At 37.3% G+C, this 525682-nt stretch overlaps 13 protein-coding genes and 4 long non-coding RNA genes across 28 annotated transcripts in view; 12 read left to right on the top strand and 5 right to left on the bottom strand.

The window, feature by feature from the left end:
* Positions 1-35162, bottom strand: part of LOC128017967 (complement C3) — a 52331-nt gene extending 17169 nt beyond the window's left edge. The window contains exons 1-26 of one of the 4 annotated variants that reach the window (XM_052603415.1): positions 34760-34924; positions 34489-34684; positions 34182-34350; positions 31488-31561; positions 31289-31377; positions 30854-30936; positions 30679-30766; positions 30105-30207; positions 29898-30018; positions 29705-29820; positions 29389-29535; positions 29055-29252; positions 28728-28919; positions 28517-28660; positions 28310-28439; positions 27998-28039; positions 23611-23707; positions 23116-23204; positions 22854-22993; positions 22135-22347; positions 21947-22007; positions 21638-21721; positions 20741-20935; positions 20261-20336; positions 19962-20121; positions 5481-5576 (exon numbers count right to left, since the gene is read on the bottom strand). In XM_052603415.1, the coding sequence (XP_052459375.1) occupies positions 5481-5576; positions 19962-20121; positions 20261-20336; positions 20741-20935; positions 21638-21721; positions 21947-22007; positions 22135-22347; positions 22854-22993; positions 23116-23204; positions 23611-23707; positions 27998-28039; positions 28310-28439; positions 28517-28660; positions 28728-28919; positions 29055-29252; positions 29389-29535; positions 29705-29820; positions 29898-30018; positions 30105-30207; positions 30679-30766; positions 30854-30936; positions 31289-31377; positions 31488-31561; positions 34182-34350; positions 34489-34684; positions 34760-34830 (3174 nt within the window). In that variant the 5' untranslated portion in view covers positions 34831-34924. Of the gene's footprint in view, positions 1-5480; positions 5577-19961; positions 20122-20260; positions 20337-20740; positions 20936-21637; positions 21722-21946; positions 22008-22134; positions 22348-22853; positions 22994-23115; positions 23205-23610; positions 23708-27997; positions 28040-28309; positions 28440-28516; positions 28661-28727; positions 28920-29054; positions 29253-29388; positions 29536-29704; positions 29821-29897; positions 30019-30104; positions 30208-30678; positions 30767-30853; positions 30937-31288; positions 31378-31487; positions 31562-34181; positions 34351-34488; positions 34685-34759 lie in introns of all 4 variants that reach the window. The other 3 variants (XM_052603416.1, XM_052603414.1, XM_052603413.1) reach the window with 3 other exon arrangements.
* A 5065-nt stretch (positions 35163-40227) lies between these two features.
* LOC128018034 (uncharacterized) lies at positions 40228-46490 on the top strand. The gene is made up of 15 exons (XM_052603431.1): positions 40228-40617; positions 41322-41515; positions 41726-41939; positions 42096-42171; positions 42298-42581; positions 42695-42757; positions 43039-43115; positions 43261-43314; positions 43675-43880; positions 44028-44130; positions 44228-44390; positions 44534-44637; positions 44851-44995; positions 45406-45532; positions 45910-46490. The coding sequence occupies exons 1-15, from the start codon at positions 40570-40572 to the stop codon at positions 46203-46205; spliced, it is 2154 nt and encodes a 717-aa protein (XP_052459391.1). The 5' UTR covers positions 40228-40569; the 3' UTR covers positions 46206-46490.
* LOC128018045 (uncharacterized) lies at positions 46228-49932 on the bottom strand. 2 transcript variants are annotated; one of them, XM_052603435.1, is made up of 7 exons: positions 49544-49932; positions 48431-49095; positions 48286-48331; positions 47699-47790; positions 47463-47573; positions 47053-47329; positions 46228-46719 (listed from the first exon to the last, which is right to left on the bottom strand). In XM_052603435.1, the coding sequence occupies exons 1-7, from the start codon at positions 49589-49591 to the stop codon at positions 46495-46497; spliced, it is 1464 nt and encodes a 487-aa protein (XP_052459395.1). In that variant the 5' UTR covers positions 49592-49932; the 3' UTR covers positions 46228-46494. The 2 variants fall into 2 exon arrangements, with proteins under 2 accessions (XP_052459395.1, XP_052459402.1); XM_052603442.1 differs by having other exon boundaries at positions 47699-47727.
* Positions 49933-50013: 81 nt separating this feature from the next.
* Positions 50014-288407, top strand: LOC128018075 (tubulin beta-4B chain-like). 2 transcript variants are annotated; one of them, XM_052603463.1, is made up of 4 exons: positions 50014-50193; positions 283642-283750; positions 283962-284072; positions 284598-288407. In XM_052603463.1, exons 1-4 carry the CDS (start codon positions 50137-50139, stop codon positions 285653-285655), a joined length of 1335 nt encoding a protein of 444 aa, XP_052459423.1. In that variant the 5' UTR covers positions 50014-50136; the 3' UTR covers positions 285656-288407. The 2 variants fall into 2 exon arrangements, with proteins under 2 accessions (XP_052459423.1, XP_052459418.1); XM_052603458.1 differs by lacking the exon at positions 50014-50193 and adding an exon at positions 282694-282859.
* LOC128018205 (uncharacterized) lies at positions 52672-54293 on the top strand. The gene is made up of 2 exons (XR_008184776.1): positions 52672-53615; positions 53926-54293. It is a non-coding gene; the product is annotated as an uncharacterized LOC128018205 (long non-coding RNA).
* On the bottom strand, positions 56679-238140 carry LOC128017931 (complement C3). Of its 3 annotated transcripts, none has more exons than XM_052603409.1 (39): positions 238042-238140; positions 237771-237966; positions 233031-233199; positions 232538-232611; positions 232333-232421; positions 232046-232128; positions 230350-230437; positions 225728-225830; positions 225509-225629; positions 225316-225431; positions 225019-225165; positions 224676-224873; positions 218753-218944; positions 218520-218675; positions 218301-218430; positions 172196-172267; positions 168140-168337; positions 167232-167340; positions 166740-166828; positions 166475-166614; positions 125999-126211; positions 125802-125862; positions 125437-125520; positions 111506-111709; positions 111261-111336; positions 110981-111140; positions 101382-101471; positions 101112-101268; positions 100512-100675; positions 100257-100415; positions 99985-100044; positions 99812-99902; positions 99650-99695; positions 96569-96659; positions 96342-96431; positions 93397-93502; positions 92990-93079; positions 57774-57909; positions 56679-57092 (listed from the first exon to the last, which is right to left on the bottom strand). In XM_052603409.1, exons 1-39 carry the CDS (start codon positions 238110-238112, stop codon positions 56951-56953), a joined length of 4761 nt encoding a protein of 1586 aa, XP_052459369.1. In that variant the 5' UTR covers positions 238113-238140; the 3' UTR covers positions 56679-56950. The 3 variants fall into 3 exon arrangements, with proteins under 3 accessions (XP_052459369.1, XP_052459370.1, XP_052459371.1); XM_052603410.1 differs by lacking the exons at positions 56679-57092; positions 57774-57909 and adding exons at positions 89000-89079; positions 89165-89245; XM_052603411.1 differs by lacking the exons at positions 56679-57092; positions 57774-57909 and adding an exon at positions 90230-90414.
* Positions 211585-212959, top strand: LOC128018210 (uncharacterized). Of its 2 annotated transcripts, XR_008184779.1 has the most exons (4): positions 211585-211648; positions 211737-211802; positions 212490-212631; positions 212748-212959. It is a non-coding gene; the product is annotated as an uncharacterized LOC128018210 (long non-coding RNA). The 2 variants fall into 2 exon arrangements; XR_008184780.1 differs by lacking the exon at positions 211585-211648 and having other exon boundaries at positions 211726-212631.
* A 370-nt stretch (positions 288408-288777) lies between the features above and the next one.
* On the top strand, positions 288778-301177 carry LOC128018013 (DENN domain-containing protein 1B). 2 transcript variants are annotated; one of them, XM_052603417.1, is made up of 23 exons: positions 288778-288959; positions 289953-290017; positions 290428-290471; positions 291173-291222; positions 291314-291433; positions 292655-292724; positions 292812-292892; positions 292975-293049; positions 293320-293373; positions 293945-294055; positions 294653-294753; positions 295320-295365; positions 295463-295564; positions 295642-295767; positions 295850-295951; positions 297473-297563; positions 297649-297689; positions 297972-298022; positions 298206-298253; positions 298336-298455; positions 298967-299055; positions 299130-299337; positions 300157-301177. In XM_052603417.1, the coding sequence occupies exons 1-23, from the start codon at positions 288943-288945 to the stop codon at positions 300904-300906; spliced, it is 2562 nt and encodes an 853-aa protein (XP_052459377.1). In that variant the 5' UTR covers positions 288778-288942; the 3' UTR covers positions 300907-301177. The 2 variants fall into 2 exon arrangements, with proteins under 2 accessions (XP_052459377.1, XP_052459383.1); XM_052603423.1 differs by lacking the exon at positions 292975-293049.
* Positions 301178-301421: 244 nt separating this feature from the next.
* On the bottom strand, positions 301422-303618 carry LOC128018184 (uncharacterized). The gene is made up of 3 exons (XR_008184768.1): positions 303231-303618; positions 302282-302339; positions 301422-302193 (listed from the first exon to the last, which is right to left on the bottom strand). It is a non-coding gene; the product is annotated as an uncharacterized LOC128018184 (long non-coding RNA).
* Positions 303619-307984: 4366 nt separating this feature from the next.
* On the top strand, positions 307985-349914 carry c3a.1 (complement C3a, tandem duplicate 1). Its single transcript, XM_052603407.1, has 41 exons — positions 307985-308165; positions 308241-308436; positions 308571-308739; positions 309400-309473; positions 309559-309647; positions 309790-309872; positions 309977-310064; positions 319029-319131; positions 319263-319383; positions 319461-319576; positions 319705-319851; positions 319954-320160; positions 320296-320487; positions 320558-320710; positions 320788-320917; positions 321300-321371; positions 323349-323546; positions 323822-323924; positions 324349-324437; positions 328069-328208; positions 328515-328727; positions 328855-328915; positions 329141-329224; positions 329974-330177; positions 330281-330356; positions 330488-330647; positions 337347-337442; positions 337548-337704; positions 337866-338029; positions 340736-340894; positions 341111-341170; positions 341253-341343; positions 341473-341518; positions 342015-342105; positions 343294-343383; positions 343704-343809; positions 346032-346121; positions 346919-346999; positions 347213-347296; positions 347390-347525; positions 349622-349914. The coding sequence occupies exons 1-41, from the start codon at positions 308095-308097 to the stop codon at positions 349761-349763; spliced, it is 4932 nt and encodes a 1643-aa protein (XP_052459367.1). The 5' UTR covers positions 307985-308094; the 3' UTR covers positions 349764-349914.
* Positions 349915-351996: 2082 nt separating this feature from the next.
* LOC128018192 (uncharacterized) lies at positions 351997-354473 on the top strand. Its single transcript, XR_008184772.1, has 4 exons — positions 351997-353112; positions 353256-353340; positions 353847-353974; positions 354095-354473. It is a non-coding gene; the product is annotated as an uncharacterized LOC128018192 (long non-coding RNA).
* A 9097-nt stretch (positions 354474-363570) lies between these two features.
* LOC128018177 (complement C3-like) lies at positions 363571-388982 on the top strand. The gene is made up of 41 exons (XM_052603533.1): positions 363571-363799; positions 363905-364100; positions 364172-364340; positions 364741-364814; positions 365123-365211; positions 365304-365386; positions 365472-365559; positions 365703-365805; positions 366255-366375; positions 366488-366603; positions 366722-366868; positions 366958-367161; positions 368730-368921; positions 369010-369162; positions 369233-369362; positions 369449-369520; positions 369838-370032; positions 370613-370727; positions 370942-371030; positions 371106-371245; positions 371518-371733; positions 372550-372613; positions 372711-372797; positions 376098-376301; positions 376406-376481; positions 376583-376742; positions 380650-380739; positions 380820-380976; positions 381357-381520; positions 383099-383254; positions 383388-383447; positions 383528-383618; positions 383711-383759; positions 386807-386897; positions 387043-387132; positions 387300-387405; positions 387726-387815; positions 387902-387982; positions 388119-388202; positions 388343-388478; positions 388615-388982. Exons 1-41 carry the CDS (start codon positions 363717-363719, stop codon positions 388754-388756), a joined length of 4953 nt encoding a protein of 1650 aa, XP_052459493.1. The 5' UTR covers positions 363571-363716; the 3' UTR covers positions 388757-388982.
* A 1119-nt stretch (positions 388983-390101) lies between these two features.
* On the top strand, positions 390102-417871 carry c3a.6 (complement C3a, tandem duplicate 6). 2 transcript variants are annotated; one of them, XM_052603406.1, is made up of 41 exons: positions 390102-390233; positions 396445-396640; positions 396792-396960; positions 397056-397129; positions 397227-397315; positions 397451-397533; positions 399007-399094; positions 399238-399340; positions 399425-399545; positions 399739-399854; positions 400504-400650; positions 400893-401096; positions 403184-403375; positions 403485-403637; positions 403705-403834; positions 404006-404074; positions 404414-404608; positions 405361-405478; positions 405584-405675; positions 405762-405901; positions 406032-406244; positions 408419-408479; positions 408567-408653; positions 408732-408935; positions 409025-409100; positions 410952-411111; positions 411905-411994; positions 412078-412234; positions 412564-412727; positions 412826-412981; positions 413076-413135; positions 413244-413334; positions 413714-413762; positions 413881-413971; positions 414098-414187; positions 414750-414855; positions 415025-415114; positions 415209-415289; positions 415375-415458; positions 415992-416127; positions 416790-417871. In XM_052603406.1, exons 1-41 carry the CDS (start codon positions 390163-390165, stop codon positions 416929-416931), a joined length of 4938 nt encoding a protein of 1645 aa, XP_052459366.1. In that variant the 5' UTR covers positions 390102-390162; the 3' UTR covers positions 416932-417871. The 2 variants fall into 2 exon arrangements, with proteins under 2 accessions (XP_052459366.1, XP_052459365.1); XM_052603405.1 differs by having other exon boundaries at positions 415007-415114.
* Positions 417872-417974: 103 nt separating this feature from the next.
* Positions 417975-448139, top strand: LOC128017915 (complement C3-like). Its single transcript, XM_052603408.1, has 41 exons — positions 417975-418704; positions 421011-421203; positions 421356-421518; positions 421605-421678; positions 423922-424010; positions 424900-424982; positions 425083-425170; positions 425308-425413; positions 425737-425857; positions 425961-426076; positions 426188-426334; positions 426480-426683; positions 426794-426985; positions 427065-427220; positions 427331-427460; positions 427585-427656; positions 435412-435606; positions 435834-435948; positions 436030-436121; positions 436333-436472; positions 436606-436815; positions 437116-437173; positions 437503-437589; positions 437672-437875; positions 437968-438043; positions 438130-438289; positions 439793-439888; positions 440055-440205; positions 440639-440802; positions 440952-441110; positions 442694-442753; positions 442854-442944; positions 443451-443499; positions 443844-443934; positions 444700-444789; positions 445929-446034; positions 446536-446625; positions 446733-446813; positions 446929-447012; positions 447304-447439; positions 447723-448139. The coding sequence occupies exons 1-41, from the start codon at positions 418634-418636 to the stop codon at positions 447859-447861; spliced, it is 4929 nt and encodes a 1642-aa protein (XP_052459368.1). The 5' UTR covers positions 417975-418633; the 3' UTR covers positions 447862-448139.
* A 2073-nt stretch (positions 448140-450212) lies between these two features.
* LOC128018162 (CD209 antigen-like protein 2) lies at positions 450213-452276 on the top strand. Its single transcript, XM_052603522.1, has 5 exons — positions 450213-450345; positions 450570-450674; positions 450771-450892; positions 450961-451064; positions 451354-452276. Exons 1-5 carry the CDS (start codon positions 450246-450248, stop codon positions 451502-451504), a joined length of 582 nt encoding a protein of 193 aa, XP_052459482.1. The 5' UTR covers positions 450213-450245; the 3' UTR covers positions 451505-452276.
* Positions 452277-506238: 53962 nt separating this feature from the next.
* On the top strand, positions 506239-509499 carry LOC128018122 (CD209 antigen-like protein C). Its single transcript, XM_052603494.1, has 4 exons — positions 506239-506401; positions 508220-508608; positions 508677-508780; positions 509072-509499. The coding sequence occupies exons 1-4, from the start codon at positions 506293-506295 to the stop codon at positions 509217-509219; spliced, it is 750 nt and encodes a 249-aa protein (XP_052459454.1). The 5' UTR covers positions 506239-506292; the 3' UTR covers positions 509220-509499.
* Positions 509500-514718: 5219 nt separating this feature from the next.
* LOC128018097 (uncharacterized) lies at positions 514719-516557 on the bottom strand. 2 transcript variants are annotated; one of them, XM_052603479.1, is made up of 8 exons: positions 516174-516557; positions 515932-516002; positions 515682-515861; positions 515447-515505; positions 515297-515368; positions 515161-515223; positions 514932-515078; positions 514719-514784 (listed from the first exon to the last, which is right to left on the bottom strand). In XM_052603479.1, exons 1-8 carry the CDS (start codon positions 516389-516391, stop codon positions 514770-514772), a joined length of 825 nt encoding a protein of 274 aa, XP_052459439.1. In that variant the 5' UTR covers positions 516392-516557; the 3' UTR covers positions 514719-514769. The 2 variants fall into 2 exon arrangements, with proteins under 2 accessions (XP_052459439.1, XP_052459435.1); XM_052603475.1 differs by having other exon boundaries at positions 514719-515078.
* Positions 516558-525682: the final 9125 nt, after the last annotated feature.

Below are 525682 nucleotides of genomic sequence, written 5' to 3'. Positions count from 1 at the left end.
CTTCCCCCAGGCAATCTACCTCATGAACAGTTAAATGTTCCCCACTTATGCTTATGCAAACAAAAGTGCAATATCCTTATATTTATTTGTTACCCCTCCATCCTAGTACATCCCTGCATCTTATTCAATCCTATTCCATTATCATTTATAGCACAATTGTTTATACACTTATTTATTTGCCTACATTATTATTATTTTTTTTGTCTGTGTGTTGGTGTCTCTGTGTACTGGAAGCCTATGTCACTAAAACAAATTCCTTGTATGCGCAAGCATACTTGGCAATAAAGCTCTTTCTGATTCTGATATGTACTTAATTTTGCAGGATCAGTACAGTTTTGTTACTGGAGATAATGTACAGTGTGTAGACACAGAACAGTACTGAAGACTCACCATGATCACACATGACAAGCTAAAAGTGCTATATTAAGTCACTATACCTATGGATTTTAACTGCTTTGAATCTTCTCTATTTGCAAGTAATATATTCCCTTCTGTGCATTTACAAACCCCCTCTAATCAACATATATTTTACAGGTAACAAACCAAAGGATGAGGACAGTAACTTTTCTCTGCCAGCTGTAGTAAATACAGGAACATCTTTCATGAAGGTGTGTGAGAGAAGATTGCAAGGCAAGATGATTTTTTTTTAAATATAAAAATAAACAAAATTGTATATTTATTTGGGATAGTTATGTTTTATTAGCCTGACTACGTCAGACTTCCTACTTCCGCTCAATTTCATTTCGCTTCTGTACTCAGTCTGATACAGCGTCAGAGCTTTCTGTTTGCCACCGGTCTGGAAACAGCCGGGCCAATCAACGAACAGAGGGCGGGCTGAGAGCCGTGACGTAGATGCTAAGCGCCGAGTTTTACATTGTAGGTTAGAGAAATCGAAAACCGAAACGACCGCGGAAATGGGAAACGAGACACGGGATGCAATTCGCTCTGTTATGGAGAACATTCAACTCTTTTTCAAACTGAAGCCAGAACAAGAAGAGTGTTTGATAAACATTTTAAATGGAGGTGATGTTGTGGCCCTACTCCCGACTGGTTTTGGGAAAAGTTTAATTTATCAATTGTTACCGTTAGTTAGCGAGAAACTGGGGAGGCCAAAGGCCGGCAAGGCTATAGTTGTAATTGTGTCCCCCTTGGTTGCACTCATGGAGGATCAGGTCAAGGAGGCAGAAAAACTTGGTCTGTGTGCTGCACAGCTTGTTTGAGAGTTGGCTACAAACTAAGTTTGAGAGTTGGCTACAAACATTTTCTTGTTTCACTCTGTCAAAAATAAGTTTAGAGGCCGTGATTGTACCGTATATGCGTAGATTAACTTCGCATAATCTGCAAAAGTCGTTTACAGCCATGTTCACTCCGGTATTTCGCGCGCATCATCATGTGTTTACAACAGGTTTACAGTGGAAGTTCAATCAGATTTGAGTTCGATGCATGATGTCTGTGCTTCGATGCGGCTGTACAGGCGCATAACATACGTCATAACTAAACGTATCTGATTGGCTTACGGGTAACCAATTATTTTAAACTTCAGACAAGCGCCCCCTAGCGAGAGAGAAAACACTTCTCTATTATGCCATTCCAGACTCTGTCTACGAAGCAAAGTGAAGTAGCAGAGTCTGGTATTACCAGGCTAATGTTTTATTCCCTGTAAAGTAGGAATAATACATGTTTGTAAAAATGTTATCTATTTTTAAAGCACAGTGTCAGTGAAGATGACCAGGAATTCTGCTGTTTATGGGAAATCTGAAGGAACATCTCCCAGCATTCTACCACCATGTTGCCCTGATGATTGAGATAATGTTAATTCAGCTTTTAGGTGATGCAGATGTGGTCAAAAGTTTACACACACCTTGCAGAATATAATGCTTCATCAGAGTAGTAATTGTATTTTTTTATACAATTAAGTATACCTACTTACTGCTTAAATTATTAACATTTTGCTGATACTGCAAGGTGTATATAAACTTTAGACTGCAACTGTGTCTATTTCTTTCACTCAACTGAACCATTTATAATGACTGGATATGTTTTATAACAATTTTTTCGGATTCTCCTGCCTCTTTGGATCATTTTTTTTCCGTTCACACAGACTGTGGAGAAATGATGTGCAGCTTCATGACATTAAGTTTAGTGCCGATGGAGAGCCTCTGGGAGATTGACAGACAGCATTTTTTTTTTTTATTTAGTCAAAATTGCATTCACTAATGCTGGAGTAAGATTTTAGAAGAAAACTCTCAGTCCTGTTTAATGTTGGTGCTGTAAGACAGGGCTTAGACTAAGCCAGGATCATAGTTCAGTAAGGACATTTGGGCAGCTGTGGCCTAATGGTTAGAGAGCCAGACTAGTTACCAGAAGGTCGCCGGTTCGAGTCTATGTGCTGGCAGGAGTTGTAGGTGGGAGGGAGTTAATGAACAGTGCTTTCTTCCACCCTCAATACCCATGGCTGAAGTGCCCTTGAGCAAGGCACTGAACCCCAAGTTGTTCCTCAGGCGCTGGATCTATAGCTGCCCACTGCTTCGGGTGTGTGTTCACGGTGTGTTCATTTCTCACTGCTGTGTGTGTGCACTTGGATGGGTTAAATGCAGAGAACCAATTCTGAGTATGGTTAACCACCGTCACAACTTTTTTTTTTTTTTATCATTTTCTTTGACATGTCTTAGAAAAAACATTATTGTAGTGCATCTTGAGACAAAACAAAGGCACTGGTATTTTTAAAGATCAGTCAGTGCCGTTTTCTATCAGTTGAAACAGCTCAGAATTAAATTTTAGTCTTGGGCTGGTCTTAAGCCTTGTCTGTGAAACCAGGGGTACAAGTAACCCACTTTGGTAATGTTTTACAATAAGGTCTCTTTTGTTGTACATGGGATGATAATTTTCTTTTTTTCTATTAAATGTGTGTCATTTATGTGTTAGTAATCCTATATGTTATGGCTACCAAATGACTCCACAAGTATAGTTATACCAGTAAATTTTGACCTTGTGGAAATTTTAGGTCCCCGATGAGGAAACCGGTTTACACATCTTACAGAATGATGTTTTCCATGATGGTGAAATTAGCATTGTTCTCCAGACTCTTTCTAATAAGTGAGTTGAAGTGTTGTAACTGTATAGTGTTGGGTTTTTCTTGTCCATCAGCAAAAATAATTTTTGTGTATTTGTTTTTGAGAGTTTGTCAGTAAATGTAGAGGGTTTACCTCTTTGTGTTTTTGCATTGATTGTAACTAGGTTAAGAGATTATTATTATTTTTTTACTTCATTGCCAGAGATATGACATTGAAGTATACTTTAGTTCACATGAATTGCTTATTCAGAAGTACATATTTACCAAATTTCAAATCACATATAAAATATACTAAAGTCCCACTTAAGTGGTTCAAAAATATAAATCAAAAGTTAAACTAATTGTAATTAATGTCATTTTTAATTGTAATATATTTGAAATTAATTACAAATAATATGTTATGTGGTCAAAAACATTATATTTAATTCATACATAAGTGTATTGTTAACTGACATTAAAGTGTTTTTAAGTTCACATTAATTACATGTCAATACATTAATAGTACACTTTAAACATATTTTAAAGACACTAGAAGCAATTAGGAACATATAATTGTACATATAAAGATGTACTAAAAAGTACCACTTAAGTCACACTTAAATTGTTCAAAAAAGTCACTCAAAAGTTCAACTTATTGCATTTAATATAACTTTAAAATGTGATACATTTGAAATTAATTACAAATACAATGTACTTAAGTGGCGAAAATAACATTTAATTTGCATTTATGTGTGTTATTTTAAAGTATATTATGTCCGCAATAAGTACACTTTATAAAAGTATACTTAGGTGCACTTCTTTTTCACAAGGGCAATCAAAACTGAAAGTGTAATTTAAAGGTCCCATTCTTCGTGATCCCATGTTTCAAACTTTAGTTAGTGTGTAATGTTGTTGTTAGAGTATAATTCTAATCTGTAAAATTCTAAAGCTCAAAGTTCAATGCCAAACAATACATTTTATTGAACAGAATTCGCCTAAATCGAATGACCAGTTTGGACTACATCCCTCTGCTTCCTTCATTAATGACGTCACTAGAACAGTTTTTTGACTAACCTCCGCCCACAGGAATACACAAAAAGGGGGCGTGGTCTTGTTGTGTTTGTAGAGTGTGTTTGTCGCCATGTCGTCGAAACACTGTTATTTTCATCTCGGAGTCCAATCACCTTTGTTTGGCCTTCCCAGGGATGCTGTACTTAGAGATCAATGGTTACAATTTATGTTTGACTCGGTTCCCGAAAATTATAATCCACATGTAAAACTATGTATACAGCAGCACATTTTGCTGAGGAAAGCTTCCTCAATCTCAATCAGTTTAATGCCAGATTCGCACAAAGATTATTCTTGAAAGATGGAGCAGTTCCCTCTTTGTCTGGAGAAGGCGTTGTTTATGGACCACAACCGGTAAGTGTATTTTATTATTTAAGTTGGTGCGTTTAACAGATTCTGTAACTTATTACACAAAGGGCAACGCTGTTTAGCTTTGTTAACTAGATGGTATGGCTGTGCAAAAAATCGAATGCGATTTTCATGCGAATCTCGTCAGTAAAGGCGTTCTGTGATTAGAATAAATATATCTTCAGCACGTGCATTCAGATCAGGATTGACAGGTTTTCAAAACTACTCCAAAACTAACCCAATCGTGTTTCCAGGAGGGCAACGTGTGCTAAGCTGCTGTCGAATCACAACACAGGAACCGCTGGCACAATCAGAACTCATTATGTATTTCTGAAGGAGGGAATTTATAGAACAAGGAAGTCATCAGCCTGTTTTTATGACAGTGAAAACAGCGGTATACAGATAAGGGAATTGTGTGAAAAATACTGTGCTTTTTTTACACGCGAAACATGAACACATGTTTATTGCACACTGTAAACACAATCAAAGGTTAAAAAAAAAAAAAACTTTGAAAAACATGACCTTTAAGTTCTTTTCGGGGTTATCAGGAGAAAATGCCTCATAACGCGTATGCACGGGGGTCGACTCCAGAGGGTTAAAATAGATGTACAATATAAAAATATCTTTATATTAATCGATATATTCCTGTGTCGAATCAAATCATAATAGTAACATATAATTTTTTGAGGTATCGGCAAACATCGTATCGCTGGGTATGTGATATTGTATCGTATCGTGACAAACCATCCAATAATGAATATGGTGGCAGGGTGGCAATATTTTTTATGATTCATGAGCAATTCTCTAATATACAGATCAGTGGTGTTGTCACCTGTATGCTTGGACAAATCACAATTCTTTAGATATGGCCACATATTTACTGTAAAGTTATAGGGGTGATTTACAGAAGCAGCAACCTTGTTAATGTGAGCAAAGTATTAAGCATAAAAAAATTTAACTGCACCAAACACCAAAACACCAAACCTGCACGTTGTGAAACAAATTCACTTACAGCAGCTGATCCAGCACAGATCTCTCTGGTCTCTTGCATAGCAATCACAACAAAGGCTGTCAGAGAGGCATCGGCATCTTTGCCACGCACATCACCCTGAAATAAAGCAAAAATAAACTAGACTATCACAAAAATACCAGCATTGTGTGTGTTTGAGTTTGTATATATCAGACGAAACCGTGCCAGTCATTCAGACAGAGACACACAGAACATGCTGAGTTTGCCTATAAGCGACAGCAAAGATATATATATATATAGACCCTTTTACAGTTGGTAAACAAGGTGACGTATTTGTGTGGGCGGGGCTTGGCTGGAGGCAGAAAGATTCCCCTCAACACTTGAACAAACGGTAGCTAGCGAGTTTTCTTAGGTTGTTTTTTTAACAATGGCTGGAGAAAATCTGAATATATCTGCTTTATCTGAATATTTAAGGTCACTCACTGTCCGGGACCGCGATAATTATTTGAAAAAGTTAACTTTAACGGACGGAACCAGATTGGTCGACCCGTACACAATCACTCATTGGATGGACGATCTGACAGGATTACCTCCGATTGAGTGGCCTGACATCTACACTTACCTGATAGAGAAACCGAGCGTGTATAGTAAAGAGAAACTGTCGGCGTATAAATCCTTAGATTAAATAAAGAGTGACATTACAGTAAAATTATTATTAAGATGTAAATATTTTCTAGAAATAAAAATTCTGAAGACTGCAAATTAATTATAAACTTTCTGTATTTATTCTTTCTTACCATGTTCTTAAATTCCGGTCACAATTAATCACAACAATGTATATAAAATGTTCTCCGTCGATTCTGGCAACCAACAACACAACAAGACGACATTTTAAGCTCCCCGAGTAGCCAACCCTGTGTTGGTTTGTATTAGCCGCCTCCAGTTTTCTGTTTGTTTTGCCTCCAGCTAGCGCCGTGACGTATCTGTGACGTCCGCGCAAAAGGGGTCTATATACACAGACAGTTCACTCCTGTTATAAATGGGAGAAACTGCAACACAATATATATGTCTCAGAATATGTCTCGCTTTCTAAATGAAAGAGCCAATCTCTGATTTGTAAAGTCATTGCGTCAATGCAGTGGCCCCCGGTTCCCATAGAAACCTGATACTCATGACCACACATGCGCATTGGCTGGTCTAGGCTGAAAATAAGTTCTTTTTAACACTATTTGAGCATAAAGAATGTCTAGGTTAGGTATTTAACCCGCGTTCCAGAAGGAGGGAATGGAGACATTACGTCAGAAAGAGATCACCTTCGAGTTGTAACAAAATGACCCAATGGTACACAGTGTAACTTGGTCTGTGGGATTTGGATCGCAAACTCTGCCCCGCTGTGTCGGTATATATGGAGCAGTGTGAGCAACTCGCATTCAAGTCTTCGCTGAGGAGCCATGTCAAATGACCCGGCCATTCAGCAGAACAGTGATGTGGCAAAGGGACGTAACGTCTCCATTCCCTCCTTCAGGAACATTCACCCCTAGTGGGCAAGGCAGGTCTTGAGCATGATAAGGCAAGACAATAGCATCTACTATCCAGTGAGATAACCTCTGCTTGGAGACAGCCTTTCCCTTCTGCTGGCCTCCATAACAAACAAAAGAGCTGGTCTGAGGTCCTGAAGCACTGAGTTCTGTCTACGTAAGTGCCAGGGCTGGGTCTGCCTCCTCCGGGGCAGCACTTGCAAATTCACCAACTGATCTCTGAAAGGAGTGGTGGGAACTTTGGTCACATATCCAGGCCGGAGTCTCAAGATAACATGAGAGTTGGCTGGCCCGAATTCCAGGCACGCTTCATCAACTGAAAATGCCTGCAGGTTCCCGGCCCTCTTAACTAAAGCCAAAGCTGCCAGGAGCACTGTTTTAAATGATAAAAACTTTAGCTCTACTGAGAGCAAGGATTTGAAGGGAGCCCTCTGCAGTGCGGATATAACCATACTTGTGCAGGCCCCACGGCCAGCTGTGCACCAGAGCGTCCATGCCTAAGGTGCCCTCGGGCAGCGCGTTCTCAAAGCCGGCTCTGCGTGGAGACTGACAAGTAAATAGGGGGACTAGATCGGCGAGAAAGCATATCGCCTACTGTTGTCTGCGGCCTCTTGGGACCTGGAGGTAGAGGAAACAGCTCTTTTTATGAAGGTTTGGGTATCACCGGCCATGGGGCCAGTGGCAAAACAAAATGAAAATGAGAACAAAGGATTCTCCCCCGGCCCTCCTCCGGGGAAAGGAGTGGTCCTGCTACCATCTCACAAAGAGCTGACTTCTTCAAGTCCGGGTCGCCCACACTGCGCCGCCCTTCTCTTCGCTACTGCTGGTGTGAAGGCTGCTGTTGTTGCTGGGCGGGAGTGGAGGAGACCACAGGTGGGCGGCCTCGGTGACTGGCAGGCTGAAGGTGGCAGTGTAAATGTAGCAGCGGGCCAACGGGGAAGAATGTGGTTGATGGCCTCAGACTGCTTCTGGGCAGCAGAGAATTGCAGGGCAAAACTCTCCACCATGTCGGGTGGAGACTGAGGAGTTGAGGAGCTGAGTCCAGTCAGACTCCCTCATGTCTGCCAGGTTCAGCCATAGGTGGCACTCCTGAACCACCAAAGTGGAAATCACCTTACCCAGGGACTGTGCAGTAACCTTTGTCGCCCGGACGGCAGGGGCAGGAGCAGTGCGTGCCTTTTGCAAGACCTCTGAGTCAGCACTGCCCTTATGGAGCTCCTTGAGCACCTTGGCCTGGTAGACCTGAAGGGTGACCATGGCGTACAAAACGGAAATGGCCTGACCCAAAGCTCTGTAAGCCTTGCCCACAAGCATGGATGAGAACTTACAGGCCTTGGACGGGATCTTGGGACCACCATGCCAGGCAGAGATGCTCTGAGGACACAATTGCATCACAACAGAGTGCTCCACTGAGGGTATCCCTGCATACCCTTTGGCAGCCCCACAATCGAGGGCAGTGAAGGTGGAAGTAGCACCAGAACGGTTTCGGGCAGTTAAAGGTGGCTTCCTGATGCACCTCCGTGAAGAAAGGAACCGGAGGGCGGTCCTGGCGATCAGAGCGTGCAGCCCCAGGAACCAATCATCCAACCTCGAGCGTTCGGGGACTGGGTGGAGCACCTTTCAGAACTGAAGCACTCAGGGGAATGCGGGAGCTGGAGAGAAAGCGGCAGGAAGCTTTTTTATGAACCATTGAACCACACCGTCAGACCAACACAAACTGATTACTTGCTTTGAGAACAGTCCAGTGAAACCGGCAGAAGATGTGCTCGGCTCTGAAGCGAAAGCTTGAATGCGAGATGCTCGCGCTGCTCCTTATATACCCACACAGTAGGGCGGAGTTTGCGATGCAAATCCCACAGACCAAGGTACACTGTGTATCACTGGCTCATTTTGATACCACTCGAAGGTGGTTAGGCTATCGGGCAAGACCTCATTCATCAGTGTCTTTCTGACATAACGTTGAATGTTACCGACTGAAAAGAAACAACATTTATGCAGAAGTTTATTTCAGATTTGAAACAGTCAGTGTACTGTTTGAGTGCATGCATTACTCCGGGATATTGGTTTGTTTGAACTCAGAGGGAGTGCCAGCCACATTAAAAAAAGTTAACATCTTAAGTCATTTGTGGATTAATGCGTATTAGAGATGCGAACCGTTTAAAACGATTAAGTTCGATTTGGTGAACTGAAGGATTCGTTCGCGAACCGGATATCCAGCTGCTTTGATTTGAACTCTCTCTCACAACAGACACGGAAGAGAAGACAATGCTGAATAAAGTCGTCGTTTTTGCTATTTTTGGACCAAAATGTATTTTCGATGCTTCAAAAAATTCTAACTGACCCTCTGATGTCACATGGACTACTTTGATGATGTTCTTCTTACCTTTCTGGACATGGACAGTATACCGTACACACAGCTTCAATGGAGGGACTGAGAGCTCTCGGACTAAATCTAAAATATCTTAAACTGTGTTCCGAAGATAAAAGGAGGCCTTTCATGTTTGGAACAGCATAAGGGTGAGTTATTAATGACATAATTTTCATTTTTTGGCGAACTAACCCTTTACGTACACCTCTCAAAAGTGGATTTACATAAACCATATATACATCTTGAAGACGTATTTATTACTAAAATGTCTATTTATCATCTGACAGGATGATGTTTAATAAGTATTGCAGATGAGCACATCTAACAGACCTGAAACAGGTGTCTGAGTGATGTGTGTGTGATATTGTGTAGAATTCACTCACTGTTGTCAACACTGCTTTAGATGAGTATAAGTCATGTAAATAAACAGATCTACGTAAAGTAACTAAACATAAGTTATCTATTTTATTTGTCCATTTGCAGTATTGCTAATTTAAGGAACATTTGTGTTGGATAAAAACCGAGTTACATCAGTTACTAACTCAACGTGTAAATGCAGTATATCACAGATATATGACAGAGGAGACTGACTCTTGTCTGGATGTTACAGAGACAGATGAGACACATGTGTTTATCAGCTACTGAGAGACTGGTGAAGGAATGGTGCCATCAAAGGATTTGTATGAGTACACAACAGAAATTAATCAAACATTTTAAATCTTAAGTTGTAGTTTATTTTAATTTATGTAATTTTAAACAACTATTACAGCTCTTTTATTATTCTTGATTTCTGTGCATTTGCTGCAGATCTTTTGTGTTGACCTGCAAGGAAACGTGATACAAAGGAAAAACCTGAAACAAAAGAATAAAGTAATGACTTTTTGTATTGTCTGTGTGTATTTTTGTTTGATATGAAAACGTCTGCAGACTGGTGTGTGCACTGAGAATGGAGAAGACCACACCATCATTCTGGAAATGACTGAGAGTCACGGATGAGACTCTCCCTCACTCCACCTGACCTTTACTGTCTCATCAGGACCAGATGCTGCTGTGGTCTCTTCTTCCTCAGTGACCTCAGAGCCAGCGAGAGCATCTAGAGAAAGACCAAAACACACCGAGGATTTGATTTTGGTAAAATTTGTTCTGCTGGTTTCTACAATGAAGGCTGACTTTCAGAAGCTTCAAAAGCATCATCATCAAAATGTTGGGATGTTGGCTTCACCATCTGTAAATACATGATTGTTAAAACAATAAGTTTGAATGAAGTTTTGTTTCATCTGTTGTTGACTTGTGCATGTATGTAGATAATTATTAGTCGCCATTCATCATTATTATTGCACCCTAAGTGTTGGGGTGGGCAAAAGATGCAATTGATTATGGGGTAATGTTAATCTTTCGAGTAGTAATACTTACATTATTAGAGTATTAAATCACCAGTCTTCTCCAAAGGTGAGATCTTGGAGCAGCTGATCGACATAGCCTTTGTGCAGACACTGCTGCAGTCACTGAGAGAAACTGTACTGGACTGTTGAGTTAGTGATGCTGTGAGGTGTTAGTGCACCTGTCCCTCTTTTTTATTATTATTGACAAATTTATTGCATAAAAGATCAGGGTAAGATGGTTGTATCTAACAATCAACAACCATAATGCCATAAAACCGTAAATAAAAATTTAATGTGTTCATCATAGTATGAGATACTAAAGGAAAAAAAGCATTTTTAAATGTGGATTTTGCACATTAAGTAATTGTACATAAAAGTAATTTTTTCAAGAGATAACGAGATTGGGTTTTCTTAATAAAAACATGATTGAATACTAGGGGCGTCGGACTCGGGGGGTACCCAGGGCCCGAGGCAGGCATAAAAATAACGCCTTATATATATATATAAAATATAAAATTGGTAGCACTATGGTATTTCCCAGCAGGCACAATACATCAATGTGACGTCAGGAAGATGTTGGACTCCAACTAATCCAACGTCAGTCAGATGTCATATTTTGGTTGAAAATGAAGGTCGGGTTGACGTCTAAACCCAACTTTGTTTGTCGTCAAACTCCGACATCAGACAGACGTTGAATTTTGGTTGGAATAAGCACCACACTGCATCAAAGGGTGAAATGCATGGCAGCACATTAAATATCTCAAGATCTCAGTAGAGGAGGATTAAACAACTCCACAAACAGTTTTACCAGCTTCACTTATTACTAACCAGACTTTATTTCTGTCAGACGTCTACAAAAGCTCTTATTGAAAATTAACACGGGTTTAACTCTAATGTGTTTAATTTCCATAACAGAATAACAGTTAAACACCATAACAGTGATTAGTGTTTCCATTAGTTGAGCTCTTAACACTTATTATATGTTTTGTCTATTGTGGCTGCTGTGACAGTTTCTTTGTCGAGCACATTTGCAGCATCAAAGAAAGCTAAAGTGACATGAAATCAGATGATGGCTGTTACCTGTTAATGGTTTTATAATCATCATGAAATAACCTGATTCACTGGTGTTTTTTAATCTAACAGTAGTACATTCATATTGCAAAGCCTGTGTTCCTGCCACATGAGATCCAGCGGTATTATAACAATCAGTTAAAAATCTTTTAACAAACATGAGCTCAAAAAACTTAACCTAGGCTGACACACACAGACATCATCAATCAGCGTATGAATCTCAACAATGTTGACATGCTTCATGCAGCAATGCATGCTGGGAGCCATGAGTTTTATACTGTGGTGACTCCCAGCATGCATTGCTGCATGAAGCATGTCACCATTGTTGAGATTCATATACTAATTATTGATGTCTATGTGTCTCGAAATATTTTTCTCCCAGAATATATTCAAAATAAGAATTCAGAATGTCTGATTTGAATGAAGTATTGTTTCTTGAATATTGTTTGTTAATAATAAACAACCGCTTTGGGTCAATGGTAAGAAATATAATTTTCCTCAATCATTTTTCCTGCATGATGATGAGAACTATATCACCTTATCTTTGTTTATGACTCCTTTTAAAACAAATTATGTGTTTTGGTCAGAGGTGGGTAGTAACGAGTTACATTTACTTCGTTACCCAGATAGCAATTACATTTGGCCCGGATCCGTTTTAAGCCCCTTGCCTCCCTTTCTATCTTAGAGACGTTTTCTGATTGTGAACCAGATCCGTGCCAGATAGAGGTTTCAGCTTAAACATTCTAACTGTCATCAGTTCAGTATTTATATCATTTTACAGATCTGGCCCAGATCACTTTTCCCATAGGTAACCGAAAGACATTAGATGTGTCTGATACGGATTTGGTCCAGATCTGCAATATGAATCTGAGCCGATACTGTTTTCACATAGGCTACACTGGTGTGGCCCGAATCTGTGAAACATATCTGAGCCGAATGCATTTAAAAAAGGGCTAAAAACTGCTCTGGCCCATATCTGCAAAACGGATTTGAGCCAACACTGTTTTGACCTAGACTGTCAGAGACTACCTGATGTGGACCACATCCGAAATACTTATCTCAAACTGTGTGAAGAACTCCGTGGAATAAACATTTTCAAGCTGCCTGCATATTTTTTTTATTTATTTTTTTTATCTAGAGCATGAGATAAATGCATTGTCTTTAAGCTGAGCAATATTATCAGTGTTTAAAAACTATACAGCAACATTTTGTGATGCTATAAGGTCCGTTACAGCACTGGTCCGTTTGAGCTCCGTTTTAGGTCCGTTTTACGACAGCGCCAAAAGTGCCAAGTAAACGTTGGGTCTCGCTTGACTGTCGTCTTGCAGATACGGTCCACATCCGTACTACGGACTTCATTCAGAAGCGCCAAAAAATTATAAAAAATATCATCAAACCAAGCTGTCAACGGAGATTTATCTGACCAGCTAGGCTACCACACGTAAGTGTTTATGTGTCTATGTGTTTATTATGTACATCTATTTTTATGCGTTTATTCTAATTTACTGTCTATTACTTAAACGTGCAAGTGAAATGCTGTTTGCTTGGTAGATAGCAGTTACAGCCCAGACAGCAACATAGTGTTGGCCCAGATCCGGCCCACATCTGGACCGCATGAAATCCATGCGGGCCAGATTTGGGCCGGATCTGGGCCGAAACTGCTTGCTTTCTGGGAGGCTGTTATTTGCGCACCAGTCTGTGTTATGTTAAAGCCGCATCTGCTATAGCGCTATGAGTGTAGCACAGAATAGACCAATTATAGGATAACCGAATCAACTTTTTAATATCATAGCATATATTTGCGCTAATGTGCTGAATTTTAAAAGTTAGTCTTAGCGATGTCCAGACGAGTAAAAAACTTTTTGCGCATTTTAATATCCTTGCCTAGTGCGCACCTAGCCTAAGTGTCGGTTACGTTCAATAAAAAAAAACACACATGGCTTGTTTCTCAAGTCCAAATTTCATTTTTGAACTTGTTTGAAATGGATTGAATCATTATTTAAAATAATCTTGGAGATTTCTGAATTGCCTAAATCATAAATGCAGCCGGTTGAAGCCTGCAGCAATGTTTTTCTTTTGTTATGGCAGTATATAGCCTACTCTGTATATATATATTTTTTTTTTTGAGAATGTTGCACTCCTGTTGCTGTTATTCTGCACGAAACTTCATGCCAATAAATAAGAAATATTGCTGACTTGTGCGTTTCCAGCGCTCTCTTTACGTTCGTCCGTTATTCAATGTTGAAAAAGGAAACGTCTTTTTTTTTAGACACGGAAAATCGATTCAATAAACACTTATGTCTTAAAAACCGAAAATAATTTTTTCACAAAAGTGACAGCCCTAGTAGTAGGGAGATGAGTGAAGTAGCCTACTTTTACTCGCTAAGAAGTACGAGGATAAACGACATACAAAAGAGGATGACAATCGATCCTTCCCGCACAGATTTCGTTTGATTCAATTCTTCCAGTTTTGACGTCTTCGTAAAACAGCATACACCAACAATAATGCCTTCTGTTTATTCTTCTTATTCTTTTTATTACTAGGCCTAATTGGGGCTATGTCTTAACCTCAATGGTTACATAGTTCATTTGTCTTATTCAGTTTTACATGACCAGTTTTTCTTATTATTAGGCTATTATTTTATTACAGTTCCATCAACTAATGCACAAATCGTCATAGAATTAGGCCGACAAGGATGGGCATATCTTTATTTTGAGCAAATGCAATATACGTCTGCCTGTTTTGTCGTCATGTAGGACCAGCACTGATCCAAATGTCTCATTCATCCTAATCAGTAATGCTGTTTTCCAGGTGCTGAAGCTGAAATATGGAGGCATGCTATAAGGTGGTTTGCCCTTTCGGCGAACAGGAGAGGAGGGCGCAAGGAGAGACTGGCGCGTCAGCAGCAGGAGCAGCAACAGCCACAGCTGCCACAGCACCTATAGTGAATTTGTCAGCCTGTCCTCCAACAAAAAACGACCATATAGGTCATTTGTGCAAGCATTTATTACGACCTATATTTACGTTTTAAAGTTAAAAATAATGACAGTATCGAGTTGCATCTGTCGTCATGAATTGACGTATTACGTCATTACCAATCAAAACGCACGTTTATTTAAATGCAATGTGTGGGCGTTTTACACCGATCTCACAGTATTTCCTACATATTTTACTACTGTAGGTGGCTTATTCGTTCGAATGACCACACCTAATCCCACCCCTAAACCTAACCCTCACAGAAATCATGCTAAATTATGATTTTTGAGCATATACATTTTCGCGCACGTCTGTTCCCTGGGATCGAACCCATGATAGCATGATTACATATCAAGGTATAACGCAATAATCTACTAACTGAGCTACACGAAACGCAAACCAGAGGGCTAATAAAAGAGTACAAAACATTAATATGAAAACGACCTTTTACCTATAGGGGTGCAATTGTAGTATACGCTCTGTTGGGTCTTATTTCATTGATTTGGACAAACGACCTATACAAGCGTATTGGTTGGAGGACAGGTTGGAATTTGTTTAAGTGCATGTTTTTTTTCTTCCACGTTGTGTTTATAGCCTGTGCGTTTATTTTTTATCCATTAATTATGAGTATGTTGTTGACTATGTTTTGTGTTAATTGTTGACTTTGTTCATGACTTTGTTGTTCGTTTTTTATAATTAAAATATGAATTCGTGGTCATTAATTCTGTGTTTGTTAACTTTGTTCATGTTGTTTTAGTATGACAAAAATGCCGAAAATAAGGCAAAAGGTCAATCCAGTGGTGATTTAAGCGGATTCGTAACACATCCGGCACAGCTCCGGTAGGCGGAATCGTTTCACGCACCCGTTACGTATCTGTAACGGGATGATCAGGGGGTGCTGGATCGGCGCTGGCACATATCCGCAACACCCCTTAAAAACAGACCAGAAACGGCTTCGGCCCGATGTGCGTTTGGACTCAGTAACGAGTCCGTGAGGCGGATGCGTGCCAGACCCGGCTCTATCGTTTTGCGGTTGCGGCCCTGTTCCGTTACAGCGTCCAGTGGCTATCTGGGTACATTTACTTGAGTAATTTTTCGGGGTAACATACTTTTCGGAGTATATTTAAAGATGGGTACTTTATACTCTTACTTGAGTAATTTTTTGGGGAAAAATCTGTACTTTTACTTCGTTACTGTGGACGACGCTCCTCTCGTTACTTTATCGTAATGCAATAAATGTTATAAATGCTTCAGTTTATTCCAAACGCGCCGTCTACTTTTCTCTGGGCAATGAGCGATTCCCATTCGCGAATGATTCATTCTTTTGAGTCAATTCTGTTCAAAGGCTTGATCAAACCAGTTGGCAAACGAGTAAATTGGTTCATGAATCAGTTTGAATGAGTCGTTCAGAGTGGTTCACTCAGAGTTGTAACGTTTAAGAATATCAGCAGCGTTGAAAACGGGGCTATGGAACTGCACTGAATTGAAAGCAAATCTGCAAAGGCTATTATTTGCTTGCGATGGAGATCCTTATTAGATGAACGCGTGTGCTGCTGTCTACTGTTTAACAGGTAATAACTTAGGCTACATTCGATTACAGTACACGATACCACTGTGACATTAGTTTGTTGTACGTGTGTGGCTTATAACAGAGGGCAGTCAAGTTGAATGCAGCTTCAAAAAGACAAAAAATAGCTGATTAAGATTTTATTAATTTTAATACAATCACACCGGTGCGAGTACGTTCAGCAAGTCATATCAGCTGCTAAATTCAGATCTGTGATCGCTGGCTGGCGCTGAGCCAGAGACAGACGCGTTTTTATGCAAAGGCCAAGTTGTTCCGATGAGTCATCGCTGAAATGGCGGTGCTTCCTTCACTCGCTCACTGACTGAATACCTCTTTCTGCCGAATTCTCTCGTCAGAAACAACAAAGTGCAGATGTGTGTACGAATCTATAATTAAGATATTGATTTCACAGTGTTAACAGTTTCAGTGATTTTAATGGGAGTTTCTGAGAGTGAATGAACTCTAGACTGTCAGTGAAAATGATCTTTAATAATGTAAATGCTATTTGCTCTCTTTCTGAACAATGAAAGATTAGTAGCAATATTTATATCACATTAACTTTCAATGTTAAATTCACATTTAATATAAAGTCAGTCGTATTAAAAATATGTTATGGCATGACACCTATATCTGTTACTTAAGTAAACAGACAGGGTTTTAAAATAAATTACATAAATTGGAGTAAAGGCTGATGAAATACATACATTTATACACACACACATAACATACATTTTATCTATATATCTAAATAAAAATAGGCTCCGTATATATGACCCAAAGTTACTAGTAACTAACTACTTGAGTAGATTTTTTATCCGATACTCTTTTACTCTTACTCAAGTAACTATTTGAGACTAGTACTTTTACTTTTACTTGAGTAAATATTTCTAGAATTACTTTTACTTTTACTTGAGTAAAGTTTTTGGGTACTCTACCCAACTCTGGTTTTGGTAAACACTAGTGGTGGAAATTATGATTCTTTCAAGAGATTTGTTCATTTTCAGTTCGTTCACCCAAATGATTCGTTCAGAATCGTTCACTGATTCATTCAGTGATCATTTCTTCGTATTACACAAAATAAGCCAGCAGGTGGCAAAAAAGAGTGTATAGGCCTATGTGTTATGTCTTAAGTCAACGAACGTATTCACTTGTTACAAAAACTGATCTGGCTTTATTAAAATGTGTGCATAATCGCATTCAATATATAAAGTCTAATTAAGTTGCACGAGGTTTTCTTGCCTAATTAGCACTTTACATTTTTTGGTCAGACTGTTTGTATATTATATATTCAGATTCATAAATCGGGGATTAAACGTGGAGTTCTGTATGCTAAATATGAAAACAAATAATATAAATAATGTATGCTAAATATGAAAACAGTTATAGGTGTGCACAGTACCTATAACTGCGCTTTGCATTTTGCGAGACTGAAATGCTAAAGGGCAGACTAACCCAGTTTACTCTCGTTCATTTCGTTCAAGAACGAGATAAGCTATGTAGCGGTTCATTTCATTCACGAATGACATGTATCCGTTCATTGAACTCATTCATGAACAACGTGTTTGCCAGTTCAGTCATTTCATTCATGAACGAGATCAGGATACAACCTCACCCCCTGGATCTTGTGTTCTGCAGTGAGGACCTTCTCGAGCTACTCGGTTCACTGAGCTGTGCCTGCGCTGCATAAAGCACCACACTGCTGTGGAGAGAGGAACTTCAGTGAACGAGAAATATGAGTCAGTTGATTGCGTGAGCGAGAACGATTCATTCACCTAATAGATTTGTGGCTCCACAAATGACACGCCACTAGTAAACACTATTACAGGAACCACAAACTTACTAAGCCAAGAGTCAAACTATCCAACTAAAGCAAATACTGATCACAATAATGGTGATCAAACATTTTCAAATAAAACATCAACATCTAAACTTCTGTTAATTCTCAAAAAGAACTTCTGTAGACGTCTGACAGAAATAAAGTCAAACTGGTTAGTAATAAGTGAAGCTGGTAATACATACGTACTGCCATGCCATGCATTTCACCGTTTTTAAAGGGTTTTTTTTTTTTTTTTTTTTTTTTTTTCAGGTGCTACGCCCCTGAACAAGACAACAACATGGGAAAGTTTCGTCATTATCAAGATACTTACAAATACATTAAACCTGTCACTCATATATTTTACATTTTTGTGCTTGTGTAACAAGGTTAAAAAGAGTACTTAATTTAAGAGTTTTGATGTGTGAATTTCATAAAATAAGCATTTGGTTAAAGTCATTGGTGTTCAAAGGCTCCCCTCCTGTGGCTATTAATGGTACTGCAGACAGTGTATTTTGTCGCTCTTCTCTTGCCGTACTCCAGCAGATTTGAGTGTCGCTGCTGTGGGTATGTATGATTTTTCACGCTCGAACTCATTAACAGATTAATTGTAATAATGATATGTTTTAAGTGGATCTTTTCGATTGCAATATCTTTCATACATGTATTTGAACGCATATTGAATCCATTTAACGCTTTAACACGATTGTTGAGCTTGTTATAATATGTACTGAATTTCCACATGCGTCACACCAGTGTGAACGAGTTCAATTGGAGTGGTTATTGTCTATGTCTCAACATTATGACAATTATTTGTATTATGAGTTGAGTGAATGTGTAATTTCTATTTTTCTAGTCTTGAATGTCTGCAGTAGTTTATCTTCAGCCAAAGTGATTTGTGCCATTTCATTTCCAAAAGGTATGTTGCTTCCGTGATTTAGTTATAAATGTTAACAATTGGTGTTTTCCTGTTATCGAATTATTGTCCTGTATGAGTACACTGTATTATTAATTACAGGGATATTGTTTCAGTTTTCATGTATACTGTTATAGTATATGTTTAATATGAATCATACAAGTTTGGCCGTACTGCAGCAGATTTGAGTGTCGCTGCTGTGGTCTTGAATGTCTGCAGTAGTTTATCTTCAGCCAAAGTGATTTGTGCCATTTTATTTCCAAAAGATAAAGGCAAGCACAAGGAAACCCATGCGTGAGTGTGTTTGTTCACGTCCGTTACACTTGTTTTAACTTTGTAGGTCACATAATCAACATTGCGGATGATGATATCAAAATCACATTCATGCTTCATATATACTCATTCAGGCTGTAGAGTATGTACTATTTTAGTGCTCGTTAAGTTAGTACTTATTGAAATTAAGTGCCTAATTAAAAGGGTATGCTGTTTTGAACGCAGCCCAACAAAATCTCATTTTGACATCTTGCATTGTTCTGTGTGATTTAGACAACTTCAAGTTACGCCTCTTTCAAGTTACGCCCCGTGTTGTAGTCTGCAGACAGACCCTTCTCACGCATTGAGCTCTCTCGGCCATCGTATGAATTGCATGAGAAGAGCTGAATTACAGTCTTCAAACTGCATTATTGCATGCTCTTACATTAGGTCATATGAGATCAAATGACTAGTCGACAACAAAAATATTTATCAATAATTTTTTACTATCAACGATGTCGATAATGCTTTAGATAATGTAATGCTTTACTACTGTGAACCACCGTGAAATAAATCACTTGCTCGTTCATTCCATGTCTTGTGAACACAGATGGACACATTTAACAACATTCAACTTACCACCATCTCTTTCTGAATTACAGCTGAATCCTCTTTAAAGGAGCCGTCTTGTGTTTGTTTGTTGAGAATCAGCCACTTGATGGCGCTGCAGATCACTTGTTCCTCTATATAAACAAGGTTACTGGCCATGGCGAAGACTTTGGCCACATATGCTGTCAACCTTTAACAGATTAAAAACAAATGATATTATTATCATGAATTATTTCTATTACAAGTAATATTAATGTACTATAAAATGTAATACAGGAGAAAATAAGCATGAAACATAAAATCAAGTAATGACATCAGAATGACTCTACCATGTGCTGCTCGGCCTGTGTGTCCATGCAGCATAGGACCCATCTGTTTTACGGTAACCCAGCTGCCGCTGATAACCTAAATACAAAAAAAAGGATAAAGAAAGGGTATTTATGTTTGAATTATCTGATATTTTTTTCAAGGATGCATCTTTGAGAGTACTTTACAATTTTATTCAAAATAGTCAGATTCTTTATCAATAGGTTTTATTTTATTTATATTTATTTATTGTTTATTTATTTATATGGCACTTTATACAATATGGAATATTTTAAAACAGCTTCACAATAATAAACAGGAAAAATATTAGAATTTGATTCAATGATGCAAACAGAGATCAATTCTACTATAAAGGCAATGATATTGACAATGTTCAGCTGAGGTCAGTTTAGTGTTGATTCGGTTCCGTTCAATATAAATACTCAGTATAATTGTTGAATATTTAGTAATCGTGAATTACATATCTGTTGTGTCCTGCTGACCTGTGTTGATATGGTGGATAGCTTCATTTCGGCGCTCGATGCCAACAGTGTCCCACTGATTGGTGCTGTCCAGATAATGAGTGGCAATGACAGGTAGAGTCATTCTGATCATGTTCTCCTCTCCATTACCACTGGGCTGGACAATAAGACGACCCATGAAGTCTCCACTGATGGCCTGCTCAACTGTCTCTTCACCTGGAGAGATAAAAGAGTGAGCGCAGACTGAGTATTCAGCTTGAGCTGGTTTGACTTGACACTAGAGCACGGGAATCAGAATGGTCACTGGTCATCCTGAAGAGACATCAGACATTGTGTCCTAACCACGACATGCAATACAAGGTATCCTTTCCATGTTAATCAGAGTTCTGTTCTCATCAGCTGCTACAGCAATATCTGACGAAAGAGGTATGCTACTTTAATGAATCGCCATTTTAAATAGATTTTTGACCAAAAACAAACAAACAAAAAACTAAATATGGCAGATGATTCATATTTCAAGATCGATGCATATGAATCAGCATGATTTGTAATCGATGCCAGAAAACAGGAAACAGTTGCTTGATATTTATTTTTTAATAGGTTGTGTTAACAAAGATTACTCAGTCAAAGATTCATTAGCCTGATAAAAAAATAAAAAATTATAATAATTTGGTCCAATGCTAAACCCAGTGAATTAAGCCGAAACTCAGATGAGGCAAATGCCGTGACTAAATGATAAAAATCTTACAGTTGTTAGAAACCAGCCCCTTTATAAAGTACGGATGCAACAAATTTGTCATGGACATGGAAAATAGACAGTATGATTATAATGACATTATGATAGATATAGACTTTACCTCTTCTTTAAAAAATATATATATATATTCACTCATTCCCTGAAACCCTCTTTTTCCTTACCAGTAATTGAGATGTAGGTGTTAGCAGGGGTGTCTGGAACTCGATCAACTGGTATTTCAGATTTTACCACTATAGGTTTTTCTCCTGTTCGAGAAATAGTGAAGAACATAAAGATGGAGGAAGAGACATGAGTCACATGCTGATCACATTTGGTTTGCTTTTTGGTTTTTGAGTACAGAGCAAGAAAAGAGCAGGAGTTCATTGGGTATTCATACATGTTTTTGTCTTGACTGACCGAAAGTAAAATCACAATAATTCACTGGTTTTTGTGATTGAATACAAGTTTCTATGGTTCACAGTAAATCTCACCGTTCTTAACAGGATTGAGCTCCACATTTTTTCTGTGTACTGGAATCAGCACACCCTCAGACTGAAAGAGAGAGATAGAGTGTTAACTACCCATGATGCTCTAGTTTATCTATTCAAAGTGACAAACCTCTACTAATGATACAAATAACCAAATAAAATAAAGTGTCAGAATTTTCCATTAGACGTACCACCACCTTCAGCATCTTTCTCACTCCATCAGAGTAGATGGCATCATATGCTGAAGCTTTCACCTCGATCATGTGATTTCCCAGCGTCATGGGAATAATCACATATGAAACTGATAAACTGGAGTCTTTCTCAACAGATACTGTCGTTCTGTATTTGCCTTTCTTACTGGCAAAGCTGCAAACATCTTCTGTCTCCATGAACTCCACACGCACCTGGATAAAATAATAAAATGAGACTCAAATCATTTAATAAATTAGATGAAACTTCCTCCAAAATAAATGCATACACAGCAAAATCCCCAGTGTTAATTTAACACTCTGAGTGTGGACTCATATAAACACTGAAGCAGTGTTAAAAGTTAATTGTTATGATTGACCATTATTGAAGACACCTGATAATCACCAAACGAGAAAATCACAATTTGTGTGTTACCATTATCGTGGTCAGTCAGAGAATTAAATTAACACTGGGGATTTTGCTGTGTATGAGCTTAAGATGAAATGTGTGATGATGGGATATATTTTTAATTCAGCACAGGACAGTATTCTACACGTTTCTTCAGTTTGAGTCACGAGCATCTCAAAAACCTGAAATGAGTCTCAGGATCCGTGCATGCTGTCATTAGATGATTTGACTCAAGCAGAAATGTTTTCTACCATCCACATGACTATAATGTGCATAAAAACTGAATGAAATTTTTATATTAAGTGTATTCCACCTTCTGCTTCTTTGGGGTGTAGTTGTGAATAATGGCCCTGATTTCCAGTTGTTCGCCGCGCACAGCTGAGTAAGGCATCTTTAGGTCAATGAAAAGCGGCTTAAAAACGACCATCTCCTCAGGTTCTGCCACACAGATGCCTTTGAGGAGGAACACAGACACACAGAAGGATTTAAAGCAGCAGCTCCTGGAGGATGATGATGATGATGATGATGATGATGTTTTTCAGAGCATGTATTGTGTGTTTGCAGCTTCTCCTTACCAAGTGTTGGTGACAGACTGACAGCCAAGATCTGCCAGGTAGTGATAGAGTCTTTCAGGTAGATCACTTTTTCTTTGGCTGGTGTTGGACTGGAATATGAGATATATAAATACCAGAAAATGCCAGTAATAACAGAAACTGTTGAAGTACATTTTCTAACACTTGTTTCATATCTAAATTCATGTCAGCCTAATAAAGCATCATAAGCTGGGCAGCCTGGAGGAATTATGTCTTACAAGGGACAAGATTCAGATGTTTTCTAAATATAAGCTCATTAAATACTGTTGTATACCACTACTGCTTTCCTACTAACATCTTGACATTAATGGATGTCATTTCATGTTGTTGAGCTAAAAATAAAATGAATAATATCAAAGATAATTGAGAAACAATGCTCTTTGTCGTCGGAGGTCATCAGCTCAAGTCAGCTGAGATCATGATGTTTATTCACTGCCAGTGACTTGTCTAAGACGTGTCTGAATGTCTCCTACTCACCATTTGTCACATAGATCAATCTCCTCCCAAAGCCAACTCTCAGGGAACTGCGTACGTGACTCAATTTCATCAGAGTCTGTGTAATAATCATCATCATCTGTTTTTTGTTTGAACAAAAACAAATCATTAATCTCTCTGGGATCTAAAAACACATTTAATACTACTGTATTAGTGAATTCCCAATTTATTCGTCATCTCAGCAGTAATCAATATTATTTTTTCAATTTGTTTTCTGACTTTAATTCATAAGTCTAAATCTGCATAAGGACTGAAGTAACACTGGTAATCAACCTGAATTTAATCTGTCAGAATATAATGGTTCTCTGCGCATCAAATTCACTCCAGATTTTCCAGATTATTTGTCATGTACCGAACAAATAGCAAACACAGTTGGATCATTATTTCATAATCTGATACTTAATTGCTCAACTTAAATGAGTAGACCCCCTCTGAACAAATTCAATACGTATTAAATTAATTAAAAATATTCTTGAAATTCAAGTAATATGTTTATAGTACATCTGTATTCCCAACATACTTAACTGAAATGCTTTAATATATATTTAATTGCATTTTAATATATTTAAAAAAAATTAATACATATATGATAAGAAATATATACTAAAACCAAGCATACTTTTAAGTAAAGATTTAGTATATTTACAGAAAACATAATTATTTCACTCTTACTCAAAGTATATTTTATGTGAAAAAGAAAATAGCAAAATGATTTTAGCTTTTAGTGGGTTTAAAGTATAACTACTTTATGTGTAGACCTACTGCAATATATAGATAAATATGTATGTAATGAACATGGGCTTCAGTCTGCTTTTCAAAAGTAAGATATTATAAAAAAATGAATATGTTTTATAAACCACATTAATTCACTAAAACATAAATAGATATGTGCTAAAGTATCAACTTACAAGGTATTATATAAAAAAATGTCAACTAAGCATTGTAATAAGCATACTTAAAATCAATATGTTGTTAAGTTTTACTTGTTTGTACTTGTAAAAGAAGTATAATACTTAAAAGGCTGTTGTTAATAACATGATATGTTAATTTTATAAGGCTACCACTGAAATTTCCACAAGGATTCCAACATCATATTATTTGATGCTTCGTAAATCAGTTTTCTAAAGATGTGCTTAACCCTCTGGAGTCTGGAGAAGTTTTGTCATGCCCTGACATTTGTGCTTTTTGTCAGTTTCTTACACACTGAAAAAAAACAATAAGTATATTTACTTAATTTTTATTTGGCAAGTTTTTGCACAAGCATTTTTCAAGTAAATTTAACACATTTGGAAATTAAGTAAATCTACTTAACTAAGTTAAGTAAAAATAAAAATAAAAACTAATAAGTACATGTAACTTGACCTGTTAAATTTTATTGAGTAAATTCAAATTAATGCATTTAGCAGACACTTTTATCCAAAGCATCTTACAGTGCATTCAGGCTAACAATTTTCACCTATCATGTGTTCCCGGGGAATCAAACACACATCCTTGCACTTGCTAATGCAATGTTCTACCACTGAGCTACAGGAACACTTCAAGATTTTGTGCAAAATAAGTGCAAATTTCACTTACTTACTTTTTTATTTTAGAAAAGTAATTTGGAAAAGTTTTTACACTAATAAAAACCAGAAACATAGATTCTAGAAATTTATGAATGTAAAATATTTTTTTTCAAAACAGTTTTATCAAATGAGGGTTGTCCCTTTAAACCAGTTTACAGCAAAGACAGCACGAAGGATTGGATGCACATGATAAATATTCTGCAATTAAGAAAACAGACAAAAGAAATTGCACTGTAAAACCCGAGAAATTAAACTTTACTCAAACCGTTTGAGTAAACAGATTGTGAGTGTGTGTGTGCGCGCATGCGTGGGTCAGCGTGCGCGTGATCAGCTGCTTTAGAGGACAGACTGATTGAGAATTAGTGATGAACAGCTGCTGTTAACAAACAGAATCACTGAAGAAAAGAGAAACAAAAGAACTACTACAACTGACTTCAGACACAGACGAAGATGAAATCAACTGAAATAAAATACATGAAATCTCTCAAGATCTGATGAAACAACCCCACAAACAGCATCAGCAGCTCCACTTATTAATAACCAGACTGACTTTATTTCTGTCAGACGTCTACAGAAGATCTTATTGAGAATGAACTAAGGTTTAGATGTTGATTTATTGTTTCATTTGAAGTAACCATGTTAGAGATCAGTGTTTGCTTTAGTTGGACTCTTGACCCTTGACTTCTGTCTTAGTCTTTTCTCTGGCTGTTATAACCGTGTGTTTCTAAAACACAGTTGTTGTAACTCAAAAGCCCAGAAGAAAAGCCATCAGGTGTTAACCTGTACCTAGGTGTAGGTTGTTATACTTTATATTGGTGATGATAATTATCAATTATTGATCTGTACGGAGTCTAATCTCTGATAAAATAGGTGTTGTGTAATTTGCTTGATTATCATAAAAGTGATTCTAAGAGGAAGTGGTTCTGTGATAATCAGTTAATCTGAATGACTTTTCAAACAGTGTGGTCTTCTACGGTGTCAAACAGTCACACAAAGACATCAATAATCAGAATATGAACCTCAACAATGGTGACCATAAAAAAGACAAAACATTCCTGCAGAGCATGCTGGGAGCCATGGATGAGTTTTGTACTACAATAGTACCCAGCATGCATTGCAGCATGTTTTTTTTCATCACCATTGTAGAGGTTCATATTCTGATTATTGATGTCTGTGTTTGACCAATTGCTGGCATCGAAAAAAAATTATGTGTACAAAATGTTTAGAAAGTCATTTTTATATTAACTGATTATCACAGAATCACTAGCTCTTAGTGTCACTTTTACTAGAATCACTTCTATTACACAACACCTACTTCATCCGAGATTAGACTCCGTACGGATCAATAATTGATTAGTCTCATCACCGATATAACATATAAAAACCTACACCTAGGTACAGGTGAACACCTGATGATATTTCTTCTGGGCTTTTGAGTTGCAACAAATGTGTTTTAGAAACACACGGTTATAACAGCCAGAGAAAAGACTAAGACAGAAGTCAAGGGTCAAGAGCCCAACTAAAGCAAACACTGATCTCTAACATGGTTACTTCAAATGAAACAATAAATCAACATCTAAACCTTAGTTCATTCTCAATAAGATCTTCTGTAGACGTCTGACAGAAATAAAGTCAGTCTGGTTATTAATAAGTGGAGCTGCTGATGCTGTTTGTGGGTTGTTTAATCAGATCTTGAGAGATTTCATGTATTTTATTTCAGTTGATTTCATCTAAGTCTGTGTCTGAAGTCAGTTGTAGTAGTTCTTGTGTTTCTCTTTTCTTCAGTGATTCTGTTTGTTAACAGCAGCTGTTCATCACTAATTCTCAATCAGCACTTAGTTAATCACTTAATTAATTAATTTGCAAATTGTTAGTTTTAGAACTTAAATGGTTTAAGGCAATCGGTTTCCTTAAACGGTTTGAGCAAACCTTATTTGTCAGGTTTTTAAGGATATCTGTTTACTCAAACGGTTTGAGTTAAGTTACTTGTCCGGTTTTACAGTGCAGCCAAGTATTCTACACACACCCTCAGAATTCGTGCTCTGGATTTAACCCATCCAGAGTGTGCGCACGCGCACACACACAAACCGTGAACACACACCCAGAGGGCACCTCAGTCGTGGTATTGCCAGCCCGAGACTCGAACCCACTCAAACTCCCTTCCCACGAGGCCACTAAGGTTGTAGTTCTTGTACATTGAGGGTGTGTAGAAGCACACTCACATTACTTTTTTATGACTCCTTTGAGTACTAATAAAGTTACCTTGACTGCTTTCCTCTTGTGCAATGAAATAAGTCTCCTGACAGTTCTCTGCAGTGCTTCTGCTGTTGTCACAATTAAGTCTGAGAATGATTCAGTGCACTCTTTAACACTTTTAACTGTCAAGAAATTACTTCTCTTTAAAGTTTTGGTTCATTCTTAGCTGTTGATCAAAAATGAACTTAATTATATTGAAGTAATTATATTTAATTTTATTTAGTAACTTTCAGAAGGGTGTACTCATTTTATCACTTTGATAAGAAAATCTTATTTTCCTAAATAATTGAATATGCTTCTTTAGTAACTGATCAAGCAGACATGCTGGAACATTATATCTCTAAAAACCATAACATGTCATCTAAGTAAAGAGTAGTTGCTGAATTTGTTCAGTTTTAGAGGGGATGCACTCATTTATGAAGCATATCTATGCTGTAACTTTATTCCAATACACACAATTATAAAAAATAACATATCTAACATAAGAGATGAACTCTAAAAGCATATTTAATATTTAAAAGGGTTGAATCAGAATTGCTGTTTCTCACCTGATCGCCGTCTTCTCTTTGAAAGGAAGGGACAATCAGGTGCTAGAGAAAAACATATTAGAATGAAATTAGCAATTGCACCCTGATGCATGAAGCAGAAATTATATTAATTTATTATAAATATTAACTAGGTGCAGTGCTGTTTCAGCAGTGATCATAGTAACTTAAATTACTTAACTAAATCCGATGTATATAGGAAATTATTTCTAATGCATGGTGTGTATTGACAGTGCCTTTCTTGATTATCTTTACAGAAAAAAAGAAGAAGATATTTTTATGCAAAATGAAGAAATTACTAATATACAAACATACTTGTTCTGGTGTTGGTTCCTCCTGCAGTGTTGGACTCAAACATCAGACCTGCATCAGTGAAAACCCCCATACTGTCCCTCCCACCTCCTGCTGTACAGCCGGTGTCATGCTTCTCTATGACGTCCCAGATCTACAGCAACAAGAGACCATTTATAAACCAATCTCAAGAGTTCAGTGATTGTTGAGATGCTGATGAAGATCCTTCACCTGAGTCTGAGTGAGTCTCTTCTTGTTCACGGCCTTGTCAACCACCACCAGACCAACTTTAGCTCCAGGATCTCCAGTTATCTGCAGCTTGACCTCATCTCCTGTGCTATAGGTATTCATCTTGTCCTTCACCTTTATCTGGAGCTGTTATTAAATGAGACACCGAGTCAGACCTCGACACATCATCTATATTTTGGGATGGTTCACTTACCGTTCCCATGCATGTGTCCTTCACATCGACCCAGACTGAATCAGACACCACCTCAGATGGGTCCACATGGTAATAAGCCACAAAGCGGAAGGACGGCATCATGTCTTTGGTTACAGACAGATACAGAGTCACTAGAGATTGTCCTTTCCACTTAAACTTGTCTACTTTTACAATCTGACCTTTACTCAAGATCTGAAAAGGAAGCAAAAGTGGTAAAGACACTCTATGATTTCAAACACACGTTATGGTAGTTCATCACATACAGTAATGACATGAAAACGGATACATTTGTGGTGTAGCTGAATAAGAAATAGCCATAATCTTTACCATGTAAGTGAAATCTATGACTCCTGGACTTTGTCCTGTGATCAGACTGACTGTCATTGAATCACCAATCTGAAGCTCTGCAGCATCAATGATGATGTGCAGGTAGTTTTTGGAGCCGTCTTTGGGCTTGTAGGCCTGAGCTGTCATCTTCTTCTCTGCCTGCTGATCATCACTTAATTGTGGATCTTTGGTTTTTGCCTGGAAAGAATAAATAAATAGTTTCGGATGTGCTGTGAACAATATGCTCCAGTGCTTCTTCAACATCTGTTAACTGATCTATTGTCCACTAGTGAAACTGACTGTACACCAGTGCAGTTATGATGGCTGGTCTTACAGTGATCTCCAGTGTTGAAGATCCTCCCAGGGTGTTGACCATAACCTTCGCAATGCCATTGGCTCTTGTTCGACCTCTGACCCCTCCAGGATTGACCTCCACTTCCACATTCTCAGCAGGTGTCTGGTCAGGATTTGTTACATAGACCTTTATGCAAAACCAGACCATAAATGTATTAAATTGTTTTCACATTTTCTGTGCTACTTTTTAACAGTTTTTCTATGTAAACGACACTCGCATCTTACTGATTTTCAGCGTCTTGCACATGAGTGCCACCTCCTTTTACAGAATAGAGTATAATGTGTAAATCAGCTACCAAGACGTAGAAGGGCATCCCAGGTTTGAAGAAGTGTGGTGTTTTTCTGAAGTGGATGGTGTACGGTGACGTCACAATCTGAATGCCTCTCCTTTCTGCTTCCACCATTTCACTGCCTGAAACACACGATTAGCTTCTCCTACAATCACACACGTGCAGGTAAACATGTGCAGACAGATCTGTCCAGTCTTACCACTTTCTGTTAATAGACTGACTGAAACATAGATGGATCGTCCAACCAGCTGGTTAATGTTTGGAAAGGTCTTGGTGATCATCTGATTGGTCAGTTCTGCTGTACCCTCTCCTTTCATTATCTACTCAGATATGAGAAACACAGCAACATCAGTCTACAAGAGGAGAAATGTGATTTTTGGTGTCTAAGGTGTTTATAGTCTCTCACCTGAACTTTTTGCAGAGATGCAGGAATACTTATTTTCTTCTCATCTCCCATCACACCAAACACCACAAACGCATTTCCATCCACCTTCTGTCCAAGCAGGTACCTGTAAAAACACATCCAATCTCTCCAGTAAAACTGAATGATGATGACCTGCTCCATATCCACTTCATTAGAGCATTACCATTTCTAAAAGTTATTCATTTGTTTTGAGAAAGTCATACAGGTTTTAAACAATATGAGGTATTTTTATTTTTGAACTCTTTTTTAACTTTGAACTCTGTTTGAGAAGTGTTTGTGCTTTGAGTGATTGTGCAGATCGTGCAGATCGTCTGGAAGTAACAGACACAACTGAAACTATGTTCATTTGATCTGTAATATAATTGTAGCAAATAGAAAATTATCTTTGTTCATTTGTTCATTTTGTTCATTAAATTAACTAAAGACTAAATCAAGACAAGTTTTGGTTGCACATATATAGTTCATTATTTTGTAGTTTACATACAACTTTATTTTAATTGAGTGTGCTCACACATTAAACACTGATTTTAAATACAATAAAAATATGTTGTCTTACTTGGCTTCAATGTCGACTGTCAGACTCTCATCACGCACATAGAAGAATGACTTGCTGAGCTTTAATTTCACTTCAAATGCTGGAAGCACTAAAACCAAAGCAGACACAGGACATGCAAATAAATCAATAAATACATTTTAATTGCTATCACATGTAAGAAACAAACAGTTTTTACCATATTCTTTGACCTCAAAGTCAGCAGTAAATGTCTTCTGAGGAGTGTTTGAGAACAGTGTGACCACCTTCCAGATGCCAGGACTGGATAACATTCATAAATAAGCATTATACAATATACTAAATCAGCTTTATAACACAGATCACATGTATGAGTAGCTGCTGTGTTGTTTGTGGATGAAGTCAATAATTATTATCATCGGAGCTAGACATCGTGGATCATTGAAAATGAAATCCAGTCAGTTCACTCAGAATCTCTCTCTCTCTCACTCTCCCTCTCTCTCTCCCTCTCAGTCTTCATTGCTCACTCTCTCTCTCTCAGTCTTCATTGCTCTCTCTCTCTCTCTCTCTCTCTCCCTCTCTCCCTCTCAGTCTTCATTGCTCGCTCTCTCTCTCTCTCAGTCTTCATTGCTCTCTCTCTCTCTCACACACACACCTGGCAATCTTAGGAATGGTGTATCTTCCAGACTTCATCCCTCTGACTGGAAATATCTTCTCTGATGAAACTGTGATGCCTTGAGGATTCTTCAGAAACACAGAAATCAGCATGAACACTGTGACTGCAGAGATCATCAGTGCTCATTATAGCTGAAATGTCATGAATGAGTGTGTGTGTTTGTAATAACAGTATTCACCATTATTTCCACTGTGATTCTAGACTCACTGAGTGGTGTAATGTTGGGCGTCAGAGATAAAATCCTGTAATAAACTGCAAAAAGGTCAAAGCAAAAAATCAAATTTGAGTTCTGATGGTTTTATTTTCTGCAGATACAAACCATGATAAAATAATGCACTCTACCCTATCTAGGAATGTTATTGTTCTAAGAATGTTCCAAGAACATTGTATGTTCTGGGAATGTTTTCAATGACAAGTTTTTTTTTTAATGTTCTTCTAAACGACAGGATAACATTCTTTTAATAACATTATTAGAACATTATCCCCTAACATTCTAATTAAGATTTAAGCTGGAAACTTCCCATTGGTAATTGAACGTGGACTCAAATGTTTCTCATATGTTACATTTTAGTTGGGACTAAACAGATCTCTGTGCAGCAGGATCCTGCACTTCCTGACAGGCAGAAGTCAGGTGGTCAGAATGGGCAACAACACCTCATCCCCGCTGACCCTCAACACTGGTGCTCCTCAGGGCTGTGTCCTCAGCCCATTCCTGTATTCCCTGTACACACATGACTGTACAGCCACACACAGCTCCAATGTCATCATCAAATTCTCTGATGACACAGCGGTGATAGGCCTGATCACCCACAACGATGAGACGGCCTACAGAGAGGAGGTGAGCACCCTGACTAGATGGTGTCAGGAGAACCACCTCTCACTTAACATCGACAAGACCAAGGAGCTGGTGGTGGATTTCAGGAGACAGAGCAGAGAACACACACCCATCACCATGGACAAGACATCTGTGGAGCGGGTAAGCAGCTTCAAGTTCCTCGGCGTTAACATCAGCGAGGATCTCACCTGGTCTACACACACTGATGCTGTGCTGAAGAAGGCACATCAACGCCTCTTCTTCCTGAGACAGCTGAGGAAGTTTGGAATGAGCCCCAGCATCCTCAGAACATTCTACACTTGCACTATAGAGATCATCCTGAAGGGGTGCATCACTGCCTGGTCCGGAAACAGCACCGCTGGCAACCGTAAAACTCTGAAAAGGGTCATGCGAACTACCAGCCACATTATTGGAGGTGAGCTTCTCTCCCTCCAGGACATCTACACCAGGTGGTGCATAAGGAAAGCACGGAGGATCATCTGTGACTCCAGCCACCCATCCCACGGACTGCTCTATCTGCTGCCCACAGGAAGACGTCTCCGCAGCATCCGATCCCGCACTAGCAGACTGAGGGATAGCTTTTTCCCTCAGGCTATCAAACTAATGAACAGTCAGAACTAATACACCCTACAGCATACTCCCACAATATGGTATGCCAAACACTGCACTTTAACTCCAACAGTTCAACACTGGACTATACATACATACTGCATTTAATACAATAACCTACCAGTTACCACTGGATACCATCCAATGCACATCCATGACATTTCTGTATCCAGATCACGTACACTCTGTTGCACCTTAGCATATTTGTATGCTTATATAGGTTTACATAATGTGGAAAGTGTACATTCTGTGTATAGTGTATAATGTGTAGTGCTAACTGTAAGTATGTCTAATAGTACACTGTGTGTACAGACTATATGTATGTGCATATTGCACATTTTCACCTGTTGAAGTCTGTATGGTTATATGTTAATTGTTTCAGCAATTTCTGGAACAACCTCAAAAGAATTTCACTTACCAAGGCACACGTGCTGTGTTGATGTGACAATAAAAGTGACTAGACATTTGTTTTTTATAAAAGCAACTCAATGGTTTGGCAGTCTGCAAAACAAGAGTTTTAATCAGATAATTTCTAAAGTTAACGAAAACCTTTTTTGCCACACAAACATCAGGTTTCAGGGTATGAGTCTGAACGATGGTGATATGCTGCATGACACATCATTTCATGATGAAAGCTTGACAGCCAAATAAAACACTAACGTTGAAAAGTTTCAGTCATACTGCCTGACTACTGACCACCATAATGGTGATGTCAACCTAAACTAGTATTTTCAATAAACCATCAACATCAAAACCTATATCAATCTCAATAAGAACATTTTTTTAATGTATGATAGAAATAAAGTCAATCTTGTTTATAATAAGTGAAGTAGGTAATACTGTGTTTGGAGTTATTTACACTGGAGTTTCACTTTCAACCAACATCTGACTTCTGAGCAATGTCCTTCCACATGTAGTGTGATGGGAAGCTGTATGTGGGAAGTCGTGGCCTAATGGTTAGAGGGTTGGACTCCCAATCGAAGGGTTGTGAGTTCAAGTCTCGGGCTGGATGGAATTGTGGGTGGGGGGAGTGCATGAACAGCTCTTTCTCCACCTTCAATACCATGACCCTTGAGCAAGGCATCAAATCCCCAACTGCTCCCTGGGTGCAGCAGCATAAATGGCTGCCCACTGCTCACAGTGTGTGTGTGTGTGCGTGCGTGCGTGTGTGCGTTTCGGATGGGTTAAATGCAGAGCACAAATTCTGAGTATGGGTCACCATACTTGGCTGAATGTCACTTTCTTACTTTTCTATTAAAATGTTAGAGGATAATGTTGTAACAATGTTATCAATAGACATTTTTTGAATGTTTTAGAGAATGTTATCCTACCTTTTAGCAGAACATTCTGGGAACTAAAATAAAACTTTCAACTGAAAACATTCAATGAACATGAACAAGGTGACATGTTTTCAACACTTAATGGTACCTGTGCTAGCAGGTGTGTAGATGGGTTTGTCTGTTTGGACAAATATATATCCAGACTGGAATGAGAGCAGGACCACTTTCTCCAGAGTGATGGTTGGAAATTGAGCTTGTAGATACACATACTGCTTCTCCAGAGGATCGTCAGAGAAGAAGTTCTGATCATCAGGAATCTAAATGACAGAAAATGAATTAGTCATCTGCCAAATTTGAACAAAATAAAAGGCATTTTACAAACTAAGATGTCAAACTGTACATAATGCATCACTCATACACCTACACAAGCAAAAAGTATGTCAAAGTAGTATCACCTTTATGTCTTTAAGGATTTGGAAATTGTTGGCTGCAGTCAGTCTCACTGATTGAGACAGTATCTCCTTGTCTTTTTTTGGGTGGCTCTTAACTATGATCTTCACGTTCAGGTCTGCTCCAGAGTAATCCTGAGCCTCCAAAAACACGTTCTCTAAGGAACCCACCCTCAGCAGATTAGGAGCCGACAGAATATACCTGAGGAGATCAAATCAGAGTGTTTGAGAACAGATCTGTGAGTGAATCCATGAACAAACAGTGTTTGATACTCACAGCGGGTCACATAGTGTGAGGAGCGGTGAGGAGAGCAGAACAACAGTCAGAAACAGCAGCTTCACCTCCATCCTGACTGTGTGTGTGTCTCTTCCTGTGAGCGTCTGTGAAGCTGCAGCAGCTCAGATTTATACCCACCTCCTCCACCCTCAGAGTCCAAACTGATCACTCTCTCTCTGTCTGTTTGCATTTGAGTTATAAATAAACAGACACTTCAGTTCACCAATCTACAGTCTAACAGTATAGCAAATTATACTTATGCTTGAAATTACAGTTTTCTATTTTTATAGATTTTACAAATATGAATCCAATTTTTTGAATTCACGTATTTTGAATTCCACACTTGTTCAGTGTTTAAGTAAAGCTGCTCTCAGTATATTGAGTTCAGTTTTGTGAATCAAACAAGAGATTAATAAAGAGCAGAAAAGGACATGAAGAGTTCACAGCAGTCCAGTTCAGATTTCCTGTAAATTACCTGCAAAAACCGATTGTGTAAATTCAACCTTTGGTAAATTGGCAGCTGCTCTGTTGATCTTTTTAGGGTCGAAATAATGAACAAACAGCATATATAGCCGTGAGCCCTATTTTCCATAGTTGTTGAGCCGAAACATCTTGGACATACATACTGTTCTTTTAAGTAAATGAGATTCAAATGAGCTCTCTATTAAAATGACAATAGGGTGTGTTAAATGATTAAGGATTTTATATTTAAACATAAATAACCCTCTATAAAACACATCCACCTGACTTTGTAGTGCAGATATAAACTATTTTCTGTGATTGTGCAAGACTTTCATTTCACTGGCTGATATATAAGATTAATAACTATTAGAATAACAAGTCCAAAACTAACTATAAATATAACTTCAAGCAGCAATTATGTGATTAAGCGACATCTCTCTCACAGTGTTGCCAACTATTTTTCAGGGAAAGTTGCTAAAGGAAGGTTGATTTGTTGCAGGCACGGCGCCAGAATATCAATGATATAAAGAAATGGGGCTAAACAGGTGGCTAATAAAAATTCTGACGGGGCTAGCCCCAGTGTAGCGCCGTCACTGATGCTAAAACTTGCAAAATTACTTATGATGTCACTGCGCGATGACGTCTTTGTGAAATCATGATGCAAAATTGTGTCACAACATCAAATCTCAGCAAAAAAATTTTTTATATATGTTAATTTAAATTTGAATGTAAAATAACATGCATAACATAATATTAAAATATAAATGAACAGATCTTTTAATTCATTGAATTATTGAACACTAAATAATTTTTTTATGTTTAAAGTGTAAGTTTTTTTTTTTTTTTTTTAATAGCTAGTAAACTAATACTACACCATCCCAACAATTATGCTTTACAAAGTATTAGTAGTTAATTAGTGTGCTACACTCTAAGAAAAGTCTGTGAATATAGGGCACAATCTACTATGTAATATGAAAAAAAAAAAATTCTGTATTTATTTATTTTTTATTGAATTTTTTTAAATTACACATTGTTTTGAGGTTACAGGGTGGATAATGTCCTGGAAAACTAGTATCTTTTCCATTTTTCTTACAGGGTACTTACAGAATCACAGGTACAAGCTGTTAACAAAGTGTATCATAAATTAACAATTATTAATTTATTATTAAACTGAACAATTAGCATTTCACTTGATATGTGCACTGCTAGTCATCTTTGGTTTCCTCTTTTTGTGTAATTTGAATGGGAAATGTGTGTTTATTTATTGTTTTAGTCACTTATTAAAAGTTACTTAAAGTTGCCAAAAAATTGTAAAAATTGTTGCTAGCTGCTCTTGGGGAAAATAATTGCAAGGTTAATCTGAAAAGTTGCTAAATTTAGCAACAAAATTGCTAAATTGCACACACTGCTCTCTCAGCACGAGCTGGTGTGCAAGTGATGTCAGCAACCATCGATGCACTGGTTTAATAGTTAAATCTGTTTCACAACAAAATTAAATACAAGTATAAAAATATAAATTTACTTTACATGCCTGAACATGCTATGCATTAAGCGAGAAAAATAAAATACTTACATAAAAAATGTAAATTATCAGAAATATTGACAGTAATATTCCATCAATACAACAACTCAGTTATTTGAGTCGGATACATCAAGACACTTAACCTTATACTCTGCACCAAATTCTCAATAGCGTAAACCAATTTGTCAAATAGATCACTCTTTTTGCAAAACCTTTGTGGGGAAGTCGTGGCCTAATGGTTAGAGAGTCGGACTTGCAATCGAAAGTTTGTGAGTTTGAGTCTCGGGCCGGCAGGAATTGTAGGTGGGGGGAGTGCATGTACAGTTCTCTCTCCACATTCAATACCATGACTTAGGTGCCCTTGAGCAAGACATCAAACCCCCAACTGCTCCCCGGGCGCCGCAGCATAAATGGCTGCCCACAGTGTGTGTGTGTTCACTGCTCTGTGTGTGTGCGCACTTCGGATGGGTTAAATGCAGAGCACAAATTCTGAGTATGGGTCACCATACTTGGCTGAATGTCACGTCACACTCACACTTAAACAAGTTCAGGCAGTTTAGACACTGTTTGTGGATCATGCACTCTTTTTGCAAAACACATTCTCACTCACTCAAACACAATTTGCACTGTGATTAACTTGTGATGCAAAACCCTAAATGCAAGAAGGCAAAGGTTAAGCACAACTGCAACACGGCTGTCATCATTTATACACAATAATTCAAAACTGTTCACACTTGTTTCTAAATGAATGTACAAAATATAAGCCAGTTCGAAGTGCACAGATGGCAAGTGTGCATCCATCAATCTGAGAGGTACGGAAGAGTGTTTATACGACATGGAGGAAGAGGAAGACGAGGAAGAGCAAGACCAAGAACAATCATTTCAGATGAAATCAGAGCTACTGTGAAAGACCATGTTCTTGTGTGTGGATTGAGAGAGGCAGGACAAAGAGGTCAATCAGTTGGAAAGTTCAATAGAACAGCAAAAGAAGAGTGGAAGAGAATCACGTTAGTAAGTAAGTAAGTAAAGTTTATTTATATGGAACATTTATCACAACAAAGCTGACCAATGCGCTGAACAAAGTCAAAGATAAACATAAAATAAACAAAACAGATGATACAGTAAAACAATGGAATATAGATAAAATCGAATTAAAATGCCTTGGAATAAAGATATGTTTTCAAATTCATTTCAAATGTTGTAATAGAAGGTGCAAAGCGAATGTCCAGTGGAAGTTGGTTCCAGAGACGGGGGGCTGCAATAGAAAAAGCCCTATCACCCTTTGTTTTTGAGCGTGAACGAGGGACAACTAAGAGAGCTCTATCAGAAGATCTTAGAGATCTGGAGGATGAAAAAGGAATAAGGTGATCTGAGAGATAAGATGGGGATTGACCATTAAAGGTACAATTTGGAAGATATTTACAGTAAAATATCCAAAAACCACTAGGCTAGTGTTATATATTTTGTCCAGCTGATTACTAACAATAACTCAAGTGGTAGAGCATTGCGTTAGCAAACAAGCAAACACAAGGTTGGGGGTTTGATTCCCCGGGAACACATGATAGGTAAAAATTGATAGCCTGAATGCACTGTAAGTTGCTTAGGATAAAAGCGTCTGTTAAATGCATAAATTTAATTTAATCTCTAATGTTTTCAACTACTTGTAAATCATGAGAAAATTCCCATTCTAAATAGTGACACGGGGCAGTGCAGTCGCCTATCAATGACGTTAGTTACACTTTGTTACCGCCTTTACTGACGTAGAAACCACATGAAAACAGTGTCGTGGACAAATGCAGAAGTAGCTTCGCAACAAACTTCAACTAGAAAGAGATGCCGATCTCGCTTGTGTTTTACTCGACAGGTGAGTTGTTTTGATTCGTATCTTTACAGAAAATGTGTGCTATTATAACGATCAACAAGATTAGTATTATGGGGCATACACAACAAACGTGCAAGAGGGTCTGGCTGCAGACTTGCACTTGCACTCTCAGACTTGCACTCTCAGACACTTGCACTTCCGCTAGTGACGTCACTTGCAGTCTTTATTTTTTATTTCTTTATTTCTTTATTTATTTTACTTTTTGTTTGAATTTCCCAACTTTTTATAACAGTAGCCAGGTGGCGAAGACAAGAAAAAAATAAACAAAATTACAATGTCACTTGCAATCGCTACTTGCACTCTCTGCTACCTTGCAATCGACACAAATCGTGCTTGTTGCCAATGGAGACAAGAAGCTGTGGTGGTGAATAAACGCAACGCGCAAAGTTTCGCGTTAAGCATTTTTCCATATAGAATAAACTGTCCACAACTTGTTTATATACTGTCTTTGTCCATTAAGCTACATTATGTGTTTTATTTATAATGATTTTCTATAGGAGGAAAACGTTTAATGTACAATTTAACGCACTGCGTTCTGTACTCGTCTGCTTGCCTGTACGGAGCTGATCCTTTTAAAATCACTTAATGCATTTCATAATGCACGTTCATATTTGCTGGTCTGTATATACATTGAGTCAACAACAAGACATATAGGATAGGCCTACTGAATTGTCTTCATCATCTTAGTCTGTTATTAGGCCACATTAAGCGTTCGCATTGTGTTCATAGCCATCTTCTTGCCTTGTTGAACATTAAATAATAACTATATTTCGAATTTGGTCTTTTAATTGAACTATGCCATATTAAGTGTTTGTTTTTTTCTACAGGAGGAAAACGCTTAACGAAAGACTTTGTGTATAGTAGTAGACCTACTAATTTAGTTTTAATCGTTTAATCACCACCACAGCGTCTTGTCTCCATTGGCAACATGCACGAACGTGTTGATTGCAAGTGACGTCACAGGTAGCGGAGAGTGCAAGTAGCGATTGCAAGTGACATTGCAATTTAGTTTCTTTTTTCTTTTCTTCACCACCTGGCTACTGTTGTAAAATGTTGAAAGATTCAAACAAAAAGTTATCAATAAATAGAAGAAAATAATAATAAAAATAAAGACTGCAAGTGACATCGCTAGCGGAAGCACAAGTGTCTGAGATTGCAAGTCTGAGAATGCAAGTCTGAGAGTGCAAGTGCAAGTCTGCAGCCAGACCCTTCTCCAAACGTGGGGCAACGCGTCTCTAGGCCCGTGCGATACAGATACAACACAGTGATCTCAAATCTTGTAATGAAACATTCAGAACATTTTAATCTCCAGTCATACAGCAATTCAGAAACCTTACAAAGCCAGAAAAAAAGAGATTATTTCTAGAACCACTTAAGAGCTTTTATTTTTAACAACGTGTTTAAAAAAAAAAAAAAAAAAAAAAAAAAAAAAAAACTGTCATCATTGTGGAAATGGAAAAATAAAAATAAAAAATATTAATTCTGTTCTATTTCCACATTGCTGCTAATTCACTTCACTGCATATAAAAATGCATAAAGGAATATACAACGGCCTCAGAGCTGAGGCTCGACAGGAGAAAGATGAAGGAGCGCTGGACTATGGTGTAAGATCACTTTCAAAAAGATGTATGCACAACTTTAAGCATTCATATTCGTATTTTTAAACATTTGTGCGTAAATTAACTTAGTCACGCAAAATTACGTTTTCATACACGTGAGTCAATAAAATTACATTTGTGTTTTTATGTGAGTGTGACTCTAGAAGCTATGACTGTAAACATTCACGAGTACAACTCTGATTTCTACGACTACGAATTCTTCACTATGAACACAAATTCAAGTTTGTGGGTACGAGTAAAGAACAGTTGAAATGACGTCACTGCCGTCCCAGGGCAGGTAATCGAACCTCGATTCCATCTAACGCGCATGCGTCAAAGGTGAAAGATGGCTAACAACAGACCTGAGGCTGCCAACCTAGGCTCAGCATCACAGGTAAAATAAATAACGTGTTTATTCAACATTTTTTATACGATTTTACTATTTTGATAGCACTTTATAATGATATACATTTCTGCAACTCATAGACGTTATTGCTTTTGCTTGCAACCTATTTACTCGCTGTTAACTAGTGCTAGACGACGTTAGCGTTGATGAAGTGCTCTGTGTTAAAGTAACGTTATAGTTAGTGATGTTAGAACTAAACTGCTCTGTTATCATATGTTTAGCAATGTCGACCAAATCAGTAATGACAACTGAGCCAGATATATGAGTTAACGTCAACCAGCAAGTCATTGGAATGTCAATGAGCATAATGTGCTAATACAAACTTTTGACTCAGTGATTCAGTATCTGCTTTTTATTCACGACCAGAGTACCTGAACGATTGAGGGTAATAAAATAACGTTTAATTAACTTATTGATAAGCAATGCAACATTTGTTCAAAACCAGTCATTCAAGGTCATCAGTACATTCATGCATTCTATTAGCCAGACAGTCAGTTGCTTGAGACCAGCCGCAGGAGGTATGGACTGCACGGGTTCGGACGAGCTTGCTTTTTGGTCTAAATGTGGACCAAGACCCGGGCGTTGACAAGCCCTACTATGATTAATGTGTTTTGCAGGTGTTCTGTGTAATACTAAAAAATACCTATGGCTATAACATTTGGCATTTAGTTATTGTCTTTCTTATTACTCAGGGCCAATTAACAGACATCTTAAGCACAGCTCAAAACCTGGTGTTGCTGTTGAGAAACAGTGCACTGGCAAATGTCATGCCAGTCAGTCAGGGCAGTACAGGAGAAGCTGCTGTTGGACAGGGAGCACAGTCAGTGCCGACAGTGAGGCCTCAGCGCAATGACTCTGGACAGTCTGTGAAACAAGAAATGGCTCGGTAGGATACATGGGTCGTTTGTCTGCATTCATTTTGTAATTGCACACCCAGTGTAGGTACTTTTAGACAAACTAGGCCCCGATTCTAATGTAAGCAAAATATACATAACATAATCAGTCATTGAGAATGTAGATATATTTTAAGTTAGGTTGTTCTGTGTTGATGGATGATAACATATGAGAATAATAGTTTGCCATCTTATATGTTTAGGTCTTTTCCTGGATTTTTCCGAAAGGAGGCAAGAGGCAAAAAGCGTTTTGCACCATATACACCAACACAACCTGGGAAGAGCTTTTTGGTGAACTTTTTTCTTCTTGAAAAGCAACGTGAAAAAACACCAAATGGAGAAGAGGAACTGCAGCTTGTACTGGCTGGCCTTGGAAAACGTTCATTAACCCTTAATGAAAACATCACACATTCAGAGGTATGTAATCTTTAATTAACTTCCTTGCCTAAAGTAATATCTAAAGATTAAAAACACCCATCTTACAATTCATATTAATGCTTGATGTAATAAATATTAGTATGACCAAATAAAAATCATTTTAATACAGTTTTAATCCTGCTTCTGTCATTTTAGTTTTCAGATTTGCTTTTGAGCACATATCCAAGACTGGCAAATATCTGTGGAGGCTGGTTGCTGCACAAGTCCACAGGTATGTAGGCATATACACTGTATTAATGTCCATGGTTTCAAATTGTGTTTCAATGTACTCCCTAGATGAGTAATTGCTGTATATCCAGATTGGCTATATTTAGTATCTACAACTGTTCAATTTTAGGTGGGGGTGGGCAGCGGAGATTGGCTGTTATTCCTCCAGATTTAAATGGATATACCGGCCAGCAGCTAAAAGCAGTGAGCGGGAATGGAAAATACACAATGTACATTGCTCCTTTACAAGAAGAACTGGATACAATTCCTTTACCACCAGAAGCAAAGGAATTTGAGAAGATGCCCAAAGCTCAGTGTACAACCTGCAAGAAAATGGTTCCGCTTCAGATTCTTCCAGGACACATAAAGGAATGCAAAAAACAACTTGTAGATTTGTGCGATTCTGCTGAAGAAGTATGTTAAAGCTTGGTCTTTTAGGCATTATTTCAGGATTTATTGGATTGAAAAATTACATGTTTTTATTGTGTACTGCGCTGAAAAGTGTTGTTATTGTGTTTCATCCCCAGGAAAGCTGCAAGGAAGAAGATGAAGATGAATGCTCAGCTGCCCTTTGCTATGAGAAAAGCAAGGTAAGATACTTTTTGCTGTTATTTCTAAGTTTAATTTACAAATGCCATTTATCAGCACTCACAAATATATGTAAAAACAGCATTGTAACTTGTAATTGGTCTTTTCCAAGGTATTTTCTTTGCACCAATTGCAGGTCATGGTGTTATACATGTCACTTTGCTGGTGCTATAAATTTAGGCTCTACAAGTGTTGTTTAAGTTTCTTTAGCTTCGATATGTTTTCTTATATTTCAGGAGTAGTGTGATGCTTTATTCACATGCATTGTAAATTCATTTGTTAGACAGCTGAGTGTCCTGTGTGCGGAAATGCATTTCATCCTGAAATCATTGAGTTCCATGCAGCCAGTTGCGGATTACGGTAATGTTGGTTTCAGTGCTACTTTTTTATGTTGAATGTTGATTTGACAATAAATTAGATGTAAGGAGAGTTCCTGCCAAATTTTTAAATTTTAAATGTAATTGTTTATTGTTAATTCAGGACAATCTGTTTACTTTGTGTGCAGAACTTCAGATGATGATGGCCATGAGTCAAGTGATCCAATCAGTACCTTTCAAAGGTAAAATTGTATATTAGGGAATTATGGTGGTGAATTATGTTATCTGAACAATAAACCTTTAAAGAGATACTGCAGTATCAATTAGCTTTTTCCTGTTGAAAAGTGATGTTATGTGTGGTCATAGAGAAATCTAGTAATCCAGAAACATGGTATGTTTGTGATATTTTACCCGTTTGGACTTGCATTGAAGCCTCACCTCACTCCTGAGAACTTCACCAGTATAGGAGGATGTGCGAGTATTGTACCAGGCCTAACGGCCACCCTGAGAGACAGTAGCAACCACCTATGAAATCATAAAACCACTCATAGATTTAGTTGTGATTCAAATGTTCAATGTCTGTTTTTATTTATTTTTTTCAGTTCTGAGGATATCTTGAACTGGATCGGTTCTCAAGTTGATGAGACAAACACATTTTCCATCTGTGTGTCGCGAACTGATCTCTACAACAGAGGCATGCAACAGTGGCAACGGCAGAAGAAGACCTCACCCAAATGTAGACTTAAGGTCACATTCTTTGCCGAGGCAGGCATTGATAATGGTGCCCTTACCAAAGAATTCCTCACAGGTACAGGTGTATGTCCATATTTGTTAAATCAGACACATATATGTCAACAGGGGGCCTTTGGTGGTGCAATGGGCTCAAATGCTGATTGGATGAAAAAATGAACATTTGAAGAGACCTTTTGTATTTCATGTATTTGTTGTTTTCCAGAAATGCTGGTAGAAATAGAAAAAAGACTCTTTGTTGAAGGTCCAGATAAGAAAGGGAAGAATCCCGTTTACTGCCTTAACAGTTTGGACTGTAATTACTTCAGGTGTGTAATTAAGTTCTTTTTGCATGTTGTCTTTAAGCGTATTAATTGCAGTACTACTTTAGTTTATATGCAATTGTTTAATTATTCCATTTATTAGGACTGCAGGAGAAGTCATGGCAGCTAGTCTGGCACAAGGCGGACCTTGCCCTAACTTCCTGCGTGAATGGTGCTTCAGTTATCTCTGCTCTGGTGACTCTGACAGCATTCAAGTGTCTGCCAGTGATGTCACAGATTTGGAACTGTCACAGCTAATTGTAAAGGTAAGTCCAATTTTATCAGGGTCAATAATAGTATTAACTTCATTATGACATGGATTGCACAAATCTAATGAGTTGTTTGTTTGACCGTAGAGCACAATTATGGAAATGAGAACAACTTTCACTTAACACCAATCGACTTTCAGATAAACACCGCCAATGATGACAACATCAGCGACCTGATTGGTGACATTGTGACCTGCGGATACACTGGAATCGTGTCTGTGGATAAAAGGGACAGCATAATAAGGTATATTAACATTTTTGGTTTTCTTTATGGCAAGGGAGTATTGTACAACAATTTGTGACTTGATTTGGATTTTTTTCTTGCAAAGCTATGTTGTGAAACCACTTTTAAATGTCACCAAATTATAATTTAACAATTATATATTTTTTCCTACAGTAAACAGTTTTACCACAAAAGTAGAATCTCCTGATGAAACACTTTTATATTGTCTATTAGAGCTGTTATACTTCACTCCACCATGAGACTCATCCCGATGCTCGACCAGCTCAGAAAAGGCCTGCAGCTCTATGAACTACCAAAGATCATGAATACCCATCAAGACCTTTGCCAACCACTGTTTGTTACAGGGGAAGATGATAAGGTACATTCTTGTCTCAGACACTCTTAGGCCAGACCTGATTTTGTGGTCAACTTAGAGAAGTCCCTGTACATATTGGGGCTTACAGTACCATGGGAGGTTGCCGTTGGGGAAGCATATGAATGGAAAAGCCAGAAGTACACAGAACTAGCAGCCGAGGCAGAACTGTACGGCTGGCATACTCGGGTGCTTCCTGCTGAGGTTGGATGTGGAGAGTTTGTAGTCATTTTAACAACCAGGCTCCTCAAGGATGTGGGGATTTGTTCCAAAAAAAGTGCAGATTCTTCATAGGGATTGTAACAACACGTCCTAGTAGCTCGACATGGGTTTCTGGTTGCTTTTAATTAAGCATTTATTTTTTCTGCAAGAATTACTATGTTGAATGCAGACTGAAATGTATTTTCTTCTTAAAGGTAGATGCAGTCTTCATTTTGGAGAACAGCCGCCCTGTCTTCAGTGAGATTGGTTCTGCCAAACACCGCATGGAAACAAATATCATGAACTTTTTCCAGGACTACCTTCAGGAAATTGAGGATTCTGGTGTGTTTTAGCCAATATTGAATAATATAGAAGTAGTAAGCTTTTCTTCTGCTGTCCTGCAGTAATTTTTATACAGCACAGTGGAAATGGCTAGCTACGAATTTACAAATTCACAAGCCTTAATATATCTTTTGCAGAATCTTGATGTGAAATTTAATATTATGACCTCTAGAATAACACTGCTTCATGAAATTTTACAGACAGCCAGGGCTTTTAACACCCCCTGCTCCCAACCCAAAAAGGGGCTATGCTTAACATGTTAATCTGATTTAATTGAGGGATTGTATTAACTAATTGTATTAAGTTGAAAAACTATTAAAAAGATGCTGCCTTCCTTTAGTTATCCAGACTTACATTTAATCTCTTTTTTTTTTAAGAACAAGATGGCCCAAGCAACAACAGTATTGCTCCAGAAAGTTTGACTGTTGGACGAATCATGCAGTGGCTCACCGGACAGGGACACAAGCCCCTTCTGCCTAGTGAAAAGAAGGACTTTGTCATAAATGTGAAATTCCACCATGACTGTGACACACAGCACACTGTTTGTTTTCCTATTGTCAGCGCCTGCAGTCGTACAGTCACATTTCCCTCAGCACACCTGAAAACATTCAGTGAATTCAAAAACATTATGACATTAGCAATATGCCATGGGCAAACTTTTGACAGGGTGTAACAAGTAACTGCATAAGTCAAAATAGGCATTGAATTGTTTGGTTTTATTGCCATTTTCTTTGCCATTTTCTTGTTTCTGTGAATAACTTTATTCATTGTTACAAAACCATTGTTTTGCTGTTATTAATGGTTCACTTTAAAACCAAAATGAATGAGGAGTTAGTTTTTTACCTCACTGTTACTCCCTTGATAAAATGAAGTAATATCACAGCAAGCCTTTTGTAACTGGCAGTCTGTTTGCAAATGTTCAACTTCATTCCATTAAATCTTTTGTAAGGACTGCTTATATCTTAGGTGTTTCTTTGTGTCACACATAGACTTTCAATGCACTGAACCATTGATATATAAATGTCTCTGCCAAATGATTCTGACGATGCAGAGGGATCGATCATGGACTGTACAGTTTCCATACTAGCTGGAGTCAGCGGGCACTCAATTTCTGGGACTTCAACTCCATAAGGTTCTTCAGGCACACCATCAAACATCTCCCAGTCAGTTCCAAACAGCTCCGTGTTCTGAAAATAATGTTATTTTGTATGAAACAACATTTAGAAGTATTTGAAAACACTGCCAAGCACACATTGACGTACAAAGGCCTAGTGCAGTGACTAAAGGAAATGAAAATCAAAATTAAGCTCAGTTGACTGTCTAATTGTGTGCTTAAGTGAAGCAACACACTACTCTTACATACTTCTATATTATTATTCAATAACTTTCTTCAAGAGTTATTGACACCATTCAAAAACTTTAAATTTCAGCTTTTTATATAAGTCTAAATCGACACTTTCAGGTTGAAAACATTTGAACTGCATTTTGTTACTGCACTTTGAGAGATAGCTTCAACAAACCTGCAAATCTTCATCTGCGTCACAAGGGTTCTGCATGTGACCCATAACCCAGAGTTGGTTAGGGGTGAGTCCACCTTCAGATCGTAAGGGATGGTTGTCCCAGCCTTCTGTGAATGTGTGAAGGGTCTCTGCCAGACGCGGAAGGAACACATAATGGGCACAAAACAGATGGACAGCATCTGACAAATCCAATAGGCCATCTTCTTCTAGACTGTGAAGAACTTCATAGTACAGATGAGTGACAGAGGTCCAGACATCTCGCCATAGGCGTTCAATCCTAAATAAGAAATAACAGGCCTTATTCAACTCAAAAGTAATCATTCACATAGTCTTACTTAAAATACTTTACAACAATGATTTAACATTCTCACTATGAATATACTGTAGATTATGTAAATTATCATTTTAACCTTTGGTTGTGTACGCTTCGCCCAGCGATGAAGCTCCCTCTTCCGGTGCCTTTAACACTGAACATGGTTTCAGCAATTGCGACATTTTCAACGCCTTCATCTCCCCTGACCCTGTAAAATGAATAGGGGAAATGCTCAGTTATAATTATCATTTATCACAACAGAATATTCCATTGAACATTACTGAAATGATCAACAAGAGCATAGAAACAGTAGCACAAGATATCACTATTTACCTGGAAGGCCAGCCAAAGTTTTCCACTGCCTTGAGGAAAAATGAAAGGGCAGTGTTTGAGCAGTTATTTGTTGCTGGTTCCAGATACAGTATCTATACAGACAACAGAGTTTCATATAGTGAATCTGCAAACGTTTAAATATACTCACATTGCCTACTGCACACACAATAATGACTTAGGTTAAAGTATATTACCAAATGTAATGCACCAAAAATTTGCTCATTAAACGTGACTTTTGCTGTGCACATGGATAAATGCACAATATTAAACTGCATGTAATCAACTACTGTTGTCCTTTATTTTGATATTTTTACTTTTCATCTGACCCAACTGTCTTGTTTTTCTTAATGTCTTAATTCAATGGAGAAACGAAAAAATGAATTTGCAAAAACCAAAATCAGACAGTTATTTGAATTTGGTTTTGTCATTATACGTTTTGGATTCAAAAATGAAAAAAAAAAAATAATAATAATAATACGGACGGACCCATATGCAGTCTATCAACAGTGAATACATGAACACAAACATATACAGGAAGAATAAAGCACTATAATAAAAGCAGTAAAAAAAAAAAAAAAGTGATGCACCTTTCTTGAGTAACCATCTATTGCTCCAAATATGACGATGTTGTACCTTGAAATTAAAAGGATGAGATGACAATGAGCAGTCAATGAAAAGAGCTGCATTAACTCAACACCCATAATAAAGTACATAAATAAATGAATATCTTACCTTATGAGCTTATGGTTAGTGTCCACGTGCACTAATGACAAAGGCCGCTGTACGAAGTATGTCCTCCTGACGATGCAACCCAGCTGTGTCATTCTTTCCAAAATTCCTGGAGCGTCAACTCTGTGCATGGACTCCTTGATGCGATTCCACTGAACTCTATGTCCATTTGATTGGAGACAACCTTTAACCATTCTGTATCCTGCGTTTGGGATCCTGGTTTTTATGGAGATGACAGCATCATCCAGTTCACTGTCAGATAAACTGCTGTATGTAAGTCTTGTGGACAACCTGAGTTCATGCATACGCCGGAAAATTGTACTTTGGCTGACACCCAGCAGGTTGGCGATACAAGACACTGGTAAGGGCATGTCAATGAGCCGGGACAGCAGCTCCTCAGAAAAACAAAATTCTGGTCGGCCGCGTCCTCCTTCTCTAATAAAAACACAAGGACTCTCTTGGGAAAGAGCTGCGTGGATCATTCTTTGAAGGGATAAAAGACACTCCACAATTTCAGCTGGGATGTTTAAAATGCTAGATGCAGATGTCAGAATAAAGGCTTCCTGATTTACAACGTACTGGAAGTAGTCCAAATTAAAGTATGGTTGACTTAACGTGTCAGTGATCCTTGATTCCAGACGCTGCAGTAACTGAGTAGCCAGTGGTCCCTGTAAATGCCAAAATACATATTAGATGCAATACATGGTACCGTTACCTTAGCCGTACCAATTCAACATTATGTAACGTTAGGCTAAATAGACATTCAAAACATTACAACTGAAGTATGTTTGCAAACTAATAGGCGTAACTAAGTTAACGTTATAATTATTTTGCAAGCTAAAGCAATTACTTCGTCTGTTCATTACTGATTTGGTCGACATTGCTAAACATATGATAACAGAGCAGTTTAGTTCTAACATCACTAACTATAACGTTACTTTAACACAGAGCACTTCATCAACGCTAACGTCGTCTAGCACTAGTTAACAGCGAGTAAATAGGTTGAAAGCAAAAGCAATAACGTCTATGAGTTGCAGAAATGTATATCATTATAAAGTGCTATCAAAATAGTAAAATCGTATAAAAAATGTTGAATAAACACGTTATTTATTTTACCTGTGATGCTGAGCCTAGGTTGGCAGCCTCAGGTCTGTTGTTAGCCATCTTTCACCTTTGACGCATGCGCGTTAGATGGAATCGAGGTTCGATTACCTGCCCTGGGACGGCAGTGACGTCATTTCAACTGTTCTTTACTCGTACCCACAAACTTGAATTTGTGTTCATAGTGAAGAATTCGTAGTCGTAGAAATCAGAGTTGTACTCGTGAATGTTTACAGTCATAGCTTCTAGAGTCACACTCACATAAAAACACAAATGTAATTTTATTGACTCACGTGTATGAAAACGTAATTTTGCGTGACTAAGTTAATTTACGCACAAATGTTTAAAAATACGAATATGAATGCTTAAAGTTGTGCATACATCTTTTTGAAAGTGATCTTACACCATACTGGACCGTCTCATCCGCTCCGTTGTCATGGAGATGGGATTGCGTCATAATGCAGCACGGCTGGAAGCAGGCTGACGGGAGCGCGCACTAGTCTCGGCGAGACAGTCGTCCGAAGAGGGTGTGATAACGAGCCGTTGAGATTTGACCTTTTCCAACCTCATTTTCGTCGCTTTGAAGTCGCTGGACATCTGAGGTCAGCATGCGCGAGATCGTGCACCTGCAGGCGGGCCAGTGCGGGAATCAGATCGGAGCGAAGGTAATCGAAAATAAAGAGGCTGTTATTTCAACACACCACCATTCGCTTCGATGTTCTGTTATAATATCATATCATCAAAATATTTCTTTGCCGTTTTACTATCGCGAAATCGATTATTTTAGGTATGTCTTGCTTACCCAAGTCAACAACCAAAACCTTGCAGCAATGCAAAGAAAAGTGTTTTTCTTTTCTTTTTAAAAATCAGAATATGTTTGGTGACTTAACTGAAATGAATGTAATTGAAAATTAACTCAATAAACATAGTAGGCAGTTTAGTTTTCGTTTAGGATAGGCTACGATTAGAACAGTAGCCAAATATTACGAAAAATATTAGGGAAGATCACACACATCTCCTGCATCATAATTAAATTAACGTAAAACCTCCTAATCTTTCACATGAAATGAGTTTAATAAAAAAAAAAAAAAAAAAAAGACGCTCTGCATTAACTGGTGACAGCCGGTTGCGAGGGTGGCAGGGGCGTCGCTAGGCCCTTTTTAGGGGGGCTTCAGCCCCCCTAAACTTATGCCCAGCCCCCCTAAAAATTATTTGATTAATTAATTAGTGATCGCTTCAGTCCCCTTTAAAATCTCATTTGAGACGGTGGCAAGCTGCATCAAGCATCTCCTCCCCTTATCTGAGTCTGCATGGATTCAGCGCGTTTTTCAATCCACAGGGGCGCCGAGCAGAGCGAACATCAGAGAGTACAAGGTGTGTGTGTGTGTGTGTGTGTGTGTGCGTGTGTGTGTGGTGTGTGTGTGCGTGCGTGTGTGCGTGTGGTGTGTGTGTTCTCGCATCCAATACCAGTACGTCTTCGCTGCGTTCACTTTCAGCCTTTATCACAGTGTGACAGATTTTTTTTTTCTTCCAACAAAAATGAAGCGATTAACACCCATGAAAACATACTTTAGAAAACGATCATGATTTATTTTAATTTACTTTTTGAAATTGAAAACATATTATTGTGTATTTCGGCATTACATTATGCAGCCATGCAAAATAAATTATTAATGACACACATCATTGTCTGAAAGTACTAAATGGCACAGAGAGAGAAACATCATGTGGAGTTATTTTGTTTTCTATTATTAAACATAATTTTGTATTAAGTAATAATTAATCATTAGTGTATCATGATACATATATTAGAGTAAGAGTAGGCTAAAGGGATCTGTGATTTTTTTTTTTTTTTTAAGTAATTGATTTATAGAAGTGGCAAATTGATAATGATGTTATTTTTAATAAATATAAATAAATATAGAACAGATTAAACATATTGCCAATAGACAATTACATTAATACATGTTTTGTCTATATTCTTAATGAATATTAGCTGGTTAGTTAAATGATTTGAAATGAAATAAATGTTCAGGGGCTGACTTGATGTATAACCAACCGTATTGTTGATTATAAAGGCTAAAAAGCTAAAAATTAATAATAATAATAATAATAAAAATAAAATATAATAATTTATATTTCATTGTAGATGGATATAAAACATTTTTTTTGTCGTGCGGGAGTAGGTCTGCAAATGAGCAACAGTCAGGTGAGAATAGAACAGCCAGCCTCACACACACACACACACAATACCACTGTGTTCCCAAGATTCATTGCAGTCATTGAACCCTTATGTTGTTTTAATTTTCTGCCAATTTCCACATACATTTCATAAGAAAAAGCAGTGGTATCATCAAAGGATAAACATGAATGTCCTAATACTGAATCAGGAAGTCTTTATTGTAAAAAAAAAAAAAAAAAATCTACATTCCCAATTCAAAATTTTCCAGTGACTGGTCACATGTAAAAAACTGTATTAGTTTTTTTTTACAGTGTTATATATGGCTCAGTCAGTACTCCTACTCCCATATATGAAATACAGGGAATACAATGGAATAGTGGATTGCAATAAGGTTAGTAGTATACAACCCTACCCTAATAGTAAAATAATATTTTTTAATCATACCCTTATTGGGGGCTGAGCCCCCCTAAAATCAAAATCTTAGAATCGCCACTGGAGGGTGGGAACGAATGTCCCCAGCAGTACTGAAAAGTCTTTCACTGGGCACAGAGGTAGATTTATTGCCATTTTTGCCAGCAGTGAAAATCGCTGCTGGTTTGTCTTCCACCACTGAAGCTTATCTCCACGTCAGCACCCGATGTGACTGGCTGGCTCTGTATTGCTACGGTATAAATCGTCCCAGCTGCTCAAGATTCCTGCACTGAAAAAAGTAATAAGTAAATTTACTTAATTTTTATTTGGCAAGTTTTTGCACAAGCATATTTCAAGTAAATTTAACACATTTGGAAATTAAGTAAATCTACTTAAGTTAAGTAAAAAAAATAAAATAATAATACGTACATTTTATTGAGTAAAATTTAATTAAATAATATTGAATTAATGCATTTAGCAGACACTTTTATCCAAAGCAACTTACGGTGCATTCAGGCTAACAATTTTCACCTATCATGTGTTCCCGGGGAATCAAACCCACAACCTTGCACTTGCTAATGCAATGTTCTGCCACTGAGCTACAGGAACACTTCAAGATTTTGTGCAAAATAAGTGCAAATTTCACTTACTTACTTTTTTATTTTGGAAAAGTTTTTACAACAACAATAAACCCGAAACAGATAAATGTAAATTATATATATATATTTTTTTCAAAACAGATTTATCAAATGAGGGTAAATAAGTCTCTCACTTCTGTCCCTTTAAACCAGTTTACAGCAAAGACAGCACGAAGGACTGGATTCACATGATAAATATTCTGCAATTAAGAAAACAGACAAAAGAAATAGCACTGTAAAACCCGATAAGTAACTTAACTGGACTACTTTGATGATGTTTTTCTTACCTTTCTGGACATGGACAGTATACCGTACACACAGCTTCAATGGAGGGACTGAGAGCTCTCGGACTAAATCTAAAATATCTTAAACTGTGTTCCGAAGATAAAAGGAGGTCTTACATGTTTGGAACAGCATAAGGGTGTGTTATTAATTACATAATTTTCATTTTTGGGTGAACTAACCCTTTAAGGCTGAGACCACAATCGAGCTGTTCAATTATATAGGTTTTGCTGACATCAGTAACAATTTTATGACAACTAATCTTTTGTCTAAATTACAATCTTTGTGGATGTGGTTGTAGTTATTAGCTGGCTAATAACAAGGAGCTTTGAGTGAGAGCTAGTAGTTACAGTTTAGCTGCTACCAAGCAGTTTAACATTAGTTGGAGAGCCAGAATTGTTCTTTCTTTTCAATATTACTTAAGTTGCACATGATTTCCAATTGGTTTGTTTTGTTAAAAACATCTTGCCTTATGATACAGGAAATTGCTGGCTTTAGAGGAGAAGATGCCTGCCTACAAATGCTCCAATTGCCGTAGACTCAAAACAAGAGCCTGTGGGATCACCTTTCACCTGTAAGATATGACAATATTATGATTATATAATTGTTAGTTACTTAGTGGATGTGGGTCCTGTTACACAGTATTATAAGACAGTATTATAAGACTAGTGTTGACCCAAAGCTTCTTACAAGTTTGTTTACACGATCGCAGAATATTTATTTGACACCTTCTCATAACTAGTTTAGTGTGGTTGTCTTATTCTAAAGTACACACATGCATACTGTGTTTGACTATCTGTTTGAAGAATTTATCACAACTGATACAGTCTGAATTGTATGATAATGTCATTCAAGAAGCTGTCCTGTGATGTCTGTCCTGCCAGCCTGGTGACAGATGCTGCATCAAGGACCAGAACTTCCACCTGCTGACTTTAAACACATTGGAGGTCTGGTGATGACATCAGAAGACACAGTGAGGGTCGTCAGGGCAGCAGAGTGTGTCATTCATCAGCCAGTACTAGACGATCACAGCCCATCAAACTGCTAGAGGTCATGTTCATTGTACGAAATAGGGTCAGAGGATGTGTTTGTACTCGGGGAGCACAACGGCAAAATGGAGTATGGCATAGACAGCCACCACCATTCGCTGTTAACATTAGTTGTGTTCCTGTTTGACAAACCTTACCTTACAAAGTAACAACATGTGACAGAAGCTTAATAAAACCGTCTTTTTCAAAGGGCATTAGCGAAAGCTATGTTTTTTGGGTCATTTTTTATCTCTGTCCTCCACAGTAGTGTTCTCTCTACAGGATTGGGATTTCAACATGCAGCATTTCTTTATGTACATTTGTAAATCTTGTACCTATTTTTTTTTTTTTTTTTTTTTTTTTTTTTTTTGCAAATATATGTCACTTTTATAATAGTTTAAAAATATAGACTTTTGTGTAATTATTCCAGATTTTGTGTAGTCATTCTATATTAGATCTCCTCACTTAGAAATAGTCCAAATAGTCTACAGGGCATTTTACAAAACACATGAGCATACCTTGGCAAATAAATGGTCTTAAGTACTCATAGTTCATTTTATATTGATCTGCTTTTGCACACAGCTTCCAAGACCTGGTGCTTGGGCTCAGTTGTATTTCTAAAGTCACATCAAGTGACCTAGAGGGCTGAAATGTGGTCAGTTGAGATGCTGCAGAAATACGGCAGAAAGAAAAAACAATATTCTAGCCTCTATAACTCTGCGCCAATAATTCATCTTCAGTATTAATCTTTTCAATTAATTTTGTTAAAGGTTTTGTTTAATATTATTTATTTTTATGTTTACATACATCTGTAAATGGTGTTTTGCATGTAATGTCACTTCTTTGTATGCAATATTGACATTCTCTTACATAATAAGTCATGCTGCTGGCGCTGCATTTAACATCTGTGAGAGCCTTTTGTCTCCCCTTCCTTCCTATGAACAACTGAAGGCAATAAGAAAAAAAAAAACTCAACCTCAAATTCCTTCTGTGTAACTGTTTTTTAAGTTTTATCTTCTTTATATAAGCATCCAGACCTGAGATGCTCCAGGCACAGGGATAGTGAGGTTTTTCTTCTTAAATATTCTAGAATGGACTAAATTATTCATTAGGCTTCTATGTGAGGCATCACTGCATCATCAGTACCTCTTCAATATCTTTTTGATCCAAAATAAATCCTGTCAGAAAGCAAATTTCTGGACCTGTTTATTTTATATCATTTAAATGTCTGTTCATGTTTGGCCTTAATTTACACAAATTTCATTATGATATCTATTCAGATATCCACACAGCAAAATCCCCAGTGTTAATTTAACACTCTGAGTGTGGATTATATAAACACTGAAGCAGTGTTAAAAGTAACACTGAAGCAGAGTTGAAGTTAATTAGATAATTAATAAGTTAATTGAGTTATGATTGACCATTATTGAAGACACCTGATGTTAACAAGCAGAATCACCAAACGAGAAAATCAAAATTTCTGTGTCACCATTATAGTGTTCAGTGTTTGCTTTAGTTGGGATCTTGACCCTTCAGTTATTATCTTTAGATTTTGTGTGGCTGTGGTAACTGAGTTACACCATACAGACAGACCACAGCAAAGGCAATCTTATGGTATTGATTGCGGTTTGGACTAATTGTCATGGATTGACCTGAATGCCTGAGTTCAGGTTTCTTTACTGTGTACATAAATAAGATGGATAAAAAAGTGATCCAGCATTTTTTGCCATAGTACGACATGTTTTTAAAACTTAGTTCTACATAAAGAAAGAATTCTTTTGTTTAGACACACAGACATCAAGAATCAGCGTGAGCATCACAACAACGGTGACCATCAAAAAAGCATGTTGTAGCCAATAAAAACTCATCCATGGCTCCCATCATGCATTGTGGCATGAATAAATTATGAGCTGATCGGTCTTTTTAACTTTTTATTCTAACTATATTTTATTTTTGCTGTTTTTATGTGAATTTTTAGTATCTAGTTTTGTGATGTTCAGAGTAGATCCGTTTATCTGAATATGCTGTTTGTCACCGTTTTTGAGATTCATACGCTGATTCTTGTTATCTGTGTGTGCCTAAAATTAAAACTCTTTAATAAAAAAAAAATTCTGAATCACAGAATCACAAGAAATGCCTACAAAATGTATAGAAAATACTGACTCTTTCGTTGTGTAATCAAAGCTGTTACAATCAATAATGATCCATAAGAAGAGAAGAGACTGTAAAAGAGTTCAGTGATTAAGGTCAAGCAACAATTACATTAAAACATAATCATCAACACCCAGTGATTTTTGCTCTTGGCTTGACAAACAAACTTTTAATTTAAAAAGTCACAAGCCAAGATCCCAACTAAAGCAAACACTGACCACTATAATGGTGACACACAAATTGTGATTTTTCTTGTTTGTGATTCTGCTTGTTAACATCAGGTGTCCTCAATAATGCTCAATCATAACTCAATTAACTTCTTAATTATCTCATTAACTTCAACTCTGCTTCAGTGTTACTTTTAACACTGCTTCAGTGTTTATATAATCCACACTCAGAGTGTTAAATTAACACTGGGGATTTTGCTGTGCAGAAATTATCCTTTAAGTCTCTTATGGTTCTATTTCAATCATTTTAATATCACAAAGCTTCTTATAATGTTGGATTTGTGATAAAACATCAGAACAATCACAACATGCTTGCAAGGCACTGTTTACCACACCATAATTAATTAGTCAGGTGTCTAAAAATAACATTTTCCAGTTTCATTTAGTCACCCTTTTGTTTAGTTTCTTTTTTGTACGAAATTACAACAAAGTATTTTGGCTCAAACAATATTATTTAAGATTTAATGAAAGTGTTCTGTAATTAATGAATAGGTATTATATGATTATGTAAGACATCCAAAATTTAAGAGGCTGTTCTGGAGGTCAGTAATGCCGATGTATCGCTCCCGGTGTTGTGGAGTTTGGCTTTCTTCTCTTGTAGGCCAGTATTCAACCCAGGTATGCTCTCCAAAAACATACTGCAGACTAAAACAACAGAAAGTCAAGTAAAAAAAGACACAATGACTGAATTAGCTGTATAATTTTATATGTAAAGATCAATGAAAAATATGGATGTTTAAGGTGTTAAAAAAGATTTTTTTTATATATATATTTTGCTATTCATGTTGATTATTATACATTTTTGAAAAACGTTCAATAACATTCAGTTACACTAGAGCAAAACATGTTCATAACAATACACGTCTAATGGTCTTCTCTTCTTTAAGGTTTTCTTGTAAAAAAATGGCTTCCTAAATGATGGTTATATCAAACAGACTTTTGTTTTAACAGACAAAAGTTTTTAATATATATATATATATTCAAATTTTTCAAACAAAATATCTTTAAATATTTACTTAGGCCAATATTTTTTTTTTTTTCAAGAATGACAGACTTTTCTTCCCTTTAATCTCTGGACAAATTATAGCACCACATATTTGGCTTTAAACAACACAAAAATGATCAAAATCAACTTAAAATATTTTCATCATAGATAATTTGTGTTGTTTATCATATTTTAATCAAGATCCTATTCTTGGTTACTAAGCAGCATTATGATTGAAAACAACTGTCACATCATTGAGCCATGCACAACAATCTACAGACTTTGAAGGCATAAATCTCAGGCAAATCCTGCTCTGTTGAAGACACACAGTGGACACCTACCTTCCCCCGAGCTCTGGCAGGTCAACAGATCTGCCCATGATGAGGTACGACTTGCCTTTCACCAATCCTAAATGTTCTCTGCAACTTGGACGAGCCAAAAATGGTCTCACTTTCCCCTCAACATCCACATCAGTGCCTACAGGACAGAACAGTGTTTAGGAAACAATTCTACTGCAATGCAATTAATTCTTCTATAGAGCATCAATGGAGAAGGGAAACTGCATTTAACAGGAATCAGAAACATTTCAAATGCATGGCAGCTGTCAGGTGATGTGGCCCAAATGAATAATAATAATAATAAATTGTATTTGTGATGCGTCTTTCTTATACTCAAGGCAGTACAACAGCATAAAACAATAAAAGAAACAACAATATAATAAAAATCATGATGACAACACAATAACAACAATGGAAACAACAACTGTAAGATTATAACTTAAAAGCTTCACTAAATTTATGTTTTGAGTAATTTCTTAAAACAATAGGAAAAGGCAGAGAATTCCACAACAGGAGCAATACAAGAGAAAGACCTCCCGCCCATAGTTTTGAGTTTACAAAGAGGCTGGTACAGAATAAAAGAACCAGCAGAGCTGAGAGACCAAGAGAGTGCACATCTTCGTCTGTGTCTGAAGTCAGTTGTAGTAGTTCTTGTGTTTCTCTTTTCTTCAGTGATTCTGTTTGTTAACAGCAGCTGTTCATCACTAATTCACAATCAGCACTTAATTAATTACTTAATTTCAATGTATATCCTCTTTTAGTGAACTAAACGGAATTAAGTTCAGAGTACTCTTAACTGTTAGTTATAAAAATTTAATGGTTTAAAGGCAGTGGCCCAAAAGAGGTGCCGGTACTCTATTATAGCATATATATATATATATATAGTAGTGGTGGACCGTTACCGCAGCACGTTAACGCGAGACTCTTATCGGGCGGTAAAAAAAATATCGCCTTTAATCTATTCTCAAAGTTGGGTTGGGAGCTGGGTCTATACAAATGATGACTTTCACCTTGATATTTTATATAACCGACTGGCTGAGGCCAGCCTTAAAAGATGCTCAGGACAGTTGACGGGCCACTGCTGCGCATCGTCACGAAAGCTTATCTTTTTCACATGTTTTTACGCCTTACCGCTTGTCGATTTAAACATTAAAGCATCCAAACACAAGACGCGGAAAAGCTGAACGGAGTAGCTGGTTACTGTTTTGATCAAAACACTTGAACATTGAATTTGCCTATTTTTGCTCTATTGCGACAAATACATATGAAATATGTCAAAATATCCACCTTGGAAATTAGGCTCGAAAAAACTGAAAGTTATTTCTTAAGTGAAAGTAAACAGTTGAGGAAAAAAAAATGGGATGTGTATTATATTGGATGTGTTCATCGTCTCTTAAAGTGACCGCGCCTAATTTAGCGACTGGCTGCTGTAATGTTAATCCAAGAAAATGAAAATGAAAATCACTCACTGCTCTTGACTACTTTGTAGTTTTAACAGTCAAACCAAAAATTATTCAGAGATTCATAGACACCTACAAACTTGAAAAAAATGTAAACATTGTGTAAATAGCACAATTAAATAAAAATAAACGAACATACAAATTAAAAAATTTCAAACAGGGTCCACTGGTACAACCTTCACCGGGGCCCCGCTGACCCCAGCTACGGCCCTCACGCCTGTTTCACACATACTCCGTCTGCAGTGCGTATGCAGTCCGTGTGCGTTACGTATGTGGTGCAGCATGTACAACCATCCCTTAATGCTTTTTTTTTCTTTGGTAATATGTGCAGGGTTGTCTTGCCCTGGCAACCAAAAACACACTTCTTTTGTGACTTTTCGCGACGCTCTCGCTCTGATCAGTGAATCGCTCTGATCAGGGAAATGTCTGTGCTCAGCCTCGCTATACGAGGTTAATCTAGATTAATTTCAAGATCACAGTGAGATTAATCTAGATTTAAAAAATTAATCTATGTGTCTGACTTGCAGCGATATCATCTAGGCTTTATGGGGTATTAGTCAGCGAGTCAAATGAATCTGACCGTGTTGTTTTAGTTCTCAGAGTCTGAATCCAGGAGAGAATATTAAGTGTTGTTAACTGTATTTGAATTTTTACCGAGCCGAGTGTGCGCGTTTCACACACCCTCTCCGGCCACGTTGAGTTGTTACTGACAGCGGCAAAAGCGACGCATGCGCTTTTCACTTGTTAAACTAAAAGGGTGTATGGGTAATGTAGTTTCTGCTCTCGGTGGGACGAATTAGTAAGCCTGCATTGTGAAGGGTGCTCTGAAAAGTGGCAGCGCAGGCAAAAGATTAAAACCTCTATTAAAACGAGAAGGGTATTCCCGCACAACCGGAGGCTGCAGTTTCAGGACAGCAACTCTGTGACCGCAGCTTTAGGACCCTAGTTTTTTTGTGACAGCGTCACCTACTGTACTGGATCAACACTAATTAAAGATGGACGACATGGACAGCAATCAGACGGTGAGTACCGATATTTAATTAAGTTTTATTTTATAACGTTTAAACAGTGTGTAGTTTGAATAGTGAGAACTGCTACCTATGAATTAATAATTAATTCCCAACAAATTAAGAATTTTGTGAGCTAGTTTTATTAGTTACTACGACGTTAATTCGTGGCCATGATTTCATAAATCCTTGTTGAGTTTTAATGATGAAATATTATAAGTGAATCTAGCCTGCACATTAAAGGGGGGGTGAAATGCTCGTTTTCACTCAATATCCTGTTAATCTTGAGTACCTATAGAAAAGTACTGCATCCTTCATAACTCCAAAAAGTCTTTAGTTTTATTATATTCATAAGAGAAAGATAGTCTGTACCGATTTTTCCCAGAAAAACACGACCGGCTGGAGGCGTGACGTGTGGGCGGAGCTAAAGAATCACGAGCGCGAGTAGGCTTTTGCGTTGAGAGCATGTGGAAGCTGTGACATTACCGTGAGGGAAAAACCATCATCCAAAACAAACCATGGCTAACAGTCAGATTCAGCCGTTTATTTATGATCCAGAATCAGATCCAGAGGCTGAAACTGAACGAGAGCAGCAGCAGCAACGACTCGCTCCGAGCGGGGCTCGAACCCGGGTCTCCGGCATGGGAGGGGACGCACTAACAAGGAGGCACAGATATTTTAAGCAGTTTTACTCACCGCCTGCAGTTCCAACACACGATCGTGACCATTTTTCGTTGGGATTGCATCATCCTTAAGAAATAAACTATACGCAAATCCGTCGTCAAACTGGGCCTTGTTTGTAAAACAAGCATCTTCGAAATGCAGGGAACAAACACAAACACTTGCACAACTCCGTTGATGATCTGTAAAAATAAACTCCATCCACTGGTCCCTTAATGCTTTTTTTTTTCTTTGGTAATCTGTGCAGGGTTGTCTTGCCCTGGCAACCAAAAACACACTTCTTTTGTGACTTTTTGCGACGCTCTCGCCCTGATCAGTGAATCGCTCTGATCAGGGAAATGTCTGTGCTCAGCCTCGCTATAGGGGAGCGCGCGCTCTTCCGGCAGAAGTGCCCTAAGGACCCATATAAGGAAATTCCGCTCCATCTAACGTCACACAGAGCCATACTCGAAAAAAACTTTCCGAAACTTGTGACAAACCGGAAGGAGTATTTTTGGAACAGAAATACTCCTTCAAACGTACAACTTAATATTTGAAACTTTGTCCATGTTTAGCATGGGAATCCAACTCTTTAACAGTGTAAAAAACTCAGTATGCATGAAATAGCATTTCACCCCCCCCTTTAATTAAACTTATCAGATGACAAGAGCATGGTTGATGTACGGTTTGTAAGATTTACCTGCAGCTTAATGTATAAGTGTGAATACTGGCTTAATAGTCATAGTTTTAGCATATTTATGTATAAAATATCTTTCATAAGTAAACTGCACTGACTGCATAGTTGCACTGTGTTAGCCTGTTGTTTTGGCATTGTTTTGCAATGATGAATGAGGTGTTTGGCAATTTTAATAGCTTGTTACAATTTGGCCTAATCTGCAGGTCTACTCCACATACAGTTATACATTGTTATCATGTGTTAGTTTCTGTCATGTTTTGCATGGCCAATATGAAGTGATTTTATGGATTTGGTTAGGCTCATTTTATGACAGATGATTAAAAAAGGCACTAGGGATATGTTCATCATCTCAAAATATTCTAACAAGTAGGCTCTCACTTTTCCAAGATACATATAACAATCAAAAAAGGGAGATCCCTGCCCGAATTGAAGAGATGCACCACATGCTGCAAGGACTTTCATTTCACACACACACACACACACACACACACACACACACACACACACACACACACACACACACACACACACACACACACATATATTCCAGTTGAATGTGTTAAACAACTGTTTCTTATTTATCTCTCTCTGTCTCTGGCTCTCTCTTCCTCTAGAGTTGAAGCCTACAGCTATTCTATCCATGCAGCAACTGATGGAAAAGGGGTTCACTTTGGTGCTGTTGTGATGTTGTCGCAAAAATGACATATATATATATATATATATATATATATATATATATATATATATATATATATATACAGTACAGACCAAAAGTGACTCTACAATTTTCATAGTCATGAAAATAAAGAAAACTCTTTGAATGAGGAGGTGTGTCCAAACTTTTGGTCTGTACTGTGTGTGTGTATATATATACATATATATAAACATTCTTGAATCATTCTTGTGTCTTGTCTTGCCTCTCAACAACTTTTAAAATATTGGCAGTCATTTAGTGACTCCATACGTTGATTCCAACTTTAACTTACCTGAAAATGAGCTAATTCACCTTAAGGAGGTTAATCAATATACTGTATAATTCAAGAGACTAAGACTTTAAAGGTTCTTCATTTTTTACAATTGTTTTAAAATTGATATACATCAATTTTACAAAATTGATATTTCATTTATATTTTGTGTAAATTCATGTTTAAATTTAAAATTGTGACTCAAAGCACACTTAGTAATTAACCTCTGCTGCATTTTGAATCAAAAGTCACATTTAAAAACAAATACTACAGAGATTAATATATTGATGCTATATACAAAGTAACGTGACTGCAAACTAAACCAACAGGGTACTTACTAGAACTGCGGTCCTGAAACTGCAGCCATCGCTATATCGTCAGGTACGGTAGGTGGCGCTGTCACGAAAAACTAGGGTCCTAGAACTGCGGTCCTAGATCTGCGGTCCTGAATCTGCAGCCTCCGGTTGTGCAGGAACATACCATTGATTAAAACCATAGACAGTAAAAGAAATGGACACAACGACCCCATTGGAACTCAATTGAGACAAGTGAAGCCCATTTTTAGCTATTTTTAGCACTTCTGTTTCTGACGCGCAGACTCAAACTAAGCTTGATGACGTCAGCAACCTGTCTGACAGATGTAAATCTTCTAGTAGCTGTGTGCAAACTGCCATCGTTAATCTTGCAGAGACGGCGAGCTTGAGCGGGGAGTTCTTTGGCGTGAGTGAGCAGGAGTAAGTATTCTGATTAATTATTTTGTATAGTATTTTAAAATGTAATGCCAGTACGCCATATTAAGTTAATTGCCAGCCAGCTTCTCCTCCTGTCTGTACGGTAATTTATCTACTGTGCGACAGAGAGTCGAGTGGGTATGACGCAATCGTTAGCCTATTTTTACAAAAACTGTTTCTATGAGGCCATAATGTAACATAGAAGGTAATGGAGCCCTTTATACATTGCCGTGTATCTTTAGGAGTCTTTAAATGCCTCTGATGTAAAGTTCGCTGTCAAAATGAAGCCAAAATGAATGGGAGTCAATGGGATGCTAACGCAAGTGAAGTTCTGCTATAAGATGGCTGCACGCAGCTGACTTCAACTTCCGGTCGACTTCCTTCCCGCCTGATTAAAACAGATGTCCAAATGAACGTACCGGAATGCTAAAAGCACGTTCACCCAGCTGCAGCCTGCCGATCGAGGCGGGGCTGCACCTGGGGCGGGGTTGCACGTGCAGTCCCGCCCCACACCTACTCTGATCGGTTCGATCGTCTTTCAAAGACATACATGATAGGAAATGTGTGCGTAGTTGGTGTAGGATGGAGAATGCTGTTTAAAAAGCTAAAAACGCTGTACAGTTTTACAAAGCCTTTACTATAATGCAGTTTTTTTTATTGTTAACTTGACTCACCATGTCTGATTTATTGAATCAAGATATGTTAGCTGCTGCAAGTTTACTCTTCTTGACAAATGAATAATTGGGACATTCTAAAAGCATGCTTAACGTGAAAGTATGTGGCTTTATCAGAGGTGTCAAGTAATGAAGTACAAATACTTTGTTACTGTACTTAAGTAGAAATTTGGGGTATCTATACTTTACTTGAGTAATTATTTTTCAGCCGACTTTTTACTTCTACTCCTTACATTTTCACGCATGTATCTGTACTTTCTACTCCTTACATTTTAAAAAATCGATTTCATTTCGGCTTGTTTTCACTCCGGCTTGTCATCATTCAAAAAAAAAAAAAAAAAAACCTATCCAGATAAATCGCGCCATCCGGATGGAGTGAATCTGATTGTGGTTGGATGAGAAGTATAAACATACACCATTCCGACATCCTATTGGTTTGTACGCGATCAATCGCACCAGCACATGACACAAATCACATCACACTCCAGCAAGGACATAGCCAGTGTTGGGTTCGTTTATCAAAAATATATTTCTTAAAAGTAGGGTTGGGTATGGAACCGAACCGGTATCCGATCGCCTCAGAGTCAGTCCGCTTAAATTTCATATGAAACCGGCGTCAGACCGGTCTCCTCTCCATCTTTCAGCGCGCTCTTCAATCCGCAGACCGCGGTGGAGCAGCGTGAGCTCAAACAGAGACAGAGGACACAAGGTGTGTGTTTATTGATAGATTGTTAGAATATCTGTATCTGTGCAGTTTTTTGTCATAAATACAATTTACAAAAGGTCACGCAGTCGGTTTCTTATCTACTGTAAAGTTTTAGCTTGTCACCGCTCATCACACAACAGCCGTTTCCTCCAGCGAAAATCTAGCCCTTAAAGCTACGTTAGGGAACTTTTGACGCTCTAGCGGTTAATAAACAGAAATGCTTGCGTCTTGCGGAAGAACATTGTAGCCGGAGCTACTTCTCTCTGTTTATGTCTATGAAGAATCACAAAATTACTGGGTTACTCCGCCACGGTACCCCAGAAGCAATCTAAAATAGTCCGAATATAAACACTTATTATAGGTGCACCCTAGTGATTCAGGACAAGCTAAAAACACGGTTTGGAAAATGGATTCATGGTGTACTCGCTTATTATGTTCATTTTTCTACATTTTGAACACAAACAAAGTTACAGACCGCAGCTCTGATTGGTTATTTTTTACCGGGAGCGATGGAGTTTCTGCAAATGGCAATAGGACCACTGGGAGGAGCCAGAGGAGCTTGATTTTTTTCACAGATTATCTGTCTCATATTCTACTGTCAGGACATAATGACAGGTTTAACAAATATGTAAAAAATATATATTTACAAAAGTTACCTACTGCAGCTTTAACACATATGAACGAACACATACTTTAATTACACTTATTTAAATATACTTAATTTAATCATACGTACTTTATACATACACTACTGTGCAGAAGTCTTAGGCACGTTAGTATTTTCACTTAAAAAATGGTGTTCGGCTATTTATATATTTTGCTGTAGTGTGTCAGTAGAAAATATCAGTTTACATTTTCAAACATTCATTTTGCCGTTGCCAAACTGCTTGTGCATTCAAAATCGCACTAGATTATTATTCAAATTAATGGCAAACTGATATTTCCTATGGACACACTGCAGCAAAATATATAAATAACTGGCTTAAAACCCTTTTTTGGGGTGAAAATAAAATTTTTTCTTTTCCATAAGACTTTTGCACAGTACTGTATTTTAAAAACGACATTGTTGCTACTTTATAAAGAATGAGCATACAGTAATTCACAGAACTGATTAAAGACAGTGACAGACAGCACTCATCTTAACTAAATATCAGAGTGAGTGACAGAGATACAGTAGAAACATTATGTGTGGTTTTGTATTAAATAATGACCCAGATTGTGAAATACATTTATTAGCCTTAGATTAAGGGAAGCACAACTTGGGAAATTAGAGCATCCAAGGTGAAAGCTATGGATTTATTATAAATATTTGTAATGTTCTTTAATGTTTAATGTTCTAATCCATAGTTTTTTTTTTTTTTTTTTTGGTTCTTTTTTTTTTTTTAAGTATCAGTTCAGGCACTGTTTAGGCGCCAGTACCATTTTAAAAGTATCGAAAAGGCACTGGACCCTACTTAAAAGTTATTACTTCTCACTGGCTCATTTACCAAATGGGTGCTTTCTCTTCCTCCTCCACAAATTAAGCTGCTGTATGTAGTTCGGTAGCGAGACGTTTTAATAAATTATCGTTTGCGATTGATGACGCGATTGACAATGTTGTGATAACTAGGCTTTACCAACTTTGTAACTCGTTACCCCCCGAACACTGTAAATAGCAGACGTATGTACCGAATACAAGAAGCTATCAATCAAGAAGGTATCAGGATTATGAGTTATTTTTCATTTTTAGTTTTTGATTAATCACTTGGCTTAATCATAAATTTTGACAGCACTATAATGTTTATTGTATATAAACAACCACACAAGAGTAATTGTTACAAAGCCTGCACCAATGTTCTTGTCCATTGCCCTCGCAGATTCCTGCAGCTAAGTTTGGATGTACATTTACATTCCATTAAAGGTTATTGATGACATGTCTCTGAAGTTTAACTTTTTGCACCATAACAATACTTATTGGCAACTAGCCATCATATCTCTAGCTCTGTATTTGCATTGTACTAAAACGCGTTCATTTTCAATGGGCATATATGTGGCTGAAACAGGTAGCCTAGTGCATCCCAAATTTTTCAACATGAACATTTTATTATAACATTATAGTCATTATGGTCTTTAGAAAAATGTTTTTTTGAGGAGGAGGGGTAGTGCACAATAGGCCCCTGTGGCACGGCCCAAGCTTTTGTTCTTAATGGCATTTTTTCCCTTACATTACTTTTACTTTTATACTTTAAGTAGTTTTTTAAACCAGTACTTTTACACTTTTACTCGAGTAAAAAGCTTGAGTTGATACTTCAACTTTAAGAAAAGTCTTTTTAAACCCTAGTATCTATACTTCTACTCAAGTAATGAATGCCAATACTTTTACACCACTGGGCTTTATGCATTAAAACAGTGTTTTTTTAAAAGACCAAACTAGGTAAACAAATTAATAAAGCATTCTATTCACAGACAAGCAGATATGAGCACAGAATACAAACACAAAGCGTTTAATTTCCACCCATAACCTGCTTGTCTGTAAATAAAATGTGTTATTAAAAATGTTTACTTAGTTTGGTCTTTTTAAAACACGTTTTAATGCATTATGCCACGTTACGTGTTTTCCTTTTAGTCTAATGGTTTTCTATGGGAGGAAAATGCTTAACACATAATTAAACACATTGCATTCTTATTCTGGACTCATTTGCCTGTCAGTGAATAGAATGCTTTATAATTAATTTGTTTCCTGAGTTTGGTCTTTTAAAAACACAGTTTTAATGCATTAAGCCATATTAAAAATAGAATGTCCCTAATCATTCCAGATTGAAAAGAATCGGGTCAATGGTCACAAAATGGATATCGGAAAAGATACCAATTTAATATAAATAGATGATACTTTATAAAAGTTTATCTTAATATTTGACAGTGGCTGTGAGACTGCACTAAAATAAGAGTACAGTTATCATGAAATTGTGTTCGTTACTATAGCAACGGTTTACAGGTATGTCCTTTCAGAATCATCACTGGCCGATAGAAATAAAAGTTTATAGATTTCTTCACTTACAAATAACGAGGAGCAGCATATTTTCCTGAAATAAAGGGGAGAAAAAGTCTATGTTTTGCAATGTAGTAAAGAAAATAAAAATAAAAATTGAATTGGCAGACACATTAGACTATTGCAGTGTCATTTATCAACTGCCTGACGGATAATTATATGTAACAATAATTTGTGACAGTGTGTGTTTAGGGAGAATGTAAGGGGAAGTCTCGGGAGACGAGAACATAGGTATACAAGGTAAGGACTCCATTCAAACAACAGGTAAAAACAGGTATTTATAGGGACACTAATGACAATAGAATGCCTGCACCTGTGCGATTAATTGGAGTGCAATTACTGTGAAGACAGGACCAGACTAGAGGAATTAAAGTGCCTATGGTGAAGTGCCTAAGGAGAAGTGAGCTCACTAGTGAATACCCAGGAAAACAGAGACTGACAGCGTAACATTACCCCCTCCCCTACTGAGCAGCTGCCAGATGCTCCACCTGAAACCCAGGTAAACCCAACAGATAAAGAGGTAGGAGGGAGGTGGAGCGGCGGCGGACTAGGGGGAGGGACAGAAAACAGAGACAGGAGAACCAGATAGAATGGGAAGGCAAAGACAGGGCAACCAGGTAAAATGGGAAGACAGAGACAGGACAACCAGGTAAAATGGAAAGACAAAGACAGGAGAAGTGTAACACAAAACGAGGAGTCCAGTAGGGTGGTGGACCGGCGGAGGATCAAGGGAAGGGACGGAGGGCCAGGTCCAAAGAAGGAGACAGATAGAAAAGCAACAGAAAACAAATTCACAAAAACATGGGTCCATGGAGGACATCAAGTGATGCCCACCCGGGCGGAACAGAGGACCACCACACCCATGTGGTCAAGGCAGAAGCCCCCCCCAGGGTGGAGCGGAAGACCACCACGTCCTTGTGGTCAAGGCCGGAGTCCCCCAGGGCGGAGCGGAAGACCACCACCTCCTCGTGGTTGAGGCCGGAGTCCCCCAGGGTGGAGCGGAAGACCACCACATCCTCGCGGTCGAGGCCGAAGTCCCCCAGGGCAGAGCGGAAGACCACCACATCCTCGCGGTCGAGGCCGAAGTCCCCCAGGGCAGAGCGGAAGACCACCACATCCGTGTGGTCCGACCAACGGGAGCACGAAGATCACCGGTGACTTGACTCAGTCCTCGAAGATCACTGGTGACTATCCTTGTCTCAGGAAAATCCATGGTACCTAGTCCTGACTCTGGAAGGTCATCATTGACTAGCCCTGACTCTGGAAAATTCGCTGGAACCTGACTCGACTCTGGAGAGTTCACTGGAACCTGACTCGACTCAGGAAGGTCAACAGGAACTAGCCCTGACTCTGGAGGATCAACGGTAACTAACCCTGATTCTGGAAGGTCGACGGTGACTAACCCTGACTCTGGAGGGTCCACGAACACCTGACTTGACTCTGGAGGGTCAACCGGAAACTGACTCAACTCTGGAAAGTCAATGGGCACCTGACTTGACTCAGGAAGGTCAACAGGAATCTGACTTGATTCAAGAGGAACAACTGGAACATGACTCGACTCTGGATGGTCAACAGGAACTAGCCCTGACTCTAGAGGGTCAACGGTAACTAACCCTGACTCTGGAGGATCCATGAACAACTGACTCGACTCTAGAGGGTCAACCGGGAACTGACTCAACTCTGGAAAGTCAATGGGCACCTGACTTGACTTGGGAAAGTCAACAGGAATCTGACTTGACTCCGGAACGGCCTCAGGCACCGCCTTGGCCTCCGGAACAGTATCGGGAGCGGCATCGGGAACGGCCTTGGGCACCGCCTCGGCCTCCGGAACAGCAACGGACACTGCCTCAGCATCGGGCACCACCTCGGCCTCCAGAACAGCATCGGGCACCGCCTCGGGAACGGCCTTGGGCACCACCTCGGGCACCGCCTCGGCCTCCGGAACAGCAACGGACACTGCCTCGGCATTGGGCACCACCTCAGCCTCCGGAACAGCATCGGGCACCGCCTCGGCCTCCGGAACAGCATCGGGCACCGCCTCGGGAACGGCCTAGGGCACCGCCTCCGGAACAGCATCGGGCACCGCCTCCGGAACAGCATCGGGAACCGCCTCCGGAACAGCATCGGGAACCGCCTCCGGAACAGCATCGGGCACCGCCTCGGGGACAGCAGCGGCCTGCTCGGGCACCACCTCGGGGACGGCAGCGGCCTGCTCGGGCACCACCTCGGGGATGGCAGCGGCCTGCTCGGGAACGTCCTCCTGGAAAGCAGCGGCCCGCTCGGGAACGTCCTCCTGGACGGCAGCGGCCCGCTCGGGAATGTCCTTCTGGCTTTGAGGAACGGTAGATGCCTGTCTCCTCCTCCTCTGCCCTCTATGATGGCGAGTCGGTGGCACCTTTTCTGGAGACTCAGGCGTTGAATCGGCCATCTTGTGCTGTGGCGCTGGGCTGGCGGCCATCTTGTGCTGTGGTGCTGGGCTGGCGGCCATCTTGTGCTGTGGCGCTGGGCTGGCGGCCATCTTGTGCCGTGGCGCTGGCTCAGCAGCAATGACGTGTTGTGACGCTGGGCTGATGGCCATCTTGTGCTGTGGCACTGGGCTGGCGGCCATCTTGGGCAGTGGCGCTGGACTGACGACCACCTTGTGCTGTGACGCTGGGCTGGTGACCATCTTGGGCAGTGGCTCTGGACTGGCGGCCGTCCTACCGGAAGAAACAGGAGTGGCTGGGGTATCCCACGGAAGCCGATGCTGCAGGTAGCACTCAAACTCCCAGAACCCGAATGTGTCCAATTGATCGAGTTCCTCCTGAGGAACCGGGTCATCCAGTCCAGAGTTAAAATATTCCTTAAGGGCCGCATCATTGTAGTCCATGCCCTCTGCCAGGGACCAAAACACCAGTGCCATGGCACCCACTTCATTGCCCTCTTGGTGGAAAGAGGCCAACTTTAAATATTTATTCCTCCGCTCCACCATGCTGGTTGGGGAGGAGACACAAAAAGACATACCGCTGGATCTTGGTTGATGGAGTCCTTCTGTGACGGTGTGTGTTTAGGGAAAACACAAGGAGAGGGTAGATCCAAATGCAGGTATGTTTATTAACAAAAAGGGTAAATCAAAAACAAACAGTCCAAGGTAACAAACAAAAAAAAACAAAAGAAGGCACCGGATGAAATGGTACAGGAACTCGGAAGAACGAGAATGTAAGGGGAAGTCTCGGGAGACGAGAACATAGGTATACAAGGTAAGGACTCCATTCAAACAACAGGTAAAAACAGGTATTTATAGGGACACTAATGACAATAGAATGCCTGCACCTGTGCGATTAATTGGAGTGCAATTACTGTGAAGACAGGACCAGACTAGAGGAATTAAAGTGCCTATGGTGAAGTGCCTAAGGAGAAGTGAGCTCACTAGGGAACACCCAGGAAAACAGAGACTGACAGCGTGACATAATTGTCTTGTCATGCTTTGTAAATGAAAACAGTAATGATACACCCCTTTCATTTTCCCTTTTCATACTCTGATGATATGAAATAATCAAATTTTCTAAAATTATTTAATTCATAATTAATTATTCTATCTGAAGACCTGATCGTCTTACTGTGGATAATCAACCCAATTAATTTACTATATTCATATGTTAGCCTAAAGATCATCTTAATTTAACAAAACAATCATTTCAGGGACATGGCGAGTTACAGGCTAATGTTTTTTTCTTCTTCTTTTGGCTTTGTAAAACTGTACAGCGTTTTTAGCTTTTTAAACAGCATTCTCCGTCCTACACCAACTACACACACATTTCCTATCATGTAAGTCTATGAAAGACGATCGAACCAATCAGAGTAGGTGCAGCCCCGCCTCGATCTGCAGGCTGCAGCCGGGTGCTTCTCAGATAACTAAAGTCACTAGGATTTTTTGTGAAGGAAAAAATGTGACCAGTTACATCAAGTCAAGTCAGACGAGTCTGAAGATCTGTGCTGAATTTGGTGAAACATTAAAGTTTTAGTCGGTGTCAATTACTCTCATAATAAATAATAATAATGTTCAAATATATGTTGGCTTTCTCAAGCCCAACAAAGAAGACTAAGAAGAGAAACATCATTCAATTTAGTATGTAATAAAACTAATATATTTCTAATTTATTTAATAAATTTAACTATATTAATTTCCACAATTAATTATTAATGTCATACACACCTACCTAGTGCCTTTTGACTTAAAAGACAAGAGTGGTGAATGTTACAGACATATTATCATGGAACTGTTCAGTCTATTATTGATTTTTATTTCCACCACTTTTATCCAAGGTGACAAAACTATTTGCACAGTATTTATCAGTGGGACAATATTCATACAATACTGTAACCTAGAAATAATTTAAAGGGGTCACTTGCAAGTCGCAGCAGCACGAATTATGTGCCCAGCCACATCTGTTTCAAATATTATGCTAATTAACAGTGAGCGGTAGTTTCGGACAATACAATGCTTCACTCGTACTGACTCTTATTCTGCCTGAAAGTATGAAAAGACCGAGCTGAAGGTGGAGCGATTCGACCAATCAGATGAAAACAGCATTTCAGCTCCGCCCACAAGTGCGTATTAAATATTGAAGGTATAAACCGATTTGTAAACCCCAAACGACAAAATAAACTAAACTAAATGGAATAACAAATAAACAAGCCATTTTTCTATTTCTCGTTATTGAATTCATGTTCTCTCACTTGAATCCTCTTGAGTCTTTCGTTTTCAGTTTTTCTAATTGAAAACGGATTTGGAATGGACGGAAGATACCCTGGTCCGTGTACGTTTTGATAGTTTGTTTTCCAATTTGAAATGAAATAAGCAGAAACGAGAAAACGGCCCCTTTATTCGTTTTTCGATTTTTTGAAAAAAAAAACGAAAAACGAGATTTCGGCTTGATTTTTCGTTTTTTAGTTCAGAGGCATAAAACGAATAAATGACTTCAAAATTCGTTTTCCACATGTGGGCGGTCCTAAGACGCCCCCTTCCGCCGATTGGTCAAGCAAATCTGAGCATGTGACGTCATCAGTTGTCGCTCAGGTCTGTTCAACAAAATAATAGTCCTCTAACGTTACTATGGCTACCGATTCTTAAACTGTGCAGGGCAGGTCCTGTTGGGCTTTCTTCTGTGCAACTTTACGCGTTTCACAGAAATCTTTACATCAGAAATATTAAATATTAGTCTATTAAATATTGACAGCACGATAGCGGAGACAATTAAAAGCGCAATATAACGTCTGTTAACAAAAAAAAAAAAAAATATATATATCTACAGAAGAGATTAACAAATAACATTGGTGTTGTCATAAGTTAACTAATCAATGGGAAATTTTCCTCACCGGCACAACCCTATTCTTAATGTTGGCTACATGTTACAGATTTAATGTTGAGCACATAATGTTAAAGGCTTCTTAAATACCATCACATTCAGTTGAAGAGTCAAGAAGGATGTGTTAATTTATTCAATCTTTCATTAGTTGGTGACCCGGTGTGATTATAATAGCATAAATAAAAACAAATACACATAATAGGCTATGTATGCCAATAGACAAAACACATCTGCTTTTCCTCTAGATCACTTTACAGTGTGATGGAAATAAACTTTTCTTAAAGCGTGTTGTATATCACCACAGCTTTATTGGCACCCTTCTATATGTGTTATATACTGTAATAGACAATTGTCCTGCAAAATGATGAGGTTTGGTAAAAAAAAAAAAAAAAAAAAAAAAAAAAAATCATTGCGAGCAAATGTCGAATTGTTTTTTGAAATTTAAATCAACAACGTAAGAGGCTTCAGGCTGTCTGATGAACTCTGTATGAACAAACACCCAGCTTTGCAGTATAGGTGGCACAGAAACAGCATCTGACCTGGCATTTAGATGTACTTTACACACTGTCTATTGCAGCTCAAAGGAGGCACTGTGAATTTACATTGCAATTTCATTCTAAGAGGCGATTAAATGTGAAGTGACAACATGAAACACTACTTTTAATATATATATAAAAAAACACAAGCAGTTGGTGGCAAGTCACCCTGATAATGTTTAAATACCAATTTACTCATTTAGGCTCACAATAAGCAGATTACATAATTATACCATGAAAAAATTAAAATAAATATTTATATGTGTGTGTGTGTGTTTGTGTAAAAGCAAGAAGTCAAGTCCTGGCTGTATAATCAAACAATAAAACGAGAAACAATGAATGCCATCAAGAACATTTTTTATTCCACAGGAACTTGATCCAGTTCACTTGTTAAAGGATACTCCACTTTAAAATAAATTCTGTCATCATATACTTGTTCTTATGTTTTTTCAATCCTTTATGAATTTCTTTCTACTCTCAGTCCAGCCTCTCACATTGTTAAACCATGGTTAAACCTCTTACTCTGTCTGCATTGTTTGCATCCATTATCCAAAACCTATTACTTGACCTTTGGCCTATTTATGGCCACTACTAAAGTTATGATTGGTTGTTGTTAAGTAAAGCAACAAGTGTTTGCACATGTGAGGAGTTAGTGTGAGGCACTGATGAATTAGTGTGGCATTTTGATTGGTTGAACTTGATCCAGTTCACTTGTCAAAGGATACTCCACTTTAAAATAAATTCTGTCATCATATACTTGCTCTTATGTTTTTTTCAATCCTTTATGAATTTCTTTCTTAAGCATGAATTTGAACAAGATCAATTAGTATTTTCAAAGCATTTTGGAACTCTTCTTGTTGGAAATTGACAACACGTTCATTTACATTTAATTTATTCATTTAGCTGACGCTTTTATTCAAAGCGACTTACAATTGCTATATATGTCAGAGGTCGAACGCCTCTGGAGCAACTAAGGGTTAAGTTCTTGCTCAGGGACACATTGGTGTCGCACAGTGGATTCGAACCCGGGTCTCTCACACCAAAGGCATGTGTCTTATCCACTGTGCCAACACCAACCCCTCATCGTTCAAAAAGAGATGCAATGTCAGGGCACTGCATAGAGAACTGCCTCTCCACAGCAACCTGGTCCTCTGGTGACTGAAATGGATTCTGCCCAAAAGTTGAAACTGGTGTCAATGAAGATCTTGCTTCACGGTCATACCAGCCTGCAGCCTCCACTGCATTTGGCAAAAGATCCACAGACACTCTCTTTTGGCATCCTCCTTGAGCCAAAACATTAGGAACCCCCCTTTCTAATAATAATAATAATAACAATTAGACAAAAGAACATGTATCAAAAATCCTGGAAAAAATTGTTGCTCATCAGCTCCGTGAACATCTCTCTTGCAATAATTTATATGAGCAGTTACAATCAGGGTTTCGTGCTTTTCACAGTGTTGAAACTGCACTTGTAAAGATTTCTAATGATCTATTACTAGCGGCTGATGCTGGTCTTCTATCAATACTTATACTTCTTGACCTTAGTGCAGCATTTGACACCATTTCACATCCAATACTTTTGAGCAGGCTGGAATCTATTGGAATTACTGGTATGGCTCTAAGCTGGTTTGGTTCTTATCTTACAGATCGCATTCAATTTGTACAACTTAAACAGTTTAAATCAAAACCCACTTATGTTGTCACTGGTGTTCCCCAGGGCTCTGTTTTAGGACCTCTTCTGTTTATTATTTATCTTTTACCTATTGGCAGCATTTTTAGGAAATATGATATCCACTTTCATTGTTATGCTGACGACACCCAACTTTACCTGTCTTCTAAACCTTCTTCTAAGTTTCCCTCTTCTGCTCTTGGTGAGTGCCTAAGTGAATTAAAAGATTGGTTTTCAAGTAATTTTCTACAATTGAACAGCAGTAAAACAGAAATTCTTCTTGTTGGTTCAAAAAATACAATAAGTAAGTCAAATATTTCTTCTCTGGAAATAAATAACTGTTCTGTTCCTCTATCGAATCAGGTCAAAAGTTTAGGTGTCATTTTTGACACAACTTTGTCTTTTGAATCTCACATAAATAGTGTTACCCGTTCTGCATTTTTCCATATTCGCAATATAAGTCGTCTGCGCCCTGTCCTTTCACTCAGGAGTACTGCTACGCTTGTGCATGCTCTTGTAACATCAAGAATCGACTATTGTAATGCTTTGTTTTATGGGCTTCCTTCCAAATCTCTTCATAAATTACAGTTAGTACAGAATGCTGCAGCTCGAGTCATTACCAAAACTTCCACTTTTGAACACATTTCTCCTGTTTTACAGAAGCTGCATTGGCTCCCGGTTAAATTTCGTGTGAATTTTAAAATTTTACTTTTAACTTACAAAGCACTTAACAATTTGGCTCCTTCATATCTCCATGATCTTCTTCATATACACACTCCTTCCCGCACTCTAAGATCTGCTTCTGCACTTACACTTGTTCAGCCACGCACTCGGACAACTTCTCTGGGGTCACGAGCTTTTGGCTTTGCTGCTCCCCATTTATGGAACTCTCTTCCTGTAGAAGTTCGCAACAGTTCTAGTCTCTCAGTTTTTAAATCTCGTCTTAAAACATATCTGTTTAGGCAGGCTTTTATGTGATTTAATGTTTGTTGTTGTACTGGTTTGATTGAGTAATGTCTTTTTTTTTAATGAATTGTGTAAGGTGTCCTTGAGTGCCATGAAAGGCGCCTTTAAATAAAATGTATTATTATTATTATTATTATCTTATCAACATAATTTCAGTAATTTGATAAGGAAAGGGACTTTTAACAGATGATAGAAGGTAATTTACAAAATCGGAGGCATTCTTGACTCTGACACAGTCACGGCCTGTGGCATTTACATTGGCAGTCGATTGATTCAATTACATATGCCTGTACTCTGTAAGATTTACTGCGATAATTAACAGGGCCTATCATGAAATAATATTTGCCAAAAGTGTTAGATTTTCCTGAATGCGCTGTAGAATAATTTGTAGAAGCAAAAGGGAGACAGACACATTAACTGCCATAAATGGTTAATGAAAAGGGTCAACTCCAGATACTGTACATCTAATTGGGTGTCAACTCTGTCAATTTTTTCTGTCATAAAATTTTGTGGTTACCATTGTGCTGAAGAGTATTGCTGTCAATTGCGATTTTCACTTTGATTCAACTCATGAGCAGGTGCACATGTGTCGAATGTGTCCATCCTGAGCAAGCATTAATGGAAATTGTATGTTAAGTCAATGTAACTCAGTTAGGTTATAACGGCTTTTCCCTGTTTTATGTTTCAACGAACTGATTGAAGTAGGTCACAACGACGACATTAGAATTTCTATGTAGAATCAGGTAGAAATACCTCCTTAAAGCAACCAGATTTAAGATCCACTGCTCTAGAGGTCCAAGACAGTATGTAATAAAATGACTTCCTTAACTTTATGTAGCTGTTGTGCTAGTCTAATTGTTATCTTTTTTTCCTTTTAAATAAACAGAATCACACAATTGAAAGAATATGGCCTGAAATAAATAACAGAGTGAATTATCCAGTGAAAGGGGCACTGATGCAATTAGTGAACCAGGAGGAACTGGACATGGAAGATGACCTGAAACGTTATTGCGTGTCTGCACTATCTTGTCAGGTTGCTACAGTTGGTCTTGACCATGTGGTGCAGTCCTGGTATGCTCAACGGATTCCAGGTAAAACAAAGTTTACAATAATAATAAAACAAATCGCGTATAGCCTACTATAATCAAACTAATAAGACGGGTGACATAAAATACCCATATTATAACAAATAAATAAAATATATTTGGAAATCGCCCTTTAAAACGAAGGCTCGGTTTGTGGTTCACAATTATTTTATTAAAAACAAAGACAACGTCGCTTATATTAATATATATATATATATATAAATTTTTTTTTTTTTTTTTTTTTAACAGATGTTATATTGCGCTTTTAATTGTCTCCGCTATCGTGCTGTCAATCATACTTGCGGGTCATTTTCAGTAAAAATGTATTTCATCATCATCGGTACCCAAGTTCTGACTGCTGACCGAACACTGGTCATTGATCCTCTCCCGCTCGGCGCTGTCTAGCGCAGCTTCACCACACAGATTTAACTACGCACCGCTAATTAAAACGGGCTGGTGGCAGACTAATATTTAATATTTCTGATGTAAAGATTTCTGTGTAACGCGTAAAGTTGCACAGAAGAAAGCCCAACAGGACCTGCCCTGCACAGTTTAAGAATCGGTAGCCATAGTAACGTTAGAGGACTATTATTTTGTTGAACAGACCTGAGCGACAACTGATGACGTCACATGCTCAGATTTGCTTGACCAATCGGCGGAAGGGGGCGTCTTAGGACCACCCACATGTGGAAAACGAATTTTGAAGTCATTTATTCGTTTTATGCCTCTGAACTAAAAAACGAAAAATCAAGCCGAAATCTCGTTTTTCGTTTTTTTCAAAAAAACGAAAAACGAATAAAGGGGCCGTTTTCTCGTTTCTGCTTATTTCATTTCAAATTGGAAAACAAACCATCAAAACGTACACAATCAGGGTATCTTCCGTCCATTCCATATCCGTTTCAAATTAAAAAACAGAAAACGAAAAACTCAAGAGGATTCAAGTGAGAGAACATGAATTAAATAACGAGAAATGGAAAAATGGCTCGTTTATTCGTTATTCCATCTGGGTTAACAAACGGAAAATGAGTTTTTGACATGATTTCTCATTTTGTCGTTTTGGGTTTAAAAAACGGCTTATGGCTTCAATATTTCATTCGCACTTGTGGGCGGAGCTGAAACGCTCCTTTCATCTGATTGGTCGGATCGCTCCGCCTTCAACTCGGGCTCCTCAGTCTTTCAGAATAAGAGTCTTACAAGAGCAATATCTGAAACCAGATGTAGACACATAATTCGCGTTGTTGCGACTTGCAAGTCACCCCTTTAAATTATTTCTAGGTTATAGTATTGTATGAATATTGTCCCACTGTAAATACAGTGCAAATAGTTCTGTCTCCTGGGATAAAAGTGAAGAGGAAATAAAAATCAATAATAGACTGAACATTTCCATGATAATATGTCTGTAACATTTACCACTCTCATCTTTTAAGTCTAATGGCACTAGGTAGGTGTGTGTGACATTAATAATTAATTGTGGAAATTAATATAGTTAAATTTATTAAATAAATTAGAATTATTAGTTTTATTACAGACAAAATTGAATGATGTTTCTCTTTTAGTCTTCTTTGTTGGCCTTGACAACGACTAAAATTTTATTGTTTCACCAAATTCAGCTCAGATCTTCAGACTCGTTTGACTCGTTGCTGTAACTGGTCAGACTTTTTCCTTCTCAAAAAATCCTAGTGACTTTCATTATCTGAGCAATGAAGGTCTTACACTTAAGGTCCACTAGAGGGGGAGACAGGATTTCTGTTTATGTAAGTTTAAATGACAGATAAATACATTAATTTCATGTGTACTACCATGAATATGCCATATCTGTGTAACACAGGTTCTTCAATGATAGATGGGGTGGTAGGGGGGTATACCTTAGCTCAATGATAGCTGTATAATATAAAACAACATTAACTACTGCAGCTGGTACCAAATAAAAATGATTAAGTTTTGGAAAAACTGCAAGTCAAATGTACTTGCACAAATGACTTGCTGTTACATAATACCCCATATGCGTTGTTGGGGACGTTTTCGTCCACTAGGGGGTAAAGTTGAGTCTTATTTTGGCCACAACTTTCTCTGTGTTGCAGCTAATGGAATGATTGGTGACAAATCTTATTTTGACACTTATTTTGGGAAAATGCTTGAAATTTTTCAAAAACTCAACAGTATACTGTGGGTAAATTCACTACCCTTTTGTTATGTTTGGGATGAAAACACCCACTAAATTAAAATGCTGTAAAAATGTCTCAGATAAAGATTTTTTTTTTTTTTTTGCATAAATCTATTAATCACCCTCAGTCCTGATCAAAACTACCAAATGTTTAAAAAGAAAATCCAAGATTTTAACTCTTTAATTACCAAGTTCATAAATTATGTCACTGATTTGGGAAGAAAAAACACACACAAAATGACATATTTTCAACATAAAAAGTAATTGTGGACTGGATATTTTTTTTTACCTTTTATGTCTTGGGCATGTCAAAGATTAGTAACTGTAGATTAAATTTGATGTATTGTTAGTTTTGTGCAGCATTAGATTTTAATTTTTTCTCCCTTATTTATTGTTGGTGGCTGTTTTTGTCCCATTGACTTCCATTATAACGACATTTTTTGATTGCAAAGCCATGACACCATATAATCATGCACTCTTGATTGTTGGTGGTTTTCCCTGTTGGGAAGAGGTAACATTTGTTATTTTTACAGTTGATCACTAGGTGGGACCATTAACCCTTTAGGCCTGTGCAAAAAAAGGCTTAGTTTCTGGCCTGTATATAGAGTTATATGGAGTTTAACAGCAAATTATAGTGTGTGTGTGTGTGTGTGTTTGAGAGAGAGAGAGAGAGAGAGAGAGAGAGAGAGTGTGGGAGAGACCTTTGTTTACTTACCTTGATGTATCTGAAAAAATCCAAATATGCACCTCATACTCTCAGAACTACATGGACTAAACAATAAAAAAAAAGAAGTGTGTTTATGCACCTGCTGACTTTTGATGGTGAAAAGAACGGAGGGCCTATGTGTGAAATACTTGTCTTTTCTTGATGGTGAAGCCAGTTTAAAACCTTTAAATCTTAACTACTTCTTAATCTTAAAAAAAACTACTTTGAACATAATTGATTATGGACCAAAATGCAATACCAACTTCAAATAAGCAGCAACTCGCTGGAGGGGTCAAGCTGCATAATCATTTCTAAAACTCTGGTTCAAGTCAAGCCCTTTCTCGTATTGCTTGCTGCTCCGCCTTCAACTCGATCTTACATTCTTTCAGAATATGAGTCTTATAAGAGTAGTGTCTGAAACCACCGCTCACTGTTAATTAACATAATATTTGAGTCAGATGTTGCTGCGCACATAATTCGTGCTGCTGTGACTTGCAAGTCACCCTTTAAATTATTTCTAGGTTATAGTATTGTATGAATATTGTCCCACTGTAAATACAGTGCAAATAGTTCTGTCTCCTTGGATAAAAGTGAAGTGGAAATAAAAATCAATAATAGACTGAACATTTCCATGATAATATGTCTGTAACATTTACCACTCTCATCTTTTAAGTCTAATGGCACTAGGTAGGTGTGTGTGACATTAATAATTAATTGTGGAAATTAATATAGTTAAATTTATTAAATAAATTAGAATTATTAGTTTTATTACAGACAAAATTGAATGATGTTTCTCTTTTAGTCTTCTTTGTTGGCCTTGACAACGACTAAAATTTTATTGTTTCACCAAATTCAGCTCAGATCTTCAGACTCGTTTGACTCGTTGCTGTAACTGGTCAGACTTTTTCCTTCTCAAAAAATCCTAGTGACTTTCGTTATCTGAGCGATGAAGGTCTTACACTTAAGGTCCACTAGAGGGGGAGACAGGATTTCTGTTTATGTAAGTTTAAATGACAGATAAATACATTAATTTCATGTGTACTACCATGAATATGCCATATCTGTGTAACACAGGTTCTTCAATGATAGATGGTGTGGTAGGGGGACCTTAGCTCAATGATAACTGTATAATATAAAACAACATTAACTACTGCAGCTGGTACCAAATAAAAATGATTAAGTTTTGGAAAAACTGCAAGTCAAATGTACTTGCACAAATGACTTGCTGTTACATAATACCCCATATGCGTTGTTGGGGACGTTTTCGTCCACTAGGGGGTAAAGTTGAGTCTTATTTTGGCCACAACTTTCTCTGTGTTTCAGCTAATGGAATGATTGGTGACAAATCTTATTTTGACACTTATTTTGGGAAAATGCTTGAAATATTTCAAAAACTCAACAGTATACTGTGGGTAAATTCACTACCCTTTTGTTATGTTTGGGATGAAAACACCCACTAAATTAAAATGCTGTAAAAATGTCTCAGATAAAGATTTTTTTTTTGTTTTGCATAAATCTATTAATCACCCTCAGTCCTGATCAAACTACCAAATGTTTAAAAAAAAAAAAATCAAAGATTTTAACTCTTTAATTACCAAGTTCATAAATTATGTCACTGATTTGGGAAGAAAAAACACACACAAAATGACATATTTTCAATATAAAAAGTAATTGTGGACTGGATATTTTTTTTTACCTTCTTTTATATTTTTTTTAGTCTTGGGCATGTCAAAGATTAATAACTGTAGATTAGCTTTGATGTATTGTTAGTTTTGTGCAGCATTAGATTTTAATTTTTTCTCCCTCATTTATTGTTGGTGGCTGTTTTTGTCCCATTGACTTCCATTATAACGACATTTTTTGATTGCAAAGCCATGACACCATATAATCATGCACTCTTGATTGTTGGTGGTTTTCCCTGTTGGGAAGAGGTAACATTTGTTATTTTTACAGTTGATCACTAGGTGGGACCATTAACCCTTTAGGCCTGTACAAAAAAAGGCTTAGTTTCTGGCCTGTATATAGAGTTATATGGAGTTTAACAGCAAATTATAGTGTGTGTGTCTGTGTGTGTGTGTGTGTGTGTTTGAGAGAGAGAGAGAGAGAGTGTGGGAGAGACCTTTGTTTACTTACCTTGATGTATCTGAAAAAATCCAAATATGCACCTCATACTCTCAGAACTACATGGACAAAACAATAAAAAAAAGAAGTGTGTTTATGCACCTGCTGACTTTTGATGGTGAAAAGAACGGAGGGCCTATATGTGAAATACTTGTCTTTTCTTGATGGTGAAGCCAGTTTAAAACCTTTAAATCTTATAAAAAAACTACTTTGAACATAATTGATTATGGACCAAAATGCAATACCAACTTCAAATAAGCAGCAACTCGCTGGAGGGGTTAAGCTGCATAATCATTTCTAAAACTCTGGTTCAAGTCAAGCCCTTTCTCGTATTGCTTGCTGCTCTTCTCACCATCAAATGACCAGAAGCATGGCATGCAAGTGTTTAAATCCATGTACTGTTTTTGTTTAGTCTATACTTATCACCACCATTAAAAGGCAGCAGGTGCATAAATACACTTTTGTTTACTCCATGTAGTTCTGAGAGCTGAGGTGTACATTTAGATTTTCTCAAATACATCAAGGTAAGTGCGCAAAATTCTCTCTCTCTCTCTCTCTCTCTCCTACACACATACACACAATATAATTTGCTGTTATACTCCACATAACTCTATATACAAGTCAGAAACTAAGCTTTTTTTTGCACAGGCCTATCTAAAGGGTTGATGGTCCCACCTAGTGATCAACTGTTAAAAAAATTACAAATTTTACCTCTTCCCAACAGGGAAAACCACAAACAATCAAGAATGCATGATTATGTTTCATGACTTTGCAATCAAAAATGTAATTATAATGGAAGTCAGTGAAAAAAAAACATCCACCAACAATAAATTAGGGGAAAAATTTTTTATCTAATGCTTATAGCAGTTTAATTGAGTGAATGTTTTCATCCCGAACATAACGAAAGGGTAGTGAATTTGAACAATGCACAAGGGATACATAATAATTTTTATTTGGCACCAGCCGCAATTAATGTTGACAGCTAGCAGGAGTGTGGTGGGGTGCGAGGTCTGTTTTGACCAATGGATGGAGACCTCAAGGCAGTGGCCTTAATGCTTATCTGAAGATTTGTCTTTATAGATTACAGTTTACATTGTACTTACTGAAGTACACCTCTGCATGCAGACACCCAACTGTACAAATTCATTTATAGATTTAAAACCCAGTCCTGAACCGGGAGAACCATGTTCTGCAGAGTTCAGTTCAGTTCCAACACACTTACTTGGACATTGCTACTGATCCTGAAGACTTTGCTTAGCTTAGGTGTGTTTATTTGGGGTAGCTAAACTTTGCAGGACACTGGCCATCCAAGAGGAGGACTGAGAGTCCTGACATTAGCATTTACATTCAGTGCATGTGATTTATCAACACTGAGTACATCTTAAAATGTACAGCTCATGAAAAATAAAAGTTCTAGATGGACAAACATTAAATGCATAAACCAGTGTGAATAAAAAATATATTAAAATACATTTGAAGGTAGGTTGAAAAAGCCAGAATGGGAAGTTTTAAAGTACAGCTTGAAGTGTGAAGTTTATTCTTGTACACAGATATGGCATATTCATGGTAGTACACATGAAATTAATGTATTTATTTGCCATTTTACGTAAATAGGAATCCTGTCTCCCCCTCTAGTGGACCTTAAGTGTGAGACCTTCATTGCTCAGATAATGAAAGTCACTAGGATTTTTTGAGAAGGAAATTTGGTGAAACATTAAAATTTTAGTCCTGTCAATTACTCTCATAATAAATGATAATAATGTTCAAATATATGTTGGCTTTCTCAAGGCCAACAAAGAAGACTAAAAGAAAAACCATTCAAATTAGTATGTAAAAAAACAAATATTACTAATTTATTTCATAAATTTAACTATAGTAATTTTCCCAATTAATTATTAATGTCACACACACCTACCTAGTGCCTTTTGACTTAAAAGATGAGAGTGGTAAATGTTACAGACATATTATCATGGAACTGTTCAGTCTATTATTGATTTTTATTTCCTCTTCACTTTTATCCAAGGAGACAAAACTATTTGCACTGCATTTACAGTGGGACAATATTCATACAATACTATAACCTAGAAATAATTTAAAGGCGTGACTTGCAAGTCACAGCAGCACGAATTATGTGCGCAGCAACATCTGACTCAAATATTATGTTAATTAACAGTGAGCGGTGGTTTCAGACACTACTCTTATAAGACTCTTATTCTGAAAGAATGTAAGATCGAGTTGAAGGCGGAGCGATTCGACCAATCAGATGAAAGGAGCGTTTCAGCTCCGCCCACAAGTTCGAATGAAATATTGAAGCCATAAGCCGTTTTTTAAACCCAAAACGACAAAATGAGAAATCAAGTCAAAAACTCATTTTCCGTTTGTTTACCTAGATGGAATAACGAATAAACGAGCCATTTTTCCATTTCTGGTTATTTAATTCATGTTCTCTCACTTGAATCCTCTTGAGTTTTTCGTTTTCTGTTTTTTAATTTGAAACGGATTTGGAATGGACGGAAGATACCCTGATTGTACACGGACCATGGACCGACCCTTCTCCTGGACGTTCTGTTTAGAATTAGAGCCGTCTTTAGAGCCGTCTGATCATGTACTCAATGGCGCCGCGCATGGCTGCTTCAGTGCTTGGCTCTCCAGTGTTTGTACTGTTTTTGTTCGTTTTTTCCTGTTTTTTGTTTAACAAACGCGATCAGTTTCACCAGGGATTAACTGCTGAACATTTGGCAGAACACACCACAAGATCTTTTACCGGATTTAAATTATTCAGACATTTTACTGAACGTTGTTATCGGAGGAGCGGCGGCGCTGATCAAACGCTTCAGGACGTGCAGATGGGGGAAGCGAGCGGGAGCGCTCGTCAGACTCAGGAAGTGCGGATTTCGAACGCCGTTGCCTAACATCCATCTGGCAAATCTCCGCTCTCTACCCAACAAAATGGACGAACTCCTTCTGCTCTCTCTGACAAATAAGGATTTCTCACACTCTGCTGCTCTGTGTTTCACGGAAACCTGGCTGAATGACGCCATACCGGACAGCGCGCTCCATCTGCCGGGCTTTCAGCTGTTCAGAGCGGATCGCTAATCAGAATCAACGGGGAAATCGCGCGGCGACGGGACATGCTTTTATAATCAATGAACGGTGGGGTAGAGATGTAACGGTGTTAAAGAAGATGTGCTGTCCTGATCTAGAAATGCAGTTTGTCAACTGCAAGCCGTTCTATTCACCGCGGGAGTTTCACTCGTTCATTCTGGTTAGTAAGCACAAGTAAGCCTGGCTTTACAGAAACTCGCTGATCAGATCACAGAGACAGAACAACAACACCCAGACTCTGTTTTAATCATTCTTGGGGACTTTAATAAAGCCAATCTTTCCTGTGAACTACCAAAATACAGACAGCATGTTACATGTCCCACCAGAGACAGTAATATATTGGATCACTGTTACACCACAATAAAGGATGCACATCACTCTGTTCCACGAGCAGCTTTGGGACGTTCTGATCACTGTCTGGTTCATCTTATACCGTCCTACAAGCAGAAACGTAAATCTGCTAAACCTGTAGTAAGGACTGTGAAGAGATGGACCAGCGAAACAGAGCAGGATTTACAATCTTTTTTTGACATCACTGTTTGGAGTGTTTTTGAAGCTGCTACCACCGATCTGGACGAACTCACAGAGACTGTAACATCCTATATTAGTTTCTGTGAGGATGTATGCATTCCTACCAGGACTTATTTAACATTCAGCAATGATAAGCCATGGTTTACAGTAAAACTCAGTCATCTTTGTCAGGCCAAATAGGATGCCTACAGCAATGGGGACAGAGTCTTGTACAATCAGTCCAGGAACACACTGAACAAAGAGATCAGAGTGGCTAAAATGACCTACGCTAAAAAGTTGGAAGACCAGTTTACTTCCAATGACTCAACTTCAGTTTGGAGAGGACTGAAGGCCATCACAAACTACAAGACACCATCCCCTTGCACTGAGGCTAATCAACGACTTGCTAACGACCTGAATGAGTTTTATTGTAGATTTGAAACCCCCAACACCCATTCTGACCATCTCCCTACACAACCATTAACACCTCCTGCAATCCCCCTCTCCACACCTCCTGCTCTTCAAATCTGTGAAGATGATGTGCGCCAGGTCTTCAAGAAGAACAAAAGAAGAAAAGCACCAGGTCCAGATGGCGTTACACCAGCCTGTCTGAAAATCTGTGCAGACCAGCTGGCCCCCATCTTTTCACAGATCTTCAACAGATCCCTGGAGTTGTGTGAAGTGCCTTTCTGCTTCAAACGCTCCACCATAATCCCCATTCCAAAGAAACAGGTCCGTGGATGATGCAATCAACATGGGATTGCACTTCATGCTGCAACATCTGGACAAAATAGGGACTTATGTGAGGATCCTGTTTGTGGACTTTAGTTCGGCTTTCAACACCATCATTCCAACAACCCTCCAGACCAAACTGACCCAGCTCTCTGTTCCTAGCTCTATCTGTCAGTGGATCACCAGCTTTCTGACAGATAGGCAACAGTTAGTGAGACTAGAAATTCATGTCAAACAGCTGCACCACCAACACTGGCGCCCCTCAGGGATGTGTTCTCTCCCCTCTGCTCTTCTCCCTTTAATCCAACGACTGCACCTCTAAAGACCCTTCTGTCAAGCTCCTGAAGTTTGCAGATGACACTACAGTCATTGGCCTCATCCAGGACAGTGATGAGTCTGCTTACAGACAAGAGGTTGAGCAGCTGGCTGTCTGGTGCAGTTTTAACAACCTGGAGCTGAACACGCTCAAAACAGTGGAGATGATCGTGGACTTTAGGAGAAACCCCCCTGCACTTTCCCCACTCACCATCATGAACAGCACTGTGACTGCAGTGGAGTCATTCAGATTCCTGGGAACCACCATCTCTTAGGACCTGAAGTGGGACAATCACATTGACTCCATTGTGAAAAAGGCCCAACAAAGGTTGTACTTCCTTCGCCAGCTGAGGAAGTTTAACCTGCCACAGGAGCTGCTGAAACAGTTCTACTCAGCCGTCATTGAGTCTGTACTGTTTACTTCTATAACTGTCTGGTTCTTCCCCCAGGCAATTTACCTCATGAACAGTTAAATGTTCCCCACTTATGCTTATGCAAAAAAAGTGCAATATCCTTATATTTATTTGTCACCCCTCCATCCTAGTACATCCCTGCATCTTATTCAATCCTATTTCATTATCATTTATAGCACAATTGTTTATGCACTTATTTATTTGTCTGTGTGTTGGTGTCTCTGTGTACTGGAAGCTTATGTCACTAAAACAAATTCCTTGTATGCGCAAGCATACTTGGCAATAAAGCTCTTTCTGATTTTGATTCTGATTCTGTCTTTGGAACAATGCAGAGACTTAACACAAATATTATTGAAAAAAAAAATAGACATTGCAGAATCCTGGGAAATCTATCATCATGAAATTATATATTGGGATATAATTTTGTCATAACTTTGTGTGCTATATGGGTAAGTTATTGGAGAGGACCATGCATGGTCACTCAATTCACGTATAGGCTACACATGCCTTCTACATTTTTACATATTTTGCCCTGTTCACTGATGGCATTTGCATAATTCCACATTTAGGCTCCAGGGCTCTAGACTCATTCTTCCCACCGGTTGCTGTGTTGCACTTTAACAGATGGTAGCACTAGCACATCATTTGCAGTTTTTTTTTTTTGCTACACCATTACAGCATTACAGCTACAGCATTAATCAATGAATGCTGATTAACTTTTATCATAGTTTATAGTAATAAGGTATGAGTGTTAGGGGGAAGTTGTGGCAAAGTGGTTAGAAAGTTTGACTCCTAACCCTAAGGTTGTGGGTTTGAGTCTCAGGCTGGCAATAACACGACTGAGGTGCTCCTGAGCAAGGCACCGAACCCCCAACTGCTCCCTGGGTGCCGTGGCATAAATGGCTGCCCACTGCTCCAGGGGTGTGTTCACATCGTGAAAAATTGTTGGAAAATGAGGTGATATTAAATGCATATTTTGAGAAAACGAAAGGGTTGTTTCACCTTGCATGCCTGTAAACTTATTGTGGAAGACTCCCAAAACAATAATAGGAACCTTAGAAATAACATAATAGGGGCACTTTAAAGTCATACAAATATCAAAGCTAAAAGTTTTCATAGATTATTGGAACCATTCCAGTAGCATGAAAGGGGGCTAGCATCTGTATAGAGCCGCTAAAAAAGGTGGAAACTAAATTAAGCATTTATATACACATAAAAAAAAAATAAGTTTTATTTAATTTTTAAGATTTTTAAAATTAATTTCTATCTGCTTATTCTTTTCATCTTTGTTGGAACCATTAAAGAAGAAACCGCATTTTCTATATTTAATTTCTGGGTTAAAAAAATGAAAAATGAATGGACGCAAAAGTACACGGACCGCGGGGCTTCCTGCGATTGAGCGGACATATTGAGCAAAACTACATGAGTGACATGTTTTGGGTATTCTGTAGTCTTTGATATCGCCTAGCACTTATTTATTGCACTTGTAGAACACAAGTGAATAGTAAACTGTACCTTCTTTCAGCACCACCCAGACAGCAACATAGTGTTGGCCCAGATCCGGCCCACATCTGGCCCGCATGAAATCCATGCGGACCAGATGTGGGCCGAATCTGGACCGAAACTGCTTGCTGTCAGGGCAGCTCCACCTTCATATTGTAGATGTCGGAGTCCTGTTTCAGATCCATCCCCACCACTGTGACATTATAAACTGTCAAACAGTCGTGTTATATTGGTGTTATATCAGAGCTGTGAGACTGGATCTCAATGTCTGAGAAAGGAGAACGTGTGTTTACCATAATCCATGCCAGCTTAACAGGCTGTTTTGAAACGCTCCTCTTCTTTGACCTGATTTTTCTTCTGGTAACTGCAGTTCTCTGTGTTATGAGATGTGAATTTTCTGATATTAATGGTCACATTCATAACAGACCAACAACACATTTTCCTCAATTCATAAAAAGTAAATAAAAAATACAAAAAAATACAAATATACATTTTTACACATCTCTAGATGTGCATACATTTGATGAGAAATAAAGTAAAAGACCATTTTAACTTTTTAATTGATGATTGGTGATCTTATGATGAATTCTTTGTGATGCTCCTTGTTTCTAAATGGGTTTTTATAAAAATGCCTGGTGAATAATTTTTTTTTAAATAATTGTAATACATACATACATATATGTATTATATATGTCATTGCTAGTTTTAATTGATCTTAGTGCTGCGTTCGACACCATAGATCATGACATACTCATAGATCGATTACAAAACTATACAGCTATTCAAGGGCCGGCTTTAAGATGGTTTAGATCCTACCTGTCCGATCGCTACCATTTTGTTTATTTAAATGGGGAGGCATCTCATTTATCACCAGTAAAATATGGAGTGCCACAAGGATCCGTCCTAGGTCCCCTTCTATTTTCAATATACATGTTGCCCCTTAGTAATATTATTAGAAAATACGGAATTAGCTTCCACTGTTATGCTGAAGATCCTCAGCTATATATCTCAACGAGACAAGATTCAACTTATAAATTATCTAAGCTAACAGAGTGTGTTAAAAATGTAAAAAGATTGGATGACCAATAATTTTCTCATATTAAATTCAGATAAGACAGAGATATTAATTATTGGACCAAAAAAACTGTACACAGAATCTTGTAGATTACAATTTGCAACTAGACAGATGTACTGTTACTTCCTCTACAGTCAAAAATCTCTGTGTTATATTAGACAGCAACTTGTCTTTTGAAAATCATATTTCCCATCTTACAAAAACTGCATTCTTCCATCTTAGAAACATTGCCAAGCTGCTAAACATGTGTCACGGGGTGAAGAATCACTCGACAAGAGGTACGTGAAATCAAAAGCCCCGGAGGGTGGATTTATTGAAAAGTGAAGGGTGCCTGGTGAAGTGTCCTGATCCGCTTTCAGCTGTTTGGTGCTTCCCGTGTGCTCTCCGTGCTCTTCGGTGCCAATCAAGGGGAAAGTGGGTGCCCTGACATGCTCCTAAGTGTGTGGGCTGTCGGTCACTTGCTGCTTTCTGTGAAGATAGAAGAGAGGGGTTAGACCAGCGTTGCATTCGGTTCGAGAACCTCTTCTGAGTGTAACATGTGCTCCTTTTAAATGTGCTGGCTGATGGGGAGCAGCTGTGACCGATCAGCCGGTGACGAGGACGTGCAGGTGTTTTGCTTTGGTTTCCAGGGCGACGCTGATTCCTCTGGGAGTGCTCGTCACACATGTTATCTGTTTCTGATGCAGAAAAGCTAGTTCATGCATTCATGACCTCTAGACTGGACTATTGTAATGCACTTCTAGGTGGGTGTCCTGCATCTTCAATAAACAAGCTACAGGTAGTCCAAAATGCAGCAGCTAGAGTCCTTACGAGGTCAAGAAAATATGATCATATTACCCCAATTTTACAGTCTCTGCAATGGCTACCTATTAAGTTCCATATCAGTTACAAACTATCATTACTTACCTATAAGGCCCTAAATGGTTTAGCTCCTGCATACCTAACTAGCCTTCTACCACGTTACAATCCATTACGCACCCTAAGGTCACAAAACGCTGGACTTTTGGCAGAGGTGGAGAGTCCAGGGGTCAGAAAGTAAAAGTCCTGCCATATTTTTGTTCCACCCATGAACCCAGCAGCTGATTTCACCAGAGGAGGAATCAAGTCATTCCTTTCAAGTCACAAACAAGTCTTGAGTCAAATCCCAAGTCCTCAAAGAGTTAAAGTCAATGAGATAATTAAGTGACTAATTAAATGATAATTCTGCATTAGAGATGAACACCTGCTGTTAACACACTGAAGAAAAGAGAAACACAAGAACTACAATTGACTTTAAGCACAGCCTTGGATGAAATCAACTGGAAGAAAAAAAAAAAAAAAAAAAAAAAAAACTTTGTCACCATAATCGTGGTGAATCCACCATCATGGAGATCAGTGTTTGCTTTAGTTGGGCTCTTGACCCTTTTAATAATTCAAAGTAATTTGCTTTTAAACACTTGCTGTTGTGTTACGTAATAAACATTAACACATTGCTGAATTAAAAGCTTGAAGTAGAAAATTTAATTGCCCTTTTTATCTAAAACATTTTAATTAACTTCATGAAGGTGTCTCTCTTTGGTTTGTTAAATTATGTTCAGCAACTACTGAACTACAAAAAAGTCCTATTAAACAAATATTATTGTAATGCTTAAATATTGGGGGAAAAAATTGTACAGGCTCGGGATTTTAGACATGAGCACTTATCATATGATCCTCAACAGTGGTTACAATAATTATTCACAGTGCATAATCAGAGTTTTTACTATGGTGTTACCCAGCATGCACTTCAACTTGAAGTGTTTTGTTGATTGTCACCATTGTTGAGATTCATATGCTGGGTCATGATGTCTGTGCGTCTTATTAGGAAAAGATTTCGAAAAAATTTATATTTATTACATACATTAGGAAATGTATTCATTATAGTGATTAAACCAACAGTTCCACAAGGTAGGTTATTTAAAAACTGAACATTTGTTAATAATAAATACATAAAATTGTTTTGGAAATAAACAGGCTGATGCCTAATAATTACTTCATCATGTAAAAGGAGCTAGTAACGGTTTTCTGCAAAGCACAGATCGCACTGTTTTATAACAGCACATGTACTTTTACAGAGAAATATCTAACATAAGAAACCAAAGGTCAAGAGCCCAACTGAAGCAAACACTGATCTCAATGATGGTGGCATAATTTTAACCAATAAAACATCAGCATCTGATCCTCTGTAACGCACAATAACAGCAGGTGTTCATCACCAATGCACAATCATCATTTAATTAGTCTCTTAATTATCTCATTGACTTTAACTCTTTGAGGACTTGGGATTTGAGTTGAGACTAGTTTGTGACTTGGAAGGAATGACTTGTTTCCTCCTCTGGTGAAATCAGCTGCTGAGTTCATGGGTGGAGCAAAAATGTGGCAGGACTTTTACTTTCTGACCCCTGGACTCTCCACCTCTGACTTTTGGTAATTCCTAGGATAGCAAAGTCCACTAAAGGAGGTAGAGCTTTTTCACATTTGGCCTCCAAACTCTGGAGTAGCCTTCCTGATAATGTTCGGGGTTCAAATAATGTATCTCTTAAACTGTGAGTGTAGTTGCATCTGATCAAATGCGCATCATTATTCTTTAGCTTGGGTTAAACTAATTAATTTTACTTTGTTGGAACAGCAGCTAAGCTAATGATGTCTCTATTTGTTTCTATTTTTTGCCACGGGATTTACACAAGCTCCAGTCTGGATCCAGAACACCTGAGAAGAGATGATGCCGACCCCTCAGAGGACCCCAGTGGATGCTAACCCTGAATCAACAAACAGAACTAACAAATATTGCTGCAAGTGTGACTGCATCATATAATAATTGCTGTTAATAATATTCATCGTCTGGCTGACTACGTCTTGTATTAATTTTTCTGGAAAATCCTGTCATACGTGCACAAACTGACAGTCACCACTTATAAGCTACTACTAAATATTGTAGAAACGTAATTTTCTGTAAAGTTGTTTTGTAATGATTTGTATTGTAAAAAGCGCTATTCAAATAAACTTGAATTGAATTGAATAATACCTTCTGCACAGTAGCACAGGTCTCCTTTACACAGTTTGTATATCGCAGCATCTGTCCTGTCAGAATGGTAGAACTTTGTACAGCGTGCATCTGAAACACACATGCATTTAATTAAAAATGACTACAACAGCCTTCTATTTCTGTGATATCTTTCCAGAAAATCCCAAACACAGCAGCATGTCACACACACCTTCAGCCTTAAACCAGAGCATTTGACCAACCAACGTTCTGCACTTTAAAAACAATCTGCTCTTGTGCTGTAGAGATCTGCTATACCAGAGCAACGTGTATTGATTTATTCCTTGCCCTCCACTTACGTCAGTGTATTATTTTCATTTGTAAATCACTTTAAATTATATATTTCAAGTGTTCATGTGAAAAGATGGGCAAGTGTGTTTGCAGCTCACCTGGTGAGTAATATTCATATATTGTGACTGCAGCAGGTTGTAGCAGACCCACATTATACAGCTGGTGCATTCTGAAGGAAATTACTTCCACCTCTTTATGAGAAACCTAATAATACAGAAACCAATGCAAAATTATGATTGACTGTCATATTTTACACTGGAAACTGCCCATCTTAATATTTACACAAGCCACAAATAATAATACATATATACCCTCACCTAAAGGATTATTAGGAACACCTGTTCAATTTCTAATGAATGCAATTATCTAATCACATGGCAGTTGCTTCAATGCATTTAGGGGTGTGGTCCTGGTCAAGACAATCTCCTGAACTCCAAACTGAATGCCAGAATGGGAAAGAAAGGTGATTTAAGCAATTTTGAACGTGGCATGGTTAGGGGTGTAACGATACGCGTATTCGTATTGAACCGTTCGGTACGACGCTTTCGGTTCGGTACGCGGTACGCATTATGTATACCGAACGGTTCGTTGGAGTAATTAATTATATTTGGAAAAAAAAAAAAAAAAAAGAGAGAGATAGAAATATAATGATATGCGTTCAACAAGGTAGCCCAATAACCCAAACAACGTAACAGGCAACGCCCCTGACACTCCCGAAGAAGAAAAAAACACCATCTTATATGTTTATGTTAGGCTACTCAGCAGGCGCTCGCTCACTCAGTACGCGCTGAAGGCTCGTTGCAAAATAGCCAATGCGTTTAACAGACTAGAAATGAGAAGGACCCCCAATAACCAACAGGTCTGGTGTTTGGGTGCACTTTGGATTCCCTTTAAGCTATAATGGTGATGGCAAGAGAGTGGTGGATAAAAAAACAACGGTATGTCGCATCTGCAACATGACAGGGTACACCAGCGGGAATACAAAAAAAAAAAAAAAAAAAAAAATACACCAGCGGGAATATCTGGGATATATGCGTCAGTACTATCTGGGAAAAGACGAAAAAAAGGAGAAACATGCACGCAGCAAACTATCCCTGCAGCATTTAGACACTATAGCTTACAGGGAATCCAACCCAAACACCAGACCTGTTGGTTATTTTAGGATCTTATATTTCTGGTCTGTTAAATGCATTAGACATTTTGCAACGAGCCTTCAGCGCGTGCTGAGTGAGCGAGCGCTTTAGGGGCCGTTCACATATCGCTCCTAAAAACGCGTGGAAAACGCTAAGCATGTCTTTCTCCTCCTTTCCAAAGCGCTCGGGCAGAAGCGCTCATGAGGCGTCTGTCTTTGCTAAGCAACAATGACGTGCTCTCTCCATGAGACGCGGAAATTTCAGCGAAGGATAAATGGATTTGCAGCTCTAAAAATCGCTTGCAGTAGCTCTGCTACTAAATTTATTTCAAAATTGCAATCCATATACAACTATGATCAGCTGTTCCTTCATCTTGGCTGAGCTCTCAACCTTGTTACGGGAAAGGATGAAGCTGATTGGTTGGTTCTTGTCACATGACCCGCGGTGCGCTTGCGGCATTCTGAAAAGTTGAGATGTTTTTACATTTTGCTGTATCTAAAACGTATCGAACCGAACCGAACCGAACCGTGACATCAGTGTATCGTATCGAACCGAACCGTGAATTTTGTGAACCGTTACACCCCTAGGCATGGTTGTTGGTGCCAGACGAGCCGGTCTGAGTATTTCACAATCTGCTCAGTTACTGGGATTTTCATGCACAACAATTACTAGGGTTTACAAAAAATGGTGTGAAGCGGGAAAAACATCCAGTATGTGGCAGTCCTGTGGGAGAAAATGCCTTGCTGATGCTAGAGGTCAGAGGAGAATGGGCCGACTGATTCAAGCTGATAGAAGAGCAACTTTGACTGAAATAACCATTCGTTACAACCGAGGAATGCAGCAAAGCATTTGTGAAGCCACAACATGCACAACCTTGAGGCGGATGGGCTACAACAGCAGAAGACCCCACCGGGTACCACTCATCTCCACTACAAATAGGAAAAAGAGGCTACAATTTGCACGAGCTCACCAAAATTGGACAATTGAAGACTGGAAAAATCTTGATTTCTGTTGAGACATTCAGATGCTAGAGTCAGAATTTGGTGTAAACAGAATGAGAACATGGATCCATCATGCCTTGTTACCACTGTGCAGGCTGCTGGTGGTGGTGTAATGGTGTGGGGATGTTTTCTTGGCACACTTTAGGCGCCTTAGTGCCAATTGGGCATCGTTTAAATGCCATGGTCTACCTGAGCATTGTTTCTGACCATGTCCATCCCTTTATGACCACCATGTACCCATCCTCTGATGGCTACTTCCAGCAGGATAATGCACCATGTCAAAAAGCTCAAATCATTTCAGATTGGTTTCTTGAACATGACAATGAGTTCACTGTACTAAAATGGCCCCCACAGTCACCAGATCTCAACACAATAGAGCATATTTGGGATGTGGTGGAATGGGAGCTTCGTGCCCTGGATGTGCATCCCACAAATCTCCATCAACTGCAAGATGCTATCCTATCAATATGGGCCAACATTTCTAAAGAATGTTTTCAGCACCTTGTTTAATCAATGCCACGTAGAAAAGGCGAAAGGGGGTCAAACACAGTATTAGCATGGTGTTCCTAATAATCCTTTAGGTGAGTGTGTATATATATATATATATATATATATATATATATATATATATATATATATATATATATATATATATATATGTAGTGCTTACAATATTATGTGAAATATGACACTATGTTGTCCATAATGTACTTAAAGGTGAACATGCAGTGACATGGAACTTTATGGATGTGCAGATACTGGATATTAATGAAGCACTTCGTCAGCCAATCAGAATGAAGAACTCAACAATATTTCATAGAAATATAAAACAACAGCACATGTTTCCTGATCAAAAGAAAACAAGATTGACTCTGTTTACGAAATCATCAGACAACAGTTTGCTACTACCTTATCTAAGTAGAGGATGAGGGATCCTCGCTCTGACAGAACTTTATTCATTTCAAATTTCTGAATGTATCTCTCCTTCCCTGAAGACAACTGAGGACAAGAAAATAAGAAGACAAAAACCTCAATACATGACATGATCAAGATGCCCTAAGTCCTGTCTGCAGATGAGTGCTAGTTTTCTCTTCTATATACAGAAACATCATTGCATCAGTTTATCATCACAATACCTGTTCAAGATCATGTTCTTCAACTTCAAATCCAGTCGGTAAACCAATGTCCAGAATAGTCATGGTGGCATCGGTTTTATTACTTTTGTAGCTGTGAAGATGGAGATCAAGAGCAGATTTTAATAACAGGTTTTGTAGTTTTGCTCCATCTTCTCTGTGTTTAAAGCGTTTTTCACAGGGCTTTTGGTGTAAACCTGAGTCTGTTTGACTTCAGAATTATTATATTGTAGTAACACAGAGCTGCTCGTTTCTGAATAAACTGTCTTTGTAAAGTAAGTTACATCTGCATCAGAACACACTCAAAATGAAGTCTCTTTTGTAGTCATTATGTAGTCACATGGTAACCAACTTTCACACTGTAAAACCCGACGAGTAACTTAACTCAAACCGTTTGAGTAAACAGATTGCCAACCATTTAAGTTTTAAAACTAATAGTTGTGAGTACTCTGAACATAATTCAGTTTAGTTCCCTAAAGAAGATATACATTGCAGTTAAGTAATTAACTTATTAACTGAGTGATAAGTGATTTACAGCTACTGTTAACATTCATTGCATGTGATTTATCAACACCTAGTACATCTTAAAATATAGAGCTCATAAAAAATAAAAGTTCCAGATTGACAAACATTAAAGGGTTAGTACACCCAGATAGCAAATTTATGTCATTAATAACTTACCCTCATGTTTTTTCAAACCCGTAATACCTCCATTTATCTTCGGAACACAGTTTAAGGTATTTTAGATTTAGTCCGAGAGCTCTCAGTCCCTCCATTGAAGCTGTGTGTACGGTATACTGTCCATGTCCAGAAAGGTAAGAAAAACATCATCAAAGTAGTCCATGTGACATCAGAGGGTCCGTTGGAATTGTTTGAAACTTCAGAAATACATTTTGGTCCAAAAATAGCAAAAACTATGACTTTATTCAGCATTGTCTACTCTTCCGTGTCTGTTGTGAGAGAGAGTTCAAATCAAAGCAGTCTGGATATCCGGTTCGCGAACTAATCATTCAGTTCACCAAATCAAACTGAATCGTTTTAAACGGTTTGCATCTCTAATACCCATTAATCCACAAATGACTTAAGCTGTTAACTTTTTTTAATGTGGCTGACAATCCCTCTAAGTTCTAACAAACCAATATCCCGGAGTAATACATTTACTCAAACAGTACATTGACTGAACTGCTATGAAGAGAGAACTGAAGATGAACACCAAGCCGAGTCAGATAACGAACAATAGACCGACTCATTCACGAGTCAAGAACCGGTTGCATCGATTTTCGGATCACCAGTAGTTCTTTCGGACAGTTCGATTCAATAAACTGGTTGAAGAAAACGGTTCACCGGTCCAGTAGACCGTACACACAGTTTCAATGGAGGGACTGAGAGCTCTTGGACTAAATCTAAAATATCTTAAACTGTGTTCCAAAGATAAACGGAGGTCTTACTGGTTTGAAACAACATGAGGGTAAGTTATTAATTACATAAATTTGCTATCTGGGTGAACTAACCCTTTAAGTGAATAAACAAAAACTTAAACTTGGATGTAGGCTGAAAAATGCAGAATGGAAAGTTTTAAGTAGTTGTACAGCTTGAAGTGTGAAGTTTATTCTTGTACACATATATGATATATACATGGCAGTACACAATCAATTCATTTATTTGTCATTTAAGTTGAGACACTGCAGGCAAAAACATAGTTTTTTCAAGCACCTGTCAATTTTGAGATTTTGGGCTTTTCATAAAGTGGAAGGAAAACACCCAAAAGACACTGTTAAGTGTTTCTTTTATAGCACTTTATCTGTTTGTCAATAGATTTCAATTACAATACATATTTTTAAAGGCTGTTTTCTCAAAATGAATTTTTTCTCCAACACTGAGCCATAAATCTCCACATCAGTAGCACTGACACACACCAAACTTTACATTTTTATTCTTGACTATATTCTGAAGGTTTTTACAGAGGGATTTGCTCATATATATAGTTTCCTTGATTATGTACAACATTTTATTTCCCCCAAAATTGTGAAAATATATAGTTTTCTGGCTGTTCAAAGTATTTTCTGAATTATAGAGTGACAAAAAAAGATAACCAGTATTCCCTCTGTAAAAAAATGTGACTCTAATATGTCAAAAAATAAATAAATAAAAAATTTGAAACTGACTTCCAGTGTTCAGATTTTTGTACTAGACATTTATGCAAATTAGCGAATATTTCAGTAAATAATGATTCATTTGCATATTTTAACATAACATTTTAGAAAACTTGTAATACAAAAATGTTTGCAATAATCAATGTAATCAATCAACTGGGTAAGTGAGGTGATAACTATTATTTATTTTATTTTATTTTTTATCCTATTCACCAGCAGTGTCTCGCCTTAAACTGATAACTGTAAGCAAAAAAAGGGTAGACTAATTTTTTTTTAATCCTCTCGCCCCCTCTAGTGGACATTAATTATTTAGGCCTTCATTCCAAGTGTGAAAGTCAATTAGATTTTTTGTGAAGGCTTAAACCAATAACCGCTGAGGTGGGCGTGTTGCCCCACCCCATTGTCCATACTGTACTCTGGCCTACTTGCCCTGACCTACTTGACATATTCCGGGTTATCACTGGCAGTGTGAAAGGGGCAAATTCTAGCGACCCGGGATATATTGCCGGGACATATTACCCGTGTATTTTCCGGAATGGCAGTGTGAAAGGGGCTTAAGTCTGTGTCTGAAGTCAGTTGTAGTTCATGTGTTTCTCTTTTCTTCAGTGATTCTGTTTGTTAACAGCAGCTGTTCATCACTAATGCTCAATCAGCACTTAGTTAATCGCTTAATCACTTAATTGCAAAATTTTAAAACTTACATGGTTTAAGCCGAGGCAATGTGTTTACTCAAAAGGTTTGAGTTACGTGACTTGTCGGGTTTTACAGTGTAGTATTCATGTTCATGATGCAAACATACCGCCAATGTGAGAAAAGCAAGTTCAGGTAAAAAAATAAATAAATAAAAACAACAACACGAGCACATAATGATGAATTAAAAATAAAATGGTTTCTTGACATAATTATAGACTTAGGATTGTTGTTTACATACATGAAATCCATAGTGAGCTTGTAACTTGCAATGGCTCCTTGTTTTGCTTAAAAAAAAGGTAATTAAAATAAAAAAGCAGCACATAATGAAGTGTTATGGAGGTTTTATTTTAGCTCTGAATGTATGGAAAGTGTCACAGAAAGGGCATGAACTCAATCTTACTTTCAGTGTCTTTCTCCATTTTAACAGTCAGATCAAAGAAAGTACAGTCAGATTTCTTCTCAACAGGTCTGGCGTAGTACATCGTCAGAACCTGAAAACAGCCGAACGTCTCAGTTTAGATGTTACACACTTTAATCTTGCTGTTGACTGTATAAACGCTCATGAACACTCACTGAGAGAGTGGCTGTTCCAGTTCCTCTAGCAGTTACAGTGAAGTCCTGGTTTATCTCCACCTTTTGAGTGAATGCAGACGTACTTGAGTCATCAGAATAATCAAATTCATGATGTAATAAAGATACCACTGAGATTTTCACTGACCAAACATGAGACTATTGATGTAGGCAGATAAAAATGATGGATGACAAACGACAAAATGTATCCATTATCCAAAAAAACTGACACGAGCAGCAAACAGTTTGAATCTAGTAGATGAGTTATTCCTCACATTGTGTGACCATGTAAGATGTGCATTCTCTCTTTTGATAGTATATCTGACAGGTTTGCTGCTTCCTTCTACAGACAGCTCCACTTCCATATTGAAGTTTTGTCGGTCCTTCACCTGCGTGCGATACTCTGCCACGGCCTGGAACACCATGATGGTCGCCTAGAAAAGACAGAAAAGTATTTAAATCCTGCCCCGTAGTGTCAGTCCTGCACTTGTTCTGCTGTCTATCAGTCAAATGATGAGGTGTTAGTGAACCTGTGTGGTGCCAGATCCTCCATAGTGAGACTGTTGTCTGTTCAGCCAGTGCACTGCTTCTCCTGCTTTATCAAAGTCTCTGTCCTTCACAAGCGCCAGCACAGCATAAGCCGTGGCCTCTAGTGAGTGATGATGCTGTCCAGGGACAGTCCAGGACCGACCGGCTGTTTCAAACACAACACGTGATTATAAAGGGGCAGTTGTGGCCAAATGCTAAGAGAGTCAGACATGTATCCTGAAGGTCGTGGGTTTCAGGTGTCAGTGCCATCAGAAATTGTAGGTGTGGGGAGTTAATGAACAGCACTCTCTTCCACCTTCAGTACACATGTCAGAGGTGGACTTGAGCACCGAACTCCCAGTTGCTCCCTGGGTGCTTCAGTAAAAATGGCTGCCCACTGCTCTGGGTGCGAGTTCATGGTGCGTGCGTGTGTGAGTGTGTGCACTTGGATGGGATAAATGCAGAGCACAAATTCTGAATATGGGTCCCCATAAGAACTATTTGTGCTTATGTTCTCTATCTGTTCATTAGATTACTATTACTGTTACCAATGAATAACATTACACAACAAAACGACTATTTTTAATAATGACTTGACTGACCTCCACGTTGGGTGGAGTGTTTCATCAAAATGTCTTTATCGAGTTTGTTCTCATTGGCCATGGCATATGATGTCATCGCAACAGCGTAAGGATTGGTCAGTTGTGGAAGTTGACCTTCTAAGAAGAAAACAGCCTTCCTGATACTTTCATGCAGACTCTATAGTGTTTTTGATATTTAAAGCAACAATAAAAGAAAAAAGAATTAACTGTTAATTTATAAATGAATGTTTTTGGTAAATACAATGGTAAAAGAGGTGTATTTAAATCTACTTCTTTAGAACAGATCTCTTTGGCCTCTTGCATGGCAATCGCAACAAAAGCCGTCAGCGAGGCATCAGCATCATTGCCCTGTACGTCACCCTGGAACAAAGCACAAATAAACAAACTATCACTAAAATGTGATATTCTGCATCTATCATTGACTGCACGATGTTGAGTTTCATGTTTGGCAGCAATACCTATATCTACAGCAATACAGCAATATCTATCTTCTCTGAGCATCCTATCGATCAACAGAGTAGTATGTTTCTGCTAAATTAACTGAGATTTTGACAGAAAATAATCAGAGGTGGATACTCCAGGGGTCAGAAAGTAAAAGTCCTGCCATATTTTTGTTCCACCCGTGAACTCAGAAGCTGTTTTCACCAGAGGAGGAAACAAGTCATTCTGATTAAATACGAAATAACTATTTTCTTTTTTGTACACTTTGGTTAATCATCCATATGAAACTACAGCAAACAAACAAGGTATGACTCTAATATTTACAGTGAATTAATTTTAAACATATGTAATGCATGTGGAAATGTAAACTTTAGACACACAGAGATATCAAGAACCAGAATATGAATCATCAAGAACATACATTCATCAACAACATAAGTTAATCTTAGAGGAAGGTTTATTTCAGCATTGCACAAATGTTTGCTGTAAAACAATATTGCAATTGCTTAGAAGCAAACTTTTTTTCCTCCTCGGAAAAAACTCCTTCATCCAAGGCTGTGCCTGGAGTCAGATGTGGTTCTTGTGTTTCTCTTTTCTTCAGGGATGTTAATTGTTCACAGATGTTCATCACTAATGCACAATCATGATTTAATTAGTCACTTAATTATCTCATTAACTTTAACCCTTTGAGGATTTGGGATTTGACTCGAGATTCGTTTGTGACTTGGAAGCAATGACTAGGAACCAACTGGTGAAATCAGCTGCTGAGTTCATGAGAGGAACAAATACATGGCAGGAGTTTTACTCTTTGGCCCCTGGACTACCCACCTCTGTAGCCTATATATTATGACCTTCTTAAAAAAAAAGACAAACATGTTGCAAATTCTGCAAGGATTTTGCAAACATTAGTTTCATTTTACACATTAATTGTAGGTTACTGTTATAACTTAATGCAGTTTTACTGATAGCTGCCATTCCTGTTTTCCTCCACAGATGAGTTTAAATACTGGGTGTGTTCGACTTGAAGCATGGCTACAGACGGCGAGAGTAGCCGCTTGCAGTCGGGGGCGGACATCTTCAGCCCCCGTTAGTGACACTCACGCAGTGTTTGCATACTTTATCACAGATGAAGTGAATTAAATGCAATATTTGTAAGATACACAGACGTTTTAGAAACGTTTTCATGAGCAGCAGAAACAGTTTTTACACACTGCTTATTACAGCACCATATTTTCAAGAATAAAGTTCAACATAATCATATACTATTTAAATACTAATACAGTGGGGTATAAATGCTTTTATCAGTGTTAATAAAAATAATAATTCTTTACATTTATATAGCACTTTTCTGGGCACTTAAATCGCTTTACATTGACGGGATATCTCCTCATCCACCACCAGTGTGCAGCATCCACCTGGATGATGCGACGGCAGCCATATTGTGCCAGAACGCCCACCACACACCAGCTTATTGGAGACAGAGGGATGAAGCCAATCAGTGGATATGGGGATTGTTAGGAGGCCATGATGGTCGGAGGTAGTGATGGGAAGATGAAGCCTCATGAAGCTTTAAGCTTTTCAGCCAAGTGGTTAACAAAAGGGTTAATTTCTGGAAACTTCATTTGCTCACAATACCACCTGGTGGCCAACAAGTGTAAAACAAGCAGATATATTACAGACAGAGGGAGAAGCACACGGCTGCTGCCTGCAGATCGAGGCGGGGCTGCACCTGGGGCAGGGTTGCACATGCAGCCCAGCCCCACACCTACTCTGATTGGTTCAATCGTCTTTCACAGACATAAATTATAGGAAATCTGTGCATAGTTGGTGTAGGACGGAGAATGCTGTTTAAAAAGCTAAAAACGCTGTACAGTTTTATAAAGCCTTCATAATGTACAAAAGTAGAAAAAAAAAAAAAAACCTTAGCCTGTAACTCGCCATGTCCCTGAAATGATTGTTTTGTTAAATTAAGATGATATTTAGGCTAACATACGAATATAGTAAATTAACCCTCAGATGGTTTCTGGGGTCTTTTCTGACCCCAAATGACTTTTGCTCAAATTAAAAAAAAAAATTTTCCCTTTGTCCAAATGGTATGAAACCTTCTATGGCTCTCAAGACTTTCTAGATCTACAAAAGACAAAAAAAAAAAAAATAATAATAAATTGGAATGATATCTGTTTTTATGTTAGCGTGACAAAAATTGTGGTCTTCGGGGTCTCTGGAGACAATCAAAATAAGACTAAATTCATCATCAAAATCAGAAACAACGCAGAACACATCAACATAAATGGCACAAATAAAGTGGCACACTTCCACCAATGCAAAAAACATCCACAATGCTAAATTATATTGCTCACAACACACGTACACACACACACACACACACACACACACACACACATTTTTGAGACTATAGAAACTGTTCTCTTATCATTTGTCAAATAAAATCATCCAAAATGCAGAACCAACACAAATATAAAGTGGTGACACTGACACCAACAATGTGTATACAAACACACACACACACACTTGTGAGGATATAAAACAACAACTGCTCTCTTATAATTATTTAAAAAAAAACATGCAAAATGCAGAACCACCAAAGAGGGAGAGAGAGTGCGAGAGAGATGACAGGATGAGACAAAACAATTTAGCACGCACACACACACACAAACCTGCTCCAATCCCGTCTACAGAAGTCATGCGGTTTACCATGCTTACTGCCTGCAATGCATGTGTTCATATGTAATATAACTGTTCATTGCTGTTCATTTTTGTTCTGTTACAGTTAGTAACTGAAATGTTGATTAAAATTGTAGAATTATATTAAAAACAGATGATTGAAATAAATGATAAAATCTTAAGACTCCAACATTTCTTTTCGTAACATTTTGTTCAGGTTTGATTCTAATCATAATGTAACATTACATTATTGAAAAACGTTTTCAGTAAAAAAAAAAATACTAAACTATAATTGGGATTTTATAATATTTAGATATGAATCCAACTGAATCCAACTTGTGAAAAGATAAATTTCAGGTAGTCAAATAGCCAATAGCATATAGTGGAGCTCTATAGCCCTCTAGTGGTTAAAGTGATTTTTTTTTTTTTAACTGCATTTTCCAAAAAATGGGTATAAATGTTACATTAAATCATTTTAAATTATCCATGCTATCCCCATGAATGAAAGTTAGAAATCTGGGTCTTTTATAAAGTGAATTTTACATCAAATGCTGTTTTTTTTTGTAAAAAGCCTATTCAAATAAATATTTATTTATTTATTAAAAGATATCATAAATCCTCCAAAAACTGCACAAATGTTGAGTAAAAACATTAACAAACAGAGTAAAATTACATAAAAAAAAAAACTAGTATCTTGTTAAAAAATTAAATGTTATTGTCTAGGGTCTGGGACCCCAAGAAACATGAGTGTGGACAGAAACGAAGACCATCAGAGGGTTAATTGGGTTACTTATCCACAGTAAGCCGATCAGGTCTTCAGATAGAAGAATGAATTATGAATTAAATAATTTTAGAAAATATGATTATTTCATATAATCAGAGTATGAGAAAGGAAAATGAAAGGGGTGTATCATTACTGTTTTAATTTATATAGCATGACAAGACAATTATTGTTACATATACCGTATTTTTCAGACTATAAGTCGCACCTGGGTATAAGTCCCATCAGTCCAAAATTACGTCATGACGAGGAAAAAAACATATACAAGTCACATTTATTTAGAACCAAGCACCAAGAGAAAACATTACCGTCTACAGCCGCGAGAGGGCGCTCTATGTGTTCAGTGTAGACTACAGGAGCACCGAGCAGCATAGAGCGCCCTCTCTTGGCTGTAGACAGTAATGTTTTCTCTTGGTTCATTTCTCTCGGTTCATGTCAAAATTAATTTTGATAAATAAGTCACACCTGACTATAAGTCGCAGGACCAGCCAAACTATGAAAAAAAGTGTGACTTCTAGTCCGTGAAATACAGTAATTATCCGTCATGCAGTTTATAAATGACACTGCAATAGTCTAATGTGTCTGCCAATTCAATTTTTATGAAACTTTGAATTTTCTTTACTACATTGTAAAACATAGACCTTTTCTATCCTTTATTTCAGGAAAATATTATTATATTTCTTCACTTTCTAATAGCTCCTCGTTATTAGAAAGTGAAGAAATCGATAAACTTTTATTTCTATCGGCCAGTGATGATTCTGAAAGGACAAACCTGTAAACCGTTGCTATAGTAACGAACACAATTTCATGATAATTGTGCTCTTATTTTAGTGCATTCTCACAGCCACTGTCAAATATTGAGATAAACTTTAGAAAGTATCATCTATTTATATTAAATTGGTATCTTCTCCGATATCCATTTTGTGACCATTGAGCCGATTCTTTTCAATCAGCTGGAATGATTCGGGACATTCTACGTTTAATGTGGCTTAATGCATTAAAACAGTGTTTTTAAAAGACCAAACTCAGTAAACAAATGAATAATAAAGCATTATATTCACTGACAGACAGAGATGAGTCCAGAATAAGAATGCAATGTGTTTAATTACGTGTTAAGCGTTTTCCTCCCATAGAAAACCATTAGACTAAAAGGAAAACGTGTAACGTGGCGTAATGCATTAAAACGTGTTTTAAAAAGACCCAACTCAGTAAACATTTTTAATAACACATTTTATTTACATACAAGCAGGTTATGGGTGGAAATTAAACACTTTGCGTTCGTATTCTGTGCTCATCTCTGCTTGTCTGTGAATAGAATGCATTATTAATAATTTTTTTACTTAGTTTGGTCTTTTTAAAACACTGTTTTAATGCATAAAGCCACGTACTTTCACATTAAGCATATCCCAATTATTCATTTGTGAATTAATCTGGTCAAGAAGAGTAAACTTGCAGCAGCTAACATCTCTTGATTCAATAAATAAGACATAGTGAGTCAAGTTAACAATAAAAAACTGCATCATAGTAAAGGCTTTGTAAAACTGTACAGCGTTTTAGCTTTTTAAACAGCATTCTCCATCCTACACCACCTACGCACACATTTCCTATCATGTAAGTCTATGAAAGACGATTGAACCAATTAGAGTAGGTATGGGGCGGGGCTGCACGTGAAACCCCACCCCAGGTGCAGCCCCGCCCCAATCTGCAGGCTGCAGCCGGGTGTACTTGGACAGAGTAGGGGTGGGTGGATCGATCTAAATATTGATGGTATCAATGCCAACACTGGTATTGGTATCGGATCGATACAATTGTAATTGGATCGATATTTTAATTTAAATATCTCTTATCTACGTTCATTATACTTTGCTTGTGTCTTCTACCTCTACAATGAGCAAATGCTACTTTCACATCCTAACCCACTTTGCTACTCCTCCCCCTCCTGCTGCTCTGCTGTGATTTGTTGTTGTGTCGTCACGTGACTCACTGACACAACGCGCCGAGGAGCAGCGAACAGAGTGAGCGAAGCTGATAGCACATTGAAGTCCAGAAGCAGAGGCGGACATTCCAGGAGCCAGAAAATAAAAGTCCTGCCATATGTTTATTCCACCCATGAACTCAGCAGCTGATTTCACCAGAGGAGGAACCAAGTCATTCCTTTCAAGTCACCAACAATTCTCAAGTTAAATCCAAAGTCCTCAAAGAGTTAACGTTAATGAGATAATTAAGTGACTAATTAAATAAAGATTGTGTATTAGTGAAGAAAAGATAAACACAAGAGCTATAACTGATTTTAAGCACAGCCTTGGATGAAATCAGTTGTAAGGAAAATAAAAAAATAACGTTGTCACCATACTTGTGGTCAGTATTTGCTTCATTTGGTCTCTAGAGCCTTTTAACAGTTTTGGTAAGTTTGCTTCTAACAATGCATTACTGTTTCACGACAAACATGTATGCAATGTAAAAACAAACTAGGAGATAACTTATGCTTTTGAAGCCTGTTTAAAAAAACTGTGATATTTTATTATACATTTCCACCATAATACTTCTATATTAAGAGGAAAAGAAAACCGTTTAGGATTACGCATTTAACCATGATCATTTATCATATGATCCTCAACAGTGGTGACAAATAATTATACATACTGCAGTGCATTATGGGAGTTTTCATGTATTACAACATGAAGCATTTTGTTGATTGTCACCATTGCAGAGATTCATATGATGGTTCTTGATATCTGTGTGCGTCTAAAAAAAGCACTGGAGTTAAGATTTTTGTATGTGTTACACAGATTTAAAATCTATTCTCTGTAAACGTTGAAGTACTTTTTTTTGTGTGCTGCAGTTTCACTGGGACAATTATTTGAACTCTAAACTTCTTGAAAAAAACACACATTATTCTCAATATAATCACCAGCTCATTGTGCCTATATGTTTATTGTACACCACTGATCTCTCGTCTCTACAACACCACACATAGGGCTACAGAGAGAGAGACCTAACACAACAAGTCAAGGGTCAAGAGCACAACTAATCCAAACACTGATCTCCATGATGGTGGCATCATTTTAACCAATAAAACATCAACACCTGATCCTCTGTAATTCTCAATAATAGCAGGTGTAAATCATTAATGCACAATTATCATTTAATTAGTCACTTAATTATCTCATTGACTTTAACTATTTGAGGACTTGGGATTTGACTCTAGACTTGTTGGTGACTTGAAAGGAATGACTTGATTCCTCCTCTGGTGAAATCATCTGCTGAGTTCATGGGTGGAGCAAAAGTATGGCAGGACTTTTACTTTCTGACTCCTGGAGTGTCCACCTCTGTCCAGAAGGGGGGCTCAGGGAATGTAATTGCACAGGTATATTTGTTCTTTGTTTGTTCTTCAGTAATAATTGTGTGCACTTTATTTCATTTGCTTTTAAAACCAGAAAAAATTGAGAGATTTCAAAAATGGAGAGATTTCATTCACCTCAGAAATATTGACATAGACCTATGTACTGCTCTCCCCTACACAAATGTTTTTTAAAAGTATCGTATTGGTATCGGTATCTGCAATACTGACCCTATATTTATTTGGTATATGATCGGTACCAAATTTTGCAGTATCATCCACCACTAGGACTGAGGTGTAAAGTCCAGGGGTCAGAAAGTAAAATTCCTGCCATATTTTTGTTCCACCCATGAACTCAGCAGCTGATTTCACCAGAGGAGGAAACAAGTCATTCCTTTCAAGTCACAAACTAGTCTCAGGTCAAATCTCAGGTCCTAAAAGAGTTAAAGTTAGGGAGATAATTAAGTGACTAATTAAATGATGATTGTGCAGTAGTGATAAACACCTGCTGTTATTGAGAATTACAGAGGATCTGATGATTTATTGTTTAAAATGATGCCACCACCATGGAGATCAGTGTTTGCTTTAGTTGGGCTCTTGACCCTTTTAATAATTCAAAATAACTTGCTTTTAAACACTTGCGGTTGTGTTACATAGTACATTAACATTAACAGATTGCTGAATTAAAAGCTTGAAATAGCAAATTAAATTGCCCTTTTTATCTTCTAAAGCATTGAAACAAACATCATGAAGGTGTCTCTCTTCGGTTTGTCAAACGATGTTCAGCTATTACTGAACTACAAAAAAAAAAGTCCTATTAAACAAATATTATTGTATTGCTTAAGTATTGGGGGAAAAATTTGTACTGGCTCAGGATTTTAGACATGAGCACTTATCATATGATCCTCAAGAGTGGTGACAATAATTATTCATGCTACAGTGCATGATGGGTCTTTTTATTATGGTGTTACCCAGCATGCACTTCAGCTTGAAGCATGTTGTTGATTGTCACCATTGTTTAGATTCATATGCCAGGTCATGATGTCTTTGCGTCTTAGTAGGACAAGGTTTGAATGTATATTCATTGCATACATTAGATTTCAAATTAATTTGTTATAACTATTAAACAGTGGTTCATTTACATGTGGCAGTTCCACAAGGTAGGTAATTTAAAAACTGAACATATGTTAAATTAAGTAATATTGTTTGGAAATAAACCGGATGATGCCTAATAATTACTTCATGTAAAACCAGCTAGTAACAGTTTTCTGCATTGATCTCACTGCTTTATAACAGCACATGTACTTTTACAGAGACATATCTACCACGGAGAAGCCAAAGGTCAAGAGCCCAACTGAAGCAAACACTGATCTCCATGATGGTGGCATCATTTTAAACAATAAAACATCAGCATCTGATCCTCTGTAATGCACAATAATGCCAGGTGTTCATCACTAATGCACAATCATCATTTAATTAGTATTTTAATTAGTCTCATTGACTTTAACTCTTTTAGGACTTGGGATTTGACTTGAGACTAGTTTGTGTCTTGAAAGGAATGACTTGGTTCCTCCTCTGGTGAAATCAGCTGCTGGGTTCATAGGTGGAACAAAAATATGGCAGGACTTTTACTTTCTGACCCCTGGACTTTACACCTTTGTGTGTAATATATCTGCTTGTTTTACACTCGTTGGCCACCAGGTGGTATTGTGAGCAAATAAGGTTTCAATAAATTAACCCTTTTGTGAACCACTTGGCTGAAAATCTTAAAGATTCATGAGGTTTCATTTCGCAATCACTAGTCCGAGGCCAATGGGCGAATTTAGCCAGGATGCCGAGGTCATACCTCTACTCTTTTCGAAAGACATCCTGGGATTTTTAATGACCACAACAGAGTCAGGACCTAGGTGTAACATCTCACCCGAAGTACGTTGTATGATAAATGTGACTTAATACAACAGTGAGACTACAGTAAAAAAAAAGCTTTTACAATTCTAAAAACACAGATTTGTTGCCATTATTGGAACTGAGAAGGTTCGTCTAACCCGAAACATACGTGATCATAGTCATGTGGTAATTCTAGCCAATCGTGAGGCATCAGTGTCGTCATCAGTGCTCTTGCAGCCGGTGTAGAGAAACTTCAGTGTCTGAATCAGCAGGCTGCTCTCGAAACACTCTCGTGATACTTTGATGCAATACGTGACGGTCATGTGGCGTCTCAAGTCGGACAAAATTCCTAACCGCCATGCACTGCTTCAAGTCAGACTGCGATCAGTTTGCGCAATGCTGCGTGAATTAGAACGAAACCTACTCCTGCGGTACTATGATGCCACATGTGATAGTCAGGTGGCGTCAGCGCCATCTCAAATCGAACAAAATTCCTAACCGCCATGCACTGCTTCAAGTCAGATTGCGATCGGTTTGCGCAGTGCTGCGTGAATTCGAACGAAACCTACTCCTGCGGTACTATGATGCCACATGTGATAGTCATGTGGCGTCAGCGCCGTCTCAAATCGGACAAAATTCCAAACCGGCATGCACTGCTTCAAGTCAGATTGCGATCAGTTTGCACAGTGCTGCGTGAAGTCGAACGCTCCTACAGTCTTTCATAGTGACATTTACCACCATCTCTCCATGAAATACAGCTGAATCCTCTTTGAAGGAGCCAAATTGTGTTTGTTTGTGCAGAACCAGCCATTTGAGAGCACCGCAGAGCACATCTTCGTTTATAGGAACAAGGTCATTGGCCATGGCGAAGACTTTAGCCACATATGCTGTCAGCCTTTCACAGTCAGAAACAAATGAAAATTAGTTACAAGTAATAACTTGCTACCAATAATCTTCAAAAATATTAATGATAATAAATTATTACAGAAAAAAAAAAAAACTAAAACTAAAATACCATGTGCTGCTCGGCCTGTGTGTCCATGCAGCATAGGATCCATCTGTTTTACGGTAACCCAGCTGCCGCTGATAACCTTAATACAAAAAGCATGAGGAAAGAATATTAATTTGTTTATTATATATTATATTAAATGGTTTATTATTGAATTTGTTTATTATATATACATTTGCATCTTTGAGAGTACTTTATGATATTATTCCAAATCATAGTCATATTCTTTATATCTGTTGTGTCCTGCTGACCTATGTTGATATGGTTGATGGCTTCATTTCGGCGCTCCATGCCAACAGTCTCCCACTGATGGGTGCTGTCCAGATAATGAGTGGCAATGACAGGTAGAGTCATACCGATCATTATCTGCTCTCCACATCCACTGGGCTGGATAATAAGGCGACCCATGAAGTCTCCACTGATGGCCTGCTCGACTGTCTGTGTGATCTTCTCTCCTGGAGAGGTAAAAGAGATTATTTACTACATTTCTTATGAGCTGTTGTTTATGCAACATGTGGTCAGAACAAAGACACATACCAAAAAGCTTTGGTCGGACTTATGCTCATGCAGGTTGAGAGACATAAACGTGTTATGACACAGTGACATAAACATGATGGTGCATCTGACCTTCATCAGAATCCTTTAAAGTCAAGTCATTTCACTCAAAAGCTATCTTTGAAAGCTTCTCATGCAGCTATTTCATTCATGCAAGTACAGCTCCTATCTCTTTGAATGGGGAAACATCAAATTCTCCCAAGCTGTTTGCTAGTGTATGATTACATTTCATATTTGAATCAACAATGAAATCTGACAAGTTTCTCATAAATATTTTTTATGCTTAACTCTTTCCCCGCCATTGACGAGTTATCTCATCAATTAGAAGAGAACACTTCTCCGCCGTTAAAGAGTTTTTATGGCTGTTTGTGTTTTTACTGTTATGCCCTCGGTTGAGGTCTACAAACCCATCATGTCCTGACATGCTGAGTCCATTTGGGCCTGGCTTGGGCCTTTTTTCAGAATGGAATTGGCTTGGGCTTATTTAGTTTCTCTCATTTATTGTGCCCACATTGGCTACTGTATAAAATACTGTTACAATGTTTCAATTATAAATATTATACATTGCAATGTATATATGCATGCATTGGCATACAGGTGGCAGTTGATCATGCAGAGCATCAGAGAGAAGTTGGAGCTTAGAGAGTTACTAAAAGTTCCAAATATTTTGGGAAAAGCTGCATTTTGAAGAAAGCACTTTGTTTCCTTTATTTATTGTCTTAAAGCACAACGTTTTGTTGATATTGTGAGTGAACAAAAATAAAAGTAGACCCTTTACAGTTATGAATGATGATTTACTCTTAACTTATGAGTAAAAATTATGGTGTATCCACGGAAAACATGCAAGTGATCGTACTTGTGCCTCCATGTCCTGCAAAGCGCACTTTAGCTTCCATTATTGGATATAGCGCACATTTATCTAGGTTTAACGTTTAAACATTGTTATATGCTTGAATTGTTTTATTATATCCATAGATTTTATTTTAGGCAAGTTGTGATGATTTGAGAAGGCTAAATTGATCAAACATATATGATCAGCTCACTCCGCTGTCGCCTCTGGCTTGCTTAGTTGGGGACACTTCATTTACAGCGATATCATTGACTTGATTGCACAGATACTATCTAAAATGAACTGAGATGATGACATCACTGAATTCAGTGATGAAATGCCTTTACCTGTCACTTTGCATTATTGACACACTGTTTTCCTAATTTATGTTGTTCAGTTGCTTTGACACAATCTTTTTTTGTTAAGTGCTATATGAATAAAGGTGACTTGACGACTCTGCAGTGGTGTTACTCAAGTAAAGCACCCATTTGGTAAATGAGCCAGTGAGAAATAATAACTTTTAAGTAGGGTCCAGTGCCTTTTCGATACTTTTAAAACGGTACCTGAACCGATACTTAAAAAAAAAAAAGAACCACAAAAAAACTATGGATAATATTAAAGAACATTACAAATATTTAAAATAAATCCATAGCTTTCACCTTGGATGCTCTCATTTCCCAAGTTGTGCTTCCCTTAATCTAAGGCTAATAAATGTATTTCACAATTTGGTTATTATTTAATACAAAACCACACATGTTACTACAGTATCTCTGTCACTCACTCTGATATTAAATTAAGATGAGTGCTGTCTTTAATCAGTTCTGTGAATTACTGTATGCTCATTCTTTATAAAGTAGCAACAATGTCATTTTTAAAATACAGTACTGTTCAAAAGTCTTAGGCACATTAGTATTTTCACCCCCAAAAAAGGGTTTTAAGCCAGTTATTTATATATTTTGCTGTAGTGTGCCAGTAGGAATTAGTTTGCCATAAATTTTAATTTTAATAATCTAGTGTGATTTTGAATGCACAAGCAGTCTGACAACGGCAAAATGAATGTTTGGAAATGTAAACTGATATTTTATACTGACACACTACAGCAAAATATATAAATAACCAGAGGTGGATACTCCAGGGGTCAGAAAGTAAAAGTCCTGCCACATTTTTAATCCACCCATGAACTCAGCAGCTGATTTCACCAGAGGAGGAAACAAGTCATTCCTTCCGAGTCACAAACTAGTCTCAACTCAAATCCCAAGTCCTCAAAGAGTTAAAGTCAATGAGATAATTAAGAGACTAATTAAATGATGATTGTGCATTGGTGATGAACACCTGCTGTTATTGTGCGTTACAGGGGATCAGATGCTAATGTTTTATTGGTTATTATGCCACCATCATGGAGATCAGTGTTTGCTTCAGTTGGGCTCTTGACCTTTGGTTTCTTATGTTAGATATTTCTCTGTAAAAGTACATGTGCTGTTATAAAACAGTGCGATCAGTGCTGTGCAGAAAACCGTTACTAGCTGGTTTTACATGATGAAGTAATTATTAGGCATCAGCCTGTTTATTTCCAAAACAATTTTATGTATTTATTATTAACAAGTGTTCAGTTTTTAAATAACCTACCTTGTGGAACCGTTGGTTTAATCACTATAATGAATACATTTTCTAATGTATGTAATAAATATACATTTTTGAAATCTTTTCCTAATAAGACGCACAGACATCATGACCCAGCATATGAATCTCAACAATGGTGACAATCAACAAAACGCTTCAAGCTGAAGTGCATGCTGAAGTGTAATGTGTTAATGTTTACTACGTAACACAACCACAAGTGTTTAAAAGCAAATTACTTTGAATTATTAAAAGGGTCAAGAGCCCAACTAAAGCAAACACTGATCTCCATGATGGTGGACTCACCACAATTATGGTGACAAAGTTTTTTTTTTTTCTTCCAGTTGATTTCATCCAAGGCTGTGCTTAAAGTCAGTTGTAGTCACAGGTGGACATTCCAGGAGCCAGAAAGTAAAAGTCCTGCCATATTTTTATTCCACCAATGAACTCAGCAGCTGATTTCACCAGAGGAGGAACCAAGTCAATCCTTTTAAGTCACAAACTAGTCTCAAGTCAAATCCCAAGTCCTCAAAGAGTTAAAGTTAATGAGATAATTAAGTAACTAATTAAATGTTGATTGTGCATTAATGATTAACACCTGCTATTATTGAGAATTACAGAGGATCAGATGTTGATGTTTTATTGGTTAAAATGATGCCACCATCATGGAGATCAGTGTTTGGATTAGTTGTGCTCTTGACCCTTGATTGATTGTGCTAAGTCTCTCTCTGTAGCCCTATATGTGGTCTTGTAGAGACGAGAGATCAGTGGTATACAATAAACATATAGGCACAATGAGCTGGTGATTATATTAAGAATAATATGTTTTTTTCAGAAGTTTAGAGTTTGAATAATTGTCCCAGTGAAACTGTAGCACACAAAAAGGTACTTCAACATTTACAGAAAATAGATTTTAAATCTGTGTAACTGTGCTTTTTAGACACACACAGATATCAAGAACCAGCATATGAATCTCTGCAATGGTGACAATCAACAAAATGCTTCATGGTGCAGTACATGAAAAACTCCCATAATGCACTGCAGTATGTCTAATTATTTGTCACCACTGTTGAGGATCATATGACACGATCATGACTAAATGCATAACCCTAAACAGTTTTATTTTCCTCTTAATATTGAAGCATTATGGTGTAAATGTATAATATCCCTATTTTTTTTAAAGAATAATGCATTTGAATCAAGATCAAACAGGCATTAAAAGCATAAGTTGCTTCCTCATTTATTTCTGCATTGCACAAATTTTTGCTGCAAAACAGTAATGCATTCGTTTAGAAGCAGACTTAAAAAAAAAAAAAAACATTAAGAGGCTCAAGAGCCTTAATGAAGCAAATACTGACCACAATTATGGTGACGAAGTTATTTTTTATTTTCCTTCCAACTGATTTCATCCAAGGCTGTGCTTAAAAGTCATTTGTAGCTCTTGTGTTTCTCTTTTCTTCAGTGATGTTGATTGTTAACAGCAGCTGCTCATCACCAATGCACAATCATAATTGAATTAGTCACTTAATTATCTCATTAACATTAACTCTTTGAGGACTTGGGATTTAACTTGAGACTTGTTGGTGACTTGGAAGGAGTGATTTGATTCCTCCTCTGATGAAATCAGCTGCTGAGTTCATGGGTGGAATAAACATATGGCAGGACTTTTACTTTCTGGCTCCTGGAATGTCCACCTCTGGTTGTAGTTCTTGTGTTTCTCTTTTCTTCAGTGATGTTGATTGTTAACAGCAGGTGTTCATCACTAATGCAGAATTATCATTTAATTAGTCACTTAATTATCTCATTGACTTTAACTCTTAGAGGACTTGGGATTTAACTTGAGACTTGTTTGTGACTTGAAAGGAATGACTGGATTCCTCCTCTGGTGAAATCAGCTGCTGGGTTCATGGGTGGAATAAACATATGGCAGGACTTTTACTTTCTGACCCCTGGACTCTCCACCTCTGTAAATAACTGGCCGAACACCATATATAAATAACTGGCCGAACACCATTCTTTTAAGTGAAAATACTAACGTGCCTAAGACTTTTGCACAGTAGTGTATGTATAAAGTATGTATGATTAAATTAAGTATATTTAAATAAGTGTAATTAAAGTGTGTGTTCGTTCATATGTGTTAAGGGCTAGATTTTTGCTGGAGGCAACAGCTGTGGTGTGATGAGCGAAAACTTTAAAGAAGTTGAGAAACCGACTGCTCCCTCGTGACCTTTTGTAAACTGTATTTATGACAAAGAATACGCTGAACCCCCAACTGCTCCCCAGGTGCAACAGCATAAATGGCTGCCCACTGCTCCGGGTGTGTGTTTACAGTGTGTGTGGGTGTTCACTGCTCTGTGTGTGTGCACTTTGGATGGGTTAAAAGCAGAGCATGAATTCCGAGTATGGGCCACCATACTTGGCTGTATGTCACTTTCACTTTCACTTTTCACATAAACACATACCCTGTGTCCTCTGTTTGTGTTTAACCCCTTTACTTGTAAACATCGCCGACGGCCCCAGTTTATTATTGTTTCACTTTCGCAGCCCCTTAAACATCACTCTCTTATTTGATCTGGACAAACTGTGCATCAATTGAAAGTTTAAAGACTCTAGCTTCGATATTTGACCAACATTTTGATAAAACATTTTTGCAGTGACAGTTATTTAGTAATTAATGTCAGGAGTGCAAAATAATAAATCCGTATTGTGCCACATTTCGAATAGAAATTCACCACTCATTCATATTCAGTGACGTCTGCAGCGGTTTATTTGTGTTCACATAGACTCACTGAACAGCGTCAATAAGGATATATAGACCAAAGACGCATATCTGCGGAGATATATGGATATATCTACTGATGTTTACTCCATATTTCTTCAGACAGAATCATCATTTCTATTCATGTTCCACTGATTTACGCGATCAGATGATAAATAGCCTCTCCCAGTGCCGTCTCTGTGTGTTTGCTTCCGTGTACTCGAGCTGTGACCCAGTCAGACTCTGATTGGACGTTCTGACAGCGTCAGATCGTGTCACATGGTTCGTGAACAGTTCCTGGTTCATCATATCTGCTCACAACAAAACTGAAACACCTCTCTACACACGAAATATCCGAATAATAAACCTGCGATTACATTATTAGCATATTTTTACAATAGTAAACAACCAAATTCCACCCGTGATCGCAAAAGGATGTTATTACAAACACTCGATTGGGGTTCAAAGAGTTTTGAGTAAAAGTGTACTAATAATTTAATAAATTGTCTGATGTAGCTTGATGCTAACGTTAGCTCTAATGCTACTAAAAGCAGGTGAATTTTTTCATAATGCATTTCTGTCACAATAATTCACGTAAGGTCGTAAGAAAATGTTTTGTTGTATTTTTATAGTAAGACTTTTGATAAATAAAGGATAAATGCATACAGAGACTGAAGTGAGATCAGTGCTTTGTTGCTTTGTAAACATTGAAATTCCACAAAAAAGGCTGATAAACTAAAGGTGGAATAAAAACAAAAGAATAATGATAAAAGAATAATGCGGATAATGTGTCATACCTGGTGGAGGTGTGAAAGACTCTTTTGGTGAGAACAATAGAACAATGAATCGGGGAGTTGTCACAGACAAAAACACAGTCAGAGCACATATGAGTGTTTACATGTGAGATCTTACAGAGATGACAAGTGCCATACAAACCAATAGGGTGTCGGAATGGTATATGTTTATACTTCTAATCCAACCACAATCAAATTCACTCCACCCGGATGGAGCAATTTATCTGGATAGTTTTTTTTTTTTTTTTAATGATGACAAATAAAAACAAGCCGAAATGAACTAGCAGAAACGAACCTATTTTTTAAATGTATGGAGTAGAAAGTACAGATACTTGTGTGAAAATGTAAGAAGTAGAAGTAAAAATTTGGCTAAAAATGTATTACTCAAGTAAAGTACCCAAAATGTATACTTAAGTAATGTAATGAAGTATTTGTACTTTGTTACTTGACACCTCTGCGACTCTGCTGCTGGCTGCTTGGTCATTACTTTAATAAACAAACTTATATTTAACAACAACAACAAAAAAATAAGAAATATAATCACGTTGCCATTACATACAAAACGTAACTATTTTTAATAGCTGAAACAGTAGTATAAGCTGTTTTGTGGGGGGGGGGGGGGTGCACAGCAAAATCACCAGTGTTAACGCTCTGAGTGTGTAAACATTTAAACACGGACTACGTTTACAAGCTGTTAAAATTCGGGTTATGGTCGGGTTAAGGTCACTATTCGGGTTTCTGAAACATTCGGGATAACCCGTTTACATGCGTGAGCACAGAGAGTTACTCCTGTATACATGGAATGTGTAATCAGTCGCCAATATCCCGATGTAAACGGCGACGCACGGTTAGCGTCTGGACGTACGGACAACAGTAAGACGCAATATGCTTCATTTTTTTATGCGCCGTCTCTGCTCAAAAGACAAAGATTCCTTACGAATAGAAAATGCGCAGAACACACATTTTTATGGGGATATGCCGAAATGTGTTTACAAGACCAAATATTTGGGTTAGAAAAGGGGTACCCCAGGTATAATATCCCGGTTTTTAAAAACCGGGATATGAGCATATCCGGGTTTTTTCCGGTGTTTACATGGCCGTGCGTGACCAGGTTATTGCTAATATTCCGGTTTTGAACGGGTTATTGGCTGCATGTAAACGTAGTCAATGAATCAGTCTTAAAAGTAACACTGAAGCAGAGTTGAAGTTAATGAGATAATTAATAAGTTAATTGAGTTATGATTGACAATTACTGAAGACACCTGATGTTAACAAGCAGAATCACCAAATGAGAAAATCACAATTTGTGTGTCAACATTATAGTGGTCAGTGTTTGCTTTAGTTGTGATCTTGGAAAATTTTCAAATTTTGTGTGTCAAGCCAAGAGTAAAAATCATTGTGTGGTGATAATTATGTTTTAATATAATCGTTGCTTGACCTTAATCACTGAACTCATTTACAGTCTCTTCTCTTTTTATAGATCATTATTGATTGTAAGGTCTTTGATTCCACAACGAAAGCACCTGCATTTTCTATACATTTTGTAGACATCTCTTGTGATTCAGATTTTTTTTTTATTAACACGTTTTAATTTTAGGCACACACAGATAACAAGAATAAGTGTATGAATCTCAACAATGGTGATAAACAGCATATTCAGATAAACAGATCTACTCTGAACATCACAAAACTAGATACTAAAAAAGCTCATAATTTATTCATGCCGCAGTGCATGATGGGAGCCATGGATGAGTTTTTATTGGCTACAATATGCTTTTTTGATGGTCACCATTTTTGTGATGCTCACGCTGATTCTTGATGTCTGTGTGTCTAAACTAACTATTTTAAAAACATGTCATATTATGCCAAAAATGTTGAGTCACTTTTTTATCCACCTAGTTTATGTACACAGTAAAGAAACCTGAACTCAGGCATTCAGGTCACTCCATGACCATTAGTCCGAACCACAATCAAAGCCATAAGATTGCCTTGGCTCTGGTCTGTCTCCGTGTTATAACTCAGTTATCACAGCCACACAAAATCTAAAGTAAATAACTGAAGTGTCAAGATCCCAACTTAAGCAAACACTGACCACTATAATGGTGACATACACATTTTTGATTTTCTCGTTTGGTGATTCTGCTTGTTAACATCAGGTGTCTTCAATAATGGTCAACCATAACTCAATTAACTTATTAATTATGTCATTTACTTCAACTCTGCTTCAGTGTTACTTTTAACACTGCTTTAGTGTTTATATGTGTCCACACTCAGTGTTAAATTAACACTGGGGATTTTGCTGTGTGGGCTCAGGGGGTAATTCTGATAAACTGTCAGATACACACACAAAACTGTTTTCATCTAAATTTAAATTTATGTAATTCAATTGCATAATGGTTTTCCATTTTGATTACATAGTTTCAAGCATAAACAAATCAATAAACTTAATGTGATTCATATGCATCAGTCATACATGAATGAAACAGGTAAATTTTATGTAATAGTTCACAGCAGAGTGCCCACACTGCTCAGTGTTCATGTGTTTCCACACTAAAGAGTGTTAAGGTAGTATTGAAGCAGTGCTGGAGTTAAGAAGGTAATTATGTGATGATTGCAGTGGTGTAAGTACTTTTTTCTGACAGACAATACAGAAGAATGGTTAAAGGGAGAGAACAAAAAAATGCAGTGGCACAGGTCAAACATGTATATTTAGTTCAACAACAACAACAATTAAAATGAAACAGAACAACAAAACAAAATAATAATAATAAAATAAAAAATAGGGAAATGAATTAAAAGGAAACTCCATCATTTCCACCCTCATACCATCCTATATGACTTTCATTTATCAGATGAACACAAACTTAGAGTTTTAGAAAAAAAAATCTCTTTACATAATGCAAGTGTATGGGACATACAAAAATGACACTTAAAAAACTATACACAAAGAGAATATGACAGTAACTCATGCAACCCCTGTTAATGATTCACTGTCTTCTTAAGTGAAACGTTAAGTAAGAAAAATACAAATACCAATATTTTAATCTTGACCGTAATGTTCACTTTGTGTGGTTTCTGAAGTTGTCCTGTCCCCTGCATTATATGGAGTAAAAATCTTTGCTTGTGTTCATGTGAAGAAAGAAAGTCATGAACATCTGGGACAAAAGAGGTTCAGTAAATGGTGAGAGAATTTTCATTTTTGGGCGACTATCTCTTTGAAGAGCAAGATGTGATGGAGAGGCTAGAACTTTATTCCAGACAGAATACAAGAATGTGTTGAACTAATGAGGAAAGTCATAGAATTAAAACATACAATTTTAATGTTTTTAAAGGCCACTTTATTTGTATTGTCTATTCAATGTTACTGTCTAAAAGGACAATTCATCGTTTAAATGTTTATTTGGGGCATTTAGAGTTTTTTTCTCAAATATTGATAAATAATTATTTGTGACTAATTAGATTAATTAATGATAATTTAATATGAATTAATTAAAGCTTTCTTCCCCTATCTGTGTGTCCTGGAGCACGTGATCAGCACAGCTGATCTCTGAAAATGAGATAATAGGAAGAAGTAAAACAACAATAACATTATAATATAACATTGTAACATCTTTAAAAAATATTCAAACATTTACAGTTAGTTAATTTCAAAAAGTAAGATAGTCTTAGGCTACAGTCTACTCATCAAAAATGAAAAGAAGACCTTTACACAAAGGATCATATGCATTCTATTGTTTTTAGACAGTAAATAAATATAAGGCCCATTATATATATATATATATATATATATATATATATATATATATATATATATATATATATATATATATATATACAGATAAAAAGCTAAATGTTTTCATTACATTTTAATTTCGGTTCATTCTTGGTTTAAAAACAAATCTTCAGGTGCCATGTGCAGAGCGAAATGGGAACGGTCCAGCATTTAGCAATAATTATTATTAACTCAAACTACTAACACTTTGCATTTTTGAATTATGTCTTATGTGTGACCAAAAATTGAGCATTTTCTGTTTCAGCTGTTTGATCGCGCTGGTGCCTCGTGCACATATTCACTGGAAACAGCAGTCGTTCACCAGACATTCAGTGTTAGCAGCGGTCAACTTAATCCACATATTGTTATTTATTTATTTTTTTTCATTGATACTGAAACGCGCGTGAACGACAAAGCCTATTTTACCTCATGAATAATACTTAAGCTTCAAAAGGGCAACATCACGAATATGGAAACGGATTTCTCCCGAGTGAAAGAATGAGAAAGCCCAACCTTACCTTATGCTTAGCTTTAAATTATTATTATTTTTTGTTTGTTTATAGCTAAGCCTATATTATTATATACTGCAATTATATTTATCCATTATAATTCTATATTTTCAATTCTTGTTTTGTTCTGATGTATTTGTTAAATTTAAAGGATTTGTTGTCAAGTGAAGGGAACTAAACATATCCTGTTTGTACATGATAACATTATTAGGCCAGAAAAAAACATACAAACGAAAATGGGTGATTAATCCGTTAAAATGAAACCTATACACGACTCTTTGTTTTTATTTCACAAACTTTATTTTTTAGCGTGTTTAAAAAAAATAGGCTAAAGAAACCATGCAGCAAATGGAAAAAGGCGATTAATCCGTTAAAATGTGTTACTCTGGGTTAAAAGTAATTATAAGTATTATATACTTCAGAGCAGATCCTGCATGGGCCTAATCAAGGCTAAAGGCACATTCACACCAAGCACGATAACTATAAAAATAACGCTAAAGATATAGTTCTAAAAATCGTTCTCAATATTAAAGAATAGCGGAGTCCACACCACAATTATCACGATAAAGGCACAGAGAAACGATATCGTTGGAATCACTTTCAGAATGATTTTATTTTTTTCTGATGAACGATAAAAACATTGCCAACCAATCAGAATCAATCCCGCTGTAATGAGCTCGATAATTTAAAGCAGCAGACTCGCGTCCGCTACAAGGTGTTTTTTTTTTTTCATTGCATCTGAAAATGACTTCCTTCATCACATTCACTTCATGCGCTCTGGCGCAGATCCCCCTCTCGCTTTGCTCAGCTTTGGACGATTTAAAAATGTTTGATATAAAGGTCGCTGTCCCATTTTATACTGGAATTGTTCATGTAAAAAAATCTAATTATATTGTTAAACAATAATAAAATGTCATTAAGAAATACCATCGACCTGAGTAAATTTGACAATAATGGAATTGTGACTTTAAAGGTTAGTGATTTAGGAGGTGAAAATACTGTAAAATTATAAATGGCATTGGATTTTAGAGCATAACAACTGAAGGATTATGAAAAAATTCTGTTCAGCTGGAAGGGGTTGCGTTTTTTGGGGGTAGTTATGTATGTCTTGTGGGGGTCGAGATAAAGGTGTGAATCTCTTGCTCTTTCATATGGACAGTGTCTTATGAGGCTTTAAAAGTTGCTGAACTGGTTTATATAGGACTGTTGTTTTGGTTATATGGTCTCTCCCCACGTAAGATTTTTCTAGTTCTAGTTGTTCGTTTGTTATATTCAACTAATCAGAGGTTTATATTAAATTTACATAATCATATCTTAATATATTCCGCGCTCAAGCACATGCATTAAGTTTGCCACAAGTGGCTCAACCCCGCGAGTCTGACAGAGACACGCCACCGAGCAAAGGATGAGCGGAGCGGTGTGATTCTGACTGGAGCCTCCATCACGAGTACAATTCATGCCAACAGCCCGTAATATAACTGCATATTCAGCAAGAATTCATGTTAAAAATATTTAGCTATGGCTTGGTCAGGTTATAATGACTGCAATAGTCAAGTGGGATGTTACAAGCTATATGAGTTTGTCTGTTTCTTTTACTGATTATTTTCGGGTTAAAGCATGATTTAAACAGATAAAGCACATTCACACGCAATCGCTTTAGCAATAATGCATTCAAACAAATGTGATCTTACAGTGATCTTACAATCTGATTTTGAAATCTTGAAGAAATTCATCGATCTGTTTAGATAAAATAACTGACTGTACTGTTATTTTCCTCACAAACAAAATTTGCACAGCTGATGGGCTAGTATTAACAAAAAATAAATAATACAAAATTATATATAATAAAAAAAAAATTATAAAATAAAATAAAGGTCTTTCCAGCATTAAGGTAATAACATTACAGTTTTTTTTCCATCTTGTCTCAGTTATAAATTTATAACTATATTAAAACATGTTTTGAAAAATGTCTTTGTCATTTGAATATTGATTTTAAAATCGATTTAAATCATGAATCAGTTTTTTTTTTTTTTAGGCCATATGCTATCGCCCAGCACTAAAAGCAAGTAAAGGCGGCTCCCTTTAAAATCCCTTATGTTGTCAGTTAATGAAGCTCTTTTTTACATCGTGTGCATTTTGTTGTTTATAATGAGAGAACTTGAGTTTAATCAAGAGGACGGTTTATTAATCCGTCCATTCTTTAGAGTTTCAAAGATTTAGCTAAATCGTGCAGGTTTAATTTATTTGTTTCTTGTTTTAGGCTAATTAGGCATAATTAATGTGAACGAAATTATCGAGCTTTACGTTTAAACATGCAACAATTTCTTAATCAGTTTACAGACAAATGTCTTTTTCCCAAGAAGTTATCTGTCAAAATAAAGGACAGGTAACGAATAACAAAAATACATGCTGTTTTATTAAAGGAATTTTAAAATATAAATTAAAATATAGGCATAATATATGAAAATATTGACATTGCACATTAATCTATGTAGCCTACCCCCTAAAATAGGCTACCACTTTTAATGCTCAGATGCAAAGTAAACCACAATTTATTTTGAATAATATGACACATAATTCATATAATATAAATAATACTGCACACCTTTTAAATGTATCAAATCTAAAATATGGTTTAATACCATGTAGCTTAGAAAAAATATAAGCACAGGCTCAGGCACAGACTTGACATTTATCCTGCTTGAATTCGTTCTAAGAAATGCACATAACTTCATAAGTACCAAACTTTCATCTGTGAATATTACATATTAAATATATAAAATATTTTAACTATAGTCTTTTTCTTTCATTTTCCGTGATTGAAGCTGTCAAATGTTACACATCAGGAAGGCAAATTGGACGTCTATTTGTGAAAATGTGCTGTGATGCGCTTGTTTGATAACTTGTGGTCAAAGCGCCACTCAGCGGTCAAAAGCTGCAAATGCACTTTACAAACGCCGCGGCGGCGGAACGTGAAGCGGTAAAAGAGGCCTTTAGGCTGTCTACTTACTGTATGTCCAGCAAAACATCTGACTTGTCGAAAACCGATAATATATCCGGTGATGTGTAGTGCCGAATTTCAATCAATTTGTCTCTGGTGAAACTGATTGCAGGAACATAAAGACAGGACAACTAACAAAAACAACTGCATAGCACGCCACAGATGCTGCCATCAACATCGGTGTCATCTTGTATCTTATTTGTAGTAAACCATGTTTAATTTCATAATGGGTGAATATATAGCTCATAGAATTATAGAGCTATACAATTTATCTTTCCTTAAACAAAACACACATATAGCTTTAAAGAAATAATCACTACACATTAATTAAATGTCTTTTTCCTTACCAGTAATTGAGATGTATGTGTTAGCAGGTGTGTCTGGAACCCGATTAGCTTGTTTGTCAGCATTAAAAACTAAAGGTTTTTCCCCTGATCCATTTGGGAAGAGAAACAGAGAACAACAAGATGGAGGAAGAGTTATGAGTCATGTGCTGATCACATTTTGTATGGTTTTGGTGAGTAATTTGCAAGTAAAGAGCAGGAGTTCATTATGGTCTCTGGATTGGCTGAAACTGTAATGAAATTCATAATGTTTTTTTTTTTTTTTTTTTTTTTTTTTTTTATAATTACCTGAAAGTGAAATGTATGTAATGTTCCATAATAAAAATATAACACAGTGATGTTATTTTGTGCTTCACAGTAAATCTCACCGTTCTTAACAGGATTGAGCTCCACATTTTCTCTGTGTACTTCAGTCAGCACACCCTCAGACTGAAAGAGAGAGTGAGTGTGTGTTAACTACCTGTGGTGTTTTCTGTTCTTGTATAGATCATACTATACTAATACTATACTAACAAATGAACAAATCAAATGAAACAAAATGTGACAGAATTCCCATTAGACGTACCACCACCTTCAGCGTCTTTCTCACTCCATCAGAGTAGATGGCATCATATGCTGAAACTTTCACCTCAATATCCTTATTGCCCAGCGTCATGGGAATAATCACATATGAAACTGATATACTGGAGTCTTTCTCAACAGATACTGTCGTTCTGTATTTGCCTTTCTTACTGGCAAAGCTGCAAACATCTTCTGTCTTCATAAACTCCACACGCACCTGGATAAAACACATGAGACTGTTTTAGAATAAGACAGTATTCTTCACTTACTTTCAGTTTGTTCCACTAGCAGCACAAAACCTCAAATGAGTCTCAGGATCCATGTCCAAAAGGCCAAGTTTAATTTAATTTATTCCATTATAATAGCTTTATCATTCTGTTTAATCTAGTTGCATCTGCTGAGTAGGTGTGGTTACAGAGTCTGGTGAGTTAAGAGAGACTAATAAGAGTCCCCATGCAGCAATGGTGGAAAGAAGGAGATAACATGCAATGCATTTGATAAATTATCAAAGTGAGGTTGATTGATGTTATCGAGCTGGGGATTGTTCATAAGCAAACAGACTGTGAGCAGACTGAAGCGTCAAAGCATACTTAAGCAGCATATGCTGTTTTTTTACATGGCAATGTTTTACCATTCTTATTTTTGGTTCATATCACCCCTATATTGAAAATATTTTGGATATTTTTTATTATTATTATTATTATTTCTGATACACAGCAAAATCCCCAGTGTTAATTTAACACTCCCCAGTGTTAATTTAACACTCTGAGTGTGGACTCATATAAACACTGAAGCAGTGTTAAAAGTAACACTGAAGCAGAGTTGAAGTTAATGAGATAATTAAGAAGTTAATTGAGTTATGATTAAGCATTACTGAGGACACCTGATTTTAACAAGCAGAATCACCAAACGAGAAAATCACAATTTGTGTGTCACCATTATAGTGGTCAGTGTTTGATTTAGCTGGGATCTTGGCTTGTAACTTTTTACTTTTAAAGTTTGTTTGTCAAACCAAGAGCAAAAATCATCGCGTGTTGATGATTATGTTTTAATGTAATCGTTGTTTGACATGAATCACTGAACTCATTTACAGTGTTTTCTCAAAGTGAAACTTCCATTATTGATCGTCACAGCTTTGATTCCACAATGAAAAAATCTGTATTTTCTATACATTTTGTAGGTATCTCTTGCAAGTGATTCTGTTTTTTTATTAAAAATTTTTAATTTTAGGCACACACAGATAACAATAATCAGCGTATGAATCTCAACAACGGTGACAAACAGCATATCCAGATAAACAGACCAACTCTGAACATAAAAAAACTAGATACTAAAAATGAACATAAAAACAGCAAAAGTAAAATATAGTTAGAATAAAAAGTTAAAAAGACAGTTCAGCTCATAATTTATTCATGCCGCAATGCATGATGGGAGCCATGGATGAGTTTTTATTGGCTACAACATGCTTTTTTGATGATCACCGTTGTTGTGATGCTCACGCTGATTCTTGATGTCTGTGTGTCCAAACAAAAGATTTCTTTTTTACGTAGAACTAACTATTAAAAACATGTCATACTATGTCAGAAATGCTGAGTTGCTTCCTTTTCTTTTTCACTTAATTTATGTATGCAGTAAAGAAACTTAAACTCAGGCATTCAGGTCACTCTATAACAAATAGCTCAAATCACAATCAATGGCACACATAATTGCCTTTGCTGTGGTCTGTCTGTATGATATAATTCAGTCACCACAGCCACATAAATCTAAAGATAATAACTGAAGGGTCAAGATCCCAACTAAATCAAACATTGACCACTATAATGGTGACACACAAATTGTGATTTTCTCGTTTGGTGATTCTGCTTGTTAACATCAGGTGTCTTCAATAATGGTCAATCATAACTCAATTAACTCCTTAATTATCTCATTAACTTCAACTCCGCTTCAGTGTTACTTTTAACACTGCTTCAGTGTTTATATGAGTCCACACTCAAGAGTGTTAAATGAACACTGGGGATTTTGCTGTGTAGATAGATATTTTCTATTTGGTGTTTTCTGTTTTCTGTGTAAATGTTTGCGATGATTGATGGGGTTGCTGGATATATTAAACATTCAATTCATGATACATTTTGGGTTTGCTGCTTTATGTACTTTGCTGGGTAAATCCAAAGCAGATCAACATTAATTTAATTTAATAATCAACATTTAATAATACCTAGTTTTAAGGTTTCTGTCCTTACTCAGATATATAGCCATAAAACTCAAAAAAGGGCAGCAGTTATAAAACATTTGTATTATTTTATATTTATTGGCCACAGGCAAAAACAGCAGATTTCTTGTGCAGTGCTGAAATCTGGATGGTTATGAATTCTTTCATCAAATTATAGGCATTATGAAAGATTCATTATGCATATATTAATTTGTTCATAGAGCTTTGTGAGATTGTGATGAACAAAAATGTCAGTTTTTTATAGATTATTAAGTGAGTGCTCATTCTGCCTTACCAAACTATGCACACAGCAGCCTATGCTTGCTTTTAGTAAAACAATAAGCGTTAAATCAACTCTGCTCAGAGGGCATATTGCCCCAATCTACAGAGAAGTAAAATAACACTGAAGCAGTGTTAAAGTTAATGAGATAATTAAGAGATGAATTAAGTGCAGATTGAGCATTAGTGATGAACAGCTGCTGTGAAAAAAAACAACATCACTGAAGAAAAGAGAAACACCAGGGGCCTGTTCTTTTTACGTCGCTTATTACATCCGAGATCAAATGACACATCCAAGATGATATCATCGTGCTAATCATGATCCGGCTAATTGGGTTCTTCGAACACACCTGTTGTGTATGATTAGTATCGCTGGATTGAGTTATCTGAGATAATTGCGCGTTCATGTGTGGGATATCCCAGCAGGCACAGTACATCAATGTGACGTCAGGAAGACGTTGGACTCCAACTAATCCAACGTCAGTCCGACGTCATATTTTGGTTGAAAATGAAAGTTGGGTTGACGTCTAAACCCAACTTTGTTTGAGGTCAAACTCTGACATCAGACAGACGTTGAATTTTGGTTGGAATAAGCACCACACTGCAACAAAGGGTGAAATGCATGGCAGCACATTAAATATCTCAAGATATCAGCAGAGAAGGATTAAACAACTCCATGAACAGCATCACCAGCTTCACTCATTACTAACCAGACTGACTTTATTTCTGTTAGACATCTACAAAAGCTCTTATTGGAAATTAACAGAGTTTTAATTCTAATGTGTTTAATTTCCATAACAGCATAACAGTTAAACACCACAACAGTGATTAGTGTTTCCATTAGCTGGGCTCTTAACACTTATTATATCTTTTGTTTCCGCTGTGACAGTTGTGTGTCAAGCACATTTGCAGCATCAAAGAAAGATAATGTGACATGAGATCAGGTGATGGCTGTTATCTGTTAATGGTTTTATAATCATAAAATAACCTGATTCACTGATGTTTTAACATTCATATTACAAACAATGTGTTTCTGTCACATGAGATCCAGTGGTGTTATAACAATCAGTTAAAATCTTTTAAACATGAGTTCAAAAAACTTAACCTATGCTGACACACACAGACATCAACAATCAGCGTATGAATCTCAACAATGTTGACATGCTTCATGCAGCAATGCATGCTGGGAGCCATGAGTTTTATTCTATGGTGGCTCCCAGCATGCATTGCTGCATGAAGCATGTAACCATTGTTGAGATTCATATACTGATTAATGATGTCTATGTGTCTCAAAAGAATTTTCTCTCAAAATGTATTCAAAAAAAAAAATCAGAATGTCAGATCTGATGGAGGAAAGTATTGTTTCTTGAATATTGTTCGTTAACAATTGGGTCAATCACAAGAAAAATTATCCTCAATCATTTTTCATCATGATAACTATATCACCTTATATTTGTTCATGGCCCCTTTTATAACAAGTTATGTGCTTTGGTAAACACTATTACATGACCCACAAACTTACTAAGCCAAGAGTCAAACTACCCAACTAAAGCAAACACTGATCACAATAATGGTGATCAAACATTTTCAAATAAAACATCAACATCTAAATCTCTGTTAATTCTCAAAAATAACTTCTGTAGACGTCTGACAGAAATAAAGTCAAACTGTTAAGTAATAAGTGAAGCTCGTAATATGTGTACTGCCATGCATTTAAATGTTTTTTATGATTTTTTTTTTTTTTTTTGTGGGGGTGTTTATTCCAGCCAAAATTCAGCATCTGCCCAACGTTGGAGCTTGACGTCAAACAGTCGTTGGATTTAGACGTCAACCCGATTTTCATTTTCAACCAAAATCCAACGTCTAACTGACGTTGGAGTCTACATCCTGTGCCTGCTGGGATGTATCAATACTCGAAACCATGATCAGAAGTGCAGCGATTGGCTGGTGGCAAGACGGCAATGTAATGACGTCATATAATTTAAAACGACACCTGACTGAAATTTCTGGACTTTTATAAGGAAACAGCCAAGCAAACAAAACTACATAGATGTTATAATAGATACATGAAACAGATAATAGATACATGTTTTTATTTTATTAGAATTTTTTTTTCATGATTCCCAATTATTTAGTTTTCGCAATTTATAATAGTTGTGCAGTCTTTACATTTTTATTTCAATGTAGAAATTATCTATTCATTTCATTTTATATTTGGACAGATTTGTTACGTGACAGCATTAATGATAGTTTCTTAAGGGTCAATATCATGTTATCTGCATCTCCTGTGCTCCATCAAGCCACTCTTATAATAGCAGTCATCACTCAAAATAATGCACGACTCTATTATCTGTATAGCATGTGTGTAAGACTCTAATACAATTATGAAGTAATACTTTTATGACAAATAAATAGTTCAGTGAGTAAAACTGGCTGTCTATAGTACACTGTAAAAAGTGTTTCCCTATATTTATTCAGTAAAATTGTGTCAAAATTTTACAAGCAATATTATTAATTAAATTTAAAACATTTTAATTAAGTAGAAATAATCATTAAAAATGAGTAGAATAACATGAAAATATTAAGTAAAATTTACATAAAAATATTGATTTCATTGGACAAAAAACAAACAAACAAAAAAAACACTATGCTAAAGAATACTATGTTATGCATGCCAGGCCAGTAGTTGGCGATCATCAAACACCCTTCAAAAACATTATATGCATGCACATGACATCAGCCTATTTACAAATTAACATTTTTGTTGCTTACATAGATATGATAGATATGATTAGCATAGTGTTTTTTTGTTTGTTTGATTTTTGTCCAATGAAATCAATATTTTTAAGTAAATTTTACTTAATTTTTTCATGTTATTCTACTCATTTTTAATGATTATTTCTACTTAATTAAAATGTGTTAAATTTAATTAATAATATTGCTTGTAAATTTTTGACACAATTTTACTGAATAAATATAGGGAAACACTTTTTACAGTGTAGTAGGGCTGCACGATTAATCGCATGCGATTGTCATGCGTGTCTTTGTCAGTAAAGCCGGTTCTGTGATTAGCAGTAAATGTCCACCACCTGGTTTCAAATGGAGCGGCACTTCCCAGCTAGAATTTTCTTTGTTCTAAAATGTTCTAAGAACATTCCCATGGATTGTTCTAACAATGTTTTTAGCGGGTAGTTTTATTTTTGTTCCCAGAACGTTCTCTCAAAAGATAGGATAACGTTCTCTAAAAACATTCTACAAATGTTTATCAATAACATTATTAGAACATTATTCCATAACATTCTAATTAAGATTTAAGTGGATGTTTAGATGTGGATGTTGATGTCTGTTTAAAAGTAATAGCTTGGTTTGATGTCACCATAATGCTGGTAAGTGTTGGCTTTAGTTGTGCAATTTGACACTTGACTTGACGGTGTTGTTTTTTAGCTGCTGTCATCTTTATTGTGGCTAAAACAGCAAACGAATATGTGGTTCAATGGTGCTGTTTGCTTGCTGATGATTGATATGTCTGATTACTTGTTTTCACCCAAGCTACTGTGTGGTGTTAGTTAAGTATTATTTATTAAAGTGACTCAAGGGTCAACAACCTGACACCCAATTGAATTTAAAGCAGATAATTTCAAAAATTTAAATAAAAATTTGTCACACAAACATCAAGATTCAGTGTATGAATCTCAGCAATGGTGACATGCTTTATGCTGCAATGTATTCTGGGTACATCATGCAAAACTCATCCATAGCACCCAGAATGCATTGCGGCATGAAGCATGTCACCATTGTTGAGATTCTTACACTAATTCTTAAGGTCTCTGTATGTCTAAGCATCCTATGGTTTGAAGTGATTCTAAAACAATGTAGTTTAAAAAGATCAGATAAAAATAAAATAAAATAAATTGTCAGGACCCTGTGTATTGCAACACATCTGCTATAGTCACTAATATTAAATTAATAGCGTAGAACAGACTCCTGGTAAAATCAGTTGATCAGATTGTTACATTAAGACATTTTTAATATCAGCCAGTAACCAACATTATCTAATGACATATTTTTCTCAATGTTTTGCTGTAACAGGTATAACTACAGCAGCTAAATGAACGCTAACACTGAAAAGACTCATACTTCCTAAGTACTGATCAGCATAATGGTGACATCAAACTAAACTATAATTTTCAATAAACCATCAAAATTTCTGTTAATCTCAATAAGAACTTTTTTACATTTATGACAGAAATAAATCTTGTTTATAATAAGTGAAGATTGTCATGTTTTTGGAGTATTTACGCTAGAGTTTGACACCAAACAGAGGTTGGGTTTTCACTTTCAACCAACATCTGACTTCTGAGCAATGTCAGTCCACATCTAGTGTGATGGGAAGCCGTAATTCACTGACAAGCTGTGCAATATCACGTTCATAATCGCAGATTAATCGCATGCGGTTATGAACGCGATATTGCGTAGCTTGTCAACGATCTGCGGCTCTGTATATTAGGTGCGGCTCCATTTGAAAGCAGCTGATGGACATTTACCGCTAATCACAGAACCATCTTTACTGATGAGACACGCATGACAATCGCATGCGATTAATCGTGCCGCCCTACAGTGTAGGCTGTTATGGACTACACAGCATTTTTATATTATTTTTAAATATATATTTTTTTATGATTATTATTTTAAATTATTGTCCCTGGATCAGTACGATACTCTTGTAATAAAGTAGCAGTGGTAGCAGACATATTTTGAGTATCAGTTCTGGTTGAAAAGAAGCGATCTAATCCTGTTTACATGAAATAAGCCTGCTCCTGGGCAGGTTTAAGCTTATGGACCTGTTGCTATGACAGCAGCTCCGGGATGAGCTTCGAAGAACCAAATGATCCAAGATCACGCCAAATCATCAACATTCAAATCCAGCTAACTGAGTTAGCGACGTACGAAGAACGGGCCCCAGAACTGCATCTGACTTTAGCCATGACATCAACTGAGGAAAAAAATATTTAAAAAAACAATACCACCAGTCAAGGTTTGCTTAAGGTAGTCTCTTGACCCCTTTATTCAATCAAAGTAATATGCTTCTAAGCTATTGCAATTTTTTTTTACAGTGATTGTTTGTGTACAGCAGCTGAGCTTGTACTTAGTTTGTAACTCATGACAAATTAACATCATTAAGTGCTCTCTCTGGTTTATCATTCAGCTGACATTCATCACTGATATAAAAAAAAAAAAAAAACACCCACTAAAAAAAATTCACAATGCTTCAATATCGGAAAAAACAAAAATAAACCATATTTGTTCAGGCTTTTAGACATAAACACTTATCATATGATCCTCAACAGTGGTGGCAATAAGTTTTCATACTGCAGTGCATGTTTGCATGATGGAGGTTCTTACTGTTGTGTTACCCATCATGCACTGCAGGCATATAATGCTCTGTCTAATGATGGCAAGATGAAGCAAGTACACCCGGCTGCAGCCTGCAGATCAAGGCGGGGCTGCACCTACACCTACTCTAATTGGTTTGATCGTCTTTCAAAGACATACATGATAGGAAATGTGTGCGTAGTTGGTGTAGAACGGAAAATGCTGTTTAAAAAGCTAAAAACGCTGTATAGTTTCACAAAGCCTTTACTATAATGCAGTTTTTTATTGTCAACTTGACTCACTATGTCTGATTTATTATAACGTTAATGAGATAATTAAGTGACTAATTAAATAAAGATTGTGTATTAGTGATGAACACCTGCTGTTAACAATCAACATCACTGAAGAAAAGAGAAACACAAGAGCTATAACTGATTTTAAGCAGAGCCTTGGATGAAATAAGTTGGAAGGAAAATAAAAAATAACTTTGTCACCATACTTGTGGTCAGTATTTGCTTCATTTGGGCTCTTGAGCCTTTTAACGGTTTTGATAAGTTTGCTTCTAAGCAAATGCATTACTGTTTCATGACAAACATGTATGCAATGCAAAAACAAACTAGGAGGTAACTTATGCTTTTGATACCTGTTTGATCTTGATTCAAACGCATTATTCTTAAAAAAAAAACAGTGATTTTTATACATTTCCACCATAATGCTTCTATGTTAAGAGAAAAAGAAAACCGTTTAGGATTACGCATTTAGCCATGACCATTTATCATATGATCCTCAACAGTGGTGACAAATAATTATACATACTGCAGTGCATTATGGGAGTTTTTCATGTATTACAACATGAAGCATTTTGTTGATTGTCACCATTGCAGAGATTCATATGATGGTTCTTGATATCTGTGTGTGTCTAAAAAAAAAGCACTGGTGTTAAGATTTTTGTATGTGTTACACAGATTTATAATCTATTCTCTGTAAACGTTGAAGAACTTTTTTGTGTGCTGCAGTTTCACTGGGACAATTATTTGAACTCTAAACTTCTGGAAAAACACATTATTCTCAATATAATCACCAGCTCATTGTGCCTATATGTTTATTGTACACCACTGATCTCTCATCTCTACAACACCACACATAGGGCTACAGAGAGAGAGACCTAGCACAACCAATCCAAACACTAATCTCCATGATGATGGCATCATTTTAACCAATAAAACATCAATACCTGATCCTCTGTAATTCTCAATAATAGCAGGTGTAAATCATTAATGCAAAATTATCGTTTAATTAGTAACTAAATTATCTCATTGACTTTAACTATTTGAGGACTTGGGATTTGACTCAAGACTTGTTGGTGACTTGGAAGGAATGACTTGCTTCCTCCTCTGGTGAAATCAGCTGCTGAGTTCATGGGTGGAGCAAAAGTATGGCAGGACTTTTACTTTCTGACTCCTGGAGTGTCCACCTCTGCATGTTTGTACATGACGATCAGTGCAGACAGGCTACAGACAGCACACATACTGATAAGCAGAGGTGGATACTCCAGGGGTCAGAAAGTAAAAGTCCTGCCACATTTTTGCTCCACCCAAGAACTCAGCAGCTGATTTCACCAGAGGAGGAAACAAGTCATTCCTTCCAAGTCACAAACTAGTCTCAACTCAAATCCCAAGTTCTCAAAGAGTTAAAGTCAATGAGATAATTAAGAAACTAATTAAATGATGATTGTGCATTGGTGATGAACACCTGCTGTTATTGTGCGTTACAGAGGATCAGATGCTGATGTTTTATTGGTTGAAATTATGGCACCATCATAGAGATCAGTGTTTGCTTCAGTTGGGCTCTTGACCTTTGGTTTCTTATGTTAGATATTTCTCTGTAAAAGTACATGTGCTGTTATAAAACAGTGTGATCAGTGCTGTGCAGAAAACCGTTACTAGCTGGTTTTACATGATGACGTAATTATTAAGCATCAGCCTGTTTATTTCCAAAATAATTTTATGTATTGATTATTAACAAATGTTCAGTTTTTAAATAACCTACCTTGTGGAACCGTTGGTTTAATCACTATAATGAATACATTTCCTAATGTATGCAATAAATATACATTTTTGAAGTCTTTTCCTAATAAGACGCACAGACATTATGACCCAGCATATGAATCTCAACAATGGTGACAATCAACAAAACGCTTCAAGCTGAAGTGCATGCTGGGTAACACCATAGTAAAAACTCTGATTATGCACTGTAGCATGAATAATTATTGTAACCACTGTTGAGGATCATATGATAAGTGCTCATGTCTAAAATCCCGAGCCTGTACAATTTTTTCCCCCCAATATTTAAGCATTACAATAATATTTGTTTAATAGGACTTTTTTGTAGTTCAGTAATTGCTGAACATAATTTAACAAACCAAAGAGAGACACCTTCATGAAGTTATTTAAAATGTTTTAGATGAAAAAAGGGCAATAAAATTTTCTACTTCAAGCTTTTAAATCAGCAATGTGTTAATGTTTACTACGTAACACAACCGCAAGTGTTTAAAAGCAAATTACTTTGAATTATTAAAAGCAAACTAACCAACTAAAGCAAACACTGATCTCCATGATGGTGGACTCACCACAATTATGGTGACAACGTTTTTTTTTTTTTTTTTTTTTTTTTTCTTCCAGTTGATTTCATCCAAGGCTGTGCTTAAAGTCAATTGTAGTTCTTGTGTTTCTCTTTTCTTCAGTGATGTTGATTGTTAACAGCAGGTGTTCATCACTAATGCAGAATTATCATTTAATTAGTCACTTAATTATCTCATTGACTTTAACTCTTTGAGGACTTGGGATTTAACTTGAGACTTGTTGGTGACTTGAAAGGAATGACTTGATTCCTCCACTGGTGAAATCAGCTGCTGGGTTCATGGGTGGAATAAACATATGGCAGGACTTTTACTTTCTGGCCCCTGGACTCTCCACCTCTGTTTAAAAGCAAATTACTTTGAATTATTAAAAGGTTCAAGAGCCCAATTAAAGCAAACACTGATCTCCATGATGGTGGACTCACCACAATTATGGTGACGTTTTTTTTTTTTTTTTTTTTTTTTCTTCCAGTTGATTTCATCCAAGGCTGTGCTTAAAGTCAATTGTAGTTCTTGTGTTTCTCTTTTCTTCAGTGATGTTGATTGTTAACAGCAGGTGTTCATCACTAATGCAGAATTATCATTTAATTAGTCACTTAATTATCTCATTGACTTTAACTCTTTGAGGACTTGGGATTTAACTTGAGACTTGTTGGTGACTTGAAAGGAATGACTTGATTCCTCCTCTGGTGAAATCAGCTGCTGGGTTTATGGGTGGAATAAACATATGGCAGGACTTTTACTTTCTGACCCCTGGACTCTCCACCAGGTAGGTTATTTAAAAACTGAACACTTGTTAATAATAAATACATAAAATTGTTTTGGAAATAAACAGGCTGATGCCTAATAATTACTTCATCATGTAAAACCAGCTAGTAACGGTTCTCTGCACAGCACTGATCGCACTGTTTTATAACAGCACATGTACTTTTACAGAGAAATATCTAACATAAGAAACCAAAGGTCAAGAGCCCAACTGAAGCAAACACTGATCTCCATGATGGTGGCATAATAACCAATAAAACATTAGCATCTGATCCTCTGTAACGCACAATAACAGCAGGTGTTCATCACCAATGCACAATCATCATTTAATTAGTCTCTTAATTATCTCATTGACTTTAACTCTTTGAGGACTTGGGATTTGAGTTGAGACTAGTTTGTGACTTGGAAGGAATGACTTGTTTCCTCCTCTGGTGAAATCAGCTGCTGAGTTCATGGGTGGAGCAAAAAAGTGGCAGGACTTTTACTTTCTGACCCCTGGAGTATCCACCTCTGGTCATCAGTGAAAAAGGGATTTGTTGTACTGCTCTGGTATTGTGGTGAAAATGAATTTTAGCCATTGGTTCTTCTGATCTTCATTCTTTGGCAGTGAAAATAAAACAAACTTGCCTTTAAAATTAAAAACACACTGTCTCCTCAACATGATGCTATCACACCAACCAGAGCGTCTGTGTGGGGGGTGGGGCAGGTCAGAGTTCCGTTTCTCCCAAGACGGTAGGCAGAGATTATTATGCAAAGTGTTCCTAGTGACGTACATAGAGATGGGCAAAAGATTTGAAATCTATAACGACTCATTTCAGCGATTCAGAGTCGACTCCTTACTTTAGAAGCCAATAACTTTATAAATCGTGTACTTTTTGGTTTAATTATTTGCACATTGTTTACACTGATGGACAGCTACATCATACACTGTAATACAGGTAATTTTTGATTTCCCATCTGTGTGGCTCTTTAAACGTAGAATGTCCCGAATCATTACAACTGATTGAAAAGAATCGTCTCAATGGTCACAAAATGTATATCGGAGAAGATACCAATTTAATATAAATAGATGATAGTTTATAAAGTGTATCTCAATATTTGACAGTGGCTGTGAGACTGCAATAAAATAAGAGCACAATTATCATGATATTGTGTTTGTAACTATAGCAACGGTTTACAGGTATGTCCTTTCAGAATCATCACTGGCCGATAGAAATAAAAGTTTATCGATTTCTTCACTTTCAAATAACGAGGAGCAGCATATTTTCATTAAATAAAGGGGAGAAAAGTCTATGTTTTGCAATATAGTAATTTTTTTTTAAAGTTTCATAAAAATTGAATTGGCAGACACATTAGACTATTGCAGTGTCATTTATCAACTGCATGACGGATAATTATATGTAACAATAATTGTCTTGTCATGCTATATAAATTAAAACAGTAATGATACACCCCTTTCATTTTCCTTTTTCATACTCTGATGATATGAAATAATCATATTTTCTAAAATTATTTAATTCATAATTCATTCCTCTATCTGATGACCTGATCGTCTTACTGTGGATAATCAACCCAATGAATTTGCTATATTCGTATGTTAGCCTAAAGATCAGCTTAATTTAACAAAACAATCATTTCAGGGATATGGCGAGTTACAGGCTAATGTTTTTTTTTTCTTCTTTTGTGCATTATGAAGGCTTTGTAAAACTGTACAGCGTTTTTAGCTTTTTAAACAGCATTCTCCGTCCTACACCAACTATGCACTGTAAAAACTAAAGGTGCCTCAGGTATCCTTTTGAGTACTCCAGGAACCTTAAAATGTATTTTAAGTGCCTCAAAGCTCTTTTTCTCATAATATGTCTTTTATAGTCTTTGCAGTTCGTGCAGGAACTCATGGGATCCTTGAAGCACTTTGTTCCCAGTTTTGAGGTTCTGGAGTCACCCTTTCATTACACTGAGACCTCAAAGTGCTCTGGAGGTTCCTGGAGGAACTCACATTTTAAAAAAGGGTTACTGTAAGCTCTGTTAACATTAAAGTGGTTCCTGGAAGATCTCACTTGTAAAAGCCAGCATCTGGAAGAACCAAGAGATTCATGTGACAAAAATTTAATTTGACTGATTATTATTATTATTATCAATTACTTTTTAGGAATGTGATGGAACAATGACTTTTTTGGCACTTTCCATGTGAAAAAAAAAAACCTAAATGTAATAATCTTCACACTTGTTCTGTCAAAACATAAATAAATAAATACATACATAAAATGACTTAATAACTTAAAATTGTTTTATTGAAATAAGCTAAATGTTAAATCATTTGAAGGTGGATAGTTTACCTTGAAACTTTAAAGCAAACATTAAAAATATTAAATAGTCTAATTATAACAATCGGTAAAATAGTAATATTTAGAGTTTTTTTAATTTGCCTAATAAAATAAGTTTAAATTATTCAGAAATAATTGTTCAGCTGTTGTCAAGAAGAAGAAAATGCATGAGGTTTGGACGCGTCCTCGCGCTCCTACTGTTTGCTCGCGCGCACATGCGTGGAAGAGCGATTTCAAATACAAAGAAGTAACGGCTCCATTCCTCAAAGAGAGTTAGAAACAACCGCTGCACAAGGTGAGTAAAGACTCCAAAATAAATACACAGATTTATTATTTGTATACTAATTCCTACACTGACACATTAGACTGTACACAGCAAAAAAATCTGAGTGAAATTAACTCTGCTGGGAGTACATGTGAGACCACACTCAAGAGTGTGAAAGTGTTAAAATAGCAGTGTTAAATTAACACTGAAGCAGAGTTAAAGTTAATTAGATAATTAAGTGATGATTGACCATTATTGACGAGACCTGATGTTAACATGCAGAATCACAAACACGAAAATCACTATTTAAATGGTGATTAAAATCTCAAACCTCAAGAATCAACCTGTGAATCTCAACAATGGTGAAAATCCAAAAAGCATGTTGCAGTGCATTCTGGGTGCCACCTATCAAAATTCATCCATGACTCCCATGATGCATTGCAGCATGAATAAATTATTAGCTGAATTGTTTCAGTAATTTCCTTTATTCTTACTATTCTATTTTTGTTTTTCATGTTACTTTTAGTAGTTTGTTTAGAGTTGTTCTGTATTTCTGAAGCTTCAACATGGACTACTTTGATGATGTATTTCTTACCTTTCTGGACATGGACAGTATACCGTACACACAGTTTCAATGGAGGGACTGAGAGCTCTCGGACTAAATCTAAAATATCTTAAACTGTGTTCCGAAGATAAAAGGAGGTCTTACATGTTTGGAACAGCATAAGGGTGAGTTATTAATGACATAATTTTCATTTTTGGATGAACTAACCCTTTAACTCAAACCATTTAAGGAAACCGATTGCCTTAAACCGTTGAAGTTGAAAAAACTAACAGTTATGAGTACTCTGAACATAATTCAGTTGAGTTCACTGAAAGAAGATATACATTTCAATTAAGTCATTAAGTGATTAACTGAGTGATAATTGTGAATTAGTGATGAACAGCTGCTGTTAACAAACAGAATTACTGAAGAAAAGATAAACACAAGAACTACAACAACTGACTTTAGACACAGCCTTAGATGAAATCAACTGAAATAAAATACATGAAATCTCTCAAATCTGATTAAACAACCCCACAAACAGCATCACCAGCTCCACTTATTAATAACCAGACTGACTTTATTTCTGTCAGACGTCTACAGAAGATCTTATTGAGAATGAACTAAGGATTAGATGTTGATTTATTATTTCATTTGAAGTAACCATGTTAGAGATCACTGTTTGTATTAGTTGGGCTCTTGACCCTTGATTTCTGTCTTAGTTTTTTCTCTGGCTGTTATAACAGGGTGTTTCTAAAACACATTTGTTGTAATTCAAAAGCCCAGAAGAAATGCCGTCAGGTGTTAACCTGTACCTAGGTGTAGGTTGTTATACTTTATATTGGTGATGATAATTATTCATTATTATTCACAGTTACTGATCCGTGCGGAGTCTAATCTCTGATGAAATAGGTGTTGTGTAATTCGTAGAAGTGGTTCTAGTAAAAATGACACTAAGAGCCAGTGGTTCTGTGAAAATCAGTTAATATAAAAAAATATTTTATAAACATTTGGTACACATAAATTTTTCTTTCTCGTTGGTCAAACACAGACATTAATAATCAGAATATGAACCTCTACAATGGTGATGAAAAAAACATGCTGCAATGCATGCTGGGTACTATTGTAGGACAAAACTCATTCATGGCTCCCAGCATGCTCTGCAGCATTTTTTTTTTGGTCCCCAATGTTGAGGTTCATATTCTGATTATTGATGTCTTTGTGTGACTGTTTGACACCGTAGAAGACCACACTGTTTGAAAAGTCACTCAGATTAACTGATTATCACAGAACCACTTGCTCTTAGAATCACTTTTACTATAATCCAGCGGTTCCCAAACTTTCTTTCCTGCGCACCCCCTTCTATTTTCCAACTGGGTTGGCGCACCCCCAATCCCCACTTAAAAAAAAAATGCAACAAAGCTGTCTTTTATCGCCGTATAAAAAATTATGTTCAATCGTGCTCAAATAACCAGAACATGCATGACAATAAAAACATCAACAAAGTTTCAATACAATGCAACAAAGCTACACACAAGCTTCCACTTTTAAGAGAACGAGTGACAGACACAGGTTCAGTAACAGAAAGCACGGTTATTTTCAGCCACGTAAAAGAAACATTGCAGCAATAGGCTAGGCCTATTAAATGACCATGGAGCGAGCAGCAGCATCATCTCAACCCGCGGCCCGTCACGAACTCAAATGTGGCCCAGCATGCTGAACACAATGATTATTTTATTTTATTTTTTCAGTTTTACAGTAATTTTTTTTTTTTACATTAATAAAAAATTTACTTAAGGAATATAAGCTATAGGCTAATGTTTTTTGTTAAATTATTTTGTGTATCATATATTATTTTAAGACATGAGCAGAACGCATTTAACGAACACATACAAGCGCCCACTTTGGCAGAATTCAATTCAAATAGCCATCAACAGCCATTAGTTCGGTAAAACTGAGCATCAGAATGGACAATTTTGTTTTTAATGGAGAAAAAAATAAAGAAATGTGAAAAATGCCAGCGAATGAACACAGAAAAAATATAGTTGCATTATCAGTAGTGAAGGAGAGTGCTGGATTTTCTTTTTTTTTCGTTGAAGTTTGCCCCGCATTTTACTTGAAGAAGTTCAGCCAAATAGAAACACCATATATTACGTGGAAACCTTCTTTAATTGAAGAAATGTGGCAAAACATCTCTGGAGAGAACCTCATATTATTACATTTGAATGTGCTTTCCATATTTTGATCAACATAGGCTACATTTTCTGCAATGTCGCGCGTCAGGGTCATGCTCCTGTGCGCGTCTAAGCCAATGTTAAACAATCCGCGTCTGCGGGGAGACCGTTTTGGACCACTAAGTAGGAGTGACGTAATCATCGTCTTGGGAGAGTGTGTGCGGAGGCTCTGAGGGGACGAACGCGTACCTTCGTTTTTTTATGATCGCGCGGACAGGTGCGCGTGGTCAGTACAGGCTTCAAAAGCACAACTGCACATGTGGAGGCAGTGTGAAGAAGCCCATTGCTACTCAAACCTGTGCAATCCGCTTGCACATGCACATAGTGTGGCCTAGTGGAAAAAAAGGTTGAGAACCACTATAACATAACGGTTATGGAAATTAGAACGACAGTACATTGAATTAAATTGCAATGAAGTTACAGACGATCCACACTCTCATCTATGTTGCCTCCAAATCCTCACTCTCTCTTGGCTCTAATGAGTGAATTCAGACACTGATCAACAGCTGCTGTTTACGAGTATAATCACTGAAGAAAAAGGAAACAAGACAAACTAAAGAACTACAACTGACTTCAGCCACAGCTTTAGATGAAATCAACTGAAGATTTAAACAATCAACATACAGCTTTACCAGAAACACATGGTTATAACAGCCAGAGAAAAGACTAAGAAAGAAATCAAGGGTCAAGAGCCCAACTAAAGCAAACACTGATCTCTAACATGGTTACTTCAAATGAAACAATAAATCAACATCTAAACCTTAGTTCATTCTCAATAAGATCTTCTGTAGACGTCTGACAGAAATAAAGTCAGTCTGGTTATTAATAAGTGGAGCTGGTGATGCTGTTTGTGGGGTTGTTTAATCAGATCTTGAGAGATTTCATGTATTTTATTTGTGTCTGTAGTCAGTTGTTGTAGTTCTTGTGTTTCTCTTTTATTCTGTGATTCTGTTTGTTAACAGCAGCTGTTCATCACTAATTCTCAATCAGCACTTAGTTAATCACTTAATTACTTGAATGCAAAGTTTTTAAACTTACATGGTTTAAATCAAGGCAATCTGTTTACTCAAACGGTTTGAGTTCAGTTTACTTAACGGGTTTTACAGTGAAATACTAGAATACATTTTTTTTATAAACTTCATATATATTTAAAATTGACTCACTATAACTATTAGAGAAAAACTTCACATACTTAAGCTTCACAGGGTTAATTATGCAGAACTCAAACAATTGTTAAACAGTTATCTTGATTATAATATGGGCAGCTCATGATGACCATGTTTTTTAACTGCTGTACAACTGAACGGCCAAATTTCGACAGTAACATACTGTTTTTCATTAAAACAGTGCATTCTGGGTAATATTCATCATTTTCGAGAAGGTAGCCTGCTGCTATATATCGTAAATTAACAACGTTCAAAGTCGATACTCAGCGTCTGTGTTTCCAATCACACCCTACACCCTCATTCACTATTCCGTACATGAGTTTACTAATATAGTTAACCTGAGAATGAAAACTAATGAGTGAATTCAGACACTGATCAACAGCTGCTGTTTACGAGTATAATCACTGAAGAAAAAGGAAACAAGACAAACTAAAGAACTACAACTGACTTCAGCCACAGCTTTAGATGAAATCAACTGAAGATTTAAACAATCAACATACAGCTTTACCAACTTCACTCATTACTAACCAGACTGACTTTATTTCTATCAGATCAGAGATCAAAAGATCTTACTGAGAATTACATAGATTTAGATGATAATGTTAGTTTCGTTTAGCATCACCATTGTGGACATCAGTGTTTGCTTTAGTTGGGCTCCTGACCCTTGACTTTTTTACTTTAAATTTTGTTTCATTGCTGTATTTGTATCTTTATGGTACATCTTTTACAGCAATATTAATTTTGATGATCAAATGATTATGGCTGTTTCTATCAGGCATGATCTACTAGACTTTTTTTTGTTTCTTCAATTTTATGAGAATGAACCATAATTTGATAATCTGAACATACTTTTTAACAACAGTTTGAGTTTTAAATATTTTGGGCAGCGGTGTCCACAACACTCAAAGAGAGAGATCAACAATCAGCATATGAATCTCAACAATGGTGACAATCAAAAGGTTCATGATGCAATGCATGCTGGGTACCAGCACAGGATAAAACTCATCCATGACTCCCAGCATGCATTGCGGCATGAATAAATTATGACACAGAATTGTTCACTTATTTTCTTGAATTCTTATGTGCTTATCATTTTGCATTTGTTTTAAGTTTTAGGAGCATGTGTTGTGATGTTCAGAACTGATCTGTTCATTTATTTTATGGATTGTCACCATTGCTGTGATTCATACGCTGATTCTTGATCTTTCTGTCTAAATTTTTAGCAAAGGTTTTTTTTTATGAGTGAAATTTTCTTAACAGTCTTTTATAACTTATGGCTCAGCAGTGTTCCTTCTTATGCTGTAGTATCAATAAGAGAAGAGACATGGGATTAGATCAGAAATAATAGTATTTGTTCTTGTCAATCTATAAACAACATCAGATTTTTTTTTTCTTCTGTGTACTTTTGTTTTGCTATAACAGGTTCCAAAGGCGCATTGTTATAGCATGTAAAAAAAAAAAAAAAAAAAAAAACCTTAATTGTTGAAAAGTCACGTTCAAGAGCCCAACTAACGTAAACACTTATGTATTATCTTATGTGCTTATAATTTTGCTTTTTTCTTAAGTTTTAGTAGCATGTTTTGTGATGTTCAGAACTTATCTGTTTATTTATTTTGTGGATTGTCACCATTGTTGTGATTCATACGGTGATTCTTGATGTTTCTGTCTAAATTTCTTAACAGTCTTTCATAACTTATGGCTCAGCTGGGTTTCCTTATTTTGCTGTAGTATCACTATTCAATAAGAGAAGGGACATGGGATTGGATCAGAAATAGAGTGTTTGTTCTTGTCAATCTATAAACAACAATACATAACAGGTTCCAAAGATGCATTGCTACAGCATGTAAAAAAAAAAAAACGTAGTTGTTGAAAAGTCACGTTCAAGAACCCAACTAAATTAAACACTGATCTCCATCATGGTAGTGAAAAAAAAAACCCCACCTAAACCTATTTAACTCTCAATAAGATCTTCTGTAGACATCTGACAGAAATAAAGTCAGTCTGGTTAGTAATGTGCATCTGGTGAAGCTGTTTGTGGGGTTGTTTAATCAGATCTTGAGAGATTGTTTGAATTATTTTATTTCAGTTGATTTCATCTAAGGCAGTGGCTCAAGTCAGTTGTAGTCCTTGTGTTTCTCTTTCCTTTAGTAATTTTGTTTGTTAATAGCAGGTGTTCATCACTCATGCTCAATCATCAGTTAATCACAGAATTATCTCATTAACTTCACTGATTCAGTGTTAATCAAACACTCTGTAGTGTGCACACATTATAAGTGTTCATTTAAAACCAGAGGTGGAGAGTCCAGGGGTCAGAAAGTAAAAGTCCTGCCACATTTTTGCTCCACCAATGAACTCAGCAGCTGATTTCACCAGAGGAGGAAACAAGTCATTCCTTCCAAGTCACAAACTAGTCTCAACTCAAATCCCAAGTCCTCAAAGAGTTAAAGTCAATGAGATAATTAAGAGACTAATTAAATGATGATTGTGCATTGGTGATGAACACCTGCTGTTATTGTGCGTTACAGAGGATCAGATGCTGATGTTTTATTGGTTAAAATTATGCCACCATCATTGAGATCAGTGTTTGCTTCAGTTGGGCTCTTGACCTTTGGTTTCTTATGTTAGATATTTCTCTGTAAAAGTACATGTGCTGTTATAAAACAGTGCGATCTGTGCTTTGCAGAAAACTGTTACTAGCTATTAGGCATCAGCCTGTTTATTTCCAAAACAATTTTATGTATTTATTATTAACAAATGTTCAGTTTTTAAATAACCTACCTTGTGGAACCGTTGGTTTAATCACTATAATGAATACATTTCCTAATGTATGTAATAAATATAATTTTTTTTCGAAATCTTTTCCTAATAAGACGCACAGACATCATGACCCAGCATATGAATCTCAACAATGGTGACAATCAACAAAACACTTCAAGTTGAAGTGCATGCTGGGTAACACCATAGTAAAAACTCTGATTATGCACTGTAGCATGAATAATTATTGTAACCACTGTTGAGGATCATATGATAAGTGCTCATGTCTAAAATCCCGAGCCTGTACAATTTTTTCCCCCAATATTTAAGCATTACAATAATATTTGTTTAATAGGACTTTTTTGTAGTTCAGTAATTGCTGAACATAATTTAACAAACCAAAGATAGACACCTTCATGAAGTTAATTAAAATGTTTTAGATAAAAAAAGGGCAATTAAATTTTCTACTTCAAGCTTTTAATTCAGCAATGTGTTAATGTTTACTACGTAACACAACAGCAAGTGTTTAAAAGCAAATTACTTTGAATTATTAAAAGGGTCAAGAGCCAAACTAAAGCAAACACTGATCTCCATGATGGTGGATTCACCACGATTATGGTGACAAAGTTTTTTTTTTTTTTTTTTTTTTTCTTCCAGTTGATTTCATCCAAGGCTGTGCTTAAAGTCAATTGTATTTCTTGTGTTTCTCTTTTCTTCAGTGATGTTGATTGTTAACAGCAGCTGTTCATCTCTAATGCAGAATTATCATTTAATTAGTCACTTAATTATCTCATTGACTTTAACTCTTTGAGGACTTGGGATTTGACTCAAGACTTGTTTGTGACTTGAAAGGAATGACTTGATTCCTCCTCTGGTGAAATCAGCTGCTGGGTTCATGGGTGGAACAAAAATATGGCAGGACTTTTACTTTCTGACCCCTGGACTCTCCACCTCTGTTTAAAACTGAGGATTTTGTTGTGGGGTTTAAAGGGTTAAATAATTAAGATGAAGAAAAAACAGCATTAAACATACACTGTAAAAAAAATTCCCGTTAAATAACAGTAATTTTCTGGCAGCAGGGGTGCCAGTAAAGTACTGTTAATTTACAGCTCTTGACAATTAATTTACCGCTCTTATTTTTTAACAGTATTTTACCGTAAATTCTACCATGGAAATTAACTCCACTCCCACTGCTTCAAACAGTTCGAGTTTTTAAAACTAGCATTCCTACGATGTTAGTACTATGAACTTATTTCATTTGAGTCCACTGAGAAGGAATATTTCTTAATATAACGATGCAAACACTTAATGTACAGTAATAAAGTAACTAAATACATGAATTTTGCTCAAATCACTGCAGCTCATTGTCAGCTATAGCACACATGTATGTGCTGAAGTAATTAACACAGAGATCACCACTGTATCAGCGACTCCACATTTACTGTGTTTATATAAAGCAGCAGAAGATCAGAATTTGTGGCTCATCATTGACTGAAGCACAGGCTCTACTCTCCTGCACAATGGTGAACAACCAAACTACATTAAACGAACTCTCTTGTGCAAACACACATTAATACAGTCAAGTTCAGTATTTACTCTCATTATCAGTGTATGACTTTGCCTAATTTTTTTTCTATGGATGTTCACAAATATTTTAGTTAAATTAACTTTTTTTTTTCATTTGGTAAATCTGACGTTTACATTTTACAGTATATTACTGTTTTTCCTTGACTTAACGGCAACAAACTGTAGAAAAACACTTTTTTTGCTGGCAAACATTTATTTACGACAAGAAACAGTAGAAAAACAGTCATTTACTGGCAGCAGGGGTGCCAGTAAATAACTGTTTTTCTACAGTTTGTTTCCTGTAAATTAATTACAGTGTATTACTGTTAAATTATGTTTCATTCTGTTTTTTCTTCATCTTAAATCTTTAACCCTTTAAACCCCACAAGAAAATCCTCAGTTTTAAATGAACACTTATAATGTGTGCACACTACAGAGTGTTAGAGTAACACCGAATCAGTGAAGTTAATGAGATAATTCGGTGATTAATTGATGATTGAGCATTAGTGATAAACACCTGCAGAATCACTGAAGCAAAGAGAAACACAAGAACTACAAATTACTTCAACCACAGCCTTAGATGAAATCAACTGAATAAAAGAATACATCAAATCTCTCAAGATCTGATTAAACAACTACTAAAACAGCTTCACCAGATTCACATTACTTACCAGACTGACTTTATTTCTGTCAGATGTCTACAGAAGAACTTATGGAGAGTTAAATAGGTTTAGGTGCTTTTTTCACTACCATGATGGAGATCAGTGTTTACTTAAGTTGGGCTCTTGAACGTGACTTTTCAACAATTAAGTTTTTTTTTTTTTTTTTACATGCTGTAACAATGTGCCTTTGGAACCTGTTATAGCAAAACAAAAGTGCACAGAAGAAAAAAAAAATCTGATATTGTTGTTTATAGATTGACAAGAACAAATACTATTATTTCTGATCTAATCCCATGTCTCTTCTCTTATTGATACTACAGCATAAGAAGGAACACTGCTGAGCCATACGTTATAAAAGACTGTTAAGAAAATTTCACTCATAATAATAAAAAAAAAAAACCTTTGTTGAAATTTAGACAGAAACATCAAGAATCAATGTATGAATCACAGCAATGGTGACAATCCATAAAATAAATGAACAGATCAGTTCTGAACATCACAACACATGCTACTAAAACTTAAAACAAATTCAAAATGATAAGCACATAAGAATTCAAGAAAATAAGTGAACAATTCAGTGGCATAATTTATTCATGCCGCAATGCATGCTGGGAGTCATGGATGAGTTTTATCCTGTGCTGGTACCCAGCATGCATTGCATCATAAACCTTTTGATTGTCACCATTGTTGAGATTAATATGCTGATTGTTGATGTCTCTCTTTCAGTGTTGTGAGGACTGCTGCCCAAAATATTTAAAGCTCAAAAATCCATATCCAGATAATCACATTACCGTTCAATCTTATAAATTTGAAGAAACAAACAAAAGAAAAGTGTTATTCACTCACATATTTCAACACCAAATTATTATTTGACTATTATAACAACAAGTCAGTCTATTAGATCATGCCTGACAGAAACAGTCATAATCACTTGATCATCAAGATTAATATTGCTGTAATAGATGTATCATTAAGATACAAATATAGCAATGAAACAAAAGTTGAAATACAAAAGTCAAGGGTCAGGAGCCCAACTAAAGCAAACACTGATCTCCACAATGGTGATGCTAAACGAAACTAAGATTATCATCTACACCCCTGTAATTCTCAATAAGATCTTTTGATCTCTGATCTCTGATCTGATAGAAATAAAGTCAGTCCGGTTAGTAATGAGTGAAGTTGATAAAGCTGTTTGTTGATTGTTTAAATCTTCAGTTGATTTCATCTAAAGCTGTGGCTGAAGTCAGTTGTATTTCTTGTGTTTGTCTTGTTTCTTTTTTCTTCAGTGATTCTACTCATTAACAGCAGCTGTTGATCATTGTCTGAATTCACTCATTAGTTTTCATTCTCTCTGTTAGGTGGACTATATTAGTAAACTTATGTAGGGAATAGTGAATGAGGGAGTAGGGTGTGATTTGAAACACAGCCGCTGAGTGTCGACTGTGAACGTTGTTAATTTACGATATATAGCTGCAGGCTACCTTCTCGAAAACGATGAATATTACCCAGAATGCACTGTTTTACTGAAAAACAGTATGTTACTGTCGAAATTTGGCCGTTTTTTTTACAGCGATTTTTAACAGTTTACACTGTAAAAAAATTTGCCGTTAAATAACAGTAATTTTCTGGCAGCAGGGGTGCCAGTAAAGTACTGGTAATTTACAGCTCTTAACCATTAATTTACCACTCTTATTTTTTAACAGTATTTTACCGTAAATTCTACCATGGAAATTAACTCCACTCCCACTGCTTCAAACAGTTCGAGTTTTTAAAACTAGCATTCCTACGATGTTAGCACTATGAACTTATTTCATTTGAGTCCACTGAGAAGGAATATTTCTTAATATAACGATGCAAACACTTAATGTGCAGTAATAAAGTAACTAAATACATGACTTTTACTCAAATCACTGCAGCTCATTGTCAGCTATAGCATACATGTATGTGCTGAAGTACTTAACACAGAGATCATCACTGTATCAGCGACTCCACATTTACTGTTTTATATAAAGCAGCAAAAGATCAGAATTTGTGGCTCATCATTGACTGAAGCACAGGCTCTACTCTCCAGCACAATGGTGAACTACAAAACTACATTAAACTAAACGATCTCTCTTGTGCAAACACACATTAATACAGTCAAGTTCAGTATTTACTCTCATTATCAGTGTTTGACTTTGCCTAATTTTTTTTCTATGGATGTTCACAAATATTTTAGTTAAATTAACTTGAACTAAATCTTGAACTAAATCTGACGTTTACATTTTACAGTATATTACTGTTTTTCCTTGACTTAATGGCAACAAACTGTAGAAAAACACTTTTTTTTTGCTGGCAACCATTAATTTACGGCAAGAAACAGTAGAAAAACAGTTATTTACTGGCAGCAGGGGTGCCAGTAAATAACTGTTTTTCTACAGTTTGTTTCCTGTAAATTAATTACAGTTTATTACTGTTAAATTATGTTTCATTCTGTTTTTTCTTCATCTTAAATCTTTAACCCTTTAAACCCCACAAGAAAATCCTCAGTTTTAAATGAACACTTATAATGTGTGCACACTACAGAGTGTTAGAGTAACACTGAATCAGTGAAGTTAATGAGATAATTCGGTGATTAATTGATGATTGAGCATTAATGATAAACACCTGCAGAATCACTGAAGGAAAGAGAAACACAAGATCTACAAATGACTTCAGCCACAGCCTTAGATGAAATCAACTGAATAAAAGAATACATCAAATCTCTCAAGATCTGATTAAACAACTACTAAAACAGCTTCACCAGATTCACATTACTAACCAGACTGACTTTATTTCTGTCAGATGTCTACAGAAGAACTTATGGAGAGTTAAATAGGTTTAGGTGTTTTTTTCACTATCATGATGGAGATCAGTGTTAACTTTAGTTGGGCTCTTGAACGTGACTTTTCAAAAACTAAGTTTTTTTTTTTTTTTTTTACATGCTGTAACAATGTGCCTTTGGAACCTGTTATAGCAAAACAAAAGTGCACAGAAGAAAAAATATCTGATATTGTTGTTTTTAGATTGACAAGAACAAATACTATTATTTCTGATCTAATCCTGTGTCTCTTCTCTTATTGAATATTGATACTACAGCATAAGAAGGAACACTGCTGAGACATAAGTGATAAAAAATACTGTTAAGAAAATTTCACTCATAATAAAAAAAAAAAAACCTTTGCTGAAATTTAGACAGAAACAACAAGAATCAGCGTATGAATCACAGCAATGGTGACAATCCACAAAATAAATGAACAGATCAGTTCTGAACATCACAACACATGCTACTAAAACTTAAAACAAATGCAAAATTATAAGCACATAAGAATTCAAGAAAATAAGTGAACAATTCAGTGGCATAATTTATTCATGCCGCAATGCATGCTGGGAGTCATGGATGAGTTTTATCCTGTGCTGGTACCCAGCATGCATTGCATCATAAACCTTTTGATTGTCACCATTGTTGAGATTAATATGCTGATTGTTGATGTCTCTCTTTCAGTGTTGTGAGGACTGCTGCCCAAAATATTTAAAGCTCAAAATTTAGTTAAATCCATATCCAGATAATCACATTACCATTCAATCTTATAAAATTGAAGAAACAAACAAAAGAAAAGTGTTATTCACTCACATATTTCAACACCAAATTATTATTTGACTATTATAGCAACAAGTCAGTCTAGTAGATCATGCCTGACAGAAACAGTCATAATCACTTGACCATCAAGATTAATATTGCTGTAACAGATGTATCATACAGATACAAATATAGCAATGAAACAAGGGTCAGGAGTCCAACTAAAGCAAACACTGATCTCCGCAATGGTGATGCTAAAATAAACTAACATTATCATCTACATCTCTGTAATTCTCAATAAGATCTTTTGATCGCTGATCTGAAAGAAATAAAGTCAGTCCGGTTAGTAATGAGTGAAGTTGATAAAGCTATTTGTTGATTGTTTAAATGTTCAGTTGATTTCATCTAAAGCTGTGGCTGAAGTCAGTTGTATTTCTTGTGTTTGTCTTGTTTCTTTTTTCTTCAGTGATTCTACTCGTTAACAGCAGCTGTTGATCATTGTCTGAATTCACTCATTAGTTTTCATTCTCTCTGTTAGGTGGACTATATTAGTAAACTCATGTAGGGAATAATGAATTTGAGTGTAGGGTGTGATTTGAAACACAGCCGCTGAGTGTCGACTTTGAACATTGTTAATTTACGATATATAGCAGCAGGCTACCTTCTCGAAAATGATGAATATTACCCAGAGTGCACTGTTTTAGTGAAAAAAAGTACGTTACTGTCGAAATTTGGCAGGTTTTTTTACAGCGATTTTTAACAGTGTAATGCACTGTTAAAAATAGCTGTAAAAAAAACGGCCAAAAAAAACGCCCGGTTTTTAACAGTGTAATGAATTCACTGTTAAAAATCGCTGTAAAAAAACGGCCAAATTACGACAGTAAAATACTGTTTTTCATTAAAACAGTGCATTCTGGGTAATATTCATCGTTTTCGAGAAGTAGCCTGCTGCTATATATCGTAAATTAACAACGTTCAAAGTCGACACTCAGCGGCTGTGTTTCAAATCACACCCTACACCCTCATTCACTATTCCCTACATGAGTTTACTAATATAGTCCACCTAACAGAGAGAATGAAAACTAATGAGTGAATTCAGACACTGATCAACAGCTGCTGTTAATGAGTAGAATCACTGAAGAAAAAAAAAAACATAACAAGACAAACACATGAAATACAACTGACTTCAGCCACAGCCTTAGATGAAATCAACTGAAGATTTAAATGATCAACAAACAGCTTCACCAACTTCACACATTACTAACCAGACTGACTTTATTTCTGTCAGATCAGAGAACAGAGACCAAAAGATCTTATTGAGAATTAAAGAGATTTAGATGATAATGTTACTGTTTCGTTTAGCGTCACCATTGTGGAGATCAGTGTTTGCTTTAGTTGGGCTCCTGACCATTGACTTTTGCACATTAAATTTTGTTTTATTGCTGTTTTTGTATCTTTATGATGCATCTGTTGCAGCAGTATTAATTTTGGTAGTCAAGTGATTATGGTTATTTCTAACAGGCATGATCTACTAGACTGGCTTAAAGTGTTGCTATAATAATCTAATATTAATTTGGTGTTGAAATATTTGAGTGAATGACACTTCAATTTTGTAAGATTGAAAAGTAGTGTGATAACCAGTATTTATGGATTTAACGACTAGTTTTAGTTAAATAGTATTTCGGGCAGCAGTCCCCACAACACTCAAAGAGAGAAATCAACAATCAGCATATGAATCTCAACAATGGTGACAATCAAAAGGTTCATGATGCAATGCATGCTGGGTACCAGCACAGGATAAAACTCATCCATGATTCCCAGCATGCATTGCAGCATGAATAAATTATGCCCCTGAATTGTTCACTTATTTTCTTGAATTCTTATGTGCTTATAATTTTGCATTTGTTTTAAGTTTTAGTAGCATGTGTTGTGATGTTCACAATTGATCTGTTCATTTATTTTGTGGATTGTCACCATTGTAGTGATTCATATGCTGATTCTTGATGTTTCTGTCTAAATTTCAGCAAAGGTTTTTTTTTTTTTTTATTATTATGAGTTAAATTTTCTTAACAGTCTTTCATAACTTATGGCTCAGCAGTGTTCCTTCTTATGCTGTAGTATCAATATTCAATAAGAGAAGAGACACGGGATTAGATCAGAAATAATAGTATTTGTTCTTGTCAATCTATAAACAACAACATCAGATTTTTTTTCTTCTGTGTATTTTTGTTTTGCTACACTGTCATACACTGATAATGAGAGTAAATACTGAACTTGACTGTATTAATGTGTGTTTGCAAAAGAGAGATCGTTTAGTTTAATGTAGTTTTGTTGTTCACCATTGTGCTGGAGAGTAGAGCCTGTGCTTCAGTCAATGATGAGCCACAAATTCTGATTTTCTGCTGCTTTATATAAACACAGTGAATGTGGAGTCGCTGATACAGTGATGATCTCTGTGTTAAGTGCTTCAGCACATACATGTGTGCTATAGCTGACAATGAGCTGCAGTGATTTGAGTAAAAGTCATGTATTTAGTTACTTTATTACTGCACATTAAGTGTAAGAAATATTCCTTCTCAGTGGACTCAAATGAAATAAGTTCATAGTACTAACATCGTGGGAATGCTAGTTTAAAAACTCGAACTGTTTGAAGCAGTGAGAGTGGAGTTAATTTCCATGGTAGAATCTACAGTAAAATACTGTTAAAAAATAAGAGTGGTAAATTAATGGTTAAGAGCTGTAATTTAACAGTACTTTACTGGCACCCCTGCTGCCAGAAAATTACTGTTATTTAATGGCAAAAAATTTTACAGTGTTGTTAAAAATCGCTGTAAAAAACGGCCAAATTTCGACAGTAACATACTGTTTTTCAGTAAAACAGTGCATTCTGGGTAATATTCATCGTTTTCGAGAAGGTAGCCTGCTGCCATATATCGTAAATTAACTACGTTCAAAGTCGACACTCAGCGGCTGTGTTTCAAATCACACCCTACTCACTCATTCACTATTCCCTACATGAGTTTACTAATATAGTCCACCTAACAGAGAGAATGAAAACTAATGAGTGAATTCAGACAATGATCAACAGCTGCTGTTAACCCCTTACTAGTAACCCCCCTTTTTTGGCATGGAGACCGAAATTACATACCCAAAATAAAAAGGTTTCTGCTCATGATTCTTTCTGACTAGATACATAATCAACCTTTGTTCACAAAGCTGACACTTTAAAGTTTACTGTTCAGGAATCAGAATCACTCTGTTATGATAATAGAGATATATAAGCTCAAACATAAAAACAAAAATAAAAAATATTAAAAACATATGTTTTAAATGTATTTTAAAAAATGTTGATGTAGGAAATGAGTTTGAAAACACAGTATAGCTAAGGCCACAAGTCTTCCAAGACTTCATAAAAATTTCATAATCGTATCTGTAAAACTGTGAATTTTATGAAATATTTTCTAAGGCCATGTCATGTGTGTTTTTAGAGAAGGCTAATCAGATTGATTTATGGCCCTTGTCATCTCTGTAAGATCTCACATGTAAAAATTCCTGTGCTCTTTGTGTATGTTTCACTGTTGAAAACTGCCCGAATCATGATTGTATTGTTCTCACCAAACGGTTCTTTCACACCTCCACCAGGTATGACACATTATCCGCATTATTCTTTTATCATTATTCTTTTGTTTTTATCCCACCTTTATTAGCCTTGATTGTGGTTTTTCAGGCTTTACAAAGCAACAAAGCAGCGATCTCACTTCAGTCTCTCTTTGCATTTAGCCCTTATTTATCAAAAGTCTTACTATAAAAATACAACAAAACATTTTCTTACGACCTTACGTGAATTATTGAGACAAAATGCATTATGAAGAAGAAAAGCACCTGCTATTAGTAGCATTGGTGCTAAAGTTAGCATCAAGCTACATCTGACAATTTATGAAATTATTAGTACACTTTTACTCAAAACTCACTTTAAACCCTGATCGAGTGTTTATAATAACTTCCTTTAGCGATCAGGGGTGGAATTTGGTCGTTTACTGTTGTAAAAATATGTTATTTGTAGCCTTTTTCATCGCTGCACAAGTTAGCATTTCCGATGTACATTTTCGATTTTTTTTTATAAAAACGCCCCAGATCTCAAGAAATTCTCATACCAAGCTTTACTATCGTAATCACGGATTTATTATTCGGATATTTTGTGTGTACAGAGGTGTTTCAGTCTTGTTTTGGCCAGATAACTACCAGGAAGTGTGCAGGAAGCATGTGACACGATGGGGCGGTGTCCAGATATGAAACTCTAAGATTGACGTTTGAAAGACCCAATCAGAGTCTGAGACACACACCACACGTGCTGTGACTAATGCACGCACACAGATCGCTGGGAGAGGCTGTTTATCATCTGATCGCGTAAATCCGTGGAAAATGAATAGATATGACGATTCTGTCTGAAGAAATATGAAGTAAACATCAGTAAATATATCCATATATCTCCGCAGATATGCATCTTTGGTCTAAAAATCCTTATTGACGCTGTTCAGTGAGTCTTTGTGAACACAAATAAACCGCTGCTGACGTGACTGAATATGAGTGAGTTGTGAATTTCTATTCAAAATGTGGCATAATACGGATTTATTATTTTGCACTCCTGACATAAATCACTAAATATCTGTCACTGCAACAATGTTTTATCAAAATATTGGTCAAATATCGAAGCTTGAGTCTTTAAACTTTCCATTGATGCACAGTTTGTCCAGATGAAGTAAGACAGTGATGTTTAATGTGCTGTGAAAGTGAAACAATAATAAACTGGGGCCGTCAGCGATGTTTGCACGTAAAGGGGTTAATGAGTAGAATCACTGAAGAAAAAAGAAACAAGACAAACACAAGAAAGACAACTGACTTCAGCCACAGCTTTAGATGAAATCAACTGAAGATTTAAACAATCAACAAACAGCTTTATCAACTTCACTCATTACTAACCGGACTGACTTTATTTCTATCAGATCAGAGATCAGAGATCAAAAGATCTTATTGAGAATTACAGAGGTGTAGATGATAATCTTAGTTTCGTTTAGCATCACCATTGTGGAGATCAGTGTTTGCTTTAGTTGGGCTCCTGACCCTTGACTTTTGTACTTCAACTTTTGTTTCATTGCTATATTTGTATCTTTATGATACATCTATTACAGCAATATTAATCTTGATGATCAAGTGATTATGACTGTTTCTGTCGGGCATGATCTACTAGACTGACTTGTTGTTATAATAGTCAAATAATAATTTGGTGTTGAAATATGTGAGTGAATAACACTTTTCTTTAGTTTGTTTCTTCAAATTTATAAGATTGAACGGTAATGTGATTATCTGGATATGGATTTTTGAGCTTTAAATATTTTGGGCAGCAGTCCTCACAACACTGAAAGAGAGACATCAACAATCAGCATATTAATCTCAACAATGGTGACAATCAAAAGGTTTATGATGCAATGCATGCTGGGTACCAGCACAGGATAAAACTCATCCATGACTCCCAGCATGCATTGCAGCATGAATAAATTATGCCACTGAATTGTTCACTTATTTTCTTGAATTCTTATGTGCTTATCATTTTGCATTTGTTTTAAGTTTTAGGAGCATGTGTTGTGATGTTCAGAACTGATCTGTTCATTTATTTTGTGGATTGTCACCATTGCTGTGATTCATACGCTGATTCTTGATGTTTCTGTCTAAATTTTAACAAAGGTTTTTGTTATGAGTGAAATTTTCCTAGCAGTCTTTTATAACTTATGGCTCAGCAGTGTTCCTTCTTATGCTGTAGTATCAATATTCAATAAGAGAAGAGACACGGGATTAGATCAGAAATAATAGTATTTGTTCTTGTCAATCTATAAACAACAACATCAGATTTTTTTTTCTTCTGTGTACTTTTGTTTTGCTATAACAGGTTCCAAAGGCGCATTGTTATAGCATGTAAAAAAAAAAAAAAAACCTTATTTGTTGAAAAGTCACGTTCAAGAGCCCAACTAAAGTAAACACTGATCTCCATCATGGTAGTGAAAAAAACACCTAAACCTATTTAACTCTCCATAAGTTCTTCTGTAGACATCTGACAGAAATAAAGTCAGTCTGGTAAGTAATGTGAATCTGGTGAAGCTGTTTTAGTAGTTGTTTAATCAGATCTTGAGAGATTTGATGTATTCTTTTATTCAGTTGATTTCATCTAAGGCTGTGGTTGAAGTAATTTGTAGTTCTTGTGTTTCTCTTTGCTTCAGTGATTCTGCAGGTGTTTATCACTAATGCTCAATCATCAATTAATCACCAAATTATCTCATTAACTTCACTGATTCGGTGTTACTCTAACACTCTGTAGTGTGCACACATTATAAGTGTTCATTTAAAACTGAGGATTTTCTTGTGGGGTTTAAAGGGTTAAAGATTTAAGATGAAGAAAAAACAGCATGAAACATAATTTAACAGTAATAAACTGTAATTAATTTACAGGAAACAAACTGTAGAAAAACAGTTATTTACTGGCACCCCTGCTGCCAGTAAATGACTGTTTTTCTACTGTTTCTTGCCGTAAATAAATGTTTGCCAGCAAAAAAAGTGTTTTTCTACAGTTTGTTGCCGTTAAGTCAAGGAAAAACAGTAATATACTGTAAAATGTAAACGTCAGATTTACCAAATGAAAGAAAAAAGTTAATTTAACTAAAATATTTGTGAACATCCATAGAAAAAAAAATAGGCAAAGTCATACACTGATAATGAGAGTAAATACTGAACTTGACTGTATTAATGTGTGTTTGCACAAGAGAGATCGTTTAGTTTAATGTAGTTTGGTTGTTCACCATTGTGCAGGAGAGTAGAGCCTGTGCTTCAGTCAATGATGAGCCACAAATTCTGATCTTCTGCTGCTTTATATAAACACAGTAAATGTGGAGTCGCTGATACAGTGATGATCTCTGTGTTAAGTACTTCAGCACATACATGTGTGCTATAGCTGACAATGAGCTGCAGTGATTTGAGTAAAAGTCATGTATTTAGTTACTTTATTACTGCACATTAAGTGTTTGCATCGTTATATTAAGAAATATTCCTTCTCAGTGGACTCAAATGAAATAAGTTCATAGTACTAACATCGTAGGAATGCTAGTTTTAAAAACTCGAACTGTTTGAAGCAGTGGGAGTGGAGTTAATTTCCATGGTAGAATTTACGGTAGGGGTGCCAGTAAAGTACTGTTAATTTACACCTCTTAACCATTAATTTACCGCTCTTATTTTTTAACAGTATTTTACCATAAATTCTACCATGGAAATTAACTCCACTCCCACTGCTTCAAACAGTTCGAGTTTTTAAAACTAGCATTCCTACGATGTTAGTACTATGAACTTATTTCATTTGAGTCCACTGAGAAGGAATATTTCTTACACTTAATGTGCAGTAATAAAGTAACTAAATACATGACTTTTACTCAAATCACTGCAGCTCATTGTCAGCTGTATTACACATGTATGTGCTGAAGTACACTGTAAAAAATTTTGCCGTTAAATAACAGTAATTTTCTGGCAGCAGGGGTGCCAGTAAAGTACTGTTAATTTACAGCTCTTAACCATTAATTTACCACTCTTATTTTTTAACAGTATTTTACCGTAAATTCTACCATGGAAATTAACTCCACTCCCACTGCTTCAAACAGTTCGAGTTTTTAAACTAGCATTCCTACGATGTTAGTACTATGAACATATTTCATTTGAGTCCACTGAGAAGGAATATTTCTTACACTTAATGTGCAGTAATAAAGTAACTAAATACATGACTTTTACTCAAATCACTGCAGCTCATTGTCAGCTGTATTACACATGTATGTGCTGAAGTACTTAACACAGAGATCACCACTGTATCAGCGACTCCACATTTACTGCCTTTATATAAAGCAGCAGAAAAATTAGAATTTGTGGCTCATCATTGACTGAAGCACAGGCTCTACTCTCCAGCACAATGGTGAACAACAAAACTACATTAAACTAAACGATCTCTCTTGTGCAAACACACATTAATACAGTCAAGTTCAGTATTTACTCTCATTATCAGTGTATGACTTTGCCTAATTTTTTTTCTATGGATGTTCACAAATATTTTAGTTAAATTAACTTATTTTTCATTTGGTAAATCTGACGTTTACATTTTACAGTATATTACTGTTTTTCCTTGACTTGACGGCAAAAAACTGTAGAAAAACACTTTTTTTTGCTGGCAACCATTAATTTACGGCAAGAAACAGTAGAAAAACAGTTATTTACTGGCAGCAGGGGTGCCAGTAAATAACTGTTTTTCTACAGTTTGTTTCCTGTAAATTAATTACAGTTTATTACTGTTAAATTATGTTTCATTCTGTTTTTTCTTCATCTTAAATCTTTAACCCTTTAAACCCCACAAGAAAATCCTCAGTTTTAAATGAACACTTATAATGTGTGCACACTACAGAGTGTTAGAGTAACACTGAATCAGTGAAGTTAATGAGATAATTCGGTGATTAATTGATGATTGAGCATTAGTGATAAACACCTGCAGAATCACTGAAGGAAAGAGAAACACAAGAACTACAAATGACTTCAGCCACAGCCTTAGATGAAATCAACTGAATAAAAGAATACATCAAATCTCTCAAGATCCGATTAAACAACTACTAAAACAGCTTCACCAGATTCACATTACTAACCAGACTGACTTTATTTCTGTCAGATGTCTACAGAAGAACTTATGGAGAGTTAAATAGGTTTAGGTGTTTTTTTCACTACCATGATGGAGATCAGTGTTTACTTTAGTTGGACTCTTGAACGTGACTTTTCAACAACTAAGTTTTTTTTTTTTTCATGCTGTAACAATGCGCCTTTGGAACCTGTTATAGCAAAACAAAAGTACACAGAAGAAAAAAAAATCTGATATTGTTGTTTATAGATTGACAAGAACAAATACTATTATTTCTGATCTAATCCCGTATCTCTTCTCTTATTGAATATTGATACTACAGCATGAGAAGGAACACTGCTGAGCCATAAGTTATGAAAGACTGTTAAGAAAATGTCACTCATAATAAATAAAAAAAAAAAACCTTTGCTGAAATTTAGACAGAAATATCAAGAATCAGCGTATGAATCACAACAATGGTGACAATCCATAAAATAAATGAACAGATCATTTCTAAACATCACAACACATGCTACTAAAACTTAAAACAAATGCAAAATTATAAGCACATAAGAATTCAAGAAAATAAGTGAACAATTCAGGGGCATAATTTATTCATGCCGCAATGCATGCTGGGAATCATGGATGAGTTTTATCCTGTGCTGGTACCCAGCATGCATTGCATCATGAACCTTTTGATTGTCACCATTGTTGAGATTCATATGCTGATTGTTGATTTCTCTCTTTGAGTGTTGTGGGGACTGCTGCCCGAAATACTTTTTAACTAAAACTAGTCGTTAAATCCATAAATACTGGTTATCACACTACTTTTCAATCTTACTAAATTGAAGTGTCATTGACTCAAATATTTCAACACCAAATTAATATTTGATTATTATAGCAACACTTTAAGTCAGTCTAGAAGATCATGCCTGTTAGAAACAACCATAATCACTTGACTATCAAAATTAATACTGCTGTAACAGATGCATCATAAAGATACAAATACAGCAATAAAACAAAATGTAAAGTGTAAAAGTCAATGGTCAGGAGCCCAACTAAAGCAAACACTGATCTCCACAATGGTGACGCTAAACAAAACAGTAACATTATCATCTAAATCTCTTTAATTCTCAATAAGATCTTTTGATCTCTGTTCTCTGATCTGACAGAAATAAAGTCAGTCTGGTTAGTAATGTGTGAAGTTGGTGAAGCTGTTTGTTGATCGTTTAAATCTTCAGTTGATTTCATCTAAGGCTGTGGCTGAAGTCAGTTGTATTTCATGTGTTTGTCTTGTTATGTTTTTTTTTTCTTCAGTGATTCTACTCATTAACAGCAGCTGTTGATCAGTGTCTGAATTCACTCATTCTTGTTCATTCTCTCTGTTAGGTGGACTATATTAGTAAACTCATGTAGGGAATAGTGAATGAGGGTGTAGGGTGTGATTTGAAACAAAGCCGCTGAGTGTCGAATTTGAACGTTGTTATTTTACGATATATAGCAGCAGGCTACTTCTCGAAAACGATGAATATTACCCAGAATGCACTGTTTAAATGAAAAACAGTATTTTACTGTCGAAATTTGGCCATTTTTTTACAGCAATTTTTAACAGTGTACTTAACACAGAGGTCACCACTGTATCAGCGACTCCACATTTACTGCCTTTATATAAAGCAGCAGAAAATCAGAATTTGTGGCTCATCATTGACTGAAGCACCGGCTCTACCCTACAGCACAATGGTGAACAACAAAACTACATTAAACTAAACGATCTCTCTTTTGCAAACACACATTAATACAGTCAAGTTCAGTATTTACTCTCATTATCAGTGTATGACTTTGCCTAATGTTTTTTCTATGGATGTTCACAAATATTTTAGTTAAATTAACTTATTTTTCATTTGGTAAATCTGACGTTTACATTTTACAGTATATTACTGTTTTTCCTTGACTTGACGGCAAAAAACTGTAGAAAAACACTTTTTTTTTGCTGGCAACCATTAATTTACGGCAAGAAACAGTAGAAAAACAGTTATTTACTGGCAGCAGGGGTGCCAGTAAATAACTGTTTTTCTACAGTTTGTTTCCTGTAAATTAATTACAGTTTATTACTGTTAAATTATGTTTCATTCTGCTTTTTCTTCATCTTAAATCTTTAACCCTTTAAACCCCACAAGAAAATCCTCAGTTTTAAATGAACACTTATAATGTGTGCACACTACAGAGTGTTAGAGTAACACTGAATCAGTGAAGTTAATGAGATAATTCGGTGATTAATTGATGATTGAGCATGAGTGATAAACACCTGCAGAATCACTGAAGGAAAGAGAAACACAAGAACTACAAATGACTTCAGCCACAGCCTTAGATGAAATCAACTGAATAAAAGAATACATCAAATCTCTCAAGATCTGATTAAACAACTACTAAAACAGCTTCACCAGATTCACATTACTAACCAGACTGACTTTATTTCTGTCAGATGTCTACAGAAGAACTTATGGAGAGTTAAATAGGTTTAGGTGTTTTTTCACTACCATGATGGAGATCAGTGTTTACTTTAGTTGGGCACTTGAACGTGACTTTTCAACAACTAAGGTTTTTTTTTTTTTTTTTTCATGCTGTAACAATGTGCCTTTGGAACCTGTTATAGCAAAACAAAAGTACACAGAAGAAAAAAAATCTGATATTGTTGTTTATAGATTGACAAGAACAAATACTATTATTTCTGATCTAATCCCGTATCTCTTCTCTTATTGAATATTGATACTACAGCATGAGAAGGAACACTGCTGAGCCATAAGTTATGAAAGAATGTTAAGAAAATGTCACTCATAATAAAAAAAAACCTTTGCAGAAATTTAGACAGAAATATCAAGAATCAGTGTATGAATCACAACAATGGTGACAATCCACAAAATAAATGAACAGATCAGTTCTGAACATCACAACACATGCTACTAAAACTTAAAACAAATGCAAAATGATAAGCACATACGAATTCAAGAAAATAAGTGAACAATTCAGGGGCGTAATTTATTCATGCCGCAATGCATGCTGGGAATCATGGATGAGTTTTATCCTGTGCTGTTACCCAGCATGCATTGCATCATGAACCTTTTGATTGTCACCATTGTTGAGATTCATATGCTGATTGTTGATTTCTCTCTTTGAGTGTTGTGGGGACTGCTGCCTGAAATACTTTTTAACTAAAACTAGTCGTTAAATCCATAAATACTGGTTATCACACTACTTTTCAATCTTACTAAATTGAAGTGTCATTCACTCAAAAATTTCAACACCAAATTAATATATGATTATTATAGCAACACTTTAAGTCAGTCTAGTAGATCATGCCTGTTAGAAACAACCATAATCACTTGACTATCAAAATTAATACTGCTGTAACAGATGCATCATAAAGATACAAATACAGCAATAAAACAAAATGTAAAGTGTAAAAGTCAATGGTCAGGAGCCCAACTAAAGCAAACACTGATCTCCACAATGGTGACGCTAAACGAAACAGTAACATTATCATCTAAATCTCTTTAATTCTCAATAAGATCTTTTGATCTCTGTTCTCTGATCTGACAGAAATAAAGTCAGTCTGGTTAGTAATGTGTGAAGTTGGTGAAGCTGTTTGTTGATCGTTTAAATCTTCAGTTGATTTCATCTAAGGCTGTGGCTGAAGTCAGTTGTATTTCATGTGTTTGTCTTGTTATGTTTTTTTTTTCTTCAGTGATTCTACTCATTAACAGCAGCTGTTGATCATTGTCTGAATTCTCTCATTAGTGTTCATTCTCTCTGTCAGGTGGACTATATTAGTAAACTCATGTAGGGAATAGTGAATGAGGGTGTAGGGTGTGATTTGAAACACTGCCGCTGAGTGTCGAATTTGAACGTTGTTATTTTACGATATATAGCAGCAGGCTACTTCTCGAAAACGATGAATATTACACAGAATGCACTGTTTAAATGAAAAACAGTATTTTACTGTCGAAATTTGGCCGTTTTTTACAGCGATTTTTAACAGTGCAGTAATAAACTGTAATTAATTTACAGGAAACAAACTGTAGAAAAACAGTTATTTATTAAATAACTGTTTTTCTACAGTTTGTTGCCGTTAATTAATGGTTGCCAGCAAAAAAAAAAAAGTGTTTTTCTACAGTTTGTTGCCGTTAAGTTAAGGAAAAACAGTAACATACTGTAAAATGAAAACGTCAGCTTTACCAACAAAAAAAAAAGTTAATTTAACTAAAATATTTGTGAACATCCATAGAAAAAAAAAATATGCAAAGTCATACACTGATAATGAGAGTAAATACTGAACTCGACTGTATTAATGTGTGTTTGCACAAGAGAGATCTGTTAATGTAGTTTTGTTGTTCACTATTGTGATTGTGCTGGAGAGTAGAGCATGTGCTTCAGTCAATAATGAGCCACAAATTCTGATCTTCTGCTGCTTTATATAAAGGCAGTAAATGTGGAGTCACTGATACAGTGGTGATTTCTGTGTTAAGTACTTCAGCAAATACATGTATGCTAGAGATGACAATGAGCTGCAGTGATTTGAGTAAAAGTCATGCATTTAGTTTCTTTACTAATACACTTTAAGTGTTTTCATTTTCATATTAAGAAATATTCCTTCTCAGTGTACTCAAATGAAAGAAGTTCATAGTACTAACATCATAGGAATGCTAGCTTTTAAACTCGAACTGTTTGAAGCAGTGGGAGTGGAGTTCATTTCCATGGTATAATTTACGGTAAAATATTGTAAAAAAATAAAAAAATAAAAAAATAAGAGTGGTAAATTAATGGTTGAAAGCTGTAAATTAACAGTACTTTACTGGCACCCCTGCTGCCAGTAAATTACTGTTATTTAACGGCACAATTTTTTACAGTGTAGTGGTTTTGAAATGCACACTGAGTTCACAGAAATTGGTGATCTTCTTTTTAATATGTGGCTCAAGTATTGCTAGCAAAGCATCAAACTGAGTCACTGACATTCTTAAGTAAACTTGAATCACCTGGGATAATCTCACTGCTCCTGAGGGGGAACGCTCCGTACTCTCTATATCTCTGTATTGGATGGACCCAATATTTCCTTTCATTTACTTTTTTTAAGAAGTGAGAGGACAATAAAATTATCCTCACTGCTTGACGACTCCATTTAGCGCTGGTTTGCAATTTTTTCATAATAGATTTAATTAATACGCTTCGGACTCTGTGTAAGGTTTCTGTGCATGACAGATTTTAAGGATTTCGAAAGCGAAAAAATGCATATGAACATTTCGGATTCAGTGTGCAGAGACCTTAACTTGCACAACACTGTTCATAAATGATTTGAGTAATGGTTACCCCAATGAACATGGTTTTAATTTATAAAAATTATTTTATCACATCAGATATACCTTCTGTTTAACTGGGGTGTAGTTGTGAATAATGGCCCTGATTTCCAGTTGTTCGCCGCGCACAGCTGAGTAAGGCATCTTTAGGTCAATGAAAAGCGGCTTAAAAACAACCATCTCCTTAGGTTCTGCCACACAGATGCCTTTGAGGAGGAACACAGACACACAGAAGGATTTAAAGCAGCAGCTCCTGGATGATGATGATGATGATGATAATTATGATGATGTTTTTCAGAGCATGTATTGTGTGTTTGCAGCTTCTCCTTACCAAGTGTTGGTGACAGACTGACAGCCAAGATCTGCCAGGTAGTGATAGAGTATTTGAGACAGATCACTTTTGGGACGGATGTTGTTCCACTGGAATATGAGGAAGAGACAAGTAAAGATGATAACTTCTGATGTACTCCTCTAAGGTATGTTTACTATCAGAAGGAGTTAAGTCAAGTTTTATAGTGTCAAAGAAGCTTTACAGTAAACAACAAACAGAAGAAATTGTCACTGTCATAAATTTCTTTACCCAGGAATCATTAATTCAGTGACAATAATAACGCACCTCTACAGGAAATAGTGCAGTGGCTTCATTCAGTTTAATAATTCAGTAACGGAATTTGATAGTATCAAATAGAACTAAATCAAAGATGTTTCGAAAATGAATTAAAGTCTTAAAGGTGAGTAAACATGAGGGTGACTAAATTAAATTTCATTTTAGGGTGAACTATCCCTTTAACTCACAGCTTTTGTCTAAAAGTTTCCTACTTACCTTTTACCAGGAAAGGGTAGATCAACCTCTTCCCAAAGCCAGCTCTCAGGGAATTGTGTACGGGATACAATCTCTTCAGAGTCTGTGTAATAGGCATCTTCATCATCACCTGTTTTGACAGATAAAATAATAAATTAATTAGACACTTTAGAGCAAATGAACATGCAATAAAGTCAAACCAAATACAAAAACAGTACAAATAGCTTAAAATAAGAATCAGTTAATATAGAGATAATGCTTTTTGTCATTCTTCCCAACAACTGTCCATTTTTACTGTTACACAGAATTAAGTCAAGTTAACACCAATATGACTGCTCTGTGAGGAAGGTGGAGCTTACAGACAGAAATACCCTGCTTAGTCATACACAGTGAAACCTGTTAAATTAACACTCCCAGTGTTTATATAATCCACACTTAAGAGTGTTGGAAAAGTAACACTGAAGCAGTCTTAAAGTTAATAGAGATAATTTGTTTGGTAATTTATAATAATGCTCAATCATCACTCAAATTACTAAACTAATTACCTCTATTAACTTTAACACCGAGTGTGGATTATATAAACACTGGGGGTTTTACTGTGTAGTTTATATAACAGCAGTGGCATTGGGTCTTCGCCATGTGAATGGAAACAGATTAGAATGCCTTTTCAAAGAGAGAGAGAATAAAAACTATAGTACAATTATTTTTTTGAAAACAGATAATGTACACAAATACATTTCATTATTGTTCTCATCACTACCGACTTTTACTATTATCACATCATATTACTATGTATCCAATAATGCACATAAAAAAACAATTGCACAGGCCGCTACCCTAATGGTAAGTTCAATGGTCATAGATTTGTCATGCTTTTCTTGTGACATAATGAAAAATGTATGACCAATTGAATCATATAATGTAATTACTGCGAGCCAGAATCATCTCCTCCTCTTCGGACTTTGTGTTCTTGCGATCTTTCATCTGGTTGCAGCAGTCCAGGAAGGCCTTGACACACTCTTCCCCATCGACGATGTACGTGGATCTTCGTTCACAGGTGTAGCCGAGTTTATTATCCCTCATCCCATCAACACAACACTGCTTCAGTTCACCAGTGTATTTACCAGCTGAGAAGACAATGTTAGTTTAGAACAATGATTGGAATAGGAGAACATGATGAGAACTTAATGGGGAAGGAGGTATGCTATTTCATGCATTCTGAGTTGTTGGTTCGGGTGGAAGAAATACCGGTTAATAACGTTTTTTACAAATAATATTCTTTGCCTATGATTTGACTAATAATAATAATAATAATAATAATAATATAATAATAAAGTACAGCATTTACTTTACTCAAAAAGATAGAAGAAAAATAGAGATCTAACGTTAGCCAATAACCTGCTGCGCTTAGTCACAGCTAGTGTTGGGAAGATGAAGCCTCATGAAGATTTAAGCTTTTCAGCCAAGTGGTTCACAAAAGGGTTAATTTCTGGAAACTTAATTTGCTCACAATACCACATGGTGGCCAACGAGTGTAAAACAAGCAGATATATTACAGACAGAGATGTCAAGTCCAGGGGTCAGAAAGTAAAATTCCTGCCATATATGTGTTCCACTCATGAACTCAGACGCTGATTTCATTAGATGAGGAACCAAGTCATTCCTTCCAAGTCGCAAATGAGTCTCAAGTTAAATCCCAAGTCATCAAATAGTTAAAGGAGTTTAAAGTAATGACTTGGTTCCTCTGATGAAATCAGCTGCTGAGTTCATGGGTGGAACAAAAATATGGCAGGACTTTTACTTTCTGACCCCTGGACTTTACACCTCTGTGTGTAATATATCTGCTTGTTTTACACTCGTTGGACACCAGGTGGTATTGTGAGCATTAATAAGCCTGTTAACAAGCAGAATCACTGAAGGAAAGAAAAGAACAGAAAAAGAGAAACACAAGAACTACTACTGACTTATGTTTGACATCTACAAAAGTTTTTATTGAGAATTAACAGAGGTTTAACTATAATGTGTGTCACCATAACAGTGATTAGTGTTCCCATTAGTTGCACACTTAACTCTTATACTGTCTTATGCCTTTTTTGGTTGCTGTGACAGTGTGTTTGTTAAACACATTTGTGACATCAAAGAAAGCTAAAGTCAATTGAGGTCATGTGATGGTGGTCATCTGTTGATGGTTTTCTAATCATCATGAAACAGGCAGATTTGCAATTTTTTAACAATTGTTTCATTAATATATTCACACACACAGACATCAACAGTCAGCACATGAATCTCAACAATGGTGACATTCAAATGTACCTTGCTGCAATGCATGCTAGGTACTAGCATAGTACAAAACTCCCGGCATGCATTGCAACATGAATAAATTATGCCGCTGAATTGTCCTATTATTTATTTTAATTCTTAATATTTTCTTATATTTTTTGCTGTTGATTTTGTTGTGACTTAGTAGCTTTTCAGTGAAGTTCTGAATTGATCAGTTTATCTAAATATTTTTGATTGTCACCATTATTGAGATTCATGTGCTGATGTGTTTATATCTGTGTGTGGCAGCATAGTTTAAGTTATTTTCTAAGCTCATGATTGTTAAAATACTTTAACTGATTGTTATAATACTGCTGGAGCTCATGGGTAGAAACACAGAGTTTGTAATATGAATGCATCATTGGAACAACATAATTGTTAGATTAAAAAAACATAATTGAACCAGTGTACTTCATGATGATTATAAAACCATCAACAGATAACAGCCGTCACTTGATATCATGTCACTCTAGCTTTCTTTGAAGCTGCAAATGTGGTTAACAAACACACTGTAACAGCCGCCAAAAAAGATGAAATATATAATAAGAGTTAAGAGCCCAACTAATGAAAACAATAATCACTGTTATGGTGAAACACATTAGAGTTAAACCTCTGTTAATTCTCAATAAAAAACTTTTGTAGATGTGTAACAGTAATAAAGTAAGTCTGGTTAGTAATAAGTGAAGCTGGTAAAGCTGTTTGTGGGGTTGTTTAATCCTCCTCTGCTGAGATCTTGAGTGATTTAATGTCTTATTTTATCTTCAATCGATTTCATCTAAGGTTGTGGCTGAAGTCAGTTGTAGTTCTTGTGTTTCTGCTCATCTATTTTTTTGTTCTCTTCTTTCCTTCAGTGATTCTGCTTGTTAAAAGGCTTATTAAGGCTGAAAATACTTCATATTTAATATACACAGATTTTGTGGCTCATATAAGGTCCAGTTCTGGTTAATTTCTTTACTCTTGGCCAGAGGTGGAGAGTCCAGGGGCCAGAAAGTAAAAGTCCTGCCATATGTTTATTCCACCCATGAACCCAGCAGCTGATTTCACCAGAGGAGGAATCAAGTCATTCCTTTCAAGTCACCAACAAGTCTCAAGTTAAATCCCAAGTCCTCAAAGAGTTAAAGTCAATGAGATAATTAAGTGACTAATTAAATGATAATTCTGCATTAGTGATGAACACCTGCTGTTAACAATCAACATCACTGAAGAAAAGAGAAACACAAGAACTACAATTGACTTTAAGCACAGCCTTGGATGAAATCAACTGAAAAAAAAAAAAAAAAAAACCGTTGTCACCATAATTGTGGTTAGTCCACCATCATGGAGATCAGTGTCTGCTTTAGTTGGGCTCTTGACCCTTTTAATAATTCAAAGTAATTTGCTTTTAAACACTTGCGGTTGTGCTACGTAGTAAACATTAACACATTGCTGAATTAAAAGCTTGAAGTAGAAAATTTAATTGCCCTTTTTTCATCTAAAACATTTTAATTAACTTCATGAATGTGTCTCTCTTTGGTTTGTTAAATTATGTTCAGCAATTACTGAACTACAAAAAAAGTCCTATTAAACAAATATTATTGTAATGCTTAAATATTGGGTGGGGGGGAAATTGTACAGGCTCGGGATTTTAGACATGAGCACTTATCATATGATCCTCAACAGTGGTTACAATAATTATTCATGCTACAGTGCATAATCAGAGTTTTTACTATGGTGTTACCCAGCATGCACTTCAGCTTGAAGCGTTTTGTTGATTGTCACCATTGTTGAGATTCATATGCTGGGTCATAATGTCTGTGCGTCTTATTAGGAAAAGACTTCAAAAATGTATATTTATTACATACATTAGGAAATGTATTCATTATAGTGATTAAACCAACGGTTCCACAAGGTAGGTTATTTAAAAACTGAACATTTGTTAATAATCAATACATAAAATTGTTTTGGAAATAAACAGGCTGATGCCTAATAATTACTTCATCTTGTAAAACCAGCTAGTAACGTTTTTCTGCACAGCACTGATCGCACTGTTTTATAACAGCACATGTACTTTTACAGAGAAATATCTAACATAAGAAACCAAAGGTCAAGAGCCCAAATGAAGCAAACACTGATCTCTATGATGGTGGCATAATTTTAACCAATAAAACATCAGCATCTGATCCTCTGTAACGCACAATAACAGCAGGTGTTCATCACCAATGCACAATCATCATTTAATTAGTCTCTTAATTATCTCATTGACTTTAACTCTTTGAGAACTTGGGATTTGAGTTGAGACTAGTTTGTGACTTGGAAGGAATGACTTGTTTCCTCCTCTGGTGAAATCCGCTGCTGAGTTCATGGGTGGAGCAAAAATGTGGCAGGACTTTTACTTTCTGACCCCTGGAGTATCCACCTCTGCTCTTGGCTGACATGTGGCATTGCTATAGCCTGCTTGTGGCTCAAATCTGGCAAACAGGAGCGGTCCGCCCAAGTGCCATCATTCCACGCTGCATGTGGGCCAGATCATCTTTCCACGGGTGTCAGATGTGGGCCGGATCTGGGCCGAAACAATGTTGCTATGTGGGGATTTGCAGCACAGTACACTAAAAATGTAAACATTGACCTAAAAAAAATAAAAGTTTATGATATTTAACACATAATCTGAGTAAAGTCCATTTTCTCACCCAGTGTATCAGTGATCTGCAGGAGTTTTTCGGCTCTCCGTTTTCTCTTTGCTTGAATGGGACACTCTGGTTCTAGAGGACATTATGTTGGAAAAAAAAGTTTACTGTACAAATATTGTTAAGGAGCACAAGAGCAGTTAGATTGAGTTAGTAAGCATAATAAAATTAATAAAAACTAGACAGGAAACCAAACAACAGGAAAGTCATAACAAGGCACAATACAAAACATTCAAGGTCTTACCAAAGACAATAAGAACAACAGGGAAAAAATCAGACATGAACAGATTGATAAACAAACAATAATAAATAATAATAAAGTTGTTGATCCATCTCAAGTGGTCTAAAAAAGAGTTATATTGTTGTTCACAGATATCTCAGCCCAGGATGCCTCAAGGTTTTTTTTTAGACAAAAACTAATCTAAAAATATATCTAGAGCATCCCACTGGGCAAAGTTACATCCAGTGGATGTCTTTTTATGTCTTTGCTGACGTTGAAAAGACGTCCACTGAGGAGCCAGAATGAATGTTTTTATGACGTCTTTTTTTGACGTCTTCTGTACATCCGATTTAGACGTTCAGAGAACCTCCTTACAAGGTTAAAAACTAGTTCAAAAGTGGTCAGTGGACATATTTTCAACATCATTTAAGGTTAATTTAGGCATAATTTATACTGTTTCTGGACCAAATCAACACTCTTAGGATGCATTAGATTTAGAGTCACGTTATTTCAATGTAATTTCCAGACACTGTGTTTGTCCTAAAATCAAGAAAATAAAATAATGTTTATGAAATAATAAAATAACTGACGATTGAGCATGTGGTAAAATCAACTGCAAATCTAGTCAGTCTAGTCCGGCTATGTCTATTTTGATGTTTCTGTTCCGCAGACAGTGAGGTTCGGGTTTGTTCTGATCAGAGCTTGTGAGCGAAGAGCGCAATTCTCCATGTATTACGCTCTGCTCCCTCATTCCGTGGGGTCTCGCTCAAGCCAGAATGGCCTGGTATGAAAATATGCAAGGAGACATTTAATTGTTTAGTAATAATCTGGTGTTTTCTGTGTCGCTGCAAAGATGAAGTTGACGATGCGGACTCGCCATGAGAAAAATGCACATTTCATATGGATTACATAATCAGAGAGTAGCCTATTTATTTTGGTTTTAATATTTTCGTTTAAACGTAGAGATTTCAAGCTTTCTGTAATATATAGCCTATATTTCTCAAATCTGTGAGGCACAAGCTGAGTTTTGGTGCCTTCCAGTTCCCATGCAAGTGATCCTGCCGGGCCTCATTAAAATTGTCTGCTATATATTTGCTTCTAATTTATAAAATACGGGCAATTGATTGATAAAACATTGATCAAAATTAAGATACAATTTATACAAAACAAAAATCTTTATCTTAACAATCAGATTTTCTAAAAAAAAAAAAAAAAAAAAAAAAAAAAAAAAAACATTTATTTGTATTATTATCATCATTATCATTATTATTATTAATGTTGAAAAGAGCTGAGAATATTTTTTTCAGGTTTATTAGGGGAAATAAATTTAAAGAACAGCATTATTACATTTGTTACAGTTACATTTATTTGCTACATTTATATTATTTACATCAAGCTTTTGAGTTGTAAAGTATATTGTTACTGAAACTTCATAATGTTTCACTTGATTATACATTTAGTCAGGAATTATATTTTGGAAAAAGTCTAATTAGCAGAGGTGGGACTTTCAAGTCACAAGCAAGTCTTCAAGTCATATCCAAGTCCTCAAAGGGTTAAAGTTAATGAGATAATTAAGTGACTAATTAAATGATGATTGTACATTAGTGATGAACTTCTGCTGTTAACAATCAACATCACTGAAGTAAAGAGAAACACAAGAACTACAACTGAATTTAGCCTTCAACTGAAAAAAACAAAACAAAAATACAAACCCTTGCCACCATAATTGTGGTCAGGGTTTGCTTTAGGTAGTCTCTTGACCCTTTTACTAATTCAAAACAATTGCAATAATGTTTTCGCAACAAACATGTATGCATTGCTGAGTCAAACCTTGCAGTAACAGATGATCTTATGCTTTTTCTGCTTATAACTCATGATGACTGATCATCATGAAATGGTGTTTATCTTTGGATAGTAGACTGACACTCAGCTAGTACTGAACTGAAGTTAAAAAAAAAAAATCACAATGCTTCAGTGTTGAAAGAAAAGAAGGAGACTGTCACTTCAGGTTTTTCGACAAAAACACTTATCACACGATCCTCAACAGTGGTGACAATTTTTCATACTGCAGTGCATGACGGGAGTTTTATGGTGGTTCATGATGTCTGTGTGTGTCTACAGAGTACAGTTTTTAAAATTTTGTATGTACTTAATAGATTTAAGATTCACGTACTGTCATTTTTTTTCCATAGTGTAGTTTTACTGGGTTGATTATGCAAAATTTAAATAGAACTAATGTTAATTTGATTGTAATCTGACCACCTATCACATACAGATTAATTTCTTCTCTCTGCTTTACAGCACCTCATGCAATGCTACATAAAGAGATCTAACACGACAGTCAAGGGTCAAGAGCCCAAATAAAGCAAACACTGATCTCCATTATGGTTGCATCACTTTAACCAATAAAACATTAACATCTGATCCTCTGTAATTCCCAATAGCAGCAAGTGTTCATCATTAATGCACAATTATCATTTAATTAGTCACTTAATTATCTCATTAACTTTAACACTTTGAGGACTTGGGATATGATTTGAAGACTTGCTTGTGACTTGAAAGTCGTCCCACCTCTGGTAAAAGCTGAGTGTCAGTCAACAATCCAAAGAAGACTATCTCATGATGTCCAAATTAACATGCGTTATAAGCAGAAAAAGCATAAAATGCGTGGTCACATTAAATATAATTAAGAGAGACGTGAAAAACAGACATTGCGTTGTTTTCATATGGATTACTTTATCACAGAATGTTTGTTTTCGGTGGTTTTTCTTGTTTAGTTTAAAAGCAGACATGTCAGGCTTTCTATAGATATCTCTCTCATGTATCTTTGTTGAATATTCACGGAGTTACAGTTCATTTTAATTACGTGTTTGTACATGACGATCAGCAAAGACAAAGGCTGCAGACAGCACACCTTGTTTGTTATTTTTATTTTATAAGTGCACAAAGTTCTGTTGTTATTATGTCTGTATTAAAAAAAAAGTAGACCCTTTACAGATTCGATTGATGTATTACTCTTATCTGTACAATCAAAACTGAAAGTGTAATTTAAGTTATTTTAAGTTATCAGGAGAAAATGACTCATAATGCGTATCCGCGTTAATCGACTCCAGATGGTTACTTACAAAGGTTTAATTGGCATCTTTATATCAAACGACCCGACCGACCACGACCAGAATATCATAAAAAATATTTTTGGATAACTCATAACCGCGGGCAACAGCAGGTGACCGCAGGCACCCGCTCATTTTGGATCAACCCGCGCATCACTGTTACACGTATGACACCTCACATTCAATATAGCAATAGCCATATTTCATGTCATATTTTGTGTTTTCTGTTGGCTGTTGAGAATCAGCAGTACCATATAAATTCCTTGGCACAGATATACATGCTAACTATTGAGTAGCATGGTAGGCTATATATTTAAAGATCACAGTAAAACGTGATATATAATTATATTATTGCGTACACAGCAAAATATCCAGTTAAATCAACTCTGCTCAGATTGCATACTGACTCAATCTACAGAGAGTTAAAATAACACTGAAGCAGTTTTGAAGTTAATGAGATAATTAAATGACTAATTAAATTATGATTTTGCATGAGTACTGAACACCTGGTGTTATTGAGAATTACAGAGGATCAGATGTGTTCACCATCATGGAGATCAGTGTTTGCTTTAGTTGAGTTTTTGACTCTTTTTGAGTCTACTGTGCTTTTCTATGAGCTTTCGCTATTACAATGCATGAGGTGTTGTAAAGCAGAAAGTCCAGGTGGTTGTCATGAGCTGAGTTTTTAATAATTAATCCTGTGAAGCTACAGTATGCAAAGTATTGCTTTGATAGTTTTGGTAAGTGAATTTAAAGTATATATAAGGTTTATAAAAATTTTAAGTCTAGTATCTCTTAGACACACACAAAGATCAAGAACCAGCAAAAGATTGTCAGTAATGGTGACAATCAATAAAATGCTTCATGCTTCAGTGCATGCTGTGAAACACCATAGTAAAAACTCCATGCACTGTACTATGACAACTTAATGAGGAAGTTCAAGTTCAAGTCTGCTTTATTGTCAATTTCCACATGTACAGTACATACATACAGAGAATCGAAATTGCGTTACTCTCAGACCCCGGTGCATACAGATAACATTAACATTAAAGCCTAAAAAATAACTAGATCAAATATAAAATGTAGATACAACTATACAATAAAGGAATGATAAAAAAAGACATATAATTACATTAAAAAATAAAGTTAAAAATAAAGTTAAATAAAGCAGCGCAAGGTAAATGACAATAGTGCAAATCAATGAAGTGAACAACAGTGCAGTTAAAAGATTTTTTAGTGCAAAAAAAATCACTTATTAAAAATATCTTAAGTCTGATTAAAGTGACAAGTGACAAGTGACCAAGAGCAGTTATTTAACTGACTGATGAGGTAGTGGAATGACGTCAGTTCCATGCCGAATGAGGTAGTGAGCGGTGAGTGAGCAGACCCATGCTGCACAAGTGACTAGTGCATGCCATCATATAATTAGTCGGGGGGGTTCATAGTTCAGTGGTGCCTGGGGAAGAAGAGGGGGGGGGGCAGGTTCGGGAGGGAGTTCAGCTTCCTGACAGCCTGGTGGATGAAGCTGTCCTTCAGTCTGCTGGTCCTGGCCTCCCTGATGGCAGCAGACTGAAGAAGCTGTGTGATGGGTGAGAGGGATCACCTGTGATGCAGAGGTCTTTCCGGGTGAGACGTGTTCCATAAATGTCCTGGAGGGAGGGGAGAGAGACACCAATGATCTTCTCAGCTGCTCTCACTATGCATTGCAGAGTCTTTCGGCAGGACGCGTTGCAGGCACCATACCACACAGTGATGCAGCTCGACAGAATGCTCTCTATGGTGCCTCTGTAGAAGGTGTACATGATGGGGGGTGGGGCTCTGGCTCTTCTCAGTTTGCGGAGGAAGTAGAGACGCTGTTGTGATTTCTTGGCCAGTGCTGCGGTGTTTTCAGTCCAGGAGAGGTCCTCTGTGATGTGCACACCCAGGAACTTGGTGCTGCTCACTCTCTCCACAGTCGCACCGTTGATGGTCAGAGGAACGTGCTGAGTGTGTGCTCTCCTGAAGTCTACAACAATCTCCTTCGTCTTCTCCACGTTCAGAGAGAGATTGTTGTCACTGCACCACCCAGCCAGGCGGCTCACCTCACTCTTGTAGTTTGTCTCATCTTTGTTGCTAATGAGACCCACCACAGTCGTGTCATCTGCAAACTTAATAAAGAGGTTGGAGCTGTGTGACGGTGCGCAGTCATGGGTCAGCAGAGTGAAGAGGAGGGGGCTCAGCACACATCCTTGGGGGGGCCCAGTGTTCAGTGTGATGGTGCTGGATGTGTTGCTGCCGACCCGTACTGCCTGAGGTCTTCCAGTCAGAAAGTCCATAGACTTGATGTGGTGCATGACTAGCCGTTCAAAGCACTTCATGAAGATGGGGGTAAGTGCAACAGGACGGTAGTCATTGAAACAGGATGGAGATGGCTTCTTCGGGACTGGGATGATGGTGGTAGTTTTAAAGCATGTGGGAACAACAGCCTGACTCAGTGAGATGCTAAAAATGTCTGTGAAAACATCAGTGAGTTCTGCTGCACAGACTTTCAGTACACGCCCAGGGATGTTGTCAGGACCCGGAGCTTTGAGGGCATTGATCCTACTGAAGGATCTCCTCACGCTGTCTGGGGTCAGCGTCATCACCTGGTCGCCGGGAGGAGGTGGAGTCTTCTGTGCAGTGGTGCTGTTTTGTTGCTCAAAGCGAGCGAAGAAGGTGTTCAGCTCGTTCAGCAGAGAGATGTTGTTTTCACAGGTCCGTAGTGGGGGCTTGTAGTCCGTAATGGTCTGTATCCCCTGCCACAGGTTCCTAGTGTCTCTGCTGTCGCTGAATTGATGAGCTCTCCTCCTGGAGTGCTGTCTCTTAGCCTCTCTGATGCCACGGGACAGGTTGGCCCTAGCTGTTCTCAGGCCCACCTCATCTCCAGCTCTGAAGGCAGCGTTCCGTGTCTTCAGGAGTCTGTAGACCTCCCCCGTCATCCATGGCTTCTGGTTGGCCCGGACAGTGATGGTTTTTGTGACCGTTACATCATCAATACACTTATTGATGTAGGCAGTAACAGACTCTGAGTACTCCTGGAGATCAGTGGTGTTATTGCATGTGGCAGCCTGTTTAAAAATGTCCCAGTCAGTTGTGTTGAAGCAGTCCTGAAGAATCTCTGATGATCCTTCTGGCCACACTTTAATCTGTTTGTAAACTGGTTTGGCAACTTTAATGAGTGGTCTGTATGCAGGCATTAGCATAACAGTGATGTGGTCTGAAGCTCCGAGGTGGGGGAGGGGGAGGGCTTTGTAAGCTCCTCTCTGTGTGGTGTAAACAAAGTCCAAAATGTTTTTACCTCGTGTTTGAAAGTTGATGTGCTGGTGTATTTTTGGAAACACACTCTTAAGGTCAGCATGTTTGAAATCCCCAGCTATGATGAGAAAAGCATCGGGGTGTGCTTTCTGCTGCTCACTGATGTGCTGGTACAGTTCATTAAGTGCGTCGTTCCTGTTGCTGATGATGTTGAATGGGGGAATGTACACTGAAATGAGCAGTATAGCAGTATATTCCCTCGGCAGATAGAACGGCCGGCACTTAATAATCATAAACTCCACCAGGGGTGAGCAGTGTTTGCTGATCACAACAGTATCGCGGCAGCACGCGTCATTGATGTAAACACAAAGCCCGCCGCCACGGGAGAGGAACATATGATAAGTGGTCATGTCTAAAAGGCTGAGATGATACGGTTTCCTTTTGTTTTTCAATATTGAAGCATTATGACATTTGTTTAGCTGTTCAATTGTCATGACTGACAGACAGAAAGCTGCTATCTCAAGGTTTGACTCAGTAATGCACAAATGTTTGATATGAAACAATATTGGTGGTGTTGGCACAGTGGATAAGACACATGCCTTTGGTGTGAGGGACCCAGGTTCAAATCAGAGGTGGACGTTCCAGGAGCCAGAAAGTAAAAGTCCTGCCATATGTTTATTCTACCCATGAACTCAGCAGCTGATTTCATCAGAGGAGGAATCAAGTCATTCCTTCAAAGTCACAAACATGTCTCAAGTTAAATCCAAGTCCTCAAAGAGTTAACTTTAATGAGATAATTAAGTGACTGATTAAAAAAAGATTGTGTATTAGTGATGAACACTTGCTGTTAACAATCAACATCACTGAAGAAAAGAGAAACACAAGAGCTATAACTGACTTTAAACACAGCCTTGGATGAAATCAGTTGGAAGGAAAATAAACAATAACTTTGTCACCATACTTGTGGTCAGTATTTGCTTCATTTGGGCTCTTGAGCCTTTTAATGGTTTTGATAAGTTTGTTTCTAAGCAAATGTGTTACTGTTTTACAGCAAACATTTGTGCAATGCAGAAACAAACTAAGAAGCAACTTATGCTTTTAGTGTCTGTTTGATCTTGATTCAAATGCATTATTCTTAAAAAAAAAAAAAAAGAATATCTTATTATACATTTCCACCATAATATTTCAAAATTAAGAGGAAAATAAAACTGTTTAGGATTATGCATTAAGTCATGATCGTTTATCATATGATCCTCAACAGTGGTGACAAATAATTATACATACTGCAGTGCATTATGGGAGTTTTTCATATATTGCAACATGAAGCATTTTGTTGATTGTCACCATTGCAGAGATTCATATGCTGGTTCTTGATATCTGTGTGTGTCTAAAAAGCACTGGAGTTCAAACTAGTGATGGGATTTATGGCTCTTTGAGGGGATCCGGATCTTCGCGATCCGTTCCTTTCAAAGAGCCGTTCAAAAGAATGGCTCTTTTGGCTCTTTTTAAATATTTAGTCAGTTTTAAGAAGCCAGCTTGGGGGCATCTCAGTTTATCCTGGAAATAATCACTGGGAGGTATTATGAGGTGAGATTTGTAGTCAAATAATTAAAGCTCAGATATCACACACCAATATCTGAGTTTGAATTATTCTGAAATATTGATTATTACCTCATTTCTCATGTGTCGACTATATTCCATAGGGTTGCACAAATCCCTCTGCTTAGACAGTGACATCATTATTTTGATTTACCTTTAGTACAAAGTGTGTGTTTGTGTGTGTGTGTGTAAAACTACGTTGACTTATGTTATTCATACAATACCTACTCACAAATAAACATAAAAAACAAAGCCGGCTGCAATGAATTTCTGTGCAAAACAGCTTTTACTACAAACACTTCCACACAAGAACATTGTTATCACACAAGAACATTTTGATAGAAAACTAATTTTTTTTTTAAGTAGATAAAATTAGAATAAATAAAATGGAAATGTCTACATACTACATACTATTACTACTGTAAACTTTGCAAATAGGACATCAGCCCCTTCAAGTCAATGAACAATAACAAAGTGGGCTGCAATGAATGTCTGTGGAAAACAGCTTTTAGTGAAACATTTCTATACAAGTACAGTATCACAAAAGAAAATTTTTAATGATTTTAAAATAAGTTTTAAATGAACACAAAATGCAATGTAAATGCATGCACAACTAATAACTAATATCATCACGCTATAAAGGGTTGGCCTGCGCTGGGTGCGCCCCTCCCCCTATAACTGTTCTGTCTCGCGGAGGAGCTCATTTGTATGAAAGGAAAAAAGAACGATAGAAAGAACGGCTCCTCTCCAGTCGCGACTCGGCTCCCATCGTTCATGTTTATGAGCCGTTCAAAAGAATCGGTTCGTTCGCGAACGTCACAACTCTAGTTCAAACTTTTGTATGTATTGTACAGATTTAAAATTTATTCTCTGTAAACACACCTTTTTTGTGTGCTGCAGTTTCACTGGGACAATTATTCAAACTCTAAACTTCTGAAAAAACACATTATTCTAAATATAACCACCAGCTCATTGTGCCTATATGTTTATTGTATACCATGATCTCTTATCTCTACAACACCACATATAGGGCTACGGAGAGAGAACTAGCACAACTAATCCAAACACTGATCTCCATGATGGCATTATTTTAACCAATAAAACATTAACATCTGATCCTCTGTAATTCTCAATAATAGCAGGTGTTAATCATTAATGCACAATCAACATTTAATTAATTACTTAATTTTCTCATTAACTTTAACTCTTTGAGGACTTGGGGTTTGACTTGAGACATGTTTGTGACTTGAAAGGAATGACTTAGTTCCTCCTCTGATAAAATCAGCTGCTGAGTTTATGGGTGGAATAAACATATGGCAGGACTTTTACTTTCTGTCTCCTGGAATGTCCACCTCTGGCACAAATGTTTGCTGCAAAACAGTAACACATTTGCTTAGAAGCAAACTTATCAAAAAACGTTAAAAGGCTCAAGAGCCCAAATGAAGCAAATACTGACCACAATTATGGTGACAAAGTTATTTTTTATTTTCCTTCCAATTGATTTCATCCAAGGCAGTGGTTAAAGTCAGTTATAGCTCTTGTGTTTCTCTTTTCTTAAGTGATGTTGATTGTTAACAGCAGGTGTTCATCACTAATGCACAATCTTCATTTAATCAGTCACTTAATTATCTCATTAACGTTAACTCTTTGAGGACTTGGATTTAACTTGAGAATTGTTGGTGACTTGAAAGGAATGACTTGGTTCCTCCTCTGGTGAAATCAGCTGCTGGGTTCATGGGTGGAATAAACATATGGCAGGACTTTTACTTTCTGGCTCCTGGAATGTCCACCTCTGGATGTGAAGATGAAACCTTATGAAGCTTTTAGCTTTTCAGCCAAGTGGTTCACGAAAGGGTTAATTTCTGAAAACTTTGTTAGCTCACAATACCACCTGGTGGCCAACGAGTGTAAAACAAGCAGATATATTACAAACAGAGGTGTAAAATCCAGGGGTCAGAAAGTAAAACTCCTGCCATATTTTTGTTCCACCCATGAACTCAGCAGCTGATTTCACCAGAGGAGGAACCAAGTCATTCCTTCCAAGTCACAAATGAGTCTCAAATTAAATCCCAAGTCCTCAAAGAGTTAAAGTTAGTGAGATAATTAAGTGACTAATTAAATGATGATTGTGCATTAGTAATAAACACCTGCCATTATTGTGCATTACAGAGGATCAGATTCTGACGTTTTATTGGTTAAAATGATGACGCCATCACAGAGATCAGTGTTTTCTTCAGTTGGGTTCTTGACCCTTGGCCTCTTGTGTTAGATATTTCTCTGTAAAAGTGCATGTAAAGCAGTGTCATCAGTGTTGTGCAAAAAGCTGCTAGTAGTTGGTTTTAAATGAAATAATTATTAGGCATTAGCTTGTTTATTTCCAAAACAATTTTATTTAACATTGATTTAATGTTGGTTTAATATCTATAATGAATTAATTTGAAATCTAATGTATGTAATGAATATACATTTTGAAACCTTGCCCTTATAAGACGCACAGACATCATGACCCAGCATATGAATCTCAACAATGGTGACAATCAACACAATGCTTAAATCTGAAGTGCATCCTGGGTAACACCATAGTAAAAACTCCCATCATGCATTGTAGCATGATTAATTATTGTCACTACTGTTGAGGATCATATGATAAGTGCTCATGTCTAAAATCCTGAGCCTGTACAATTTTTTGCCCAATATTTAAGGATTACAATAATAGGACTTTTTTTTGTTCAGTAATAACATCATTTAACAAACCAAAGAGAGACACCTTCGTGATGTTTATTCCAATGCTTTAGAAGAAATAAACGACAATTTAATTTGCTATCACAAGCTTTTATGTCAGCACTGTGTTAAAGCTTACTATGTAACACAACCACAAGGGATTGAAAGCAAATTACTTTGAATTATTAAAAGGGTCAAGAGCTCAACTAAAGCAAACACTGATCTCCATTATGGCGGCATCATTTTAACCAATAAATCATCCGATCCTCTATAATTCTCAATAACAGCAGGTGTTTATCATTAATGCACAACCATCATTTAATTAGTCACTTAATTATCCCACTAACTTTAACTCTTTGAGGACTTGGGATTTAATTTGAGACTCATTTGTGACTTGGAAGGAATGACTTGGTTCCTCCTCTGGTGAAATCAGCTGCTGAGTTCATGACTGGACCAAAAATATGGCAGGAGTTTTACTTTCTGACCCCTGGACTTTACACCTCTTTCTGTAATATATCTGCTTGTTTTACAGTCGTTGGCCACCAGGTGGTATTGTGAGCAAACAAAGTTTTCAGAAATTAACCCTTTTGTGAACCACTTGGCTGAAAAGCTAAAAGCTTCATAAGGCTTCATCTTGCCATCACTACTCACAGTGGATTTGAACCAGAGGTGGACATTCCAGGTGCCAGAAAGTAAAAGTCCTGCCATATGTTTATTCCACCCATGAACTCAGCAGCTGATTTCACCGGAGGAATCAAATCATTCCTTCCAAGTCACCAACAAAGTCCCAAGTTAAATCCCAAGTCCTCAAATGTTAACTTGGAGTTAACTTGAACCTAGAGTACCCCCCCAAAAGGCAAATGTACAAGAGGACAGCCGCCAGTTTAAAGAATGCCCCCCCCCAAAAAGCAGAGTACTGGCGGGGGCTGATTTGGTTTCTGAGAAGTCATCTCGTTGGCAGGCTGGAAGGGCCTACGTACTCCGGAGGGAGCGACTTGGGCGTTGGGAGAGTAGGCCCTACCGGCTGCAGCTAGTGAACTACGTGGTTGTTGGCGCCCGGTCGGTAGGGCTCGAGCCGATGCTCAACTGGAGCTTTTTGGCGTTGGAATGGTGAGCCCTACCGGCCGATGAGGAGGAGCAGCGTGGTTGTGGTGCCCGACTGGGAGGACCCGAGTTGCCTCGACCGGAATAGGTCACGGTGTCGGCGTACGGGCCCTACTGGCTGATAGCCCCTGCTATTCAGTGGGTGAAGGGCCTAACGCTGACCGAGAGGGCCCATGAAGCCTCCGACAGGAGATTGAGACTCAGGATGACGGACGTCTGGGTCCTCTCGGTTTGGCAGATAAAAAGCTTTTGGGCTGGCCGACAAGGAGGACTGTGGCGACATCCGAAGGGAGATCCCGACTCACGGCATCGGATGGATGAGACTCGCTTGCGGCCGGCAAGTATAGGCCCGTCCGGGAGACTCTCGCCAGACGTCTGAAGGGAGCACACGCGACAGACGGGTAAGCCTCGGCGGACGGGGAGGGTTGGAAAGGAAAACCCGACTGGGAGGACTCTCGCAGCATCCGATGGGGCCTCTAACTCAGAACATCGAACGGGTAAGCCTCGCCAGACGGGGTTAAAAGATGTGAGAGTAGCTGAGGGTTTCTTTTTTTTTTTTTTTTTTTTGCAGGATTTGGCGAGAGGACGAGACTCGTAGCGTCGGACGGTTAAGCCTCGCCTACCGTCAAATGGAAAGGTAAGTTGCGTGGCCGAGAGACTGTTACCGACGTCCGAAGGGAGCACACACATCGAACGGGTAAGCCTCACTGACCGTAGAGTGGAAACGTAAAGCAAGTCTGTCCAGGAGGCTCTCGCCAGCGTCCGAAGGGAGCACACACATCGAACGGGTAAGCCTCACTGACCATAGAAAAGGAAAAGGTAAGGTTGTCTAACCGGGAGGCTCTCACTGGCGTCCGAAGGGAGCACGCGCATCGAACGGGTAAGCCTCTCCGGATGGCGGACAAAAAAGGTAACGATAGGTGGCCAGGAGGCTCTTGCCAGCGTCCAGCGGGGACAAAACTGGGTTAGCCTCGCAGGCCGTAGGATGGAAAAGGTAAGTCTGTGTGGTCATTAGGCTGTCGTCAGCGTTTTATGGGAGTTTGCTACTCCCGGCAAGAGACGGGTAAGCCTTGGCGACCGTAGGAAGGAAGGAGGGTTTATTTGTGTGTTTGGTACTTGCAGCATTGAACAGCTTGCTTGTAGGTTTGTAACCTGAACCACGTGGTAAGGTCGTGGTTGGCTGGCCAGGAGGCTCTCGCCAGCGTCTGATGGGAGCACTCGCATCGAACGGGTGAGCCTCGCTGGCCAAGGGTGGAAAGGGTCAGGTTGTCTAGCCGGGAGGCTCGGACCGACGTCCAATAGGAGCTTAGCTCCAGGAATCGAATGGGTAAACCTCTCTGGCTGAAGGACGGAAAAGGTTGTCCGGCCGGGAGGCTCTTACCTTCGTCCGACAGGAGCTTAGCTCCCGGATAGAACGGTTAAGCCTCGCTGGCCAAAGGACGGAAAAGGTAAGGTTGTCTAGCCGGGAAGCTCTCACCTACATTCAATGGGAGCCCTGACTCCGTGCATTGGATGGGTAAACCTCTCCGTACATTAGACAGAATGGCAAAGCAGGTAGCCGGGGGCTTTCACCTACGTTCGAAGGGAGTGTGAGCTCCTGGCAACGAACGGGTAAGCTTTTCTGGCCGCAGAATGGAAAAGGTGATGTTGTCTGGCCGGGAAACTCTCATCAGCATCCGATGGGAGCTTAAGCTCTTGGCATCGAAGAGAGAAGCCTTGCCGGCCATAGGATTGAAAAAGTAAGGTTATCTGGCCGGGAGGCTATGGCCAGCATCCGGTGTCTTTTTATTATTTATTTATTTATTTATTTATTTATTTATTTATTTATTTGTATATTTATTTATCTATTATTATTATAATTATTATTATAATTATTATTATTATTATTATTATTATTATTTATTAAAATTTGCGACACCAGATGGGTAGTCTCTCCAGCCATCGGAGGGAAAATTGAGATTGTTTTATCTGCGAAGTGCCCGTTAGTGTTCGGCGAAAGCGTAACTTGCGGTATTGGATGGGTACATCTTGCCATCGGAGGGAAATATTTGTATTTTTTATTTATTTATTTTTTTTGGGCTGCGATGTACTCATTGGTGTTCGATAGGTAAATGTCGCCCCTTTTTTTTTTTTTTTTTGGTTAATCTGCCTTTTTTGATCGGGTAAGCTTTGCTGGTGGTCGGGTGGAAAGTCCAAGATTGATTAAGTGGGAAAGCATCTGGCAGGATTTTAATACTTGTGATGTCATACGAGTAAGCTTTGCTGATAGTTGAATGGAGAAGGCGAAGGTTGGTTCAACCGGGAGCCCTCTTGCAGAGCCTGGCAGGGAGTTCGATACTAAGGATGATTTGTTTGTCTACGAGGGTAGACGCTGTGAGGCTTACTTGAATAATTGTTTAGCAAATACAATGAGCTGCTTCCGATAATGAGTCCGAAAAATCTTGGTGCAGTCATAGTATCCGGAAATAAGCGGGCAAAAAATAATTGGATTTCCTGTGCCAGTGCACCCCAAATAGGTGCCATGTGTCGGCGATGTGGTCATTGTCAGCACGTGAGATCGATGGTACATATCGACGATGTAATCGTGCATGGGTGGAGTAAGAGAAAGATTCTTTATACTGTCTGAGCTTACTATTGCCATTTTGACCATAGGTGCACGAAAGAGCCTATGGAATCACCAATAATCGAAAAATATACTTTCGGACGTACTGATACACTGGTATTAAGAATAAATACTATATTTAAATACTGCTAGTTCATGTAGTCGGCACTACTGTCATCTCGCTTGTCCTGTGAATGTTATTTATTTATTTATTTATTTTATTAATATTTAGGTGTAGGAAAGGCTCCTGTGGGAGCAGACGCTGCTACGGCAGTGTGGAAGTACGGGAAAGGCTCCTGCGGGAGCAGACACTGCGCGGCAGTGAGGAGGTATAGGAAAGTCTCCTGCGGGAGCAGACGCTGCGCGGCAGTGAAGAGGTATAGGAAAGGCTCCTGCAGGAGCAGACACTGCGCGGCAGTGAGGTGGTATAGTAAGGCTCCTGAGGGAGTCGACACTGTGCGGCAGTGAGGAGGTATAGGAAGGCTCCTGCGGGAGCAGACACTGCGCGGCAGTGAGGAGGTATAGGAAAGGCTCCTGCGGGAGCAGACACTGCTGCGGCAGTGGGGAGAACGGGAAAGGCTCCTGCGGGAGCAGACACTGCAGCGGCAGTGGGGAGATACAGGAAAGGCTCCTGAGGGAGCAGACACTGCTGTGGCAGTGAGGAAGTACATGAAAGGCTACGTGATTCGGCTGCTGTAGATGTTGGCTGTGGGAAGAGTAAAAAAGGGTTAGTAACATTTGATGGGGCAAGCTAAAAATGGATGGGTTGCCTACTGTGTTACCAGCTTAGCAATTTGTTGCCTGATTTGACAATTCCTCAAGCCTTGTCCACCTTATTATGTTCCTGTTGGAAAAGCATCTTTCCTCTCATTTGGCCTCCGGGCTCTTTAGACGGTCTCCCTAGCGGATACGATTGGAACGCTGTTTTCGCGTTGTATTATGGACTGTGGAAACAGAGGCTTTTGGAAACGATTGAGCATGTTTAGTCTTGTAAGACGTTGTACCGAAAGACATGATTATAGCGGTAACATTAACCCCTTACCAGACACCCCCCATTTTTGGCATGGAGGCAGAAATTACATACCCAAAATAAAGATGTTTCTGTTCATGATTCTTTCTGACTAGATCCATGATCAACATTTGTCCACGAGCTAACACTTTGATGTTTACCGTTCAGGAATAGGAATAGTTTTCCTGACATGATGGAAAATTATCACTGGAATGATGTTTTATCGAAATATTGGTCAAATATAAAAGCCATAGTCTTTAGACTTCAATTGATGCGCGGTTTATCCAGATCAAGTAAGAGAGTGATGTTTAACGTGCTGTAAAAATGAAACGATAGTAGACTGGGGCCGTTGGCGATGCTTGCAGCAAATGGGTTAACAGCAGTTATGTGCTATTCGCTTCCAAGTGGTTTCTAAAGATATTTACTCTCCGTTTTTTATTTATTTATTTATTTATTTATTATTTTGTATTACGGTCCTTAAAAGGCGATGGTAATTTTACTCACACTTGCTATCCTGCATCAAAACACGAGGGCAGATGCGTTTTGGATTAATTTTGAGTGATCACGCCAGTGAATGTTAAAATAGGTCCCTAATGATTTGGTCCTACCAGAAGACTTGCATGGAAATTAAAATTTAAAATTAAATTAAGCATTTAGAAGACGCTTTTATCCAGAGACTTAAAGGTTTTTTTTGTTTGTTTTTTTTTTTGGACTTATGTCTTTATCATTTCGGTGGGGTTTAAACGTGCGTGGTAAGGCGAATGTAATAATAATAATAATAATAATAATAATACTGCATTTTATTTGTAAGAACAAATGCCAAAAGCAATACAACAATTCATTAAAGACAGACAGTCTTGAATAAATGTGACTTAAATCAACTTTTTAAAATCGCCCAACGTTGGTGCATATCTGACGTGCAGTAGAAGTACATTCCATAGCTTAGGGGCTTTATATGAAAAGGCTCTTTCCCCCATGGTCTTTAGCTCACATTATGGCTGGTGAAGTGAAAGAGTTAGTAGAGCGAAGAGAGCGTGATGGAATATAAGGACTGATGAGTTCACAAAGATACTCAGGTGCAGTCCCATGAAGTGCCTGGTATGTTAAGATAGGAATTTTAAAATCAATTCTCACATTTACGGGAAGCCCGTGTAATTGTGAAAGAACCGGTGTAATGTGTTCGCGAGGAGAAGTACAATCGTGCGGCAGAAATTGTATATACTGAAGCTTGCTCTACGATTTAGCTGGAAGGCCTGAGAACAAGGCATTACAATAATCTAACCTAATGCCTTGGCTTCGTGGTTAAAAGTGGCATCATCATCCGACGGAACGGTGTATCTGTAGTCCAAATCTATGCGCGATCCACGCCCCGGATCAGCGGGTGGCGGTAATGCACCTTTACGTTGGTTTGCCAAAACCGCCGTAAAACGCTAGTAGAAGAAGACGGAACTACGTCATGACGTCGTTTAACAAAACTTTAGCCGCGAAACTGCTTTTAGATGCAACACTTTGGATGCAAACTGCCGTAAAAAATCCAATGAAGAAAAAGAAGAACCTGTTTTTTAGCGTCTTCGCCTGGAAATGTATTGGTCTACGCCGCTAGAGGAAGCAGCCTCAACTGCCACTCGGCCGGAACGCCGTGGTGAAAGACTAAGCCGCGGTGAAAACTGTTCAGCCCAGGCTGGTTGGATTCTTTCTGCTGCAATCCAGCGCTCGACGAGAGTTCGGTCTCGGGCGGCACGATCGTGTATCGAGCAAGGCGAGCTCGGAGTTGCACGGTCTATTGGCCACGATGTGTGGCTTGGCGAGGAGAGCAGCTGTCGCGATGATGCTTAATGCTGCTCAACGGCCGTGTTTGGCTGGGTAGAAATTATCTCGGGTCCGGCAAAAGCAGCAGGTCTTATAAATCCCCTGTGTAGCACTCAATTGGGTCTGTGATAAGGTGACTGACGAAGTGAACCAGCATGCTGATAAACCGTCAATGGATAGAGGTAAGTCAGCGATATTTATACTATGGGATTGATTACTTGATTGTGGTCCACCTGTGATGATTAGGCTAAGTATCTGACGCGCTCCTCCCGAATCTTCATTGATAATCACATTTAAGGTACAAGACATTAAAGCTGCAGTAGGTAACTTTTGTAAAAATGTATTTTTTACATATTTGTTAAACCTGTCATTATGCCTTGACAGTAGAATATGAGACAGATAATCTGTGAAAAAGCTCCTCTGGCTCCTCCCAGTGGGTCCGGGTATCGTTCGTTCATTTATTTTTGCTTTCACATATAAAAATGGAAAAACGAGAAAACAGCTCCTTTTTCTGTTTTTTCGTTTTTTTAGGAAAACGAAAAAACGAAATTATGACTTGATTTTTGGTTTACCCGTTCTTGCACAGAAATCAGAAATACCACTTGATATTTCGATTTTCCCCTGTGGGTGGTGCTAAATCTGATTGGCAGGAAATGCATTCATTATTTTTCAAATGAAGAGTTTACCCACACTGTATTTGTTAGCCTCTACAATTAATAGTCTATAAATAAATAGCCTAAATAAATAAATTAATTAATAGTCTATATGCATGCTATTTTTTACCCAATTATTTGACTTAACTGACTTAAAAAATCTATTGAAATAGCCTAAATGTAAACACGGTTATCAGACAAAAGGCAGAATGTAGAGAAGGCCCTTCTTAGTGCATTACTCGCTATATAGGTTTCTTTTGCCTTCCCTTGCCAATATATTTTGCTATCCCCTTTATATCTCATGTCTGTGTGAGGCATACACTGCGTTTCGGTTAAGGATGAGATGCGCTCATAGACGTTGGAACACGGCGCCCCCCCTCCCAACACTTTTCCCCACCCCTGTAGGGGTCAGCCAGCTGTTTTCTTCGTTGTTGTTTTTTCCGTTCATATATATATATATATAAATGTATGTATGTGTGTGTTTGTGTGTGTGTGTGTGTGTGAGAGAGTGTATAATATATATATATATATATATATATATTAGGGGTGTAACGATACGCGTATTCGTATTGAACCGATCGGTACGACGCTTTCGGTTCGGTACGCGGTACGCATTATGTATACCGAACGGTTCGTTGGAGTAATTAATTATATTTGGAAAAAAAAAAAAAAAGAGAGAGATAGAAATATAATGATATGCGTTCAACAAGGTAGCCCAATAACCCAAACAACGTAACAGGCAACGCCCCTGACACTCCCGAAGAAGAAAAAAACACCATCTTATATGTTTATGTTAGGCTACTCAGCAGGCGCTCGCTCACTCAGTACGCGCTGAAGGCTCGTTGCAAAATAGCCAATGCGTTTAACAGACTAGAAATGAGAAGATCCCCCAATAACCAACAGGTCTGGTGTTTGGGTGCACTTTGGATTCCCTTTAAGCTATAATGGTGATGGCAAGAGAGTGGTGGATAAAAAAACAACGGTATGTCGCATCTGCAACATGACAGGGTACACCAGCGGGAATACAAAAAAAAAAAAAAAAAACACCAGCGGGAATATCTGGGATATATGCGTCAGTACTATCTGGGAAAAGACGAAAAAAAGGAGAAACATGCACGCAGCAAACTATCCCTGCAGCATTTAGACACTATAGCTTACAGGGAATCCAACCCAAACACCAGACCTGTTGGTTATTTTAGGATCTTATATTTCTGGTCTGTTAAATGCATTAGACATTTTGCAACGAGCCTTCAGCGCGTGCTGAGTGAGCGAGCGCCTTAGGGGCCGTTCACATATCGCTCCTAAAAACGCGTGGAAAACGCTAAGCACGTCTTTCTCCTCCTTTCCAAAGCGCTCGGGCAGAAGCGCTCATGAGGCGTCTGTCTTTGCTAAGCAACAATGACGTGCTCTCTCCATGAGACGCGGAAATTTCAGCGAAGGATAAATGGATTTGCAGCTCTAAAAATCGCTTGCAGTAGCTCTGCTACTAAATTTATTTCAAAATTGCAATCCATATACAACTATGATCAGCTGTTCCTTCATCTTGGCTGAGCTCTCAACCTTGTTACGGGAAAGGATGAAGCTGATTGGTTGGTTCTTGTCACATGACCCGCGGTGCGCTTGCGGCATTCTGAAAAGTTGAGATGTTTTTACATTTTGCTGTATCTAAAACGTATCGAACCGAACCGAACCGAACCGTGACATCAGTGTATCGTATCGAACCGAACCGTGAATTTTGTGAACCGTTACACCCCTAATATATATATATATATATATATATATATATATATATATATATATATATATATATATATATATATATGTGTGTGTATATATATATATATATATATATATAGGCCTTTAACGCTATCGTTAAAAAGGTGTTTAAACAGGGATACACACCATAGCATTGCTAACACATTTGTGAATATGGGCCTAATCTAGGCTATCCAGGGTTGTTGTTGTTTTTTTATTTTCATTGCATCTGAAAATGACTTTGTGCAGCTCATTCACATGCGCACTCTGGCGCTGATCCGCCTCTCGAGATGCTCAGCAGTGGACGATTTATACATGGGTGCGTTCGACTTGAAGCACAACCTCAGACGGTGGTATGATTCGCTCTTTTGTTGTTCTGTTTTGTTTCAGGATCAAAAATACAACAAATTAAAACGTTTATCTGTATTTCCAACGGATGAGAACTATGCATATACATTCATAAATCAGTCAATTTTGTATTTTATTATGAGATATTTTATTCAAATGTGATCAGTGACTCAAGCACTGATGGACCAAAGAGCGCGCATTTCGACATTTGCAGTAAAAACTTGAAATATAAATTCTCAGAAAATGCATTTAATGCCAATATATTGAAACGTCTGTTTATATACTCCATTAATAAAGGAGTCCAGACATTGGAAAAATATCAGTCCACATGCGTTTTATATTTAATATATGGGAAATAGACATGGATGCATGCGTGACACAAAAAATCTTTAACTTTTAGGTTGCAAAATATTTTTTATTAATTCTGTCAATTACACTATGGTTATTACATTTTCTGCTATATATTTGCTTCTTATTTATTAAATACGGGCAATTGATTGATAAAACATTGATCAAAATTAAAATACAATTTATACAAAATGAATAACTTTTAAAAAGAGTTTTCTATAACACAAAACTTAATGAAGTCGTCAAAATCATGTTTTACCAAAAACAGCGCTGTTGCTAGGAGGGCGCCAGCGCCTCTGCCTTGCGAGTGGATGATAGCCCTGAAGACGCCTAGCAATGATATACCTTTAGTGGTAGTATACCTTTAGTTAAGTTATACCTTAAGAGTCTTCGTAGCATGCTAAGAGACAATGTTATCGGGAAACGCAGCCCAGGTATGCGTTTCATAAAGCGCTCTTCTTTGGTCAGAACCATGGAGAGTGATCGCGGATAGGTCTGTCCTATGCACCGAAACTTTTAACAATGCAACAAATTATTTAAAGAGCATCAAACTATTAAAATCTATATTATGTATATGCACAGATAATATAACAGCTATATTGGTCAATATTTTTTATTAGGTTAAGCAGTGATTGGATAATGTTCTTATATATATATCTGGCCCATCCAAAACTGGAATCCTGGTGCCGTGCCTGGGCCACACTGAGCTGTGCGTAACGCCCACAGACGTGAAGTGAATGAGACAGAGGCTGTCCTGTACTGTCTGAAATGGTTAACTCTGTGTCGATGCATGAGCAAAACAGATTTAACTAATCATAAAGTCAATCGGGATACATAACACAGCCTACTATAGGCCTACACTAACACCCCCAATCCCGCCCCCCCTCTCACAATATAGTTCCCAAGTATATTGTGCAGAGAGACCGTGCTGGCGCCTCCATGTCTGTTATATTTGCTTCTTATTCATTAAATCCAGGCAATTGGTTGATGAAAAATGTATAAAAATTAAGATACAATTTATACAAAACGAAACTCACTTTAAAGAAAGGCTTTCTACAAAACAAAACTTAATGAAGTGCTGTTCGCATTCTTACTCCTGCTGTTCACTTTTCATATATCAAGATAAAAGAAAAAAATATATAATAATAAAAACATTATAATATTTTAACAAATATTAAACTAAATGGCTTAGGCTATTTAATGACTACAACAGTATAGTAGGCCTATTTGTACAAATTGCTGCACATTCATTTAATTCTGAATTTTGCACACACAAGTTGAAAGGCATTTGTTCAAATCAAGTTCACGGATAATTGTGCGTGCATTTATTAATCATGGCCCGGTTCCCCAAAACGTTCTTATCGCTAAGTAGTTCTTAACCTATTCCTTAAAGGTGCCATATGCAGAAATTGAGGTAAAAATATCCATAACATGACCTACACGCATCAAAAGAATGAGAAGAAATAAAGGCGATGATGTCATAAAAAAAATGTCAAGTTATAGTGCTGCAGAGATATCAACCTTAATTAGCATTAGCATTACTAGCCCCGGCCCGGCAGGTGTTGTAATACCAGTTTCGGCCGTGGGAGGCGGTATGCGGACAACATAACCACCAGCCAACCTGCAACGAATACACGAACAACTCGCAGGGCGTACCTGGACCTGATGTCAATTGTGTGGAAAGTACAGCCCACTACTTTCAGTTCAGAGAAGAGAGCGGAAGGATAGCTGCAGCCCTTGGCAAGACACCAACACCCGCTACAGGGAAACAACCGCGCTCGGAATCACAAATCAAATCCGATAAGAATACCAGAGTAAACATCGGCACTGCTTTTAATCGCTGGAGACAACTGATGGACCTGAAAGAAATGAGGTTTGACTCCGAACTTGCAAGTTAGATGCTGTTAGTATTTCGCTAGAAGTTTGTTTTATATGTTTGTGTATTTGTTTTCGGGAAGTTATAACATAGAAATGTATCGAAGGCTGTTCAATAAAACGTGCTAATGTTAGCAATGGCTAACCGTAGCTGCGTTTGATAATTAGCTAGCTATAACTTAACGTTACCCATTTTATTATATAGGGCTGTGCATGTCTTTACTCATGTACATCTCATCAGTAAAGACGCTCCTGTAATTAGGAGTATATCTCCAGTACGTGTGTTCAGATCAGGATTGCCAGGTTTTCACAACAAATTCTGCACAGTTGCTTCTCAAAACTAGCCCAATCTCGCTTCCAGAAGGTTCCCCGATAAAACATTGCTTCCCGGGGTTAAAATATAGTTTTTTTAGCAGTGTTACCTTGGTATAATTCGCATTTTAGGGGCTAAATATCACGTTATTTGTATTGGGGTCGCTGTGACCAGCGGACATGAAAAACAACCACCACAGACTTGGCAACACTGGTTGGCATTTACTACACGGAGCCGTAATTCACTGACAATCTACACAACATCGATGTTAAAATCGCAGGCGATTCTTTGTCGATTTGGAAAGCGTTTTTGTGTTAGTTGTCGGTAGATTAAGGCTCTGTGCAGTTACTGCTGCTCCACCTGAAGCAGTGTTGCCAAGTCTGCGGTTGTTTTTCATGTCCGCGGTTTGAAGCAATCCCAATACCAATAACGTGATATTTAGCCCCTAAAATGCTAATTTTACCAGGGAAACCCTTCCCAAAAATTTATATTTTAACCCCGGGAAGCAATTTTTATCGGGAAACCTCCCGGAAACGCGATTGGGCTAGTTTTGGACTAGTTTTAAGAAGCAACTGGGCAGGATTTGTTGTGAAAACCTGGCAACCCTGATCTGAATGCACATGCTGGAGATATACTTCTAATTACAGGAGCGTCTTTACTGATGAGAGGTGCATGAAAATCGCATTCGATTTTTTTGCACATCCCTATGTTTCATAACTAACCTGCTCTGTCTAGTCTGTTGGTCTCCGTGTCCTCTTTGCTTCGTGGTTTTTCTGTGCGTGAAAAAATTGATGTGTGGCGTGAAAGCGTGTGAAAAGAGTCAACTGCGTGTGTCTCACGGTGAATGCTTGAGAGTTGGCACATTAGTTCTCAAGCAGAAAAAAGGACAGGTTGATTATTGCTGTTTAGCGTTTGTATTAATCTATGATGTGTCCCTGTTTGCCTACAGGGACATAAAAAAATAAATTAAAAGTGATACGTGGACCAAGGTGTCTGAGATTGTTAATTTTAAGTAAAGGATCCTAATATTTCGTCCACAACAATATTTAATGAGGTTATAACTCCTTGTGGTTAGTCTGCACGAGATCAACAAGCTTGTTTGCTTTGCAGCCGCTTTAAATACAAAATAAGCATTCGATCTACGTTAGAGCGTCTGAGCGCTCACAAATCTTTCTGCAGCGTCGTGAGCAGAGCGGCAAGAGCGATTTTTGACGCTCTAGACGCCGGCGGTGTGAACGCACAGTTAGGCTTCGGGCTATGGCTGTAGTGTTGTTGTGAAAGTAGGGGCGGAGCATAGAGACTATGCCGTTTCTCGTTTGTTACTCTAGAGTAGACCAATTCACTTTATTGAGGCATACTGCCCCCATTTGTTATGGAATGTGGAGTATGACTTGATTTTTTTTTGGCAAACATTACAGATGGCACCTTTAACCTCTCTCTTAACTTTATGACACGATTCCCGACACGTTCGTACGCTAAGTATATCTTCTGTAAGTCATACTTTTGTAAGGTTAGTCTGGAGCATTCGTAAGCTCTATCTTAGCGTTGTTTGAGCTCAAGACGCTACTGTACAGCAGTCTTTAGAAATCAGCGAAGCGAAGTACAAGTCAAACTATGTTATGTTGACAAAGTTGTGGCGCAACAATGATTTTCTGTTATTTTTTAAGACCCATAATAAATTATGTTCGCAATGGATACAGACCTATTTATGAAGATGACTTATGTGGTATCAGAACTAATGGTAATTAGCCTAGACTTTTTCGTAATGTAATTAAAGCGAATTGGCAATCAATTTTTTTGTTAATTAAAATCTGGCAAACAACTTGGCTCTAAATGGCTAAGATCTATAAATGGGTAATCATGGTGGTGTCCAGTAAGCGACCATAGCAGCGATCCAACGTGTCCTTGTATTGAATCAAAGACGGAGCCGGACGCGGAGCCGGACGCGGAGCCGTTTAGTCCATGTCAATTTTTTTATTCAGCAAAACTTAAGCCCTTTTCACATTTTGCCTGACGTGGCTATATGAAAAAAATAATAATTTGCCTCCCAAGACACCTCATTATGGAGCAGCTCGACCTTCTCAGACCTGCGCATGCCAGGCTAACACGGTGGAATTTTGCTTTATATTGCTTCCCCACCATATTTTGTATCTAACTCTCTTTCTCTCTCTCTCTCGGTTCATTGTAGATAGGTTGCTTTTTATTAAAAACATAAACCAATTGCAATCAATACCGCATTAAACATAAGTAACTGCAGCTGCTTGCCAATCAATTATGATTGTACCTTACCATTAATATAAAAGTGTATTATACAATTTTTAAAAGTCGTTAAACCCATGTCAGAAGCGGCACAAGTGGCACAACGGGATAAGGAGGGTGGATGATTAGCGAGGCCTACCCGGTTCGTCTAACCGTCAAAACATATCGTGTGAACATATTACTGACCATTTGATAATTTAATTTATAGTCTATATTCTACTGATAACTTAAACTATGTTAAAATTAATGTTACTGTAATAATTTGAGGAATGTTTCATTTGCATAGAACGTGTTGTCTTTCTTAACGCTGTATTGCACCTTTGCGTGAAGTGGAAAATCGATTCATGAGCAATCGATGCCTAATTCAGCACCTTCACTTTGGACAGCGCTCTTGTAACGTCGGACGTAAGAGGCAGCGTGCTAAGAAGCTTCCTAAGGGACACTTTGGGGAACACACTTAGGAACATAAACAACTTTGCTACGTGTGTGACAAACGTGACATGACCTGACAAAAAAAAAATCTAAATATTTTTTAGTAGGCTAATTCAGTGAATCGCATTTATGAGGGAAAAACAATGCGGGCGATTACTGCGCGAACATTCTCTCAAAATCTCTCCCTTTTTCCAAAGTGACAGATAAAATCTGTCACTTTTGACCCAAACAGGTGTTACTTTCAGTGTACTAAAGGTGTTAAACGATGAGATGGGTCTTCCCCTTTCCTACAAAAACAGCGTACCTTTTGTCTGACAACTGTCAATGCGTGAACATGTTTACATTTAAGCTATTTCAATAGATATTTTCAGTCAATTAACAAATAGCATGCATATAGACTATTAATTAATAGAGGCTAACAAATACATTGTGGGTAAACTCTCAATTTGAAAAATAATGAATGCATTTCCTGCCAATCAGATTTAGCACCACCCACAGGGGAAAATCGAAATATCAAGTGGTATTTCTGATTTCCGTGCAAAAACGGGTAAACCAAAAATCAAGTCATAATTTCGTTTTCCTAAAAAAACAAAAAAACGGAAAAAGGAGCTGTTTTCTCGTTTTTTCGTTTTTATATGTGAAAGCAAAAACAAATGAACGAATGATACCCGGACCCCAGTGGTCCTATTGCCATTTGCAGAAATACAACGCTCTCAGTAAGAAACAACCAATCGGAGCTGCGGTCCATAATTTTTTTTTTGTATTCAAAATGTATATAATAACCATGTACACCATGAATCCATTTTCCAAACTGTGTTTTTAGCCTGTCCTTAATCACTAGGGTACACTTATAATAAGTGTTTATATTCTGACTATTTTAGATTGCTTTGGGTAGGTACCGCGGCGGAGTAACCCACTACCTTTGTGATTCTTCATAGACATAAACAGAGAGAAGTAACTGTTTTAAAAGAAGTGCAGCTTTAAGGAAATATGAGATATGGATTATAAATGCTATTTGTGCCATACACAATTTTTATTGCTAAAAATCATCCAGTATCCTTTGTAATGTTTTAGCATAAATATATAACAATAAAAATCCCTAAAAACAAAACTGTTTAAAATAGTTGTAACAGATATGCAGGTCATTGATTCATGGGTTAAATTCTGTTTTACAAATGAAACCCTGTTGGTAATAAATGCCTGGCCTAGCGCCAGCCTGGCTGGACTTAAATTATTTTACGATACCCATGCGAGCCTCAAAGGAGACCTGAAACCCCCCCCCAAATTCCTCAACACTGGAGACAAAGGAAACCTTTCGTAGAAGTTCCTTACTTTCATCATTTTATTAATAATATGTATTTTGAATATGTTTGTGGGTACAATGGTTAATACTTGTTATGCGAGGATTATAATGTTACTGACTTATAAGTGGAAATGCTTGATTTCATTCTTAACTTTCTCAAAGAGCCATGTTTCTGCAACCCCCACTCCTGACCAGGTCTTAAAGCTTTATGACCCCTGGGCAACAGAACAGGAAATCTAAGCCTTACAAAAGAATGATAAAATGTACTCAAATGTAGTCTAAATTTATATAGTATTGTTTTCTTTTGGTACATTAGATGTTTCCCATATAAATTGGGACTATCTGCAATTTATTAGCGTGTGTTAATCTTTAAATGTGTGTAATTCTGCATTTGAATGTAACTTCGTGTTTCTATCAGTTATATATATATACTGTTTGGTGTTTTTTGTAATCGTCATGCTTTGACAGACCCACTTATCTAAAGCAAAGTAATGAAAATTTTTTTATTCTGGAATTACGAACTTGCTAGAATATCCCTTATGAAATCTGACAAGTCCTAAATCATTAGGGTGGGTTGTTTCCAGAGACAAAGGAACTTTCTCGCCGCTTCAGATCGCGGACGTTCATTGGTGGTTCACGCGAAAAGAGGCGTGAACATCCCAAGCCATAAGAATCGACCGAACAAGGTCCGCCCTCTCTTCTGCTCTTCTTCGTTCTCGGACACGCTGCCCTCCTGTGCGACCCTCGTCGCTCCATTTCGCCTTCCCCCTCAGCACAGGGACTGAGGAGAGGAAAGCCATTATCTTGGCTCCTTTGGAAACTTTCGTTTTTGTTGTTTTCTTTTCTTTTCTTTACTAAGTTTATTCAACTATTCGCCTCTCCACACAAGGAAGACGAATTCTGGAACATTGTTTGTTGAACCTTTCAAACACCGCGCGAAGATGAACGAACACCCCTTTTCCACAAAGGACCACGTGACATCACACGTGCGTCGCCGGTACCACGCTCACCCACTGGGACATGCAAGTATCATTTTCTATGGAGATTTAAATGCTGCTTTAAAGTGTTGCTATGATCTGATCGTTGTTGGCTTCCAAAAAGGTTACTGACTGATTTTCATACCTGAGCTCATTCTGTGATCTATCTCGCTTTCTCCATTTCTCTCTCTCTCTCTTTTATTTGGATTCCGTTATGTCTTGTAAAGTATTCTGTCTGTATTGTCGTACGCATATTTACTCTGTATGATTTGTAGTTTGATGTATTACTAGTTGAATTATTAAAAACCCATATATTACATGATTGGCTTGGACTCCACCCCACTCACATTACGAGTCACTGAGAGGTCTGATCTTTAGCTACAAACTTTAAATTTAGAAACTAAATTTATCATAAGGATAGGATGATGTTTTCATGGCCAGATAATATTTTTCCTTGAATTATAAGTGATAACTTTATTGAAAATTGATAGGTCAATCTGGTTTGCTGGACAAACCACTGTTTGATTTGCAGTAATTTACAGTAAGAGATATCACAACAATTGATATGAAGAATGGAATATTGACATATTAATGAGTAAATTACAGTGCCCTGTGATTAGTATTGGTATAGGCAATTGAGCTATTTTTCATAATCAATAAAATTTAATGTAACTGTCATCTGAGATATAAATTAATCATGTTCCTGATTAATTATTCAAATTCCCTATATATCATTTGAGGTAATTATTATGTGAAACTCGTTGTTACATTATGGTGGAGATAACGCGGGCATTTCAAACTTCTTTTTCTGAGCAATCAATCTGTGTATATGGTTTTTAATAATTTCTGCACGTGCGCTATGAAATTATGTAACGTTAATTGTGAGATAAGTCGCAAGACACGAACTCACTCCTAACTGACTGAGGCAAAAAGCTGGTCAGTCAGCACGTTAGGTATTTAAGTATAGTCACTGTTATTTTTAATGAAAGTGAACTGCAGTATAATGTTAAAAAGTATCCTGTTAAGAAAGATCAAAATCTTTTTACAGTGAGAACATTTTAATATGAATAATTAAAAGATAAAGAGATATTTTATTAGTTGCAACATGTAAATCTAAACATGAGCGATGTTCCTCTGATTCAGTTTAAAAAGGCCTTGCTTATTAAATATCGTTATTGAATTTGTGGTGAACCACAGTGATATTCAAGATTAAAACGATAAAAACTCCTGGTCTAAAATTGGCTTAGCTACCCGATTTTTAAACCTAAAACATTTAAATCATAAATGCTATTTTGATAAATGTTTATGGGATGTCAACAGATGTAAAAATTCCTGTTTTTCACATTTGTGTCTGGGCAGTGAAACGAATCCTGTCCTTACACTCTTGTGAAGTATATAGCACCTCAGAGATCATAAAACCTTTGTCTGTTTGTGAGTTGCGATTTTGATGCAGAAAATCAGCACTGACGAGGGCACAGAGATTAGATCATAGTGAAACTTGGTGTAATTCCGCTATCTAAACACCAGAGCGAAGTTTAGAAGTTTCAAGTTACGCCCTACTTTCTGATTCCAGCTTGCATGAGTGCAAGTCCGCCATCCCATGGCCGTTTCAGATAATGCGCTCTAATTGCTAATCTTTTTCCCTTGTGATGTATTGAATTAGCTGTTTAAATTCTCGATAATTATTTGCATTTACAGCTTTGCTCGTGCGAATATTATTACAGGGAAACAAAATTTCCCCTGCCTTTGACTGTTTACATTTACTTTGAGTTTGGTTCAAACATGATTTGAATTAAAATGTAATTGTTTAATAGTGGAAATCTAGATGTTTCAGGTCAACTACTGATTGACCCACTTAGAAGGTAAGCCATCTAGTGGCAGTCTCCTGTTAAATCGACTAACAGACCTCTGTCGTTTCCATTCTGTTTTGAAGTGCATGTCCACTTTTACCCTTTTTGATAAATCTCACCCTGTTTGATTAATTTCATAACTATTAATCATAACTTACAAGCTATCATGGGTTATTATAGGATATTATTCAGATTTTCCTTTTAATTCTTACATGCCAGTTTTGAATTTTTTATTTGAATTAAGTTTTCTGCTCAGCAGGTTAAAGACAGAGAAGCAGTACTTCCCCCCCTTGTGGTGAAAACCAGCTACTCCTTCTCCCTTGTTTCATTCCTGTCTTTTATTTTTATTTTTATTATTTTTCTTCTCTCTTTTGGCTTAGGTTATTTTGATAATTACCATTATTATTTACCATTATTAATTACCATTACCATTATCAATTCCTTTGTTTTGTTTTATCAGTATTAGGTAAAGCTGTTACCTTTCCTTTCTACATATATAGTTACTCAATTGATGTTAAACGAACCAAACCTTAATTAACTTTAAGTCTCCTTTGTTCATCCTTTGTGTATTTGATTGTAGAACTCCCTTGGTGATTGGACAGTCATCTCAGGTTTCCAGTGAGCAAGGCTGCCCGACCGGTGCCCGACCACTAGCTGTGAGTGAAACTCAGGTCCTCTTGTCTCTGTTCGTTAGCGGCACGCAGTGGAGACATCAGCAATTTTGTCACTCCAAAGGTTGTGCTAAAAGTCACAAGCCATTCGAGACGGCGCCACGCCAGAGTAACGGAGGACCGGGGACACTGCGGTTGAGTGTTTGGGGAGCACCGGAGAGGTTGACCAAGCCACTGGTTTCCACCTGAATGACTTAAATTCACCCAGGTAAAAAAACCCATCCACTTATTATAAGCCACAGAATATTAGATATTCCCCCGGATATATTTTAAGTGTTTGACCCTTTTGCTTTTTAAGCCACACCATATTTCTAGGTTTCCTACCCAGATAGCCCACTCACCTGTTGTCCCTATCTTAAAACCTAGCAGTAGGCTTAGGCCTCCTTATTCTCACTAACACATTGTGTTTCTATTGTTTTTATCTCATTTCAAGTGTTGTTTCACTTTGATCTTTTCCTATCCTCTGTTCTGTTGTGATTTGTTTCTTTCATTTCACATAGAGACAGTAACCTGTGAGCCACCAACGAAGCTAAATAGTAGAACGACCACCAGCAGCCGGTGTCATCACGCGACCCGCTAGGCTACTGCCTGTCAAATCTCCATTTCAGGTCCTTCGTTGACCCAAGTTAATTGGCTACTTAACTGTCTGACTGTTTGCATCAGTTAGCCCCAAAATTCTCATAAACGGCACAGCCCGTATAAATATAGCTCGTTAAACGTAGAACGAACTTGCATTGGTCTTTTTGTATGTGTGTGCTGTGCTTCTCTCACCGACAGAGAGTCAGGATGTTCCAGTCATCCAGTCCAGCAGTCCACGGGGGCCACCTCTCGACATGGTTGAAAGCAGTGACGAGCCCCTTCCTGCCCAAGGATGCCAGTAACCTGCAGCACCCAGAGCAACTAGACACCGAGCTAGATGAACTGATGGCACACGATCCAAGCCAAAGCGACTACTACAGAGAACTCGCCAGGATCTTCGGAAGCCCAGTTCACATTCTCGTCGCCCAGGCACGGCTCAGTGAACGGAGCAACATCGCGGAGGAGGCCTGGAAGGACCAGGCCCCAACCCAGAGTCATCTTGATCAGCTCCTCCTCGAGACCCAGAACCAGCGCGAGAAAGAGGACGACACAGATCCAGAGCTACAGAAAGGAGTTGAAAGACTTCACCATGCCCTGCAAGATCTTCGCCTCGACACAGATCAAAAAGAACAGCTGGAGAGAGAAGCCAGAAAAGAACTCAACAAAAAAACTCCAGCAAGGTGGCACTCTCCTAAAAAGAGCAGAGACTGAACTGAACGAAAGAGACTATAAAACCTGCGCCTGCAAAACACCCTTGCAAGCGGCCCGAGCTAAATTCAACAAGCTTACTCTGCAGAGAGACAAGCTCCAAGATGAACTTGACACTGTTCACACAGAACTGAGACAATCTCACAGATTACAGAGTGGCTGGATCGGAGAAACGCACACCACAAAGTTTCTCCCGGCCCGGCCCGCCACTCCAACCCTTTCAGCTGAGAACTCAGAGCTGAAAAAGGGGGTGTAAGCTCACGACTAAAGAAATCACCAGCCAGCTTACAAGAACACCTGTCAACAACGGAGGGGAGAGAACCCTTCCAGAGAATGCATGTCACTAAACCCTGCACTGCTCACAGAGAACTTCACAAGCTAGCCAGAAGCATCTCTACATTCAATCCAGATCCTGCAGGAGGACATGACGTTCATGCTTCTTTACAAGCCATTGACTTTCATTTGCAAACTGTCACCAACGTGACAGATGTGAACACATTGTACCTGTTAAAAATCACGTCAAGCCGTGATGTGCATTGTTTTCTGGATCGTCAACCAGAGACTGTCAAAGCGTACTACCAGCAACTGCTACAGACTTTGATTCTTGAATTCTCTGATCCAAACTCAGACCATGGGCTCACATCAGAAAAACACAGTGCAGCCATGTCTGAGACAGCAGAGATCCGGAGGGTGCTGAAAGATCTTCTTCACATGAAAACTCGCAAGGAAGATGAGCCAAGCACCCAGAACACTGCCCGTCATCTACAGACCACAGAGCTAACTGTCACAGCACAAAGTGACAACAACACCCTAGCTCCACAGCCGACAGCTGCACACCCTGAACGAGACAGCACAGGTCCTCACACCAGGTACCACAAACACAAGGTACCAGAAAATGCTGTTTTGACTACCTGCCTTCGCAGCGAGCTACACAAGACCGGTCCTCACCACCCATCGATCGTCACACCTGCCCTGATGCCAACATTCCTGGGCAGCCTTGTCAAAAAGGGGGTGGACCGAAAAGGAGTCAGCAGGGAAGACCTGATCGACACAGGATTAAACCTGACGGTGATCCCATCTCACCTTTTCAAAAGACTCCAATTTGAAGCTAAGAGACCAGATCGAACTCTTACACCTCAAACTTATGAACTGAATGTACAGGCGTACAGACAGAATGACATCCAGTTTGAACAGGTTGTTTCCATTCAACTGACAATCGTTCTGATGAGTCTAATACATCCAATGTATGTCCCACCAATGAACACTCATACATTTCTCATCGACAAAGACCTGCTAGAACACTTTGACCCTTTTCTGAACTTCAAACAGCTAAAAGACTTTGCTCAAGTGCGAGAACCTTTTTCTCTCCAGCCACACAGGTTGCTAGAGCCAGACTGTCAGGTCACAGAGGTCACGGGAACCCCAGCAGCCAGCCATGAGTACAACACCCTTACGACAAGCTCAAGTTCATGCCTCTGTACCTTAGTCAACAAACAGGGTACGGTGGTACCAGCTTACACCAAGGGGGTCGCTGTTCGGCTCAACCTGCAATGTGGTCAAACCTTACACCACACGCTGGGTTTCTTCCAACCCTCAGCTGAATGTGTGTAACTCGGACTCACACTTGCAAACAACAAACATGTCAAACACCAATACCTGTTCCAGCAATGTGATAACATCACAAAAACACACAATGTGATCGTGTACTGGAAGAAGGTAAAAGGACACTCGAAGCTACCAAGTCTAGACAAGGACATTAAAGATCACACTGACACCCTTGCCAAAACTGGCACACTAAACAACATTCTGTGGTCACTCCCAACCCACCCACCCACATTCAAGGTTGAAGTGATTACACACAACATAAGAACTTTACTAGCTAAACTGCCTACCTCAGAATCGCTTACGCTTGCTCCGTTGTCTACACAGACCAACATAGCGGACATGCGTGCTTCTGAAACCTCGATAATGACTTTGCTTTACCACCTCTCAGACCCCTCCATCCACCCTGGCAACCAGTCTACAGTCCCTGACAACCAAAGCCCCAGACCACTGCATGATACACAAAACATGCTGCGTGCACAAAACAATATTGTGGGTTGTGCACCGTCTGACATCACAATGCCAGGGCTTGTAATGCCACGGAGCAAAAGGGGGATAATGCCAATATATTTCCATGACGCAGCATGTGCTGCACCACGCAGCACCAGAGCCACTGACAAAACACTGAAGCAAGCATCATGCCAGCAGCAAGATGTGGCAAAACATGGGCAAGGGCGAGCTAAACCCAGTCGCCGCCCACTAAGCAAAGAGGCTGCCCTGTCCAACCAAAGACAGCCCTCGTTTGTTTCTTTCTCCCCTCTCTCTCTCTCTCTCCCTATTATCTGTACCAGGATGCTGCTGTGGTTTGCTGTCCTGTGTTGTCAGCCAAAGAGAGGACAGCTGCCACCGAGAAAACCGCTGAGACTCCTGATCACCGACGACAGGGCACACTACCCCAGCACTGTAACCAAACAGCTGTACAGCTGTACAGGGATCCGATGGAGAGAGGACTCCCTCACTCACACTGAGACCGATGTCAAACACATGTTCAGCCAACATGAGAAAGTGACGAATGACTTTACCCAGACTCAGCTGTTTACAGCATTAACAACAGACATGCTGTGGAAGGTTAGCTCCTCCAATGACAGCCTAACCACGAGTAAAACCCCACCATACATGATACCCTTAAGCCTTGTGTTAACTGTGCTGTCTTACGCCATCGCCATGCCAGCTGACCTGCTACAAATACACCTGGCCAACTCTCGGGATAGTGCCTTCCTACGGCACGCCAACCCCAAACAGAGAGAAGTGAATGTGCTCCTGAACCAACTCATCAGCGAGTCAAGCCAAGTCTACAGACCTAAAGACATTGTCAGTGTCAGGATGTGGAAAAGCAACACCCACACCAAGGCACACATTCCAGATGTGGTGGCCTACTACGACAGCGACACACAGCTGTACCTGGCCCCAAACACGCACATGTGTACTTTGACCAAAGACATTCATTATCTCTGCCTTAGCAAACCCTTCCTCAGACACATTGCTGAAGGAATCTGCGAGTTGCAACCCTGGGTCAGTGATACGCGCTGCCCTGCCGAAGCCAAGCCTCGTACACAAGTCACAGAAACGCAAGCGGAGATTGTGGGTAACAGATGGCTCGTCAACACTCCTGTGCGCTCAGCTACACTGACCTACGACCAGCATGACACCGCCACCCGTGCCAACCTGCTTGACCAAGTACTGAAAGGTACCACCCAACACATTGACATTACTCCCGTCGACACAGCCCTCCAAGCACTGTCTCGACAGCCCATTCTGAACCAGTCATCTGCGGTCCTAGCCTGGACTGCTGCCGACACTGCACGATGCATCGCTACTGTCATTGGTCACACCCTGACTCTTGGCGTGACCTTCATCCTATACAGGAGACTCAACGAGATGCAAACCTCTACAGCCAAACTCACGACAACTGTGACTGGAGGTCTCCGATGGAATCCCCGGAAAGTGGGTGCCAAGTCAAAGACAACACCGAACCTCATCAAGCTGAGTCCTCAGCTTCAGGAACCACCTGCCATCATGACCCACCTGCTACATGACCATCATGAATCAGCTGTCATCTGCCCATCCTGATGATTGCCGTCCGATGATGTCCACACAGGGACTTCATCTGACGAAAGGGGGAGGTGTAACAGATATGCAGGTCATTGATTCATGGGTTAAATTCTGTTTTACAAATGAAACCCTGTTGGTACTAAATGCCTGGCCTGGCGCCAGCCTGGCTGGACTTAAATTATTTTACGATACCCATGCGAGCCTCAAAGGAGACCTGAAAACCCCCCCAAATTCCTCAACACTGGAGACAAAGGAAACCTTTCGTAGAAGTTCCTTACTTTCATCATTTTATTAATAATATGTATTTTGAATATGTTTGTGGGTACAATGGTTAATCCTTGTTATGCGAGGATTATAATGTTACTGACTTATAAGTGGAAATGCTTGATTTCATTCTTAACTTTCTCAAAGAGCCATGTTTCTGCAACCCCCACTCCTGACCAGGTCGTAAAGCTTTATGACCCCTGGGCAACAGAACAGGAAATCTAAGCCTTACAAAAGAAAAATGTACAATGTACTCAAATGTAGTCTAAATGTATATAGTATTGTTTTCTTTTGGTACATGAGATGTTTCCCATATAAATTGGGACTATCTGCAATTTATTAGCTTGTGTTAATCTTTAAATGTGTGTAATTCTGCATTTGAATGTAACTTCGTGTTTCTATCAGTTATATATATATATACTGTTTGGTGTTTTTGTAATCGTCATGCTTTGACAGACCCACTTATCTAAAGCAAAGTAATGAAAAATTATAATCTGATAATCTGACAAGTCCTAAATTATTAGGGTGGGTTGTTTCCAGAGACAAAGGAACTTTCCCGCCGCTTCAGATCGCGGACGTTCATTGGTGGTTCACGCGAAAAGAGGCGTGAACATCCCAAGCCATAAGAATCGACCGAACAAGGTCCGCCCTCTCTTCTGCTCTTCTTCGTTCTCGGACACGCTGCCCTCCTGTGCGACCCTCGTCGCTCCATTTCGCCTTCCCCCTCAGCACAGGGACTGAGGAGAGGAAAGCCATTATCATGGATCCTTTGGAAACTTTTGTTTTTGTTGTTTTCTTTTCTTTTCTTTACTAAGTTTATTCAACTATTCGCCTCTCCAAACAAGGAAGACGAATTCTGGAACATTGTTTGTTGAACCTTTCAAACACCGTGCAAAGATGAACGAACACCCCTTTTCCACAAAGGACCACGTGACATCACACGTACGTCGCCGGTACCACGCTCACCCACTGGGCCATGCAAGTATCGTTTTCTATGGAGATTTAAATGCTGCTTTAAAGTGTTGCTATGATCTGATCGTTGTTGGCTTCCAAAAAGGTTACTGACTGATTTTCATACCTGAGCTCATTCTGTGATCTCTCTCGCTTTCTCCATTTCTCTCTCGCTCTCTTTTATTTGGATTCCGTTATGTCTTGTTAAGTATTCTGTCTGTATTGTCGTACGCATATTTACTCTGTATGATTTGTAGTTTGATGTATTACTAGTTGAATTATTAAAAACCCATATATTACATGATTGGCTTGGACTCCACCCCACTCACATTACGAGTCACTGAGAGGTCTCATCTTTAGCTACAAACTTTAAATTTAGAAACTAAATTTATCATAAGGATAGGATGATGTTTTCATGGCCAGAGAATATTTTTCCTTGAATTATAAGTGATATCTTTATTGAAAATTGATAGGTCAATCTGGTTTGCTGGACAAACCACTGTTTGATTTGCAGTAAATTACAGTAAGAGATATCACAACAATTGATATGAAGAATGGAATATTGACATATTAATGAGTAAATTACAGTGCCCTGTGATTAGTATTGGTATAGGCAATTGAGCTATTTTTCATAATCAATAAAATTTAATGTAACTGTCATCTGAGATATAAATTAATCATATTCCTGATTAATTATTCAAATTCCCTATATATCATTTGAGGTAATTATTATGTGAAACTCATTGTTGTTACATAGTTATCAGATAAATATTTTAGAATGTAGTTGGTCTCATTCTTTTCCACTGGGCGAATAGTATTTCAATTGTTTTAAACAATTCAAATCAAATTTTGTTTATGCAGTTTTGCTGATAAGGTGAACATATTTTAGATATTTTTAGCTTATATTTATTACAGTGTAAATATAATTGTCTGACTCGGCGAGTCACTGACAAAGTAGCCTATTTTAAAAAGAAAACATCCAAATTACCATTTTCTTCAAGTTGTATCCTTCAAATACAGTGGCAATTTTCATAATGTTGTAGAGATGACATCAACACCTCCATGCAGCTACGGTTGTACAGTAAACTATTATCATCGGACCTATTCAAACCCGACAATAAACCGTTTGACCACTGAATCCAGCAGTGTCCCCCATAATGTCGAAGTAAGTGCACATCATTGATCAATGTTCTCACTAAAATATTTTTGCATAGCATGAGACCTGCAGTTTAGTTTACAGATGGATTATTGTGCATCTATAGCACTCCTCACTGTCATTAAATCAGCATGCCACAGGAAAAATGATCAAGCGCATACACTAAATTCATAATATTTTTGTTTAACTTCTGCGTAATGACTTTATGTATTATTTTCAGTGCTTATCTCCATTAATGAGAGTGGAATATTTAATGTAAATGTGTATATTGAAATGAAAATAGATTTTAAAATTATTCCTTACTTCATTACTTTTCTCACGCCTGGAAAAAAGTGCATACACATGGTCTAGAATGGTCATAATGTGTGTACATATTTACGCCAAGTAAATTTTTTTATAAATCCTGATATGTGCGTACAAAATTGTGTACACAATTTACATTGCAATTAAGTGATTAACTGAGTGATAATTGTGAATTAGTGATGAACAGCTGCTGTTAACAAACAGAATTACTGAAGAGAAACACAAGAACTACTACAACTGACTTCAGACACAGCCGTAGATAAAATCAACTGAAATAAAATACATGAAATCTCTCAGGATCTGATTAAACAACCCCACAAACAGCATCACCAGCTCCACTTATTAATAACCAGACTGACTTTATTTCTTTCAGACGTCTACAGAAGATCTTATTGAGAATGAACGAAGGTTTAGATGTTGATTTATTGTTTCATTTGAAGTAAACATGTTAGAGATCAGTGTTTGCTTTAGTTGGGCTCTTGACCCTTGACTTCTGTCTTAGTCTTTTCTCTGGCTGTTATAAACTTGTGTTTCTAAAACACATTTGTAGTAATTCAAAAGCCCAGAAGAAATGCCATCAGGTGTTAACCTGTACCTAGGTGTATGATGTAATACTTTATAAAGGTGATGATAATAGTGATGGGAAGTTTGATTCTTTTCCGCGAACCAGTTCTTTTGGACGGTTCAATTCAATAAACCGGTTCAGCAGTTCTTTTACGTTCGACGTAATGACGTCATGGGCGATGACGTAATGGCGTCACGTCTATCAAACATTAAAATATATAAAGTCAGTAATCATAACTTTAGTCAGTTAAGAAACTCATAATCATGAAAAGTTTACATTTGAATTTTGCAACAACACCCAAATACAGTAACAGCAATAATGTGCATATGAGGATTTAAGTCTTGAAGATATAAAGTAAATAAATTAGGTGTCATCAGCGCAGAAACCATGATCCACTTACTAAACATAATCCATTGCGATGTATTTGTTATTAAATTAACTTACATTTCGCCAGATTGCCCTTCATCCAAGCCCTCAAAATACCCGCGCTCATAACATTAGTACAGAATCAGAATCATTCACCAAAAGAAACGAGTAACCCCAGAGTGCAGTCTGGACGATGGGGCGGGGCGACACTTCGAGGCGGAGCGACCCATATTTGTTTTCCTCGCCTTTGATATTTTGCTCCGAGCCAGCAGGGGGAAGTTTGCGTTGAAACAAACAGAACGGTGGCAACTGCAGCAGCAGAGTAATAATGCTATTCCACGTTGATTGCATGAGGTGAGTAAAAGTGGTTGTGTAAGTATCTTATAATATTAAATGTGATGTTCGATCATTTATTTATCCATGGTACGTTCAATTTAAATAATTATTGTTAATAATGGTTATAAATTGCTCATTTTATTGTTCTTTGTGGATTGTAACTGTACACTCTGTACATGGCTTTAGTTCTTAGGTTTGATTTTACAGAGGTATTCCATTACATTTGTCAAGTTATTTGAACAGACATGCATGATTTTTGTGTGTATATTATTATTTTTCAGGATGACATGATCAGGAGGTGGTGGTGTTCTGTTCTCCTGGACAGCTTCACTCCGCAAATGTATGTAGCTGTTTAAATGTTGCTACATGAAACATTACTCTGTTCTATATCTAGCAATATACCTACCTCTTGACATTTGTTCTTTTAGAGCTCAACCACTGAGGGGAGGAACTTCACCATTCACCATGTCTTCAGGCAGAGTCCAGCAGAGCAGGTTATTTGTGCACATACATTCATTAAGAACTAATAATTACATATGTGTGTACATGCAGAGGTATTTTAGTTATTACAGCTACATAGTTGTTCAGATATGAAATTGGGATTATGTACAAGTACTATATTGGTCAGCACTGTGGATTATTTAATATATAACTATCAGTTAACATCAGCATCAAAGACATTTAAAAACATTTCAGCTTAATTCATTTTCAGACAGCAGTGAGTGTTTGAAATAACTTCTGTTCATGATCTAATGTGGATTTTGTTCACCATATAAGACAGAAATATTTATATTCAATGTAAAAGATCTTCATGTGGATCATGCATACAAATATATACAAATATCTCTCTGGATTATTACAATTAATGGCAAAATAAATGTGTGGAAATGTAAACTAATATATCCTACTGACACACTACAGCAAAATATATAAATAATTGGCTAAAAACTATTTTTTTCAATGTGAAAATACTAACATACCTAATACTTCTGCACAGTACTGTATATATTCACATTTTATTAGTGGTATTATAAAAGAATGAGTATGCAGTTGTGACAACAATCTATAGAGTTTTTAATGAGAGTTTTAAAGCAAGGTTGTCTGTATTCAGTGTTTATATAATGTTTAATAACTTTTATATACATGTATAAATAAACCTATGTATGTTTTTGATTCAACAGCTTCCCCTGGAAATCCTCAGGGAAGTTATTTTGTCAGCGGGTGACTCTGCATATTTGACACTTTCTCTGGTTTGCAGATGGATTAGGGATGTGCTCACTCAAGAAGTTTTTCGGAAAGCGGCACACTTTGCCTGGCTAGAGAGTAAGATTTCCCCCTGTTTAATGCTCATTCTCCAATTGAATTTTGTAGTACGAGGCTGTTAAATTTTTTTTATTATTATTATTATCTTTCCTGTATTTTGTCTTTACACTGTTAAGTTGTGGCCAACTGGAAGAATTGTCCTCCTGTCTACCGGAACGAGTTCAGATGGATGTACAGCATCGGGGAATGCTTGCAGTGCAGAGCCCTTTTCAAGTTTAACCCACCAGGGTACAGGGAAGAGGCCGGCGCGGTGATCTTCTGGGCTTTTGTTTACACAGGATTTTGTTCCAAGGACTGTTTTTTTTTTTTTTTTTTTTTTTTTTTTTTTTTTTTTGCGGCATGAAACACATTTGTGTGTTAAGTTCATTGAAGGGAAATAGAGAATGAACTGAGATCAACTGGTTTTGATGTATTAATTGATGTCATTTAAAGTTAAACTTTGCAGTGTATAATGTTTTAATAAAAAAGCTATGGCAAACACGTGCATGACAACAGGTTTCAGTCATTAACATCAGTCTATCATTCTTTAAGGTTTCTCATATTTGATGGTAACATCATTTGCTATGCATTGCTCATAATGAATTCTTAATTTAGGTGTGACAATTCGATGTAATATTTAAATTACCAATGATTTTATAAAGTGTTTAAAGGGGTGATTAAATGTATCATGTTTTTATATAGAAGCAGGTAACTAAATAAATTCAGGATTAATGAGGTTTTCAGTAGTGCAGTTCAGAAAACAAATAACAGAAAGTGACAAGTGTTTTTGGGCAAGTTCTTTAGAACCTTTATAGTTCCTTCCTTGCAAAAAGTAACCATGGATTTATTGTAAGAAAAATATTTGTTGGCATATTAATTACTGTGTGCTGTAATTATAAAAACACCATAGTTTAACTATAGTTTCTGTAGCAGAACCATGGTAAATTTTCGTAGGGGCTAAGGGAATGTTCAGTATATTGTTGGTGACGTTCAGAGACTGGTGACAATTTGTTACACACACAATTATATATACATATATATGTGTGTGTATACAGTATTGTTCAAAATAATACCAGTACAATGTGACTAACCAGAATAATCAAGGTTTTTAGTATATTTTTTATTGCTACGTGGCAAACAAGTTACCAGTAGGTTCAGTAGATTGTCAGAAAACAAACAAGACCCAGCATTCATGATATGCACGCTCTTAAGGCTGTGCACTTGGGCAATTAGTTGAAAGGGGTGTGTTCAAAAAAATAGCAGTGTCTACCTTTGACTGTACAAACTCAAAACTATTTTGTACAAACATTTTTTTTTTCTGGGATTTAGCAATCCTGTGAATCACTAAACTAATATTTAGTTGTATGACCACAGTTTTTTAAAACTGCTTGACATCTGTGTGGCATGGAGTCAACCAACTTGTGGCACCTCTCAGCTGTTATTCCACTCCATGATTCTTTAACAACATTCCACAATTCATTCACATTTCTTGGTTTTGCTTCAGAAACAGCATTTTTGATATCACCCCACAAGTTCTCAATTGGATTAAGGTCTGGAGATTGGGCTGGCCACTCCATAACATTAATTTAGTTGGTTTGGAACCAAGACTTTGCCCGTTTACAAGTGTGTTTTGGGTCATTGTCTTGTTGAAACAACCATTTCAAGGGCATGTCCTCTTCAGCATAGGGCAACATGACCTCTTCAAGTATTTTAACATATGCAAACTGATCCATGGTCCCTGGTATGCGATAAATAGGCCCAACACCATAGTAGGAGAAACATGCCCATATCATGATGCTTGCACCTCCATGCTTCACTGTCTTCACTGTGTACTGTGGCTTAAATTCAGAGTTTGGGGGTCGTCTCACAAACTGCCTGTGGCCCTTGGACCCAAAAAGAACAATTTTACTCTCATCAGTCCACAAAATGTTCCTCCATTTCTCATTAGGCCAGTTGATGTGTTCTTTTGCAAATTGTAACCTCTTCTGCACATGCCTTTTTTTAACAGAGGGACTTTGCGCGGGATTCTTGAAAATAGATTAGCTTCACACAGACGTCTTCTAACTGTCACAGTACTTACAGGTAACTCCAGACTGTCTTTGATCATCCTGGAGGTGATCATTGGCTGAGCCTTTGCCATTCTGGTTATTCTTCTATCCATTTTGATGGTTGTCTTCCGTTTTCTTCCACGTCTCTCTGGTTTTGCTCTCCATTTTAAGGCATTGGTGATCATTTTAGCTGAACAGCCTATCATTTTTTGCACCTCTTTATAGGTTTTCCCCTCTCTAATCAACTTTTTAATCAAAGTACGCTGTTCTTCTGAACAATGTCTTGAACGACCCATTTTCCTCAGCTTTCAAATGCATGTTCAACAAGTGTTGGCTTCATCCTTAAATAGGGGCCACCTGATTCACACCGGTTTCTTCACAAAATTGATGACCTCAGTGATTGAATGCCACACTGCTATTTTTTTTTTTTTGCCCAATTGCCCAATTGCACAGCCTTAAGAGCGTGCATATCATGAATGCTGGGTCTCATTTGTTTTCTGAGAATCTACTGAACCTACTGGTAACTTGTTTGCCACGTAGCAATAAAAAAAAATATACGAAAAACCTTGATTATTCTGGTTAGTCACATTGTACTGCTATTATTTTGAACAATACTGTATATATATATAATTTTATATATGTATATATAATTTGAATATATAAATAAAGGTAATCCATGACTATCTACATACAACCATACTTCGCATTATATTGCCGTGTCATTTTCAAAAAACAGCGAGTAATGCCGAGGTATAGTGTCTACAGCCGTTGAAGGAATAGACCATTTATTTCTATTCTGCTCGTCGTAATACAAAACTCTTTGTATGTATACGGGATGTTGTGGAAACGCAACAATAAATGCAAAAATACAACATTTATATTCGCTTTTTAATTTGTATTAAAAGTTTATTCATTTGAGTTTCTACTTCCGCATTCCAATCCTGCCCAAAGCGTCATAATTCTCTATACCAATAAGCTGTAAAATCGTCACTCATCTGTACACCAATAAGCTCATCTTAATCATAAACCAATAACCGCTGGGGTGGGCGGGGCGACATGTGTCGCTCCGCCCCAACATGTCGCCCCGCCCCATCATCCAGACTGCACTCTGGGCTACTTGAAAGAATCACTTCGGTTCAGACATGCTGTGAGTCAGTTGGTTTCATGCTAAATCGCGCATGCGCAGTATAATCAGTTCATCGGTTCTCAATCCGGACGCGTCCGACAGAAACGATTCTCGGTTGAGTGTACTGATGATCCGAAAACCGATGCAACCAGTTCTTGACTCGAGAACGAGAACCACTCTAACCGGCACGTGCTGCAGTTCAGTATCATCAGCTGCTCTACTCATGTTCATGTTCTGTTTATTACGAACTCAATTTGTGAATGTGTCATCATTAACTATAAATACAGCACAGATATCTCATAAATCATCCCTTATTCCTATTAAACATAAGAGTCGTTAGAGTCTTAATTATTGTCCAACTTCCCTGAAAACCCATTTGGCCTATACATTTTATACAATATACAGATTGGAAACATTCATCTAAAAAAAAATATATATATATATATATATATATATATATATATATATATATATATATATAGTTATTTTATCACACTTTCCCGATGTTTAACAAAATACTTAAAAAATTACACGCATGCGCAGTATCATCAGTTCATCGGTTCTCAATTCGGACGCGTCCAACAGAAACGATTCTCGGTTGAGTGTACTGGTGATCCGAAAACCGAAGCAACCGGTTCTTGACTCGAGAACGAGAACTGCTCCAGCAGTGGGCGTGTTCGTTCGTTATCTGGCTCGGCTCGGTGTTCATCTTCAGTTCGGTCTTCACAGCAGTTCAGTCAGTGTACTGTTTGAGTAAATGAATTACTCCGGGATATTGGTTTATTCTGACTCAGAGGCAGTGTCAGTCACGTTAAAAAGTTAACAATTTAAGTAATTTGTGGATTAAAGCTTATTGGAGACGTGAACCGTTTAAAAGGATTCAAGTCGATTTGGTGAACTGGTTCAACCGGTTCACTAAGAAGAACCGGTTAAATTGAACAATTCGTTCACGAATCAGCCAACACTAGATGACAATTATTCATTATTACTGATCCGTACGGAGTCTAATCTCTGATGAAATATATATGTAATTAGTAGAAGTGGACCTAGTAAAAATGACACTAAGAGCCAGTGGTTGTGTGATAATCAGTTAATATACAAATGATTTTCCAAACATTTTGTACACATTAACTTTTCTTCTACGCCAGTAGTTAGTCAAACACAGACATTAATAATCAGAATATGAACCTCTACAATGGTGATGAAAAAAAAAACATGCTGCAATGCATGCTGGGTACTATTGTAGTACAAAACTCATCCATGGCTCCCAGCATGCTCTGCATAATTTTTTTTTTAATGGTCACCATTGTTGAGGTTCATATTCTGATTATTGATGTCTGTGTGTGACTAATTGATACCATAGAAGTCCAAACTGTTTGGAAAGTCTTTGTTTTAACTTATTACAGAACCACTGGCTCTTAGAATCACTTTTACTATAATCAATCAAATTACACAACACCTATTTCATTAGACTCCGTGTGGATCAATAACTGATGATTATCGTCACCAATATAAAGTACAACAACCTACACCTAGGCACAGGTTAACACTTGATGGCATTTCTTCTGGGCTTTTGAATTACAACAAATGCGTTTTAGAAACACACGGTTATAACAGCCAGAGAAAGCACAGAGACAGAAGTCAAGGGTCAAGAGCCCAATTAAAGCAAACACTGATCTCTAACATGGTTACTTCAAATGAAACAAATCAACATCTAAACCTTAGTTCATTCTCAATAAGATCTTCTGTAGACGTCTGACAGAAATAAAGTCAGTCTGGTTATTAATAAGTGGAGCTGGTGATGCTGTTTGTGGGGTTGTTTAATCAGATCTTGAGAGATTTCATGTATTTTATTTCAGTTGATTTCATCTAAGGCTCTTTTCTTCAGTGATTCTGTTTGTTAACAGCAGCTGTTCATCACTAATTCACAATTATCACTTAGTTAATCACTTAATTACTTGAATGCAAAGTTTTAAAACTTACATGGTTTAAATCAAGGCAATCGGTTTACTCAAACGGTTTGATTTAAGTTAACTTGTCGGGTTTTACAGTGTGCCTATTTTGTGCGTACGCAACGTTTATAAATGAAACCCCTGGTATTTCTCTTTTCTACAGTGATTCTGCTTGTTAACAGCAGCTGTTCATCACTAATTCTTAATCAGCACTTATTTAATCTTTTAATTATCTCATTAACTTCAACACTGCTTCAGTGTTATTTTACCTCTCTGTAGATTGGGACAATATGACACTCTGAGCAGAGTTGATTTTGCTGTATAGTCATATTAGGCTATTTTTGTTTTGAGCAGTATTGAGTGGATTCTGACCAACTTGAAAACCTCTGATTGGTCATTCAGATCAAGACATCAACAGGTATGTTTGTAATTGGCTGCATTGCTCAACACTGTAAAAAATGCTGCAAACAAACCTCTGACACACTAGAGCACAAACACAAGTAAATTGTTCAGTGAATAAAACTAGAATATGATAATTAGCTAAAAAAAATAAAGAAATTTTACTTGTTCTGGTGTTTGTTCCTCCTGCAGTGCTGGACTCAAACATCAGACCTGCATCAGTGAAAACCCCCATACTGTCCCTCCCACCTCCTGCTGTACAGCCGGTGTCATGCTTCTCTATAACGTCCCAGATCTACAGCAAAAAATAAAACAAAAAAAGACAGTTATGTGAAAAACAGTAACAAGATGATTGTGCCATAACATCTGAAAACGATCCTTCACCTGAGTCTGAGTGAGTCTGTTCTTGTTAAGGACATGCACAGCCTTGTCAACCGCCACCAGACCAACTTTAGCTCCAGGATCTCCAGTTATCTGCAGCTCGACCTTATTACCTGGCCCATAGATATTAACCCTCTCATCCTTCACCTTAATCTGGAACTGTTATTACAATGGAAGACACTGATTCAGACCTAGTTGTTTGGCACATCATCTTTTTGTTGTGATGTCTAACCCACCGTTCCCATGCATGTGTCCTTCACATCGACCCAGACTGAATCAGACACCACCTCAGACGAGCCCACATGGTAATAAGCCACAAAGCGGAAGGATGGTATCATGTCTTTGGTTACAGGCAGAGAAAGAGCCACTAGAGATTGTTCTTTCCACTTAAACCTGTCTACTTTTACAATTTGACCTTTACTCAAGATCTGAAAAGGAAGCAAAAGTGATAAAGACACTCTATTATTTCAAACACACGTTATGGTAGTTCATCACATACAGTAATGACACTGTAAAACCTGACAAGTAAACTTAACTCAAACCGTTTGAGTAAACATATTGCCTTGATTTAAACCCTGTAAGTTTTAAAACTTTGCATTCAAATAATTAAGTGATTAACTAAGTGCTGATTGAGAATTAGTGATGAACAGCTGCTGCTAACAAACAGAATCACTGAAGAAAAGAGAAACACAAGAACTTCTACAACTGACTTCAGACACAGACTTAGATGAAATCAACTGAAATAAAATACATGAAATCTCTCAAGATCTGATTAAACAACCCCACAAACAGCATCACCAGCTCCACTTATTAATAACCAGACTGACTTTATTTCTGTCAGACGTCTACAGAAGATCTTATTGAGAATGAACTAAGGTTTAGATGTTGATTTATTGTTTCATTTGAAGTAACCATGTTAGAGATCAGTGTCTGCTTTAGTTGGGCTCTTGACCCTTGACTTCTGTCTTAGTCTTTTCTCTGGCTGTTACAACCGTGAGTTTCTAAAACACATTTGTTATAACTCAAAAGCCCAGAAGAAATGCCATCAGGTGTTAACCTGTACTTAGATGTAGGTTGTTATACTTTATATCGGCGATGATAATCATCAATTATTGAACTGCTAGGAGTCTAATCTCTGATGAAATAAGTGTTGTGTAATTTGATTGGTTATAGTGAAAGTGATTCTAAGAGCCAGTGGTTCTGTGATAATCAGTTAATACAAAGACTTTCCAAACAGAGTGGTCTTCTACGGTGTCAAACAGTCACACACAGACATCAATAATCAGAATATGAACCTCAACAATGGTGACCATAAAAAAAAAAAAAAAGCTGCAGAGCATGCTGGGAGCCATGGATGAGTTTTGTACTACAATAGTACCCAGCATGCACTGCAGCATGTTTTTTTGTCACCATTGTTGAGGTTCATATTCTGATTATTGATGTCTGTGTCTGACCAACTACTGGGATGGAATACAAATGTATGTGTACAAAATGTTTATGAAGCCATTTTTATATTAACTGATTATCACAGACTCTTAGGGTCACTTGTATTAGATCCACTTCTACTAATTACATATTTGTTTCCTCAGAGATTAGACTCTGTACAGATCAATATTTGTGAACAATAGTGAATAATTATCATCACCTATATGAAGTATAACAACCTACACCTAGGTACAGGCTAACACCTGATGGCATTTCTTCTGGGCTTTTGAGTTACAACAAATATGTTTTAGAAACACACGGTTATAACAGCCAGAGAAAAGACCAAAACAGAAATCAAGGGTCAAGAGCCCAACTAAAGCAAACACTGATCTCTAACATGGTTACTTCAAATGAAACAATAAATCAACATCTAAACCTTAGTTCATTCTCAATAAGATCTTCTGTAGACGTCTGACAGAAATAAAGTCAGTCTGGTTATTAATAAGTGGAGCTGGTGATGCTGTTTGTGGGGTTGTTTAATCAGATCTTGAGAGATTTCATGTATTTTATTTCAGTTGATTTCATCTAAGGCTGTGTCTGAAGTCAGTTGTAGTAGTTCTTGTGTTTCTCTTTTCTTCAGTGATTCTGTTTGTTAACAGCAGCTATTCATCACTAATTCTCAATCAGCACTTAGTTAATCACTTAATTACTTAATTGCAATTTATACACTGTAAAACCCGACAAGTTAACTTAACTCAAATCGTTTGAGTAAACCGATTGCCTTGACTGTAATACCCGACAAGTAAACTTAACTCAAACGGTTTGAGTAAACAGATATCCTTAAGTTATGTTAACTCAAACCATTTGAGGAAACCGATTGCCTTTAACCATTTAAGTTTAAAAAACTAACAGTTACGAGTACTCTGAACTTAATTCAGTTGAGTTCCCTGAAAGAAGATATACATTGCAATTAAGTGATTAAGTGATTAATTGAGCTTTAGTGATGAACACCTGCTGTTAAAAAAACAGAATTACTGAAGAAAAGAGAGAAAGGAACAACAGCTGACTTCAGACACAGCCTCACTCAAACCTGACAAGTTATGTTAACTCAAACCGTTTGAGGAAACTGATTGCCTTAAACCATTAAAGTTGAAAAAACTAACAGTTACGAGTACTCTGAACTTAATTCAGTTGAGTTCACTGAAAGAAGATATACATTGCAATTAAGTAATTAAGCGATTAACTAAGTGCTGATTGAGAATTAGTGATGAACAGCTGCTGTTAACAAACAGAATCACTGAAGAAAAGAGAAACACAAGAACTACTACAACTGACTTCAGACACAGCCTTAGATGAAATCAACTGAAATAAAATACATGAAATCTCTCAAGATCTGATTAAACAACCCCACAAACAGCATCAGCAGCTCCACTTATTAATAACCAGACTGACTTTATTTCTGTCAGACGTCTACAGAAGATCTTATTGAGAATGAACTAAGGTTTAGATGTTGATTTATTGTTTCATTTGAAGTAACCATGTTAGAGATCAGTGTTTGCTTTAGTTGGGCTCTTGACCCTTGATTTCTGTCTTAGTCTTTTCTCTGGCTGTTATAACCGTGTGTTTCTAAAACACATTTTGTTGTAACTCAAAAGCCCAGAAGAAATGCCATCAGGTGTTAACCTGTACTTAGGTGTAGGATGTTATACTTCATATAGGTGATGATAATTATTCATTATTATTCACAAATATTGATCTGTACAGAGTCTAATCTCTGAGGAAACAAATGTGTAATTAGTAGAAGTGGATCTAATACAAGTGACACTAAGAGTCTGTGATAATCAGTTAATATTAAAATGGCTTCATAAACATTTTGTACACATACATTTGTATTCCATCCCAGTAGTTGGTCAGACACAGACATCAATAATCAGAATATGAACCTCAACAATGGTGACAAAAAAACATGCTGCAATGCATGCTGGGTACTATTGTAGTACAAAACTCATCCATGGCGCCCAGCATGCTCTGCAGCATTTTTTTTTTTTTTTATGGTCACCATTGTTGAGGGTCATATTCTGATTATTGATGTCTTTGTGTGACTGTTTGACACCGTAGAAGACCAAACTGTTTGGAAAGGCTTTGTATTAACTGATTATCACAGAACCACTGGCTCTTAGAATCACTTTCACTATAACCAATCAAATTACACAACACCTATTTCATCAGAGATTAGACTCCTAGCAGTTCAATAATTGATGATTATCATCACCGATATAAAGTATAACAACCTACATCTAGGAACAGGTTAACACCTGATGGCATTTCTTCTGGGCTTTTGAGTTATAACAAATATGTTTTAGAAACACACAGTTATAACAGCCAGAGAAAAGACTAAGACAGAAATCAAGGGTCAAGAGCCCAACTAAAGCAAACACTGATCTCTAACATGGTTACTTCAAATGAAACAATAAATAAACATCTACACCTTAGTTCATTCTCAATAAGATCGTCTGTAGACGTCTGACAGAAATAAAGTCAGTCTGGTTATTAATAAGTGGAGCTGGTGATGCTGTTTGTGGGTTGTTTAATCAGATCTTGAGAGATTTCATGTATTTTATTTCAGTTGATTTCATCTAAGTCTGTGTCTGAAGTCAGTTGTAGTAGTTCTTGTGTTTCTCTTTTCTTCAGTGATTCTGTTTGTTAACAGCAGCTGTTCATCACTAATTCTCAATCAGCACTTAGTTAATCACTTAATTCCAGAATCAGAATCAGAATCAGAATACTTTATTAATCCCCAAGGGGAAATTCTTTGTCACAATAGCCCGCCTTTCAAGCATAAGAAATGAATAAATAAAAATATAAATAGTATAAAAGTATAAATAAACATAAATATAAAAAGCAACATGGAATATTTCACATATAAGTATTAAAGATAATATTACACAGAAACAGGGATATTGTCAGTTAAAAATTAACTAAATGTCAGTGTATCAGGCAATTAGAGGGAGGCGTTATAAAGCTTAATGGCCATAGGGAGAAATGACTTCCTGTGACGCTCTGTGGTGCATTTCGGAAGAATAAATCTTTCACTGAAAGTGCTCTTTTGTTTGAGCAGCACATAATGAAGTGGATGGGATACATTGTCCAGGATGGCATGTAATTTGGACAACATCCTCCTCTCAGACACCACCGCCAGAGAGTCAAGCTCTACCCCCACAACGTTGCTAGCCTTACGGATCAGTTTATTGAGTCTGTTAGCATCTGCAACCCTCATCCCGCTGCCCCAGCATGCAACAGCAAACATGATAGAACTGGCCACCACCGACTCATAAAACATTCTCAACATCGTCCTGCAAATGTTGAAGGACCTCAGCCTCCTCAAAAAATAGAGACGGCTTTGGCCCTTCCTGTAGAGAGCTTGAGTGTTCTCTTAGCCCAGTCCAGTTTCTTGTCAATGTGTACTCCTAGGTACTTATAATCCTCCACAGTGTCCACAGGGACCCCCAGGATGGAAACTGGGTTCACCGGTGTCTTTGCTCTCTTTAGATCCACAACCAGCTCCTTCGTCTTTGTCATGTTGAGCTGCAAATGGTTCTGCCCGCACCATGTGACAAAGTCCCTCACCACAGCTCTGTACTCGGTCTCATCACCCTCTCTAATACATCCAACCACAACAGAGTCATCAGAAAACTTCTGAAGATGGCAAGACTCTGTATGGTAGTTGAAGTCCGTGGTGTAAATAGTGAAGAGAAAGGGAGAGAGGACAGTCCCTTGCGGGGCCCCGGTGTTGCTGATTATGCTGTCTGATACACAGTGTTGCAGGCGGACATACTGTGGTCTGCCAGTCAGATAGTCAACAATCCAGGACACAAGAGGAGCATCCACCTGCATCGCTGTCAGCTTCTCACCCAGCAAGGCCGGCCGGATGGTGTCGAAAGCACTCGAAAAGTCAAAAAACATGATCCTCACCGTGCTCGCCGGCTTGTCCAGGTGGGGGTAGATACGGTTGAGCAGAAAGATGATAGCATCCTCAACACCAATTCTGGGCTGGTATGCGAACTGGAGTGGATCCAGGATTATTTATTTGATTATTTGAATGCAAAGTTTTAAAACTTACAGGGTTTAAATCAAGGCAATCTGTTTACTCAAACGGTTTGAGTTAAGTTTACTTGTCAGGTTTTACAGTGTATCTTCTTTCAGTGAACTCAACTGAATTAAGTTCAGAGTACTCATAACTGTTAGTTTTTTCAACTTAAATGGTTTAAGGCAATCAGTTTCCTCAAACGGTTTGAGTTAACATAACTTGTCAGGTTTGAGTGAGGCTGTGTCTGAAGTCAGCTGTTGTTCCTTTCTCTCTTTTCTTCAGTAATTATGTTTGTTAACAGCAGGTGTTCATCACTAAAGCTCAATTAATCACTTAATCACTTAATTGCAATGTATATCTTCTTTCAGGGAACTCAACTGAATTAAGTTCAGAGTACTCATAACTGTTAGTTTTTTCAACTTAAATGGTTTAAGGCAATCGGTTTCCTCAAACGGTTTGAGTTAACATAACTTAAGGATATCTGTTTACTCAAACCGTTTGAGTTAAGTTTACTTGTCGGGTATTACAGTCAAGGCAATCGGTTTACTCAAACGATTTGAGTAAAGTTAACTTGTCGGGTTTTACAGTGGACATGAAAACGGATACATTTGTGGTGTAGCTGAATAAGAAATAGCCATAATCTTTACCATGTAGGTGAAATCTATTTCTCCTGGACTTTGTCCTGTGTTCAGACTGACTGTCATTGAATCACCAATCTGAAGCTCTGCAGCCCCGATGCCGATGTGAAGGTAGTTTTGTGAGCCACCTTTAGGAATGTAGGCCTGAGCCGTCATCTTCTTCACTGCCTGCTGATCATCACTTAATTCTGGATCTTTGGTTTTTGCCTGGAAATAATAAATAAATAGTTTTCTGATGTGCTGTGTACAATATGCTCTATTGATTATTTAAAATCTGTTAACTGATCTATTGTCCACTAGATCACCAGTGAAACTGACTGAACACCAGTGCAGTTATGATGGCAGGTCTTACAGTGATCTCCAGTGTTGAAGATCCTCCCTGTGTGTTGATGGTAACCTTTGCAATGCCATTGTCTCTTGTTTGACCTTTGACCCCTCCAGGATTGACTTCCACTTCCACATTCTCAGCAGGTGTCTGGTCAGGATTTGTTACATAGACCTTTTACAAAACCCAGACCAAAAATTTATGAAACTGTTCCACATTTTCTACAGCCATTCTTAACTTTCTAATTAACAGAGGACTTCAGCGTCTTGCACATGAGTGCCACTTCCTTTTACAGAATATAGTTTAATGTGTAAAAGCAGCTACCGAGACGTAGAAGGGCATCCCAGGTTTGAAGAAGTGTGGTGTTTTTCTGAAGTGGATGGTGTACGGTGACGTCACAATCTGAATGCCTCTCCTTTCTGCTTCCACCATTTCACTGCCTGAAACACACGATTAGCTTCTCCTACAATCACACACGTGCAGGTAAACATGTGCAGACAGATCTGTCCAGTCTTACCACTTTCTGTTAATAGACTGACTGAAACATAGATGGATCGTCCAACCAGCTGGTTAATGTTTGGAAAGGTCTTGGTGATCATCTGATTGGTCAGATTTGCTTCGCCTGCTCCTTTCATTAACTACTCATATATGAGAAACACAGCAACATCAGTCTACAAGATACAACAAAAAGGTATTATAAATACTTTTAGTGTCTATAAAGTGTAATGTCTCTCACCTGAACTTTTTTCAGAGATGCAGGAATCCTTATTTTCTTCTCATCTTCCATCACACCAAACACCACAAACGCATTTCCATCCACCTTCTGTCCAAACAGGTACCTGAAAACACATCCAATCTCTGCTTTATAATAAAAATTGAGACACTAGTTGTCCATAACAATCAGGGTATCCGTCGGTCCGTGTGCGTTTTGATAGTTTGTTTTCCAATTTGAAATGAAATAAGCAGAAACGAGAAAACGGCCCCTTTATTTGTTTTTTCGTTTTTTTTAAAAACCTCGAAAAAAAACAGATTTCGGCTTGATTTTTCGTTTTTTAGTTCAGGGGCATAAAACGAATAAATTACTTCAAAATTCGTTTTCCAGATGTGGGCGGTCCTGAGACGCCCCCCTCCGCTGATTGGTCAACCAAACATTACAACATAATGATAGTCCTAAAAACATAATAAGAGTCATACGGATTCTTAACGTGTTTATTTCTACTACATTTTATCTCTTTCTCTTAATCATTTTGGTCCTTTGGCACACGGCTGCTTTATTATAGTATCCACCTATCAAAATCTGTCTGGCAAAGCTGTGCGACGCACTGCAGCGCGGGGAGAATAGGTATAGCCTGTTGTAGCGAAGCGCAGACCGCTATCAATTTATGTGAACATGTAGTCATAACTTTTGTTTTAGACAATATGCAGTATTTAAAACTATGGGTAAACTTAAATAAAAAGACAGATATGAATAGAAATTAGCACATATATTATTTTTCTATTTTTAATTTAATTCATAGAGCACTTTATGCAAATTTCGGAAATCATAGGTTGTTTTCCACTAGCATGGGACTAATGGTTCGTCAGAGTGCTTGTTCCAGTGATTGAATTTAGTGAAATGTGAATTCGACGTCATGATTTGAATGTAAACTCATTTGAGTTATAAGAACATATCAAAACCCTGAAATAACACTTTCCCTTAAGGGGCACCTGATTTTCAGTGGTTGTTTTTTTTGTTTGTTTTTTTTTACATTTTACATTTTAACTTTTGTATGTCATATTTAATGTTAAAATTTTACATCAAAAACATTAGAATGATATGACAATAGGCTGTTACCAATTAAATCAGTATTCAGAGATATAGACCCTGTGTCTGAAGATATAGATGTATTTACAGTTTAATGCTGATCAGACAGCTGAGCGTGCATTTACATAGCAATTACAAATGTACAAAAGATTAATGTTTTATACAACATTTTTAATACAGAAATATGAAGAAAAAAAAAATGAGATGAAAATGAAACTTGAATTATGAAAGTAATATCACCACTAGGTGGCGGTATTTGATTGTGTTAATAAAGAAGCCTTTTATTCAATCTATTCGTTCAAAATGCTTCATTAATTGATTCAGAAATAAAATCAAGTTGCTGTCTATAATAATTGGTCAGTGAATTGTTGTCTATAATAATGGATCTTTCAAAGACTGTGATTCTTTAAGGAACGATACACCATTCTTTGCTCCTACTGTGAGTCACACAGTGGTTCTGTGACGTGGGCAGAGAAAAAAAAATGTTCTATGCTTTCAGTTAGATGGCCAATACCCAATATGAATTAAATAAACTCAGCTTATTGTCTAAAACTACCTATGTTCACATAAATGAATAGTGGTCTGCACTTGTCTAATACATTCTCCCTGCGCTGCAGTGCACAAGTTGTGAGTGCAGGTGCGAAGTAAATTAATATTTACTTGATAAACTAAATGTTTCACTGGTAGGTTGCATAATTTATGCCTACACAAAAGAAAGTTCTGTAGGGTTTGCCTCTGTATGGTTTGTGTCAAGCGATTCGTTAATCTGGGCTGCTTTTTCTCGATAACGATTGACTTTAGCGCTGAAGACCGCTTTCTACGAGTCATTTTACGATCGTCCGTTATTGTTTCATGTGCGTTTCCCAAAAATGCACTTAACACAGTCGCACGTAGCCATGCTTTAAGTGCTACCTTGGAGTCTCTATCCGTTTGTCAAGTGATGAAATGTCATCTTATAGAATGGCTCGGAATTGTAGTAGGCCTACACAATCGTTTATTGAAATGTTTACCTAATATCTCTGCGTTCCAGATATATTATATCTGTAATATATATTATATTATATTATATTATATTATATTATATTATATTATATTATATTATATTATATTATATTATTATGGTATAGTGTATAATATTATACTTTACATAATAATAATAATATTAATAATAATAATAAAAAATATATAGAGAGAGGGAAATGTGATTTTCAGCTGTTTTTCTTGCACTGACTTGCACGAAAACCAGCAACCTATTGGACCCCAAAATAACGTGTCTCTCTCTCTCTCTCTCTCTCTCTCTCTCTCTCTCTCTCTAGGCTATATGTAATAATAATAAGTATTATTATTATTATTATTATTATTATGTAAAGTATAATCTTATTCGTATAATGCAATATAATATAATAAAATAAAATATAATCACCACTAGGTGGCGGTATTTCATTGTGTTAATAAAGAAGCCTTTTATTCGACCTATTCGTTCAAAATGCTTCATTAATTGATTCAGAAATAAAATCAAGTTGCTGTCTATAATAATTGGTCAGTGAATTGTTGTCTATAATAATGGATCTTAGACGTGATTTTCAGGTCCAATACATATAGCCAACGCTATCTCACGACCAATTCGTACGTATTTTACGAGGTGGTTTATTCGTACGAATTTGTACGACCTCACTCGTACGATTTTATACGATTTGTCTAACGGTTAGGTTAAGGGGAGGGGTTAGGTGTAAGTAATTCGTACAAATTCATACGAATTGTGCAACTCGTAAAATACGTACGATTTGGCAAAAATCTTACAAAATTGTACGAGTGTGGTCGTACGAATTCGTACGAATAAGCCACCTTGTAAAATATGTACGGATTGCCGTGAGATCGGGTTGATATAGCTGTTTTTCTTGCACGTCAGCAAGTTATTGACAGAACCCCCCCACCCCCCCAAGCATATTTCCTACATTACTTTTTTATTCATTTTTTGTTCAATCATTTATTTTAGATGTTTTTTTTTCTGCACTTTTTAATCATTTAATAAAAAAAACAAAAAAAAAAACCCAGTAATAATGTGCATTGTAAGAAGAAAGATTTATGCGGTCACCTGAAGGGCAATCAGCATTTTAGAAATTAAACTTTATTCAAGTGCAATGTGATTATAAGGATTTGATTGTACTTTATTGTACATTTTTTACTAGTTTTTGTAAATAATAATCATAATTATTAGTATTAGTATTATTATGTAAAGTATAATATTATTCGTATAATGCAATATAATATAATAAAAAATATTATATTGTATCCGAGTAACACAGCATGAGGTAAACATTTGGGATAACAACCAATGGTTTCTGAAATTTGCATAAAGTGCTTTATGAATAAAACTCAAAATAGAAAAATAATAAATAATAGATGTGCTAATTTCTATTCATATCTGTCATTTTAAGTTCCCCCATAGTTCAAAATGCAGCATATTGTCTAAAACAAAAGTTATAACTAGATGTTCACATAAACTGAAAGCGGTCTGCACTTCGCTATAGGCTATATTCTCCCCGCGCTGCAATGCGTCGCACAGCTTTGCCAGACAGATTTTGATAGACGTGGATACTAAAGCAGCCGTGTGCCAAAGGACCAAAAGGCTCTTCCTCTGTATGGTTTGTGTCAAGCTATTCTTTGATCTGGCTGTTTGATGAAGAGAAAGAGATAAAATGTAGTAGAAATAAACACGTTAAGAATCCGTAGGACTCTTATTATGTTTTTAGGACTATGTTTTATGTTGTAATGCTTGGTTGACCAATCAGCGGAGAGGGGCGTTTCATTCCTGCCCACATGTAGGGATCGAATATTCAAGTTGTTTATTCGTTTTCTGTCCCTGAACGTAAAAACGAAAAAATGAAGCCGAAGTCTTGATTTTTCGTTTTGTTAGGTAGAATGAAAAACGAAAAATGTGCAGTTTTTTTTTTATTTTTCAGATTTCAATATTAAATTAAAAAACGAATTATACGAAGGTACACGGACCATTGTCCTTGATCCATATCCACATTCATTACTGGGATAAAAAAAAGCAGCTTGGACCTTTTTTGTTCCACAGAAGAACAAAATGTGCTCATTTTTTTATCTTCTTCTTCTTTTTAGTGTGATTTACTGTTTTCTACATGAAAGCATCCTTCATAAAGATGTAAAGAACATTCTGTGAAAATATAACCTTTATACCTTTATTATAGACTGAGTAAAAAGACCATGTCAAAGATTGAAATCATAGTGAAATTAATAGTTGAAATCAAACTTTGATGCTTGTTATCTCATAATTAGATTTTGATACTTTAGAGTGGATTTCACAGACAGGGTCACATTTTATCTGAACTGACAAATTTATAGTTGGTCTTACCTAATAGTGGTATTCAATATTCAAGTCAGTATTCAATATTCAGTGTCATATTCAGTGACTAGAATAAAACTATAGTTCATTTAAATGTTACTCATGAATCACATTTAGGAATGGCAGGAAAATATTTGGTTGATCATAGTATTTTATCTTGTAGCAGAATATATATCTGTCTTACTTGGCTTCAATGTTGACTGTCAGACTCTCATCACGCACATAGAAGAATGACTTGCTGGGCTTTAATTTCACCTCAAATGTTGGAAGCACTAAAACCAAACCAGACAAAAGACACAAATAAATCAATACATTCTTTAAAGGGTTAGTTCGCCCAAAAATGAAAATTATGTCATTAATAACTCACCCATATGCTGTTCCAAACATGTAAGACCTCCTTTTATCTTCTGAACACAGTTTAAGATATTTTAGATTTAGTCCGAGAGCTCTCAGTCCCTCCATTGAAGCTGTGTGTACGGTACACTGTCCATGTCCAGAAAGGTAAGAAAAACATCATCAAAGTAGTCCATGTGACATCAGAGGGTCCGGTGGAATTTTTTGAAGCATCGAAAATACATTTTGGTCCAAAAATAGCAAAAACGACGACTTTATTCAGCATTGTCTTCTCTTCCGTGTCTGTTGTGAGAGATAGTTCAAATCAAAACAGTCTGGATATCCGGTTCGCGAACGAATCATTCAGTTGACCAAATCGAACTGAATCGTTTTAAACGGTTCACATCTCTAATACGCATTAATCCACAAATGACTTAAGCTGTTAACTTTTTAAATGTGGCTGACACTCCCTCTAAGTTCAAACAAACCAATATCCCGGAGTTCATGTACTCAAACAGTACATTGACTGAACTGCTGTGAAGATGAACACCGAGCCAAGCCAGATAACGAACAAAACATTGACTCGTTCACGAGTCAAGAACCGTTTCTGTCAGACGCGTCCGATTCGTGAACCGAGGAGCTGATGATACTGGGCATGTGTGATTCAGCGTGAAGCAGACCGACACACAGAGCGTCTGAACTGAACTGATTCTGTGCTAGTCTTATGAGCGCTGGTAAACCGAAGGCTTGAATCAAGGGAAATCATTGCAAATGACGCCATTATGTCGAGTGCAAAAGAACCGGTGAACCGTTTTCTTCAACCGGTTTATTGAATCGAACTGTCCGAAAGAATTAGTGGTGATCCGAACTCCGATGCAACCGGTTCTTCACTCGTGAACGAGTCAGTCTATTGTTCGTTATCTGGCTCGGCTCGGTGTTCATCTTCACAGCAGTTCAGTCAGTGTACTGTTTGAGTGCATGCATTACTCCGGGATATTTGTTTGTTTGAACTCAGAGGGAGTGTCAGCCACATTTAAAAAAAAGTTAACAAGTCATTTGTGGATTAATGCGTATTAGAGATGTGAACCGTTTAAAACGATTCAGTTCGATTTGGTCAACTGAATGATTCGTTCGCGAACCGGATATCCAGACTGTTTTGATTTGAACTATCTCTCACAACAGACACGGAAGAGAAGACAATGCTGAATAAAGTTGTCGTTTTTGCTATTTTTGGACCAAAATGTATTTTCGATGCTTCAAAAAATTCCAACGGACCCTCTGATGTCACATGGACTACTTTGATGATGTTTTTCTTACCTTTCTGGACATGGACAGTATACCGTACACACAGCTTCAATGGAGGGACTGAGAGCATTCCGGTCTAAATCTAAAATATCTTAAACTGTGTTCCGAAGATAAAAGGAGGTCTTACATGTTTGGAACAGAATAAGGGTGACTTATTAATGACATAATTTTCATTTTTGGGAGAACTAACCCTTTAACTTTTCACATTCGTTTAACATACAGTTTGTAGACACAGGTCTTACCATATTCTTTGACCTCAAAGTCAGCAGTAAACTTCTTCTGAGGAGTGTTTGAGAACAGTGTGACAATCTTCCAGATCCCTGGACTGAAACAAACAGAACACATCCAGAATCATACACGTCTTCGTTCAAGACATTAAAACATGTGATAACAGACCATGAACATTTCCTGACGTTTATTGATATATTATTAGACACTGTCCTGAAGCAGATGTCATAGGCAGATAAAAATTAAGTTTGGTCACGTCACTCCGATTCAGTAGCTTTAGTCTTGACAGTGTTTTACACACCTGGCAACTTCAGGGATGGCATACTTTCCAGACTTTATTCCTTCTGCTGTATATATCTTATCTGATGAAACTGTGATGCCTTGTGGATTCTTCAGAAACAAGACAGAAATCACTGGGTCTGCTGAGATCTTCAAATGCTCAGCTGAAATGTCATGAAAGCATACATGTGTGAAATAACAGTATATGGTTTTATATACGTGTTTACCTTGATTTCCACTGTCAATGAAGCATTGCTGAATGGTTTCAAGTTTGGCATCAAAGAGAAAATCCTGTAAAGAACTGCAAAATAATGTTTTATTGCCTTTTTAAGACTCTTAGATTACACTCCAGCAAACAATGTAAACATAAAAATCATTGGGTTATCTGTGTTTTCTGTGTTTGGAGAAAATAAAATTAATTAGGCCCATGGATGTGTGCTGTAAAAATTAAAATGGAAATTATTTTATTGTTACAGATGAAGACAAGCATGGCTCTGGGAGTAACTATACAGTTTGTTCATATCATTAAACATCAACCTGTCTGACCCAAAATCCTAAACAATGTTTATTGTAACAGAGTTTGTTGGTCCATGATCAACCTTTCTACCCCTTATTAAAATTATGTAGTATTCATTTAATTGATTGATTGAATGATTAATTTCCTATCATGCTGATATAAGACATTTAAATGCACTGTATGTTTTCAGCACTAAATGGTACCTGTGCTATTAGGTGTGTAGATGGGTTTGTCTGTTTGGACAAATATATATCCAGACTGAAATGATAGCAGGACCACTTTCTCCAGAGTGACGGTTGGAAACTGAGCTTGTAGATACACATACTGCTTCTCCAGAGGATCGTCAGAGAAGAAGTTCTGATCATCAGGAATCTAAATGACAGAAAATGAATTAGTCAAGTTTCTTCATCAAAAATTGAATAAAAGAAAAATGCATTTTACAATGTGAATACTCTCAAATATACAGAAAGCATTTAAAGCATTTAATAAAAATTTTCACTGAATGTAGTTTTAACAGATGTATAGATATATACTATAAATATATAGTTTGTTAAAGATGATCAGGGATGTAAAAAGTACTCAATTCATAGTCAATTAAATAAATATCTGGCTCAGAACATACTTGAGTAAAAAGAAAAAAAAAAAGAGTACAATTTAATAGTAGTACTTAAGTACACTGTAAAAAAAAGTCCGTAAAAATACAGTACAATATTCCGTAATAATTTAAAGGAATTGTCCGTATTTTCTTTTTACAGTCATTTCTCCGTTATTTTTTAATTACGCTTTGCATTGTGGGTACAAGAAGCTCAGTCTACAATCGGCGCGAAACCAGTGCTTTCGCAGGCACCATTATTCACGGAGATACTCTCTGTCAAAATCTCATTTTAAAGTCAGATTTAGGATTTTGAGAATGGTTCCTACACTTCCTTTGTAAATTATTTTTTGATAAATGTAACAAACTGTATCGTTAACTTTGTTGCTGCCTGGCTTGTTTGGCAAATGAATGTCGGAGCCGTTGCATTCAACATTTTCAGCATACCGTCACATCTTAACGTTAATTTACTCGACGTGGAGGTACGTGTTGCAGTGGTTGCAGTGCACTCTTTTAGTTTTATAAATAAAGGTTTATTACCTTTTTATTGTTGTTGATGCGGTGTAACGTGTTTGTTAATGAGCGTGTCTTAAAGCATCAGGCATATTAATGTTTCTGAGGTGATATTGAGCAGCTGTGATCACGTTAAATTTGAATTGCGGTACAACTGTGTTTAGAGCGCTTTATGCCTTCAATAGGAGCAGGCAGAGTAATTGTCAAGAAAAGAAGACACCATTAACGTTACGACTTTTTATTTAAAAGAGATTATATGAGCAGAAGATCTGACATCACGGAGTTCTTCAAGGATAACACACCTTTTCTGCCAAACGAGGTAGGTTTAGACATTTCATCGGCTTGTTTATGTTAAACACACACACACACACATGATAAGTTAATTCTGTAACTTTACTGGCACCCTGTCTGTGAACGCACACAGGTCATGCACACACAGAGAATGGTGCTTCATACAAGTTCTCTCACTCTTACACAGACAAAAGCACGCACAAAATGAACATTTTTGGCGAGTGAGAGTCTCAAATAAGTTAAAAAGTCTTGACTGATGTAAAGATTAGGGATGTGTCAAATGTCCGTCGATGTGAGTCATGTTTAAAAGGGACAGTAGTTCATGACATTGATGGTGTTTCTGTTTCTTTTCGTTTTCTTTTCTAATGGCAGGTCATAATTGCTGCTGTACTTTGCATCCCAAGCCCCCCCCCCCCCCCCCCCCTGCATTCTTATCACGGGTTTGTATTATGTTTTATTTATTATGTTTTTATTAATGAAAGCTTATGTGTAGCAAAATTCAGTTAGAAATGTAATATGCAAAATGGCAATGCAATATGTAAAACAGCAATGTGTTTCTGTATTTTAATGAACATTTTCCCTACATGTCCAATATTTAGTGCAAAATGAAAATGAAAAAAACTATTATATCATTTACATTTGCTATTTCCTACAATAATTTTAATATGCAAAATAAAAACATATTTTAATGCTTTATAAGTTGCAAAATTCAAATGAACATATTACACAAATTGACTAGATTTGTTTAATATGTCCAAGCAAAAACTGTAGTAAAATTATCATTTAAATGCTGTTTTTCCTAAACAAATTTTGACTTTGGGGTAGGACACTTGGGATTGCATTTTCATCATAATAAAGGGTGATAATTGTAGCAAAATACAGTGAGAATTTCAGAATGCATTCTGAGCAAAAGTTGCCGCAAAATGGTAGTTTCAATTTCTATTATTCTTAGTGCATTGAAGAAGTGGACTGACACTTACAAGATGTTTCAGTTGCATTTTCACTTAATACCTCGCGATGAATATAAAGTCAGTGTGGATTTGAAATGCATCACGCCCCTGACATGTCAATCGTTAGGCTACATCAAGGTGGGGGTCAGCAACAGGACACACAATAAGTCAATATTCACTCAACCAAACGCTCTCCACACTGACTTAAACTAAATTCATCGCTGGGTATTAAATGAAAATGGTATTGAAACGTCTTATATGTAAGAGTCAATGCATTTAAGAAAAATAAAGATTTAAATCACAATTTTGCTGCACATTTGGCTCAGAATGCATTGTGAAATTCTCACTGCATTTTTGCTACAATTTAATGAGGTATTATGATGAAAATGCAATCCCAAGTGTCCTACCCCCAAGTCCAAATGCATTTAGGAAAAATGGCAATTAATAATAATTTAGCTAGATTTTTTGCTTGGACATATTAAACATATCTAATAAATTTGGGTAATACATTTTCACTGTAATTTTGCAACTTATAAAGTGTTAAAATGTTTTTCATTTGCATATTAAAACTAGTGTAGAAAATGGCAAATGTAAATTATATAACTGAGTTTTTATTTTGCACTAAATTTGACACATGTATGGTAAAATGTTAATTAAAATACATAACTACATTGGCATTTTATGTATTGCATTGCCACTTTGCTATCCATATGGTTCCATATTTATTTACCATTAGGGATGTTCAACACTGACAAGAAATTAGTCATGGAGTCGTTTAGTCAGTTAACAGAAAGATTTAATCAATGTTTGGAGTGGCTTTCTGAGATACTAAAAGCACACAAACACTTGGAGCCCTGATCTTAATTTAGATTGTATAGTTCTCTTAGTTTAACATTAAAATGTCAGGAATGAGTGCATAAATCTTTGTTCTTTATTTTCAAATGCTGTACAAGCTTTTTATTTTATTTTTTTTTATGTCAATTGTAGATGCAGATAATTTAGCATGAATAAAAGGTAAGTTAATCTAACTAGGTTTAGTTCACCCATAATATGAAAAATATGATAAATCTCATTCCAATCCTATTAGACTTTTGTTCATTTTTGGAACACTAATGAAGATCCATTTTAATTAAATCTGACAGCTATACTGTATTAGACCTTGAAATGGTAGTTGCATAGGCTGTCAATGGAGGGACAGAAAGCAGAGATTTCATAAAAAATACTCTTTATTCGTGTTTCAAAGATGAATGGAAATCGTATGGATTTGGAACGGTTTGAGGGAAAGTAACTGATGTCAGAATTCACATTTTGTGCTTTTAAATAATGTGTTCTATAGGAAAATTATGTCATTTCACTTGACTTTTGACTATTAGTCTGTAGCAATTGTTAATAATGACAGCCCTGTCTTTGTATTAATTTTTACCCCATGTATTAAAAAAATAATAAAATAATAAAATCTTTATCTTTGTGACCATTATTTGGTGCAACACCAATATTGTACAGGTACCTGCTAATATTTTATTTTAATTTTGTACGGAATTAAACATTTTAGGATGACTGAAGTGTCCATTAATGGTATGGATTGAGTACTTTAATAATACGGAATATTACATTTTAGGTTTGATGGAAGTGTCCGTAAATGGTAAAGAAAAAGTCTGGTAAATCTACGGAAATATCTGTTATAGGGTTTACGGAATTGTCCGTACAATAAAGCAAAAATTTATGGAAAATACGGAATTTTCCATTTTAGGTTTGACGGAAGTGTCCGTCAATGGTACAGAAAAACTCAAGTAAATCTACGGAAATATCCGTTTTAAGGTTTACGGGAGTGCCCGTACAATAACGGAAAAAGTGCTGGTAATTAATTAACAGCACTTTTTCCGTTTTTTAACTGAACTTTTTTTAACAGTGTATTTAAAAAGAAAAATGGGCACAATACATGTGGGCGGGAATGAAACTTCCCTCTCCGATGATTGGTCAGCCAAACATTACAACATAATAATAGTCCTAAAGACATAACAAGAGTCCTACGCTTCTACAAATTCTTAACGTGTTTATTTCTACTACACTTTATCTCTTTCTATTCATCAAACAGCCAGATCAAAGAATAGCTTGACACAAACCATACAGAAGCAGAGACTTTTGGTCCTTTGACACACGGCTGCTTTATTATAGTACCCACCTATCAAAATCTGTCTGGCAAAGCTGTGCGACGCACTGCAGCGCGGGGGGGATTAGGTATAGCCTGTTGTAGCGAAGCGCAGACCGCTATCAATTTATGTGAACATGTAGTCATAACTTTTGTTTTAGACAATATGCTGAATTTTGGACTATGGGGGAACTTAAATAAAATGACAGTTAGGAAAAGAAATTAGCACATCTATTATTTATTATTTTTATATTTTGAGTTAAGGTTAGGGTTGAGTTAGGGTTAGTAATTTTTATATTTTGAGTTAGGGTTAATAATGGCTCCATTTGCATCCAGAGAGATCTGGGCTAAAGCCCTAAATAACAAATGAGCCTAGAACCACCCCTGCTATACATTTTACAGCACTTTACATTTTACAGATTGGGTTAAAGTGCCAAAGTGGCATCACCTTTATGTCTTTAAGGATTTGGAAATTGTTGGCTGCAGTCAGTGTCACTGATTGAGACAGTATCTCCCTGTCTTTTTTTGGGTGGCTCTTAACTGTGATCTTCACATCTAGAGCGCCTCCAGAGTAATCCTGAGCCTCCAAAAACACCTTCTCTGAGGAACCCACCCTCAGCAGATTAGGAGCCGACAGAACATACCTGAGGAGATCAAATCAGAGCGTTTGAGAACAGATCTGTGAGTGAATCCATGAACAAACAGTGTTTGATACTCACAGCGGGTCACATAGTGTGAGGAGCGGTGAGGAGAGCAGAACAACAGTCAGAAACAGCAGCTTCACCTCCATCCTGACTGTGTGTGTGTCTCTTCCTGTGAGCGTCAGATTTATACCCACCTCCTCCACCCTCAGAGTCCAAACTGATCACTCTCTCTCTCTCTCTCTCTCTCTCTCTCTCTCTCTCTCTCTCTCTCTCTCTGTTTGTTTGCATTTCCTAATGATTGGAATCAACAACACACATTATTTTAAATAATATGATGTTTCAGTTCACCAAGTTTAAAATTCCAAGTAATATTTAGGTAACAAATAAATATATCTATGTTCGTACATTTTGTAGTTTTGTGAATCAAACAGGAGATTCATATAGATCTCATAAAGATTTTAAGAGTTCACGGCAGTCCAGTTCAGATTTCCCGTAAATGACCTACAAAAACCGGTTGTGTAAATTCAACCTTTGGTAAATTGGCAGCTGCTCTGTTGATCTTGTAGGGGTCGAAAGAATTAGTGTACAGCACATATAGCCAAGAAAATATGTCAAAGATGTTTCAACTCAACACTTGTGCTTTTGTGTAAATGAAGAATAAACAGTGGTGTCAAAAGTATTGGCATTCATTACTCAAGTAGAAGTATAGATACTCGGGTTTAAAGGTCCCGTTTTTCACGCTTTTTTGAAGCTTTGATTGTGTTTACAGTGTGCAATATAACATGTGTTCATGTTTCGCGTGTAAAAAAAAACAGTATTTTTCACACAATTCACCTATCTGTATACCGCTGTTTTCACTGTCATAAAAACGGGCTGATGACTTCCTTGTTCTATAAAGTCCCTCCTTCAGAAATACGTAACGAGTTCTGATTGGGCCAGCAGTTCCTGAGTTGTGATTCGACACCAACTTAGAGCAGGCTGACTTCCTGGCAACGCGATTGGGCTAGTTTTGACAAGCACGTGGGCAGGAGCATGTGCTGGAGATGTACTTATAATCACAGGAGCGTTTTTACTGACGAGATGCGCATGAAAATTGCATTTGATTTTTTTGCACAGCCCTAACATCTAGTTAAAAAAGCTAAACAGCGTTGCCCTTTGTGTAGTAAGTTACAGAAACTGTTAAACGCACCAACTTAAATAATAAAATACACTTACCGGTTGTGGTCCATAAACAACACCTTCTCCAGACAAAGAGGGAACGGCTCCATCTTTCAAGAATTATCTTTTTGCAAATCCGGCATTAAACTGATTGAGATTGAGGAAATTGTCCTCAGCAAGCTGTCCTCAGCAAAATGTGCTGCACATAGTTTTACATGTGGATTTTTTCGGGAACCGAGTTAAACATAAATTGTAATCATTAATTTCCAAGTACAGCGTCCCTGGGAAGCCCAAACAAAGATGATTGGACTCCTAGATGAAAATAACAGCATTTCAACGACATGGCAAACACAAATGCAGCTCTTCCTCTTCTCCGTCGAAGCGCAACAAGGCCACGCCCCCTGTTTGTGAATTCATGTGTGCGGAGGTTATTTAAAAAACTGTTTTAGTGACGTCATTACTGCAGGAACTAGAGGGCTGTAGTCCAAACGGGTCGTTTTTTGTAGGCGAATCCTTTTAAATAAAATATCTCGCTTGGCATTGAACTTTGAGCTTTAGAATTTTACAGATATTATTTATACTCTAACAACAACATTATACACTAACTAAAGTTTAAAACATGGGATCACGAAGAAGGGGACCTTTAAAAAGACTTTTGTAGAAGTTGAAGTATCAACTCAAGCTTTTTACTCAAGTAAAAGTGTAAAAGTACTGGTTTAAAAAAAACACAAATGCCATTGAGATCAAAAGCTTAGGCTGCGCCACAGGGGCCTATTGTGCACTACCTCAAAAAAAACATTTTTCTAAAGGCCATAGGCCATAATGACTATAATGTTATATTAAAATGTTCATGTTGAAAAATTTGGGATGCACTAGGCTACCTGTTTCAGCCGCATATATGCCCATTGAAAATGAACGCACTTCAGTACAATGCAGATACATTAAAGAACTAGAGATATGATGACTAGTTGCCTATAAGTATTGTTATGGTGCAAAAAGTCAAACTTCAGAGGCATGTCATCAATAACCTTTAATGGAATGTAAATGTATATCCAAGCTTAGCAATAGACAAGAACATTGGTGCAGGCTTAGTAACAATTACACTTCTATGGTTGTCTATTTACAATAAACGTTATAGTGCTGTCAAAATGAATGATTAATCCAAGTGAATAATCAAAAACTAAAAATAACGCATAATCTTCTTGATTGATAGCTTCCTGCACTGTAAAAAATTACTTTTGAGGGTGTTAAATACAACCCATGAAAATCAGTTATAGTTTACTTAAGTAAATTAGTTAGCAAGTAAAATAATGGGTACATTCTACCTACACTATCTATTTTTAAACAGTATTAACATCAAGAATAAAAAAAGAAGTAAAATGTACCCCTAAATATTAGCTTTGGCACTGCAAAGTGCGCATGCATCAACATCCAGGCGGGAATCGCGGGAGTCACCATTTTCCATGTCATTGGCGGTGGATGAACATTGATTGGTGAACCTACAGGTACGTCTTTTGGTGCGTTCAAGTCCTCCTGGGAAGTTCGTAAGCACAAGGTGGGAAGTCGTGCTTATGACGGCATGTGTGTTCAAGTCACTTTGTTCGGAGCAAGATGGCGGAGTACTTTCTCTTCATTAAAAACACAAAAATACAGCAATGTTCTTAAACTCTTGTTGTAGAAAATGAAGAACAAAGAAATATGCATTAGGTATACTTTGTTTTTTAATGTTTTAAATTATTTTATGAAGCCGCTGCCAACTTTATTGTTAAACTTTGCATTGTTATATTATAATGCCATCAAATTATGCATCGTCGATTGACTTACTGCGCTGTAAATAGAAAAGCCTGACAATATCACAGCTAAATACCTTTAATTAACAGTTAATAATCGGATAATGAGCGGCGGTTGTCGGTCGGTAAAATTAACCGAAATGAGCATCCCTAAAATGTATGAAATATTGAAACTTTAGCGATGAAACATGTATGAGAGAATAATGTGCAGGACACCTTGATGTTAAAAAGAGTTAAAAATGACTTTTTTTCTTTCAGACGAATACAATCATAGTTATAATAAAAAACTGTCCCGTCTCCTCCAATGGCAGTGAATGGCCGTTTCTGTTTTGAAGTCCATAAATGTGCATCTATCCATGATTAAATTATTCCTCACGGCTCTGGGGGGTAAATAAAGGCCTTCTGAAGGGAAGCAATGCATTTGTGTAATGTGGATATTTTTTATTACACAAACTCATGGCTTCAGAAGGCTTTTATTAGCCCCCCCATAGCCGTGAGGATTACTTTAATTGTGAATGGATGCACTAGACAGAATATATGAACAGAAACAGTCATTTCACTGCCATTATAAAGCTTAGAAGAGCCGGGATATTTTTCAATATAACTTTGATTGTATTCATCTGAAAGAAGAATGTCATATACACGTAGGATGACTTGAAGGTGAGTAAATCATGGGCTAATTTTCATTTTTGGGTGAACTGTCCCATGCGGTGCACATGGTGACACAGCTAAAGTGCATACACAGAAAACCAGTTCAGTTATCTGACTTAATGACTATTGTGTGTACATAAACAGTTGGGTGTAAACTAGATGTTTATTAGTATGGTCAGTATAATTAGAAGCCTAATATACTTATTGCTCTATGTGCCATTAAAACTAATCAAACAAAAGAGAAAATATAAGTTATTTTGCCCTTGATTGAATAACTATTACACTGCTTTCACTCGAAGCGTCAGCGTCGATACTTGATGTAGCTTGGTCTGAAGCTTGTTGTTAACAATTGTCATTATGACAATAGCCAATCACATTACTTTAAGCTTGGGCTGCAATGCTCTAGGATATTTGCATAAAGGTGATCTGATTGGTTGACACCTTCATTGGTGCTTGAAAAGTTTCAACTTCTGCCGCAAGCAATTGTCACAGGCCAGAGCGGACCACCAATTTAACGGGTCTCGCTCCTCCCTCTAACTTCCACCTCGAGGAGGTCCCACAACACCCCAATGAATGGACGGACAACCAAGATTAAAATTTAACAATTTTTATTTATTTAAAAGTTTGGGGAAAGGGGAAAGGAAACTTTAAAACTAATGATGACTCGAACTATTTTTTTTATCCACAAATACGGATTCCAGTCTCAATAACACTCCTCTTCAGCCCTTCCTCAACAACACTCCACTTCAGCCCTTAATTTCCAGCCGACTCCACTCCAGGTAAGTAGAGAGCAAGAGCTAGGCAGTTGACGTGCAGGGACTTTCTTGCCCCCCGGGGGGGGGGGGGGGGGGTGGACTTCAAGACCCAAGGCTGGGCTGTTAGCGTGCAGGGATTCTAGCTCCCAGGTAAGTACAGAGTTCGATACACAGGTGGGTATTCACAGGGCTGGGCTGTTAATGTGCAGAGGTTCTAGCTCTCAGGTAAGTACAGCGTCCAATACACAGGTAAGTATTCACAGGGCTGGGCTGTTAGCGTGCAGGGGTTCTAGCTCTCAAGTAAGTACAGTGTTCAATACACAGGTGGGTATTCACAGGGCTGAGCTGTTAACGTGCAGGGGTTCTAGCTCTCAGGTAAGTACAGTATTCGATACACAGGTGGGTATTCACAGGGCTGGACGGTTAGCGTGCAGGAGTTCTAGCTCTCAGGTAAGTACAGAGTTCAATACACAGGTGAGTATTCACAGGGCTAAGCTGTTAGCGTGCAGGGGTTCTAGCTCTCAGGTAAGTACAGTGTTCGATACACAGGTGGATATTCAAAGGGCTGGGCTGTTAATGTGCAGAGGTTCTAGCTCTCAGGTAAGTACGGCGTTCAATACACAGGTAAGTATTCACAGGGCTGGGCTGTTAGCGTGCAGGGGTTCTAGCTCTCAAGTAAGTACAGTATTCGATACACAGGTGGATATTCACAGGGCTGGGCTGTTAATGTGCAGAGGTTCTAGCTCTCAGGTAAGTACAGCGTTCAATACACAGGTTAGTATTCACAGGGCTGGGTTGTTAGCGTGCAGGGGTTCTAGCTCTCAAGTAAGTACAGTATTCGATACACAGGTGGGTATTCACAGGGCTGGGCTGTTAATGTGCTACTCACCACTGAAGATATTCAGAGGTCTGTATTCCAAGCAGATACGGGTTTAGTCGATGACTGACGGCTGGTGGGCCTTACAGGTGAGACTGCAAACAATACTGGGCTTCCCGCCCAGCTTGACAAGGGGGCACACGGGGGAGGATCGGCTGTTGTCCTTCGCTTCCCTCGTCGACTAAACAGCACAGACGACACGCACAAGGCCGGTGGTTTCCAACAAGGCCAATGACACAACGTCACATGGATAAAAAGGATAAGGCTTTGATTTAAAAGCTTACAGAGATTGCTGCGTGGGCAACGTCATCCAACCTCCTCCAGAGGCGCCTCCAATACGTCCAAGCTCCAGCTTACTTAAGGTAAAGACTGTGGTTGCCACCAATACACTGCTCCTCTCCGTCAGGCCTCTTCCTACGACCAGGGACACAACCACGGACAAACACCACACACCACAAAGGCACTACAATTCTTCTCGTGTGTACACTTCAATATAGCAGCACTCACCGCACTCCACACACTCAGTGAAAAAAGATCGGTGGTGTATTCCCGTTTCGGGCTCAGAGTCCTGACAGGGCGTGTCAGATGGACAAAGGCAGGAAGGCAGACCACAGCAGGCAGATATATCGTACACCGGAGTCTCTCCGTCTTTCCCAGCGATCTCCAACGCAAGGCACTACTATCAACACCGAGTAAACACACAAGCACAGAGGATTATCAGATCAACACAAGAGGGGGGGGGGATTATCCACTGCTACGGAGAAATATGCAGTCGGAATCCTTTCTTAAAGGCAGTTAGTCTCCCTCCACATCCGTCATTCACTCTCCACAATATACAAGAAATGTTCATAAAGTCTTCACCCACCAGTGCACAGTGTTGTCCTCTCCCAACACGAATTCAATGATCTCCTTCACTCAGGGGCCTTCCAAACGTAGGATCGCTCCTTCAACTCAATCCACAATAAGAGGTAAACACAACATACAAAAGGTCGATCACTTAACTTCCTCCGCACTTCCAATATCCATTTTCCTTGGATTCTCCGTTGCAGCCCGTAAATCGCAACATCCACGCCACACCAGCCACTTCCGTATCCTGTGGAACAACAGCAGAACAAAAACTACTCTCTCCTGTTCATAAACCAGCCCCTTTTATATCACTGCTTCCTTCCCGATCCTCCAATCGGTATCCGACACGTCCTCTTCCCACACCTGACATGTATTTTGGATAATTTTCCCGCCTTGGGCCAACCGGAACAGAGCTTGTGTTTCACTTAAATTAGTCCGGGCGGAAATATTTCCCACACTACAGTTCCGCCCGGATTAGTCACCCAGTGACATCCTCCTCCGCCAAATCATTCTAGTCCCTAGAACGTGGTTGTTCAACCCAATCCCCATACCTCTCGGGGGGCCGTCCTCGGTTCTCTCGTTGGGACCGTCTGGGTGGTGATCCGGGGTCCAGTCCCCTTGGTTCAGCCTCTGGGAGCCTCGGAACTATGGCCCATGCTTGCAACGGCAGAGCGCACACAGTCGGAGCTGGTAATGCCTCTAGGGGAGGTCTAGGGTAGTTCGGGCATGGCCGAATCAAGTTGCGATGTAATACCCGTTCTGGTCCAGCCTTCCCCTCAGGTCGAAGTACATAGACCGGCTGCCCCAGCCGCTGCTGGTGCTGCACCACATATGGAACAGGCTCCCAACGGTCACTCAACTTCCCTTTCCCCTGTCGCCGGTTGTCCCGTACCAGCACTCTCTCTCCTGGTAACAACAGGGCTTCTCGGGCCGTCCGATCATATATCTGTTTGTTCTTAATTGCGGCAGCATTTATCCTCCCCGAGACTTGCTCATAAGCGGAGTGAAGGCGCTGGTGGTGGCATCTTACCCACTCGGTCAAACTCAAGGTCTCTTCCAACGTGGCCACCCCCAATACCAAGTCTGTCGGCAACCGCACATGTCTCCCGAACATCAGGTAGGTCGGAGCGTACCCCGTAGTGCTGTGGACGCTGTTGTTATAGGCCTGGACCAGTGCAGGAAGGTTACTCACCCAATCGTTCTGACGTTCCTGGTCCAGCGTACCCAGTAGGCTCAACAGAGTCTGGTTGAAGCGTTCGCAGCACCCATTCCCTTGGGGATGGTAGGGGGTAGTATGGGTCTTAGTACATCCATACACCCGACACAACTCCCTGATCACTCTGGACTCAAAGTTCGGCCCCTGGTCACTGTGCAAGAATTCTGGGCATCCGAAAGGCTGAATCACTGCCCTCCATAAAGCGGTGGCGGTCACGTTGGCTGTCTGATCCAAAGTCGGGATGGCCCAAGCATACTTGGTAAACAGGTCGGTGACCACCAAGATGTTTTGGTAGCGGTCCATGGGCCTACCCAAGGTCAGATAATCCATGGCCAGGATATGCAATGGGGCCCTGGCCTGTATCGGAACCATCGGGGCCTTCGCCTCCTTCCGAGCCTTAAACAGGGTACATCGAGGGCATGCTTGAATGAACAAACTCACAGCGGCCTCCATCCCGGGCCAGTAGAAATGTCGCCGCAAAAGCGACAACGTCCTCTCATTCCCCTGATGCCCCAATTGTGTATGGTAGGCCTCTAACAAAGCCTGCACCTGGCCCCCTGGCACCACCACCTGGCGGACCTCTTCTCCAGACTTCGGGTCTTTAATCGTCCTGCACATCACCCCATCTCTCAAGCCAAGGCGTGCCCACTGCCCCAACAACTTCCTCACCTTGTGAGTCTGGGCTCGCCATTCCACCTTCGTTGGCCCCCTCCTCCGTCTTAACCAATGACCTAGCATTCTCAAATCCTGGTCCTCCTCTTGACGCTCCCTCCATCGTTGCGGGTCCCAGCCCCAACTCACTGGCACAGCCTCCTGCGGAGCCCCCGGTACCTCTACAACCCCCACTGTCAGCCCTTCCTCCGGGCCTATCGGTAACTCTCGTTCACTCTCCATCTGATGTGCCTCCGGGAGTCTGGACAAGACGTTGGCATTTGTGTGCTCTCGGCCTGGCCGATATTGGATCTGGTAGTCGAAGTTTGCCAGCTGGGCCACCCATCTTTGCTCCACTGCCCCCAGCTTTGCCGTCTGTAAGTGGACCAAGGGGTTGTTATCTGTTATCACCTGTACTTTAGCACCCCATAAGTAGTCTTTGAATTTTTCACTCAGGGCCCACTTCAAAGCCAGCAACTCCAGCTTAAATGAACTGTAATTCAAATCATTCCTCTCTGCCGGGTGGAGGCTTCGGCTAGCATAGGCGATCACTCGCTCTACCCCTTGCTGCTGCTGAGCTAACACCGCCCCAAGCCCGAGGTTACTGGCGTCTGTGTACAAGATGAAAGGTTGTGAATAATCCGCATAGCCCAAGATAGGAGCCTGCAGCAGCTCTTGCTTCAGCCTTTGAAACGCCGATTCACATACCGGGCTCCAAGCAATGGAGGGAGACCCACGGCCGCGAGGACGCCCAGTCCCTGCCAACAGCTGATTTAAGGGTTTGGCAATTTTTGAAAAATCCTTGATGAATCGCCGATAATATCCGACGAAGCCCAAAAAGGACCGAACTTGCCTCATGGTTTTCGGTGCCTCCCAGCCCTGCACAGCCGCCACCTTCTCGGGATCCACCGAGACCCCCGAGGCACTCACACAATGGCCCAGAAACTTCACCTCCTTCCTCAACAGGTGGCACTTCTCTGGCTGCAGCTTCAACCCATACTGCTCCATGGCCCGAAACACATCCTCCAGATGTCGCAGATGGGACTCAAAATCTGGGGAATAGACGATGACATCATCTAGATATACCAGCGTAGAGTCCACCAACTGGCCACCCAGACACCGCTGCATCAGCCGTTGGAACGTGGCCGGTGCATTACATAGGCCAAAGGGCATACGGTCCCACTCGAAAAGCCCAAAGGGAGTGGTGAAAGCAGTCTTCTCTCGGTCGACCCCCTCGACCTGGACTTGCCAATACCCACTCGCAAGATCCAAAGTGGAGTACCATACAGACCGTGTCAGGCTGGCAAGAGAGTCCTCTATCCGCGGCAGTGGAAAAGCATCTTTCTTTGTGACTTGATTTAATTTCCGATAGTCTACACAAAATCTCCAAGCTCCCGTCTTCTTCTGGACGAGGACAATCGGGGCCGCCCATGGGCTACTGCTCTCCCGGACAATCCCCTTGTCCAACATTCCCTGCAGCAGAGTACGAACCTCCGAATACAGAGTGGGTGGTACTGGACGGTATCTCTCACGACTAGGCAGGGCATCGCCAGTGGGGATCTGATGTTTCACTACACCGGTACAGCCATAGTCCTCATCATGTCTGGAGAACACATGTTGCCACTTGGTAAGGAGATCCTGCAATTGTTTACTCTGGCTTTCCTCTAGCCCTTCTCCCTGCAGGGACTCTCTGGTCAGGTGAACAGGCACCTCATTTCCGAGCTGTTCCAGGGATGAGTCCACCTGAGCCAAGGTCACTTCTACGACCGTAGGACACACCTGCCGGAAGCTGACTTCCCGGCCCTCTCGCACCTGGTGGGCATCCACCATGGTCACCAGGACCAACCGCTGGTGATGATGTAAATTGACAGGGTAAGGGTTCTCGTTCCGTATCTTCACCGGGACTCGGCCTCGGCGAACCACTGCCAATCCATGGGCCACTGCTACACTCTGGCAGTCCATATGGGGCTCGACCAGCACCCAGCCTGACGACCCGCACTCGTGCGATGGTACTCTTGCCCAGACAATGGCCTCACTCCTTGCCGGTATAGAAACTGCGTATCGGCAGGCAACCCGCCCGATACCTTCTTGACTCCCCCGTGCCTTGGCCATGTGTACCCGATGACAATCGGCCTCTATCCTTTCCCATTCTTGTCTTTCTGCCGGTGGTAGGGTCTTCTTAGGCCTAGCCTGAAACAACTCCTCCCAGCAGTCTACAATTACGTTCATCCCCAACAGGGCTTTTTGGATTCCTAGGCAATGATCTCGGACAATAACAACCCCCTTCTGGGGCACAGTGATTCCATTAATCTCCAAATCTGTAACTAGATATCCGACATAGGGGATCTCCAGTCCATTAGCCCCCCGTAAGGTCAGCCAGGGTGCTTCTGTTCCCTGTACCTGGCTACCCTGAAACAGCTCCTTGGACAGGCTCTCTGAGACTAAGGTGACTTGAGACCCAGTGTCTACCAGACATCGTATCTTCACCCCACGGATCCGTACCTCTACCACTGGGCTATGCCCGATCAGCTGATTCCTGGGGGCGCTCATCCAATTTGGGTCACTCACAGAGGTCCCAGCCACTTGACCCACAGTGGCCGGCCGACCTAAAAATCCCCTTCGGAACCCCGTCGAGAGCCGCATTGGCGACTATAATGCCTTGGCTCACCACACCGATTACAAATGGGGCGTCCCTGTTCGTCCCACTGAAAACGGGCTCGGGCTTCCCGTACTGGACGTCTCTCCAGACCTCGTCTTCCCTCGGAGTGCGACCGCTCCCGTGACATTGGTGGTAAGCGTTGGGGGCCTCGTCGCATCTCTTCTAGGAGGGTTTTAGATAACTCTGCCATCTGCTCTCGGACATCCTTCAAGAGCTCAGAACGTAAGGCCTGTTTCCAATCCCCTGATCCAGAGGCAGCTGCCACTTCTCCACTCACTGCCGCACACACTGGGGAATCCACCACTCCCACCTGATCCACTTCTAGGGCCAGAGCCTCGGCTCTCAGGTCTTCAAACGTCATAGTTGGGTCTCTACGAAATTGAACACGTAGACTCTGACGAACTGGGCCCTCTCGCAGCCCCAACAGGAACTGGTCTCGTAAGAGAGTCTCCCCCTCTCCCAAGCCATGGTCCCGCTTACCTCGCAGCCTGATGAACTGCTCCCGCAACCTTAGTGTGAAAGCCCTTAAGGATTATTGCTGCCCTTGCTTGCAATTGAAAAACTGGGCCCGAAGGACCGCTACGGGGGTCGCATCCCCATATTGTCCTGTGAGGAAGTCCAACACATCTTGTGCAGTAGCTCGGACTGTCTCTGGGGCAGCCTGGACCTCCCGTTGGGCCTCCCCCTCTAGGGAATTTATCACAAACTGCAGTTTCTGGGGGGCGCTCAATCCTTGAATCCCAGCAAGATATTCGACCTGGGCTTTCCATTCCGACAGCCGTATCTCAGATCCCGGCCCTCCATACTTCGGTGCCCAGGGGGCTCCCAAGAAAATGGGCATGACTCGGGGTGGGGCCTCAGGCACTGCCTCGTCCGCCATTGGGGAGCCGCGGTCGCTCAACTCGAGGTGGAACCCTGCCGACTACGCCAAAATCTGTCACAGGCCAGAGCGGACCACCAATTTAACGGGTCTCGCTCCTCCCTCTAACTTCCACCTCGAGGAGGTCCCACAACACCCCAATGAATGGACGGACAACCAAGATTAAAATTTAAAAAATTTTATTTATTTAAAAGTTTGGGGAAAGGGGAAAGGAAACTTTAAAACTAATGATGACTCAAACTATTTTTTTTATCCACAAATACGGATTCCAGTCTCAATAACACTCCTCTTCAGCCCTTCCTCAACAACACTCCACTTCAGCCCTTAATTTCCAGCCGACTCCACTCCAGGTAAGTACAGAGCAAGAGCTAGGCAGTTGACGTGCAGGGACTTTCTGGCCCCCAGGGGGGGGGGGGGGTGGACTTCAAGACCCAAGGCTGGGCTGTTAGCGTGCAGGGGTTCTAGCTCTCAGGTAAGTACAGTGTTCGATACACAGGTGGATATTCACAGGGCTGGGCTGTTAATGTGCAGGGGTTCTAGCTCTCAAGTAAGTACAGTATTCGATACACAGGTGGATATTCACAGGGCTGGGCTGTTAATGTGCAGAGGTTCTAGCTCTCAGGTAAGTACAGTATTCGATACACAGGTGGGTATTCACAGGGCTGGGCTGTTAATGTGCTACTCACCACTGAAGATATTCAGAGGTCTGTATTCCAAGCAGATACGGGTTTAGTCGATGACTGACGGCTGGTGGGCCTTACAGGTGAGACTGCAAACAATACTGGGCTTCCCGCCCAGCTTGACAAGGGGGCACACGGGGGAGGATCGGCTGTTGTCCTTCGCTTCCCTCGTCGAATAAACAGCACAGACGACACGCACAAGGCCGGTGGTTTCCAACAAGGCCAATGACACAACATCACATGGATAAAAAGGATAAGGCTTTGATTTAAAAGCTTACAGAGATTGCTGCGTGGGCAACGTCATCCAACCTCCTCCAGAGGCGCCTCCAACACGTCCAAGCTCCAGCTTACTTAAGGTAAAGACTGTGGTTGCCACCAATACACTGCTCCTCTCCGTCAGGCCTCTTCCTACGACCAGGGACACAACCACGGACAAACACCACACACCACAAAGGCACTACAATTCTTCTCGTGTGTACACTTCAATATAGCAGCACTCACCGCACTCCACACACTCAGTGAAAAAAGATCGGTGGTGTATTCCCGTTTCGGGCTCAGAGTCCTGACAGGGCGTGTCAGATGGACAAAGGCAGGAAGGCAGACCACAGCAGGCAGATATATCGTACACCGGAGTCTCACTGTCTTTCCCAGCGATCTCCAACGCAAGGCACTACTATCAACACCGAGTAAACACACAAGCACTGAGGATTATCAGATCAACACAAGAGGGGGGGGGGGATTATCCACTGCTATGGAGAAATATGCAGTCGGAATCCTTTCTTAAAGGCAGTTAGTCTCCCTCCACATCCGTCATTCACTCTCCACAATATACAAGAAATGTTCATAAAGTCTTCACCCACCAGTGCACAGTGTTGTCCTCTCCCAACACGAATTCAATGATCTCCTTCACTCAGGGGCCTTCCAAACGTAGGATCGCTCCTTCAACTCAATCCACAATAAGAGGTAAACACAACATACAAAAGGTCGATCACTTAACTTCCTCCGCACTTCCAATATCCATTTTCCTTGGATTCTCCGTTGCAGCCCGTAAATCGCAACATCCACGCCACACCAGCCACTTCCGTATCCTGTGGAACAACAGCAGAACAAAAACTACTCTCTCCTGTTCATAAACCAGCCCCTTTTATATCACTGCTTCCTTCCCGATCCTCCAATCGGTATCCGACACGTCCTCTTCCCACACCTGACATGTATTTTGGATAATTTTCCCGCCTTGGGCCAACCGGAACAGAGCTTGTGTTCACTTAAATTAGTCCGGGCGGAAATATTTCCCACACTACAGTTTCGCCCGGATTAGTCACCCAGTGACACAATGCCAGTGAAGCGACACAACAGAACCCAAAATTCAGTTTGGCAACACATGACATCAGCCATTCAAAGTAAATGGGGGAAAAAACTTTAGCTCTATGTGTGAATGCACCGTTATAGCTTTAATAAGAACAGATTTATATTTACCATATTTTTCGGACTATAAGTCGCACCTAAGTATAAGTTGCATCAGTCCAAAAATACTTCATGATGAGGAAAAAAACATATATAAATCACACTGGACTATAAGTCACATTTATTTAGAACCAAGAGAAAACATTACCATCTACAGCCGTGAGAGGGCGCTCTATGTTTTCAGTATAGACTACAGGAGCACTGAGCAGCATAGAGCGTCCTCTCGCGGCTGTACACGGTAATGTTTTCTCTTGGTCCATTTCTCTTGGTCCATTTCTCTTGGTTCATGTCAAATTAATTTTGATAAATAAGTCGCACCTGACTATAAGTCGCAGGACCAGCCAAACTATGAAAAAAAGTGTAGTCCGTAAAATACAGTATTTCATACAGGGAAGACTATGAAGTATTTTATTTTTTAATTTCTTTACTGTTTCGAACAGGAATCTGTGTTAATGTTAGTTAATAAAAAGACAATTGTTCAGTGTTTGTTCATGTTTTTGTTGCTGTTACTTGACATAGTGGTGTCTGACTAGGGGCGAAACATGGGCTGATGACATCATTGTTTCAGAATATATATGGATTCGCTGTCAAGACGAAAACACAATGGCGGCGTTTTTTAAAATGTATCCACTCTGGGACCCGGTTTAAAAAAATATCTGGTTCACTCTCCCAAAACGCCGGATCAGGCAGAAATCAGGAATGGCGTCAGGTGTGTCAGGGATAACCAGAGTCAAAACCAGAAACAAGCAGAGATCGGTGCAGGCAGTAGAGAATCAGAGTCGGAGTACACAGTCCAAAGATCAAACACGGGAATGGCAAACACAAGGAGAAACGCTCGGAAATGTTAGACAGGCTAAACAAGACTTCGCAAACTGGTGGAGTGAGTGTGCTGCTTATGTGTGTGTGTGTATTAGCTGAAATGAGGTGCAGGTGTGAGTGCAGATGCAGGTGTTTGTGTGCAATCAGTACCAGGAATGAGGTAGGATGGGAAATGGAGTTCTTGAATGAGTCCCTCTACTAAAGATCATGGGCACTCCAACAAATGATTGTGACACCAGCAATAATTTTGCTAGGGAAAAGATTTCCGTGGACAGCAAATTAATCTGTGGTAGACAGAGTTTACACTGAACAGTTACTTTTTCCTGTGTCTTTCTTTAAAAATGAAATCATGTCTGTACAGCCAGTGATTAAAGGCGGCATTCCCCTCTATTTTCTTGTTACTGATTTCTTCTGAGCGTGATTCTAACAAACCACCCCACCTCCGCCGGAAAAACTCGAAGAATCACAAACGTATATAAGCAGCAGGTTTATTAGGAAAAAATATAAACGTTAAAATGGAGAATTTAGGAAAAATTAATAATTGTGAACAACTTAATACCATTGTGTAAATGTAATCATGTAATCCATAAAAAAGTAACTGTAGTCTGATTACGAGTATTTTAAAAAGTAGTTCCTTTTCAGGAACTCGAGCTGCATCGAACGCTTTGGGGAACGTGCCTGACGAGACCGACTCAGAATATCATGTGCAATCTGTCCAATGGAAGGGTGTGACGTAGGGCTGTAGCTATCGAATATTTTAGTAATCGAGTATTCTACCAAAAATTCCATCGATTAATCGAGTAATCGGATAAAATGTGTTTTTGTTTAAATAAAGTGCAATATTAATTATGCAAGAGAAAATAAGACTCCTGGGTCTTGTGACGGTCACGGAGGTTAATACGCACAAACACACAACGAGACTGTTTGGTGATACAAGAGTTTATTGTAATTATTGATCAGAGAGTGAATGAAATACCTGTAAACTATGTGTATTGTTCCCGTGATTTTTAGAGTCCTGGTAAGAAACAATGGCAGGAATTATTGGTTCCGCTTAGGGTGGGAATCTACCATGTATTAATTGAGCGTGGGAGTTTCAGGGGCAACGTGGCCAAGTCAGTCTATTGTTCGTTATCTGGCTCGGCTCGGTGTTCATCACAGCAGTTCAGTCAATGTACTGTTTGAGTACATTAATTACTCCGGGATATTGGTTTGTTTGAACTCAGAGGGAGTGTCAGCCACAATAAAAAAGTTAACAGCTTAAGTCATTTGTGGATTAATGCATATTAGAGATGCGAACCGTTTAAAACAATTCAGTTCGATTTGGTGAACTGAATGATTTGTTCGCGAACCGGATATCCAGACTGCTTTGATTTGAACTCTCTCTCACACAGACACGGAAGAGAAGACAATGCTGAATAAAGTCGTCGTTTTTGCTATTTTTCGACCAAAATGTATTTCCGATGCTTCAAAAAATTCCAACGGACCCTCTGATGTCACATGAACTACTTTGATGATGTTTTTCTTACCTTTCTGGACATGGACAGTATAGCGTACACACAGCTTCAATGGAGGGACTGAGAGCTCTCGGACTAAATCTAAAATATCTTACTGTGTTCCGAAGATAAAAGGAGGCCTTACATGTTTGGAACAGCATAAGGGTGAGTTATTAATGACATAATTTTCATTTTTGGGCGAACTAACCCTTTAACAGTTCTGTGTATGTGATGTGACACTAGTTTTACTCAAACCAAACGGTCAAATGCTCAAGAAGTGACTGTCAGAGCAGTTCTGGAGTTTATGTTCATGTGTTCACATCCTTATTTAGGGAGAGAGCAGACGCTGAAATCACCGGAGCGTCACGCGCGCTTCAGTGTGTGTGATAAAGGAAGACGCGCCTCTGCTCCATTCTTTAACAGAGACACGCAGAACATGCAAGATTCATATTTAAATAGACTGTTCCGGCTTAATATTTATAGATATTAGTCCATATCGTGATTTGATATAAGTGCAATGACCTATTTTTGATTAATTCATTCAAAATTTGGCAAATTCCGTGCCATTCCACGTTTAACTGTAAATTCAGTTTTTATGACTGGATTCCGCGATTCCCTCCGCGTTTTCTGCATCGCGGAAATCATAGGGCCCTAGTTGTGGTATGCCAGCTCTCTCTCTATCTCTGCCGCACCCTCAAATCAAAACACTGCTGACTCCATGCAGTATGCGATTTCAGATTCAGCGCTTGTCTCCTTCCGCTTTGTGGGTGACGTAAACGCGTTGTATATATTATTTATTATTTATATTTCATAAATTTTTTCTGTGACATTTTTTTCTCTCTGCTACAATGTTAAAATAACATTTATATTGACACAAACACAATTTTTGTATAGCATTTCTAATTGTTATAGGCTACTTAATCTCTCTCTTTCCGTTAGAGACATTTGAATGTGAGGTTCTGGAAACGAGATCGAGTGTACTTTAAGCGAGTGTATTTTAAGCGGTTTCTGAATAGAACCTTGTGGGAGCGGGATGAAAAAAAAAAACAGTTACGCGCAGACCTCCTTAAACCTTTTTTTATTATTATTTATTTGGGACACACACATACGTATGTGTGTGTCCCAAATAAATAATATTAAAAAAAGGAATAAAAGTTCAAAAGTCCGGCTATAAGCGAATGAGGCATGATTGCTATTCTTTATTAAAATGGCTGTAATCTGTTAGGCTACCACAATAGTACTTGATCTGTTTAAAATGATTTCATTGATATATGCCTATGGTGTTAAATTAAAAATCTAAATTTTTCTAATCCAGTAATTCATTTTTTTCTATTTTTGATCTGAGCACACAATCAGAAAACCCGTCGTTATTCGTTTTTTCATTTTAGTAAAGGAAATAAATAATGGAAAAGCAAGTAGTTTTTCATTTTTTGGGGGGTTTTAATAAAAAAAATAAAATTAAAAAAAAAAAAACGATTACGACTCATTAAAAGTGTTTAATTTGTATCCATAGGCCTACTCCGTGTAGCTGGCCTGCCATCTACTAGCTAGAAATAAAAATAGTGGCACGCGGCCAATGTTACTTGCCGACCCCTGCTCTACAAACACTCATCGTAGATTTTAATCAAGAGTATTACACCTGTGTTATTTTTAAAGTTGCACAATTGTATAACATACTTTGTAGTGGTTGATTTCTCCTTATACCAGATTCTGAGCCTGCTGGCTGCAAGTAATCTAAACTTGGCTGGCTATTTATCTGCAAGAGAGATGGTTGGTGATTTAGCAGTGGCTGACTAGCTAGCTGTTGGAGAGGTGGTTGGCTCCATGCTGGTGGCTGACTAGCTGGTTGGTAGAAAAGAAATCGGTCACTTGCTGGTGGCTGACTAGCTGGCTTGTAGAGCTGGGATTGGTCACTTGCTGGTGGCTGACTAGCTGTCTTGTAAAACGGGGATTGGTCACTTGCTGGTGGCTGACTAGCTGGCTTGTAGAACGGGGATTGGTCACTTGCTGGTGGCTGACTAGCTGTCCTGTAAAACGGGGATTGGTCACTTGCTGGTTGCTGACTAGCTGGCTTGTAGAACGGGCATTGGTCACTTGCTGGTGGCTGACTAGCTGTCTTGTAAAACGGGGATTGGTCACTTGCTGGTGGCTGACTAGCTGTCTTGTAAAACGGAGATTGGTCACTTGCTGGTGGCTGACTAGCTGGCTGGTAGAACTGAGATTGGTCACTTGCTGGTGGCTGACTAGCTGGCTTGTAGAACGGGGATTGGTCACTTGCTGGTGGCTGACTAGCTGTCCTGTAAAACGGGGATTGGTCACTTGCTGGTGGCTGACTAGCTGGCTTGTAGAACGGGCATTGGTCACTTGCTGGTGGCTGACTAGCTGTCTTGTAAAACGGGGATTGGTCACTTGCTGGTGGCTGACTAGCTGTCTTGTAAAACGGAGATTGGTCACTTGCTGGTGGCTGACTAGCTGGCTGGTAGAAAGGAGATTGGTCACTTGCTGGTGGCTGACTAGCTGGCTGGTAGAACGGAGATTGGTCACTTGCTGGTGGCTGATTAGCTGTCTGGTAGAACGGGGATTGGTCACTTGCTGGTGGCTGACTAGCTGGCTGGTAGAACAGGGATTGGTCACTTGCTGGTGGCTGACTAGCTGGCTGGTAGTACAGGGATTGGTCACTTGCTGGTGGCTGACTAGCTGGCTGGTAGGAAGGGAATTGGTCACTTGCTGGTGGCTGACTAGCTGGCTGGTAGGAAGGGAATTGGTCACTTGCTGGTGGCTGACTAGCTGGCTGGTAGGAAGGGAATTGGTCACTTGCTGGTGGCTGACTAGCTGGCTGGTAGGAAGGGAATTGGTTACTTGCTGGCGGCTGACTAGCTGGCTGGTAGGAAGGGAATTGGTCACTTGCTGGCGGCTGACTAGCTGGCTGGTAGGAAGGGAATTGGTCACTTGCTGGCGGCTGACTAGCTGGCTGGTAGGAAGGGAATTGGTTACTTGCTGGTGGCTGACTAGCTGGCTGGTAGGAAGGGAATTGGTCACTTGCTGGCGGCTGACTAGCTGGCTGGTAGGAAGGGAATTGGTCACTTGCTGGTGGCTGACTAGCTGGCTGGTAGGAAGGGAAGTGGTCACTTGCTGGTGGCTGACTAGCTGGCTGGTAGGAAGGGAATTGGTCACTTGCTGGTGGCTGACTAGCTGGCTGGCAGAGAGGAGGCTGCTGTCTTGCTGAAGAGGGGCTTTGAGTTGACAGACTTAATGTTTGATATGCTGGTGGCTTAATACGAGGCGGTGGTTCCAGGACTTTAAAGTTTTGCCCTTCATTATCATCATCATCACTGTCACTCAAAAGTTTACAGTTTTGAAGTCTAAAGCTCTTCCTTTCATAGAAAAATAAAAATTGGCAAGGTTACTACTGCCATATACGGAAAAATATATTTTCTATTTTACAATTTTGAAAAACAATAATAAAAACAATAAAATAAGACTCATAACAGAATAAAAAACATGTTGGAAAAGAGATTTTTGCCTTCAAAATTCGTCTAGGTTTTTTAGCCCCATTCTCTGTATCAGATTGAATGGAAGAGAAGAGTTCTGCTTCACTGTAAAACCCGACAAGTTAACTTAACTCAAATCGTTTGAGTAACCCGATTGCCTTGACTTTAAAACCTGACAAGTAAACTTAACTCAAACGGTTTGAGTAAACAGATATCCTTAAGTTATGTTAACTCAAACCGTTTGAGGAAACCGATTGCCTTAAACCATTTAAGTTGAAAAAACTAACAGTTATGAGTACTCTGAACTTAATTCAGTTGAGTTCACTGAAAGAAGATATACATTGCAGTTAAGTAATTAAGTGATTAACTGAGTGATAATTGTTCATTAGTGATGAACAGCTGCTGTTAACAAACAGAATCACAGAAGAAAAGAGAAACACAAGAACTACTACAACTGACTTCAGACACAGCCTTACATGAAATCAACTGAAATAAAATACATGAAATCTCTCAAGATCTGATTAAACAACCCCACAAACAGCATCACTCCTCTTATCAATAACCAGACTGACTTTATTTCTGTCAGACGTCTACAGAAGATCTTATTGAGAATGAACTAAGGTTTAGATGTTGATTTATTGTTTCATTTGAAGTAGCCATGTTAGAGATCAGTGTTTGCTTTAGTTGGGCTCTTGACCCTTGACTTCTGTCTCAGTGTTTTCTCTGGCTGTTATAACCATGTGTTTCTAAAACACATTTGTTGTAACTCAAAAGCCCAGAAGAAATATCATCAGGTGTTAACCTGTACCTAGGTGTAGGTCGTTATACATCTAAACCTTTAGATTTCATCTAAAGTATCCTCATTTGTGTTCCAAAAATGAACAAAGGTCTTATGGGTTCAGAACGACATTACAGAATCAATTAAATCATTTTTAATTTTTGGGTGAACTAACATCAGAGGCTACTAGTATTCTGGTACTGATGTGTGAATGGTATCTTACTGGTAAAAAGACAGAACGTCATTGCATGTTTGAACAGCACCTTTCTGTGTTTAGTTGAAAAGTTGTACTGGTAATTTTACAGAAATACCTGTTGTGTAGAGAAGCTTTACTTTAAAGATTTTCCACTCTTTCTTGGGTTTCATTGCAAGTTTCACAGCCTTTGTGAGACTCTCCCCTCTTAGGTGTGGCCAGACACATTGGTCACCATCTACCCAACCGCTGGGCACCACTTCCACCTCATTTGTTTTCAAAAAAGAAACGATATGAAACATGCCTATTATTGAACAAAAAAAAAGAAAAGAAAGAACATGAGTCTGAAAACTGAAAATATTGTTCACATACTAAAACACATTCATTTGAGTTCAACAGAAGTACATCATACAAGTTTGGAATGACATAACCAATCAGAGGTGCAACTCAGAAAGTCAGAATCCATTTAACACTGCTAATCCTTTCATTATAAACACAAGTGTAAATGAGGTTAATAAGATATTTATTGTATATTTAAAATACTTTATTTAATTTTAAGTCACAAAATGAAAGTTCTGTCATTTACTCACCCTCAAGTTGTTTCAAACCTGTATTCTTTCTTCTGCTGCACACAGAACTAGGATATTTTGAAGAACGACAGTCACTAAACAGTTGAAGAGAAAAGAAAAAAAAATACTATGAAAGTCAATGAGGTCTTTCAACTGTTTAGTGACCGACATTCTTCAAAATATCTTATTCTGTGTTTAGCAGAAGAAAGAAGTTCATACAGGTTTGGAACAACTTGAGAGTGAGTAATGGGCCTTTCACACAGTCAAAGTTCAGCTGCACTCTGTGACAATGACCAGCGCGCCCAATAGAGTCGATCGGGGCATCCAAACAAGCACGGAAATCAAAATGGATGGACTAGTACTGTACTGTGTCAGAATTTCCTGAGCTGTACGATACAATTAACAGGCCTGCACGTTATTAGATAGAAGAACTGTTATAAATAGAAAGGGCAGTTTTGAAAACTCCACCTACTCTTGGCATAGCGCAGCGCAAATCATGTTGTATCTGAAGGGCAACGCGGAGCCCAGCGTCCAGCGCCGCGCATACCACGACCTGTGTGAAAGACCCTTAAGTGATAACAGAATTTTTTTTTTTTAAGGGGACTATTCTATAAAGAACACGTTCTTATTTTCAACAACCGCCTGTCAGAACAGTTAAAAACTCCTGAAAGATATAGAAAGCATAAAAAAATATTGCTTGCTCGACTGATAATGCTTAAATGCATGTATGCATCTATGTTTGAGAGCATATGTGCATGTATATGTATGTGTACATGTGTATGTATGCATGCATGCATGTTTGCGTGCATGCATACATTATTTTTGTATATGTATGTATATCCAGGTTATATATGTGTTTCTTTTGGTGGATTCGTCAAATATGGTTCTCCCCTGTAATATCTTAATATCATACTATACTGTTTATGTGAATACACTTTGGACAGGGTTGGGACAGGTTGGGGTGGTTGGTTGTGAGGAAGAGCTTTATGTGCGAGTTTGTAGGTGTTTGGTGCTATCTTGAGGACCCCCTCGAAAATGAGATGTTTTCATCTCAAGGGGTTATCCTCCAATAAAATGAAATGAAATAACAAAAACAACAATTAGATAAATACTTACCAACTGAGACTTTTGTACTGGTTTATGGCCACACATCCCATATTTAATTTTCTGTTTCATGAACTTGTGCAGAATGTAGTAATGGAAAAACAACAACATTTTCTCTAAGAGGTAACCTAACATACTTCTCAATACTGCCATCAAACTCTGAGATGTGCATGTCTTCAGAGAGTTCCCTCACAACAAAAATTCCCAAATCACTTGAATTCATTGGATAGTCAAAGAAAGAGCTTCTATGTTTATACTCTTTATACACAAAAAATACTTTTCCTTCGCTCAAAATTATGTTCACAACAGTGGCAATACTATTCTGTATTTTCACACAATTGTCACACCAAGGAAAACCTCTTTAAACTGGTTAACTGCTTTTGAAAATATCAAAGCTACAGGGCCATTGTTGTGTTCATGTCTAAGGGTCCTATTGATAGTTTCATCACGTGCATTGCTCTGAGCATTTATTTCGGATAGCCTGCGAATGACTTGGGCTAAAGGATTGCTAGGTCTTCTGACAAGCTTTTTAAGAGTGCCCAAGACATTTTCAAAAGTAAAAGCAGAAAATACATATAAATGACCATGCTGCTTCACGTCCTCACAGAGGTGCACTAATCCATGCACATTGTAACAAAGAAATTCCTGATCATATAACACGCCGAAATGTTCAACAAAAGACACTAGACATGTATGAGCAAACTCATTTAACAGAAAGCAAAATTTCTGACTGAGAAGAATATAAACAGAAACTGACAAAAGCATAAAATGGCTGTACACTCACTGGTGGGGCCAGGACATTACAAAGGACCACTGGACCAGTGTATAACAAGAACTGCCTAAGTTCTGTAGCTTTCCACCTCAGTCTATGTGTTAGTGGTCTTGGTTTACGTGCAAAATCAGAAGGTATGTAAAATCTCCACCCTACAAGAGAATCTGAAATTACTTGACTGAGCCGAGAAGATAATCGAACACGGAGTGGCCCTGAACTCAGCCAAAGATCTAAAAGTCTCCGCATTATCCCAAGACAAACCAGATGCATGTAGTCATGAGGAAAACCACCAACCATGTCAATGTTTGTTTCTATTAGAGGAGACTTGGCAACATGATGGTCTTCATCTATCATCTGCCGGAAAGAGAGGTTTGTCCTAAGTGGGGCATTAATTTCAGGAAAGGTCATTCGGTGTTTGAGATACAAGCCAGTTTGAGTACATTTACCACAGGCAGAGTGGCCAGTGTGACTCTTGATGGCTTTGATAAAAGCCCTAGCAGGTGCATCACATACAACAGAACTAACTTTTAAAAAGAACCATTTGCCTTTAATGCCAAACCCACAGCTCAGTGTTTTCAATTCACTTACAAGATCTTTCAAATATTCGTTCAAAGATTTTGGTTTAGAGCTACCACAGAACAGTCCGATTACAAAGGGCCTCTTTACTTTACAGTCTTGAAGAATACCAAGTATTGGCCAAAACTGTACAGAGTTGTTATTAAACAGTGGAATGCCATCAAAGTTTAACTGCAGTCTAAAAATGTGTTGGTCAGGAACTTTGGACCACGTTTTCAAATGCTGTCTTTAGTGAATGTAGTATACCTAAGTAATGAAAATCTCCACCAGCTATCATTTGAGTCTTGTACGAGGTTTTTGTTCTAAGCAGAGTTCTACCATCTTTAGGAAGGAAAGGGAGATGCACCCTAAGTATAGTCAAAAGGGCAGACAAAGCAATCAGAGAGACTCCAAAATTTACAGCCCAGCCTGCCAGTGAAGCAACCAAATCGTCACTCTCTAAATCCCCCTCATCAGACTGATTATCATCAGATTCCACCTCTGTGAACGAAACCAAGGGAGTCAAATAAGTAATTTACTTTTTTAACAACCCTCCTTCTAAAGTTATTTTGTTTACATTTACTTGCAGTGTCCATGATGATAATTTGAAGGAAAAGTCTCACCGAATAAATCTGTAAGAAAAAAAAAACAAAAACAAAATCTGTTGTAAAAAAGGCAGGGTTAAAAGCAGGCTACATAGTTATATCAGGCATAATTTCAGATATTAATACAAGTGCAGATTTTTTTTTTTCATTATATAAATTATAAGCACATCATATAACATGTACAGTGAAGACACAGGTTTAGTTCACTTGGTTTCATCATGGCTACACTAACTTGTGGGAACATAAAAGTATAAAAATGTTGAAGCACTGTTTATTTGGTCTTATTATAGTAATTGTCATATTGCTTATTATTTGCATCTTTGCTTATTTTAATAACAAAGATAAAATAAACTATAGACTATATTGTGCTCATACAATTTTATTTAAAACAACTATTAAATTACTCAAATCATGAAATAAGAATTCGTTCATAGCACCCACAGGTTATGACAGGTTGGGGTTTGTATTTGTGAATGGTTAGAGAATGTTAACATAACTGATAATGTGATTGTTGAGAGCATGTGGAATGTAATTATATATTTATTTTAAATAAAGGGCAGAGAATGTTCAAAAAGCAAGGCATGAACAAGCAGTTTTTTTTTTTTTTACAATTGATAACACTTTACAATTAGGTTTGATTTGTTTACAAAAGTTAATGTATTAATAACTAACCAGGAGTGATAGCCTACATTTCTTACTGTATCTGGTAATCTTTGATAACATTAGTTAATAGAAATACAGCAGATCATTGTTTGTTCATGTTAGTTCACAGTGCATAACGTTAACAAGTACAATTTCTGATTTGAATGTATTAGTAAATGTTGAAATGAACATTAACACATATTAATATGCTGTAGAAGTACAGTTCATTATTAGGTCATGTTATTTTAATAAGGGATTGTGTCAAAAGTCATAATTTTGGTATTGTGACAAAACAAATTTAGCCTAACGTTACAACCTAATTTTAAAGAGGGAAAAGTCTTGATCTAATATTATTTCAGATTTAAATAAAAAAGATAGATGCAATAATTCACATGTATTAATGTATCGTAGTAATTCTTGTTGGCATTTTATTATTGTTGGGCTATTATTATGATTAGTTAAATGATGTTGTGTAACGTTACACAAATTGGGTTTAGGACTAAAGTTAAGGTTTTTTGAGGAACATTAACACCGACATCAGACCCCATTTTTTTACAGTCTATGGTCAAACCGCGTCGCCTAAATTCTGAATGATATAACATGACATACTTTATGTTTAACGTTACGTACTGTTGATTTATAGCCAAAAACATCGGAATTTAAAACGGCAAACCAGCGGACCCCTAACGTCCCAGCCGGCACATGACCGACCTTCAACGTTGAAATACAGTTGAAATAAGGTCAGTTGTGGTTTCAACGTTGAAACAACATTGATTAAACGTTTAAAGCCGAATGGTTGAAAAACGTCCAGCACATGACCAACTTTCAACGTTGAAATATGGTTGAAATAAGGTCAGTTGTGGTTTCAACATTGAAACAACGTTGATTCAACGTTTAAAGATTAACAGTTGAAAAACTTCCAGCACATGACCAACTTTAGACATTGAAATATGGTTGAAATAAGGTCAGTTGTTTTAATGAAACAACATTAAAAATGTTTAATGCTAAATGGTTGAAAAAGGTTAACAAACTTTTAAATTATTTATATTAAATTATTATAAAATATGTATTATACCTATTATAAAATCTAAAGGTATATGTTAAATATTATCATCATTAATAAAACTAAATACATTTCGCTGCTTTATCACACTGAAACAACTCCTATTGGTAGTTTTGTTTTATTACTTTGATCATTATTGGTTAATCTGGCTGTCATTCAGGAAACTGGACAATGAATCGGTTCGCGCCTTTCTACATTTAAAAAATATGACCGTTATTGTCGTCTTTCGGTGAGTGAGGCGGCTAAGGCCTGGTTCACACGGAACGATTTTAAAATTGTTGGCCGATTTTCCAAACCTGAGAGACCCCACACACGGCGATAAAAAATCATGGGTCTAACAGTTTTGGTCGTTCCGTGTGTGGTGTGCAGCCACACGGCAATATCAACACATCACACACGAACCGATTTGACTCCCGAGCATTCCCAGGTCAGACGGGAAATCTCGCAAAATCCCTCGAGATCAAACGTGACTTTAGAGTAAACAATCATGGCGGACGAAGAGGATGCAGTGGCCATAGTTTGTGCTTTGTTTTTAACGGAAAAAAAAACATAAGAAAAACAAGAAAAGGCGATGGTCAAAGAGGTGGAGACAACGCGAGCATGGACTATACTTGCTATATCATAATATGGAGATAAGTTGTTGTTTTATCTCATAGAAATGTTGTTACGTACTACACAGATTAATAACCGTTGAAATAAACGTTCATATATTCGTTTCCATGTACTCTGGTGGACTGCAGTTGTGGATGTAGTTATGCCCATCGACTTTATTTGTATTTGTTATATTATATACGCCGGCTGTTTTGATTTTGTTTCCCGGTACTTTCTCACCGCCTCGTCACCTCGCTTTCTGATTGACTACACGCCACAGTCCACAGGCTGTGTGATTGTTTGTCCTCAGGGGACACCACACACGAGAAGAAATTGGGCCAAATAAATCCAACATGTTGGATATCCCCGATTTGAGATCGGAGCGGTCCCGACATTCTTCCGAGCATAGGAGAGCAGTCTTAACACACCACACATGGCAGGAATATTTGATCAGATTATTTTACGATAATCGGAGCATCCTAAGATTGTCGGAAGGGGCGAATCGGGGCTAAAATCGGCCAAATTATCCTGCCGTGTGAAACAGCCTTAACTGTGAGCTGCTGCTCGTTATAACTGACTGCTCGGTCGGTCCCGAATTATTTAATATGTGCCTGTTAATTTTCTTTTTTTTTTTTTTTTTTTGAGCGAATTTGAGTCATGATATGTCAAAGGAGAACAAAAACTGAACACAAGAAGGGTCAGATGTGTTCTGTGAGGTCCTGCAAACATACTGGCAAAATGAGGTAATAAAATCGCTACCTTTATTATCTTTTGAAAATAGTAAAGTATAACCAGAGTTTACAAATGGGTAGCTTAAAGGACATGTAACCTGCAGAAGATAAATAAATACCTGTGTGTGTTTTTTTGCATTGCTTTATCACAGAGCGAGTTAGATGCTCACCTAACGTTACTGTGTTGCTGGTCTTTTAGAGAGTTTTCCACATTTTCCTGATATGAATCCCATGCATTAGGTGTGTTATATATGTTTTTATTCTAATAATAGTTTCAAAGTGTTTGCTGAAACATATAAGTGCAAATGTCGGTACAATTTTAATGAATTAATGAAAATGAATTTAAAAATGAATGAGGATTGTTTAAAGCAGTGGTTCTCAGTGTCAGACCCTCTCTAGTGGTTACGCAGGTGAATCACTAAATTAAATATTAATGTTAAGACATTTTAATTTAATCTTTGAGTACTTTTTTTGTACATTTAAGTACAGTTAATGTACAGTAAAGTTATGTAACTAAGTTTTCATTTACCTGTATGTAAGCACAGTGTAGTGTTAATGTTCAAACTGTATTTACCATGGTAAAGTGGCTGACAACAATAAATATTCTTATAAGAATAAAACTGCCTCATTTTTTAACTGTAGAGCTGTAGCTGAATAGTTTGACCTACTACGCTGCTGAAATTTAATGTTGGTCATTATGGTGGAACTTAATATTTAATAAATAGTTTGAGAACCAATGGTTTAAAGAAAATGGTATAAAATTAAATCTAAGAACTTTTAAGTAAACCATTTCTTCTTTCACCTTGTCGAGTCATCAAGGATCCAGCTTATTCTTGAAACATTGGTAAGAAATTGTTAATTTGTTCATTGTTCAATTGGTCACTTCTGGTAGAGATGCTTTGACCTTTTGTGATAGGTTTTGATTGTACTTAGTTTAATAAAAATTTACTGAATCAGATTTTACTTGTTTTACTACACTGTATTGCTAGTGTTCTGATTAAAACAGTGTAACTGGATGTTTTTTCGCCAGCACTTAACCAGCTAATACTAGAACTTTTCCTTCTTTTCTTGTCTTTCATATTAAAAAGAAAAAAAAAACCTGGCTATGCGCTCTGTTCTATACTATACTAACAGACTTGTCATGGCACTTGTGTACTGTTGTTGTTCTCTTGTACACCTGACTGCTTCTGTTGTTCTCATTTGTAAGTAGCTTTGGATAAAATCGTCTGTTAAATGATTAAATGTAAATGTTTATACAGGACGGTACAGAAAGTGCACAAGTGGGAGAGAGTGGAGGCGTCAGAATGGACCTAGCGCTGGGACTCTTTCAAGGATCACCCGAAGCACAACCACACTATATGCACGAGGCTGTTGGTTCTAACATTTTAGAGTCCCCTTTGGTAGAAATCTCATTCTGCATTCCCCACAGGAAAGAAGTCACAGCCCCACCCCCACTCGGGGTGCCCTCTCTAATGCTTGGCCTTTGGAATTGTTCTCATCTTCCCTCCCCTTACAGCGGTCCTGGTTGAAGGTTCCCTTCTTGAACTGTGCAACACATTTTCACTGCACAAATTTACACATCTCTTGTAATGAGACACATTGCTAAAACATGTTTTTGACAGAAACTGTAGTTTTCCTCCAAAATAAAAGATCAACTGGTTTCAGTCATAAAAGTACAAGGGTTTCTCTTGCAAGTGCCACAAATAATATGCATTTATATGCCAAATTATTTTACAAAAACCTTTAAATGTTATTTTATTTGGATTGTTCTACTACATGTTTTTAACAATACATCTATGCATACTCTGCTAAAAATAAAGTTTGGGATTATCTTCATCTGTTTTATACAGTATGTTTCCAAAATAAAACTGCTGTTATACCATTTTGAGCATGTGGTAGTTTATTGAAGTTGATTGTAAAGCCATTGCTGCCAGTCATTTGATTTTTAGCCTTGCATGTACAGTGTTGATCTAAATGCCAACTAGGATCTAGGTGCATTTATACACGGTGCAATGTACGACAGGGCAACAACATCGTGTTATCAACGTTGATTAACTTTTCAAAATCAACACCTCATTCAGCTTTCCTCCCAGGTTTGCAGAACGACCCTAATTCACCCGTAATGCAGGTAAGACGGTGAAACCGTGTCGCGATTTCAACAGTAAATCCACGTCGGGATTTCAACGGTGAACATCGTGATTTCAATGTTGATCCAATTTGCTAAATCGAAAGGTAATTCAACGTTGATTCAACGTTGGGATTTTAACGGTGAATCAACGTCGTGATTTCAACTGCATCAACGTCACGATTTCAACGGTGCATCAACGTCGATCCAATTTGCAAAATTGAAAGGTAATTCAATGTTGATTCAACCATGGTGCCTGGCGTTGTTTCAACGTTGAATCAACGCTGAAATGCCGGCTGGGGTTAAACATATTGTTAAACTGAGGAAAATATTAGCTAATTTGACCCCTTCTCAATTAAACGAATAACTACACGCTTGATAAAATGTAATATTGACACATAATGCTGCAAATTTCCATTATCCCTGCTGAAAAAAACAATAGAAACCATTACAGAAATTCTAATGGTTTCCATTACAAAACCATTACAAACCATCAGCAATTAACCATTAAAACCATTACCAAATGGTTTCCATTACGTAGTGTGTTTTGGGCATATTCCATTAGGATTTATTGGTTTGTATTGGTTTCCATTACAAGTTTGTATTGGTCATGATTTGCACATAATGGTTTCCATCACAGTTTTGTAATGGTTCTGATGGTTCCGTTACAAGTTTGTATTGGTCTTTATTAGCACATATTTAATAGTTTCCGTCAGTTTTGTAATGGTTCTGATGGTTCCATTACAATTTTGTATTGGACTTTATTAGCACATATTTAATGGTTTCCATCACAGTTTTGTAATGGTTCTGATGGTTCCATTACAAGTTTGTATTGGTCTTTATTAGCACAAATTTAAAGGTGGGGTGAAATGCTCGTTTTCACTCAATATCCTGTTAATCTTTACTACCTATAGAGTAGTACTGCATCCTTCATAACTCCAAAAAGTCTTTAGTTTTATTATATTCATAAGAGAAAGATAGTCTGTACCGATTTTTCCCAGAAAAACACGACCAGCTGGAGGCGTGACGTGTGGGCGGAGCTAAAGAATCACGAGCGCCAGTAGGCTTTTGCGTTGAGAGCGTTTGGAAGCTGTGACATTACCGTGAGGAAAAAACATCCAAAACGAACCATGTCTAACAGTCAGATTCAGCGTATATTTATGATCCAGAATCAGATCCAGAGGCTGAAATTTAACAAGAGCAGCATCAGCAACGACGTCTCTATGTGGTATGTACTGAAACTGTATATATTTGCTTAGCGGTTTTGGAAAATGACTAAGTTCCACTTTGTAGTCTAGTTTTTTTTTTTTTTAAGCTGTACATGTGGAAAGTGCAGTTTGATGACAACATCGCATGTTGTTTACTTGATGTGCTTACGCGCCGATAGCTAAGTTAACAACACAGAGATATTTGATGCAGTTTTACTCGTGCAGTTTGATGACAACATCGCATGTTGTTTACTTGATGTGCTTACGCGCCGATAGCTAAGTTAACAAGACAGAGATATCTGAGGCAGTTTTACTCACCGCATGCGGTTCCAACACACGATCGTGACCCTTTTTCGTTGGGACTGCATTATCCTTAAGAAATAAACGATGTGCAAATCCGGCGTCAAACTGGGCCTTGTTTGTAAAACAAGCATCTTCGAAATGCAGGGAACAAACACAAACACTTGCACAACTCCGTTGATGCTCTGTAAAAATAACTCCATCCACTGGTCCCTTAATGCTGTTTTTTTTTTTTTTTTTGGTAATCTGTGCAGGGTTGTCTTGCCCTGGCTACCAAAAACACACATCTTTTGTGACATTTCGCAATGCTCTCGCTCTGATCAGTGAATGTCTGTTGTGCTCTCAGTGCTCTGCTATACGGGAGTGCGCACTCTTCCGGCAGAAGTGCCCTTAGGACCCATATAAGGAAATTCCGCTCCATCTAACGTCCCACAGAGCCATACTCGAAAAAAACTTTCCGAAACTTGTGACAAACCGGAAGGAGTATTTTTGGAACAGAAATACTTCTTCAAACGTACAACTTAATTTTTTTAACTTTGTCCATGTTTAGCATGGGAATCCAACTCTTTAACAGTGTAAAAAACTCAGTATGCATGAAATAGCATTTCACCCCCCGTTTAATGGTTTCCGTCAGTTTTGTAATGGTTCTGATGGTTCCATTACAAGTTTGTATTGGTTCTGATGGTTCCATTACAAGTTTGTACTGGTCTTTATTTGCACATATTTAATAGTTTTCATTGCAGTTTTGTATTGGTTCTGATTTGAATGTTTAACTGATAGCTGGTAATTAGGCCATTAATTAATATAATTAAATAATTTAAATTATTAATACAAACTGTACACAGGTTTTGTCAAGAATATATTTTTTTATTTATTTAAACTACATACCAACCTGTCAATAGCAAACAGTTCAAGTTGTTTTGCAAAGAATTAAGAATATGCACCTAAAATCAAAATTATTCACAGAATACTCAACACAGCTGGAATTAACACAAAACCTTGACATTACATTTTATTTTAATTATTGTTATTCATTAATGCATTATAGAAATACAGGAACTATGAACTGTTTCTGTGGCTTCATTGTAGCTGTCTCAGAAAGACAATTCATTAGGACAATGTACCACTTAAACCACATTACCAGTATGTGAGATTATCTATACATATATTTATATGGCAGTCTCAAAAAAGCAGCAAAAACTTAGTTGTTGACAAAACATCATCATGTTTAAATTCGTCCAACACTTTGGGGGCACTTTGAGCAGATTCGAGTTCTTGACAGATGTGAACTTTTGTCCATTACTCATTTTAAGTTCATGAATAAAACAACCAGTTTGTTTTGTTCAGCGTCATATTTAGGAGTATGGAAATGTAAAGTCAATGTTCCTACAGTAACAGATCAAAGTGAAACACTCTTGAACATTTTTTAAAACAATTACTTTAGAATAATGTTCCATTAGTAAATAAATGTTAGTTATTCCATGGTCTGTCTGAATACTGGATTCATCTCGGAATTCTGGTTCCAAGTCAGTTTAATCACTGTTCCATACCAGAGACAATTTATAAGAGACATACCACTTCCTCAATCCTCAATACAACTATAAAAGGAAAACCTGTAACTGTCACGGCAGGTGATGCAAGGAGACACGGTGAGAGAACCAAGTTCAGGTATGTCATTTATTCAAGGTACATCCAAAAGAGTAAACAGTCCATGCAGGGGTCAAAACCAGAAGAGCAATCCAAACATAAACAAACAAGGAGACAGGGCAAGGACACGAACTGACGGACATGAATAAACATACAACAAGGACTCCGTGACACATACTAAGACAGACCGAGTATAAATACACAGAAGGTAATGAGGGAACTGGAGACAGGTGGGGAATAATCAATTAACCCAAACAAGGAGGAAGGTGACCAAATAAGGGAACAGAAGGTTCATAAAGTGACAGACACCGTGGGAAAGGAGGACATCTAGTGGAACCCCAGGGAACACAACCCAGACACTGTGACACTACCCCCCCCCCCCTACGGAGCGGCTACCAGACGCTCCACAACAGACAAAAAACAGAGACCAGGAGGGAGGTGAACCGGAGGAGGTTCAGGGGAGGGACGGAGGGCCAGGCTAACAGAGAGGAACAGGGACAGGAGTGAACACAAAAAGCAAAAAACAACATGAAGCCCCCCAGGGCAGAGCAGAAGACCACCACGTCCTTGTGGTTGAGGCCAGAGTCATCCAGGGTGGGGCAGAAGAGCACCACAACCGTGTAGTCAGGGCAAGAGCCCCCCAGGGTGGAGCAGAAGACCACCACGTCTTTGTGGTTGAAGCCAGAGTCCTCCAGGGCGGAGTGGAAGACCACCACAACCTTGAGGTCAGGGCGGAAGCCCCCCAGGGCGGAGCAGAAGACCACCACACCCCTGTGGTCAAGGTGGAAACCCTCCAGGGCGGAGCAGAAGACCACCACAATCGTGTGGTCAAGGGGGAAGCCCTCCAGGGCGGAGCAGAAGACCATCACAACCGTTGACTGTTACATCCATAAATATTCCTGTGAGTGCCTGCTTTTCTCTCTTGCTCTTTCCCTCCTTGGCTGTCAATCTCTCAGGCGCCTCCCTTGTCTGCTGATTGATTGGCTCTGGAAGCTGTCCGTCTTCATTAATCAATGTGACACCGACCTATCCAGTGACAGTAAAGTTTCCACCATCAGATAAAAGGACATGCAAGGAAGTGAACTGAAGACCTTTTTGCTTTCTGGGGTTTTGCGGTTATGTTACTTGTTTCTTGATTTGTTTCTTTGTTTATGCCAAATTTCAATTGTTTTGTTTTGACATTTTTCTTTTTACCTTACCTCTTTTTGATTTGCTATTTTTGTTTGTTTATTTGTCACTTTGTGACTTGGATGGCGTTGCTCTTTGAGCTTTGCTGAGCTTAGGCTCTAAGACGTTTACTCCTTACCCAAGAGGAAGGTGGATAGGAAAGATGTCGTACGACTTCCATTGTGCAACATTTAGGTAACTCGATCTGTTTAGACACCCTAGGTAAGAGGTGAACGCCACCCTCTGTATGTTTGGTTTTTATTAGTTGAGAATAGGGAAGTTTATGGCGCCTGGCGCTGAAGATTAGCTTTCTTTTTAGTTAGGTTAGAGGTTTAAAATAAGTTAGTGTTTTTGTTTTGTTTCTTTCTTTCTTTTGGCGTCACTAGCGTCCTCGTTCTCTTGGGTTTATTTGTATTCTTTTTGTTTGTTTTCTGAGTTGTAAATATTTGTATATATTGGTTGTCTCTTTAATGATTTATATTCTTTTTGGTAGTTATTTGGATTTTCACATTGTCCAATAAATCACATTTGTTGACAATTAGTGTCTCTGCATTGTCTCTTGCTGCCTCCATCAGTTTTACAGGTTTTACCCCTAGACCATTTTAAGAGGGGCTCGTCCGGGATCAATTAATCCCAAAAGAGTATGTTAATTGTGGTAACTTTGTAAATGTGTTGGTGGCAAAGCAATGGACATTGCATTGTTTGTACTGCGACAGTACAGGATTTTCTCATGCGGTGTAGTAGTGTAATGCTTATTGGTTGGGTATTATGGAAGTGTTTAAGTTGCAAGATTTTGTTATCAGTCCATCTGTACAGCAAATTAACTCATGCAGGAAGCAGGATTTATTGCAGATTGCAGACCATTTTCAGATTGTCGTAAGTAAACAGTCACTCAAACACTGATCTTGCGTTTGAATGAGTTGCAGCTGTTGCCTATGTCAAACGTTGGGGGCAGTGAAACGGGTGGAGATGTCAATGTGGATGGCGTGGCTCTGGCGTAATTCAGTACTGGGGAGGAGGACAAGCGTAGTGGTGGAGCTGATGCTGACATGGAGGCCGAGGTCAAAGCCAAGGCCGGCTTACCACCGTTTGAGCCGTTTTCACCCAGTTCTGTTGATTCACGGGAAGGATCGCGACTGAAGGTCCGCCTTGCCCGTTTGCATTATGAAGCGCAAGAGAGAGCCCAGGTACGCCAAGCAGAACTGAATTTGCAGTTGGAAGTACGCAAGCTGGAAATTGAGGCTGAGACGCAGGTGAAGCTGAAGCAGCTTGAGCTAGGTGCATCAAACATTGCTACCGGCTCTGCTTTACAGCCAGTCCCCGCTCAAGTCTCTTTTACTCCTCCGCGGGTTGGTTTAGCCCCAGATGCTTTTGATGTGGGTAAACACATTGCACTTGTTCCTCAATTTAGAGAAACAGAGGTAGATACTTACTTCAGTGCGTTTGAACGCATCGCAACTTCTCTTCATTGGCCTAAGGAGGTTTGGTCTCTGCTTTTACAATGTAGATTGTTTGGTAAAGCGCAAGAGGTTTGTTCTACATTATCGTTAGAAGAGATTCTGAAATATGAGTCTGTGAAGTCTGCTATCCTGCGAGCATATGAGTTGGTTCCGGAAGCTTATAGGCAACGTTTTAGGAAACACAAAAAGAGTCCTACACAAACATTTGTGGAATTTGCTAGGGAGAAGGGAGTGTTGTTTGATAAATGGTGCGCTGCCAGTAAAGTGAGTGATTTTGACTCCTTAAGGGAGTTGATATTGCTAGAGGAATTTAAGGGATGCTTATCTGAACGCATAGTAGTATACCTTAGTGAACAGAAGGTGACTACTTTGTCACACGCAGCGGTACTTGCAGATGAGTTTATTTTAACCCACAAGAATGTATTTGCTTCTGCACGTCCTGAAAAGTTACAGATTGACATTTCGCAATCTCAAATGTCACGTTCCAGATTTAGTCCCCCTCATAATAAAGAGGAGCGTGAATGTTTTTACTGTCACAAAAAAGGGCACATGATCGCAGATTGCTTGGCGTTGAAGTGCAAGCAGCAACCACAACCAAAGAGCGTGGGGTTTGTGAAAGCTCTTAAATCTGTAGTCGCTATGCATTCTGAGGAAAGAATTGATGAGAGTTATCGACCCTTTGTGTCGAAAGGGTTAATATCACTGAGTGGGATAAGAGAGGACCAGGAAGAAGTAAGAATACTCAGGGACACTGGTGCCATGCAATCATTTATTTTGGCAGGTAAATTACAGCTGTCTGACAACACTTTTTGTTGCTCTAGCGTGATTGTTCAGGGCATTGAGATGGGTTGTGTGAAATTCCCGCTTCATCGTTTGCACTTACAAAGCGAGTTGTGTACTGGTTTCATAAGAGTTTCTGTGTGTCCTTCACTTCCAGTGAAGGGTGTTGATTTTATCCTTGGAAATGACCTGGCAGGAGGAAAGGTAATGCCTGTTATTGAAGTTGTTGATGAACCAAATGCATTTTGTGAGTTCGAGGTACTGTCTGAAACTTACCCTGATGTTTTTCCAGCCTGCGCCGTCACACGTGCTCAGTCGCACAGAGTAGGTGATGTAGGTGATCTGTCTAATTCCTTCATGTTTCCACTGTTGTCAGGTGACGCATCACTGGATATGAATCTTGAAAAGAAAAATGGTTCAAAGACTGAGAATAAAGGTGTAGTTGTGTCTGATGCAGATTTACTCAAATTACCAGTGTCACGTGAGAGAATTATTGCTGCGCAGAAGGAGGATAAAACTCTTGTGACTTCTTTTAATTCTGCTCTCTCCCTTGATGGAGCTAAGGAAAATAAATTTGCTTATTTTATTGACAATGACTTATTGATGAGAAAATGGTGTTCTCATGTTGACAAGAATTCAGACTGGAATGTTGTTTATCAAATTGTTGTCCCCTTTTCCTATCGTCAACATGTCTTGTGCTTGGCTCATGATCACCAGCTAGCTGGTCATTTAGGAGTTACGAAGACCTATAATAGGATTTTGAGCCATTTCTTTTGGCCAGGATTAAAAAAAGATGTCACTCATTATTGCAGTATTTGTCATACCTGTCAGATTGTCGGGAAACCGAATCAGAGAATTCCACCTGCTCCTTTGTCTCCTATACCTGTGACTGGAGAACCGTTTGAACATGTGATGGTAGACTGCGTTGGTCCATTACCTAAGACTAAGTCTGGTAACCAATTTTTATTAACCATGATGTGTGTGGCTACCAGATTGCCAGAGGCGATTCCACTACGAAAAATCACTGCGCCTGTCATCAATAAAAGCATTGGTGAAATTCTTTTCCACTTTTGGACTTCCAAAAGTAGTGCAAACCGATCAAGGTACAAACTTTTTATCAAAACTTTTTAAACAAGTACTTGAATCACTGGCAATCTCTCACAGGGTCTCAAGTGCATACCATCCGCAGAGTCAGGGTGCACTTGAGCGTTTTCACCAAACTCTTAAATCAATGCTTAAGAAACATTGCCAGGACACTGCCAAAGACTGGGATGAGGGGGTTCCCTTAGTTTTATTTGCTGTCAGAGAGACCAGTCAAGAATCTCTTGGTTTCAGCCCAGCCGAACTTGTGTTCGGACACCAAGTTAGAGGTCCACTCAAAATTCTTAAAGAACAGATTTTAGAGCCCAAGTTGAGTTCAAACACTAATGTATTGGATTTTGTATGCACGTTTCGAGATCGTCTTCATACTGCTTGGTCGCAAGCTAGAGAATCGCTTGCTAATGCTCAGAAAGACATGAAGAGTAAATACGATAAGAAAACGGTAGTGCGGTCATTTCAACCAGGTGATGAAGTGCTTGTGCTGTTACCTGTCCCAGGATCATCTTTGTCTGCTCTTTTCTTTGGTCCTTATGTTGTGAAAAAGAGAATGAGTGAAACTGATTACATGTTGTACACACCTGATCGAAAACGAAAAACCTGTGTTTGTCATCTAAACATGTTAAAAGCTTATCATACTAGAGAGTCGTCAACCGCATGTGCTGTGGAACAGACTGCAGGGCCCGCGGTCTCTTCTGATGGCTGTGGATTTGACGCCATCTCCTAGTATCTTGGGTGTGGACACAGATGGTGTGTTGCTTCGCCAGGCTGTTCAGCAGGGTGCAAGGTTAGCAAACTCAGAGATTTTAGAAGATCTACACTCCTATCTTGATCATTTGACTGTGGATCAGAGGATAGACATTGTAACATTACTTTCTGATTTCAAATGTCTGTTTGGTGATGTTCCTACACAAACAAATGTCCTGAAACATGATATTAAGGTGAATGGAGCTCGTCCTATTAAGCAACATTCTTATCGGGTTAACTCCGTAAAAAGATCTGTTATGCGTCAAGAGGTAGAGTATTTGCTGGAAAATGATTTAGCCAAGCCCAGTTGCAGTCCCTGGAGCTCTCCGTGCCTGCTTGTTCCCAAACCCGATGGCACCTTCAGATTCTGCACTGATTACCGTAAGGTAAATGCTGTGACTGTGCCAGACAGTTACCCGTTACCTCGAATGGAGGATTGTATAGATAACATCGGTTCTGCACGTTTCGTTACAAAGCTTGATATGCTGAAAGGATATTGGCAAGTTCCACTCACCCAACAAGCTTCAGAGATTTCAGCCTTTGTAACCCCAGATAACTTCCTCCAGTATACAGCAATGGCTTTCGGGCTTAGAAATGCCCCAGCAACATTCCAGCGCCTCGTTGATATAGTTTTACATGATGTACCAAATTGCAATGCATATCTTGATGATCTGGTGTTGTATTCGCTGAGTTGGACAGAACACATTGGACTGTTGAGAACAGTATTTGAATGACTGGTTAAAGCAAATTTAACTCTTAACCTAGCAAAATGTGAATTTGGCAAAGCAACGGTCACTTACCTGGGTAAGGAGGTTGGTCAAGGCCAAGTACGACCAGTAGAGGCCAAGGTCACGGCAATGATGGAATTTTCGGTTCCTACTACCCGTAGAGAGTTGCGGAGGTTCTTGGGTATGGCAGGCTATTATCGTAGCTTCTGCAAGAATTTCTCTACGATTGTGAGTCCTCTTACTTCACTACTCAGCCCTTCTAAAACTTATGAGTGGTCTGCTGAGAGTCAGCATGCTTTTGATTCAGTCAAAATTTTGATGTGTAATGCACCTGTTTTAATGGCACCTGATTGTACTCGTGTTTTTAAATTGGAGGTTGATGCAAGCGCTGTGGGTGCTGGTGCCGTTCTTATTAAGGAGGAAGAGAATGGGATAGAACATCCTATTAGTTATTATTCTCGTAAGTTTAATAAACATCAGCTGAATTACTCCACAATTGAAAAAGAAGCTCTTGCTTTATTGTTTGCATTACAACACTTTGAAGTCTACCTTGGTTCCAGTAGTCTTCCGATTGTGGTTTATACAGATCACAATCCTCTTGTGTTTTTAACTCGAATGTGCAACCACAATCAGCGTTTAATGCGCTGGGCTCTTATTGTCCAGAGCTACAATTTAGAAATCAGACATAAGAAGGGTTCAGAGAATGTCTTAGCTGATGCTCTCTCAAGAGCATAGTTGGGTATGGTGTTTATTTTTTACAAACGAGTTTGTTCTTAAGGGTGGGAGTGTTACATCCATAAAAATTCCTGTGAGTGCCTGCTTTTCTCTCTCGCTCTTTCCATCCTTGGCTGTCAATCTCTTAGGCGCCTCCCTTGTCTGCTGATTGGCTCTGGAAGCTGTCCGTCTTCATTAATCAATGTGACACCGACCTATCCAGTGCCAGTAAAGTTTCTACCATCAGATAAAAGGACATGCAAGGAAGTGAACTGAAGACCTTTTTGCTTTCTGGGGTTTTTTGCGGCTATGTTACTTGTTTCTTGATTTGTTTCTTTGTTTATGCCAAATTTTTATTGGTTTGTTTTGACATTTTTCTTTTACCTTACCTCTTTTTGATTTGCTATTTTTGTTTGTTTATTTGTCACTTTGTGACTTGGATGGCGTTGCTCTTTGAGCTTTGCTGAGCTTAGGCTCTAAGACGTTTACTCCTTACCCAAGAGGAAGGTGGATAGGAAAGATGTCGTGCGACTTCCATTGTGCAACATTTAGGTAACTCGATCTGTTTAGACACCCTAGGTAAGAGGTGAACGCCACCCTCTGTATATTTGATTTTTATTAGTTGAGAATAGGGAAGTTTATGGCGCCTGGCGGTGAAGATTAGCTTTCTTTTCTTTAGTTAGGTTAGAGGTTTAAAATAAGTTAGAAGTGTTTTTGTTTTGTTTCTTTTTTTCTTTTGGCGTCACTAGCGTCCTCTTTCTCTTGGGTTTATTTGTATTCTTTTTGTTTGTTTTCTGAGTTGTAAATATTTGTATATATTGGTTGTGTCTTTAATGATTTATATTCTTTTTGGTAGTTATTTGGATTTTCACGTTGTACAATAAATCACATTTGTTGACAATTAGTGTCTCTGCATTGTCTCTTGCTGCCTCCATCAGTTTTACAGGTTTTACCACAATTTTTTTTGAATGTTACTCCTTTTACCCCTAGACCATTTTAAGAGGGTCGTAACAGAGACAATGTTGAGATCTCCTGCAATATGTTCTGAACATGCACTATAAAGAGACAGAATGACTTACAACACTGGTGTCTAGTCCTGGGCTGAAGGATCAATGTTCTGCAGAGTTTCTGCTGATCCTTGATCAGCTGCCCAGGTCTGCTTAACTGGGGTTGGGGCAAAACTCTGAAACAAGAGAAGACAACCAATATTATGAAGTTAAAAAAAAAAAAAAAAAATTCAGAAATATGCACAACATCTGAAAATGCACAAAGATGAGAAGAAAGCTATGTTTTTAATGAGAACTTTCAACCCACTGAAAAATACGAAGCAATATTAAGTCACAGATGCATTTTTATTTATTCTTACTGTTTAAATATGTTACAGTAACCTTGTGGTTTATCAATGATTTTCAGTCTCTGAAATAGAAAAGATCTATCAGTGCTGAATGGCATCATACATACATCATACATAATGATATTTAACAAGAGTTCTAACACTGTGTCGTCACTGGATAGCACAACAAAATACAACAGAGCCTTTTATAATCAGTGATGCTCTGTACACTGGATGCGGCACGGGATAGCCCTCGGTGCACAGCGACGGCTCCTCCGCTTTCGGGCAGCCGGCAGGAGTTCCCTGTTCCCTGCTCCTCCCCATTATGGCGAACAGCGCCGACTCCTCCGCTCCCTCACTTATGGCAGCTGCCCCTCCACATCGCGGGCGGTCGCCAGCGAATTCATCCATCCCAGGCAACTCATTCCAGCCCACCGCCTCGAGCGTCCATGGCAGCAGACTTCTTTGCCTGCTTGATGGCACCGGGGATTCACCCTAGTGGGGAGGGATCTTTGGCAGCACGTCCCTCCTTCCTCCTGGGTTTCAGTACCAGTGTATTAATATAAAATCTTCACAATCACAGGAAAAGGGAGATGGGAACTGGCGGATATTCAAATAAAACTTTAATAATAAAATAAACCAAACACAAAATAAAGCCCAGGCCTGGTCCTCCCTCGTCCTTCACTGTCGTCGCTTCTCTTTTGTATCCTTTCGATCACCTCCGTGGGACTTGAGACCGGTGAGTGGAGCAGGTGTCGCTCATTTCCAAATCACTTCACCAGCATTGCTCCGTTCCCACGGCTCTCATGACTAGTCACAGGAATCAAGGAGACGATCAACAGAGTCTGCAGAAATGTGTGACCACCTTTGTGTGTGGGGACATGCACATGCTGAATCAGGTCAAAAGTGTTTAGAACCGTTATCATTTCTTTTGTAGTTTTGTTTTCTGCATTATCTATGTGAATATTAAAATCCCCTGCAATTGCAACAGTCAAACTCTGAGGAAATAATTGATAACATTTCTGTGACCTCTTCAACAAAGGCTGGAAAGTATTTTGTAGGCCTGTAAATAATAATGAACAGAATGCGTTGAGCACCTTTCAGCACAATCCCTAGATATTCAAAAGACAATTACTGACCAAATGACACTTGCTTGCATTGATAGACATCTTTAAATATAGCAGCTACACCCCCACCTCTCCTACCAGTCCTGCAAACACTCATGTAAGTGAAGTTAGGAGGGGCTGCTTCATTTAGGATTGTTGCATTGCAGCTGTCTTGTCTTGTCTTGTAGCCATGTTTCGTTTGGAAACATAAAATCCAGATTGTTTGTGGTTTTAAAGTCATTGTTTAGAAATGATTTATTTTTTAGTGAGCGAGTGTTTAAAAATGCTAACTTGATGGCAGTGCTTTGTGTCTTTACATCAATCTTAGTTTGATGCATAATAGGCTGCAGATTAGATGAGTTTGCCCTTCGGCTTGAGATGGCCTTAGACTTTCTGTCACACAATAAAAGAGCAATAGAGAAAGCTACAGGCACACTGGGTTCCCGCTTGTTCTGTAAGCATTTGTGAATGTTGCTGCTATAATAGCGGGGACCCGACACATATCACTGAGAGCTGCTATCAGTTGTTTTTGGTTCACCTTCAGCAGATAGAGGGTTTGGGCCCTGGCGTTGTGGCAGCGGTCGGAGAGCTCTCACAGGAGCAGGGCCCACAGGCTTTGGTGGTTGGGGGGCACGCTGTTTTTTTTGCTGATATCTGGGGGCTTGCAGCAAAAGAATGGGAAAGTTTAGTCCCAGCATACACCAATTCCTCCATTTTCTGTGAGAAACATAGGAGTGGAGATGCTGGAGAGAGGGATAATGTGTCTGGTGAGCGGGACTGTGGCAAAAACACATTCATGTTTGTAACAAGTTTGCTGTTTTTGTTGTAATCCTCCTCTGAGATCTTGAGAGGGTTCATGTATTCTATCGCTGGTTGAATTCATCGGAGGCTGTGGCTGTATGTTGTAGCACTGTTTCTCTTTTTCCTGTTGAATGGAGATAATATTTTTAATATACAATATACTAATCATCTGACTTTTGAAGTCCATTCAATTATATTTTTTCTCACACAGCGAACAACCACTGTTTGGTGATGTAGCTACATTTGAGGAAATACTGGCAAGCAATAGCAGTTCTGGTTTATGTGATGCCTGGGGTAAATCAGACATGACGCTCATTTAGCGGAATTTACCCTTCACCTGAAAATCTGCCTTTTGACATTTGTCCTTAAAGGGGGGGGGGTGAAATGCTATTTCATGCATACTGAGTTTTTTACACTGTTAAAGAGTTGGATTCCCATGCTAAACATGGACAAAGTTTCAAAAAATAAGTTGTACGTTTGAAGGAGTATTTCTGTTCCAAAAATACTCCTTCCGGTTTGTCACAAGTTTCAGAAAGTTTTTTTCGAGTATGGCTCTGTGTGACGTTAGATGGAGCGGAATTTCCTTATATGGGTCCTAAGGGCACTTCTGCCGGAAGAGCGCGCTCCCGTATAGCAGAGCACTGAGAGCACAACAGACATTCACTGATCAGAGTGAGAGACCGAGATGTCACAAAAGATGTGTGTTTTTGGTAGCCAGGGCAAGACAACCCTGCACAGATTACCAAAAAAAAAAAAAAAAACAGCATTAAGGGACCAGTGGATGGAGTTTATTTTTACAGAGCATCGAAGGAGTTGTGCAAGTGTTTGTGTTTGTTCCCTGCATTTTGAAGATGCTTGTTTTACAAACAAGGCCCAGTTTGACGCCGGATTTGCACATCGTTTATTTCTTAAGGATAATGCAGTCCCAACGAAAAAGGGTCACGATCGTGTGTTGGAACCGCATGCGGTGAGTAAAACTGCTTCAAATATCTCTGTGTTGTTAACTTAGCTATCGGCTCGTAAGCACATCAAGTAAACAACATGCGATGTTGTCATCAAACTGCACTTTCCACATGTACAGCTTAAAAAAAAAAATAATAATTAAAAAAAAAAAAGACGACAAAGTGTAACTTAGTCATTTTCCATAACCGCTAAGCAAATATATACAGTTTCAGTACATACCACATAGAGACGTCGTTGCTGATGCTGCTCTTGTTAAATTTCAGCCTCTGGATCTGATTCTGGATCATAAATATACGCTGAATCTGACTGTTAGCCATGGTTTGTTTGGGATGTTTTTTTCCTCACAGTAATGTCACAGCTTCCAAACGCTCTCAACGCAAAAGCCTACTGGCGCTCATGATTCTTTAGCTCTGCCCACACATCACGCCTCCAGCGGCTCGTGTTTTTCCGGGAAATCTTTCTCTTATGAATATAATAAAACTAAAGACTTTTTGGAGTTATGAAGGATGCAGTACTACTCTATAGGTACTCAAGATTAACAGGATATTGAGTGAAAACGAGCATTTCACCCCCCCCCCCCCCCCCCCCTTAAATTAATGCATTAGAAGCTGCCTAAAGTATAAATTCTAAAGATAGATTTAAAGTATAAAGAAAAGAAGCAAGTCGTGTCTGAAAGCTGCTTACACAGGTGTGTGCCCATGATCATCAGACTTTATTGTGAGTGTTAGTCAGCATTCAAATGATGCATATCATGAATAAATGTTACATAAAGTGCATAATATAAAATAGGCCTTCAAACATTTCTACAGTCTTGTAAGTCCATGAACTAATTGTCTATTCCCTGTAAAATTCACATAGATTATCTGGAAATATCTGCTGTATAAATTTAGTCTTTGGAAAACTGGCAGATGGAAAACTAGAACACCCTGTTGATCTTTTTGGGTCATTAAAATGTTTAAACTTCAGCACTGGAATGACATTTGAAATACTAAATTATTTTTTTTATTTTTTGTTTAGTGAGAGAACAGGAGTTCTAAGGTCACTGGAGGACCTCTTTTAAATTAGTTTTTGTCAGCTCTTTACAAAACGATCAATGCACCGGTGTTTAAAGTATCCAGACACCAAAACAGTTGTAATTAAATATTCAGTTTTAATCTCCAACCACATAGCAATTCAGAAAGCCAGACTAATTATTGTAAAAAATAAATATATAAAAAAGGATGATTCTTTCTAGAAACCATTTTTAAACACGTATTATTACATCTTTTCTATGACAACGTAGTGGACGAGGCGGTGCAGAACGTTTGCCGTATGATGAAAAAATTAAAGGAAAAATATTAATTGTGTTCAATTTCCACATCGCTGCTAATTCACTTCACTGCATATAAAAATCCATAAAGGAATAGGAGGCTGACAGGAGAAAGATGAAAGAACGCTGGACCGTCTCATCCGCTCCGTTGTCATGGAGATGGGATTGCGTCATCATGCAGCACGGCTGGAAGCAGGCTCACGGGAACGCGCACTAGTCTCGTTAGAGTCGTCCGGAGAGGGTGTGATAACGAGCTGTTGAGATTTTATCGTTTTCCACTGGACATTTGGACAAGTCGCTGGACATCTGAGGTCAGCATGCGCGAGATCGTGCACCTGCAGGCGGGCCAGTGCGGGAATCAGATCGGAGCGAAGGTAAACGAAAATAAAGAGGCTGTTATTTCGACAAAGCACCATTCGTTTCGATGTTCTTATTTTAGGTATGTCTAGTTTTGAGAATTGATTTGCATCCTTAACGCGAAAGGGTCAGCGAGTTCTTCATTACGTCATAATAGTTGAGATGTCAGAGAGGGGTGTGGCGGCTGTCTCGCGCTGTCAGTCGGTTTAAAATCGTCAAAATATCGCAAGATCATTATGAATAAGCTATAATACCAACACGTTTAATAGAAAATATCAATTTGTCTTGGAAGGTTTTGTTGTTGTTGTTTCAGTGTGCATATAACTGCGTAGACATTTACCATTGTTCATGGGGTGGGTGCTCTTATCTTCCCGTTTTCCTTCTATATAAGTCTTTAAATTTCCAACAAATTAACTCTTAATATAGCTTAAAATAGTGTCCGGATATGTTACATTGCCCTTGCCGTCATTTTGAACTAAAGAGATATTGTCGTAGTACAAGGGAGACTGCTGGGCTAGTTGTCGTCACACACACACACACACACACACACACACACACACACACACACACACACACACACACACACACACACACACACACACATATATATATATATATATATATATATATATATATATATATATATATATATATATATATATTTATATATATACAATTATTATTATTATTATTATTATTTTACTACAGTGAATATTTATCATGATGTGTTATCCCCAGTCCTATTACACCGCATCAGATTGAGAATTTTGGTTTTATTTTAATTGTTTTTCTCACTCAGTTCTGGGAGGTGATCAGTGATGAACACGGTATTGACCCCACTGGCAGCTACCATGGAGACAGTGACCTGCAGCTGGATCGCATCAGTGTTTACTACAATGAAGCCTCTGGTAGGCATATCACACAGGTTTAGCACAAGGGAACGTCACATGCCTGATACCTGGATCGAGCAGTTTAAGAAACTGTTATTAAGATTATTAATTGAGGGGAAAGTTCAGCCTCTCAAATATACTTACAGGTGCAGAATCTTCAAACAAAGAGCTACAACATACAAAAAAACCTAATGTTTGAGGTTCATTCTCTGGTTGTCTGTTTTCTCAGGGGGAAAGTATGTCCCTCGCGCCATCCTTGTGGATCTAGAGCCAGGAACCATGGACTCTGTCCGCTCCGGTCCTTTTGGGCAGATATTCAGACCTGACAACTTTGTTTTTGGTAAATAATCACCTTCCGCTTGCATCTCATTGCATGCAAATACCTATATTTGACAAATAAGTATAGCTGCAGTAATTCATTTCTGAATGTTTAAGATACCTCTGATATGGGTCTTTTACTTTCATGCAGAAATTAAGTTCGCACAAAACCCTCAGAGACCAAGGAACTGATATGCATTATATATATATATATATATATATATATATATATATATATATATATATATATATATATATATATATAGACAGATAAATAGGACTTGTATTATATTAATTAGTACCTGTTCGCAGACTGTCCCTCGAATTCGTAAGAACAAAAAAATGTTTAATTGCATGCATACCTGTTTTGATTCCGGCAGAGGTTTTGAGCATTTCCTGTTCAAGGTGGCTTATCAATGAGATGGTGTTTAAGGATTCTACCGTATGGATTTAAAACAATTTACCATAACGCAGTTTTCTAATATGCAGGATTATACTTTGTAGGTTTGGGTATGAAGTGTTACTGGTTTTTGTGTCCTGCTCGTAGGTCAGAGTGGAGCTGGAAATAATTGGGCTAAGGGTCACTACACAGAGGGTGCTGAACTGGTGGACTCGGTGATGGATGTGGTCCGTAAAGAAGCCGAGAGCTGTGACTGTCTGCAGGGCTTTCAGCTCACGCATTCACTGGGAGGAGGAACAGGCTCAGGCATGGGAACGCTCCTCATTAGCAAGATCCGCGAGGAGTATCCCGACCGCATCATGAACACCTTCAGCGTGGTACCGTCTCCCAAAGTGTCGGACACGGTGGTGGAGCCCTACAACGCCACGTTGTCCGTTCACCAGCTGGTGGAGAACACGGATGAGACCTACTGCATTGACAACGAGGCCCTGTATGACATCTGCTTCCGCACTCTCAAACTCACTACACCCACGTATGGCGACCTCAACCACCTCGTCTCGGCCACCATGAGCGGCGTCACCACCTGCCTGAGGTTCCCCGGACAGCTGAACGCCGATCTTCGCAAACTGGCGGTCAACATGGTGCCCTTCCCTCGTCTGCACTTCTTCATGCCTGGCTTTGCTCCTCTCACCAGCAGGGGGAGTCAGCAGTATCGCGTGCTCTCCGTCCCAGAGCTCACCCAGCAGATGTTCGACGCTAAGAACATGATGGCTGCATGTGACCCGCGCCACGGCCGCTACCTAACTGTGGCCGCCGTTTTCCGTGGTCGCATGTCGATGAAGGAGGTGGACGAGCAGATGCTGAACGTGCAGAACAAGAACAGCAGCTATTTCGTGGAGTGGATCCCCAACAACGTCAAGACCGCCGTCTGCGACATTCCACCTCGTGGTCTCAAAATGTCTGCCACATTCATCGGCAACAGCACTGCAATCCAGGAGCTGTTTAAACGCATTTCGGAGCAATTCACCGCCATGTTTCGCCGCAAGGCCTTCCTGCACTGGTACACCGGCGAGGGCATGGATGAGATGGAGTTCACAGAGGCCGAGAGCAACATGAACGACCTGGTGTCCGAGTATCAGCAGTACCAGGATGCTACTGCAGAGGAGGGAGAATTTGAGGAGGAGGGTGAAGAGGAGGCCGCCTGATCATCATCTCTTCCACCTTAGCTTCCTTCCTCCATTTTTAAATCATATGCCACATCATCTCAGTCCAGTGCTGTTAAACAGAGAAAGTCCATTCAAACTCCTGTGTGATTCTCATTTTAGTTGTGTCTCATTTGCTTAAAATCACAATGGATTTACTGAATAAACACATGACAAATCTTCGTTCTATATGACTTTATGAACAAACGTTCTTGAAATAAATTTAACTGAACGTCAGTATTGTTTTATTATTAGTGGTGAAGTATAAATTATTTCTAGCTGTCTAACAGCGCTTACCCAAACATTTTAAATGGTCAATCAAATTTAAAAAGGCAGGCTTGACATTTCACAGAAGAATTGTAGCGCAAGGCTTCAAATTAACCTTTAACGTTCAGAGAGTACCAGTTTAGAAGTAGCTGAACATGTAGGCTAATTTTTAACAATGCATTTTTTACAACAGAAATGTTAAACAAGTGACAGTAATAGGCAAAACATGTAATATTTAACAATGGTTTAATGGCACAAATGATAAACAAGCGACAGTAATAATAAGAAATGCAAAGTATTCAATCTTTTTGTCAAGTTCTGATGATTTGAAGTGATTGATTTGCATAATGTAAGTCATAACTGAATGACGAGACAAGAAACAGGATCTTATTCCCAATAGAAAAGATTCTTATTTCCAATTCCATAAATTAAATAGACAATTACAGTGACAATTATGAGAATGTAAGAAATTGTGAGACATAAAGTCCTAATAACAAAGTCTTTTATTTATTTTTTACTCTGATCAAAATGAGCTTCCACATCAAGTTGAGAAATTCAATTTAGAATGTTCTTGGAATATCATCTGGGCCTAACCATTTTAAATAAGACTGTACTTGCATTCAGAAGACCGGACATTTTCTACAAGTAAAATGCTGCTCCTCCAGTGAACACTAGAGGGAAACATTTCTCACAAAACAAGGACCAAAAATTGGAAGCACATTCAATGCAGTGACAATATTAGTCAAAGGAACTGTCAGAATTCTGTTCAGTTTAATGCTGATCACCCTTCACTAACAGAGACGTAGCAAACACATAAGCAATGATGATGAGAGCATAAAAACAGAGTGGAAAAGCAGTGACTCAATAGAGGAAGTCTATTCCAGTGTTTCCCCTGACATGTGTTTATGTGTTTTCAACCATGACTAGGTGAAAGTGTGAGTTTAGCTTATATAGTACGAATGAACACAAATAGAGACAGGCCAGTTACAAACCCAATTCCTAAATAGTAAAAGAGCAAAGAGTAAAAAGAAATGGGTTAATTTACAAATCTCATGAATTTATATTTTATTCACAATATAATTTAGACAACATTTCAAACATTGAAAGTGAGACATTTTGAAATGTCTTGCTAAATATTGGCTCATTTTTTATTTCATGAGAGCTACATATTCCAAAAAAGTTGGGACAGGTAGCAATAAGAGGCCGGAAACGTTAAATGCACATATAAGGAACAGCTGGAGGACCAATTTGCAACTTATTAGGTCAATTGGCAACATGACTGGGTTTAAAAAGAGCCTCTCAGAGTGGCAGTGTCTCTCAGAAGTCAAGATGGGCAGAGGATCACTAATTCCCCCAATGCTGCGGCGAAAAATAGTAGAGCAATATCAGAAAGGAGTTTCTCAGAGCATAATTGCAAAGAGTTTGAAGTTATCATCATCTACAGTGCATAATATTATCCAAAGATTCAGAGAATCTGGAACAATCTCTGTGCGTAAGGGTCAGGGCCGGAAAACCACACTGGATGCCCGTGATCTTCTGGCTCTTAGACATCACTGCATCACATACAGGAATGATACTGTAATGGAAATCACAACATGGGCTCCGGAATACTTCCAGAAAACATTGTCGGTGAACACAATCCATCGTGCCATTCACCGTTGCCGGCTAAAACTCTATAGGTCCAAAAAGAAGCCATATCTAAACATGATCCAGAAGCGCAGAGGTTTTCTCTGGGCCAAGGCTCATTTAAAATGGACTGTGGCAAAGTGGAAAACTGTTCTGTGGTCAAATCAAAATTTTAAGTTATTTTTGGAAAACTGGGACGCCATGTCATTCGGACTAAAGAGGACAAGGAAAACCCTAGTTGTTATCAGCGCTCAGTTCAGAAGCCTGCATCTCTGATGGTATGGGGTTGCGTGAGTGTGTGTGGCATGGGCAGCTTACACATCTGGAAAGGCACCATCAATGCTGAAAGGTATATCCAAGTTCTAGAACGACATATGTTCCCATCCAGACGTCGTCTCTTTCAGGGAAGACCTTGCATCTTTCAACATGACAATGCCGGACCACATACTGCATCAATTACAACATCATGGCTGTGTATACAACATCATGGCTGTGTAGAAGAAGGATCCGGGTACTGAAATGGCCAGCCTGCGGTCCAGATCTTTCACCCATAGAGAACATTTGGCGCATCATAAAGAGGAAGATGCGACAAAGAAGACCTAAGACAGTTGAGCAACTAGAAGCCTGTATTAGACAAGAATTGGACGACATTCCTATTCCTAAACTTGAGCAACTTGTCTCGTCAGCCCCCAGACGTTTGCAGACTGTTATAAAAAGAAGAGGGGATGCCACACAGTGGTAAACATGGCTTGTCCCAACTGTTTTGAGATGTGTTTATGCAAAATGATACATTTTCTGTTTAAACATTTAACAAGTATTCTATGTTGTATTTTGAATAAAATATAGAAATTTGAAACTTCCACATCATTGCATTCTGTTTTTATTCACAATTTGTACTGTGTCCCAACTTTTTTGGAATAGGGTTTGTAAAAATAATATAAAAGTATAACAACAACATAGCATAGAACTATATGTATATGAAATAATAAAAGTGCATTAAATGTTACATATAAAAATGATTGAGCATTTTGCAATTCTAGCTTTCTAGCATTAAAATGAGTGAGTTTCTGAAACCATTCAACCTAAAAGATCTTCCAAAAGGCTAAATATTCTTATTGAGAATATGGGATTATAAAGTGGATATTATAGTGTCACTAGACCGGCAAAAGTCATGTAGGACACACACACACACACACACACACACACACACACACACAAACAGAGAGATCAGGAAGTGCTGACTTAAGTTCTGTGCTAGTTGGCGGAATTGGCTGTTTGATGTGAGGATGTGTGTGTGCAGGAGTATGTATGTCGAAGCATGTCAATAAAGGATCTAATGACTTTGGTCTGCTGACACCCTGAACACCCCCGAATGGGCCCTAATATACAAGTGCATCATGGGCTCCAGGATAAAGTAAGAATCTCTCTGTTTGTCTGTCGATTTCTCTCTGTTTGCTCACTTTGTGGTCTGCTGCTTACTTCCTCTTCCTCGCTCAGTTGTTCTCGGATGCAAGGTTTCCTATCATGTCACAATTCAGTGAATAAACTCAAAAAAGACAAAAACAGCAACATTTGGAGAGTTTTGAGTTGACATCTGCAGGAGTAGAGATGGAGAGCTTGAACACCTTTACTCGCAGAGGCATCACTTCTCCGTCCCTCATCATTTCAGCTGGCTGTGAATATACATTGTGTCCTCAAATCCGCTTTGCTTCTGAATGTCACTGAATTTGAAAAATATCAGATCAAGTATCTCCATGTGCACTTTCCTTCATTGGTTCTTAAGTCTCGATGTGTTTGAATCAGCTGCTGTTTTGGTGATTTTTAGTGGAAGTTCACACAGGTGTGGAGAATCACACTAACTATCAATATGTAAACACAAACATACATCTTCAACACGACATCTGCTGGTTTCTCATCTCTTGGGAAGGGAAACTAATGAATAAGATCTAGTATGACTCAATTGCAGTCTGATTTTTCTCCTGGGAAACAACGCCTCAAACAGTGCTTCGATCTGACAAATCCTGCGCTTAAAGATCTCAGTTGAACATTGCTCATGTTTGTCATTTAAAAATCTCGTTTGATTGGTTTAGCAGACAGACATGCTGTTAAGATCATTACATTTTCATAATTATATTTTAGACAGATGGTCAAACTCATGACTGGAAATATTTTCTGACAATGCACGTCTTCTAATTTAGTAGTCAACCACATCCTGCTCATGAAGCACCATCTTGAGATCTTGTGAGAAGAAATAGCAGAAAATGATTCAGAGCTGATCACTCACATTCAGTCGCTGCTCATTCTGACAGTGTTTATTCTACACATCAGTCCTGTGAAACGTTTTTCTGGTGTGATTTGTTAGTTTTATTATGATGACTGTTTTTGCACATGGTTTTGTTGTTCTCAGAGAAAACCCCGAAAAAACATTCTACTGGTTCTTTCAAGCCTCATGTCCAATCGCCAGAGATAAAGGTGGGTACCCCCCCCCCCCACACACACACACACACACACACACACACTAACTAACTAACTGATGTAATAAACACACACTTGCAAACTGTCTCTTCTGAGAATGGCTCTTCCTGTCACATGACTAAACCAGAAAAACCACACAGCAGGGCAGATACATTCGTCAGAATGAGAAAAGCTTGAGGAACTAGTTAGTATGCTGTGATCTGTTATACTACGGGTGAAAGGAAGCACACTGACAGTTTAAAGAGAGGTGGGACTGCCAGGGTTGGACTGGGTCTAGATGAGGTCTGGCTGAGCTGGACTGGTTACCCTGCGTGGCTAACTTTGACCTGACTTTAACCACATCCTCTAGTTGAGAAATGAGCTGATGTGACTGACCCGTGTGTGTGTGTGTGTTTCTATTTGAATAGATCCTGATGTGCTGTTTCAGTTCCCTGAAGACTTTAATGATGAGGTTAGTACTCGAGAATCAATGTGGTTCTTTCCTGTTTGTATTTATTTTTATTAAAGAATATATAAGAAAGGAATGGAAACACTGCAAAAATAAACGATTGCATGAATAAATAGATGCACAATTAAATAAATAAAATCTCTGCTTACCATGATGTTTTGCATAATGTTTGCATAATTTAAAATTTTAAGAATTAGGGAAAATTATAATAAATATAATCCAATGCACAAATAAATAACTGCATGTATAAATGCATATAAAATAAATAAAAAATAAGGTTCCTAATCTGATTCATTTGAGATGTTATTTTAAAGAAAATCAGTTTCTGCAACAACTTTGCTTATTCAGTGACAGCCTAATGTCAATCAATTGTCAAATAATATTACTCCATGGAACAGTATCAGATATTGAATTTAAAACTATTTCTCAGTTGGTGTACTCTTATGGCATCGGTTCCACAAATAAACTTTAACATTCATGAAATCTTACCATTCTTTATAGTGAATTTAGATTTTTTAATTGTTCTAATGATTTTGTTTCTTACTCTTTTAGGAACTGTGCATTGAAAGGTTATTTGGGAAAGCCAAAAAAAAAAAAAATAATAAAAAAAAAATAATATATATATATATATATATATATATATATATACACACACACTGTATATAGAGCCTTTATTTGATTGTGTTTCTTCTGTTCTCACACAGGAGGCTCTGCAGTCTTTGCCTCGCTTCTGCTTCCCTTACGACATAGAGAGGTGAAAATCATTAATTCATTATTAAAGATGGATGCTCAAGCCTTCTTAGCTTATATGAGTGATAGACTGAGGCTGTTTGGTTGGTTGACAGAGTGAAGGACACTGTTGCTGTGCAGCACTTTACATTCGTCTTGACTGATCTGGAAGGATGCCAGCGCTTCGGTTTCTGCAGACTCACATCCAGCTCTCAGACCTGCTTATGCATCCTCAGGTCGCAAATGCACAAAATACACCCAAAAAGAAATGATTGTTGACTGGTTCTCATTTGTGAAGCCCCTTTGATTGATTAAAGGGGTCATATGATGTAATTTCAAGTTTTCATTTCTCTTTTAAGTGTTACAAGCTCTTGGTGCATGAATAATATCTGTAAAGTTGCAAAGACTAAAGTCCAAATCCAAAGAGATATTCTGGTTGCACTTTATTTTACAGTACGTGTACTTACATGTATTTATAGTGTACTTATCTAAGAAAGTTCTGGTAATACAAGGTAACTACATGGGGTAGGGTTAGGTTTAGGGGTAGGTTTAGGGTAAGTACCTAGTTATTACATAGTTATTGTAATTACTGTAATAAGTACATAGTATGTACATAAGGAACAGGACTGTAAAATAAAGTGCTACCGATATTCTTTATCAAAGTTAAGACTCGTCCACACATTTCTGTGAGAGTGGCCTATAACGTAATGTTTTATTAACACATTCAGGAAGAGCATGCACAGATTATATTTCCTATAAAGTGAGACAATTCCATATTTGCAAGGACAGTATGGCACTTGTGTCTCACATTATGCAAGTATGTTTACATATGAAAAGGATCTGCCACTGATGTCTCAAACAACAGTTTTGAGCAGATCATAAATGCAGACATGGTATTATATTTATGCAGCATGATACAATAAAACAGTGGAAGTCATTATAATCAGTAATTATTTCCACACTGAATATAACAAAAGCCTCATTTGTAATGGGTTTTATTGTTTCTGACATACGTCATCACAGTATGGTGAGGGGCGTAACATTTCCGTCACACATTTGAGGCTTTCATCGAATCACAACACACCGGATAGCTGGCCAATCAGAGAACACCTCACTTTTCAGACAGATGAGCTTTGTAAAAAATGATGCATTACAGAAAGGCGAGCCATAGAGAATAAATAATAATGTACATTATGTGTAAAATAAGTGCTTTTTGAACCTTTAACCGCATAAACACATTTCATTACTCCAAATACACAAAGTAATTTTCTTTTTAGCAACATCATATGACCCCTTTAACAGTTTGCTTCTCATGGCCGCAATCAATTTCACTTTTAGTTTTCCGGTCTCATTATTAGGTGTATGTCAGAGTTATAACCTGATTTTACATTTGAATAGTTAGCTCTAATTACACAGTTGTTTGACCACACTAAAGTGCGGTTACTCTCTTAACACAGTTATTTGCCCTGGTTTGAGGTCTTCTACAAACTTCTGAACAATCTGGCTGACTACTCAACGAAAGGACAGGTATGATTTTAATGGTCTCCTGATGATTTTACACATTTATGAAGCCATTAAGCTAACACCATTTCATTCATTCAAATGCTTGGCCAGACCAAGGAAATGAAAGAGCTGCTGTCGGTCCTCTACAAACACCCCGTGCCTCCGGCCAATGGCTCTATCACGCTTCAGATGGTAAGTGCTCATTGGCTGGTGGAGGTTCCGTTTATGACATCATGTGTGACATCACAATCAGGTTGGTGTGTTCTTCACTGAGGGAGGGAAGCTAATGATTGGAAGTGAGATGACTGGCATCTGTGGACATGCCCCTAAAGGGGAGGAGTCAGAGGGGGTGAGTCCCTGATCCGCATTAAAACCAGCCGGCCGGACTAAACCTTCACTCCAGTGTCTAATAAATCCTAATACAATCCATAGTGTGAAATCAAACTAATCCAGCTTCCACAACTAACCCTGGATCCCTAACAGTGCTTAACTAAATCATTAATGGGTCCTTGAAAACTGGCAAAGCATTCATCTAAAACCTTGATGCAGACTAACTCGGAGGCCTTGCTTTCGTGGTACTGACTGTTTATGTTTGGTGAATGATGTTTCTCTCCATCAGATCCCATACTTTATCGCACCAGATCCCAAAGCCCTGCCCTCTATTCCAGAAAGTGTGAGTTCTTCCATATTTCCATTTAGGTTTTATTATGTGTGGTTTTTATTTCTTGCTGTTTTATTCCACAGTTATTATACACTACTGGTAAAAAAAAAAAAAAAAAAATACAATTAAAAAAAAAACAATAAAATATTATTATTATTTTTTTTTAAAGTGCTGCATTTATTTGATGAAAAATATATATTTAAATGCCTAACTTTCCAGCATCATTACTCCAGTCTTAAGTGTCACATGATCTTTTAGAAATTATTCTAATGTCACGGTTTCCACAAAAATATGAAGCAACACAACTTCAACATTGATAATAATCAAAATTTTTCTGAAGGATCATGTGATGCTTAAGACTGGAGTAATGATGCTTTGATCACAGGAATAAATTACATTTTACAATATATATATTAAATAATAATATTAATATAATATATATATATATATATATATATATATATATATATATATATATATATATATATATATATATATATATATATATATTTCAGAATATTTTCTTTTTTTCCCCTCATTTTCCCAAACATTTGAGCAGTATGTTTGTCTGTCTGTGTATCAGAGGAACCTGACGGAGCTGGTGGTGGCGGTGGACGTGGGAAACCTGTTGCAGCTCTTCGCCAGCATGTTGTTCGAGAGACGAATTCTCATTTACTGCAGCAAACTCAGCACTGTGAGTTCAATATTCAACAGCCTTTGTGAATCAGAACTGATCATGCTTGGTTCACAAGGCTACCACAACAGTAGTAGCATGGTGCTAGCAACACCAAAGTCATGGGTTCGATGTACTGAAATTCCTTGAATAAAATAATCATTTATTTTAGTGTAATTCACTTTGGATAAAAATGCATCCTCCCAGTTCATAAAAAGCGTCCATTTAAAAGCAACTCTTTCAAGTGCTTTATGCTATTAACAAGCACAACACACATCATTACCTTGATGACCATTTGGGAATTGTATACGTGCAACTTCTCACACTGACCAAGCAAACTGAAAAATGTCAAATGGATTTGGTTCCTCATCAGAAACCCTACTGTGAAAACGCCTTAACACCTAACCAGGAGTGACATGAATCTATACGCGACAAATCACAGTTTTTGTCCCAACCAGCCGCAGTACATCATTCGGTTTCTGATGAAAATAAAAAGATTTACTTTCACTGAGGGCAGATCACTAGTAACTAAAATGTATTGTGTTACTTTGAGTCAGAATGCAGCTCCATTAAACATGCACCAATCAGCAATTAATAGTTTTGTTTGTGTGTGTTTAGCTGACGGCCTGCATACACGCATGTAACGGGATGCTGTACCCAATGTACTGGCAGCACATCTTCATACCAGTGTTGCCGCCTCATCTGCTGGACTACTGCTGGTGAGACACACACACACACACAGTACAAAATCAAAATTAATTGATATACTGTAGCACATTTAAAAGAGCAGAAGTTGAAGTGCTGCACATTTTAAAATAAAAATAAGCTGTAGCAGTGGTGTCAGTACCAGGGGTCTCAGAAAACTTCCAAAACCATGATTTAAACTCACATTATTATTAATACGTTCAAAACTAACTTAAAGTGCTAGACACCCAAGAGATATTTCTTTCTCTTCATTTCTTTCTTATATTTCGAAGGGGCTTTAGATTAAAAGCGTTCAAAATCACCAAGCTACAAAAGTCTTCAATAAGAAAAACGTACAAAATACTATTTTGATTACAAGCAGCAACCTGTGTTGACCAGTACTGATGAAATGTGGCTTTTTTGGGTAGAACTGAAACTGAGTTTAATTTGGTTTACTAAAACGTTTTAGTTTGTTGAACAATATGGTAAAAAAAAGAACACTGAAGTAAAAGCAACATATTAGATTCATGATCTATACATATACGATAATTAATCACAGACACACACACGTTGCCTAATTTCACTCATTTCATTATTTTAGTGCACCGATGCCGTACCTCATCGGAGTTCACTCCAGCCTGGCAGAAGTAAGACGCTTCCCTCTTCCTGTGGTTTCTTTCACACCAGCCCTTTGACACACAAACACTCACATTACAGTTCGTTCTGTGTGTTTGTGTGCGGCAGAAAGTGAGGAGTCGCGCTCTGGAGGACGTGGTCATACTGAACGTGGACACCAACACCCTGGAGTCGCCCCACGAGGACCTGAAAAAGATCCCGGCCGATGTGGTGAGACTCTTTTCCTCCTCGCAGATCTCTGACACAAAGGATGACGAGGAGGTTTACGACGAACTCTGTTGCTGCAGGTGGCGGGACTGAAGGTCAGGCTGAAGAGACAGGCAGCATCGGCCGGGTCAGGGGTCGCGCACGCTTTCCTCCGAGCGCAGGCTCTGCTGTTCGGAGGATACAGAGATGCCTTACAGTCACCTGCCGTGAGTGACACACATCCACATATAAACATTACCTTGAGTTTTCTAAATGCTTACTGCAGTGCTCCTCTCTCGAATGTTGAAGGAAGGGCCGGTCGTGTTCTCCAATGAGTTGTTTTTGAGTCATAAGTCTCAAAGCATGCGGGAGTTTCTGGAGAGCGCGGTTCACCTGCAATGCTTCAAAGAGGTAACTGCAAACACACAGCCACAACATCAGAAGTTTTCTTTAGGAAAGACACTACAGGCCACTGTTATTTCATGCTGTTTCAATGTTTTGCTTCCATGTCAATTGAAATAAAACATGAATTTTATGCCTGACTTTTTCCAATGTTCATATTTTTTTGTACTGGAAATATATGCAAATTGGCACATTAAATGAGTGCCTTATTAGCACTGTCAAATTGTTAAGACCAAAAAAATTGTTTACATAATATATGTGTGCACTCTGTATATTTGTGTATACATAAGGGCTTTTATTGTTAATGCATGCGATACATTGCAATTAATGCAAAATTACTGAAGCACAATTTCTATCCTAACCCTTTACCCAATTTTGCTTCTCTGCTTGCGACCAGATAATTTTAAGCCACTAAACTCTGGTAAAGTTTGCAGTCCAATGATCCTGTAAGTGAATGCATTCAAATGCATTCCTTTTGGAGTTTTCTAAGTGTCCTTTTTTTGGAAAGACATCTCAATTTATCTTGGAAAAAAAACGTGCAGAAAATACAGATTTTTGAGAATCACCTTTCAAACTTTACTTTGCTGGATATAGCAAATGATGACAAAAATAAACATTTGAAACAAGACAAATGGTCTATGAAATATGCGATTAATTGCGATTGATCACAGAAAAAGGGTGTGATTGATAAGATTAAAAAAATTAAGTGATTGACAGCCCTAGTATAAATATGCTCACATGCATGAATATATTTAATAATAATTTTTGTTTATATATAAAATACTATATTTATAATATAAATTATATATGAATCTAAATTTACACACACACACACACATATATATATATATATACAAATGTTTTTTGTGTGTATTTATATATACGCATAATAAATATACAACTCGCTTATATTATGTAGACGAAAACATTTATTTTGGATGTGATTTAGCACTATTAATCATTTAACAGCACTAACTTAAACATTTAAGAAAACTAATACAAAACAATTGTCTAAATGTACTGTGATTGATTAACAGGAGAAGTATGGTGGAAAATATTAGTAAATTCCACCTATGTTTTGGAAGAATACAACCAAAAATAATTTACTCACCCATCACATTGACCATATTGTTCCAAACCCACATGGCTTCCTATTTCCTGTGGAGCTTTTTTTTTTTTTTTTTTTTTGTGGATATGTTTTGTAGAATGTTAATGCTGCTCTTTTGCTCTGAATGAGGTCTGAGGATGTTGAGATTAAAACTTTAAAACGCACCCAAATGTACTTCAAGTTTTCTGAAGTGTTACGATTGTTCGTGTGAAAAAAAAGCATTGGCTGTTTGAGCATCCACATACTGTATTCCATTTTCACAAGACTGGTTACAAAGTATGCATCAAACCAATCTTTAATACAGAATAGCAAATGGAATTTGAGTTTTACAATGGAGGGGAAAATAATAAGAGAAAAAGACATTTAAACAGACTATGCCATGTTCCATGGTATCTTCCATTATAATCTCATTTTGTTCTCAGTTTATTGACGGCCGGCTGAAAATGCTGAACCAGGGCAAAGAGCCGGATGATGTGTTTGAGGAGGAGGTGCTTCAGTGTGGAGCTTCATCTGGTGTGTCTTTATGTTCATTACAGAATCAGACTAGTTTTTTTGTTTGCTCATTTTTAACATCCCTTCTGCTTGTGATTCCTCTCAGGTAGCTCTAAATTGCGTCGGCAATTGGTGGGAAACCTAAAGGTACGTTTTACTCTTAAAGGAAGTATGAACAAGGTTATGTCAGACAACCATACAACTCTTACCACATCTGCAGTATGCATACAGTGCACACTATTCTCATTATACACTGATTACATATATGATCTAGTAATGTAATGTTCAGTTTACAGCAGAGACGTTCGACGTTTGTTTGACGTTCCATTTCTGCTCTGACAAATTAACTAGAATTGGATTAGACTGCCAAAAGCTGCTTTTAAACAAACTTACATAAAAAAAAAAATAAAACACTTTATTTTCCCACAGAAAGGGGGTGGAGCCCTGATTGTGACATGGAAGTCTACAGCTAACAAAGCAGTGAGTATTGAGCATGAATTTTGAGTATGGGACATACTTGGCTGTATGTCATGCCACGTCACTTAAAAAAAAAAAAAAAAAAAAAAAAAAACATTTGAAGTTTATGTTTATAATGTTAATTTAGAATCCACATTTGATTATTATTACATATTACATACTTTCCATATGGTTTCCATTTTTCAGACCAAATATCATAGCAAATTTGGGCTGAAAAACCTCCTGTCATCAAAGGTGAGTTTAAATTCCTTAAACAGCATATAATAAAAAATGTGGTTTGTGTGTGTATATTACATTTTTGGATTTTTCCTTTCAGGACCAAGCCGAACCTCATATGCTACAGAGGGGCGGGTCTGTCTGTGGAACGCACACGTATCGCCTCATCCAATCAGATTGCCTTCAGAACCGCCTACCAATCACACAGCACTTCGGCAGGGTGAGTGACACCTGAAGGCATCTAAACTAACCATAAAAGGATATTATAAAGATAACATACTGTAAGTTATCGGTCAAAAGTTTGGGGTATCTTCTGCTCACCAAGGCTGCATTTATTTGATAAAAAAACAGTTATATCAGCAATATTGTGGAATATTCAAATAACTGTTTACTAATAGATTATATTGTAAAATTTCATTTAGTTCTGTGATCAGAGCATCATTACTCCAGAAACCGTTTGATTTGCTGTTTAATTATCATCAGTGTTGAAAACAGTCGTGCTACTTTATATGGTTTGTTTGTAGAAACTGTGATGCTTTTTTTTCCTTAAATGAATAAAAAGGTAAAAAGAACAACAACTTATTGATTCAAATTACTACACTAATAGGAGACTAATGTGTTTATAACTCATGGCTCCATCTTGTGTTCAACCACAGTACGGCACAGGCACTTAACATTTTAAATACGGTTTGTCTGTTTTCTTATACTTTCTGTGCTGCTTTGTTTCTCAGTCTCGACCACGTCGGCCGACAAACAAGAATCCCAGCTACCAGGGCAATGAGGAACAGACAGAGGACGACAGCACCGGCTATGAGGACAGGTGAGACGAGAGAACAGAGATACATAGATGCTTTGCTGCTTCATGTGTGTTTTACAATGCATTTCCCTTCCCAGTGCAACAGAAGGCCCTGAGCAGTGCTCTGCCAGCAGTGACTTACAGGAAGATGATGATCTGTCTCTGTTGGCCGACCCGGAGGAGATGGACCTGCTCGGAGAGATCTTTGACACACTGAGTGCCCAGAGCTCCAGAGAGCCGGGTTTACTGTACAGCACACGCAGCCTCGACCTCTTCAGCTCCGACAGCAGTGACTTCATCTCTCATGTAAGGCCTAGATCCTCTCACACATTACATCTAAACGGTGCTGGACATAACCTTCTACAGACAGTTCCATTCAGTCTTTAACACTGGAATCACAGTCAGAAGGTATTTAGCCCTGTGTGGTATTCATTATAACTGTGGAATATTTTTCACATGGTATTTTCTATATACATATAGAATATAGAAAATAATAATAGCAACATTTCTTCTAATTAGAAAAAAAAAAATGTCCAGGAATTGGGTAACTGTTACTAAATGGCATGTCTGTATCACAATGGAAAATGGGACATTTGTTTAAATTATCCATTTCTGCTTGATTTAATATTTTTTAATTGATGCATTTTTACACATTGAACTTCTGATTGAGTGGATCATTACCATGAGTTCCTCAGTACTCCCCCTAAAACACCTCAGTGTTTATTTCATTTTATTTCTTTTTTATACATGGTAAACTTAATTTAATTTAAGAAGCACTTATGTTGGGGTCTTTTATATAAAATAACTCATGTGGCCTAAAACAGCATATGAGTGCATAGTTAAAGTCAGACCTTTTATTTACAACTATATGTGTGTGTGTGTATAAGGTGGAAAAGTGAGTGCATCATTAAATTGCTATAGGGCTACATATTTATGGTGAACTAAGAAAATAAATTGGCTTTGCTGCCTGAAAATCATTTTTAGTGATTTAGTGTCATGTCAGCCTTACCCTTACCTGACTGCTGTTGATTTTTTTAAACTTGACATGTTGCAGAAATAGTCCAGCACTGGAAACCTGTTGGTGGGAGACGTTTCCACACTCTCAACATTTCATTTCTTTTTCAGAGGAGTCTGGCCAACCCAAGTCAGGAGAGTCTAAGTACCTCTTTTGGAAACAGTGGGAGTCTCGTGAGCTGGGAGGAGGACCTAGAGGAGGGGCCTGGTGGTGAGGGGGAGGAGCCTGCTGTCCTGACTGACAGTCCAGAAAATGAGCTTAACGAATTAGAGAAGGACTTGACGGAGCTAGGGGTAAATCTGTGTTCAGATCTACGAGCTCTAGAAGAGGCTTCACTAGATCCTCAAGTGGGTTCTCAAGAGGTGCAAGAGGACAGCTGGTCGAAAAATGATGAACAAATAAATGGAACAATGGAGGAAAGCTCAGAAACTGAGACAGTAATTGAAGAGAGTACAGAGACACAACCTGACAAAGAAGAAGAAAGTCATAAAGAGCATAAGACGACGAATGATTTGGGTGCAAACGGACCTACAAATGAAGGCATCACCTCTGCTGTTTCTCTCAATGTAAATATAGACACAAGAGAAGAGCCAGATAAGAAGAGCGTTGAACCTCCATCACCGAAAGTCTTGTCTACCGTAGCTCTGTTCCAGTCCAAGTCCTTGAATGACTCTTCTGGTTCCCGAGGGCAGGATAAATCTCTAAAATCTCCCATAAGCAACCACAAAATCAACGTGGGACCAATGACGGGCCTGCAAACTGAAGAACAAAGTACAAAATCGCCAATTTCATCAACTTCAGAAGAGCAAACTCAGGCTTCTATTAAGGTCTCAGAGCTGAAGAAGAGATTTGAACATTAGACCATCATAAATCAAGCATACTGAAGCAAAACAAAACTCAAGGACTAATTTTTTTTTTTTTTTTTTTGATTGTCAATTAATAGTCTTCATTTTGATTCTTGTGAAGAAACATTGCTCAATGAGTCAAACAAAATAAAATTGCTCTTTCTTGGATTGTGGAAGGTGGATGTTCCATATACTGAACTTTGTGTTTGTGGAAGGATGTTGGTCTCATGTATCTGTTGGTTAAAACTCAACACCAACATCAGTCAATAAAGTCGATTCAAAGGCAGTGCAAATTTGAATATTATTATTATTATTATTATTTATTTATTTTTTTATACAGATAAAAGCACCAATTCTGACCAACAAAGAAAGTCCACACGTTTTATCCAAATATCTTTAATCATTTATTAAAAGCTTAACAGAGTGCGCAGTGCACCGGCTGCTAACTTTGAGCAAACACTGACACAGTCAAAAACAAAAACTCTTAAATGACACGTTTTGAACAGTTCACAAAACTGAGGACAAGGCTGTTAACTCACAGATGCAATTTAATTAATCATCCACAGTTACAGTCACTTCATCACATGATGATCAATGTTACAGACATTATAAAAAAATGCAAACCTAATACAAAACAACATTTGGCAAAGTGCAATATATTTCTCTCTCTACCTATGAAAACACTGCAACTTAATGTTGATGTAGGATATTTAAAGTATTCAGTATGCTAATGGTAAACTGTTTTGGAGGTGAAGCTGCCATGTCCCCTCCACAAAGACTCTCAGGTCAGTAAACTTAAAGTACAGATTAATTAAACAAAGTCAAACTGGTTTGGCTGTCCATCTAAATCATCTGGCTTCTTTACTTTTGATACACTTGGCAGTGTCTTCAGATGTCCCAAGTTGTGAAAGCAAATGAAAGCATTCTCACATCTCAGTCAAAAGCATCAGATAAATACCCACCACCACTTTAATCGTTCTCCATGCATGACCCTCCACTTTTTTGTCAGGACTGCACCGGTGCGTATCAACACAAAGTCATAATGAAAGATCTGTTCACCTAAACAGCATCTTTTCTGAGGGCTGCATTCAGATCAGTCTCTCCTCTTTGGGCAGTGGAAGAGTGAGACCGGGTCTCTCGGCTCCGTTGTTCTTGGCTTGTTTCCGCTCTTCCGAGCTGGGCTGGTATGATCCCTCCATCTTCCGCTTCTTACGGAGGACGCACGAGAACAGAACCAGGACCAGAGCCAGAAAGAACATCACTGGCATGCACAGGCCCAATGTGCTCAATGAACTCATGATGCTCCACGCACATGTGAAAACAAACACAGACTGAGAATATCTGGGTAACAGTGTTCTAAGTGTGTGTCTGTTCAAGAGAGGCAAAGTACCTGGTAATTAGTGACTACACAGTGGTCATCCTTTTACATTTTGGAAGGTAACTTTAACCTAGTGGAGGAGGAAGATAAAAGCGGGACGTGAATTCCTACACAAAGCAGTACACAAACACATTCAAAGAGGAAAAGATCATTTTGAATGAGTCTACTGTTTGGCTGTGGACTGATAGGGTTAATTATTAGTCTGGGAGAACAACACTGATCTACAACTACAAGGAAATCCACAAAAACACTTTGAAATTAACTCACCCTCTAATCATTCCAAAGCCAAATGAGTTTCAGTAAATGAAATGAACTGGCGTCTTTTCCTCAGATTGAACTATTTATGACTTTTAAAAAAAGACCTGGAAAACAGTTCATGATGTTATGGATTAATGTTGGTTTTGTGTGCTTTTCAAGTTAGAAACCTCAATTCTTCTAAATAAGTCCAACAGACAGAATTCTAGGGTTCAGAAGCAAAAGCCTCTAAGCGCCGTTTGAAATCTTCATCTAAAATGAGTATTTTTACCAGACTCCTACATTTATTCAATTACTTCACTATAATGGCATAGAAAAGGACCAACACGTTGACATTAATGTAAAATGATTGAACTCAAGCATGAGCCTGGGGGAAAAAAAATGCTAATTTTAGATAAAAATTGGAAACAGCACTTTTGAACTCTTCATATACCACGATGTTCCACACACTGCTCTATATTGCATTAGAGACACCTGCTTTCATAATGGACTTTCATTGCTCTATTCTTCAGAAATGATTTTACTTCGAGCTTAAGTGTTACTGTTTTCTGCAGAGACAGTTGTACGCATTCAGCGGTCGGTTGGTTGTTTGGGAGTGAGGTGAGTCAGTCAGACACGGGATACCGGTGGCGGAGCCGGTTTGACGAGCTCTTTTCAAAACACCCAGAGACGAACAAATATCGACTGAAAGAGAAACGAAGCTCACCTGAGAAACTGCCGTGTTAACCGCGGAGGACCCGCGGCTGTTGTTATTTTGAATCCCAAACGATCAAGACCTCCGCGTCCAAGCGCACAGCGTGAGGAAGTTTTATTTGACGCGCGCGTTCATGACGGCTTCTCTCTCACCTGCGACCGGAAGCGCGTCAGCTCGCTCTACCTGTTCCACTCACCAAAGAGAGTGAAACGCGCTCAAGAATCTCAACGCCCTCATTTTCCCCCAAAACGCACGCGTTCACGCATGAACTTATCCCTGCCTTTAACTTCCCATGAGTGTCAAGAGTTGCACTATGGCCTACAACTACTACTAAATAAATAAATGTACATGACAAATTGTGGTAGGCTAAATAAAAATAAACTTAAGCAATAGCCTCTCCCCTTTTAATTTGAATGTAAAAATGGCTAACATATAGGAAATTTTAATATAAATCCCCTGCAGTAGCGGTGGTGCACACTGAACCATTGAAGTAAATCAGGTCAATTTGAACTTTCAATGAACTGATAAAAAAAAAAAAAAAAAAAAAAAAAAACATAAATTCTGACCAGTTAAGAAAGTCCACACGTTTTATCCAAATATCTTTAATCATTTATTAAAAGCTTAACAGAGAGTGCCAGCTACTAACCTTGAGCAAACACTGACACAGTCAAAACCAAAAACTCTTAAATGACACGCTTTGAACAGTTCACAAAACTGAGGACAAGGCTGTTAACTATGGAAGCAGTTTAGTCTCAAATATAATTCACGCAAAAAACACGATTCACACATGCGTAGACAATTTCACATGCATGAAACCTAATTCATGTACACACAAAAAAAATTCACGTGCGTGAAAGAAAAAATATATATTCACAAAAAGCAATGGGCTAGTTGCATATCTCCGCCATCTTGGATTTCCGGTCTTGCCGAGTGTGTGCGTAGATATTTCCGGTTGTGCTTAAAGTCAGTGCAGAGATCCGGAGAAGTCCAAATATTACCTTCTATATGTTTACAGGATTTATAATATTACTTCATATGCAAATAAGATATACACTGCTATTATCACTATACTACAAATGTTAACTGAGCCAGTGGATTTGTTACTTGTGTATGTTTGGGTCTGGTGAATGAATTAAATACACTAATGCTCACTACTGTTCACAAAATGAAAGTTGAACTCATGGTGTGTATACACAGCTATATAATGTATTTTATCTTACCAAATATGTAAATGTACAAATTACTTATTTCTCGAAAATGTTTGCATTATTATTATTATTATTTTTTATATTTAATATTTACCTCGTGAGACGTGGGCTGCGATTTATCTTCAGAAGTATCCATTTCTCAATTGTACACATACATCAGTCTGTTTCATCGTTATTTTCACAACATATTTTATTATTTTACACAGTAAAAAATACGTGACTAATTTTAATATCTGTTTAATCTGATAATTAATGCAAAACAATAACAATATACATGGCTACTCATAGACAGATAATGATTTATGCTGCAGATCTTTCACAAAACAAATAAACAGATAAAAACACACATGAATGCAAACAGTGATCTTTTAATTATGGCAAACCTACCATAATTATATTACGTTTAATTGTACAGTTAGTTATAAATTATGTTATCAAATAAAGTTAATAAAACATGCTTTATCAGAAATCTCTGTGCGTCTTGTTTTACAGTCAGAAACATTTATCTTACATAACAGAACAAAACCTGCTCTTCGAAAATCAAAAGTATTGCATATTTAAGAGGTTTGTGTTTGAAAGAAGAAATCCCTGTGGACCTGACCTGACACTGATCCACATAATCAACAGAATAATAAAGCAATCTCCGCGTTGTATCTTGATGAATTTCCACACAGAGGTACGCAAAATATAGGGAGGATGTTTCCCCATGTTTTTGATATACCACTATCGGCTATTAAATTTGAAAATCATTAATTATTTACATCTAGCCAAGTTTCGTTTGTAAGTTTCCCTTACAGTCAATGCGAGCGTCGCAAGACCGGAAATAAGTACGCACACACTCGCGTCGCTGAAGCTCACCGGCGCCATCTTGTGCACCTAGCCCATTCACATGCGCAAAATAAAATTGGAAACGTATTTGAGAAAATCTTACTCGTGCTTCCCGTTCTTCATTCGCCATGCTGGATTACTGATGTAAAGGCTTAATTTCCGTTCTAATTAATCCATATTGTGCAAAAGGTGCCGCAGAATCATGCTCCTTGAATGCACTCAGTGGCTTATGATATGATTGGTTGAATGGTAAGCTCGCATCTGATTGGCTAAAGAGTACGACAGACCCACGTGGGAAGAGAGCTCTGCCAGGAAAGTCTCAAAAACACACGCACACAAATCCAAGTGGATTCGTAGTAAATGACGATTCCTACATTCAGACACTCGTACATTTTAAACATTCAAAGGTTTTTGTGCACGGTTGTATAACTACAAATAGTTTTTTTGCATTTGTGAAACGTATTTTATAAACATATAATTTTATTTTGCGCATGTGAATTGCTTTTTGTGAATATATATTTTTTCACACACGTGAATTTTTTTTTTTTGTGTGTACATGAATTAGGTTTCATATAGTAAAATTGTCTACACATGTGTGAATCATGTTTTTTGCGTGAATTATATTTGAGACTAAACTGCTTCTATAGTTAACTCACAGATGCATTTTAATTAATCATCCACATTCACTTCATGTAATTATGAACAACCACATTCCTAATATTGATGTGTTACAGACATTACCAAAATGCTAATATATTATATATATATATATATATATATATATATTATTATTATTATTATTATTATTATTATTTTAAGAGGAACTGTTTGAAGGCCAAACAACTGGATAACAATTTAAAACTATGTCAGTGGCCAGTATATTATTTGTCAATGCAGCTCTCTGCTTTGATTGATAGTATTTTCATTTTCATATTTGTCAGTGAAGAAAGCAAGTTACTTTACTGAAGGCTACCAGGAAACCCACATAATTATTTTTAGTACATTTACAATATGTGCACATTCATTAATTATAATATGTACCTAATATATGACAAAAACGGCTTCTTTAATTTTTATTATTATTTTTTTTTAATTCACTATTCCAAATGACATTGAATGATGTCAGTTCAAATGGTGAAAGAGTCAATAATATATTATGCAATTATTTTTACAAGGGGTGTCCAAACCTGCTCCTGGAAGGCCATTGTCCTGTAGAGTCCAGCTCAAACCCCAAATAAACACACCTGGACAGCTAATCAAGGTCTTAGGGAAACTAGAAACTAACAAACAGGTGTCCTCTGTAGTATTTGCAGTTTTCTTATTTTTGCTCTGTTGTAATGAACTATTTTGTATTAGTGAAACCATTAAACTAATCTAAGTGACACTTTTATCAAAAATAAATTGAACTAAATGTCAACATGATTATCATCATAGCAAAATACATTTCTAAGGGTTATACAAATCCTCATAACAGGGTTTGTTTTGTGATTATGACCATCTGACTGTGCTTACATGCAGAACCTGATTTTACCAAGTGCGACATGTTCCTGGATCAACATCTGTTTTGACCCTGGAACAATGTTGTGATAAACCAATCGAGTTTAAAGAACCAGTTTGTATTTTTTGTGAAGTTTAGGCTTACAACCAGTGTTTGGTGCTCAACTAACATTTCCTCTGATTTTAGGGAATACTAATAGTTAAGGTTATGTTTTAGTGTAGGGATATGGTCAAGACTAAAGTTTTGGATTAAAATTTTGTTCCAGGTTCAAACAAATATGTGCGACTGTACATTATGTTACAGGGGTAATATGGAAATGTTAAAATGTTACGTTTTAGATGCATAAAAGAATGCTTACAGATGTTTGTTAAAGATGTTTTACAAAATGTGTTACAACACTCCTCTCTCCCCTACTTACAGTGGCATTCTCAATGGAGCAACCTGGGGATAGAAAAGACACACTTTCTTAATTTACATTTATATTCACAAATTAGTAAATGTAATATGTGTACATGAATTCAAGGTTAAAGATGATTATGTTAGTCAAGTTAAAATGTTAAGTTAAAATAAACCAAAACTCATTACACTGCAGCTTACATCTGTGGCATATTTTCATGACAATATACTGTTCAATAGTTCTCTGGACCCCTAAAAGATCAATAGAGCAGTTGCCAATTTACCAAAGGTTGAATTTACACAGCAAGCGTAATCATTTACGGGAAATCAGAATTGCATTGCTATTAACTCTTCATGCTCTTTATATGTCTCCTGTCTGATATACAAATCTACACTCAGGTCCACAACATTTTGCAAAATTCTGCTTCTACAGCTTTCTATATTCTGAATGGAAGGAACACAATGTATTTTTTAAAGGTGCATTTCAGGCATACAGTTGACATTTGGTTCAATTTTTATTACTTGGGACTTGAAACATCTGTTAAAAGAGAGTTATGCCAGTAATTCAGTATGTTTGTGAAATGCAGCCATAATAGCCTGAATATGACATTTCATGGGTGTTTGTGCATATGATGTATGATAACATGTTTACAAACTACAACAACAATAGCTTGAGATACATGTACATATACAGCTTCATCATAATTTTTGGTTTTCCTCACACAAATTATAAATGCAATATTTTCTAATTTGGGAAATTCCACAAAAAAATGTTCAAGATCCTCCCCTTCCCAAACGTGTTGCCTAATCATCATGATGGAACAAGGGGTGCAGAAGAGAGAGCGTGCAGTTTGGACTCTGAGGGTGGAGGAGGTGGGTATAAATCTGAGCTGCTGCAGCTTCACAGACGCTCACAGGAAGAGACACACACACACACACAGTCAGGATGGAGGTGAAGCTGCTGTTTCTGACTGTTGTTCTGCTCTCCTCACCGCTCCTCACACTATGTCACCCGCTGTGAGTATCAAACACTATTTGTTCATGGATTCACTCACAGATCTGTTCTCAAACGCTCTGATTTGATCTCCTCAGGTATATTATGTCGGCTCCTAATATGCTGAGGGTGGGTTCCTCAGAGAACGTGTTTTTGGAGGCTCAGGATTACTCTGGAGGAGACCTGAACGTGAAGATCATAGTAAAGAACCACCCAAAAAAAGACAGGGAGATACTGTCTCAATCAGTGAGACTGACTGCAGCCAACAATTTCCAAATCCTTAAAGACATAAAGGTGATACTACTTTGACATACTTTTTGCTTGTGTGTATGTGTGATGCATTATGTACAGTTTGACAACTTAGTTTGTAAAATGCCTTTTATTTTGTTCAAATTTGGCAGATGACTAATTCATTTTCTGTCATTTAGATCCCTGATGATCAGAACTTCTTCTCTGACGATCCTCTGGAGAAGCAGTATGTGTATCTACAAGCTCAGTTTCCAACCGTCACTCTGGAGAAAGTGGTCCTGCTCTCATTCCAGTCTGGATATATATTTGTCCAAACAGACAAACCCATCTACACACCTGCTAGCACAGGTACCATTAAGTGTTGAAAACACAACCGAAATAGAGTGAATAGAACTTTACATTTGTTACATCAGCGTTACGTCATAAAGCAATTAAAATTACATCTGGAATGTCAGTGGCATATTTGCTTTTTAAAAAAGGTATTTTCTTTTTATTTTTTACACGCTGAAATGTGTTCAGACAAAAAAAAAAGTCTTTAAGTGACTATAAAATGCACTGTGTGTCAAATCATCTGAAGCGAAGTAAAAATAATAACAACAAATTGTGTATTATATGTTAGAATATGAAATACGCCATTAGACTATTATAGCTATTACTAGCCTTGTGCTCAAGGTCATGTCATTTTAATTTTGATAAGCTAGATTAATTATGGTAACAGGACTGAAGCAAAATCTAAGGACACGACTACTTTTTATTAAATATTATGAAAAACATAGTTTTTTTTTTTTTAAATAATGCTTTTATTTACACATACTGTAGCAAGGAGAAGTTACACAGAGCTGACAACAGGCAAAAAATCCACTGATTAAGATTATGAGAGGAATTATTAAGCTTCGAGGGCTACAATAATGCATAGTAAAGATTAACTATTTATGGTGTCATTTCATCACATTTAACAGACAAAAATAATAATATATTAAACTTTCAAACAAAGCATCTCTATTGCAGTCCAATACAGGATTTTCTCTTTGACGCCTAACCTGGAACCACTCAGTCAGTCTGGAATCACAGTGGAAATCATGGTACACACTGTTATTTCACACACACACACAATCACACTCATTCATAACATTTCAGCTGTTCATTATTATTTATGTATTCCTGAAGAATCCACAAGGCATCACAGTTTCATCAGAGAAGATTTTTCCAGTGAAAGGCATGAAGTCTGGGAAATATGCCATTCCTGAGATGGCCAGGTGTGTAAAACACTATCAGAACGGAAGCTAATGAAACTACTGTAGCAGGAAATCCTTAGCTGTTCATGGTCTGTTATCATGTTTTAATGTCATGAACGAAGGCATTTATGATTCTGGATGTGTTTTGGGTTTTTTTTTTCAGTCCTGGGATCTGGAAGATTGTCACACTGTTCTCAAACACTCCTCAGAAGACATATACTGCTGACTTTGAGGTCAAAGAATATGGTAAGACCTGTGTCTACAAACTCTTGTTGTGTAAGCATATGATAACAAGTTAAAGAATGTATTTATTGATTTATTTGCGTGTCTTTTGTCTATATTGGTTTTAGTGCTTCCAACATTTGAAGTGAAATTAAAGCCCAGCAAGTCATTCTTCTATGTGCGTGATGAGAGTCTGACAGTCGACATTGAAGCCAAGTAAGACAAAATATGTTCAGCTGCATTCTTTTGAAATGTATATTTTCAAACAGTTTTTTTTTTTTTTTTTTTCACACAGCCAGCTCAAAGTTAGCCGGCTGATTTAGAACAAAATTACAATGCCAATCACAACATATTATCAATTAACTTGCAGTTAGGCCGGGTAGGCTATACACTCTGCATCGTTTGTTCCGATTTTGAGCTCAATTCTGACATGTGCAACTCTTTTGTGACTTGGGTGTCAGTTGTTGATGTGCACTGTACAGGGAGTAACGGGAGGCGATTAGACTCTCCTGACCAGCAACCGGATGGTCAGATGAATTTCAATTTTAATAAAAAGTGCAAAAAATAAAATAAAAAATGGGTCTTCAGATGCTAAATGCACTTTTACAAGTTGTTTGAACTGAAGTGGGTGTTGGCAGTGTGTGTAGACAACCACCCTATATTGATAAAAATACAACAAAATACGAAGTGTGTTTAATCTACTTAAATCTTAACCTCTTTCTGAAATCTAGTCAATCTCAGATGCCTGTCTTTGTGAGGTCACACAGACAGGCCCCTCCCATGATAGTTTGATTGACAGTAGGGTTTCAGCACCAGTGTTGGGTAAGTTACCCAAAAAAAGTAATCCACTACAAATTACTAATTACTGCTCTAAAATTGTAATTTGATTACATTACTGATTACTGCAAGTAAAAAGTAATCAGATTACTAATTACTTTACTTTTAAGTTACTTTGAAAACCTATTAAACCTACAAGGAAAAAAACTACAAACAAAGTGAAACTCAGTTCTTTCCGTAATTTAATATTGACTGAAAAATATTACAGAAATATGAAAACAGCAACTTGAATTAAAGATCCAATGCATTTCTATAACTTAACATTCTTAACATAAACTTGCCTAACAATGAAAACTGTAGTCTTTTTAAATGTATATAGCTACAGTATGTCTTAACTACATATGGGCTGTCGTTCCATGGAAGCTTCTATTATTACAAGTCCAGATGTCTGCGGATGTGGAGACGTATTCCAAACGCTCGAATGTTTTTTTTTTTTTTTAGTTCATACTCCATATCCGCATAGGGCTGTCACTTTTCGTTCGAAAATCGATTGCACAATCGATCGGACCAACCAAAAAAAGTTTCGAAAATGAAAATAGGGAATCGATTTTGACCAAACTATTAATTTTAAAATAATTAAACAATTACACAAATATAGATGTAAAAAAACGTAATTTATATCATCTAAACGCGGGTTCGGGCTTGCGCTCCGGTTTGTGAGGTAAATTAATATTAATTGATAGGTAAATCGATTAGCGCGAGAAAGATGTGAAATGGATGAGTAGGTGTAACGGAGGCTTGCCTCTGGCGAAAATACGTTTCGGTTGCACCACCAACTAAAGCAAAGTTCTGAGGTGTGGAAAAGTTTTGACCATGTTTATAATGAGAATAATGAGTGAATAATCACCATCAGTGAGCGCAGGAACACATTGAAGACATCTACAGTGGATTCATTCATTTTCCTCCACAAAACACTAGATCTAGCCTAATCTCTGTGAGTAAAGGTTTTTCAAATGATAACTATATATCCATTAAGGCTTAAATGCATAATGTGGACAGAGTATTTACGCTAATGTTGGCATTATTCTTTTATTAAATGTCAGCTGATATGAGAAGCAAACCCGGCGGAGCCTTTATCTTAATTTCGTTATTGCCAAATACCATATCTTAATTTAATCTGTTGGTTTATTTATAGGCTAAATGAGTCTATGTCTATTTAGAGTGCTGAGATACGATGTTACAGAGGACTTATTTTATTTCTTTATTCCAACTTCCAAGTGGCCTAGTCTACGTTAGTTATGAATAAATTATGTTAAAACATGTATAAATGACTCATTGTTGACAAAAGGCAAAAGAGCTGTTTGTGTATGCGCACATCTGAATGTCGGGCTGCGCTGCACACTGGTTCGGGTTTAAAAGTCTGTCAATCAAAATGTACTTCGGGCTCGGGCCGAAACCTGTCGAGCTCCGGTCTAATGCTCTAATGCCAATAAATAAGAAATATTGCTGACTTGTGTGTTTGCGCTCTCGTTCGTCCGATATGTGGCGTTATAAAAGGAAATTTTTTTTTTTAGACATGGAAAATCGATTTTACAATCTATTCAATGAACACGTATGTCTTAAAAATCGAAAATGCTTTTTACACAAAAGTGACAGCCCTCTATCCGCATAGCATTTATCTAGATACCTTGCAAATGTCTTTAGAGCTGTCCGTCACGAGTAGGCTAGGCTATCATCGAAAGCAAAGTCTCTAAATGACTGCGATTCCACAGTCGACAAGGGCAGCATTTCCTCCACCACACACGCTGCTACAGCTCTCTTCACCTGTCCAGAAGTTACCTTCCCTCCCGTTCTTAAACAAAAATCTCCGTCCATTTTAACAGCACGAGTTCTCCAGTAATTAATTAAAGCGCATGCTCAATAACTGACGCAGCCGCCCCAAAACGTGATTAGAAATGCATTTTAATTTATTTACTTTAATATTTTTTCGTACTAATACATTTGTAATGCAAGTAACTTAATTTTATTGACATCAGTAACTGTAATCAAATTACATTTATTTTAAATGTAATGAGTTACATTACTGCGTTACCACGAAAAGTAATTAGAATACAGTAACGCGTTACTTTGTAATGCGTTATACCCAACTCTGTTCAGCACTGACTGGACTGGCATCTGACATTAGCTCCGCCCTGAGTGAGCTATCATCAATTCGCTATTTTTTCACCGCCAGAGCAGATGTAGACAATAATGACTCCCAAATGATTGAGGCATTCTGTTGTTGGACATAATAACGAACATAGCAGTCGTAATTTACTTTTAAATCTGAGCCTCTGAAGACGCTGGGGATTACATTTGTTTCTCAAGAGAATGTGCCCCTGGTCTACATAAATCTTCACCAACACAAAAGTGAGTATAAGGTTTGAATGAAATTTTGCAAATCACCTTTCCTAATAATGTGCTGATTAGCAAGTTTCACGATAAATGAGGCTAAAGCAAACAGTCTCTCTGAGAGCAGCTTGGAAGAGAGGGGCGAGGTCAGCAGAGCTCATTAACATTTAAAGGAAAATGCTAGAAAACGGCTTGCTCTGAACAGAGCTGTTTTTGACGAGGAAAAAAGTGCTATTTACACTACCATTGAGAAATTTTAACCAAACTGTTACAGACTTCCCATTAAGACCCTAAATAATCATATCAACTTATGGGAAATGGGCATTTAATTACCATTTTAAATTACACATTGGATCTCGATGAATGAAATATTCAAGTTGAAAACCTTACATCACTAGGAACAAAATAATGTGACAACGATCAGTGGGAACCAAAATCTTCAACCCAATGAGGGCTAAATTTAAAACCACACCAAAAATTTGAGTAAAAATGAATAAAACTAATAAATAATACTTATAATATATTAAATGCTGCTCGATCTTGCATGGATTCCATCAAAGCAACTCATAATATAAGTTAGTAGGGTGTATGGCTCCCACATCCTGTATGCACTCACAACAACGTCTAGGCCTGCTCCTGATGAGATGGTGGATGGGGTCCATGGTGCCCCGTCCAGCTCTCCTTGTGTAACGGCCCATCTCCCGAATCACTTTCATGACTCTGTTATTAAACACACCAAACCTCCCTGTGACAGCATGTATGGATGGATGTGCCATCCAGTAATGCACGGGTCAATGTATTAATAACCCGCTCCCGACCGACGTTTTCAACTAACCCGCCCGCAACTCGGACCGCAAAAAAAGAAAAAGAAAATATTGTACCCGACCCGCTTCCTGACCCGCATTTTTAAAAAGCATTTAATACTCATCGTAGCATCATTGGGACATAGGAACGTAGGCAAAAATAACTAGGCAAAAAAAAAAAAAAAAAAAAAAATATATATATATATATATATATATATATATATATATATATATATATATATATATATATATATATATATATTATAATTTTGTCAAGAATTATAAACAAATCGTCAGTAAGCTCATAATTTGTACTAAAATAGTCTAATCTGGCTATATCTATTTGTATGTTTCTGCAAGGTCAGCAGACATTGAGGCTCGGGTTCAGATCTCCGATCAGACATTTCTGAATATTCCGATCCGCTCGCTCATTCCGTGGGGTCTCGCTCAACAAAGAATGGCCAGCTGGTTTGAAAATATGCAAGGAGTCATTCTATTGTTTAGTAATAAACTGGTGTTTTCTGTGTCACTGCAAAGATGAAGTTGACGATGCGGACTCGCCATGAACGCCAGAGAGAAATGCACATTTCATATGGATTACATCAGAGAGTAGCCCGTTTATTTTGGTTTGAATATTTCCGTTTAAAAGACATTTCAAGCTGTCTGTAATATATAGCCTATATTTCTCAAATCTGTGAGGCACATGCTGAGTTTAGTTCACATGCAATGCAAGTGATTGTGCCGGTGCCTTATTACATTGTAGGCTATATATTTGCTTCTTATTTATTAAATACGGGCAACTGATTGATAAAACATTGATCAAAATTAAGATACAATTTATACAAAACGAAAATCTTTTAAAAAGAGTTTTCTATAAAACAAAACTTAATGAAGTCATCAAAATCATGTTTTAAAAACAGCGACGTTGCTCCCTGTGCAGTCTTCTTTGCCGCCTCCATCTCTGCACATTAAACATGAGCTCTTGTGTCATAATAAGTAAGTAAGTAAGTAAATTTTATTTATATAGCACATTAAACATAGCAAAGCTATCCAAAGTGCTGAACAATGTAAAATCAAATTAAAAGTAAGAGGAAACAGAAAAAAACAACAACAAAAAAAAAAAACAAGACATATAATACAATAAAACAGCAATGAAGTGAAATTAAAATGCTAAGGAGAAAAGATATGTTTTCAACCTCGATTTAAAAATGGTAATGGAAGGTGCAAGGCGGCAGTATAGAGGCAATTGGTTCCACAGACGGGGGGCAGTGACTGAAAAGGCTCTGTCACCCTTAGTTTTCATACGGGAACGAGGGAAAGATAAAAGAGCCCTGTCAGCAGATCTTAAAAGTCTGGTAGATGACAAAGGGATGATAAGATCTTTAAGATAGCATGGAGCTTGATTGTTAAGAGCTTTAAAAACAAACAACAGAATCTTAAACTGAACCCTAAAATGGACTGGAAGCCAGTGAAGAGAATCTAAAATTGGAGTGACATGGTCATATTTCTTTGCCCCAGTCAGCAGCCTTGCAGCTGCATTTTGTACCAACTGGAGGCGTAAAAGCGATGACTGAGGAAGACCTGAGTACAGTGAATTACAGTAATCTAAACAATAAGTGATAAAAGCATGAATAACCTTCTCCAAATCCTGAAAAGACAAAAACTGTTTAAGTTTGGAGATGACCCGTAATTGGTAAAAGCTGTTCCTCACGACAGAATTAATTTGTTTGGACAAACATAATTCTGAATCTATGATAACGCCCAGGTTTCTAACCTGCGAGGAAATTGAGGTGAAGTGATTGCCCTGCTCCTTAATAATATCCTTTCTTATTTTTGGAGGACCAAAAACAATAATTTCTGTTTTGTTCTCATTGAGTTTGAGAAAGTTATTTGATAACCAATTTTTTATATCAGAGACACATTCCAGCAATGGTTGAATGGAATCACCAGCTTTTAGCGGGAGGTACAAATGTGTATCATCAGCATATGAATGAAAAGAGACATTGTGCTTCCTGATAATATCCCCCATAATATCTTTATAAGATAATATCTTTCTTAAAAAGAAGCAGCCCCAGAATAGAGCCTTGAGGTACTCCACTAGTAATTGGGGCAGATGATGAGGAAAATTTGCCTAGCTCTACAGAAAAAGATCTATCTTTGAGATATGAGCTAAACCATTGTAAGGCTGTGCCCCTGATACCAATCAGATGTTCTAAACGGCAAATAAGAACATTATGATCCACGGTATCAAAAGCAGCTGTAAGATCCAGTAGAATCAATACTGCATTTTTACCAGCATCAACTGCCATCAAAATATCATTGAACACTTTAAGCAAAGCAGACTCCGTACTGTGATAAGTAGTGAACCCAGACTGAAAAGGTTCTAATAAATTAGCTGTATTTAAGAATGTGATCAGTTGTAACTGCACAACTTTTTCCAAAAGCTTTTACAAAAATGATAACTTTGAGACAGGCCGAAAATTGTTAAAGCAACTTTCATCCAAACCTTGTTTCTTACGCAAAGGCTGAACAAACGCATGCTTAAAGCAGTTCGGAACCACACCAGTGTCCAAAGAGGAGTTAATCAACACTTGGATACTGGGGCCAATTACTGGAAAAGCTGCTTTTATGATTACAGAAGGAACAATGTCCAGTGAGGAATTAGTAGACTTCATTTTGTTAATGAGATCGGAAAGTTCTATTAAAGAGACATGTTGAAAATGGCAAAATAAAAATGAACTACCAGGCGAGTTCAAAGACAGGTCTGAAAGCGGTGAAGTAAAAGATAAGCGAATGGCACTCACTTTGTCAACAAAAAATGCCAAGAATTTCTCACAGAGCCCTGCTGATGGCTCCCTAGATTAATAACTGAATTTATTGTGGAAAATAAATCCCTAGGTCTATGACAGTGTGTGGTAATCAGGTCTGAAAAATATTTAGATCTTGCTGATTTAGCAGCACTCTGAAACTTAACCAGAAAATCTTTAAAAATCTCAAGAGACACAGTAAAATGATCATGCTTCCATCTCCTCTCTGCTTTACGACACGCCTGTCTAAGAGAGCGAGCGTTGTCATCCAACCAATAATAAGATTTTATCTTAGGTTGTTTAACCTTAAAAGGAGCAATAGAATCTAAGATATTAGAACAAACTGTGTAAAACAGAGAAATCAAAACATCAGGCCCATAGGATGCCTTTTCAGCATGTGAGATAGATTTTTCAACAGCATTAGCTAGATAGTCATCATTAAACTGAGAAACAGTCAGTGAATTAATAAAACGAGAATAATAATCAGCAGGCTTATTCACAGTAGCAGAGATAACAGCAGGAACCTTAAAAAGAATGGGTTTGTGATCAGAAAATGAAGCATCATCAATGACAACATCAACTACAGAGGAACCATGTGACATTTATAAGGACAAGTGTGTGACCAAGAACATGAGTTGCTTGATTTATATGTTGAGAAAAACCGAACGAGTTTAAGATATGACAAAACTCGGCAACCAAAGGACGCCCCGGGCAGCACAGATGTATATTAAAATCACCCAGAAACAACATTCGATCATACAACGGGGCAACAGAAGTTAAAAATTCTGAAAACTCACTGGTAAAATTACTTCCAACATTAGGTGGCCTATAGATGAGAGCACAGAACAGCAGAGATGAATTAGACTGTAATACCACACACTGTACTTCAAACGATAAAAAAGTTTGAACAGAAACTGATTGAATATTAAGTGACTGTTTAAAAACCATTGCAACCCCACCACCTCTACCAGCAGATCTTGGGGTACTAATAAAACAGCAATTCGGTGGACAAAGTTCTTCAAAAGGTGACAACTCACCAGCACCGACCCAAGTCTCAGTCAAGCACAAAATGTCCAGATCACAACGGATAAAAAAGTCACGTAAAATGAAAGTTTTATTGCTAACAGACCTAGCGTTCACTAAGGCCATATTCAAGGGGGCTGTGTTGACAAGTTCAGATCCAGATGTTGAACCATGTTCAGTTGGCAAAGATTTGAACAATTCACTCCTCTTTGACGAATCTGTAAACGCGCAGGAGCAGAAAAAAATAGATGAGTGAAAAACCGGGCAAACTGGGAGATGTAAAGTATAATCCCATGAACGTCGCGACAGGTGAAGACCCTCCAAGCTCATATTATCCACCAAAAGCTCCATTGAAGACTGTATCGAAGACGCAATTGCCCTTCTGATTCTCACACAAACACCTCCACGATTACCTCTCTTCCTGCGGCGCTTCCTTCGAGGAACACAGGACGGTAACTGGCGAGCGCACTCCAGCGCAGGTAGGTTGAATGAGGATTGAGAGTGAGATTGCAGAGCGGGACACAATCCAGGGTAATCTCCCATACGATATTTAATATTAATTAAAGCTTGGCGATCGTAGCTGAGCACTGAGACTGCATGGAACCAGTGGAAAATCATGCATAAACGAATAGCCCAGATGTGGGGCGAACAGGTACCACAGGTACACCAAACTGAGACAAACGTAGGACAGAGAGACGGCAAGCCGGGTTCATTGGCGCCATCTTGCATCTTGCTATGCATCTTCATGCAAGTTATTCAGCCAATAAAGTGTAGGTCTATGTATTTCAAAAATGTGTCTAGTACTAGGACCCGACTGACCACGACCCGAATATCATTAAAAATATTTTTTGATTGACTCATAACCGCGGGCGACCGCAGGCACCCGCTCATTTTGGATCAACCAGCGCATCACTGGTGCCATCCTATAGGAGCTAGACTACCTGTGCAGCATGATTGGGTTGCAGGTACTGCCTCATGCTACAAATAGTGAGAAGGACCCAAAATTAAAACACAAAATTACAAGACAAATCAGTCAGGATGGGTAAGGACAGAGTTTGACTTTAATTGACTTGGTATTATAATGTGATGATTAAGTGTTCTCTTTCCTTTTTTATCAATGCATAATAATAATAATAATAATAATAATAATAATAATAATAATAATAATAATAATATATTATTATCCAGAATTCATTAACTATGTTAACTTATGTCAGGTAAACTGAATGTGTTTTATTTGAGACAGAAATACAGAATCGTTTAAAATAGCTGATTCAACAAGACATCATTAGGTTACACCAACTGAAGTAAATTTTAACAAGTTCTGTTAGAAATATTCACATTCAGTTTTACTTGAGAGATTGGATGTGTTTTTACAGGTACCTGTTTGGACAGAAGGTGGATGGAAATGCGTTTGTGGTGTTTGGTGTGATGGAAGATGAGAAGAAAATAAGTATTCCTGCATCTCTGCAAAAAGTTCAGGTGTGAGACATTAAACTTCTCACAAATTTGGATCAATATAATTTCTGCTCACCTGGAGGACAATTTAAGTGGTTAAACAGCATTTCATTGTCTTGTAGACTGATGTTGCTGTGTTTCTCATATATGAACAGATAATGAAAGGAGAGGGTACTGCAGAACTGACCAATGATATGATCACTGACACCTTTCCAAACATTAACCAGCTGGTTGGACGATCCATCTATGTTTCAGTCAGTCTTTTAACAGAAAGTGGTAAGACTGGACAGATATGTCTGCACATGTTTACCTGCACGTGTGTGATTGTAGGAGAAGCTAATCGTGTGTTTCAGGCAGTGAAATGGTGGAAGCAGAAAGGAGAGGCATTCAGATTGTGACGTCACCGTACACCATCCACTTCAGAAAAACACCACACTTCTTCAAACCTGGGATGCCCTTCGATGTCTCGGTATTATACGTTGACTAGATAGTTGAGAACCTGAAGAGTTATAGTAACAGAATAACAATTCCATCAATATATTAACAGAGATCACTTATTTATTTATTTATTATGTTTGGCCTTGGTTTTATAAAAAGGTATACGTAACAAATCCTGACCAGACGCCTGCTGAAAATGTAGAATTGGAGGTCAGTCCTGGAGGGGTCAGAGGTCAAACAAGATCCAATGGCATTGCAAAGGTTACGGTCAACACTCCGGGAGGATCTTCAACACTGGAGATCACTGTAAGACCTGCCAATATGTGGAACAAGATTGAGTTTGATAAGTTTATTTGTTGTCTGTGTGAATCATTATGAATACATTTTTATAAAAAAAAAAAAAATCAGGCAAAGACCAAAGATCCAGAAATAATAGATGAAAAGCAGCAGGCAGTGAAGAAGATGACAGCTCAGGCCTACAAGCCCAAAGACGGCTCCAAAAACTACCTGCACATTGGCATTGATGCTGCAGAGCTGCAGATCGGTGATCCAATAAAAGTAAATCTGAACACTGGACAAAGTCCTGGAGTCAAAGATCAAGACTTAACATACATGGTAAAGATAACAGTTATTTCTTATTCATCTGCACCACAAATCTATCAGTTAATGACATCAATATGCTACCACAGCTTGTTTGAAACCATACAAAGATGCTTAAGTTTATTTGTTACTTCTCTGCTTCCTTTTCAGATCTTGAGTAAAGGTCAGATTGTAAAAGTAGACAGGTTTAAGAGGAAAGGACAATCTCTAGTGACTCTGCCTGTGACTGTAACCAAAGACATGGTTCCGTCCTTCCGCTTCGTGGCTTATTACCATGTGGACCCATCTGAGGTGGTGTCTGATTCAGTCTGGGTCGATGTGAAGGACACGTGCATGGGAAAGGTGGGTCAACAATCACAATAAACAGTTGATGTGTCAAGGTCTGACACACCATCTCTTGTTTTAATAACAGCTCCAGATTAAGGTGAAGGACAAGATGAATACCTATGGCACAGGAGATGAGGTCAAGCTGCAGATAACTGGAGATCCTGGAGCTAAAGTTGGTCTGGTGGTGGTTGACAAGGCCGTGCAAGTCCTTAACAAGAACAGACTCACTCAGACTCAGGTGAAGGATCTTCATCAGCATCTCAACAATCACTGAACTCTTGAGATTGGTTTATAAATGGTCTCTTGTTGCTGTAGATCTGGGACGTCATAGAGAAGCATGACACCGGCTGTACAGCAGGAGGTGGGAGGGACAGTATGGGGGTTTTCACTGATGCAGGTCTGATGTTTGAGTCCAACGGTGCAGGAGGAACCAACACCAGAACAGGTTTTATTATTAATATGATTTCCTTATTCTACAGGTTTTTTTTTTTTTTTTTTTTTTTGTACAAAACATTTTCCCAAAGGTTATTGTCCTTTAACTAAGGCATTTATAATCCCATTAACTGAATAACTCTGGTTGTAAATCTGAGGTGTCATATGTGTGAAATTCTCCGTCTTACTGTAATAAGTTTTTTGTCCTGTTGTTTCTATTGTCTTTGGTCATATATTGACCTTCATATATCTTGACTTTCCTGTTGTTTGCTTCCCATGTCTTATTTCCTTGGTTTTGGAATATAATTGATGAAGTTTACTAAATAGATCGTATTGCTCTTAAATATATATATATTTTAAAATAAACTAACTTATTAAACTGAATTGTCCTCTAGTGTCTGAGTGTCCTAAAACTTCAAAGAGAAAACGAAGAGCTGAGAGTCTCCAGCAGATCACTAGTAAACTGGGTGAGATGCCACTTTTTTCTGATTATATTCTTTCAATTCAAATCAGAAAGGATTTTCTGGGCTTTTAAATCCCTGATATACTATCTATTTTTGTTCTTTGCATAGGATAGAAAATGTTTGGATAAATATGTAAATGAGAACTGCATGCTTTCCTCTCAAAAACAAAATAAGACAACAAAAATGAAAGTAGTCAGAAAACAGTTGAGAAAGCATGTGATTATAGATGTGTGCATGTTAGGACCAGCTTTGCAATTCAGCACTCAAGTCATGTCACGATTATACATTTAGCACTTTGCTTTAACTAAAGCAGCTTCACAGTCTTAAACAGTGTGTAACTTTAGATTAATATTTTTACTACTGCACAGCAAAATCCCCAGTGTTAATTTAACACTCTTGAGTGTGGACTCATATAAACACTAAAGCAGTGTTAAAAGTAACACTGAAGCAGAGTTGAAGTTAATGAGATAATTTAGAAGTTAATTGAGTTATGATTGAGCATTATTGAAGACACCTGATGTTAACAAGCAGAATCACCAAACGAGAAAATCACAATTTGTGAGTCACCATTATAGTGGTCAATGTTTGATTTAGTTGGGATCTTGACCCTTCAGTTATTATCTTTAGATTTTATGTGGCTGTGGTGACTGAATTATATCATACAGACAGACCACAGCAAAGGCAATCATGTGTGCCATTGATTGTGGTTTGAGCTATTTGTTATAGAGTGACCTGAATGCCTGAGTTTAAGTTTCTTTACTGCATACATAAATTAAGTGAAAAAGAAAAGTAAGCAACCCAGAATTTCTGACACAGTATGACATGTTTTTAATAGTTAGTACTACGTAAAAAAATAAATCTTTTGTTTAGACACACAGACATCTGGAATCAGCGTGAGCATCACAACAACGGTGACCATCAAAAAAGCATGTTGTAGCCAATAAAAACTCATCCATGGCTCCCATCATGCATTGCGGCATGAATAAATTATGAGCTGAACTGTCTTTTTAACTTTTTATTCTAACTATATTTTACTTTTGCCGTTTTTATGTTCATTTTTTTGTATCTAGTTTTGTGATGTTCAGAGTTGGTCTGGTTACTTGAATATGCTGTTTGTCACCGTTGTTGAGATTCATATGCTGATTATTGTTATCTGTGTGTGCCTAAAATGAAAAAAATTTAATAATAAAAAAAAACAATCACTTGCAAGAGATACCTACAAAATGTATAGAAAATACAGATTTTTTCATTGTGGAATCAAAGCTGTGACAATCAATAATGGAAGTTTTACTTTGAGAAAAGACTGTAAATGAGTTCAGTGAATCATGTCAAACAACGATTACATTTAAACATAATCATCAACACGCGATGATTTTTGCTCTTGGTTTGACAAACAAACTTTAAAAGTAAAAAGTTACAAGCCAAGATCCCAGCTAAAGCAAACACTGAACACTATAATGGTGACACACAAATTGTGATTTTTCTCGTTTGGTGATTCTGCTTGTTAACATCAGGTGTCTTCAATAATGCTTAATCATAACTTAATTAACTTCTTAATTATCTCTTTAACTTCAACTCTGCTTCAGTGTTACTTTTAACACTGCTTCAGTGTTTATATGAGTCCACACTCAGAGTGTTAAATTAACACTGGGGATTTTGCTGTGTGTCTGACCTCAATCGACTGAAGAGACAAAAAAGACCGGAAAATATTTTCACGCCAAAGAAGGCGGAGCTACAGAAGCACACCTACCTATAATCATTACTGGTAGTTCGAAGGTGAACGTTTCTTTAAAGTTTGTTTTGGCAAGCTGTTTCAAGCTAACAAACATCAGTTTGTTCTTGATTTTGTTTGAAGTATACCAGAACATTTACTGTGTTAAAGACCCAGAGCCCTTCTCGTTTAGGTCAGTTCTCAAACACATTTTTATGTTTGGGTTCTCCTACTTCCCTCATTGTTCTACATCGACATTGTCTTCTCAGCTGGTAAATACACTGGTGAACTGAAGCAGTGTTGTGTTGATGGGATGAAGGATAATAAACTCGGCTACACCTGTAAACAAAGATCCACGTACATCGTCGATGGGCAAGAGTGTGTCAAGGCCTTCCTGGACTGCTGTGACCAGATAAAAGATCGCAAGAACATGAAGACCGAAGAGGAGGAGATGATTCTGGCTCGCAGTGAGTTTATGAACTGATGGCTCCGCTAGCTTGCACCGTCCTATCAGAAGCTATCAATGTATAAAATAAACTGAAAATACAGCATACAATTCTCACTTGAACTTGTCACAATGTCAAAGCAGTAATTGACACTGATATTTTGAGGTTTGGGTACTTTGGAAAGTAGGATAATAGTGGAAGTGGATAGTCATCAGAGATAATAATGATACAATTTATATGATAAGATTATCTGATGTTTTTCCACCGTTTCATTGTTTTTTTCTCTGTCACAACAGGTGATGATGATGATGACTATTACACAGACTCTGAAGAGATTGTGTCACGTACGCAGTTCCCTGAGAGTTGGCTTTGGGAGGAGATTGATCTATGTGACAAATGGTGAGTAGGAGACACTAGACACGTCTTAGACAAGTCACTGGCAGTGAATAAACATCATGATCTCAGCTGACTTGAGCTGATGACCTCCGACAACAAAGAGCATTGTTTCTCAATTATCTTTGATATTATGCATTTTTTTAGCTCAACAACATGAAATGACATCCATTAATGTCATTCATAGATGCTAATAAGAAAGCAGTAGTGGTATACAACAGTATTTCATCAGCTTATATTCAGAAAACATCTGAATCTCGTTGCTTGTTAGACATAATTCCTCCAGGTCGCCAATCTTATGATGCTTTATTAGGCTGAGATGAATTTAGATATTAAACAAATGTTATAACTGTACTTCAACAGTTTCTGTTATTTATGGTATATTATATTTCATATTTGTAACTTCACATTTATATATCTCATATTCCAGTCCAACACCAGCCAAAGAAAAAGTGATCTATCTCAAAGACTCTATCACTACCTGGCAGATCTTGGCTGTCAGTCTGTCACCAACACTTGGTAAAGAGAAGCTGCAAACACACAATACAGTCATGCCCACAAATATTGGCACCCTTGGCAAATATGATCAAAAAAAGCCTGTGAAAATTCATCTGCATTGTTAATCCTTTTGATTTTTTATTTAAAAAATTCACAAGAATGTATCCTTTCATTGGATAATAAGAATTTAAAACGGAGGGGAAATATCATTATGAAATTAATGTTTTTCTCAAATACTCGTTGGACACAATTATTGGCACCCCTAGAAATTCTTATGAGTAAAATATCTCTGAAGTATATTCCCATTCATATTCACAATTTTGAGCACTCCAGCATGATTATAAACATGAAATTATCCAGCCATTGCTTCCTGTTTCACAGAAATATAAAGTGGAGGGAAAACAAAGCCCAAATGCCCTTAATCATCCATCACAATCAGAAAAACCAAAGAATATATTTCTGATGTGCAGCAAAAGATGATTGAGCTTCACAAATTGGTGAAGTGGCTTTAAGAAAAGAGCTAGAGCAGTGAGAATTCCCATTTCCACCATCAGGACAATAATTAAGAATTTACAAACAAAAGAAAATGTTAGAAAACTGCCTGGAAGAGGTTGTGTGTCTATATCGTCCTAATGCATTGTGAGGAGGTCAGTTCGAGTGGCTAAAGACTCTCCAAGGATCACAGCTGGAGAATTGCAGAAAATAGTTGAGTTTCTGGTTCAGAAAACCTTTAAAAAAAATTTCAAACAGAACCTACATCAACACATGTTGTTTGGGAGGGTTTCAATAAAAATTCTCCTAGCTCATCCAAAAACAAACTAAAGCATATTCAGTTATCAGACACGACTGGAACTTCAAATGGGACTGGCTTCTATGATCAGATGAAACTAAAAATGAGCTTTTTAGCAGTAAACACTCAAGATGGGTTTGGTGAAAACAGGGATAAAAAGTACCCCATGTGTACAATGAAATATACAGCTGTATTTTTGATTTTGTGGGCCTATATTTCTGCTGGAGGTCCTGGACATCTTGTTTAGACACATGGCATCATGGATTCTATTAAATACCAACAGATAAAAAATCAGTAAGTGACTGACTCTGTTAGAAATCTTATAATGGGCCATGTTTGGATCATTCAACCGTACAATAATCCAAACACAAACCTCAAAAACAACACCGAAATGGGTCACTGAGCTCAAAACCAAGCTTCTGCTATAGCCATTCCAGTCCTCTGACCTGAACCCTACAGAACATGAGAGGAGTGAACTGAAGAGGAGAAGCTGGGAATCTGGAGGGTCTGGAGTGATTCTGGATGAAGGAATGTTCTCTGATCTCTTGTCAGGTGTTCTCTAACCTCATCAGGCATTATAGGAGACAGTTTTGAGCTGTTAAACTGGCAAATGGAGGTTTAAAAAATAATTCAATAAAAGGGTGTCCTTAATTGAGGTCAATGTGTATTATAGAAAAACATTTATTTCAGAATGATATTTCCCCCCATTTTAAATTCTTAGTATCCAATGAAAGCATACATTTTTCAAAAAAAAAAAAAAAAAAAAAAAAAAAAAAAAAACATCAAAAGGATTAACAATGCCGATTAATTTTCACAGCCTTATTTGATCATATTTGCCAAGGGTGCCAATATTTGTGGGCATGACTGTACATGCTCTGAAAAACATAATCATCATCCTCCACACTGTAAAAAATGATTCACTTTATTTACTCAATAAAATTGTTTAAAATGTTACATTCAATATTATTAATTAAATTTAACACTTTATAATTAATTATTAATAATCAAATTAGATGGTTACAACCAACCATTCAAAATGAGTAGAATAACATGAAAAAATTAATTACAATTTTCACAAAAAATATTGATTTTATTGAAAACAAAGAAACAAAAAACACTATGCTAAAGAATACTATGTTATACATGCCAGGCCAGTAGTTGGCGATCATGAAACACTATACATGTTCACATTTTTGTTGCTTAAATAGATATGATACAGGCATCATGTTCAGAAGTTTGTGTCTTCAGTCCCCCAAAAGTTATTGAAGACACCTAAGGTCCACAAACAGAATCACTGAAGGAAAAAAAGGTACATTTATAGGGTTACCATTATAGTGGTCCGTGTTTGCTTTAGTTGGGCTCTTGACCCTTTACTTTTTAATGTTACATTTTGTACTGCTGTTGTAACTGAATTATAACAGCTAGATTTGCTGACAGAATTGCGGTGGTCCTGGTTATAATCTAGCACAATCTTTGTTTGGCCTGAGCATTATAAATGGAGTCTGTTCTCAGAGACAAATTGACATTCATTAAAGCAACATCTGTAATTCTGCAATAGAAGACCTGGATTTTTATGTGAAATCCAGAGTTTAAGAATTCTGATTAAGAAAAAAAAAAATGCGATGGAGAAGGGAAACTTTCTCTTTGGCACTAAGTGACATCAAGAACCAGCATATGAATCTCAAGAATGGTGACAGACAGCATGATGGGATCCATAAATTAGTTTCGATTGGTGGCATCCAGAATGCAGTGCAGCAAGATTTTTGATGGTCACCATTGTTGAGATTCTCAGGCTAATTCTTGATGTTTGTGTGCCTAAATAATTTTTTTTTTTTTTTTTTTAAATGTCCAGACCTTATGCTGTTCAAACATAGGACAACTGAAACCCAGACCAAATGCTGTCAAAACAAACAACACCACCTGATCTTACTCTTTATTGGCTTATCTAGCGGCAATCTCACAATTACAGCAACCAAAAAAAGTTTTGTTTGAAAGGTTAAGGGTAAAGTTCCCATTTACAGCAAACACTGACCACCGTAATGGTAACCAAAATTTAGATTATTCTCCTGCAGTGATTTTGTTTGTTAACATCAGGTGTCTCCAGTTTTGGTAGCTTGAAAACATGAGCTTTTGAACATGATGCCTGTATCATCTCCATGTAATCAACTAAAACATGACTTTGTAAATTACATTTTTGGGCTGTGTTTCTTAGTCGCCAACTACTGGCCTGGTATGCATAACATAATGTTCATAGTGTGTTGTTTTTCTTAAAGAAATGTTATTTTTTTGTTGTTGTTTCTATTTGTTTAAACTTAGCTTATTTTTTGTGCTATTTAACTCATTTTGAATGGTTAATTTCTAAGTATCTCATTTGATTAATTCTAATGAATTCTTATGTGTTAAATTTAATTAATAATATTGCTTGTAATCTGTTGCCACAATTTTATTAACTAAATATAATGTATTATTTTTAACAGTGTACACCAACTACACACGCATTTCCTATCATGTATGCCTATGAAAGATGGTCAAACCAATCACAGTAGGTATGGGGCGGGTTAATTTGTGCCACCCCGCCTCTATATGCAGGCTGCAGCTGGGTGCTTCTCGTTTTATCCAACAAAACCGATATTTTTAAATATATTTTAATTATTTTTTTCATGTTATTTTACTCATTTTGAATAATTTCTTTCAAGCATCTCATTTGATTAATTCCAATTAATTCTAATGTGTTAAATGTAATTAACAATATTGCTTGTAATCTGTTGCCACAATTTAATTGAGTAAATATAGAGTATCACTTTTTACAGTGCAGGAGCTGCTGCTTTAAATCCTTCTGTGTGTCTGTGTTCCTCCTCAAAGGCATCTGTGTGGCAGAACCTGAGGAGATGGTCGTTTTTAAGCATCTTTTCATTGACCTAAAGATGCCTTACTCAGCTGTGCGCGGCGAACAACTGGAAATCAGGGCCATTATTCACAACTACACCCCAAAGAAGCAGAAGGTGGACTACTTTTAATATAAAAAATTTATTCAGTTTTAATGCACATTATAGTCATGTGGATTGTAGAAAACATTTTTGCTTGAGTCAAATCATCTAATGATAGCATGCACGGATCCTGAGACTCATTTCAGGTTTTTGAGCTGCTTGTGACTCAAACTGAAGAAACGTGTAGGATACTGTCCTGTGCTGAAACAGAAATATATCCCATCATCACACATTTCATGTTAAACCCATATGCATTTATTTTGGAGGAAGTTTCATCTAATATATTAAATGATTTGAGTCTCATTTTATTATTTTATGCAGGTGCGTGTGGAGTTCATGGAGACAGAAGATGTTTGCAGCTTTGCCAGTAAGAAAGGCAAATACAGAACGACAGTATCTGTTGAGAAAGACTCCAGTATATCAGTTTCATATGTGATTATTCCCATGACGCTGGGAAATCACATGATCGAGGTGAAAGCTTCAGCATATGATGCCATCTACTCTGATGGAGTGAGAAAGCCGCTGAAGGTGGTGGTAAGTCTAATGGAAAATTCTGACACTTTATTTTATTTGGTTATTTGTATCATTAGTAGAGGTTTGTCACTTTGAATAGATAAACTAGAGCATCATGGGTAGTTAACACTCTATCTCTCTCTTTCAGTCTGAGGGTGTGCTGATTCCAGTACACAGAAAAAATGTGGAGCTCAATCCTGTTAAGAATGGTGAGATTTACTGTGAACCATAGAAACTTGTATTCAATCACAAAAACCAGTGAATTATTGTGATTTTACCTTCGGTCAGTCAAGACAAAAACATGTATGAATACCAATGAACTCCTGCTCTTTTCTCGCTCAGTACTTCAAAAACCAAAAAGCAAACCAAATGTGATCAGCATGTGACTCATGTCTCTTCCTCCATCTTTATGTTCTTCACTATTTCTCGAACAGGAGAAAAACCTATAGTGGTAAAATCTGAAATACCAGTTGATCGAGTTCCAGACACCCCTGCTAACACCTACATCTCAATAACTGGTAAGGAAAAAGATGCTTTCAGTGAATGAGTGATTTTTTTTTTTTATTTCATTTTTTTTTTAAGAGTTCAAGTCTATATCTATCATAATGTCATTATAATCAAACTGTCTATTTTCCATGACAAATTTGTTTCATCCGTACTTCATAAAGGGGCTGGTTTCTAACAACTGTAAGATTTTTATCACTTGGTCATGGCATTTGCCTCATCTGTTTGAGACTGGCCTTAATTTACAGGGCTTTGCATTAGCCAAATATATATATATATATATATATATATATATATATATATATATATATATATATATATATATATATATATAAGGCTAATGAATCTTTGACTCTGAGTAATCTTTGTTAACACAACCTATTAAAAAATAAATATCAAGCAACGGTTTCCTGTTTTCTGGCATCGATTACAAATCATGCTGATTCATAAGCATCGATCTTGAAATATGAATCATCTGCCATATTTAGTTTTTTAGTTTGTTTGTTTTTGGTCAAAAATCTATTTTAAATGGCGGTTTATTAAGGTAGCATACCTCTTTCGTCAGATATTGCTGTAGCAGCTGATAAGAACAGAACTCTGATTAACATGGAAAGGATACCTTGTATTGCATGTCGCGGTTAGGACACAATGTCTGATGTCTCTTCAGGATGACCAGTGACCATTCTGATTCCCGTGCTCTAGTGTCGAGTCAAACCAGCTCAAGCTGAATACTCAGTCTGCTTTCACTCTTTTATCTCTCCAGGTGAAGAGATCGCTCAGACAGTTGAGCAGGCCATCAGTGGAGACTTCATGGGTCGCCTTATTGTCCAGCCTCATGGATGTGGAGAGCAGAACATGATCTATATGACTCTTCCTGTCATTGCCACTCATTATCTGGACAGCACCAGTCAGTGGGAGACTGTTGGCATGGAGCGCCGAAATGAAGCTATCAACCATATCAACACAGGTGATTCGGAATAAAATCATAACATACTCTGAGAGATGCTCTCTAGAAAACTTTTGATCAAAAACAGATAATAAACAATAAACTATTTATTTTTTGTATAAAGGTTATCAGCGGCAGCTGGGTTACCGTAAAACAGATGGATCCTATGCTGCATGGACACACAGGCCGAGCAGCACATGGTATTTTAATTTCAATCAATGTTATTTGTTTTATTTTCATTGCCAGTGATTCCCTGTGATAATTTATTATTATTATTATTATAACAAGTTATTACTTGTCCCTCATTTGCACTTGTTTCTCTCCGTTAAAGGTTGACAGCATACGTAGCTAAAATCTTCGCTATGGCCAATGACTTTGCTCAAATAGAGGAAAATGTGCTCTGCAGCGCCCTCAAGTGGCTTGTCCTGCACAAACAACTGCCAGATGGGTCCTTTAAAGAGGATTCAGCTGTGATTCATGGAGAAATGGTGGTAAGTTGAATATGACTATGATAGACTGTATTTAAACTCATCTGGAGTACAGGAGAACAGGAATGGAAGCAAGCAGTAGAACTACATTAAATAACTAACTTTTGCACATCTGTAAGATCAGTTGCAATTGAATTACTACATTGAATTACACCCTGGGCGACACCCCTTCGACATTTGGGATGCACCCAGAGGTGAAGTGTCCCCCGCGCCCCATGCCCCGCTCCCCTTTCCCTTTCTCTTCTGTGTGCACTGCACCTTCTCAGCAAGCAGGGGCGCCAATTTGCCAATTCCCCACAAGAGCTTTAACATTAACCCCCCAGAACCATGAATTTAGAAATACATAATAATTAAGACGTTTAATAAAGTCTTTAAAGCAAACGGTGATAATCATGTATATGTGGCAGTGGTACGTAGCCTGGTTATGAAGATGGGTGTCTCTCCGCAATGAGGTCCACACAGCAAAATCCCCAGTGTTAATTTAACACTCTTGAGTGTGGACTCATATAAACACTAAAGCAGTGTTAAAAGTAACACCGAAGCAGAGTTGAAGTTAATGAGATAATTAAGAAGTTAATTGAGTTATGATTGACCATTATTGAAGACACCTGATGTTAACAAGCAGAATCACCAAACGAGAAAATCACAATTTGTGTATCACCATTATAGTGGTCAATGTTTGCTTTAGTTGGGATCTTGACCCTTCAGTTATTAATTCTAGATTTTGTGTGTCTGTGGTGACTGAATTATATCATACAGACAGACCACAGCAAAGGCAATCATGTGTACCATTGATTGTGATTTGAGCTATTTGTTATAGAGTGACCTGAATGCCTGAGTTTAAGTTTCTTTACTGCATACATAAATTAAGTGAAAAAGAAAAGTAAGCAACCCAGAATTTCTGACATAGTATGACATGTTTTTAATAGTTAGTTCTACGTAAAAAAAGAAAACTTCTGTTTGGACACACAGACATCAGGAATCAGCTTGAGCATCACAACAACGGTGACCATCAAAAAAGCATGTTGTAGCCAATAAAAACTCATCCATGGCTCCCATCATGCATTGCGGCATGAATAAATTATGACCTGAACTGTCTTTTTAACTTTTTATTCTAACTATATTTTATTTTTGCTGTTTTTATGTTCATTTTGTATCTAGTTTTGTGATGTTCAGAGTTGGTCTGTTTATCTGAATATGTTGTCACCGTTGTTGAGATTCATACGTTGATTATTGTTATCTGTGTGTGCCTAAAATTAGAATTCTTTTGTAAAAAAAAAAATCAGAATCACTTGCAAGAGATATCTACAAAATGTATAGAAAATACAGACTTTATCATTGTGGAATCAAAGCTGTGACAATCAATAATGGAAGTATTACTTTGAGAAAACACTGTAAACGAGTTCAGTGATTCATGTCAAACAACGATTACATTAAAACATAATCATCAACACGCGATGATTTTTGCTCTTGGTTTGACAAACAAACTTTAAAAGTAAAAAGTTACAAGCCAAGATGCCAGCTAAAGCAAACATTGACCACTATAATGGTGACACACAAATTGTGATTTTTCTCGTTTGTGATTCTGCTTGTTAACATCAGGTGTCTTCAATAATGCTTAATCATAACTCAATTAACTTCTTAATTATCTCATTAATTTCAACTCTGCTTCAGTGTTACTTTTAACACTGCTTCAGTGTTTATATGAGTCCACACTCAGAGTGTTAAATTAACACTGGGGAGTGTTAAATTAACACTGGGGATTTTGCTGTGCATGCCAGCTAAGATTTTTGGAAGCCTTAGTGATCTGAAACAAACAAGACGACAGCCAGAAGGTGCCCAGTAATGTGTTCATGCTTATAATGGGGAGGGAGGGAGGGTTGCGAGTCGTTGAGCATACTTACCGAGCCGTAGTGTCTAATAGGAGAGTGGTAGTGATTGGAGCGATTTGACAGCTGACCGCATCAGCCGTTCACAGCCTTGCCTCCGTGGCCTGACTGAACTGACGCTGCGCTCGATTTCAGACAGGAACCACTTTGGCAAGTTTACTTGAGTTTATTGAACACAATTTATCTTTGGCGGTATGGTTCCTTATTGGGGTTCTTGCTCCCAGAATAATTGAACATACAAGAGCTTTAACATTAACCCCCAAAACATAATGAGAGTATTACTGCCTGAAGAAGAACCCCAAAACCAACCTTGTTCCAGTCCTGCAAAGAGAAAAGACAGTGTTATTGAGATATCCTTAATGTAACCTACTGGCTAGCGAAGGGGTATCTCCCTTCTAATGAGGCAGAAAATAGCGGGCCTCTCCATAATTAAGGTAGCTGGTAATAGCAGCGAGGGTATTTTCTCCAGCAGGAGAACCGCAAACGAGCATCATGTCCCTGAGCTTGGTATGAGTGGTAGGAGAGTAGCGTTTCCTTGTTTCCTTCCTGCAAAAGAGAAAGATAATGTTATGGAGAAGTCCTTAAGCAGCCTATGGTAGGAGAGGCGTGTTCTCCTATCTAAAGCGAGGGAGAGAATAGCAAGTCCCCTCTTATTTTAAGCAGCAGGGGTGTTCATCCTCTGCTGAAGGATGAACAGCAGTCTCCTGCAGCCATAGCAGCAAAGGGTGTTCTCTCCAGCTGGAGAGAACAGCAGGTCCCTTTCTTCTGAGGGGGAGTTCGTCCCTCGCTTGAGGGATAACAGCGGCCCTCTCAGGTATCGCGGCAAGGGGTAATCTCCCAGCAGGAGAAAACAGCAGCCCCTTTTGCTTTATACTTTTTTTTTTTTTTCGTAGCAGCGAGGGTTTTCTCTAAGCATCTGTTCCTTCCTTCCTCATTCTTCTCATTCTCCTTCTCCATTCCTTCTAATTCGCCTCCTCATTCTTTCATCATCCATCTCCTTCTTCTCCTCATACTTCTTCTTCCCCATTTCCTTCTTCTCATCCTCCTCCTTATCCTTATTATCCTCCTCATTCTTCATTTCCTCTCCTCATCCTCCTCTTCATTCTTCATCTCCTTATCTATCTCCTTCTCATCCTCCTCCTCATTCTTCTCATCCTCCTCCTCATTCTCCTTTTTCCCTTGCGGTCAGTGTCGTATTTATCATTAAATGTACGTAGTACAAAATATCCACTGGTTATAACCAACGCTCCTATATTTAGCTGTAGATCAGCTATAGATCATTACTCTGCTTCAGAAACCTGTCCAAAAACGGTTTATGAGGAGAAACAGACATGTCTATAATCACATACTTATCACTATGAAGTAATAAAATGCAGAATTGTCAAATACGCAGGCGTTTCAGAACATTTTGTGAGCACAGATACTCAACATTACTTAATACAGTGCCATATATTTCAAGAATAAGGTCACTTGATTTTTTTTTTTTTTTTTGTTGTTTGGATGACGTGACTCAATACAACAGTTGACTAGTGATAGTGAAGTGACATTCAGCCAAGTATGGTGACCCATACTCAGAATTTGTGCTCTGCATTTAACCCATCCGAAATGCACACACACAGAGCAGTGAACACACACACACACACTGTGAGCACACACCCGGAGCAGTGGGCAGCCATTTATGCTGCGGCGCCCGGGGAGCAGTTGGGGGTTCGATGCCTTGCTCAAGGGCACCTAAGTCGTGGTATTGAAGGTGGAGAGAGAACTGTACATACACTCCCCCCACCCACAATTCCGTCCGGCCCGAGACTAGAACTCACAACCCTTCGATTGGGAGTCAAACCCTCTAACCATTAGGCCACGACTTCCCCTACATGACTACATGAACGCTTTTACCTTCTAAGCGGAGATATGTGGCCATTTTTGGAACTGAAATGTTGAATAAACCCTGAAACACAGGTGAACGTAGCCATGTGGTGAGTCTGGCCAATCGTGAACAGCTGTGTTGTGTCATCAGCGCTCCAGCTGTCACTCTGGAGAAGTGCAGGCTGAATCAGCCGGCTGCTCTCGAACACTATCGCAATACTTGATGGCACACCTTACGGTCATGTGCGTCGGCGCAGTCTTAGTTGGACAAAATTCCACACGGTATGCACTGCTTCGGTCAGATTTGCGATTGGTTTGCATGGTGCTGGTGAGTCGAACACACCTGATGCTCATCGAGTCAGCTGCTCAAGATCGGATGCAGCCAGTAATTCTCACTAATGATGCCCGATGGTTTCGGAGGATGGTTAGTCATTGTCGCCCTCTGTTGTTCCAAGAAAGTACACCAGGGTTGTTACGGCCTTGAGTAAATCCAAGCACTTCCAAGACATTTAATTTTCCAGCACTACAGACTAGGTAAATGTTTTACCTTACCTTACCTTAGTTAAGCACATGAAACCCAACAGACACCCTTGCTTGTAAAACGTTTGGATTTTAAGGTGCATAAGCAATTCCATTGTTCTAGACAAATCATCAAATTGCCAACAGGTGGCGCACTTGGCCCGGTACAACGGTTTGTATAGATGTCCTTACAATAATGATGTCCTTAGATTTTGTCCCAATAACGATTAATGTTTGTGGGAGAATTACACATCATGTTCATACATCCTTCGATATGTGATTTTTGTAGCATAACAGATGGTTAATCCATTCGGGATTTAATTTACAGACTTGCAACATTTCCCTGATTGATGACTGACGATTCCACTGCATTTCGCGGACTAGCCACAAATTAATTCTTGTTTACATTATTCCGCTGTTGTTCGAGAGAGTCCAGTCCAGTGACATGATCTGACACGACTGTAGCATTCAACACCGTGTGTGATTATAAAATGGCAATAATACCTACCCTGATGCTGGGGAACCCTGCATATGATTGTATGCATTGCAGTCTTAGAATGTAGTTTAACTGAGCAGGGAATATTTATTTATTTATTTATTGTTGCATAATAGAGCACTCTACAGCCACAGGTGCAGACTCGAGCGGAGCTGCTTATAAAATGAACCATGGTTGCCCCTAAGAGCAAATATTAACTCAAATATGCGCATTTCCAGGTAATTATTAAATCCAAGCGCTTATACAATTAACCCTGAAAACACTGCATTAATTTTCAGCATTTTCGAGGATTCAAACACCCGTACTATGACCCTGTACGATGGCGAATGTGACGCGTATGAGCCAAGGGGTTAGCCAAGCGTTTGATCAGGTGCGCGCTCAGTCAGCGGAGGCTCGTAGTTGAGCCGGCAAAAGCATTAATCCCTCCGATGCACGGCAGGACTAGCACATGATTTTGGACAATATATAAACCTCACGAGCAAGCAGTCCCATATCTTGATAGCTTAAACAAATATCTTCTTAGTGTGTGGAGTGGGGCGGGATCGCCCGCAGTCGGAAATAGGAGTAGCGAAGGATGCTCTTTAAACAGCTGAAAATCAGCGTGCACCTGTAAAGCAGGAAGCCTTTTTTTATAAATATATATATATATATATATATATATATATATATATATATATATATATATATATATATATATATATATATATATGGTCAGACTTTAATTAAGGCAACAGCATAAGCCCTTGTCGGATTCGTTTTAGCCTTTATACGAGCAAAATTACGATCTGTACATGTAGTATAAAGCACTTGATCGTGTTTGAGCAACAGCAAATCGCGGATTAAACCCAGTGTGTTGAAGTTGTTAAATACTTTTGATGAAGCATCCCTGAAGCAGCAGCCATTAATATCGACAGCCTTGACCACAGATTAACGAGGCTCTTGGGTATATTTAACTGTGTTACCGGTGTGGTAATATGATAGCATGCCTCACAACGTAACTGGACAATAGCTTTTCAATAAACAATGTCTGAAGCATGTTCGCCTAATAGCACTAGTTTGTAAAAATGAAATACTTTGCTTAGCTTCGTGAAGATGTCCAAAGATGAATTAAAGTTGAAATTGCCAGTTGTTCGTGGATGCTTTGATTTGTTGAATATATGGCTTCTTCCAGCGAGGAGCAGATCTCGTGTAAGTTGTGATTCGGTCGTATTAGTACACACTGACGATGAATCACGTGCGAAAAGTCTATATCAAGCTCACTTGTATCAATTCAGTCTGCTGCTTGACAAATACGGCAAATTCGCTTACGTGCGCGACTGAAATCTGGTGAGATACTCTGTGGGAATCCTGCCAAACCTGATTTGACGCTTCGTATGGAGATAGATTCGCCGTCTGATAGTTCCTGAGGCTCTCGTGAGCAGTTTGAGCCTTGCGAGTCGTTGAGCATACTTACCGAGCCGTAGTGCCACGTATATATAGGTCCCGTGTCTAATAGGAGAGTGGTAGTGATTGGAGCGATTTGACAGCTGACCGCATCAGCCGTTCACAGCCTTGCCTCCGTGGCCTGACTGAACTGACGCTGCGCTCGAGATATATATATATATATATATATATATATATATATATATATATATATATATATATATATATATATACTTTTTTTTTTTTTTTTTTACTGTTCTTGCCGCCCCCCATGTATCATGAAAAAATGCAAAAGCAAAACTTCCAAAGGAATAGCAGTAATTCTACAAGCATGTGTAAAGTTGTTCACGCCAATGCAAAGGTGAACCAAAGCATTTGCAATACCTATACTGTCACTATGTCACAATATTTTGTAGTTCTGCAGTCCTGGAAAAATATTTTTGCAAGCTTCTTTTAGCAAACTTTGATTTCATATTATTGATTTCATTTCTTTTACTTTGTACTGTGTTCCAGGGTGACGTGCGTGGCAAAGATGCTGAAGCCTCTCTGACGGCCTTTGTTGTGATTGCCATGCAAGAGGCCAGAGAGATCTGTGCTGGATCAGTCGGTGTAAGAACACCTCTTACATCATTGTTTTTGACAGAACTATTTATAATGAACAATTGCTTTTTATACCCTTCTTTTGGGTTTAACCTCTACCACTCACTTTTATAGAGTCTGCCTGAAAGTATCAAGAAGGCTGTTGTCTTCTTAGATGGTCGACTTCCACAACTGACCAATCCTTACGCTGTTGCGATGACGTCGTACGCCATGTCCAATGACAACAAACTCAAAAAAGACATTTTAATGAAACACTCCTCACAAAAAGAAGGTCAGTCAAGTCAACAATGCATCAAAAAGAGATGCACTTTGTAACAGTGCTCACTCTGACCCAAGTGTAAATAATAGAAGAATTACAGATGTTTTGTGGTTTAAGGACAGCTGTTTGAGACAATCAATCCTGTTTCTATTGCTGTGCTGTGTTTGAAACAGCCGGTCGGTCCTGGACTGTCCCTGGACAGCATCATCACTCACTAGAGGCGACGGCTTATGCTGTGCTGGCGCTTGTGAAGGCAAAAGACTTTGATAAAGCAGGAGAAGCAGTGCACTGGCTGAACAGACAACAGTCTCACTATGGAGGATCTGGCACCACACAGGTACACTAACACCTCATCATTTGACTGATAGACAGCAGAACAAGTGCAGGACTGACACTGCGGGGCAGGATTTAAAGGGGGGGGTGAAATGCTCGTTTTCACTCAATATCCTGTTAATCTTGAGTACTAGGGATGGGAAGATTCCCCGATTCGCTCGGTGCATCGGCTTAAAAAGTTAAAGATGCGATGCATCGGTTTAAAAAGTGTGCATCGGATTCAAATTGGCTTTTGTATCGCGATGCATCGTTTCTAACATATCTGCATCGGTAAACCCAGATTTATTTCTTTATAATTATTAGTAGATAACTATACTTTCATTAGTTAGAAAAGGAATAATATTTTTAGATTGTTTTCACCCTTCTAAACTGTTTTTCAAGCACGTCTCTCTTCACTATTGCGTGATGACGTAAGCCTTTCACAACACCACAGAGACCGGGGCGTGTCAAGAAAGTCACATAGATTAACATGGCAGAGGTAGAGCAGTTGCATCCTCCACCAAGTAGTTACAAATCCAGTGTGTGGAAACACTTTGGCTTTTATAAGAAAGCTGGAAATCTTGATAAAACCCATGCAATTTGTAAAATATGTCGTGCCGCTATAAAATATACAGGCAGCACGACAAATCTGACAACACACCTGAAGCGCCGACACGGTGTGAGTTTGGAGACGCCGGCTGCCGCCTCCTCCTCCTCCTCCTCCTCCTCCTCTCACTCGGATTTAGCCGAACCTGCCACTGCTAGCGGGACGCCGGGTGATCAAACGATCAAAACTTTTTTTCAATCGAAGTTGCCTAACAGTTCTGCTCGGATCAACTGAAATTTCTTAAGAAAAACCTTAAAAGAGCATATTTAAGTTAAATTTAATCTGATGAGTCTGGTTTACAGCAGCCTGTGACTGCCTATACTAGTTTATTTTATTTTTATTATTTTTTTTTTTTACATTTGAATACAGTTATGAAATAACTGACAATTTTTTTTTCTTTTGGTACTTCATATTATTATTGGTTATGTCAAAATAGCACCTGTTTTCTGTTCACTGAGTAAGCCTGTCTGCTGAAAGCACATTCATCTGCTAGCATGTTATGGAACTTTTCTTCAGTTTACCTCTGAGCAGCATCCTTAAATTGTTTCACTGTTAAATGTTTGAGCTTTTAAAAGTTTAAGTAGGGACAAAACAGGAAAAAAAAAATTGGTTTTATTTAATATTTTTTTGCACTACCAAAGCCTATTTGTATAAGGGTCATGCACTACAAATCAGAAGGCACTTAAGTTAATTTATGATTTGTTGTCTGAAACAAAGAAATAAAAGTATCTGTAACATAATGAAATGCATATCATGATTTGTTTCATTGCATCATACCGCATCGAATCGTGTTGAATCGAATCGAAATCGGATCGCACTGCATTGTAACAGAGGTGTATCGTATCGTATCGCATCGCTAGCTGCTTCATGTATCTTTAATGTATCGTATCGTTGGCTATGCATCGAGATGCGTATCGCATCGGCCTCAGTTATGGAGATGCACATCCCTATTGAGTACCTATAGAGTAGTAGTGCATTCTTCATAACTCCAAAAAGTCTTTAGTTTTATTATATTCATAAGCGAAAGATAGTCTCTACCGATTTTTCCCGGAAAAACACGACCGACTGGAGGCGTGGCGTGTGGGTGGAGCTAAAGAATCACAAGCGCGAGTAGGCTTTTGCGTTGAGAGCGTTTGGAAGCTGTGACATTACCGTGAGGAAAAAAACATCCAAAACAAACCATGGCTAACAGTCAGATTCAGCGCATATTTATGATCCAGAATCAGATCCAGAGGCTGAAATTGAACAAGAGCAGCAGCCGCAGCAATGACTACAGCAGGACGTCTCTATGTGGTATGTAATGAAATTGTATATATTTGCTTAGCGGTTTTGGAAAATGAATAAGTTCCACTTTATGTCATCTTTTTTTTTTTTTTCTTTTTTTTTTAAGCTGTACATGTGGAAAGTGCATTTTGATGCCAACAGCGTATGTTGTTTACTTGATGTGCTTACGCGCCGATAGCTAAGTTAACAACACAGAGATATTTGAAGCAGTTTTACTCACCGCCTGCGGTTCCAACACACGATCGTGACCCTTTTTCGTTGGGACTGCATTATCCTTAAGAAATAAACGATGTGCAAATCTGGCGTCAAACTGGGCCTTGTTTGTAAAACAAGCATCTTCGAAATGCAGGGAACAAACAAAAACACTTGCACAACTCCGTCGATGCTCTGTAAAAATAAACTCCATCCACTGGTCCCTTAATGCTGTTTCTCTTTTGGTAATCTGTGCAGGGTTGTCTTGCCCTGGCAACCAAAGACACACTACTTTTGTGACATATCGCGACGCTCTCGCTCTGATCAGTGATTGTCTGTGCACAGCCTCTCTCTGCTCTGCTATACGGGAGCGAGCGCTCTTCCGGCAGACGCGCCCTAGGCCCATATAAGGAAATTCCGCTCCATTTAACGTCACACAAACCCATACTCGAAAAAAACTTTCCGAAACTTGTGACAAACTGGAAGAAGTAATTTTGGAACAAAAATACTCCTTCAAACGTACAACTTAATTTTTGAAACTTTGTCGATGTTTAGCATGGGAATCCAACTCTTTAAAAGGGTTAAATAACTCAGTATGCATGAAATAGCATTTCACACCCCCTTTAAATGCTTTTCTGTCTTTTCTAGGCGACCATCATGGTGTTCCAGGCCGTGGCAGAGTATCGCACGCAGGTGAAGGACCGACACAACTTCAATATGGAAGTGGAGCTGTCTGTAGCAGGAAGAAGCAAACCTGTCAGATATACTATCAAAAGAGACAATGCACATCTTACACGATCAGACAGGGTGAGGAATAACTCATCTACTAGATTCAAACTGTTTGTGTGTTATTGGTTTTTGTATTTTTGGGGGGGTTATGGTAGTTTTATTACTTGTCATCCATCATTTTTAATTGTTTACAATGTAAATGGTCTTACATTTGGTCAGTGAAATCTTCAGGTATCTCTATTATATCATGGACTTAATTCTGATGACTCGAGTACATCTGCATTCACTCAACAGGTGGACATAAAACAGGAGTTCAATGTAACTGCTAAAGGAACTGGAAAAGCCACTCTCTCAGTGAGTGTTCATGAGCGCTTATACAGTCAACAGCAAGATTAAAGTGTGTAACATCTAATCTGAGACGTTCGGCTGTTTTCAGGTTCTGACGATGTACTACGCCAGACCTGTTGAGAAGAAATCTGACTGTACTTTCTTTGATCTGACTGTTAAATTGGAGAAAGAAAATGAAAGTAAGATTGAATTCCTGCCCTTTCTGTGGCACTTTTCATACATTCAGAGCTAGAATAAAACCTCCAAAACACTTCATTAAGTGTTGTTTGTTAGTTTAGATTTTTAACATGTTTTTTTTTTTTCTTTAGCAAAACAAGGAGCCATTGAAACGTACAAGATGACTATGGATTTCTAGTATGTTAACACATATTCTAATAAGTTTATTGTTATGCCAATAACTATTTTATTTTTTATTTATCAGCATGTGATTATTTTTGCTGTTTTCTCACTCTGACTTGTTAATTGTTTTTTTACTGATTAGTCAGTCAGTGTCCAAGTTCGATCCCGCCTCACTTTTCCCACATTTGCAGTATGTTTGCGTCATGAATGTGAGTTCTAGTGACAGCTGGTTAGCATTTTAATTAAATAATGACACCAACAGAGATTTCAGTTTCAGTAGATTCTGACACAGAGGCAACTCGTTTTACAGAGACAAGTTTATTCAGAGATGAGCAACTCTGCGTTACTACTATATGATAATTCGGAAGTCAAATGTATTTGGGTTCAAACCAAAAGCCCTATTGTGAAAACAGCTTTAAACACAGACGTAGAGTAGATGTAGATGGAGAAAAATTACAAAACCAAAAAGACCTGTCATTAAAATCTTCTCTTGATATCTTCATCTTCACAGCTACAAAAGTGATAAAACTGATGCCACCATGACTATTCTGGACATTGGCATACCAACTGGATTTACTGTGGAGAACAGAGATCTGGAAGAGGTATTGTGATGACAAACTGATGCAGTGATGCCTCACATCTGTATAGTAAATGACATCAATCTAGAACATCCTAGAAGCAAACCTTAAATATAAGGCCTATCTGACATTGTCTATCAAATCACTATCTGATTTAATCTAAACAGCTATTGCTAACGCAGTTTAGCATTACATTAGCCTGTTAAAGGAATAGTTCAACCAAAAATGAAAATAATTTAATATAAATATAAATATAATTTAACATAATTTACTCACCCTCAAGCCATCCTCGGTTTATCTGACTTTCTTCTTTCGGTCAAATCCAATCGGAGTTGTATAACATTTTCCTGGCTTTTCCAAGTTTTATAATGGCAGTGAATAGGTGTTTTTTGTCAATAGTCCAAAAAAAGTCCAATATAGAACATCCATCCATATAAAAGGTTTTATAAATGGTAAAACATTTTATAAATGTATAATCTCTAGCTTCCGTTAACTGTTGTATACGTGTTCACAATAGAGCGATTTTCCGGTGGATGACATAGGACATGAAAAGATGAAAAGTTGCAAAGAAGTACAAAACAAAGATATGTAAAGAAGAATGATGGAGTATTTCGATATAAGTCAAGAGGAGACTGATTTTCCTTTGCTTCTGTAAACAAACGTCGGTTCTCGTGTATGGGACCTTACGATACTCCTACGTCCTAAATCATTTGCTGGAATGAGCGTGTGATGGTCAGCGGAAGCTAGATATAAAAGTTTTAAAGTTTTAAATATGGATATTTTTCTTACAAAAATGCATTGATTCACTACAGGAGGCCTTCATTCACTTTATTTAGATTAAAATCAAACTGACTTGAGATGAATAATAACAACACTGGTGTGTTCTGTAGAAATACATCTGAGTTTAACTTTTTTAATGAATTTTGAAACTTTAGCAGTTGAACTGCATTGAAACTACACTGTACTGAATCGAGTTGAATAATGACACTAGAGCTGATTTACAGCTGCAATTTTTTTCGTTATTCATGAACATTTTAATACAGTTTTTGTGGTTTAATGTGAAGCTGCTTTGAAACAATTTGTGTTGTATAAAGCACTATATAAAAAAAACAACCTTGATTGTGCATGCAATCTAATAATCATTTACAAGCCGGTAATAAAGCAATTTGATCATATCATGTGTTCATTTGTGTCTTGTTTCTTTGCCCTCAGTTGTCCAGAGGGAAGGAGAGATACATTCAGAAATTTGAGATGGACAAAGTGCTCTCAGAGCGAGGATCCCTCATCCTCTACTTAGACAGGGTATTTCTATAATATATTTATTTAAAATATGTTGAATTCTTGCTTCTGATTGGCTGACAAAGAATATACTCTACTGCCAGAAGGTTCCATGTCACTGCATGTTCACATTTTGTGCAGTGTGGCCGAATTATTACAGTCGTATAACCACAAGAGAAAGTACATATTTAACATATAGCTTATGGGTGTAAAAAATGTAAATTGTTTAATTCTTTTTTTTTTTATTCATTTTTTCTTGTGCTGATGTTAACATGGACCGTTTCCAGTGTGCAATATGACCTGCAGCCTAATCAAAAACTTGGTTTGTTTACTGTTTTTTTCAGGTTTTGCGTAAAGAGCGACAAAGACTTGCCTTCAGAATGAACAAGATGCTTAATGTGGGTGTCCTACAACCCGCTGCAGTCACAATATATGAATATTACTCACCCAGTAAGTGTTTGGTGCAAACACACACACACACACACACACACACACGCACACAAACATACACACGGTGGCCATGATTTCACACACACACACACACACACACACACACACACACACATACACACACATACACACGGTGGCCATGATTTCACCAAGTACAACATGTTCCTGGATCAACATCCATCAACCAATCAGAATTGAGATATAACTTTTCAGGAAATATCTGTTTTAGGTTTATGATCAGGGTTACATGCCAATCATCTAAACAACTCAAAACACCTGCAAAGGTTTCCTGAGCCTTCAAAATGGTCTCTCAGTTTGGTTCACTAGGCTACACAATCATGGGGATGACTGCTGTGTGACAGTTGTCCAGAAGACAGTCATTGACACCCTTCACAAGGAGAGTAAGACACAAACATTCATTGCCAAAGAAGCTGGCTGTTCACAGAGTGCTGTATCCAAGCATGTTAACAGAAAGTTGAGTCGAAAGAAAAAGTGTAGAAGAAAAACATGCACAACCAATCGAGAGAAGCACAGCCTTATGAGGATAGTCAAGCAAAATCAATTCAAGAATTTGAGTGAAGTTCACAAGGAATGGACTGAGTCTGGGGTCAAGGCATCAACGCATCAAGAGCCACCACACACAGATGTGTCAAGGAATTTGCTGAACCACAGACAACGTCAGAGGCGTCTTACCTGGGCTAAGGAGAAGAAGAACTAGATTGTTGCCCATTGGTCCAAAGTCCTCCTTTCAGATGAGAGCAAGTTTTGTTTTTCATTTGGAAACCAAGGTTCTAGAGTCTGGAGGAAGGATGGAGAAGCTCATAGCACAAGTTGTATTAAGTGTTAAGTTTCCAAGGTCTGTGATGATTTGGGGTGCAATGTCATTGTTTTTTTTTTGAAAACCAAAGTAACTGCAGCCGTTTACCAAGATATTTTTGAGCACTTCATGCTTCCTTCTGCTGACCAGCTTTATGAAGATGCTGCTTTCATTTTCCAGCAGGATTTGGCACCTGCCCACACTGCCAAAAGCACCAAAAGTTGGTTAAATGACCATTTTGTTGGTGTGCTTGACTGGCCAGAATCTCACCAGACCTGAAGCCCAGAGAGAATCTATGGTGTATTGTCCAGAGGAAGATGAGAAACAAGAGAACAAACAATGCAGATGAGCTGAAGGCCACTGTCAAAGAAACCTGAGCTTCCAGACCACCTCAACAGTGCCACAAAATGATCGCTTCAATGTCACACGAAATTGAGGCAGTAATTAACCCCTTTACGTGCAAACATCGCACACGGCCCCAGTTTATTATTTTTTCACTTTCACAGCACGTTAAACATCACTTACTTGATCTGGACAAACTGTGCATCAATTGAAAGTTTAAAGACTCTAGCATCGATATTTGGCCAATATTTTGATAAAACATTGTTGCAGTGGTAGTTATTTAGTGATTTATGTCAGGAGTGCAAAATAATAAATCCGTATTATGCCACATTTTGAATAGAAATTCACCACTCACTCATATTCAGTCACGTCAAGAGCGGTTTATTTGTGTTCACATAGACTCACTGAACAGCGTCAATAAGGATTTATAGACCAAAGATGCATATCTGTGGAGATATGTGGATATTTACTTATGTTTACTTCATATTTCTTCAGACAAAGGTTGATTATGTATCTAGTCAGAAATAATCATGAGCAGAAACCTTTTCATTTTGGGTATTTAATTTCTGTCTCCATGCCAAAAAAAGGGGGGCGACTAGTAAGGGGTTAAAGCAATTAAAGTCCTGAGTACATGTACAGTAAATGAACATACTTTCCAGAAGGCCAAATATTCACTAAAAATATTTGTAAATGTGAGCCAAAATCATCACAATTAAAAGAACCAAAGTTTAAACTACTTCAACCTGTGTGCACTGAATTTAATTAATAAACAAGTTTCACAATTTGAGTTGAATTACCGAAATAAACAAACTTTTTCATGACATTCTAATTTATTGAGATGCACCTGTAAAAGTATAAAACAATTATAAATTATAGTGGCATTATAAACAGCATATCTGTAGTAGTTAAAGCTAAACTGAAACTTGCAGTTACAAAGAACCATGGACTCATGCACTTTGAAATAATAAAATCGCTTACATTCCAGAACTGATTGATTAATTAATTTGCATTTGATGAATCATGTCTGTTTGATCCATGTCTGTTTTGTGTGTGTGTTTTTCAGATGCACGCTGTACAAAGTTCTTCCACCCTGAAAGGACAGATGGTGCTATATCCATACTGTGTAAGGGAGACCTGTGCCAGTGTGCAGAAGGTATTATCAGCCACAAAATATTGTTTATAAAATAAATCATTTTATTTGGTCCCCTGCAGTCCACTAATGTTAGCCTGCAAAAACATTCCTAAATGTTGTAATTAAACAGTCTGGCCTTTAATGTGCTCAACAAACTGCTAGGGTTGAACTGCAATCATCTATATTGCCAGAATTAAAGCTGCAGTAGGGAACTTTTGTAAATATATATTTTTTACATATTTATTAAACCTGTCATTATGTCCTGACAGTAGAATATGAGACAGATAATCTATGAAAAAAATCAAGCTCCTCTGGCTCCTCCCAGTGGTCCTATTGCCATTTACAGTTACTGACCGCTCCCGGTAAGAAACAACCAATCAGAGCTGCGGTCCTTAACTTTGTTTGTGTTAAAAATGTAGAAAAATGTATATAATAAGTGAGTACACCATGAATCAGTTTTCCAAACCGTGTTTTTAGCTTGTCCTGAATCACTAGGGTGCACCTATAATAAGTGTCTATATTCAGACTATTTCAGATTGCTTCGGGGATACCGCGGCGGAGTAACCCATTACCTTTGTGATTATTCATAGACATAAACAGAGAGAAGTAGTTCCGGCTACGATGTTCTTCCACAAGACGCAAGCAGTTCTGTTTATTAACCGCTAGAGCGTCAAAAGTTCCCTACCGCAGCTTTAACTTTTGAAGAAATTATAGTTCATTTTTATTCTTAAATGCAAACAAGGAAAAATTTACAAATCTGTCTCTGATTACAAGTGTGAATGTGTGTGCATGAACATTATCAACTTCTCTGAACACAGAAAACTGCAGTTACCAGAAGAAAAACCATGTTGGAGATGAAGTGCGTTTAGATAAAGCCTGTGAAGCTGGAATGGATTATGGTAAATGCATTCAGTTCTGCGTTGATTCGTGTTTATGACACTCATACTTCCAAAAATTAAGGTTCACAAGGGGTAGGGCGTGTTAACCCAAAAAATAAAATGACCCCATGATTTACTCACCCCCATGCCATCCTAGGTGTATATGACCCTTGTGCAAATGCAGTAAAAAAATTTTAGTTCTACATGCTGATAACAATATAATGTGTTTGACAGTTTATAAAGTTACAGTGGTGGGGATGGATCTGAAACAGGACTCGGACATCTATGATCTGAGGGTGGACCAGGTGCTGAAAGAAGGTACAGTTCATTACTATCCCATTATACCTTCTCTGCAGAAAGCTAAATTGCATTGAAGTAGAATTGTGTCCTAAACACTGTTCTGTCCTGTAGGCACTGATGTGGATGTTGAGGGAAAAGTGAGACCATTTTTGGCTCGTCCAAGTTGCAGAAAACCTTTAGAATTGGTGGAAGGCAAGTCGTACCTCATCATGGGCAGATCTGTTGACCTGCCAGAGCTCGGGGGAAGGTATGTGTCCACTGTGTGTCTTCAACAGAGCAGGATTTGCCTGAGATTTATGCCTTCAAAGTCTGTAGATTGTTGTGCTAGCAATGACGTGACAATTTGTTTTTGGCTGCAACTTATACAAAGTTCTGTTTTATGTTATTTAAAGTCTGCGTGAACGACTTTCAGAGGTGGGTAGTTCAGAGGCCAAAGAGTAAAAGTCCTGCCATATTTTTGTTCCACTTATGAATTCAGAAGCTGATTTCATCAAAGGAACCAAATCATTCCATCAAAAAAAAAAAAAAAAAAAAAAAAAAACATTCTAAGTATCTTTTTGTATTCAATTTCCTTTTTATGTATTATACAATTATAAAAAAGACCTCTAACACTAGCTTGCTCTATTCTTTTTCTATTCTATCTGTTTTCTTTTTATTTATTATATTATTTAAAAGCCCTTGCTATGTGTACTGTGTTAAGCTAACTGAGACTTGTTATAGCTCTTATATGTCATTGCTCTTTTTGTTGTTTTTTTGATTGCTTCCACTGTCCTCATTTGTAAATCGCTTTGGATAAAAGCGTCTGCTAAATGACTAAATGTAAATGTAAAAAATTTCTTGCTGAACCCAGTTTTTGTAATCTCCGTTTGATGCTTTGCACAACAATGACTTTAAGTTATATTTTCTGAATAATTTATCCAAAATTGATGTGTGATTAATTTGATTAATTAATCACAACATCATGTAATTAATTAGATTAAAAATTGTAATTGCTTACCAGCCCACATATATATATATATATATATATATATATATATATATATATATATATATATATATATATATATATATATATATATATATATATATTAGGGGTGTAACGATTCACAAAATTCACGGTTCGGTTCAATACGATACACTGGTGTCACGGTTCGGTTCGGTACGTTTTAGATACAGCAAAAAGAAAAAAAAAATGGCAGAACAAAGCAGGAATTACGGTCTGGCTGAAATGGGCTCGTGAAGGAATATTGTAACGGGGCTCAATGACATTAAGCATGTTCTCTCATGTGTGTTTGGGTGCACTTTGGATTCCCTGTAAAATGGTGATGATAGAATGAATGGTAAATAGTAAGGTCTCATATCCGTGGCTATAACATAAATGAAACGTAAATGTACCAATCGCCGCAGTGATGTCTTTTGCCCTGCTTGAATCCATTGGAAATGTCTGTCTAAATGCTGCAGGGATAGTTTGTTGCATGTATGTTTCTCCTTTTTTTCGTCTTTTCCCAGATACTGACACACTAAGGTGATGTCGGCGTAAACGAATTGACATGTTTCAAGTATTCCCGCTGGTGTTTTTTTTTTTTTTTTTTTTTTGTATTCCCGCTGGTGTACCCTATTGTCATGTAGCAGATGCGACCATTGTTTTTTTTATCCACCACTCTCTTGCCATCAGAATTATAGTTTACAGGGAATCCAAAGTGCACCCAAACACCAGACCTGTTGGTTATTGGAGGATCTTCTATTTCTGGTCTCAGCGCATACTGAGTGAGCGAGGGCCTGACTGAGTAGACTAACATAAACATAAAAGTTGGTGTTTTTTGTTTTTTTTCTTCGGTGTCAAGGGCATTGCCTGTTACATCGTTTGGGTTATTGCGCTACCTTGTTGAACGCATAACATTATATTTCACACACTTTTTTTATTTTCCAAATTTAATTAATTAGTCCAACGAACCAATCGGTACTACATAATGCGTACCGCGTACCGAACCAAAAGCCTCGTACCGAACGGTTCAATACGAATACGCGTATCGTTACACCCCTAATATATATATATATATATATATATATATATATATATATATATATATGTATGTATGTATCGCCATTAGCCAATATGTTGGACTTTTATTTTCATGGTCAATACCGGTTTGTTTGTTTTGTTTTTTATTTTTATTACAAGAGAAATACAGTAGTTGTTAAATTGTGTAGGCTAAATGTTTTTTAAGAATGTATGTATGTAATGTATTTCCTTTTTAAACATTTTATTTTGATCCTTATACTGGACATGATGTGTAGCTTGTCATTTTTTATGTCTTGTCTTCACTCTTCTGTTGTTTTTAGTCTGCAGTACATCTTTGGAGAGCAGACCTGGGTTGAATACTGGCCTACAAGAGAGGAAAGCCAAATTCCAGAACATAAACAGCGATACCTCGGCATCTCTGACCTCCAGGACAGCCTTCTCACAGACGGATGTGCTACATAATCATATAACCAACATTTGTTGATTACAGAAATTAATTGTCATCTCTTGAAAACTTACCTTTAATTTTCATATTGTTGTTTTATTCAAAATACTTTTCTAATTATATATACATATATAAAAATACTGTCTGAATAAAAATGGTACATTTTAATTTTGGAGTGACTGGCAAAATCATTCATAATCTTCTTGCCATTCTGAATTACAAATCCAACATTATAATTTTTGTGCAATACTTTTGAAACCTTATATCTGTTTAATAATCATAAAATATATTGCAGGATGAATTATAGTTCATGGGGTTTATTTTTAGTATTATAATAATAATAATAAGAAGAAGAAGAAGAAGAATCAGAACATGAGCTGTAAATGTAAAATATTAAGAAATGTTAGAATTGACAGGACATATTAAAATGTGTTATTCTTTTGGCTTATTGGAAAAACAATATTTCCTAGGTAAAAGCCAGGTTTTTTTCAGTCTATATCCTCAAACAATGACCTCTAGTAGAACTTTCCTCCTGAAGAAATTTTCCTTTTAAAACAAACAATTTGGCGCACATGCGTACTATTACATATCTTATCTAACAGATCAATAACTTCCAAGGGTAAAATATAGAATGGCTTTTAACAAGGTGAATTAATCTAGGTAAAATTGCTTTAACAACCATATTGAACTCTTTTAGAGGAATCCGAAAACTATGTTATGTCACAAATTGCTCATAAGACAGAATATTTCCTCAAATAAGCAGAGCACTTTTTTTTTTAATCATCTGGGTAAAATAATGATTTATTTCTGACATTGATATTCCTGATATTCCATTAAAAAATTTGCTGCAAGTGAAGAGACACTGTTGATGAAACTAGAGGTTAGAGGGTAGATGGTTACATTTCAAAATTGAGGAAAGACATCTTTTTTTTTTTTTTTTTTTTTTTTTTTTTTTTTAAATGAGATGTATTTTTCCAAATAACGTTAAATAAAATATGATTATTTTCTTTGGCAACATTTTTCTCAATAAATAAAGATAGAGATGTATAGACAAAATGAGATTTTCCTTTTTGTTTGTTTTATTAACTGTAGTGACATCCATGCTTCTTCAAATTTTAACTCAGACTCACAATATGATTTATAATTTTTATTAATAGCAGGGATACACAACCCATTCTCACTCCAAAGGCGTCAAAAACTGAAGCATGGTCAAGCGCCCCTAGCGTCACTTTTATGACGCCAAATGTGCCTCTCGGCGTCGAATATCGAAGCACTACGACCTTCATTGCTTTCAATGGGAAACTTTTGGCGTCAGAATTCGACACGAGGACATGAGATGTTTATCGCTATGAAATCACGTTCAAGAAGTCTCATTCAGCACACATCGCGATACTTGCTATCAGTTCCACAGTTTGGGTGAGTAGTCGTATATACGCTCTTTTAATGCCTTTTATAAAATGTATTCTGTCTTATTTATTAATCAGATTAGTGCCATATGTTTAATCGCTGTATTATATCGGTCATCCGCTGCTGTCTTTGAGTTTCATTGCGTTTAAATAAATGAACACAGCTGCTAATTAGTCTGATTAAACTCTTATCTGTCACCTGACGTGCCCTAGACCTTCGATCCGTTTTATATTATTATTAATTTCAGGATCAATGATGCAAGTTGTATTTGTAGTAAAATCATGGTAATCACGACACTTACAATAGTAAGAAAAAGAAATGTGAAGTTAAAACACAGTAAACAGGACATTAGTAACTGTAGTTTTACTATGGTATATTAATAATCAATACAACAATACAATAATCACCAAACCAGCTATGTTTGTATCACTGTAATGTTAGTGTTTTTATGTGCTTTTATATGACAGATATCACAGTAATCATATGTTCTGTACCATGCTTTTAATACCTTTTAATGTAAATCCAAAAAAAAAAAAAAATCAAATTAAAAATAAATAATAAAACATGTATTGTTCCATTTTGCAGTTCATTCATATCAGTTTATATTTATATATATATTTATATATATTTATTATATCTAAATATTTTGCTAACAGATCATTATTAACTTTCTGTATATAATTACATTTTATTTACTCTCCCCTTTTTATTATTTTTATTTTTATTTTTAGCTGAAAAGACGTAAAGGCAGTCAGCCCAGTGGTGTTTCTGGAGAGGGATTACTTCAGAAATGGAGAAGACAGAAAGCTGTGGAGGCAGATATTTGCAGCAGTAAGTCTGTGATAGTTTGTCTCTTTTATCAAACATTCCTGCTGTTATAATTTGTACAGCATTTGTTGTTTCTTAAACTGTTGCACTGTCCAAATACCCACACTTGCCATCTTTGCACTTGACCACTTGATTACTTATTTGAAGTCTTTCCTGTATTTGGCCTAGTGTTCGAGTGAGCATGATGACCACGAGTGTGTGTCGAACTTTTCATGACCTGATGACTGTGTTTCCCAATCCTGATCCTGGAGAACCCCAGCACTGCACGGTTTTGGTGTCTCTCTTATCTGCCTTGGAGTCTTCACTGATGAGCTGATGAGTTGAATCAGGTGTGTTTGATCAGGGAGACATCTCAAATGTGCAGTGTTTGGGTTCTCCAGGACCAGGATTGGGAGCCACTGCCTTATGGGACACTTATGTGTTTACAGAGATTTTTAATATCTAATTATCAATATTTCACATACTGTACATTGGACAGCTTCCCATGACCTCTTGTGAGATCTCGGCAAAAAGTCTGACGATTTATTCCAAAACATGATGCATGATGGGATACACTAAGCTTTGTATAGCTCTCCGGAGCATTATTGGAGAGGTTTAGTGTGTGTTAAGGACGCTGTGCTTTGGCATTATTAAGACCGGGGACAGTCTCGTTCACACACTGTCACGTACACACACTCTCAAGTGGCCAAGACTGCAAGTGTGGGTATCTGGACAGGGTCAAAGTCTTAAAAATGATCCCTAAACACGGTCGCACATCATAGTCTTAATAATCCAGTTTAACACTTGTAGGATATTGTACAAGCCCCAGGACGGTCTCATCTGACACTATCAAAAGAATTCATATGACTATAGCTTGTTATTAATTACTTGTATTCAATAATGGATGCATTTAACATTTAATTATACAGCATCTTTACAGAGGTGTAATGTACAAGTTGCACGTACTTAATAATATTTTCTTCTTTCTGTCTTACAGGATTTTTTGCAGATAATCCTAATGCTGTTCTTCTTTTTCATGTCTAAAATATCAAGCTCAACAGCTCACTCAAGAGCCAACCCTCACAAACCTTCCTAAAAACTAAGAGCTATTACTGAGTCTCAGCGAATCTTGCCATGATCAGCTCTTCCCAGGTACATTTGTTTAGAATATTTTTTTTAATCAACATTTACTCATCAAATGCTCTGGTCTGAATCTTACTTTAAATTAACTTAATTATGTTTAATGAGCAATATTAATTGCACACAGAGTAAGTAGAGATTATCTTGTTTCACAGAAGAGAAGGAAGACCAAGGAAATGATTTGCTCAGGATGAGAAATGAAGATGGCCATCTTGTGCTCAAACAAACAGAAGTCCTTTGGTATGTGTGTGTTGAAGCAATGCTGTGTTATACAACATTTTATGATGATCTCTCACAGAACTGGTCATGTCAGCCTTGATTTCTTTTTTTACTATTACCATTACAGCATGTTAGCAAAGTGTGACTGGACATTTTATGTTTTTAAAAACACACCACCTGTTTTAAGAGTAGACAAGTATCATGAAATTGGTTTAGCTGATATAAACACCAATTGACATTATTTAATTGTTTTGTAAATGTTATGTTATAAATTGTGAATTGATAGTTGATTGGTTTGAAGCCAGGCCTTACACTGCACAGACTAAAACACGTTTGTGAGAGAAGTCAGGAACTTTGGAGAAAGATTCTAGAGGAAGAAAACACATTTACTGCAACAATAGATGAATTCTAGAGTCTCTGAGAAGTACACATGCTAATGCAGTCTCATGAGCAAGACCTTTGCCTCTGTAACTTTTTCTTAATTCTTGCAGAATGACATATTTATTGCAGTATTTTAATTTGTACAGATGATCTCATCAGCCAAATGAGGGGTTTTGACCAAGTGATGCTCTTGAAAGGAGTGAAAGAAGAGGATGTGCTAAATTCTCTTCAGAGAAAAAGCTTCTCAAAAGATCTTAAAACAGCTTGAAGAATGGTAAGTGTACAGTACTACAAGGGTCATAGTTGCTCACACTGCTAAAATCACACAGAACATAAGCTGAGCTCTCTGTCCATTAAACAACTTCATCTGGATTGCTTGTTTCACTTTGACCAGGTCTGGGATCTTAGGACTGAGAGATCCTCTGACTGAGAGAAGCTACACCACACCAGTGCTGGACATCAACCACAAACTGTTTCCAGACACGAGAGAAGAAGAACACGATGGGGAGATGAAACCAGTTTAGATGTGATGATGGGAATCATTATTTTGTGGAACAGTATCACATGTCTTATATGTATCACATGATCTGTATCACAGTTGACTGGATGGGACTGTGTGACTTTTAAGGACATTTCATCACTCATCTGTGTGAACTGATTTATATATGAGGTTAATGTATTTTTGATGATAATTATTTTCATTGAATCGTATTCGTCTTGATGCTACTTTATCAACTTTATAGTCTATGCTTCAATAAAATGAAAATGGTGAATATTGTGTTCTGAAGATTCTTGGTAAATACATAATTTTACTAGGTAGGCTCATATGTGTTTATTTTAGACTTGGAAAAACAACATATTAATTATTGGGATTATTTTTTATTTAAGACATAAACATTTTCTATCGGATTAATAACATCTGGGACATCAGTACACCAGAAAGTATTTTTTTTATATTTTAGTAACATTTAGCACATTTTTTAGTGAAATAAAGGGACTTACGAGATTAATTATTCTGCATTACAAGATGGTGCCATGGGCTTTATTGTTACAAACACTTGAGGGATAACTGAGAATGTAGCAGGAATGATCAATGGGATCTTGTACTGCACACACATTACTGATGTCCAGCACCTGAGGAGCAAGATACAGGGGTGAGGAGGACATTTTTACACTGATTTTTGCTCAATAGTTATATATATATAAATTAATATTCTTAGCACTGCATGAATTTGTCCTTGTGTAATAGTGAAGTATCACAATGTGTATACATTGTCCTTGATTACTGCTTTACAGGTGGGGAATAGATAAAGGCAAGTTGTTGCAGGTTCATCCATTATATTTCTTGCCATTTACTTCAAAAATCAAATAAATAATCTATTATTTTCATTATTAAATAATTTATTTCTAATTTTTCAATGTTTCATCAGATGGCCTCACAATGTCCTGTCAAAAGGCTTAATAGTCATGATGAATAGAATAGAAAACAGAGGACTGTGAAAACTGTCAGATATAAATGTGACTCAGCTCAGTTTGTTGTCCATGATTAGGAGAATACATATATGTAGGTTTTACTGCCCTTCTACCGCCAGGGGCCCAGTAGCACCCCCCGGAAGAGCTCAAAACTGTACAATTCAAATGGCTGTAAATCAGAGTCCAATTAACATATCAAAGAGAAAATGGGCAGGATTATTACTTATGCTATGCTGATAAAATAATGTTGAGCTCAGTTTTCAGAAATAAATGGAAAGCTGACATAAAGGCATTTTAAATATTGCTCACTGTAAAATACCACATTTCAGCCTGCCTCTCAAATATATCATAGAGGTTTGCACAATAAACATATTTAGATATCCAGTTTTCCTTAAAATAAATAATTTATTTCGTTTCGTTAATAAAAAGTTTTAAACTACATTACCCACAAGCCTCCGTCGTTCTATCTATAGAAAGGCAACACTAGGGGGCTGTTTTTTGTAGTTCATTGAAGTTATGCTTAGGGTTAGGATTAGGATCTCGCTAAAGATGTCATTTTTCTCAAGATAGCAACACTTCATTGTTGACTTAATATATTACTAATGTGATGATAGCAGCAAAACATACTTTTTAACATGATGCGCTGTTTAATATGGGTTAAAAGATAGTCCAACCACAGACTGTCCTGAAAATTCATAGCCAATGACATCTAAGCTGAGCAGTAGCGTCACACTTCCTTATCCATTTATGACAGATGTCTTTCGTTTTTCGGCTGAAGGGATAGATTCGGTTAACAATAGATTAAGCTTGCTACTTATTAGATTCTGTTTTATTACCGTCTTCACCTTCCTCCGTTGTTCAGCTTGACAAACATTGGGCAATATTGATGTGCACATGCCCAGCAGTCGCAGTTGTATCCAACAGATAGATTCCTCTCATTAAATATAAGACACATTTTTAAGATTTGTATTTTTTTTTTTTACCAAAGACAAATATATTTACTAATCAAATGACGTGCTTCTAAAATTTACATTGTATATTACATTGTTTTTTAAATGTCATATGTCATATGTGTTTTAAAGTTAAAATTGTTCACATTTGTGTTTCTGTGATTTACCATTCTCTACCATTTGAACTCTAGGAATAAAAACTGAAATTATTAATGAATAAATGAACAAATAAATACATAAAGCATAATAAACATGCATATTTTTGTAAGGATCTTCCATTATTTATTTATATGTCAAACTCATTTAAAGACAACATGCCCAAATTACTACACTGCATCCTCTGTCACCAAGCTCGTTTTTGCCACCATAAAGAATAAAAAGGCAGTTATGTTGTAAACATTAACTATTTTCAGTATGCAAATGAAAATGCTTTTATTAAAAAACAAAACAGTAAATACAGTATGTCTTTCAGAGAACACTGGAAAAAGTGTTGTGACCAAAATGTTATACAACACAATGTAAATGTTTCAAACTCACAAAAAAACACCATGAAGACATGCATGTCAAGTGTGCAATATATTTTTAATATGGAGCGCTATTTTTAACTATTGTTTTCATCACTGGTTCTGTAATTTATTCATTATGAGCTTATAATTAAAACAAAGTTACATCTTCTGCAAAAATCAAACCACTGCAAAGTCTAATCACTGATCCAGGGACCATTTCTGTGTGTGTGGGTGACAAAGAGTTAACGAGGTGAGTCCTTGTGCATGATGGAGCTACAGCATTATCCTCAAACAATCCTGTAAGACAGAAAGGAAGGAAATATTAAATTACATTCAACTTATACATTACACTGTGTTTTGTTTAGACCATAAAAGCAGCCTCTGTAAAGATGCTGTATAATTAAATGTTAAATGCATGCATTATTGAATACAAGTAATTAATAGCAAGCTATAGTCATATGAATTCTTTTGATAGTGTCAGATGAGACCGTCCTGGGGCTTGTACAATATCATACAAGTGTTAAACTGGATTATTAAGACTGTGATGTGCGACTGTGTTTAGGGATCATTTTTAAGACTTTGACCCTGTCCAGATACCCACACTTGCAGTCTTGGCCACTTGAGAGTGCGTGTACGTGACAGTGTGTGAACGAGACTGTCCCCGGTCTTAATAATGCCAAAGCACAGCGTCCTTAACACACACTAAACCTCTCCAATACTGCTCCGGAGCGCTATACAAAGCTTAGTGTATCCCATCATGCATCATGTTTTGGAATAAATCGTCAGACTTTTTGCCGAGATCTCACAAGAGGTCATGGAAAGGTGTCCAATGTACAGTATGTGAAATATTGATAATTAGATATTAAAAATCTCTGTAAACACATAAGTGTCCCATAAGGCAGTGGCTCCCAATCCTGGTCCTGGAGAACCCCAACACTGCACATTTGAGATGTCTCCCTGATCAAACACACCTGATTCAACTCATCAGCTCATCAGTGAAGACTCCAAGGCAGATAAGAGAGACACCAAAACCGTGCAGTGCTGGGGTTCTCCAGGATCAGGATTGGGAAACACAGTCATCAGGTCATGAAAAGTTCGACACACACTTGTGGTCATCATGCTCACTCGAACACTAGGCCAAATACAGGAAAGACGTCAAATAAGTAATCAAGTGGTCAAGTGCAAAGATGGCAAGTGTGGGTATTTGGACAGTGCAACAGTTTAAGAAACAACAAATGCTGTACAAATTATAACAGCAGGAATGTTTGATAAAAGAGACAAACTATCACAGACTTACTGCTGCAAATATCTGCCTCCACAGCTTTCTGTCTTCTCCATTTCTGAAGGAATCCCTCTCCAGAAACACCACTGGGCTGACTGCCTTTACGTCTTTTCAGCTAAAAATAAAAATAAAAATAATAAAATGGTGAGAGTAAATAAAATTGAATTATATAAAGAATGTTAATAATGATCTGTTAGCAAAATATTTAGATATAATAAATATATATAAATATATATATAAATATAAACTGATATGAATGAACTGCAAAATGGAAAAATGCATGTTTTATTATTTATTTTTAATTTGATTTTTTTTTTTTGGGGGGATTTACATTAAAAGGTATTAAAAGCATGGTACAGAACATATGATTACTGTGATATCTGTCATATAAAAGCACATAAAAACACTAACATTACAGTGATACAAACATAGCTGGTTTGGTGATTATTGTATTGTTGTATTGATTATTAATATACCATAGTAAAACTACAGTTACTAATGTCCTGTTTACTGTGTTTTAACTTCACATTTCTTTTTCTTACTATTGTAAGTGTCGTGATTACCATGATTTTACTACAAATACAACTTGCATCATTGATCCTGAAATTAATAATAATATAAAACGGATTGAAGGTCTATGGCACGTCAGGTGACAGATAGAGTTTAATCAGACTAATTAGCAGCTGTGTTCATTTATTTAAACGCAATGAAACTCAAAGACAGCCGCGGATGACCGATATAATACAGCGATTAAACATATGGCACTAATCTGATTAATAAATAAGACAGAATACATTTTATAAAAGGCATTAAAAGAGCGTATATACGACTACTCACCCAAACTGTGGAACTGATAGCAAGTATCGCGATGTGTGCTGAATGAGACTTCTTGAACGTGATTTCATAGCGATAAACATCTCATGTCCTCGTGTCGAATTCTGACGCCAAAAGTTTCCCATTGAAAGCAATGAAGGTCGTAGTGCTTCGATATTCGACGCCGAGAGGCACATTTGGCGTCATAAAAGTGACGCTAGGGGCGCTTGACCATGCTTCAGTTTTTGACGCCTTTGGAGTGAGAATGGGTTGGGATACAACACTGTATTTCAACAATAATGCTTTCACTTACTAACAATTAATATCAAATTTCGAAGAATAACGGTTGCTATACAAATTTGCAATCAGTTTATTTATCTGAACTAGATTTTGATCTGAAATATATTTTGTCTTTTCATTTATTTTTTCAAGTGGGAAGAATAAGGGTCACAACCTCAGCAGAGTGTAGAAAACTGTATCCTCTAAAATGTTTCCTCCACATCTCCTGAATGTATTTCATGGAGAAAAATAAATAAATAAATCAACATCACTTCTCTAAAATGTCTTACTTTTGGAATCTCACCAGATTGTGTCTTGTAGATGGTGAAATGTTAGCAGATGATTGCCTTTCCGTCAGCCCTTAATGTTCCCAGTCGATGAGCTTTGTCCACATCTTCAGTTAATTCATTGCAAGCGACTTTTCCACAGATGTCCATTCCCACCTTCCTGATGTTCTCCCTTCTTTTTCTCTTACTCCTTGTAACTTCAGCAACCATCTCCAGCTATAACGTTTGCATTCACACAGACCGGACTTCAGGGACTTATTTTCCTCTTTCATACTTGGTATCTGTCTTAAATGCATTTCAAGGCATCTTTGTGTTGTCCTAAACCCAGTGCAAGCCAGTGAACCGGAGAGATTTCAAGCAACTTAGATGTACCCACTGAGCAAAGTTACGTCCAGTGGACTTCTTTTTATGTCTTTGCTGACGTAGAAAAGACCTTCACTGAGGAGCCAGAATGAAAGTTTAAATGACGTCTTTTTTTTTTTACGTCTTCTGTACGTCCGATTTAGACGTTCACAGAACCTCCATACAAGGTTAAAAACTAGTTCAAAAGTGGTCAGTGGACATATTTTCAACATCATTTAAGGTTCATTTAGGCATAACTTATACTGTTTCTGGACCAAATCAACACTCTCAGGATTTAGACTTGTGTTATTTCAATGTAATTTCCAGACACTGTGTTTGTCCTAAAATCAAGAAAATAAAATGATCTTTATGAAGTAATGAAATAACTGACGATTGAGCATATGGTAAAATCAACTGCAAATCAAAGACATTACATCTCTGAAGATCTCAGCAGAGGAGGATCTTACATTGAAATAACAATAAGTCTAAATCCTGAGAGTGTTGATTTGGTCCAGAAACAGATGCCTAAATGAACCTTAAATGATGTTGAAAATATGTCCACTGACCACTTTTGAACTAGTTTTTAACCTTGTAAGGAGGTTCTGTGAACGTCTAAATCAGACGTACAGAAGACTTTAAAAAAAAAGACGTCATAAAAACTTTCATTCTGGCTCCTCAGTGGACGTCTTTTCAACGTCAGCAAAGACATAAAAAAGACGTCCACTGGACGTAACTTTGCTCAGTGGGGAGCTTTGACTGTCATTTCAGTTGAAAGAGAAAGGTTTCGTACTGCAGTCAGTATACTCGCGATTCTGTCACTTTCTTCTCGATCTCTTCCTTCTTGTCGCTTGTTTATTTTTATTTTTGGCCACTGGTTTCTGTTGCATCTCATGAGTGGGGGAAACTATAGCATCTGTATCAAAGTTTTTAATTTTGTCATAACGCATTGACAAATCATTCTAATTCACCAGATCCATGACTGCAAAGTTAGCAGTACTGACTTCTGCATATTTACTTTTGCTCAAGCTGGGAACACAATGCGATGTTACGTTTAAAGATCGCTTACCTCACTTCTTACATTTACATAAATCAGATTCCATAGAAGTCTGTGCTGTAAAAGTGTCATCGGTGGTAATAAAGTATGAAAAAAAGTCATGCCGGAAAAATTGTATCATCACATCACCTAGAGGCCCAAACTCACTTTTTTTTTCTCCAGTATGATTTTGTTGATTTCAGGATTTTGTAAAGGTTGTCCTACACTCATATAAGTTCAAAATGCATTTTAGTATTTGTAACACCGCTAAACTGTTCAATATTCCTCTGTATGCTGTTCACAGATTGAGCTATCAATTGGATGAGGACATCTGGACATTTGAACATATGGATGATCACCATCTATATGTTTTCATGGGCTTAATTTAGTAGTTTATGATTGCCATAAATGCAGTAAATCAGTTTAAATTCTCATGTTTTAAAGTTTTGAGCAGTAGTTCCCATGTTCCTGGAGGCCCCCCCAACAGTCAATACTTTAAGAACCGACGTTTGGGAAGGAGTGTGGTAAAGAAACAGAAGACTTTAGAAGTCAGTGTTACACTGGAATCAGGTCTGGCGCCAGGGCGCACAACTTGGGGGTGGGGGTGGGTAAAACTTACAATAATTAATCAACTGTTGCATCTGCAGAGGTATTATGTAGCTACTAGATGTGGGAGTAGGGGGAAAAGGAGAGTAGTAAAAGAGAGGAAGAAAATACACGTGTCTGTGCTTGCTTCTTCATTTTATTACAAAACATACAAACATCATTGTAGGCCATGATTATGTGGTTTACAGTTCTTTTACCGGCTCTATTCCCACCATGCCCTGCTGAGCCTTCACTTAGTTTTACTGTCTGACTCAAAATCTTTGAAAGTTACACAATCAGAACATTACATGACGAAATCTTCAGCAAAAAGCCAACATCATCTGATCACACTCAGTGTTTTTGCTGTACATAGTTACATACTGCTCAACTACTGACCAACTACTGATCCCCATAATGGTGACATCAAACAAAAACTATTATTTTCAATAAACCATCAACATTTACATCTCTGTTAATCTCAATAAGAACTTTTGTTTAAATGTATGACAGAAATAAAAGCCAATCTTGTTTATCATGAGTGAAGTTGGTAATGCTGTTTTTGGAGTATTTATGCTAGAGTTTGACACTAACCAGAGGTTGGGTTTTCTATTTCAACCAACATTTTACTTCTTAGCAATGTCATTCCAGATCTAGTGTGAAGGGAAGCTTTATTAGAATGTTAGAGAATAATGTTGTAACAATGTTATCAATAGACATTTTTAGAATGTTTTCTAGAGAATGTTATCATACTTTTTAGCAGAACATTCTGGGAATTAAAATAAAACTTGGAGCTGAAAAAGATGGGCAGTTAGAATATTTTAGACTATAAGGCCCGGTTTCACAGACAGGGCTTAGACTAAGGATTAGATCTCAGTTCAATTAAGACATTTAAGCAATTTTTACAAATGTGCCTTATACAAAAAAACATTACTGGTGTGCATCTTGACACAAAATAAAGGCACTGATATATTTTAAGATCAGTCAATGCAAGTTTCTTTTAGATGAAACAGCTCAGATTTACATTTTAGTCTAGGATTAGGTTTAAGACTAGTCTGTGAAACCAGGGGATAGTTACACAAACTAGTCCGGTCATCCTTCTTTGCCCAGATGGTGCCAGGTCTGGTTGAAATGCTTTTGAAACTGCTTTTTCAAGGTAATAAATACATAAATAAATAATAAAGAAAAAGGGGAGGAAAAATAAATGAGGTGTATGGAATGATGTTTCTAATTTAGTTTTGCAAGACAATCAAGCTAAAAATATATTATTCTGTTATTTTCTAACATACAATTTTACTGACTCTTTGCCTGTTGCCTTTGCCTGAGACATTGTGGTTCCTAATTTCAGGTTAACTGTGGGTTTGCATAAGAAGATACAAATACTTTTTAATACTTTAATACTTTAACTGGTAACACTTTAGAATAAGGTTCCATTAGTTAATGTTAGTTAATTCATTAATTAACATGAATAAACAATGAACAATACATGTATTACTGTATTTATTCATCTTTGTTAACATTAGTTAATGAAGTTATTCATTGTTAGTTCATGCTTATTCAAAGTGCATTAACTAATGTTAACAAGCACATCTTTTGATTTGAATAATGCATTAATAAATGTTGAAAATAAGATAAACTAAGATTAATAAATGCTGTAGAAGGACTGTTCTTGCTTAGATTATATAAACTAAAGTAGTTAACTAGCATTAACTAATGGAATATTATTCTAAAATGTTACCCTCTAACTAAACTTGAGAAACCAGGAAGTCAGCAAATTCTAAGATGCAAAAAGTTTAAACCAAACAAACTTTTTTAATTTATTGTCCAAAAAAAAGTAGTAAATAATAACTAGAAGTTTCAATGCATTTTAGACTTTCTCTAATTTCATAATAAGAGCAAACTATTTAATAACTGATTGAAACAATTGTCAATTATTTGGCATGACTGGTAATGGACCAAATGGTTTAGTTTAATAGGCAGTTATTTTGAGTGACACATTTTTAGCACTCAAGTTAACTGCTATTCAAGTGCGTTTTAGCACATTTATCTCAAACTGACAGAGACTGTTGATGTTTCGACTGTTGTGTGCTTCTTAATATCTTTATGCTTCCTCGCATCTTCATCCTTCAGCAAGAAATGCAAAGAAGAATGTGGAAGTAAGCAACTGAAGTCTTGCACTGGTGGGTTTGTTTTGCCATGTCACCCTTAGTTTGAAGACTCGTCTAGACAAAGTGTGTTGTGAAACTGGGTTGCAGACACGCATTTGTCTTAACTAACGCTTTTCAATTAAATGGTGTTGCACAACATAAATACACACCAATAGTTGCTCGATCATACTCCAGTTTCTCCATCCAAGTTACTCAACAGTTAGTTCTGAGGATGATGATGTCTTGAAACGAGGAGGGACGTAGATGAATGATAAAAGTTGAAACAGTGCTCCGCTTCTACTAATGTTGCTAATGCAGCCAGATGATGAACACGATGCATGTGGACATAGTAGCGCTGACTGCCATCATTCTTTGCTTCCCTTTGCTCACAATATGTGCCCCACTGTAAGTACATTCATTTTTTTAAACCTCTGAAAAGGTGGTTTCTGAAATTCCTGAAAATGCTCCTATTGATAGACAAAAGTAAATCTTAATTATTGATTTCCTCAGGTATATTCTGTCGGCTCCTAATATGCTGAGGGTGGGTTCCTCAGAGAACGTGTTTGTGGAGGCTCAGGATTACTCTGGAGGAGACGTGAAAGTGAGGATCACAGTGAAGAATCACCCGAAGAAGAACCTGGATATACTGTCTAAATCAGTGACACTGACTACAGCCAACAATTTCCAGATCCTTACAGATATAAAGGTGAGAGTGCAGTAATGACTTTTTTTTTTTTTTTTTTTTTTTATAATTCAGACTGATTGTCTGTTGTACAGATTCCTGATGATCAGAACTTCTTCTCTGACGATCCTCTGGAGAAGCAGTATGTGTATCTACAAGCTCAGTTTCCATCAGTCACTCTGGAGAAAGTGGTCCTGCTCTCATTCCAGACTGGATATATATTTATCCAAACAGACAAACCCATCTACACACCTGCTAGCACAGGTACCATTTAGGTTTATTTTAGGCATGGGTCACAATGCTTTTTAATTGGCTTATAAAATTAAAGTATTTAAAATGGTTTAAAACAAATTGTGTTGAAGCATTCAGTACTGGATATTCTAATTAAACATTTTAATTATAATTTATACTAATTTCTGTAACAATAAAAACAAGAAAGAATCACACACACATTAACAGAGTCCTTTTCATTACAGAGAGGATGCAGAAAACGTGATATATTTCTCAGCTGTGTAAAAATGATTTTTAAAGAAGATGTATGTTTGCTGTCACCATGCAGTCCCATTACGACAATAGGATACATGCATAAAGATTTACATAAAATAAAGCTGTAGTGCACATATTATGTAACAAATGATGTAACAAATTATTAATTTTTTTCCAGTTAATTACAGGATCTTCTCCTTAACTCCTGATCAACACCCATTTGATGGAAGCTCCATCTCGTTTGATATCATGGTATGGAAATTAATGCGGTATATTCAAGCAAAGATGGAATTAATTAATAAAGGATTTTTACTTAAGCAGTAATTAAAGCCATTACTAGAGAAGCTAAGTAATAATAAAAAAAAAAAAAAAAAACACACAATTTCAGTCAAAGATTTCAGCTCTCATTTACTGCAAATATTTTCAGTTGGTAAAATTTCGGTGCATCAATACATTAAATAACTAAACCATCTTGTATACAGTAACAAGCACCAGAATTATCCCGTCACTGGCAAAAAAATAAATAAATAAAATAATAATAACTTTTACTGTTTACCAAGAATCCTCAAGGCATCACACTGAACAGAGATCAATTCCAGCCAAGGCAAGGAATCTTGACCAAAAACTATGCATTACCTGAACTTGCCAGGTTTGTTTATTGCTGAAGTGCACCATTCAGTCATAATGCAAGTGTTCTATGTTAGTAAGATGCTTTTGTTTTCTGCACATTCTGTTTTGAAGCTCTGGGGTTTGGAAGTTGATCGCAAGGTACACAAAGACACCACAAAAGAACTTCACCACTGAGTTTGAAGTTATGGAATATGGTACGTTTACTGTCTCTGGAGAACAAATGATGTTGGAAAAGTAGAAATACTGAAGAATGGCTGTCATTTGTTGTAATTTTTGTAGTGCTGCCGAGCTTTGAAGTGACCTTAAATCCACGCAAACCATTCTTCTCTGTGAATGAGAACTCTCTGATAGTAGACATATCAGCTAAGTACGATAAATGTATTTATCTTTGACTGTGCATACTACTACAATTTAGTACGCTAATATTAGTAACTGTGACCACACTGGTTATTTGAAGATATATTACAGGGGATGTTCTCAAATGTTTGATAGATATATTTGTTTCTTTAGGTACCTGTTTGGTAATAAGGTGAGTGGAACTGCATTTGTGGTGTTTGGTGTGATAGACAATGAGAAGAAGATCAGCATTGCTGCTTCACTGCAAAGGGTTCAGGTGAGTTCAGACAGAGCTGTGCTTTATAACTTTACTAATTATAATCCCACATGATGCACAACTTCATTTGGAGACCAAGGGCATTGCTTGCATGTTTGTGGTTCAACATAACTGCTGTTTCATTGTGAATTTATGCCTTTTTTGTGTGTTTTACAGTCCTAAAGAAAAAATAAATAAATAAAAATGCATTAAAACATTTTTATTAAATAAACCATTTATAAAATGTGTAAATTGTATCATTGTATTTATGAATTTTATAAAACTAAAATTATGATGTAATTGCAGGGTGTTTATTACAATTTTACATCTCTAGTCTAATTATAGTATAAAATAAATTAAGAAAAAATATTTTTATCTAAAAAATAGTTAAAAAATGTTTAAAATATCATTTTATAAAATAACAAAAACTACTTTACATGGAGTTGATGTCGCCATTTGTCTCTCTGTAGATATCTGATGGAGAAGGAGAGGCAGAGCTAAAAATACAAATGATCAAGGTGAACTTCCCAGACATCCAGCAGCTAGTTGGGAAATCCCTCTACATTTCAGCCAGTGTTTTAACAGAAACTGGTAAGAGCCAGACTGAAGTGAGAGTCTGTGTAGAGTTGCCGGAAGGTTTTTATGTTTAAGCAGCTCTAAAGGAGAAATATGTCTGATGACTGTGTTTGTGTGCGTGTTTCAGGCAGTGAAATGGTAGAAGCGCATAAGAATGGCATTCAGATTGTGACGTCACCGTACACCATTCTCTTCAAAAGAACACCACACTTCTTCAAACCTGGGATGCCTTTTGATGTCTCAGTATGAAAAAAAATTACTGAACATTTAAGAATGGGATCATAGTCCCCTCTACTGAACTACGATACATGTTGATATTGGTTAAATATGATGATATTCTTTTTTTACATTTCTTATTAAGGTCTATGTAACAAATCCTGACCAAACACCTGCTAAAAATGTGGATGTGGAGGTCAATCCTGGAGGAGTCAGTGGTCGAACAAGAGCCAATGGCATTGCGAAAGTTACTGTCAACACTCCGCAAGGATCTTCCACACTGGAAATCACTGTAAGTCGTGAGCTTGAATGAAACATCTTAAAGTCTTGATTGGTTTTTGAAATTTTGCAAACCAACAAAATCAATATGTTTATGTTCAGGCAAAGACCAAAGATCCACAATTAAGTGATCAACAGCAGGCAGAGAAGAAGATGACGGCTCAGGCCTACATTCCCAAAGGAGGCTCCAAAAACTACCTGCACATCGGCATTGATGCTGCAGAGCTGCAGATCGGTGATCAGATGAAAGTCAATCTGAATCTAGGAAACAGCCCTGGAGTGAAAAATCAGGATTTCACCTACATGGTGAGGAACACATGACACAGTTATCGCTCATGTGCTACTTTGTGCATCTTTGTTGTTTCATAAAATTTGTATTTTTTACCTTTATTTATGGATGAATTTATATTCACACTTCTGCAAGCTCTATGGACATTTTTTTGAAAACCTACACCAATTCTGGAGTGTGACTTACTGCGCATATCAATCTCTCCACCTACAAATTGGAAACTTGACCACTGACCATTAACCATTTTGTCTGATTGTTGGGCAACGTGAGAAAAAATCCAAGATGCTGCCTGTTTGTCTCTAATAGTGTTAAATGTTCATCATTTTAGCACAGCATTTTTTTTTTCCTTTTTGTGGATTAAATATTAAGTTTTTCAGAGTTTTATTGATTTATATAGATTAGGTTACAATAACTGTATTTGTGCCAGTTAAATATCATTTGAATTTTCAGAGAACCCTACTTTTTCGGAGTCCTCCTAGACCATTTGTCTAATTTTAACAAAAATATAACCACATCATACTCAGACCATGCCAACAACACATTTTGGTGATTAATCAAACCATTCGTAAATAACACACAAATTTAACGAAGAACGAAAGTGGATGTAAAGTTGCTTCTCTGCAAATCTTTACTGTATTCAGACCTAACTTGGTGTGTGTTATAAAGACCATGACCGGGGTTACTTGCACGGTTTTGGCATAGCGTCACCTAGCGGTCAGAAGATTTGTAAAATGTTTAGATTTGTAATGCTGGCCATTTTTGGCATCTGCCATTTTAAAGTTTAATAAATAAATTAATATAAAAAAAATAATAATAATAATAACTATAATGCAATTACAAAACATCCCAAAAACCTTTTGATCAGTTTTGCATATTGTCATGGAACTGGAAGATTCCTTGAATCATCCCAAGAACATTGATTATTCCAAGTAAGCCATTATCGGCCACCTTTACTCTCCGGCATTTTTATTTTCTTTGAAAACATACGTGAAAACTAAAAGCTATATTAATATCAAACTTTATTTCGTAGCAATGCCACATTACACTGACCACAGCACATCAATTTGGAAACAGCGCCACATATTGGTCAAAATGATTAACCATGAAATCATATTGCTAGTGGTTGCATATGATGGTTTTAGTCAGAACGGCTGAAAAACTCATCAGTCTTGAAATACTCATTGCTGCAGTTGGTCTGATGTACCCTGCCATGCTTCCCTCCTTGTTTGCGTCTGTTGTGCTTGGCTCCTTAATTGCTGATTTGTATTTTATTTTTTATATATTCAATTGTACCTAACTATGCTTTCAAATGTGTAGCTGGCGGAGTCAATATAGTTGACTCTAAAAACTATTAAAACCATTAAAACCATTTAGTTACTAAAATAACTATGATGAAATTAAGACTATATAGCTGAGAAAAACAAATAAACTTTCTAAACAAAATAAAATGTGTGTATATATATATATATATATATATATATATATATATATATATATATATATATATATATATATATATATATATATATATATATATATATATTAATGTAATTCATGCTGCCTTTATTTGTCATTATTCCCACAGATCTTAAGTAAAGGTCAGATTGTTCAAGTGAAAAGGTTTAAGTTGACCGGACAATCTCTAGTGACTCTGTCTCTGCCTGTAACCAAAGACATGTTGCCGTCCTTCCGCTTCGTGGCTTATTACCATGTGGACCCATCTGAGGTGGTGTCTGATTCAGTCTGGGTCGACATGAAGGACACGTGCATGGGAACGGTAAGTGAACCCAGAAACCATGAGCATGATGAGTGCATGTAGAAACCATCAGCATTTATGTGCATGTACTTACTGCTTTTAATCACAGCTCAAAGTTGAGGTGAAGGACCCGCGACAATATGGCCCAGAAGATCACATCAGCTTGAAAATCACTGGAGATCCTGGAGCTAAAGTTGGGCTGGTTGCTGTAGATAAGGGTGTCTATGTCCTTAACAACAAGAACAGACTGACTCAGACTAAGGTCATTAACCTTACAATAGATTTAGTAGTTTCAGATTTACTTAAAATGACCTGGTCTCTTGTTGCTGTAGATCTGGGACGTCATAGAGAAGCATGACACCGGCTGTACAGCAGGAGGTGGGAGGGACAGTATGGGGGTTTTCACTGATGCAGGTCTGATGTTTGAGTCCAACAATGCAGGAGGAACCAACACCAGAACAAGTACCTGAACAGTTAATTTAACTGGAACTGAAGTGTCAGTGTTGTCATGCTCTGCATTCCCAAACACATCTGTCATGTTCTTGTAGATATTCAGTGTCTTGCCCCATCTAAGAGAAAACGCAGAGCAAAGAGTCTTCTGCAGGTCACCACTACATTGGGTAAGGAAGCTGTTTATAAAACTGAAATTTTCATTATGGCTAAGTCTGATTTATCAAATTGTTCTCAGCATCTCAGCTCACATTAAACACTGCTCCATATGAACTCTTCTCTGCATCTGCTCTGAGTCTGAGTTGTTTGTAACCCGCACCATCCATGATCCAAAACTTTTAATGAGAAGCCCTTATAAACAAAAGAGAAGCTTTTAAGGGCTTTCTGCAGTTTTGCATCAAAATAAATGTTTGATGGTTTAGTATTTGAAAAAAAAAATAAGTTGTGTAGCCCTTTTCGTGCTGTTTCTCTCCTTCTGTCTTTTCAGTTGGTCAGTACTCTGGAGATCTGAAGACGTGCTGTGTGGACGGACTTCAAGATAATTATCTCGGCTACACCTGTGAAAGGCGGAGTATATTCATCAGTGATGGAGATGAATGTGTTGAGGCCTTCCTGCACTGCTGCAGGGAGCTGCAACACCACCAGGCTGAATTCGCAGACGATGAGATTTTACTGGCCCGCAGTGAGATTTCTGCCTCATTTTCAAAATACATTCTCACAGCTCTCAAACACAGTGATTTCAGCAAGAGAATTATCCACCTACCTACAGTAACTCTCAAGTGCTTGCTTCTATTGGTTTTTTAAGCTAAATGGCATTAACGTTTAATTACAGTTGTAAAGTTTGAGAGCGCTTTTGGGTTTATTACAGCTACAATATTATGGTCACAAATTCTCATTTTATTACATATCAACAGAATAAACTTATCAGTAGTATGATAACAGATTTTTTTTTATCATTCTGATATACTGATTTGCTGCTCATGAAACATTTCTGATTCTGCAGAAAACATTTGTGCTGCCAAATATTTTTATGGAAACTGTTAAACTTTTTTATTTTTAAGGATTATTTGATAAATAGAAAGTTCAAAAGAACTTCAGTTATTTTGAAACAAATATTTTGTGACATTTTAACTTTTTACTGTCACATTTGATCTAGTTAATGCATCCTTGCTGAATTTGTTTCAGGAAAAAAATTGTTAACTTAAAAACTGTCAATCGCAAACCTTTGAATAGTAGTGCACACTAGTCGGTTTCTTGTTCAGGTGAAGAAGATGACTTTGATGAGGAACTAGGTGATGTGACGGTACGCACACAGTTTCCTGAAAGCTGGCTTTGGGAGGACATCGATCTTCCTCCCTGCCCACAAAACCAGTTGTGGTGAGAAAATGTTTTATATTTTAATTTACAAATAAACTTTTTGTGAGAACCAAGATGTTTTTTCTACAAGTTGGCAGTACTGAAAATTTTTATCAGCTATAAATATGAACTTTGAATAAATAGTGTGCATTAATACTTGTTCGAAAAATCTTGGAGGGACTGGCTGTAGATGTTGAAGAAATTTGACCATGACAGTGTCTTGGTTTTTGTCTAGTGCTGAAACATCGTACTTAAATGAATTACCCCTTAAACACTCCATTACAACCTGGCAGATCACAGCCATCAGCCTGTCCAAGAACCTTGGTAAATAGACACTCTTGTTCATTTGTTATGTGATAATATTTGTTGTTCTTTGACCCTCCCTCTGTTTCTCTGCAGGAATGTGTGTGGCTGATCCTTTTGAGATTACTGTTAAGAAAATTTTTTTTATCGATCTGAAGATGCCTTATTCAGCAGTGCGCAATGAACAACTGGAAATAAAGGCTGTTCTTCACAATTACAGCAATCAGAAGTTGAAAGTATGTGCAGTTTACTGGCACGGTACATTGTACTAATTTTTATTTATTTTTTTTTAAAGTAAAATGTAAGAATATATTTGGTATTATTAGTAGTATTGACTACAGTTAACATTTACTGAACGGAAGCAACAAGGGTTTAATTGAAAATCCAGATCATGCTTTACAAAAATTGCAAATATGATAAATCAACTTTTGAGGAAAGGTTAAATTTACAGCAGCAGACTGTACAGTACAGTTTTTCCACATGCTAAAGATCTTTTGTCTTATACCAGACGGTGAAAATTAGATTTAAGACATCAGAGGGTATTTGCAGCAGTGTCAGGAAAAAACCGAAAGAATGGATAACTGTTTCTGTTGGCCCCATGTCCTCCATATCCGTCCCTTTCATCATCATCCCCATGGAGCTGGAAAAACAGTGGATTGAAGCTCAAGCATACAGCTTGAGCTCGGAACACAAAGACATCATTAGAAAAACTCTGAAGGTGGTGGTGAGTCTGCCTTGTCAACATTTAGAATTGATCTGCAGTATTACATACCTCCCCAGTCTAGGGATGGGAACAAAAAAAAAAAAAAAAAGATATATAAAAATTGAGGGAGGTTTTTCCCCTTCTACTGACACACGCACACAACAGTGTAATTAATGTGGAAACAGAATAGGATTTATTAAACACAACGAAGCAAACATAACTTCAGAAGGGGTCCAGGCCAACATAAACTAACTCCCAAAAACAACCTAACTAACCTGCAAAATAAAAAAAACAAGATACGAAAGATTACTTTAACAGTTTTTAAACAGGAGAAAAAGCTAAATAAATGGCAACCACCTCCGTACAGCTTCCCATGAAAACAAAATAACCCTTGGTTCTAACAACAAAAGAAAATAAATCACGTTTGGGCTGAATAAATCCTCCCACAAGAGGACTAATATACATTCTTCAACAAACTTCTAATCACAACAAATCAACTACAAACACTAGTAAAATCAGAATGTACTCTCACTCCAAGTCTCCACACTCCAGACATCTCAGCTGTGCCTTTTGTCTCCAAGCATTTTCTCTAGTGGGCCAATCAGGATAGGGCAGTCATCAGCAAAATTGATATCCAGCTGTTAGTCCTTAACAGCACTTGAGAGGTTGAGAGATAGAGAGAGAGAGAGAGAGAGAGAGCGCACAAGGCACATACACAAAGGAGACACGCCCACTGAAGTAGGGACGTAACAATTAATCATGCACTGTCCTCACTCACTTTATTTTTAGATTTTCAATGCATCCACAAAGTTTAATTTGTATCCGTCTTTCTTTCAGCCTGAAGGTGTGCTAACCGAAGTCAAAGAGAGAATTGTGGAGATTAACCCATCCCAGCATCCAGGTGCAGCCTCTTTAGAAAAATTGAATATGCAGCGAAAATGTTTGCAAATGACAGCTAAAATCCTCTTCAAACATCCTATGTTCTTATGACTGAACAGGTGGCTTGCAATTCGTGCCTGTGAGGAGCGACATCCCAATCCGAATGGTTCCAAACACCCCTGCTTCCAGAGTGATCACAGTTATAGGTGAAAATCTAATTGTACTGTTCTTATCTGAGGCATACAGGAACCTGTGAAATCCATATATTTTTTTTTTTTTTTTTTTGCAAAACTCCATTAGTATTTTTGTTTGAATTTAGTTTTGTTTTTATTGCTGTTTGAATTCCATTTGAATTGTTACATTTAAATAATCAAAACGCACGTCTAATTAATTGATATCATGAAAATTTACTAAAAGTTAAACTAAAGAAAACAATTATGGCCCTGTGTAATACTCACCCTCACCCCCACTCCAACTTGCATATTTTTTTCTAGATTACATTACAACGATTACATTACTTTAAATCACGATTAATCAAATTATGGGCTGTGATTAATCGCAATTAATCGCATTGTTATGCACAAAACTAATAATTCATTGAAAGGAGGGTATTGTGCAGTTTTTCCATTTAAGAGGCCTTTCACACTGGGCTCGTTTTTGCTGCTGTCTGAGCCCGAGCATCGCCTGCAACGTTGGTCTGCTTTCACACTCAATAGTTGTATCAAACTCAGGTGCGTTTGCAGTCACCTTACGTCATCGCAAACGCACACGGAAAACGCCTGGAGAACACAACGTGACTAAGCATAGTTGTAATTTTTGTGTTATTTTGGTGCTATTATGCACAGCATAATAATTAATTTTAATTATTTAATTTTAATTAATTTAATTTTGACTTTTAGGAGTGTGTGGAATCAACCTCGGCTATCTCGTGTGTTGAGGAAACAATGATATCGACAGTGTTACTTTACTTCCTGAACAACTGTGCTCCCGAATCCGCATTGCTTTCACACGAACCGCGCTAAAGTTCGGGAGCAACCGAACTCGGACCACCTTCTCCAGGTAGTCTCAGGTTCGGTACCCCCGGTGCGCACCAGGGTCCGATGACAGCGTTCACATTAGCAATTTTTCATGTGAACCGTGCCCTGTTCAGCACTAAACTGCCACTGTGAAAGCCCCCTCAAAGTAGGCCTACTGCTACACTGTATGAACAAAAGTGTAATAACATTTGTTTTGCAAACAATTTAAACACACAAGGTTCATTTTACGGAAGTGTTCCTCTTACATAATAGCAGTTAAAATATTTATTGTAGCCTAAATCTCAACTAATAACATTAATGTAATAAAATGAAATATAAACAAGCTATTTGTTATTACAAGGACATACATTTTTTTTATAGAAAATATTTTATAGTTTGTTATAGAAAAACAAGTTATGGTCAGAGTCCAGAGCCTCGATCATAACATTATAACAGGCACCTTTCTATTAGAGACCTGTATGATCGTGGGGTCCATTGCAGCAGAGTGCGCCGCAGGACAACAAAAGAGCGGGTAGAGACGTGTATGTGGGATGCGGGAGAATTATTAATGTGTGCTCACACTAGGCAATCTTAACCGTGCCGGAGTGAGTTTGACCCCCAAAGCCTGGTTCGTTTGACTAGTGTGATCACGCCATTTATCAATTCCTGGCTCGGTTGGAAGAGGTGGAGCTGGAGTGCAGATCTTTGTAGATCTTCGCTGGTGTCCAGATCTTCTGATATGTGCTGCATTTTTTCATGAATATTTCTGAGCAGCAACAGTGATAGATATGTAAATCAATATATTGTGAGAGGGAAGTGTGTAACCCTGTCCCATACAACTCAAAATAATAAACCACAAAGTTAACAAAATGATTCACTCCACTGTGTTGAGTTAGAGCGCTTCTCTGCTGTCTTCACGTGCTATCGGAAACTTCCTATTTCCAACCTATAAAGTCATGATTACGAACTTGTTGCATTCTTTTCTGTTAAAAATAACAGTGGACAGTGGTTTGTGAATGTTGATGCTTAGCCTAAATAATTTGATCAGGAGCATCTCCTCCTGTGACCCATGATTTGTCTGTATGTGTATTCAGTGCCAGTGAGCAGTGGACATTCGTAATAATAAAAAACTGTGTTAATCAATTAATGCGTCACCGTAATATTAATGCAATATTAACTTGTTAACTTGCCCAGGCCTAATTTAATTTAATTATTGCTAACAATTTCATGTTAGTAATTAAAAAGAATGTTTTATCACTATAAAAAAATGTAATAATGTTTTCAAAAAATCTGAATTCAGAAATTCTCGGTTATCTATATTAACCGTGATTTGGTGATTTTGTATTTATTTATTTATTATCAAAAATTGTGGTCAAGAAAGGAGTAGTAAAATATTAACAATTTAATTAACCTTTGAATAGTAATCAAACAAAAATGTTTCAGAATTCCTTTTATTTTTTATTTGACAATCAAAGTGCTGAGAGAAGCGTCTGCTTAGGATCATTGATGGGTGGTTACACTTTATGTCTTAAGAGACCCTTTTAGCCTTTTGTCATTTGCATATAAATTACAAACCTGGCCCCACCGTCGACATTTATATGATTGCTAAAGTTAAATGGTTGTACCACTATCAAGAAAAGGCTAGACAGATCAGCTCTCTATGGTCTCCCCAGCGAACTTCAACCACATTCCAAAGAGGAGTAAATGACCCTCGTGCCAGGCACCAATGGCCTGACTAGACCAGTGGTCTGCATTCATAATTTCAATACAACACACACACATATAAACACACACATATAAAGACTTTTTCTTTATTTTAGACTATAATCAATCAGTTACAAATGTATCTGATATATGCATGTGTTGTCTGTATGTTTCCCTATTACATTAGACTAGATACCACTGTTTATATGTATTTGATAAGCTCCAAATGTTACAGTGAAACCAGATAAAAATTTCTCCTACACACGAAAAGTATGCTTCTCTTCATTTGCGTTTGAGTCCAATCTTCTGACAATTTTCAGCAACTTTGTTGATTCACTTCGGAGCAGTCAACCCATGGATGAATAATCCTAACAGGATTCAACAGGAATCTACACATTATACATGCACCAAGACACTTTACAGAACCAATGCAAGTAACCGCTTGTTAACTATTTAGATATGCTTCTTGGCTTTGACCTCTTTTAATTAAGGTGATGTGATTCTTTGACGGTTCTTAACAGGTTGTGATTAGCTGATGATTAAATAGTACTATTACGCTCTACTCTGTTGCGCATGAGCGCTACCTCTCTCCATAGTGTGTTCTCTCTCTCTCTCTCTCTCTCTATCCATGCTTTCCTTGCATTGGAATCTATGTTTAATGTGTGTATGTCAGATGTTTCTTGTACTCCCGTAGTGTAGTTTAATAAACATCCATATGTATTCACACTTGTCGGTGTCAATATGATGCACAAAACCCAATCACAGTCAAGTACCTTTCATTTGCAGGTGAGGAGATAACGCGCACAATCGAGCAGGCTATCAGTGGGAATATTATGGGTGAGCTCATTGTCCAGCCCAATGGATGTGGAGAGCAGAACATGATCCTGATGACTCTGCCTGTCATTGCCACTCATTACCTAGACAGCACAAATCAGTGGGAGACTATTGGCATGGAGCGCCGAAATGAAGCCATCAATCATATCAAAACAGGTCAGCTGACCGCCCTCAGCATCACCTTTAAATGAATGTTGTCCCAGTGGTTAAATTGAGTGCAGATTATCCACCGCTGTCATTCATTTGTTGTTCTGGTCAAGGTTATCAGCAAGAGTTGAAGTTCCGTAAAGCTGATGGGTCATATGGTATCTGGTTACATGTACCGAGTAGCACATGGTGAGATAATGCAGATTATTTAAAGATAATGATTGTTTGTCTTTCTTGCCTGTTTCTTGTGTTTTAATCAATTTGCTCTTCTCGTTTGCATCCATTTACAGGCTGACAGCATATGTAGCTAAAGTGTTTGCCATGGCCAATGATTTGATAGTCATAGAGGAAAATGTGATCTGCAGCGCTCTCAAGTGGCTGGCCACAAATAAACAGCTGGCAGATGGCACATTTAAAGAAGATGCCCCAGTGTATCAGAGTGAGATGGTTGTAAGTAAAATTAGGTTTTATTAGGTTTTGTTTTTTTTTTGTGCAAAATTTTCCTTCAAATATCAAGCATGGCTGTCAGATCCATTGCACTCTGGTGGTTGTTTTCTAATTTTTTTGTTTGTTCCAAAAAAAATTTTTTTAGATATTGGCTAGTTTTTGTTTGGTTCAGGGGTAAAAAAAAAACGGTTAAAAAAACCCTCAAAATTAGTTTCCCCCTTGTGTGCAATCATGACCCCCTTCCATCGATTGGTCAACCAAATATAAGCCTGTGACATCAGTTTGTTCACCAAAATAATAGCCTTCTCCAGCAATATCAATATATCATCTTTCTTCTGTGCAACCTAATGCGTTTCACAGAATTATTTGTTTCGGAATTATTAATCAGCACCCAGGCTGTTTTAATTTGCTTTGCATTTCTAATGGTGAAGCTGTCCATAGAGGAGCAGATGTGAAGCACAGAAAAAAAAAAAAAAAAAAAAAAAAAAAAAAAAAAGGATAGCCTGTGGTAAATTTCATTCATTATTTAGTCACTGAAGTCTGTCATTGTGTTTTTATGCAAGTGCCTCCACATCTGTAGAAAGCCAAGTGCATGACATCGTTTTGTAGCTGTTCACGATTCCCTTGTTTGTCCTGAACGGTTAAACTGCCTGCTGTTCTTCAGAAAAATCCTTCGGCTCCCACAAATTCTGTGGTTTTTCAGCATTTTTGTGTATTTGAACCCTTTTCAACAGTGACTGTACACTGTAAACCCTAATGTTGCCTTGACTTAAAAAATCAAGTAATGTTGACTAAACATTATGAGTTAATTTAACTAATTTAACTTAAAAATGCATAAACTTAAGATTTCAAGTGTTGTGAGCTCAAAATCATGAGTAATCCTTTCGAAAAACTCAACGTCACTCTGTTCTTCCTTTAACGTGATTGGCCATGGGAGAAATTCTGCCTAGCAACAAGAGAACAAAAGCACTGATTGGTGGGTTACAAAATTCGTCCTTTTGGTCTGTTTGGTTGCTGAACTACAATTCAAGAGGAAGTTTTTCTTTGTGTACTATGTTCGGTGACTAAAATTATGTAGATATAAAGTTGTTTTGCATGATTTCTACTGGTGAAATATGTTAATTTAAATCCTTTGAACAAATGATTTTGAGATGATTATTGAAACAACAACTTAAGTATTTGATGAAGTGGCCCAATTGTTTTTCTTTGAGCGAAAGAACATGGCAGCTAAAGTTACTGCTTAACTCGTTAGATCGAAAACCCTTAAGTTGAATGAACTAAATTGATTGAGTAAACTCATTGCCTAAATTTAATTGAGTAATGGAGTCCCCCAAAACTTACATATTTAATTTTATTTAACTTGACAGTTTTGTAGACTGTACACTGAAAACCCTAATAAGTTGACTGAACTAAATTGATTGAGTAAACTCGTTGCCTCAATTTAATTGAGTAATGGAGTCCCCCAAAACTTACATATTTAATTTTATTTAACTTGACAGTTTTGTAGACTGTACACTGAAAACCCTAATAAGTTGACTGAACTAAATTGATTGAGTAAACTCGTTGCCTCAATTTAATTGAGTAATGGAGTCTCCCAAAACTTACATATTTAAGTTTATTTAACTTGAAGGTTTTGTAGATTGTACTTAAATCACTCAGTTCACCAAACTTGATGCTAATTTAATGTACTTAAACAATTATGTTCACTTAACTTGGTACTAATTTCAAGTGTACTTATATATTTAAGTTAACTCAACATGTAAATTTAACTGAAAATGATGTTCTTATTTTTGACAGCACACTGAAGTAAAACAAATAATAGCATATTTAAACTTTGACCTTTTGACAAACTGTCACAATATTTATGAAAATACAGTAAACCTTATACTGCACTCTAAAAAAAAAAAGTATTTTTATGTCTTTGCAGACATTGAAAAGACATCCACTGAGGAGAGAATGTTTTTATGATGTCTTTTTTTATGTTTTTTATGTCTTCTGTACATCCGATATAGATGTTCACATATCCTCCTTACAAGGTTCTGTGACTTTATTTCTGTCAGACATCTAGAGAAGCTCTTATTGAGAATTAATAGAGGTTTAAATGTGCATACTTGATTCATTTGAAGTCACCATTGTGGTGGAAAATGTTTGGTTTAGTTGGGATCTTGGTCCAGATACTTCTTATTGTTCGCTTGTCTCTTGCTGCTATAACAATATATTTTAAAATGCTGTGTTTGTGGCGAAGAAAGACAAAGTTTAAAAGAGCTCAGGTGTTATCAGCTCTTTGTTGGTGTTAGCTTGTCTCTTGCTGCTGTAACTTGTGTGTTGTAAAACACTGTTCCTGTGGCAAAGAGAGTTGAGATGTAACATACACATATCTTGCTTGTAATGGTGACTAATTATAGTAAAATAAAATGTATTGCTGCAACTATGGAAATACTTTTATGGATATAAACTTTGTAGATAAAACAATGTACTTCCTTTTAGAAAACCGATCATGTCGTCACAAACAGACATCAAGATTTTGGATATGCATCACATCAGTGGTGACAATCAGAACAAAAAAGGCTGGAAAATAAGGAGGAGTTTGTGCTATGGAGCTCTTTTGTTTGTCACAATTATTGTGATGCATATGCTAAATCTAGAAGTATGTGTGTGTGAGTACTTGATTGATTCTTTTACTCAAATTATTTCAAACACATTCATTTCGTCCATCTTTAAAATAAGTATTTTACTCCTGGTGTCTGTTAAAAATATCAAACAAAACTTATTTTATGATCTCAAATACATATTTTGTGATGACTTTCTCATCAACAAAAAACATCAAATAACACCTGAGCTCATTTAAATTTTTTCACCACAAAAACAGCGTTTTAAAATACACCAATACAGCAGCAAGAGACAAATTAACTCAAGAAGTAACTGAACCAAGATCCCAACTAAACCAAACACTTTCCACCACAATGGTGACTTCAAATGAATCATGTATCAACATTTAAACCTCTGAGGGATTTCGGTAGTCTACAAAACCGTCAAGTTAAATAAACTTAAATATGTAAGTTTTGGGAGACTCCATTACTCAATTAAATTGAGGCAACAAGTTTACTCAATAAATTTAGTTCAGTCAACTTATTAGGGTTTTCAGTGTATGATTTTGAGATCCATCTTTTCACTGAGGGAATCATATGCAACTAGGCTATTAAAGAAGGTTCAAATGCTCACTGATTCTCCAGAAGGAAACACAATGCATTAAGAGCTGGGGGTTAAAATTAAACGAGAACAATTTAATGCAAACAAATTGAGAGATTCAAAAGCACTAAGCTTACTTTTTCATGTCAAGAATGACAGGTTGGATACAACAGACTTTTTTTCGGAGGTGCAATTTTCACATAACTTCATTTTATTTTAGGCATAACTTTTATTAGGAAGTGGTAATTTTGATTTTATTCTTAAAATAGTATGCCTAGAACTGTGGTAAGCCTTACTATGATTTTACAAAGGCGTCTATGAATAGACATTGGCTGTGTTGTTGAATTGTAAATGTGTTTTGGCAATATGTTGGTATAAAATCTTAAAATAAAATAGTTACCTTCCAAGGGCTGTTTATGCACAGAATCTAAAATGTCAAGTAGAGTAAAGAAAGGGAAAAGAAAGAATGATAGTTAAAAGTGGTGAAGGGGGCACAAATGTATCAAATCAGTAAATCAGAAATCGTGAACATGATTGTTCGAGGAAGGCTGGATGTTCCTCACAGCAAAATCGCACTAACTCCAATTCCGTCCATGTTTTGACTTCAGCAAATTCAGCAGAACACTTTTCATGAGTCCAATATCCACGCAGCACATTAACGCAGATAACGGCCCACCACTAATAATTATACAACATCTTATTCAGTATATGTCAATTCCAGGGTAATGTACGTGGGAAAGATGCTGATGCCTCTCTAACTGCATTCGTCCTGATTGCCATGCAAGAGGGGAGCAAAATCTGTGCTGAATCTGTAAGTGTGATTCCTGGAAACTCTACTATATGCCATCTTCATCTCGAGCACGTCTCACTAAATCTCTCTCTCTATAATAGAATCTTCAGAGCAGTATGAAAAAAGCTGTTGATTACCTTCTGCTGAGAGTTCACAGTCTAAGAAGTACTTATGCTGTTGCTATGACTTCTTATGCTTTGGCCAATGTTGGAAAACTCAATAAAGACATCTTGAAGAGTTATTCCACCGCAAGCAAAGGTCAGTAACGTTAAAGTCTGTCAAAAAACAAAAGCAAATGTCCAGTAGCATGGAATGTGAGACTGAATACAGTTGAGGTCACTTCTCCATGGCAAAAGCTTATGTTCTCCCAGATAATAGTACCAGGTTTGTAATAGTTAACTAAAATTGAATCACGAGGAAAAAAAAAAAAAAAAAAATATATATATATATATATATATATATATATATATATATATATATATATATATATATATATATACTTTCAGCTAGTTGCCAGTGAAAAAAAATCTTAAATGCATGTTTGATGTTTTATTGCAAATAACATAAATGCTCAAATAAAAAAATGCCATTTGTCAGTGGGTTTTCCAACAAACTGTTTTGCTTGTACCCACTTTTAGATGGAATATTTTGGCCAGTTCCAGGGCAGCATTATCACTCTCTAGAGGCCACAGGTTATGCAGTGCTTTCCCTTGTGATGGCAAAGGATTTTGAGAGTGCTGGACTGGCAGTGCGTTGGCTTGGAAAGCAACAAACTCGCTATGGGGGTTACGGCACAACGCAGGTATTTAAAGTGACAAACTAAGAAATAATGTGGACTGATTTATTTATATACTTTACAACTTATATTTTCTCCTAATTTTGTTCTATCTTCTGGGTTATTTTACTTAACTCTTTCCCCGCCATTGACAGAATTTTCCAAGTTTCTGTGTTTTCACTGGTGTATGGTAAGAGGCGCTACTATGCATCTTCTGAAAGAGTACTGAACATCTGTATCAAAACATGGTGAAGAAGAAGTAGAAACAAGTGGTCGCATGTGTAAGCAGATGCATATGTAAAATAACGTGACCATCAAACATTAATCATTATATAAATCAAAACTGCCTTATGTTACCAAATTAAATGACCAGGGCCATCCTTAGTCAGGTGACACTGGTGCAATCGCACCAGGCCCCATGGAGAGTGCAGTTTTGAGTGCAAACAAACTTATCTTCCTATCTTCACACTCGTATGTAGACTTCCAATTGTAATAATCACATTAGTTAACCAAAACACATCATACTTGTGGAGACCGCATGGTCTCCATCATTAGCATGAAATGCATAACTAGCACACGCGACACACAGATGTAACTTGAAGCGAATTTTTACACAACTCATTAAACACTTTAAACTCTCCTTTACATTCATCATAACTCTCTGACATGTCAAGAGCATATTCTTCTAACATTAATGTGTACCCTACCTGATGAGGGGAGATAAAAGTATAAATAATAGACATAACACAGAGCCGCTGCTGCTTCAAGTCTGTGTATTGTTTGATCTGCGCACGCACGCGCCCCCTCCCCAAGCAGGCGAACACTCCCAAAGGGAAAAACAATCAAACACTGATCGATTGAGCAGGGAACATCAATCGTCAATGTAATAAACACAGTGTAAAATACATTTGAGAAAGACATTCTCTCATCTTGACACACATAACATTTCACATATTATTTACTATTTTATCTCTATTTTGTGTGACCGCCACACGTGTTGATGGAAGCGATCTATTCCATTGGTGTTTTTTTTTCATCATTCTGAATCTGATCTGTACCTAGCCTTTAAAAAATATGCCATTTTCATTTAATACATTAAGTGTCAAGTGTTAATAAAAACAGAATGCATGAAGCTAGACTTAAACAGGTTTTGTTTAAAAGCAGAGGCTCTGATCTTTCTTTTAACATATTGCATAAATAAATATGTATAGAACAAAATATTCTGGGGGCCATGAAAACTTTGTTTAAAAAATGCTGGCTGTGGCTGGCAAACTTTTTTTTGTAATGAAACATCACTTTAGACATTGTCACCCTGACTGAGAAATCCTCTGTACGCTCTCAATCTAAGTGTGAAATGCAAATTAGATATTTGTTTATTTTGTGTTCCATGTCAGAAAATCATATGGGTTCCACATTTTCTGAATTATAATTGCCATGCTAAAAGCTTAGTGTTAAAAGTAATGGGAGCTGAATACAGCAGCACTGAGAGGAAAATCACTGGTGTGATGTCTGCTGGACAACTGTTTTCATAAAAAAAAGAAATTAATAAAATTAATAGAAAATAAAATTGCCTTGATATTTTTGTCTAATTACCTGTCTGTTTAGGCAACAATCATGGTCTTCCAAGCCATGGCCGAGTACCGCATTCAGGTTAAGAAGGCAGACATTAATTTGAACCTGGAGGTGGCTGTGGAGGAGAGAAAAGAGAAAACCAGAATCGCTTTTACATCATCTAACTTTTACATTTCACGAACAGACAAGGTCTGGAAATATTAAAGAATGTTTGCACACTTAATACTGACAAACAGACTAACTCTGACATTTTGTTTGGATTAACTGATTCACTTAAAAGTGTGTTTTCTTGTCTGTCTGCTTTGTGGACTGAATGCCACAGTTTAACATTACAAGGAGTTTCAATATCACGGCTCAAGGTGCTGGGGTGGCCATGCTCTCGGTGAGTATTCATGAACGCGCTCATGATATCTTCACCAGCATGTTGTTCTGTGTTTAAGAGCTCCTGCCCTTTCCTCTCAGGTCTTTTCTGTGTTTTATGCTCTGCCTGAAGAAAAAGACTATGTCTGTAATGTGTTTGATCTCAGTGTGCAGATGAAGAAAGAGTCTGCAGGTAGGGTTCATCAGGAGAACGAGACCTGAGTGTAATTCAAATGGCTTTGTTGTAAATAAGGTTGAATTATGATGTCATATTTTTGTATGTAGTATCTTATAATGGAGCCTCTGAAAGCTACATGATAACCATTGAATACATGTGAGTATACAACTATTTTAACTTTAACACAACACTTAACTTTAACACTTTGCACAAAGGGAAGCTGTGATGTACACTGAAAAAAGTAGTAAGTAAATTTACTTAATTTTTATTTGGCAATTTTGCACAAGCATTTTTCAAGTAAATTTAACACATTTGGAAATTAAGTAAATCTACTTAACTAAGTTAAGTAAAAAAAATAAAAATAATAATAAGTACATTTTATTGAGTAAAATTTAATTAAATAATATTAAATTAATGCATTTAGCAGACACTTTTATCCAAAGCAACTTACAGTGCATTCAGCCTAACAATTTTCACCTATCATGTGTTCCCGGGGAATCGAACACACAAACCTTGCGCTTTCTAATGCAATGTTCTACCACTGAGCTACAGGAATACTTCAAGATTTTGTCAAAAATAAGTGCAAATTTCACTTACTTACTTTTTTATTTTGGAAAAGTTTTTACTCTAACAATAAACCCGAAACCGATATTCTAGAAATTTCTAAATGTAAAATAATTTTTTTCAAAACAGTTTTATCAAATGAGGGTAAATAAGTCTCTCACTTCTGTCCCTTTAAACCAGTTTACAGCAAAGACAGCATGAAGGACTGATGCACATGATAAATATTCTGCAATTAAGAAAAAAGAGAAAAGAAATAGCACTGTAAAACCCGATAAGTAAACTTTACTCAAACCGTTTGAGTAAATAGATTGCCTTGATTTAAACCATGTAAGTTTTAAAACTTTGCATTTAAGTAATTAAGTGATTAACTAAGTGCTGATTGAGAATTAATGATGAACAGCTGCTGTTAACAAACAGAATCACTGAAGAAAAGAGAAACACAAGAACTACTACAACTGACTTCAGACACAGCCTTAGATGAAATCAACTGAAATAAAATACATGAAATCTCTCAAGATCTGATTAAACAACCCACAAACAGCATCAGCAGCTCCACTTATTAATAACCAGACTGACTTTATTTCTGTCAGACGTCTACAGAAGATCTTATTGAGAATGAACTAAGGTTTAGATGTTGATTTATTGTTTCATTTGAAGTAACCATGTTAGAGATCAGTGTCTGCTTTAGTTGGGCTCTTGACCCTTGATTTTTGTCTTAGTCTTTTCTCTGGCTGTTATAACCATGTGTTTCTGAAACATATTTGTTGTAATCCAAAAGCCCAGAAGAAATATCATCAGGTGTTAACCTGTACCTAGGTGTAGGTTGCTATACTTTATATTGGTGACGATAATCATCAATTATTGATCTGTATGGAGTCTAAAGAAGTAGGTGTTGTGTAATTAGTAGAAGTGATTCTATTCTAGTGAAAGTGACATTAAGAGCCAGTGATTCTGTGATTATCAGTTAATATAAAAATGACTTTCTAAACATTTTGTACACATACATTTGTCTTCTATGCCAGTAGTTCGTCAAACACAGACATCAATAATCAGAATATTAACCTCTACAATGGTGACGAAAAAAACATGCTGCAATGCATGCTGGGTACTATTGTAGTACAAAACTCATCCATGGCTCCCAGCATGCTCTGCAGCATTTTTTTAATGGTCACCATTGTTGAGGTTCATATTCTGATTATTGATGTCTTTGTGTGACTGTTTGACAGCGTAGAAGACCCCACTGTTTTTTGAAAAGTTGTTCATATTAACTGGTTATCCCAGAAGCACTTGCTCTTAGAATCACTTTTACTATAATCAAATTACACAACACTTATTTCATCAGAGAATAGACTCCGTACAGTTCAATAATTGATGATTATCATCGCCAATATAAAGTATAGCAACCTACACCTAGGTACAAGTTAACACCTGATGACATTTCTTCTGGGCTCTTGAGTTACAACAACTGTGTTTTAGAAACACACGGTTATAACAGCCAGAGAAAAGACTAAGACAGAAATCAAGGGTCAAGAGCCCAACTAAAGCAAACACTGATCTCTAACATGGTTACTTCAAATGAAACAATAGATCAACATCTAAACCTTAGTTCATTCTCAATAAGATCTTCTGTAGACGTCTGACAGAAATAAAGTCAGTCTGGTTATTAATAAGTGGAGCTGGTGATGCTGTTTGTGGGGTTGTTTAATCAGATCTTGAGAGATTTCATGTATTTTATTTCAGTTGATTTCATCTAAGTCTGTGTCTGAAGTCAGTTGTAGTAGTTCTTGTGTTTCTCTTTTCTTCAGTGATTCTGTTTGTTAACAGCAGCTGTTCATCACTAATTCTCAATCAGCACTTAGTTAATCAATTAATTACTTAAATGCAAAGTTTTAAAACTTACATGGTTTAAATCAAGGCAATCTGTTTACTCAAACGGTTTGAGTAAAGTTTACTTATCGGATTTTACAGTGCTATTTCTTTTGTCTGTTTTCTTAATTGCAGAATATTTATCATGTGCATCCAGTCCTTCGTGCTGTCTTTGCTGTAAACTGGTTTAAAGGGACAGAAGTGAGAGACTTATTTACCCTCATTTGATAAAACTGTTTTGAAAAAAATTATTTTACATTTAGAAATTTCTAGAATATCTGTTTCGGGTTTATTGTTAGTGTAAAAACTTTTCCAAAATAAAAAAGTAAGTAAGTGAAATTTGCACTTATTTTTCACAAAATCTTGAAGTGTTCCTGTAGCTCAGTGGCAGAATATTGCATTAGAAAGCGCAAGGTTTGTGTGTTAGATTCCCCGGGAACACATGACAGGTGAAAATTGTTAGCCTGAATGCACTGTAAGTCTTTTTGGATAAAAGTGTCTGCTAAATACATTAATTTAATATTATTTAATTAAATGTTACTCAACAAAATGTACTTATTATTATTTTTATTTTTTTACTTAACTTAGTTAAGTAGATTTACTTAATTTCCAAATGTGTTAAATTTACTTGAAAAATGCTTGTGCAAAAACTTGCCAAATAAAAATTAAGTAAATTTACTTATTACTTTTTTCAGTGTATGATGGTACACTTTAACCCATCCTGCAAATAGATAACTGATAGATTATAACATCATATTCATCCTTCTTTGCAGTTTCAAAGACCCATTAAGAAGCTCAACCATGTCTATTTTGGACATTGGCCTGCTGACAGGGTTCAAAGTGGATGAACAAGATCTTTCAAAGGTAAATAAATGGCATAAAGGATCGTGAAAGTTTAGACACGTTCAATTGACTTTTAAATTTGAATTTAAATTTAAATTTTATTAACACAATGGATATTTGATATTCTGCTATCACATCTGTTTTTCTCTTATGATTTGGCCTACAGCTATCCACTGGTAAGGATAAGTACATTCAGAGCTTTGAGTTGAACAAAGAGCTGTCAGAACGAGGATCTCTTATCATCTACTTAGATAAGGTACACTTCCACTATACCCATATGTCTTGTGTTTTTATGTTTATTTTTGCATGCTGTGTATACTGTATGCTACTGTTGTTTTGTTTTTTTGTTGTTTTATTGGGTGAATTGCTGTTTGGTGTGGTGATTGCTCATGATAATAACGTTTATACTTGATGTCCCATTAGGTTTCTAATAAAGAGAAGGAAAGGGTTGTCTTCAGAATGCACAAGATCAATAACGTGGGAATGCTGCAGCCCGCCGGAGTCACTGTGTACGAGTACAACTCTCCAGGTGTGTGGTGTAACATTTGCCAACACATATTTATCTAGAGGACTAGAAAATAAATGTATCTAACTATTTATTCAGTAGATTTCACAATATACACAAATATTCACATCTTAGCAGTCGATTCTGTGATAAATCACTGTCAGTTGCTTAAAACAACTCAAGAATAAAGAACAAAATTGTGCTTGTGTTCCAATGAAGTAGAAAGTAATTGGCAATTTTCCCTTATGCAAACGGAAAAGCTTTTTGAAGAATACAAATACATCCGATTTAACATTTTGACAAATTCTACTGTCATATTTATTCTGACCTGCACATTTTGACAGATAAGCGTTGCGTGAAGTTTTACCATCCTTATAAGAAAGATGGATCTCTGAACAGACTCTGCCATGAGGACCTGTGCCAGTGTGCTGAAGGTTTGTACACATAAATTACAAGATTACAAAATACTTAAAAAGTGTCATTTTCCCCCATGAGAAAAACAAGTGAAATATCTTAACAGAGAACTGCAGTTTGCAAAAGAATGAACAAAAAGATGACAGTAAACGTGAAGATAAGGCCTGTGAACCTGGAGTGGAGTACGGTAAACACCCTGAATGCTTGTTGTTGTACATCTTGTACAGAAGTCTTGTTTTCCTAATGAAGACCCAGTAAGGGACATTTCTTGCAATGGCAGTGTTATGTACTGTAGACGATCGTGTAATGCATTTGTCTTGCAGTTTATAAAACCAGGGTGTTGGAAATGAACTTCTCATTGCATGCAGACATCTATAACATGACAATAGAGCAAGTGCTGAAGGAAGGTATGAGTTGCAGTTTTCCTTCTGATTAACTGTGGCAGTAGCAAAAGATGGGCATGAAAGATGCTGTGTAATCTGTGAATCATGACTCTAGATTGTGACTGGTCTATTGCAATGGCTTTATCTTGTGTCTTTGTTTTTAGGCTCTGATCCAGGTGTGGAAGGAAATATGAGATCATTCTTAGCTCATCCATTCTGTAGACATTTTCTGAAATTTGAAAAAGGCCAGACATACCTGATCATGGGCCAAACCTTAACCCTTCCAAGGATTGGCGGAAAGTACGACATTCAGTATGGATTATGTGGAAATTGGCTAATCTTGTAGTTTAGTGTATTTTGAGTATAACTCTTATTATATATCTGCTGTATGGATACTCCTAATGAAAAACGTTCTCACTCTTCTCAATCGTCTCAGGTTAAGGTACCACTTGGGCGAAGACACCTGGATCGAATACTGGCCAACAGAGCAGGAGAGCCAGACAGCAAAATATAAAGCAAAGTATAATGGCATCACCGCACTGGCCGAAAATCTCATTCAATTTGGATGCACCACTTAAAGATTTTCATGAGCTTAAAATTAATTTACAGCTCTATACCATCCTTGAAGCCACATCTTTGCTTTTAATTCTATTATGTTGTCTGATTTATAAATATTTGCTTACTTTTGTTCTTTTAAGGTTCATGCAGTATATTCAATTCACTTAAATGGGTTCAACCTAAGGTCTGTCAAGTGAAAAATAATCATTCCAAGCTATTTGTCAAATAAACTTTGCAAACATAAAACATTCTTTATTTTGGATTCTTTGCATAACAAAAAAAAAAAAAGAAATTTCCAAACCTTACCAGAGAATTAATTGAAAAAAAAAGCAAAAACCCTAAGCAGATTACTGCAGTGATACTATACAGTTTCTGAGACTATAATAAGACATTATAAATGCATTTAGCAGGTTGATCATGCACTAAAATAAGGATTTGATGGAACTTAAGTACCAACAAAATGGCAAAGAGTGAGGTGACCACTTTTCTTCTTTCAGCTGGTTGATTTTTTATTTTATTTTTTTAAAGGCAGTTATATAGTTTAATTAATTTAACAATATTTATCTGGTTATATTCAAAGCTCACTTGCATTTGATGGATGGGGTAACAAGGTTTCAGTGAAAGTGTTTAGGAGTAAAAAATAAATGAGAAAGTTTATGTCACTAATAAAGAATTCTGGGCCTGTTGCTAGAGAGTAAAGGGAAAACTTCATCGGAATCTGTTTGTTTGTTTATTCACCTATTAATTTATTTTATTTTTTATATGTTTATTTATTATGTATCTTCTGGACCCTTGCAGTAAAATTACAATCTTTACAGCATGCAAGATCCATTATAAAAATAAAAATAAAAAAAGTTCAATAGCTTAAATAAAACCATCTGAAATACTGAGAAGTTTTCCAGCCCAACTGATCAATAGAAGAGCAGCAGATTTACCAAAGGTTGCATTTGCACAACAGGTCATTGACGGGAAATCTCACCACAGTGAACTTTACCACAGACAGCCCCACCGTATTCTCTTTTCTGATCAAAGGACCCCTTTAGATTGACAGAGACATGACCTATATGAATTCACAGCCCATTCTCATGATGATCCAAACATATAACTCTGTTAGCATCCACTCAAATGAATGATATTCTAGTGGATGCTTTAAAGTAGGAAATATTGATCAGCTGAAAAAAAAATGCCTCTGAAATTGGCCTAATTTGACAGTTTTAAAGAACTAAAAACCCATTTTAAAGGAGGAAATACCTTAAATAATGCACTTATTTGAACACATGGACATTATTTTCATCGACATGGTTGGCTTAATTATAACTGAATTTAATACAAACAAAAATGTCTGGCAGCCATGAGTTCAGGTGAAAGTCTGCTCGATTCAAATCTGTACAAACATGAACACAGTCAAACACACAAACACACAAAGATGGAGGTGAAGCTGCTGTTTCTGACTGTTGTTCTACTCTCCTCACCGATCCTCACACTATGTGATCCGCTGTGAGTATCAAACACTGATTTTATTAACAGTTTATTAATTTATGTGTGTTGGTCGGGGAAACTAGCTTAGTATGCTATACATTTAGAGGTTCAGTGTCATAAATGTCTATTTTGTATAGCAGTGGTTTTGTATGTTGGTTTCAGACACCAACAGCAAAGTTTAATTTCCAGAATTTTGTCACATGCTTTATTAGAATATATATATATATATATATATATATATATATATATATATATATATATATATATATATATATATATATATATATATATATTCTGTAACAGCTCTGTGCTATGCTGTTGTGATGTGTTGTCATCAGAGCTGGGTAGTAACTGATTAACATAATTTTTGGAATCTGATTATGTAATCCTGATTAAGTAAATTGATTCAATTACATTTTAAAATATTCATAATCAGACTGCAGTTACTTTTATATTGATAACGTATTGTTCACAAAATATCAATAAATGATTATTTTCCATATTTTAAGATTTCCTTTCTAAAATATCCCACCGCTTGTATACACTCAGGGAGTCTTCCAGTTTTGCAGACTTTCAAACAAAATTATCATTGTCTGTTGACTATTGTCATTAGTCAGGTGACTGTAATTCCTCAGAAAACAGAGAGGCCACTCAGAATTTGACCACTGGGCTTACAAAAATCATTACATTTTTAGTTTTCTCAGCATTTCAAAATTGCATCAACTTTTGATGAATAGAAATTCATTTTTATTTGAATTATCATTCAGTGGGTTATTCAACCATGTTTTACGTCTAATGTGTCAAACGCATTCAAATGTGGAAATTCAATTTTTTTCTTATTTATATGTAATGCATGGATTCCCAAACTTTTACTGTCAGCTGAACCTCTTTCACCTTATATATTTAGCGGCTATTTAGCGGCTATTTAGCGGAAGTACCCCTGGTATTTGTGGACGTATTTTTATCTCTTTTGCTGACGTTGCTGACGTTGAAAAGACATCCATTGAGGAGCCAACATGAAAGTTTGTATGATGTCTTTTTTTGACGTCTTCTGTACTTCCGATTTAGACATTCACAGAACCTCCTTACAAGGTTAAAAACTAGTTAAAAAGTGGTCAACATGAAATTTGACAGTATTTTACCATAAATTCTACCATGGAAATTAACTCCACTCCCACTGCTTCAAACAGTTCGAGTTTAAAAGCTAGCATTCCTACGATGTTAGTACTATGAACTTATTTCATTTGAGTCCACTGAGAAGGAATATTTCTTAATATAAAACTGCAAACATTTAATGTGTAGTAATCAGAGGTGGGACTTTCAAGTCACAAGCAAGTCTTCAAGTCATATCCAAGTCCTCAAAGGGTTAAAGTTAAAGAGATAATTAAGTGACTAATTAAATGATGATTGTACATTAGTGATGAACTTCTGCTGTTAACAATCAACATCACTGAAGTAAAGAGAAACACAAGAACTACAACTGAATTTAGCCACAGCCTTCAACTGAAAAAAAAAAAAAACACTATGCCACCATAATTGTGGTCAGGGTTTGCTTTAAGTAGTCTCTTGACCCTTTTATTAATTCAAAGCAATTTGATTCAAAACAATTTCATTATTGTTTTCGCAGCAAACATGTATGCCTTGCTGAATCAAACCTTGTAGTGACAGATGATCTTATGCTTTTTCTGCTTATAACTCATGATGACTGAACATCATGAGATAGTCTTCTTTGGATTGTTGACTGACACTCAGCTTTTACCAGAGTTGGGACTTTCAAGTCACAAGCAAGTCTTCAAGTCATATCCCTCAAAGTCCTCAAAGGGTTAAAGTTAATGAGATAATTAAGTGACTAATTAAATGATGATTGTGCATTAATGATGAACAGCTGCTGTTATTGAGAATTACAGAGGATCAGATGTTGATGTTTTATTGGTTAAAGTGATGCAACCATAATGGAGATCAGTGTTTGCTTTAGTGGGGCTCTTGACCCTTGACTGTCATGTTAGATCTCTTTATGTAGCTTTGCATGAGGTGCTGTAAAGCGGAGAGAAGAAATTAATCTGCATGTGATAGGTGGTCAGATTACATTCAAATTAACATTAACTCTATTTTAGTTAAGCATAATTAACCCAGTAAAACTACACTATGGAATTTTTTTTTTTTTTAAGTAAGTTAACTTTAAATCTTTTAAGTGCATACACAATTTGGAATAACTGTACTCTGTAGACACACACAGACATCAAGAACCAGCATATGACTCTCAACAGTGGTGCCAATCAACAAAATGTTGCATGCTGGGTAAAACCTTAGTAAAAACTCCCGTCATGCACTGCACTATGAAAAATTGTCACCAATGTTGAGGATCGAGTGATAAGTGTGTTTGTCTAAAAACTTGAACTGATTGTCTCCTTTTGTGTCTTTCAACATTGAAGCATTGTGATTTTTTTTTTTTTTTTTACTTCCGTTCAGTAATAGCTGAGTGTCAGTCTACTATCCAAAGATAAACACCATTTCATGATGTTCGGTCATCATGAGTTATAAGCAGAGAAAGCATAAGATCATCTGTCATTACAAGGTTTGACTCAGCAACGCATAGGCTACAAGTTTGTTGCAAAAACAATATTGCAATTGTTTTGAATCAAATTGGTTTGAATTACTAAAAGGGTCAAGAGACTACCTAAAGCAAACCCTGATCACAATTATGGTGGCATTTTTCTTTTCCTTTTTTTTCAGTTGAAGGCTGTGGCTAAATTCAGTTGTAGTTCTTGTGTTTCTCTTTACTTCAGTGATGTTGATTGTTAACAGCAGAAGTTCATCACTAATGTACAGTCATCATTTAATTAGTCACTTAATTATCTCTTTAGCTTTAACTCTTTGAGGACTTGAATATGACTTGCTTGTGACTTGAAAGTCCCACCTCTTATAGACAGAGCCGTAGATCGCTGACAAGCTACGCCATATCGCGTTCATTATCGAAGGCGATTCATCTGCGATAATGAACGGATATGGCGTGGCTTGTCAGCGATCTACGGCTCTGTCTATTAAATGCCACTCCAATTATAAGCAGATGATGGAGATTTTAGCAGTGATCATGGAAGCAGCTTTACTGATTAGATGCGCATGATCATATTGTTAGATATATCGCCCAGCCCTAAATTCTATACACACTACTGAGTGTTTGAGTAACACTGAATCAGTGAAGTTAATGAGATAATAATGTGATTAATTGATGATTGAGCATGAGTGATGAACACCTGCTATTAACAAACATAATTACTTAAGGAAAGAGAAACACAAGAACTACAACTGACTTGAGCCACTGCCTTAGATGAAATCAACTGAAATAAAAGAATTCATCAAATCTCTCAAGATCTGATTAAACGACTACTAAAACAGCTTCACCAGATTCACATTACTAACCAGACTGACTTTATTTCTGTCAGATGTCTACAGAAGAACTTATGGAGAGTTAAATAGGTTTAGGTGTTTTTTTCACTACCATGATGGAGATCAGTGTTTACTTTAGTTGGGCTCTTGAACGTGACTTTTCAACAACTAAGGTTTTTTTTTTTTTACATTCTGTAACAATGCAACTTTGGAACTTGTTATAGCAAAAAAATAAAGTAAAAAAAAATCTGGTATTGTTGTTTATAGATTGACAAGAACAATCTCTGTTATTTTAACATTAATACTAAAGCAAAATAAGAAACACAGAGTTATGAAAGACTGTTAAGAAAATTTCATTCATAAAAAAAGGCCTTTGATGAAATTTAGACAGAAACATCAAGAATCAGCGTATGAATCACAACAATGGTGACAATCCAGAAAATAATTAACAGATCAGTTCTGAACATCACAAAACATGCTTCTAAAACTTAAGACAAAAGCAAAATTATAAGCACATAAGAATTCAAGAAAATAAGTGAACCATTCAGCGCCATAATTTATTCATGCCGCAATGCATGCTGGGCGTCATGGATGAGTTTTATCCTGTGCTGGTACCCAGCATGCATTGCATCATGAACCTTTGATTATCACCATTGTTGAGATTCATATGCTGATTGTTGATGTCTTTCTTTGAGTGTTGCGGACACTGCTGCCCTAAATATTTAAAACTCAATCTGTCATTAAATCCATATGTTCTGGTTATCACATACAGTTCAATTTTATAAAATTGAAGAAACCAAACAATTGTGTAATTCTCTCATATATTTCAAGATCAAATTAATATTTGATTACTATAGCAATGCTTTAAGTCAGTCTAAGAGATCATGCCTGACAAAAGCAACCATAATCACTTGACCATCAAAATTAATATTGCTGTTATAGATGTACCATTAAGATACAAATATAGCAATGATACAAAAATTAAAGTACAAACGTCAAGGAGCAGTAGCCCAACTAAAGCAAACACTGATCTCCACAATTTTGAGGCTAAACGAAACAGAAACATTATCATCTAAATCTCTGTAATTCTCAATAAGATCTTTTGATCCCTGATCTGACAGAAATAAAGTCAGTCTGGTTAGTAATGAGTGAAGTTGGTAATTTCATCTAAAACTGTGGCTGAAGTCAGTTGTAGTTCTTGAGTTTGTCTTGTATCTCTTTTCTTCATTGATTCTACTCGTTAACTGAAGTTGTTGATCAGTGTCTGAATTCACTCATTAGTGTTCATTCTCTCTGTCAGGTGGAATATATTAGTAAACTCATGTAGAAAATAGTGAATGAGGGTGTAGGGTGTGATTTGAAACACAGACGCTGATGTTGACTTTGAACGTTGTTAATTTGTGATATATAGCAGTTTCAAACTGTTTAAAGCAGTGCAGTAAAGTTAATTTCCATGGTAGAATTTACAGGTAAAATACTGTAAAAAATAAGAGCAGTAAAAATAATGGTTGAAAGCTGTAAGTTAACAGTACTTTTACTGGCACCCAGTTATTTAATGGCACAATATTTTACAGTGAGTACCAACCTCTTAAATGGAAAATATCCTGTTTCCTGGTAATTTACAGGGATAACCCGTATACTGATGTTCCCAGAATTATCTGCATTGAATTTCACATTTTGCTTGAATTTCATGTTTTATTTTTAAAATATGTTTTTTGTTAGCTGTAATGTTCATTAGGGTTGTATGTTCCATATAATGTTCAATTAATGTTTATTGCATATTACAGTTTCATGAGTCTCACCATGATGGTGTTTAGTGATTTTGTGAATGAAACTGTGCACCTTCTGTGTATTTTATTTAAAAGCTGCTTGTGATGGGCATTGTTTCATCATATGACTTTCTCATCACCAACTGCTTTTAGTGGTTACCAGAGTATTACAAAGGTACAAAACAGATTTCAGTATTTCAATAAGTAGGTATATTAATACTGTGTCCGTTAAATTATGGGATTAAACTGGAAATTAAAGGTAATACCTGAAAATGGTTTTACAGTATTTTTTACAATATAATTCTGGCAACTACAGCTGCCGGTTTTTTACCTTATTCTTTACGGATTCTTTTTTACAGTGTACGTGGCACTGTGACCAACCTAACATTTTACAAGTTTAATGTGGCAATGTGGTCGCTCACTTTTTTTCATGATCAGTTTTAATCGTGTAACTGTTAATAGATTTGAACAAAGAAATAAAATCTTACTACACACAGGCCCTATTTATTGCAAATACAAAAATAAGACGAGTAAAGAAAACACGGTACTTAAAATAATCACCCTTCACTTCAATATATGAACACAGAAAACTGCTGTTAACAGGTTAATGTAACTTTTTCCATTCTATGACTAGTAAAATAATGGCAACTTACTCTGATGAACGACTATGTGGCTCTGCTCAGAATAGCTGCAAGTGCTGCATCTTCTTCTTGTTTGAAAGGTGTCAGGGTTAAGGCACAATACCGCCACCTGGGAGCTCAGCAATGAACAATACTGTAGTATTTACACGTGGGGTTATTGTGAGAAAACTGTTCATTTTAACTATTGCAGTTATTTCTAATACCGGTATCATCACACACTTAACACAATATCGATAATTGTTGCTTTGAATATCAAGGTTATCATCAATAGCGATATATCGCGAAACCCCTATGATGTATATTGTTTGGTGTAACATTCTAAGATATCCTCTACATTCCCTGCATTAATTTTCAAAAATAAACCTACGATGCGTACCGGCGTCCAGAACATTCTTTTTCAATATTTATGGCTATTTGATTTGACCTCCTCAGGTTTGTTCTGTCTGCTCCTAATCTGCTGAGGGTGGGTTCCTCAGAGAACGTGTTTGTGGAGGCTCAGGATTACTCTGGAGGAGACCTGAACGTGAGGATCACAGTAAAGAATCACCCGAAGAAGAACCTGGAGATACTGTCTAAATCAGTGACACTGACTGCAGCCAACAATTTCCAGATCCTTACAGATATAAAGGTGATGCCATTTTAATATACTTTGTCCTTATGTAAGCATATGTGTGTGATTCTTCAGAGGGCAACCTTCATGTTGTGGAATCTGCAATGTTATGCACAATTCAATAGTTTTTATGTGTATCGTATATATTGTATTGTTTACTGTTGTTCAGATTCCAAGTGATAGGCAATATTTCTCTGACGATCCTCTGGAGAAGCAGTATGTGTATCTACAAGCTCAGTTTCCATCCATCTCTCTGGAGAAAGTGGTCATGCTCTCATTCCAGTCTGGATATATAATTGTCCAAACAGACAAACCCATCTACACACCAGCTACCACAGGTTTGGAGCTTCAACATCAGATAACTCTTTTGAATGTCATGATGAAAAGCACAAAATAAAATTATTCCATTAACTATCATTTATCCTTTCTGCAGTTCAGTACAGGATCTTCTCACTGACGTCTGGCCTGAAACCATTTGAACATGCTGGAGTATCAGTAGAAATCATGGTACTCTAAAGAATGCACTTAAACATTCCTTAAAATACATATTTGAATACATATATTTAAAAAGCATGAATAACAAATGAGTATATTTATATTTAAGGATCCTCAAGGTATCACAACTATGAGAGAAACCATATTTCCACAGCAAGGGATTAGATCAGGAAAATATGCCGTACCTCAGCCTGCCAGGTGCGTTCATGCTGAAAACTGAGACCTGATGTAACTAGACACAAGTTAATTGACTGAATTATCACTCGATTTGTCTGTAGAGTAGGACAATCATTTGCAACTGTTTTGACCTGATTAATGCGTTTGTATTTGTAGTCCTGGGATCTGGAAGGTGGTCACGAGATTCACAAACACACCACAAAAGAATTACACTGCTGACTTTGAAGTCAAAGAATATGGTACTGGATGAGCCTTCTATTTATTATATTTTTTGTTGTATATGACAAATACTGCAGTTGTGCCAAAAATCTAAGCCAATTCTGAAAATACATATCTTTTACAGGGTTTTTGTTTTTATTAATGTAATATCAACACACACAGCAAAATCCCCAGTGTTAATTTAACACTCTTGAGCGTGGACTCATATAAACACTAAAGCAGTGTTAAAAGTAACACTGAAGCAGAGTTGAAGTTAATGAGATAATTAAGAAGTTAATTGAGTTATGATTGACCATTATTGAAGACACCTGATGTTAACAAGCAGAATCACCAAACGAGAAAATCACAATTTGTGTATCACCATTATAGTGGTCAATGTTTGATTTAGTTGGGATCTTGACCCTTCAGTTATTATCTGTAGATTTTATGTGGCCGTGGTGACTGAATTATATCATACAGACAGACCACAGCAAAGGCAATCATGTGTGCCATTGATTGTGGTTTGAGCTATTTGTAATAGAGTGACCTGAATGCCTGAGTTTAGGTTTCTTTACTGCATACATAAATTAAGTGAAAAAGAAAAGGAAGCAACTCAGCATTTCTGACATAACATGACATGTTTTTAATAGTTAGTTCTACATAAAAAATAAATCTTTTGTTTAGACACACAGACATCAGGAATCAGCGTGAGCATCACAACAACGGTGACCATCAAAAAAGCATGTTGTAGCCAATAAAAACTCATCCATGGCTCCCATCATGCATTGCGGCATGAATAAATTATGAGCTGAACTGTATTTTTAACTTTTTATTCTAACTATTTTTTATTTTTGCTGTTTTTATGTTCATTTTGTATCTAGTTTTGTGATGTTCAGAGTTGGTCTGTTTAACTGAATATGTTGTTTGTCACCGTTGTTGAGATTCATACGTTGATTATTGTTATCTGTGTGTGCCTAAAATAAAAATTCTTTAATAAAAAAAAATCAGAATCACTTGAAAGAGATACCTACAAAATGTATAGAAAACACAGATTTTTTTCATTGTGGAATCAAAGCTGTGACAATCAATAATGGAAGTTTTACTTTGAGAAAACACTGTAAATGAGTTCAGTGAATCATGCCAAACAACGATTACATTAAAACATAATCATCAACAAGCGATGATTTTTGCTCTTGGTTTGACAAACAAACTTTAAAAGTAAAAAGTTACAAGCCAAGATCCCAGCTAAAGCAAACACTGACCACTATAATGGTGACACACAAATTGTGATTTTCTCGTTTGGTGAGTCTGCTTGTTAACATCAGGTGTCTTCAATAATGCTTAATCATAACTCAATTAACTTCTTAATTATCTCATTAACTTCAACTCTGCTTCAGTGTTACTTTTAACACTGCTTCAGTGTTTATATGAGTCCACACTCAGAGTGTTAAATTAACACTGGGGATTTTGCTGTGCATCAACAAATTTTTCATAATGCGTGTTTGTTTTTATAGTGCTTCCCACCTATGAAGTCACATTATCACTCAGTCAATCATTCTTCTGTGTAAAAGATGCTAGTCTGACAGTCAGCATTGAAGCAAGGTAAGACAATTATGTTTTGCCACTTTATTATTATGTCCAAGTCTCGATATCCTTTTAATTTCATATTCTCTCACATTTGAAGCTATGTACATTCCAAAGCACCTCTCTGCTAGCTAACTTTTTTTTGTTATTATCTTTTTAAGATACCTTCATAAAAACAATGTGAACGGACATGCATTTGTGGTGTTCGGTGTGATGGAAGATGAGAGGAAAACTAGTATTCCTTCTTCTCTTCAAAGAGTTCAGGTGAACTTCATAACAAGCACAAACTGACAAGCTGATGTGTTAGTAAGTGATTCAGACTTATACTGGCATTTGCATTAACCACAGATTTCAGACGGAGAAGGTAACGCCAAGCTAACAAAGGAAATGATACTTCAGACCTTCCCAGACATCAACCAACTGGTTGGACAATCAATTTACATTTCAGTCAGTGTTTTATCAGATACTGGTAAGAGATTGCACACCAGAATGCAAGAGTCTACTGCTACTGCTATTATTTAAGGTTTTACACTATGTCATAAAATGCAGCACATAGTGTGAGGTGCTAAAAATACGCCCATCATAAAATTATTTTATTCTGTATTGACACAATTCTAGTATTTGTTTTTGTGTGTGTGTGTGTGTGTGTATGTGTATTTCAGGAAGTGAAATGGTGGAAGCTCAAAGAAGAGGCATTCAGATTGTGATATCACCATACACCATCCACTTCAGAAAAACACCACACTTCTTCAAACCTGGAATGCCCTTTGATGTCTCCGTATGAATCTTTTCTGTTCTTGCAAAAAAATAATAAGCAGTCTGTATTCATAATATAATTGATGAAAATACACTAATTGACTTGCCATTTATGTAAAGGGGTCAATTGATGTACACTTTATTTTCCAATTGTCTTTTGCCACACCAAGAACCCTATCATACCCCCGGCGAAATGCAGCGCCACACACAGCACAAGTGATTTAATTTAACGCAGTTGTTAATTTCACGTCCTGCACCAAGTTTTTTAAATAGCAAATGCATTTGCGCCCATTTACGAAATTAAATAGACTGCGCCTTAAATTTTAATGCTATCCCACAATGATATGGGGTGGCTGTAAAATAATGCTTCTACAGTGTAGTTACAGTAATATTACAGGACTGTTCATCAATTTCTCATCATGCATTTACAATAAAAACATGAATACATTGCATTGTTGTAAAATTTATTATACAAATTACATCAATTGCTTACAGTGCCTATTACTTGTACTTCTGACTTTCTGGTGGCGATCGTCCGCTTTCAACTCTAAATATGATCTATCCATCATGATTTTAATGCACCACTAAATGGCATTTGTAAACAGTTAATAGGATCTAGCCAAACTTAGCTGATGTAATGAAATGTATAATTGTATTCTGTTTTCATATAGGTTTATATAACAGACCCTGACCAGATGCCTGCTGAAAACATTGAAGTGGAGGTAAATCCAGGAGCGGTCAGAGGTCGAACGAGAGCTAATGGGATTGCGAAGCTTACTGTCAATTCTTATGAAGGATCTTCAACATTGGAGATCACTGTAAGTTGATGTGTCTCAGGATTACTGATGAAAAAAACAACCTAAGAATTCCTGCCTGTCATATGTGGTTTAAGCTTATCTAGCTGGTCTCTTAGCCTGGTCAAACTGCTCGACTGCTTTAATCCAATTTGTAATTTTTTTTTATTTTAATTTTTTTTTGTAAAAATTGTTTTGCTTTTTTTTGTTGCTTTTTTCAGCATATAATAGCATCAAATAAAGAATCATAATCTGTTCACTTCCAGGTAAAAACCAAACAACCAAAATTAGATGACGACCAGCAGGCAGTGAGGAAGATGACGGCTCAGGCCTATAAAACCAAAGGCGGCTCTAACAACTACCTCCACATTGGCATTGATGCTGCAGAGCTTCAGATCGGTGATCAAATGAAAGTCAATCTGAACCTGGGAAGAAGTCCAGGAGTCAGAGACCAAGATTTCACCTACATGGTGAGTGACAACCCCTTTTTGGCCCAGTTGATTCCATCTAGCATTATTCTGTCAGCAATGCCACATGCAAGCAATGCTTTTGATCACAATAAATTACAAACAGTGTTGTTGTTGTTGTTGTTGTTTTTATAGACACCCTGTGTTTTTCTAAACTACTGCTACTAGATTCAAGATCTTCATTTGTCAAATACACAGTTATTTAGAGAATGTATAACAAGCAGTGAAATGTAAATATGTTCCACTCCATATACTGTGCAATAATTTATGACGTATACAACAATAGTCAAGTCAAGTCACCTTTATTTATATAGCGCTTTAAACAAAATACATTGCGTCAAAACAACTGAACAACATTCATTAGGAAAGCAGTGTCTCAATAATGCAAAATGACAGCCAAAGGCAGTTCATCATTGAATTCAGTGATGTCATCTCTGTTAAGTTAAATAGTGCATTTATTTGCAATCAAGTCAATGATATCGCTGTAGATGAAGTGACCCCAACTAAGCAAGCCAGAGGCGACAGCGGCAAGGAACCGAAACTCCATCGGTGACAGAATGGAGAAAAAAACCTTGGGAGAAACCAGGCTCAGTTGGGGGGGCAGTTCTCCTCTGACCAGACGAAACCAGTAGTTCAATTCCAGGCTGCAGCAAAGTCAGATTGTGCAGAAGAATCATCTGTTTCCTGTGGTCTTGTCCTGGTGGTCCTCTGAGACAAGGTCTTTACAGGGGATCTGTATCTGGGGCTCTAGTTGTCCTGGTCTCTGTCTTTCAGGGCAGTAGAGGTCCTTTCTAGGTGCTGATCCACCATCTGGTCTGGATACGTACTGGATCCAGGTGACTGCAGTGACCCTCTGGTCTGGACACCGACTGGATCTGGTGGCTATGGTGACCTCAGAATAAAAGAGAAACAGACTAATATTAGCATAGATGCCATTCTTCTAATGATGTAGCAAGTACATCGGGTGTTATGGGAAGTGTTCCCTGTTCTGGTTCACCTAATTAATGCAGCCTAAAAATCCTTTAACGGATTTGGATATTAAAAGAATATTAGTATGTTATGGGTAAGCCAGCATATAACAACAATATAAATGGAGATAACAAGCCTAGGAAGTACAGGATAGGATAGGCTTACAGGATACAAGTAGAGGATAGGTTTAAACACAATAAATATTAAGATGAACAGGTATGTGCAAAAAGAAGAATGTGCAATAATACAGGTGGTTACATAGCAGTAACAAATCAGAAAGTGCTGTGTGAAGTACAGTATAGACCAAAAGTTTGGACACACCTTCTCATTCAAAGAGTTTTCTTTATTTTCATGGCAATGAAAATTGCAGATTCACACTTAAGGCATCAAAACTATGAATTAACACATGTGGAATTATATACATAACAAAAAAGTGTGAAGCAACTGAAAATATGTCATATTGTAGGTTCTTCAAAGTAGCCACCTTTTGCTTTGATTACTGCTTTGCACACTCTTGGCTTTCTCTTGATGAGCTTCAAGAGGTATCACCTCAAATGGTCTTCCAACAGTCTTGAAGGAGTTCCCCGAGAGATGTTTAGCACTTGTTGGCCCTTTTTCCTTCTGTCTGCGGTCCAGCTCACCCCTAAACCATCTGGATTGGGTTCAGGTCCAGTGACTGTGGAGGCCAGGTCATCTGGCGCAGCACCCCATCACTCTCCTTCTTGGTCAAATATCCCTTGATGCCTTCAGTGTGACTCTACAACTTTCATAGTTCCTCAGCTGTCGCAGATGATACAGTCTTTGCTTGGCCTTCTTTCACTCCAGCCTGAATGTGTGCAGTCCAAGTCAGGTCCTCAGAGATGTTCACTCCAAGGTACTTGAATCTATTAACCCTCTTCACAGGGGTCTCAATGATCATGACAGGGATGTAGGTCGCTCCTCTCTCTTCCTGGATTCTACAATCAGCTCTTTGGTTTTGCTCACATTCAAAGAGAGACAGTTGTCCTGGCACCAAGATGTCAATTTCTCTACCTCTACTACTGTAATTTTGCACTGTGTCTAAAAAAATAAAGTACTGATGTCAAGGCAGAATGTTTTCCTTTTTTTTCTCCCATTTTCAGATCTTGAGCAAAGGTCACATTGTTCAAGCAGACAGGTTTAAGAGACAAGGACAATCTCTAGTGACTCTGTCTCTGCCTGTAACCAAAGACATGGTTCCGTCCTTCCGCTTCGTGGCTTATTACCATGTGGGCTCGTCTGAGGTGGTGTCTGATTCAGTCTGGGTCGATGTGAAGGACACATGCATGGGAACGGTGGGTATATCATGTAATATAATTAATATTTTAGATTTTAAGAATTAAAACGTTGCTTTAAAAATTTCATACATCAGAAGTCCCTCATATTATTTCTTGTGTTTCACAGCTGAAGGTTCAGGTGAAGGAGCCTCGACCGATCTATGAGCCAGGAGAAAGCTTCAGTTTGCAGATAACTGGAGATCCTGGAGCTAAAGTTGGTCTGGTGGCGGTGGATAAAGCTGTGCACGGACTGAACCAGTACAGACTCACTCAGACAAAGGTGAAGGATGTTCACCAGCACCTCGACAACTTGCGAATGGCTTATAAATGGTCTCTTGTTGCTCTAGATCTGGGACGTCATAGAGAAGCATGACATCGGCTGTACAGCAGGAGGTGGGAGGGACAGTATGGGGGTTTTCACTGATGCAGGTCTGATGTTTGAGTCCAGCACTGCAGGAGGAACCAACACCAGAACAAGTATGTTTGTATTTATTTATGTTTTTGGAATATATATTTCCCTGCATGTCACCTCAGAGTAAAAAAATAATAGGTAATCGTGCAGTCTGAATATTTATATTTTTGAGTCTTCAGCATATAATTGTAATCTTCTTGAACTCAAAGTATCCTACTTTTTTATACATCCTGTAGTGCCTGAGTGTATTGTACCTTTAAAGAGAAGAAGAAGAGCGAGTCTTCAGCGGGTCACAACTATATTGGGTGAGGAATTTCTTTTTTTATTTGACAGACAGTGAAAATGATTTGGAGAGAAAGGATAATCGAATGGCTCCAGGGCTCATTCTTCTGCTGTTCTTCTCTGCCTGTCCTCATTGTTCTACACCATGGCTGGGCAACTTCGGTCCTGGAGAGCCACTGTCCTGCAGAGTTTAGATCCAACCCTAATCAAACACACCTGACTGTAACTTTTTAGTGATCTTGAAGACATTGATTAGCTGGTTCATGTGTGTTTGATGAAGGTTGGAGCTAAACTCTGCAGGACATTGGCCCTCCAGGACCGAAGTTGTCCAGCCCTGTTCTACACTAACATTATTTTCTCAGCTGGTCAGTACTCTGGTGATCTGAGGAAGTGCTGTGTGGATGGTATGAGGGATAATAAACTCGGCTACACGTGTGAACGTCGAGCCATGTACATTGTAGACGGACACAACTGTGTCCAGGCCTTCCTGCACTGCTGCCATGATGTGGAGGCTCATAGTATGGAGGCTGGAGAGGAGGAGATGATTCTGGCTCGCAGTATGTGTCATGTCATTCAGCTGGTTTTCAAACAAACGATTTCTGTCATATTTTTTATCATGCTAGCAAACCATTTTTCTTGTCAACACAATGCATGTACAATGGCGATACGATTGGAGATTTTTGTATTATTATTATTATTATTATTATTTTCTGATGAAGAAAGAGGAAAAAAAAAAAAAAAAAAAAAAAAAAAGCTTAATCTTTTTTTAAGTATGTTAAAAAAAAAATGCTTAAATGTATTTGCCCAGAAGAACTTTATGTGACAGTGAAATGAATGCAGTGAATATCAGTTCAATGCATGCAGTCACTATTGAGATTATTAATTTTTTTGTATTATCTATTTTTAAATATCTCACTTTTAATTGTTTTATTAAATACAAAATGAAAAATGTAATTAAATGTAACCTAGTTGCTTCTGGGCAAAATAAACACGATAACATAAACAAAATGACCATTTTATGCACAGAAATTGAATCTGTAATTTATTTTTTATTTATTTTCTTAATGTATAAAATAAAGATTTGTCAAGGATTGTTGACGGATGAGTAAATAAACAAGATTCACATCCATATGAATCTCTTAATTGAAATTTCAGTGGAATATTTGTAAACATAATAAAGAGGAAGAAAAAAAAACGGAACAAATGATAGAGTAGTTTGAGCTAATTGCAAACAGATCAGGTGAACTTATTTTTTCTGAACTTTTTTCTTAACTAGTTTTTCACAGCATTTTTTCGGTTACCCCAATAGGTGAGGATGATGACTATTATGAGAGTTTTGATGAAATCACGTCACGTACACAGTTCCCTGAGAGCTGGCTTTGGGCAGAGGAGATTCTGCCGGTCTGCCCAGAAAAAAACAAGTTATGGTGAGTATGAGAAAATCATTATAGATAGAGCCAAGTCTGAGTGATTTCAAACTTTTTCAATCTTCCATAGCTGTATTAATGCTTTTCCGTTCCCTCATGTCTTAGTGGAACAACGTCGATCATAAGAGACAGAATCTACCTGAAAGAATCAATCACTACCTGGCAAATCTTTGCTGTCAGTCTGTCGAAAACACACGGTATTCATGTTTGGAAAAAGTACACTTATATTGTGCACCTTTTCACCCTGTTACCTTCCGCATTATGCTAAAGTCTTTCTCCAAAGGCATATGTGTGGCGGATCCATATGAGATGATCGTTTATAAGAGGTTCTTCCTTGACCTGAAGGTGCCATACTCAGCTATTCGCAATGAACAACTACAAATCAGGGCCATCCTGCACAACTACACCAAGAAGAAAATTAGGGTAAGCAATCACAGTAATTTTTCCCCAATAAACACCAGTACAGCAAGCACTTTGGCGGATGATCCAGATGCAAAATTTTCCAAAATGTGAGTTTTTTTTATTTGCAAATGCCTGTTTGTCTCTCCTTCAGGCACGGCTGGAGTTCATGGAAACCGAACATATTTGTAGCTCTGCCAGTAAAAAGGGCATGTACCAGACTGAAGTGGAGGTTGAGTCCATGTCCTCCAGGTCCATCCCACATGTAATTATTCCTCTGGAGTTGGGCAATCACTGGATTGAGGTGAAGGCAGCAGCGTATGACTCTGTCTACAGTGATGGAGTGAAAAAGATTCTGAAGGTGGTGGTGAGTGTAAAGTTCCCTTCAGCCCATTGATGAAATAACAGAACTGATTGTATTAGTTGAAATAAATATATTATTGACATTAATAAAGAGCAAACCTCTACTTAACCTCTACTTAATAAACCAAAAATTAAGATAGGCCAAAAAGTCCCATCAAAAAGAAAAGCGAATCAAAAAGCAATCTGAATACACTTTTCGAAGTCCTTGAAAATGGACTGCTGGGTGTGACCTGCCTCATTTTGTGGATAATATATATGTAATTATCAATGAAGATTCGGGAGGAGCGCGTCAGATATTTAGCCTAATCATCACAGGTGGACCACAATCAAGTAATCAATCCCACAGTATAAATATCGCTGACTTACCTCTATCCATTGACGGTTTATCAGCATCCCTCCTCCACCCCATCTCCTCACTTCAAGTTCACTTTTCAATATACGGGGAGGGGGGGGTACTCTAGGTTCGGGCAATTCCCGAGCTCGGAGCCCTTCCCCGGACAGTACGCCAAATACGCATACCATACCTCAGCTAATTATATGTAAGAGTGAACTAGTGAAATATATATATTACTGCTGTCAATCGATAAAAAAAAATTAACTAATTAATCGCACAATTTTTTAAAATTAATCGCGATTAATCGCAATTAAAAGACTGAAACTTTTTGGATATGTAAATGTAAAATTTAATAAATTAATGTAAACTCAAGACAAAGAAACTATTTAAATTCAAAATATGATTGTTTATTGGAATTTTTGTTTAACTTGTAACACAGATTTTCTCATGCAAACAACATACCTGCAATAAACCATCAATATCCTCCAAATTAACTGTTGGCTTGAAAGCCATATTTATTACAGAAATAAAAACACAGGAAATGTAAGTACCATTTGAATTTCAAAATAATCAATGCCAATAAAAAACAAAAATGATTTCCATGTTGAATTCTAAGTGGACTGCAAAAAAATTCCAAAGTATAGTCATTGCCAGTGCTTTAAGTGGGCCAGTACGCACAGGTACTCAGTACCGCCACTTCCAAATATAGCTCTTGAGCTTACCGCCACCTCTCCGTGCGCCCAGAACGTGCTTGTAGCGTACCGGTACGCTCATTTGGACATCTGTTTTAATAGAGGTTTTAATCTTTTACCTGCACTGCCGATTTTCAGAGCGCCCTTCACAATGCAAGCTTCCTAATTCATCCCACCCAGAGCAGAAACTACATTACCCATTCACCCTTAAGTTACACAAGTGAATAGCGCATGTGTCGCTTTTCCCACTGTTAAGTGTCAACAACTCAACGTGGCCTGAGAAGGTGTGTGAAACTCGTTGTGAGTTATACTAAAGCAAAATCTTGAGTATTTATTGTCTGATAAACATTAAAAACTGTCTGCGGAGGTTGAGTCGTCCTGCAGCCCCCCGCTGGCTGCTCATTGGCTGCTGCATCTTTTTTCTAAGTTCTAAAAAAATACCGTAGACGGCAAGGCACAAATTTAGATATTCATTTATCTAATTAATCTATAGCCTATGCACAAAGACAATATGATATTTTTGTCCCCTTTTTGTTTTAAAGCTTGATGAAGAGAGAGAGCGCAAGTTGCTGCAGCTGAGGAGGACAGTGATGCACGCGTACAGGAGTGATTGACAGTTCGCGGCACTGTGTACAAAAAATACTCCGCTACACAATTATTTTGTTATTTTCGTTTAAGCTTATTAACGTTAGCGTTACAGAAAGGTCTGATTTATGCATTGTTACAGTCATTGTTTTTTTGTTTTTTTAAACAATGACATTTGAGTTCATGATTTTAATGTTGCTGTTTCTTGTGGCAGACTAAATGAAGAGTAATGTTTCTTGTGGCAGACTGAAGAGTAATCCGGCAGAGTTTTATACTGAAACTTTCCGTCTAAAAGTCCTTCCTTGGTCTTATCCATATTTATTTGCACGTTGAATACTCATAGGCCACAACTGGAAATAAAAAAAAAACTGCAACCCCGTTAATTGCGCTATTTTTTTTTTTAACGCGTTAAATATTTCAAATTAATCGAATGCGTTAACGCGCCAATTTTGACAGCACTAATATATATATATATATATATATATATATATACTTTTCATTAACTATCATAACAGAAGCTGCATTTCATTATATAACTGATATCTGCTAATCAAATCTATGTTTCAGTCTGAGGGTGTACTCACTAAGGTACAGGAGGCAAATGTTGAACTCAATCCTGCTAAAATAGGTAAGAGTTCTAAATAATAAGAGTTTCTCCTACAGAATATCCAAAAACAATAGATACAAACCAAAACAACCTGAGCCTGTGTGACAGGTGGCGTACAAGAAGTGTCTGTCAGGAGTAGCAAACCAGACACTCAGGTTCCTAATACACCTGCTAACACATACATCACAGTGACCAGTAAGGAGAAATCAATATGCTCATTTATTCTGCCTGTCCATCCGATTGTCCAGTCCTGACTGCAGTCTGTTACTCAAGGTCAGGAGTTCAGTAAGTTGATCGAGCAGGCCATCAGTGGACACATAATGGGGCGGTTTATTCTTCAGCCTCGAGGTAATGGAGAGGAGAACATGATCAGTCTGACTCTTCCTCTCATTGCCACTCATTATCTGGACAGCACCAATCAGTGGGAGACAGTTGGTATGGATCGACGTAATGATGCCATCAACCATATCAACACAGGTCAGCAGATCCCTCAGAAACACAGTATTCTTTTTACGATGGAAAGAACGCAATGAAGTCATACGGTTTACTGTTTTGTTTTTGTTAAGGTTATCAGCGACAGCTAACTTTCCGGAAACCAGATGGGTCCTTTGCTGCCATGATGAACATGCATAGCAGCACATGGTGAAAAACATTTCTAAGGAGATGTGGTCACTTTAGCTAACTTTTGTGAGCAAAAAAAGGTAGAAGGCATTTTATTTTAACAAAAATGAAAACGATGCAGTAAGGGGATAGACCTAAGGCCCGTCCCAGCTATTGCCGAGATAACACTGCACGATTTTAGCCACGATTTTCACTCGCCATTAAGTTTTTCCAACAAAGTGCCCAAAGTTTGAGGCCAGTCGGAACTCGTTCACATGAGTGACAATCACATAGTCTGAATTAACAACGACGCAATCTGAGAGAATTGCCAACGCCCGTGAAATATTTGGCAAGCAAGATATCTGGACCAGGCTGTAAGCGATTCAAAATCCTGCTGTGTGAAATGAGTTCTGACTGAAAATATATATTGGCAATGATTTACAGCCAATGAGAATTTTCTAAAAAGTACTATTTGTAAAAGAAGAGCAAAGTCCACACTACTGCTATAACAATAATGATAAAGAGGAACAATATTGGTGGAATCCCTTTCACAATTTTTTTTTCCAGCTAATAAACAAGTAAAACATTGACAGCCAATTAGAATCCACTTTAAACAGCTTGAGCATTTAAAGGCCAAAAGACATAACTGCATAAGTGATTCTTTTTTCGACTTTTTATTTGTATTATTATTATTTACGTTTTTGGTATAATATCTTTCACTTTGATGTTATAAGCTGCACTGCAATATACAGCTGGATAAAACAAAACCAAAAAACTGTTTGAAAAAAAACGTCTTCATTTCAGCCTGCAAAGCAACAAAATGATGGTGATTCTTTTCTATACCCACTGTATGAGGCACAGCTCAAACAGAAGTCACTTTCAAATCAAGTTTTCTATTTGTTAATGTGGTTAATTTGTGTGAGCAGCTTGGATGTAGTTGACCCAGCAGGCACAGGATGTAGACTCAAAAAACGGGGAAATGCATGGTAGTACACGCATTACCAGCTTCACTTATTACTAACCAGATTGACTTTATTTCTGTCAGACATCCACAGAAGTTCTTTTTGAGAATTAACAGAGGTTTAGTTGATGTTTTATTTGAAAATATTTGATCACCATTATTGTGATCAGTGTTTGCTTTAGTTGGATAGTTTGACTCTTGGCTTAGTAAGTTTGTGGTTCCTGTAATAGTGTTTACAAAAACTCATAATTTGTTATTAAAAGGAATATAAACAAAGATAAGAGGATATAGATTTCATCATCATGAAGAAAAATGATTGCCACAAAAGACATAAGTGTTAAGAGCCGAACTTAATGAAACTGTTATGGTGTTTAACTGTTATGTTGTTATGGAAATTAAACATATTAGAGTTAAACCCCTCTTAATTTTCAATAAGAGCTTTTGTAGACGTCTGACAGAAATAAAGTCAGTCTGGTTAGTAATAAGTGAAATTGTTAATGCTGTTTGTGGAGTTGTTTAATCCTCCTCTGATCTTAAAATATTTAATGTGCTGCCATGCATTTCACCTTTTGTTGCAGTGTGGTGCTTATTCCAACCAAAATTCAAAGTCTGTCTGATGTCGGAGTTTGACGTCTAACAAAGTTGGGTTTGGACGTCAACCCAACTTTCATTTTCAATCAAAATATGACATTGGAGTTAGTTGGAGTCCAACGTCTTCCTAACATCACATTGATGTACTGTACCTGCTGGGCATTGTCAAATCTCACTGTGAAAATAATTCGCCCTCGCGCACGCCTGGATTTTGCCAGCGAAAGTACACCTAATGTGACCGTGCCTTGAGGAAGATTACTACTGTATTTATCTGCTCAATTGTAGCTACATAGTGCTTCTTACACTTACCTTTCTTTTCCCGTCCCATCTGTCCATAAAAGGCTGACAGCGTATGTGGCTAAAGTGTTCGTGATGGCCAGTGATCTGATTGTCACAGAGAATCATGTGATCTGTAGCGCCCTCACGTGGCTGGCCACTAAAAAACAACTGCCAGATGGCACATTTAAAGAAGATTGGCCTGTTATACACCAGGAGATGCTTGTAAGCCATGTTTGGATAGATTATTTTAATTTCACATGATGTTTTGTTTAAATTTTTATTATTGATAACAATGTTTTAATATCAGTCAATAAACCTCTACAGTCACCTTCAAAAATAAATTCTGAATTTAAATAGAGCTATGTATTTATTTGTTTTTAAACAGCCATACTACCTCGAATGTTAACTTAGTTCATAATTAGTAACTTTTAGTTCTTCTACTTATAGTGAATTATATCTTACAAAAAATAATTTCTTATTAATTCAGAAGTTATTCTGTCAAATATGTTTCAGAAAAGTATATACATTTGTAAAATTCTGAAAAATGTGTTATAGTTATCTCTGTTCATGATAATGCAGTGCAATGACAAATGAAAAATGCAAAATGGGTTGGACATTTTAACTCACAAATTACTGTATCATTCAGTTTTGGTATCAAATTATTTCCACCACAGAATGCTGAGAATACATTACTTGATGTTGTGGTGGAAATGTTTCAGAAAACATGACAGAATTCTTCTGTGATTTTCCTATGTCCACTGCTGAACCATATTTGACAAATTAAATATTAAAATATTAAAGTAGCTTGTGAAGAAACAAGTTGAAGAAACAATCAACCATTTACAATAATTTATTTCAATTAATGACAAATTAAAATAATTGCGAGAAACTATTGAAGAAGATATTAAAGTCAATAAACTGTTAAAGAAATCCCACAGTAGAGTTTCACTAACATTTGTTATTCAGTTTGGGATCTTTTTCATATATTTGTCTCATTTATTTATGTGAATTCCAGGGTAATGTACTTGGGAAAGATGCTGATGCCTCTCTAACTGCATTCGTCCTGATTGCCATGCAAGAGGGGAACAAGATCTGTGATGAATCTGTAAGTGTGATTCCTGGAAAAAGCTCTACGATACGCCATCTTCATCTCGAGCACGTCTCACTAAGTCTCTCTCTCTATAATAGAATCTTCAGAGCAGTATGAAAAAAGCTGTTGATTACCTGCTGCTGAGAGTTCACAGTCTGACCAGCACTTATGCTGCCGCTATGACTTCTTATGCTTTGGCCAATGTAGGAAAACTCAATAAACACATCTTGAGGAGTCATTCAATCCAGAACGAAGGTCAGTAACATTACAGTCAGCTCAACTATAACAATATTATCGTTAATGGTTAAAGCCAAACATAAAGTGTTCCTGTGGCTTCAAGTGGTAGAGCTTTGCATTACCAGCGCAAGGTTGTAGGTTAAATTCCCAGGGAACACATGTTAGAAAAAAACTGTTAGCCCAAATGCACTGTGAGTTGCTTTGGATAAAAGCGTCTGCTAAATGCATGGCATGAAATGATGTCATATAAAGTAAAAATGAAGAAATTCAAATGCATGTAAAAAAATACAGTAGTGACATCAAAACAATAATATCCCTGTACCCACATCATCTTTTTCTTTATACAGTGGGCACGTTCTGGAGGGTTCCTGGAGCACATCATCACTCTCTAGAGGCCTCAGGTTATGCGCTTCTTGCTCTGGTGAAGGCCAAGGATTTCCAGAGCGCCGGAGCGGTGGTGCGCTGGCTGAGAGCACAGAGAACAACATACGGAGGCCATGGTAGCACACAGGTGAAGATCACTAACACTTCAATAACTCTGGAAATGAATCACCCTCCTGACTACTATAATTTAGTGATAAACAAATCAATATTGTCTGTTCTTCCTAGGCAAGCATCATCGTTTTCCAGGCCGTGGCTGAATATCGCATGGAAGCGAAGAAGCAGGACATGAATCTGAACGTTGAACTCTCCGTGGAGGGCAGACAAACTCACAACAAATGGACTTTCACTAGTTCCAACAAGCATGTGACACGTTCAGACAAGGTGAAGGAGCAAATGAGCACATGTTTATGTTATTTATTCTGCATCTCACATCATGTCAATTATAATTAATTAATAGTCAAATGTTTCACTTCAGGTCAAACTGACACAGAAATTCAATGTCACTGCTCATGGCAACGGACTGGCCACTCTCTCAGTGAGGATTCACGAACACTCACCAGTGTTATAAATATAATTTCAAATACATTTGTAATTAAAACGAGTAAATGTAAATCAATCTTATTCTATCTGGATGTCCTCTCAGGTGTTTTCTCTGTATTATGCTCTGCCCGAAGAGAGAGAAAATGACTGTAATGTGTATGATCTCAGTGTGCGGATGAAGAAAGAGCGTGACGGTAGGATCCATCTTTTCACGTGTGCATGCACTAACCTCACAAGTTTGGGGTTAGTAAGATTTGTTTTTTTAAAGAAATTAATAATTCTATTCATCAAGGATGCATTAAATTGAACACAAGTCACTGTGAAAACATTTGTAATGCACATCAACACATTCTTTTGAACTTTCTTCAAAGAATCCTAAAAATGCAGCAGTTTCCACAAAAAATATAAGGTGTGAAGAATTTCACTATATTACTATTACTAATATTTATATTTTTTTTTTCAGAAACATTGCAAATCCTAGTGACCCCAAACGTTTTCTTTAGTCAATGAATTTGTCCATAAGGACCTCAGTAATTAGCAATTAATAACATTGTTATATCTTTCTGCATGCAGTGTCACATCCAGGCGCCACTGAAAGTTACCTGTTCACGATTGAAACATAGTGGGTGTAACACTCATTTCAGTTTCATTCATCCAAATGTTCAGCTAAATGTGAGAACATATTGATGATGTATTATATACTGCTGCATCATATATGTTGTTTTTATCCATCTGCACAGTTTCAAGAGCTCGGAGAGAGATGCTTCCATGACTGTTGTGGATGTCGGTCTGTTGACAGGGTTTAAAGTGGATGAAAATGATCTTTCAAAGGTAAAAATGCTCAGTGATTGTAAAAAGCTGATAGAATACACAACACCTGAAACTGAAAGTAACATTCTCGTTTTTGACGTGCATCCTTTTGGATGTCATTTTCATGATCTTATTTATTTCCATCAGTTATCTAAAGGGAAAGAAAAGTACATTGAGAGATTTGAGATGAACACAGAGCTTTCTGATCGGGGATCGCTAATCATTTTCTTGAATAAGGTAAACTGGCTCACTATTTAGTGCACCATTCATGTAGCTGCAAATATCATATGTTTGTACAGCAAACCTTTAAGTAACTCATAAGACCAAACAAACAAGCATTACTTGAAATAACTATCTAAATAAATGCATAGTCATGGTTAAATGTGCATGGACTGTACATGTATCATATCATTAATAACATAACAATGTGACACCAACACACTTTGAACTGAATTTTAAATCAATGCACACATAATTTTGTAATTTCATTCATACATTTTATTTAATGAGATTTTCTAAGAACTTGTTCAGTAACTGGTAGAAAATGTACAGCACCACTGAATGAAAGTATGAGAATGATTATAGTGTAATTATCATTATTGTGTTTAATTTCTCTTTAAACTGTTCAAAAAACTATTTGTATTAAAAAAATTGTATTCTGTAATTATAAAAGCAATTTTTTCCAGTGTGTCTTCATAACTGATTGAGTTTCTCAAAGAGCAATTTGAACTTTGAACTCAATTACGTAACTTATAATGTCCAATGTAAATTCATAGTAATTGTGCATGTGTCTCATTAGGTTTCTCATAAAGAGAGGGAAAGGATCGCCTTCAGAATGCACAAGATCAATGAAGTGGGAATGCTGCAGCCCGCCGGAGTCACTGTGTACGAGTACAACGCTCCAGGTGTGTGATAGACAAGAAAACAGGATGATTTAACAGCATGCCATGAGAATCTTGTGCTTAATGCATGTTCTGTAAAGCTGCTTTGAAACAGTGTGTATTGTGAAAAGCGCAATACAAATAAATTTTGAATTGACCTGACCTTAATCTGCAGAAATGTGTAATTCCTCAGATGATCGATGTGTGAAGTTCTACCATCCTCATAAGAAAGACGGCGCGCTGAACAGACTCTGCCATGAGGACCTGTGCCAGTGTGCTGAAGGTGCGTACAGATATTAAGTGAATACAAACTAAGGCTTTTAAGCAAAAGTGAAGTCAAGCAAGTTTGTGTGACTTGTGTGCTTCTGTATTTGCAGAGAACTGCAGTCTCCAAAAGAAGCATGACATCAAGGAGTCTCAGCGTGCTTATAAGGCCTGTGCGCATGGAGTGGAGTACGGTAAACACACCGTTGTCTGTTTGCTTGTGTAAATACGTGTGCGTGTACTTAGTGCTGTGGTTTATACGCTGCAACTTCTTTTTAGTTTATAAGACCAGAGTGGTGGGAATGGTGCTTTCACTGCAAGCAGATATCTACAACATGACAATTGAACAAGTGCTGAAAGAAGGTAAGATGCAAAAGTTGGAAATATTCAGCAGTCACTGATGGTTTGCGTGAATACACAGATGTTAAAAAGTAAGATTCTTGAAAAGAGTCTTCTGCTCACTAAGGCTAAAATACAGTAAAAGCAGTAATAATGTGAAATATTTCAATTTAAGATAACTCTTTTATTATTCTATTTGAATATTATGTTAAAATGTAAATTATTTATTATTTCAAAGCTGAATTTTCAACATAATTACTCCAGCCTTCAGTGTCACATGATCCTTCAGAAATTAGTATAATATGCTGCTTTGCTGCTCAAGGAAACGTTTTTGATTATACAGTTGTTCTGTTATATATATATATATATTTATTTATTATTATTATTATTATTATTATTATTATTATTTTTTTTTTTTTTTTTTTTTTATTAGATACAATTATTAGAAATTATTAGATACAAGTTTGGGGATTCTTTGCTGAAAGGGAATATGAGGAATGAATAAGCATGAATTTGAAGTTGTAAAGTAACTAATGCTTCTTCTGCATGGTTTTCAGGCACTGAAGCAGATGTGGAAGGAAAGACCAGGTCTTTCTTGGCTCATCCTTATTGTAGAGAGTTTCTGGACTTCCAAGAAGGCAAAACCTACCTGATCATGGGCCAAACCACATCACTTCCGAGGATTGGTGGAAGGTAGGAGCTGTATGAACCTAATGAGGATGATTTCACACTTACATACAAGTGCGATTCCAGTCCACTCCAAACCACTATACATTCTAGGAAGTTGAGACCTAGTGATTAGAGAGTATGAGTCCTAACCCCTAAGGTTGTGGGTTTGAGTCTCGGGCCGGCAACACCACGACTGAAATGCCCTTGAGCAAGGCACTGAACCCAAAATGCTTATAAATCATACAGAATTTCTATTATTTTTTTTATTTTTTTTGAGAAAGTAAAAATGAAGTCAAAATTTCCTGTGAGGGTTAGTGTTAGGTGTAGGGTTGGTGTAGGGCCATAGAATATACAGTTTCTAAAGTATAAAAACCATAACACCTATGGGATGTCCCCACTTTTCACAAAAACACCCCTATGTGTATGTGTGTGTGTGTGTGTGTTCACTGCTGTGTGTGTGCATGATGGATGGGTTAAATGCAGAGCACAAATTCTGAGTATGGGTCACCATACTTGGCTGTATGTCACGTCACTTTCATGTCATCCCTGAGCTTTCACCTCAGCTTGTGAGCTTTGAACTCACTCTCTCTCTTTTTCTCTCTCTCTCTCTCTCTCTCTCTTGCTCACACACACACACACACACACAAAGTATGAGTGATCTTCATGTGTTTTGTGGGTTTTTCTAGGCTAAGGTACAGCCTGGGTGAGGATACCTGGATTGAATACTGGCCCACACAAGAGGAGGCCCAAACCCAAAAATACAGAGACAAGCACATTGGCATCACAGCACTCGCTGACCAGCTCTACAACACTGGATGCACAACTTAATGATCCTGCTGTGATTCCCCATGGAGTCTGTAATTCAATCCAAAAACTTTGGAAATTGTATTTCGTTTTCTGGTAACACTTGTGTCAACCCTAAATTATAGTTCACTATCACAGTTTTTTTTTTTTTACAGTGAACGTTTTATCAAAGTAGGTTTATTATTTAGTGAAGTCTTGGCTACAAAATTAAAATTGCAAAATTATGAAATTTGTAGTTGATAACAATCTGGATTGCACATATGTTACATTACATCTAACTATGTGAGTGTGATTATTGTATAGAGAGAGAGAGAGAATAGAAAATTTAATTAAATTAAATAATGAAAAAGTCCAAATGTATTTAAATTTAAATGTTTGTGTGACCATCAACCATCATTGGATAACCATGCATGTACAAAAATGCTGTTAAATTAAATCTTAAACTAACTTTACCTCACTATTGCAGTCAGTTTGCAGGCATTTCTAGATTAAACGGCACGGATCTGTGTAATTTGATGTGTTTTTAAGACAAAAACCTTCCGAAGACGTAACAATGCATGGTTAAATGACTGATTGAGTGATAATTCAAATACTAATAAAAATATGTCCATTTTCTGTGCAATCATTGCTATTTAAGTATTAGTAGTGTGTGTAATTACACAAAACTGGAAGACTGTCCAAATGTAAGTGGGTCTATTTAGAAATGAAAATTAAAAAGAAAAAGAATTAGCCTGAATTAATTATGAATAATTTACTGCTTTTGTGTGAATGAAACAAACTCAGATGTAATTGTTTAATCCATATAAATAGCATTTTAAAACATAATACAGTCTAATTAGCCTACAAGTACTTAAGTTTATGGAATCTTACTATGTATCCGGATTTCATGTAATCACTTACTGCACTGAAAATGCTACTGAACATTTCTAATGTTACTGATCTGGAAATAAAAAGGTTAATTTAACACGCTTAATGCTTATTTGTGACAATGGAAGAGTATATGTGCATTGAATTGCAAAAAGAAACATTGTCTCTGGACTCTAAGATACAAAACTGTAGTATGCTAGAGTAAATCCACATTTTTGTATTGTTAACAAAACATTTTTCATTATCATTTTGAAGTTAATTCAGCTGAACTTTGAATGTGTTAAGAGTATTTTTGAATTTTCACATCATTGCAAACCAGTGGCTCAGTGGATGATTGTGAAAGACAGAATGACTGTGAATGTCTGAACTTTCAGCGTCTGAAAATGGAAAATTTTGTAAGATCAAATAGCTCTGTAAGACTATTCATTCTAATCATTACTGGAAATCAGGCCACTGACTGTGAAAGAAACCTGTTACATAACAACCACCAACAGCATCTCGACTGATTGAGAAATTGTGGTTTTGTAGCTTCAGGTTACTTTGCAGACACCGGCAGAAAACTACAAGTTCTAAAGCAGGGAGTTGGATGGACATCAATAAGCGCAAACCTTTTCACAATATAAACAGTATTTACTTTAATTTAAAAGCACATGATTCCATTCCAGAGTGATGGTGCTGTGACACTCTGAGCTAGACAGAGATGTCACAACCTTATCGCACAGGATAGTCCTCTGCTGAATCATAGCTCAGGTTCCTCCACCTGTCTTACTCAATACCTGACAGCGTGGAGGATGAGGATGAGAATATATTGTGAATTAGCGTCTGGTAGTTCAGAGACCGTCAGGGACAGACAGGCACGATGCACGTGAACTCGTTATGGCTGGCGGCTGTTGTCGTTTCATTACCTGTCCTCTCTCTCTGCGACCCCCTGTGAGTATCACAACACACACATACACTACACTACATCATTTATACCACTTGTTGATGTGTCGTGATAATTAACTGGATGTACAGAAAAAAAAGCAAAAGTTTGAGGCATTTGTATAAATGAGGAAGTGCAAATTCTTAATTGGCATCTCTTATAGTTTAAATATACTTTTTATAAATATACTTATTAAAAAATAAATTGTATAACTAATTTAATATCACTATAAATAAATTTAATGTTATATTAAAATATATGAATATTAATACAATATTAATGCTACACTTATGTCATATATATCTCTTAAATGTGATATTTTATGTGTTGATAAATAGCTGAATTATTCATTTATAGGAAAAGGCAAAAGGTTAAGGCAAAATAAATAATCAATCAATAATAAAGAAAGTACAACTATTAAAATGATTTACTTTTCAAACCAATATATTAAAAGCAATATAAAAAAAGAATAATGTTAATACGATATCAATATTAATGTCATTTTACTCTCTCTCTCTCTCTCTCTCTCTCTCTCTCTCTGAGAGAGAGATTTGTTGTGTATTTGCTTTTGCAAAGAGATTATGACTGTTCCAAACCAAACCACTAGAAACAGAATGAAATCTATTTAATATAATGAATTATCCAATAAATACATGTTTCACAGACTTCGTTTTTAGTAAAGTCTAGTGCCATATCATTGATAAAGGTGCTGAGACTTATGCTTTCCATGTGAGCAATCCAGATGCATACACGGGCAGTGCCTCCCTTCTTCAAATAATAATAATAATAAATAAAAAAAATCCCTATAGGGGGTCAAAATAGAACTTAAATAAAATTAAAAAGTCGATAAATTTGATTATTTACAAATTATAATTGTAGCTTCTGACAGTTTCCTATGGCTATGACTTGATTGATACAGTTTTTTTTTTGTCTCAAGCATTCAACATTTAGTACATTTTGTTTATTTAAATTATTTATAAATATGAATATATATATATATATATATAGAGAGAGAGAGAGAGAGAGAGAGAGAGAGAGAGAGAGAGAGAGAGAGATTTAGCACAAAGAAAAAAATCACAATTATTTTTTATTATTATTTACATTTTTGACAACCCCAATCTGTAAAATAAATAATCACGCAAAAGAAAATTAAGCAGTATTTTAATGATAAAACTGTGGTTTATTTTTTGTAAGGTTTGTGATGTCCACACACGTTTTTTTGTTGAAGAAATTACAGAGTCTATGTATCTATAGCAAAAAGCTGACCAAAAATGATAGATTAAGTGAATATAACATAACATGTTTTTTTTTTTTTTTTTTTTTTTTTTTTTTTTTAGCCTACATTATGTATTATATCAGTGTTATTAACCAATCATTATTGCTTCATTGTTTCTTATATAATACATTTTAATTCATTTTAAAGGCTATTGGTGGCTTAGGTCTGTTTTCATAACCATATAACAAATAAACTATTATCATTATACTTCTTTGTAAATTATAATTTAAAGTAACAAAACTATGGTTAATTTGCATTTACCCTACCTACAAAAACTGATTCTTGGTGTTATATGTGTTAAAACCATGGCTAATTGTCATAAGGGAACATGTAAAGTATATTAGAATATACTTTGGTGGTGATGAAATTATTTCGACATTAAAACATATTATTTTACGTCAACAGCCAAAAAAAGTTTCACAAGATTATGAATGTGTCTGAAAGTGATGCACAGGCTTCGTTTTTACCTTTAACAAATTATTTGCAATTTATTTTAATAAATATAAAAAATTTATAAGGTTTGTATATATTTTTTTTTAATTTTCCAGTAGTTCCCAGTAGTTGACATTGTAGTTGACACCTAAATGAACATTTTACAGTTGTTTCTATGACTGTAAGTCATTCTCTTCAAATGATATTGAGCTTTAAATTTGTGTTTGAGCCCATTGGGTTGTGAAAAAAAATAGCATAATGTACATATGATTTACAGTTTATTTGGTAACACTTTAGAATAATGGTAAGCATGTTGTTAGCATGAACTAACAATTAATAAATGTATTTTCATTGCTGTAAGTCATTCTCCTCAAATGCTATTGACTTTAGAAAAGCTGTAGAGCAACATCGCATGTAACTTTAGAGACGGTCCCTAAATTTGTGAATATTGAACGGCCACAGTCCACAGTTGGCCTTTTTTTTTTTTGAGCAACTGGGATGGTGCCCCTCTGGGAGTTGGTGCCCTACGCAAGCTGCATAGTGTAGGGAGTGGCGGTACTGGGCTTATGACACATTCCTCCTAAATGAATGTTTTTTAATTTTCAGCTATGTTCTCTCGGCACCCAATATACTGAATGTGGGGTCCCCAGAGAAAGTGTTCGTGGAGGCGCAGGACTACTCTGGAGTCAGTCTGAATGTTAAAATCTCAGTGAGAAACCCTAAGGATAACCGTGAAGTGACGAGCACTTCAGTTACTCTGACACCCGCCAATAACTACCAGGATCTAGTCGAGATCGAGGTCAGATGCTCCACTCACATCAAATGTTTTGGGAGGAGGTTTCAAAAATGTTTGAATGCAGACGTGTTTCTAACTGTGTTAGCACAATGAATGCTAGTTTTCTGTTGCAGCGTGTTTTTTCCCTCAGTTTTCAGTGTATTGTGTGCCTGTAGGTACCCGGTAATGCATTTTTCTTTGAGAAAGGAGTGCAGCAATATGCCGTCCTGCAAGCCCAGTTTCCACAGAAGCTGATGGAGAAAAAGGTCATGGTGATCTTTAAGTCTGGACACATAGTTTTACAGACCGACAAGACCATCTACACTCCAAACAGCACAGGTTTGGTCATATTTGCTTCGCTGCATTTGTTTTCATCATATTTCTCGCACCAAATTTGTCTCCTAATGCTTATCTTCTCCCTGTAGTTTGTTACCGGGTGTTTTCACTGAGTCCAGGCATGACACAACCTATGGAAAGTGGAGTCAGAGTGGAGATCTTGGTAAATGTGTACTCAGTCTAGCCCCTTTCACACTGCACGTCTGACCCGGCAAATTTTAGGAACATTGCCGGGTCGCCTTCTGTGTGAAAGCAAACACATCCCGGGATTGATTCCGGGATTGAACACGGGTCGGGGACCTAGTAACATTGCCGGGTTCAATTCCGGGATGAGCGCTGTGTGAACAAAAACCAGATATAATGCCGCGTCGTAGTGATGACGCAAGTTATCGCGCAACTCTTTTACCGGCTGTTTTGAAGGAAGATCAAAGTTTTTGACAAAAAAATATGTGCAAACTTTAATGAAGCAGAGATCAGTTAGTTCCTCACTTTCCGCGCTGACGCGGAGATCGTTCAACAGCTTCAGTGAAAGTATAACGTGCCTAACGTTTTTGACTCATACATTACACGTCACGCCCTGATGTCACGTGTCATTACGGGACCTTTATGGGTTGTGTGTGAAAGCGCACACATACCCTGGGTAATCACTGGCAGTGTGAAAGTGCAAAATCTAGTGACCCGGAAACAATTGCCAGAGCACTTTACCCCTGTATCTGGTGAGTGTGAAAGTGGCTTTAGTGTATTAAAGTACAGGTTCATCTCAATAAATTAGAATGTCATGGGAAAGTTCATTTATTTTAGTAATTCAACCCGAATTGTAAAACTTGTTTATTAAATATTTAAATGCACACAAACTGAAGTAGTTTAAGTCTTTGGTTCTTTTAATTGTGATCGCAACAAATTGGAATACTTCATAAGACCAATAAAAAATTAAAAATAAAAGTTTTTAGTGAATTGTTGGCCTTCTGGAAATTATGTCAATTTGCTGTACATGTACTCAATACTTGGTACCTTTTTCTTTAATTACTGCCTCAATTCGGCGTGGCATGGAGGTGGTATGGAAGCCCAGGTTTCTTTGACAGTGGCCTTCAGCTCATCTGCATTGTCTGGTCTCTTGTTTCTCATTTTCCTCTTGACAATACACCATAGATTCTCTCTGGGGTTCAGGTCTGGTGAGTTTGCTGGCCAGTCAAACACACCAACATTATGGTCATTTAACCAACTTTTGGTGCTTTTGGCAGTGTGAGCAGATGCCAACTGAAATCAGCATCTTCAAAAAGCTGGTCAGCAGAAGGAAACATTAAGTGCTCCAAAACTTCTTGGTAAATGGGTGCAGTGACTTTGGTTTTCAAAAACAAAAACAAAAAACACAATGGACCAACACCAAAAGAGGACATTGCCCTAAATCATCACAGACTGTGGAAACCTAACACTGAACTTCAAGCAACTTGCGCTATGAGCTTCTTCAACCTTCCTCTAGACTCTAGGACCTAGGTTTCCAAATGAAATACAAAACTTGCTCTCATCTGAAAAGAGGACTTTGGACCAATGGGCAACAATCTAGTTCTTCTTCTCCTTAGCACAGGAAAGACACCTTTGAAGTTGTCTGTGGTTCAAGAGTGGCTTTACAAGAGGAATTTGACAACTGTTGCCAGTTGTGCGGTGGTTCCGGATGCCTTGACCCCAGCCTCAGTCCATTCCTTGTGAAGTTCACTCAAATACTTGAATCAATTTTGCTTGACAATCCTCATAAGGCTTTGGTTCTCTCGGTTGGCTGTGCATCTTTTTCTTCCAGACTTTTTTCTTCCACGCAACTTTCTGTTAACATGCTTGGATACAGCACTCTGTGAACAGCCAGCTTCTTTGTCAATGAATGTTTGTAGCTTACCCTCCTTGTGAAGGGTGTCAATGATTTTCTTCTGGACAACTGTCAGCAGTCGTCCCCATGATTGTTTAGTCCAATCAACCAAACTTAGAGACCATTTTGAAGGCTCAGGAAACCTTTGCAGATGTTTTGAGTTGATTAGCTGATTAGCATATCACCATATACTAATTTGTTGAGATAGTGAATTAATGATAGTTAAATGTGAGCCAAAATCAACACAATTAAAAGAACCAAAGACTTAAACTACTTCAGTCTGTGTGCATTGAATGTATTTAATGCACAAGTTTCACAATTTGAGTTGAATTACTGAAATAAATGAACTTTTCCATGACATTCTAATTTATTGAGATGCACCTGTACAGTGAAGTACAAAACATGAGACTGCAAAGCGCCAGATTTTTGTCTCTTTGTGAAAACTTTTGTACTCCACAGTATGTGCACCTCTTGTGAATGTGTTTAGCTGTTTGTGTTTGCGTTTTAATGCGTATTTATAAATGTTTCAACATCTTCAATGTTTGCAGACACCTGATGGCATCAGTCTTGAGAGCAAATCTGTTTATCCCGGTGGAGGAATGGTGTCAGGAACCTTCAGCCTGACGGATCCAGCCAGGTGAGGAAGAGCGAATGACCTGCTTGAATACTTCAAATGGAATAGATACACTTAAAATTAAAACCTAATTTGGTTCAGTCACTTTCCAAAAATGCAGCACAAATTATCATCCCATCTTTGTGATTTGTATTTGACATTTTATTCTAAATGTCCTTTTGCAATTAAAAATATTCAATGTCTTAATTAAACAAACATATTTTACTATTAGAAGGAACTCATTTTAATCACATACAAAAAAGTGTTTGTTTGTTTTAGAATTAAAATATGTAAAATATGTATATAATATAATTGGCAGTCATGGCCTTATTGTTAGAGAGCTGGACTCTTAACTCAAAGGTTGCGGGTTCGAGTATTGTACTGGCAGGGATTGTTGGTAGGAGAAGTACAGCACTCTCTCCCACCTTCAATACCCTGACTGAGGTGTCCTTGAGCAAGGCACCGAACCCCCAATTGCTCCCCGGGTGCAGCAGAAAAAAATGGCTGCACATTTCTCAGGGTGTCTGTTCACTGCTGTGTGTGTGCACTTTGGATGGGATAAATGCAGAACCCTAATTCTGAGTATGGGTCACCATACTTGCCCACATGTCAAAATATATATTATATTATATTATATTATATTATATTATATTATATTATATTATATTATATATTAACAAACTACATTATATTTGAGTTTTGTTTAGGCTTTATAGTTTTATTGGCATATTTGGACATACCCCTTTTCTAAAAGACCCTATTATAGCTACCCAAAGGGTAAATGTCCACCACTTTTTTTTTTTTTTTGATAATTATTGCCCTAGCGAGTCCAGAGAATTGAACTGCAGTTTTATTTTCTGTTATCTCTCAATAAGATTGTAAAATGACAAATAATGACCTGGTGTCCAAATAGCCCAGGCCTGTGGAAACTTGTGGCGTGGCACCAGAACAGCCCACAGAAGAACTTCTCCAGTGAGTTTGAAGTCAAAGAATACGGTAGGTTTCTCTGCGAGCTGTTGCGAAGCAACATTTCACAAAGATAAACCCATCTGCAATCCCCTGATATTAACTCAGCTTGTTCCTTCTCTTCCTGTAGTCCTGCCCAGCTTCGCAATCTCTTTGAGTCCACAGAAAGCCTTCTTCTATGTGAATGATGACAGTCTAACAGTCAATATTGAAGCCAAGTACAGTCTTTTTTGTATTATGGCAATATGCATGTTTCTAACAAAATAGCTAGCAAATATAGATACAGCAGCATTTCTTAATAAATGTTCGTAATATATTAGCTATCAGTGTATTTATAAGTGTGTGTATCCTGAAGGTATTTGTTTGGAGAGAAAGTCAATGGTAATGGATTTGTTGTATTTGGTGTGGTGACTGAAGATAAAGGAAAAATAAGTATACCGGGCTCCTTACAGAAAGTGAAGGTACTACACACACACACATACACATATGTCATACATCCATAAAAACACCAGACTGAAAATTTACTCCATATATATATATATATATATATATATATATATATATATATATATATATATATATATATATATATATATATATATTATAATAATTAAATGGAAGGGTAAATACAAATTTGGCCCTTATAAGCACCTTAAACCCACAATGTGTTCATTATACCACACACACAAAGAATAATGAGTCTAATGAGATTGTCCATATGTTGAGAAGAAGTTGACATATACACCAACAATCACACAGCTTTTGGTTCTGTGTTGAATATCAGATCAGGGAAGGAAGTGGAACGGCAGTGCTGAGAAGAAATCACATCCTACAGACTTTCCCAAACATCATGCAGCTTGTTGGCAAGTCACTGTATGTTACAGTAAGCGTGTTAACTGATTCTGGTAAGAATTACACAAATTCTGGTGAACAAGATCGACATTTTAAGGGCCTTGAAAACATGCAACTTGCATATGTTTTCTGATTATTATCGTACTTGTGTTTCAGGCAGTGAAATGGTGGAAGCACACAAGAAAGGCATTCAGATTGTGACATCACCGTACACCATCCACTTCAGAAGAACACCACACTTCTTCAAACCTGGGATGCCCTTCGACATCTCGGTATAAAACATTGACCAGAAGCAAAAAACATAGTGAGAATATTGGGATTTATTGTTTGCTCTAAACAACACTTTCTTCATTCTATATTTTATGGTTTGGTTTTGCATAAAGGTCTATGTAACAAATCCTGACCAGACACCTGCTGAGAATGTGGAAGTGGAGGTCAATCCTGGAGGGGTCAAAGGTCAAACAAGAGACAATGGCATTTCAAAGGTTACTGTCAACACTCCGGGAGGATCTTCATCACTGGAGATCACTGTAAGACCTGCCATCATAACTGCACTGGTGTTCAGTCAGTTTCACTGGTGATCTAGTGGACAATAGATCAGTTAACAGATGTTAAATAATCAATAGAGCATATTGTACACATCACATCAGAAAACAATTTATTTATTCTTTCCAGGCAAAGACCAAAGATCCACAATTAAGTGATGATCAGCAGGCGGTGAGAAAGATGACGGCTCAGGCCTACATTCCTAAAGGTGGCTCACAAAACTACCTTCACATCGGCATCGGGGCTGCAGAGCTTCAGATTGGTGATTCAATGACAGTCAGTCTGAACTTGGGGAGAAGTCCAGGAGTGAGAGATCAAGATTTCACCTACATGGTGAGTGACAGTCATATCATGATTCAAGAAGAGACATTATTAAATAAACAATCTGCTCTTATGTCCTTTGTTAGATGTTGTAAATATATTCCCATCTGCCTCATTTTCAGATCTTAAGTAAAGGTCAGATCGTTCAAGCAGACAGGTTCAAGAGGCAAGGACAATCTCTAATGGCTCTGTCTCTGCCTGTAACCAAAGACATGATGCCGTCCTTCCGCTTTGTGGCTTATTACCATGTGGGCTCGTCTGAGGTGGTGTCTGATTCAGTCTGGGTTGATGTGAAGGACACGTGCATGGGAACGGTAATTTAGCCCTTGTGACACAACACTATGAATTAATTATAGTTTGTTATTTTTTTATCAAATTACTTTGATCTCCCAGCTTAAAGTGCAAGTTCACGATCCAGCGAAAGTCTATGACCCCGGTCAAGAATTTGGCCTGAGAATAACAGGAGATCCTGGGGCCAAAGTTGGGTTGGTGGCTGTGGATAAAGGTGTTTATGTTCTGAACAACAATAACAGAATAACTCAAACAAAGGTTTGTAGATCCGAAAATTGAATCTTTCAATTATAACTGAAAAGAGGTAACATTTTCTTACCTAAACATATTGCCTTTTTTCTACTTGATTTATGTGATTGCCCCAACAGATCTGGGATGTTGTTGAGTCACATGACATTGGCTGCACAGCAGGAAGTGGAAAAGACAGTATGGAAGTTTTCAGCGATGCCGGCCTGCTGTTTGAGTCCAGCTCTGCTGGAGGCACTGGCATCAGAACAAGTACTTCCATTTTTCAAACAGACATGTTCAAAAAGATCCATGTACAGACTTGAATAACCTGTCAGTAAATGAATGTTTGTAAATCTTAATCTAAATTGAGTAAATTGACATTGTTCTTTTCCAGATGCTGAATGCCAATCTTCATCACGAAGAAAAAGACGAGAAGCAACCATAATAAATCTCCAGCAGTCTCTAAGTAAGAAAGATGCAAACAGTTTCAATCAATCCATCAATCAATTGATCAGCTGAGTCAGCTAAAAATTAGTTAGAGATATGAGGATGCAATGTGTCCAACTTTTGACCACCAAGGGCAGACCACAGATTTCCCATGGATTCTTGAGGGAGTGGTTCTTAGACTTTTTTTGAATACTGGAACCCCATCATATCTCAGACCATCCTAATTTGTTTTATGTAAACAAAAATGCATTTAAACACTATGGACAATATACCATCACTCTGATGAATTACAGATAATTTTTTTTTTGCATATCTGAAATATCTGGATAGTATTTGACCAGAACTGTATCCAGTTGGTTTGACGAAAATTTAAGGATTATACAAAGAAAGCTCTAGGATGAGTTTGAGACCTCATGACTTTCTAGACCTCATGGTTAAAACATTGCAACTTTTAGCATTTCAGACAGATACCTTAAACATAGCCTGATAAAGGTTTTGCTCACAAGGAATTTAGTTTGCTTGGGTTTGTTGCTGTTTCTGAATGATGCAGCACTTGCTATGCAGTGTTAGATCACAACACTAGAGTATCCACATGCAACACAACAGGAATTTAAAAATGTGACTCAATAAACGAATGCATCGGTATAATACACCAGGTATCCACATCTTGTTTTTGTGCTATACATCTGGTTATCTCATTTCTATCATAAGTTGTTGCCCAATTAAAAGTTGTGCTATACATTTAAAAGAAACAACTATTAAAATGTCTGCAAAAAAACTAATCGGTAACACTTTCTATGAAGCCCGTATGTACAGTATAATACATTATAAGGCTACTCTTAAGGCATTATAATGAAAAAAAAGTACAATATATTATATCAACTCATGAATAACCATAACAAATATTATAATACATCATTATACTTATGAATTTGTGGTTATACATTTAAGAGTATAATTATTTATAACAAATAATGAACACCATATTAAATATACTTCATTTTCAGTATAATGGACTGTATCATATCTTGACATTGTTTATTTAAGATCTGCAGCGTATCTTACTACAGCTTGAGAGTGGTTAGATGTTGAGTGTTTCCTGTGGAGCTAATGTTAATTAATTGATATGAGCTTAATACTCCAACAAAACAAAAAACTATATTTTATATGGTTACATTTTATTTTGATTGTCCCCTTTAATAAATCGACTGTAAGCAACTTTGCAACTAAATGCCAACTAACTCTCATTAGAGTTTTGTAGAGTAGAATGGTAGGCTCTAGTATGGTAGAATAAGTTGACGTATTTGCAAAGTAATTTTAAGTCAGTTTATAAAGTGTTAGCATATATTTACAGTTGCAGACATATTAATACTCTAATGACCGCTAGTTGATATGTAATTGCAGAGTTACTTATCAACAGCTGTCTAAAGGGTACCATCAAAACAATCAAACTAATATTACAAAAAAAAATAGTTCGAAGCAAATGTGTCATATTAAGAAAAGTAGCATCAGAAAAAAAATTGCAAGATATGAAACTTATAATACATTATAAGTTTATGCTAAGTATAATCCATTGTAAAAGTTGATGTAACGTTTTCATTGTGTTATAAAGTACCATACTCTTAAAAGCTAAAACCACAAATAAATAAATATTGTAATATATTAAAACTATTCTTATGAATATTCATGAGAGGATACAACATATTATAATGTTTTTTTTTTTTTTTTTTTTTTTTTTTTTTTTTTATAATGCATTATGGATTCATTATAATGCCTTAAGAACACCCTTATAATGTATTATAAATAAAGGCTACATAGAAAGTGTTAAATTTTTTTTCACATGAATGAATTTTATAAGACTACAAATAATAATTTGTATTTGTTTTTATATACATTTTTATTAACACTAAATTTGATTAGACTTCTCTCACTCTTAATATTTTTCCTCACTAAATGTTTTCACTAAATGTTTAGATTTGTATAAAATTATACACTCAACATCTTGTGCATTCACAAGATCCCTCTGGCAGTGAGGTTTTAAAGGATATGGCAGTTAAAGGGTTAATCCAAATCATCTAGAGTCTAGACTTAAAATCACATTCACAGAACAATATATATACACTGTTAAAAATTGCTGTAAAAAAACGGCCAAATTTCGACAGTAACATACTGTTTTTCATTAAAACAGTGCATTCTGGGTAATATTCATCGTTTTCGAGAAGTAGCCTGCTGCTATATATCGTAAATTAACAACGTTCAAAGTCGACACTCAGCGGCTGTGTTTCAAATCACACCCTACACCCTCATTCACTATTCCCTGCATGAGTTTACTAATATAGTCCACCTGACAGAGAGAATGAACACTAATGAGTGAATTCAGACAATGATCAACAGCTGCTGTTAATGAGTAGAATCACTGAAGAAAAAAAAAAACATAACAAGACAAACACATGAAATACAATGACTTCAGCCACAGCCTTAGATGAAATCAACGGAAGATTTAAACGATCAACAAACAGCTTCACCAACTTCACACATTACTAACCAGACTGACTTTATTTCTGTCAGATCAGAGAACAGAGATCAAAAGATCTTATTGAGAATTAAAGAGATTTAGATGATAATGTTACTGTTTCGTTTGACATCACCATTGTGGAGATCAGTGTTTGCTTTAGTTGGGCTCCTGACCATTGACTTTTGCACTTTACATTTTGTTTTATTGCTGTATTTGTATCTTTATGATGCATCTGTTACAGCAGTATTAATTTTGATAGTCAAGTGATTATGGTTGTTTCTAGTGGTGGAAATTATGATTCTTTCTAGTGATTCGTTCATTTTCAGTTCGTTCACCAAAATGATTCGTTCAGAATCGTTCACTGATTCGTTCAGTGACCATTTCTTCGTATTACACAAAATAAGCCAGCAGATGGCAAAAAAAAAGTGTATTATGTTGTTATGTCTTAAGTCAACGAACGTATTCACTTGTTGCAAAAACTGATCTGGCTTTATTAAAATGTGTGTATAATCGCATTCAATATATAAAGTCTAATTAAGTTGTTCAGATGAACAAAGCACAAGGTTTTCTTGCCTAAATAGCATTTTAATTGTTTGGTCAGACAGTTTGTATATTATATATTCACATTCATCAATCGTGGATTAAACGTGGAGTTGCTAAATATCAAAACAAGCGTATGTGCACAGTACAGTACCTATAACTGCGCTTTGCATTTTTGCGAGATTGACATGCTAAATGGCAGACTGACCCGGTTTACTCTCATTCATTTCGTTCACGAACGAGATAAGCTATGTACCAGTTCATTTCATTCACGAACGACATGTATCCGTTCATTCAACTCGTTCACGAATGACATGTGTGCCAGTTCAGTCATTTCATTCACGAACGAGATTTACTAAATCATTCAACTCATGCACGAACGACATGTGCTTTGCCAATTGAGAAACGTGATTGGTAAACGGTTTGCCAGAAAATACCCTGACCATCAGGTCAGTCATTTCATTCACGAACGAGATGCATCATTCAACTCGTGCACGAACGACATGAGTGCCAGTTCAGTCATTTCATTCACGAACGATATGTATCAGCTCATTCAACTCATTCACGAACGACATGGGTACCAGTTCAGTCATTTAGTTCACGAACGATAAGATCTCTAGATCTAGTTCAGACTCATATGAAACTCGTTCATTGAAGGGCGTATTCGTTCACTACATTCAACAAATCACATACTCTGTCACATCTCATACTCGAAGGCTATTGGCTCGAGGTTGAGTAATTCTTTGACAGGATGAAACAGTTGTTACCCGGTTCACTGAGCTGCGCATGCGCTGCTTATAGCGCCGCGCTGCTGTGGAGGGAGGAACTTCACTGAACGAGAAATATGAGTCAGTGGATTACGTGAACGAGAACGATTCGTTCACCTAAAAGATTCGTTCAAAAAGAACGATTCGTTCACGAACGACACATCACTAGTTGTTTCTAACAGGCATGATCTACTAGACTGACTTAAAGTGTTGCTATAATAATCAAATATTAATTTGGTGTTGAAATATTTGAGTGAATGACACTTCAATTTGGTAAGATTGAAAAGTAGTGTGATAACCAGGATTTATGGATTTAACGACTAGTTTTAGTTAAAAAGTATTTCGGGCAGCAGTCCCCACAACACTCAAAGAGAGAAATCAACAATCAGCATATGAATCTCAACAATGGTGACAATGAAAAAGTTCATGATGCAATGCATGCTGGGTACCAGCACAGGATAAAACTCATCCATGATTCCCAGCATGCATTGCGGCATGAATAAATTATGCCCCTGAATTGTTCACTTATTTTCTTGAATTCTTATGTGCTTATAATTTTGCATTTGTTTTAAGTTTTAGTAGCATGTGTTGTGATGTTCAGAGCTGATCTGTTCATTTATTTTGTGGATTGTCACCATTGTTGTGATTCATACGCTGATTCTTGATATTTCTGTCTAAATTTCAGCAAAGATTTTTTTTTTTTATTATTATGAGTGACATTTTCTTAACAGTCTTTCATAACTTATGGCTCAGCAGTGTTCCTTCTCATGCTGTAGTATCAATTATTCGATCAGAAATAATAGTATTTGTTCTTGTCAATCTATAAACAACAATATCAGATTTTTTTTCTTCTGTGTACTTTTGTTTTGCTATAACAGGTTCCAAAGGCGCATTGTTACAGCATGAAAAAATAAAAAAATAAAAACTTAGTTGATGAAAAGTCACGTTCAAGAGCCCAACTAAGGTAAACACTGATCTCCATCATGGTAGTGAAAAAACACCTAAACCTATTTAACTCTCCATAAGTTCTTCTGTAGACATCTGACAGAAATAAAGTCTGGTTAGTAATGTGAATCTGGTGAAGCTGTTTTAGTAGTTGTTTAATCAGATCTTGAGAGATTTGATGTATTCTTTTATTCAGTTGATTTCATCTAAGGCTGTGGCTGAAGTCATTTGTAGATCTTGTGTTTCTCTTTCCTTCAGTGATTCTGCAGGTGTTTATCACTAATGCTCAATCATCAATTAATCACATAATTATCTCATTAACTTCACTGATTCAGTGTTACTCTAACACTCTGTAGTGTGCACACATTATAAGTGTTCATGTAAAACTGAGGCTTTTCTTGTGGGGTTTAAAGGGTTAAAGATTTAAGATGAAGAAAAAACAGAATGAAACATAATTTAACAGTAATAAACTGTAATTAATTTACAGGAAACAAACTGTAGAAAAACAGTTATTTACTGGCACCCCTGCTGCCAGTAAATAACTGTTTTTCGACTGTTTTTTTTGCCGTAAATTAATGGTTGCCAGCAAAAAAAAGTGTTTTTCTACAGTTTTTTGCCGTCAAGTCAAGGAAAAACAGTAATATACTGTAAAATGTAAACGTCAGATTTACCAAATGAAAAAAAAGTTAATTTAACTAAGATATTTGTGAACATCCATAGAAAAAAAATTAGGCAAAGTCATACACTGATAATGAGAGTAAATACTGAACTCGACTGTATTAATGTGTGTTTGCACAAGAGAAATCGTTTAGTTTAATGTAGTTTTGTTGTTCACCATTGTGCTGGAGAGTAGAGCCGGTGCTTCAGTCAATGATGAGCCACAAATTCTGATTTTCTGCTGCTTTATATAAAGGCAGTAAATGTGGAGTCGCTGATACAGTGGTGATCTCTGTGTTAAGTACTTCAGCACATACATGTGTAATACAGCTGACAATGAGCTGCAGTGATTTGAGTAAAAGTCATGTATTTAGTTACTTTATTACTGCACATTAAGTGTAAGAAATATTCCTTCTCAGTGGACATAGTACTAACATCGTGGGAATGCTAGTTTAAAAACTCGAACTGTTTGAAGCAGTGGGAGTGGAGTTAATTTCCATGGTAGAATTTACGGTAAAATACTGTTAAAAAATAAGAGTGGTAAATTAATGGTTAAGAGCTGTAAATTAACAGTACTTTACTGGCGCCCCTGCTGCCAGAAAATTACTGTTATTTAACGGCAAAATTTTTTACAGTGTATATATATATATATATATATATATATATATATATATATATATATATATATGTATATATATATATATATATATATATATATATATATATATATATATATATATATATATGTATATATAATTTTAGTAACACTTTACAATAAGATTTCATTTATAAACATTATGTTAACATGAACAATATTTATGCTGGTCATATAATTAGAATATCAATAGAATTAGAATAGAATTAGAATTAGAATATCATCAAAAAGTTTATTTATTTCACTAATTCCATTCAAAAAGTGAAACTTGTATATTATATTTATTCATTGCACTGATATATTTCAAATATGTATTTCTTTTAATTTTGATGATTATTAATGAGAACTAAGGAAAATCCCGAATTCAGTATCACAAAAAAATTACAATATAACATAAGGCCAATACAAAGAAAGGATTTTTAGAAATATTTGCCAGCTTAAAAGTATGAAAATGAAAAGAACTCAGTTGGTGCTCCTTTTGCCTGAATTCCTGCAGCAATGCGGTGTGGCATGGAGTCGATCAGTTTGTGGCACTGCTCAGGTGTTATGAGAGACCAGGTTGCTCTGATAGTGGCCTTCATCTCTTCTGCATTGTTGGGTCTGACATATCGTATCTTCCTCTTCACAATACACCATATATTTTCTATGGGGTTAAGGTCAGGCGAGTTTGCTGGCCAATTAAGCACAGGAATACCATTGTCCTTAAACCAGGTACTGGTAGCTTTGGCACTGTGTCCAAGTGCCAAGTCCTGTTGGAAAATGAAATCTGCATCTCCGTAAAGTTGGTCAGCAGCAGGAAGCATGAAGTGCTCAAAACCTTCCTGGTATATGGCTGTGTTGACCTTTGACCTCCGAAAACACAGTGGACCAACACCAGCAGACGACATGGCACCGCAAACCATCACGGAGTGTGGAAACTTTGCACTGGACCTCAAGCAACATGGATTGTGTGCCTCTCCTCTGTTCCTCCAAACTCTGGGACCCTGATTTCCAAAGGAAATGCAAAATTTACTTTCATCAGAGAACATAACTTTGGACCACTTCCTTTTTGAAGCGAGACGCTTCTGATGCTGTCTGTTAGCTAATTACAGTGTGGCACCAGTTGTCTTCAGTATTTAACCTTTTCACAATATTCTAATTTTCTGAGATACTGAATTTGGGATTTTCCTTAGCTGTCAGTTATAAACATCAACATTAAAATAAATAAACATTTGAATATGTCAGTCTGTGTCTAATGAATTAATATAATATACAGGTTTCACCTTTTGAATGGAATTAGTGAAATAAATCAACTTTATGATTCTAATTATATGACCAGCACCTGTGATATCTATTTGTTCACATCTTCTAGTTTATAATATCTGTTTTCCTTTATAATTAAATATTGTGTTAACACGTGAAAGAGTGATCAAAATATAGATATTCTTTAGTGATCAAGAAACAAAGGACCAGTATCATTATCAACTGATACTCAGAATTTTGGATTCGTAACAGAAATGATATTGGTGCATCCCTACTCTCCACCAAGCAATGACAATTCAGACTAACCACATTTTCTGTAATCTTAGATTTGTTTTTTTTTCAAAAGGTTTATTGTTACATCTACTGTAGCTTTACAAAGCTCTATTCTAGTCTTATCCTCTCTGTCTCTCTCTCTCTCTCTCTCTCTCTCTCTCTCTTGTGATCTACCTCCAGTGAGCAAATACTCTGGCTTAGAGAGAGACTGCTGTGTGGATGGACTGAAGAAATTGGATGATTTGACATACACCTGTCAGTATCGGACACAATTTATTCAGGATGGAGAGAAGTGCATTAAGGCTTTCCTGCACTGCTGCACTGAGATGACCGCCCATCTCGAAAATCCAGATGAAGAAACATTTCTAGCCCGCAGTAAGAGCATTCTCAGTAATAGTTTACAAATTTCAATTGGAAATCTCGCTTGCAAATGTGCTTGGAGTCAGATTGTGCTTCAGGTGTGTCTGGAGCAGGATAATTTACCCCAGAGATGTTACAAGTTTTGGTTACAATTGCAGAGATGGTTTCAGTTGGAAAATACTTTGTAAAAAATAGTCAGTTCTGTTTTGTGTAAGTAACTCAACCACTCATTTCACCCCCAGGTGAAAGCGAGGAATTTGTGAACTCTGATGACATTGTGACACGCACGCTGTTCCCTGAAAGTTGGCTTTGGGAGGAAGTGGCGCTGCCCAAATGTTCGTCAATGAACCGCCAGTGGTGAGTTTGACTTTGAGTTTCCAACAGTCAGTGCTCAGCCGCCATTGTTCCTGTTTTATTAAAAGATGATCTCTCTTTTAGTCAAACCACCACCTTACCCAGGGATGGACTCAAGCTGAAAGACTCCATAACTACCTGGGAGATCACAGCCATCAGCCTGTCCAGTACTCATGGTACAGAGTCTTGTTGTAAACAAAATTCATATTAAAGGAATAGTTAAAGCCATTTCCAATCTTGTGTATTGAATTTCTGACATGCTGTTGTGTAACATAGACAATAATTTAATTGCGTTACTGTTCTGTTCAGTCTCACTGGAATAACAATATTCTAGGCATGCAGTACATGCTTTCTATAAGAAGTTGCTGTGTTTTTTTCTCTACAAAGGTATTTGTGTGGCAGATGTCCAGGAGATGACAGTGGTGAAGAAATTCTTTATTGACCTTAAGCTTCCATATTCAGCCGTGCGCAACGAGCAAATTGAAATCAAGGCCATTATCCACAACTTGAACGACAAACAAGTAAAGGTCAGGTTGGAAGAATGATTAACCATGGCAGACCTTACTGGACAGGCCCTCAGCATAACAACAGAATATGATTTGGCCACTATCAGCCTTCCTCTCTTCATATGGAATATGTGATTTTCATTTCTTCTTGTAGGTACGTGTGGAGCTGATGGAAACCAAAAACATCTGCAGCCCGGCTAGCAAGAGAGTAAAGTTCCAAACCATTGTGACAGTAAATGCTAAATCATCATACTCTGTACCATTTGTCATCGTCCCGTTAGCTTTCGGACGCCATGCCATTGAAGTGAAGGCAGCTGCTGCAGGAGGTTGGAGTGATGGCGTGAAGAAAGATCTCCTGGTGGTGGTACGAAAATTAAACCTTCGTAATCGAATAGCAAGACAATTCAATGTAGCTTTAGCATAATGTGAACAGAACCCAACAGATTACATAAAGAAATGAAGTGGCATACATTCATCACAGCTTTCCTCTATGTTTAAAGACATCAGTTGAGTCTCTGCCACCTTGCTGATTTCTAAGAATCTACACATGAATCTGAACTATATGGCACACACCTTTTTTTCTCTCTCTCTCTCTCTGTGTGTGTCTCTCTCTCTCTCTGTCTCTGTCTCTTTCACTCACTCATGCTTATTTTAATTTCTTTAGTCTGAAGGCGTTTTGACCAAACTTAATGAAAATCTACAATTCAGTCCTTCAAAGAAAGGTAAGGGGATTCCACTAAAACATATACACACAAATAAATTCTCTTTTCAAGGGATAGTCCACCCCAAATTTAAGATTCTGTCATCATTTACTGATCTTCTTGTTCAAGAACTGCATGACTTTAATTACGACATAATTTATTTTTGGATTGACTATCCAAATTAGGAGCCCCCTAAAACCCCCTTAGCTGTTATAAGCTCTGTGGTTCTCAGCGCCCTCCCAGCCTTGGTCAGATACTAAATAAAAGCCACACCAGTCATCAAAATTCATGTCCTCCATGCACAAATGAGAGTGAAGTATGATTGCATAGTTCTTGTGTTTCTGGAACAGGTGGTGAACATGTGGAGGTAATCAAGAGCCTTATACTGAGGGACCAGGCGCCCAACACTCCTGCAAAAACATATATATCAGCAATAGGTGACTCTTCTAACATCTGCTGTAAGATTGTAAAATAAAAATAGGCCTTGTTTTTACAAGTATGTCAATCTCTTGTCCACAGGAGATACAATCAGTATAACAATAGAAAAGGCTATTAGCGGCCAGGGCATGGGTTCCTTGATTATCCAGCCTGGTGGCTGTGGGGAGCAGAACATGATTGGCCTAACGTTGCCCGTCATTGCAACGTATTACTTGGACAAAACCAATCAGTGGCACACCGTGGGCGCTGGCCTTAGGCAGACAGCTGTTCTGTATATCACGAGAGGTAAACTAATCACTGCAAAGTCAACTATTCTGCTCCAATGCTTTTGTTTCATAGAGAATGTCCATCTTTGTTGGACATGTGTTGATGAACAGGTTACAATCAACAGTTGGCATATCGTAAAAGTGATGGATCCTATGGTGCATGGATTACTCATCCAAGCAGCACCTGGTAAATAATACATTTATCCATAGTTCTGCTTGGTCAGTAAGAACTGTTAATCAGGAATCAAGACTCAGTATTTTTTTCTCCTAAAGGTTGACAGCATATGTTGCTAAAGTATTTGCCATGGCCAGTAACATTGCAAGCATAGACCAGAATGTGATCTGCTCTGCTCTCAAGTGGCTCATACTGAACAAGCAGTTACCTGATGGCGTTTTCAGAGAAGATGCCCCTGTGATTCATGGAGAGATGACTGTGAGTGAGACCTCTTTCAAACTAAAGGAACACTTCACCAAAAAAAAAAAAAAAAAAAAAACTATGATCTTTAAACTTCTGACCTTAACCTAAATTACTTTCTTTCTTAACTAGAGCACTAATGGAAAAAATAAAGTCATACTTCAAAAGTGCCAAAAATGAGTCTGTACAACTCTTGACATTTCTTCAAGTCTACAAACTAAAATTCTAGATATTTACTATACATTTCACAGCACCATGGCATTTTGATGAAGCAACTTTGAAGAGCTACTCTTGCAGTATATCTCTTTATGGGGCAAAAATTAAAGCTGCAGTCGGTAACTTTTGACGCTTATTAGTGGTTAATAAACAGAACTGCTTGCGTCTTGCGGAAGAACATTGTAGCCGGAACTCTTTCCCTCTGTTTATGTCTATGAAGAATCACAAAGGTACTGGGTTACTCCGCCGCGGTACCCCTGAAGCAATCTAAAATAGTCCGATTATAAACACTTATTATAGGTGCACCCCAGTGATTCAGGACAAGCTAAAGACACGGTTTGGAAAATGGATTCATGGTGTACTCGCTTATTATATCCATTTTTCTACATTTTGAACACAAAAAAAGTTACGGACCGCAGCTCTGATTGGTTGTTTCTTACCGGGAGCGGTCTGTAACTGCAAATGGCAATAGGAGCACTGGGAGGAGCTTGATTTTTTTTCACAAATTATTTGTCTTATATTCTACTGTCAGGACATAATGACAGGTTTAACAAATATGTAAAAAAATATATATTTGTACAAAAGTTACCTACTGCAGCTTTAAACCTACCAAAAAAAAAAAAAAAGAAAAAATTCAAACTGCTATTGCCAATGGTCAAATAGTCCCGCTGTTCGATTTAGAGAGAATTAGGATTTTCTGAGCAGATTAAACAGAAAAAGAATAAATCATTTCATCATTAAAAAAATATATACCAGAGCAGCTTTACCTGCAAGTATTCATTTCACATTTCACTATTTCAAAAATGAACCTGATATGTGATCACACTTACCATCTGCAGGCGAAAGAAAGGGATAAAATAATATGAAAGGTAATAATTATGACAAAATAAACATTCAAAGCTATTCTACCAGCTTGCAAACAGGCCAAACCTAAGTAACTGTTTTCCAAGCAACCTCTTTTTCTGGATAATTCTATGATATTGAAATATTGTGTTGCACTGAGGCAGAGATAGATGGCACTCATCCTCTGTGGCTCTTCTGTTTTGCTTTGCTGTTAAGTTTGAGTCTTCACCTACACAGAAGTAACTGCCAAATATCATCCAGAAAGCTTGTTAGAAGTCCTTGCTGGCAATTCACATATAGGGACTTTTTTTCTTTGCTGGAAGTTTACCTGGTAGAATTCAATATTGCTCCTGTACCCATTGAAATGAATGACTTCAACAACAACATTTTTGGTAAATGTGATCACAAATTTACTTGTAGCTTTAAATATTTCTGATATCACTATGTCATCACTGTGCACAGGGGAACGTACGTGGGGGGGACTCGCAAGCATCCATGACGGCTTTTGTGCTCATTGCCCTGCAGGAGGGGAGGGGCATTTGTGCCGGCCAAATCTCAGTGAGTCCCGCAAGGCTTTGAGTTAATATGCAATCCTTGAAAAAGCTAATGTTTCTAGCTTAATTAAAAATAAATAAATAAAGATTATTATTGTTCTTTTTTATGCCACTCAATATAATTCATTTTCTTAAATTTACTCTTTTTTGTTGTTTTTATTCCTTTTTAGAGTCTTGACAGTAGCATATCTAAAGCCATTATGTACCTCAAATCTCAGTTACATAGTCTGACAAATCCTTATGCAGTCGCCATGGCATCTTATGCTCTTGCCAATGGAAAGGCACTTGACAAACAAGCCCTGCTGAGAAAAGCATCTGCAGGTAAAGCTACAGCCATCTCTTTTGAATTCATGTGAAGAGTTAAATTAACCTGTTCAGAAAAAGTGTGCTTTTTCTGTTTACTTGTGCTTTAATGTTCAAGTCTCTATGTAACACCTATTTCAGACAGCATTAACATTTCTTGTTTTACCTGCCTAGGTATTTAGGTACTAAATAATTAAGAAAGATGCATGACAACATTACATGTACATTACAATTCATTCAAAAGCAAAGAAAAGCTCATAAGGAAATGCCTGATGATTGTCATGAACAAGTCAACACAATCTAAAACTAAAAGTCAACAAGTATAGAATCTAATTATTTTTCCTCATCTGTTTTACATAAACCAAAAGCAAAGATGCTTTTCAATCTGTATTGAATCTGTATGGTAAAAATTGCTATGCAAATAAAATTAAACTGAATTAATTCCATACAGATGGAAGTCAATGGCCTGTCCCTGGAAGCAGTAGCTTTACTTTAGAGGCTTCGGCTTATGCGCTTCTGGCCCTCGTAAAAGCTCAAGACTTCCAAAATGCAGCTCCCATTGTAAACTGGCTCAACAACCAGAGACAGTCCAGTGGAGGATATGGCACGACTCAGGTTTGTGTACATCCAACAAGCACATCCGCATTGCAAATCTGTCCACAGGTTTACTATGCAACATATAAGAAGAGACCATAAACAATTTAAGACCAAAAAAGTGAAGCCTACGCATGAGAAACAGTTCAAGCTTGTTTCGTCCATTCCAGGCCACCATCATGGTGTTCCAGGCTGTAGCTGAGTACAGGATTCAAGTGAAAGACATAAAACTGTTAGACCTAGAAATGACAATCCGAGTGGAAGGCACCCAGCAGCCGATTGTGTGGAACTTCGACAAAGAAAACTCTCATCTCACACAAACAGAAAAGGTGAGTTTGTACTAAAAGGCGACACGGGAAAACATAGGTTTAACCTTTTTAATGTCATCAAAAGGTTTGTTAATAATATGAATCAATCCCCATGTATTTCATATAGTCAGATATAAATTACCATTTAGTGTCTTGGTGTGTTAGGTCTTAAAGTCAGAGCAGTCTAACATACCTGCTGCTGTCTGGCATTAATGTTAAAGGGATAGTTCACCCAAAAAGGAAAATTATTTCATTAATGACTCACTCTCATGTCGTTCCAAACCCGTGAGACCCCCATTCATCTTCAGAACACAGTTTAAGATATTTTAGATTTAGTCCGATATACTGTCCATGCGCAGAAAGGTAAGACAAACATCATCAAAGTAGTCCATGTGAAATCAGAGGGTCCGTTAGAATTTGTTGAAGCATCGAAAATGCATTTTGGAAAAACTACGACAAAACTACAACTTTATTCAGCATTGTCTTCTCTTCCGTGTCTGTTGTGAGCGCGTTCACTGCAGTGTAGTGATAAACGGTTCGCGAATGAATCACTCGATGTAACCGGATCTTCTTGAACCAGTTCACCAAATCGTCTCCAATAAGCTTTAATCCACAAATAACTTAAGCTGTTAACTTTTTTAATGTTGCTGACACTCCCTCTGAGTTCAAACAAACCAATATCCCGGAGTAATTCATTTACTCAAACAGTACACTGACTGAACTGATGTGAAGAGAGAACTGAAGATGAACACCGAGCCGAGCCAGATAACGAATGAACGATTGACTCATTCTCGAGTCAAGGACCGGTTGCATCGGTTTTTGGATCACCAGTAGTGATGGGATATTTGGTTCTTTTCCACGAACCGGTTCTTTCAGACAGTTCGATTCAATAAAACGGTTCAATGGTTCTTTTGCGCTTGACGTATTGACGTAAGATTTTTATCACTCAAGAATGAGTCAATCTTTTGTTTGTTATCTGGCTCGGCTCGGTGTTCATCTTCAGTTCTCTCTTCACAGCAGTTCAGTCAGTGTACTGTTTGAGTTAATTAATTACTCCGGGATATTGGTTTGTTTTAATGCGTATTCGAGACGCGAACCGTTTAAAACGATTCAGTTTGATTTGGTGAACTGGTTCAAGAAAATCCGGTTAACTTAAACTGTGTTCCGAAGATGAACGGAGGTCTTACGGATTTGGAACGACATGAGGGTGAGTCATAAATGACATAATTGTCCTTTTTGGCTGAACTAACCCTTTAATAAAACAAGGAATTAAACATAGATCAAACTATACAGATTTTTTATAGTAAAGACTATACCATATTCTTTTACATGTGATTATGACTTTATTTCACTGTTATCTAAAATATTGGGTTTTAGCAGGGCAAATTTTAGCAGGGCAACAGAAATGTTTAAACCAAATCCTCTATTTATAAATTAATTTATGTTACACATTCTAGCTTTAGTATCAATACAGGAAGACACTGCAGTCATATTTATTTAAGAAGAATCTTGTATTTTAACTCTAATATTGAGCAGTAACATTTAACATTGTTCATCAAGATGAATAATTGTATGTATGCATTTATTTTATTTTATTTTATCAGATTGAACCTAACAGGCAGATCACAATCAGTGCCAAGGGTTCTGGAGAGGCCTCTGTAACTGTGAGTGACAGAAGAAAGCAATAATCAGAGATAAATGCTGACACAAAAAAAATAAATACATCAGACATTAGATACTGTGTTTCTGTTTTGTCCTCTGCAGGTTGTGACTGAGTACTATGCAAAACCAAAAGAAAGCAAAAGCACCTGCAAGAACTTTGAGCTTTCTTTGACTTTTGAAAGGGAAAATAAAGGTTACATTTATAAAAAATGCTGATCATAAGTACAGTATATATATTTTTTTATTGAAGAAATGTACTATTACTAATAATTTCATGCTTCTCTGTCACTAGAGTCAGGAAAATGAAGCCATCATTTATTATTATTATTATTATTATTATTATTATTATTATTATTATTATTATTATTATTATTATTATTATTTATCTAATTGTATTTATTTGTTGACTTTTGCTTACAGAACTAAATGTTGTAATCATTTTCATTTAAAGAACAATGTTTAATTGTCATGAAAATAATATTGATGATACTAAAATTGGCTACATTTTCTTGATGCAAAACAAAATATGATCAAACAAAAGTTTGCTTATTTTTTTGTGAAATATGCCTTACAGGTTTGGTAATAATTGCCCATTACAGTCTTGTGTACATTAACATTTATTTATTTGGCACATTAAGGATCAAAATCAACTAACAAATACAGAAGATAACAGGAAAATTGTCTTTCTTTCTTTTTTAGTAACATATCAAGGAGCAATTGAGAGTTACAAACTCGCTATCAATACCAGGTGTGCAAATACATGACATTTTCATCACATTTCTGCCCAAATCAACTGAACATCAAAGTTAAAACTTTCACATTTCAGTTTGACACAATGGTTTCTTACTACAATCCTTGAAAATTATCAAATGAATTAATTTATTTAGTTTGACCAAGGTTTTGGCAAGAATTATAGTATTTTATGATGACCTGTATTCTGTTTCATAAGAGTGTATTCTTTTATTTATTTTTTATTTTTCAACGTTATATAAATATTCTGTCCTGTCCTGTCACAGTATAATCACATGGAGGGAGAGTTAGAGTTACCAGTAGTGCTATAGAAAGCTGACATTTGCTTTGATGACTCCACAGATATCTGTCTGCTGACAGAGATGCCACCATGTCTATATTGGATGTATCACTGCTGACAGGATTTGTTGTGGATGAGAATGATCTAAAGGCGGTATGAATCACATTTTCATTTTTCACATTTGCTTTTGACAAAATTAAATTATGAACTTCAGGGGCTTTTAATCGCAGTCTGCATATAGTGTTAGTCCAAACAAATTGCTTTTTTTTTTCACTACAAAAGGGTGGAAAAACATGGACTCTTTGTGAGTGAAGTGACATTCAGCCAAGTATGGTGACCCATACTCAGAATTTGTGCTCTGCATTTAACCCATCCGAAATGCACACACACAGAGCAGTGAACACACACACACACACTGTGAGCACACACCCGGAGCAGTGGGCAGCCATTTATGCTGCGGCGCCCGGGGAGCAGTTGGGGGTTCGATGCCTTGCTCAAGGGCACCTCAGTCGTGGTATTGAAGGTAGAGAGAGAGCTGTTCATGCACTATCCCCACCCACAATTCCGTCCGGCCCGAGACTAGAACCCACAACCCTTCGATTGGGAGTCCAACCCTCTAACCATTAGGCCATGACTTCCCATTTTGTATGCCAACTGTGACAACTGTGTGGTATTAGCAGACTCTTTCTGGTGTATTTCTAGTAACTTTCAGTCACAACTAATTATATTATAATATAGTAATTTCTACCTATTGCAATCATAACATTTGTGTAGATTAAAAGAGATTGCGTCAATATTGTTTTTATACATTTTATTCATTCTGACATTTCTGTGATACATTTTGCTTGTTTCCATGAGAGTCACAGTGGCCACATTGTCAAACTCCTCAATACTAACTTTTGGTTTCTGTGTTTGTAGCTGTCAACTGGATGTGACCGGATGATTGAGAGATTTGAGATGAACAAGCAGCTTTCAGAGCGAGGATCTCTCATCATCTACCTAGACAAGGTCTCGGTGTCAGATTTACAGTAAAAAAAATACTAATGTTAAAGTATTGTAATGTCTAAAAATAGGGCCATCAGGCTTGCTAATTTGGAAAATGACTTCATGAATTCTATTAATATTGTCTATTGGGTAACAGAAGTATATCTGCTAGCCACTTGATTTGGTCATTCAAACATTTACATACATTTTAGCATTTCTGTATAGACATAAACATACAGACTAACTCTCAATGTACAATTTAAGTGGTTTTATGATTAAATAGATCAGCAGCAAGTACATTTGCCATTAGGTTGCCATTACTGATGGGAATTCCAGCTCTTTTCAGGGATTCTGATCATTTGGCTCAGCTCAGCAAAAATAACCTGCTCTTTAGGCTCCCAAAGGGCTCTTAATTTAATACCATTGATGACTTTTAGAAATTAGTCAAATTTGTTGATGTTTTGATCTGTTATGTGTGCACAGACATAATTAAATGATTCAAATAATTAAACTAAACAATTCAAAAAATAAAATTCTAAACTGTAAAATGACACATAATATTCAGATTTGTATAATCACATTATAGTTCGAATTTACACAATTTTTTCATGTATGTGTATATGTATGGCTCCATAAACCTTTCTGAAATACCATAATTGTAAATTGTTTTTGGTATAAAAACTTAATTCATGTAAAAACTTAAAACACTAGTTCATAAGCTATTTGGCATAGCAACCAGATACAGTGCACCAAATTACTTGTAAAGTTTGTGCTGTCTATTTTTGCTGCATTAGCAATAAACATGTTGATTAGAATACACTATTAACACACACACACACACACACACACACACACACACACATATATACACACACACAGAGACACGCATATACATATATACACAAAAATGCCTTCAACATACATATACACACACACATTTTTATATTTATATGCAAAGTAGTAGCACAGGTTTTTGCTCTAGTTTGATGCAAGGTAATGATATTGGGTCATTTTTGCACTGCAATAACACAAGGCAATTTTATTCTAAACCTTCATTTATTTATTTTTTTTACTAAAAATGCAACTGAAAATTTTACTTCTAAAAAAATCCTCCCACATGCCTGCTTTAAGGTATCTGCTGTTTGCATTTCCATTCTCTGCAGATTTCTCATACCAGGGAAGACAGGATTTCATTCAGGCTGCACAGAATAATGAAAGGAGGCTTCCTTCAACCAGCAGCAGTCACTGTATATGAATACTACTCTATAGGTATGAAGCTGATGTAAATGCAAAGGTGTAATGAGGTTTTAATAATTCATACTTGTGGTTTTAGACTGACTTACAATGAGACAGGGCAAACTCATTTATAAACAAAAAAATCCAAAGACTAAAGACTGATTTATACTTCTGCGTCTGACCTACAGTATATGCATTGGTCTTCGTTTATACTTCTGCATCCATATGCAGTTACACATGCAGAACATTGTAGTGTCCATGGCAATGTTGCTGGTGTAACCAAAAGTCTACTGAATCATTATTATACAACTTATTATTATTATTATTATTATTATTATTATTTCATTGTAATTTAAACTAATTTTTTATTTTTACATACACAGAAAAATGTAAAAAAAAAGTGAGCCACTGACATTTTACTCCTTATAATTATGATAATAATATTTTCATGGCTGACTACTTTAATATCTCTGATGCTGCAGCTCAATGAATGAATGCTGTGTGACACATATGATGTCATTCTTGCATGTTTAGAAAATCGCTGTTTGAAGTTTTATCATCCAACCCGGAAGGAAGGAGCTCTTCAGAAAATCTGTCAGAAAGATGTCTGTCAGTGTGCCGAAGGTAGTATATTTAATTGTAAAAATAATTCAGAAAAACTGCAAAGAAGACATATGAAGTTATACTGTTAGTCTACAGCAGGTTAATTTCTCTCTCTTTTGCTGAAACAGAAAACTGCAGTCTTCAAAAGAAGGAGAATATTATTGATGCTCACCGTAATAAGAAAGCCTGTGAACCTAAAATAAATTACGGTAATTTATTTTATGTGTGTGTGCATCTTTTGGCTCAATAAGTGAGAATGTTTTCTATATATATATATATATATATCTTATAGTCAGTAAGATACCAATCTAATCCTTTTTACAGTTTATAAAGCTGTTGTTTTGAAAGAACAAGAGGATGCCTTAACAGTTAATTATGATATGAGGATTGAACTTGCCCTCAAAACAGGTACAGTATATCTTCTCATTCCAACCACATTATGCAAAACAATTGTAAATCCTGTCAATTGAATGTTCTGCTCATTTCAGCAATCAGATGTAAAGTGGTTTACAGATGTTCTGCTGATTACTTGTATATGTTTATCCACACAAAACAAGTTAATCGTGTCTGGTCTTAATGATCTTTATCTTATCAGACACTTGTGATTTGTATTTTTATGTTGTATCAGTACTAACTCAGTGCCTCCGAGGAAGGGGGAGAAATCCAATCATGTCACATGTCATAAACAAATTTGTTTAGGTCCAGAAGTTGATGTGGAGGGGAAGCAGCGTTCCTTCTCTTTACAGATCTCTTGCAAAGAAGCTTTGGATCTGAAGCAAGGTGAAAGCTATCTGGTCATGGGCCAGGCTGACGATGTCCAACTAGAGGGCAGAATGTAAGTCCATTTGACCTGTGATCCAAAATGTGTGTGTCCTTATCTGTGAAAATGCATCTATATTAATAAGAAAGTTTGAAATATGAAACACTTTTTGAATGGTCAAATGTATACAAACCATTTCTTTAAAATACAAATATATTTACTGCTTACATGCCGGTATGGTGAAGGATTAACTTTGAAACATTTTTCACAGAGAAATTGCTAAAAAATAATTACAAAGACATTAAATCAATTTTTTTAAAGTAGAAAGACTCATAAACTTCCTCTGATGTCTCCTCAGCAGTCAGTATGCTTTGGGTGAGAGGACATGGTTGGAGTTTTGGCCCAGTTTTGAGCAGAGCAAGACTAGCACTGAACTCAGAGAAAAGTACAACGGCATGTTGAGTCTCCAGCAGGATCTGCGCTTTGGCTGCAACTAATTAGTCAAATGCCAGACTATTGCTTTGAGATGCTCATTGACAAAATGAAATATTATAAAACTAAAAAATCCTGTCGCTTCGTTTTCAACTTTAAATGTATGTAAAACATGAGTTATGTGTTCATTTTGACTGTTGCTGTTTTAGTAATTATCCTGTTATTCAGCGATTAATTAGTGTATACCTAAGCATGACTTGTTTACACACCACCATTTCAAAAGCAGTGTTGTGAAACATGCATGTATAAGCAAATATCCCTAATAAATATGGTCAAGCAAGATCATCTGTTCTGATCATCGCCTTATTCACTATCCAAAACAACAAACTTTTATAAGGTACTGATTTATTACTGATGCAGAAATGTAATTTTTTATAATTGATTAAAAACTTTTTACTTCAAGATTAACCTTGTTGTGCAAGATCAATTTCCCAACAATTCAAGTTCAGTAGGATGTAAAATTTAAATCAAATAAATGTAAGCGATATAGCATCCTTCTTCTTGGAAAGAAATGTGCACAGCAAAGCACAGCACATCAGACTGCACTCACAGAAATATTTCAGCCCAAATTTAAGATTTATGTAATTTTATTACATGACAAATTCCCATTTATATTTTTTTCATAACTTTGATGAAAACCAATCACATAAACTTTAAATAACAGGATCTTGTTTGTTTGTTTTATTACTACTACTACTACTACTACTACTACGCTTTTGAGTTATAACAAATGTGTTTTAGAAACACACGGTTATAACAGCCAGAGAAAAGACTAAGACAGAAATCAAGGGTCAAGAGCCCAACTAAAGCAGACACTGATCTCTAACATGGTTACTTCAAATGAAACAATAAATCAACATCTAAACCTTAGTTCATTCTCAATAAGATCTTCTGTAGACGTCTGACAGAAATAAAGTCAGTCTGGTTATTAATAAGTGGAGCTGGTGATGCTGTTTGTGGGGTTGTTTCATCAGATCTTGAGAGATTTCATGTATTTTATTTCAGTTGATTTCATCTAAGTCTGTGTCTGAAGTCAGTTGTAGTAGTTCTTGTGTTTCTCTTTTCTTCAGTGATTCTGTTTGTTAACAGCAGCTGTTCATCACTAATTCTCAATCAGCACTTAGTTAATCACTTAATTACTTGAATGCAAAGTTTTAAAACTTACATGGTTTAAATCAAGGCAATCTGTTTACTCAAACGGTTTGAGTAAAGTTTACATATCGGGTTTTACAGTGTAAAAAAAAACTGTGCCACCATAATTGTGGTGAGTATTTGCTTCAGTTAAGCTCTTGAGCCTTCAAGCAGTTTCTATAAATTTGCTTCTAAGCAATTGTATTATTGTTTTTATAGCAAATATTTATGCAATGCTGATACAAATCTTGATCTAATAGGTAATTTATGCTTTTGGTGACTGTGTGATCTTGATTTAAGTTTCTTCTTTATAATTTTAAATAAAATAATTTGTGTCTTATTTGTTAAAGAAGACTGCTGTCTGTTTGTTTTGTGAGTTTAGGTCACTTTCACAAAGAAGAGATAAATCTTATTACATAAATGCCACCATAAAGTTTCAATATTAAGGAACAAAACAAAAACGCAGTTTGGGATTAGAAATTTAGTCATGATCATTTATCATATGATCCAAAACAGTGGTGAAAATGATTATTCTTACTACAGTGCATTATGGGAGTCTTGCATGTATTGCAACATTAAGCATTTTGTTGATTGTCACCGTTGTAGAGATTCATATGCTGGTTCTTGATATCGGTGTGTGTCTAAAAGACAAGCTCTGGAGTTCAGATTTCTGTACTTGTTTGACCAATTTTAAAGCCACTGTTTCTAAATGTTAGGTTTCTGCTTTTAGGCTGCATTGAATATGTCAACTTATTTTGTTTACTCTTTTTTTTACATGTTGTGATTACATATTTTCAGGCTACTGTAACAATTCCAGTTTTTTTTTTTTTTTTGCTTCACACCTAATGAACAAGAATGGGGAAACTAGGTTTTTTGAGAAACAGTGTTCATTCTTTTTATGTTTTTATTTACATGGAATTGTACTTAAAGCGGGGGGTGAAATGCTATTTCATGCATACTGAGTTTTTTACACTGTTAAAGAGTTGGATTCCCATGCTAAACATGGACAAAGTTTCAAAAATTAAGTTGTACGTTTGAAGGAGTATTTCTGTTCCAAAAACACTCCTTCCGGTTTGAAAACGAGCATTTCACCCCCCACCCCCCACCCCCCACCCCCCCCAAGTCTATAATTTTCACCAATGTCAGTGTCTGATGAAATCACTTCCTGTGTATATTTAGCACTATTAAAACAAAGAGTAGGCTTCATTTTAGACCACATCCCCTCTGTGAAGACACACTGCAAGACACAGGAACAAAAATGGAATTAGAGGACTTTTATAATAATGCTAAATGCAGAAATGTTAAGAACACAGCTGGACCTCAAAGACACAATTATGAAGAACAAGCTCGAAACTGCCGTAAGGAGAAAGTTTAATTTTGTAAAGGAGAACAGTTAGATACAATTTCAATCATTGTTTTAGAACAACAGTTTTGTAAAAAAAAAATTCAGTCTTGTTTTCATATTTTACCACATAGTAATTTAAAATGTTCTTATAAAACAATTATTTATTCTTGAAACTTACATCCTGGTAATATGAAGTGCATTAATCATTATTTGTTGTGTTTTCTTCCTATCTGACAGGAGGAAGTCGATGTTTGGTGCAGATCACTGTGTGTCTCGGGATAATATGTCTACTTCTGATTGCTGCCATCATACTGCAGCATTTTCAGGTTACTTCTAAGCGAGGTTAGTGCAAATCATTTTAAATGCAAGTAGTTTAATTTTCTTACTTTTATTTTTCATCTTTTATGCAAACCATTTTAAAAAGTATATTCTCGTCAGGATATCTGTGGGGTCCAGATGGCTTGTTCATGTCCACTGAGTTGAAGAGCTGGTCTGACAGCAGACAGTACTGCAGGGATCGTGGAGCTGATCTGGTCATTATCAACACTGAAGAGAAGCAGGTGAGTTTGTGTGAGAGTCTGTTAATGAATGAGAGCAATCACACTTATTCCTGTTGTTCTTCACACAGAGACACATATCTTCATTAGTCAAGGAAAGAGTGTGGATTGGTTTGTCTGACTCAGAGAATGAGGGCATCATGAAATGGGTGGATAATTCACCACTGAAACAAGGGTAAGAGCTAAACATCACTGTTTGTTTAATTTAGTCTTTGATTCTCAATATAAAATCACAACATTCAGAAAAAAAATTAAATCAGAAGAGAAAACTCTTTCATAAACAAGACAACCACAATTAAAGACATTTTACTGTAATTTATTTTAAGAAAATGTTTCTTCTCTCTTCTACTTTTTTCATTTCTGCACCAGCTTCTATACTACTTTAGTTTACTCATAAAATGTGAGCATTGATGATTCATAAATTGTGATCATGAAAAACTGAACCTCTGATACATGTTGTTCAGGTTTTGGCTCACAGGTGAGCCAAGCAACTATGGTGACATTGAGGACTGTATCGAACTGAATTTTAATAGAGAGAAGTCGGGATGGTCACCACTGAGCAGCTGGAATGATGATGTTTGCTCTGTGAAGAAAAAGGGGATTTGTGAGAAATAGGATTAATCCAGTCTTGGGGTTTTGCTTTTATCATCTAATATAATAATTCTTATTGTAAACGCAAAAGTTCGGATTGTGGTCACTGCCTTAAAATAATAAAAATAAATCAGCTGATCTGAAAGTTGTTAATTGAGGGACAATGTAAATATGTCATTATTTTCTTATTGCTGTAATAATAATTGTTTCTTATGGTGTGAATTTGGGTGATCTGGGACAAAAAAAAACAAAAACTTTGTGTTTTGCACCATCACAAGCAGCTCTGTATTAATATGATAATTCATCACCGAAACAAGTGTAAGAGCTAAAACACTCACTGAAAACTTCTGAAGATTTACCTGTTTAAAAGCTTTTTATTCTTAATTTTTATGATAAGATAATATTTTTTTCTACATTTCTTGAATTCTAACTTTTGCTTCAGTACTGTTTTAGTGTATTTTCCTGAATTCTGCTACTGCATGTGATGTTAATTAATGAAATGTTTGTGACACTCCTCATTTAGTTGGTAATAACTATCATTGTAAAAGTAAGGACTGTGTTGAAATAAGACCTTCAGATCCTGTTCTGGACAACTAAAATGATGCTCATGCTCTGAGAAGAAAAAATGGATTAGTGAGAAATAGAGTTCATGCCTACTTGTCATGCTTGTTCTTGTTTTATGGAATCATTATTAAGAATCTAAAAGTGTCACTGTTTCTCCTTATTATTCTGATTTTGAGTATCCGTGAAATTGCTTTTGAGCTAAATTGCTTTATGAATAAAATGGTCGATAACCATCATTACCATATTAAAACTGCTTCTTTGTTTTTATTTTTATTACTATTTCAGTATTATTATAATTTATTTATCTACCTGAGGGTTAGATTGATGTGATAGAAAAGAAACAATGTCTTTCGAGTTAAAGGTCCCATGATGTGTATTATTATCTTCTTTTTTTGGGGGGGAAGTCGTGGCCTAATGGTTAGAGGGTTGGACTCCCAATCGAAGGGTTGTGAGTTCTAGTCTCGGGCCGGATGGAATTGTGGTAGTGTAGGGTAGTGCATGAACAGCTCTCTCTCCACTGCTCCCCGGGCGCCGCAGCTTAAATGGCTGCCCACTGCTCCGGGTGTGTGCTCACATTGTGTGTGTGTGTGTGCTCACTGCTCTGTGTGTGTGTGCATTTCGGATGGGTTAAATGCAGAGCACAAATTCTGAGTATGGGTCACCATACTTGGCTGAATGTCACTTCACTTTCACTTTTTTTAAATGCTTTTTAATGTTTCCTGAGGTTTACTTATGTTTACTTAGGTTTACTATGATTTCTACCAGGGCTCTGAACCGGTTCAAGGACCGAAAACAAACACCAGAAATGAACAAAATTTTGACATGAACAGAACCAGAACCAAAAATTAAATCAAATTTTATAGTTCCAAACAGAATCAGAAATGGCCATTAACAGGTTAATAACATTATTTTATCATTCCATTGAAATATTTGAAATTTGCTGTCAACCAATCACGAATTCCAATAGTTTGGCGTATGCAAATGTGACGCTGAAGCCAACGAGTTAGATGTCCACTCTGCTGTGAACACTAAACTGACATCGCTCAGAAGTCAGATGTTGGATGAAAGTGAAAACCCAACCTTTGTTTGATGTCAAACTCGTAAATAGCATAAATACTCCAAAAACAGTATTAACAACTTCACTTATTATAAACAATATTTATTTCTGTCATAAATGTGAAAAAGTTCTTATTGACATTAACAGAGGTGTTGATGGTTTATTGAAATTAATAGTTTAGTTTGGTGGCACCGTTATGGTGATCAGTATTTAGGCAGAATGAGTCTTTTCAGAATGTCACTCTGTTTTTAGAGAGTATGTTCTGGGAGCAAAAATAAAACTACTTGATAAAAGCATTGTTAAAACAATCCATGGGAATATTCTTAGAACAATTTTAGAACAAAAAAAAAAAATAGCTGGAAAGTGCCCAGATAGCAACATATTATTGAAAGAAGATTACAGAAAAAAGCAATGAACAGAAACACAACAACTGACTGCAGCCACAGCCTTATGTAGCAGAAATGAGTCGAACCAGACAAATTAAAGAGTCTATCAGAGCTGTGTGCATTGCAGAGGTGGACATTCCAGGAGCCAGAAAGTAAAAGTCCTGCCATATTTTTGTTCCACCCATGAACTCAGCAGCTGATTTTACCAGAGGAGGAACCAAGTCATTCCTTTCAAGTCACAAATGAGTCTTGAATCACATCCCAAGTCCTCAAAGAGTTAAATTCAATGAGATAATTAAGTTATTTATTAAATGATAATTGTGCATTAATGATTTACACCTGGTAGTGTTGAGAATTACAGAGGATCAGCTGCTGATGTTTTATTGGTTAAAATGATGCCACCATCATGGAGATCAGTGCTTGGTTTAGTTGTGTTCTTGACCCTTGATTGATTGTGCTAAGTCTCTCTCTGTAGCTCTATATGTGGTGTAGAGATGAGAGATCAGGGGTATAAAATAAACATAAAGGCACAATGAGCTGGTGATTATATTGAGAATAATGTCTTTTTTCAGAAGTTTAGAATTCGAAAAATTGTCCCAGTGAAACTGCAGCACAAAAAAATGGTACTTTAACATTAGCAGAGAATAGATTTTAAATCTGTGAAACACATACAAAATTTGAACTCCAGTGCTTTTTAGACACACACAGATATCAAGAACCAGCATATGAATCTCTGCAATGGTGACAATCAACAAAATGCTTCATGTTGCAATACATGAAAAACTCCCATAATGCACTGCAGTATGTCTAATTATTTGTCACCACTGTTGAGGATCATATTATAAATGATCATGACTAAATGCATAATCCTAATCAGTTTTCTTTTCCTTTTAATTTTGAAGCATGATGGTGGAAATGAATAATAAAATATCACTGTTTTTTAAGAATAATGCATTTGAATCAAGATCAAACAGGCTTCAAAAGCATGAGTTTTCTCCTAGTTTGTTGTGAAACAGTAATGCATTTGCTTAGAAGCAAACTTACCAAAACTGTTAAAAGGCTCAAGAGCCCAAAATGAAGCAAATACTGACCACAATTATGGTGACAAAGTTATTTTTTATTTTCCTTCCAACTGATTTCATCAAAGGCTGTGCTTAAAGTCAGTTATAGCTCTTGTGTTTCTCTTTTCTTCAGTGATGTTGATTGTTAACAGCAGGTGTTCATCACTAATGCACAATCTTTATTTAATTAGTCACTTAATTATCTCATTAACGTTAACTCTTTGAGGACTTGGGATTTAACTTGAGACTAGTTTGTGACTTGGAAGGAATGACTTGATTCCTCCTCTGGTGAAATCAGCTGCTGGGTTCATGGGTGGAATAAACATATGGCAGGACTTTTACTTTCTGGCTCCTGGAATGTCCACCTCTGGTGCATTGAAACGAGAGCCGAACTCCTCAGGAAGTCATAAATCAGTTCCAATCAAGAACCAAGCAAGATAACCAACCAACCAACTTGTTCACACAACAGCTTTCAACATTAACACCAATAGAACAATTATTGACAATTTTAATTCGAAGAAGAGATTGTCAAATTTATTGTTCGTGATTGAAATGCAACGCTGGACATCACATGTAAACCCAGGAGATCAAGTTAAATACTTGCATTGACTTCCCCCCAGCCAGCAGAACCAGACTGAAATTCCTAAGGGGGAAGGGCTTTAAACCTTTGTCTTCACAGAAAAGTCCCTTTGCCAGAGAATGGCAAAGACACTGCTTTTTGTACATTATATATGGACCAGAATGAACTCAAAAAGACTTATAAATGAATCATTCCATTGCTTAACTCCATATTCATTTATGTGTAACCCACACATTTGACTACTTATTGTGTATGTCCTTTGATAACTATAGGATACATAGTCATGTCTAGTATTGATATAATCAAATTTTCTTGCTTGATATTGTCCTGACAATCATTTATTTGTAAAATATATCATAATCGTGTTATAGGAATCATGTCCAAAATTAGACCCTGCGAGGCAGGAACCACATGCTTGGTAAGATAAACAAATGATTTATGATACCCCCGAGCCAAGACCATATCTGATTGGTCAAGGCAACATTTGAGGGGTGGCCAACAGGGAAGTTTAAATACTTTGGACACCATGAAATTTGGCTTTTTAGTTCCAGCCTTGCTCGTGCTATCAGTCATGCTATTAGTCATGCCTGCTCTTAGCTTTTAGCTTGTAGCTTTGCTACCTAGCTTTAGCTTGTAGCATCTAGCCATGTGGTTAGTCATCATTGTTCTTTGAGCGCGGTTCCAGCGTGCCTGCCTGCTGCTACTATGCCACGATGAGAAGGAACACAACCTAGTCTCGTCAAACTTTATTTCTTTTCTTTTCCGTTTGAGAGTTTCGTGTTCTGAGTTAAGTTTTGTAACGTCGACCTCGTCTGCGCGTTTGAACTCCAACCAGCCACACAACTCCAGCTTCAGCCAACGCCCAAGCACGGGCTCCCCAAGACGTCACTTCAGCCACTACTGAACTTCCAGCCAATCAGCGACACCGGGATACCCCTTTCAACGGGAGTCCCTTTCACAGCAAACGAAGGCAACGTATTCCCAGATATTTGTTGTGCTGGTGTATCTAATATAATTTTAAACCCATTGAGGAACTCAATGCGAGCGCTAGTTACGTGATTGATGGTTGTTCATGTTTATGCAATTTAACGTATTGCTGTGAACTTGGGATTCCATATTTCCATTCTCTTAAACTCATCTTTCCCTAACTTTCAACCTTCCTGCAACTTGTGTGAATGTGTGTGTGCGTGCGTTTATGTGTTAGATTAGTTTATATGTCTTAGATTTATCTAATAAAGCCTTATTCATATTGAAAAGAGAAGTATCTTGTGTTTTGTGCTTACAAGTTAATGTCTTAAACTGCCGATCTTGTTACTGTGCTAATTGATAGTGTCTCAGTATAGTTTGGATATTAGTATCCAGCGCAGATTTGATGTTAAACGGCTAGTTCACTGAATCACAGGGCATCTCCGTGACCAGCCGTGAAACAGTGATTCTGTTCAAATTCCCTTTAAAATCTTAAATGATTCCCTTTGAGCTAAATTGAAAATCATCTGAAGATAAAAGACATTAAATCTCTGGAGATCTCAGCAGAGGAGGATTAAGCAACTCCACAAACAGCATCACCAGCTTCACATATTACTTACCAGACAGACTTTATGTTAGAGGTCTACAGAAGATCTTATTAAGAATTAACAAGGGTTTAAATCTAATGTTAGTTTCATTTGAAGTCTCTCAGAAAGTTTCTATTAGCTGAGCTCTTAACTCTTATTTTTATATTTTTGGTTGTTGTGTTTGTGACACAATGATACTCTTTTGAAATCTGCAACTACAATCTAATGCTTTCACATCAGGCTTCCTTTGTTACAGCAACTTTAATTAAACGTCAGTTTAAAAATATGAAGAAAATTGAACAGCCCTGACACACACAGATTTCAGCATATGAATCTCAACAATGGTGACAAAATATTCTACTAATCTGATCAATTCTGGACATAACAAAAAGCTACAAAAATACCCAATAACAAAAACACAGCAAAACCACCGCTACTTTATTACAAGAGTTTCCTACTGATCCAGGGACAATAATTTCAAATAAAAATCATTAAAAAAATTATTTAAAAATAATATAAAAATGCTGTGTAGTCCATAACAGCCTACTATGGACACAGCCAGTTTTACTCGCTGAAATATTTATTTGTCATAAAAGTATTACTTCGTAACTGTATTAGAGTCGTACACACATGCTATACAGATAATAGAGTCGTGCATTACTTTGAGTGATGACTGCTATTATTAGAGTGGCTTGATGGAGCGCAGGAGATGAAGATAACATGATATTGACCCTTAATAAACTTTCATTTATGCTGTCACATAACAAATCTGTCCAAATATAAAATGAAATTAATAGATAATTTCTACACTGAAATAAAAATGCAAAGACTGCACAACTATTATAAACTGCGATTCTAAATAATTGGGAATCATGAAAAAAATTCTAAGGAAATAAAAACATGTATCTATTATCTGTTTCATGTATCTATTATAACATTTATGTAGTTTTGTTTGCTTGGCTGTTTCCTTATAAAAGTCCAGAAATTTGTCAAGTTTTTCGTGGGGTGTCATTTTAAATTATATGACGTCATTACATTGCCGTCTTGACACCAGCCAATCGCTGCACTGCTGATCATAGTTTCGAGTATCGATACATATCCCCTTTTAAGCCAACACATTAACGCGCAATTATCTCAGATAACTCAATCCAGCGATGCTAATCATGTACAACAGGTGTGTTCGAAGAACCCAATTAGCCGGATCATGATTAGCACGATGATATCATCTTGGATGTGTCATTTAATCTCGGATGTAATAAGCGACGTACGAAGAATGGGCCCCAGGACTATGGAAACTATAAACTGAAACAAGTCTTTAGCTTTTGTGGTCTTTCTCTAGATGCTCTCACTGCTCTGGGGTCACTGAGGATGAAGACACCACAGCAGCATCTAGGGGTGCTCCGATTACGATCGCACGATCGTTAATGCGCATCTCGTCAGTAAAGCCGGTTCTCTAATCAGCGGTAAATTCCATCAGGTGCGCGATTTCACATAGAGCAGCTGTTACTACACAGAGCCGTTATTAACTGAGAAGCTGCGCAAATAAACGCTGAAAATTAACGTGGGTTTGCGCAGCTTCTCAGTTAATAACGGCTCTGTGGGCAGGTGGAGTGATGGAGCGTCTCATCTGCAGAGGTGGGAAGTCCAGGTGCCAAAGAGTAAAAGTCCTGCCATATTTTTGTTCCATCCATAAATGCATCAGCCGATTTCACCAGAGGAGGAACCAAGTCATTCCTTCCAAGTCACAAACGAGTCTTGAGTCAAATCCCAAGTCCTCAAAGAGTTAAAGTTGATGAGATAATTAAGTGACTAATTAAATGATGATTGTGCATTAATGATTAACATCTGCTGTTATTGAGAATTACAGAGGATCAGATGCTGATGTTTTATGTACCCTATGCGAAGAGTACAAAAGCTGTACCCTTGAGAGTACACTCTCAGAAAATAAAGTACATAATTGTACCTTTAAGGGTTCAATAGCTTGTCACTGGTGCTGTACCCTTGTGATTTGTACCTTAAGAGACCAGTTTTGTACAGAGTTGGGAAGTCCAGGGGCCAAAGAGTAAAAGTCCAGCAGCTGATTTCACCAGAGGAACCAAGTCATTCCTTCCAAGTCACAAATGACTCTCAAGTTAAATCCCAAGTCCTCAAAGAGTTAAAGTTAATGAAATAATTAAGTGACTATTGAATGTGCATTAGTGATGAACACCTGCTGTTATTGAGAATTACAGAGGATCAGATGTGGATGTTTTACTGGTTAAAAAGATGCCACCATCATGGAGATCAGTGTTTGGTTTAATTGTGCTCTTGACCCTTGACTTGTTGTGCTAGATCTTTCTCTGTAGCTCTGCATGGGTTGTTGTGGAGAAGACAGAACTGTGACATATGAAAAACATATAGTTACAATGAGCTGGTTTAACTAAATCTCAAATGATTTTGACTTCTTTCTTATCACATGTCTTAGTTTTTAATAAGCCCAGTGAAACTACAGCATGCACACAAAAAAAAGCATTGCTCTAATATTTACAGGATATGGATTTTTTTATATATATATATATATATATATATATATATATATATATATATATATATATATATATATATATATATATGTAACACATTTAAAAGTTTGAACTCCAGTGCATTTTAGACACACACAGATATCAAGAACCAGCATATTAATCTCTACAATGGTGACAATCAACAAAATGCTTAATGTTGCAATACATGAATTACTCCCATAATGCACTGCAGTATGAATAATAATTTTCACCACTGTTGAGGATCACATGATAAATGTTCATGGCTAAATGCCTAAATCCAATTTTTTTTTTCTTAATATTGAAGTGTTATAAAGCATTATATGGTGGCATTTGCATAATGAGATTTCTCTCTTTTTTTTGTGAAAGTGACCTACAGTTAAGTGTGGTGACCCGTACTCAGAAATCATATTCTGTGTTTAACCCATCCAAAGTGCCCAGACAGAGCAGTGAATTCACGGCAGTTCTCTCTAACAACTAAGCCAAAAACTCTTCTCATATAATCAAGAAACTTAATCAAGATCATACAGTCATCAAAAGAATAAGTCACCTGCTAGATCAAGAGTTGTATCAGCATTGCAAAAATGTTTGCCGCAAAACAATAATGCAATTGTATAAAGCAAATTTGTGACAACTTCTTAAAGGCTCAAGATATCAACTGAAGCAAATAGTCACCACAATTATGGTGGCAAAGTTTTTTTTTTTTTTTTTTTCAATTGATTTCATCCAAGGCTGTGCTTAAAGTCAGTTGTAGTTCTTGTGTTTCTCTTTTCTGCAGTGATGTTGATTGTAAACAGCAGGTGTTCATCACTAATGCATCTTCATTTAATTAGTCACTTAATTATCTCATTAATTTTTACTCTTTGAGGACTTGGGATTTGACTCAAGACTCGTTTGTGACTTGGAAGGAATGACTTGGTTCCTCCTCTGATGAAATCGGCTGGTGAGTTCATGGGTGGAACAAAAATATGGCAGGACTTTTACTCTTTGGCCCCTGGACTTCCCACCTCTGCTCATCTGTGACTCTCGATCATTTCCAGGATGATGCTGTGGTCTTCTCCATCCTCAGTGCACACAACAGTCTACAGACATTTTCATGTCCTACAAAAATACACATACACAACATGGATGTAAGAATCAGAATGAAAACTATCAGTTTTACAGTGAGAATCAAGATCAAAGACATCCATATTTGTGAGCCTGTTTTATATGAGACAGAGATTTTGTAATAATGAATAACAAACCTTTAAATATTGCATCCATATTTGAATGGGTTAATAGACGAACCCCTGTGAAAACCAAAGATCCAGACCTCATCCACACATCCTCCAGTCAAACCACAGGTGACTTCGTAACGCAAGGAAATGTGTTGATGGGTTGTGAGAGTTTACAGACATTTTCATGTCCTACAAAAATACACATACCCAATACAAAAAGTCATTACTTTATTCTTTTGTTTCAGGTTTTCCCTTTTTTTCACCTTTCCTTGCAGGTCCTGCTCCACCACAAAAGATCTGCAGCAAATGCACAGAAATCAAGAATAAGAAAAGAGGTGTAATAGTTGTTTAAAATTACATTAATTAAAATAAAATACAACTTAAGATTTAAAATGTTTCATTTATTTTTGTAGTGTACTTACACAAATCCTTTTTGATGGCAGCATTCCTTCATCAGTGTCTCTGCAGCAGATAAACACATGTGTCTCATCTGTCCCTGTAACATCCAGACAAGAGTCAGTCTCCTCTGTCATATATCTGTGATATACTGCATTTACATGTTGAGTTAATAACTGATGTAACTCACTTTTTATCCAACACAAATGTTCCTTAAATTATCAATATTGCAAATGGACAAATAAAATACATAACTTATGTTTAGTTACTTTATGTAGATTTGTTTGTTTACATGAATTACACTCTATAGCAGTGTTGACAAAAGTGAATTCTACACAATATCACACACACATCACTCAGACACCTGTTTCATGTCTGTTAGATGTGCTCATCTACAATACTTATCAAACATTATCCAGTCAGATGATAAATAGACATTTAGTAATAGTCTTCAAGAAGTATATATGGTTTATGTAAATCCACTATTGAGTCATGTAATTAATGGAGCTCCCCTGTTAGTTATGCATTATAAAACACGTTTACAACAAAATCACAAATATGCTATATTATGTAGGTCACAGAAAGGGTTTAGATTAAGCCTGTGAAACCTGGGGATAGCATCTTTAGACCTTTTTGCTTACTTTACGCCTTAGTTTTAATAAATAATTAACTCCAAAAACAATACCACTGTATGAAAATGACTTATACACTTAAATTTTAATAATTATTTCGGGAAAAAAAATATTCTCACCGTTGTCTCTCACAGCCACAGCAAGCTGTCATATTTGTCTTTTTTCCAGATTAACAGCGGTTAGTATCCAGTTTATTGGTGCATTACCACCCTCTTCTGTTCCGGAGTATGGATCAGATGATAAGTTTTCCTAGTAAAACGTACACATCTCTCACATTGTCCCATAACATTAATATCTACACACACAACATGCATCAAATCCTGCCTAAAACCCCTTCCTCCCTTAAAACGTAATCAATATTCTACTCTGTGCCCTAATTAAAGCCGCCATATTGCCAACAACTTATTGTTTTGAGATCTCGCGTGGTTCTGTGTGATTTGGACAACTTCAGGTTACTCCTCCTACTTCAAGTTACGCCCACTTCAAGTTATGCCCCCGTCTTGCAGTCTGCAGATGTACACGCTTGGACTCATGAAGCTATAAGCTTTTCAGCCAAGTGGTTCACAAAAGGGTTAATTTCTGGAAACTTAATTTGCTCACAATACCACCTGGTGACCAACAATTGTAAAACAAGCAAATATATTACAGGCAGAATTGTAAAGTCCAGGGGTCAGAAAGTAAAATTCCTGCCATATTTTTGTTCCACCCATGAACTCAGCAGCTGATTTCATCAGATGAGGAACCAAGTTATTCCTTCCAAGTCAAAAACGAGTCTCAAGTTAAATCCCAAGTCCTCAAAGAGTTAAAGTTAATGAGATAATTAAGTGACTAATTAAATGATGATTGTGCAATAGAGATGCTGTTAACACCTGCTGTTATTGAGAATTACAGAGGATCGGATGATTTATTGGTTAAAATGATGCCACCATCATGGCGATCAGTGTTTGCTTTAGTTGGGCTCTTGACCCTTTTAATAATACAAAGTAATTTGCTTTTAAACACTTGCGGTAGTGTTACATAGTAAACATTAACACATTGCTTAATTAAAAGCTTGAAATAGCAAATTAAATTGCGCTTTTTTAGTCTAAAGCATTTAAATTAATATGATGAGGGTGTCTCTCTTTGGTTTGTTACATGATGTACAGCTATTTCTGAACTACAAAAAAGTAATATTAAACAAATATTATTGTATTGCTTAAATATTGGGGGGAAAATTGTAAAGGCTCAGGATTTTAGACATGAGAACTTATCATATAATGCTCAACAGTGGTGACAATAATTATTCATGCTACAGTGCATGATGGGAGTTTTAACCATGGTGTTACCCAGTATGCACTTCAGTTTGAAGCGTTTTGTTGATTGTCACCATTGTTGAGGTTCATATGCTGGGTCATTATGTCTGTGCGTCTTAGTAGGACAAGCTTTTGCTGGTCAGTTAATTTTACCTTCTGTTGGACAGTGTCATTTTAGAAAAAAAATAGTAATTTATACACTTTAATGTCATATTTCATAGTCCTTCTTTTATTTTAGTTTGGTGGGTTTTTCCTTATACATTTTCCGAGGAAGCACTGACTTCTCCCTTGTGTTCTAAAAAAAAAAAAAAACTCTCAGTATTGTAAAGATAAATTTATCAGAAGCTAAAGCAGAAGTGAAATGCAAGAACCCAGCTAGAATTTTTTTGTTCTAAAAAAGTTCCAAAAACCTACCCATGGATTGTTCTGACAATGTTTTTAGCAGGTAATTTTATCTTTGTTCCCAGAACATTTTCTCCCATATTGACTTTATGTTAGAGGTGAATGAAGATGTATCATATCAATCACAAGTGCAGTATGGAGTACCCGAAGGCTCAGTACTAGGGCAGCTACTCTTCACACTTTATGTGTTACCCTTGGGAGATATCATCAGGAAACATGGTGATGGCTTTCGCTGTTATGCTGATGATACTCAGCTCTATATTTCTTCGCGGCCCGGTGAAACACACCAATTTGAAAAACTAATGGAATGCATAGTCAATATAAAAAACTGGATGACGAGTAATTTCTTACTGCTAAATTCAGAAAAAAACAGAGGTGTTAATTATAGGACCTAAAAACTTAGCTTGTAATAACCTAGAACACTGTCTAAGACTTGATGGCTGCTCTGTCAATTCTTTGTCATCAGTTAGGAACCTAGGTGTGCTGTTTGATCGCAATCTTTCCTTAGAAAGCCAAGTTTCTAGCATTTGTAAAACTGCATTTTTCCATCTCAAAAATATATCTAAATTACGGCCTATGCTCTCAATGTCAAATGCAGAAATGTTAATCCATGCATTTATGACCTCAAGGTTAGATTATTCCCAGCAGGCACAGGATGTAGACTCCAACGTCGTTTAGATGTTGGATTTTGGTTGAAAACGAAAATCGGGTTGACGTCTAAATCCGACGACTGTTTGACGTCAAGTACCAACGTTGGGCAGATGCTGAATTTTGGCTGGAATAAACACCCCCACAAAAAAATCATAAAAAACGTTGAAATGCATGGCAGTACACATATTACCAGCTTATTACTAACCAGTTTGACTTTATTTCTGTCAGACATCTACAGAAGTTATTTTTGAGAATTAACAAAGATTTAGATGTTTATGTTTTATTTGAAAATGTTTGATCACCATTATTGTGATCAGTGTTTGCTTTAGTTGGGTAGTTTGACTCTTGGCTTAGTAAGTTTGTGGTTCTTGTAATAGTGTTTACCAAAACATATCATTTGTTATAAAAGGGGCCATGAACAAATATAAGGTGATATAGTTTTCATTAGGGGTGCTCTGATCATTAATGCGCATCTCGTCAGTAAAGCCGGTTATCTAATCAGCAGTTAATTCCATCAGGTGCGTGATTTCACAAAGAGCAGCTGTTACTACACCGAGCCGTTGTGTAAATTTTTATTAACATATGTTCAGTTTTTTAATAACCTACCTTGTAGAAGCCTGACAGGCAAATGAACCATTGCTTTAATAGTTTTAATGAATGAATTTGTAATCTAACATATGTAATGAATACACATTTTTGAACATTTGTCCTACTAAGACGCACAGACATGATGACCCAGCATATGAATCTCAACAATGGTGACAATCAACAAAACGCTTCAAGCTGAAGTTCATGCTGGGTAACACCATTGTAAAAACTCCCATCATGCACTGTAGCATGAATAATTATTGTCACCACTGTTGAGGATCATATGATAAGTGCTCATGTCTAAAATCCTAAAACTGTTCAGTTTTTTTCCCCAATATTTAAGCATTACAGTGATATTTGTTTAATATGACTTTTTTGTAGTTCAGTAATAGCTGAATATCATGTAAAAAAAAACAAAGAGAGACACCTTCATGGTGTTGCTTTAGATGAAAAAAGTCAATTTAATTTGCTATGTCAAGCTTTTAATTCAGCAATTTGTTAATGTTTACTATGTAACACAACCGCAAGTATTTAAATGCAAATTTGTTTGTTTTATTAAAAGGGTCAAGAGACCACCTTCAGCAAACACTGATCCCCATGATGGTGGCATCATTTTAATGAATACAACAACAGCATCCGGTCATCTGTAATTCTCAAAAACAGCAGGTGTTCATCACTAATGCACAATCATCATTTCATTAGTCTATTGATTATCTCATTGACTTTTTGAGGACTTGAGATTTGACTTGAGTCAAGGCAAGGCAAGACAGGCACTGTATAAAAATTTGCCGTTAAATAACAGTAATATTCTGGCAGCAGGGGCGCCAGTAAAGTACTGTTAATTTACAGCTCTTAACCATTAATTTACCACTCTTATTTTTTAACAGTATTTTACCGTAAATTCTACCATGGAAATTAACTCAACTCCCACTGCTTCAAACAGTTCGAGTTTTTAAAACTAGCTTTCCTACGATGTTAGTACTATGAACTTATTTCATTTGAGTCCACTGAGAAGGAATATTTCTTAATATAACGATGCAAACACTTAATGTGCAGTAATAAAGTAACTAAATACATGACTTTTACTCAAATCACTGCAGCTCATTGTCAGCTGTATTACACATGTATGTGCTGAAGTACTTAACGCAGAGATCATCACTGTATCAGCGACTCCACATTTACTGCCTTTATATAAAGCAGCAGAAAATCAGAAATTGTGGCTCATCTTTGACTGAAGCACAGGCTCTACTCTTCAGCACAATGGTGAACAACAAAACTACATTAAACTAAACGATTTCTCTTGTGCAAACACACATTAATACAGTCAAGTTCAGTATTTACTCTCATTATCAGTGTATGACTTTGCCTAATTTTTTTTCTATGGATGTTCACAAATATTTTAGTTAAATTAACTTTTTTTTTCATTCGGTAAATCTGATGTTTACATTTTACAGTATATTACTGTTTTTCCTTGACTTAACGGCAACAAAATGTAGAAAAACACTTTTTTTTGCTGGCAACCATTAATTTACGGCAAGAAACAGTTGAAAAACAGTTATTAACTGGCAGCAGGGGTGCCAGTAAATAACTGTTTTTCTACAGTTTGTTTCTTGTAAATTAATTACAGTTTATTACTGTTAAATTATGTTTCATGCTGTTTTTTCTTCATCTTAAATCTTTAACCCTTTAAACCCCACAAGAAAATACTCAGTTTTAAATGAACACATGAATGTGTGCACACTACAGAGTGTTAGAGTAACACTGAATCAGTGAAGTTAATGAGATAATTCGGTGTTTAATTGATGATTGAGCATTAGTATAAACACCTGCAGAATCACTGAAGGAAAGAGAAACACAAGATCTACAAATGACTTCAGCCACAGGCTTAGATGAAATCAACTGAATAAAAGAATACATCAAATCTCTCAAGATCTGATTAAACAACTACTAAAACAGCTTCACCAGATTCACATTTCTAACCAGACTGACTTTATTTCAGTCAGTCAGATGTCTACAGAAGAACTTATGGAGAGTTAAATAGGTTTAGGTGTTTTTTTCACTACCATGATGGAGATCAGTGTTTACTTTAGTTGGACTCTTGAACATGACTTTTCAACAACTAAGGATTTTTTTTTTTTTTTACATGCTGTAGCAATGCGCCTTTGGAACTTGTTATAGCAAAACAAAAGTACACAGAAGAAAAAAAATCTGATATTGTTGTTTATAGATTGACAAGAACAAATACTGTTATTTCTGATCTAATCCTGTGTCTCTTCTCTTATTGAATATTGATGCTACAGCATAAGAAGGAACACTGCTGAGCCATAAGTTATAAAAGACTGTTAAGAAAATTTCACTAATAATAAAAAAAAAACCTTTGCTGAAATTTAGACAGAAACATCAAGAATCAGCGTATGAATCACAACAATGGTGACAATCAAAATAAATGAACAGATCAGTTCTGAACATCACAAAACATGCTACTAAAACTTAAGACAAATGCAAAATTATAAGCACATAAGAATTCAAGAAAATAAGTGAACAATTCAGGGGCATAATTTATTCATGCCGCAATGCATGCTGGGAGTCATGGATGAGTTTTATCCTGTGCTGGTACCCAGCATGCATTGCATCATAAACCTTTTGATTGTCACCATTGTTGAGATTAATATGCTGATTGTTGATGTCTCTCTTTGAGTGTTGTGAGAACTGCTGCCCAAAATATTTAAAGCTCAACATTTCGTTAAATCCTTATCCAGATAATCACATTACCGTTCAGTCTTATAAAACTGAAGAAACAAACAAAAGAAAAGTGTTATTCACTCAAATATTTCAACACCAAATTATTAATTGACAATTATAGCAACAAGTCAGTCAAGTAGATCATGCTTGACAGAAACCGTCATAATCACTTGACCATGAAGATTAATATTGCTGTAACAGATGTATCATAAAGATACAAATACAGCAATGAAACAAAAGTTGAAGTACAAAAGTCAAGGGTCAGGAGCCCAACTAAAGCAAACACTGATCTCCACAATGGTGATGCTAAAACGAAACTAACATTATCATCTACATCTCTGTAATTCTCAATAAGATCTTTTGATCTCTGATCTCTGATCTGATAGAAATAAAGTCAGTCTGGTTAGTGATGAGTGAAGTTGATAAAGCTGTTTGTTGATTGTGTAAATCTTCAGTTGATTTAATCTAAAGCTGTGGCTGAAGTCAGTTGTATTTCTTGTGTTTGTCTTGTTTCTTTTTTCTTCAGTGATTCTACTCGTTAACAGCAGCTGTTGATCATTGTCTGAATTCACTCATTAGTTTTCATTCTCTCTGTTAGGTGGACTATATTAGTAAACTCATATAGGGAATAGTGAATGAAGGTGTAGGGTGTGATTTGAAACACAGCCGCTGAGTGTCGACTTTGAACGTTGTTAATTTACGATATATAGCAGCAGGCTACCTTCTTGAAAACGATGAATATTACCCAGAATGCACTTTTTTACTGAAAAACAGTATGTTACTGTCGAAATTTGGCCGTTTTTTTACAGCGATTTTTAACAGTGGGACTTTTACTTTCTGGACTTTACACCTCTGCCTGTGATATATCTGCTTTTTTGCACTCTTTGACCACCAGGTGGTATTGTGAGCAAATTAAGCCTCCAGAAATTAATTAATTAACTTATTAATTGTCATGTGTGTCTTGTCAGTAAAGCCGGTTCTGTGATTAGCAGTAAATGTCCATCACCTTGTTTCAAATGGAGCGGCACTTTCCAGCTATATTTTTTTGTTCTAAAAAATGTTCTAAGAACATCCCCATGGATTGTTCTAACAATGTTTTTAGCTGATATAATTATTTTTGTTCCCAGAACATTCTCAAAAGATAGGATAACATTCTCTAAAAACATTCTAAAAATGAGTATTACTAACATTATTAGAACATAATTCCCTAACATTCTTATTAAGATTTAAGCAGATATTTAGATGTGGATGTTGATGTGTGTTTAAAAGTAATAATTTGGTTAGATGTCACCATAATGGTGCTAAGTGTTGGTTTTAGTTGTGCAATTTGACACTTGACTTGTCAGTGTAGTTATTTAGTTGTTATAATCTTTATCAAAGCAGAAACAGCAAGAGAACATGTAGAAAGAAAGAGAAACATAAGAATTACAACTGAATTCAGCCACAGCCTTAGATGAAATAAAATAAAATAAGTCATTAAATCTCTCAAGATCTGATTAAACAACTCCTAAAACAGCTTTATATTACTAACCAGAATGACTTTATTTCTGTCAGATATCTACAGTAGATCTTATTGAGAAGTTTAGTTGTTTTTGGTAGTGGTATTGAAAAATATAATTATAATGATATAGTAAGAAATATAATTTTAGAGAACTTTCATTCTGGAAGTCTATATTTTTCAAGAATGTAAGTGTCCAATGAAATCACTTCCTGTGTAGATTTAGCACTATTAAAACAAGAGTAGGCTTAATTTTAGACCACATTCCCTCTGTGACGAAGTGCTGCAAGACACAGAAAAAAAATGGAATTAGAGGACTTTTATAATAATGCTAAATGCAGAAATCTTAAGAACACAGCTCGACCTCAAAGGCACAATTATGAAGAACAAGCTCGAAGCTGTCGTAAGAAGATAGATTAATTTATGAAATGAGAACTGTTAGATACAATTTCAATCATTGTTTTCTAAGAACAATACTGTTCATTTTCCATTCAGTTTGATTTTAAAGTCTTGTTTTCATATTTTACCATGTAGTAATTTCAGATCTTCTCATAAACAATACTTAGTTCTTGAAACTTACATAATCGATAATGTAGTGTATTAATCAATATTTGTTGTGTTTTCTTCCTATCTGACAGGACAAGGTCGATGTTTGGTGCCAATCATTGTGTGTCTTGGGATAATATGTCTACTTCTGATTGCTACCATCGTACTGCAGCATTTTCAGGTTGCTTCTAAGCGAGGTTAGTGCAAATAATTTATGTGCAAGTAGTTTAATTGTCCTTTTTTCCTTTCTCTTTCATGTATACAATTTTAAAAAGTCTATCCTCATCAGGATATCTGTGGGGTCCAGATGGCTTGTTCATCTCCACTGAGTCAAAGAGCTGGTCTGACAGCAGACAGTACTGCAGGGATCGTGGAGCTGATCTGGTCATTATCAACACTGAAGAGAAGCAGGTGAGTTTGTGTGAGTTTGTGTGTCTGTTAATAAATGAGAGAAATCACACTTATTCCTGTTTTTATTCACAAAGAGACACATATCTTCATTAATCAGTGAGAGAGTGTGGATTGGTTTGTCTGACTCAGAGAATGAGGGCACCATGAAATGGGTGGATAATTCGCCACTGAAACAAGGGTAAGAGCTAAAAGATCGCTGTGTATTCATTTGTTTTAGTTTTTTTGGTTCTCATTATAAAATCACAACTTTCAGAAAAAAATTGCACAAAAGAAAACTCTCCCACAAACAACACAACCACAATTAAAGACATTTAAAGGTACAATTTGTAAGATATTTGCAGTAAAATATAAAAATAAGAACTAACAATATCTCTAATGTTTTCAACTACTTATAAATCATGAGAAAATTCCCATTCTAAACAGTGACACGGGGCAGTGCAGTCTCCTGTCAATGACATTAGTCATTAAACCACATGACAACAGTGTCGTGGACAAATGCGGAAGTAGCTTCACGACAAACTTCAACTAGAAATGTATGCCGATCTCGCTTGTGTTTTACTCGACAGGTGAGTTTTTTCGATTTGTATCTTTACAGAAAATGTATGATATTATAACGATCAACAAGATTAGTATAATGGGGCATACACACCAAACGCCGGGCATCGCATCTCTAGATCTGTGCGAGGACGCGTCTGATCTAAAGTCTGATCACGTCTTTGATTTGACTTTGTTCGCAAATCGTTGAACTTGCATTAAATACATGACTTATCTTTCCGTCCAATTGATGGCCGTCAGCATTTGGGTAGAAGACAACAAATACCGTCATTCTTAGCGTCATCAAACCATGCAATTGTTATTGTTTTGATAGTGCACCCTTTAGTGGCAGGTCCTACAACCTGTACCTTTAAATTCTGTAAATTCAATTAAAACAGTTTTTGTGTATTTTACTTTTCTGCACCTTCACCTTTGCTTCAGCTTGTACTTTAGTTTACGTTCTAAACATGCTGTTATACTGTGAGTACTGTTTATAAATAAATTTGTGCTCCTTAAAAACTGACCCTCTGATACATGTTTTTCAGGTTTTGGTTCAAAGGTGAGCCAAACAATAACCGTGGAAATGAGGACTGCATTGAACTAAATTTTAAAAGAGATCAGGTGGAAATTTCACCACTGAACAACTGGAATGACGTGCCATGCTCTGAGAAGAAAAAGGGGATTTGTGAAAAATAGGGTTCATCTCAGCTTGTGGTTTTGTTTTTATTATCTAATATAATAATTTTTATAATAAACAGGGATAATGTAAGCTTGCATTATTTTCTTATTGCAATAATAATCTTCTGTTTCTCATACTGGCAATTTGGTTGATTTGGGACACAAAACATCTGATGTGTTCATGTTTTGCTCCATCACATACAGCTCTGATAATTAAGAGCTAAAACACTAACAGAAACACGTGGTTATAACAGCCAGAGAAAAGACTAAGACATAAATCAAGGGTCAAGAGCACAACTAAAGCAAACACTGATCTCTAACATGGTTACTTCAAATGAAACAATAAATCAACATGTAAACCTTAGTTCATTCTCAATAAGATCTTCTGTAGACGTCTGACAGAAATAAAGTCAGTCTGGTTATTAATAAGTGGATCTGGTGATTCTGTTTGTGGGGTTGTTTAATCAGATCTTGAGAGATTTCATGTATTTTATTTCAGTTGATTTCATCTAAGTCTGTGTCTGAAGTCAGTGTAGGTAGTTCTTGTGTTTCTCTTTTCTTCAGTGATTCTGTTTGTTAACAGCAGCTGTTCATCACTAATTCTCAATCAGCACTTAGTTAATCACTTAATTACTTGAATGCAAAGTTTTAAAACTTACATGGTTTAAATCAAGGCAATCTGTTTACTCAAACGGTTTGAGTTAAGTTAACTTGTCGGGTTTTACAGTGTAGTGATAGTTTATCTTACGAGGCATAGTTTATCTTAATATTTAGTTCATCATATTTTATCCTACAACAAGAACAGAAGGGTTTTTGAAAATGAGATAAACGGGTCCAAAACGGACCCGCTGTGGAGGTAAGGTTTTAATCGCGGATGCGGAGCGGATGCAGCGTGGAGCAACGGGTCCGCGACCCGCCTTCATTTCGGATCCGTCATTGCACGCAAAAGTGGACGCCGATACAGGTCCGTTTCGCGGGTCCGTTCCAGAAGCCTTTGCTGTGTGGGAAAATAACTAAAATAATTACTTTTACGCAAATCACTGTCAGCTACAGCACACACACGTATGTGCTAAAATACTTAAAGGGGGGGTGAAATGCTCGTTTTCACTAAATATCCTGTTAATCTTGAGTACCTATAGAGTAGTACTGCATCCTTCATAACTCCAAAAAGTATTTAGTTTTATTATATTCATAAGAGAAAGATAGTCTGTACCGATTTTTCCCGGAAAAACACGAGCGCCTGGAGGCGTGACGTGTGGGCGGAGCTAAAGAATCACGAGCGCGAGTAAGCTTTTGCGTTGAGGGCGTTTGGAAGCTGTGACAGCTGTGAAGGCTGAAACTGAACGAGAGCAGCAGCAGCAAGGACTCGCTCCGAGCGGGGCTCGAACCCGCGTCTCCGATGGGAGGCGGAGGCACTAACAAGGAGGCAGAGATATTTGAAGCAGTTTTACTCAACGCCTGTGGTTCCAACACACAATCGTGACCCTTTTTCGTTGGGATTGCATCATCCTCAAACTGGGCTTTGTTTGTAAAACAAGCATTTTAGAAATGCAGGGAACAAACACAAACACTTGCACAACTCCGTTGATGCTCTGTAAAAATAAACTCCATCCACTGGTCCCTTAATGCTGTTTTTTCTTTGGTAATCTGTGCAGGGTTGTCTTGCCCTGGCAACCAAAAACACACTCCTTTTGTGACATTTCGCGACGCTCTCGCTCTGATCAGTGAGTCTGTGCTCAGCCTCTCATTGCTCTGCTATACGGGAGCACTTGCCCTCAGGACCCATATAAGGAAATTCCGCTCAATCTAACGTCACACAGAGCCATACTCGAAAAAAACTTTCCGAAACTTGTGACAAACCGGAAGGAGTATTTTTGGAACAGAAATACTCCTTCAAACGTACAACTTAATTTTTGAAACTTTGTCCATGTTTAGCATGGGAATCCAACTCTTTAACAGTGTAAAAAACTCAGTATGCATGAAATAGCATGTATATCTGTACGTACTTGGGATGAATTAAAAACAGAGCACAAATTCTGAAAATGGATTACCATACTTGGCTATATGTCATATCACTTTGTAATATTGGCATTGTTTTATATTATTAGTGTCTGTGTGTGTGTGTGTGTGCGTGCGTGCGTGCGTGTGTGCGTGTGTGTGTTTGTATGTTTCCCCATTTTTAAGGAAGCACTGATTTAACCCTTAAGTTCTCAGAGGAAAAGGCATCTGTCAGTATCACAAAGATAAATTAATCAGAAGCTAAAGCAGAAGTGAAAGAGCAAGAATGAGGGGAATAGAACCGGAGGGGTTACACATGCCAATACACTTCATAAGAAATCAGAAACTCTGACATGTTCCTAGAAAAATATTTAAATCTCCAACACTTCTTTCTCTCTTTCTAATCGTACTTGCAATAGAGTTTGTAATTATCACACAATTATCTTAAAACATTACAAATTACAGTGATTCTTTAAAAATGGAATTAGCTAAATTATTGTCAAACCCAGTCAGCAAGCAGCCTGGGCCCAGATCTGGCCCACATGGATGTTCAACCGCTACTAGCTGGTTTTATATGCTGATGTAATTATTAGGCATCAGCCTGTTTCTTTCCAAAACAATTTTACTTCATTTAACATATGTTCAATTTTAAATAACCTACCAAGTGGAATTACCGCATGGCTTAATAGTTATAATGAACTAAATTGAAATCTAAGTTGTGCAATGAAAGTATATGTTTGAACCCTGGTTCTAATAAGATGCACAGACATCATGACCCAGCATATTAATCTGAACAATGGTGACAATCAACAAAATGCTTCATGCTGAAGTGCATGCTGGGTAACACCATAGTAAAAACTCTCATCATGCACAGAATATATTTGCATATGTAACATGATGGTACATTGTTATATATTTGTACACATCAGACATGATGTTTATTCATGAGTTTGGGGAAATCATGGCCTAGTGGTTAGAGTATTTGACTTCTAACTCTAAGATTGTGGGTTCGAGTCTCGGGCCGGTGATACCACGACTAAAGGTGCCCTTGAGCAAGGCACTGAACCCCCAACTGCTCCCTGAGCACTGCAGCATAAATGGCTACCCATTGTGCATGGATGCATGTATATGTGTGCGTGCTTGGGATGAATTAAAAACAGAGCACAAATTCTGAGAATGGATTACCATACTTGGCTGTATGTCACGTCACTTTCATGTGTAATATTGGCATTGTTTTATATTAGTACTGTCTGTGTGTGTTTCCCCATTTTTAAGGAAGCACTGATTTAACCTTTCAGTTATCAGAGGAAAATGCATCTGTCAGTACCACAAAGATAAATTAGAACCTAAAGCAGAAGTGAAAGAGCAAGAATGAGGGAATAGAACAGGAGGGGTTACTTATGCCAATACACTTCATAAGAAAGCAGAAACTCTGACATGTTCTTTCTCTCTTTCTAATAGTGCCAACACTTCTTTCTCTCTTTCTAATAGTGCTTGCAATAGAGTTTGTAATTATCACACAACTCTCTAAAAACATTACAAATTACAGTGATTCTTTACAAAAGGAATTAGCTAAATTATTGTCAAACCCAGACAGCAAGCAGCTTGTGCCCAGATCTGGCCCACCTGGATTTTCAACCACTACTAGCTGGTTTTATATGATGAAGTAATTATTAGGCATCAGCCTGTTCTTTTCCAAAACAATTTTATTTCATTTAACATATTTTCAGTTTTTATATAACCTACCAAGCGGAACTGCCAGTTTAATATATATATAATTAATTTAAAATCTTATGTATGTCATGAAAACACATTTTTGTGCCTTTTCTTTATAAGATGCACAACTATCATGACCCAGCATATGAATCTCAACAATGGTGACAATCAACAAAATGCTTCATGCTGAAGTGACTGGGTGACACCATGGTAAAAACTCCCATCATGCACTGTAGCATGAATAATTATTGTCCCCACTATTGATGATCATATGATAAGTGCTCATGTCTAAAATCCTGAGCCTACAAAATTTTTCCCCCGAATATTTAAGCATTACAATAATATTTGTTTAATAGGCTTTTTTTGTAGTTCAGTAATTGCTGAATATCAGTTAACAAAAAAGAGAGACTCCTTCATGACACAAAATGCTTTATAAGCAAAGATTGTAAATTAACTTGCTGTCTCAAGCTTGTAACTCATTTGTAACACAACTGCAATAGCTTAAAAACAAATTACTTTGAAGTTATTAAAAGGGTCAAGAGTCCAACTGGGGTTTAAAGGGGTAAAGATTTAAGATGAAGAAAAAACAGCATAAAGCATAATTTAACAGTAATAAACTGTAATTAATTTACATGAAACAAACTGTAGAAAAACAGTTATTTACTGGCACCCCTGCTGCCACTAAATAACTGTTTTTCTACAGTTTGTTGCCATAAATTAATGGTTGCAAGCAAAAATAAAGTGTTTTTCTACAGTTTGTTGCCGTTAAGTCAAGGAAAACAGTAATATACTGTAAAACGTAAAAGTCAGATTTACCAAATGAAAGTTAATTTGACTAAAATATTTGTGAACATCCATAGAACATTATGCAAAGTCATACACTGATAATGAGAGTAAATACTGAACTCAACTGTATTAGTGTGTTGGCACAAGAGAGATCTGTTACACTGTTAAAAATCGCTGTAAAAAAAAAGGCCAAATTTCGACAGTAACATACTGTTTTTCAGTAAAACAGTGCATTCTGGGTAATATTTAGAGATGTTCCGATACCCTTTTTCTCTTCCCGATACCGATTCCGATACCTGGGCTCAGGGTATCGGCCGATACCGAGTACTGATCCGATACCTGGGTGTATATCTGTATATACAGCTGTATATACTACTAGCCCTGTGTAAATTGCTAGAATTTTTTTATGGTGTGCTTCAGACAGATCCCTCAATAAAACATGAACAAATACATGGTGAACTACTGTATTTATTACAGTATTTTTATTATCTAACATGAATTTGACAGTATTATTTATTTTCTTATGCAAAAAAGAACTTCAAATGCAGCCAAAAATCTAACACCGCAAACTAAAAAAGGTATTTAAGTTTTACAATATAACTGTATAAAAAAACTGCAACAAAAAAGATCTATTAATCAGATAATCTCTTTACAACAAAACAAGTAAAAAACAAGCAACCATCTAGGCATAATTATTATTATTATAGAGACGTATTATTATTACTGTAGGCTACAACAGTAGCTTTATATATTGTCAATTTACTCATGTAAACCAAACATTTATTTTAATGGGCTGCCATGAAGATCTTTGAGTGTCTGTGTTTATGATATGACAGTATTCTCAAATGAAACGGTAAATTCTCATGAAGTGACGGTTTATGCGTTCGTGTCCTCATGACACACAGCAGAGACTACAAAACAGCGAGCTCTCGCGCATCTGTGCCAGTCACCCACAGAGATGTAGATTTTGCGGGAGTAATATTTAAATAGTATTTTGCAGTTTAATATTCACTAGAGATGTTCCGATACCCTTTTTCTCTTCCCGATACCGATTCCGATACCTGGGCTCAGGGTATCGGCCGATACCGAGTACTGATCCGATACCTGGGTGTATATCTGTATATACAGCTGTATATACTACTAGCCCTGTGTAAATTGCTAGAATTTTTTTATGGTGTGCTTCAGACAGATCCCTCAATAAAACATGAACAAATACATGGTGAACTACTGTATTTATTACAGTATTTTTATTATCTAACATGAATTTGACAGTATTATTTATTTTCTTATGCAAAAAAGAACTTCAAATGCAGCCAAAAATCTAACACCGCAAACTAAAAAAGGTATTTAAGTTTTACAATATAACTGTATAAAAAAACTGCAACAAAAAAGATCTATTAATCAGATAATCTCTTTACAACAAAACAAGTAAAAAACAAGCAACCATCTAGGCATAATTATTATTATTATAGAGACGTATTATTATTACTGTAGGCTACAACAGTAGCTTTATATATTGTCAATTTACTCATGTAAACCAAACATTTATTTTAATGGGCTGCCATGAAGATCTTTGAGTGGCTGTGTTTATGATATGACAGTATTCTCAAATGAAACGGTAAATTCTCATGAAGTGACGGTTTATGCGTTCGTGTCCTCATGACACACAGCAGAGACTACAAAACAGCGAGCTCTCGCGCATCTGTGCCAGTCACCCACAGAGATGTAGATTTTGCGGGAGTAATATTTAAATAGTATTTTGCAGTTTAATATTCACAGACACTAGTATATATTCGGCTACTGTCTGGAGCCCTGCGCTTTGACTTACACGGAAGCGACTGAACGCAGCTGCCGGTACTGAATATACTCGAGAGTCTGTAACTACCGGTACTACAGAGACATACTGCTAACCACTGATCTATAATATAGTAGCGGCTTCACTGTGTTTTGGCAGTTTAGAATGTGATGAGTGATCCAGTCATATATAGATAAGGGCTGCTAACGCGTTTTCATTTCTTCTTCGCTGCTCTAAACAGGGGTTGCTTGTGGCAACACAGCACAACTTCCTGTGTTTTCAATGCATTTTGAGCAGCGAAGAAGAACCGTGCAGCGGTTAGGCAAAGCTTGCGGTCATAACTAGGTCTTTTTTAAGAAAATGGTATCGGATCGGTATATGGGTTCATGTACTCGCCGATGCCGATGCCAGAATTTGTTGTGGTATCGGAGATATTTCCGATACTAGTATCGGAATCGGAACAACTCTAGTAATATTCATCGTTTTCGAGAAGGTACACTGTAAAAAATTTTGCCGTTAAATAACAGTAATTTTCTGGCAGCAGGGGTGCCAGTAAAGTACTGTTAATTTACAGCTCTTAACCATTAATTTACCACTCTTATTTTTTAACAGTATTTTACCGTAAATTCTACCATGGAAATTAACTCCACTCCCACTGCTTCAAACAGTTCGAGTTTTTAAACTAGCATTCCTACGATGTTAGTACTATGAACTTATTTCATTTGAGTCCACTGAGAAGGAATATTTCTTACACTTAATGTGCAGTAATAAAGTAACTAAATACATGACTTTTACTCAAATCACTGCAGCTCATTGTCAGCTGTATTACACATGTATGTGCTGAAGTACTTAACGCAGAGATCACCACTGTATCAGCGACTCCACATTTACTGCCTTTATATAAAGCAGCAGAAAATCAGAATTTGTGGCTCATCATTGACTGAAGCACCGGCTCTACTCTACAGCACAATGGTGAACAACAAAACTACATTAAACTAAACGATCTCTCTTGTGCAAACACACATTAATACAGTCAAGTTCAGTATTTACTCTCATTATCAGTGTATGACTTTGCCTAATTTTTTTTCTATGGATGTTCACAAATATTTTAGTTAAATTAACTTATTTTTCATTTGGTAAATCTGACGTTTACATTTTACAGTATATTACTGTTTTTCCTTGACTTGACGGCAACAAATTGTAGAAAAACACTTTTTTTGCTGGCAACCATTAATTTACGGCAAGAAACAGTAGAAAAACAGTTATTTACTGGCAGCAGGGGTGCCAGTAAATAACTGTTTTTCTACAGTTTGTTTCCTGTAAATTAATTACAGTTTATTACTGTTAAATTATGTTTCATTCTGTTTTTTCTTCATCTTAAATCTTTAACCCTTTAAACCCCACAAGAAAATCCTCAGTTTTAAATGAACACTTATAATGTGTGCACACTACAGAGTGTTAGAGTAACACTGAATCAGTGAAGTTAATGAGATAATTCGGTGATTAATTGATGATTGAGCATTAGTGATAAACACCTGCAGAATCACTGAAGGAAAGAGAAACACAAGATCTACAAATGACTTCAGCCACAGCCTTAGATGAAATCAACTGAATAAAAGAATACATCAAATCTCTCAAGATCTGATTAAACAACTACTAAAACAGCTTCACCAGATTCACATTACTAACCAGACTGACTTTATTTCTGTCAGATGTCTACAGAAGAACTTCTGGAGAGTTAAATAGGTTTAGGTGTTTTTTTCACTACCATGATGGAGATCAGTGTTTACTTTAATTGGGCTCTTGAACGTGACTTTTCAACAACTAAGGTTTTTTTTTTCATGCTGTAACAATGCGCCTTTGGAACCTGTTATAGCAAAACAAAAGTACACAGAAGAAAAAAAATCAGATATTGTTGTTTATAGATTGACAAGAACAAATACTATTATTTCTGATCTAATCCCGTATCGATTCTCTTATTGAATATTGATACTACAGCATGAGAAGGAACACTGCTGAGCCATAAGTTATGAAAGACTGTTAAGAAAATGTCACTCATAAAAAAAAAAAAAACCTTTGCTGAACTTTAGACAGAAATATCAAGAATCAGCGTATGAATCACAACAATGGTGACAATCCACAAAATAAATGAACAGATCAGTTCTGAACATCACAACACATGCTACTAAAACTTAAAACAAATGCAAAATTATAAGCACATAAGAATTCAAGAAAATAAGTGAACAATTCAGGGGCATAATTTATTCATGCCGCAATGCATGCTGGGAATCATGGATGAGTTTTATCCTGTGCTGGTACCCAGCATGCATTGCATCATGAACCTTTAGATTGTCACCATTGTTGAGATTCATATGCTGATTGTTGATTTCTCTCTTTGAGTGTTGTGGGGACTGCTGCCCGAAATACTTTTTAACTAAAACTAGTCGTTAAATCCATAAATACTGGTTATCACACTACTTTTCAATCTTACTAAATTGAAGTGTCATTCACTCAAATATTTCAACACCAAATTAATATTTGATTATTATAGCAACACTTTAAGTCAGTCTAGTAGATCATGCCTGTTAGAAACAACCACAATCACTTGACTATCAAAATTAATACTGCTGTAATAGATGCATCATAAAGATACAAATACAGCAATAAAACAAAATGTAAAGTGTAAAAGTCAATGGTCAGGAGCCCAACTAAAGCAAACACTGATCTCCACAGTGGTGACGCTAAACGAAACAGTAACATTATCATCTAAATCTCTTTAATTCTCAATAAGATCTTTTGATCTCTGTTCTCTGATCTGACAGAAATAAAGTCAGTCTGGTTAGTAATGTGTGAAGTTGGTGAAGCTGTTTGTTGATCGTTTAAATCTTCAGTTGATTTCATCTAAGGCTGTGGCTGAAGTCAGTTGTATTTCATGTGTTTGTCTTGTTATGTTTTTTTTTTCTTCAGTGATTCTACTCATTAACAGCAGCTGTTGATCAGTGTCTGAATTCACTCATTAGTGTTCATTCTCTCTGTCAGGTGGACTATATTAGTAAACTCATGTAGGGAATAGTGAATGAGGGTGTAGGGTGTGATTTGAAACACAGCCGCTGAGTGTCGAATTTGAACGTTGTTAATTTACGATATATAGCAGCAGGCTACTTCTCGAAAACGATGAATATTACCCAGAATGCATTGTTTTAGTGAAAAACAGTATTTTACTGTCGAAATTTGGCCGTTTTTTTACAGCAATTTTTTAACAGTGTACAGGCAGATAGAGTTTTTATGAGATCTAAAGCTAAACTCTGCAGAATAGTGGCCCTCCAGAACTGGAGTTGTCTATCTCTGATTTACAGAGAGTGAGTTTTAAATTTGTCAAACAAGTATAGAAATCTGAACACCAGATCTTGTTTTTTAGACATACACAATTATCAAGAACCAGCATATGAATATCTACAATGGTGACAATCAACAAAATGCTTAATGTTGCAATAGAATCTAATGAATAGATGAAAGACTCCCATAATGCACTGTAGTATGAATAATTATTTTCACCACTGTTGAGGATCATAAGATAAATGGTTATTAAATGGCTAATTCCAAAGGAGTTTCTTTTTTTACCCCCTTAATGTTGAAGCATTATGGTGGCATTTACATAATGAGATTTCTCTCTTGTTTTGTCAATGTGAGATACAGTTAAGTATGGTGACCCAAATCAGAACTTGTACTCTGCATTTATCCCATCCAAAGTGCACACACAGAGCAGTGAACAGACAGCAGTTCCTTCTAACCACCAAGCCGGGAAATATTTTATTTAAAATCATAACCAAGAAATTTAAATCAAGATCACAGTCATCAAATGCATAAGTCATCTGTAAGAGCAAGACTTGTATCAGCATTGCACAAATGTTTGCTGTAAAACAATAATGCAATGCTTAGAAACAAACTCATAGAAACTGCTTAAAGGTGCCATATGCAAAAATTGAGGTAAAAATATCCATAACATGACCTACACGCATCAAAAGAATGAGAAGAAATAAGGGCGATGATGTCATTAAAAAAATGTCAAGTTATAGTGCTGCAGAGATATCAACCTTAATTAGCATTAGCATTACTAGCCCCGGCCCGACAGGTGTCATAATACCAGTTTCGGCCATCGGAGGCGGTATGTGGGCAAAATAACCACCAGCCAACCTACAATACACGAATAACTTGCACAGCTTGTGGGCGTGTACTTGAACCTGATGTCAATCATGTGGAAAGTACAGCCCACTAGTTCATTTCAGTTCAGGGAAGAGAGCGTCACCCGTTACAGGGAAACAACCGCGCTCGGAAACACAAATCAAGAGTAAACATCGGCACTGCTTTTAATCACTGGAGACAACTGATGGACCTGAAAGAAATGAGGTTCGACTCCGATCTTGCAACATTTCTTTTGGATTGGTAAGTTAGATGCTGTTAGTATTTCGCTAGAAGTTTGTTTTATATGTTTGTGTATTTGTTTTCGGGAAGTTATAACATAGAAATGTATCGAAGGCTGTTCGATAAACGTGCTAATGTAAGTGTTGGCTAACCGTAGCTGCGTTTGATAATTAGCTAGCTATAACTTAACGTTACCCATTTTATTATATAGGGCTGTGCATGTCTTTACTCATGTAAATCTCATCAATAAAGATGCTCCTGTAATTAGATGTATATCTCCAGCACGTGTGTTCAGATCAGGGCTGCCAGGTTTTCACAACAAATCCTGCCCAGTTGCTTCTCAAAACTAGCCCAATCTCGCTTCCAGAAGGTTCCCCGATAAAACATTGCTTCCCGGGGTTAAAATATAGGTTTTTTAGCAGGGTTGCCTTGGTATAATTCGCATTTTAGGGGCTAAAGATCACGTTATTTGTATTGGGGTCGCTGCAACCCGCAGACATGAAAAACAACCACCACAGACTTGGCAACACTGGTTGACATTTACTACACGGAGCCGTAATTCACTGACAATATACACAAAATCGATGTTAAAATCGCAGGCGATTCTTTGTCGATTTTGAAAGCGATTTTGTGCAATTTGTCGGTAGACTACGGCTCTGTGTAGTAACTGCCGCTCCACCTGAACCAGTGTTGCCAAGTTTGCGGTTGTTTTTCATGTCCGCGTTTGAAGCAATCACAATTCCAATAACGTGATATTTAGCCCCTAAAATGCTAATATTACCAGGGAAACCCTTCCCAAAAATGTATATTTTAACCCTGGGAAGCAATTTTTATCAGGGAACCTCCCGGAAACACGATTGGGCTAGTTTTGGACTAGTTTTAAGAAGCAACTGGGCAGGATTTGTTGTGAAAACCTGGCAACCCTGATCTGAACGCACATGCTGGAGATATACTTCTAATTACAGGAGCGTCTTTACTGATGAGAGGTGCATGGAAATCACATTTGATTTTTGCACAGCCCTATGTATCATAACTAACCTGTTCTGTCTAGTCTGTTGGTCTCCGTGTCCTCTTTGCTTCGTGGTTTTTCTGTGCGTGAAAAAAATGTATGTGTGGCGTGGAAGCGTGTGAAAAGAGTCAATTGCATGTGTCTCACGGTGAATGCTTGAGAGTTGGCACATTAGTTCTCAAGCAGAATAAAGGACAGGTTGATTATTGCTGTTTAGCGTTTGTATTAATCTATGATGTGTCCCTGTTTACGTTAGAGTTGTGACGTTCGCGAACGAACCGATTCTTTTGAACGGCTCATAAACATGAACGATGGGAGCCGAGTCGCGACTGGAGAGGAGCCGTTCTTTCTATCGTTCTTTTTTCCTATGCGTGTTCATACAAATGAGCTCCGCCAGGAGACAGAACAGTTATAGGGGGAGGGGCGCACCCAGCGCAGGCCAACCCTTTATAGCGTGATGATATTAGTTATTAGTTGTGCATGCATTTACATTGCATTTTGTGTTCATTTAAAACTTATTTTAAAATCATTAAAAATGTTCTTTTGTGATACTATACTTGTATAGAAATGTTTCACTAAAAGCTGTTTTCCACAGACATTCATTGCAGCCCACTTTGTTATTGTTCATTGACTTGAAGGGGCTGATGTCCTATTTGCAAAGTTTACAGTAGTAATAGTATGTAGTATGTAGACATTTCCATTTTATTTATTCTAATTTTATCTACTTTAAAAAAAAATTAGTTTTCTATCAAAATGTTCTTGTGTGATAACAATGTTCTTGTGTGGAAGTGTTTGTAGTAAAAGCTGTTTTGCACAGAAATTAATTGCAGCCGGCTTTGTTTTTTATGTTTATTTGTGAGTAGGTATTGTATGAATAACATAAGTCAACGTAGTTTTACACACACACACACACACACACACACACACACACACTTTGTACTAAAGGTAAATCAAAATAATGATGTCACTGTCTAAGCAGAGGGATTTGTGCAACCCTATGGAATATAGTCGACACATGAGAAATGAGGTAATAATCAATATTTCAGAATAATTCAAACTCAGATATTGGTGTGTGATATCTGAGCTTTAATTATTTGACTACAAATCTCACCTCATAATACCTCCCAGTGATTATTTCCAGGATAAACTGAGATGCTCCCAAGCTGGCTTCTTAAAACTGACTAAATATTTAAAAAGAGCCAAAAGAGCCATTCTTTTGAACGGCTCTTTGAAAGGAACGGATCGCGAAGATCCGGATCCCCTCAAAGAGCCATAAATCCCATCACTAGTTTACGTACAGGGACATAAAAAAAAAATTAATACAAAATAAGCATTCGATCTACGTTAGAGCGTCTGAGCGCTCACAAATCTTTCTGCAGCGTCGTGAGCAGAGTGGCAAGAGCGATTTTTGACACTCTCGACGCTGGCGGTGTGAACGCACAGTTAGTATTCGGCTATGGCTCTAGAGTAGACCAATTCACTTTATTGAGGCATACTGCCCCCATCTGTTATGGAATGTGGAGTATGACTTGATTTTTTTTGCCAAACATTACAGATGGCACCTTTAAAGGCTCAAGAGCTCGACTGAAGCAAATACTCAACACAATTATGGTGGCACAGTTTGTTTTATTCTTCCGATTGTTTTCATCCAAGGCTGCGATTAAAGTCAGTTGTAGTTCTTGTGTTTCTCTTTTCTTCAGTGATGTTGATTATTTACAGCAGGTGTTCATCACTAATGCACAATCTTATTTTAATTAGTCACTTAATTATCTCATTAACTTTAAAGGGGGGTGAAATGCTCGTTTTCACTCAATATACTGTTAATCTTGAGTACCTATAGAATAGTACTGCATCCTTCATAACTCCAAAAAGTCTTTAGTTTTATTATATTTATAAGAGAAAGATAGTCTGTATCGTTTATTCCCGGAAAAACATGAGCGGCTGGAGGGTTGACGTGTGGGCGGAGCTAAAGAATCACGAGCGCGAGTAAGCTTTTGCGTTGAGAGCTGGAAGCTGTGACATTACCGTGAGGAAAAAAACATCATCCAAAACTAACCATGGCTAACAGTCAGATTCAGCCGTTTATTTATGATCCAGAATCAGATCCAGAGGCTGAAATTGAACAAGAGCAACAGCAAAGACTACAGCAGGACGTCTCTATGTAGTATGCATTGAACTTGTATATATTTGCTTTGCGGTTTTGGAAATTGACTAAGTTCCATTTTATCTAAGTTCGTCTTTTTTTTCTTTTTTTTTTTTTTAAGGTGTACATGTGGAAAGTGCAGTTTGATGACAACATCGCACATTGTTTACTTGATGTGCTTACGCACTGATAGCTAAGTTAACAACACAGAGATATTTGAAGCAGTTTTACTCACCGCCTGCGGTTCCAACACACGATCGTGACCCTTTTTCGTTGGGATTGCATCATCCTTAAGAAATAAACAATACGCAAATCCGTCGTCAAACTGGGCCTTGGTTGTAAAACAAGCATCTTTGAAATGCAGGGAACAAACAAAAACACTTGCACAACTCCGTTGATGCTCTGTAAAGATAAACTCCATCCACTGGTCCCTTAATGCTGTTTTTTTTGTTTGTTTTTTTTGGTAATCTGTGCAGGGTTGTCTAACCCTGGCTACCAAAAACACACTTCTTTTGTGACATTTCGGTCTCTTGCTCTGATCAGTGAATTGCTCTGCTCTGCTATACGGGAGCGCGCGCTCTTCCGGGAGAAGTGCCCTTAGGACCCATATAAGGAAATTCAGCTTCATCTAACGTCACACAGAGCCATACTCTAAAAAAACTTACCGAAACTTGTGACAAACCGGAAGGAGTATTTTTGGAACAAAAAGAGATTTAATGTCTTTGACTTGCAGTTGATTTTACCACATGCTCAGTCGTCATTTATTTTATTATTTCATAAAGATTATTTTATTTTCTTGATTTTAGGAAAAACACAGTGTCTGGAAATTACATTGAAATAACACAAGTCTAAATCCTGAGAGTGTTGATTTGGTCCTATGCCTAAATTAATGCCTAAATTAACCTTAAATGATGTTGAAAATATGTCCACTGCCCACTTTTGAACTAGTTTTTAACGTGGTAAGGAGGTTCTCTGAATGTCTAAATCCGACGTACAGAAGACGTCAAAAAAAGACATCATAAAACCTTTCATTCTGGCTCCTCAGTGAACGTCTTTTCAACGTCAGCAAAGACATAAAAAAGACGTCCACTGGACGTAACTTTGCCCAGTGGGTCGTTTAGCTGTTATCATGATCTCATTTGTTGATCTGAAATGTTGAGGAGACAATCACAGTAAACTACAGAAGTCTAAGGTGTCCAGATTACTCGGAATCACCTTCTTATTCTGATATTGAGTGTCTGTGAAACTGGTTTTTAGTTGAATTGATTTCTGTTTGAATAAAATGTTCAATTACTATTATTACCGGAGTAAACTTGGCATTTTCGTTTTCATTTCACACATCATTATTTTGTATCTGCTTTATTGCTCTGTTTCCTTCAGTCCAGCAGGGTGCAGCACAGAGCAGGTTTATCAGACTGAACTGATCAGAGAGGAAGAGGAACAGCATAGACAGCATTTTATTCTGCCAATTTATTGATTTTTTTTTTCTTAAAAAAATAAACAAATAAAAAACATATGGGTAACCTACATATTATTTTGGCTTAAAGGGATAGTTCAAATTAGGTCATAATTCACTCACGCTCAAGCCATCTTATGTGTACATGACTTTCTTCTTTCAATGCTCCAGGGGATTAGTACATGCCTCTTGTAGTGAATCCTTTTTTTTATTTTTTATAAAAAATATTCATATTTATTCCTTTATAAACTGTAATCACTAGCTTCCCTCTAGCTTCCCGCTAGCTAACCTGTTAGCAACTTAGTTAGTTGGCAATGTGAAATTGCATTACAACCAACAAAGTTGCTAACTTAACAACTATGGTTTTGGGAAATGCACCCCAGATCTCTACTACAAGTTATTTATTTATACCATCTAAGTTAAAAATGGCAGAACAGTGACACCTACTGAGAAAATAAAATTATGAATATCCTCTCTCACTCTCTGGCGTTTAATAGCTGTAAACAGGAAGTCATCATCCCACAATCTCTATTTTCTACCATCATCCTCTCTGTCTCTTAATACCACAGAGTTGCATATTAAAACATTATTAATTTTCATAATAATTCCAGTTCCAGTCACTTGTCATCAATATAAAGATCCAGTTTAGGCCTGTTTCAGGGTGTTTGAGTTCACTTTGTTGGTCACAGATTCCTCTTGTTGGATATTGTAGCTGCTAACATGATCACAGGAAAACAACAGATTCTTTGACAACATAAGGTTGAATATGCAATATGTATTCAATCATTCAGTGATATGAGTTTACATACAGTTTTAAAATGAGACTGAAAGTCTAGATTTTTCTGAGTCTAAACTAATGAAACCACTTCCTGTGTAGGGTGTGCACTTTTTAAAAACACAGTACACATTATAAAGATCACGTCTCATCTGTGCACACATACTGTACTCTACTGTAAGTAAGAGGAAATTATGGAATCGGGGACCTTTTATGTATGTAGAAATATTAATAACAGATCTGGTCCTCGAACACAGAGCCGCTGCAAGGATGAAGAAAAAGCTCACAAGCAAAGTAAGCAGAAAGTTTAGTCTGAGGCGAAGGTGGTGTAACAGATGTTATCGCTAATGTTTGAGGGGATAAGAAACGTAAAAAAAAAAAACGAAAAATCAATCATCTTTTTCTTAGAAACCATTATTTTCTGTTTACGTTTTCAGTATATATTCTTGTTTCCATATTTATTTTACCATATACCGTGTGTTTTATGTTTCATGTTTATGTTTAGAGCATGTTCTTTAAAAGCACCACCATTTATCTGTCCACCAAAGTAAATTACTTAAAGGTTAATTTGAGATGTTTTTTTTCTAATAATATTCAGTAAATGTTCATTTATTGATATTTGTGTGTTTTGTTCGTGTTTGTCAGGAGGAAGTAGACGTTTGGTGTTGATCTCAGTGGGTCTCGGGCTCATTTGTATTCTTCTGCTGGTCTTCATCATACTGCTCAACATCACCATCACAGCAGAGAGAGACATGATAAAGAGTTACAAGAACACCGTTGAAGAGTTCAATCGAACCATCAACAGCTTACAGCACAATAACACTGATCTAATTACTGAAAAACACCAACTGCAGAACAACTTCAACTCTTTGAGTCAGAAGAACCTGGTGCTGGAGACCAAAGTTAAAAATCTCACTGCTGAGAAAGACCAGTTACAGAGAGATTTTGACTCTTTGAATAAGAAGGGCCTAGTTAATTTGTTCATGTCCACTGAGTTGAAGAGCTGGTCTGACAGCAGACAGTACTGCAGGGATTGTGGAGCTGATCTGGTCATTATCAACACTGAAGAGAAGCAGGTGAGTTTGTGTGAGAGTCTGTTAATGAATGAGAGCAATCACACTTATTCCTGTTGTTCTTCACACAGAGGTATCTTCATTAGTCAGTGAGAGAGTGTGGATTGGTTTGTCTGACACAGAGAACGAGGGCATCATGAAATGGGTGGATAATTCACCACTGAAACAAGGGTAAGAGATAAACATCACTGTGTATTATTTTTGTTTTAGTCTTGATGATTACCATTATAAAATCACAACCTTCAGATTAAATCAGAAGAGAAAACACTTCCACAAACAACGCAACTACCCTGAAAAAAAGAATTAGTAAATTTACTTCATTTTTATTTGGCAAGTTTTTGCACAAGCATTTTTCAAGTAAATTTACACATTTGGAAATTAAGTAAATCTACTTAACTAAGTTAAGTAAAAATAAAAATAAAAACTAATAAGTACATGTAACTTGACATGTAAAATTTTATTGAGTAAATTTAAATTAAAGCAATTTGCAAACACTTTTATCCAAAGCGACTTACAGTGCATTCAGGCTGACAATTTTCACCTATCATGTGTTCCCGGGGAATCAAATCCCCAACCTTGCACTTTGTAATGCAATATTCTGCCACTGAGCTACAGGAACACTTCAAGATTTTGTGAAAAATAAGTAAAAATTTCACTTACTTACTTTTTTATTTTGGAAAAAGAATTTGGAAATGTTTTTACACTAATAAAAAACCTGAGATTCTAGAAATTTCAAAATGTAAAATAATTTTTTTCTAGTGCTGTCAAAATTAGCGCGTTAACGCATTCGATTAATTTGAAATATTTAACGCGTTAAAAAAAAATAACGCAATTAACGCGGTTGCAGTTTTTTTTTATTTCCAGTTGTGGCCTATGTGTGTTCAACGTGCAAAGAAAAATGGATAAGACCAAGGAAGGACTTTTAGACGGAAAGTTTCAGTATAAAACTATGCCGGATTACTCTTCAGTCTGCCACAAGAAACATTACTCTTCATTTAGTCTGCCACAAGAAACATTACTCTTCATTTAGTCTGCCACAAGAAACAGCAACATTAAAATCATGAACTCAAATGTCATTGTTTAAAAAAAAAAAAAAAAAAAAAAACAATGACTGTAACAGTGCGTAAATCAGACCTTTCTGTAACGCTAACGTTAATAAGCTTAAACGAAAATAAAGAAATAATTGTGTAGCGGAGTATTTTTTGTACACAGTGCCGCGAACTGTCAATCACTCCTGTACGCGTGCATCACTGTCCTCCTCAGCTGCAGCAACTTGCGCTCTCTCTCTTCATCAAGCTTTAAAACAAAAAGGGAACAAAAAGATCATATTGTCTTTGTGCATAGGCTATAGATTAATTAGATAAATGAATATCTAAATTTGTGCCTTGCCGTCTACGGTATTTTTTTTAGAACTTAGAAAAAAGATGCAGCAGCCAATGAGCAGCCAGCGGGAGCTGCAGGACGACTCAACCTCCGCAGACAGTTTTTAATGTTTATCAGACAATAAATACTCAATATTTTGCTTTAGTATAACTCACAACGAGTTTCACACACCTTCTCCGGCCACGTTGAGTTGTTGACACTTAACAGTGGGAAAAGCGACACATGCACTATTCACTTGTATAACTTAAGGGTGAATGGGTAATGTAGTTTCTGCTCTGGGTGGGATGAATTAGGAAGCTTGCATTGTGAAGGGCGCTCTGAAAATCGGCAGTGCAGGTAAAAGATTAAAACCTCTATTAAAACAGATGTCCAAATGAGCGTACCGGTACGCTACAAGCACGTTCTGGGCGCACGGAGAGGTGGCGGTAAGCTCAAGAGCTATATTTGGAAGTACCGGTGTGTACTGGCCCACTTAAAGCACTGGCAATGACTATACTTTGGAATTTTTTTGCAGTCCACTTAGAATTCAACATGGAAATCATTTTTGTTTTTTATTGGCATTGATTGTTTTGAAATTCAAATGGTACTTACATGCCTGTGTTTTTATTTCTGTAATAAATATGGCTTTCAAGCCAACAGTTAATTTGGAGGATATTGATGGTTTATTGCAGGTATGTTGTTTACATGAGAAAATCTGTGTTACAAGTTAAACAAAAATTCCAATAAACAATCATATTTTGAATTTAAATAGTTTCTTTGTCTTGAGTTTACATTAATTATTTACATTTTATATTTACATATCCAAAAAGTTTCAGTCTTTTAATTGCGATTAATCGCGATTAATTTTAAAAAACTGTGCGATTAATTAGTTAATTTTTTTTAATCGATTGACAGCACTATTTTTTTCAAAACAGTTTTATCAAATGAGGGTAAATAAGTCTCTCACTTCTGTCCCTTTAAACCAGTTTACAGCAAAGACAGCACGAAGAACTGGATGCACATGATAAATATTCTGCAATTAAGAAAACAGACAAAAGAAATAGCACTGTAAAACCCGATAAGTAAACTTTACTCAAACCGTTTGAGTAAACAGATTGCCTTGATTTAAACCATGTAAGTTTTAAAACTTTGCATTTAAGTAATTAAGTGATTAACTAAGTGCTGATTGAGAATTAGTGATGAACAGCTGCTGTTAACAAACAGAATCACTGAAGAAAAGAGAAACACAAGAACTACTACAACTGACTTCAGACACAGACTTAGATGAAATCAACTGAAATAAAATACATGAAATCTCTCAAGATCTGATTAAACAACCCCACAAACAGCATCACCAGCTCCACTTATTAATAACCAGTGACTTTATTTCTGTCAGACGTCTACAGAAGATCTTATTGAGAATGAACTAAGGTTTAGATGTTGATTTATTGTTTCATTTGAAGTAACCATGTTAGAGATCAGTGTTTGCTTTAGTTGGGCTCTTGACCCTTGATTTGTGTCTTCGTCTTTTCTCTGGCTGTTATAACCATGTGTTTCTAAAACACAACTTTGGTCCCCACCAAAGCTGAGACTAAACCTACGCCCATGACTTCCAGTCTTCATGTAAAATTATACTGTATATCACTTATAAGTGATCAAATACAACATTCAGGATGGCATCCACAGGTGACCGTCCAGAGTTAAGTCATGTGCCCACTGACCAGGTACCCGTGGCCCTCCAGAGTTGAGTCAGGTCCCTCCAGAGTCAAGTCACGTCCCTGTGGTTCCTCCAGAGTCAGGTCACTAATGATCTTCATGGGCAAGATCAAGTCAGCAATAATGCTCATGAGTCAAGCCCAACCACAGTTAGACCTCATGAGTCAAGTCAAGTCACCAGTGTTCTTCATGAGCAAAGGCAAGTCACCAGTGTTCTTCATGAGCAAAGGCAAGTCACCGTTGATCTTGCCATCGTTCCCACTGTGGTGGTCTTCTGTTCCGCCCTGGTGGGCTTCTGTCTCGACCGCACGGCTCTGGTGGTCTTCTGCGCCACCCTGGTGGGCTTCTGTCTCGACCACACGGAGGTGGTGGTACTCTGCGCCGCCCTGGTGGGCATCTGTCTCGACTGCTCAGCTGTGGTGGGTTCCAGTTCCATCTGTGCCATCCTGGTGGGTTCCAGTTCCACCTGCTCAACCCTGGATTACTGCCCTGTCAGCTCTGCCCTGGGCCCCTGAACTTTGCGTTCCCTCCTGGCCTCTTTGTTTTGTTGCTGTTGTTGTTGTTTCACTTCCGGTCTCTGTTTCCCTCTATGGACCTGGCCCTCCATCCCTCCCCCTTATTCTCCACCAGTCCTCCTCTCTCCTGGTCTCTGTGTTCCTTGGTTGTGTTCGGTGGAGCATCTGGTAGCTGGTCCTTGGGGCAAGCGTGTACGTCTGCAGACTGCAAGACGGGGGCGTAACTTGAAGTGGGCTTAACTTGAAGTAGGAGGCGTAACTTGAAGTTGTCCAAATCACACAGAACCACGCGAAACCTCAAAACGATAAGTTATTGGCAATATGGCGGCACAGAGTAGAATATTGATTAAGTTTTAAGGGAGGCAGGGGGTTTAGGCACACTGTAAAACCCGACAAGTAAACAGATTGCCTTGATTTAAACCATGTAAGTTTTAAAGCTTTGCATTCAAGTAATTAAGTGATTAACTAAGTGCTGATTGAGAATTAGTGATGAACAGCTGCTGTTAACAAACAGAATCACTGAAGAAAAGAGAAACACAAGAACTACTACAACTGACTTCAGACACAGCCTTAGATGAAATCAACTGAAATAAAATATTTGATTGCATTTCTTCCAGGCTTTTGAGTTACAACAAATTTGTTTTAAAAAATTTATTGTTTAAATGAAACAATAAATCAACATCTAAACCTTAGTTCATTCTCAATAAGATCTTCTGTAGACGTTTGACAGAAATAAAGTCAGTCTGGTTATTAATAAGTGGAGCTGCTGATGCTGTTTGTGTGGTTGTTTAATCAGATCTTGAGAGATTTCATGTATTTTATTCTTTTGTCTGTTTTCTTAATTGCAGAATATTTATCATGTGCATCCAGTCCTTAGTGCTGTCTTTGCTGTAAACTGGTTTAAAGGGACAGAAGTGAGAGACTTATTTACCCTCATTTGATAAAACTGTTTTGAAAAAAATAATTTTACATTTAGAAATTTCTAGAATCTCAGGTTTTTTATTAGTGTAAAAACTTTTCCAAATTCCTTTTTCCAAAATAAAAAAGAAAGTAAGTGAAATTTGCACTTATTTTTCACAAATCTTGAAGTGTTCCAGTAGCTCAGTGGCAGAATATTGCATTAGAAAGCGCAAGGTTGGGGGTTTGATTCCCCGGGAACACATGATAGGTGAAAATTGTCAGCTTGAATGCACTGTAGGCCGGGTTCACGCAGAAGCAGCGCGCGCCTATTTTGCTTTCACACCGGCAGCGGAGGCAGCGCGCAACTGAACAGCAGATTTTGGTCAGAATGCTCTATAATGGGTACGTTCGCATTGCTTTATTTCCATTTAAAATACAATTAAATAAAAAGACTTGGCAAGAAGCTTTTTTAATTTATAATTTCATTGTTACTTTTGTTGCATCTTTGTTTTGCTGTCTTTGTTTTCCGTGCAGTACGTGTTGTTGATAGAAGAAAGGCCATCGCACTATTATTAAGGAGACTATGAAAAAGACGCAGACTTTGGGTTCATCCCATTAACCGACGAAGGATAGAACATGGTGCATATTACCATCTTGTTACTGGGTTTGTTTGCAAACAAATTTACCAAAGGACACCCTGAAAACTAATTTAATAAACGGTTTTAAATTATGTGTATTGTAAATGGTTCACAGCCTTGACTTCCTGCTCATCTTGAAATCAACATTTAATGGTTTATTATATATGCATGTATCACCTGCTTTTGTTATCTGTGTGCTTATGTGTAATATAGAAATTGTAAATAAATGGTTCCAATTGAATCAATTTTGAATCAAATATTGAGTTGTTCACTCGTGTGCCAGCGAAAGCGTAAGCGTCAAAACGGCTATAAAATTACTTAGGCCTACCATCTGCAATAAGAGCCGCTGCAACTTCATCCCATGCTTTTTCCGTCTCCTGCAAGTCTTTGTAAAGTACATTGTGTGGATCATAAAGAACTTGATATTTCTCAACTCCCAGGATGAGACGAGTGTCGTCCATTATTGTCTTTCCAGGTGCACTCTGAAGACCACTGCCTGTGACACCACGTGCTGTTGTTTATAATTGTCAGCACGACATCCGTTATTCTGCCAATATATAGGCCTAGTTATAAGAATACGACTACTACTTATAGTAAATAAATCTCCAAGGCTAAACTAGTTACATAAATTATTTAAAGCTGTTTTTGTATTTCGGCAAAAAAGTTTATTTTTGGATAGAACTGTAAGAACATTAACAGATTTTGAAAAAATATATATATATAAAATAATAATAAAAATAAAAATAGAAATTATAATAGAAAAATAGAAAAATTTGATTTTAAATATCATACATTTTTTATGTAATTTGCTAAGAACAGTTGATATCATTAATGCAAATTTTGGGCAAAATTCCTTTTTCGTTTCAGTACATGTGTATTTTGCCCATGATCATTGTCACTTTATCTTCTATACATATTTTTTTATATTAATTTTCTTTCCTAACATACTCCAGTTCTTGTTAAAACACCCTAGATGTGCTTTTTTGTGCTTTTAGAGCACTTTTTGTGTGAAATCATATTAATTTTGTCCATCAAATGTGTACTTTCACTTTAACTGAGCGTCAGCAGCGCAGCAAAAATAGACCCAGCGCCGAAACGATCGCGGCACTGCTTCTTCTGCTCTGCTTCTGCTACACTCTGCCGCGCAGCCTCTGCGTGTGGTGTGAACGCTCTCATCTGTTAACATAGGCAGCGAAAAAAATACGCGCTGCTTCTGCTCTGCTGCAGCTTGCGGTGTGAACCCGGCCTCAGTCGCTTTGGATAAAAGTGTTTGCTAATTGCTTTCATTTAAATTTACTCAGTAAAATTTTACATGTCAAGTTACATGTACTTATTAGTTTTTTTTTTTTTTTTTTTTACTTAACTTAGTTAAGTAGATTTACTTAATTTCCAAATGTGTACATTTACTTGAAAAATGCTTGTGCAAAAACTTGCCAAATAAAAATTAAGTAAATTTACTAATTATTTTTTTCAGTGTACAACCAAAGACATTTTACTATAAATTCTATAAAGAAAACTCTGCGTATCTCTTCTATTTTATACTTTTACTCCATCGTCTACTTTAATTTAATCTTGAAACATGCTAATAAACTGAGTATTTTTTATTCATAAATTTTTGCTCCTGGAAATCTGAACATTTGATACATTTTGTTCAGGTTTTGGCTGAAAGATGAGCCAAACAATGCTAACAATGAGGACTGTATTGAACTGAATTATAATAGAGAGGAGCCGGGATGGTCACCACTGAACAGCTGGAATGATCATTCATGCTCTGAGAAGAAAAAGGGGATTTGTGAGAAATAGGATCCATCACATCCTGTGGTTTTGCATTTATTATCTAATGTAATCATTCTCATTGTGAACATATGAGTTCTGATTAAGCTTCCTGCCTTTAAAAAAAAAAAAAAAAAAAAAAAACAGTTGATCTTACATTTGTTTTAAAGAACATATAAAATGTTTTTTTTTTTTCTTATTGCTATAATAATCTTTATTTATCACGTTGTGAATTCGGGTAATCTGGGACACAAAACCTCTGTGTTCATGTTTTGCTCCATCACATCAAACTCTATCAATATGATCTTAGTTCAGCTGTTATCATGAGTCTCATTTGTTGATCTGAAGTGTTGAGGAGACAATCACAGTAAACTACAGAAATCTAAAGAGTCCAGATTACTCTTATTCACTTTCTTATTCTGATATTGAGTGTCTGTAATTGCTTTTTCTTTGAATAAATTTGCCAGTTACCATAGTAAACTGCATTGTTATTTTTATTTGAGATTTAATTAATTCATATCTGCTTCATTTCTGCTTGGAGAGATTTTCTCCAGTCCAGAAGGATGTAGCAAAGACCAGGGGGGGGGGGGGGGGGGGGGTATTCCAGAAAGCAGGTTATGTGACATACCCGGGTATATTTAAGAGTAAGTAAGTGGATAACCTCAACTTTGGGTTCCAAAAACAGAGGTAACTTTCAGGGTATGTTAGTAGTCATAGCAACTCACTCTCTAAACTTAACGTGCTCCGGAGCAGGTTATGTTCTAGGGTTAGTTCACTACAGCGAGCCTTCAATGGGGTGACCGATTATTACAATATGTAATATAGCCTATTTTATATATATATATATATATATATATATATATATATATATATATATATATATATATATATATATATATATATATATATATACACACACACACACACACACACACATATATATATATATATATATATATATATATATATATATAGTATGAGATGCTATAAAAGAAAAACGTTTTTCACGTAAAATTATTAAAAAAAATATTCAAGAGATAACGATTTTGGGTTTTCTAATAAAAAAACAAATGTTTTAAGGATAACACTTGATCACATTAGTGGAGTTAAAAATATATATATAAAAAAATCAACAGTATTGGCTATACTACAATCACAAAATAAAAAGGCAGCCGTTTCTGCAACGTTCTTCATTATCAAGATAATTACAAATACAATAATTAAACCTGTCACTTATATCTTTTACGTTTTTGTGTTTGTTATAACTTTGTAGGTCACATGATCAACATAGCGGATGATGATTTACAATTTGGATTCATACTACATACATAGCCTACGCATTTAGGCAGTAGAGTATAAACTCTTTTAGCGCTCCTTAAGTTAGTACTTATTGAAATTAAGTGCCTAATTAAAGGGTATGCGGTTTCGAACGCATCCCGACAAAATCTCGTTTTGAGGTCTCACGTGGTTCTGTGTGATTTGAACAACTTCAAGTTACGCCTCCTACTTCAAGTTACGCCCACTTCAAGTTGCGCCCCCGTCTTGCAGTCTGCAGACAGACCCTTCTCCTTTGTGCGTCCATCATTTGGGAGTCACACTCAGGGTCTCCACGGTCAAAAGTGACCGGACACCTGAAATGTAACTTTTTTGCCCCCCAGTAAAATCAGTGGAATATATTTTTATTCAATAATATTTTTTCTTTTTTCTTTTGTATTTTGAGAAAATTTTAAGGTATTAATTCATATTTATGCAATAATTATGAACAATTTTTCTCATAGAAAATAGTACATAATTATTTTTTTTCTAATTTTTCAAAATTATTTTCAAATTAATGTTGTATTTCAGATTAAACCAGAGACTAGGCCTTTCAAATACATTTTTTTGAAGATTTTTTAGCGCCACCTGGTCAGAGCAAAGAAAGAAAAACATGTAAGTGCATGGTGCAACCACTTATTACCAGTATAGGAATCTATAGAGAGGCTTGTGAATTCCCTTATTGTTTTTAGACATAATTGCTTACTCATATTAAGTAGTGGACTTGAATATATATTAATACATTCTAAAGAGTACTTTTTGTATATTTTTTTATATTTCTTCTGTTATAAATAATGATTTCATGCATTATTTGCATTAAAGTTTTTGATCTCACTCTCACTGTCAGCCTTTGATCTTACTCTGTGTGTGTGTGTGTGTGTGTGTGTGTGTGTGTGTGCAGACAATGTCAAACTTTTGCACTCTGGATATGTAATTTTTGATCCATTCATTTTATTTCACATTCTCAAAATGTTAAAGTTCATTTGTGTGTGTGTGTGTGTGTGTGTGTGAGTGTGTGTGTGTGTGTGTGTGTGTGTGTGGGAGAGAGAGAGAGAAAACATTCCATCAACTGTCAAGATTTGTGAGATTTTATGACAAGGGAACAATAGCTGCAGAAAAGCAAAATGACAAACAGGCACCTGTCCCAGAGATTTGGGGAAAACAAGCAAGAGAGACTACCATTTATGTACAGTCCTTGGTCATAAGAAAAACCTGGACAAGCAAATAGTGAATGGAATGATACATGGCCTTCAGGAACATATTGTTCAGTGGCACAGAGCTCCTGCAAAAAAATAAAAAATAAGAATCCTCAGAATGGTGCAAAGGACCAAGTCTGAGTTTCTAAGTGCACTGACAAACCCAAGAGGCAGCGCTTCCCAGCAGGCACAGGATGTAGACTCCAACGTCAGTTAGACGTTGGATTTTGGTTGAAAATGAAAATCGGGTTGACGTCTAAATCCAACGACTGTTTGACGTCAAGCTCCAACGTTGGGCAGATGCTGAATTTTGGCTGGAATAAACACCCCCACAAAAAAAAAAATCATAAAAAACATTGAAATGCATGGCAGTACACATATTACGAGCTTCACTTATTACTTACCAGTTTGACTTTATTTCTGTCAGACGTCTACGGAAGTTATTTTTGAGAATTAACAGAGATTTAGATGTTGATGTTTTATTTGAAAATGTTTGATCACCATTATTGTGATCAGTGTTTGCTTTAGTTGGGTAGTTTGACTCTTGGCTTAGTAAGTTTGTGGTTCTTGTAATAGTGTTTACCAAAGCACATAACTCGTTATAAAAGGGGCCATGAACAAATATAAGGTGACATAGTTATAATGATGAAAAATGATTGAGGATAATTTGCAATAACCCAATTGTTAACAAACAATATTCAAGAAACAATACTTTCCTCCTTCAGATCTGACATTCTGATTTTTTTTTTTTTTATATATATTTTGAGAGAAAAATCTTTTGAGACACATAGATATCAATAATCAGTATATGAATCTCAATAATGGTGACGTGCTTCATGCAGCAATGCATGCTGGGAGCCACCATAGTATAAAACTCATGGCTCCCAGCATGCATTGCTGCATGAAGCATGTCACCATTGTTGAGATTCATACGCTGATTGTTGATGTCTGTGTGTGTCAGCGTAGGTTAAGTTTTTTGAGCTCATGTTTAAAAGATTTTAACCGATTGTTATAATACCACTGGATCTCATGTGACAGAAACACAGTGTTTGTAATATGAATGTAAAAACATCAGTGAATCAGGTTATTTTATGATTATAAAACCATTAACAGATAACAGCCATCACCTGATCTCATGTCACGTTAGCTTTCTTTGATACTGCAAATGTGCTTGACACACAACTGTCACAGGGAAGACAAAAGATATAATAAGTGTTAAGAGCCCAGCTAATGGAAACACTAATCACTGTTATGGTGTTTAACTGTTATATGTTATGGAAATTAAACACATTAGAGTTAAACCTCTGTTAATTTTCAATAAGAGCTTTTGTAGACGTCTGACAGACATAAAGTCAGTCTGGTTAGTAATACGTGAAGCTGGTAATGCTGTTTGTGGAGTTGTTTAATCCTCCTCTGCTGATATCTTGAGATATTTAATGTGCTGCCATGCATTTCACCCTTTGTTGCAGTGTGGTGCTTATTCCAACCAAAATTCAACGTCTGTCTGATGTCTGAGTTTGACGTCAAACAAAGTTGGGTTTAGACGTCAACCCAACTTTCATTTTCAACCAAAATATGACGTCTGACTGACGTTGGATTAGTTGGAGTCCAACGTCTTCCTGACGTCACATTGATGTACTGTGCCTGCTGGGTTGCTTCTCATCGCTGTTTTACAGGCAGCAGGTCATAGGTGTGTGTGTGTGTGTATGTGATTATTTAGAGTGTCATACCTTCACTGCTGTTAGATTTTCTCTGCATTATGACTGAATTATTGAATGGATTTCACATTCTCAAAACTTTGCTCTGTGTTACAGACACAGTAGTTCATAGGTGTCTGTGTGTAAGTATGTGTGTGTGTGTGTGTGTGTGTGCATCTGTGTGTGATTGGATGTGTCAATATCACACTCTTGATGTTTTATAGTGTCATCCCTTCACTGCTGTGCACTTTTTTTTAGTTTTGTGATCGATTTGTAAATTGTGTACACAAATATTCTCTGAATTGTTGTATTGTTGTCTATTTCCCATTAATTTCCTATGGACGGTCATTTTTGACCGAAGACCCTGAGTGTTACTATTTTTTTTACGCCCACTTAGACTGTTCGAATCATGCCCTAATTTTTTTTGTGTGTTCACACCCCAAATGCCATGAAGGTCACCACATTTCATATCATTCCGATGAAGCTGTGATTTTTAACATTTCAAAACGTAAAATATTCCGGTCAGAAATGACCGAAGACCGCACAAGGGTTTTAAACCCCACAACAAAATCCTCAGTTTTAAATGAACATAATGCGTGTACACTACAGAGTGTTTGAATAACACTGAATCAGTGAAGTTAATGAGATAATTCTGTGATTAATTGATGATTGAGCATTAGTGATAAACACCTGCAGAATCACTGAAGCAAAGACAAACACAAGATCTACAAATGACTTCAGCCACAGCCTTAGATGAAATCAACTGAATAAAAGAATACATCAAATTTCTCAAGATCTGATTAAACAACTACTAAAACAGCTTCACCAGATTCACATTACTAACCAGGCTGACTTTATTTCTGTCATATGTCTACAGAAGATCTTATTGAGAGTTAAAAAGGTTTGGTGTTTTTCACTACCATGATGGAGATCAGTGTTTACTTTAGTTGGGCTCTTGAACATGATTTTTCAACAACTAAGGTTTTTTTTTTTACATGCTGTAATAATGCACCTTTGGAACTTGTTATAGCAAAGCAAACGTCCACAGAACAGAAAAATCTGGTATTGTTGTTTAAAGATTGGCAAGAACAAAAACTAGTATTTCTAAACTAATCCTGTGTCTCTTCTCTTATTGAATATTGATACTACAGCATAAGAAGAAACACTGCTGAGCCATAAGTTATGAAAGACTGTTAAGAAAGTTTTTGCTGGAATTTAGACAGAAACCTCAATAATCAGCGTATGAATCACAACAATGGTGACAATCCACAAAATACATAAACAGATCAGTTCTGAACATCACAAAACATGTTACTAAAACTTAAAAGTGGGAGTCATGGATGAGTTTTATCTTGTGCTTGTACCCAGCATGCATTGCATCATGAACCTTTGATTGTCACCATTGTTGAGATTCATATGCTGATTGCTGATTTCTCTCTTTGAGTTTTGTGAGGATTGCTGCCCGAAATATTTCTTAACTAAAACTGTTGTAAAATCCATAAATTCTGGTTATCACGTTCATGTTTAATCTTACAAAATTGAAGAAAAAAGAAATTGATTCTGCTTGTTAACATCAGGTGTCTTCAATAATGCTCAATCATAACTCAATTAACTTCTTAATTATCTCATTAACTTCAACTCTGCTTCAGTGTTACTTTTAACACTGCTTTAGTGTTTATATGAGTCCACACTCAGAGTGTTAAATTAACACTGCAGATTTTGCTGTGTACCTTTCTAACTAAACTGGGATTTACAGCTGTGGATGTGTTTATGACTCATTATTACGACGGATCTGGTATGTACAGCTTTTCCATTGCTCATGTTTGTATGTGTACTGCTTACACAAATGTAGCAAATAGAGTCTTTATAAGCTTTCCATTGAAAAACAGCCATCTGTCGTCGATTCTTGAGGCTTAGATCTTTATAATGATACATGGTTTGTCAAGATTAAATTTGTGCTGTTTCATTTACTCTATTCATAAACACTGATACGTGCGAGTTGAGAGGCTTTGAGGACGAGGGCGTCGGGGTGCAGGCTAGTTTTTAGCTTTAGTTTTTTTTTTTTTTTTACCTTTTTAAACAGCACTCTCCGTCCTACACCAACTACGCACACATTTCCTGTCATGTATGTCTTTGAAAGACAATCAATCAATCAGAGCAGGTTGCAGCCGGGTGCTTCTCATTCAGTCTGATAAACCTGCTCTCTGCTGCTTCCTGCTGGACTGAAGGAAACAGAGCAATAAAGCAGATACACAATAATGATGTGTGAAATTACTCTGGTAATGATAGTAATGGAACATTTTATTCAAACAGAAAGCAATTTAACTAAAAGGAGTTACACAGAAACTCAATATCAGAATAAGAAGGTGAATCAGAGTAATCTGGACACTTTAGATTTCTGTAGTTTACTGTGATTGTCTCCTCAACTCTTCAGATCAACAAATGAGATCATGATAACAGCTGAACTAAGATTATATTAATATAGGGCTGCTTGTGATGGAGCAAAACATGAACACATCAGAGGTTCTGTGTCCCAGATCACCCAAATTCACAACATGAGAAACAAAGATTATTACAGCAATAAGAAAATTACACATTGTCCTTCTAACAAATTTAAAATCAGTTGATTTTTTTTTTTTTTTTTTTTAAGGCAGGGACCTAAATCAGAAATAATGAGTTTACAATACAAATACCATAAGAAAGGGTATGAACCCTATTTCTCACAAATACCCTTTTTCTTCTCAGAGCATGAAAGATCATTCCAGCTGTTCAGTGGTGACCATCCCGACTTCCCTCTTTCATAATTCAGTTTAATACAGTTCTGATTTCCATTGTAGTTGTTTGGCTGACCTTTGAACCAAAACCTGAACAACATGTATCAAATGCTCAGATTTTCAGAAGAACAAATTTATGAATCAACAATACTCAGTATAATGTAAACTAAAGTAGTATCCCACATAGCAACATTTTGTCAGCCCAGATCCGGCCCACACCTGGCACATGTCAGCCAAGAGTAAAGAAATTAACCAGAACTGGACCTTACCTTATGCATGCCAGGCCAATAGTTGGCGAACATGAAAAACCTTTCGAAAACATTATATGCATGCACATGACATCAGCCTTTTTACAAATTCACATTTTTGTTGCTTACATAGATATGATAAAGACAGCATGTTCAAAAGGTTGTAAGGCCCCCAAAACAAAATTATTGGAGACACCTAAAGTCAGAGGTGGAGAGTCCAGGGGTCAGAAAGTAAAAGTCCTGCCATATTTTTGTTCCACCCATGAACCCAGCAGCTGATTTCACCAGAGGAGGAATCAAGTCATTCCTTTCAAGTCACAAACAAGTCTTGAGTCAAATCCCAAGTCCTCAAAGAGTTAAAGTCAATGAGATAATTAAGTGACTAATTAAATGATAATTCTGCATTAGAGATGAACACCTGCTGTTAACAATCAACATCACTGAAGAAAAGAGAAACACAAGAACTACAATTGACTTTAAGCACAGCCTTGGATGAAATCAACTGGAAGAAAAAAAAAAAAAAAAAAAAAAAAACTTTGTCACCATAGTCGTGGTGAATCCACCATCATGGAGATCAGTGTTTGCTTTAGTTGGGCTCTTGACCCTTTTAATAATTCAAAGTAATTTGCTTTTAAACACTTGCTGTTGTGTTACGTAGTAAACATTAACACATTGCTGAATTAAAAGCTTGAAGTAGAAAATTTAATTGCCCTTTTTTTATCTAAAACATTTTAATTAACTTCATGAAGGTGTCTCTCTTTGGTTCGTTAAATTATGTTCAGCAATTACTGAACTACAAAAAAGTCCTATTAAACAAATATTATTGTAATGCTTAAATATTGGGGAAAAAAATTGTACAGGCTCGGGATTTTAGACATGAGCACTTATCATATGATCCTCAACAGTGGTTACAATAATTATTCATGCTACAGTGCATAATCAGAGTTTTTACTATGGTGTTACCCAGCATGCACTTCAACTTGAAGTGTTTTGTTGATTGTCACCATTGTTGAGATTCATATGCTGGGTCATGATGTCTGTGCGTCTTATTAGGAAAAGTTTTCGAAAAAATTTATATTTATTACATACATTAGGAAATGTATTCATTATAGTGATTAAACCAACGGTTCCACAAGGTAGGTTATTTAAAAACTGAACATTTGTTAATAAAAAAAACATAAAATTGTTTTGGAAATAAACAGGCTGATGCCTCATAGCTAATAACGGTTTTCTGCAAAGCACAGATCGCACTGTTTTATAACAGCACATGTACTTTTACAGAGAAATATCTAACATAAGAAACCAAAGGTCAAGAGCCCAACTGAAGCAAACACTGATCTCAATGATGGTGGCATAATTTTAACCAATAAAACATCAGCATCTGATCCTCTGTAACGCACAATAACAGCAGGTGTTCATCACCAATGCACAATCATCATTTAATTAGTCTCTTGATTATCTCATTGACTTTAACTCTTTGAGGACTTGGGATTTGAGTTGAGACTAGTTTGTGACTTGGAAGGAATGACTTGTTTCCTCCTCTGGTGAAATCAGCTGCTGAGTTCATGGGTGGAGCAAAAATGTGGCAGGACTTTTACTTTCTGACCCCTGGACTCTCCACCTCTGCCTAAAGTTCACGAACAGAATCACTGAAGGAAAAAAAAATAAATAATTTGCTTACCATTGTAGTGGTCAGTGTTTGCTTTAGTTGGATCCTTGACCTTTAAACAGATTGTTTTTGGTTGCTAGTTGTGATACAGCAGCTAGATAAGCCAAGAAGGAAATGAGATCAGGTGGTGTTATTTGTTTTTGCATCATCATTTGATCTGGGTTTCTGAGTTGGGTGTGTCTTAAAAATGACAGGTGTCCTATGGTTTCACAATATTGGTTTTGGTGTTTTCAGTATTATCCAAGAAATTCTTAGAAGCACCTATGATCAAAAACATTCTTTAAAAAAAAAGCACTTTCATTTAGACACACAGACATCAAGAATCAGCCTGAGAACCTCAACAATGGTGACCATCAAAAAGCATGTTGCACTGCATTCTGGGTGCCACCAATCAAAACTCATTTTATGGCTCCCATCATGCTTTGCGGCATGAATAAATTATGAGCAACAATTCTATAGTAGCTTGTTTTGTGATTCTTACCAGTGTTGTAGTCGAGACCAGCTCATTCGAGTCCAAGTCCAGATCGAGTCCAGAGAGGGTCGAGTCCGAGTCAAGACCGAGTTCAGAAAGGGTCGAGTCCGAGTCAAGACCGAGTTCAGAAAGGGTCGAGTCCGAGTCAAGACCGAGACCAGAGAGATTGGGTCTCAGACAAGACCTATAGAAATCTTCAAGAGTATGTAAAATGTTAGGTGGAAACAATAAAGGGTAAAAGGGCCACATAGTATGTGGTGTAAAGTTAATTTTATTAGTATTATGAATTGTTACTTGTCAATATTAAGTGCTCATTTTCACAACCCTTTATAGCGTGATGATATTAGTTATTAGTTGTGCATGCATTTACATTGCATTTTGTGTTCATTTAAAACTTATTTTAAAATCATTAAAAATGTTCTTTTGTGATACTGTACTTGTATAGAAATGTTTCACTAAAAGCTGTTTTCCACAGACATTCATTGCAGCCCACTTTGTTATTGTTCATTGACTTGAAGGGGTTGATGTCCTATTTGCAAAGTTTACAGTAGTAATAGTATGTAGTATGTAGACATTTCCATTTTATTTATTCTAATTTTATCTACTTAAAAAAAAAATAGTTTTCTATCAAAATGTTCTTGTGTGATAACAATGTTCTTGTGTGGAAGTGTTTGTGGTAAAAGCTGTTTTGCACAGAAATTCATTGCAGCCGGCTTTGTTTTTTATGTTTATTTGTGAGTAGGTATTGTATGAATAACATAAGTCAACGTAGTTTTACACACACACACACACACACACACACACACACACACACACTTTGTACTAAAGGTAAATCAAAATAATGATGTCACTGTCTAAGCAGAGGGATTTGTGCAACCCTATGGAATATAGTCGACACATGAGAAATGAGGTAATAATCAATATTTCAGAATAATTCAAACTCAGATATTGGTGTGTGATATCTGAGCTTTAATTATTTGACTACAAATCTCACCTCATAATACCTCCCAGTGATTATTTCCAGGATAAACTGAGATGCTCCCAAGCTGGCTTCTTAAAACTGACTAAATATTTAAAAAGAGCCAAAAGAGCCATTCTTTTGAACGGCTCTTTGAAAGGAACGGATCGCGAAGATATTCTATGTAGATAGATAGATTGATTGATAGATAGAGAGATAGATAGATAGATAGTATTTAATAATTAATGATCTACTTAAAATGCCTCACATACCAAAACAAGCGGTTAGCGTGATTTCAAAGGACATTTATACCCTCTCTGATTGGATTATTACATTATATTAACCAATATAATCTATTAGAGCGTGTTGTATTGTTATTGGACATACTGTAACTATGCCTGTGATCATTAAAAAAAACGTGTTCTTTATCCCCGCGAGGAATACGCGGAAGTAAGCGCAATTCCTTTGAAACTATCCACTGCGCATGCGCAAAGCAAGCAGGACGGCACCGTGGGAAATAGTTAGACCTACTACAACAAATAAAGAACAATTGAGAAAACGTAAATTTGATCCATTATTTCGCTTTGGTTTCCTTGTTTATTATATTTCCCGTTTCGAGCTGAAAGCAATGAAACAAACGTCAGTTTTTAATATTTGGTTCATACAGAAAAACAGAAAAACTAAATATTGATTCGTTATTTCGTTTTTTGGTTTTCCAGATTAAATGGAATAATTGAATGATCGGATGATACACGGACCCAGATGTTCTTCACTAATATAGAATCATCATTTAATTAGTCCCTTAATTATCTCATTAACTTTAACTCTTTGAGGACTTGGGATATGACTTGAAGACGTGTTTGTGACTTGAAAGTCCCACCTCTGCATGAGGTTGAATGTACAAAACAAAGTAGCATGGCTCTGCCAAGAGGTTTTAAATGTGACTGAAAGATTTTATGTCAAAGACCATTGCGAAATGAAACCACTTCCGCTGTAGACTTAACACTTTTGAAGATGCTAATAAATGTTTCAAAGACAACACCTCATCTGTGAAGACGTACTGTCCGATACAGTGGATAATGGATTTAGAGGCTATTTATGAAAATGTTGAACACAGAGATATTGGGAGCACAACTGGAGCTCAAACTCAGAGTCACGGCCGGGATGAAAGAAAAGATCTCAAGCACAGTAAGAAGAAAAATACTTGAAAGTAAAAATGGTTTTGAAGATGGTGTTGTTAATATTGTCATTATGTGGAAATGAGAACCGTCACATACAAATATTTATAAGAGTGAAATATCAATGTTTCCATTTTACTTTTAAATTTCTATTTACTTTTTCAAAATGTTATTGTTTGCATATTTTATAATATATTTACAAAAACATACCAAAACAATAGTAGATTACCTACAGAGGTTTATTTGAAAAGTAATTTCTAATAAAATGAATAGTGATCAGTTATCAGTAGTGATGGCAAGTTGAAGCCTCATGAAGCTTTAAGCTTTAAGTGGTTCACAAAAGGGTTATTTTCTGGAAACGTCATTTGCTCACAATACCACCTGGTGGCCAACGAGTGTAAAATAAGCAGATATATTACAGACAGAGGTGTAAAGTACAGGGGTCAGAAAGTAAAAGTCGTGCCATATTTTTGTTCCACTCATGAACTCAAAGTTAGTGATAAACACCTGTTGTAAACACCTGTTGTTATTGGGAATTACACAGGATCGGATGTTTTATTGTTTAAAATGATGCCACCATCATGGAGATCAGTGTTTGCTTTAGTTGGGCGCTTGACCCTTTCAATTATTGAAAGTGATTTGCTTTTAAACAATTGCAGTTGTGTCACAGTAAGTATTAACACATTGCTGAATTTAAAGCTTGAACTTGCAAATTAAACTGCTCTTTTGTGTAAAACATTTAAATGAACCTCATGAGGGTGTCTCTCTTTGGTTTGTTACATGAGGTTCAGCTATTACTGAACTACAACAAAATTCCTATTAAACAAATATTATTGTAATGTGTAAATATTGGGGGGGGGGGGGAATTGTACATGTTCAGGATTTTAGACATGAGCACTTATCATATGATCCTCAACAGTGGTGACAAGAATTATTCATGCTACAGTGCATGATGGGAGTTTTTTTTTTTTTTTTTTTTTTTTTACTGTGGTGTTACCCAGCATGCACTTCAGCTTGAAGCGTGTTGTTGGTTGTCACCATTGTTGAGATTCATATGCTGGGTCATGATGTCTTTGCGTTTTATTAGGACAAGGTTTCAAAAATGTATATCCATTACATAGATTAGATTTCAAATTAATTCATTATAATCCACAAGGTAGGTTATTTGAAAACTGAACATATGTTAAATGAAATAAAGTTATTTTGGAAAAAAACAGGCTGATGCCTAATAATTACTTCATCATGTAAAGCCAGCTAATAACAGTTTTCTGCACTGCACTGATTTACAACAGCACATGTACTTTTACAGAAAAATATCTAACACAGAGAAGCCAAAGGTCAAGAGCCCAACTGAAGCAAACACTGATCTCCATGATGGTGGCATCAGTTTAACCAATCATCAACATCTGATCCTCTGTAACGCACAATAACAGCAGGTGTTCATCACTAATGCACAATCATCATTTAATTAGTCTCTTAATTAGCTAATTGACTTTAACTATTTGATGACTTGGGATTTTACTTGAGACTAGTGTGTGACTTGAAAGGAATGACTTGGCTCCTCCTCTGATGAAATCAGCTGCTGAGTTCATGGGTGGAACAAAAATATGGCAGGACTTTTACTTTCTGACCCCTGGACTTTACACCTCTGTCTGTAATATATCTGCTTGTTTCACACTCGTTGGCCACCAGGTGGTATTGTGAGCAAATGAAGTTTACAGAAATTAACCCTTTTGTGAATCACTTGGCTGAAAAGCTTAAAGCTTCATGAGGCTTCATCTTCCCATCACTAGTTAACAGATATCTGTGTTTTGTTCGTGTTTGTCAGGAGGAAGTAGATATTTGGGGTTGATCTCAGTGGGTCTCGGGCTCATTTGTGTTCTTCTGCTGGTCTTCATCATACTGCTGTACATCACCATCACAGCAGAGAGAGACATGATAAAGAGTTACAAGAACACCGTTGAAGAGTTCAATCAAACCATCAACAGCTTACAGGACAATCACACTGATCTAACACAGAAGAACCTGGAGCTGGAGACCAAAGTTAAAGATCTCACTGCTGAGAAAAACCAGCTACAGAGAGATTTTGACTCTTTGAATAAGAAGGATCCAGTTTATTTCTTCATGTCCACTGAGTCGAAGAACTGGTCTGACAGCAGACAGTACTGCAGGGATCGTGGAGCTGATCTGGTCATTATCAACACTGAAGAGAAGCAGGTGAGTTTGTGTGAGAGTCTGTTAATGAATGAGAGCAATCACACTTATTCCTGTTGTTCTTCACACAGAGGTTCATATCTTCATTAGTCAGTGAAAGAGTGTGGATTGGTTTGTCTGACTCAGAGAACGAGGGCGTCATGAAATGGGTGGATAATTCACCACTGAAACAAGGGTAAGTGCTAAAAATCACTGTGTATTATTTTAGTTCGGTCTTTATGATTACCATTATAAAATCACAACCTTCAGATTAAATCAGAAGACAAAACATCCACAAACAACGCAACTACAACCAAAGACGTTTTACTGTAAATTCTATAAAGAAAACTCTGCTTATCTCTTCTATTTTATGCTTCTACTCCATCTTCTACTTTAATTTAATCTTGAAACATGCTAATAAACTGAGTATTTTTTATTCATTAATTTGTGCTTCTGAAAATCTGAACATTTGATACATTTTGTTCAGGTTTTGGCTCAAAGGTGAGCCAAACAACGCTTACAATGAGGACTGTATTGAACTGAATTATAATAGAAAGAAGACGGGATGGTCACCACTGAACAGCTGGAATGATGATTCATGCTCTGCGAAGAAAAGGGGGATTTGTGAGAAATAGGATCCATCACATCCTGTGGTTTTGCATTTATTATCTAATGTAATCATTCTCATTGTGAACACATGAGTTCTGATTAAGCTTCCTGCCTTTAAAAAAAAAGTAGATCTTAAATTTGTTTTTGTTTTTACTTATTGCTATAATAATCTTTATTTCTCACGGTGTGAATTCGGGTAATCTGGGACACAAAACCTCTGTGTTCATGTTTTGCTCCATCACATCAAACTCTATCAATATGATCTTAGTTCAGCTGTTATCATGATCTCATTTGTTGATCTGAAGAGTTGAGGAGACAATCACAGTAAACTACAGAAATCTAAAGAGTTCAGATTACTCTTATTCACTTTCTTATTCTGATATTGAGTGTCTGTAATTGCTTTTTCTTTGAATAAATTTGCCAGTTACCATAGTAAACTGCATTGTTATTTTTATTTGAGATTTAATTAATTCACACATCACACATAATTAAAACACATCACAGCCACCGGAAACACCAGAGACACAGCCCATCTCACCAGACACATTATCCCTCTCTCCAGCATCTCCACTTCTGTGCTTCTCACAGAAAATGGAGGAATTGGTGTATGTTGGGACTAAACTCTCTCACTCATTTGCTGCTAGCCCGCAGATATCAACTAAAAAACGGCGGGCCCCCCAACCACCAAAGCCTGTGGGCCCTGTTCCTATGAGAGCTCTCTGACCGCTGCCACAACGCCAGGGCCCAAACCCTCTATATGCTGAAGGTGAACCAAAAACAACTGATAGCAGCTCTCAGTGATATGTGTCAGGTCCCCGCTATAATAGCAGCAACATTCACAAATGCTTACAGACCAAGCGGGAACCCAGTGTGCCTGTAGCTTTCTCTATTTCAGTTTTATCACGTGATAGAAAGTCTAAGGCCATCTCAAGCCGAAGGGCAAACTCATCTAATCTGCGGCCTATTATGCATCAAACTAAGATTGATGTAAAGACACCAAGCACTGCCATCAAGTTAGCACTTTTAAACATTCGCTCACTAAAAAATAAATAACTTCTAATCAATGACTTTATAACCACAAACAATCTGGTTTTTATGTTTCTAAATGAAACATGGCTAGAAGACTGCTGCAGTGCAACAATCCTAAATGAAGCAGCCCCTCCTAACTTCACTTACATGAGTGTTTGCAGGACTGTTAGGAGAGGTGGGGGTGTAGCTGCTCTATTTAAAGATGTCTATCAATGCAAGCAAGTGTCATTTGGTCAGTACTTGTCTTTTGAATATCTAGGGATTGTGCAGAAAAGTGCTCCATGCATTCTGTTTATTATTACTTACAGGCCTCCACAATACTCTCCAGCCTTTGTTGAAGAGGTCACAGAAATGTTATCAATGATTTCCTCAGAGTTTGACTGTTTTGCAATAGCAGGGGATTTTAATATTCACATAGATAATGCAGAAAACAAAACTACAAAAGAAATGATAACGGTTCTAAACACTTTTGACTTGATTCAGCATGTGCATGGACCCACACACAAAGGTGGACACACTCTGGATCTAATCATCAGTAGGGCTCTAAACATTTCATCCATTGTTATTAAGGACATAGCACTATCTGATCACTTCTGTATTTTCTTTGATATATTGATCTCTGCTACCACTGAATCTAGATCTGTCTCTGTCAGAAGGAGATGCATAAACGAGAACACAAGTGTACTATTTACGGAGGCTATATCTTTAACACCAAGCATTTCTGCAGACTCTGTTGATATTCTCCTTGATTCCTTCAACTCAAAAGTTAAGAATGTTATTGATGATATTGCTCCAATTATAGTCAGTAAGAAAACAAACAGAGAGAAATCAGTTTGGAGAAGATCAACAGCAGTTCAGACTATGAAAAGACAATGCAGAAAAGCCGAGCGGATGTGGAGGAAGACGAAACTTGAAATTCACTATTGCATCTATAAAGAGAGCCTTCATGCTTTTAATGTGAAACTAGCCACAGCTCAAACCTTATAAACAGTAACTTAAATAACACTCGTAATCTTTTTGTCACTGTTGAGAGACTGACAAACCCCCCAAGTCAGATTCCCAGTGATATGCTATCAGACAGCAAATGCAATGAGTTTGCTTCTTTCTTTCCTGAGAAGATCAAAAATATCAGGAAAGCGATTAGCACATCCTCAAGTAATGCAGAGGTCAGACAGATTCGGCCAAAATATCAAAAAGATACTACCGTAAAACTTCAAATAATAGCCCGGGCTTCTATTTACCCAAATCACCGAACTGCACCGGCTTGTATTTGAGACAGGCGTCTATAAGAGACAGGCCTTTAATTTAGCGTTGAGATGTTCAAGCATGACAGTAGGAGGTTACCACATTATATTACGTTTTATATATAATTAATTTCAATGTGTTTAACAAATCATTTAAATGTAAGAAATGTATTTGGCTATTGCCAGCTTAAAACAATAATCCTAAAAAAACAAAACTATGTGACCGCGATGGGCAGAACAATACAAGTTAACTTACCCCTTAACGTATGTGTTTAACAAATAATTTAGTGTAAGAAATGTCTTAGATTATTGGCAGCATAAAAAAACGAAACGATGTGACAGCAATGGGCAGAACAATATTACCTCTAAAATCCATCGAGCATATGAACTTCTTGCCCAAAACATATCAATAAGAAAGAATGAAAGTTAGGCTAACCTGTAAAACAACTGCAATCATGTGATAGAAAAATACTCTATTCATCACTATCATCATCCCTGCGATCCTCAATTACAAGTTCATTGGTGAATTCCTCATCCACGTCGCTCTCCTCCACTTCTCCCTCTCCAGCCTCCGCTAACTCTGCCTACCTTGCTTGCACTAAACACAGCTCTCGCCCAGATGCGCACGGCTCTCCCTCTTTGAAACAATGGATAAGGTGATCCTCACTTCCATCAGAAGCTACTGTCAGGCCACATACCTAGGATAACACCCCGAAGTTAATGAAATATATTATCTCCTCTTTCTCCCTCGAACACACACACGCGCGCAAGCATACCTTAAAGGAATTTTTCAGCCGCTCCGTATCCAGCTCTCTTTGGATCAACCGAGAAATGTCGCTGCTTATCCTGAATTTTGTTCGGCAAATTTGAAAACTGTCAGCTTAAAATGTCAAATCATACTTATTTATTTTTGTCTCTATGGAGGTATTGAGAGAATTAAGAAAAGCTGAAGACTAAAAGAAAGTTTGTTAACCTCTTTATTATGTTGCCATAGTGAGTCGTTCATGAACTGTTGTTGTGTCTGTCACGTGAAATCTAATCAAAACATAGAACAGACGATCTGATGGGTTTGAGAAGATCAAATACAACCCACTACTAAAAAAAAACAGACCAGGTCTCTATTTGAGACCGGCCTTTATTTACCCAAACCTGTCGTCACACCAGGCGTTTAAAAGAGACAGGCGTCTATTTGGGACTCGGCTATTATTTGAAGTTTTACGGTATGCCTATTTTTTAAACAATTGATAGCAAAATTCTGGAAGACACTAAAATCGTCAACATGTTGTCTTGACACACTTCCCACATCTTTTTTCAAAAGTGTGCTTGACTGCTTAAAAGCAGATCTCTTAGATGTGGTGAATGCCTCACTTCTTTCTGGGACATTTCCAAACTCCCTAAAAACTGCAGTTTTTAAGCCCCTCCTGAAAAAGACCAATCTTGATAACACAATTTTGAGCAATTTTAGACCAATATCTAATCTTCCTTTTTTAGGCAAAATTATAGAAAAGGTCGTTTTTAATCAGCTGAACAAATAATTAAACTCAAATGGATACCTAAATAATTTTCAATCTGGTTTCCAACCGCTTCAAAGCACAGAGACAGCACTCATTAGGATAATAAATGATATTCGCTTAAATTGTGACTCAGGCAAAATATCGGTGCTGGTATTGCTAGATCTTAGTGCTGCATTTGACACTGTCGATCATAACATACTACTAGAGAGACTGGAAAACTGGGTCTGGCTTTCTGGGATGGTACTCAAATGGTTCAGGTCATACTTATGTAAGTGGTAGGACATTAGGACCCAGTAGATACCACCTCGAAGCGCGGCATTACTCAGCCAGCTATTTAGGGTGACGTAGTCACAGAGCGATAAGCTAAGCTGGCATTCCAACATAGTGTGTCGGTACAGCGTAGGGAATGAAAGCACCAGGGGGGTATTCCAAAAAGCAGGTTATGTGACATACCTGGGTATGTTTAAGGGTAAATTCGTGGATAACCTCAACGTTCGGTTCCAAAAACAGAGGTAACTTTCTGGGTATGTATGTAACCATAGCAACTGACTCTCTGAAGATAACCTGCTCGAGAGCAGGTTATGTTTCAGTGTAACTTCGTTTCAGAAGGTTGGTGAGCATGGCGTGCCCTTTTGACGAGGATCCTGTGGACGTAGAAGCACAAATTATACGAGGTTTTTTTCATCGGGAGAGGGTTATAAGACCGCGTATTGATGTGTTTGCATACCCTAATGAATATTTAAAAGAGCGTTATCGTTTTTCAAAAGATTCATTAGTTTATTTAACACGTCTTTTAAAACCGCATATCGCAAATGTGACAAACCGCGGCTCTGCGCTTAACACAGAAAACATTCTGTGCATAGCACTTAGGTTTTTTGCGTCTGGCCATTTTTTGTACAGTGTGGGCAATTCAGAGCATGTGGGAAAGGCAACTGTGTGTAGAGCTGTTCGTACAGTGTGTCTGGCACTTAAACAGTTGTTACCCACGTTTGTACAGTTCCCTGGCAATAAACCTTTGCTTGTTATTAAAGACGAATTCCACAGAGTGGCAGATTTGTCCTTTGTAGTAAAATATATTACGCATATTTAATATTTAGTCATATTATTAATATCTATACATGTATTCATTATGCACACACTTCATACTTCCATAACTTTCTGTTTCAGGGTTTCCAAATGTAATTGGGTGCATTGATGGCACTCACATTCCTATTAAAGCTCCATCAATAAATGAGGGAGACTATGTTAATAGGAAATCTATTCATAGTATCAATGTAACCACTTAATTTTTTCCCCTTCTTAAAATCAAAGTCATTACTTTTTCCACTAACTATAGGTAATATTTGAGGCAACCCAAATCATCACCAATGTCGAGGCAAAATGGCCAGGGTCTGTGCATGATGCCAGAATTTTCCGCGAGTCATCAGTCTGCCCTATTTAATGACACCCTACCCTGAACCTGAGCCTGGACCACAGACACGGTTTAACCTGGCTCACAGCCGAACACAGGCCAAGGTGGAGATGACTATAGGGATCCTCAAATCTCGGTTTCAGTGTCTGCATGGGCTCCGGGTTAGTCCAGAGAGGGCATGCAACATTATTGTGGCTTGTGTTGTGCTTCACAATATTGCCACTATAAGAGGAGAGAGCCACCCTCCTTGTATTGAGGAAGATGGCCCAGAGGAACACCAACAGATTTTAGAGGCAAACAGAGATGGAAGACTTTTGAGAGACAGGATTTGTCAAAATTACTTTTATTAGTTTTTTTTGCACTGGTCTGCCAGGCAGTTTATTTCTTCATTTCCTGAAAAACAATAAAAGTAAGATTCATTAAAATGTTTTTTTATATATATTGCTTTACACATACATACAGATAGATAGAGACAGACACAGACGGACAGACAGACCACTTTTAACATGCAACAGATTAATATTCAGACCAAGTTCTCACCTTAAGGCGATTCTCAAGTAATTCTATTTCAAGTGCTGCTTTTTTAATGAGGAGCCTTTTCTCTTCCATTTGAAGCTGTATAAGGTCCATGTCGCTTTTTCTTATTTGTTTTTGAAGATGGACCTTATACAGCTCCTTTGCTGGCAACTAAGGTGGAAAAATGTAATGAATGAGATTGTTTGCTCAGACAATAAAATTCAAATATGGACACATGTACACAAATTCTTACCCTGCTTAGATTGTGTGCTGAGGCTGAAGGACCCTCATCTGTGGGCAAATCCCTAGGTATGTACTATGAAAGGACAATGACAGTTTGTTACTCTAATGCAAAAAGGGGCCATACATCATAATGGTATGCATCATACCTCAGTGGATCTACCAGCATTGTCCACTTCTGTCACAGCAGATGTGGTCTCTTCATCGTCATCATCTTCATTCTACAAGACAAATATTCAAGTATACATTATTTGGCAAAAAAAAAAAAAACTAAAAGTACCTGACAACAAATCACTTACAACTGTGAAAGACTGTGTTCTTTCTGGAGAGTCCAATAATACACTCTGTCCATCAGTATCTATAAGAAAACACAACCCGTTAAACTCCCAATATTATCAAAGAAAATAATACATCATATGCAGTTAAATAAAATAAGCCTACATAAAAATTAATCTGGTTCAAAAAGCCTTAAAGTGACAGAGATAGTAATTTATCAGGACAAAAAATGAAAACAAATCATAGAGGTAAACTTACATTTCACCCTTTTTTCACCATCACTTGTGGTGCATAGTATGTGTGATGAACTGTCCCCTGGAATGCCAGCAACCACTGGTCGCCCTTTATTAAGGGACAGAGCCAGCTCCTCAGATGGGGTGAGGGGAGGTGGTGGTGGCCCCCCGCCAGTTAGACGGGCTTCAGTCTTCTTTCTGTTAGCTGCTTGACAGAATGAATATACTAAATCCTGTTATAATAATAGTTCAGTAATTGTGTAATCAAATATTACCTTTTTGCAGAATGTTTTTGTGTTTCATTTTGACTTGGCTTAAAGTTCTTGTGGCTCCAGAAGGATTACACCTTATTAAATAAGAAATATACATTATTTCAAGCTAAAGAAATAAATGGCAGGAAAAGTAAATGCTTTCATAGTGATTTAACATATTCAAAAGGATGTATAAGTCATACTTCCTTATTTTCCATTTCAATAAAACAGGAGCCAATACCAAATTTGTAATTTAATACACTCACGCATTTACTCTGTCCGTTATTTTTTGCCAAGCCAACTCTCTTGCTTTAGCCGATGCAGCTGTATTGCTTCTTTTTAATATTATTGGCTTAAACTCCTCATAAGCATGCATTAAAACTTCCAACACCGCCTCTGTGAAATACGCCGCTCTCTTTTTTTCGCTTTGAGTTTCCATGGTGACTCGTGAAATCGGCGATCCATTGAAAATGTCTTTATACATGCACCGTGCACGCGCATTAACTCTGGGTAACCAGTCAGAGGTTGATTAAACTAACTCTCCTCAGGTGTTTTGGAACCGACATACTCATGGTATGCCTGTTTGGGGTAAATCAACCCAGAGGTTATAGTTTATCAAATGGTAAGTTAACCAAGCTTTCTGGAATACCCCCCAGGATTGATGGTTTAAACCAGTGCTGTTGTCGTTGCTTGGGGCTGGAGATTGGCCAGTGGACAAAACAGTTGTTCTGGGCAAACTGTTGCAGTAACATCGTGAGATTGTGGTGAAGACGCATTGTGCAAACATTTGTTTGCTATTCAGGACGTGTGTCCAGTCACTGTTTTTCCTATTTAGTTTTAGCTATATAAACTGCCTACTATATTTTATACTAGTGTTTGCTGAATGCCCTAGAGGCATGTGAAGAGAGGGGAGAGATATCGGATTGTGTGTTTTACACTGTATGTTTGTTTTTGTTTTGTTTTGGGGTTTTTTTACTCTCTCTGATAACTTGTGTATACAATGTGAGGTTCTCTAATTGAAATACTAGGGTGATTGTGTAGTTTTCCAAAGAGACAAAACGCCTGTAGTGGTGTGTGTGTGAAGTGAAGAGGGGATATTGCTGTGAATCACGTGTGATCTATTTAATTGGGTTGTGTTACCTGTGTATTCTTAAATTATTTATTAAGAGTGACGTGTGGTGTGCTTTAAATTCTGACACGTCTCAGGAGGGAAACTCCGTGCCTGCCCTTAACCATTTGGTGTTTGGATTGAGGGAAGTTTCATAAAGTATAACAGTTTTCTTTTAAAGATTGTTTATATAATCGAATAATTGAAAAAATATATAAATGTATTTTTTTCTGACATACCAGCTTCCATCTGCGTCCTTTAATTAGGGCGGCTTGCGTGAAACCAGGTGGCTCTTTTGAGCCGAATATGTTATAATTGAATTTTATTTAGTATAGAGAGTGTTAGACTCCTGAAGGTCACATTTGGCGTAGTCGGCAGGGTCGTCTGGGTGGTTGCTGGTAGTGTCGTCCTCTTCCTCATATATGTATATTTATTTTACAAATTTATTTGTATAACGGGTGGGCAGTTAGGTTTATTAGGGTAAAGGAAAAACAGTGGCAGGCAAGGAGGATCGGAGAAGCCGCCCAAGACCAGCTGGACTTTAACCTCAAGACAAGTTTTTTTTTTTTTTTTTTTTTTTTTTTTTAGCGTATCATTGTTATTATCACTGTTGTTGTTGTTGTTGTTTTTATGTATATATGTGTATATATATATATAATATTATTATTATTCTTTTTTTTTTTCTCTCTCTCTTTATCATGTCCGTAGGTTCAGAGGATCAGATTAGGGCTCTGACTGAGCAGCTCCAGGAGCTGCAAGCAGAGGTGGAGAGTCCAGGGGTCAGAAAGTAAAAGTCCTGCCACATTTTTGCTCCACCCATGAACTCAGCAGCTGATTTCACCAGAGGAGGAAACAAGTCATTCCTTCCAAGTCACAAACTAGTCTCAACTCAAATCCCAAGTCCTCAAAGAGTTAAAGTCAATGAGATAATTAAGAGACTAATTAAATGATGATTGTGCATTGGTGATGAACACCTGCTGTTATTGTGCGTTACAGAGGATCAGATGCTGATGTTTTATTGGTTAAAATTATGCCACCATCATTGAGATCAGTGTTTGCTTCAGTTGGGCTCTTGACCTTTGGTTTCTTATGTTAGATATTTCTCTGTAAAAGTACATGTGCTGTTATAAAACAGTGCGATCTGTGCTTTGCAGAAAACCGTTACTAGCTCCTTTTACATGATGAAGTAATTATTAGGCATCAGCCTGTTTATTTCCAAAACAATTTTATGTATTTATTATTAACAAATGTTCAGTTTTTAAATAACCTACCTTGTGGAACCGTTGGTTTAATCACTATAATGAATACATTTCCTAATGTATGTAATAAATATAATTTTTTTCCTAATAAGACGCACAGACATCATGACCCAGCATATGATTCTCAACAATGGTGACAATGAACAAAACACTTCAAGTTGAAGTGCATGCTGGGTAACACCATAGTAAAAACTCTCATCATGCACTGTAGCTTGAATAATTATTGTAACCACTGTTGAGGATCATATGATAAGTGCTCATGTCTAAAATCCCGAGCCTGTACAATTTTTTCCCCCAATATTTAAGCATTACAATAATATTTGTTTAATAGGACTTTTTTGTAGTTCAGTAATTGCTGAACATAATTTAACAAACCCAAGAGAGACACCTTCATGAAGTTAATTAAAATGTTTTAGATAAAAAAGGGCAATTAAATTTTCTACTTCAAGCTTTTAATTCAGCAATGTGTTAATGTTTACTACGTAACACAACAGCAAGTGTTTAAAAGCAAATTACTTTGAATTATTAAAAGGGTCAAGAGCCCAACTAAAGCAAACACTGATCTCCATGATGGTGGATTCACCACGATTATGGTGACAAAGTTTTTTTTGTTGTTTTTTTTTTCTTCCAGTTTATTTCATACAAGGATGTGCTTAAGTCAATTGTAGTTCTTGTGTTTCTCTTTTCTTCAGTGAAGTTGATTGTTAACAGCAGGTGTTCATCTCTAATGCAGAATTATCATTTAATTAGTCACTTAATTATCTCATTGACTTTAACTCTTTGAGGACTTGGGATTTGACTCAAGACTTGTTTGTGACTTGAAAGGAATGACTTGATTCCTCCTCTGGTGAAATCAGCTGCTGGGTTCATGGGTGGAACAAAAATATGGCAGGACTTTTACTTTCTGACCCCTGGACTCTCCACCTCTGGCTGCAAGCTGTTAAAACCAGGCTTCAACAGGAAGCAGCAGCGCAACTAAATGCTGTGGCAGGACAGGGAGGGGCAACCAGCAGTCAGCAAGAAAGTTTAGTAAACCCAAGGTATGTCATTATCCCAAGAGAGCGGAAATGCCCAAGGTTTTCAGGGAGTAATAGTACTGGATGTCTGGGGGTTGAGGAGTGGGTAGAAGAAGCCTGTGGATGTTTAAGTTCCAAACATATGACCCCTACTGAGCAGGCATTGTTCTTGTATGACCATCTTGATGGGGAAGCCAAGTCAGAGATTCGATTTCGTCCCAGTGTAGATAGAAATAACCCTGATCGAATCCTGGCTATTTTGCTTGAAACATTTGGTTGCCCTCAATCTTATATTGAAGCTCAGAAACAATTCTTTCAACGACGCCAGCGTGATGGGGAATCTCTACGTGAATTTTCTCATGCAATAATGTCTTTAATGGAGATAATTGAGCGTAAGAATCCAGGGGGTATTCCTGATTCTGATATTGTAATTCATGATCATTTTGCTGAGTATGTCCGTGATAATATGCTTCGCAGAGAGTTAAAACGTCTCATACGATCACAACCTAGTATGCCCTTTATTGACGTTCGCAGCGAAGCTCTGCGTTGGTCAGATGATGGGGAGCATCCTAGCCTTCCCCGGGTTAGAGCCTACTCTTGTGATACCCACATTGATGCCTGTGAATTGGGGGTAAACTCAAGTGCTGTAGCAGTAGAATCAGGTAAAGAAATTAGTGAGTTAAAAGAAACTTTGCGTAAGCAACAAGTACAGTTAGATACAATTTTGCAACGGTTGTCTATCCCAGTTTGGCATGCTGCCCCCAGTGGCCCTAGCACCCAGCCTCGGCGATATCGGTTTGATTCAGAAGGCCAACCTATCTGTATGCGGTGTGGACACCCAGGTCATATAGCTAGGCGCTGTCGTAATTGGGAGGGAGCTCATCAAGCTGCTGCAGCTGGGGAGTTTCAGAGTAGAGCTGGGGGTCGGGGCAGAAATGTCATGGGGCCCTCGGGAAACTAATTTCATCTAGTGCTCCGAGTCAGGCTCTAGATGGTGGATTGGGTGGCTCCTCTTTAAAATCAACTGTACCTTCACATTCTACACTCATTGGTCAATGTCCAGTAATGAAGGTTGTAATGGCAGGTGTAGTTGTGCCATGTCTTGTTGATACAGGCTCAATGGTGTCAACCATTACAGAGGAATTTTTTGCGGAACATTTCCAACCCCAGGTTCAGGGTATTTTGCAGTCATGTGGCTGGCTACAGTTGAAAGCTGCCAATGGACTAGATATCCCATATAAAGGATATTTAGAGTTGGATGTGGAAGTACTTGGTAGAACCTTGTCTCGAATGGGCATTTTGGTTGTACGAGATCCCCCTGATGTACAGACTCAGACAAGAAAACGTAATATTCCTGGTCTGTTGGGAATGAATATTCTGCAAAGTTGTTACCAAGAGCTGTTTAGTCAGCATGGCACTGCGTTATTTCATTCCCCATCAGCTGTACCTGATGTGCTGAAAAATGCTATGTCCGAATGTCAGGTTCTTGAACGTTTAACTGATTCAGAATTTATCGGTAGTGTCTCAATTCCCCCAGGTCCCTCCATTTGTGTTCCTTCTGGGTCATTTAAGCTAGTCCCAGCCTTGTGCAGACAGGGAGTTGGTTCGCTTATTCCTGCTGCATTTTTAGAACCCCCAGGTATAGACGACTGGCAACTACCTGCAGACCTCCTGATTCCATCTTCCTTGGTAACTATTGGTGAGGGGACGGTCTATGTACCCTTGGTTAATATAGGTTCTCAGGACAGGTGGTTAAGACCCCGTACTTTTTTAGGTAGACTTCAAATGGTTAGTGTATGTCCCCATAATCAATCCCTAATTTTTGGCAGCGAAGAGAGTTGTGAAAGTCCTACTGTGTTCATTCAGTCAGCTGAAGTAGTGAATCGCACCGTCCCTGGTCTGGCCAATATATCATGGCCTAATCTAGAAGAGGCAGAACAGGAAGAGGCTAAGGCTTTGTTGGAGAAGTATAGTGTGGTTTTCAGTCAGAATGAAGGGGATTTAGGATGCACAAACTTGATAGAGCATGAGATTCCCTTGTTAGATAATGCACCTATTCGCCGACGTAATAGACGACTCCCTCCCTCCCAGTATGATCTTGTGAAGGCTCATATCCAAGATTTGGTAGAGTAGGGGGTAGTGCGGGTGAGTTGTAGCCCCTTCTCCTCCCCCATTGTGGTGGTCAAGAAGAAGGATGGGTCAATACGCCTGTGCGTGGATTATCGCCAATTAAATGCGAAGACCAGGAAGGATGCGTTCCCCCTTCCACGCATAGAGGAATCTTTAGACGCTCTGACTGTTGCTTGCATGTTTTCTACATTGGATTTGGCGAGTGGTTACAACCAGGTCCCCGTAGCCGAGAAGGATCAAGCTAAGACCGCTTTCTGTACACCTTTTGGTCTGTTTGAATTTCAGCGTATGCCATTCGGCCTTTGTAATGCACCAGGAACATTCCAGAGATTGATGGAGCGCATCTTTGGAGATGAACGATTTCACTCCCTCCTCCTATATTTGGATGATGTGGTTGTGTTTTCTTCATCATTTCAGAATCATCTGGAGCGGTTGGAGCTAGTGCTACACCGGTTGCAACAGAATGGCCTGAAACTTTACCTCTGGCTGGAAGAAGTGACATTTTTTGAGTTTAAGTACCTTGGTCATGTCATTTCCGCATCTGGTATTGCCACTGATCCCGACAAGATCAGTGCTGTTAAAGAATGGAAAACTCCATCAACTGTCGTAGAACTGCACTCTTTCTTGGGCTTTGCCTCTTATTATAGGAGGTTTGTGGAAGATTTTGCAAAGTATGCTGCCCCTCTCCATAAATTAGTAGCAAAGTTGCAGGCTTCCAGTAAAAGAGCTAGGCCCAGATCAAATGGCTCCTGGAGTGATCACTGGGACTGGAGTTGCAAACAGGCATTCCATCTGCTTAAGGAGAAATTGGTTGGGGCCCCAGTATTGGGGTATGCAGATTTTACCAGACCATTTGTTCTAGAAGTGGATGCTAGCAATCTGGGGCTGGGGGCAGTCCTGTCCCAGGAACAGGGAGGAGGGTTCTTTTTTATGATTGTAGTATAGCCAATACTGTTGATTTAAAAATGTTTATATGTTTATTATTATTAGAAAACCCAAAATCGTTATCTCTTGAATATTTTTTTTAATAATTTTACGTGAAATATGTTTTTCTTATATAGTATCTCCCCGCATAGCAACATTTTGTCGGCCCAGATCCGGCCCACATCTGGCACCCGTGTAAAGATGATCTGGCCCACATGCAGCGTGGAATGATGGCACTTGGGCAGACCGCTCCTGTTTGCCAGATTTGAGCCACAAGCTGGCCATAGCAATGCCACATGTCAGCCAAGAGTAAAGAAATTAACCAGAATTGGACCTTATCTGAGCCACACAAGCTGTGTGTATTAAATATAAAGTATTTCAGCCTTAATAAGCCGGTTAACAAGCTGAATCACTGAAGGAAAGAAAAGAACAGAAAAAGAGATGAGCAGAAACACAAGAACTACAACTGAATTCATCCACTTACTTCATCAATTTACTCTTATTATGTACTTTGTCTTTTTTGGCTGCTGTGACAGTGTGTTTATTAAACACATTTGCAGCATCAAAGAAAGCTGAAGTGACATGATATCAAGTGACGGCTGTTATCTGTTGATGGTTTTATAATCATCATGAAATACATTGATGTTTTTATTTATCTATGAATTATGTTGTTCCAATGATACATTCATATTACAAACCCTGTGATTGCACTATATTATATAGTGCAAACTGATTGCACTATATTTTTCACGGTTTTATTTCACTTTATTTTTTTATGTAAAATCATTTTCTAACTGTTTTAAATGTTTTAATCATTTTAAAATTGCTTGTTTTATTTTTGTTATTATTTTTCTTCATGATTATTTTACTTTCTTTTATGTAATGCACTTTCAATTACCATTGTGTATGAAATGTGCTCTATAAATAAACTTGCCTTGCTTCTGCTGCATGAGATCCAGCAGTATTATAATAATCAGTTAAAATCTTTTAACAAACATGAGCTCAAAAAACTTAACCTAAACTGACACACATAGATATAAACAATCAGCACATGGATCTCAATAATGGTGACAATCAAAAATATTTAGATAAACTGATCAATTCAGAACTTCACTGAAAAGCTGCAACAAGAAAAGTCACAACAAAAACAACAGCAGAAAATATAAGAAAATATTTAGAATTAAACAAAATAATAGGGCAATTCAGCTGCATAATTTATTCATGTTGCAATGCATGCTGGGAGTTTTGTACTATGCTAGTACCCAGCATGCATTGCAGCAAGGTACATTTGATTGTCACCATTGTTGAGATTCATGTGCTGATTTTTGATGTCTGTGTGTGTCATCATAGATTGCTTCTTTTCGTGCTCCTTAAAATCTTCTAACTGATTGTTGTAATATTGCTGGATATCATGCTGCAGAAACCTATGGTTTGTGACGTGAATATATTAATAAAATAATTGTTACATTTAAAAAATTTGCAAAACAGCCTATTTCATGATGTTTATAAAATCATCACCTGACCTAAATTCACTTTAGCATTCTTTGATACCGCAAACGTGTTTAACAAACACACCGTCACAGCAGCCAAAAAAGACAGTATAAGAGTTAAGAGCGCAACTAATGGAAACACTAATCACTGTTATGGTGTCACACATTAGAGTTAAACCTCTGTTAATTCTCAATACAAACTTTTGTAGATGTGTAACAGAAATAAAGTCAGTCTGGTTAGTAATAAGTGAAGCTGGTAAAGCTGTTTGTGGAGTTGTTTAATCCTCCTCTGCTGAGATCTTCAGAGATTTTATGTCTTCTTTTATCTTCAGTTGATTTCATCTAAGGTTGTGGCTGAAGTCAGTTGTAGTTCTTGTGTTTCTGCTCATCTATTTTTCTGTTATGTTCTTTCCTTCAGTGATTCTGCTTATTAACAGGCTTATTAAGGCTGATTTTACTTCATATTTAATATATACATAGATTTTGTGGCTCAGATAAGGTCCAGTTCTGGTTAATTTCTTTACTCTTGGCTGACATGTGGCATTGCTATGGCCTGCTTGTGGCTCAAATCTGGCAAACAGGAGCGGTCCGCCCAAGTGCCATCATTCCACGCTGCATGTGGGCCAGATCATCTTTACATGGGTGCCAGATGTGGGCCAGATCTGGGCCGACACAATGTTGCTATGTGGGTAAACTGTCATGTAATTCGCACTCCACAACAGCAGGTGACTTCCTTGGCACCGCCACCGACATGGAAAGAGAAGAGAAGAAGAAACACTAGCATGGGGGATGTTTTGAACACGACGAGTGGTCAGTTTGCAGTCGTTGCTGGTGAAAAATCAGCCTTGAACACATCCTCATTCTAGCATTTAATGGTAAGAAAGGGTCTAGCCTTGAAGCCTCAAAAGGACAGATCCTCATTAGACTACAGCCTTCCATATAAGAAGCACCTATAATCAGTGGTGTCAAAAGTACTGGCATTCATTACTCAAGTAGAAGTATAGATACTAGGGTTTAAAAAGACTTTTGTAGAAGTTGAAGTATCAACTCAAGCTTTTTACTCAAGTAAAAGTGTAAAAGTACTGGTTTAAAAAACTACTTAAAGTATAAAAGTAAAAGTAATGTAAGGGGAAAAAAATGCCATTAAGAACAAAACTTAGGCCGCACCACAGGGGCCTATTGTGCACTACCCCACCGCCTCAAAAAACATTTTTCTAAAGGCCATAGGCCATAATGACTATAATGTTATATTAAAATGTTCATGTTGAAAAATTTGGGATGCACTAGGCTTCCTGTTTCAGCCGCATATATGAAAATACAAAAATGGTGTGCACATCCCAAACATCCAATTAGGACACAGGTGCAAGACAACTAAATGATATAGACAAATAAAGAAGTGAAGTCTGAACACTGAAAACTACTGCTCCAGAGGAATTTAATCAAGACCCTTCAGGTCTTCATCAGCCGCATATATGGCCATTTAAAATGAACGCACTTTAGTACAATGCAAATACATTAAAGGACTAGAGATATGATGACTAGTTGCCAATAAGTATTGTTATGGTGCAAAAAGTCAAACTTCAGAGGCTTGTCATCAATAACTTGTGATTAATCAAAAACTAAAACTGAAAAAGAAATCATAATCCTGATACTTTCTTGATTGATAGCTTCTTGTATTTGGTACATACGTCTGCTATGTCCAGTGTTCGGGGGGGAACGAGTTACAAAGTTGGTATAGCCTACTTATCACAACATTGTCAATCACATCGTCAATCGAAAATGCTAATTTATTAAAACGTCTCGCTACCGAACTACCTACAGTAGCTTAATTTGTGGAGGACGAAGAAA

Source organism: Carassius gibelio, chromosome A1 (genome assembly GCF_023724105.1).
Source record: "Carassius gibelio isolate Cgi1373 ecotype wild population from Czech Republic chromosome A1, carGib1.2-hapl.c, whole genome shotgun sequence".
Classification (NCBI taxonomy): domain Eukaryota; kingdom Metazoa; phylum Chordata; class Actinopteri; order Cypriniformes; family Cyprinidae; genus Carassius; species Carassius gibelio.
Note: the sequence above shows the minus strand (reverse complement) of the source record. Positions and strands in the feature narration are given on the sequence as shown.

What these genes read in the sequence shown, in the direction of transcription:
- LOC128018034 (XM_052603431.1), top strand. Translation starts at nt 40,570, where the DNA reads ATGGCTAACAACAGACCTGAGGCTGCCAACCTAGGCTCAGCATCACAG. An exon ending in TGTCACAGCTAATTGTAAAG is followed by an intron (nt 44,391 to 44,533) that starts GTAAGTCCAATT and finishes ATCGACTTTCAG; the next exon opens with ATAAACACCGCCAATGATGA. An exon ending in AAAAGGGACAGCATAATAAG is followed by an intron (nt 44,638 to 44,850) that starts GTATATTAACAT and finishes ATTGTCTATTAG; the next exon opens with AGCTGTTATACTTCACTCCA.
- LOC128018045 (XM_052603435.1), bottom strand. Translation starts at nt 49,591, where the DNA reads ATGGCTAACAACAGACCTGAGGCTGCCAACCTAGGCTCAGCATCACAG. An exon ending in ACTAACCATAAGCTCATAAG is followed by an intron (nt 48,332 to 48,430) that starts GTAAGATATTCA and finishes TTTAATTTCAAG; the next exon opens with GTACAACATCGTCATATTTG. An exon ending in TAGATGGTTACTCAAGAAAG is followed by an intron (nt 47,791 to 48,285) that starts GTGCATCACTTT and finishes TTGTCTGTATAG; the next exon opens with ATACTGTATCTGGAACCAGC.
- LOC128018075 (XM_052603463.1), top strand. Translation starts at nt 50,137, where the DNA reads ATGCGCGAGATCGTGCACCTGCAGGCGGGCCAGTGCGGGAATCAGATC. An exon ending in GGAATCAGATCGGAGCGAAG is followed by an intron (nt 50,194 to 283,641) that starts GTAATCGAAAAT and finishes TTTCTCACTCAG; the next exon opens with TTCTGGGAGGTGATCAGTGA. An exon ending in TTACTACAATGAAGCCTCTG is followed by an intron (nt 283,751 to 283,961) that starts GTAGGCATATCA and finishes CTGTTTTCTCAG; the next exon opens with GGGGAAAGTATGTCCCTCGC.
- LOC128017931 (XM_052603409.1), bottom strand. Translation starts at nt 238,112, where the DNA reads ATGGAGGTGAAGCTGCTGTTTCTGACTGTTGTTCTGCTCTCCTCACCG. An exon ending in CTGGAACAGCCACTCTCTCA is followed by an intron (nt 99,903 to 99,984) that starts GTGAGTGTTCAT and finishes GGCTGTTTTCAG; the next exon opens with GTTCTGACGATGTACTACGC. An exon ending in CTGCCAGAGCTCGGGGGAAG is followed by an intron (nt 57,093 to 57,773) that starts GTAGGTGTCCAC and finishes CTGTTGTTTTAG; the next exon opens with TCTGCAGTATGTTTTTGGAG.
- LOC128018013 (XM_052603417.1), top strand. An exon ending in TGCCCTCTATTCCAGAAAGT is followed by an intron (nt 293,374 to 293,944) that starts GTGAGTTCTTCC and finishes TCTGTGTATCAG; the next exon opens with AGGAACCTGACGGAGCTGGT. An exon ending in AGTCTACAGCTAACAAAGCA is followed by an intron (nt 298,023 to 298,205) that starts GTGAGTATTGAG and finishes TCCATTTTTCAG; the next exon opens with ACCAAATATCATAGCAAATT.
- c3a.1 (XM_052603407.1), top strand. Translation starts at nt 308,095, where the DNA reads ATGGAGGTGAAGCTGCTGTTTCTGACTGTTGTTCTGCTCTCCTCACCG. An exon ending in GGATGCCCTTCGATGTCTCG is followed by an intron (nt 319,577 to 319,704) that starts GTATTATACGTT and finishes TTTTATAAAAAG; the next exon opens with GTATACGTAACAAATCCTGA. An exon ending in GAAAGCCGCTGAAGGTGGTG is followed by an intron (nt 328,728 to 328,854) that starts GTAAGTCTAATG and finishes TCTCTCTTTCAG; the next exon opens with TCTGAGGGTGTGCTGATTCC.
- LOC128018177 (XM_052603533.1), top strand. Translation starts at nt 363,717, where the DNA reads ATGATGAACACGATGCATGTGGACATAGTAGCGCTGACTGCCATCATT. An exon ending in CTCACAATATGTGCCCCACT is followed by an intron (nt 363,800 to 363,904) that starts GTAAGTACATTC and finishes TGATTTCCTCAG; the next exon opens with GTATATTCTGTCGGCTCCTA. An exon ending in GGATGCCTTTTGATGTCTCA is followed by an intron (nt 366,604 to 366,721) that starts GTATGAAAAAAA and finishes TTTCTTATTAAG; the next exon opens with GTCTATGTAACAAATCCTGA.
- c3a.6 (XM_052603405.1), top strand. Translation starts at nt 390,163, where the DNA reads ATGGAGGTGAAGCTGCTGTTTCTGACTGTTGTTCTACTCTCCTCACCG. An exon ending in CAGTGTTTTATCAGATACTG is followed by an intron (nt 399,546 to 399,738) that starts GTAAGAGATTGC and finishes TGTGTATTTCAG; the next exon opens with GAAGTGAAATGGTGGAAGCT. An exon ending in CACATACATCACAGTGACCA is followed by an intron (nt 408,654 to 408,731) that starts GTAAGGAGAAAT and finishes CTGTTACTCAAG; the next exon opens with GTCAGGAGTTCAGTAAGTTG.
- LOC128017915 (XM_052603408.1), top strand. Translation starts at nt 418,634, where the DNA reads ATGCACGTGAACTCGTTATGGCTGGCGGCTGTTGTCGTTTCATTACCT. An exon ending in ATTCAGTCCTTCAAAGAAAG is followed by an intron (nt 437,174 to 437,502) that starts GTAAGGGGATTC and finishes TTTCTGGAACAG; the next exon opens with GTGGTGAACATGTGGAGGTA. An exon ending in ATGAGAATGATCTAAAGGCG is followed by an intron (nt 443,935 to 444,699) that starts GTATGAATCACA and finishes CTGTGTTTGTAG; the next exon opens with CTGTCAACTGGATGTGACCG.
- LOC128018162 (XM_052603522.1), top strand. Translation starts at nt 450,246, where the DNA reads ATGGAATTAGAGGACTTTTATAATAATGCTAAATGCAGAAATGTTAAG. An exon ending in TCAACACTGAAGAGAAGCAG is followed by an intron (nt 450,893 to 450,960) that starts GTGAGTTTGTGT and finishes TTCTTCACACAG; the next exon opens with AGACACATATCTTCATTAGT. An exon ending in AATTCACCACTGAAACAAGG is followed by an intron (nt 451,065 to 451,353) that starts GTAAGAGCTAAA and finishes CATGTTGTTCAG; the next exon opens with GTTTTGGCTCACAGGTGAGC.
- LOC128018122 (XM_052603494.1), top strand. Translation starts at nt 506,293, where the DNA reads ATGGATTTAGAGGCTATTTATGAAAATGTTGAACACAGAGATATTGGG. An exon ending in AAGAAAAGATCTCAAGCACA is followed by an intron (nt 506,402 to 508,219) that starts GTAAGAAGAAAA and finishes CGTGTTTGTCAG; the next exon opens with GAGGAAGTAGATATTTGGGG. An exon ending in AATTCACCACTGAAACAAGG is followed by an intron (nt 508,781 to 509,071) that starts GTAAGTGCTAAA and finishes CATTTTGTTCAG; the next exon opens with GTTTTGGCTCAAAGGTGAGC.
- LOC128018097 (XM_052603475.1), bottom strand. Translation starts at nt 516,391, where the DNA reads ATGTATAAAGACATTTTCAATGGATCGCCGATTTCACGAGTCACCATG. An exon ending in GAACACAGTCTTTCACAGTT is followed by an intron (nt 515,369 to 515,446) that starts GTAAGTGATTTG and finishes TTTGTCTTGTAG; the next exon opens with AATGAAGATGATGACGATGA. An exon ending in CAGCACACAATCTAAGCAGG is followed by an intron (nt 515,079 to 515,160) that starts GTAAGAATTTGT and finishes TTTCCACCTTAG; the next exon opens with TTGCCAGCAAAGGAGCTGTA.